Consider the following 545,075-nt stretch of genomic DNA (forward strand, 5'->3'; position numbering starts at 1 on the left):
TGCAGGAGTCAATTGTGCTATCACAGGGGTTTAGTCACACCTTTTATTACATTAGGAAAAAGAAACCCCCTGACTCTGTGTTGTGGTTTAAGCCCAGACAGTTTACAGGACACTCTATGTTAAAAAGGCTTTAACTTACTCTCCTCGACTTTTTTGTATATAACTTTCTTCAGCTAAAACCAAAAATATTCCAGAACGGTCACGACTATTTTTTATTCCTACAATTCTACAGTGAGGAAACTTTTTCAGTGTCCCAATTAAAAAAAAAAAAATTAAAATAAGAAAAGTTACATAAGGTGTTACTGAGTCGAGGTGACAAAAGGGAAGAGAGAACTCGAATGTCTGTCCTCCTCACCACGCGCCCTCTCCACTGCTCCCCACTTCCCTTTGTGAGGGTAACCGTGCTGGAACTATTTGTTCCTGCACTTCTTTGGTCTGAATAAGCTAGGGCACTGGCTGTCACCTTGAGTTTCTCTGGCACGCTCTCCTCTGATCCCCTTCATCGAAATGGGTCAGTTGTAGTTTCGCCAACCAGCAGTTGACTGTGCACACTTTCAATACTCTGGGCACTTTGGGGATCTGCGGAAGGTTTCTTCAGGGCAGCTGGGTAACTGAAACAGAAAGGCAAAACTGCTTTTTACCTTCTACAAGGTAGACATGTGCAAAACAGTGAACATACCAACATGAGTTGCATTACCACAGTTTCTTCACTGCTTTTGGTCTGTCTTTTGTCATTGCCTCAGGAAGACTGGGCTTCTCTTAGGAATTCTCTTTCCCCTGCACATTCTGCACTCCCTTGCAGAAGATGTGACTGTTCTGAAGTGCCAACAAGGCGTCCTCATGGGAGACAACTCACAGCTCCTTAGCCCTTCATCAAGGTGGTTCTTGGTCAATTTTGCCAGAACAGAGCCCACCACTGTAAAATTTGTTTGGAGCTGCCTGCTTTCTGACATACCAACCACACAGACCATTTTACTGTGGGTGATAGCTGCGTGCCCTTCCCAAAGCACTTAGTTTTCAGAGACAGCCACCATGAGTGTAAGGAGCCATGCAGTTAATCCTCTTTCGCATGCTGTCTTCCAAGGGTTTGTGTTACAGGGATTCAAAAGCCAGCAGAGTTGACTGGCTGGAGTTTGAATTCAGCCATGTAAGACATCCTGCATACTCAGCAGTGCTGGCAGGCTCCCTGTAGTGACAGTGATGTCTCTGTGGGAGAAAGAAGGCTGCAGAATATTCTTGTGTACCTGGAAGAGGGATGTGTAAGAAAGGCAGGACCCACCAAACCCCTGAAGGATGCACCTCACTAGTTAACATTGGTACTAGCCAGACGAGATAGGTGTTAGATAAAAATAATTATGTTCCTGTCTATTTAGACTTAACTTGCACTTTCCTCAAGTTACTGGTTTCGGATATTTTTAATTATTTAGCAAGGTTATTTAAAGGCCTTATAACATAGCAGCCTTCCAGTACCTAAAGGGGTCCTACAAGAAATCTGGAGGGGGACTTTTTACAAGGGCATGTGGTGACAGGACAAGGGGGAATGGATTTAAACTGGCAGAGGGGAGATTTGGATTAGACATTAGGAGACATTATTTAGAATGAGGGTGGTGAGGCACTGGCACAGGGTGCCCAGAGAAACTGTGGCTGCCCCATCCCTGGCAGTGCTCAGGCCAGGTTGGACGGGGCTTGGAGCAACCTGGTCTGGTGGAAGGTGTCCCTGCCCATGGCAGGGGTTTGGACTAGGTGGTCTCCAAGGTTCCTTCTAACCCAACCAGTGTGTGATTCTATGAAAGCATGAAGGCCCCCAGTGTGCAGTACAGCCCGCAGGCCTCTCTGCCCACACCACCACTGCCACAGGAGAACCGGACACCCTAGAACTGCGATGGCTCTACACCAGACAACACAGCGCTACTTTAAAAGACAGGACCAGCACTTATGGAGTCACCTGGAGCGCTCGCTGTAGCACCGAGCACAACCCGGCCGGGCCCGCGCACCAGCGCAGGCCGCGTCTCCGCGGCACGGGGCAGCTGAGGCAGGCTCTGCGGACTGAGCACGGAAGAGGCGAGGGCCAGGGCCGGGGCCGGGCAGTGAGGGCAGGGCAGGCAGAGCCTGCCTCCCTGCCGGCAGAAGAGCGGGGAAGGACCGCGGCGGCGGCGGCTCGGTTGAATCGCTCCGCGGCCCCGGCTCCTCCCAGGGGCCGTCCCGGCGGCTGCAGCGGGGGGCCGGGGGCTGCGGCCGTGTGTCCCCCCCGGTGACAGCGTGGTAAGGTGTGAGACCCCCCCGCCCCAAGCCGGCGCCTCCCGCTGCCGGGGCTGCGCGACGGCTGCCGCTGCCTCGGTGTCCCCGCAGGGATCCTCGCTCCTCCTCTTTCTCCTTCACCCTCTCCCCCCACCTTCACCCCCCGGCTGAGTTCATTCACTGGGATTGGTTTCAAATGACGCCATCGCTTTATTTTTACACCAATGACCTCATCCCTGCAGCTTGAAGTTTACTGACCAGCAAAACTCTTTTCTCTCGTTCGCTCCCCTCCTTGTGCCTGCCTGCTCTGCCCGTTTGTTTCTAAACGTTTGAGCCCTCCGGGGAAACAGGAGGCTTAAAAAAAGCCCCAAAACCAAACACAAAAAAAACCCCACCCCAAACCCCACGAGTTTCTCCCCCCTCCCGATCTTTTCAGTGTGTGTGTGTGTGTGTCCCATCACTGTCCCCTTTTAATTTTCTCAAGCCATCTTGGGGGGGAGGGGGAAAGGAGAAGGAGAGGGGAAAAAAAAAGCTCTAATGTTTCCTTTTTCTTCTGCGCTCCCCTCCCACCTTCACGCTTCCCCCTCTTAAAAAAAAAGAGACGAATATAGTTTTGCTGTTATTTTTTTGTTTTATTTTTAAATTGCTGTTCTTTTTTTTTTAATTATTATTATTTTAATTGAAGAAGGCAAAAGGAGCTTCCCCAGCGGCTGGAAGGAGACAAAGTTGTTTCAGGAGGCAGCGACGAGGCTGGTGGCAACAACTTTTATCCCCGGCGAGGGGATGGACAGACAGACAGGGGGTGAAACAGTAAGTGCCGGGAAGAGCGCACGGACCCCTCGCCCCCGGCCGCCCCGTGGAAGGCAGCCCGGGAGGGGGGCGAGGGGCGCGGGGGGGGGCCGAGCCTGGCCGGGCCGGGCGGAGAGGAGGAGGAGGGAGGTGAGGGAGAGGCGGTCGGCAGGAGCGAGCCCTCCCTCCCTGTGTCCCTCCCTCCCTCCTCCCGCATGCCCTTCCCCGCCGGCCCCTCACCTCCGGAGGAGAGCGCCCGCACCGGACAGGTCGCTGCCCCGGCCCGGGCGGGCTCCTGCCGCCTCCGCAGGTGGTAAGGCACCGGGGTGGCAGGGAAGGGGGGTACGGGATGAGGACGGTGCCGGCACCGGCGGGCCGCCCGCTCCACGCTCCCCCTACCTGCAGCGGGGCGGCCGGCACCCTGCCGCTGCTGCCCGCGGGGGCTCCTGCCTCCGCGTCCGTTCCCTTGTCACCTCCCGATAGCCACCTGCCTCTCCTCGTAGGGGCAGGGGAAAGGGGGAGAAAACGGCGCCTTGTGTGGGTGAAGGGGAGGCAGCTCGCCGCGGGAAGGGATGAGCAGGAGCCTGCTGCCTTCTCCAGCGCGCCCCGAAACCGGCTGCAGGGGATGTTTGGGGAGGCTCCTGATAAGCCGTGGGTGCGCGCCTGCCTTTCTAAACTTAGTAAACAGCGCTGGCTCCGAATAGGCTTTCCACTGCTTAAAATGGGCGAGGATGCTTTAAAGCCCCGAAGGGTTCCCCAAGATATGCTGGAAGTTGTGCCGTTCAACTTGGAAAACGTTTAAATTGAGGCAGTTGACAAAATGGAGGGCTGCCGGGGAGCCCAGGAGTGAAGCAAATTGCAAATTGTTAACCTGGTGCTGCGCTCGCGTAAACTCTTAACTCGGTGGCTGGTGCCAGGACGCGGCCTGACAGATAACCCGCTCCCGACTTCGGTTTTTTTTCCCCCCATAGGAGCTGCAGGGATGAGGAGTTGAGTGTGCATCAGTGTGTCCTGAGCAAGGTGTATGGGATGCGCCTATTGCAAAGCCTGACCAATGGTAGGGTTTTTCAGTGGCCAAAACCAGTTTGATTAGATGTCAGTTGGGAAGGTGTTCTTTTAGAACACAAAAGCCAGGAGAATTTGCTTTCCCTTATTGTCATTTCAGGTGGTTGAAACAGAAAATCGATATTATGGTTTTCCTTCAAGTGAAGGGTGTAGTCATAGGGAGCTGTATTGTCTGACCTATGGCTAACTTTTTTTGTTCAAACATTCGGTGTATACCCAGCAGAATAAATAGATCTATGCTAGTTTTGAAAGCTAAAAGCAGATTGGACTGTTTCTCCTTGTAAGGATGTGTGTTGGGGTTCTTAAAAGAAAAAAACCCAAAACCCCAAAATGATTTTGTAACCCTTGCTTTGAGATTTATGCTATTCCTGGCAGCATGTGGTTTGGTAGATACAGCGTTTACGAAGTCACAACTGACCAAACAGGAGTTGGTTTAGACTCTTGTGTTTTGAGGGGAGGTGGAAAAATAGTAAGTCTTAATTTCTTTTTATGGTGTTCATCCCACTGCCTGTTGGAGATTGAAGCATTCATCACAGTTGTTTATGTTGGTTGTCTGGGGGTTTCTATTTGAATGTGGAGCAAGTATGCAACAGGGGGGGTGTACATGTATTTTTAGCTTTAATTTCTAATGACAAAAGATACGAAGAATACTGATACTCAAAGGTAAATCCTGCATTTACTGAGTATGCTTATTAATATTTTTAGGAAGGAATCTATAAAAATGCCTGAGGTATAATAAATTCTGGTCATTATGCTTGTTTAATACAATACTGCTTCAGTATACCTTAGTGCACAATTTCAAAGATTTTTTTAAATGAACACATAAGGAAAAGCAGCAGAGAAGGTGTCAGTTCCTGTGCTAATTGGAGGTGGTAGCTGTAAAATGCCTGTATGGTTTAATACATGTGCAAAGGTCCAGAAAGCCCAACCAAGCATTAAAAACCTCAGCATGTTGGATAAAGGTACATAAATACATTCCTGTTCCAGTAGCTCTGGTCTTGTTAGCTATCTAAGCAGATACAAGGGAACAAAATCACACCAGAAAAACAGCTGTAGAAGAAAGTGAGTTCAATTTATTTTGTTTCTGTAAAATGCATGCTCTTATTTCAGTGAAGGCAACTAGCCTGGCAAAGCTGTTTCCTTTTTAACTAGAATAGCTTAAACTGTCCATAGGAACGGTATCGGCAGAAGCTGTGCAGGAATGTGTTAAATGGATTTTGCTAGGAACTCCGTCTCCCAAGCCAGCCCCAGCTCCTCTGGGGTTGTGCCAGCCCTCAGCCCGTGGGAGGAGTTCTGGTTGTATCTGCCATGTGCCTGTGCACCTTCCTTGGCAAAATAACTACCCTGGGAGCCCTGTGCTTCCTTTGCTTTCACAGCCAGCAGCTGGAGACAGGGTGAGTGAAGTCATATGGAGTTACTGGAGACCGGATAATGGGACAGGTCAGCCACTCTTCTGCCTTTAAGATAAGTGATTCGTGTAGGCCTTAAGAAGCCCTTGAAGGACAAATTCAGGCTCTCTTCTAGACCCCTGTAAGAAATGCCAAATAGACAGGTTAGCATTGGTCTTCAAGTGAGGTCTGCTCCAAGGTGTTGTGCACTGAGAGCTGCATGTGGGGTTGAGAGCCCTATACAGTCACCTGTCTTCTCAAAATTTGATGCCTTAATCCCAGACCTGTTCAGGAATATTCACTGTTTTCAAAATGCAGATTTTCTAAGAAATATAGTAAACACAGTTACAGCATTTTTTCACTCAGGAAAAAGTAGGCAGGGTGATAGTTTTCACTTTATAGTACGTCTGTTGAATATTCCTTTCCTGTAAGAGCAGTCAGGAAAGCATCATAGATATTCTTCAAGTGCTGACAATCCTTAACAGCCATATGGCTTGGAGTAGTTACTGTCGAACGATGAGGTGTGGAAGAATTGGCACATCCCTTCCTTTTTGTTTCACTCTTAGGAAGAAACGTGGGTTTGGCCTGCGAATCCTGTGACTGTGTCCCTACTGATACGTTGTTCTGTTGATCAAGTGATTAAACATTTCTTGAAGTTTTGTAGTATTTTATGCATGGTTGTCTAATGGTACTTCCGTGATTATTTAAGAATTGTCAAGAAGCTGTCTTTCTGGGTGACAGAGATGTAGCTGTGTCCCTGATGTGTTGAATGGTGTGTTCACTTTGCCTACAATTCCTTAAGGATTGCTTCCAGATTTCTTGTAATGATATGGAAGGTTTCTGTAGAATATTTTAAATGTCAGTAACTATTTATCATATTAGTATTGGTAAGGTTTCTCTGACTTACTTGGTGTCCCCCTTTATAAAGAAAGGGTCATTCTTTAGGGCTGTTGATTGCTTACATGGCCTCTACTTTCTGCATGAATCAAAAGCCATAGGTGATGGATAGCCAGGTGATATGTATCAGGCTGTCTGGACTAAAGTCATTAGTTAACTGAAGACTGAGAGTCATTTGCGTGAAGGTGAGCGCTGTAACTTCAGGCTGCTTCCTCGTCATTATTTGGGAGACCCTATCCTCAGTATTTTCTTTATCACTAGTTTAATAGTAGTACCACCCTAATACCAAAGCTGATTGAGATGAAACTGGCTCTGGAGTAGAGCCTGTGGCTAGAGGCTGGGATGCCCTGTACTACTGCAGTGTTGCTACATACAGCTATGGCAACAGGGAAGTTCGTATCGCCACTTTTCTGCTTCGCCAGACCTCATCTTTAGATTGGTATTAGCTTAACAGCTCCAAATAGGAAATCTCCATTATAGTTATTGTGTAACTTCCCATAACACCTGAAGGAAGCCCAAAATACACATTTAATGGTAAAATTTGGCATCTTAACTTCTGGGTTTCCATAGTTTTAATCTGAGCAGTTCTCCGTTTGCTTATGGATAGGGCCTGTTGGCAGCTGTCACAGTCTCCAGTGGAGATGATGTTGGCCACCAGCGAATTACTATTTCTCAGCGATCAAAGAAAATCGGCGTCTAGGGTGTGTGTATGGAGGGCGAGAGGGAAGATGGGCATGAGTTCAAGGCCTTGTGTTTCCTTTTGCTGCGCTATGTGGTCTGCTGCTGAGCCAAGACTGACCTAGTCAGAGTTGGCTCTGGGAAGGCTGGCAGCTTTCCATGCTGTGTCCCTATGAGATGCTCCAGCAGCTGAAGAAGACCCCAAAATTAATAATTGGGCAGGGTAGGAGAGAGTATTGCCTCAGTGACAGGAGGTTTCCTGTGGGTCTGTGGGGATGCAGAGTGATCTCTTCTGCCACAGACCTTCCCAAGCTCCTATGCTGCTGTTTTTCTGTGCTTGCACTGTCTGAAGCTGTAACATCTGTGCTGTGTGAGTATATGAAAGGAACTGCTGAAACAAGGTCCTTCTTTGAGAGGAAGTCAGTTATCTCTGCTTTTTCTTGGTCGCAATACGAGCCATATGTCACTAGTAACTTGTACAGCTTCTCTTTAGTGTATTCTTGCTACACATAGCAAAATTAGTTCCAAGCTTTTATCCTGTTTATCATAAACTAGGATCAGCTCCTTGCACAGACCTCCTCAGGTGAATCTGCAGTCTAGTTTGGTGTCAAACTTCTGTCAGTTGTTTAACAAATAAAGATGCAGAAGTGGAGGTATGCAGAGGCTTTTATCAGTTGAGGATGGATGTAATTATTTTCCTCCATAAGACCTTTTTACATGCTATTCAGGGTGATAGTCTGCTAAAATATTTTTCTTCCTAAAATCATAACTGTGTTCCATTGCATTAGTTTGGCAGAAGACTCTGACACACAGTTTCTAATATCAAGACTGAAACAGCGTTGCCCATTTTCATTATGCTGCACTTGATTTTGCTTTACTATAATAATCTACAAATTCTGTGTGTTTATTGACTAAATGGTAGATTAGTGGCTTCCACAAGTGCTACCTTTTTAGACATCCTTGCCTGCTTGTCTAGTGTTTTTTACATTACTGAAGGCATTGTGAGAAGCAAAAAGATGGGTCTGAGTGCGTAATGTAGAAACATTTGAATGAGAACTTTACAGAGAGTATAAAACGAGGAGGACAACAGAGACTAATTGTATGAAATTCCTTTTATGCACACGTTCTTGAGTTTGAATAACTAGTATGTATTCAGCCTGCTGGATTAGAAGGCTTTGGCTCTGCATGTGTAGCATAGATGTTGCTCTCAAAATAGGAAAGCAGCTCTCCCTTCCCCCACACTATTATGGATAAAATTGATTTGGTACTGTTTTGCTCCTTCTGCACCCCTAGTAAAGCTTAAAGGCTGCATAATTCATAATGTCAGGGATATAAACACCAGACTTCTAATAGCCTGAGTGCTGTTCTTGCTTCTCACTTGCCAGGTGCAAGAATCATTCACCCCAGACTTTGAAGTCTCAACTCCAGTGTCAGGACTTGGGTTTCTGCTTGCAAGATGGTGCTTGCAGGGGTGTAACTTTCTTGACAGTGCATATTTCGTTAAGTTTATACAGTCCCTTCAGCATGGAAGCCGTCCGTCTTCTAAACACCAACTTCCAAATACATGCGCTTTTAAAGGGCTTCTGTTAGCTTGCTGTCCTGCTGCTGAAACAAGCCTTAATTTCAAAGGTGGGTTGTAAGCACCAAGAATGTTTGCCTAAAGAACAGGCATGAGATTACTTTCAACTCATTGTATTAATGCTATCTGGAATAAGTATAGCACATATCATCTCTACAGTTCCCGCAAGTATTTTGTTACAGGTGGGAACCTGCTTACGTGTTGGGATTGCATACCTTCTCAGCATTTTCTCTTGTTTTCCAGCTCTGCTGTCCCTCACATGGAGTCTCTTTGAACCCTGGAAAACTGTGAGGGAAGAGAAATGGATGGGGAGGAAACCTTGTAGTACATGTCTGTCTTCTAACTCCGTCATACGCAGAGGTGCCTTTCTAAAATAAAAGAATTTAGGTAGAGGCCTCTTAATAGGAACACTTGGGCAACAAACAGAATAAACTTCAACTTGGTTTCAACAAAGATGCCTAAAGCTTTGCCAGTTCTTATGCAAGGACAAAGAGTATTCCAGCAAAAAAGTACAGCAGTAGTCTTAGTGCATTGGGTTGAAGTTGTTAGGTCCAAGTAAGTCTGAAAGAATAGACTAGATTGAATCCAGATTAGCGGGAGGCAGATTATGTCACCACTTTAGTAGAGCTCCCTCTGCCTGCCCCAGGACCCTGTGTGCAAGGTGGGTGTGCTCCAAATTGAGGATAGGCTGTGAAAATCTCCCTTCCCATAGTCTGTTTGAAATTCTGCATTGATGGCAAGTTTCTTCTCATAGCAACAGGACCCAGTAGCTTCTCCCCCTTTCTCCCAAGGTACTCCCACGTTATATCAAATTCCCAAAAGCTCTTAAGCTTTACAGTGAGTGCTCTGAGGCCTTACTGGAGAGAGGGAATCCACACTGGCTGGTATAGGTTCATAATCCTGATCTAGCTCCTTGCAGGGGTGTTGGACCAAATGACCTTAAGAGGTCCCTTCTAGCCCAAACTATTCTACAATTCTATGATCTTGAAGACATGGCAGCTGAAGGCAAACAGGCACTGTCCTTATGAGAGCTGGTAAACTTCATGTTCTCCTAGCTAGCAGGAGATTTATTTAGGGCATATTTAGGCAAAATAATAAAGCTGCTTGTAGTTGTACTTTCCTTTGCTTCCTTGTTTGTTTCCTGTTGTTGTCTCCCTTTCTCATTTTGGTTTGCTTTTTCTTGCATGTAACTTACCATCTGAATATGTATATGATCTGTTTTTCCTGGTCAGTGGAGTCAGGTCTCTTGTCCAGCTGTTGAAAATACCTGACTTCTCATGGCTGAGAGGTTGTGAGCATGCTGTCAGCTTCTCAGTCATTCGTTCTGATTGCTAGGTGATCCATGTTTGGATACCATCCAGCTGACAAAGCCTGTTTCCTCAGTGTGGCTCACTTTGCCTGTCTGCTGTGATTTCCAGGTGGACCTATTTGAAGATGCCTGTAAAATCTGTTTATCCAGCCCAGGCACGATTGTATGAGTAGCCTGTTTGTCACCCATTTAATCTCAAAATATTACTGAAAGAAAGTTAACTCCTTCAAGCATAAAATGTGTGAAAAAGAATAGTAATACAAGTCCAAATCTCCAAGATACTAGTCAGAACAGCAAAAGAAAGTATCAGAATACTGTCATTGCAGTTTCCCAATGTACTCTTTCCATGAAGAGAGCCACATCTTCCCTACCCATGGCAGGAGGCTTATAACTGGGTGATCTTTAAGGTCCCTTCCAACGCTAAACCATTCTCTTAAATTTACAAGGCTCTGATCTTTTCCTCCAACTGAGGCTTGCATGACTTGCCACCTCTCCTGCAGGTGTGACCTGTTCTGGAACGAGGAAACGTGTAGTGTCTTTCCCCTTCTGCCTCATGTGTGGTTAAACCTATAGAAAGCTGTGGAGGAAGCTCAGGCATGCTGTTCCTCTGACAGCCTTCTGCAAGTACAAGCTATTAATGACCATTGCCTTTCATGGGCAAAAACAGTACTGGCAATTCCTTTGTGCACTTTATTTAATGGCATAACAAGCAAGCACACTAGCTATTTTTATTCAAATGCCCAGACATAAGCCAGTATGGCAAAGTGGCCATGAAAAGTCTGCATAGCTAAGTGAAAATACAGCTGCTGTTTAACACTAGGTCTTTTTCTTTAAGTTACAGGATTTTGAGAGGGTTCCGCCAATGATCATCTAATCTTTCTAACTGAGCTGTGGTGAGGATTTTCAAGATTTTGCATCCAAATAGGCAGAATGTTCTTAGTCATTGACTTTGTCTACTGTTTCAGTCAACAATAAGGAGGTAATGCAATAGGGTATATGGGTGGGTCGGGAAGGAGGGACTGATTCAGGTTAAAGGTTCAGGTCTTGGCCTGTCGGGAAGCTTTGGGACTATCCCTTCGTACGTGCTGTTTAGTGGCAGGCACACAAAAAATGCTGAATACAGTGACCCTGTTAGCAAATGCTAGCTTAGAGAGAAGCTGTGTTTGTTTTGGGAATTTTTAAAGGCTGCCAAGTCCTTCGATGGTGGTTTTTCCTCTTTTTATTTTCCTTTCCCCTTTTCCTTGAAGAGTGAGTCCATCTACATTGGCAGAAAAATGGTTTTCATGGCTTGGTGAATAATTGAAAAGGAAAATAAGACAGTGTTGATTATTTAAATCTTCGAACACTTCAAGGCCAAGAATTTATCTTACGGATTGTCTTGGGAGGGGTGTTGAGCATTTAGGGGTTTTGGTGTATAAATACTCAGCAAGTAGTCCTACCTCGGTATTGATGTGCATGGTCTTCAGTTCAATTTTGGCTTAAAAAATCCCAAAAGGAAAACTCTAAGCATATGACAGATGTTAAAGGTCCTAAGAAAAAAAATAAATTAAATTACTTAATATTATGCTTTCCCTTACCTGGAACCTGCTTGATACTGGAGTAGATATCCAGTGGGAACATACTTTTAAATATCTTTACTTAACTAAGTTACAGAGTGTGCTTACAGAATTCTTCTTGTTACATCCACCAAAGTAAGGCATTTCTACTAAGTGCCTAATATTTGGCCCAACTGGTGTTACTGCTTTTCAGTACAGTCAAACATGATTCTTATTTAGCTATAATCACCTGTTTTTTCTGTTTATGTTGGCAAGGTGAATGTACAAGTGTGACTTCCTCCTTGAAAGGTCCCTCCCTTTAACAGTCAATTGTTATACATCAAAACACAGCTGGAGAAGTCTACCTGTTGGTAGAAAATAGCATTACTTTGTGGACAGGTGGAGTGGGATGGGCATCAAGTTGATCAGCTGTTTTGGGACATGATGAAGGTGAAGTAATTAAACACCAATATATAATCATGACTGGCAGTAAAATAGGCTTTCTAGAATTCAGAATTCTGCAGAGTATGTTCTGATTTGGGTTTAAATGGTTAACTTGAAATGCAGTGCTGTGTTATGATGCTCGTGGACAGAGCTGTGACCCTCGTACTTTTGCTCAAAACGTGGTTACATTGTGCTACAATGGAAAAATATTCAGGCTTATCATTTTCTGGAGCAGAAGTTTCAAGCAGTATGTCCAGTTTCAAAAGTTGTGTGGTATTAGGGTCAATTATCATTGTGAAAATACTAGTAAAGGGAGATGTGTGTAAGGAACGGAACTGGAGCGAGAGAAAGAATAGGGAATAGTAGAAAAGGAGAGGTATTGATCAGATGTTGGAAAAATATACCCATATGGGCTAAATAAAGGAGGGAGGAATAAGAGAATAGGGTCAACAGGAATGGGAAGTATTTTTTGAAAGAAAGAAAGAAAGAAGTTCTGCATTAGTTGCACATGAAAACAAGGCTTTTAAATCACAGAAAACATAGATCTAAAGCGACAACAGGGTAGGATCATTCCACTTTTGCTAGTAATACAAACTTTGTAGGTAGTAGATAGCAAAAGAGGTTTTTTCGATGTGTTTGAGGAAAAGCCTTTCAACAGGCTGTCTAAATGAAGTCAAATGACAAGTTACAGGAAGTACAGGGAAAGGTGTAGCTTCTAGTGAGTTCACTGGAAATACTGCATGTAGAAAATATCTTCTGAAGATTGTGAAACACTAATGAGTTAAGTGTTTTGTCCTTTTGAGTCTGTATTTTGGTTTATAATTAGTGTAACTGAAGATCTTAAAAACTAGAATCTTAAACTCGATCTTAAAAGCTAGAAATGATGGATTGGAATATGTGGCAGCTGTTGAGAGAATAGTATTGCGTGGGTTTGTGTATTTGGTCTTTATCGCTAGACATTTGTAAATATTTAAGAATGAGTTGATTTCAAAACCTTGCAGTATAGACCATGTCTTCATGTTGGACATCTATAAGGGTCAGACAGTTAAGCTTCAAATGGCTTGCTTCTGAGTCCACATTGATATATCTTTCAATGCAACTGAGAAGGTGGGAAGGAGGAGGGAAAATGATCTGTCTAAACACTTCTGTTGTGAGTTGCTATTTTTCTTCATGCTGTTACTAATTTATTTTTGGCTTTTTTAAAATCTGGCATGTTTGTAGTTATTCTAGATGGAAGAGAAGCTTTTATCTTTAAAAAAAAAAAAAAACAAACTTGGCAAATTTTGTCTTTGCTTCTAGAATACGTCAGTTCAAGAGCCTCGTGTTCTCTAACTACATTGCAGGTACAGATGTACCAGCTTCCCTTGCTGTTTGTCTTCTAACATTTTTATGTTACATTATATGCTGCCATCAGTGTGAGGGCTTTGTAAGTACAACTAGTCAGTGCCATAAGAAGCTTTAACCTAAATACACAAATCAGAAGAACAGTAGTCTAAAGGGTATTGACCAAGTGTTTTTTTCCAGCTGTGCTCATAGAAAAGGTTACTGAGTCCAGCTGCTTGACACAGTCCCTCTACCTCTGGCTGCTGCCCTGGGTCTGCTGCTTAGGGTAGCTTTTATGACTGTTTGTTCTCGACTTGAGGCCAAGACAGAGAATGAACTCACAAGCAGATTATTCTGCTCTTTGAGCTAACCTGTTCGTGCTTTGTTTGAAGCAGACCAGAAATCCATCATGCTGTTTGCTCCATAGGATCAAGGTGGTTGTTCATTCCAGACCTTAAATTACCTGCTTTTTTGACATATAGACAAACCTTAAAAGTAGACTACTCTGTAGACCATCTTCTCCTTTCTTCTGTGTTCTGCCCAACTTGCTATTACACTTGTTGTCCAAAAGAAATAGGTTCAGTACCAGTAAAACTGAAATGGGAGATCATTAGCATGGATCCACTGAAACTGGTCGATCTGTCTCAGGTAGTACAACACAGTATACATTTCTATGTCAGGTAACACAAAATGCTCACAGTTACTGTGATTCTTGTCTTCCCAGCCACTGTCATTGCAAACTCACTCTTTTAATGACTCTCAGGATCCCACAGTGGGCCAGATCAGGGAACTAGAAATGGATGAGAATTGTTTGGATGTGGTTTGTTTATGTGTTTGTTTATTCTGCTTTTGTAGTTAGTTTATGACTGGTTTAGCTCTTTGAATCAGCTCACTGAATTAACATATGAGCTGGCATAAGGGACACGGTTGCTTTCTGGTAGCCATGAGTTTGTGTGTTTTAAGCTGCCATGGAGTGTAGCCCCTCAGTCTGCCCTATTGGTTTGATGCATGTATGTGTGTGAGGCTCTGAAACAGCAGTTTTTGGAGCAGCCAGAGGCATGATGGGCTCTGCCCCTTGTTCCTGTGACTGGCTGTTGAGGGGGTAGGAATGGGTTTTGTGGTTTAGTAGCCAGGCGTGCTGCAGCAAAAGAATTTCCTCTTCTTCCAGAGAACTTCCTTTTGCTCTTGTTTGGGGGTTTCCTGTGCTTGGCCAACAAGCCAAGTCTTGTGTTGAAGTTACCCATGTGCTGCAGTGCAGGTAAGCCCATTGCAGTCCATGGCAACCTGAAAGTAATTGAAACGCAGGAGAATTCTTTTCCAAGCTTGTCTTCTGCAGAGGCAGCAAGAGGTATGTTCATTACATGGATCTTCCCGCTGGAAGCTAAAGCTGGAATTGTCAGTCCAAGATAAAACACTGATTGCTGTTTGTTCGGCACTCTGCATTCAAGGTGGCTTGGCTTGATTTCCAGGAGCTCCAAGAGCTTTGCTTTGTGCTCCATTGGAAACTTTTATTTGTCTGCCACCTGACACGTTCAGAACTTGAGTTCTGTCAGGGTTCTTTTTTTTTTTTTAGCTACATCTAGGTATGATGAATTGGGAAGATCTGGATACATGGTCTTCACAGAACACGCAGTATGTAGTTTTAGTGGTTATAGCTATCTCAAGTAGGTAGAAAACTTTCGTCCAATCCGTAGCTTATAGTGTATCTGGTTTGAATATAGTTGTGATTTATAGTTATGATCATTAATTGGTATTTCAAGGAAATTGAAATGAAAACCTCATCCCTTTCTTCTTTAAACTTGAAATAATTTCATTTTACTGAAGAAGTAAGATATAAAAATCTCTTTTCTGCCTTTCCCCTTGTCGTTGTATTAATTTAGATGGTACCAGTGTCTTCAGAGTTGTCATACAGAACTCTTCTTTTGCTCACTTTTTAATTGCTTGTCATCTCTGCCCACTGCTTTGGAGGAGGTGCCGATAAAAGCTATAACTCAATTTAGTACTCCTGTTCCTCTTTAGGCAGTGTTTCTGACTTCTTTTTAATTAGAAGACTGTATTTTTTACATACTTTTGATCTCAAAATCATTTGCGTTTTTTAAATGTTCTTTACATTTACTGTGAGTAATAGTATGCTGATGGAAGGATCATCTTCTTGGGGTCCTGCCTAGGGTAAAAGAGTTCTGCTGGTTCAGCTGGAGCTCTGCAGAGCTCCTGTCACTGTATGGCTGTCTGCATTGATGAAATGCAGTGGCATACACACTGGAAGAGATGGTGTTGCAGAAGACCATTTATAGGGCAGGTAGGAATCCAGAGCATCCTATTGATGGAACTGCTGTCCCCACAGCATGTTAGTGTTAGCCTTGTTACTGATGGTACTTTGTCAGCTGAGGGCTTTTGTCATCCAGGGAAGAGACTTTTTTTCCATGGAGACCTGAGTTTTGCTGACTTGCACAGCAGCTGAAGTAGCTTGTCTGTTGACACAGCTCTCTCATTCAGCCAGGTGCAAAGCTAAAGAATTAACCTAAAAAGTTGTTAATTTCCAGTGACTTAATCCAATATTGTTTCTATCAGGCATCAGTTTGTCTTTTTTCTACTCCTCTGCTACTCCTCTGAGGTTTTTTAGTCGTTCTCCTCAGTGGTGGGGCATGGATGTGTGCATATAGTTGTAAGTAGGTTTATTACGAAATTTATATTCCTTGGAATTTTTTGTTTTAGACTACAAAGTGACCTTTCTAGTGAGTCTACATAAACTTCCTTTAAACTATTAAGCTGACATGCTTCAAGACACATGGGCATTTACATTTAATGCTGAGTTTGGGTCTGATGGAGAAGAGTGGTTCTGTGTCCTCATTTCTTATCTTATGCTCCTTTTTTCTCCTAGCATCAGGTCTGCAAGAGGTTCTGTGTGGCTAATGTTAAAAAAGTTGAATTTCTAGTACTGAAGTTCACTGATTTCTATTTATTTTTCTTTCTTTGTCTTTTTCCCTGTCACCTATAGCATGTTTCACAAACACTTTCTACCTGTGCTGGAATAGCTCGCTTTAATGAGCATTACATATTTCTGTTTTCTGCTTAGCCCTTACATTCTTCAGTTTCCTCATAAATCTTGAGGACGTGATGGTTTGCTGTTAGTTACTAAAAGTTTTTTTTCTTCTCTTCTTTTGCTATGTCAGTCTTGTCAGTAGATCATCTTAGTTCATCTTGAACTTATCTTTTGACAGCATCCTGTGTGGGAAAGGCTTTTCCAAAGAATCTATTTTTGCTTTCTCAGTTATTATTATCTAGTGGCTGGTATCAAATTTAATTGCACTCTTCCATTTTTGTGCACCAGCTCTTAGGATTTTTCTCTTTATTTTGATACGTTCTCCGATCTGATACTCTGCTCTTCTGAAGTCCTTGTTGTTTGCTTTTTCCCCTGGTCTGCTATCACTTATTCTGCTTTCTGTTTCTGTACCCAGGCTTGGATTCACATTTTTCTGGGATATGCTCATTTGGCCTTTGCAACCCCACGAAAATGTTACCATTTGAGCATAATGACTCTTTTCTTCCCTGGCTTCCTGTTCCCTTTCCTTGTGAAGTGGTATGTATACCTTCCGCAACTTTCAGACTCAGCTGGGAGCTAAACATGCAGCTTTTCATTTCCTCTCTCTTCTTGAACTGAGGATCTTTAGGGCCACCGGTGTCTTAGTGACCGTTTCTGAAGTGTAACAGTGTGGTACTAGTTTTGGTAGGATTCCTTCCATGAGTGTGGTGAGCTCTTGTATTATGGCCACCATCATTTAGCAGTGAGCTAATGCAAACAGTAAAACTGGCTTTCTGACATAGTACTAAGATCACTCTAAGTGAAGAGCAGGGGAAAAGCTTAGATTTTTATTGCCAGGTAAAGAACAAACGTGGAATGAAAAATGTCCTTTGGCATGTCCTGCTGTGGTTCTAAGGCTAAATGGAAATGTAGATTTTCCTTCATCAAATTAAATACCTCTTGATTTTGGCATAGTATTCCCTTTACTTCCTTCTCTAAACAGAATTGACTTGACTCTTCCCCCTTTTCCACAGTAAGTGTATGATTCTTTGTTTAGTTTGTAGGAATTGTGAGAGCTCTGTGTTTTCTTGTATTAAAGATGCCAGATTTGCAGTGATTTCTTCCTCCTTTCTGTTGTTCCTTTCTTCCTTCCAAGAGCCCCATGCAGACTCTTTTGGGGCTTGTTTGATGTGTTTTTATTTTCCCCCAGGAAAAGACTTTCTGTATCAGTCTTCATGGCAGCTTATGGTTCCTTATATACAGCATGCTTCAGTTGACTTCAAAAGTAATGCCAGTGCAATTTTACCAACTAGAAGAGTAAGGAAGGCTGGACGGTTAGTAGAGTGTGTTCTCCACTTTTCCATCAGCTGTCTTCCCTTCATTTGGGAAGCATGATTCTCTAAATTCCTTCCTGATAGATTTCCATTTTGTCTGGAATGACGTGGCATCTCTGCAAGCACAAATTTTTTTATGAAACACTAAGCACAGAGAACTTGTTATCAAAATACTTGTTTCTTCATTTATTTTTTTTTTTTTTTTTAAGGTCACTGTTGTGAAATGGCATTATCAACAACTGTTACTCCAGAAGTAGAGAAAAGGTATTGAAGATTGCATCTTTCTTTTCTTCTAAAAACAGTGCTGTCTTGAGACCCTGTTACTCAAAAACAAGTTGTAATGAAAATATACTAAAATCCTCAGCTTTAGCTTGGTTGTATCAAATGCTTGGTAGAACTCCAAAGTGGCAAATAACTTGGTTATTTTCTTTATGGATTACTAATCTTGTTTGCTTTGGCACCTGAAACCAAAGTTGCAGCTTATTTTTACTTAATGCACGCCTTTTTTAGAGTATCCCTTCCATGCAATAATACAGATATTTATTACAGAACCCAGGAGGCCAGTCAGAGAGCAGGGACTCTGCTGTGCTTGGTGGTCCCAGAGGCAGAGAGGAGCGGTTTTCACCTAGGCAGTTCTGGTCAACAGAATAGGCTTGGTACTGGTACAAAAGTCCTTGTAGACATTGTGACTAAGTAGTAGTTTTGAGGCAGTGTTCTGAAGGAGTGTGAAATAGGTGAGGATCTCATCTCCTGTGGCTTAAGAAGAAAATAAAGATGCATCTGGTCAAAGGAACAGGTCTAGAAAATTACATTTACTGCAGTGTTCCTTGTCGGTGTGAGTGACATAGTCAAGGCCAAAGGAAATGCTACTGTGCTACTAGCAAGAAGAGATTGTGTGCATAGGAGAGTGGTTTTAATCCATTTATGCTTTTTAAATTGTTTTAATACCAAGTGGGAAAATGGGCAGGATACAACCCTAGCTTTGATACAGAAGTCTAGGGAAAAATCCCTCATGAAATAAAGTAAGGTGATGGGAAAAGGAAATGCAAAAAGGGGAGCATCTTGGCAGCAGCAGGGTTTTTAGTTCCTTCATGAGGGTATTAGAAATCAGTTAAACATTCAGTGACTTGATTTATAGGTGAAGGCATTAGCTAGTGATGCGTTTTTCTAGATCGGCCATCAGTTAATCATGGTTTCTTTCTGTAACTGTTTTTATTCCAGTGGGTGGTGGTTAAAATCTAGAAGAAAGTGTAGTGATCTCAAGTTGCTTGTCTTTAAAGTTACTTCCGGTAATGGCAAGAATTTATTTTTGTTGGTAACTGCCAAAAGTTGTCATGCACAAGACGACATCTTCAAAGTAAGTCTTAAACAAACAAAGACACCTTTCTCCTGTAACTTCTGGTGTTAATTCCTGTCTTTCTACTTGTACTCTTGAGACCATGTTACAAGCAGTGGTAGTTTCCTTAATACATGATTAGGTTTGCTGTGGAGCATTTAACAGAGCTAAATTTTGAGAGAGCAATTGTAAGGTAAGATGAGGTGTCAAAGTGACGGGTTTACACGTGGTGGTTCCTGGCAGTTCGCAAAACACAGTTCATGTAAACTTGTCTCTGCTCCAGCAAGACACATCCCTTTAACCACTGTTGTTACTGTGCTCTCTGTGAACTTAGTGAAGTAGTGCATATGTGTGTGTTAAATTGAGTTTTGTTTTTAGGGTGAGTTTGGGCGGTTTTTTTGAGTCTCAAAGCTACAGCAAACTGGCAGCTTTTCTGATTGAATTTTCAGGTGCTAGTACGTAATGCTGGGTTTTCACTAAACTGTTAGTATAGGATGCCACTAATTCTTTCATCTTTTAATGTGGCTGTCAACCTCAAACAATTCAGCTCCATTTATAGTTTTATAACGGATTAAGTAACTCAACTCTGGATTAAAAAATTAAAATCAAAATGGAATTGATCATGTAACAAAGCTACTAGGCCTTTCAGGAGTCTTAATTTCTTGTTCTTTATGGTTTAGTTGAAACCTGTGAAGCATAATACATGGCCCAGAGTTGTTGTTCTCCTTCCTAACTGTTTAAGGTTTTTTTAATTGTTGTGAGACAATCAGATGATTCCTGTCTCTCTAAACCTGACGGCAGTGTTACCTCCAGGCTCTTTGCACATTGGCTGCTCTCTCTGTAAAGTTCTGAATGCTTCTGCCGTGATGGATACAACACACCATACCTGCTTCGGGCATCAAATGGATTTTGCAAGTTTGTGTGTGTCTGAAACTATTGGTAATCTTAATTGTTGGGTTCAGACATGAAACTTGTTCTTCAGAAAAGCTTTCTTGTGAATAAACCTGAATGCATTTAAATGTCTGAAAGAGCAAGGGTTGGGTGGAGTACCATGGGAATTGCCTTTAGTTCTGCTGGATGGATAGACAGTCTGTGAAAGGCCCCAGGAGGATTTGATCATGCCTTAAAAATACTAAATGAAGGTACCCATATTTAGATTATTAGTCTTGTCCTCTGTCATCATTTATCCCTAAAAGGAAACATGAATTCTAATTCCGTAAATCTTCTACTTGATGAGTGTTGTTCACCAGAATAATTTTGGATATGACTATGGTTTTGTCAAAATAGGCATGTGCTAAAAGATACTTACCTATGACTGAATAGTCATTCAGTGGCCTCTCTGGGAACCATTGCTTTAAGTCGGGGGAGTTACATACAGTAGTAGGTGCACAATGCAATGAAGGAGTAGGCCACTTCATTCTGTATCTCTGTATTGAGGGCTGACAACACAAGTATTTTCTCAGATGTTCTTGGAGCTGGAGGGTTTTGTTTGTTCATTCTTTCAGAAGAAGCACCCCAAAAGCCTTTAAGTAAGTAATGCAGAAAAGGATTGTGTTTTTCTGTGGTTAAAAGTTTAGGTGCTGGTAGTAAAGGTATTTCCCATGGGTAGGCAGAAAGAGAAGCTGGTGTTCCTGGGTACATCTGTACCACTTAAATTGCTGCCTGGAGTGGGGCACTTTGCCTTGGGGAAGTCCTTTTTGTGTTTGTGAGGGACTGAAGTGTAACGAGAAATTTTTACTTCCTGCTGTTTTCCTCATTTGAGTCTACCTGAAGCAGAGAAGCCATGGCTCCAGAATTGTTAATAAGCTTCCTAAGAGTGCTTTTATTAATTGTAATTGTCTGTACAGTATAGTTTGACAAGATTAGCAAAGCATGGAGAGCACTTCCTACTGTTAGGCTTAAGGATTTTGTTTTAATGATAGAGTTCTTCAGATTTGGCACGGTCTGTCTGCTGCAGGCTTCTGAAGTACAAACAGTGATGACCTGGCAAGCAGTTCAGCATGGGTAAGAGGATATTTGGGCCAAGGACTCGTAGCCAAGCTCTTACCTTTTTACATAAGATTTTCTTAAATGGGACTGTGAAGGACATGACATTGTGGTTAAATAATTACTCCTTGATTGAGCGAGTACTGCCCTGAGGAAGGTGCCTATGTAAGGAGCATCCCTATCACCCTGCACAAGAACAAGGATGTTGTGCTGAGACTGAGCAATCATCATGCTGGTGCTTTCTCATTCTTGATTCTACGGACTTGTGCTGAAAGAAGTTATTAACTTCAGTTGTACCTTAAACACACCAAAAACCAGTGGCAGTCCAATATAAAGGGCAGTGGTGCACTTCAAACTGTGCCACAGGGCTTTGGGTCTTTGGAGACAGGCAGCAGGCACTGTCTGTACCAGGAAAGCAGGAATTCTTTGTGGACAAGTCCCCCTTTCTGATCCAAGCAGTGCATGCAGTGTTTAAAGGCAAAGCCATATAAACTGGAAACAACCGTGGGGTTTGGGGATTAATATCTGGTGGCCGGATTCATCTTTTTGTGGGGACTAGTGTATTTTTACTCTCTTTCCGGTAATCCAGCACGCTTCTCACTCCATTTGTATACAGGCCACCCTTGCTGTCTGCAGCAACTTCTTTGTGCTGGTGGTACGATTATTTTCCATTATCTATGCTGTCTGTGTGTCTGAGCAGAAGTGATAATGCAAGCTTAAGAGATCATTGCATTCTCTGGTGTTTGCTATTGTAATGGCACACAGCAGAAGAAATCATTCTGGATGTGGCAGTGAGGGGGACAGTGCAGCTTGAGGTGCTCAGCCTAGTCCATCTTGCCCTACACTGTGGAATACCATGGGGAAAGTATTAAGCCTGGGTATGGAAAGCTCTGTAGCTGTGCCATGGGGTGAACTTGAACAAATCACAGAGTCGTGGAATAGTTTGGGTTGGAAGGGACCTTCAAAGCTCATGTCCCTGCAATGAGAAGGACATCTTCAACTAGGCCAGGTTGCCTAGAACCACATCCAGCCTGGCCTTGAATGTCTTCAGGGATGGTGCATCCACCCTCTCTGGGCAATCTGTGCCAGTGTTTTACCACCCTCATTGTAAAGAATTTTCTTCACGTCCAGCCTGAATCGCCCCTCTTTTAGTTTAACACCATCACCCGTCATCCTATTGCAAAGGCCATGCTAGAAAGTATCTCCCATCTTTCTTACAGGCCCCTTTAGATAAACTCTCAGTTCTGTCAAGGTTAGTTTGGGCACCAACTTGGTGGTTTGGTTCGGTTCGGAGCTAGCTTGTGAGTCTTAGATTTAAGTGTCTCCTCTGCGCACTCTGTCCTTGCACTGGAGCACACATGTAATATCAGGAGAATTTAGCTTCCAAACACATTAAAAATAAATAAATAAAATCCTTGCAGCTTCTTGCTTTTTGACTAAAATTGAGGCATATGGCCGCAGGCATACCTTTGATGCCAGGTGGTCTCCCTGCCAAAACTAAAGCTGGTTCTCAAGAAGGTCTTATGTGGTTATGGTTTCATTAGAGTGCCAGAAAGCTGAACCTTGGCAAAACTATGCTTTAAACTGATGGCGAGAGCAAGATTAGGAAGAACGTTTGTCCTGGATAGGCATTGTAGCTACAGGTAGACTAGATACATTTTCTTCTAGATCTGAGTCATAGGCGTTTTCTTTATTATTATTTTGCCTGTTCCAAAGCAATCTAAGCTAAATTGAAGTTTAGATAGTCTAAAAATTATTTGGATTTGTGCTTGATTTTGCCCAGCTCCCAGGTTATATATTATTTGGTTTCAGAAGCACGTGCCCTAGGCATTTACTGCTCCAGCTTGAACTGGTGGTGAGGCTGCAGAGGAAGAAGCCTGAAGGGGGTGGGAGGAGTGCTTCTCCTTCCCCTCTTTCCTGGTGACCTCCGCTTCTCTGCTTGCGTTCAGCTCTTTTCCTGCACGTTTTGACCCGTGCTGTATTCCTGTCAGAGAGGGCATTTGCAGTCAGGGATGAAGTCTTTTCTGGAAAAGACTTCTTGCCTAAGTCTGCGCAGCTGAAATGGTTTTGGCATTCATTGGTAGAAACTGGCTGCTCTCAGGTGTGTGCTTTGCCGTGACTGCTTATACTCTGTTCTTCAAACTGCCAGGGTCAATCTTTTCATGCCACTCAGGAGATCCCCTGGAGAACTGCGCACACCACTCTAGGTGGCAAACTAGCTAGCTAACACTTCTTTAAACATTATTACAACACTCTTTTAATATAAAATAAGCCCAGACCAAAACCCTAACAAACAAAACCCGGGTAACAAATACGTCAGCTACATCTGTCACTGTCATAACTTTGTGAAGGCAAATGCATCTAATCTCACCTGCTGTCTTTGTCACCAATACCTTTAAGTCAGCTGGTAACTGAAGGAGAAGAAGATGGGGTTTACTTTGAAAGAGTTAGGGGATTGCCTCCTCCTCCCATTGCAGAGTGAAACTTCTAGTTCTGTTAGTTCTATGATTTTGAGTAATGCAGTACATTTTTGTGTTGTAACGTGAAAAATACTTTTGAGGAAACTATCTTTTTTTTTTATGCTGTTTTTGTGTGTTTTGTTGGTGGTTTTCTTGCTTGTTTGTGCTTGGGTTTTTTTCCTCTCAGAAAATACAAACTTTTTTCATACAGGCTATGAGAAAGGTTTGTAAGGAGAGGGATTGTTGGGTTTTTTTTTTTCTTTTCTGTTTAAACTGATTAGTGTAGGAAAGACAGGCAAGATTTCAGGAACACAAATCCCACTTAAAATTTGAAACAAAAGCAGAGAATATAAAGCTAAATCTAGGTCAAGTTTGAGTTAAGAAACAACATGAAAATCCAGAGAGAAATTTGGGGAAAAACAGGCTACAAATCTAGTAACTGTGATGACTCCAGATTTTCTTGTTCTGGTATTAACTCCAAGAATTTGGGGAGGGGAAAGCGTTCTTTCTTTAAAGGTATCTTGTAGGTTTCTTTCTCTATTTTATCATGTATTCTCAGTGGTGTGGCTTCAGCCAGACAGTTTCCATGAGGAATATGATTCATTGGGTAATTTATGACATACTTCGGGATGTGCTTTGGACTACTTCTTTTCCTGTTTGGGAAGAGGGGCAGGCTGGATGTGGAGATGTTTTGGAAGCCTTGGCTCTTGTTTCTGTGTCATGGTTTGATTCTGTTTCAGGTCCGTGTGTGAGGAAGGGCTTGTGCATTCTGGAGTTCATGCCCTCCCTCTTCTTATCGCTCTATACTAACTAGTCTCCTAAAAGATGTCACTTCTCCCTGCAAGATTGGCCTTTCCTCTGTCCTTGGGACATTATATTGTTATAGCGGAGCTCTGTTCGATATGCAGTTCTTATGAACCGCATCTGTATGTTTTCTTTCGTAGACTAGCTGGAATTTAATGTGGTGCTGGAAGTGACCATGAGATAATGCATCCTTCCCTGACACAGTGGGATGCTTTTCTAACCGTGTTAAGAATTCATGCAGTAGCATTGTTTCATGGATATGTAATACAGGTTTAAACATGCTGACTTGATAGTTTAAAATAAACAAACAAACAACAAAGATATCTACCAGCTGGGAAGCACAGCATCATGAACATGAGAGTGGGAGAGTCTGGACTGCTATTGTACTTCTCCTAGTGTAGCCCCAAGAGAAATGCCTTAGCAGCATATAAATGGTCATCCTTTTTTCCTCTTTTGCTTCTGCTCAAGCTGAGTGTGAGGTGGTTTCTGTGGTGGCTGCTGCACTGGGAAACATAGATTGACTGCAGTTAAGATGCACATAATAAGTATTTAGTGAGAGGTTAAATGGTGAGAATTAGGGTTGCTAAGAACAAGCTTGCAGATGGTCATTTTTAAACAGTGACTTTCTTTTTTTACTTACTGCTGTATTTTTAGATGGCCTTCCTCTACTCCTACCTGAGATTGGTTTTTTGCCCTCAAGTTCAGCAGCCACACAAAAGGCTGATTGGGCCTATATGAGAGGATGTGGGGGCAAAACTGTGGTAGAGAGCTAGGGTGGCACCTCAGAGTGGGTCTCCTGCTGACAGGTGAGAAGTGGAAGGCTTCTAAAACTGATTTTAAAATGCCTCCTTTATCTTTTTCAGTTTAATTTTGCCATTCAGGCAAAACAAGCAGCAGTGGTGGTTCAAACAGCTGCTTCGCTTGGTTCTAGTTGAAGATGCTTGTATAAGCTTACTGCTGGGTCCAAGGCTCATGTGAAGTTTTTTAGCCAGACAAACTTATAATATCCTTGTGCTTCACAAGCTGTAGTGTTTGTTAATGTCAGTAACTCTGCAGCAAGTTTTGTGTCAGAGATGGTATCTTCTTTGAACATCAAAACTTATGCAGAGAAATTAGCTTCTGTACGTGAGTGTGCTTTGTTTTTCTGGGGTGGCTGCATAAGAAGCATTTCTGTCCTAATCAAGTGGGATGCTTTACATCAAGGTAGCTGAATTTGGGTAGAATACAGGGATATCTAGGATTTCTTTAGATCAGGTGAAGATGTGGAAATATGTAATGCTTTTGGTTGGAATCGACCTTAAGGCTCATCTAGTTCCAACTCTGTGCCATGGGCAGGGATACCTTCCACTAGACCAGGTTGCTCCAAGCCCCATACAACCTGGCTTTAAACACTGCCAGGGGAGGGCCAGCCACAGCTTCTCTGGGCAACCTGTGCCAGGGCCTCACCACTCTCATAGTGAAAAGTTTCTTCCTAATGGCTAATTGAAATCTCCCCTCCATTAGTTTAAAGCCATTCCCCCTTGCTCTTGTAAAAAGTCCCTCTCCATCTTTCTTAAAAGCCTCCTTTAAGTATGGAAAGGTGGGTTGAATTTGTTAAAAACACCTGTTTCCCACATCTTTTAATGGACAGTTCTCTTCTGGTTATTGTCTAATGAAGGTGAGTCCCAAGATGGTAAACTGAATATGCCGCATGTTTTTAAACTTATAGTCAGTAAAGCTTATTAAAAAAAATGAAAAAAAACCCAAAACCAACAACCTACCCCAAACTGTGCAGTATTTGACAGGAAGCCAGTGTAACTCCCTTGAAACTGGAGTGGCATGCCTGAGTCAGTGAAGTATGAGCTAAGAATCTGGCAGAAGCCTTTTGCACAAAGGAAGGCTGAGAGAGTCTCTCAGGAAGCCTGTATGCTGCTAAATGTGGCATGTTTGAACATGAGACTGACATCATTGTGAGTTCATAGTAGTGAAAGAACAAAGTATCAGCCACAAATTAGACTGACCTAATTTTTAAGTCACTTCTAAAAACTTAATAGCGCAGTGTGTTGCTTGTGCAAGCTGTTTATTTCCATCGCAGCCTCTGACTACTTCATTTAAACTACAAGTTAACCCTCTAAACTGTCAAAGGAGTTGTTCAGGAAGGTGTGTGTGTGTGTGTGTGTGTGTGTGTGTGTGTGAGGGGTGCTGCAGACTTCCTTCCTTGGCTCTTTTTCCACTCTGACCTCAATTTTCACATAAAGGAAGTGATTAAGGACCACCCATCATATACCTTTATCCTTCAGGATCAGCTTCCTGGAGGTGAAAACCTCAGGATTGTATACCAAAACCTAACTTGTTCCTATGGGCTGCTCATATGCAGACTGGAAGTCTGACTGAAAATGATCAGAACGCTTGCCATGGTGTCAACAAGAATTTATGTATAATCGATAAATGATTATAAAATTGAGAATTATTATTTATTATATATTTATCCCTGATCATAGACAAATAACTGGTACTTCTTCCATTGCTGAACACTTAAGAAACACAAGGGTCTTGCAGTTTGCTGATGATATGCTTCTTTCCAAGTATTTAGTTGGCTCTGTATGCACTGAAGTTGATCCATTCTGTTGATATATTACTTATTGCAGAAGTACATTGAACTCTCCTAGTTTGGGATTACTTTGACAACCATCAGTGCCTTCTGGTTGCTTTTAAAGGGACGTTGTAAAACAGAGCACCTCTATAAATTTTGGATAAATATAAAATCTTGTTTGTCCATTTGTGCAGAACTGTGCATACATGTAAGCACACTTCAAACAGGATAATACAGATGTAATTTAAGGGATTACATTTTGTTTCTTTTTGCTACTCAAAATCCTGTTAGAATCCGGGTGAGATTGCTACAAAGTATTTGTTGTGTAGCCTGATCTTTGACTAAGGGGCCTATCAGATAATCACAACAGAGTGCACTCCTTTGGTTTGGTATTCAGAATTTGAAAACCCCCAGTCCCTTTTAGTGCTTGCAAACTAGATGTAATGGTGGTCACATTTTGTCAGCTGTTCTTAAGTGGGATTAGTGTATTTTGTTTGTGTCACTCTTCTTCCTCTACTTAAATGGTAGTGTTTATAGTGATGTAAGAGGCACAGCTGGGGAGGGTAAGTCACCCTTTGCTCTCTCCTTCTATTATAAAGATATATATGGCTTCTCTTTTCAGCTGTGTAGTTGCCATGCTAGAAATGTGTCTTTAGCACCACTGCAGGTCTTGTATAATATGATTCAAATTCAAAGAAACACTTGGGATCCTTTGGGAAAGACATAGCATGGCAGGTTGCCTGGAGTGTGACACCATGACTTCTGCTTACATTCCTGAATGGAGGTCCTGTTGATATTCTTGTCAATTAAACTAAAGTTTGAAAGCAGTGGTAATAAGCAGGCCATCAGAATTACCTTTGTGGGTACAAATCAGGTATGAAATCATGTTCTGTTCCCAGTGTGCGAGCTCTCAGGAGTCTTGAGACTCATCGCTCATAATCTCATCATGGTGAGAGATTTGGGTCCCAAATGTTTGGATCTGTTAATTTATTCCCCGGTCCTCACCTGCAGTTCAGCAGTCACTCCATGTCATAAACCAAACCCCTTCCTGCTCTGCACAGCCCAAAATGGGAGAACTCTTAACAGGATTACTGCAACTGTCAAATTTCTGAGGACACCTCAGAACAACTTCGATTATTTCATCACGTTAATTGGGAGATATTGCTGTACACCATATACCTCTACGTTTCCTTCCCTACTCCCACCTTGAGACAGCTGGGCTGTACCTCGTTTGTGGATTTGCTGTTTTCCACCATTTATTCTGTTTCCTTAGCATATAAATGTCTTTTAAGAAGAAACCCAGTTAAACTGAGCTGCTTTACTGAGTAGGGCTGTGCTTACAAACATGTAATGTCGATGTTCTGTTGGGCCCAGCATCCCTTCTGAAGATGCTTCTGTGTGCTTTTCTCAGTGTGTAGCATACACCGCCCACAATATTAATTTTGTTTTGAGCATGCAGAGGGCTTTTTAAATGAGTTTGACAACAGATTTAATTATCACTTGTTAGGTATTTTCTCTGTAAACTTCCAGATGTTTCTCTGTACAGCTGACAGGACATGCATGCAGCGCAGTGCAGCACTGTATTTTCAGACACAAGCAGGAAGAAACAAAGTATTAATGTTGACAGTTAAAAAAAAATAATAAAAAAAGAAATTCCTTCCAAACTTTCTCATGCCCTGATGTGAAGGGGTTGAATGTGCCTGTTGCCTTCCGGGAGAACTGGTGTCATTTCCTCAAATGGGTGAAACACCAGCACATTTTAACTCCCAGCGTACCATACTGTGGAAGCAAGTTTACAAGTCTCTGTTCTTAAAGGAGATTGAGTCAGTGTGATCTTCAGTCATTCAATTTAACTTAGGAGAAGAGTCATTAAAAAGTGTGTTGCAAGAAATTCACCCCTGCCTTGCCCAGAAGCTATTCTCATTTATTTCCCTAATAAAATTACCGTCATTATCCTCTGCCTTTAATCCGTCCTGGTTCTTGTACGAAGGCTTCAGATCCACCTTCTGTTTTCATCGTACAGTGACCACAAAGCAGATCAGAGTTGGTTTGGTTTTTTCTTCTTTTTCTTCTTTATAAATTTTAGCTCCTTATTTGCAGGCCCACATTATTTGAATGTCTCCCTCTGAAAGTCTCTCAGTAGGCACAAAGCCTTAAACTTAAAGGCTAGCCATTATCTGAAGTCTTCTAAAGAAGTAGCACTGACTATTAAAACAGCTGTGCTTGATGTTTAGTGCTACTCTTCAGAGTACTCTTCCTTTTAATCTGTTTCTCAGCAAAAAGATGACCATGTAAAATGCAAAAGTCGCCTTTCATACTGTTCTGCAGAGCTACAGAACACAGTCAGTTCGGGATGTGCTGATTGTGTAGTAGTTGCAAACCTTGGTGTTATGAAAGGGGCTGCCGTGAAGCAGTCTTGTTCTACAAAGCGTAAGGATATGCTGGAATTTCATCAGCTTGAGGATTTATGAAGTAGTTCAGCCATTTAAGGTTTTCCCTTTTTTGTACTTTGAGTCTTTGAATTGAAAGCTAAAATGCAGTTGCTGGTAGAGATGGCAGGTATGGACTTTGCCAGTTGTCAGAATTAAATGATGAATCTTCACCATTTAGTATACAGGACCCAAGTAGCCCTTGTGTTTTGTAAGGATAGGTAGCTGCCTTACAGCTAAAATTTGGTTTGGTTATTCTTACATTACATGCTGTGGGTTGGTTCTCTGCAGACTTGGATTATATAAAGAAATAAAATAATTTTATTACTTACTGTAAATCTTGTAATTTTTATACCAGCTAATCCAGACAAGATCAGATTTTATGGAAAGGACAGGATTCAACTTTTAGGAAAGGAGAGGTGGGTGCTGAGGTCCTTACGAGGGTGCTGTCACGCTTGCCTGTTCAGTTTCTCACAAGGCTTCTAGCTTGCTTGGTGCACCGCAACTCTGTAGTTCCATGTGACTCAACTGGTTAGGTTTGTTTAGCTGCAGTATAGGGAAGGCCCTGAGCAAGAGAGGAGAAAAAAAGGCTTCCATTTCTAATTCTGGAAAATAGAAAAAGGTATTTAAATAAGGCCTGGAGGACTTCTTATTTGCCAGGAGTATGTAAAAAGGCAAGTTTATATCCTTTTGTAATTCTCTGTAATTGAAAGGATGTATATTTCTTTTCCTAAAGTCAGCAGAAAAATCCTGGCCTCGTAATGAAAAATGGCTTTTTAAAAAACTTTCTCCTGAGCACAAAGAGCTGAAGTTTCCACTTTAAACCTGGGTGGCTCATTCATATTTCACTTAATGGTAATATGGTATTCTCTTTCTCCCTCCCCCTTCTTACCACCAAGGCTAAAAAGGAGGAGGGGAGAAATAAAATGTTTCTGAAAATTACAGGAAATGTCTGTTCCTTTAACAGCATTGCCAGGGAATTTCCAAATGCGCTTAATGCTTATGGCTGAACTTGCAGCAGCGCGGTCTTCAGTCGTGAGTGGATCCTGTTCTAAAAATGTGATACCTCCTTCCAGTAAACTGTGTTGAAATTAAGTGTATGCTTTGGTTTTCATCTGCTCTTCAACGGAGTTAATTGCGCCCAATGGTGAAATGAGGGCTCTTGGGGGCTGCTTTAAAAACCTGTTTCGCTTCTATTTATTGAAGTGGGGAAAATGGTATATAGTTTCCTGAAAGGGTAGGTGGTTTACTTGTAAGGACTTTGGAGAGACATGAGGTGGCAGCTACCAGTGAATGTGAAGACTACCTCACAGTTTTCAGAGACTTCAGAAACTGCATATGAAGAAGTAAGGAGCAAAGAGGGAGATGCTTGTTGTCCCAGTATTTTGTTTCCTTGGGGTGTCACAAGGTGGTCTCTGATCATAGGGTCTTGTCTTTAGCCTGATCAATGTTGAGCACCAGGTTAGTTTTAATTTCTATAGATGAGATTAGAAAAGGGGATAGTGACAGATACAGTGAGTAGGATGAGTTTTCTCTTCATTCTCCTTTGCCTTCTGCCAGGCTTCTGCCCCTGGATTAGGGGAAGAAGCAAGGGAGATCTGCAGAGCCTTTTCTTGGGCTCAAAACAGGGGAAGTTTAGATTGGATATAAGGAGGAAATTCTTTCCTGTTAGGGTGGTGAGGCACTGGAATGGGTGGCCCAGGGAAGCTGTGAATGGTCCATCCCTGGCGGTGTTCAAGGCCAGGTTGGATGAAGCCTTGGGTGGGATGGTTTAGTGTGAGGTGTCCCTGCCCGTGGCAGGGGGGTTGGAACCAGATGATCTTGAGGTCCTTTCCAACCCTAACTATTCTATGATTCTATTCTATGATTCTAAAAGGGCGTCTGTTGGCCCAGGCAGGCAGAGGGAGCAGGACATGGCACAGTCTTCAACAGTCCACCAGGTCTTGTCATCCACCTCTCTTCCCTGCTGCTCTCACATACTTACACCTGTGTGCTACTGATGGGCAAGTGAGAGGATCTCCAGCCTGGGACACCCTAGGGCCAAACGCACAGGTCCCAAACAAGGTCTCCTTCCCAAGGGGCAGAGCATGTTCTGGGTAGCAAACTCTTTCATTACCTGTCTGAAGGGCTCTAGCCCCATGTTCTGCTGTTGGCGTTGGCAGGGTTTTTAGAGCAGTTGCCTAAAGACAGAGAGGTGATTCTTGTAGCTCCTTTTCTTGCGAGGTGACGTGGGATATGACTGTTGTAATGTGCTCAGCCCTCTGCTACAGTGGCTCTTTGTGGTTGTCATATAGTTTACTACTTGGTTGCGAGCCACTCCTGGGTTTCGTAATAAGGCAGTGCTTGACAATAATTTATTACCATGGTTTATATTACAGTGATTAAGCGGAGCTGTCATCTCTTGATTGTGATGATTTGAATCTTGTTTTTAGCTTCCCAGGAAACGGTTTGGAATTGACACTAATGTGTTTATTTTTACTTCCTCATGTAAAGGTTGTAATTTAATTTGTTCACCTAGGAACAGCAGGTACTTTGTATAGAAGTGGTGCGGGTATGACTATACGTAATGATTGCTGACGCCAGCGTTAGCAGTTTCCAGTGTTGACTTTTCTAGTGTGTGGGGAGGTGGGATTAATTACCTGAGACGTTCTGTTTTCGTTAGTCTTTGTGAAAAATACAGTTGTAGTCAGACCTACGTACAGCAGTCTCCTATATTAACAGACAGAGTAATAGTGTGTGAACTTCCTTGAATTCATGCAAATGCTTCACCCATAGGTCCTAGTTACAGATTAGTTTTCTAGCAAGAAAATGTGTCAAATTGTTTGGAAGGCCACTATTGGTTGGGGTTTTTTTGCTTGTTGGTTTGGTTTTTATTTAAGTATCTCCAACCTTTTTAAAGGTAGTTGAGAGATTTGCTCTAGATTTTTTTCTTTTCTTTTAGAAAATCAGTATAACATCGCTTTCTGTTTCAGACCCTTTCCATGTGAACGAATGCTAGCATTTATAAAACTCTTCTCACTTAGGTTTTCACATGTTTGGGGGAGTTTTACAGCAATTACTGCACTCAAAGTGTGAAATCTGTTTTCTGGGATGGTTTTTGTCTTGTAATAAGGATCTTTTTTTTTTTTCCCTCAACTATGTTTAGGTATTTCGTTCTGCTGGCCTCTGTATGTGGACTGCCCTCTGTCCTGTTCAGCCCATTTAGATTTTGACTTATACGGAGGTGAGTAATTGCTTTTGACATGAAATGATAATGAATTCATGTAAAAGTAGTCCAGAATTTTCATTTGCTTTGACTTGGAAGTCATACAGTTAGAATCATCTTCTAAAAATCCATTTACATTTCTCCTGGTTGCCTAGTGTCCCAAGCAATATAAAACTAAGAATGTTATGTATTACAGTATTTGTTTGGAGTGGATTAGGTAAGCTTTCATTCTTCGTGTCACAGAGCTATATGCTGTGAACCTGCAATGAGAAAGTATTTTGAAATGAAAAGAGCTTCTTGCTTGTATGGGTGGAGAAGGGAGTCCCTAGATAAAGTCTCTAAGCTGTTGAACAGAGTGATGTAGCAGATCAACAGCATGTTCTAACGCTTCCCATGAGCTCACATTCTATCAGGTTTCTCTGCTATAATACTTAATAAATGTCTGTTGTTCCACAGTAAATGTCAAAGAGGTTGGCTTCTCGGTAAATGCAAGTGATGGCAGTCTGGTTTATTGCTTACAGTCGGTGATGGTACATGGATGATTCTTGCAAGAACGTTGCACGTATTCAAGGGCTATGTTGAGTAGGTCAGCAAAATGTTTTGGTGGTGTGGGTTTTGGTTTTGGTGTTAGAACACATTATATTATTTCAAATATCACTATATGAAAAGCAGTATCTTACTGTTGTCTAAATGGAAGGTCCATTCATCTTGCTTAGCCCAACTATCTTAGAGGTAGGTGTAGAAACTGCGTGAGCTTAAAACTCTAGACTGGGGTCTTCTATGCAGCTTATGTGTGGGAAGTTGATTTCCTTTCTGATTCTATCTCTCCATGTATCAGTCTTTAGATTGGAGAAGGAAGAAAAAATTGGTACTATCCATTCCGACTGCTTACATAGATCTAAAGTACAGACGCGCAGAAGGTAGGAGAGGAGGGAGCAGCCATTCTGATCATAGGGATAAGCAAAGGAAAGCATCAAGAAATTCTTAAAACTGCTTTTCTTTTATGAACATGGTACGTAAGAGACTTAAAAAAATATTAAAAATGTATGCGTTTCGATTTGAGTGACTTCCTCACTGCTCTTCTGTCTTGCACTGAAGTGGAGTGTGCTTGGTAGAGTGGGGAAAAGTCTGTGTTCTTCAACCCCCCTCAATCAATGTGAGAAAATTATGTGCTTATGAGATGATGACACTTGCTCGAGTCACCTCAAAAGCCAAAACACCCTCATTTCCCTCAGCTGAGAACAGGAGCCCTTGTTAACAGGGCTCTTTTAAATCACAGGCATTTGTAATCTCATTCCTGTGTGGTCTGCACAATGGCAGGCAAGCCATAGGCTTATTGTAACTTCAGCTACATTTTTTCACCTGGACTTTACACTTTATTACACAGTTGTCGATCTGGAATTTATTGGCTTGCTTGCTAAATTCGGAAGAAGTATAGCCATTTCTCACTTTCACTTAAAAATCTTGTTTCCCTTGCGCTCCATAGACACTTTGGGTTACGTAGCAACCTGGGGAAGGATTGGCCCTCCTTGGTTGTCACTCAGTCGCTAGTAGCATAGGCTAGAAGCATCTCTCCAGAACAACTTTTATTTCTGTCTTTCTGAGGCTGGTGTGGGAATGCTGTGGCTGTCATAGATGGTGGGGAGGGGGGGGGGAATTTTGCACGAGTGGAAATTCACCCTGTGATCCTCAGATCAGGAGTTCCTTTCTGATGCAGGAGTTTGTGCAGGCTTGTTCGTTGAATATCACCTGTGGCTGTGGTGATAGGGACTGGTATGGTATTGGCACCAGATATTGAACCAGTGTCAGCTCCCAGCTAAGTAACACTGAAGCCAAATACTCCTTTGAAAACAGCTGATGTGCTAGCAGTGGCATGTTTCCTGCAGTTTAGGATCTCCTGACTCTGTGTTTTGATTCAGCTCTTGCGTTTCTTTTTTATGCTGGTGCCCATCCTGAGTAACATGAAAGGAAGCTTGGCTGTAGGGGCAGGTGGTGTTTTTCTCATACGTGCATGTTTGCTTCTAGAAAGGAGAAAAACACAAGGTTTTAAAAAGATCAACTTTCAGGTGTCTCAAGCTGACTATGCAAGAGCTGCCCTTCAGGACCTTCTGATGTCTGGGTGCTGTAAAGTTATTAGGTTGGCGTTTAGCCACGGAGCACTGACGTATGTGGGAGCATTGCTGTATGCGCCTGACAAAGCAGGCACTGGTGACGTTGGGAACACAATTGCTGAGTGATTGTGACACCAAAGTCTAACTTCAAGGTTATCTTCTTACATGAGGTAGACAGTCTTTCAGAGATTGTAGCAAGGCTTCTAGAAGCTCTTTGCTAGTTCCTTAACCAAGGTAGAATTAGAGCGTCCTTCTGAGAGTTTTAAAAATACATTCTTCTTCGTCTGCCTCTTTAAAAAAAAGTTGCTATTATATGAGTCAAAGACTGAGATCATTAAAAAACCCACCATGCCATGATGCAAGGGAATTGCTTGGACTCAAAATCGTAGAAGTGAAATTAGTAGTGCATACAAAATGTGAGTTATTTTGACTGAAGAATCAAACACAACTTTAGTGCCAGGTTTACAGTTAAGTGGTTGTTTGCTTCGCTCCATCTGAGCCATTTGGGATGGTGGCAAAGAGAGATCCTGCAGTTCTGCGGCAGCATTACATACACATATTGGAGATCCACTGTTGGTTGTATGGAAGATTGTAGTGTTTTTGTTATTTTGGTAGGCAAAAACTGAAAACACTTGTTAAGTTTGGAACAGATCTTTCTAGTTTTACAATGAGTTAAAAGTTTAGTTTTCTTCTTTAAAAGATATAACAGTGCCATGTTCCAGTCCATCTACAAGGAGGAAGAAGCCGTGCAGTGTTACCAGTATATATGGGACTTCATGCAGTATTCCCATAGCTCGATTCGGGATCACTTTTCCGTAATCCTGATTTCAGTGTAGAACATCCTATGACTAAGACGGTTTCCTAGCTTGACGATCACCAACATAATGACCTGTTTAGGGCAAAGCATTCATTATACTGCATCATTTTATGAGACACTGGGGTGTCAATACATACCACTGTGATCTAAGTCGCAAATAGCACTGCAGAAAGAGAACACTCAAGAAATTTAATTTTAGGTTTTGACAAACTATGATTAGGAATGAAACGTGTAGCACCTTATAGTAGCTAATGATAAGAGCAGTCACTGGGAAGGGGAGGAGAGCTCTAGTGTTAAGCTGAAGAGGCTGCCAGTTTCTCTTGTTTAGATAGGTCGCAGGGAAGAGTCCCAAAGTCTGATAGGACCAGAAAGAGAATTAAAACAAAACAAAACTCCATAATTGAAAAAAAAATGTTGTTCCTCCCCTGCCCAATGGAGCTGTTCCTGTAAAAATAGGATTTCAATCACAGTAACTTGAGGTGACATTTCTGTTAAGTTTTCTAGTTTCAAGCCATGGGCGGAATGCTTTCAGAAACCTAACACATAGCTATATGTAAAGGTAGTGGTGCTATCTAAAAGGATTGTTGACTGGTGGCCCACATGCATTATGTTGTCTACATGCTTTTTCCCCAGTCACCATATATGACTGGTTTGAGTTCTTTTGAAGGGGTTTTTGAAACAAACTTCCATCACATGAGAGTGAAGGCTGAGACAGTGAGCAGTAAGCATTTAGAAGATTAGAAATATAACCAAACTGAAAGTTGCAGAATAAAGATTACATCTTTTTAACAGCCTCCGGTTTAGGGTTCTGTAGTTTCTCAGCTGCTTTATTTTCCTGTTATTACTTGGACTTTAAGTCAGCAATTTACCCATCAAAACAAACTGTCTAGTTCATGAACAAACTGTCTAGCTCACAAAGGAGCTTGAGCCAATTCCCACTGGAGCCAGTGGAAAAGTTTTCATTGAGTTCAGTGGGTTTGGTATCTGGCAGTCGTTGATACAAATAAAAGAGAATCAAAATTCCTGACAGGACATGTTAAGAGAAAGAAGAAGAATTAAAAGAAAAGCAGAATATTTTTTTTCTCTCTGGAAAAAAATGGACACAAGTATCAAGTTTCACTTCTCCCGCTTGCATAATGCCGTGGTCTTGTAATACCTTCCTCAGGCCAGTATATAGTGACTGCTCTTTGAGGGGGGAATATGCCTGAGAATAAAGTTGTAAAGGTAGTTTGTTGTTTGTTTTTGTTTTTAATAGATTTAATTAAGGCTCGGGATAGTAATTTTTCCAATAACATTTGTAGTTTAGAGCAACGTGCATTTCACTGCTGTCCGCTTCCATTGATCTGGACAAACTTACAAGCACCAGCTCTGTAGCACTAGAGTCAGGGCAAAGAGAAACACATTTTGTTAACCTAATGGCTGTTTATGTGAAACCTGGTGGGTTTGAGTTGCTACGTGAAACTCTTAACTAACAAGTTTCTTTCAGTTTCCTTTTTGTGTTGTTCAAGTGAAGGTTGCACTTTTCTCAGAATTTATTTAAGATTTTGTCTATGCAGATCTGTATAATATATTTCATCAGTAAAACATCTGCTGACCTGGGATTTCCCATTGCTAAACAGAACTGACCTATTGCTGTAACAGGACTTTCAATAACTATCTATAGGTTAGTTTGAATTCATTACTTCTGTTGCAGTTAAGATAGCAAACATTTCAAACTGGAGCAGCAAGTCAAGACAATAAGTAAAATCTAAGTTTTCCATCTGAACCTGTTGAAATATTTATTAATATTTAAAGTCTTCATTCTCATATATACCTGCATATGCATTAAGAATCCAGGAAAACATAGCGTCATAACTTGCTTCTGTTCACAAAAGCTTTACTGCCTCAAGGTTGTTAATTAAATAGATTTTGGTTTTCTTCATCTGGCCAGTTCAGTTTTGTGACAGTTGTGTTATTTTGCTTTGTTCCAGCCAGGAGAAAGCAGAGGTAGAAAGGCTGTTTGGGTCAGAGGTTGGGTGGCATGGGCCAGAACTGACATAAAAGTTGCTTGAAGGCACACTAGAATCATACAATAGTTAGGGTTGGAAAGGACCTCAAGATCATCAGGTTCCAGCCCCCCTGCCATGGGCAGGGACACCTCACACTAAACCATCTCACCCAAGGCTTCGTCCAACCTGGCCTTGAACACTGCCAGGGATGGAGCATTCAACAGCCTCCCTGGGCAACCCATTCCAGTGCCTCATCACCCTCACAGGAAAAAATTTCCTCCTTATATCCAATCTAAACTTCCCCTGTTTAAGTTTTAACCCATTACCCCTTGTCCTGTCACTACAGTCCCTGATGAAGAGTCCCTCCCCAGCATCTCTGTAGGCCCCCTTCAGGTACTGGAAGGCTGCTATTAGGTCCCCACGCAGCCTTCTCTTCTCCAGGCTGAACAGCCCCAACTTCCTCAGCCTGTCTTCATACGGGAGGTGCTCCAGTCCCCTGATCATCCTCGTGGCCCTCCTCTGGACTTGTTCCAACAGTTCCATGTCCTTTTTATGTTGAGGACACCAGAACTGCACACAATACTCCAGGTGAGGTCTCACGAGAGCAGAGTAGAGGGGCAGGATCACCTCCTTCGACCTGCTGGTCGCACTCCTTTTGATGCAGCCCAGGATATGGTTGGCTTTGTGGGCTGTGATCACACACTGCCAGCTCGTGTTCATTTTCTCATCGACCAGCACCCCCAAGTCCTTCTGCACAGGGCTGCTCTACCTTGTACAAGAGGTGTTGCATAGTTCTGCTGATCTAAAATCGCTTCCCCTGATAGGGAAAGGGAATGTAATGGTGTGAGACATGCAAACTGAAATGTGGTTTCTCGCTGAGCTGGCTTTACCCTGCACTGATCCGAGCGCAGATTAGTCTGCCACACTAACAAGGTGAGGAACTCTTGTCAGGCTTGGCCTTTCATGGACAAGCTCTAACCTGTGGGCTCTACCATCTCAGTTGAAGAAGTCATCACCCTCAGCTGTCCCCTCTTGCTGGAGTTGGTGACCAAGGCAGCTGAACATACGGTTTGTCTTATTATTGCAGCCTTTCAGTTCTTAAAAGGGGCCTATAAGAAACATGGGGAGAGACTTTTTATCAGCACCTGTTGTGACAGGATGAAGGGTGATGGTTTTAAACTAAAAGAGGGGAGGTTCAGGCTGGACATGAGTGAATTTTTTACAGTGCGGGTAGTGAAACACTGGCACAGGCTGCCCTGAGAAGTGGTGGATGCACCATCCCTGGGGACATTCAGGGCCAGGCTGGATGTGGTTCTGGGCAACCTGATCGAGTTGAAGATGTTCCTGCTCATTGCAGGGGGGTTGGACTAGATGATCTTTGAAGGTCCCTTCCAACCCAAACTGTTCTGTGATTCTATTCTGTGACTCTAATGTCCCATCTGCTCCAGAAGGTCCGGAGACAGTACTCACTGCTTTACCTGTCAGTACTGTATTCACAAGGCCTCCATTTCCGTATCTGGTGGTTAATTCAAATAAAATGCTTGTGTCTTGTTGTAGCATCTTATTCTGGTTTCTCTTCAACCATGTTCTTAAAGAAAAGAGGTGGATGTAAATTTTGTCCCTTCTTTTACACAGTTTCAGTTCCCCAATTCACAGTGCTGGTTTGTGAAATACTTTCCAAGGCGTTAAAGTTTGAAAATGTATCTTAGTTAATTTTACAACTTCTTACTAAGTGGTGAAGTACTGAAACACGTTTAATTAGTTTTGCTATTGAAAGGAATGCATGATTTAGGGCAGTATATCTTAATTATATTCTAACAAAGTCTTGTGAAGAGGCAGAGCTGGTGGCAAAAAGAGTCTGCAATTAAGACACGGTATGTTGCCTGAAATCAAGATAATTGTCCAGGCAAGATCATTGGAATAGATTCAGAGACTGCAATTGCTAATGCTCTCTCTAGGTGTTTGGTATATACAGCGGAGAGGGGAACTTCTCAGGAGCGTATTTATTATATGGTACAGACCACTGCGGAGTTGGCCTAAGAATGAATGTTTTGTTCTGCAAACTTGCATGGCCTCATCTGGTTTGTGGTTTATTTGTTTTTTTTTCATCTTCCCTTTCTTACAGGCTCTTAGTCCGGTGTAAAGCTGATGGGTGGGAGCAAAGGTAAAGAATGATGTAATGCAGCAGCCACCAGAAAGCATCTTTTGTTTGAATTGTAAAATGGCTACTCCATAGTCATCTCCCGATGAATCAGATGTGAGGGGCTGCTTTGTGGAATGCACCCTTTGTAACGGCACATCAACTGGAAGCAGGAGGAGACATTCAGTTGAAGAGCTCTTTCTGAAAATGGGTTTAACTTTTCTTTTGCCAGTCACTACCAGCATGACCTCATACACTTCTAGTACAATGGCGTGGCTAAGCCTTTGAGTACACAGCCATTACATCATCGCAGCAAATTAGAGAGGGAGGTGGTGAAAGAGGCCTTATTGTTGTCATGGCCGATGAGATGATCAGGACTCAACTCATTGTCGCCGAGAAGTTGGTGGCTTTGCTGGAGAGTGGTACAGAAAAATTGCTGCTGATTGATAGCCGCCCCTTTGTGGAATACAATACGTCCCACATCTTGGATGCCATCAACATCAACTGCTCCAAGCTTATGAAGCGGAGGCTGCAGCAGGACAAAGTTTTGATTACAGAGCTCATTCAGCATTCAGCAAAACACAAGGTAGGGGTCATTTCCTCTTATTCCTTGTATTTGGTTAAAAGAGTGCATGGAAGGCAACTTGTAGTAGTTTTCCTTTAAGTATTTCGTTTTAAAAACCCAAAACTAAGGGACTGAGGTTTGCTGAGATCTTACCAGATGTAAGAGGCTCTTGGTTACTACTAAGTTTATCTTTGGGATTCTTTGTAGCCCAGTTTTCCCTAAGTGACAGAGTAATGGGGAGGGATTTAGAAATTACTCAGAAAGAATGCTCTCAGCATTCTTGCATGTCTGTCAAAGCCCAGTCCCTAGATTGTATGTCATTAAGGCAGGAAACATTCTCCTTCTAAACTTTGAAGGATTCTTTAGGGTCTGTGGCAGTGGGGATTGCTTAGAAAGTGGTCGTACAGTTTTCAAAGAAACCATAGCTCTGTCAATCCTGGCTTTTACTTTCTGTTAAAAATGCTTTTTGTGCGAGGAGTTTGATGGGGTTTGATTGTTGGGTTTGTTTGGTTTGGTCAGGGGTTTTAGTTTTGCTTTGTTTGTTTTTTCTTTAAAGAGTGTTATCAGAGAAAAGAAGACAGCTGAGCTGTTTAAACTGAATGTGTATCTGTGTGTGAGGTTTGGGTTTCTTTTTTAATCCACTGGTACTTGTTTCAAATGTTTTGGGTACAGAAAACCTCTTATTACATTCTTGCTTTGACATGTTAAAAACTGAAGACGATGATGTTATCTAAAGCATAATTTATATATCAGGTTCTGTAGATGGCTAAAATGTGTGTGGCTTTAGGCAGTTTAAGGTCTCTTTATACACAAAAACCCCAAAGCAGAAACTGAGGTAGGGCTTTCTTTTAAAAAGCTTAGTTTTTAAACTAACCAGCCAACCTAGCTGAAAGGGAAGCATTGTACAAGTGACATAAAACTATGTAATAGCAGAAGTTTACAGAGTGTGCTTCAACTTGGAGCAAATAATCAATTTGCAAAGTTTCAAAGGGATTAAATCTGATCAGACATATTCAGTTTTTATTTTAAACTGGTTTGTATACAGCTGTATAAGAAATATGTATCTGAGCTGCTGTATAGCAAATATGTGGGAACCCTGAGGTGGGTGATGTGGTGCTTGTAACCATCTTCCTTGACATCTTATTCTGAACTACTTGTGTTTCAGATTGAAATTGATTGCAAGCAGGAAGTGGTGGTGTATGACCAAAGCTCTAAAGATGTGACCTCTCTCTCATCTGACTGCTTTCTTACTGTGCTCCTGGGCAAACTGGAGAAGAATTTCAGCTCTGTGTATCTGCTTTCAGGTATGGTGTACCAAGAAAAAAACCTCTTGAATAAGTGAAGAAAGAAAATGCTATCATTAAGTAGACATGTACACTGTTTTGTAACAGTGCTGGTACAAATTTCAGTTGCAGCATAGCTTTTCCTGTAGTTATTTAAGCATACAGTGACACTCACCTCTAAACACTTAGAAATTATGTCTTACAGGGGGATATATTACACCATTAGTACTGTGTAAATGGAAACTGCTCAATGCAGGGTTTTTTAGATGCATTTGTCTCTATTTTAGGGGCAAAAATATCAAAAGAAATGTTTTTCCCTGGTCTTTTGAGTAATGTATGTGCTAGGAGGAAAATCTGACCCTCACTGAATTGGTAATTACTACAGTAAGAACAAGAGAAATGTTCTTCCAGAGTTATGGACATTATTTTGTGCGACTTCTTAAACTTAGCTCCTTAAGTGGTAGCACTCTAGTTAGGTCTTCTCTCTCCCCATCTGTTTATTTATTTATTTAAATTCTAGGTCTAAGCATTCATACACATTAAAGTCCTTATAATACAGGATTTGTTGGTGTGAAAGTGTGCTTGTGGTGTCATTTCTGTCATGGAACAGTAGACTCACTGTTCACAAGAAGGACTAAGGAGGGACATGAAGTAGATCCAGGGCTGAAAGAAGAGGGAATGGCGAATACAAGTAGGAAATCCATTGCAGTGAGTCAGTTGGTGATCTAATGAAGTGTATACATAGTCACTGAGAAATAGTAAAACTACAGTCAGAAACTGAATAATGATGAGGGAATGGGAAAGAGAACTGCAGAGAGATACTTCCTCTTAGCAAGAAGCTTTCACTGGGGTTTGTATTGCCTTCAGATGAAAGTGATAGGGAGGTGGTTGTGTTACTGAAAGAAACTTTCTCGAACTATTTGGGAAGTGAATACAGAGAAAATGAGTAATTTTTGCACTTGGGCAGCTGCGTTTGGTGCTCATATGAGCTGTACTTAAACAAAGCAGAGTTTTGCTTTGGCTGTGTTTGGTGCTTCTGTTTTCTTTGCTGTCTTGGTAAAGATTATACCTGTGGGTTGTGAACTACAATATTAGAATAAGTAACAGTTCTTCCATACAAGCTTCCAAGTAAATGGGTGGTGTCTAGGCACAGTAAATGTTTAATATAAGAGCAATGAAATACGTAGTTAATACTCCTGTAAATTTGAAACTTATTTAAAAAATAAGCTAATATAGAAGCATTTCATTTCTCTTAAGAAATCCTTTTATTGTTCAAATACCCAACTCTGCTCATCTGTCCTGAGATTTCTTTAATAACCAGAAGTGTATTAGAGCTCCATGCAGCAATACAGACTATTCACAACTTAATAATTTCCACAACAGAACAAGATACAGCTCTCTAATAGCTGAGAGTTAGACCTCATGGCAGGGAGGAGTTGTGAGGAATCCTTAATAAGGGCAAGCAGAGGAGGGTATCACAAAACTTCCCTTCCTTCTACTGTCCTGCTATAGACAAGATAGATGAGACATGGTGTTGATCATCTTTTTACTCTGCTGGACCCCATGAAGGAGGTGGTCAGAGTGTCTCCATCCTCAGACTTCCCTGTGGCTCCTGTAAGAATGGACAGTACCAGGAAGGGACCATTTCCCAGTTTCCAAGTGCATAGTCTGGGTGCACACCAGTTGCATGTATCATAATGATGCTATGAAAAATAGATTAGTTTTTATTTCTAGCACACAGTAGTTGTCTCTTCAAGCTGAAAATGTAACTTAAACCACATGTAAAGATACTAGTGTGCATTAGCTAGCTGAGGTGAACTTAGCCATGTGCAGCTGGTAAGGGTTAGTTTGGGTGTCAGAGGGAAAGGGGATCTAATGCATTAAAACACTCTTTATACAAAGTAGGATTTTTATTTTAGCATATCAATGCATTTTTCCTAAAAAATATTAGACTTGACAGTTTAATCTTATTTTTGGTTAAATAGCGATGAGGATATTTATGAATGCAAAACCAACTGATGGCTTTAAAACCAGTGGTTAGAGGAGTATAGGAACAAAAGGGGAATATAGGGAGAAGGGTTTACTCCTGATCTATTACAGAGAAGTGCTTATTTCAGGAAATATACCCAACTAAGATGGCAGTAATGAATCTCAGTTGTATTCAGCTCTCTACCATTTTCTTCTTTTATAATAAGTTTGTTCTGATTTTAATCCTTACACAAGAAAAAGCATTTCACAGTCTTCTTGTTTTCTTACATCTATTAAAAAACTAGCTACTTACTAAACACACATGCCCAAGAAACCTTTTGGGATGTGGGGTGAAAGAGAAGATACTAGATTCAGTGTTACAGAAAGCGTCTTGGTGATTATCGGTATGTGGCTCTAGAAAACTAGATAAAATGTGTTGTCTCAGCAAGCTGATGACGAACTCTCATAAATGTTTATGGCTGATACTGAGAGTAGGGGTCAGTGCACCGTGTAAAAAGAACAACCTTTGGACTTCAGTTTTCTCTGTGCCACTCAATCAGGTTTATTTAAAATAGTGACTTTAAGTAAACATTGGGGGGTAGGAAAATATTTTTTTATTGGGATAGAATAAGGAGCAATTAACAAATATCTGAAATTCCTGCATCTGTTCTTCCTGCCTCCCCCCATTACTGAGCAGTCGCTGAGGTGGGTTTTTATTTAGGTTGTGCATAAAGGTATGCTCTACCCTGGAGGTTATTTTTCGGTAACTGATGTAAAGACCTCAGAGGAACCCTTACCAGTTAGTTTAAGCTCTTGATCTAACCTCATAGATATATTTATAATCTGCTGGAGAGTGTTTTCAGGAATTTGGTTTAGTTCTTAACAGTGCACGGAACACTGAAATGTGAGTACTGAAGGCTTAACCCCAGTCCCATCACTGCATCTACTCTGGTGAGTTAAATGGAGATGTTCTCTTTGAGAACTTTATTTACTTTCATGGAATCCTTTTCCTAGTTACAGTGTTTTTATGATGTTCCTGCTTGCTCTGTAGAAACAATTAAGAGAGACTACTGGTTCTTGCTTGAATTACAATTAAAGCTATAAACATCAAGAGTCTTGCTTCAGTTCTGTTCCACTACGCCAATGAGAATCATTCATGTTGTACTTTCCTACACACTCTTCCCTACCTCTGTTGATCTGTCTTACTCCTACTTGTGCAAGTACGGATGTCTGTGTGATGGTTACCTGTCAAATTTTGCCTGTACAGAAAATGAAGCCCAGCTTTTTATTTTGTGTTGGGTTTTTATTTTATTTTTTTTATTGGAAGACTCAACAGTCTTGTTGAGGAAGGATTTCTGAAGGAACAGAAGGATTTCTGAAAGGGAAAAAACCCAACCAGCCAACCAACCAACAACCCCCTAAACCAGAGAAACGCCTATCTTTCTGTATTTCCAACCCGATGTTAAAACTTGTAAGTAGCCCCAGACAGACAGATTGTACTGGTTCTGAACTGAAGCCAAAACCCAGAATACTTGTACATGGGTGGTGGATGTGGAGCAGTGTTAAATGTCTAAGAAGGACTAGCTAAACTTCAGAGTGCTGTAATGCAGGGTCATAGAAACATAGAAACGGTTTCACTGAACTCTCTCGGAATTTCTTAGTGCTGCACGGTGACAGCATATTTTGCAAGCAACCAACCAAGGACATATTTTTCTGTCAGTCGCAAACAGAATGAGTTCAGTGAGATTGGGCAAAGGTCCTGGAAGCAAAATAGTGATTAGCCAGGGACTGTTGCAAAAGGTATGTTTTTGCTGAAACTTCCCAAATTGTTGTTTTCCCCCTGACCTGTCCCTCACCTGACAGAATGGAAGGCTTGCGTGGAGGGTGCAAGGAGGAAACAAGTCAGGACCTCTTCTACAGTCTTGTTTATGCTGGCTTTTTTCTTTAAAATATTTGAAATCGGAAGCCCATTTAAAGGAGCCCTAGTATAAAAATGGCAGTATCTCTAGGGTGCATTTATCATTGCGTTGTATCTACTTGCCTAAAGCAAAGCTGGACAGAAAAAAAGCCCAGTGTTCTCTCCCTGCTTTGTCACTAGAGAAAGCATGCCTTGTGGCAGAGGAGCAGGAAATCTTAACAATATTCCCTTACACATAGAGCTGGTTAATTTCTATCTCCTGAAGTGACCAGTGCTACAAGACTCGAGCTTTCCTCCCTGCTTCTGCAGCCCCATATGCCAAGCAGGAGGGTACGCAGTGTGGACTAAAAGATGGCATGATGTAGCTATGGTTTTTGCCATCTGATAAACTCCTGTCCGACATCTTTAACACTATTTAAGTGTGGAGTGTTGGAGCTTAGTAACTTCTGGTTGTGGCTGACTGAAGTTCTGAGTGCTCCCAATATATAAATCTTTGCAGAGTCCTGCAAGGAGAAGAGCACGCCTTCAAATGGTGGTCATAGATTAAAACAGTCAAGTTATCTGCAAATTGAAATGATTAGAGCGAGAATGAGCTCTTAAATACCCTGCCAGTGTTCAGAGAAGGAAGGATGGTTGCACAATGATGCCAGCCTTCCTGATACTCTGGCTGATGCTATTAGAAGCAAATCTATTGAAAGAGGTAAAAGCTTTGCCGAGGGAGTGCAGTATTCCCCAAGTGGTCCTGTAACCCATGGAGTTCAGCCAGTGTCAGCGGGGAGGAGACAGGAGTGAGAGAGGAGCTTAGCTGTGAATCACCCTCTTCAAAAGTCTCCCTTTCCATCAATTTTTAATGAGAGTGAGGAGAAACTAGTACCTTTGGCTACAGCCCGTCCTCTGCGAATATCTTCCCACCCTTTGTACTTAAAATGCAGTTCTGAGTGTTCGTTCAGTGCCATGATTGTTTTAAGCACTTGAAGAATGGGAGTTGAGTTTATTACTTTCATATGTGTATCCACTTAGTGTCTTTTGACAGAGAGAGCAAAGTTGGACTAGTGTGGAGCTCTCATAACACTTCTCAAACCCAAGAATAACTTGTTAAGTTTGCTTTTGTTTTGGATACCTCTGGATGCTTGTGAAACTTAATTGACTGAAATGATGATGAAGGGTTTGTTGGGGTTTTTTTACTTTAAAGGCAGAAAGGGCAAGTGTGAGTGTCCAGTATGCTCTCTTTATTCAACATTAGTCTGACTTCTACTATATTCCACTTGGGTGGGAGGGGGGGCATGACCCCATTCTCGCCCCCCCAAACCTTGTTTGGTTAACCTGCCTATTAACCTTCTCTTACCAAAGGCAGAAACCCTCCAGGGCAAAGAACTTCCCTTGCTACTGTGCTTGTAAAACACCTGGCATAACGGGGCCACTTTCTGAACGCTGCCGTAATAAAAACGGCCCTCGCTTTCCCAAACCCTGAAGCCTGGAATCCTATGGAAGGACTCCCTGTGGCTGATGAGAGGGGACGGGAAGGGGAGTGCGGGCGCGGGGATGGCAGTGCTCCTAACGGGGCTCTCCAGCCTGAGCTTATGTAATGGAAAATGGCAAGCATCCCTGCGGAGCTGAGCTGGAATGCGTGAATTGTAATGGCCTGTGGAGGTCTGCAGCTCGTTTAAACAGAGTGGAAACATTGTAGATTCATAAAACTTGTGAGTCAGAAAGTTTACAACTTTCCTTCCTTACGGCAAGGGAAACATCTATACTGCAGCTTTCAGATAAACAGTTTAACGTCCGATGGGAATGTGACTGTGAAAGTGCTGTTAAGTCACCGCAGTAAGAGCCGCTGGTCTGATGTGGGGCAAAGTAATTGTTAAAGTTAGGGGTTTGTGTATTCTGTCTTCCCTGTAGTACTGTTTGGTTTGTTTTTCTTTAGCATAGCTTTCAGTAACGTTACACTGTGTGCCTGGCACTAATCAGTATTTACAGTGACAAATTCTAAATTGCTATTAGGAGAAGAGTTAAAAAAGAAGCACTAAACATGAGTGTAGTGCACTGCATACTGTTGATGAATACAGAAGGCTGCAAGGCTTACTTAAAAGTATAGGGTCCAAATACTGTGTTGTAAAGGTAGTTGAAAATTTTCATGCTTTTTTATTCTTCTTTTCCTTTAAAAAGGGATACCAATATAATATTTATTAGTATATGGTTAAATAAAATTATGAATAATTAGTGCCCTTAATGAAGAAGCAAATTCTGGGTTTGACAAAGGTGCTGAAATAGTCTGTCAAATCCACAAGCTTCAAAGTCTCCTTCTTGCAGTGCTTTCCTAGTAACATGCATGTAGTCTTTGCTTTTTGACTCATCACTTGGGTCTTAGATCTTTTCCACTCTCTGCTTTAAAGTAATTGTGTTTGATGCTGAGTTAACAGTGATGAACTGGCAGACAATTAGGTCTTGTGGGAAAAGGAAGGAAGTTGCTTAAAGCCTGTTTTCAAGAACATACTGAAGAAAACCAATTTCTCCCTTTGCTTTTTCTGAACAGTCAGAATCCAAAGCGGGGAGGAAAAGGAGCAGTATCTGCTTGGAATGGTGCTTAAGAGAAATGCCAAAGTTTGCTCTGTTACCAGTGTGCATTGTACTTGGGCTTCTCCAGCAGACTTCATGACCTGTGGCAAACAGACACATTCCCTGTCTTCCATCAGGAGCACAAGGCAGGATCTTTCTGTGCATCCGTGTGAGGCACACAGGAGCTGCACAGCCAGCTGGATCTGCAGAGATGTTGTATAAAACACTTCACGGGATTTTCTTAGCCTGAAGTTTTCGGGAAGCCACGCTCGTAGGAGTTGCCATGTTGTCTGTCTCTCTGCTGTCACCCACAAATGATGTTTAAGCTTGTTGGTCAACTTCAGTAAGGTTTGACAAAAGGAGTAATCAAATGAGAAAAATAATGGAGGTTCTTGTAAGCCCTATGGAAATGAGCACTGGTGCAGTGCAGAGCCTCAAATCAGTGTTTCTCCCTGAAAAGCAGTTTTGGGTTGAGCTGAGCTGATTGTGGATTTGCTGCTGGGGCCAAGCAACAATGCTGTGTGCCCCCAGCAATGCAGGAAAGGCCATTGGGAGCTCAGGCTGCAATAGCTCCCAATGAGATGGGCACCGATGGCAGGTGGGATTCTTTGGTTCTGCAGCCCCTCAAACTGCTCGGGTGAAAAACATGTTTGCTTACGGCCGAAGTGGAAAGCTGCTCTTCTGGTCTTTAGAATCAGTCTTCATTAGTTGGAGAAGGTAGCAGTGACCTTCGTCTCACTTACCAACCTCTTCTCTAGCTGAATCTCTTCTTCCTCTGCCTCAGCTTTGCTGAGAGGATATGATGGTGGAAGGGAATTGCTGGGGTTCTCCTTCAAGCTTTAGCTGACGAGCTCATAGGAAACCCAGGAAGTGATGTGAACACCTTTTTTTTAACTTCCAAGTCATGTTTTGTGACTGCCTTTACAAAAGAGTAGTATAAAATCCTCCCAGAACAAATGCAGTGTATGCTTGTTGGCTGTTCTTTACAGTTAGAATACGTATGGGCATGGAGCTGTTGTGTTTGCTGAAGTTGTCTCAGTACTTGGACAGTTATATAGAAAAAGCAAGTTACACTTAACAGGAAGATCTCCTGTTTTCACATTTCCCTTTCATTGCAGAATTGTGGGCATGTCAGCACCTCAGTTTCATATACAACCTTACTCCACCTTCCCTCTGAAGTATAGTCAGGTCTCTGCTCCTTTCTGTGCTTCGTCGGTACGCACTTGCCTGATTAGCAGGAGCAGCTATCTCTAGATGATTAAGGATGAAACTTCTGGTGCAGATCTCTGCAAACACTTGAGGATGGATGGAAAGGAATTACAGAATTGTCTGCTTCAACAGTCATTTTCAAAGCAATGTTAGATACTAGGATTGCTTTGTGATTGATTTTTTTGTATGTTAGAAATACATGTAAGTTGAGGCATACGATGAATGGATGAGGGAACATCTGTGCTGCATTTGGGATGCATGCAAAGGAAAGGCTTATGTGGATGTTGCTGAAGCAGGCCTGTTTGGCTAACATAACCACCGGTAATTACAACCAGCCAACAGCCTGGTTACTGTGCTATGGCATGTGAGCATTGGTGAGCTGCTCAAGGTGAACTTTAAAAGCTCTAGAAGGAGCAAATGGGGTCTTCCTCTCATTCCAGCACCGTGCAGAAAAGAAACATGCTTGAGGGAGGTGGAGGGCAGCAGAGCAAAGGGGGTACTAGGCTGGTGGATGGGGAAGTGTGCAGAGTAGATGCAAGTATCCATCTGCTCAGTAACAGATGAAGTTTCACTGGACCAGCCATGATATCCTACAGCCAAAGCTGAGTAACCTCTGCTTGTGTGAGGAAGAGATTCCTGTTGATGTGAATGAGGAATAATGCTTGCATTTTGAAAACTGAATTTTTAGTAGATGGGATTTTCTGCTTAATTTTTTTGCTCTTCCCCATGCCGAATCAGTGTCACAAGTACTTGGCCTACTATAAGCAAAGAAAAATGCTTTTAGTTTTAAATTCAGAGTTAGTATGTGTTCTGTGAATTCTTGTCTAATTTTGGTTACAGCCCTGAGCAGTTTGACCCATTTGAAGAAAAGATAAAGACAGGGGAGAGGAAGAGGTAACGGCCTCATGCTGCACCAGGGGAGGTTTAGATCGGGTATTAGGAAACATTTCTTCACCAAGAGGGTGCTCAGGCATTGGAACAGGCTGCCCAGGGGAGTGATGGAATCACTGTCCCTGAAGTGTTCACAAACCGTGTAGATGAGGCCTTCCCTCAGTGATATGGTTTACTGGTGGCCTTGGCAGTGCTGGGATAACGGTTGGACTTGATGATCTTAAAGCTCTTTTCCAACACAGCTGATTGTATGATTCTAAGAGAAACCAGCTTAATGTGGAATGAATATAGGAAACATCCACCATTTTCCCCTCCCCTGGTTTTCTGTCCTGTTATGATGTCATTTAACTGGAATTGTTTTATTGAGCATTGGGAAAACCAGTAAAACATCATCCGCACTTTGCAACCCTGTATTAAGTGTTCAAATCAAGACTGTAGGGCTTAACTGGCCTCTTACTTGTAAATCTCCATAGTGGTTTACAGGACTACTGTCCCTGCAACTACAGCATAGCAGCTGGCAGCGCTGCGGGATGCTCCTGGTCCATTTCCATAAAACGTAACAGGTAAATGCTTGTGCTTTTCAATAGTTATTCCTCTGTATTAATTTAGGATTTGTCTCTGATGACAGTTAAACTAAGTAGTCATAAGGATCTGGATGAGTTCCGTTCCCTCGATGAAAGGTAGCTCTTCCCAAATCAATAAAATCAATAAAATTTCTCTGGCTGTCTTTTGTTGCCACCTGATCCCATCTTCTCTCTCTTTCCTCTTCCTGCCGCTGGCAAAGTTAGTTGGGAGTTTTATTTAAATGAGGATTTATGCAGTAAATCCATAAGAAGGAATAACTTCTACTGTGGAATTTTGCTGAAACTTTTTCATCCCTTCTGAGTTTGGCCCTATTTTGTTTCCTGAGTTGGCTGAGACCGGAGCTGAACCTTTTAATGATCATACCTTTACAATTACAATCCTAGTTAGGAAACACTAGTGTCTTGATCAAAGGGAAGTCTGTAGTCACCACTTTGCAGAACCATAGCAACAGGGTAATAGAAGAGTTCACTGGATCTTGCCAAATTTCTGCTAATCTATGTGGAGGTTTCTAAGTAAGAAATGCAGGCTTTGCGGTAGAGACCTAGGAGGTGTTGGGTTGTCTGCCACACACACAAGGGCTCAGGCTGCGAAACCACTGACAGCTTTTGGCACCTTAACATGGTTTTGTAGAAACTCCTGTGTGAGTCGCAGCCGCAAGAAGTGAACAGAACAAGTCGGCGCTGGAACGGGGTATGGTGCTGCTGTTCATTAAACGTGCTGCAGCCACTCAGACTTAACATAAAACTGAAATAATTTCAGTAGTCTGTTCAGTTTAACAAGTTACATAAGCGAGAGTTGAGTTACCTTGGGACAGTTACAGAACTTTGATGCAGCATCTAAAATCAGAGCAGAATTTAATGAATTGATTTTTGTCTCAGAAACATAAAGGACAGTGAGCTGAACGTCACAATTTACCACTGCTACTTGTGATATCTTTTGCTTTCATGTTGGAAAAATATGTTGCATGATAAAATCTGAAATAATTTCTGTCCCATATTGCTTTAATTTGCTCCCATAATGATGGAAATTATCATCCACAAAGACATTATTCTTCAAACCTGGGTAGGTGCTATTACTCCTGTAAGACAGACGTAGCTACTTGCTACCAGGCAGAGGATAGCGTCATGACAGGAACCACCTGTCATGAAGCAACCACCTATTTAAAACTGAAGAAGGAAGAGATGCGCTGTGTTGCTCATCCTGCTTTTGACCATCAAGGTTTTCAGATGTGATGGAACTATTGCATGAGTGGTGGTGGAAGAGCTTTCCATTTAATTCATTGATATCAGAAAAAGCAGAGCAAAAAACTTCAAAAGCCTCCAGGGAGGCAGGAGAGATCTTTTTAAACACATTTTTAAGCAAAATTTTGTCGTTATATGTATAATACACAAATGTTTCTTTGTTTCCTCCTTCCTCTGTCCATAACATTCAAATAGACAAGAAGAGGTTTCACCCTGTTGAATGTCAAGAGAGCTGTCTTAGCTCAGCTTCCCCAACAAGAATGCAGAAAACCTGAATGGCTCATAGCTATTTAGGAGAGAGTATTTTGGAGTTATTTGTCAGTCATCTATTTCCAGGGCACAATTATGTTTATCAAAGACTTCAGTGAAACTTTATTAACGCAGTAGCTCTGCCAGTGACCTGTAGAACTTTTTTTCCCCTGTCAGTTTCAACTTTTCTTGTGATTGATTTATTAGTTACAGAGCCTGAGTAGTGGTGGGATAAAGGGTGTTATTTAGCAACTAGCTCCAGAAGAAAAGTGTATTTTCTCTTGCTAAAGCAAACTGCACAGTGCTGTCAGTGGCTGCATTCCAACTGAGGTAGGTTACGAGAAGAAATTTGCCTTGATGTAAAGGTCATTCTCCAATTACGGAATTTGAAGCTAAACCCATCCCATCTTTCTTTCAAGGCTCAATTTTCTGTTCTGCGTTCCCACCTGTAGACTAAATTCGTTTTCCAAATGTTTAAAGTTTGCTTATTGAAGCTGTTCTGCTTCGTTTACAGCAGAAGTGTACCGGCAGTCTGAATGGTTAAGGCAGTTTTCTCGTGAGACGTTCCTCTGGTAGACTGTGCAGAGATTTCAGCGCTGGGGACTCATGGGGGCCTAATTTGTATTAGAAATAGAGACACGTGAAATAAATACCTTTGAAAGGATGAATGTCCCAGAGCAAGTGTTGAGGCATCTAATCTTGAATCACTTCAGATTTGCCTTGACAGAGCCCTAGGATAAAAATAAAATTAAGGAATTGCTCCTTACACTGATGATGACAGAGCATGAGGTCTGCCTCTCAGAATCTCAGGGGTTTTGCCTATTAGCTTCTTGCTTAGTTTCTTGTTGCAATGTTCATACCAAAGTGAGACCAATCCATAGGCAATCCATTGGGAAAAATCTTGGTTTTGGTTGTGGTAGAACTTTGCCCATGTAGTCTTCTGCAAAGAAAGCACAGATGTAAAATCTTCTCCTTGCTTGTGCAACTTCTTTGGAAAGAGGAAAGGTCACTTCTCTCTGTCAGAGGATCCGGAAAGCAATCAACAATCTCCCCAAGAAATAAAGAATAAGCAAATGAAACCAAAGAACAATATTAGATTTCTTCCCCCAAACTCTCTTGGAACTGCTGGACACCCCATCTTACATTACATTTTATCCAAGAGGCATATAATGCCTATAAATTCAAGGATTTCTTCCTGTAACAAAGAGGGAAACATTATGACATATGGAAAAAAATGTGAAAGAATTGCTTGGCAAACTCCTCCTGTCATTCGATTGATAGGTTGAAGAAGTGACACCTGGGCTGCTGAACAGGGAGGTTGTAAAGCAAGGAGGAGGAGCCCTAGGTACTAGGAATAGAAAACATGAGAGACAGGCCTTTATTGTGCCCCTTGTCTGGGCCCCTCCATTTTGGGGTATGGCTCTGTGATGGACAGTGCCTAGCTGAGCATCCCCACGCCCGTCCCGTACACACCAACCTCACCCTCATAGTCTCATGATGAGCATTGTCACAGTTGGCTAAAATAACTTATCTAACAAAATAAACAAGTTTGGGGTTGGGATTTGTTTGTTTGGGGTTTGTTTGGATTCTTTTCTTGTTGGGGGGGTTATAATTTTTTTATTGAGTCAGGAGCCTGAACAGGAATCAGTGTTCATAAACCTTGCTCTGAAATCTGCTTCTTGGCGTTTTTGTTTAGCAGGTAGAACGGGCTGTTACACACACGGCTGTTACACACTCGGCTGTTACCTTGAGGTTTTGCTACATTTACTAATGATGCAGATTTTAAAATCCCAAGAGTAGGCATAATTCAGGCAATGGTAATGCAAGCCTTGACAAAACATTAAGTTATCTTATTCCTGAATAATTTTAATTCATGTCTTCAAACTGTAATAATAGCGAACATAGCATTTGGCAGACTTAACAGGCTAATGCCTCAATTCCGTGATGAGAAAAAGGTGCCTCGTTCTGAACGGGTTATAATTACCCTTTCTTCAGTTAAAATTCCACTTGTCTCTATGGTTTGATTTGAGGAAATAGCTGAGGACTTTCACTGTGGTTTGCGACTTTCACCTTCCCTGGTTGTTAAATGGTGAAAACAGTCAAGAAAAGCCTGTAACGTGGATTTAAGCAGCTGCCTCTGGTTCTTCTTCGGACTTCTTTGCAAGATGAAGTATGAGAATGAGCTGAGCTTGGGGTTTAGCTATGCTTGGAAAAAGCTGGCTAGCTTTTGTGAGAACATATTTAGTCAAAGTTCATTGCTAGAGGTTTCTTCAGGTTTGTTTTCTAACTGTGAGTAAGGCCAGTTAGATCACAGTTAGTAGCACAGATGTATAATGCAGCCCTTGTGATGGGCAGGAAGCTGGGAACTACCCAAGCGAAAATGAAATGGAGCTGCTTTACCAGAACTGGTATGGGCACCAATGCCTACAACACTGCATGTAAATTATACACACTGTTCCTCTCACAGGTGGATTTGCGGAGTTCTCCAGCTCTTTTCCTGGTCTCTGTGAAGGAAAATCCACGCTCATCCCTACTTGCATTTCTCAGCCCTGCCTACCTGTGTCCAACAATGGCCCAACCAGAATCCTGCCTCATCTCTATCTGGGGTGTCAGCGAGATGTTCTCAACAAGGTGAGTGTTCTTGCTGTCACGTTGTTTACTTAGATGCGTATATAATCTTCATGTGTCTTTGTCCATGCCGCTGTGATGCTGCATCATTACAGCTGTGAAAGATTTAAAATAGCTATAGGTAATAGCTGTCTGTGCAGAAGCCATGGAAAGCTATGTGATAACTAAGGATAAACAGCCCATGTAATTAATCCACGTGTCATGTAACATGAAACTTGGTCTCCTTTCTTCACCTTGGAGAAGACTGTATAGTATCTTCTTCCTCAGTTACTTATCAGCCAATAGCAAGCTATCAAATCTGCCATTACAGCAGGTCGTGTGTATACACAAAATACATGTGTATAGCTCTGATGGGTTTGTTTTGGTAGGTCTTGAATATTAATGCAATTATATTAATGGTCACAGCAGGACAAAGAAAGATTGTCTTGGTTTTAGTATTTCCTTCAAGTGCTGGAAAAAACAGCGCTTATATATCATGAATTTTATAATGAGGTACTACTGCAAACAAATCTTTGTGCAGCTAATAAAATGTTCAGACCTGGACAATTAGTGGGGTCATTTAAAATGAATTTTTATGGTAGCACTGCACTAAGAAACCTTTACTGTTTCTAAATACACGTGCATTTAATAATTTCTGTTCCTGAAGAACAGCCCAGGATATTTTGGTATACTTAAAATGGTTGGCAAAGTCACTAAATAGAGCACTTGTAGGGTGCTGGAATATCAGATGTCTGAAAGATCTTGTCTCAAGTTGCTACAAGTCTATATTCCTATGTATATCCACAGATGTTTGCCTCTGTGAGGAGACCAGCTCATGCTGCTTGCAATCTACGTCTTGGGTTCCTTCATAAGGGCATTTTTACTACTTCTGCTGCATGTGTCCTCTTGCCTCCCATATTTTCTGCCAGTCTATTCATTAGTTGCATCTCCAACAGCCTTTATAAGCTGGCATTAAATACATGGATGGGGGAGAAGGAAGAAGTGCTTCATCCTAGCATATTGCCTTAATTATGTGCAGGCCTGTGTGTATGGTTTTTATCCATGTATAAAGCTTAAGACAGGAACTATCCTAATAGTCCTGTAATTGGATCAAATTAATATACTTTGACCATTATCGTATTTTTCACTGGTTTCTTCTACTTTCACTCCATCCCAAGTCTGGCCATTGATAGGCAATTTTTTTTAGAGTTTTCACAATTATTTTAAGGGGATTTTTGACACACAAGCAATTATGTAGAAGGTAATTATGCTTTAATAGAGTGCACAGAAAAATCTTTTATATGGAGGATAGTCAGCAGTCTTTGTATTTGTCCTGTGAGGTCATCTGACTGCCAGGTAGCAAGTCAGCAATTCAAACTTGATTCGCTTATGATGGATGTCAAAGCAGCTTATTGCTTTTCCAACCACAGAGGTAATTTGTGGTCCCCAGACACAAGACAGCAGGAACTAATTAGTCTAAAAAATAAACCAAAATCCTTTCTTTCAATGGTAGAGTATTAGAAAGATGCTTTTATGCTGTTTGTTTCAATGTGTGAATGGCGAGTGCTACCCTAGGTCACAGTGGGAGTGAAGGGGGAACTTGTTCTCCTCTAGGGCCATGGGTGTCCTACTTCAGTTAGGATGTGACTGGAACTCCACTGCTGTGACTCTTAAGTGGTGAATAATCCCAGAGAGATGAAAGAAGCTGTTCCCTTTCCTTGCACTAAATTGGTGCTGATGAATAGGTGTTGGGCACAGGCACAGTATGTGTGCCTCACCAGGAAAGGAATCCAAGTGGTAGCAGGAGTCAGGAGTTTCATTATAGGGCTGGAGGAGGCTAAAACTGCTACCGGTGAGCCCTGAGTGTGTCAGAGTCATCTATGGGAAGAGTTCAGACCTGGTGGTGGCTCTTTTGCCTATTAATCTACAATCTTGATATTATTTCAGCATGTGTTGAGGGATACAGCTGCAGATACTTTAGAATTAATACAAAACCCCCAGGAGTTGGTCCGGTTTCTACTTCCTCACATATCCTTGGCAGTTATGATCCAGGATTACTTTGTTTCCCATTTTGTATGGAAACCCACAAAAAGAACAGCATACAATCCACAGTAAGTTCTTACTGTCTGGCGTCATCTTTGACAATCAGTCCTTTGGAAGTTCTTCCATTGACGACTAAAATACCTATTAGATTTCCTACCCAATTTAGGACAAATACAGATCTTCTGATTTCAGATCTGCTTGGGGTTTGTACCTTTTTTTCTCTTTGAACAAACACAGGCAATGCCGTAGTCTGAGCAGTCACTTGTTCGCTGCACTGAAGCAGCCCTTAGTGTCGGCAGATTTATCTTGCCTCTTGAGTTTCAGTGACTGCCCTTGGAAAATTCAAAAGAGCTTCCATCTTCAATATTGGTAACTTCATTAACCCAAAGAAGCTGTGGGAACAACTTATGATTGCTACCTCTTAGAATCCACTCGAGCTTTCCCAGCTGTTGGCACCCTTCAATTTCCTAGGTTTAATCAGTTTCTTGATTCGACTAATTTAGCAATATTCGAGATTCAAGATTCGACTAATTTAGCAATAGCTAGACATGTTAGAAACATGAACAGCAGATCTCTGCTGCTCTCCCTTCAGCACACCTTGCTCCTGGGGATGCCTGGACCCTATGCAGAGGTGTTGGGGAGAGCAAGGAGGATGATTCTTTCTTACTACACCAAGTGCCCAGAAATACCAATACGTGGTGAGAAAGCTGGGAAGTGAAGAAAGCTCAAAAGAGGAGAGCAAGAAGCAAGAAGCAGGGTTAAGCAGCCAAGTTCTGTCTCTGTTAGGACAGTGGAGGAGATGATAAGTGGTTTAATGGCCTTGCTCTGGTTTAATGGCCTTGCTGTGGTTTAATGGCCTTGCTGGTTTGTTGGCTACTGGGAACAAGCTTTCTGGTAAGGTTAGAATATGAGGGGGTTTTATTCACATCCAGATTAAAAAAACCAAACCAAACAGAAAACCTTAAGAAATGTGGTAAGATTCCCAAAACTATTAAGATGTCGTTGAATACATTGCCCTTATTTTTGCCTTCAGATGCTATCTGTGAGTTCCCATGATTCTTTCCATTGACCAGACATACAATTTCTCTGAAATTAAAATGTCTCACAAGTATCTACAGAAAGAACCCATAATCTGCACCACAGTTAAAGCTGATGATTTAAAGATGTGAATTTTCATCGTGGTTTATCAAGATGAGCTTACCTTTTCAGGATCTCCATAAGCTTATCTATGAGTGCACACATAGGGAAATGCTTGTCTTGTTGCAGGACAGTCTGCATTCACGACCTTATTGCCATTAATACCTCTGATAAAGCAGATAGTGCTTTATTTATGAAGGACATGCAAACACAAATGCTTGGTGTGTGTCCCTTAGCAAAATCAGTGTTTACGTCAGAAAAGCCTTTGGAGATTTTTATATTTTTGCTTTACTGATTTCTGTCTACTCGATTAATTCTGAAAATATCCCTAATATTTATTTGCAGTGTCAAAATACTAAAGACTTCATCAAAGGTCTTCATAAACGTTCCAACAGAGAAGTTTCTTTCAGGTTCTGGGTCTCAGTGTGATACATGGTGATTATTTCGGTGTGATGTATTGCTGGTATCTCGAGGGTGTTTACTGTTACAGATCATTGTTGCTCTTTGTGAAAGAGGGGCAACCTAAATTCTAACCTGCATGGGAGTGACAGTGTCCCTGCTGAAAGCGAGTGTAATAGAAAAATCCTACATTGTGGTTGTGGGCATGAATGAGCCTCCTACTTACATCTCATGTTTTGTACCGGCATTTAAACTGTAAAACTTTCTGCTTCGCTGCTTACATAACTATTTCTTTTCTTCCAGATCTGGGTTTTATTTCCTGGAGCAAAATAACATTTTAGGGTGCCATTAATTTTCAGATTAAGCTAGTCATAAAATGTAAATAAACTGACAAAAGAGCATTTACCTTCTTTTCACAAAGTTGTTAGTATTAGGATTTCTGGATCTTCCCCTCATCATAATTCACTTCTTCCTCTTGGGTGCCTTACAATGAAGGTACTGTTACGGTTATTATATTGGAGCGTGTTGCACAGGGTATGATTGATGCTTTAGAACAGAAGGAAGCATAACTTCTTTCTTTAGCCTTAGTCTCAAAGACAAGCACTAACACATTTTCGGGTGTTTGTTTGGCTCAGACATTTCAGACTTGGCATCTGCAGCCTTCTTATTCCCATTTGAATAATCAATTCCACATCAAAAACCTTGCATAACAGTGGAAGTGTGATGGTTGGCCTGTGCAGCCCACCAGCGCTCATGCTTTAAAAGAAATAATGAGATTTTCAATTCTTCTTCTGAATTCATGAGCCTCCCCTTAGTGGTACATTCATTACCTCACTCCTTTATACATGGTAATGTTCACGACCTGACGCTGCATTACTTTTGTACCTGCTGTTGCAGTTGTTCCTCACTCACCGTCAAGCAGCAACAGCAGCAGGTGATCTGGTTTGGGGGATGTATTTCACCATAGTGATCTAAAGCAGATATTTATTTTACAGAAGTTAAGGCTGAAGAGCTTGGGATCCTAGAAGGGGGGAAAGCTGTGTAGCCCAGGACAATGAGGCAGAGATGCTGGGGATCAGGGGTCTCCCTCACACACCTAAGATATTGCAGATCTAGTGGTAGCTAGCCCCTTGTGGCTAGAACCCATTCCCAATACCTTCCCTCTATGGATAATTCCAAATACTCCCCTCCTTCCTTACAGTGCTCCTGCTTTTAAACTTGTAAGTCTGTTGATGTGGGAGAGCTAAATGTAGTAGAGGAAGGGGCAACAGGGTTGGCTATGAAAGGCAGTCAGGGCTGAAGGGAGCTTAGTGATTGCACTGGGGGGATGTGAAAGAAGGGGGAAACCTGTGATATATTGGAAGTAACTGTCATCATTGAGAAGCTGAGCTGTACTGGGAGCGTGACCTAGGAAACCAGCAGGGTAAGAAGCAGTGAGGCTGAGAACTTGCTTTGACACACCTAGCCCTTTTCTTTTACCACTGCTGCCAGTTCTATTTTTGATGGCTTGCTTTGGGAGTGCCCACACCTTCAGGTACTTCTGAATGTGCTGGCGTGAGGGGCTGAAAGTTTGGAGGAGCTGTTCATTTTGCTCCAGGCAACAAAATACAGCCCGCTAGCAGGAATTCGTGTAAGTTCTCTGCTTACAACCATTACTGGTTGGACTTCATGCTCTTTCATCTGCTGATGACTGATGTAGATTCCCTTCTCCCCTTCGTTCTCATTGAATATTTAATTCATGCATGCATACACGTGTGTGTGTACATCCCTTCTACGACATACACCGTAACATACGTGTTGTGTACTCAACGACACATACTGTTCAGGCTGCTCTGATTTGAACAAGATGGAGTTCTGCCTTTGCAGCTATTTAGCCATATTCCTGTTTCTTCTCATCAAAGCATCTCTATGCTTGCAGAAAAATACATATGGGGAAGGAGAGACCATTTCTTGACTATAATTTCATACTGGTAGATCTCCATTTGAAATCTGCAGTGTAAGAATTCATTCTTGCTAATGCTCCCATGGATTGACATAACTTTTTTATCTAATTGCTATAAAAGCAGGAGGATTAAAACTAGATTTTTTGGGTGGTTATTTTTTTTTTTTTGGGGGGGGGTGTTGGCTTTTTTAATGTTTCAGTTTAGTTTCTATAGAAATCTGGCCAAAAGCTCCCCAGTGTTTGCATTCAGTGTAAGTGTCCAAGCACAGTGTTGCATGTCAGTTACTGCCCAAATCATATCTGAACCAGAGAGATAGTTCAATCAGTATTACTGCAACCTGCTTAATTGATTTTCTGTGTCCAGATGCTTACTTGCAGGAGACTGGATGGTTTTGGTAAAGCCATCTGTGGTTTTCTAATGCTTGTTTCACTTTGTTTGGCATTTCACAGAATCACAGAATCACAGAATCCCAAGGGTTGGAAGGGACCTAAAAAGATCATCTAGTCCAACCCCCCTGCAAGAGCAGGGTAACCTACAGTACATCACACAGGAACTTGTCCAGGCGGGCCTTGAATATCTCCAGTGTAGGAGACTCCACAACCCCCCTGGGCAACCTGTTCCAGTGCTCTGTCACTCTTACAGTAAAGAAGTTCTTCCTGATGTTAACGTGGAACTTCCTATGCTCCAGTTTACACCCATTGCCCCTTGTCCTATCACTGGATATCACTGAAAAAAGCCTAGCTCCATCATCCTGACACCTACCCTTTACATATTTGTAAACATTGATGAGGTCACCCCTCAGTCTCCTCTTCTCCAAGCTAAAGAGACCCAGCTCCCTCAGCCTCTCCTCATAAGGGAGATGTTCCACTCCCTTAATCATCTTTGTGGCTCTGCGCTGGACTCCTTCAAGCAATTCCCTGTCCTTCTTGAACAGAGGGGCCCAGAACTGGACGCAATATTCCAGATGCGGCCTCACCAAGGCTGAGTAGAGGGGGAGGAGAACCTCTCTTGACCTACTAACCACTCCCTTTCTAATGCACCCTAAGATGCCATTTGCCTTCTTGGCCACAAGAGCACATTGCTGGCTCATGGTCATCCTCCTATCCACCAGGACCCCCAGGTCCCTTTCCCCTTCACTACTTTCCAGCAGGTCAACCCCCAACCTGTACTGGTACATGGGGTTGTTCTTCCCCAGATGCAAGACTCTACACTTGCCCTTGTTAAATTTCATCAAGTTTCTCCCCGCCCAACTCTCCAGCCTGTCCAGGTCTCGCTGAATGGCAGCACAGTCCTCTGGTGTGTCAGCCACTCCTCCCAGTTTTGTGTCATCAGCAAACTTGCTGAGGGTGCACTCAGTTCCCTCATCCAGGTCATTGATGAAAATATTAAACAGCACCGGTCCCAGCACCGACCCCTGAGGGACTCCACTAGTCACAGACCTCCAGCTAGATTCTGCGCCATTGACCACAACTCTCTGCCTTCTTCCTTTCAACCAGTTCTCGATCCACCTCACTACTTGATCGTCAAGCCCACACTTCCTTAGCTTATCTATGAGGATGCTGTGGGAGACAGTATCAAATGCCTTACTGAAATCAAGAAAAACTACATCTACCGCTCTACCATCATCCCTCCACCTAGTCACTTCCTCATAGAAGGCTATAAGGTTGGTCATACATGACTTCCCCCTCATAAAACCATGTTGGCTGTTCTTAATGACCCCCTCATCCGTGATATGCCTAGTGATGGAGTCAAGAATAAGTTGTTCCATCATCTTTCCAGGGATGGAGGTAAGGCTGACCGGTCTATAATTACCCGGGTCCTCCTTCTTGCCCTTCTTATAGATTGGTGTGACCTTTGCCATCCGCCAATCCTCAGGCACCTCGCCCGTTTCCCACGACTTACCAAAGATGATGGAAAGTGGCCTAGCAATGACCTCCGCCAGCTCCCTCAGCACCCGTGGGTGCATTCCATCCGGACCCATCGATTTACAGATGTCCAGTTTGCATAGCTGATCCCTAACCCAATCCTCATCTACCAAAGCAAACTCCTCCTTTGTCCTGACTCCTTCTGGGGCTATAGAAATCCGGGGCCCTCGGGGAGAGTCTGCAGGAGTAAAGACAGAGGCAAAGAAGGCATTTAGCACCTCTGCCTTCTTTATATCCTCTGTCTCCAGGGCACCCACTTCGTTCAGCAGTGGGCCTATATTGCCTCTTGTTTTAGTTTTATTTGCTATGTGTTTGAAGAAGCCCTTTCTATTGTCTTTAACCCGACTAGCAAGATTGAGTTCCAAGGAGGCCTTAGCTGTCCTAATTGCCTCCCTACATCCTCTAACAACTGTCCTATATTCCTCCCAAGCGGCCAGCCCCTCCTTCCATAATCCATAGATTCTCCTTTTCCACTTGAGTTTGCCCAGCAGCTCCTTGTTTAACCACGCCGGTCTCCTAGATCCCTTACTTGACTTCCTACTCATTGGGACGCTCCGATCCTGAGCTTGGAAGAAGCGGTCCTTGAATGCTAACCAACTATCTTGAGCCCCTTTACCGCCTAGTACACTTTCCCATGAGACTTCCCTTAGCAGTTGACTGAAGAGGCCAAAGTTGGCCCTTCGGAAATCCAGAACTGTGGCTTTGCTAGGTATTCTATTCCTCCCACACAGGATCCTAAACTCCACCATCTCATGGTCACTGCAGCCAAGGCTGCCATTGACCGTCACCACTTCGACCAAACCCTCCTTGTTGGCGAGTACTAAATCTAGCAGCGCTGCTCCCCTAGTTGGTACGTCCACCATTTGCATTAAGAAATTATCATCAATGCACTCGAGGAACCTCCTAGACTGTGAATGACTGGCTGTGTGAGTCTTCCAGCAAATATCGGGGTAGTTAAAGTCCCCCACGACGACTAAGGCATGTAGTCGCGAGGCTACTTCCAGTTGCCTGTAGAAAGCCTCATCAACTCCTTCGTCCTGATCAGGAGGTCTGTAATAGACCCCCACAACTGTATCACCCGTGCCAGTCAGCCCCTTGATTCGTACCCACAGACATTCCACTTGCTCCTCATCCGACCCCGGACAGAACTCAATACATTCTAGTTGCTCTCTCACGTAAAGAGCAACTCCACCACCTCGCTTCGCTGACCTATCTTTCCTAAAAAGGACATAGCCATCCATGACCACATTCCAGTCATGTGAACTGTCCCACCATGTCTCTGTAATCGCCACTAGATCATAACCTTTAGCCCGCACACAGACTTCTAACTCCTCCTGTTTATTCCCCATGCTGCGTGCATTGGTGTACAGGCATTTCAGGGTTAGGTACCTACTGCATCAGATACTGCTTTGCACAACTCTAAATACAATGAGCATGGGAAGGTGCAGAAAAGAGTCATCAGTCTTTGATTTGCAGTCATGAAAACTGACTTACTTAAAAAGCCCAGTTGACTCTTACACATTGTGTCTGCTTGTTGCCAGTCTCTGAGGTACAAGAGGACTAAAGACTGAAAACTGAAATCTGAGCAACTAAATCATAAACCACAGAGTGGTACTCCTGTAAAACTGCAGCGAATGCTGTGTGGAAATGGTCTAATTCAGGGCCTTCAGCTCTTACCCAGCTTTCTCTCAAGGTTTTGCACATTGCCTTAGAAACAAGGAAGTCATCGAAGCTTTTAAGAGGTGACTGCAGGCGGCGTCAGTATCATTTCATATTTCTCACCAGTATCTGTGATGGGGCAACCTCAGTCTTATTAGGTATGGGATCCAGAAAACACGTATCTATCTGGGTCAGCAAACTACACGTGGAAAGTGTTTGGTGCTCTGTTGTCAGCTTGCACAGTGAGAATTTAAACCAAAGCAGTAAATAAGTAATCCTCTTGAAAGTGACGCTTCGTAGCAGCAGAAGGTATTCTACCATTATTTCTGTTCTCTGTTAACTTCCTTTTTAAGGGCTTTGCATTCCATGTGTTATTTGGACACTGAATGTCCCATTAAAAGTTACTTGAAGAACTAAAAGCTTGAGTTGTCGGTCTCACAGAAGAATGTTCCTCATACAGCTAGAGCAATTCCAACACGCATCTCAGTTTGGTTTTCAGCTTTGTAATGTGCCAAAGGTAGCATTTGACTTCTCTAGGCTTAATCTTTCTCTCTTTCCTAGGAGCTGATGCAGCAGAATGATATTTGCTACGTACTGAACGCCAGCAATACTTGTCCAAAGCCTGATTTTATTCCAGAATCCCATTTCCTGAGAGTGCCTGTGAACGACAGCTTTTGTGAGAAAATCTTGCCTTGGTTGGATAAATCGGTCGATTTTATAGGTGAGAAGAAAGTTTAAATTCTCTAAAACGGTTTTTGGATTCCTCCTTGTCTGCCTTGCCGTTTGGCCTAAAGAAGACCGGAATACTGTCTGGGTGGCATGAAAATACTAAGGATCTCCATACATGATTACCGTCACTCTGCAAGCACAGAAGCAAAGTAACGCAGGGAGATTCTGCCACTGCATGTCCCAGCACTTATGGATGTGCATGTTCAGCACAAAGAGACTTTTCAAGAGCACAGCTCTGCTTTCTGGTAGATGCCTGATACATGTCTGCAGAGAGCAAATTAGAAAAGTAGGCTTAGAGATCCTGTCTTTACCTTTGAGCAGTGAGCTAGCCAAATCTGAACAGGACAGTTTGTTCCGTCATGAATGCTTGCTTTTTACTTGCATATAAAATTAGAAACAATCACCTTTCCCAGACATCTAAATAGGGTTGTTTATGTGCACACTGAAATGTGGTATGCTGTAACTGCAGTATGTTTCCTGTGTGTAGTCACATGCTTTTTCTATACTCAATGCCATACAGTGCTAGAGCAAATAGGTGATTCTTGTTTAAAGCTTCCATGAGATTGCAATTAGCAGTTAATTTGGAAGTTCTGCACAATTTGAAATAACATTGATTTCTTTGCAAGCTTTTTATCATGGTATAAATGCTGCTGAGTTTGACACTTGCCAATTTCTTTGCTATATAGAAAAAGCAAAAGCATCAAATGGTCGTGTGTTAGTGCACTGTTTAGCTGGAATCTCTCGCTCTGCCACAATCGCTATTGCATATATCATGAAGAGAATGGATATGTCCTTAGATGAAGCTTACAGGTAAGGAGAAAATTTCCCTTCATACTAATTCTTGTGCCTGTTTGCCTGTTCTTAAGGTGAATGATAAAAGGTTACATATGTGTGTATGTATATGTACATGATAAAGGTTATACATGTGGAGAGGGACTTTCTACAAGGTCACGTAGTGAATGCACAAGGGGAAATGGTTTTAAACTGACAGAGGGTAGATTTAGATTAGACATTAGGAAGAAGTTCCTCACTGTGAGGGTGGCGAGGCCCTGGCACAGGGTGTCCAGAGGAGCTGTGGCTGCCCCATCCCTGGCAGTGTTCAAGGCCAGGTTGGACAGGGCTTGGAGCAACCTGGTCTAGTGGAAGGTGTCCCTGCCCATGGCAGGGGTTGGAACTGGGTGAGCTTTAAGGTCCTGTCCAACCCAAACATTCTGAGTCTGTGATTTTATATGACCAAAGGTAGAAGCAGATGTTACTTTATCTGGTAGTTCACTGGCATCTGCATGCTGTTGTTTTAAATGTAGGCTTCCTCCATAAAGCAAATGAATGGTGTTGTGCAGACATGATGCAACTAGTATTAATTGCCCACCTGCAAAATGCTGATCTTGGTCCTTGCTCCAAGTAGGCAAATACATGGAATTTAAACTGCTTACTAAATGCGTGTGTATAGATACATATGCACATACAGCTATGGCACACATGTAACATTATCTTGTAAGTCAGAGAGAGAATGGGACGGGTGGGGTTAAAGAAAGAGAACTGAGGATACTTATAATCATGCTTGTAACAAATGCTAGGCTGGCTCTATTGACTGCAGTTTGGTAATGCTCTGGAAGAACTGACTGCAGGTGAAGTGTCTAGGAATTAGGAAAGCTTCTTTGTTGCTAATGGAGCCAACCAAAAACTCTGGGAGAAGGTATTTTGAAGTATCAGCTCTTTTTTTATGGAGAACCATTTCCCTCCCTCCCTCCCTCCCTCCCTCCCTCCCTTTTTAACCTTTCAAATCCTACTTTTGTCTGTATTTCGATTGTGAACACTTTACTGCATTCCAGGTGGCTTGGATGCAGTTTACCAGGACTTCGGTATTTCATTTAACAAACTGCTTTGTTGTGTTGTACAGAAAATGATGGTTTGCTTTATGATGGGCTGTATAGGCACAGCTGCTGCATCGCTGTGTTGTGCAGAAGCAATTTGAACAACTGCGTTGAGGCAGGTGGAGGGGGTACCTTCAAAATCACCAGTGTTTGCTGCTATCGGCTTTAAAACACTGATGAGGACAGAAAGATGGACATTTAAAACTCCCTTGTGGAGCATGATTTTCGTGGGGCATTTTCTTTAAAGCTGATGAATTATGTATGCAGTGAAGAGTGTATGTAAAGGAAAACTGAATTACCTGCTCCCATTGCCTTTAGAAGTTTTCCAGTTTCTTTCTGGAGCCTGCTGACAGTTGGTGTTGTGCAGTCACTTCAACATGTATGGTGGAACAGGTCTGATTAAGAGGCATAGCTGAAAACTGTATACAGGTATAGATAATGTGGATGAATTAGTGGATGTGGATGGATACTGTGCAAGGTATGAGCTTGAGTCACTAAAGAAACCTGTCTGGTCTCAGGATGCAGTGGTCTTGGAGGTTAGAGCTGTAGGATACCGAACACTTGCAAAATGCACAGCTTCAGGGGGCTTCTGAAGTGCTGCTTCTAAACTCTTCCGTGAAATCTCTGTATGAAATTCCAGTTTGCTGCTTAACCAGAAGTGTGAATCGTGTGTGAAGGATTAATCATCCCAGGCCGCCTTCGCTTTGCACTGTACATACTGAGCAACTACTGTGAAATTTATGGTATATTTCACAGTATTTCCTTTGGTATGGCTTAGGGAGAACTGTCTGCAGCACGTTGCACTCATTGGTCAGGGATCGCTTGTTGGCAAAGCTTGAGAGAAAACTGCTTTTCTCTGAGTTAATGAAAGTCCTTAGAGAAATGTTTGTCTGATGCTCTTACTGCAATAAAAAGGTGATGGTGTTACTTGACGTGAGAGTGCTGAGGAGATAAATACTTTCTTTTGTATAATGGCCTATAGAGGGAAATAAACATCAACATGAGCCATTATGTATGTTTGCCAATAGGAAAAGAGTGCCTTTTGAAATGACAAAGTTTGCAGTACCTGAAAACCTGGGAGGGGGATCCAGCAGCCTTTCGTGTACCTTTCTTATTTTTAAAAAGCTAGCTTTACATTTAGGACTGCCCAATATTTTGGAGTGAGATGAGGAGAAAGTGGAAGGCACAGAGATAGAGAGGCTGTCAGAACACAGGCCAGAAACTGCAGTGCTGGCCAGAAGAATCTTGCTTTAAATAACCCAATAACAAGCACAACTCACTTTGACTGGAAAAGAAGTGAACAAAGACTGTATGAATTCTTGTGAGTGATTTGGTTACGTCGGAATAAAAGCCCCCAAATTAAATGTAAAGAGCTCAACCTAAAGAATCTCTCCTGAGGGGGTTTACTAGTTTTCTCTGACAGGGTTACACTTCCTGGTGGAAGCTTCCGCTAGCAGTTTGTGCAACTTTGATATTCCAGATCATCATGTCAGTTCGACTCTCCCTGCTACGGATTGCTGTGTGGCAACTTGGGAAGCAAATAAACGCAAGTCTTGTTTGATAGTTTTCATGTGCTTGCCTGCAGCTGTGCTAGTGTATGTGCACATACACAAGTACACCTCTCAATTTTTCACATGCCGTTTTTAATGGCTCCACGCTCACCTTCTGTACACATCCCCAGAGAGGCTTTGGTTTTAATACATTTAATTTTCCCAGTGATGAATTATATGTGTGTTTGTGCTAGATTTAACTCCTCAAGGTTGCTTCCCCTGTTAATTCCAAGAGGAGGAAGGAGTTTGGCAGCTTTCTGTTTTGCAGCCTGTAAGAAACAGAGAGTACTTACTTAGCTGTACTGCAAATCAGACAGGTAGGAAGTATGCTTTTGTATTTAACTTTGAACGTATGACATGACTTCTACTACTTAAGTCTTTCATACACTTAGAGCCCTGGTTCAGGAAAACATTGTAAGCATGCATTGCACTCTCTCCATATTCAGCCGAGTATGTAAGTTCATGCTTAGGTATGTGAGTCAGGATGCTTCCTTCAGGGCTCAAACCTAGGTGAACTTTGCCACTGATTTGGCAGTAATGTTGCCCTTTCCTGCTGAACACCTACATGTGTTCGTTTTGATGCTGCACTTGCTTCTTTCTGGGTTTGATTATCGTATCAGTGGTCAATACCAGCATGTGGTAGAAACTGCTGGCATTTGCTGTATGAGGTCAGCACATCTCAGAGCTCTTTGTCAGGCAAGACAAAGAGAAGCAGGGTAGGAAGCACTCACTGCAGTAACAACAGCATGAGAGAGGTGAAAGGAACATGAGATTTCATCCCTGTGAATGGTGGGGATGGTGGTCTGCTTTCTGTAGCACAGGGCCCTTGGGTTGAGCTCTGAAGCTGTTCATGCAGAACTGGAGGAGCTTTTAACTTTGGTCACAAACTGAGGGAGCAGAGATCCCACTGGTGAAACAAAATAAGGAAAATGATACACTTAAACCTAGCTGTGGCCATCATAAGTAATGTGTAGAGACAACTGAGAGCATTCAGCATTATCTTGTTTAAAAGCTGCCTTTTTTAAACCCCATTGTCAGGTTACTTCTGCTTGACTTAACCTCAGTCCAGGCATCCCCATAAGTTAAGAAGAGGTTGTTAACATTCACAGCAATTGCTGTAGGATTGTCTCAGGTCTGAACAGCAGCTTCTTAAATTAATTCTCAGTTTGTCTGTCCCCTCTTTCCAGGTTCGTGAAAGAAAAAAGGCCGACCATTTCTCCCAACTTCAACTTCCTGGGCCAGCTTTTGGACTTCGAGAAGAAGATCAAGAACCAGAGTGGTCAGCCTGGCCATATCAGTAAGAGGAAACTTCTGCACCTGGAAAAGAGCAGCGAGCACATGCTGGTCCCAGAAGGGGGGCAGAGCAGCCTCTCCACCAGCCAGCTCTGCATTACCGCTACCTCTGAGATTGTGGAACAGAAGCCCATGGACTGCAGCAGCCACTTGTCCCCTCTGGAAGACAGCCCGCTGGTCCAGGGCATAAACGGACTGCATGTCTCCCTGGATAAGGTGGAAGACAGCAACCGGCTGAAGCGCTCCTTTTCCCTGGATATCAAATCTGTATCCTACTCGGCAAGTAGCAGCTGTGTGACTGCATCGGTTCAGGGCTTTGCCTCCTCTGAAGACACGCTGGAATACTACAAACACGCGACTGCGTTAGAGGGCAGCAGCAAGTTGTGTCAGTTCTCCCCCGTCCAGGAGGTCTCGGAGCAGAGCCCAGAAACCAGCCCTGACAAAGAGGAAGCAAACCCTCCCAAGAAACCCCAGGCCCCTTGGCAGCTGGACAGCCAGAGCAAGCGGCAGCACTTGGGGAGAGCCAGTGGCAGTGGCACCACCCAGCGCTCGCTCCTGTACCCCCTCCACCGGAGCGGCAGCATGGAAGACAACTACCGAACGAACTTCTTGTTTGGTCTCTCCACCAGCCAGCAGCATTTGGCAAAGTCTGCTGCGGGGCTGGGCCTCAAAGGCTGGCACTCGGACATACTGGCTCCTCAGACATCGGCTACGTCCCTTACCAACAGCTGGTATTTTGCAGCCGAGTCCTCGCATTTCTACTCTGCCTCTGCCATCTATGGGAACAGCGCTGCTTACTCTACCTACAGCTGTAGTCAGCTGCCCACGGGCTGTGACCAAGCCTGTGCTGTGCGCAGGAGGGCAAAGCAGGGTGATCGCGGTGACTCCAGGCGGAGCTGGCACGAGGAAAGCTCTTTCGAGAAGCAGTTTAAGCGCAGAAGCTGCCAGATGGAGTTTGGGGAGAGCATCATGTCAGACAACAGATCCAGAGAAGAACTGGGCAAAGTAGGCAGTCAGTCGAGCTTTTCGGGCAGCATGGAGATCATTGAGGTATCTTGAGGGCAGCAAGCTCATGTGACTGTGTCGGAGTTGCTTCCCCCTCCAGGCTGCTCCCCCAGCGTTTGAGTGGTCCCTGTAAATCTGAAAAGAACAAACTGTGCAGAAAGCAAGTGGGGAGGGAAGAAACGCGAGTGACTGCTCCAGCGTGAACACAGGGACTAGAGGAGTACGGCAAAGAAATGACAAGTTTGCCCAAGGAGACCAAGTGTACCGCTGGGTTTTCCTCCTCCTCCTTCCTGGAGAAGGGCAGAACATTTCAAAGACCTGTCCCTGACAGAGAAAGCAATGATATGCAATGGATTGCACATCCTTTCAGTGGCCTTTATAAAAGAAGCTCTCAGTATGAAAACCTTTCTCCGGTTCCACTGAAACACGCTCCTCCCCATCAAAGCTAGTTTTGTTCTCCCCTCCTCACGCCCCATGTCCTCAACCAGTGCACCTTAGCCCTGACACTGAGCCAACCTCTGGAGGGAGACCTTTTTCCTGTAAGAAAGGAGGATGGGAGCGATTCCAAAGGACATAGGGACTGGTTACAACACGGCTCGTCTGGACACACGGTTCAGACCATTGTAAATACTGGTGTAACTATTGTTCTAATGGATAGGCTTTAGGTGATTTGCTAGAGAGCTGCTTCAGAGAAAAACAAACCCAGTACCTCAACCATTCATATAAACTAGGGCTTTATGGCTGCCAGATGGTGGTGGTCAGTTCATAAGCAATGTGAACAAGTACTGACTGGCCACATTTGATTTTCTTTCCTCTTTTGTCTCCGAAAGCTGTCTACGCACAAGTGCTTCAGTTGGTTCAGCACAATTCCTAAAATCAGTGACTGAACCATCCTTGCCTATGACTGTTTCCCCCAGTCTTTTGAAACATAAAATAAAACAGTATTTGTATTTTTGATACTAAGCTGGCTTCTGGGAGAGGGGCAGCTGCTTTGGCTTCTGAGCTGTAATGGAGCGTTTAATGCTTAGGGTTACGCGCAAGAGAAGTAGCCGGTACAATACCACAACATCCTTTTCTTGCCCACTGACAATTCCGTAGGTGGCTCTTAAAGGCTTTTTTCCTGGCTTTTTTTATTTGAAAGCTGAAATTGAGTTGGGGTGGGCTTTTGTCCTTAGTTGAGCAGTACCATTAAGGAACTGCTCTTCATACATGGTCCCAGTCACGCATGGGTTGGGGGCAACGCAGGTGGTTGTTTTTTCCCATCCTAACATGGATGGGGACTTGGAGATAGAAGCTTCTCTTCAGTTGTGCTGCCTTCATCTGAGAAACCTGGCTGCCTGTCCAAGGGAAACAGAAGGGGACTTCCAGCATCCCATCTCTTAGTGTGGCGTGAAGAAGAGGGGATTTGGGAAGACAGTTTCAGTGGGATACCTGCTTACCTCCTGCACTAGCAACTGCAAGGAACTCAGTCCTGGCTCTTGTCCTCCATCCCAGTGCAGGGTCTTGGTTTCCCTCCGCGCTGCTGCTGGCTGGTACCGTATCCTCACCTCTCAAGAGAAACATGTGGTTCATGCGAGATGAGGCACAGCCCTTCTTGTGTTGCTTCTGACAGCAAACCAGCTGCCTCCCTCCTGCTTACCCTTCATGCAGTGCCATGGCTCAAGCTGATGTACAGTCAGCAGTGGGTGATACCAGAAGCACAGCATAAAGCTTCATCCTTCCTGCTCTGATGGCAGCTGCACAAGTTATCTCACCCCTCAGAACATGTGTTTCAGGGGGAACGATATTGTTTTGTCCCATTTCAGTGCAGGCAGCTGAAAATTGTAATTCACATGTAATAAATATTTACCCTTTGGTCACAGCTTTAGAAAGAAATTCTCAGCAGCAAACTGAAGCCCTAATTCAAGTCAGCAGCTTGGGTTATGTGTTTTTTTACTGTAAGTAAGTTTAGCTAGTTTGTGACTCAAATCTCAGGTTTTACTCTGTTGAAAAGTGCAGAAGATTTTGTCACTGTTTTGTTTTGTGGCTAGGATGTGACTTTAATTTCCTACAGCGGACTGCTGAAAATAGCACTGAAAGCTACAGCCTTAATTAACTCGAGCCTAAAAAGTGCAGAAGGCACAGAGAGGCAGCACCAGGAGTAACTGAACCCAGAGACTGTGTTCATGCCAGGTGTACAAGATGCTGGAAGAAGGGGTAGTCCAGGCAACGCGTAGGTTGACACCACACTGGAAAGCATGTCAGGTCGTGGCTATTCATTAAACATACTGCCACTTGTCTCTGTTTATGTATCAAGTGAAAGCAATTACATTACAACCATTTGCAGCATATACACACTCCAGTGTGTGTATACGTACCTCTGTAAACAGTTTAGCAGTGCTCCTCTCAGCCAGATTTCAGTGAAAGCCTGTGTCTTTGATTTAAATCAGTTAATGGGGGGCTAACACAAATCAATCCCTAGAGGCAGAAACAGAACCTTCCTGTCCTTTGTGCTCCTTCGCACACGTGTGTTCTCTCCCCTTCTCTCTGTACAGATACGTATGGTTGGGGTTTGTTTGGTTAATCACCTCCTTAGGAACCAAAATCTGGTCGTGTGGCTCCTCGTGATTTCCAATAGGCTACAGTCCCCGAATGAATCAAAGCTGTAGGCTCAGTATTGTTAGGGGAGGGGTTCCTGTAGGAGGAAGCCTTAACCCCATGTCCTGCCCAGGGTGGTGCCCTGTCTCCTGTCTGAACTCGTGTCCTGTACCTGAACAATGCTGGAAATGGTTTGTAGAAGTTTGGAAGGCGAAGTGGAGGATGTGAGGGGGAAACGTGTACATGTTCAATAAGAATATAATGTTCTTTGGTGTATGGCAGGCTGTTTAAATGGTTCAGAGCAATGTGAGTTTCTCATCTTGTTGTGTCATGAGCATTACCTGTATGTTATGATGAAATAAAATCAGAAATGGTACCTGTTTATACAGAACGGCTGAGGAAGGAGCCTGTGTGCCTCTGGCTGTGGAGCGTGCGTTACCTGCCTGCAGTACAACCTGCTCCCTGGCACCCAGGTCGAGCAGGGGGCTTGACCTTACTGTACGTACCCTCTGCGGCTATAAGCCTGTTAATGAATGACACAGGTTGGGTGGCTTTGGACCACTCGCTGCAAGCAGTGGTGACTTTACAGCACAAGAACAGTGTAAGCCTCTTACCTGTTCCTGCTTACTCCACCTCTTCTGCTCACTCAAACAATAGTACTCTGCATTACCACCCTACAGTGCCTCATACTACTGGGGGTGAACTGTTCCCCATGCAGCTGGGCTAGTCTTTCTGAAGTAAGTATTTCAAATTGATTAAATTATCCAGAGTAAATCCCATGGCTTTTTCTTGCCTTCCATACTTCTTCCTTGAAGAAAAAATTAATTCCTTGTTTAAAGACTTGTTTTGACTGATTCTGCCAGTCCTGAAGTATTCAGAGTGACTTCTGGTTGCTGGAGGAGGAGCATGCCCCTTATTGCATGTGCAATACTAGACCTTAAGTGGCATCAGCTTGTTAGTCTACAAAACAGGTTGACTTGACCGTCTTCTAAGATTTACCTTCTCAAGCTTCCCTCACCCTATTCCAAAGTCAGCTTTGATCCCAAGTAGGTCAGACTGGCTGTGTTTGTTCCCTCAAGTTCTGTCTTCTAAGGCATGCACTTCAGCTTTCACCACTCCTTCTTTTGCCTGCTTTGCATGACTTGCTCTGCTCTTGTTCCCTCCATCCCTCTGCCCTTGACTCTGCCAGCAGACAGCTCTCTGAAGAGACAGTCTAACTCCATCTCCAGTCAAAACCTGAGAGGCAACTGGAATGTGTCTCATAGATGTCATCAATATCTCATTTTCATTTCACTGACTGGCATTACTGGGAAGAGGTCCCTGAGGTCACTGGGCTCTTGATGTAACCATCACAGTTACATTCTTAGAGGGAAATGGACTGAAAACAGGTCAAGCCTCGCCGGCATGGATCAGGCAGCCCTACTTTTGAGGGGCTGAGAGGAGTGAGAGTAGGACTGCGGTAATTCCATGAACTGCTGTTTGTACTAACTCTATGTTCATCAGCCAGCTGCTCGGTATGCTTTGGCTGACAGCACAAGTTATAAATTGATTTCTACCAGAACATGGTGGTGGCAAAGGCCAGAGCTGTGGCTGGCGCTTCTCCTGGAGAAGGCAGTGGGCTCCTAATAAGACTGTTGCTGCCACTTTTCAAATCTGAAATTACTGAGATCCAGCCAAACTCACCTACATTGTAACCCCGACTGAACTCCTAGCTACCCCGCACTTGTTAGAAGTTTCTGAGATAAAAGTAGAGCTTTTCTAGCACTTTCAGACATTACAGCATTATAACACAGTATCGTTACTATAGTATACACAGAAGACCACAGCTGGAAATTCGGGTAGAATAACAGTGTTCATAATGCATCATCAGAGCTGTTCTCCCTTCCGTGCCACCTTGCTGGGCACCAGGCTGTCCCGTGCAGGCTCACATTATGAAGAAGTTAAAACCTCACAGTAGCTGCTGAAAGCAAGCCAAAAGCCCCCTGAGAAGTACCACAGACCAGCTGAAAAGAGGCTGAAAGTGCAAACTGGCCCATTCAGTGATGAGTGAACAATCGGTAGGAGATGAGGAGCTGGCAGGGCAGAGGCCTGCTAAGGGACACCCAGCTCCATGTCCTTCTGCAAAAAATGCTGATGTAAAGCATCTGTGAGGACATGGTCTCTTTCTGACAGGGATAAAAGGGGGAGGGGGTAAGAAATGAGGAATACTTTGCTGCTCACATTTAGCCTTACTGCTGAATGTCAGGAAAGCTGTTGGGTGCAGGCAAGGTCCAAGTGCCCTACCAACACAGGCAGGGAGCGCGCCACACCGCAAGTGCTTTGCACAGGAAAGCTGCAATCTTTCCCAAGTGTCTGAATCCACCAGTCCCAGACCCTCTTCTTTACTTCCACGAGGTTACCAGCACAGAAAAGGTAGGCAGTCAGCTGAACTACTGTCCCGCTGCTGGCGAGGTACAACCATCGCTGCACACATCATTTATTTAAACTGGACATCAGTGCCAAGCAGAATTCCAACAGCACCGAAATAAATCCCAACATCTACTTTCACTCTGGGACACAGGTTTCCTTACAGCCCCAGGGCAGAGGCAGCCCCAGGGCAGCCGGAATCAGACTTGTGTGCAAAGCACTAAAGCTATAACCTACTGCTCTGAACAGTGTGTAGTGCCCATAGACATCACAGCAAGAAGTGGGCTGTAAATGAACAAGTGAGGCAATTGGAGAAACAACACACTTGGAAAAGAGCAATCCCAAATGTTTTAATGCTGGAGCTGGGGAACATGCTGCACGTAGGAAGCTGGAAGCAGAGCAAGTCTGCAAACAGGATAGCCACCCATCAACCAAGGGCTGCTCAGCCACAAGGCTGGAGATCGAAATACACCCTGGCAGCTTGGGAATGGGAGACATATCACCCTAGTACCTCAGGAAACCAGTGGCACACAGTCTGAGAGAGGAGCTGGCTCATGCAGTGACTGGGCCTGTGAAAACATGTGTTTCTACTCTTTCTGTGTAAAAGCTTAGAGGAGGGGAAAATACACTTTAAATATTTAAATATATTTAAATATATTTAATTTTAAATACATATATTAAAAAAACCCCAAAACACATTATTTTCTGTCCCCTTCAGCAGATCTTCACAGAAATTGCCCTGCAGGTCGGTTGGCACGTTAGCACCCTGTCAATGCATTAAATTACAAAAACAACGGAAACAACACAACAAACCTGGCCTATAGCACACTGACCAGTGTAGGACACAATAAGCACCAGTGGCAGCACAAAGCAGGGGCCACAGCAGCAGAGTCAGGGGAGGAAACAAAGCAGATGAGGCCAGCAGGGACCAACAGACGCAGAGACTTGCCCTGTTCTCCAGCTTCTCAGAAGATTGCACACCAAGAAACTTAGCCCATACCTGTACCACACACCACGTCCAAAAGCAGAACCGGGCAGAGATGTTTGTTTTCAGTGGAGCACATCAGATTATTCTCTGTTTATAGCACTAACTTCATGGGAGAAATAACTGCTAGTATATTCATGAGAGATACCTGAGGCCTTCTCCTTGGGTTAGAAAAGGAAATTCATAAGCAGAAAGGTAATTCCAGTCACAGCTCAAATCTCCTGCTAAACAGCAAAAAAGGGAGCAAAGCAACAGCTTCGCCTTGAGCATCGCCTGCCTCTGAGATGAATCTGAAAGCAGCATGCAGAGCAAAGCGAACAAGGAGCAGCCAAGCAACAAACAGCAGCTCAAAAGGACGTGGCAGGAAATGTCTTCCCCTCAGCAAGAGGGCCAAACACTTATAGTTAATGAAGCCACAGACAATGTTTTAAATAAAACTGTAAACCATGGTTTGAGAACAATTACAGGGTGCACACTCTCTTACAGTACCCAATACAAGAGACTATCGCCTGTGGAATGAAGGTGATGACCTGTGTGCTTTGGAAGAGATATTGGCCTTCACATTTCAGCTCTAGTTGATTTCTTTCTAGTTAATCTGTCATGTTGTTCACAACCTACCCTTGCTGTGCAGAAAGCTTTTAGCTGGGCAGCTTAGTAGCATATCCACAAGCTTGCAGGCCAGTGTTCATAAGAACAAGTGCTTTCTCCCATTATCAGCCCACTGCCTAGGTGTTTTATAGCAAACGAGGAAGGAACTGATTTGAAGCCTTCGTGCCTGCAACCTTCAGACAATTCGCTTGCCCTCATTAGCACCACAATGCTTTGATCTGATACTTAATAGCACAAGGCCAAATGTGTAGAAACTTTACAGGAGAGAGCGTCGCAGCCTAACCCCTGCCTTGAGATCCAGTATTAGGATCTTCCCACCGGTATAGGCTTCTAGCACAGCAGGGTGTGGGATATCCATGATCCTGTCTGGCAGACGGGTGAATGTCGCACATTCTAAACTTCCAGACAGCATCATCTGGACGAGGAGGACAAAACCGCCTGCAGCTGCTATTTAAAGCTGCTGAATATTCTGGTGTGTCTGATGGTGTGAGGCAGAGGCTGCTCCATGACAGACAATGAGCATGGCCATGACAAGCAGGTTTTCTTGGGTTGTCTCACGTAAGCCTTTAACAAACCGAGTGTGAAATACTGCAGGACGCATGAGCAAGGATCCCATGTTCTATCCTGTACAACATATAGCATACGCCTATGTATACACACCTGTGTAACAACTCCAGGGTGGAGGCAGCAGACAAGAAGGCCCACTCTGCTGCCTTTACTAGAAAATCTCCTGCCAAGTTCCATACTCTCTCTGACACAGGGCATCATTCCAGGGGGATCCATTTCTATGAGACCTGGCTTTCAGACAGTGCACAGCACGCCCTGAGGCTCAATTACTGCTATGGTTCAGATACGTACCTCAGTTGCCTGCAGTCTGCATCCCAGAAATCCACTCCAGGCTACATGGACTTTGGGAATGCAACTAAAGAACAGCCTGTTGCTTCCTGCCACCAGGCAATAATTAATACCATCAACAACTTACTACACTCTTACTCCCAAATGCCTAGAGACAATCTTTTGCTGCTATGTACTCTTAAGTACTGAGAGGTATTGAAGCAAGTAGACTTTGGCAATCACCTAGTCTTGTGTTGTACTAGAAGATGGACTGCCACTGACTCCCAAATAGGGCTGCCCTCACCCCTGGAACTGTGCTCCTGACATACACCCAACCATACACGGGGTTCTTGGGCATGCTTTTGCCTCTCACCACAGCAGTATTCCGGGACTAACGCTAACACACACAAACCTATCCTTGACCCAGCAAACCAAGTGCTCCACCCTTCTGGTTACATGCTCTTTCTGCTGCAGACAAGAGCTGCCACGCAATGGTGACACAGGCTGTTAAACCCCAGTTCTAGAGCTGCAAGTATTTTTACAGCAGTATTTTACAGCAAGTATTTTTACCCTCCAAAGCTCAGAGAGGTGCTGCAAATCACCTGCAGCCAGCACACCAGTGGCAAGCTTGGCAAACATCCTGTCTCCTACAGGCCAGCCCAGCACCCAGGGGGCATGGACATGCTGCCTGCCTTCCTTTAGGGCCCTAATCCTGGGAGAAGGGAAGAACACGCTGTTGCCTTTGGAGCAGTTTGCTGAGCACAGTCCCAAAGAGCAAGGTGGTTTCAGTCATTAAACACCATGCCCGGGCAAGCTCTCAGCATAACAGCAGCTAAGCCAAAGCAAGGGCCAAAAGGCCTTCTTGTGTCTCCTCCTTCCAACTCCATACACTTGAAGGAAAACAGCTGCATCCCTCTGGTAGAAAAGACAGCACCAAGACAACTCTAGTGTCCCAATAAAAATAAAGAGAGACACCTCGTATCTAACTTTGGATGCAAAATGTGCTCATCTGGTCAGTGCCTGTTAGAACCACTGCGCAAGGTGGAGGAACACAAAATGCCAGCAGCTGGGGCAAAGGGACATTACTAGGGCAAGGGGGAGAGGAAAACTAAGGCTTGCTTAACATTAACAGACATACGTATCTGTGACAGTTATTCCTTTACAGACTCATAAATTAATGAGCCCATAAAAACAGGAGCCTTGAGGAGGACATGCCAAACCCCTGCTGTGCAAGCCATGTTAATTATGATAATAGGCAGATTTTAATAAGCCAGTCCCTAGCTCCTGTACTTTCACCTATAACACACACACATATTTCCTAGGCCAGGGGATACCAAAAATACCTGCCAGCTATCTAATGGTCTAAACCCCAGTGGCACAAAACCCATGTCAGAGTGTCACACCCTGTGTCCCTTTGAATTTTTCTAGTAAAAAAAAAAAAAATCAGGTGAAAGAAAACTCCTCATCTGTAAACCCCCATCTCATCACAGCAATGGAACTGGGTGGCGGTAGTGGAGGAGACAGGAGGGCAAGCGGAGGGAGATGAAGGGATGGTAAATCATCTTCTCCAGACAACAGGGCCAAGGGGCTCCTGCATTCCTAGCTGCGCAGTTCTGGCAGCTGGCGCTGCTCTTCCTCCGATGCCCTGGCAGAGAGTCCGCAGCAGTGCCGTGAGCCCCAAACATCTGCCATCCAGCCCATTGAAGTACGTCTGTGCTGAACACTGGAGCCTGGAAGGTGAGGAGGACAATGGGAGCCTGACGGATCAGCTAAGACTTCAGCTCCCGGTCGGGTTTCATGCTGAAGGGCTCCAGCCTCTCGCTCTCCGGCAGCATGCTGTTCAGCCGCTCCATCAGCGGGATCGTCTGGTCGATGCCCATCTGTATACGGCGGAGGATGGCAGACATTTCATTGACCTTCTGGATCTGCTCTGCATACTTGGCATACTTCTTCTGGCGCTCCTGCATGAAGCCATAAAGGGTTTCCACGGAGCAGTCCATCTGTTTAAAAACAACAAGCAGAGCGAGGCGCATTAGGCCAACTGTTAGCACAGGCCCTTCTGAAAAGCGTCTTTCCTAAGAGCATCTGAGAAGCACCTTAAATACCCTACTGGAGACACCAGCCAGGTAGAAAGGAGTTCCTCTGTAGGTACATAATGAGTTTGCCATGAAATGGGATAATTCACAGCTCTGTACTAGGAAGGATAAATGACCACCTGAGTTCTACATCTAAACACTGAGAAAATTCTGTATTCACAGGGCTGAAAGCCAACAGGCACTGCCAGGGATATCCCAAATAAACCATCTGCATATTCTCCAAGTTGTCCAAACCAAGGGAGCTCATAGCCTCTGCCTACACCCATAGTATATTTTCAGTGGAGACTGTTCATTTCCAAGTGTTAAGCTCTACCATACTTGCCAGACCTAATTTCATCAGCTTAGCAAGGTTGCTCTGCAACTGAGCCACAGCTGTTATTACCATTATCACCTGGAAAACTCCTGCCTTGAGAGAGAACCACAATGGATTACTAGCATCCCTAATTTCCCCGAATACTAAAAATAGAAGTGTTATGAGTGACCCCAGGAGAGATATTAAGTAAATCAGCCATGCAATTAAACACAGTAAGTACCCAAACATGGCTGGAGGATGGTGACAATGACAGGAACTGCAGTGCTATTCCTGCCATTAAGTGACGAAGGTAGCCTTAATAATTCACAGCCCAACTTTCTCTTCAGACAGATCTGCAAACCCCAGGCAGGATAGCACTGTATGTACACGAGCCAGGTCAGACTGTTTCAGCTGCTTTACACACTGTAAGACATGATATGTCTTACAGAGTGCTTGGTAACAGGACTGCTCCAAGCCCTCAAGTGCACACCAAAAGTTTGGGTGCTGTGGCTCACTGTAGCTGTGCTTGACGAGTGCAGTTACTTCAGTATGCTGGCTGTTCAAATTGAACACCGAGCATGCATCCATGTCCCCATGGAAAGCAGTCCCCTCACCTGGGACTTGGTGCTTGCCCATAGCGGCTGCTGAGATAACGGCAGGAGTGGACACACACTGACCAGTTGCCTCGCTCTTACCACTGTTTTTCTGAACCTCTGCCATCCAATTACCTCCAGAGGAAGGAGGTCATGGCTTATGATGGAGCAGCCTCAGGGAATCTGTGCTGAGAACTCCTGGTCTACCAGGAAGCCCAGGCCAAATAACATCCCTCACCGGCAGAGTCAAACCATTTGGTGGAGGACAGCAACTGTACCTGTCATCAGAGACAACACCACTTTATCACTGCAGTGCTGAAAACCAAGCTGTGCTGACCATATCTGACTTACTTTGTACTTAATCAGCAAGTGTAATCCTGACCCAGTGTGCAGTGGTGCCAGGCTGCAGAGGAGAGCCTGCAGCAAGGGGAGGATTGGGTGGAAAGGATGCAAAGCTGGAAGGGGCATTCCCCACTGAGCAGCGAAGCTCCACCAAACAGAGCACTGCCATCCTACTGGCAGCAGCAGGGTTTAGCACTGAGGCAAAAGCTGGGGGAGCTGTGTTTGCTCCCTTTTCAAGCCCTGGGGAAGAGTTCAAGTCAAAAATAGTCAGGCAAGAAAATACTTTATTGAGAAACCTAAGTTACAAAGAGCACTGAAAACAAACACACAAGTTTCCGCTCAACTATCATGGGGATTTAGAAGGCATTTTTCCCGCCTATCACCTCCATCAGAGCTGGATACAGCACCGATTAACCTCTTATTTTGTCTGTACTTTCTAGTGCTCTCAGGCAGATTTCTTCCTCTTTGCCTCTGTGCTTTCCTGTGAATTCCTCTCTCCACGCTTTCATGCACGGGACAAAATAAAAACCAGCAGAGCAGGAAACTCCAAATAGAGTAGAAACAATTTAAGCCTACAGGGGTTTCTATTAAAACCCCAGCTTAATAATTTAGTAGCTTGGTGCTAGCTCAGTAAATTGGAGTGTGTAAAAGCAGACCACCACCAGGTCTGTATGGGATGGAAGTAAATTCAACCCAGCGCCTAAAAACATCCTACCTAATGAGAGACAGTGGTACGGAGTGGCAGCCAGTAGGAAACCTGCCAAAAGCCAGCACGCCTCATTAAACTGAGCAGCATGGGGACCCAGGCAGAAACCTCCTCTGGTGCTGAAGTTCTCCTCCACAGGCAGGTTCTCCATGTGACCTCAGCACAATAGGCAAAGCTCACATCCACCAAGCTCTGCAACAAAAAGATACAAAGGCCCCCTTTTCTCTCCATTCCAATAAATTCCATCTGTTGACTCTTTGGCTCCATATGTAAATACCAGTAACATCCACTTACTGAAGGGGAAGCTGAAGCTGACCTGCAAAGGGAGGAAGAAATGCAGAGTGGCCTTCCAAGTTCTCAGCTACTTCTGGACACATTCACAATGGCTGTAAAAAAAGCTGCCTCACAAAAAAAGAGAAAGGGTGGAAGTGAGTGCTTCCTATGGTTTCCCTACACCTAGTGTTCAAGTTTGCCAGCTGTGGGAGGCCACAGCAGCTGCACAGCCAGAGACACGACAAAGAAGACTGAAATTGAGTAACTGTGAGGAAAAGCCAACTTTTACTCAGTCTGAACCTGGTGTTTTTAACTAACAAATTAAAAAAACCCTCTGCATGTTAACGCCTGTATAGAAATGCCAATGCCTCTTTGCAGCTTTCCTTGAAGCTGGCCTAAATACACACTTACATCCTTCCTGCCTCCTCCCCTCCAAGCGATCTCCAGTGCCAGACCTTGTGCTTTTACCTCTCCTGGCATGCAGACCCATTTCTCTGGCACTCAGACAGGGCCTTCAGTTGCAGACCTCAGAGGGTCAGTGCTATTTGTCCACCACAGAGACTAAAACTGTCCTTTAGGAATCTGCAGTGAACAGGGAACACACATAAGAATCCGCCTAATTCCCATCTATTTAATTCCATGCAGTAGCAGTAAAAAGCACCCAGAGAAAGGGAGCTTAGGCAGACTGCACGCTTGCCTACAGTCAAGGAAGTCCATGCTTTTCAAGGCACCCTTGAGAGTCAGATGAGTGAATTTGCCTTCTCTGAGCAGCTTGTGTCAACTCCTCCCTGATCTGAGGCCCTGCCATGTTCTCTTCTGGAAAACACTCGGGTCTCAACATTCTTGCCCACCACTGCCTTAGACGCAATCTGGGAAGCCAAGCAAGACACCTCAGAGCCAGCAGCTCTTTCACTGCTCTATACCCATCTGCAAGTGTTTATCTGAGCCATTGTTTCTGTTCTGCTTGCTTCCAGCTTCCTACTATGCCAGGCCACCGCAGCTGCAGACAACTTCCCCATCAGCAGGTCACCACCCTGCACCCATAAACCATGACAGATGCGGAGCTGTGCTGTCACCAGGCCCTCAATGACTTCACCACTGAGGCTTCACCATCACCAATTTCTCCTTCAAACATCACCACTGAGTAAGCTATCATCATCCCCAACTTACAGAGGAGTTCAGAGAGTTGAAAGACATGACCTGAAATCTGTTCAGAACAAAAGCAGAGGGCAGAGCCCAGGATGCAAAGTCAGGGTCGTAATTCTCATCAAAGCAAGAGATTCTGCCCAGCCTGATCTTGGAGAAAAAAGACATGTTCTCAGTGATGGGGTGAGACCTCCCACTGTGCATTTTATTTCTTTCCAAAAACAGATCCTCCTTTTAAAGCAGCAAACCCGAGGCTGGACATGCCCAGAGCAGACAAGATGTTTTTCCCTTCTGACATCAAAAAGGATGGAAGAGTTTTTTCAGTTTTACTTCTAGTATAGTATCATAAGAACAGACAAGCTGAAACTCACCTTCCAGCCTGACACACTTTTTTTGTACAGCCAGTGACATTCAGTATTTGGGTCTGTTCCTGTTTCAAAGCTCCTCCACAGATCAGTAGCAGCAGGACAATAATTTATGCATCAGCTTCATGTTTTAAACATTAAATGACATCTACTGGTCTTTTCTTTCTTCAAATGAAACCAGATTCACAATTACTTCCTACAACAGTGCAAGATGGCTATTCTCCCACTTGAAAGGGCCCCAGCACAGCCTCTCCTGCTACACCATTCCATGGTCAACCAGTAAGGGCTTGCAGACTCTCCCCTGCATTACACAGGCCCATTTGATGAAACACAAAAACAACCGAGGGTACTTTGAGACATCTTGCACACCACAAATTCTTGCATTCATTTCTGAATTCTTCTTGGCCCACACTGCCAAGCAGAATAAAGACATTAATTTAGTCCACAAAAAGACTGAGGTCAGCACTGGACACTGCCCAGTTCCTTTCTAGAGACCACACTGAAAACAAACCAGTCAGTACCCTCTATACACCTCTTACCTGGAGTGGTTTTATAGCACCTCCGTCATGGGCATGCTCTCAGCATGCCCAGTGTCCTAAGCTCTCAGAAACAGAGGTTACATCTTATTACTTCAATGACTGAGACTGAAAACTTCAGCTAGACATACCTCCTTTGGTTGCAGAACATACAAATGCAATCAGAAGTTCATTAAACTTGGAATCAAACTGCTAGAGAGGCACTGCTGACATTCGTAACAAAACAAATACGTAACAAAACACAAGAGGAAGCTCTGTCATTCCCAGCTTCTCTACTCTCTCCTTAAAATGCCAACAGGAAGATGTTTTGTTTCCCCCAACTCAGCAACAGCCTTCAAGAGCTCAGCTAGACATCCATTTGTGCTGCTGTCAGCTCCCATCCCCTATGGCTGCCACTCAAAGAAACGCAGCAATTAAGGCACAAACCTTACTGCAGAAAGTTCACTTGCTAGAACAGCACCCCGAGCACAAGCAGCCTTTCCCTTCATGGTGTCAGGTGCCTGGCTGGGGTTAAATGGACTCCTTCCTGCAGCTGCACAAAAAACCACATCAGAAAGTGACAGGCAGGAACATGACTGCATGGAATATTAGTCACAATGTGCTGGTGTGAAAATACTTCTCAATCAACGCACTTAAAACTGAAGACAGCTCCTCTTTCTGTACTGCTTCAAAACAAATGTGCTCAATGAATGAGGGTTTTTTTTTCACTCTTCCCCTCTCTCTTTGATAGTATCATGCAAACCCAGCACAATAGGTCGTGATGACTTCCTGATGATGGGAACATCCTCTGTTTCTCCAACTCATCCCACACACTGGTAAGTGATAAACTCACTGCATAGTATCTTTGCCAATGTAGAAAACAGAGATGCCCAGCCAAGGATCCCATGTCCTTCTCTGCAGCATCGGTCACAAGTACAGCTCTCATGAGTACCCTTCCTCTGCTCAACTGCCAGGTAAACAGTTATAATTTGTGTTTAAGTTTTGCTTATCATATCCAAGACTGAGCCTTTTTGCTCCCTCTGTAATTTGTCATTGCTGTAAACAAGTGACAAGGGTTATTCTGTCTAAGCACTGCATAGATCACAGCCATGTTAGAGAATGAGGAGTAACCATTTTAACCAGCTCTAACACTGAGTTTTAGTAACATTAATATGCACATCAGAGCCCCTACTTTAAAAGTTCTACAGCTAAATCTGTACCTGATCCCTTAGAGCTATAGTAGATATATGCTAGCATAAGACAGGCAGCTGCACCTGTAACACCAAGATTTAACTATCTTGGGAGGCCCAGGGTTGCACAAAAGAAAAATCAGAATTCAGAAGAATTAGAATGTTCATTCTTGAAACTAGCTCTTCTGCCTTGATGTAAATCTTTTCCTGCATATTGTGTTATTGTACAGGATATGTTTGTCACTACCGTGCAGTCTGACCTCCACAGCCCACGTCTCCCTCACAGCTCCGGCTCAAGCCTTCCCTGCTTGAGAGCTACCAGCATCCCTCTGCCAACTGGCAGTCCCCCAAGCTTAAGTTATGACTGCTATCACTAACTGTTGCTAAAAAAAGTCCTAAAGCTATGATTAAAACAATACCTACCTCTCACCCAGCACTAATGAACTAGTAGACTTCCAAGCGTTTGAAAAGGCAGGGTCCCACTTCACAGAGGTGCTTGAAAATGGACAGCAAAGCCCAACAACCAGCAGCCATCTGGAATCTGGTGCCGTAGATACTGTAGTCAGCTCTCCAGCTTGGACACATCTCATATCACCAGTCCTGTTCTACTGGACTTTCTTTACTTAATTTCCCTGAACACCACAGCTACTTATCAACTTTCCCTTTCACAACAGCTAAACCACAACATAAGCAAGTGAAATTCAGGGCACAGTTTCACATTACACAAAACCCAACCCAAACTCAGGCTGCAAAGCAGCAGTCCCACCCTCCTTCTTCAAATTAGCTTCACAATCACAGACTCAGTTCTGCACATAAGTTGGCAGGGGAGTCCAAAACAAGTTCAGTCTTCCCAGGCTCTCCTTCAGTGGGTTAGACTGCTGCCCTATCAGCTTGCTTTACTGACCTGTCAGCCTAACAGTCACAGGAGTGGCAGGACTACCGCATGAAGAGAGGCACCATCTGTCCCACTGCACACGTTCCTAGACCCTAACCTGTGTCCCTCTGCTGTGGCTGCGTCAGACTTTAAAATGCACAACAGGATTCTTAGGGGGCAAACAATTACCTGATTTTATCAGCAAGTTTTCTAAGCTGTCGCCAAGAAAAGGTTATAGTAATTTCTAGTGTATTGACTTTAACTAGTAAGAACACTTTTTAGAGCTTTCCATTGCTGCTTTCATGGAACAACCTATATACATCTAAAAAGCCATCCCTAAACCCTAATCATGACTAAAAAAATATAACATTACATTCAAAGCATCAGAAATGCTTCCATATCCCCCCTAAATGGCAAAGCAAGTTTAAGAAAAACTGTATCACAAGAAAGCACACAGACAATACATAAGATTAATGAACCTACGTGTACAATGTCCTCACAAAACCTCTCTTTCACGGAGTCGAGCTCCACAGAAATTAGTAAGAAACTCCTAGTCTGTATTTAATTAGCTGTTCCTGGAGAAAGAAAAATCTGTATCTGCTACAGTGATCTGTTACCTAAATTATAACTCGCACGACTCTTATTTCGGACTACCTAATAATTCTACTATGAAACACGGCCTCCACCTTCCTCATTCCCTGATCTTACACTGCTGCTGCATTAATCATCCAGAATACTCCTATATCCAGCCAGAGCTTGCATATTATAGGACAACAGCACTTGTAAATGTTACTTACCCTCAGGCTTTTATTTATCATAAATTTTAGTTCCATACTTTCAACATGTCAGAATGACTAGTTTTAAGCAAGTTGGTTTTTCCATCAAAAATAAGCTTTGATTTGAAAAAGAGATGACTACTATCAATAGTGAGGTGCTTCTCAGAAAACACTTCTCATTTCAGAGTGAAAAGGTGCTATCTAGCCAGCATCATTACACTTGTAAGCTGTCTGATCCAGTGATACTATTCTTAGCTTTACACTTTGGACCTGATAGCTGTAGGTCTTCTTTTCCAGATGTCCTATAGAAGTTCTTTCCAAATTTTTCAAAGGGAGTTAATGCTACCTTTGCCATATTTAGTCAGGGTTAGACATACTGGAAGAAAGTGTTTTCTAGAAGAAAAAAACTACTTAAGAAAAACCTCTTAAATCTGTCTCAAAGAATGCAAAGGAGCTGACTTTTAACCATCTCCTAGCTTGTTAAGTGGCAAAAAGATTACCTAGGACTCCCTTGTTGTCTGTCTGGGGAACTGCAGACGAAGATGGGCTCAAGCACCCTGCCACACTTACACAGCCAGTCCAACACATCTGGTCGCATCAGACCTGCTTCCCATGTGCTGTACAGCTGTCCTGTATACACGCAAGAAGGCTGAAGCGTGAGATGCACAGAGGCACAAGCCCAGCAGTCAGGAATCGAGGATTTCTGGACACCTGACAGCACAGATGAAGCTTTTGCTCTTTCCTTGACAGCCACAGTTCTCATACGAAAGTACACACCGACAACTTCTTGCCAGGAAAACTCAAAGGTATGTCAGCTCTAACAATGTTAGCCACTGATAATCTGAAAAATTCCTGAAATATCTTTTTAAAGCTCTACATCAGCTCTTTCATTTTCAAACAGAAAATGAAATTAGCCAAGTACATCCCAGTGATGATGATAAGGGGAGGATCTACTCCTTCATTCACAAGAGAGCTGCTTTTAAGACTGACTCCACCATACTTCCACAGCGCCAAAGTTCAAATGTCGCAGCAGTTGTCTGGAGGTCACAACATCTGACTGTAAGTTTCTGGCTTCAGGAAAGTCCCAAGGAAATCTTGAGCACTGTAGATCATTTCCACAGCAAGCTCTTCTGAGGCTATAGACTATTGTTCGAAATATGATAACAAGAGTTACATACCACCACCACTGATCGACAATTCAGACAAAAGTTCAACAAGTGAGTACTGGTAACTCTAATTCACTCTGATAATTACTTTTTATGCATTGAGCTGCAGTGGTCTCAGGTTTCACAAAGGGCTCAGTCTTTCCCTCTTCTTATTCATGTCTACAAATGGATCTCTAGAACAAATTGATCAAAAGCAAGAATTTGAAAATTTACAGTATGACCTGGAAGGAGAACTTACAATTGAAAAGCAAGTAGTTCATCTTCAGTTCCTATGTAGTTTAGTTCAGGCACAAGCAAGAATTAATACTATGGACAGGATTAAGCAAAAGGAAAGGCTATGACCCAAGAATCCTTTCTAACCTTAAAAACTCTTATAAACTCCTTGCCATATACTGCTGTTATGTTGATTTGTTTTACAAGAACTACCTAAGCACCTTCTTCAGCTGAAATTCATCTATGCTGAGATTTTACCTTTTAGATAATTCAATTACTCTTCAAATACATTACTTTCTGTTCTGGTAAAATAAAATACAAAAAACAAAAAAACAAAAAAAAAACACAAATCTTATTTCTTGTCCACTATACCACAGTTCAGCACAGTTCATACACCTGATTACAGGGTATTCTACTATACTATAGTTCAGCATTTTATCCAGGTCTTCCAGAGATAAATGACACATCCAGTCAGGAACAACACCCGCACAAATTAATTAATAGTAAATGATGTGTTTCATACTTCTAGAGCAAGTGTTGAAATACTGACTAATAATGTTCTCATATAGAAACATTCATGCCCCAATGGCACAGAAACATTAAGGAAACCCTACCCTTCACAAAAAGCAAGATGAACAGATTACTTGCACTAAAGCTTTGTAATACTTTCAACATGAAGTCATTTCTGCAGATCACATCTGATTGTTATCAGAATGCTAATTATAGGGCTGCTAACACAAGGTCAACCGCGCTCCCCCAGCCTACCATCTAGCATCTTTAAGCCATCAGCGCAACTCCAAATATTTGCAAATAATACTGACTAACCCATCTAAAATGAACATCAAATTGCTGAACAGCTTTTAGCTAACATTCCTGACACTCCCCCAACCCCCCAGTTCTCACTTAGGGTTGACACCTTGAAAATTTCAATTCTACAGTGAAACAGGGAGATAATTGTTAAGAATGGAAGTCTGTAAAGTGACTTTTCCAGTATTGGCACAACCCAGACAGGATAAGACATTCAATCTACATTAACCCCAGACTTACTGAGAAAGAAAAATCATACCATTTTCAGTCTTCTTTTGATTAAGCCAAACAAGAAAAGCTTCTCCAGTTTCTTCCCCAAGATTCTGCAATCCCCAGGTACCCCTATAGTCCTTCTGTCATACTATGAACTCACCTTCCTTGAACATAACGGGAACTGCACACAGCGTGTCAGATGAAATCAACTCTCATCCTTGTGCAATACAATCTATACAGTCCTATTCCTCGTGGCAGTACCTTGTGTGATACGAAGAGAGCAAGTGTCAGCTTGAGGTGTATTTCAAATCTTTTTCACGCCAAATTCAGTACCAAGTCTGCTAACTCTGGAATGGACCTCCATACTTCTTACTCCTATTTGAAGGTAGGATGTTGGGATGGGGGCTGGTTATTTGGATGTTGCTTGGATTTTTTTCCTGGGATAACAAGGCTAGAATAAGAAACAACTTCCCTAGTTTAAACAAGCTGTGAGAAAAAAATGGATTCTATTCCTTCTGGTGCCTGATAATAATAAACTCTATGCACTATCCTGATGAAAACATTAATATAAGCCTTAGCATACCAGACTTCCAATCTTCAGTGCCCGTCTCTTGAGCACGGAAGCTCTATAATAATACAAACCTTTCTGACTGCTAGATGCTTGCTTATGTTTAGTTTTCTACTCTTCCTTAGAAATTTAGTGGTGGAAAGGATTCCAGTTTAGATCTTTTCTCAAAAGGCCATAAGAAACCAAAGCATGAGAAAAGGTAGCATGCTGGAGCTGATTTCACACATTCTAGGAGTGAGGGACTGATATTTTTATGACACTAAATGAAGCAGTACATATCAATGTAACCAATTTCAGGCTGTCAGAAGTGCAAACAATCTTTCCTCTTGATAACTGCTAGACCACTTCATAAAGTTCATCTACAACAGAGCACTTACCCATCTGCCTCAGGCATACACAGCAAGACATTCATTCTATGCATTAAAGTAACAACTGTGAAGCTTTTTCAAAAGCCTTTTCCAATTTTGATGCTGGCTGGTTAAGACATCACCCCACCACTCGAGGATTCAAGCTACTTACACATAAGGCTGGAGAAAAATGAGCAAAATGAACTCAAGGACATGAATGTCGTTTCCAGCTTAACAACCATGCACATTTATTTATGCATGATGGTGCCTGTTAAGATTCCAGTCTTTATAAACAGCATTTCATCACAGAAGAAAGGAGAAAAAGAGCATGATAAATGACCACAGTCCTCATCAATCTCGTAATTCCAAGATGCCAAAGACTGGTACTGGTTTCTCTACAGAACACTAAGTTCTCTAGCCTCTCTAAAAAGGCATGGCAGCATGGCATTAAATCCTGTGAAAACACAAGTTGCATTTCAAACCAGGCTGTTCCCAATTTCAGAAATACTATACTCCAAGGAATTCTCAGGCCTCTTTCCTGGGATTTGGGGCATTGCTAATTTAAGTCAGTGTACCTAAAGGCTTAATTTCTCTCGCAAGTTAATATGGTGTCATCTAGAAAGTCTTTATACACGTGTCAAAACTAAACACGTCTCCATTTTCGCTTTTGCCAAGCTTCATGTAACAGGCTTACTTTGGATCCTCTGAGCCCTCCACTTTAATAGGATGAAAGGTAACTTAGCGGTCTGATCCATATGAGCACATGGGCCTTCAAGTCCTGAAGCTGAAGAAGCACTCTGGCCATTTGTATTTTGCTAGCCTAACTCAGTTTAGTTAGAAGGTGTGTTGTTCTCAGGGCAAATCTGCTAAAACCAGCTTTCACAAATAGTTGTGCAAACTCAGCTCTGATACTACCTAAAGGGAAACCATAATTAACAGGAATGGCAACAAACATCTCACTCAGCAGAGTACTAAAACAAAAGCAAAGACCAGCAAAACACCTCCAAAAGCAAAAGCTTCCTCTTCATTTGAGTCCATTTCTCACCAGTTAATTGACTGAAGCATGGGATGAACCCCAGACATTCCAAATCTTTCTGCTCAGAGAGCAATGGAGTTAAGAGTGACTGTGGTGCATCGCCCAGTAGAAAATATGCATGCTTGCAGCAGATTAGTACCCCAAGTCTAACGATTCTAAATTAACTGCAGCCTTGGTTATTGGGATCATGCACTGCATCAACATAGTTCCCCAGTCACACAATGTTCTTCTAAGGTTTCTGGCCCAGGATTCACTTATTCCTGGTGATGGAACAGCTTCCCACACTTAGACAGCTTTTCCCTTTATCACCACCTTCAAGGTACTTTGTCCTTTAATTTTCACCAGGGAATGTCAAACCTTTACAAGCTGTCCCTACCACTGCCAGCCCTCTCACCTCTAACACTGAGAGTTCAAAGCCACAAGCCCTGCCAATAGCAAACCCATCCTTCCCTTGAGCTGTAACAAAACCATCTTCATGACCTCTGCAGGCCACATTCCTCAGCACCCTTTGCCACTAGGTGACAGGTCTCTTCAATAAAACAAACGCTGCATGTCACAGAAACAACACAGTTGTGATAAAGGTCAAAAAGCCACAAGGCATTCACGTAAAATAAATTGAAATTCCTAAATCCCCAAATTGCTGGGCATGTTTTATTTCACACACATGGTGACATGAATGGCTGAATCACAGTTTATGAGTTTAAATGCATGGGATAAGCAACAATGTGATTGTTTATAATGCTGATGTATAAAAGTGCTTTTCTTGTTAGTCTGTCAAACGCACTAGACTTGTTGCACACAGAAAATAAGGATTTAAACTCCTATCCATAAATTTAAACAGCTGAAACCTATTGGGAGACACAAATGTGCTGTGTGACTTCAAAAGTTATTTACTTGCCAAATATTAAGGGATGTATTTTTGGACATCTTAACTATATACTAGTAGTATGTAGTTACAGTACCCATTACAAGGACTTTTTGCAGTAAGCTGATAAAGGAAAAAACAACAAAAAACCTAACAAATAAAAAACAAAATAAAGATTTTTATATTTCTAAAAAATGAAAATCCATACTCATCCTGGAATTCTTGTTCAAAATAATGAGCTATTCCCATACAGGAATTCACAGGTATGAAACAAGCCATACACTGTGATTTGCTGTATGCAAACCAATTATTGATATTAATGCCTACCTGGAAAAGAGCTGTTTATTTAGTAAGAATAGTTAAGAATATAAAAGTCATGTTTACTCTATTTGAAAACGTGGAGGGGGGGGGGAGTGTTCCTTGTAGGTGTGTGCCAGCTTAGACTGAAATGCTTAAGTTTCATTTCGTATTGTAAAATGGGTTCTGTTTTAAAAATTGTCAGTCTGAGATTCCTAGGGCAATAAAAGCTCCAGATACCACTGCATCAGTATTTGGTTTTAGGGCAAAGCATAAAAGCCCCCCCTGTAATCCACTTTCAAATACATTTTAAGCATAGTTTATCTAGGAGGTACAGCTGCCTTTAAAGGTACATGGGATACTTAGAGTAGCACATCCCCTTTGCCAATACTGGAAATCTAATGTGAAATTCTGAAGATCTTTTCACACAAAGCTTATTTGAAAGGAACTTAGATGGCTTTCAGTTTCCCTTTGGCTTTCTTATAAAGAAGCTTGGCCTAAATTTTCAAGTGTGACTAGTAGTTTTTGGATACTCAGCTTCAGATCAAGATGCAATATTTGAGAAGCCTAGCACCTTGTGCATGAAAAGTTTTAAGACATTAAAACTAGACAATTTGAGGCAGACAAAATCATAGGCCCTTTCTGAAAATTTAGCTCTCTTCCCCAGGCTTTAACTTCCCTGTGTTTCCCATTCCCTGTTATTTGCCATCCCCTACCAGATGACTTTCTAAATTCTTTCCCGGCTACCCAAAACAGATATCCTCCACTGATAAGGGCATCATGTAAAGTAGCTCTCTCCCTGCTTTATTTCCTTCTTTCCTCAAAGTCATACCTAGTATAGCTAATGGTGGTCAACGTTTGCCTTGAAACTACTCGACAGGAACCCGCCATTTTACACATTGCAAAACTGAGGCAGACACTCCTGCCAAAGACTGCACATGCGGCTCTCATAAACCCAGCAGCAGCTGAAGTTGCTCAGAACTTCCAACTTGTTTTGATGCAGACCTACAGCACTGTCATGGCAGAGACAAATGTGGGATTTCGCAAGTAAAGACCCGTCTACAGCTAGGACCTTAATCTCACCACAGAAACAAAGGAAAAACACTGCAGTTGAGTTGAGCTCATGCTGACAGACACTGAAGATTATTTTATTATTTTTACATACAACATCCAAGAATAAGCAGTCTGAGACTGTAATATCCCTACTTAGCAAGTCATGGTTCATGCCTGTGATTTTTAGCCTAACGTACCACATTCTCCATCAGGCGTGTCATCAACTCCGTCCCCATCATGAAACACTCTGTGGTAAAAGCTTCAAGGTACAGGTAAGCGTAAAATCAGTTTAACCTGTTAACCAGCTAAAGTTGCCTTTTGTACCTTAGCATTTTAGAGCACATTTACCGAGTTTTAAAAATGCACCTTTTTCCTAGCATACGCAAGCTCACAGGGGTCCAACATACCATCAGGAGACAGACTAGATCTCATTCCCACACCCATCTGAACAAAATTCTCCCAGAAGTCAATAATGTGGTGATTCATCCAATAAGCTAGAAATCTTCATTCTACAAAATACCAAAGCATAGACAAATTACCCAGAAAATGCTGCACACAGGCTTTTTTCTTGAAAACTGTCAAATTTTGTGAGATGCCATAACCCTGGATTAACACAGACATAAATACCAAATTGCTGTTCCGTTGGTTTTTAAACTGATAAGGAGAAAAAATTAAAAGGAATCCTAAATATTTCAGTGGTCCTGGAATTAATGCAGTATTGCAACATACGGTGAGTCAGCTGCCAAAAAATAATATGAAACATAATATTTAATATATAGTGACTATTTTTCCTTAAAAAGATGCAAACACATCTTTTTTTCAGCAGTGAAGACAAAGCCTATTGTAATAAAAATCATTCCCTTCCAAAACCAATACTTCAGGTGCAAGTGTTCAAGTTCAACTTGGAATTGTTCAAGGCCAGGCTGGATGGGGCTTTAAGCAACCTGGTCTAGTGGAAGTTGTCTCTGCCCATGGCAGGGGGGGTGGAACTTGATGAGTTTCCAACTCTTAACCAGTCTATGATTCTGTGAAGTAGTTGTAACTGCTGAAGAAAGGCAGTTGAGTGAACTACCTTCAATCACACCTTCAGTTCTTTCCCCTTCAAGGAAATGCTTGGGTAAATGTATTTCTTCTTGAGAGAGAGCAGTCACAGCAACCTGGAAGCCACACGGGTTCTACATTTAGGAGCAGACAGTGACGTAGCCAATACATTGCAAAGAAATTCTGGCTGAAGTAGGAAATGGGATGGAGAGCAAAGCTAGACCGTTTAGGTCCCCAAAGTAAAGGAATGCACAGATGGGTCTACTTAGACCTGCAGTAGCTGCTGTCATGCAATGTTTTTGTTTTCCTTAGCTTATTCTCTTTCCTATTATGAACCATTTTAATTCAGATTGTGTGCTGATTTACAAACCACCACAGTTAATTATGAGTTATTGAGGACTAGTAAATTTACAGCAGTACTTTTGAGTTTTGGCAGAAACCAGGAAACTTTTTCTCTGGCCACATAGACAATGAGCAGAAGATATTTGCTCTGAGACAAGGAAAGGCTAAAAAAAAAATCCTGGCTGCAAATAGTATGACTGTAGCATACTATACAGTAGGACTATTACTGCACTGAGTACAGTCAGTGAGCCTGAAAAGTGAACATACCTTAGAGAAGTGGTAGGAAATTGGACTGAAGCTCACCAACATGTTGCAGGAAAGTTAAAAGCACAGTCAATTGGTAAGCATTATCAAAAGAAAAACACTTAAATGTTTACAGTGTTAAAGAAAGAAAAAGGGAAATTCTGAGTACCAAAACAAGGGTAGAAGAATTTACTGTCCAGCTCATGCACACATTATGCTTTTCACAAAACACTTAATTTTCTCCTTCATTTTTACCCTTTTCCAACAGTCAAAACTTTGCCTACAAGGCAAAGCTAAATCACTGCTGACAATTGGTGCAGCCAAATGCGATTTCCTTTGTCTACACTTGTAAGGAGAGACATACCCTGCTCTAGTTCAGCTGCACCCCTTGTTGTCAACAACTGTCAACAGCAGTTCAATTTAGTGCACCAAGGAGAGCCCAACCAATTTGGAAAGAATGATCCCACCCAGCTCCTCCAGAACACACACGCAGAACAGCCAATGCAAGAAAAACACTGAAAAATTGTTAGGAAAATGAACAGTAGAAACCAACCAGATCTGGCAGAGGGATTGGAACCATCTGAAATTACTTAAGTACTGTGACCAAAAAAAAACCCCTGCGTCCCAACTGACTTGTCGGTTGCCTGTGTTACAGAGTTGCCCGTTTCCCCTTCACTTTGTCAGGAAGGAGTCCATTATAAAGACTATCGCGACAATACCAGTATCCTCATTTTATTTGTTTTACATGAAAAAAGCCCCAAAACAAAAGTGCTATGACCTAGAAGAAAATATCACTATAGCTTATTTGAAAGGGACTCTGCCACTTGACCTACAGAAGGCAAATCCAACTAAGGCAGACTGCACTGGTGGCGTCTACCATGACTTTAAATCATGTCAATATCCCCTCTCACACTTTAACAGCCAAAAGAACTACAATCTTCTTGGATTAATGCAGTACCTGTCATTAGGCTGGCAAGTAAATCCCATTTCTGAGATTGTGTGATCTGAGTCACCAACATCTGCAAATATCTTTATATCTTGTGTAATAGCTGGCCTCAGATCTTGATACACCAAAGTAAAAAGGCCTTTTTAATGGCTCCCATGTTAGTTTGGACTTAAAACTCCATGATGACAGCAGCTTCTCAAAACAGCCCATGAATCAAATTTATTATCCGCTTGTCATGTGGGATTTTCTTAAATCTAAGCCAATGGAGTAACAACGAATCAAGGTCATCGCTTATACTGCATGAATAAAAATTAACCACCTGCTCAACAATTTTTCATTTGATACTGAAAGGTACCTGTACTTTTGTACAACTGGGAGCGCATGAGAAAACATTCTTGAACAACATCTCCTCTCATACCAGTCTGTCTTGACTTAAAAAAAAACCCCACAACACTGTCACCAACAAAACCAACTAAAAAACACCAAGAAACACCAAAACCCCCACAAAACTGCCAGCCATCTTACTGCTTCCAACATCAGTAGTTACACATGAGAAAGACAATCCAATTGCAGGATGCTCACTCCAGGAATTCATTTCCTTCCCAACAGTATTATTGAATATTTAAGAAGATCAGTGATTTTCAAATGATGGTTTAGTGCTTAAAACAGCAGCACAGGAAGATTGTTTTGCCATACAGATCAGAGGAGATACACCACGTTATGGGCTTTGAAAAGGAGTCTAGCTCTACATATACATTAAAGAACCATATTAGAATTTAAAATAACCATTTCTTTCCTTAAATTAAAGCCTAACCATGAAACATAATAAAATGTATGCTATAAAGACCTAGGTAAGAAATGTTACCTTTAAAATTCCAGTCATCTTTTACTTCTTCAACAATTGCTTGGAATACTTGCCATACCAGAACTGCTCCTGTTTATGGTCAGGAATCATAGGGCATAACTAACAAACACACCACCTAACAGTAACCACAATGAAACCCAGGAAATTTTGCCTCATGTACACACCCACAAAGTTTCTCTACAGGGTTTACTTTGACGTGGACTGCTGCAAGTGACCCAGGGCCAATCCACAGCAAGCACCTGCATTCACAGCACAAGATGGCCAAGCTGATGCTCCGAGCCCTTCCCCACCAGAAGCAGGCACACTGCAGGCAGTACCTCTTTGATCCGCTTCACAAGTGCATTCTGATCAAAGGCAACAGCTTCTGCACACTGGTGAAGATGATCCTGGTATCGGAGACAGAGCTGCAGCACCTGCTGGGGGTCCAGCTTTTCCAGTTTGGTGTTGGTTGGAGAGGTCTGCCCACTGAGAAGTCCTACAAGGCAAGGGAAGGACCAGAGTTAATCTTACAGTTCATGTAACCAGTTCAGCCGCAGGCCAAGAGGCAGCAGAACAAACCCAGAAGACAGCTTTTCATTACCCCGTATAAAGTTAATTCAGGATCTTAGGCTGCTGAATGGACTTCAGGAATGTAATAGTCCAGTGAAAGCTCAAAGTGGGCAGGGCAGGATTGAAGATTTATGGATGTTTAGGATTTACAACAGTGCAGATACCAGTTTGTCATACAGCTTAGCACCCCCTGAAAGAACTTAAACACAGAATCTAAATGCAGGTCCACAGTGCACATCAGCTTGGTTTTCAGCAATTCAGTGTGTAAACCAAGGCCTGTTTCTTCTCCTCCACAATCTTAAACTGTGAAAAATGAACCCACTCCTCATTTATGTACGCCAGAAGGGGAAGGAGTTGAGATCTGCATTCCTATATAGGCAAGGGACTCAAACTATTTTCACTAGAATCATGCTGTCAAAACCAAAGCCCTAAAAATTCACTGATCCCCCGAAACAAACCTGAACGAAAAAATAACCCACCTAAGTTAAATTAGTAGAGGTGAAATGGCTGTGTTTTGCCTACATTGCCTTTTTTAAAACTCAAAATGCTTTCATCTTGAAAGATTTTTCATTACTATCTCAAAGATTAGCAATATACTTTTTTTAATACTTTTTTTTTTTTGGAATTAAGATTTTGGAATTAGACTTAAAACTAGGATACGGGTAATATCCAAAGCAGCAAAACTGCCCAGAGAAGTTTCTCTTGCCCATTGTTTGTTGCTTTCATAGAGCAACTTGAGAACCATTGCTGAGCTTAAGCATACATGTGCCATACTGACCACATTCTCCAAAGCTGCTGGAAAAAAATATGCTAAACTCTTAAGGCCATCCTTTTTTTTTTTTTTTTGCTATTTTGTTTACTTACTTCCTTTTCATTTTCCTTCACCATTAGCACAACTTTTTTCTTGTTGGGACACCATCTGTGACAAACAGCACATATGCACGTCTGCCTTTCCCAAAACATCCGTCAAGCTATGTAAACTGAATTCAGTGACTGCACTCATGTGCCCTTTGGGACTCTCAGTTTACAGACAGGAAAAGACATTAAACTAGCAAATGTAAGCAAATATCACACTAAGCAATTAAAAAGTAATAAATGCCAGTTATTTGGATTGGAAAAGTTCTTCTAAGAACGTACCTCAGTGGGAAATGGAAACTATTTTGGACGGCTCCCATGCCTATTGGAAGCTACAACTGGTGACAGAGATCTTGCCAAAACACAAGAACGTGATAGAAACTGAGATGTAAGTCAGATGCATCTTATGAATTTGAGAAAGTTAAACCTCTTTGAATACGTTTTCAGATAGACTTCAAAACAAAACCAGGACACAGCAACTTTATCCGATACAATGAAGTAGGTTTACTTTCCACCGACACTCGACATTTTATTCTTTCAGGATGCTCTCAATTACCCTTTGCACAAAACCTTTTCTTTCCTCATCTTAAGAAGAAAAAAAGGTAATTTTGTTTTAGTGACTTGTTGCCCACTACAACAGCACTGCCTGAGTCAAGAGGTCAAGAGAGGAAACAAGACAATTCACTGTTTAGTGTCAGACCCCTGTATATTAGTGAATTGGTTTTCATGTTTTAGAAAGAATCATCTCAAACAAAAACCTTAAGCCCAGCAATTTTAGCTGCAGATCTTTCCAGTCTACCTTCAGCTGAAGAACAAAACTTTGATGGGGGCAAACCCACTGAAGGAAATTAGACTATTTAGAAATGGGTATGTTCCATGCTCTAGTGTTTCCTCTGCTTGTTAGTTCTGAAATTATCTTGTCAGGATAAATGTTCAAATAACATTGTCAACTTTTTACAGGTTGAATGTTCACATAGGAATGAAGAGTTCACCATACACCCGAGGCGGTTATCCTCTTTCTGCACTGATCAAATACATGATGGTATCAACCAACTAATTGCCTTTTATTACTAATCTCTCACCAGCTTCAAGAGTAGGAAGAAAATTAGACTCCATTTAAGAGATTTAATTAACATGAAGTGTGTATTTTGGCCAACTTATGCAGCTTATAAGAATTTTGAAGTGGAATAGGCCAAGGACTGTAAAATGAGCTATAAAGGAAGACACTAATCAAATTTATATTACGCACTTACAACCTTGTACAGCTTACATAATGCTAAAAGCAAAATTAATAAACTGTAAGGAGCCTCTAATTCACTATCCAGAAAAACACGAGTTCAAGTGAAGAGAGACATAAACCGTTCAGCTGGAATTCATTCATAAGGCAGCAGAAGTAGAAATACAATCCAGTACAAATGTTTGGAGTAGCGATAAAGAACAAACAGAATATGCTGCTTAAAGATAGACTATGGTACTGTTTTGGGTGATGAAGTAGGGAGAAGCCAAAGGAATTAGCTTCCCCAAGACCTCTGGACTTGTGCTGACAATGCCAGAGAAAAAAAACAGCTTAAGAGTTTCAGCTTGGAAGAAAGAAAAGAGCACAGTAAACAACAGCATGGAAAAGGCCATCCAGCCCTCCACCTGGCAGAAATTCTCATTGCCGAGAAGCTGACCCACCATTTTCGCTCACGCTAAGAGAGACAGCCAGCACTGGGAACTGCCAGGTATTACTAAACAACTACTCTCTTCAAAATGACTGCTTCCTTCTTAAAGCCTTGTCCCACACTTTGAACTCTCAACTGAACAGGACCGTGTCTCAGTGACTGGTTTACACATGGTTTGTAAGAGGATATGAGATCATATCTGTTGCAACAAAATATATATTAGATCACTCTTACAAGTGCCAAAATGGGGAGAGGCACAGGTCACTGAGTGGTTTGGGCACATTCCCAAAACAGACAGAACCTGGACCTGGTAACCAGCACATGTCAGAGCAGCTAAGTGTTGAGCTACTACCTCCTCTTCACTAAGGAAATAGTATACCTGTTTTCATCTGTATGACTGTCATTCCCTGCACCCCAAGAGCATGGTTCTGCTCTTAAAAGCAAGAAAACAATATCTAAAGTTTTAATTTATTAAACTGAATACTCATTTTTCAAGCTGTTGGTTCACTTCCGAAAAACGAAGGTGGAATCCGAACATGATTCCACCAGGAATCATCTCTTCATTGTTTGAAACCTCAAGAAGAGACTGCTTGGCACATGAATGATGCAACATACCCCAGCGTTGTAAGGAAAGGCAGCATGGAGGATGTCATGGCTCAGGCTGGGGAGGAAACAATAGGGAAATGAGAGGACTACTGCAGAGCTTTAGTGCATGGACCAAACACACTTTGACAACTGCCAAGCATGCATAGTCTTGGCTATCAAATTACACCATAACCCAAATAAGAAGACAGACCCTATTATGTGCCTGCCGCAATGAAAAGAAGTCAACATCTCCCACCTCCTGTGGATACATCTGATCAGTAAACAGCATGCCCATGAAGGTGCTAAACAGCAACTGGGACAAAGATTCACATTTCAGCTCCCAAATGGTGCTTTAGAAAAAAAAAACCAAAAAACATACAACCCAATACACCAAGTATGTTGTGCATAGAGAAATATCATATATCACTACAAGGCTAGCTGACCCACAGACTTGACAAATCTGTTATTGTTTCCATATTCCTTGGCAAAGCAGAGGCATGTTAAAACCATTTTCCTCCTACTTAGTCATCTCCTTGTTGGTTCCAGGTCAATATAGACTTCCAACAAATCACATCCTACTGAGCAGAAGAAAGCTGTTAGTTTAAAAAGCGTTTTTACGACTAGAAGTGAAGTTCTTGAAAAAACGCTTTACATGCTATACTGATTCTACATACATACAGAACATAGCAACCCACCACAGTTATGTTCTGCTGCTTTAATGGACAATCCTAACAACTTGAACACTTTCCAATCCGAAAAGTATTCATACTTCTTTTTGACTTCCATATTTCTACTTGTCAATCCCCCTTTTCAACCAGTAACAGCAGACATTACAAAAAGAAAACCAACAGGCCCACAGTTGTTAATTTATTATTAAAGACAGCAAAGCACATGATACTGTGCTCTTGTTACTAATTTTAAGGCCAGAAAGGCTTGCTGTCATCAGCTAACCAATCTTTCTGTGGCATATAAGGGAGGACTTTAAAAGTAACTCCTTTTTTAATCAGAAGTCTACCTTGCCCAGAATACTGCTCCCAACATTTGGTAACAGTGGACATTTAGAAAACACCTTTATAAGCTGTTCTTCTACAGCCTGTCTGCCTCTAAAAGTTACCAAAAATTTCAGGCACAAAGTGCTGTGCTCAGTGAAGCTATGGTACTTGAGTTTCACTGAACCTTTATGAAAGGTATACATTTAACTCCACAATATCCTGTGGTAATAAGCAAGATGCTTATTTATGCACAGCACGAATAAAACTCTTTTCACTGGCTTTACACTTGGCTACACTGTAGTTGTGCTGTGACACAACAGAAATCTATAGAGCAGTGTGTACTTTCTCCCATCACCTTTCCAAGCTCAAGAGCCCCACTGATCGGTTTCCTTTCCCACAGAAAAGGAGGGATTTATTAATTCTCTGATTTATTTCTCTGGTTACCTCTGTAACACCTTCAAATCCCTCTAACCTGAGGCCTGACTTTTCTCTTTAAAAGCCAAGTCAATTTTTCTAACAATGTATAATGGTTACACCTCTAACAATCCAGTTACTTCTATGATTGCTGCCCCTTTGCTGGACCCACTAATCAGCAATAGTCTTTTTAAGAACATGCATTACAGTGTACTGCACGTCACCACCTCTTCTGCTGAGAGCAAGGTTAAATGAAGCAACGGACTACACACCACGATTAGCAATAGCTCATCAACTTTAGAGAGGTGTTCCCGGCTCTGGTACCTGTTTATGGAGGTTTATTGCTGTGGACATTACCATTTTTTTCCCTAAAAGCCTCTTCTGTGAGTACTTCTCATTGATCCCTATAAAGAACAATGTACTATTTTTGTAGTAAATGCCAATTCAATTCATTTATTTTGCTTTTTTGAAATTCTTCTCTGAAGACAATCCAACAGACTCTTCAGCAAGCTTCTAGTGAATCTATAAAGCATTTGCTAGTAGAAAGCTATTTTCAAGGAATTTCCGCTCTGGCCCCCTGCTGATTTCCTATTTAACCTGCTAGAGTTTGTAAGCTTTTGCGCTCCTAACACAAGTTTCTTTTAGCCTTTTTTTGTGTGAATATCCTTTTGCTTACAGCTCACTTCACACTAGTTTAACTACACTTTCTCTCTCCCACCCTTAGAAATCAGCTGTGCTGCCTGCAACTTACTTTATTTCAGCTGTTCCCAACTTCTTCTCTTACTACCCTTACATTTAATTAAACTCCTCTTCATAAGTTTAATCCAAGACAGTAAAACCTTTCCAACTCTTCTTACTGAATTTGAGTAGACTATGGTTACTACTAATGTAATAGCACTGAGCCATTTCATTTACCCTCACTGAGACAGCATTAGTTTTAGCTTAAAACACACTAGCGTTTTCCAAAGCTCCAGGAATCTTTCTATGTTCCAAGAGTATCTAAAAATTATCAACCCCACAACTTGCCTCATCAAGCATTTCTAAAGCTCTTGGCTAGAAGCTACCCATCTGGCCAGCTTCTTAAATAAAGTCTGGCCTCAATGGCCACACGTTAACTATTACAGTCACTTTCGTGTTACTGTTTGCATGGGGAGATTGTTTTGCCAGTACCTTCAGGCATCCTAAGTACAAAAAAAGATCCACACAAGAAACAGATGAAATTACACCCCTAAAGACCAAGTCTTCTTTCTTGCTACTGCTTGCACAAGCTTGGAGGAAGCAACTTCCTATTAGCTGAGATAGAGAGCTCATTTCAATGTATTCTTCATGCAGGAGGACTTTAATATGACCTATTGAAAATAAGTAATTACACATGTATGTGCAGGAGAACAAAAGGCATTAAAATACTTCCAAACCAATAAGCTAATCAGATCTACAAGGCTCATATTGACTAAATACTTTGAGTTTTAATTGTGTACTTCCTCTCTCATTCTTGAAGTCTATGAAAATACTACATTTTCAGCAAAGCCTAAAGGAACAAAATAGCTTTTTAGTTTTGTTTTGGGGCTTTCTGGAGTTTGGTTAGTTGGGGTTTTTTAATCAAAATTTGTACACCCGAATTTGGAAACCCAGGTTGCCCTTAAGGAAAGGGCATACACCACAGAATTAGTCAATGTCAACCATAAAGAAACTGAAAAAAGATAAAGAAAGAAAATAAAAATCACTGCTATTCACCCAGAAAGCATAAATGTGGAATGACCACATGTTTTTCACAGACCAGTTCATTTTCTAAAAATCTCACTGATATAACACCTTGTAATAAAATATGTATTCACTCCAAGACAAAAGTTGGCTTTGTTGACTGTGCTATTTTCAATTCCTTTGAACTTTAATGGAGGAACACAATGACTGTAGGCAAACTGAATAGCTATTATGTGAGCAAAGAACATATTTGTACTGTGGCAAGGAATGTTGGCTGTAACAGCAGATTTTCCCTCTACTTTGGAGTCAGTACCATGTGACCATTTACTTCTGCATGGGTGACAGATGGGCTGAAGACTCTCATCTTGTCACATCGTTTAACAAGCAACTTTTCTAACCGCAGAGCTCAAATGTACTCTCAGTATGAATACTGTGCCTCAGCCTCCTAGCACAGTGTAAGCTATTGCCTGTAAGACTTTACTCTCCAAGATATTCAAAATGCCTCCCCTTCTGTTCCCCTACCATTTGCCTTAAAACTCCGAAACATCAAGAGGATTCAAGATATTTAGGCTCCTAAAAAAATGTAATTTGCTACTGTTCAAAGACAAAACCCCCACGCTCTTATAGATTTCCACCTATTAAGGTCACATAATTTACATTAGACGAAACTGTGATTCAGAGGAAGTTTTGTGTTGTTATTATTATTGTTAAATGAGTATGTTTATGATATTTCTGCACTTCTATTGAGCTTCATTTTTGCACAGGACTAGACCATGCAAAAATTTCTATATATTATCAAAGCTTTCTCCTGTCACTTAGGGATGGCTACTACTAAGTCGCAAGCAGTTGCCATAAAACTGGAAGCATGTCTACTGATACCCTTTTTTTGAAGCTTCAGTTATGGAAAAAGGTACACAACATACTCTGAAGAAAAATGCACAGCTGCACTTTGCCAACTAAAAGCAACCAAGATCCTACTCAGTCCATGTCCCTACTGATTTTTCACTTCTAGAGCACAGAAGTAATACAGAAGTGGTTTTAACTATGCAGTTGCATTACTGTGTGGCCAACTTCCTGCAACAAACCCCAAATGTAAAAATAGGCATAAGGCTGGAAAAATGGATGTGATAATTCCCAGGAGAATGAGAGACGATGGTCCTGTCATGCAATAAGCTATGTTTACTCTGCAGCAACATTTTGTTTTTATAAAAGCACATTGAGAGACCCAAGACCTACCATGTCCTGATCCTGTAAGCACGTGATATCTGCAGGCTACATCTGACCCTGATATCCTAAGTACTCTGTAAACCCAAAGGCCATAAGACCAACGTCATTTCATAAGATGAAGAATTCAGGCACCAAGAGATTAAATGATTTATCTGAGACCACATGGAAACTGCTGTCCCTTGAACTAATGACTTCACCACCAGAACATCCCTTTCCTTCTCCTGCCCTCAAATGCCAAACACCAGCAGGGCAGGTGGCAGCAGAGCCCGCTTTTCTATAGCACTGTCAGCATTGACCATTGAGTATCAACATGGTCTCTCCCACACAGATCCACAGATATCTAATAAAGGTTCGTAAGACAACCAGAGCCACATCAACAGCTTCTTCCCTCCAACCCCCACGCCGATGCTCCACAAAATGGATGGTCCAACTCCTATCTTCCTCATCACGTGCCTCACCACAGCTCCTGCACAGAGCATTATTCACTTTACTAAATCCACAGAGAACTAATCCAGTGATTTCCCCTTTCCTCTAGGGTAGCAAAAGGAATCAGAGCACCAGGAGATCAAAAACTAGAGCTTGTCTTAGGAGAGGTGGGTTAGATGGAAGGAAAGGACAGGGGGAATTCTCCATTTTAGCAACATCAAGCTGAAACTTCAATTTTTTTATACATGCAAAGCATTGAGAATCTCAACTTTACCTGTTCACCCATCTTCCTTGAAATAATAGGACCATAACTACATTATGTATCTCTCTCCCAGTGTAAAATTTGGTTGAAGTTTGCCAGCAGATGCAAAGTTTTCTAGGCTGCACATGGGAGAGAAAAGGAACATCAGGAACAAATAAACTCCATTTCTTTTAAATAAAATTTCTAAAAATTTACAAGCTAAAACTCATTTAAATGATCCTACTACTAGTAATAAAGATTAGCCTCCTTATTTTATTTTAGGCCAAAGTGCATGGATATTTATGCACACGACACAGGACATACTAGCAGAAAAAAAACAACCACCAGTGTTCACTGGTTTAGAGGAAAGGTGACATCTAAAGTCACCTCTGAACACAAGGGCACCCACGTGAAGCTGGGGCACATTTGCTATTCCACAATAACCAGCCTGTGTACACACATTAACAACAAGTAAATTCAGTGGGGGCAGAGTACACTCTGCTGCGCTTACATACACGCAAAAGCACACACGGAGGCAATTACCACAGCATGTCTGAACTGCTGCAAGCCCCAGATCACTACTTAGTTTTCTCTATGGTAATGCACTCATAAGCCTTGTGCCTGAGCCCACATTACAGGAAAGGCAAATTAAGGCAAATGGCCAACCACTTCAGGCTCATGGATTACATCTATGACATGCCTGTAAATGAGGTATGCTTCTTCAACAAGTAACATCTTTTATTACATTAACCAATACTGCTGCATGTTGGTTTTCTCCAAACTTTTGGGCACTTTCTTCAGTTCAGATGTCAACTTGAGAGTTTTATGTTTGCAACTTATTGCCACAGCATGGCACAGAGCAAGGCCATTTCCTTACAGAGTCAGCAAGTCCAAGAGTTCATTTTCCTCTTCTAGAGACAAACTGGTTTAAAACTGCCAGAAAAAAAACCCAAAACTTTAAAAAGAGCTTCACTGAAAGAGTTCCTTTTAAATAAGTTGTAGGATCTGTGGATGAAACTTTGTATTAGTGCTTTATAATTGCAAACAAAGCACAGTGCTGATTCTGGTATAACCATCATTTATATACGTGAAATACACAGTTTCTATTTGGTATACAGCATCGCTTCTCATGTATTTCCCATTATTTTTATATCATCACAGATTAGACAACACCTGTGATATCTTCTTTGCCTTTCCTCACAAGGAATTTCTGTATCATATCAAAATATAGTCAAGTGCTAGACTTAGAAATCATTCACTTCTGTTCTGACAAACACTATATCCTCAATTCCAACTGCAGCCCCAATGTGCAAAGTCATATTGCCATAGTAAAAATAGTGCCATGATCAAAACTTATGGCCATGTCATGGCCTCTGTCCATTTTTCCAAGAGCACTACCTAAAATATACATGAAAGAAGTATTGTCCAAAATATACTATTGACATTTTCTGGCCACAGGTACTAGGAATGGTAATTTTTCTCCACTATGTCCATTCAGGAAAACATAGTGAAGAACAAGCATAATTTGTAAATGCAACAGAGCTGACATTTTCTACTTTATCTTCTTTTCTTACATGCTACCCAATTTACCACTCAGCCATTTTGCTAGCAATGTGGTCTGTCATTTCACATCCAAATTTTAATTTGGATGATACTTATTTCTTCTCTGAGGCTTTATCAGCATTACTTGGAATGGCTGCACTAGGAGTCGCGAAGTCCAAGTGGGCTGATGAAACTTTTTAAACAATACAACTGTGTCAGTGACAATAGATAGTAGTCCGTGGTGAAACACTCAAAGATAGAAAAGTACTGTTTGTCCCCTTTGGCTCCTCCCTGGAAGGTCCAGCTTTGGCTCCTCCCTGGAAGGTCCAGCTTTGGCTCCTCCCCAGAGTCCTGCTTTGGCTGCTCCCTGGAAAGTTCCACTTTAGAACTTCCCGGAAAAGCCCCAGCCCTTAGAGACCTTTCTAGATATTGCTGGCCACTTCTTCCGATGTAGGCTGGCCTTCTGCATCAGAATGAGTGGGCATTTTTGTTAGTATAAAAGCTTGAGCCTCATGCAATGCGGGGAAGCAGAACCTCATGGCACCCAGGTCAATGTTGCCTCTGCGGGGACGCCTGCTATGGCAGAGCCTGCTGCCTCGCACTGCGATGAGGATTCTCAGAGCTGGTTTCCGGACCGTCCTCACAGGGTCGTGGGGTTAGTAAGATAGCCACTTTTCAAAAGTATCCTTTACTGTATCTGTTAGTGTCTTTATATTTTCCCACATAAATAAACAAGGTTTGAGTTCTCTATTTGTGTCTCGTTTTTCTCACCCAGAATCCTCAAACTCCGGAACAACAACTCATATGTACGTAGCCCATACAGCATATACTTTACAGAAATTAAGTAATTCTTGCTTACCTTTTCTTATAAAAAGTTTAACTGGACTATTTTATTTATTAGGTAAGTGGTTATCTACTAGCAAGTCCAACCAAGTAAAGAAGAGAGAGGTCTACTCACTGCATTCCTCCTGTTCAGCATGAAGTGAGGAAGCAGCATTTTGGGAAGCTGGATGCCCTCCGACAAAATTCTTTCTTTGTCAGCCCCACAACCCAATCAGCACAAAATTATTCAGGAAGAGCCATTTTCTATTTAAATGATCCTACCATCTGACATTTCTTCTGTGAATGCCTGCTGCCAAAGTCTGAACCATCCTGTGTTTCATCCCTGTCCTACCTCTCCCACATGTATCTGTATGTCAAGGTTTGTTCCTACCTTTCTAATTCAAGTTAGCCAAACTCAAGTGATGATGTGCTTTTCTTCCTCAGTCAGCTTTGATCCTTTCCCTGTATCCATTAGAACCAATTTTAGGAGTAACTCAACAGATAACATTTTCCAACCAATATTAATATCTAAGTAGCTATTACTGTTCCCAGCTCCGTATTGAAACGTAAGGGTATTTTCCCTGGCCAGAATGAAACATGAAGCTGGCATGAAATTATAACAACTAAACTTAGGATACTGAAATTACTCAAAGGCTGAGAAAATGAGGAGGCAATGCACACACTATTTACTTGACGGTGTGTTTAAAAAACTAATCACTCAGCTTTGTGGAGCTTATTAGGGCACCTAAAACATTCAACGGTTACACGGAAGTTAAGTGGCCTGCTGTGCTCTGTATTACCTCCATGTTTATCATCTCCTGTCAAATACTGTCAAGTGGCAAAGTGCCTTGAAGAAAGACAAGGCACAACAAAGAATCCCTAGCATGAAGTGTTTTAATATCCCCAGAGGGGAAAGAGGAAAAAAAAATCCCAACATCAAGCAAATTGCACCTCCTCTGTAGTAGTTTACATTCCTTTGGGCTTCAGTAAATGAACTCACTAGCAAAATATTATGAAAGAGCATCATCTTACTATTAAAATAAGCTACTACTTAAGCAAGCTTTGAATACCTAATGACAAAATGTGTCAACCCCATCCTTACAGGTAACCCGTAGGCAAGGGTAAATTAGGAGTACTGCTTTTATCAGTTACAACAAGTAACAGCACAGGGTTAGCAAGCCTGGGAGCTTCTTGAGCCTGAGCTCTCCATGCTGAAAGACAATGACTTGAGTCCCAGTGTGGCCATCAGCCCAGGAGACACATCTCAGAGCCAACACGGACAACTTCCATACTCCCGGTCTGCTGAGCATGTGCATCACTCCCTCTGTGGTTAGAGATACCCAGAACATTACAGTTCATTTCTTCCTCCACTCACACCACCACCACCACCACCCCCAAACAGTGCAGCTGTAAAAACACACACCCCTTTTTTTTAATATATACAGTCTGCTGCTGGTGTGCTCACACAGAGCACGAACCTACTTCCTTAGTCTGTCATGGAAAGTATCAGTCATTTTAGAGCTAAACTTCACTTCCTCACCATAATGGTTCTAAAGAAGTGGTAGGTGGAGTTTTGCTCATCCTAAATCATGTCTCCCCTCAAGGTACTTTTAAGGTCCGTTACAAGACCTGTAGAGCCTTTACAGCTGGAAAGCAGTCAGGAAAAGTCCCCTGCCCTTATTTAAGAAGGTACCCTCACAGAACTATATCCTGAGCTGATCTCAGAGTGCTATGCTTCTGAAAAGGGGATGAATCTTGTTGTTCTGTCACCCCTTCTAGGACCCTTTCTGCCAGGCCCTGTCCTTGATCCGGTTCTGGTTCTCACTGACCTCCTCCACAGATGGATTAGCTCATCAACCTACCCAAAAACTACCCACTCATCACTATTAGCTCCCCATCAACAAGCCTCAGAAGTAGCACAAAACACAGTTGTAGGAATGTCTTTCCTCCTCTCAGCTGTTAGATCAGCTCTCCCACTCTGCGGATGATCTGAAGACAGATATTCTTCCACAGTCTGGGGCAGAGTCTGGCATGCAAAATTATAAGAGTCCCTGCAAGCACAGGACTCACTCTTGTCATCCTCTGACTAAGAGAGAAAGAAACACACATCATGTTAGGAACGCATATAGCATCAGAATACCACCACAGTAATTACAGGTGAAGACATCCATCTACTCTTTTTGCTCATAACACTAGAAAATATACACATTAGCCAAACAAAACTGCAAACACTGAATACCCAACTGTTGAGTATTTTATGTGGTATGGCTTTAAAAAAAAAAACAAACAAACACACCAGACTTTCTGACTTGGTTTACTATAATAGAAACTTAATGGCATTTCAATTAACACATCTCCATGAGGTACTGCTTGTGCACAAAGCCAGTTGCAACTCTCAGTTAGGCTCCAAGAACTGTAACCTTTCTAACAGTTAAGAAAGGGCCTGAATCAGAGCACACGCAGCCACTGTGGCTTACATGTTGAGAAGCAAGGCTTGCTCCCCCAGCTCAGGCCTCCTGCTGCAGCAGAGGGGCAGCTCTCACCTCCTCACCCCCAAGCACCTGGCTGCCACAGGACTGCTCAGCCAGCAGCACCCAGGGCCCCAGGATCCTGCAGTCTCCAAGAGGAGTCCCTGAGCCAGAGAGAACCAGCCTCAAGAAAACCACATTCTATATTAATATGTGCATTTGTGCCGATAAAGCTCAATTTCTCTTCAGGTCCTTTCCAACTCTAATCATTCTGTGATTCTGTGAAACAACAGCTTGGTTGGTGACACTGATAGCAATTAATTCTTATAATCTGTGCAGAAGGTTCTGACTTCAGATAAGAAATAAAATACCAGGAAGGGATGAGCTGCAAAGCCAAAGACAGCCTTTTTCCCAGGAAAATCCTCCTTCTTTATTATAAAAACATGGAGGGGAAAAAACAACAAAAACCCACAAACAAAAAGAAAGGCAGAATGCTTCCAAATTAAGTTTTCAAGATTTTACATGAAAGCATTTTTAAAATTAAACATTATCTACACCTGCTATGTTAACATTACAAAAGGTGAGGAAGAGCTATTTTTCATTACACCTTGCATTTTTAAAGCTCTTAACAGCAAATCGTAGAGTCTCAGCATTCCCGTGAGGCTGCGCCTAAGACTTTGATTTTCAGATTATTAAAGATTGAAGAAAGGATGACACTCTAATGCCTACAAGCGGTTACTTGGTGTTGCTATCAGCCAGAGCTGGGCTGGTCACCCATAGCAATTGCAGTTCAACAGACACAGGCTCAGCTCTTGTGCTGGCACTTGCAGGGTAAGGGGTGCCCAACCAGCTCCAGAAGTGGTCCTTGCTCTGACAGCCACCTCCTTCCCAAAGGGAGGTGTGCCACTCTGATGCCAGCCACCCTTTCCCAGACTCAGCACTCACATGCTGTGGGACATACTGGTTCAAGCTGGCTGATCTAGAAAAAGCCTCCCCCTTCCAGCAGAACGGCTTCTCCCTCCCATAAGCCCAGCCAAGCAAAGCACCTAGTGGCTGTGCTCCTAACCTGAAGCAGCTATCTGCTGTGCACACATCTGCAGATTTGGTAGCTTCAGTTTGACTTTAAGTAAACCCTTCATCAGGTCCAGTATATAAAACCGAACCCAGCAAAATAAAATACCAAGGTCCTATGAAATGTATATCCAGGTCAAAGTGACCAACTATTACATGTACAACTGATTCACTGTAACTGGAATATGATTCCTGACATTTGGTTCGCTATCTGCAGGATGCAATCCATGCTTTCTTAAGGTCTCTTACGAAGGTGATAGACCTTGCATACTTAAACTTTGCTCACATTAGGCTCACCAGTAATGTCAGGATGGCTGTAAGACCTGCAGCTGTTAACAGAAAGTAGCTGTTCCAGATGCTGTTTTGGTAGACATAAACATATCTACTTTTTTAATTATATTAGCACTGCTTTTTCAAGCTGCACAAAAACAGGCTCAGAGGTGCTTTCATAAAAAGGATGCAGAAGGAGAGGAGCCACAATTTTTTTTAGCAGTTGTAGGGGAAGAATTTTGATAATCTGGGAGTCTGTGACCACAGGCATGATGACAGAAGAGCCTTACAATGTTTTTTTCTGAAGTCATGAAGCATTTCTTGTTTTCACCATATCAACATCTCCACTCTAACAAAAAAAAAAAAAAAAAGTCTAAAAGCAATAGGAAAACAAACAATGGTAATGCAGACACGTACGCATCTCTTCCTGGGTTGGGCGAGAAAGATAACAGGAAAACTAACTCTACAGAAGACACAAGTGACAGCAACATACAACAGTATCTAACTCCTCAAATGCCTTAAAATTGATGTACAAAACATCTAGGACACGTTAAAACTTGAAAGGCTGGAGCCTTAATTTCTTAAGACTCTCTTAGAAATGCATTAGTATCTTAAACGTTTTCATTCAACACTCTAGTTAACAAATATTGATTACTTGTTTTCCTCTTCTTCTGACCTAATTTAAGAGAGGACAGCACTTGCAACAGCACTTAAATGGCTTGTTTGATTCTGATGGCTTTCAGTGAAGGAGTGGAGCACACAACAAACCTGACTGTTCCTCCTTCCCAGCTACACTGCCTGCACTTCCAAACAGCTCCAGCACAAATGCAACAGCTTTTCCTTGTCCAGTCTGCCTTCAAACCTGGTACGCTGTTCTTTCCTCACACCCAGAGCTGAGCCACGGCAAAAGAGGTCTGAAGTGTGCACGTATCTAGTAAGGTCATTCAACAGAGAGCACTCAAATCTATTCAATCAACACCATGCTAGCTGAATTTTTTGAATGAGATAGTGTGGTCTAGCAGGAAGTCATCAAATTGAAAACCTTCCGGAGAGCAATGTACCACCTGAGGGATTCGCATATCAAGAGGGTCAATGTAAAGCTTTGCCTCCTTACACTACCAAGGTGGCTCTAAAAGCCTGGTGATGTGAGCCAGTTAAATACAAGTTACATTGTAAAATTGATTTGCAAAGTTTACGGCCCCAACAATCCAGCTTTTAAATCCTGTTACATTCTGAAAAAGAACAGCCCAATTTTCCGCAAGCACTAAAGCTGTTTGTTACCACCTGAAAAGCTGTTTGTTACCACCACAAGCACCTTACAGATGTTTGGGTACCTGTAGGCTGCTGGTAGCAACTTGTATACATAGTGGAGATGAGGAAAAGGAAGGATACAGGACACAAAGTACCTCATGTCTATACTGCTGGGAGGCTCAGTACTAGCACTTCAGCCTAGGAGAGCTCTTTCCTAGTTTAACTTGTGCCACTTTAGAAACAGTCTCCTCTGAACTGGAATGCATGAACACAAACAGAGCAAACACCATATAACTCCTATTTTTGTTAAAGAAAAAAAAAATAGATCAAGCCATATGTTTAAAAAAAAAAAAAAAGTTGTCAATTCTACTCTCTCTTAAGAGCATTCATACAGGGGATGAGCAGCAGTAGATGTTCCTGTATAGAGACCTTGCAGATTAGATGCTGCAAATGATTTCCCCTGCTTTTTTGGTTTGAGAAGACTCTTGTTTGTAGAAGCAGTTTTTCCAAGGACTGTTGTATCATAACATTCAGTCCTTGTATCTACACCTTTTCTGAGGTACTTGCCAACACTGCTCACCATCAAGACCACTAAACACCAGTAGTTACTTCTTAGCTTCTTCAGTGGTACCCATTGGAAGACTGCCTTCACTGTTCTGTTGCCTGCCTGCCTGCCTGGTGTAAGATTTCTGTAAATAAAACACCACATTATTTGAAGTATAAAAAACAATGAAGCTTTAAAAGAAGGGTGTGCAGGGACTGAGGGTGAGGGGAGGTCCTCCTGTTCACTGGCCAGGCACTGATGCTACCAGAGTTCACAAAAGCTGAACTTCTTTATTCGAGCAAAAATTCCCATTAAAGCCAAATGAGGTTTTGTTGAATAAGGGCCACGGGAATGAGCCCATAGTATGCTCTCGACTGGGAGCAAGTCAAAGCAAATTACGCAACAGCCATCAGGAATCTGTGTACAGCTCTCCAGAGCCACAGTGGAGGAGGAGCCCTGAAGCATCCTTAACCTTTGTCTATTTATGTCCCAGCACTGAGACCCTTTCCAACAAAACATGCCACGCTTTTATATATTCTTATTAGCCCAATTTACAGCAAACAGCATCCTCCTCTTCTTCCTCTTTCCCTTCCCCTCCCCTCCTTCCCACCCTTCCCTCTCCTTCCCCCTTGCCGTGTTGTGCTGTTTGTGTGGAAAAAGCCGAGCTCCCACCCTTGCCAAGAGTGACATCAACTCATTCTTATCCGGTGATGTCCAGCAGAATCTTCCTCTGATAAACATTTGCTCAGAGTCAGAGCCCCAAGGTTACTGGCTGCATTTTGTTTTCATTGTCACTTGTTTTCTGACACTTTGCTGCTCCTTATAGATTGAAATATCCCCCTCCACTCCCTATGTGTTCGACCTGGAGCCAGTCAGGCAGTGAGCAGGACATTCCTCCCCGCTTACCCAGGTCTTCCCACCACCCCCTTCCCACAGGAACAAGAGTCTGTTTGTCTATGAACAATAAAAAGCTGATACTGTGGAGAACAAAAATAAAATAGGAACAAAGTGTATGCAAAAAACAATCCAAGAGTGCAGATTTTTGATCTTTGTCTTTTTTTGTACAGATTTTCTTATATCCTTCCCAAGAATGCTCTAAAGTTAGTGAAGAGGCATAGCTGATTAATGAGCTGATGTACCTTCTTGCACAACAGCACTCTCCACCAAGACTCAGCAGTATTTGCTCACATATGGCACCTACGCTGTCTCATGCTTCTCAGCTCACCCCCATCTGATAAAGTACCTCAGACGTTTTCCTCTTCTCCCCTCCCTCCTTTCGCTGTCCTCTCCTCACAAGCCACCAGCTTTCTGTAGCAAAGGGAAGCAGATGATCCTTTCTCTCGCACGTTTTACCTAAGCTGACATTTATCTGAAGTACATCAACCTGCGCCTTCAGGCAACTAATGAATGAAATGAATTACTGTTTGTTCCAGCAACACAGAATCCATGGACAATCTATTAAAGCAAGGAGGAGAGAAGATTCTGACAAAACCGAAAGGACTGAGTAACAGTCAAGAGCCCTGAAATATCCAGCACTGAACAAAGAATGAAAACAAGCACCTTCAAGCTTGGGATAATTCCTATCTACAGCTCCTCTGAAGAGGAAGCACTCTACAGAAAATTCAACTTACAGGACAACGGATATATTGCATCTACAATTGCATCCTTGCTTGGTGGGGGTAAGAAAAAGCCGTTTGTACATTTTTCCAGAAGGAACAGTCTGGGTCTAATTGGAAGACAATGTTCTAGTAGCATCAACCTACAGACTCCTGCTTTTCTAGGAAACCAGTTCTAAAACCTCCTCTGGTGCTCATGAAAAGGTTGCAGCTGTTCTGAACAGCTTATAAAAACAATGTCCTTTTAGCTTATACATGACAGAATGAAGATCAATTTCCTTCAGAAAGCAAGTGAAGAATAAAAATGACTTTGAATGTTACTATTAGCACATACCAACAGTACTAGAGCACTAGAAGTATGGAGGAAAACCAACACAAAAATTTACTCCCTGCCACCATCACTTGAAGGAGTCTGCTAGAAGAAAGCAAGCCAAGGTGATGACCTGGCTTGAAACAAAGCATATAAATCCAGTGTTCAGATAGGTCAGTTAAGTTGGCTTTTGATTTTTCAACCTCTCCAGTACTCAGTGGTGCAGTTAATATCACTTGTATCCAGCCGCTCTCGTGAATTCACAGATGTTGGTGATACCTGCTGCCACAGAGCTACCTGCAACAACATCCTCTTGCACAACAGCAAACTCTGTCCTTGTGTAGTTTCTCACTGTCTTCTATTTCAAACAGAAAATGTTAACAAACGGGACAGTTCCTCTACTCACAGCCTCATTTTCTAAAAGCCTTGACTGCTCCTATTAAAGTTCATGACCATGTCAGTGTCTTTTAACAAGTAGACAGAGTACAAGTAACCACCACAGGCAAGGTCAGGCATGACTGAACAGCCAGCCAGATGCACCAACAGTTTACATAGGAACAGCACTGCAAATCTATAACTGAAGGCGTAGTACCATTCTAGGGAAGCATGCATAAAAAACTGAGTGATTTTCCAGAATACACAAAGCACAGTTTTAGCACCAAATTCATTACAAGCATTTGCACTGAAACGTATCTTCACCCAATGGTCAGAGCTTGGGTGGAAAAGAGGAGATTTCTGAGGGCACACAAGCTGTCACATTTGGTGCTGCTGCACTGCTGGTTACTTTACTGCCCTAAAGGTGAAACAACTTCTGGTTGACACAAGGACATAGCTGCACAGGAAACCTGGGTGATATTCATACTTGTGCTCATTTTAGGGTTCTTTTCCAGGGTATCATAATTTATATGATATTTGAAGTACTTGAGTATTTCCAGTATCTGGAAATGGGACATTTGGTCACAGAAATACTGACAGGAACACAAATTCCCAAACGACCTTGACTATAATTAACCATCTAATTGTAGTGGCATTCAGCCAGCCAACACCTTTCTGGCAGCCCCTGGCTGTTTTGTCTCAACAGACAGATTGATGGCAGAATTTGCCAGAGCTGCCCTCCCAGTAAGATAAACCCCTATGTAGCAAGAGGTGATAGTTGCAATACAGGAATTCATATGCTTATGACGTAAATAAACACTTTTTCACGACAGGAAGAAAAACCATATAGCAGTGCTGTCTCAGGGGTTTAATTAGCATAGCAGGAACACTGATAACAAGGCATCTTATCAGAAACTCTGCTTTCGACAAAACAAATTAGTATCAATTTAAACAGAACAAGCAGAGATAAACGTGTACATAACTTGCATAACCTTGAGGTTCACAATGCCTAATAATTAAGTACTGGATCATTTCCCATATTCAAGAAGGAAAAGCTTGTATAAATCAACAGTAATCAAAGGAAAGTTGTTTTCCTATGGGGATGACAAGGGTTTCAATCCAGTACATTGATTTCAGCTAGTTGCCTTGGGAAACTGAACCATGGAAAGGCTCAGGGTTTTTGGAGGAGCTTTTTGAGATCTCCAAATTAGATTGTGAACTTTTCTTTCCATCATTCTGACTTATTTTCTTAAAAAAATAAAAACAGTCCACACTTCCAAAGGCTCTCATCGACAAATGAAAAGCTAAGGCCCAGCTTATTATGAGAACTTCCCTTCCAGCAAAAACTGTACTTACCCACCTCCTTTCCTCTGCTGTTCTTTTGTAGCCTTCCCCATCTGCTTTTCCATTACTATTTATTTTTCATCTCCTGTTTCCAGCAATATTTATATCTGGATTTTTGAACTAGCAATGGTTTGATGGGTCCTTATTTACTGAAATGGATTTTAACCTCATACAATTTCTAAAGGGGCTGGATGAGGAGAAAGTGAGGTGGACTGAAAACTGGCTGACCTGCTAGGCTCAAAGGGGGGTGATAAGTGACATGAAGTCCAGCTGGAAGGCAGTTACTCCAGTACAGTGTTGCTACTCCAGAGTGGTACTGGGGACAATAGCGTTTAACACGTTCATTTATGACCTAATGATGGGACAGAGCACCCTCAGCAAACTTTCAGACAAAACTGGAACAGTTGATACATAGAAGGACTGTGCTGTCATCCAGAGGTACCTTTGACAGGCTGGAGAAATGTGCTGATGTGAACCTCATTAAGTTCAGCAACAAGAAATTCAAGGCCCTGCACCTGGGGAGGAATCACCCCAAGCACCAGCACATGCTGGGGGCCAACTGGTTGGAAAGCAGTTTGCAGAGAGGGATTTGCAGGTCCTTCTTGCAGTAGACAGCAAGATGGACATGAGCCAGCTGCACACCTCTGCAGCAGAGACAGCAAACAGATTCTGGGCTGCTCTGGGCAGCTTTGCAAGCAGACTGAGAGAGGCGATCCTTCCCTTCTGCTCAGCACTGAAGGAGCCTCCTCCGCAGTACTGTGTCCAGTGCTGGGCTTCCCAGTATGACAGATACATGGGCACAGAATCATAAAATGGTTTGGTTTGGAAAGGACCTTAAGATCATACAGTTCCAACCCCCTGCCATGGGCAGGGACACTTCACACTAGACCATCTAGCCCAAGGCTCTGTTCAACCTGGCCTTGAACAGGTTGAACATGGCCAGGGATGGAGCATTCACACCTTCTTTGGGCAACCTGCGCCAGCACCTCACTACCCTCACAGTTAAGAACTTCCTTATATCCAACCTAAATCTCCCCTGTTTAAGTCTGAACCCATTCCCTCTTTTCCCATCTCCTACAGTCCCTCCCCAGCATCCTTGTAGGCCCCCTTCAGATACTGGAAGGCTGCTATGAGGTCTCCATGCAGCTTCTCTTCATGCTGAACAGCCCTAATTTTCTCAGCCTGTCTTTGTACGGGAGGTGCTTGAGCCCTGGCACAAGTCCAGTGAAGGGCCACAGAGATGATTAAGGCACTAGAGATTTGTCACAAAGGGAAAGGCTGAGAGAGCTGGGACTGTTCAGCTTTAAAAAGAGAAGGCTCAGCGAGGAATCTGATCTGATGGGAGGCAATAAAGGTTTACGCAGAGAGGCTGCAAAGTCTCCATCCTTGGAGATACTCAAAGCACAACCAGACAGGCTCCTGGGCAACCCACTCTTGCTGACCCTACTTAGAACAACAGAATTAGACTAGGCTGTCTCCAGAGACACCTGCCACCCTTGGCAATTCTGAGCAACAGGCAAAGACATAAATTAAGCTTCATAAGGGGACAGACGACTTCTAGCACTGCTTATGTAATCCCTACTACTCTTAAAGAACATCATAAAACTACTCTGTATATTACCCCTTTGCAGTAGGCTCATATCATATCCTTTTGAGAGCTACAAAGAACTGCTAGCAGAACAAGTCATTTAACTTACACTTAGTCTTTTAACTTAACTTAGTTAATCTCTCAGTGTTTGCAATAAGCTTTTTTCACCCCAATTGGTTAATGCAAACTAGTTAAGTTCAGCCTGAGTTAGAAAAGAAGCAGCAGCAGCAAGAAGTACTCCGTCTGCATTCTGGTATATGGCAATCACTGCCTGCGAACATAAAATGCACATGTTTCTTATAACATGAAGGAATGCTTCTGGATCACTCAGGCCAACTGAGAGCATTTCAAATTCATTCACTGGGCCAAATTCCTTTCTTAGTTACTGAAAAATGGAGCAACATCACTGTGGTTGGGACATGAATTTTAGGCTATTGTAATTACTGTTGTATGTGTGAATGTACGCACGCACCCACCCCACATGGTTAGACTCAGTGCTACTTCCATAACTGCAGTGCAAGTTTCATAATATGTAGTACTTTTTCTTATGGCATTAGCAAGGTTATAGGACTATCCCCTGTACTTCTAGACATGCTGGCTGCAGAGAGCTTGGAAACAAATGCTCTTCCCATACTTCATTTGCCTTTTGCTTTTCTTGTCTAAAAAGCAAAATTCCTGAGAGGCAACTTCTGTGGTCAGCATGCAACTCTTCAGTGCCTGAGGCTAATAAAGCGAGCTGTCATTCAACCAGAACACTTCAATCACATCAAGCCTTTCCTTAGAGATAACCAAGGTAAACACAGGTGTTTCAACTTACAATTCCTGTGGTGCCCACATAAGTGCTTAAAAATCCTGCATGACTACCACCCGGAACTGTAGTACACAGGAAGGCTCCCCTGAGGCCACTCAGGAACCAGCCACTAAACGCCCCGCTCATGCAACTTCTCGCACCTGCAACCACCAGCTTCAACAATCATACAGAAACTGTTCTTTTAACACAAGCAGCTTTGCCCTCCCCTCTTCCGAGCAAAGGTCCTGAAGCCCCTCTTAGGTCCTCCTTACCAAGAGCATTACAAGCTCTAGATCAGAAATCCACCCCTTCTGCCTCATTTATCCCAAGCTCTACCCTCTAGAGCATGCCAAATTTCACAGCTACTTATCTCCAGCTTCCCCACTTTCAATCTTTAAGAATACCCAAGGCCAATACCATAAAACATGTTTTACAGGCTCCATCAGGTTTGAGACCAGGATACCATCATGTCTCAGTACAATTTAAAAAGAAGAAAAAATGTCTTTGTACATTTTGCAATAGCTGCCCCACCATTTCTCTACATGTTTTAACCAATCCATCCTGCTTTAACCAGGTGAAATACAGGTTGAGGAATTACTCTTGCAGCAGGGTGCATCCTTCAGGTTTCACTGCAAGAGCCCCATTAGAGACAGCAATGATCTCAGTAGAGAGTCTGGAAGAAAGCAATCAGTTTGCATCCCAGACTTCAACCTCCACCTGACCACTGCCAGATAACTAGTCAGGTTCAAAACACAGAAAACCACAGGGCAGAAAACCCCTGCTTTACATAAACTAAACACTTCTCAACTATGCCCCACCCCTGTCAGTGTTCAAGGCCAGGTTGGACAGGGCTTTGAGCAACCTGGTCCAGTGGAAGGTGTCCCTGCCTGCAGCAGGGGGTTGGAACTGGGTGAGCTTTAAGGTCCCTTTCAAACCATTCTGTGATTCTACGATGATTCTATGGCTGCAGCACAAAAATCACAATGTAAAAAACCTCCAAGGTTCTCTAGCATTAACCATGCCTTATTGAAGGTAACATTGTCTTTCACTCATGTCACCCAAACAATTAAAAATACGGTGACTTTCCCTACAGACAAATGCCAACCTCTCAACAGTCACCAGACTGTATGCTGCAAGGTTTCATTCACTCATTCCTGGCTCTGTATACACTGCAATCCTTGAAGTTTCTTTCCATCCTACTGTTATTTCCTAAAGAGAACTTTTTAAACTGGTAGATCTATAGTATAAGAGCCTACCATTTAACTAACAAGAAATTACATTATTGCTAAGGAAAGGGAATGTTAACAAGCATTACTTGACAATATCACTGCTTTTGTTTGTACCAGGTTGTTCCAGCAACCATAGGGAAGGATTAAAATTCTCTCCTTTTCACTTCTATCCAAAAGCACTAGAATTAACTTACAGGATTTTCTTAAATCTTAAAACTGGCAGGAGAATAAATAACCTCTATGAAGATAAGGACAGTTCATAGAAGCCTAAGCTCAAAGACTGAAAGTTTCTTTTTTCTTCAGAAAAGGGGGACAAACCCCTCATTTTTTTCTGCTTTGCATCTGTTTTGGGATTGCAGGAAGAAATACTGTGTATCTCAGCATACAGGGTAAGCCAATTTAAGTCAAAGTGCTGTCCTACACCCCCATATATAACTGCCCACATTATACTGACCTGTATATATGTGTCACTGGCACTTCTGCTGCTGGGTAGAAAGCTAGCTCAGGGAACTGAGGAAAACTAGTGTTATTTTAAAGAGGGTAGGGTTAAGTTTTCAGTTGGCTCAGCTCCCTGTCTGGCTGCATGAGAGGCAGGGATAACACAAGGGAGTAAGGAAAACAAGTCTGCCTTCAACCAGCTTTAAGCTCAAACTGAACTTGGCGAGCCAGCTGGAACATCAGGAGATGAAACCTGCTGTGCTCATGCCACTCCCCAAAGACCACTGCAGTGCTTGAGGTGTGTACAAGGCACATGTGAGGCAAACGTGCTTAAAAATAAAAAGCAGTACGAGTCAACGCCAAAGAAGCAAGGACAGCTACAAAGCCCAATGCAGTCTCTTTCAAAAGACAGTCTTAAGTTTGGAGGGAGTAGATACACTTAATAGCTTTATTAGCCAAGATTCTGCCTCACTGGTTTGGTTCAAGTCTTTGTGATACTGCCTTTCATTGCCTAAAAGTCAGCCCCCCACATATATTACTCCTCACCAAACCACTTTGGGAGTTCACATAGGAATGGTACTACTGCTGAAGGTGCACGTATCTTCCCTTAAGACAGCAGTCCACCCCAAAAGTGTTTTAAGTCAAGAGGCCACCACACTGCAAGCCAAACCTACAGATGGTAGGTTTGCAGTCCCCAAAAGCCTCCAGCACAGTCTTCTGAACCCAGAACTGCCAAAGTGGATCACTAACTAGAGTCTGACTAGTCCTGCATCTCACCTGCAGTATTAGGAGCCCTAGAACCAGAAGAAGACAGGTAACCTAGCCCAATACATAAAAACCAACACAGACTCAAAAACATAAGGTTTGAGACTCCCTCCAAAACGTTTGGTAATCATTTATTCTCACAACTCCCTCTATTCCTAACCCCTAAGCAAACATCCAACTCCTTTTTGAACCTTGTTAAATTCTTGGCCCTGTCAGCATCCTGTGGTCAACTGTTCCAGCACCTAATTGCAACTCTTAACTTCTGTAGCAGCCTGCCGTGGTCTTTCTCACTTGAGCACTGAGCCCACTCCACCCACATACAAATGAAGAATGTTCCTGATAATCCTTTTGAATACATCTGCTTCAGAGCAGAGCACTGCTGCAACGCAAGTCCCTGAAACCCACATATTAGACCATCAGGAATTGTAGAACGGCAGACCAATCCCTGCAGCAGTATTTTTAAGCAGCAATTAATTCACTCTGCCAGGCAAAAAGAAATAGTATTTTTCTGCAAAGGCAGAAAACAGGAAAGCTGACTCAGAACAACAAAATATTCAACTAATGTCAAGGAGATGCTCCTGAATTAAAGATGTGCTCTAGTAACATGGGAGTCCCTAAAAACCAAAACAGACAACACAGACCAAATGTGTCAGGCACATATGCACACTAATGCTGTATCACCTCCTCCCTTGCATCCTGTACATCAGCGAGCTCAACCATATTGGCCAGTTTCCAGAATGAAGTCATATAGTCCGCTATCAGCACTATGAATTTATATTTCCAGAAAATCCTGATGTCATAGCCTGAGAGTAATTATCAATGAGGAATTATTGATTTTAATGTTAAGTTGTGCAACCACTTGAGAGGAGGAATACAAAAAAACAGCCAAAAATGAACAGGCTATTCAATGACTTTAAAAACAAAGAAGAATTAGTAAGAGTCTTTGATACTCAGAACAATTACAGTCATGGCCAAAAGAAAAAGAAATAATCTGATTTTATTCCACTAGAGACTTACTGTTGTGTCCAAACTGTAGTTTGCTGGAACAGACAAAAATCACACCATTCAGCTGAAATGGTCAATATGCATGCAACTGACAATCTAAATGGCAGAAGTAGGATATATTAGACTGATTTTACCCAGCAAATGCTGGAATCAGACATGGAAGGTGTGATCGCATCTAAAGGGACCGATGCGCCCTGGAGTTCTGAGCAGTTTGTGGCGGCAGACATCATGACACACATGTGCCACACGATGGCAATATGCACCTACTGGGCTAATGCCAGCAGGAGTTGAAGTCCTCTGCAAAACCTGGAGAAGCTCACCAAGAGTAAAACAGGCAAAGAAAGCTCTTTTATCACACATGGAGACCATAGTTTCATGGCAGCTTAGATGCTGATGTGTTTCAGCCCATCATCCAAGCGGGTGCTGGAGTCAGCACAAAGGAAAAGTGGGAAGGGACTGGGTCATCAAGCAGCAACGCTCACTTAAGTGCCACACAAGCAAAGCCTTGGCATGAAGTTCTATCAGCTCACTCCTAATGGTTTATCATTATCAGAAAGGGGTGGCCCTCCATCTACCTCCTTTCTTGTACCAACCCTGGCACTTGTCTGACAAGAGCAGTAAACCAAACCAGCTTATTAATGGTGAAAAATTAACATGGCACAAAAGAGTTTTCTGCCAGGTTAAGAAAACAAATCTGCTTCACGTAGGGTCAGATAAATGTCAGGCTCAATGAGACGAATGGAGGGGGGACAACACACAGTGGAGGAATGCGCGGGGGTGTATTCTCTTTCTTTGGACAGGAGGGAGCCATTACATCAGCTCCAGCTGATTACATACATTGCATAACTTGACCCTGAGGAGCCAGACTGTCTCACTGTGCCTTGGAGAAGACATCAACCTCCCCCCATTAGTCTCTGCATTTTGAGTTTTCCAGTTGTGTACAGCATCATTTTAATGTTCTCCCATCAATCCGCACAGGCAAATGAACTACACAAACCCTAGGCAGAACCTGCATGGAAGACATGAATGACATTCCCCATGGTACTCCTCCTACAGGTAGAGCCCAAGCCAAGCACTCCACTCAAATAGGCTAGAGAAGTTTTGCCTTCTGCAAGCTTTCAGAACAAATGCCCTTTAAACCTGCAGTTCTTCAGTGATTGCCTCAGTTGAGCACAAAAAGGATTATACAATTTCAAGGCAACAAATGTCATTTTGATAGGAATCAAATGTTCATTTAAGAAGAGAAAAAAAAAGCAGCATATTTCCCTATTTTACTTTTCCAAATCCTCCATGAGGTGCTAGCTTGCTAGAAGCAGCCAAAAAGCAGAACTAATGCATCAGTCTGATCCCTCTATTAAGAAGTGATGCATCTAGAACATTTCTGAAATATATTACATCATTCCTCTCCATGCAGCCACTGATTAGCAGTTCAGCCATGCACTGGACTGCTGCTCAAGTAACAGACAGATCGTATTCAATTCGCAGAAATAGCTTCTTTTCAAAGACATCAGAGAGCCACTATGCAATGACTGCTTATTTGCATTTGAAGCAGGGAACAGTGAAAAGTCAACTTTGTGACCATTCACTTAAAATGGCCCAAATCAAAGTCACTGAATAAAAGGTTGCAGTGGTTTAAGATGTTCTTAAAATGGCTTTTTTTTTGACTTTACTGTTCCTAGAAGCAGAGACAGCAAAGCACAGAGGAGTCCCTTTTATGTGTTTCAGTGTAGAGACCCCTATTTTTACCTGCCAGTAAAAACCACCAGCTGAGCCAGCTCAAAAGTCCAGCAAAAATAAGTGTCCTCTTTCCTCACGCCTCCCCTGTGCTCCTGACTAGGTAGTCTCATCCCCACTGATACTCATTAGACCTCTCCAGGAAACAATCCAACCCCCTAGCCCCAGAGCAAATGCATCTGCTCTCACTGCTTTAGCTCACTGCAGGTCCACCAGGTCAGGAGCTGTGTGAGGAAAGAAAGATGGAAGGGACAGGGCAGGAACTACTCTAAAAGGAGTGCAAGGCTAGGTTACCCAAACCTGCCTTGTGCAACAGCCCTCCATGGCAGCCCAGTCCTACCAGCCATGCTACTGGTATGATGACCAGCAGCCACCAGCAGAATAATGCCCCTCCAGCTTCACATCTGCTCCTACAGAACACATAAAGCTGCAGCCTGAGGCACTGGAGATGCTTTTGCTACTAGGGTACCACGAACAGTTGCAGCTTGTGGAAAGGGTCCTTTATTTTAGGACCGTTTGAAGACACTATTAAAACCAAGTATCCAAACCCCAAAGGATCCCATTATCACTGATTATTCTTGAAAATATTAACATTTTCTTTTACAGTCAGCTTGTACACAAAAGTCTTTTTAAAATTTCCCTCTGCAAGGAAGATATATGTCTACCTCGAAAGAGGGTTTGCATAACAAGAACATATCTCAGGGCAAGCATATTTAATATCATGCCAGACTCCCCTGTGACACCTCAGAAGAGCAAAGTTCTCTGGGCCTACAGCAATTAACTGCCTTCTGTATTGGAGAAGCAAATAATCAATCTAACCATCCCTTCTGTCTCTTTAGTTTTGGACAGTATACCTTCCTGCACAAAAGAGATCATTTCAGTATCTTTACACTGCCACTTCACATGAGAATGGGAATGTAAGGCATCCCCTTGAACTAAACTGTACATTCTACAATTAAGTAATACCTACTTACGTACAGGCAACAAACGTCTTAAAGCCTTACAATTTTTGATGGAATCATCCTACTGAGTCCTTCTAATGAAGACACAACAGTGTGCTTCCAAGGACAAGAATACTGTGGAGACCTTCCTATTTCAGTTCTGAATCAAAAAGCTGCCACTTTGGGGTAATTTTGAACATTAAGGCCTATTAAGTGAATCTGGTTTTTACTTCATAAGCATCATAGGGCATATAGTTAAAGAAGAATAAGGGGAAAAAACCAGCTTTGGCATTGTCATTTATCTTACCGCTTTCTAATGTGCAGAAATCCTGATGACCCATTTCTATGTAATGCTGAATATTCATTAAAACAAAAACCAGCTACTTAAGTTTTTTTGCTTTTATTAAGCAGAATGACATGGTTGGAAATCCCAGGTCTTGTTTCAAAGGCTCACAGTTGAAACCAAAGGCAAAAATTAACCTAACCTGATAAGAAATTATCTGTTTTGATCCAAAAGATCAGCAAACCTGTAGCCTTCAGGCCAGTGTAAAGTAGTTCTTTTAGAACCGCACATCTCCATTCCCTGGCCTGTTTTACAATAGCAATACCAGTGGCAGCAGCCCTGGCTGTGAGTGTCCCTGGAACTACAGGAAGCTCCATAGGAAGCAGCTGCTCTTCTACCACTACACATCCTGATGTGAAGAATTATTTTAAGAATATGGCTCTTCAGGTAGGCAAAATCTAAAACAACACCGAGAAGAAAAAAATAGAAAGGAAAAGAACACATGTAAACACAGAAGTCTGTCAGCTCTCTGGTCCTTACAGTCAAAGGCTGTTGATTCTTTTTGTAAGAAAAACAAAAAAAAGGAGTTGAAGTTCAGCATAAACATGAGATAAGGCATGAGTTTAAGGTCATTTATCACATTTCTGTGGAAGAATGAAAAATTTTTCTTTTCAGCTTAAAATTTTCTTATCTCTGTATTTCATGACCAACATTTTGGCTGGAACGAGCCTAGCATGTTAAATGAACAAAATTAGATATAAGTGAGGTACAGCAGAGTCCAAACTTTGATAACTGAGACTCAAGGGGAAAAAAAAAGGCATTCGCACACAGCTTCATGCACGTGAGCGTATCCTGGCTTAATTTCAGGAGAAAATGTCCCACAGCTGAGAATGTAAAGTGGGATAGCAATAGCTCTGAGCAAAATACCAACATTTAATGAAATAGCACTTAAGATCTCACCAAGAGAACTCTTGCCCCTCCCTTGAGTTACACTGACACAGTTACATGGAATAGATGGTGTGGCAAGTCTGTGACAGGAGACATCTCATCATATTACCATTATGCAGAGGGAGTGGAAACATACTTATGGAGTAGCCAACAGCAGTATGTTAAAGCACAGTATAGCTAGGATCTTGGCATGGATTCCTTCCCTTGTGCTCAAACTGGGGATCCAGCCCCTTTTTCCACTGCATCCCACCTCATCCTACTTTTGCTTTTTTGCTGTGCTTGCTCCACCACAGCATGGCACAAGGCATGCAGCTAACTGTGGATCACAAACAGCAACTTATCTGCTTGTCAACCTATATGCTCCTTGGTGGCTTCACAGGAACAAGCCTCAGCACACATGGAAAGCTGCTCCTGTCACAGATGCTCAGCAGAAACTGCCCTATAGATGCAGAGTGTGAAGCAAGTTTGGATAGGAGGGCATTGAAAGTAAATATTATTGCTGAGCGAAAGCAGTCAAGGCACACTGTTGAACGTACACACTAGATCTGTCCACGGAAAATGACAATTTCTCAAATGCTTTGAAGAAGCTTTTCTATTTCATTAAAAGTTCTGAGAAAAATAAGTTATGTAAGCATTACATGTTCTCACATAAAGACTATTATACTGAGGTCCAAAGACTTATTACCACATACTTGAAAGAGGAGCGAGATCATTCTCATTTTTACTATAAGCTATCTACAAGTACCAAGGATGTACCTGGTTTGTAGCCTGACATATTAAGCTGGATATAGAGACTAAATAACACCCTTGTGGGCACTGGTAAGCATTAAGCTAAAGCCCTTCCCCACTCCCATCCTATTGAGACACCATCCCCACCTATACCTAATATAAAATGAGTAATAGTAAAACATACAACCTGCATTTAATTCCAAGAAACCACCCAATAACTAGTCTTGCAGAACAAATACATTTAGTGTACTATGACACACTTAATTTAGCGTACTATGACACACTTAATTTAGCACATTACCTGATAGTCTAGCCCCCCTCAACCACCTCATGCTTGAGCAATGCCTCTGCTTCTAAGAATTCACATACTAGAAAATCTCTTTTATTTTCTTTAAACCAGAATGCTGTCAACCGAAATCCCTTCTATGTCATGCAAGGGTGCATTTGTAGTTCCATTTTGTGAAGGAAATATTTCAAAGGGGAAGTAAACAGTGTGGTGGGCCACAAGAGGACAAAAGTGCTTAGGAAGAGGGCACATTTATTTTGTTCATGCAGACACACAGACTTCAGTCAAAGAGACAGGAACTCACACAGACTGCAAGTTTCATTTATGGCATGTAGTACAGACTACAAGTTTGGGAAATTGAAGAGGAAAGAGACTTCAGTGATTTTCAACTGTATAGCAAGAGTTATTTCTTTTTTTTAATCTGATATTCAGGGCTTGAACACCACAATAAGATGCTCTTATGTCAATTTCACTGCACCGTATTTTGATAAACGAGAAAAATAAGTCTAGCAATGTGGATAATAGTAATTTTAGCACAGCATAGTCTGTGCTTAAAAGTCCTCTGAAAAACATCAGCAGAGTCAAAAATTAGAAGTCATACAGATTCTGTTTTCCTGTTAAGCCCCTTGAGTTAAGAAGGGAGGGGGAAAATCAAAAGCCTCAAAATAGTTGGCCTCAAAACAGTTTCTAAACAAAGGGTTTGGGAATAGTCTCAGCACTTCTATCTTTTTCAACCTCAGTTCTCTCTGATGGCTGCTTTCCAAAAAAAAGATCAATTCTGCTGCTTTTAGGGAAGAAAAGCCCCAAATCATTAGCTTAGTCTGGTCTGTTCACCCCTGGTTTTGGAAAAATCACTAAACCAAACCAGAAATCAAAGAGCAGAATACAAAATTTGTCCAGAAAGGAACACCAGTCCCTCTAAGACAGCTGGACCTCCACTCCTGCCACCCCATCACCACCCAGAGCTGCTTCACGGCTGCCCTTCCACCCTGCTCCACATTCCCAAGGGGGTAAGCTGGTCAGCAAAGCACACAGGCAAATCCAGCCGGGACACCTGATGGAAAACATGAGTGCCTCAATAAATTCTGCTCACATTATCTTCTCCACATCGAATCCAGAACCTAATTTGGCAGCATGCTCGGCTTAAAACCACCAAGGTAAGAGTCTCCTTAGTTCTGAAGTACCTAGTCAGGACAGCTAGTTGAACCAGCACTGTGCCAGATGTTTCCAGATGGAAATTTGTGATGGATTTATGGAGAATGATGCAGCAACCACAGCCGTAAGCCTGTATGCTCCAGTGTTACTCAATCAGATGAGGCTGCGGCTCCACAACTGGTAAAGCTGATCTCAGCCGGCCCCAATGTGACCTCACTCCACAACCCATGGGATTTCTCTCCACGCCAGCCCCAGAGCCTGCTGGACCCCATGATAAGCCAGTTCACATTCCTTGCCTGCCAAAAGTGTTTTCTCTTTTTCATTTCCCAGATAATTCCTCGGTTATGCTGATCACCCTATTTTGTTTTCACCTTAAAGTTGCATTTACCAGGAACAGCCAGTAGAGAGGAGTCGCCCATGACCACTGGTTAAATATTAATTGACTGGAGGTCAGAATATCTTCAGTTTTTTCCCTTTTTTTCAAAAGTATACCTCATCCATCAACATTTATCAACTTCTCCCTTTTCTTTTGTCCTGTATGCACTACCCTTATCTTTCCCTGTTGCACACTGAACATGATAGCATACATGAGCACAGCCCATTTTCGGCCAACTCAACCAGTTTTCTCTATCCTTACTGAGAGCTCACATCAGGCCTACTGCTGCAGTAAAGCGAGTTAGATATTGAGGCACTGATGTCGTTTCACTGCACAGGAAAACTACTTCATTTTAATTCAGATTTTGAATACTTGATGCAATTAAAACTTTAACCTGCACCTTTGTACATGGCTTTCTTCTGCAAGCTGAGGTGGTACAAAGTTCGACACAACACCCCCATTTTCTTTGCACGGGTAAGAGGTATGACATGAAAAATAAATCTACTCTTCCCCCACCTGTCCCATTGCCTGGCATTAAAAGCTAGGCTGAGTCTTCATATTCTTCATGCAAGTAGAGATGCAAACACTGACAACAACAGCAACTGGATTTAGATACTAATAAAGGCATTTGGTGTTTAAAGAACAGGAAGTCTAAAACATCACTGCAGCTCAGTCATCAGTTGATGTGCATCATTGATCATTGGACAAGATAAATAATTCATGTACTCCAGTGATAGTCCACAAAACCATGCAGTGGTACCCAACTTTTGGATCCACCTCTATTTTCACCTGTTGGATGTTACCACAGGCATGCAAGTTTAAGAGACCCTCTGGAGAAACATATTTCAAGCAAGTACCTGTCTAGAATCCATCAAATTAGCCATTTGGACCCTTGAAATGATTACTAATTGAGACCAATTTAATACGTGAACCAGAGTCTGCTTTTTGTCTCCTGTTGTCTTTATTAGGAAATGAAGCAAGCAAATCCCAAATGCCTGCAGTGATATTTTCTTACAGGACAGTGCACTTGTCACCAGGCTTTTTGCCTTACTGGTAAGGTGCTAAAGACAATATGGACAAAACCCCCATGGGTTTGCACTTTTTGTAACTTCTGTGCTGCCAAGTAAGAGGCCAAATCTCCCACAGAATATGAAGCCATAGCCAAATCCTCCTCCTCCTCTCCAATGTAAGATCCTGCAGCACTTCATGTGCTAGGTTGGCCAAAGAGAATCCATGCTAGCACCTCGCGTCTCTGGACCACCCTGTGTTAGCAAAAAGCAGAGGTGCAGTCAATTCCATTTTAAAGCTCCATTGGGCTCTTAACTCCAAAGACAACAGAGCTGTGTGAAGTTCACATTAATTTCTGATCAAACAGCAATTTCGTTTCTGCCACCCATAAATCCAAGCACATGTCAGAGCTTGGGAATGATTTGGGTTAAAAAAAACCCCAAACAAAACACAACTATGCAAACAGAAAAGAAATTAAACCTCTCATCTCAGTGACTAATATATGTTCCTTACTGCCTTCTCTACCACAGAATGCTATAAATCAGATGGATAACTAAGGAAATGAAGAACAGTGGAGAATTTCAAACTATTGCAATGAAAATAACCCAGCCACCACCCAAACTGACTCCAAATTTAAGTTAATATTTAAACTGGTGATAAGACCCCCTCAATGGGAGGCAGTGAAAAGCAGAAGTATTCTAGTCTAATACATTCTGTTTGTACAAATGCATAAATGCAAACACGTACTTCCAATCATCTGCCTTTTCCTACTTTCATATCACAGAAAAACAAGATTCAATCTCACAGGAGGTAAAACAGCACGCGTTACTTCACAACTTCCACCTCCAGTATCTCCTTCACTTCCTATTACAGACAAAAATTCTGTTTACTCAGATGAAGACCTAAGGATGAAAAGGAGAAATCAAGCTTTCCCTTTAGTTTCAGGCTTCGTTTAGATAACAGAAATCTTCCAAGACTGCTATTACAAAGAATGAGGATTGATAAGACCCTGACCAACCTTTCACCCATCCTGCTCCTCAGACAGCTGAACATCCCCAACCCATTCCTTGCAAACAGAGATCAGTCAGCACCAAGAGTATCAGCAGTGCCTTTCCAGCAGTTTTATTCGTCGTTGGTATCATGTTGAAAGGAATGTTTTAAAACATAAGCAAATTTATTTAAAATTTGTGAAACATATTGCTAGGATAATGTGTACTGTGGCACCCTGCTTCTTGGAGCACATCACACCAACTTCTTGGTCTCACCATGAAGTAAAATCAAAGGGTTACTCACTGAAACAAGGCCCAGTGAAAATCATCAAGAAGCCTCTTGATCACTGCGATTTACAATGTCCTGATCCATAAGATGATCATACTTTCCAGGGAGCTCTTTGCAAATGTCCTATTTACACAGCCACAGCTGTGATTATCTGCAGTGCAGTGGACTCCAGGTCAGCTTCCAATTGCACAGAGTGGGCATAGAGAGGGTGCAATATGCCAAGGTACATTAGAGGCACGGTAAGTCACAGAAACACCCTATCCTTGAAGAATTGCTCACACACAGAGGAAAAAATCGACCACGATCAGGATGTAACAGTGAAAACCTAATAAGAAGAGATGATCACTTGTCTGAGATCCAGGTAATATTTGAAAAAGGGATTCAAGGGATTCTTCAGAAGAAAGGTCTTCCTCGGCACTCTGCTTCTGGTTTAATTTGAAACATGACTTCCCAGCCCTTGTAGTTGGCACATGAGTTTAGAAAGAGTTTGCAGAAACAATGAATTTTAAACATGGAAACTCAGAATCGATACATTTTATACCAAGGTCCGAGTGCTGAAGAGATGTGTCTTGCCACCAATCTCACTGCGAACAGTGAGATGAGGAGGAGGAGAACACACACCAAGAAATTTTGCATGGTGTCTCGCTGGAAACAAGTTTAGGAAAGCTTTAAGGTTGCCTTTATTAGCATTTTAATTTTAAAACTGCAGCTATATTCAGATAGGTTATAGCCTGAAGTTCCAGTGAGTGCCAACACCTTCCCAAGCACCAAAAGGTTTGGACAGCATATAGTGAAGGACATGATTCTCCAGCTGATGTCCAGACGTTTTGCTACACACCTCCCACTAACACATTAAAGGAAAGAGAATCACATAAATCCCTCACAAATTCAAAGGGCTTTTACTGGCATAATAGACTGGAGACAAGATATCTTAATAACATTTCCAAAGCAACAGAGATGAAGGTTCAAGACATTTCCTTTCCACTCTCCCTCTCCTACAAAACAACTTGGGAATTAGCAAAGCATTGGATTTTAAGCCGAATAGACATACCAGATGAATACAAAGATCCTCCCCAAACACGTGTTAATTTTCATGATCTTAGCTGTACCCCACACACTAGGAAGGTAGCATAAAAGTCTTGATCACTTCATAGATGCATAATTTCTTTCCCTTTCTCTCTTATTCAGTTCACCTCTGTCCCTCACTAGCTAAAGGGTCTCAGGCTATACAGGGATGTGCACCCTGGCAGCAACACAGTTTTGTAGGGCTGGTGATGAAACAGAAAAAAGATCTGATTGAGCTGAACATTTTTGGGCTGAGGCTGGGGAGAACAGAGTGTTGCAATCGTTTTCTAGACACGAGTTCCTCAGTTCTGCTCCCTGTGCTAGATAAGCATTTCTTCCCAGCACAGTGAGTGACTAGAAAAAATCTTACTAAGCACCAGTAACTTAGGGATGAGAATACTACAGTCTTCAACACACCTATGATCAAGTTGCCAGGAAAATGCTATTAAATTCCATGTTACAGATGGTGTACTGAGGTAAGGATCAACTGCAATGGACAGGAGCCAAACCTCAAGTGCTTCCACCTGAATTACTGCAGATCTGTACTTCCATTTTCTTACCATACACACTTAGAAAAACCCTATTATTTACAACTAAAATTAAGTAGCACACAATATTTTTATTTTTCAAGATCATAAAGACTTCTGAAAGACTTTCAGCTGAAGATCTCTGCACCATCTCCTCCTCCCAGACCCAGGACTGTTTGACCCTGTAGCTACCTCTCATGAGAGGTGACTGCAAACCCAGCTTGCCAGCAATGCCACCAAGACCTTGGTCACTTCGTACAACGAATGCAAGTAGAACACAAATGTTCATGAGAAGAGCTTGAAAAGAAAAGTTTCCAATGTGCTGTTTCAGCATGGTTTTCAATCACATCTACTACTCCTTTTGTATTCCAGTGACACCCTGTGGCAGTTATCTAGACTGCAGTCTTTCCAAGTCAAGATTCATGTTGACAAAGGACTACAGGGTAAAGAACAGCAAATCACAAAACAGAGAAAGAGCATAGCAGCACGGAGTTGCAGGACTGCTGCTGCACCTCATTACTTCAGAGGCATGAAATGCACAAGTTTCCCTTGCACAGCAGAGCCACTTACCAGCAACCTATCACAAGCCATCCACTTGACTCCTCAAGCCACAACTCAGCAGGCAGATTGAAATGCAGTACTCTACCCCCTGCTACACCTCTCCCTTGGGCACAGTACATCACTGCCAGGCTGACATAACACATTGGAAAGAATCTACTTTCGTCACCCGAGCCTCTCACGTCTTCTGCTGCAACATCAAACTGCACTTCAAAATCTAATATTTCTGTCTGTGCAAGTTACACAAGTGACTTCTGAGGCATATCCAAACTGTATCAATTAGAGGACTCTAGCCTGCCATCATCAACTCCCAGTTTTCACTGCATTAGAACAGACTCATCTACCATTTCAAGAGCACAATTTCTATATGCATCACCTACTGAAAGGAAAAGATAAAAACACACCATCCACAAGTGAATTCAAACAGCAGTCTAGTATTCTTACTGTTTGCCCTTAACCTCTATAAAATGCCTCTTGTAACAGCATATGCATTTACTTCTGCTCTTCATCTCTGCCACATGAAATACACATGAAAATTTCATACTCCTTACAGTATGACAAAACATACTCTATACAGAGGCTCAAATCAGCTCAAAGTGGATCTCTAATACAAGACTCAATCAGGACGGAGATACTGCACTGCATGACATTTTACATTCAATGAACCCATCAAGGCCAACCAGGGCATATCATGCATCTTCTCTGAAATTATATGCCAAAACTACAGCTAGTAAACATTTTGGAACATAGAGAACTTAGACATGTGCAACACAGGTGAAAGTACCCAGGGAGCTCTCCCATTCACACAAGAAGAAAACCTCCAACAAAAAAACTCCACACACCCCCAAGACATCAGCCCACTAAAGGCACTCACACCACTGCAGCACAATCCTCAGAAGTTCTCAAGTGTCTTAAGATGGCTGGAGGATAGTACCCACCATAATAAAGTTAGATAGATAGATAGATAGATACATAGATAGATAGGTAGATAGACAGACAGATACTGCTACAGAGTATGCCAAGGATGACCACAGTTTTATGAAGGCTGAGTAGCATCTCAGCAGCTCATGCCAAAGGCTGTCTGGAGCCCCTTAGCACAATATGCAAGACCAAGGAATAACTAAGAGGGAGGTGGATAAATAAAAGGAGGAGAACCAGAGTGAGGGCAGTAGTGCACATGCTAGTCTCCAATCCCTTCTTCTGAGCTACAAATCTTTCTAGCTTGTGGTTATTTAATACAGAGTATACAAACGGACAGGTAAGCATGAAACCTCTAACGCTGTTCCCTCCCAGCTTCTTGTGCCCCTCCTCACCGGCAGAGCATGAGACTTGACCAGAATAAATGCTACTAAGCAACAACTAAAACATCAGGGTGTTATCAGCATTAAGAAAAAACACAGCAGTCTACCAGTTACTAGGAAGAAAATGAACTGTATCCCAGCCAAAACCAGGACACAGTCTTACTGATTTCTAGTGGCAGATCTGTCCTGGAGGTAACAGCAAAGTGACCTTTGGCATGTCTAGCTCATTTTTTTCTTACAGAATCATAGAATCATAGGTTGGAAGGGACCTAGAAAGATTCATCAGCGACACTCCAGCAGAGCACATTAGCTTCTATACATTATCAGTCACATGCATCTGATTTTCAATTTCCTCTTGACATAAAGAAATCACACCATCTCTAAACATTTCTAATTATACTATATGTTTTTGATGTTAGAAATAATTACTTTTATTTCACCTTAACCAATTAATAATGATTTCAAGGTATACTGGTGAACATGCAGGTACTCTTCCTCAAAGTCTGTGGCAAATCTATAAGCCAGGACACGGTTAACTCCTCACCACATGGTATTTTCCCTCAGCACATCTTCTAATGTATCCAAAGGGTGGCTGCACCACAACAGCCACCCAGGCCAGCTGGAGAGCTCTCTCACAGAAGCTCTGTGGAGGTAAAGGAAGGACAATCCAAAGGTGACTTGAGGTGACCAGCAAAATTTATTCACATGGAGCAAGATGGTGGGGAGGAGCCATACATGCTTGTGGAGTTCCAGACAGGAGCCACAGCTATTTGGAGCTCAAGGGTACCCACCCCAGAAAGAGGAGGCCAGGCTAACTGTGTAAGCAGATATGCTCACACTCATTCCGTTTATCTGCCAATACACAGACATTACTACACAGTGTGGAACAGCTTGCAAAAGGACAGGGGGGAAAAAGGCAGACAACTGAGTATTATCCAGAGTCCTCAGTACTCTTCCAACCGGTGCCGAGCCTATTGTCTGGATAATACCTAACCACAGACTCAAATCCTCTCACACATAAAAATTGAATTAGTCCAGGTCTCCAAATAGTCACAAAGCCACTGAAGAATACATGGAAACAGGACATCACCATCATCTTCCTCTCCTCCAGCTACCTTTTGAAAGGAAAGTTCCTTTCCTCAAAACTGAGGCATCTTCTAGGTTGTGTTTTCAGGAGCTAGTTTCAAGTCATGAAGCCATAACAGAGAGACAGCTCTCTATAATACAGAAAACAGGTCCACAAGCCTAAATAAATAAAATAACTAATTAAAAAGGAAAAACAAACCAACACCAAAACAAACAAAAACAAAAAAAAACCAAATGAAAAAACAACAACAAAACAAACCCAACTAACAAATAAACAACCCACCAGCAGATGTGCATCCACATTATCATTCTTGGTATTTCTTTCTGCCCTAGCTTCCTTAGTGCTTGTAACAAGGTATATGAAAATGAGCAAGGGGTCCATCCAACAAACCTGGATGTTGCAAATTCTCTTGGAGCCCTATGCCCTCGGCAGTACTTTTAAGTGTGCAATAAACAGATCCCCCATGTAAGGTATAAGGGCAGAACTAGAAAGGATTGAAGTACTGAACTCTAAACCCCCATCCTTCCTCTACTTGCTAGGCCAGAAAGATAAATACACTAATATTTTTCAGACAAGTAGTTTTCATGCCTGAAAAAAGTGACCTCATAAAAAAAATTATAAAGGTATAAACAACCCTTTCAAGCTGCCTAACACAAGCTTATGTTTCCTGTGACTGAAGGACAACAGAATATCAGCACAGAATCAGTACAGCAGCACAAGTTTTACCACTGTTCTCTCTCACAGAAAACTTCTCAGCATCTCCTTTTGCTTCTCTGCTGAAGACATGCATCAGCTAGAATAAAAATATCACTACCAAGTTTTCACTTTAAACCATACTGAGAGACAAAAAAGACACTCCTTATGCTGGACCTACCTTTCAAGACTCTTTCAGCCATGTAGCTTCAGTTTCTTTCTTACATTACTGCTAGGTAAACTGTACCCTAGACTCTTCAGAGTAAAGGACTTGTTTTTTTAATTTGTGAAATACATTTATTGATAAATAAAGAAGCAATGTAAATATGGATAATGGGCAGCATGGTAAGGAAAGATATCACTGGGTTAGCCATAACCTATTCATTTACTTCTAATTCATGCCTTGACAGGTCTTAGCTTAATGTGTGCTTAACAATACACCTGTCAAAGCTTTTGTTCCTACTATCAAGCTTTTGTTTGCACCTTAGGTCTTGCTGACCTTAGCTCAGAATAGGAATTGTATCTGTACTTGGATGACTAGATCTTGAACAGTCTCTTCTGTATTAGTAACACACACCAATAAATCTTTTATATGTATCCACCTTTTTTGTTTACCGTAACACTTCACTGCTACAAGATAGACAGACCTCACCTTTCTTGAGGCTTGAGATGCTGATACCCTCTGGAAGAACACAGTGAGCATTCTGTTTTCACAGCACAAACTTAAAACCTAAACACCCTTTCAAAAGCTTTGGGAAGCTCTGTAACAGTGTTCAATTCCTTACCCCACCCATCTTATATGGATTACCAAGAAAAACTGCATGGAAAAAAATACTCATCATTCACTTTTTAACCCTGTCCACTCCTTCCTCACTTAACTGTAGTCTTTAATCATCCTTAAATTAACACTCTTGTTTCATGTTGGCCCATCTGTTGGTAAAGATGCTCTAACTGCACTGTGTTGGCAAGAGATGGGATCCACTTGGCAGTCCTCAATCCTCAAAGAGGATCTCCTGGTCATAAAAGCCAAATCTCCAGTCAGACATGACACTTAACAGATCCAGTAAGTTCTCAGCAGTCCTACATTGTAATATCTTATGAGCTTTCTGCAGTCACGACCACACAGAAAATTGCATTTTTAGTTTTTTTCCTAACACCTTCTTAAGATGGGCTGCTCTGTTCATAACCTACAAAAGTATCACAGTTTTGAAATTATTACTCAGAGTAGATGACTTTGATTTTATACACAGCTAGCGATGACTTCATGCTATGAACAGACTACAAGAACCAGGGATGAACAGACAGAGGTTTCATTTTCATGCAAATACCCTCAGGAACCCACACAAAGGAAAGAAACAGCACATAACGTTTGTTCTGTATCGCTTACAAAGAGGTCTCTACAGGGAACGCCTGCAACCAAGGAGAAGGTCGGAGAATTCCTCTGTTGCTCTCAGGAGTGTAGATTATACATTTTCCTTTCACTAAAAAGCAAGCAAAAACCATCCTCTTGTTTCATCAAACAGTCCAGTCCTCTTCTAACATTTGTACCAGATTTTTTTTTGCATACAAGGAAAAGAAATATGCATGTACGACCTTTCTGTACTCCAAACATACAGCAGCTTCAGGCACTTCACTCCCAGGTGTATTCCTTTCAAGTAGTTAAGAGTATGCTTTCTTCTCCTCTCAGTTCAAGTGCAACTGGAATTTGATGTTGGCAAATAGCAACGTAACAGTCATCCCCAGGGATCCTTCCTAACCCCACTGTTAGGGGAAACTCTCCCCTCTCTGTCCATGTGACTATAGCCCAGAGAAGGCATTCCCTACCATTATAAAAAGGACACGCTCCAATCCTTGACTCACTGTAGGACGGGCGACACAGCTACTTCAAGACAGTAGTACTTGCCCCAACCAGCCGTGTCCAACAGGTTCAAACACTGGAATAAGCAGAAGCTTAAATGCTGACCTCTCAAACGCTGCTTATTACGCATGCTCAGTAACCACAACATAACTTCAAAGAAGGCAAACACTACTCAGTAGGACCCTACAGAGTCATAGCTGTAACTGAAGTGCAGTATTTGCTGCAGAAGTCAAGGAAAACCTAGTATGAAAGATGTAACAGACATGACACTGGCATCTGCTCCCAAGTGAGAGTGTACAATGCTAAAGACCTCCAGCTTCATTGATCACAAGCTCAACTCAATATGGCTAAAAGACATTAATGCTTTTGTCTCTCAAGAACAGTCTCTTCATGACTACATGCTTCCCCTGTTCATTAACTATTTGGCTTCTTTTGAGACTTAAAAACAAAGTAAAATCCTTTGGCTTTGCTTAGCCAAGGAGAAAGTGAAAAGAATAATGAAGCCCACAAGGGCTCTAAATTCACCTCTTCAGCTGTCCAAGCTGGTAGATCAAAAAAACCCAAGTTTTTAGTATTAGCTCCGAGAAGATCTACAGTATCCTTCTTCATCCAACATCATATGTTAAGAACACACATAAAAAAACAATCCAAAACAGAAATCTTCTCAAACTGGCCTGTGGCAGATCTGGGGTCTCCCAAGAGCCAACTCACTCAATAACCCACACTGCTTTCGAGTAATAAGAAATATCTGAGGCTGAAAAAGCCTTATCTTTATGTGCATATCTTAATCACGTGATTAAGCATGCAATACTCCGAAGCAGTCACCAGATGTCACCACATCTCCAGAGCCTCAAGGAAATTCAGCAGGCCGATCGACAAAGAGAAAAGGTATGTATCATACCTACAAAGCTTCAGGTCCAAAGTAAGACTAGAAAAAGCATCTCGGTGACCAAGACAACTTCCCACCAAACAATGCATGCATGTTTAGGAGTTAAAGGACCTGCACTGGCCATCTATGCAGTGCCTTCCAATCTTTTTCTCAGCCATGTGGCTACTATCTCTGATTTCTTACTTCCCACCTCAAGCCCTGTATCCTTGCACCTTAAACACCCACACAGGAACACCGTCTCTGGAAGTAATCACGAACCCCAGTTCCCAGTACTTCCACAGCTTTTGTGCAACCCAGATTCACTCACCACATTTAAGGCTGGGGGGAACTGAAACTCTTCGTCATTGCGTTCTTAGGCATACACAAACAACTCCCTACCGGATGTTAATGCACCTTCTAATTTGGTCTTTCAAATTAAAACTTCCTTATTTCTTTTCTGGATTTGGGTTCCATCACGTACATTCTAAACTGCCACTGGCAAGATCCAGGTTCTGCCTTTTATACGAGGCAGGACTCCAGCAAAGCATGTTCTGCCCACCCGTAATGACCCAGCCTGCGGCTGACATAAACGCTGTGCCAGCACCAGTGACCTTAACAGTCCATTCTAAAATGGCAGTGAAGGTGTCAGGAATAAATCAGATACAGATTTTAATATCACTCTCTGTAAAGCTCAAAAAAAAAAAAACCCCAGCAGTATAACCAACACACACATTCTCTCCTTGGTCGAGAGGGACTGCAGTACCAGCCCCCAAAACATCCATGTTTGGTTTTCTCCAATCTTTCTGCCCCTTCTGCTGGAAACAGTGGTCAGTGCTGCACACATCTAGACCCCTATGAAGCAGTACATAATAAATATCTGCCCGAATGGGCTATCATAGCATCCATGTTCCAAGTTCTAGTCATGTTCCAAGGTCTGCATCCAGTAGACACAAGAAATAAAGAAAACCAACCAAAAAAGTAAAGAGTTTCTGTCCAAAAACTGATGTGATGTTACATCACCTCTAGAGATGCCTGCGGGGCAAAGTGGCTGCCCTATCTTCCCAGTGGCCATGTGTGAACCAGTGACACTGAGACCAGTAGTGCCTAAACCCTCTGCTGTATGAAGCCACATAATTTCTCCCAGTAGCAGGGATGGCTAAACATCCCAACTCCTTCCTCTCTGTCATCGCAGGCACAAGCAAGTCCTGCAGCCAAGGTATGCATGCACAGCAAGCCTCACATTTTCAAAAAGCATTGCCTCACCGAGTGTCCACTCACACAAGTTTGCTGATCCACACTGTTTCAATCGAGAGCAGCTCAGCAGCAGGCTGCTCCAGACAACTTCCTTCCTAAGGGGCTTTCAGATACTAAGCACACTGCACGGTCTCTGCAAAAAGAGGTAGCTAGAAGCCGGACTACAAAATGTACAGTTTTTGGTAAATGTAGGCGTGACAACTCCGATTTAAATCTTCACTTCCCTTTGAACAACATAGAAGGAACAAAGAATGCAGGAGAAGAAAGAGAAAAAGGCTGGGAGAAAACCAAAGCAAAAAGACATGGAGGAAATTTACAAAGTCCGCTGTTACAAAGGGATGTTGTCAACACAGGGCTCAAGGACCCACACTAGCTTCAGCCCACCCACCCCACAAAACAAGAACAAAATCTACTCTGTGTTAGAAACTCCCACAAGATATCTTGGTTTCAAGCAACTGCACCCATACACAGGTAGCTATGACTCCGAAAGAGTAACTCACAGATGTTGTTAAAACCCCAGAGCCAAACTGGAGACTGCAGTCCATTATATATCAGAACATAACACAGCAACTCTCGTCAACCAGTGATACAGGGCAAGCTGGCATGCTTGGAGCTGTAGTATCTTCACAGTAGATGGGCCCACTGCAGTGAGCATTACTAGCACATCTCTAAACCAGTTCCCACACTATTTAGAAGGCTGGGAATAATTAAAGTAAGGTTTGAAACAAGACAAGTAGGGAAAAATATACATGGACGCATGAACATCAGCAGGAACCTTAGGATACACAAAGCACACACTCCACTAGGTACAAAACGAAAAAATAAGGCCTTTAAAAACAGTGGAAAAACAATAGCTTACCTTTCAAAAGGGGCTGGAAAGTTGGAATTTCCTGCAGTTTTATGACATCAGGATCATTGCTGACATTCCGGGAGGACTGTGTCCCTGGGGCTACCACCACAATGTCATCCATTTTTGCTCGCTGCTTGGCTGGTGATGGAGATGCTGGAAGGATATGGGAGGCAAAGGGAACAATCAAATCAAGAAGGAGATTCCATCAGAACTCAACCCTAGGCGGCTGTCACTGTATTTAACACAGCTCAGGTACATTTTCTATAGCATAAGCACATTACTGAGACCACCGAAGGGCCACAAGCTCCCTTTAAGAACACATGATGTTCAGCACAGGTCTGCCAAGACCCGTGAGGAGCAGGTCATGCCACACCTGCCCCACTCACACCCTCCCTGTTCCTCTCCGCCGAGCTCTGCACGCCGCTCCCCGGCACAGGGCCCTCACCCCGCCGCCTCTGCCTCCCCCGACCCAGGCGGGGCCGCCCGAGGAAGGCCCGGCGATCTCCCTCCCTCCCTGCCGCCCGGAGGAAGGGCCGGGCCGCCGCCAGCTGCAGCCCCGCAAGGGAAAGCAGAGCCGTTCCGTTCTCCCCAGCAACCGCCGCCCGCCGCCAGGCTCCTGCAGCGAACCCGAGCTCCGCACCGCCGCGCCGCCGGCACACAGCGGGAACCCCGCTCGCCTCGCCCCGCCCCGAGCCGCCACCTGAGGTGCTGGGCTCGCCCGCGCGGCTCTCGGCCTCGGCGCTGTGCTCCGCTCCCATTGCCGAGCCGCCGCCGCCGCCTCCCCGCCCTCCTGCAGCGCGGGGGGCAGCGGCGCTCCCCCGGCCGCCACCGCCGCTCCCCCGGCCGCCACCGCCGCCCGCCCACGGGGCTTCCGGCTGCGCCGGCCGGCGGCTGCGCCCGGGTCACAGGCAGGCTCCGCCCGGCGCGGCGGGCAGGCGGGGCTCTGCTAAGAGGCGGAGGCCGCGGCGGAGGGGAAGTGGCGGGGGTGGCGGCTGTGAGGCTCGGGGCCTCTTGTCACTGCCTCACTGGGCCGGAGGGGGACCCGGGCCTGGGCTCGGGCCTCCTGCGAGCTGCCCAGCCGGAGCCGCGGGGAGCGAACACGACTCGGGGCACAACATTGCTATTACTTTTAATTACGGGTATCAAAGGTCTGGAGCGCCTCTCCTATGAGGAAAGGCTGAGAGAGTTGGGGCTGTTCAGCCTGCGGAGGAGAAAGCTCCGGGGAGACCTCAGAGCAGCCTTTCAGTTCTTAAAAGGTGCCTGGAAGAAAGAAGGGAGATACTTTCTAGCATGGCCTGCTGCAATAGGACAAAGGGTGATGCTTTAAAAGAAGGGAGATTCAGGCTGGATGTGAGGAACAGATCCTTTACAATGAGGGTGGTAAAACACTGGCACAGGTTGCTCAGAGAGGGTGGATGGTGCATCCCTGGAGACATTCAAGGATGATGGTTCTGAGCAACCTGATCTAGTTGAAGATGCTCATTGCAGGGGGTTGGGCTAGATAAGCTTTGATGGTCCTGTCCAACCCTCTGATTCTGTATTAATTTTCCTGTCCTAAGTCAAACCCTTCAAACCCCAGCATGCTGGGTCTTTATCTCATACTGCCTGATAAATGATCCTAAAGGTCTTTTCCAACCTGAACGATTCTGTGACTCTGTAAAGCAACCCCTGGCAGGTGGGCCATGCGGTTCTCCCATGGGTTGCTTGGTGGGCTTACAGACATCACTCCCCCCCCCAGAACTGCAGCCCTTTGCCTGCAGCAGGGCACCAGCAGAGTCACATGCAGGAAAAGGCCATTTCAACTGCCTTTATCCTTGTGCCGGGAAGCAGATAAAGGAAACATATGCTGAGATTTCAGACTTACTGTTTTCATATCTGACACATTGGAAAAGAAGCCACACAAATGTCTGTGACAGAAGAATTGCCTATAAGTCATTACACCATCATACAATCACAGACTGGTTTGGGTTGGAAGAGACCTTAAAGATCACCTAGTCCAGGTTCCTCCAAGCCCTGTTCAATGTGGCCTTGAACACTGCCAGGGATGGGGCATCCATGAGAATGGAATACTGAATAAAACACAGAACAGTGCTTGTGTGTGCTAGCTGCTGACCGAATTTGTTCCCTGCTCATGCATGATGCCCAGCATCATCAAAAGCTCTGCACCGAACTCAGCATCATTTCTCTTGGCTGCCTTTTCTAATTGCCACCACACTTGTATTAAACGCAAAAATAATGCTACTATTTCATGGGAACTGTGCCTCACAACTGTTACCAAGGTCAAGGCTGCAAGAAAGCAATCGCAGTCCAACACCACCTTTTGCTAGCTGTAGACAGTACTCTGCTTTTGTAACCTAATAGTAATAGACCTTTCTTTCAACTACCTGAATAACTGCTCAATTCCTGCCAAAATAACAAGTAAATAGTATGAAAACAGTATAATTTTTGGGGGGAAGAACCAACTATTGTTGGCACAAGTCAGTTTACAAACTCGAGTTCCTAATCTGCGACATGCGCACACATAATTAAAGTTACACCCATGAGCAGTCTCAGTGGCTTGTACAGGACTGGCAGTGTTTAAACATAAATGCAGCTTTTACAGCTAAAGTGCATGACATCTGTAGGACTACAGCCTAACCAGTGCCTGCCATAAGGTCATTTGACATTATCTATCTCAGACAAATGTTTAAATTAGCTGCTTTGCATCACCAAGTTTACCTTCAATTCACATCCCTTCTGCTCCTGTGTAAGGGACAACTCACTCCTCTCTGAAGTGTTTCCATATATTATTTTGGAAGTGTGAATTTGCTGTACATCACCACCCCAAGGAGTTTTAATTTATCTATTAACCAACGTGTGTCTACCACATGGAATTTTACCACATGGAAACCATTTTTAAAATAAAGGTATGTATTAGTGTGTTAAATGCGTAAATTAATTCTTTATTTTATTTCTGATGTGGATATAATGCAAGTCCTCTGTGGCATCCTGTATCAAGTGCCTAACTGAATGTACCTGTAACAGTGCACAGCTATATCTACACTAGAATATATACATCTGATGTTTTACCTATATTACCATAACGTAAGTAACTTAAGGACTTTGGCAAATATTTTATACCGTTTCTTATCTCTTTATTTTTTCCTTTATGACTTACTTAGTATATTCAATATACTCAGTACTCAAACTACACAATCATGTCATCCCATGCTCTCTCTTTTTCCCTGTAATCATATTATATATCACATCAGCCCTTCTCATATTCCCATAATCATTTACGCCTGTCTCACACAGTAGTCTCTGCACAGGTCTTCACATTCATTATCCTTCTGGTACCGTGACACCCCTAACCCTTAACACTATCCCAGCAGTCCCAGTGAAGAACCTTTTAGTTACAACCACTCCAGCCAGACATTTAGCCTTTTTTTCTTTTCAGCTTCTTTAAGCTTGGCTTCTTCCACCACCACTATGTAAGCAAAGGCAGGTGGCAGCTGCGACTCTGCCCAATACATAGCACAGACAGTATTTGTGCTTGCTGTTGGTGTTCAGTCCCATAGGTCATTCACTGTGTGACACAGCTCATAGGTGACACTTAAAATGTTCACATTCTCTTAGAGCATTTTCAACAGCAAAAAAAAAATTGTACCAGCTTATGAAAAAAGGGAAACCTGGCTACAAAAATCATTCCTCTAGATTTCCAAATCTGAGAAATACATGTTTTCTTAAACAAATGCAGGTGAAAAATTCAGGGAAAAGTACCAAGAATTCAAGAGTCACAATAAAACATGAGGAATTGCCCCAAATTGGCTATTTGATGTGCAACAAGATGATGGGCTCAGCCTCTTACAGCACTGATGTCCAAATAAAAGCCAACATAAAGTTGCATTAGCAAAGGAGACAGGAACTGACTGAGCATGAAGAACAAGTCAGCCACTCATCCCTTGGCCTGGGTCCATGGTGTTAGGCATGGTGAAGGGCAGGCAGCATGGAGCAGGATGTGTCCCCACTGCTGCTGCTGGCACTGCACCCCTTTCAGGGATCTCAGAGAAGGAAGAAGTTTCACCTCAATTTATGTTTCTTTCCCTGCTATACAAAAATCTGTGGACAGGCTGGAGGGGGTCCACAGAAGGGCCACAAAGATGAGCAAAGGACTGGGAAGCCTGCCTATGAGGAAAGGCTGGGAGAGCTGGGTTTGTTCAGCTGGGAGAAAAGAAGGTTCAGGGAGACCTTACCACCATGTTTCAGTATTTAAAGGCTGGCTACAAAGATGGAGTCTCTCTTTCTACAAGGAGCTGTACGGAAACGATGAGGGGTGATGGGCACAAGTCTCTCCTGGGGAGATTTCAACTGGACACAAGGAAAATTTTTCACAATGAGAACAACCAGCCCCTGGAATAATCTCCCCAGGGAAGCAGTGGATTCCCCAGCATTGGACACTTTCAAGATTCAGCTGGACAGGGTGCTGGGACATCTAGTCTAGGTCATGCTTTGCCTAGAAAGGTTGGACCACATGAGCCTTAAGGTCCCTTCTAACCTGTTAGTCTGTGATTCTGTGAGATTCTTTCAGACAGCAGATGATTGCCAGACACAACCAGACTCCCTAGTCTTATTATACTACCCAAACCATTACCATGTATAACCTGCCTTTTGGTATCTCTTTCAGGTAATGGACCATGGTTAAAAGGAAAATGTATTTTATTTACAGACAACTGTATTATTCTAACTATTTATAGCATGCTCATCTTTTTAAAAATGAGAGACCTGAAAAAAGAGGAATATATCTTAAAATCTTTTTATTCCTTGCATTCCTTACGCTCTGGGCCAGTTTTATTCTGAAACATTGTTTCTCCCTCCCCCAAAGAAAGCCAAACCAAACCAAAAAACCCAACAAAACAATGAGGAAATGAAAGATTCCCAAGCAAAAGCATTACTTAAGCAAGCCATTGCACTAAGGCTGTTGAGGGTTAAGCTGCCAGTCCATGTTTCCAGCAGACAGGCTTGTCCATACAACACCCTTTCAGCAAACACCCTGTGCTTGTCTATGATTTGAACAGGATTACTCAGGTAGTAAAGAGACGCTTACACATTAAAATACACACATGTGCATTTAGACCAGGACATGCACATTAATCGCTTTAATACAGCCTCCAAAACCGGATCTCGGAGGAGCGGCAGGTCAGGCTGCTAGCAGAAACACACCAGCCCGGCCCCCGCCGCCTCCACCTGAAGAGTTTCTACGGGTGGTTTTTCCATTGCCCCCGACTGTCGGGACGAGCCCCTGGGCCTGCGGGCGGCTGACAGAGCGGGGCCATCACTGCAGCCACGCCGGGACAGCGGGAAGGAGGGCAGGTGAGCGGGCGGGAGGCGGGGGCAGGCGGGCAGGCATGCGGCCCGGGCCCGCCTCCCTCGGTCCCTCCTCCCGGACGTACCGGCGGCCCGGGGCAGCCGCCGTTTCCTTGCTGCTGCTTTCCCGCCCGGGTTGTGTCGGAGAAGAGGCGGGTCCGGCAGAGCCCCGTACCCGAGAGACCATGCCCCCCGGCAGCGGGCGGTGGCCGGTGTGCCTGCTGGTGGTCACCGGCGTGATGGCGGGGCCACCCCCGGGCCGGGAGTGCTCCGCGGAGAGGATGGAAAACACCATCATCGATATCAACCTCTCCTTGCCCAAAGGCGTCCGGGGAGCGGAGCCCATGTACGTCCCAGCCCCCGAGGCTTGCGTCCGCGCCTGCTGCTCGGGGGTAAAGATCTCAGGTAACGCGTTCCTCCCTGGCCCTCTCTGTTGGGAAATGACTTAGGGAGTTGGGCTCGCGTGCTATTCGAGTGCTGTCCTCTGTATTCAGCGTGGAAACGTCAATTTATCCCTCCCTGCGCGCTGCGACTAGTAACAGCTTGCGGCTGCTGAGCCTTGCTTCACCGAACGTGAGGATAGATCTCGGTGCAGGACCCCGCAGTGCTCAGGAAAATAGTTGCAGCAAGGAAACAGTGGTAGTTTCAAATGTTAAAACCCCTCAGATCACCAGACTCAGATGTGCAAGCTGTGGTTAGCAGATGCACTGAGTGAGTAACCGACATTTAGTAAAAGTAACTGACATTTTACACTATGTTTAAAGGAAAAAAAAAAAAAGGAGTGCTTACCCTTCTCTGAGACCACTGGTTTGCATCAAGCTTTTGGAGCCGTAGAGAGGCAAGTAGAAATGACGTGGTAAAGGTGACCCCACAAGCAGGAATGAGCCAAGCAATTCCTGGGATGTGATAAGGAAAAGTGTATAAATAATTTCCTCCCCCATTAGCATATTGAGGAGGTTCTCCAATATATCAGGATTTGTAAGCAAGAAATTATGAAGTGGTGCCAGTGCGGTAAGGAGCAAGGGGGAGGTGAGGGATTAGACTCATTATTTTCCTAAATTCATCTGTACAGGAAGAGGAAGGTGTGACCTTCTGTATATTGGCCCTAGGCCATTCTTTTGCAGTCCTGGGCTGGTTTTCCTGTAGGAATGTTATGTCAGTAGTTTTCCTGTTACTCACATAAAGAAAATTTAATTTAACAAACTAGAACTCATTCTCAAGACTCTATAAAAGTTCTTATTGCTGAAACATGTCTTTATCGTGTTTTGCAGGAGACAAGAAGTGCAATCTGATGATTTTTGATGCTCGAAGGACAAGCGCACACCCAAACTGCTACCTGTTTTACTGCCCTAGTACTGAGGCTTGCCCAATGAAACCCGCAACAGGACTTGTGAGCTACAAAATAACTAGAGGTAAATAACAGTATCAGCCACCAGTTCCCAGGCTAGATGGGTTTCGCACCAGCGAGTTTTCAGTAGTGACCAGAAAATGTTTGGGGGTTGCTGTTCTAGTAAAATGCTCTAAGGCAAGCACTGTAGCTTGAAAATGCTACTCTTTTGCTCTATGGATGTTGGATGGGCAGGTGTGTGCTGGGCTCCTGTGTGGACTCTGCCTCACTGGAGTAACTTCCTGACCCTTACGAAATTCCTTCAGATTAGATTCAGAACTCCTCATAATTTTCCCTTGCTTAAACCAAAAATAAGCGCTTCCATGTTAGTGTATTCAAGAAGGAAAATTTCCTGTAGTGAAGAGTATCACTGAAAGCAATGGACAATGCCCTTGTAGCCATCTACTGTATTCCAGGGAACCATGCTAAGCTGATGAACACCATATACATGCAGTCAGAAACATTGAGCAAATGCTGGGCAAGCCTCGGAGCATCACTGTGATGTTGTTGTGATGGCAATAGTAATGGTTATTTTCTGCTTTCAGTCAGGGAACCTGAAGCATGAGTGCAAACTGTCTAAACTCAGCCTTATAGCATGTGAGCTGCATGCTCAGAAATTTCTTGCTATCTGTCATGTGCAGTGGGATTTTTTTTATAGCAACCTGTACACGTTGACTGATGTTGACATGCACTAAACCTGTTTGAACAGCTGAGATAAGAAACTGATAGGTTATCCTCCCACCAACAGCTCACAAGGTGTTTTCAGTGTGGCTGCTTGAGAGAGCAGATAGTTCTTATTTCCAGAGACTGATCCTTCGCTGAAGAAGAGAACTTTTCCAAGAGGAACTATGCAACAGCAGGATATGTACAAAGATTATTCACATACATTACCAAATACTTTTGTGCAAGCACAACACACAAGATTTGGGCAAAAGCAACAAAAGAACTGCATGCCTGTAAAAATTATCATTGGAACTATTCTCCAGCTCTTTTCCCCCTTGTTTCAAACAAACAAGAAATGTGATAGTGCATGTGCTTTCATCTCATCCTGCATGTAGTGTAATGCTTAGTTAACAACCTGGTTGCGTATTCCTTCTCTTTTAATTTTGCATTTTTTTTTTAGCTTCTGTGAACATTGAATTGTGAAAAGATTATGACAACTTGTTTTTATGTTCCTAGTAAGTTTTCAAAGGTAGCACCTGAGTGGTGCTGGCACTGACAAACCTGTCAAGCATCATTCCTTCATATGAGAATCTGAATGTGGTTACACTGAAAACCAAACCAAAAGGAGGAAAGATACTTTATTGATAATAAAGCAATGTAAAATACTGATGCTATGTTGGCAGTGACTTATTTAATTTTCCTCTTTTTTAACTACTCTTGTGGCTGCTAACTAATGGAAACAACCTATGGCTTGGGAAGTAAAACATGGACTCAGCCGCAAAAAGCTGTTACTAAAAAAAGAAAGAACATCTCTGGTTTCTGCTGTTCATTTACTTTTGTGGCACTTGCCTTTGCCACCCCACTAAGATACCCATGCAGGACTGGTGCATTCTAGCAAAGTATGCTCAGGAGGTGCTGTTTGGTTTTTAGCAAACAATCTGAAGTTTGGTTTCTAATGCAGCTTATTGGATTTGAGATATCAGGAGGACTACTTTGGGGTTTTCATCTCTTTTTAAATTTTGACTTGTGTAGTGTCCCGGTTCTTCCTTACTAACAAGCCTATCCTAGTACTCCAGCTGTACCTCTCACAGGACAGGTTTGGGCCACTGCATTTGGGAGCTGGTAGTCTCAAATGGAGACAATACTGCAAAATCAAGGTTTGATGCTGAAAATGTAGAGTAGAGTTAGTTCATGCAGGCAGTTACATTAATTAATCTGAGTGCTGCAGAGTAACAGTGATACTTAACTCCTGTACGGAACTCATACATAGCTTCCCTGTGTTCCCTCCTCCGTTCTTTGAACGCTGCGGGATTGCTCCATGCTTTTCTAGCTGTTGCCCAGGCAAGGGAACTGAAGATGACATAGCATGCTGCAAGTGCTTTGTAGCTGTCACGCTACATCCGCTGTTTGTTTAAACACACAGGGGGGAGCTCCATGGGAGTGTGTCGGGAACAGGGAAAAAGTGAATTGGTGACTGACTCCGTGGTGGTGACAGCCCATTTCCTCGCTGGTGTAGAAATGTGTCCAGAGCTGCAGAAACAGTCTGGCTGCCTTTGAGCATACAGTTTCTGATTATGCATATCCTATATATGCATATATATATATAGTGCAATAACTGAACATCTTGTTATTTAAAGCCACTCTCTAAAAACACAGTATGGCTTTTCTCTTAAGTCAGTCCATTATCTGTGTTTAAGATGTTACTTTGGTAACTTGATTTGCTTGACTGGGAGGTGAGGATAAAAATTGGTGTTTACTATTGCAGATGTATTTGCTGTGTTCTTGTTTAAAGTATTGAGAGGTTTTTGGTTTGCTGTTTTGGGTTGGGGCTTTTTATTCACTTTTTTTTTTTTGTGGGGTCTTAAGGCATGTAAATATACATGGAAGCAGCAGCCAAGTAGGCTTCTTTGCATGTATAATAAAACTGAAAAGATACCATCCCTTTAGATAAGAGTTCCTACTTAGACAAACTGGCAGAGAAATAATACCTGTTTAGAATCAGTTAACTGCTATGATTATTGTTTGTGTGGAATTTCTGTCATATAACAGTCTTGACTTGCTTCCAAATTCTATTAAATGACATTCACCCACATTTTGCAAGGAACACGTATCGACTTCTGGAGAAATTATAAAGTGTAGTCTGCTTCTTGTGGAGGTCTTTACTGCAAATAGCTTGGAGACTCTTGGAGCAATGTCTTTCTTCTAGCATGGCAATAGGAGCTCAGGTCTTTCCTACAAATCAGTATGTATATAAAATGGCCTATGAAATGGGGATATTATTGCCACCTTGTATTATAAGACAATTTTGTGTGTGAATTGAATTGTGTCAAGCAATCACAGGGTGCTTGGGTATTACAAGAAAGGGAAGGATATAATCATCTTGGCTAGGTAGAAATGTGTACATCTGACAAATAAAAATGAGGTTGGTGATACCAACTTCTTAACTGACAAGGGCTGAGAATGGTTTGAAGACAATGAGCCTACTCACTCTGCTTTTCAAATCTAAATAAATGCTTACATGCATGCAATATGAGTATAAAATAGCCAGATTGGGATGATGGCTCTGCACAGGTAAATTCTATAGGAAGTTGCAGTCAGGGTCTGATGTGTCCAGGCTTGAGGCTGACACGTCTTACAACACAGACAGGATTTAGAAGTCACTCTGCATATTTTAAAGAAAGGAAGATAGTGATGCCTCAGTTTCATTAGTGTTTTTGGAGCCCCCTTATATCTCTCTTACTGAGAAATACAGAGTAAGCCTGTGCTAATAAAAAATAATGAAATACTGGTGTTTCCTTTCTGTTTCCAGATACCCATGCCCCAGAGGATACATCCTTCGGAAGTGAGGACTTTTCTTCAAATGAGTATTCTTTGTCTTCAGATGCTGGAGCCTTTACTTCTCACAGCCAGACTAGCCATCAGAATCGTACTGCTGCTTTGCAACAGTCTGTCTTCCATCAGGCATTTGAACTCCCAAACTACAAGGGCAAGCATTTAGACAACACTGAATTTCATACAGTTTTTCCTGAATATCAAAGAGCAAAACATCCTGAGAGTTTAGACCCCATCCCAAAGCAGAAAGTAATTGATCTGCCACCAAACACGTCTTTTGCTGATCAAAATGGAAACCCCTCTGCTTTGTTCCCCACCATTCCGTCTAATGTTCCTGAACCCAGCAGTAGTACTCTCACTCCTCTGCCTACAAGTACCACTCGACTGGAATCTCGTACAATCTCTCTGCATTCTGGTGGTGCTAAACTTACTACTGTCACCACCACCACCAGAGCTACCTTTCCACCTACTGCAATTGCCAGAGCTAAGTCTGGTATCCCTGCCACCAGCATTGCTGTTACTCGGGTTCCTCTTTCTAGTTCCACAACTTCTGCTTCTACTTCTACAACCAAGCAGGTGACCACAACTTCCAGATCTGCTGCTACCTCATCAGGGCTAAGAACACCAGCCATCCCTCCTGAGCCAACAGTTGTCTCTTCCAACATTACTAGCCATGTAACCCTCTTCTCTTTTTCAGGTTTCACTCTGTTTGCTAGTGATTCCCCCATGTCTTCCCAAAACAATGCTCAGGGTTATGACTCATCTGATTTAGAAAGCTATCTGCTGGAGAGCCCTCTGAGAGGGAGGGCTGTCACTCAGCTGGGAGAAAAAAGCAGCCTTGTAGCAGCTTTGCTTTTTGGGGTGATATTCTTGTTGCTAGTTATTGCACTGACTGGGAAAAAAATACATGAATCTTTTCAGAAGAGGCATTATACTAGGCTGGATTACTTGATCAATGGAATGTATGCTGATGTATGATAGGGAGAGGGATAAGATTGTGAGGAGTATCTCTCATCTTTGAGAGGACAACTCTGAAATGGAACTGTAGAGAGTGAAATCTCAGAAGAGGATGGATTCCTTTTTTGTCCGCTAACGGGAAAGTGGCAGATGGCTTTGGTGGAGTAGAGAACTGCTCTTTCTACACTGAACTATAATGTCTATCATTTTTCATTTATGACTGAATCCCGAAAATAAACACTCAAATCCAAGTTAAGCTAAGGTCTTATATTTAAGGAGAAAAAGCATTTCAAGAGCTTAATCTGTACTATGATGAGATTAGTGGAATAGAAGTGTACCTAATAAACTGAGTACCTGTGCAGTGCTTGAGCATTTTCAGTGCTTTTCCACCAAATGCTAGTGTTACATGATTGCCTGGCAATCCTATTTACTCTATTTGTAGCCTTAAAGCAGTACTTAGTAGTAGAGCTTTGCATCCAAATGGTTTTAAGTACGAACAGTAACACTTGTGGTATAAATGACATAGCTTATTTTTTTTTTATCTACATACAGTTTATGCATATATATGTATCCTTATTTTTTTTTTTCTGTATAGATCACAAGCTATTCTTGAAACTAAATGGGGCAAATCTGAGTTTGCCTTTTCCAAAGACCGTGATGCCCTGTACCATATTAGTTTTTTTGGTAATATGTATTGGAGAGAAAGAGTTTCTACCATATCAAAGTAAAGCAAGCTGCAGTCAAGCTCTTTTGTGACAAACAGCATGATCAAGTGACTTGGCATATGCACAAGAGAGAATCTGTTCTAATACACTTAGATCCCTAACAGTTGAGACTCAACACCTGACTGCAGAGCAGGCAGAAACTTATGAGGGGGCTTAGCAAAGACAACAGCTGTATTACTGGCAGAAGACACACAGAAAGCGGTGGTCTCCACCTGCTGAACATGTAAAGGCAGGTAAAAAAGTTTTAGAGGAGAATGGTGGCTATGTTGTAGGAGGGTGCCAACCTCAAAGAAGTTTCCTACAGTTGCCAAGGACAATTTGCATTATCTTCATGCTTCTGGTGTTCTACCTCCCTCACCAGGCTGGTGGCTCTCAAAAGAGCTGCTTGCAAAAGTGATGGACTGTACCTCCTGAACACACAGAGCTCTTACTGGCTCTCAAAGCACACCCTCCTCCCTTCTAGAGTCATTTCCATGTCACTGGTAATAATCATAGCTGCTTCTTATTTTTTTCCTGATTCTGCAACAAGAGATGAGCGAGAGTACATGGGAGCTAAACAACTTCCAGTTTGTATTATTCACATTTCCCTTCACATACACCCAGTCTAAAACTGGTTTTACAGTGAAAGACTAGATTTCAAAGTATCTGGGTAGCAGACAGTGTAAGCAACAGCAAACATCAGGACAGAGAAGGAAGAGTGCCTCATGAATACAAGGAAATAATTCTATTACAAAATATAAAACGTGACTCACGTCCAAGAGGTTCTTAGATCTGTCAAGCCTAGTGCAGTGGGAAACAGGCATGATCCAAAAATTGCCTCAAGCCACGTTTTCTGAGAGCTCAAACAACAATTTTATGCAGAAAATTCTCTGAAAATTCCATTATTAAAAGATCAAAGAAAAGTCAGTGTTACTTATGTCAAGAAGTTGAATTCTTACTATATGGGGGCTGCAAGTTGCTTTACAGATACCAAACCAGCTGGTTTTCTACATTGCCTAAGTCTGACAATGCTTGAATGAAAAACATTCTGTGTAACCTCTTACAAATTAATAGAATTACAAAAGAAAAGTATCTCCAGCCCATCAGCTTGCCTGTTGACTGCACTTTGATTAACTTCAGGTTCTTTCGTTTTTTTAGTATCTGTTTTCAGAGGTTTCTGGTCAAGGAACAGGACAAGGGGGAACAACATTTCTGGGAAATGAGTTAATAAAACAAGTACTAGGCCCAGTTGTGGGCTGTAAAAATGCAGGCACAGATCTGAGGTTGACTGTAATTTCTCTCAAAATAACTACAACCTTGTCAGAAGTCTTCTATGTTGCTGCTGCCATCACAGCAGCTTATTGCAGGAGAGGTGCTGAGGACAACCCCTGAACCCTCACTGTGTGCTCCCGCTGTAACAACTAATTTGTTGGTGGGAGAGATGGTTTGTATTAATTGATTCTATAGGAAGAAGTTCTTTACTGTAAGGGTGGTGAGGCACTGGAATGGGTTGCCCAAGGAAGTTGTGAATGTTCCATCCCTGGCAGTGTTCAAGGCCAGGTTGGACAGAGCCTTGGGTGGCATGGTTTAGTGGGAGGTGTCCCTGCCCATAGCAGGGGGGATGGAACTGGATGATCTTAAGATCCTTTCCAACCCTAACTATTCTATGATTCTATGATAGGGCACAATACAGTAAAGATACATTTAAGAGAAGCCAGGCAGACATTTCTCAGGGTCATTCAGAGCACTGGACATGTATTTGGCTAATGCCATTAGAAACATTGTCCTCCAACTCAAACAGCAATGTATATCAAGCACAATGAATGGCAGAAGTAAAGCAGGGAGGTGCATGAGAACCATGACTAATTTAGTTAGGATGCTGAGTGGCCTTTCACAATCTTTGAGTGAAACAACTTTAAATGTTCTTACATTAAAAATCCTTTTTTTATGTACTTGAGCATTAGGCAGGTGCACTGAAACACTTATCCCTTGTTTTGCCATCCATTTGTCTGGCTGGATTAAGAACAAACGGGGGGAATCGTTAGGTGGCCGGTTTGGATCTTTCTGTAGGGGCGTTTACAAGCTGTGTTTGAACACTAGAGGGCAACAACAGTAAACAGAATTGACAAGTTTGGAGGGCGCCAATTTAAAAATGTTTTATTTAGCTTGGCTTTAAACTTCCCAATCAATGGCTGTTTCACTGCAAAAATGTTTTATAGGAAAGCTGTTTTGTTTATTGGAAGCGTCTGGGTGGAGGATGATATATGCACACTTTTAAAACTTGTTACTAGGTCATATAGTGGTAGTGAACAGTTGTAGAAACAAAACTAAGCGTACTCTCTTATCTACTTTTATAATATGAAATCAGATTGCATTATTAGTTCCATACTGGCACTGCTAGTTAATGGAGCAGGAGAGAGATATTTCCCATCATCATTCTTTCAATGGTGATGCTTAATTATATTTATTTTTGAAGCTTTTTTTTTTTTTTTTTTTGTCTGGATAATGCTCTTGTATTATGAAACAGAAAGGAGTGAGACACAATAACTGTAAAAAATCCATCCAGTTTGCTACTGCTTTTCAATATCCTTTATCTAAAACTTGTGCGAGCTCTTCTCTTTTTCCATTGACATCTCCTATGGTCTTAACTGTGCACCACACATTTAAGTGGATCATTAGCCATCACAATATGATGACAACCTGTGCACTTGGGGTGGGTCTTTCTGAAAGTAACAGCTACATTATGGCATGAGGCCAAAAGCTGTCTGACTTTAATCACCTGAGAGTGTAATAAATGCTTGTTTTCATGTTGTTGCTTTAAAGTGCTGAGGAAACACAAGGTGTGTAAATGCAACCTGTTGTGAACAAAACTATTTTGTGGAATTGTAGTACAGAAAGCCCAAATTTATAACCACTGCAAACAATCATAAAGTAGTAAATTGCAGATCTCTTTGAGATGGATAACAGCACACAGTCCCTACCTCAAAGGGCTCCAAACTCAGTATAGTGTGTTCTCCTCAAATAGTGCTTCAGATTATTGTAATTCCTGTAGGAGCAGGAAATGCTTATACTCAGGATTCTTTCCAGTAAATTACAAACCAACTAACAAAACCAAACAAAACCAAAATAAACTAAAGGAAAGAGAATTACATGAGAAGTCAGTTTCAAAACTGAATCTTACTTTCTTTCCTCCTACAAAACCATCTTAGTGGATTTGAATGTGATGACACCATCAGATATGGCTTTCATCCCCCCATCCCACACTCCATACTGATACAAACACAGAGTTTAAAGTGCTGTTATTGCAGCCAACAGTTTCTACCTTTTCATTTAGAGCAGCTGTATTTAGCTTTCTGTCACACTCCTGAAATTGGCCTAGGCTACTGGGCCCTTCCCCTGCATTACTGATTTTTTTATATAGGCAATACACTTCTCTGCCTCCCCATTCACTGATAGTTACGGGATAGCTGCATTCCCCCCATGTACCGAGGAAGGTACATGCTATTCCCAGATGCTTTACCAGCCTCTTGATGGGTAGGTCTCCTGAAGGACTGGGATATATTGAAAGTTTTTTCATCTTCAGGAAGCATACACTTAATATTTTTCCTCTAGGTCTCTATACTTCTTGAGGATATCAAAGAGCAAAGCACAAAACTGCTGCTCTTTGTCCTCTGTGTGTTTGTTAGGTATTATAAAAAATGAATAAATGTATTTTCAAGTTCCAGTACAACTATGCTCGATCGCTGTTTCCTGTATGCTGGCTCACTTCATGAGGAAAAAGCAACGGGTTGCGCATTAGCTTCTGTTCCGTTATAGCTGGGGTCCATGGCCTCGCACAGCTGCAAGTCACTGTGCTGGCAAGTGACACACTGGTTCATGTACCTGTTCTGCTGCCAGCTGACACCTGTGTTCCAGCTGAGAACACAGAAGTAGGCTTGAAAGATGAATTCAAAAGATGAGTCTTGGATCTGGGGTAAAGTTTGTAACTTTAACTTTTTAACCCTAATTCTTTTTTTCTTTAGTTAGTTTTCACCTGACTGAATGTTCATTAAGCCCTAATTAGAAATGATCTTGGTTGCAGGTCTCGTAATGGACCTGGTAAAGCAAGACAGGTCACTCCGGGAAAGACTCTGCGTATTTCTCATTTGGCTTTTGACGTAAAATTTAACAAATCTCGTTTCAATCTTTAACTCAGCTCAACTTATATTTATTTTGCCCTATTACCATCAGCTGTGACAATTCAGTACCTTTCCTCCACCTTCTTTTTCCACAGAGCTGTTTCATTGTCTATCCAATGTTGTTCGAAAGTGGAGGATTTGCACAGGGAAAGAAAAAAGTGGAGGATTTGCACAGGGAAAGAAAATGGGAATTTGCATTTGCTAGGTTGTGTTTTGCTTTAGTTTTCTGATACTTCTCTTTAAAACTGAACACCACTTTAAACTTGAATTTTGATGTTCAGAACTTTCTTTTGAAATTATATCTATGTAGCAAAATAATTACTGGGTGACCCATATGTCCCCCACATCAATACAGACTAAGTAATGCATGGATAGAGAGCAGCCCTGCAGAGAAGGATCTGAGAATACTGGTAGATGAAAAATTAAGACATGATACAGCAATCTGCCGTTGCAGCCCGGAAAGCCAACTGTATCCTGGGCTGCATCAAAAGGAGCATGACCAGAAGGCCGATGGAGAGGATTCTCCCTCTCTACTCTGCTTTCATGAGACCCTACCTGCAGTCCTGCATCCAGCTCTGGGGCAACAACACAAAGGGACGTGGAACTGCTCAAGCTTCCAGTACCTAAAGGGCTCTACAAGAAATCTGGAGAGGGACTTTTTATAGGGGTGTGTAGTGACAGGACAAGGGGGATGGCTTTAAACTGACAGAGGGGAGATTCAGACATTGGGAAATTTTTCACTATGAGGGTGTTGAGGCCCTGGCACAGGTTGCCCAGAGAAGCTGTGGCTGCCCCATCCCTGGCAGTGCTCAAGGCCAGGCTGGACAGGGCTTTGAGCAACCTGGTCTAGTGGAAGGTGTCCCTGCCCAGAGGGCTGGATCTGGATGATTTTAAGGTCCTTTCCAACCCAAACCGTACTGTGATTCTATGGTTTTAGGCTCTTAACTGAGGGGTAGTACACACAGTGGGAGCACCAACTAAACAACTGGTACATACAATGCTCTGCAAACATTTTTTTTTCTCCTATCTTTAAGTGGTTTGGGTTTATCGCTCCCATTTTTTTATTTTTAATATAGTGACTGGAACACCTTTTGATATACTGAATTTATGATTTCCTGCCGTAGTGTACCACTGGATGCACATATCCTCAGTATTGTTTCCTTCAGTTAAAGTGCCAGGATTCCTAAACCGCAACTGAATATAGGACTCTAAATCATAATTTCTTTCAACACTTATAGCTTTACTTATCTTAAAGAAAAAAAAAAAACTGTTTGGGGAAAATAGCATTTTAGATGTATTGTTCAAAGAAAAGATTTCTTAATATGCCAAGATGAAACGGGGATTTTGTTCTGTGTAAGCTCTTTCAGATTATTCTAAAGGTATTAGATTTTTCACAATTGTAATAAGGAAAAAAATTAGTAGAAGTTGCATTAACAGCAAAGCTCCAACACTGAAAAAGGCGTTGGAAGGAGCTTTATGAGTCAGGGCTATTCAGACACAATTCCCTTTTATTTGAAGATCCATGTGACCAAATACTGGTTTTGTGGCTTTGACTGGGGAGGGGATGGAAGAAGGCAGGATGAGGAATGGACTGGATAGCCTCACTCTAATCACTTTTTTCTTAAGAGGAGAAAATACAATCTAATTATTCCAAAATGGAATATGACGATCCTTCAACAATATCTTTATAGTGGGCACTGTTTTAACAAATATATTTAAGGAGCAGGTCTGTCTTTCTCTGTGTTTTCCTTTGTCACTTATCTACATTTAGTTGCCAGCTGTACTGGAAGAGTCTTTGTCAAAGTCCATACTGCAAGGAAATTATTCAAGGAACTAATGCGGATGGAAAAGCAGCAAATGAGACTTCAAATATATATAATGGCCTCTTCTATCCCCTCATTGCATGAAGAATGAGTTACAGGCCATAAGCCACGGAAACCTTTACATATGGAGTTAGTGCAAGCTTAAGCATCCACATTCATTCCCGCTCTAACAGGGAATGAAATCAACGAGAGACACTTTAGCTAATGGCTGGGGTGAATATGTGCTGAGCTTTTTGCTGTCCTGTGCCTGCATTTGAAACATCTTTTGTGGAAACACAGGTGGTTCCAGCATTCCCTGTGTGTAACTTAACTGACGTAGTGCTTAGCCAGTGGGGTGGGAGGGAGAATCTGGCCCTCAGTTTCCACTCCAGTCCCTCCAAGTCCTGTAGCTTTGGTGCAAAGATCACCATGCTTTTAATAAAACAGGAATTTGTTAACTGAATTACTGGCAAGGCCTGTTAAAGCCAGGACAGACTATATAATCAGTCACTGTTGATTATCTTGGGATTTTATTGGTTGAGAAGTGAACAAGGACTAATTCAAACTATTGCTTGCATTGTGATTAGCTGATTTAATGATAAATTGATGATTCTGAAATAAGCTGGGAATTTATATATGTCTTGCATGCTACGTTTCCAGGCCTTGAGATACACTTGCCACAGTGAAACATAAACATACCGAATGGAGTGTGAGTAACAGTTCCAAACTGCCAGAGGCACCGCCTGTCTCTGAGAAATATGGGTAATGGTAATTCAATAAAAATGTTATCAATAATTTGCCTCCATCCTCATTTTTCATGACTACCTAAAAAGCAATTAAGAGGGTAAAAAACAAATTATGTATTTGGGTTTTCCTTAACATAAAGACCTGTCCCAACATCTTGCATTTGTGTGGCTTTACCTCACAAATCTCTGAAAAACTAGAAGTGCTTCACAAAACATTGCAGATATTAAACCTAAAAATTAACCATCAGAGGGCACTCTTTTCTGCTATGAGGAACTCTTCTTGCTTATTCAGCTTATTTTGAGAATTTACCTAACAGCTAATAAGAACCCCAACCCTGTAGAGGTATCATGGCTGATGGTCTATAGCCATATTCTTTGAGGTGCTTAGTGTTTTGGCTGAATTTCAGACTAATACGTATATGAATATAAAGTATAAATAAAATATGGGCATGGACATACAAATCTGAATCTTCCTCCCAGACTTTGAACTGGAGAGGGATGAGTCTCTTTACTTGCCATAAACTGCACTTGGTATGGTACAGCACTTAAGCCCAGAAGTGGCTATTTCAAGTTGCAAATGAGCTATTTCCTATGCACAGCTGGTGTGTCACACCGTGTACACTACATAGAGATTGAAAAGTGTTGCAGGAAAGATTGCTAATTAGTGTGACACAGTGACTTACCTTGCTTGACCAGAGGCATAAATTCTAGTCATTAATCCTTGTGACTAAAGAGTGCAAGCAAATGTACAATGCTTTACCAGTAAATAATTTTTAGACTTCAAAGACTGCAGTGCAAAGCAGAATTGTTAAATATTATGGATGCATATTGCAAAACACTGAACTCCATGAAAGGGGTTTGAAAAGAAAATATTCTTAAATTGTTGTTGCTTAAAAGGCACGCACATTATGGTTAATAGAGCCCAGATGCTGACTGGGTTTGAAAATTTGAGCAAACTAAAACAAAATAGTGTTTTGGTGTCTGTCAGCCTGAAATGTGAGCTCTTTTAAAAGGATGTTTCCTCTGTATCAACCTAGCATTAAAGTACTTTACAAATTTTAAAACTGTAACTTTCTCAAATGACATTTCTGTAATTTGGCTTTGACATGTAGCCATGGCCGAATATTCCTAAGAAAAGTCCTGGACTTGCCCTGTGGTCTGGTGGGCAGTGCCAAATTAAAATCAGAATCCTGCATGGTTCACACTGAAAACACAACCGCTGAAGAAGTGTATCCTCAGGCAGTGCTGTTTTCAACTCCCTGGGAGATGGAAAAGGAGAAAAGAGGTAGTAGGTAGACAGCCTGACCCTGAATGCACCATCAGCAGGAGTCCAAACTCTCCTCCAAAGGCGTAAAGAAAATGACCAAGCTTTCCAGGTCATCTTATTTCATATTTTCCCTTGGGGATATCAATGCATTCCTGTTGGACTAGCTCGCCTGTATGGGCTGCTGAACCCAATCACCTTCTCCTCTGTGAAGATTTTGTTGTAAGGATACTTTTTTAGCCACAAAGTAATGCATTTCTCATCCTGGGCACCAGGCAACCTCTTCTGGTAGAGGATATGCAAAAGAAAGAATGGGTATTATACTAAATGGGGAGGGGAGAATCGGGTAGTACTGAAAAGTAAGAAGAAACAACAACCCTGTATCTGATAAAAAAAAAAAAAAAAGGGATTTGATGGGGTGTTCGCCACAACAGTACCAGGAGTGCTAGATATTGCTGTGGTTTGACAGACTGTGGGGAACCTGCAGACTGACTGCAAAAACAAGCCTCATGGCCTGGAGAAAATTTCTGGGCTAGAGACATCACCATCAGTCCAGGAAAATCTGCTTGGAAGCTGCCTATGTCCCAGTGAAAAGGTGCAGTTCAAGCAGTATGGAAGTAAAAGGCCCTGGGGAGACCTCATAGCAGCCTGTTGGTACCTAAAGGGGGCCGACAAGAAAGCTGGAGAGGGCATGTAGTGACAGGACAAGGGGAAGTGTTTTTTAACTGAAAGAGGGGAGATTTAGATCTGATACTAGGAATAAATTCTTCCATGTGAACACGGTGAGGCACTGTCACAGGTTGCCCAGAGAAACTGTGGCTGCCCCATCCCTGGCAGTGTTTAAGGTCAGGTTGGATGGGCTTGGAGCAACCTGGTCTAGTGGCAGGTGTTCCTGCCTGTTGCAGGGCATTGGAATTGGATGAGCTTTAAAGTCCCTTCCAAACCAAACCATTCTGTGATTGTATGATCCTATGATAAAAGGAAGGGGGAAAGTATGTCTGGTTGTTATTGAACTTTAGGAAGGAAAAGATGATCTGGTACTCTACCACTGAAGGAGGAACACCACGGTAAACCCACTGTGCTCTTGGAAAAGGATAAACCTCATCAGGTACACCTCTCACATGAGCTGACTTTATGTTGGGGAAGATGAAGCATTTCTGGACAAAGAATTTTTCTTTATAAACTGTATGACCTAGGCAAAGTGCCAAGGTGATGATACCACAAGTCAGGGTGTTCCTATTTTATCTGTGAAGTGGTTATATCAGGCATCATTGGTGAACTCATTGCTATGTCATGTCCAGTTCCCCAAGCTACTGTGCTGGAGACTTTCCTGCTGGGGGCAAGAGAAGACTTGAGCTTGAGTTTCAGCATGAAACCTTGTCCCTTTTGAAGTCAGTGAGAATTCTGCCATTGCCTCCAGAGGGACCAGGATTTCACCACGCTGTGCCCATTAATTCTTGGTGAGACATTCAGCAAGACAGCTAATTATGATAGTGACTTCTGTGATGTGGGCAGCCACAAATTCATTTGCTGAGCAGCCATCTTCTCCTAACAGCTTTTGCTCATTAGGGACTTCAGTCCCAGTCCTACAAGAAAGCCCATTGACTCCACTGGAACTCGGGGCACAGCCCAAAAATAGAGTGACTTTGGCAGTCACTGCTGGTTTCAGGAGCTCCAGCTGCCATCCCTAGCTGTCCTGTGGGCTGATAAAAGTGCTTATGAGGCTGGGCCACCAATCGAACCAGGGAACTAACCTGTGTATAAACAAAATGTCCCGTGAAAGCTCTTGTATTACTGAGCCACTGCGTAAGTCTCAAGGTAGGCTTTGGACTGGATTTGAGCCAGCAAACCAAGGCTTCTCATTCTAAGGTTAATGGAAATAACTGCAATCAACAAGGGGAGACAGAAGAGACATTCCCTCTCCATTCCCCATTTATTTTGACTTTAAGCTCAACTAAAGGAACATAATCATCTCAGGATTTTCTGTCTGTGGTAATCTTGCCTCCTATTTTACTTTGTAAAAAACTCAGGCATGGAGTTAATTCTACACATAAGAATTAAAAGTAAATTCATAGATGAATTAGAAGCAGTTAGGAGATAGGCTTGTGTCCTGGGTTGAGCAGCAGCAGTCATTTTTCTCCTTCTTAGGAGCTAGTACAGTGCTGTGTTTTGATCTTTTGGCCTGGGAACAGAGCTGATAAGGCCGATGTTTTCAGTTGCTGCTCGAATGTTTGGTCTGACCAAGGACTTTCTGAGCCTCATGCTCTGCCAGGGAGGAGGGGAGGCCAGGAGGAAGCAGAGACAGGACACCTGACCCAAACTAGCCAAAGAGGTATTCCATACCACAGCACGTCATGCCCAGGATGTAATGGAGAGTGACCCGGAAGGGCTGGGGGACTGCAGGGTTGGAGAAGGTATGGGTTGGTGCTCGGCTGGGGGGAGTGGGGCGAGTTATTGGTCGGCTGGCGTTGAGGTGTTGTATTCTTTCCTCTTATTTCCTTTATCATTATTGGTGGTAGCAGCAGTGATTTGTGTTATACCTTAGTTACTAAACTGTTCTTATCTCAACCCGTGGGAGTTACATTCTCCGATTCTCCTCCCCATCCCTCCAGGAGTGGGGAGGGTCGGGGGGGGGGGAGGGGGTGAGTGGACAACCTGTGTGAATTGGTTTAAACCACAACAGCTTGTCTTGAATCTTAAGCATTTATGGTGAAAAGGGTTCAAAAGAGGCTATCTGGGCTGGAATAGCGACAGGAGGATTGTGTCTATGCAGGCCATGGGGGAAAAAGGCCAAGCTGAGGGAGATGAAGCCAGTTATCATAAATGGCTCAGAGAAAAACTAAGCAGGAGAGGATTCAAATTACAGAAAACAAGTGAATTACACCAGTGTGAGGGGTGACAGCATATATTGTGTGAAAGCTAAAAATAAAAACCAGCCAGCACAGACAGCAGGGAAGATGCCTGTAAGGGTACGAGCAACAAGGCAGGGATGAGGCTCCCAACGTAGACAGATAGTCAAGACACCAGAGTGATTCCAGCAGAAACAGATGAGATGTATGAGGAAATGTCATATAGAGAAATGTGTTCTGCGATGCAGGGGTTCAGGCTTGAGGTTTTCCTCAGCTGTGCATTGTACGATTAAGATACAAATTCATTACAGATCTGCCATACTTCGCAAGAGGTTAATCATGGATTGTGCAACATTGTGAGCATACAGTACAAGGAAACCCCCTAAAAGCTCTTTTTCTCTTCCAATTCAAATGAAACAGTGAAAATAAATATAAAGGTGTGCTCCTTCTGCCTGCTCCTGCAAAACCTAGGAGTGACAAGGGTTAGATGTAAATTATCTACCATCTAGGTACATTTTTGCATGGGAAGCCCTTCCCCTCTGCTACCCACATGGATCTTGCTTGAGTTTGCTCATCTTCCCAGCTGGCAGCACAGTTCTGGAGGAGGGAATTTCATCCAGCAAAGTCAAGGACAACACTTCGTAACCTAGACCTGGCCTCAGGCAGGTACTGCTTGAAGGTTAGAAATACACTTCTTTGCACAGAACACTCTGTGTGGGTTGTTTTGTTTTTCCCCCGTGAAAGCTGAGATTCTGTCATTTATCACATGACCCCAGGAGCCTGATGTTAGAGTCAGTCTACAACACCCGTGCCTTCAATCTGGAAAAATGTATGTCCAACAGATATGAGATTAAGTTATACACTTCTGCTAAGTTTCGAACAACCCTGAAAATAGTACGGACTTCTGAATGTAATGATCTCCAATTTTGCTGTAAGATATCCTGCTAACCTGTCATTATCCTACCAACCAGCTGCCATACTCTGTGAATGTTTCTTGTAGAAATTCTGAAGGAGATTTATTCATCTAAGGAAATGCAAGAAAGTTGTATTTTGTACTGCTTATTAGGAATGAACGAGACAGGTACAGAGAGAAGCTTTAAGTGAAGGTATATTACAAAATCTTAACTTTTAACCTCTTCAGAAGTAAAAGTGTGTGTTTACATGGGTGCAATAGTGGACAAGAGTAAGTTATATTTCAACACAGCACATAGGTCACTGACTTTAAGGGGGCTTTGTACTACTGTGCCAAGCAGCACAAACCCAGCATACTACATTTAGTCTAGCAAGGGGGGCAAAATCCCAAAACACCCCCAAAAGTGCTGGGAAATAAATTATGCAACACTACATCAACCAAGCAGCAAATCCTACTGAGAAGGAACGCCTGGTACTGCTGCTCTGGGACAGATCAAGATTACTGCTCTGTAATCTCCACACTGGCTGTATGAATTGTAACTTAGTTTTAGCATCTTGCTTATCTCCCCCACCCTCCGCTGCCAGAGCAACACTTCACTATTACAGCCCGTCCCCCCAAGTTTGTTTCCAAGCCGATCGGCGCGGCACCGCACACCCATACATATTTAAAGGCCAGGGTGAGCTCGCAGCTGGCCTAAGCGCCAGGCCCCGGGGGAGGGCCCTCCGCCAGCGTGCCCTCTCGGAGAGCGGGCAGGCGGGCACCAGCCGAGAAGAAGGAAGGAACCCGTGGCCCCGCACTGCCCCGCGGTACCCAACCCTCACCCGGCGGAGGACCAGCTGCCGCCTTTGTGCTGCTGCTGCCTCGGCCGCCGCCGCTGCTCTGTGGCAGAAAGTAGTGCCGTCGCTCCGGGTCCGGTGTTGCTCCGCGGGCAGCATCGCTACGCGGCGGAGGGGGTGAAGAATGGCAAGTAGTCCCGCTGGAATGCGACAGCGGCGACCGCCCCCCTCCGCCTCCCCTCACTCTGCCCTCGGGCGGGCACCGCGGGGCGTACCGCGATCCCCGCCCTCTCCCGGTCCGGTCCGGTCCCGCCGTGCGGCGGACCCCGCCGGGCTTTTGTCAGCCACGGGGCGGGCGGGAACGTGTGTGTCCGTGTGTGACCGGCCGGGCGAGAGACGGCTGCGTGCGCCTGCCCCCGCCCCTCCGCCCGCCCGCTCCCTCCCTGACGGGGGAGAGGTGCTGGGGGGGCGGGCGCTGCTCCAGGAGCCGTCCGGGCGCGGCGCGGGGAGGCGGAGGCCGGGCCGGGGGAGGAGGAGGAGGGCTGTATCCCTGCGCCTGTGCGCGCCCGGCGGAGGCGGAGGCCGGGCGAGCGAGCGGTAGGGGTGGATGGGGGAACGACCGCAGCAGTTGCGGTGAGGCGGTGGCGGCCGGTATGGAGGGCAGCGCCCGCTCCCGCGGCGACGCGACCGCGCAAGTGGCCTGCTAGGAACCGGCGAGGGAGGAATCTCCGCGGCCGCCGTTCCTCGGCTTCCCTCCTTCCCCCCCCCCACCTCCCGTCTTCCCCGCCACCTCCCCCGCCCGCCTGGAAGCATGAACTGGCAGCGGAGGTGCTGCTCCTCGCCGCCGCCTCCCCGCCGGTGAGAGCGAGGAGGGAAGGAAGATGGGGGCTGTCCTGCGCAGCCTACTTGCCTGCAGTTTTTGTTCGCTGATGAGAGGTGAGCGGGGAGAGGGGGGGAAAAGTTGCCGGGGTGGCGGCGAGGGGCCATGTTTGGGCGTGCGGGAGGGGAGAGGCCTGGCTGCCGGCGGGGCGCGGGGCCCGGCGCGGGGGCAGCGCTCTCGCAGCCGCCGCGCCTCTACGCCAACTTCCCCGCCGGCCCGCACCGCGCAGAGCCCCCGAACCGGCGCCGCCCCTCCCGTCGCTCCCCGCAGCCGGCCCTGGGAGGCAGCAGCTCGGCCACGCCGGTGTCAGGCTGATACCGCTGTTAGTATCGCCAGGCTCCTCTCCTGTTCTCCCCCGTGAGTGGCGCTTCACGCTGCCGGGTGCGTGGGGAGCACGGAGCTCTCCACGTACCCCGCGTGTATGGGGTGTTGGAAAGTGGCCGGGATCTGGTGCTTCAGTGAGCCCCTCCTCGCAGCGAAGTGAGCGTGAGGAGTTGGCGAGAAGGGGAATGAATGCTCCATCCTCTCAGCTGTGCTGGCTCTGCGCTGGGACTTGAGAGAAGTTTGTGTTTCACTGGTGAACTGCCACGGGTGTTCATACAGCTTTAAATCGGCAGTCGAGTGCCTTACGGGGGAACGTCACTTAAAAGTAGCAGAGAATGTGTATTCCGCTTCTCCTCTCCACCGATATTTTTTGTCGTGTAAGGCACAGTTGGCATGTAAGCCGAGTCTGGGGTTGGTTTTTGGTTTCTTAATGCTATAAACAGACAGTAACTAGTTCTCTACGTTCAGTCTTTCTGGGAAGAAATCACCTGTAGTGTTTACATCCATCGCTTTGCCATTTACTCGATTTTTTTCATACTAGATGGGGAAGAGGTTAATTGCTAACAATCAAGCACACTTTGGCTTAGAAAATTCATCAACACTAGTGTGTTCAGATGAAAGCTAGACTAAAGGTGACTTATGTTGAAGTGGTTGCTCTGTCTCCAGTTGCTCAGTACTCTGGAAAACAAATTTTCCTCTCCTCCATACCCTTTTCCCCCCCACCCCACCCCCCCTCCTGTGCATCTGTTTGCCATATTGTATCCTGTTTGCAAAGATACAACTATCCTTATGAATGGGCTGTGTGTTATTTCAAACTCCTATTGTGGTGATTTAACCCCAATTTTCAAATTTAAGGTGTCTCAACTTTTAACTGAAGTCTGGAGCATGGAGAGAAACTGTTTCCTTACAAGTTTATTTTATTAAGTGCCAGTTGTACCTGTTCTTAATAAACGATTCTTTTGGCTCTCACTTGCTGTTCAGCCTAGTCCAAATGACAGCACAGAAATTGCTGTCATATGTAATGTCATGTAATATTGTCACTGTAGTTTCTTCAAATTAGTCTCGCAATAGTGACATGTGCTTTTGCAAATCTTTGTATATTTGATGATGCTTAATAAGACACTTTGAAGAAACTTTCAGTGTATAAAACATCTGGACTGTCATTTCTCATCTCTTGTCTTTGTTTATTGCTAAGGACATTTGTATCCAAACAGTGGGTTTTTTTTTTTCCTTCTGTGTTCAAGGTCTCCTGCTGTTTGATCACCTACCTGAATTTGTAATCTTCTGTTTGTGACACGATAGTAATTTTCCTACTGGCTAATTGTTACCTTAGGTAGAGATAAACAGAAGGAACAGCTGACTTCTGAAGAAACAAAAAATCAGATTTTAATGCATGCATCCTCCCTAATAAACAACATCTATGCAAGTAGAATTGGTTTGAATAAGATGTGTTGAGTTCAGAAGAGGTGTCAGCAGTTCCTTAATGAGGCAGAGGCAGTGCCAGCATGGGTATGAATAAGTTTATACATGAAAGTAGAGGTGAAGTTACGAAGTTCACTGTTACGTTTTGTGAATTCAGTGCTGTGAAGGATGCCAAGCCAACAGTGCTGGAGTCTGAAACTCAGAAAATGTCAGTGTGTGTTTGTGGATTGCAGCAGTCTCTCTGCTTACAGAATTAGCCTCCCTGTTCTCATGGACTTGTAAACCTCTGTCCATTTGATTAATTTTATATTTTTTTTTCAACAGCTGAACTGTGATCATTAGTCTGAGGAAACTATGGTGGACTCATTTACTGATCTGGAAAGGAATAAAGCTTGTAACCTGGAAGCTCAGTGCCCCATAAACTAATAAGGATTTGAAGAAGTACCAGGCCATTGCTAGTCAGAAATGAATGCACAGGGCAAGGCATCTGTTTTTCAAAGTTGTCCAAGGACTGCCATAATCCAGATCCTACTGACATTTTCAGGGCAGGCGTTTGGATTTCTAAGAGGCAGGAGGTAACTGTCTTGAAAGCTTGCGGTGGTTTGGGTTTTTTTCTTTTTCCGTATTTTGGCTGATGGAAGAAAGGGTTCACTTTCCTGGAATCTCTTGACCCCTTCTCAGAGTCTGGTCTCTGTTTTCTCGTCCCCTGGTTTGATTTTCAGGATTGGGCTTCCTCTTCTCTGGCCATCAGCAGTACTTCTTGAAGCTGCTCCCAGAGAGGGTACATGTGGAGGAGTGAGTTAGAGCTGCTTCATAGAAGCTTTGCTGTATTCTCCATGACAGCTGTGAAACCAATGAGGATCTTGTTTGATAATTGTCAGTCTGAAAGAGGCAATAGCAGTGGCATCACATATGTCAGGGAGCTGCAGATAAGTGTGAAACTGAGGTTTCAACTTTTTAATAAGTGATAGTTCTTCCTCTGCACTTATGCACAGCTTACTTCCAGAAATAACTCTCCAGTCATGCAATTGCTGTTTTGTTTTGGTTTTAAACCATGATCATGCAGACAGTGCACAAAGCTCTTGTTTGAGTAGGAATCTTACAAATGATGTTTGTGCAGACGTACTGAATATTGCAGACCTCTGTGCTTAAGGTCAGTTAGCGAAGAGATAAAAATGCCTCTTTGGTAATGTGCATTTTAAAATTAAAACTTCCCTCTTATGCATTCAGAGGAGAGTTTGTTTTAATCTGTTGTTGTTTTAATATTGTTACTGTTTTGATTCATTTTAATTTGTTGCTTGCTTTTGATAAACAGATAATCTTTGCTTTTTTGTAACTTTTAGATTTGTTTGCAGGTAGTTTAGGAGAGCTTAGTGTTCAAGACTTGCTAAGTTGTGACTGGAGGTGTTTGCACATATTTTTCTGCTAGAATTTGGAGAGGGGGACAAGGGTTAGGCTTTTTACTTCTGAAGCACTCAGGCTGGTGATGAAGTGTGGCATTTCCAGCTGAAGCTATGCATTTGCCTTCAGGCAAAGGGTCTCTTCACCTAGGACTGTACAATCCTTAGGTTTGACAGTGAGACTTGGATATATATATATATGTTTGTGATCATCATGGTCTGTTTCTTCACCCAAGCTTGAGTCAACTGTATTCTAGTCATGTTTTTTCATTGTATGATTCCTCAGAAATCACTGTGCCTTTGTCTGCCGTGATTTCCAATGCATCTTCCTCTTTCATCTCTCCATAGAAGAGTCTGAAATTAGCGTGATCTAAGGTGTTACAAAATCCACCATTACTTTAATAGTTTTTGAAATTGTGTCTCTGTGATATAGTTCATTTCTCATCAGATTGCTTTAGCTGTTCTTTAAAGCTGAAAAATAAGGACTTAAAAAGTTTGATGGAAGATTTTGCTGTGTCTTGGAGGTAAGGCGAAGTAGGATTTTTGGCAGCGTGCACTGCTTATGCAGGGAAGTTAGGGTATATGATTGAAACTGTATATCTGGTCAGAGATGTGTGCAGATGGTGGGCTTCTTGTATCCTTCAGTGACATATTCAGGTAAAAAGGTTTCTTCATGTTTCACACCAATGCTCATTGGAGGGGCATTAGCCATACTGATGCTTCTTCCTTTTCCCCTGGTGAATTGATTGTATCTGCATTCTCTGAATTCTAGGGAAGGAATTTGGCTAGAAGCTGTAGAATGCATAGAGGAGTGTTTTTTGTTTGTTTGTTTGTGGGTTTTGTTTTCTTTTTTTCCAGGAAGATAGGTCAGGATCTGGAGCCTAGGAACATTTTAAACTGTCTTTGGGAGCTGGAGAAATCTGATTCCTTTGGACATCTGTAATCCACCTTTATGATGATGTCACATCTCAAAAATGCCAGCTTTACAAATAATCTGCTGCAGTGCACGTAATATGGGATTTGCTTTTTAGTTCAAGTCAAGTAGAGGAAAGATAATTTTTTTTTTTTTCTGAGCAAGTGGGGTAGGGGAGGAAAACATGGAGAAACAGGTCTCAGTTTCTGATCTGTCACCATTCATCTCTGCAGCCAGTCTGCAGACTTAAACACTATATTCTTTGTCCTCAGCATATTTAACTTCATTAATTTGCTCTGAGAAATGCTAAGTACTTGGGTTGCTTTGCTGGTGGCTTCTTCAAAAGAGTCCACTTCCTTGTACTATAGGGAGGGGTACATGTTACTGTTCAGTGGCACCAGAAACACGGTTACTAAAGCTTTGTTGCATAGTTTAGGCTGAGCTGGTGGCTGGGAGTGTGCTCAGCAACTCCTCCAGGTCTACTGCTTGGGAGCCCTCACGCTTCAGCCCGCTTAACTGAGAGAGATTTGGTTAGTAAATTGTAAGTAGCTGGTGAAATTTTTTGCTGCCACCCACTTTGATGGCACATGGGGGCTGTTTGTGCTTCCAAGGCAGTTGTGGCAGTGAAGCAGAATTTACATTGGTAAAGAAATTTCCAACAGATGGACTTGTACTGGTAAGTGGTGTAAGTTGCTTGGAAAGACATGGGGGGATGCAGCTTCCTTGCAGACTTCAGGGATGGTCCATTCACCTTCATATAAAGGAGTTGGCATTGTTCACTTAAAAGTTGAGCCCTTGAACCTACACGCTATGGCTCACCAAGGTGACTGTTGATGTGTGGACATGAGGTTTAGGATGAGCATGCACTTGGTACTTCCACTTCTATGATGAGTGCTTTGTTGTGCTGGCTCTTCTAGTTGTTGTTTGATGAAAGAAATATTCTCTAATAACAACTTTTATTTTTTCAACTTATACCTCACTTGTGTAGTTTCAGGGTGTATGCCACTTGCAAAGTTACAGAATGAGCAGTGCTTTAAACAAAGAAGCTGTGTCGTTCTTTTGTGGTAATTGTCCAAAGATTGGAAGGAGAAAGCATTGCATTTCTAATGGACTGTACATAAATACTGGGTATTGACACCCTAAATATTAAGTAACTACTACAGATACAAATATTTGGCAGGCAGGCTGACATAGCCTTCATTAAGCTCCCTAGATACTCCTGTAATTCATAAATATTTATGGAAAGAAACTTACAATATGAACAGGCTCAATATTTGCTCCATATGGGCAGAACTCGGTCTGTATGCAGTGATGATGTTTGCAAGTAGATACGAGTTTGTTGTCGTTTCTTCTTTCCAATATGGTCTCCTATGAAATGGTTACAAAAATAGGGTGTTTTTTTTTTGTCTCCTTGTGATTATCTTGGTACAAACCTTTCTATTTCAATGTAATTGACACAGTCCTCTACCAATTTTGAAATGGAGTCGAACCTACCAGTCTACGAATAGAAGGGAAGTACTGCAATACCTTTTTCCATTTGATTTATAATAAGCTTCTAAGAACATACCGTTCAAAATGCAGGTTAAAAGAAGCAGTGGTTTAGTTAGTAATACTTTGTTTCCTCTGCAAATGTTATTAACTATTTTGGGAAAGCAGCATATCAGTTTAAAAGGTGGAATGCTTCTTGAGCTTCATTATTTATACAGAGAGAACAATAAGGAAATGTTTTCAATATAAACAGACATGGAAAATGGCAACATTTGTAAAGATTTTTTTAGTATCTTGTTACAGGATCAGATTACCTAAATAGAATTACTCCCTTGTGATATAATCAATGTGGCAGAAATGGTATTATAGTTTTAATTCTGTTTATAAGGGCCATGTGTGAGCTCTTGATGTCAGATGTGAAAAGTAATCATATTTGAGACAGAAAATCTTAATCAACTAGCTATATAATTTTGCTTAACCAAAAATCATTTGTTTTTCTTCTCTATGATACTGAAATGTAATTTTCTCCTTTACATTTTTTCTCTTTCTCCCCTCTCACCATCTGTTCCCAGAAGAAAAACATAGTTTGTAAGTTTGTATGTTTTTGGTTTTATTTGACTGTTTATGCCTCCAGAACTTCTCAGTAATAAGCATTCTCCTCTGTCTGTTGTCAGAGTTGAGGCTTCTAGAAGGTGACTGATGTGTTTGCTCAAATGTGGAAGGTAACAGAAATGGGAGGTGTTGTAGAATTTCAGACTTTTTTCCTTCGTTATTCTGTCAAACCACAAAATAAACTCTTGCTTGTTACTCATAGTGTTAACTAAAATGTTAACACTGTGGAAATCCAAGAATTTTCTTGACTACACATAGATTAATAGAGTAGGATTATAAAGAATAATAGAAGAGTAGGCATTTGTAAACCTTGTAGTGACTCTTGCTATGTCCGTTTGGAAAATGCACTGGTGCTCTAGTGACTCAGAAACTTAACTAAGGCTCAGTAGCCTTTACTCTGTAGGATATGGTAATATTCATAAATCCAAGTTGGGTGGTTTTGTGTTTATGGGTTTATTTGTTTTTCTTTTGGTTTCTCAGAAATGAGTCCTATTCAGTATGAATAAGCATGGGTCGTTTAACGTTTTTCAGGGGACCCTGCATGTGTGTGTGGTTTGGTTTGGTTTTTGGTGTTTGTTGTTTTTTTTCCCCCCCATGTGTCACTGCATCTAGTGTAAGCCTGTTGATTTTACATTAATAATGCTGGGATGTGAGTGGATTTGAGAGCTAAAAAAATAAAAGTTAAAATAAATCACATAGTTCCAACTGTTTGAAAGTTATTGCACATTTTATTATTTATTTTAGTTTTAGTTCTTGAAGTATGTGCCCATCTTTCCTTTCCCTTTTAAAACAGTCCCGAACTGTTCATTTGAACTAGGATTGTTATTTATTATATTAAGCTGTAGTAAACTTTATAGTCCTAAGAATTTGTCTGTTCAAAGTGTTATTTTAAGAAGTTCTTTTCACTTGCAGTGTATTTTCTTTCAATTTTCTTACGAAACTGTTTTCTAGTTCAGTGTGAATCCTTCATATTTTTGCAAAATTGTTGAAGCTCTCTTGTCTTAAAGAAAATATTTTACCTGCCTGAGAAACAAAATCTGTGAACTTTTATCTCCCACTATAACAGTTTTTTCCATACAGCTTGTAAAAAGTCATCTAAGGGAGTGCCTATGAACTTCTAGGCGATGTGGAGAAAGACTTTGTTAGTTGGAAGGTAAACCAGTGTGTTGCTGCTCAGCATGTGTATTTTTTGGTCCATGTGAAACTGTTAGCAATCTGGGTGAGACCCCTTGGCTGGAGCTTTTCCCACATTGTGCCTGCTGATATAGCTAGGGTCCTCCAGCTATGGGAGGCAAGTGAGCTGGCAGGACTCCCAGGGTATTCTTGACTGGATGTGTACCCCCAAACACATGTGCCATCCAGGCTGGAACATATAATGAACTGCAGTCATTCCAGAAGAGCAACAAACTTTGGGGCATTCTTGTCTCATCTTGCCAAGATGAACAAGGTGTATCTTGTGGCCCTTAAACTTTCTAGGCTTTAGGAAAAGGGCTACAGCATCACAATGTTGTGTCTTGGTGCTCTATTTCAGTGGAGGGACTCAATCAATGCAGTCTTCAACAGCTTCATGAGGGGTGTGATAGAGGCTTTTGGTTTGTTAGAAATGCTGCAGGAAATGGTGATGCCAGAAGGTGTAAAGGGCAGTAGTTCGTTTCAGTGGGATCAGGTAGTCCCATCCATCATAGTACAGCTTCAAGTTTGGATTGCAAAATATCATCCCCATTCAGATGTGGGACTCTAATTGGTACAGTATAGCCAATCAAAGCTTCTTTTTCTGCGTGAGCAAAGGTGTGTGCTAGGGAGAGCTGTCAGAAACATACCTTGCAGACAGGAGCAGCTTTGTGGCAGTCTACATGCCTACCAACTTTCTCATTAAACAGATTGTGTCGATTTAAACATGGGTGTTCCCAGTAAAACTAAGGAAGTATTGCCAGTGTACATGGAGCTGATATGATTTAATCTGCTGCGCTGTGTTATTTTCACAACATTTTGAGCACATGGGATAGCACTGATGGAAGGCTATGAGAACACCTGAGGAAACAGGAAGCGGTTGAGGTTCTGCAGACATTAATGTGGCTCATGGTAGTACTTGGTCGCACATCCCTAGGGGCCTTCTTGCTTTACAGAGTCGGCTTCTGGCCCAGGACAGTGTATGATGCTGCAACACACAATATATTCCTATTTTCTTGCAACTTTGTGGCTCCTTCCTGTAAGCAGCAGGGTAATGGAAGAAGGTGATAGTGTTCTATGCAAAACAGCTGAAAGAAGGTGTCTGACCAGGAAGCATAGCTCTCTCCTTATCCTAGGTTGTTAGTAATACAGATTCAGCATTTAAAGTTATGAAGATGTCTGTTACTGAAGCAGTGCATTTTATCCCCATGAGAGCACAGTGGGAACAACTTCAGAGTAGGAGTCAATGTTATGGAAAGATGGACAGAGGGTCAGTGTGGGTGTGCTACCTAATACTAAGAAGAGACATGCTGTGATAATTGGAAGCCGTAAATACTGGCTCTGTGGCTCTCTTGCTGACAAGATGAGTTGACGGGTGATGCCTGCCATTCAGAAAGTTAGTTGCCTGTGATATGCTGTAGTTCATGGTATACTTCATTCGTGTCTCTGTCAGGTCTATTGGCTTTTTATGCCTGGGCCTGTTATTTTTATCATTCCCTGTACTCATTTTTTTTAAATTATTATTCATCCTCTCATTCTTTTGCCTCTGTCCTTCTAGCTCTTTAATAAGAGAACCATTGTCCAACTAATGGTAGGAGCTTGGTGCAGAATCCGAGCACTATTGTTGTTGCTTGGTGTCTTTGTTTTTGCACTAATGTGGTTTACTCATCTAATTCACTAGTGAGCCTGACTGTTCCTATGACCTTTTGAGTTACCATCTGAACAGCCCTTGAGTGGCTGTAGCATGTGGAGTACACTTTAGGTTAGCTGTAAGGAGGAGAAAAGGTCCTTTCTAACAAGCTTGGGCTGCCTTATGCTTGTTTACTGAAGTCCTGTTTGCCTGCTGTGTCCTGCAAGTGTATTTGGGAGAGCAAGGAGGTTCAGAGAGAAGATAGCTCATCCAGTGAAAATGGAATGGAGGCTACTGGTAAGTCAGTTTATTAATTTTTGTAAAATACTGTGTGGAATTGCGATTTGTGTGGAATAAGTCAGGAAAGCTGCTGTGGTGGAGAACTCGGTGCAAAATCCTGGCCTGCTGCTTACTGCTGAAACTCGTGTATTTCCTGGTGGGTTTTTTTTTTGTTTGTTTGTTTGAAAATCATAATCTCCATATGAGGTTTCTTGAGGCTGGGTCCTTGCTTTCTGGGGAAGTTATTTTCATTTCCAATTTGCCTCTCTTCTGATTTGATACAAGTTTCCCAGGCTTTATTCCCGCTGCTGCCTCAACATTTTCCTTCTTGCTCCACCAAACTGAGCAGCCAGACTCAAACATTCATGCATAACAAGTACACAGAATTCCTTATTAGCATAAGCAATGATGAAGAAACTTGAGACATGGGTAGTGAAGGAAGAGTCCTCACAACTGGCTGTGCCAGAATCCTTGTGTCAGTCCAGAGACTTGCGTTCTTGTATTGGTTCTCTGTGGGACATCTTGGGAATGGGGAGCATTGTATTACATATAAAGAGCTTTTAGTTTTGAGGAGGTTGCAGTTAACGCATTTTGCTGGTTATCTGTGCCCATTTAAGTGCTTTTCCTTCCCTGTGGGCTGAATGTGGGTGCATGTCATTCCATCAAGGCATCTGGCAAATTTTGCTCACTGTGCCTCATCCAGGGCAGTGTGTATTTGCTTGGCACATGTCATCGGTGTGTCTCCTCTTTTCCAGTCCTCATGTTTGCCATCGTTGTGTCAGTGTGCTTGGCAATATCAATTCACCTTTAGGTGCTCAAGAGTTCTCCAGCAAGATTTTTAAAGGATGGTGAATTTTCTCTTCCCAGCTCAATGACATCTTTGAATGTAACAATACATGGTTTTCTTACCAGTGGGCTCCTGCATGGATGTTTCTTTCTACAGTATGAGTGTTTGCCTAGTACTCCTGGCTGGGTCACACTGGGATTATGGGGAAGGTTGCCACAACTTACAGTGGCCACGTGTAGTCTGGCAGGTCCTGTTACTAAATTGGAGGTTCACAAGAAACTGGTTCAACTAATTTGTCAAAGCTGATTCAGTCCTCCCTTTGCCATGTGTGCTAGTACTTATGTTTGTGTGACTTTGTTCTGAACTGGTTCCATATCATGGCTGGCTGAAAACTACTTTTTGGCAGGTGGAGGCGAGAGCATGATAGCCTTTGCTGGTTTAGTTCCCTGCATTGTCTTGCTGTGGGTCAAGTGCAGGTGCCAATGCAAAAGAGATGTTGGGAACCAACAGCTGAAAATGGAGCTGGAGAGAAAGGATGTGGCTGCATCTTGAGCAGATCCAGGAGGCTGCCAGTGACAGGGGGGAGAGCTGCTTCCCCTTCCAGCTCCCTGCTGCTTGCCTTATGTTAGTTTTGGAGTTTGCTGGACCACTTCTTGCGTTAATTCAACTCGCTAACCCAGTCAAATCTTTCACTGAAGTAATGATTTGAATTAGCTCAGGGAGGGGCCCTTAACTAAGTGAAGGGGTAGAACAACATTGCTGGGGTTTGGGAAAATGAGGCTCTGTTAATTGCTTTAACCAGACTAAATTCCATGTCAGTGAAAGAGAATGAGCATGCTGAAGGTAACACTGACCTCATGGCACCCAGAGGTGTCATGGATCATTGAAAGTGGAAAGGGAGCAAGCAGGAACTTGTGGAAAAGGCCTCTGGACTGGTTAAAGGAAAGCATGACAAATTCTGACAGCTTAAAGTTGCCACTTAAACACAAAAAAATTGAAAAACATTTTAACTGATTTTATATGCTGGTTCATGGCTTTGTGTTCTGTGGGCTGTAGCATTCTTAAGCCAGTATCAAAGGCTCACAAATGAAATAAACAAATCAAGACTTGAGTAAACAAGTGTTAGGGAAAACAGACTTGGGTATCTTGAGGATTAGCAACTTTCAGTATGCTCGGGAGAGAGGCAAGAGTTGCAACCAAGAACTGTTTGGTACAAGAAATAGAGTTGGGTGGTAAGGAGAAGGATGCTGATGCAGAATTCTAGTTGTAAAGGTAAGGCAACAAAGGCAGTGCCTGGATTTTAATATTGAATGTGGTTAAGCTTATGGAGGGTGTTACGTGAATACCTTGTTAACAAGGTTATTAGGCTCAGTAGTGACCCAGTATTGGCAAGAGCTTCTTATGATTTAAAAGTTTTTTTTGTAGTTCAAATGTGTTAGACCTTAGATTTTAACTTTTGTGTGCTTTAAGCAAATGTTTGTTCCTGCTGGTGGATACCAAAGGAGTTTATTTTATAACTAAGCATAGCTTTTATTGGGTACTTTAATTAGAAGAATAAACTACATTTAGACCTCTCAGGTGATAGAGGACCCAGTGATATTCATTGCTGTATGAATTCTTGATTTCAAAGATGAGTGGGTTTTATTTTACTTTCAAAAACATGTGCTTCTTTCAATGTATTATAGTTTGTTGCAGTTAATATGTGTTTTTATGATGTCTATAGAAAGCGAACTAGAAACCATAGGTAAAGAGTTCAGCTTAAAACAAAATAGATCTGAGTTGTATCTCTTTGTCCCATTTTAACCTAAGCTTTGAGCTTCTCTTGTAGTTCTTCCCCTTGGTTATTAGTGTAGTTCATAACTGAGTTATTCAAGAAAGCCATCTTTACAGTGACCTGTGCTTCTTTTAAAGTGAATTGTATGGGGCAGAATGGGATCTTCTGCCACAGTTTTCCTTTTGGCATTGCTGTTTGAGTAAAAAAAATGGCAAAGGTGACACTAGGTAGTAATGCTGCCAACTTCGGTAATTGCATTTTATAGGATATTGAAGCCTTCGTGTTTTCTGGGAAGGGTTGGGCCAGGGCTGGGGGGGAGGGAACAAACCTGGTTCTTATTATTTTGGTGATACATGCTTCATTCCTGAATGTCGCAACAAATTGGAAAGCTTTATATCCTCATCTGCCAGCCCCGCGGGATGTGTTACAAGTTGCGGCTTTGAATCAATCTGCGTGAAGCTACACATCCCAAGTGTAGCTGTGTTTCTTCCTAGCCATCATTCAACTAGCTTGTATCATTCATGAAAAGAAGGTTTTCTCCAGTTCTTCCTCAGCCAGCTCTGAGCTCCAGCAAGGAATGAATAACCTATGCAATGCGGTTGTGTTAGGCTCAGCAGTGCCTTCAGGCCTCGGTGATTACACTTGACATGCCTGGTGTTCCAATTCAGTGCATGCTGTGTGCATGGGTACTCGTGCTCCGTGTTGCACATAATAATGGAGCCTGTACTCATTTGTGCATGGATTTACCTTTTTTCAAATGCTGAGCATGCTGTCTTATTAGAGAGAGCTCTGCCAGTTGGCTGCACGCTTTCCTAGATGACATTGAGCTGGCTATTAACTAGATTTTTTTATGTTGTAATTGTATGCAGGCTTTAAAAAGTAGAGGGTTTTATTGTGTATCTATTTTCTACCACTTGCAGTTTATTTAATACTTTTTTCTGAAAATGCAGTCACCATAAGCAACCTGCAATTCAAGAAACTGCTGTAATTAATTTGAAATCTTTAGGGGATGGGAAATTATGCAAGGAAGGAAAGGAGGCAGAGAGTAAGGTAATAAACCTACTTATTCTGCTTTCTGATTTAAAGGAGTCTACCCCTTCTTCATGGAAATATCAGCTTGAAATATTTTGCTGCACAATAAAGAAAAATTTTGGGAGGGGTGAATACAAATTTTGCAATATTAAAACCAAGAAAGATTCCCCCCCCCCCCCCCCCCCCCCGCAATTTTGGTAACTTCCCTTTTAAAGACTATCATAAATAAATTAATACTCAGTGTTTCTAAAATTAGGATGACAGCCGAAACAATTTACTTAAAATGAAACACAAACCAAAAAAAATACACAAAAACCCCAAACCACCCCCTCAAAAAAAACCCAAAAAACAAACCCAAACCCAATAAAACAAAAAGGACAGAAAGAGCTTCCAACATATATAGCAGAACTTGTTTATTTGGAGGTAGAACTTCTTAGGTCCGTCAGCTTCTCCCAGTGCGTATGTGGCAATGTCTTTGATAGTTCTGTGGTAATGAGATCTTGGAAATTAGCTTTTGAATTTTCTGACACCTGTGTTAGAATTTCTGATTTCAGTGTTTCTCATACAATGAACTGAATCCTTTCTCACAGTGTAGCCCTTGACATTATCATTCAACCATGCACATCTTTGGCTCTATAAATGTAAACGCTTTGGTTAGAATATACATACTGCTTGAAGTTTAAAGTGCTCACCTATGCTGACAAATGAATCTGCAAGATTTTTGTTGAAGCTGTGTGATTACAGGTGGAGGAGCCTTTAGGATGCCAATCAGAGTGTGTATCTCAATGCTGCTTGTACAGCTCTGATGTAGAGTGGCTGAGTAGACACAGGAAAAGGTAGAAATGCTTTCTGATAGTGGATGCAAAAGAATGTGATGGTCTGCTTTACACAAATGTAGTGTTTTTCTAGCCTTTTGCTGAAGTAGGTATGAGGCTGGGATTTCCATAATCTTGTATGTAGCTTGTGGTTAAGGACAATTAAACAGCCATATTACACTTTAGAAACTGTTTTCATGGTTACTTCTTTTCATTAGTTATCTTGGGTGTTGTGTGTGAAGAATATACAGATGGTTGAAACTGATGGAGTAAACAAATCAAGCATATAGAATAGAGGCTTTGTATTAGAGAAGTAAACAGGAGTGGTAGAGCTGAGTTTGAAAGAATTCATATTGTCCATTCCTGTAGACTTATTTTTCTCCCTAACTCCTCATATCAGCTGCAGCACTTTAAACCAACATCTGTCTCATGCTATGCAATTCATTTTGAATTTGATTATATGTAACATGTCCGAGATGTATAATTTCAGAGAGTATCAACATACAGGTGGCTTTGATAGCTTGACATAAATTATGCTTTGATGGAAGTGGAGTGTATATTACTAAATTACAGGGGGAAAAAAGCCCCACAGTCTCTGCTCAAGTGGGCCAGCACTGTGTGCTTAGAAAACTGCATTACCCTTGTCTTTCAGATTCTTATTTAAGCATCCTGCTCTACAGAACAGCGTCATTTGGGCCCTTCAGACCCCCATTTTCTTTGTTCTCTCCCTTCTTCTTTAATCTTAATTTAATAATGCACAGCCCAGAATAATGAGCTGCCCATTATGAGTTAACATCCTCAGCTGAAGCACTGTTGAAAGGCTTCAAGTCTGTGCTATTTAGTCAAACTACAAAATGTCCCCCCACCTTTTAATTATTATTTTTAAATTTCTTAAATTAGTTGTGGCCTGAGGCACCATCATAGTGCAAACTATACTTGAGTGGTGTTAATGCATCTGTCTATACCCCCACCCCTGATTTCTCTCCGTATAGCTGCCCCGCTGTTGCTGTACGCAAACCGACGTGATCTGCGACTGGTGGATGCTGCCAACGGGAAGGAGAACGCCACAGTGATTGTGGGTGGCTTAGAGGACGCAGCAGCAGTGGACTTCGTGTTTGTGAAGGGGTTGATATACTGGAGTGATGTCAGTGAAGAAGCCATTAAACGAACAGAATTCAATAAGTCTGGGAGTGTACAAAATGTGGTCATTTCTGGACTTCTGTCACCTGATGGGCTGGCGTGTGACTGGCTGGGAGAGAAATTGTACTGGACAGATTCTGAAACAAATCGGATTGAAGTGTCTAATTTAGATGGATCACTGAGAAAAGTTTTGTTTTGGCAAGAATTGGATCAACCCAGAGCAATTGCCTTAGATCCTGCCAGAGGGTAAGTCTTTGTTAAAATATAATAATTACAAATATTAAAAATTCTGATAGTTTTTGTTTGTTGAATGAATGTGAATGAAGTGGCAGTATTGTTTTGGAAGTTATCCAAGGCCATTTTTTTGGAAGTTAAGCAAGGCCAAAGGCATTATTTGCTGCTCTCTATTAATGTGATTTGAAAACAGTCTGCGTGTCTGAAATTCATACTGGTTTGTGAACAACTAGGAATCATCTGATTTAAAGAAAAAAAAAAGTACTAGAAATTCATTTTGGCAATAGGGCAGAAGTTGAACAGGAATGGAGTAGTTTTAATGTAAAACCTGATGTAATCTGCTTGAAGGGCCATCAGCTGCCTGTGAACAGGCTTGTACTTCTCTGCAGTGTCAAATAACAGCATTTTTCTGAGTTTTGTTCATTGTTGATATTCATGCTTTACTGAAACGGCCAAAGAAATGAAAGAAATCCACATACTGTATTAATAACAATTTGAGACACATTGTAGCACTTAAGGGCTCCTGTCCCGACCCTTGAGGAAACTTTTGTTTTGAGAAGTCCTGTGCTTTGGCTTAGCCCATTCTAGAACAGGTCAAATTCTTCCCAGCTCTCATTTCAGTTCCTAGATGTGACTTTACACGGTAATCTTTTTATTCTGTTCTTGGGGCAAAGCTGTCATTGCCAGAAACACGAAATTCAGCAGTGGTTTTGGTGATGTTATGTAAAAGGCCAGCTTAACATTATCACATAGCTAGTCACCTTTGAAAAAGTGACTGGCTTTTCCCAAAGTGGCAGTCTAATGGAATATTCCTAATGCTGTGTAATCTTTTGATATTTTTATTAATCTGTAGTATAGATCTTACTTATACTATCTTTTTTCACGAACAAGCAGGAAAATAACTCTATTGTACTGCCATTTCACATTTTTTAAGTCATCTTTTTCTTGGGGAGAAATCACTGCATTATTTCTTTGGAAAGGGAAGGGCTGTTTTAGCTGCTTGCAGCTCCATTACATTATAATACATTATAATGTGTTGAAATTTGTGTGGGTCTTTTCCTCCAAAAGAATGAAGTCTTTTTGTAAAACATGGCTTCTTTCCCAAACTTCATAGAAATATCCTATATTGAACATTTTCTTTCACAGTTTCAATAGGCCTTTGACAATATATAAATGGGAAAGTTGTTTCTTTTGCATTACTTATATTTCCAGCTCTGGAAGTGGGAAATGCATCCTTTTGGTATCCCTTTACAACTTATAAACTGCAGCCAATGATAGCACTCGTTTTATTTTATTGGGTTCTAAAACCATTGAAAATTGCAAGAAAAGATGTAACACTCATGCTCCTTCCACCCACCATCTGAAAACTGGGAGAAGTGAAGAAAACCACAGAGGATTTCTGATTCGGCTTGTAACCAGAGAGACCAGGGTTCTTGTTAGTTTGGAATAACGTGCTCTTTTTTTTATTGAAGAGTGCTTGTATTTTCCAAGTATGTACAGTAATATGGATCCAAACTAGATGATTGCATACTCTTGCACTCTTTAATAATACTTTAAACAAAGAGGAAACTGCAAGAAGAAAAATGAAATAGATCAAAAGTAAAGTGAACGTGGAAATTTTTCCGTACTGATGATTTGTTAAAGCAGTATAAGTAAACAATTCAATGTGCCTAGATTTAAAGCAAAACAACTTAAACACCCCCCCCCCCCCCCCCAATTCCCTGTTCTCCAAAACGAACAAAAAAGTCCCGACCAAGGAAAAAAACAACCCTTCAACACCTGTAACTTAAAGGCAAAATCTTTTTTTTTTTTTTTCTTCTAAATCTTTGTAGAGGTCAAGTCCTACTGAGCTTTTGTATAAAGGGTATGTTTTAGGAAGATAATACAGTAATAAACCTCTTTGTGCCTTGTCACACTCCGGTTGCAAAAACTGCATTTCTTGTATACAGTTTTATGACAGAAAACTTTTCAGCTTTTACTAAATCTGATTACATTTCAGAGCAGCCTCCAAAACATAGGTAGAAAGGTGTCATCAGCACAGGGATGTAAATAAATAAAAACCAAATCCCAGACTGTTTTTGCATGCATGCTTCTTTCACTAATATTTACATTTTTATAGCCCTGTAAATGTGTTTTGGTTTCACACTGTTGCCTGGCAGACAGTGGTAGGAATAAAACATAAAAGGATCTAAGAACAGTTAATAAAATCTGAAAGTTGGGAAAGCAAAACAGGAATTCCAGCAAGTCAGGAAAATAAGTGATTTGGCAGCCAAATTTACACTAATGTCATCATTACCCACAAGTTCAATTTTTCATTAAAGTGTATTTGTCAAGTGTAGTTGATGTAAAGAATTTTTCAAATGTGCTACAGTATCAAGCATCAATTCAGCCTGGGAGGAATACAGGGATATTGTCCAGAAAGTTTGTGCTTAGGTCAGGAAAGCTAAGACCCAGTTGGAATTGAGTCTGGCCAGGGATGTGAAATACAGTAGGAAGGGCTTCTATAGGCATATCGTAAACAAGACAGACTAGGGGTAATGTGGGCCCTTTCTGGAAGGAAATGGGAGAACTGGCTACCTTGGATTTGGAGAAGGCCAAGGTTCTCAATGAATTCTTTGCCTCAGTCTTCATCGGCAGATGCTCTGGCCACACCGCCCAAGTTTTGGAAGACAAATGCAGGGACTGGGAGAAAGAAGACCTTAGGCCCACTGTGGGAGAGGATCAGGTTCAAGATCATCTTAGGAACCTGGACATGCACAAGTCCATGGGACCTGGTAAAATCCATCCGCGAGTCCTGAAGGAGCTGAAGAATGAAGTTGCTAAGCCACTGGCCATCATATGTGAAAAATCATGGCAGTCAGGTGAAATTCTTGATAATTGGAAAAAGGGGAATATAACCCCCATTTTCAAGAAGGGGATGTACAGACCAGTCAGTCTCACTGCTGTGCCTGGCAGGATCATGGAGTAGATTCTCCTGGAAACCATGCTAGGGCACATGAAAAACAATGAGGTGGGTCGTGACAGCCAACATGGTTTCACTAAGGGCAAATCCTGCCTGACCAACTTGTTGGCCTTCTCTGATGGGGCTACGGAACTGATGGACAGGGGCAAAGCAGCTGACATTATCTACCTGGACTTGTGCAAAGCTTTCGACATTGTCCTGCATGACATCCTTGTCTCTAAACTGGAGAGACATCAATTTGATGGATGGACCACTCAGTGGATAAGGAATTGGCTGGATGGCCACACATGGGGGTTTGTGGTCAATGGCTGAATGTCCCAACTGAAGATGGGTAAACAGAGGTGTCCCTTAAGGATCAGTGTTGGGACTGGTCATGTTCAACATCTTTGGTAACATGGACAGTGGGATTGAGTGGGTGCTCAGCAAGTTTGCTGACAATACCAAGCTGTGTGGTTCAGTTTATACACTGGAGGGAAGGAATGTCATCCAGAGGGGCCTTGACACACTTGTGAGGTAGGCCGGTGCCAGCCTCATGAAGTTCAACCAAGCCAAGTGCAAGGTCCTACACCTGGGTCAGGGCAATCCCAGGCACAGCTACAGGTTGGGCAGAGAAGAGATTTAGAGCAGCCCTGCGGAGAAGGACTTGGGGATGTTGGTCAATGAGAAACTTAACATGAGCCAGCTTCAGTGTGCACTTGCAGCCCCGAAAGCCACTTGTATACTTAAAAACTTCATAGAGTAATAGAATGATTTGGATTGGAAAGGACCTGAAGGTCATTTAGTTCAACCACCCTGCCATGGGCAGGGAAGCTTCCACTAGATCAGGTTGCTCAAGGCCCTGTCCAGCCTGGACTTGAACGCTGCCAGGGGTGTGGCATCCACAACTCTGGGCAGTCTGAACCAGTGCCTCACCACTCTCACAGTGATGAATTTATACCCTCTTTCATTATTTTGAAATGAAATGTGAAGAACAGTATAAGCTAGCACCAATATGTAGACACAAATAATGTGTTTTCTTGGCTGGGTTCCAGATAGACAAAATTGTTTCGCTAACACTGATGTTTTTAGCAGCCTATCTGCTCTGAGATACTCAGTGGTTGTTCTCTGAAGGTCACTCACTATTCAGTGCTCTTAGTTTGGAGGAATATGACTGGACTGTCCCAGACCATGTTACAGCAACAGTAGGGGCAGTCAAAGAATTAACTTGTTCGAGTAGCCTTCGTTACTGCTACCAAGACCAACTGTTAATTGTGTGTGAGGATATATGTGTAAACAAAACACTGGAGTAGAAGTTAGTCTTGGTTCCCATGTCTGTTATCAATAATAAAAAATGCAGTACATTTACTAATAGAAACTTTTTCTCATTTGGTAACTGAGGCACAAGAGCCAAGTCTCATTTTCACTCTGGTATTTTGTCTAGGAAGCAATCGGGACCCCAAATATCTAGACTTCTCTTACTGGCCATCTCCTGTGTACATTTTGAGGTTTGAGCTTCTCATTTCTTACGTTGATACACTGTAACTAACTTCACTTTTTTCTATTTTAGTTGTTTTGATACTCAATAAAATATTGTGTGTGTACCATGAAAGAGGAGAAGGGACAGCAGATGAAGAGGAAGGGAATGGGGTGCTTGCTCAGCCTTTTGAAGTGAGTTTCAGGCAGGATTCTTGCTCCTAGTCATCCTTTCTGAAACCTATTGGTCCTGACCTGTGTTAAACATGATAACCTCTTAGTGGAATCAGCAACTGGGAATAACACATACTCTGACACTTTAATGTTGACTTTTTGCCAGGGGAAGACCAGGTGTTAGACCACCAAGTGCAGGAGAGCACTAGGTTTAGGAACTGCTCACTTGAAAGTTGAGCAAGTGGAAAAGAGGTTTGTCTGCTTCAGCACTCAAGATGAAAAACAGTAAAAAAAGGCATACCTGTTCAGATTCTTGCGCAAGTACTGCTTGAAAATGCAGTACTGTATATTTGTGCTGCTGTTTTCTTGTTCTTTTTTTAAAATTTGTACAGGCCTTTCGTCCTCAGGGAGAAGACTTCATTATCATCGTTACAGTTCCTCAAAAATTACCCTTCAGACAACTTGATCACCCTTCTTCACAAGAAGCGCTATCAAAATGAACTAGCTTTTCTCACTCCTAGATGTAGTGTTCACCGCAAAGGGAATTTTAAGTGCTTCCCAGAAGTGCTGACTGATTGCTTACTTTTCAGGACATGTTTTAAATCAAGTGACTCTATAGAGTTACCTTAATTGTTAAGCTCTTGTAAAGCTTTTGGGTTGTAAAGGTTTTCAGTTAATGAATGGAATTAGAGTACAAAGAGCTACAACACTTTTTATGACAGCTGAAGTTGATTTCTGGATGAAGTACTTTGCATGTTGGGGAAGATCTTAGGTTTTAACATGTGCCCCTCCCCCAGCAGACTTTGCTCTTGTTTTTTTACATGTGAAGCCTTTGCAGGGAATACATGTAATACTTACGCTGGCTTTCTTTATAGAATTACTTCTTTTGTTTCTTTGTAAGTTGGGAACTTGACATCTGAGCATGTCAAGCACAAAAACAATTGTAGTACAGGCCTTACATCTGCACATCATAACAAAAGATTAATGGGAACTGGTAGTGTTTGTTGCTGAGTGGTACATGTTATACAGCAATATAAGGAAAGGAACATGGACAGTTCTTATAACAGTTACAGAATCTTTGATTTTGGGGGAAAACCATACTGAAAATAAAAAAAGCAACCTGTTCGGCGAAGGGTGTTTTATTTGCATGCAAGTTAGTGTTATATAAAATGGCACATTAAATGTAAATTCCAAAAATAATGCAAATAACTGAAGGTTTGCTTTCTAAATTCTCTTGCTTGATGCCACCTCTCCCTTCAGAATGTTGCTTCTGGCTGAAAATCTTTCTGCTGCTCCTCTGCTGATACTAACATCTTTCAGAGGCAGCAGATTTAGTGCAGTCAGCTAATTGTTTGCTGTACAGCCTGGCCTGTGCAGTAAGGAGTTAATTTTGAGGTTTTGTAGATGACTTATATGCAAGTATTAAGCTGATATGAAATCTGCAGACTCCTGTGGTGTTGGCACAGAGATTTATAAGGTGTATTTAATCTTTCTTCACCTAAGGAGGTTCTATTAATCAGATGTTGTTGGTTGCAAATACATAACTAGATTCTGTTAACAGCTAGGATATTAAACCAAAAAGTTTTTTTTTTTTTTGTGACTTAAAGATAATGAAGCTAACACAAAGATAGCAGTAGTCCTGCACAGGCTGTTCTGATGACACTGTGTCAGGAGTGGCTTGCTTTGCCTCTCGTCCTCCATGTAACTCTTGGAAGATGTAAAATGCAGCACCAGGGTTGCTGGCAGCTGGATGATCCTAGCACAAGGACTGTTGGGTGACCTGAATTTTTAGGCATGGGAGACTGCAAGTCAGAGAAAATTGCCTAGGCCAGGATTATGCTTCATGCTTCAAAACCTAACAGCATGCAAAGCAGCGCTTCATCCTGCAAGAGGCTAGCATGACATGTGAAATGACCTTGCCCTCTTCTGCCCCAGAAATACTGCAACTCCCTCTGCTTCAGAAGCATGAGTTCAGGGTTTAGCTCTTGGTCCTTTGTGGCTTCTGGAAACAGGATCAGACACTAGTCACTTATTGTAATACACTGAATATTCTAGGTTTTGGTTTGGGGTTTTTTGTGTGTTTTGTTTTAATCTCATTGACAGTCTGTTCATTTTGACAGGTTCTTTCACAAAACTTTACAAGGTGTGTGTGAGAGTTGTCATGTATGGTTCGTGTGATACTGGTTTCCTGTCCTGTGCTAGGTTATTTCCATGGGGCTAGATGCTAACATTGTAAAGGTGTCCTTTTATTGCCAGCTCAAACTGTTAACTTCTTTCTCCTCCTCTCTTTCACCTCACCTGAAGGAAGAGGTGAACGAAGGTAACCAGAAACCCACGTATTTAAAACAGAGTGAAGGCTTGCAGCAGTGACCTCTCTTGTAAATCTTGCTGTGCTGGTTCTAGATGTTACTGCCATCGACTGCCTATCCTCACCCTACTGGCAGAGGTTGCCAGGAACTCAGAGGAGCGCATTCACTAGTACATTTAATTTTCAGGTGTTGTACCTAGTTTTTCCTCTGTGCAAGGAGGTGGGAGAGATTTTGCTTGTTAGAAATCAAACTAGTGTTCATGGAACTGGTTTGTGCAGGACAGACATTTTTCTTATAGATTTAGATGTCTTAAAAGTTGTAGATGCTTTTAGCTGTATGCAAGTATGAAAATAGCCTTTCTTCCCTGTTTTCTTCGTTTAGTGCTTGGGCTAGAAAACAAGACTGTGAACTGGCTAAGTTGAGGGCTGTGCTTTCTTTCCTGCCAACTTTCCTGTGAATAAGCTAGTAATGTCTTGTCAAAGCACTAAGTTCACTGGCTTTTCTTCACTTTGTGTCTTCAGTTTCAGAATTCTTTCAGTCTTCAGAATATGGTATGTTAAATGATTGTCTGTTGATAATTCAAGAGGATGATTTGGCTGTCCCTTAACGTGAACATCAGCGCTGCAGTGATAAGAATTAGTAAACTTCATGCAACTTGCTGTAAAGTATCAATCTGAACTTCAGATATTTGCATGCAGTATTTGTTTAATAGGTTAGAGCTAAGTATTTAAACTGAGGTAGTAATTTCTGGTCTGCATGAATAACCTCTGGTGATGATGAGTCTTTGGGCATGCTTCTGTTTATCTGCATTCTCAGTCCCTGCAATTATAATTTAGCATCTAAGTCTAGACTGTGAAGACCTGTGGTATTAAAAAAAAAAAAAAAAAAAAGAGTTGTGCACAAACAAGTTTTCACTAACAGTGTTTTGAATGAAGCTTTGTGCTGGGTGAACACAAGGAAAATGATTTGTCAAATCATGATTTTAGACTCCTGGTAAGTATCACTAGCCAGACGGTCATTAAAAAATGTTTGTTCACACACTTTAAAAAAATTAAAATGATCCTGAGACAACTTCTAATAAATGTTAACAGGAAGTCAAAAGGACCGTATATGAATTTACAGCAGGGGTATAGTCTGATACATTGCTCATTCTGCGTTCTTGCTGGAGAAATTCGAAGTAGCATTGCTGTGAAGGAAATAGGCTTTAAAGGAATGTTCAAGCTATTTCTGGGGAAGGGGCCAGAGTAAAAAAATCAAGTAAATAAAAAATCTACCTCTCCCCCCAATATAACTTGAATAACTTGGCCGTGTTTGCCAGGAAATCATTACTTCTGAATCCATGACATCTACGAAGACTTGTAGGAGAGAGCTTTTGATTGCTCACTAAAACCATTGCAGCTTGCTCAGCTTAATAACTGAAAATTGCTGCAAGAAATTGTTTTTTATACTTCATCTGAAGGAAGAGCTTTGCTTGTAATCTCTCCTATTTCAAGGCAGGGTATTTTGGAGAGGATTCTTTTTTGGAAATGATGGTGAGTCTACAGACAACATGTAAAAAGCAGATCTGCAGCAGAAGAAATGTATTGGCAAAATTAGCCTTTAGCGAGTACAGCTCACTTCAGCGTGGTTTAAGCTTTCTTTGTCCCTTCTGTGACCATCATCTTCCCTTTCTAAATAAGCTTCACTGTCAAAACCACACTTTCTGCCATGAACTGAGATTATACTGACAATCCTTGCTGTGATATATCAGCCAGCATATTGTACACTTGACCAGTGCATTTGCAGCAGAAATGTATGATCACTGGGTCACAGTGGATAAGGGGAGCATGGTATTGTCTGGCTTTATCATTAAGGAGTCTGCTTGTTCATGCACTTGTGGAATGTGCAGATGGATGGAAGAAGGAATACTGGAGGAAAAAAATCCTTATATTTTTTCTTTTTTTTTTCATTTAAAATCAAGATAGGTTTGGTTGGTTGAGGGTTAGGTTATCTCCCTTTCCCCCCTCAGCATTTTGGGTAGTGACTGAAATGTGTCCATTTTAGAGCTTAAAGTTTGGTCCAAACTTTAGACCAAAGGTTTTGATCTGCGTTGTAGAAAGTGGAGCAGAAAGTCACCTTTGTTTTTCTGCAAGAAGTTATCGTTGGATTTATGTTGCTGACCAAAAAAAGATTGATTTATGGTAGGCTCATTTCTTGAAAAAAACTTATAAATCCACTTGCTGGCATGATTTGAAACAGACTGATAATATTCTTTAGTTAAACTATGGATTAAGTTTGTTTAAAAATGAAAAACGTAGCACTAGGCTGTTTGAAAGTTCAGCATGATTAACAAAGAAAAAGTCTATAGAAGAGCCATTTTTATTTGGCTGCGTTCCTGGAAAAAATAAGGCTATCCCTGTGGAGAATGACTATATTTCTGTACTGTCTTCTCTGTAGAGTGGTCAGATAAAACGTCACAGGATAATGCTTTCTACAGAGGACTTCAAGCAGATGCAGCTTTTACCGCATTTGCATTTGTGAAAAAGCAAATGCACTTTTAAGGTGTAGCTGGTAAGAAAGGAGGACATACGAGGGACATAAATTGTGAAGGTAACATAATAAAATACCTAAATAAGTGTTTCTAGAACTTGTGTGGTGACCCCAGGACAGGAGAAGATGGTCAGTGTGCAAGGGTTGTTTGTTTGGCCTGTATCTGAACCAGTACAATAGTAATGTTTCAGGATCTATGTACAAAAGACCTGAAAATGAGCTGAGCAAAGCAGAAGTTAGTGCTTTGGATTTCTGCTAGACACTTGGAGGAAGAACTACTACTTCTAACTCTTTGTTGTATCACTGTAGCTCATGTGGTGAGTTTCTGGTGTGTCTGTTTCCTTGGCAGGGGATGCCCCCTTACAGGCTATTTTTAAAACATCTGGCCCAGTTGTGGGTGTTCCCTCATAAGAGAAAGCAATAGAGAAACCTGAACCTTGTCTGTGGGAGCAGAGTCTCTTCAGATGGACCAGTGATGTGCCACAGTAATGCTGTAGATGTTAAATAGTGTGCTTTAAATGCATATGTGAATGCATATGTGTGGGTGAGAATGTATATGTAATATGCGGTGTCTGTGTCTAGTTAATTGTATCATATACTTGGAACATTCTAATTGTGTTGTACTTTAAAAACTAAAAAAACAAACAAACAAGCTCTCCTAAATGTCTCCTCCCTCTTTTCCCTTTCTCCCCCACTACCCCCCCTAAAAAACCAAACAACCCCCAAACCAGCCAACAAACCGTAAAACCCCATAAATGTGGAAACCTTTTGTTGTTGTTGTTGGACTGATGAACAGAAATATAGAGAATAGTAACACATTTTCTGGACTGTAGTTTTTTAATTAGAATCCTTCAAATCCCACTCTCTTAAGGAAAAGAAGTGAGCATCTATTCTGGGCCTCTCTCTCCCCCCCTCCCACCTCCTTTCTTTCCCCAGGGTTGTTTAACATATACTTTACACTTTCGTTTCTCATGGGAGCCTTGTCGTTTCTCACTTTTACATCTTAATTCCATGTTTCAGCGTAAAGTATTAGTTGTATTAAGTTTTCTCTGTCACTTCAAGTAAGACGTGGTAAAGATAGATTATGCAGCTAAAAGCACTGTTAAGTCAGAGACCTTTTTTCCAAATAAATCTATGTAAGTGTGAAATTTATTTTTCTTATTTAAAGGATAAGTATGTTCTCTGCTCTAGCAAGTTGTTAAAAATTACCTATAAGCAAAACCGTCTTGCAAATTAAGCTTGCATGATTCTTTTGCTGTGTATTGTAGTAATGCATAGAAACATCTTCACTTCTCAGGAAGAAGGCTCTTTTACTGTAAATGCATTTATTTGTCATAGAATAAAGCTGTATCTTTTATATCATCATCTAACTTTCAGGTTAAGCTCTGGTAGACTTCTGAATAAGCTGTAATGAAAGATGCAATTTTGATTTTGCTGTTTTATTGTGATAACCTGACACATGATTTTAAACAGCATTTAATATTGTGCTTATTGTGGCCAGAAGTGATGGCTGGGCGTTCGGACTGCGAATTTCTGTTGGCCCCAAGACATGCATAAAAGTAGTTGCTTGACTGAGAAGGATTGTTGGATGTGGTGTTCAAGCCAGCACTCATCATGGAGCTGGCAGGCGCAGAACGGCTTGGCAAAGTAGTCAATAGTGAAACCAGAGATTTGTTTTAGGAAAGGTCTGATTGCTGCTCAGAACCACTAAAAGCTTTAGCATTAGATAAATTATATAGTCCTAATCAACATTTTATAGCTACAAACCAAATTTGGATTTAAAGAGATGGATGCTATGAAAGCATAAAAGTATAATGTGTTCTTGAGGTTTGACAGAAATTTGTTGCTTGACTAGAGAAGAATTGTCTCCTTGCATAAAAGTGTCCTTCTAGTTAAATGCAGAAATGAGACTGGGAAAACTGTGAGTTCCTAAACTTGGTTCTTGATCTTAATATATTTGGTTTAGCCTCTTTAGAATTGGTGAAATCTCAATAGCTTATATGACCAGAGTATTTTGCCCACTGTTCCATAGGTAGACAAAGGGCAGTCTTGTTGATAACTGCGAAACATAGAGAGGCTCTTTGCTTACAGTCCCAAATTGCCTTGCCTAGACCAGATTCCCTATGAACTGTAGCCCATGGCCCTGTTGTTGCATATTCTGTTTTCTCTGTATCCCCCTTCGTATAAAATGGATGCAGTCAGTTGCTTTTACACAGACAATCAGCTAACAAAGATTAAAAAAAACCAAAAGGGAAAATCCAGAATATACAGGATTTCTATGCATCAGCTTTTGAGTGTCTGGCAGGACATACCTGAAATGGAGCCAGGCAACAACTGGGAGAAAGGTTCAGTAATTTTTGAGTTTTGATAGGCTTTATGGTCATCTGGGGGCTGTATGGATGCAGAGAAGCCTTCCCATTTTCTCTAGTGAAAATAGGATTACAGAGCCAAAGGGCCACCCGTGCAACAGGGTGGGAAGATTAAGATTTTTGAGCTCTGGTTCCTATTTAAGTTCTTTGTCACTCTCTCCTTTTGAAGCCTGGCCCTCTGCAAACAACTGCTAGTAATCTAAAGTTGAAATCTTCTGAGCTGAATTTCTTGTGTGTGGCTGTGATGGATGAGTTACATCAGTATTAGTTATATTAGTTCTCTTCTGTGCTTCTCCAAAACACACAGCATGAGACAGACTATGGGTTTGGGTGGTTTGGGACTGACTCTTCCCCGCACCCACCTGCATGTTTTGTAAAATCTCCCAAAGCATCTTGCGTGTTCCTTTAATCCTCCTTATGACATGCGAAAAGCTCCCGTACAGAATTTTACATGTGGCACCCTAGAAATACATAACCTCAGCCAAAACTTTGAATAAAGAGATGTGACTTTATAAAGAGGGTGGACTGCATTATATTTGCTCGCATGTGCACTCATGTGGCTGTTGACATATGCAAGTGTGTATGCATATTTTATCTGTAGAGTTCACTGGTGTGAATATTAACAGTACGTGCAGCAAAGGATCAACAAACAAGAAGTGCCTGAAATCTGTTGCAGAAGTCAACCCATTAAAAATTGAATGGACTTACAGAAAAACTTGGTTTGAGTGTAGGTCTTTCGGAGGCTAAAGCCTTCAGACTTTTATCTGGGGCCCCTCTTAGGCAGGCACTACTTGTGATTGCTCTGTTGATCTTGACAGGACTGCTTAGCCAAAATTAAAAATGTACTTAAATGTTTTGCAGGATGCAGGCTGAATACTTGCTTAGCAGTTTGTGGTCCTGGAGCTGCTAGATTGGAGCAGCTATCAGTGTTTTTGAAAGGATGAAAAGACGGAGGGAGGGAGAAACTTCTTAAGTTACTCTAAAAGTAACTTTATGAAAATGAGAATTAAAATTTGACCGACTGGGGAAGGCTGCCTGACAGCTCTTTTATAGACTAGCAGAAGGCCTATATTTAAAACTAAATGAAAGGAAAGAAAGTGACCCTGAAAAATCAAATAGGCTTACAGAGAACACTCCTGAAATCAAGTGGAAGGTCGTGGTAACTAATGGTAGTTATGTGATACTTAAACCTTGACTTGAGTGCTGCCTGTCGTATTGCAGATTAAGAAGTCATAGGCTCCTGCTCAGGAATGATTTGGCATAAGATTCTTCTATTGTTGATTTGCAGGACTGAGTTTGTTTGGGGATTTAATTCCTGAATTGACAATTGTCTGCTTAAGTAAGAAAAAAATTTTGTGCCAATGAAAAAATCTGCAGAGCCAGTTAGCTGCAAAGTATATTTATGAAGTGAATATATTTTAAAAATTTAAAAAGATCATTTCGTGCTAATGGAAAAGTCAGTAGTGATCTGAAAACAGTTGTACTTAGTGAAGTTTCTGCATTAAAAAGGCTAGATAGATAGTTCATCAAGATTATCTAGCTGTGCCTTTCTTCTCTTTCTCTCCCCTTCTTCACAGTATTTGCCCCCACCACATACACCATCCACTTTTCCAACTTTAAATTTTCAAAGTATGCTTTACATTCAACTTTTGGAGGGAATGTATATAATGTAAACATGAAGCATATCCTCTGGGGCTGTGGCTTTTAAGTGTTTTTCTTTCTGAGGTTCTATTTTCCAAAGTATCTTAAAGAAGGTTCTTAGAATCTGTCTTGTGAACTGCCTGGTTTTTCAGGCTGGCTTGTTGTGGTTGACTGTGAAGCCTGGACAGATGAAAATCACAGCATTAATAGTTACTTTGTCATGGCAGTGTTGAGTATGCTGCTTAGGTGGAGAACTGTGGTTTTGTGCAAAGGGAGTTTGTGGCATTCCAGTGTCCAGACTTAAATGATTGTTTTCTTAGTGCAGGACCTAGATGCTATATAAAATTTCTTTTCAGGAACTGCTGAATATTAACTTCAATTCCCTCTTCCCTCTCCCTCCCCCGTTAAGGTCCTAAAGCTTAATCTAAGTGTTTTTTCTATTAAGTAAGGAAAGACCAAAATCACACTTAAAATAGTGTACGGGATGGCTGTTCTCCCTTACGTAAGTGTATGCCAGATCTGGTTAATAAAATGGAGTTTTGTTGAGAATCTGAAAAATGCACAAGCTAGGTAGTGAGAGCAAGTGCCAGGTTATTTCTGTGCTTGCCATTTTCATCATTGCCTGTTGCTTCCAGATAAGTTTTCTTTTGTGTGGCCATGGTCAAGAAGTTCACATGAACAGAAGACACAGCTTGTCAAACATATGTTCTGTGAGTGCTTTGCTAATGTTTTGCTGATGGAAAAGTTCTGGCTCTTTTTTTAGAAACAATAAGAAAAATCTATGGGAACAGTTAGCCTTTTTTATGACTGACTTTGAAGACATTACATGACTTGTTTCTTCATTTCAGCCTGTCCCTCTGGAATTACAAAGTCGCAATGCTCTGGCTTTTATTTTCTCAATACTGTCAAGAGCTGTGTATTAAATCTTCACAAAGATAGTTTGGTGTTTTCTTTGCATGGCTAACTGTAGAGTTGTTAGTCTTAAAGAATCTTGATGCTCCAAAATCGTAGAATAATATGGACAATTGCTGTATCTGGTGAGTTGACAAAGAAGTTGTAGGCAGACTGTGTACAGAACAAACCCTTTGACCTTAAATAATTTTATTTCACCTAGAATTACCCTGTTTTGCGCAACTGAAGACAACACTGTTTTAAGGTAGCTGTGTTTCAATGCACAACAAGAAATCATGTAACTTAATAAAGTGGTGATTTATTGCCTGGTGCAATCACCACCTAGACATTTGTAGGCTGAGTTATGCAATTTGCATGCCCTGTTATGTAGTTAATCTGATTACATCAATTTATCCAGTGTTTGAGCAATAGGAACTGTTGACAAGAATGGCCATGCCCAGTTTTATTTCAGAGCTTAAGTGTCTTACTTATCCAAGACCTTTCTTTAATGGATGGATTTGTTACCCCCTTTAGGAGTCGAGGTGCTTGAAGTTCTCAAAACCATGAATTCTCTGTGGTCAGCCAGTGAATTTAGAGGCAGTAGTGGGCATGGCAGCATTCTGGTTTGGGACACAGAGCTGCTCTCCAGCAAGTTACTGCAGTTTAATAGTGGAAGAGGTCTGTGGGTTCTTTAAGAATTCAATTTTAGTTTTGTCTTGGTCTCTTTTTCACAGGTTTGACTGAATTTTGCATCTAGCACTATGCTGTATGTGGGAAGGTGAAAAAGTGAAGTGGAAAGATAGGAGGTTATAACTTATATAAAAACAAATGGTACTGAGGACAGTGTGGTTTGATGAAGCGTCTTCCTCAAAAACACATAAACTCTGGGCTGATTTTCTGCCTTCTGCCACTCCTTTGCAACCAAATGTTTTGCTACTATTCCTCTTATCAGAAGCAGAGTTGGTTTCACATATCATAAAAGGAAGCAAACTTTTTTGTTTTGCCAGTCACTTTTTAAAAGAGTTCTTCTGCTTTTTCAGCCTTTAATCTGCATTGTAGGATTGCGTCTCTGTGTCACGCTTCACGTATTTGTGTTCATTGGGTGAATTCGTTTAGAGAAGCAGTTTGCCTTTGTGTCTTCAGGAGCACAAGAGTGGGCAAAATGTGTTAGCAGAAGTAAGTTGAATGATCCCAAAGACAAACTCTTGTTGCTGCCAGAAGAAAAATACTGTTCAGTTGATTTGGCATGTTAATGGTAACACTGTGTGTACTCAGTTATAAAATTGTCTTCCCAGTCTGTAACAATTTCCAAGGTGACTTTGAGTAGGGTAAATGTACTGAGATATTTGTTCATAGAGACGGAAGTAGGTGCTTTTTAAAACATATGTAATTTAAACATATATATATGTTTTTATATATATATAATTATATATAATTTTATATTATATAATTTTTAAAACATATATAATTAGCTTCTTTTTGCTTAAATGGAAACATTTAAGTAGAATACTGTGTGATTTGTGGACTGATTTTGTGAATAATGTGTACACCAACACATGGAAAAGGTAGGTATTAGGCTGGAGCCAAAGTCCACTTAGAGGCAACTGTTAAACCTTGTGCACTTAGTTGGTCAGTCAGTGGGTAGAGGCTGTGTGTGTGTCCACAGCACAGAACTGTTCAACTGACTCTTTCTAGCTGCACAAAATTGACCGAACAGCTTCACATATGTGAGATGGACAGATCTAGTTTCGCATAGGCTATAGGGAGCCTGTTCAAAATGCTGATTTCCACAGGCTCAGGTCAAAGCCAGGGCTCTTCAAAGATGGTGATTTTAAGAACTGCATAGTGTCTCCCTCTTCATCTGCATCTTGTGTGTTTTGATTCTTGGAGATGGCAGAAACTACTGCAGCCAAGCAGCTGGTGTTTTGGTCTTGTCACCTCATAGTGCTAAGAAAACTCCCGAGGCACTGCAGTTGAGCAAGCAGTGGCAGGTTGCACAGGGTCTGTGGTGGTGTGGTAGTGGTGCAAGTCATGTGGCTGGGTTGTGTTACATAGCTGTGGGTGTATTCCAAGCTAGACCACAGTGAGAGCCGTGTGGTGAGAAGACACTTTATCCTGCAGAAGGTGATTGATGTTGTAGGACGTAAAGGTAGTTGTTGTGGAATATGCTTGGCCTTGTTTGCAAGAGAAATATTTTTCCTCTGTCTTAAAGTGTAGAGGTGATAGTTTAAAAATCACAACATGCACAAAGCCTGAAATAGGCAATCGCTATGGGGAGCGCTTAGTTGGTGGTTTGTCATTTGTAAGGGTATGAGCTGCAAGTTTTCAGTGTTGTAAAGGTCTAAATGTAGCCTGGGGAATGGTGGTATTGTGGAGTCAGGAAGCCTGGAAACGGTATTTCAGCTGAGGGTCAGATGCTATTCAATTTAAGTTTAAAAGCTGTCAAACCATTTGTGCAGATAAACAGATGATCTCTCAAAGGGAAGGTGTCTGCGTGTAATGCTTGATGTAATGAAGGCTCCACTCCTGTGTTTAGAAGCAGATCGGGCCATGATACGGAGATCCAGACAGCATGGTCTTTCTTAAAATGTCAATAGATACTTTACATAAGATAAGTGTTTAGAAGTAACAGTATGGTTGTGTTGCATCTCTTGCACAGCTTCCTTCTTCAGGTAAGGACTGCTTACGTACACATTTAGTTGAAGACTTTATGCCATGAAATGGCAATAGTTACAAGCACGTAACTTTACAAAAGCATCATGCATTCAGTGGTATAATGCGTCTAGAAAGACGATTTTTGGTAGCGGTGTGGTCTTCCATATCACTATAGTTGGGTGGAATGAATTACTAGTGTGTCACTGTCCAGGTACACTGCTTACTGCAGTATTTTTCAAGGGATGAATGGCTGAGGATTTTGCTTCTGAATCTTGTGTGGTGTGTCATAGTTTTAGTTTTTGTTTGATCTGATGATTTTGTTTGATCGTGGGTGAATCACTAGTCCTGCCGTAACTTACTCTTTCAAGACATTGGTGTTACTTAGCTGCTTTGTGAGCACAGTGTGTTTGTCTGTTTTTCATTTTCCTTCTTCCCACTCCTGCAGATGCCTGCTGGAAGAGGTACTGGAATTCTGTCTGCCTGAATGGTGTAGGCCTGGGTCAATGCTATGCCAGCCTTTTGTGGCTGTGTTTTAAACCATAAGAAGCAGCAGCTGTGCTGTTGCACATTCATTGTAACAGCACTGCTTGTCAAATAATTTAGATGAATTAGAAGTAGAAAAGCAAAAATGTGTTTCAAAACATAGAATAAGTCTAAACACTTTGGGGAACACTTTGGGGGATGCTGGGACAGACTGAAGGAGTGTTTGTGATAAAAGCACTCCTTTCCATTGCTGCATCCCCACATACAAAAAATATGGTGCAAATGTGCTGCTGAACTGTTTATAAAGAAACATAGGTGCTGACCTGCTGCCTTAATTTAAGGAGATGAATGATATAAACTACATTAAATGGTGAAGTAAGAGCTAACGCTTTCATTAAAGGATTTTCAGTTAGCTGAAGTTGGTGTGGAATTATCTGACAGTTTATTTTTGTAGAAAATGCTGATTCATCAAAATGGAAATGTTCTGTGGAAACATTTGTTTTGACAACTTTTCATCAGGCTGTCATCCTTTTTCGCATGGTTGGAGTCTTGAGCTTCCAGCTCTGTTGCAGTCACCTCGCAGTAGCTAGCTGTATAACTGGTAAAATGGTTGAGGATTTTCAGCTGTGGCAGTGTTGTGATCTTTCCACTGTTCTTAGGTGTTTCTATCCAAGTAGATCTCCGTTTCAAATATTACTGCCAAGTATTACTTCATTTTAGTGATAACTTGTGAACTTTGATTTTCTTTCATTGATTACAGCAAGACTTAGAGCAAAACACTTCCTTGCTAAAAGAAACAATACTGTCCTTTCCACATCCCCAGTTGTTTCCTCTGTCAGCTTTTCTTCATCCTGGCATGGTTTGTGCTACGCTGGATATATTGCATACGTGGAAGGTAGGAGTAATGCTTGTCTGGGTCACCAGAATTTTAATACCCATCTTGCAGGCCAAGGCAAGAGGGTGATAAGAATATAGAGGAGGGAAAAAAACTGTATTTCTGTTTCACCACCCTCCTCCTTCCCCTTCCAGGAGACAGGAACACAGCATTTGAGGAGAGATGGGGTCTCTTCCCCTTGTGAGAAGTTTTTGCTTCCTGTGTTGGTTGGCCTATGTAACAATGGGTGTAGATTCTGGTTGTCATAAAGGCACGCTCATTGTCTGTTACCTGTTTTCAGTGGCAAGCGGGTGTTTTTTTTCAGAGTTACTAAGCCATCTTATCAGCTTTCTAATTTTTGCTCACTGGTACTTGCTCTCTAAGATTATTACAAATTTTAAGACACTTTTCAAGTTCTGTGTCACCCCGTGAAAGCTCTGATTTTCATGGTGACGTATTGAAGACCACACTATGAAATGCACAAGCATTCTTTACTACTTGTCATAAACAATGTCACTAAATTGCAACCAGCAGCCTTCTAACTCACCCTGAGATTTTTGTCTGAATATTAAGCAGCTTTCTGGAAGTTGTATTGTCTTTAAATATACGAGCAGATGCGAAAGGGGAAATACACACAGTTGTTTAACAGACCCTTGTTATCATTTGGTAGATACTCTTGCTCCATCACCTTCCAGCACAGGATACATTCTTGTTTCTACAGTGGAGATTGGGAGGATAGAAAAGAAGTAGCAGCATTACACTGCCAAAATAAATAATTCATAGGCCTCATCTCCTACTCCAGTCTTGTCAAGACAGCTGTTAACCAAATGTTTGACCTGCTTAATGGTGTGGGGATTGGGTACTATTTTGATGGAGCAGAATAATTAGTGACAGGTTGTGCTGCAAACAAGTACATATTTTCTCTGATAATTTTGGCTTAAACACGCATGGCTCTAAAACAGTGCTGGCAAACATTAGTGCTTTCCAGTCCTGGCTTCCAGTGGAGGGTTTAACCAAGTGAGTGGCAAACCATTCCCTTCAGTGGTACTACAAGGGCTAATGTTTCTCTGTACAAGAAGCTTTACCAACAGCTCTGTTAACTGTCTAGCTTTTCACATATTTCATGCATGGATGCTTGGTGTTTCTTGCTACCTCTGCTAATGTGATTTAAAGCCAAACCATGCTGCAAGTGTGGGAGAGTTGGTGATGGGTGCTGATTTCTACTCCTGACCTTGGGTCACATGTACAAGTGGTAAGGAAAAGGGTTGGTGCAGAAGTTTGCTGTACTTTTAATTATCTCCTCTGAGGTTATAGGTTTTATGCATCTGATGTTTGTGTAGCTGAGAAAAGCAATATTCACAGCTCTTCACACTGAGCATAGGAGATTGGCTTATGTTAAGGTAGCAATGAGAGCACACAAAAAAAAAATTGATCTAGGAGCTGACAATAGCTTAAAAATAGGGACAAGTACCATTTGTAACTAATATATAAGGTGAATGTATCTGACCCTGAGTCACAAAGTAAGTCCCAATCTGATCTTTGTAATTTGTTGCTCAATTTCAGTCAAGTTGAGCTCAGCTTCACCTCCCAGAGTTCAGGTGTGTTCAGGTGGCACTGTTCAGGTCTGTAACAGGGCACTAACATCAAACAGACCTGCTCCAAACACTGTAGCTGCTGGACATGCTTCATTCAGTGCCTCTGTTTTTGTTGACTGCAAGGAATCTAGCCATGAGATGCGTATCTCTGGAGACCAAGTTTCTGTAATTTCGATCTTCACAGAGAAACTTGCGTTGTTGTGTTGGGGTTTTTTTTCCATAGCCATTATTCAACATAGGAGTGGTTGTGTCTTGTCCTAGAAGTATGGCTAATGAAGGGGCCCCAGGCAGATGCCAGTTCATTGCAGGGAATGCACAAGAGAAAAAGCAGCACATAGATCTCTGGTACTTTTGTTTTGGTAACAGATAGTCAATGTATGTAAAGTTTGTTTAAATGATCTAGAAAAAGCTTGCTTGTTCTTTGTGCTGAAAAAAAATCCCCAGTCTTTGACAGAAGATTCATATCTCTTTAGGAGAAGCTACCTACAGAGGAGGAGATGATGTCCCTACTTAAATAGCAGGAGTTGGTGTTTTCTCTTAGCCCCAAATATAACTGCTTCATGGGCATCAGTTTGGATTGGTGACTCTTTGCCTCTGAAAAGAGCAAAACCCCCACATAGTAACTTCTTGTTAGCATTTAAGTGAAAGCTGAGTTCTTGCCGAGATGAGCAAGCATTCTTTCTTTCACTGTTACCTTGGACCCCGAAAAAAGAAAGGGAGTTTGTGCCTTACTGCTTGAAATTTAGCCGTAAATGATCTTTGAGGGGAGATATTCCCATGCCATACTTAGGTATCTAACTGCCCAAGTTGACATAAGCCAGCTCAGTTCCCTTTATGGTCACTGAAAGAGGGTGGCTTTATCTTCAGTCTGAATCAGAGAAGTACTGTAGCCTCTGCAGGAGACTACTCTGCATTTCTTGTTTGAGGAGCCTGGCTGGTGAGCTCACCCTTTAGAACTGGGTTCTGAAACTGGACCTTGTGCTTAATGCTGTTTCCTCTCAGAGGACTCCTTAGTTCTTTAGAAATAATAATAATTTGTTTCAGTGCCAAACTTGGTGAGCACAATTGCTGCTATGGACTGTAAAAAGGAAGGAAGTAAAAATGCATGTTCTTGTTTTGAAGAATGAATATAGTTCAACAATCAAGTTTAAAAATGAAAATGCCTCCTAAAATAAACACCATAAATGTGAGTTTATTGGATTATTTTTTTATGTGGTGTGAAAGACCGAGCAAAAAGGTCATCTCTCTCCTATTCCAGCTCAAGAAATAAGAGCTTCATACCCACCTTGGAGGCTCCCTAGTGAACATCGACCTTGATTCAGTGAGATGAGACTGACTTGCGTATGGTTTAGACCTGGTCATTAAAGCACTGTTCCTGATAAAACTGTGATGAAGGAAGCGTCTTTGTATTTCATCTCCATTGAAAATAATTGTTTTATCTATGAAGCAAATTGAAGCCTTATACTAGTTTTCCCCTTTTCTTTTTTGCCTTTTAATAGAACTCCTCATGGTTGTTAACTGCATTCATTTCCAAAGCAAATTCAGAAAATCTTCTATTAGGCATTGCAGCCCAACATAGAGGAGCACTGAAAGGCTCTGAATAGAGAAGATCTTTGTGATGAAAATCTTAAGAAGATAATAATCTCATCAATATGTACAACCCTGTAATTTTATGTGCTACTTGGAACTTCAGCTTCTTTGCTTTCCTGAGTACAGAGCATGACCTTGAATATGTCCCAAGTTCCTATCCTAGAAAAAGACTTGTTTACAGGGTGAATTCTTGCTGCCCTTGAAAAGCCCTTTCTCAAGTAGTTATGTCAGCTCATTGAGGTTACCCTGAAGACATCAGACAATTAGACTTGAGGTGGCAAAAAATTCTCGAGGCTCCCATCCCCTTTCTTCAAATTTATGATTTCTAACTTCGGGATCAGCATTGTTCTTGACGTAGGAAGGGAGTTGGCTAGAAGCAGCTTTCAGCAGCTAGGGCTAGCCCTGCTGGTGTCGAAAAGTTCATTTTGATTTCCCATGCTGTGAAAAAGCTGCAGTGCCTGTTTTCTTGGATTTTTAATTAGTCAATGTAAATACACATGTGTTTCCATTCTCAAGTAACAGAGTATAGCCCTTATGGGCTATATATTCCTTTTGTGTGATTCGCCTAGTTCTGTCAAACTCTCAGTGTCAGGTGCCATTGAATCACAGTCTTCCCTGGTCTGTCTGTGTCCTCTGCCTCCACACTGTTATCAGTGTGCCAGACCACGTCTTCGGGCAGCTCACAGTGCAGTCCACAAAAAAAACATAGGAGAAAGGTTGTGAAGAGGTGAGACTCCCCTGGATAAATTTAGTGCCTGTATTTCTTAATGCACTTGGAGGAAATTCTTACTGTTGCCACTGCTTTTGTGTTTTAGTAGAATAAAACTGTTCTCTTACTTTGATTTCTTAGTATTGTTCTTTTACAAACCTCAGTGGTATCCCAAATGATTGTTTTGTTGGTGTTTTGGTGTTGTTTGGTTTTTTTTTTTTTGGGGGGGGGTGTTTGTTTGTTTGTTTGGGTTTTTTGCTGTGTTTTTTTTTTGGTGTTTTTTTTTTTTTTTGTAATTTCCAGAACTGGAGGTCCATATTATTACAATTAAATTCAGTTCAGAGAAAAGTAGTTAAACAGTAATTGTCAATAAAGCAAATAAAAGCTTTTGGTAAAATTGGATAACAAGCATGAAGGGATTACTGTTCGTGACTTACAACAAAAGAAAGTATTGTTATCTGAAGCAAACCACAGAGTGGACAGGCTAAATTGGACCTGATATGAAAGGAATAAATTAAATTTAGAGCAAAATACGATGTTTTTGGAACTGGACACAGTTGGAGAGTTTTCAGAAATTGTGGCAATTGGTATCAGAGTACACCCCTGATGCACGCAAACTACTGCGTAGCTGTAGCTTGCTGTTGAAGTACAGTTGTGCTGGTGGACTCTGTCATGATACTTCTTGAATTTCCTGTCAAAGCTACAGGAATCTGTTGTTCCTGACTTCTTTCATATAAATTATTTGGGCAATTTTGCCAAGATTGGAGTGTTATTCTGCACTGTATAGAATCATAGAATCATAGAATAGTTAGGGTTGGAAAGGACCTCAAGATCATCTAGTTCCAACCCCCCTGCCATAGGCAGGGACGCCTCACACTAAACCATCCCACCCAAGGCTTCATCCAACCTGGCCTTGAACACTGCCAGGGATGGAGCACTCACAACCTCCCTGGGCAACCGATTCCACTGCCTCACCACCCTCACAGGAAAGAATTTTCTCCTTATCTCCAATCTAAACTTCCCCTGTTTAAGTTTGAACCCGTTACCCCTTGTCCTGTCACTACCGTCCCTGACAAAGAGACCCTCACCAGCATCCCTATAGGCTCCCTTCAGATACTGGAAGGCTGCTATGAGGTCTCCACGCAGCCTTCTCTTCTCCAGGCTGAACAGCCCCAACTTTCTCAGCCTATCTTCATACGGGAGGTGCTCCAGTCCCCTGATCGTCCTCGTGGCCTTCCTCTGGACTTGTTCCAACAGTTCCATGTCCTTTTTATGTTGAGGACACCAGAACTGCACACAATGCTCCAGATGACGTCTCACGAGAGCAGAGTAGAGGGGCAGGATCACCTCCTTCGACCTGCTGGTCACGCTCCTTTTGATGCAGCCCAGAATACGGTTGGCTTTCTGGGCTGCGAGCGCACACTGCCAACCTGTGTTCATTTTCTCATTGACCAGCACCCCCAAGTCCTTCTGCGCAGGGCCGCTCTGAATCTCTTCTTTGCCCAGTCTGTAGCCATGCCTGGGGTTGCTCCAACCCAGATGTGGGACCTTGCACTTGTCATGGTTGAACTTCATAAGGTTGGCATCAGCCCACCTCACAAGCGTGTCAAGGTCCCTCTGGATGGCATCCCTTCCTTCCAGCGTATCAACCAAACCACACAGCTTGGTGTCATCGGCAAACTTGCTGAGGGCGCACTCAATCCCACTGTCCATGTCAGTGATGAAGATGTTAAACAAGACCCGGTCCCAACACCGATCCCTGAGGGACACCACTCGTTACTGGTCTCCAGCCGGACATCGAGCTAGTGACCACAACTCTTTGTGTGCAGCCATCCAGTCAGTTCTTTATCCACCGAGTGGTCCATCCATCAAATTGATATCTCTCCAATTTAGAGAGAAGGATGTGGTGTGTTCAAGACTCAACTTCTCCCTGTCTGGATTCCCAGCTGGTATTGCTTCTTCAGTATGTTGGTCTTAGGTCTCAGAAAAGATTATCATCAGCCACCAGCTTTTCTTCATGTGTGCTTTGCTGCACACAATGTTTTCATGTTCCCATGAGCTTTTCTGTGCTTCTGCTCCCTTGAAGCTCTTGCATCTAGTACACACTTCTGAAGTGTCAGTAACTGCTGTCATAGTTGTATGCACTTCTGAGTCAAGCTTATCTAAGGCTGACATCACCATGATCTAAACTTTTTGTGTACCCCTGTCTTGGGGATTGCTCCCTCCCCTTGTTACCTTGGTTTTGTTTATTTTCCCCTGTGTCCTCAGCTTCTGCTTTCATTCACCTGTTGGCCATGAACAAGAATTTAGAAGACTACCTCATGTGGGAGACAGGTCCTTTATCCATACCATGTTACTTGTGTGTCCTCTAGTACAGCGAATTTACTTGTTTGAAGCAATTGACATAAAACCTCAGTCTGCTGTCCAGTTTTGTTTTGTAATGTTTAAAATGTGTCAGGCTTTCAGTGGCATGTTTATATTTCAGAAGACAGCATGCTTCCTCCACTTACCTTGCTCAGTGTTCGGTGTGCTGTGTTCTCACAAACTGAGCTGCCCTGTCCTGCGGTTTGTGGGGGGAGCTCTAAAGGCACCTGCAGAGTGGCACAGAGGACTATGGCTTTCTATCTGTGTCCTGGGTTTAGCAGTAGCAGACATTTTTTCTCCTTCTTAGTAGCTGGTAACGTGGGGGAGAGCTTGTCCTGGTGAGAAAAGGACAGCTCAGATCGCAGTTGGCAGGATGGAAGTGTCGGAGATGGCTGGTGCAGCGCTGTGTTTCTGACTTTCGGCCTGGGAACAGCGCTGATAACACCGATGTTTTTAGTTACTGCTCAAATGTTTGGTCTGACCAAGGACTTTCTGAGCCTCATGCTCTGCCAGGGAGGAGTGAAAGCCGGGAGGAAGCAGGGACAGGACACCTGACCCAAGCTAGCCAAAGAGGTATTCCATACCACAGCACGTCATGCCCAGGATGTAACGGAGAGTGACCCGGAAGGGCTAGGGCACTGCAGGGTTGGACGAGGGATCGGTCGGTGCTCTATTGGACTGGGTGGGGTGAGTTATCAGTCGGCGGGTGGTGAGGTGTTGTGTTCTCTCTCCTTTTTATTTCCTTTATCATTATTATTATTGGCAGTAGCAGCAGTGATTTGTGTTATACCTTAGTTACTGGGCTGTTCTTATCTCAACCTGTGGGAGTTGCATTCTTTTGATTCTCCTCCCCATCCCTCTGGGAGCAGGGGTGGGGGCAAGAAGAGGAGGGTGGTGAGAGAGAGTCCGTGTGGCTGACTGGTTTTAAACCATGACACTCTATTAAAACAAATCTGGTAACAAAGTATTATGAAAGAAACATACAGGTAAGGGAACATCATAACACCAAGTTTAAAAGACAAAAAACTGCCAGCAGCTTCCAGGTGTGGTAGAAGTGGAGTTCCTTCTCACAAGCATCGCTTGCTCTTTTGTGATGGTGTGCATCACAGGTTTTAAGCGTTCTAGACCTGAACTTCTCAGTTTTCTCTCTGAACTTTCTCACGTTTTAGATTATTTCTTCCAAATATTATTCTTGAGTTAGCTGGAAATGTTAGGTTCCTGTTAAATGAAACAGTAAGTTTGGCCCTAGAGCAAAATCAAAACCAAAAATCAATTTACAACAATGATATGTACAAGCAGAAATGCCTTTTCATTGTTCTGCTGTGATCAGTAGCTGGTGGTGTTTCCAACAGGTTGTTTTGAAGGGTAAATTATAGTGCATGTATATTATGCTTATGAATGAACTAACCATCACTGCGTTGAGTACCCAGAAAATGACTAAAAACACAAATCTACCAGCACTATTATTTTTTCTCAACAAGCTGTCACTTGCTGGGTTTTCTTATTTCTTTTTATTTTTTTTCTTTAAAAGTCTTTAAGTGTAGGATAGCTGAGTAGTACACTGAAAGAAGCGCTTCTGAAACTTACCCTTTTCCCTCCGGCAACCTATGCCAGTTGCTCCTTCTGTGCTTCTTGGTTTCCATAAGCAGATTTCTCTCTCTGGCTCAGAGCAGTAGGCAGTTTTTCCCACCAGTACATCTTGGCCCTCACTGTGCTGAAGTTTAATGTTTTGCAACTCTTTATTTACTCTGTGCCTTTTTTTCTTCAGATTTTTAACAGATGAACTGTCGTGAGTGAAAACACAGCAACAAATATTATATATGATTAAATCACATTTTTAAAGTGGTCATTTTCTATTCCTGTATGGAAGATTTGGAAGTATTTCATAGCTGGACAAGAGAGACTGCCAGCTTCCTAATATAGCACAGCTGTATACTAGAAGGGTCTCTCACACCTAACAGTGAGTCTTTAAAGTGCTGGACTGTAAATTCACAATATATTTTGATGTAGAAAAGATGTCTATTTGTTTTTGAGGCTTCTTCTTATGCTTGTTTTACATGTATTAGCATATAATTTACTTTATATGCGGTTAGTGTTTTGTTTACCATGACAGCTGGTTTTGCAAGTAAAATACAAAGAACAATTTCATTGTTTTCTTAAAATGCTTCAAAATAGTTGTGTGAGTTTTTCTGTGAAACCACTCGAATTATTATCTTTTGCAAGAAAAGCTTTGAATTGGACAGATTTTGTTATGTTTGCGTGGTTTCTCCCCGCTTAATACCCTCTAGCGTTGCATTCTTCTGAATTGTGCCATGTAATGTTGGGTTTGGCTGGGTTTTGTTGAATGAGAAGTAAAACTTAAGTAAAACATCTGATTTTGAACAGAAGCTAACAGGGTTGGCCTAGGTGCACTCCTTGGGTGCCAGGCTAGATTTCTGCACTTCATTTTTCTCCTGTTGCCTTTTCACCAACGCTTCTTTTTCACCTCCTTGGAGGGTTTCTGAGTTGCATAAGAGCAAGCAGGTCTTCGCACTGCCTTCATCCCCTTGGACTAGCACAGCACAAGAAGATCCTCCAGGCTTCACAGAGCCTGGTCCAGATGATGTCTTCTGGACTGAGGAGTGCTAATCTTTTCTGTCTGGGCTGACAATAGCTGGCTGGCTTGAGACGCTTGAAGATTGTGTGTGTGCGAGATATAAGGGAAGAAAAAGGGACTTATTTTTCAGAGAGGAGTTGAAGTACATTCATTAGTGCAGAGGAAGGTAGCCAGCCAGTAGGTGAAAGGAGAGGAGTTGTTGGACCCTTCTGCATCAGTGACTCAGCTCTGCCTTCTGCACTGATGCAGGAGGGAGGTGCAAAAGTGAGAGCCCTCAGGTGCTGGGCCTCTGGCAAAAGGAACTGCAAACATAAACATCAGCTTAATCAGTATCCTATTTATTCGGCAGGAAAGCAACATCATTTAAATAAGCAAAATACTGCTGGAATCCTATTATCTGCATTTGTAAACTTCAGAGTTTTTCACCAAGAAAACCTTTTTTTTTTTTTTTTCTGATTTTGAAAACCTGTCATTTTAAATGAGATGTGCAATTTCTAAAGGCTGCTTCTTCGTAAGCAACCGTTCCCCACATTGTTCCTAAATAAATGTAGCTTTCCCTTTCCCAAAATGTTTATCAGTATATCCTTTTATCATTTCTGTAGTACTCATTTCCCACTCCGCCTCCCAACCACCAGCTGAGTTTCAAAACTTAAGTTTTATCCGGTTAAACTGTTCAAAATGGGTTCGTTTTCTTTCTCCGGATGCTGTAGTGAAAACAGGGAATGGCTTTGCTCTACTTGTTTGTAAACAGCCTATACTTTTAATTGTGTTTTAAACAGCATTTAGTATAATTATTTCAAATTGTGAGCTGATGGCAAATGATCAGCTATTTATTTATTTATTTATTTTTCTTCTTAACAATTCAGGGTAGAGCTGAAAGTTTTAAATTGACACTTTTGAGTGACTGGAAACACACTTGGGTTTCCTCCTCCTAGTGCAATAGTTTGGTGGGCATTTTCTTTGTACTTTGTTAGAAAGTGTCTTTTTAGTGAGGTCTGGCCTTGGGAGAAGGTTTGGGATTTTTTTCCTTACTTTTGATGCATCTTTGGCAGCAGTGATTTGTATGCAGTGTGTGTGGTTAATGACGGCTCTTACCAGAACAGCAGGTGAACTTGCAAAAGAAGTTTGTAGGGGCAACTGTTAGTGACTTGGATTTAAAGCTGTTTTAATTGTTTTTTAACTTCAGAATTTCAGGTGTGTAAATAGTAGAAGTGTAGTTGCTGTAGAATGCACGGCCACTTTTCCCTTAAAAGTTGAAACTGGGTACTTGATATTGAGCTGCTTAAGCTAGGAATAGAAAAGTAAAAGCGGTGTCACTACTTTTATTGCAAATTCTAACCCAGAAAAAGATAGAGTGAAGTCTCAGATTTCAGTTACTTGATAATAATGTTTTTGATGTAAAAATGAAGGGTGTTTGTTTCATCGAAGTGTGAAGCCTTTGGCTGGTATTCAGGTCGCGTTTAGGGATCCTTTCTGAATGCTCTGTGAAAGTATTCCTCCTTCTCAATAAAAGCCAAACCCGCCTCGGTTTGTGTGTCCAGAATTAGGGCTCTAACCAAATTTCTAGTGTAATGTGGCCCATCTCCTTATATATTGATTACACATGTCCCTTTACTTCTACTCTTTTTATCCTCCATAGAGCAATCCCCCTTCTCCTCACCCTCTCTCCCCCCCTTTTTTTTTGTTTATTTTTAGTGAACATCATGTGGCTTTTGATGGGGTAAAAATAAGACCTTATTTTTTGGTAATGTTGTGATATGGAAAGACTAATTGGTGCACGCTGCTTTCTTACAGGAGAGTGAGCGATTTAGTGAGTGTGTTGGATGATCAAAGTATAGAAGAAAAAACCCAGAAGTAGTCAAGGCAAATAAAGACATTCCAGAAAAGCTGAAATGCATGAATCACTTGCCTGTGTGTTCCTTGCTGAGGGCATCACATTGGTTTCTGTATGAACAAATTGATAAACAAATCACAAAGGACAGGAACTGCACTGAAAATGTACTGAACTCCTAAATGGCATTATGAATTCATTTAATAATAATAAAAAGAGGCTAAGGATTGATGGTTACTTATGAGTAAGCCTGAGTTATATACCAACCAATAGGATGGAAAACAATGAAGAAAAGAATTAGCGGAGTGCTGAAAATGTGATATGAAGGGTAGGAGCCAGCTTGATTTGGTAGAGCATTAAAGTTTATTAGGGTTTTTTGGAGGAGCTGGGGTCAGGAACACAGAAGTGATCCAGCTGGTAGTAGTGTAGTGGGGCAGAGGCTGAATAATAATGGGATATTTTACTGATGAAAGACTTGGAATGATAAGAAAATATCATGAAGGAAAAATTGCTGAAGGATCTCCTGATTCTGAGCATGCCGTTCGCTGATTTCAGTTGATGGGGAGATAGGGCATCTCCCTGATACTTTGTATTTTTTGGTTTTTTTGGGGAGGGTTGGCTGATTTCAGCTAATCTGTTTTCCTGATCCTGTCTGCCCATCCTGTCTTCTCATGTTTTAGTATGGGTACCCATTTGGTGGTATGGTGAGCTGCTTCAAGGGATTGATTGGGCCCCAACTTAATCCAGTGAAACAGAGAATAGGTCTTGGGCAGAAACTGTTACTGTTGTAAGCTGCATCTGCGTTAGGATAGTTATACCAGCATGTTCTGTTTAATGTGAGTATAGTCGATGTAGCTGTGTAGTACCCTGTGTGCAGTTCATAAGACAAAATCTTGCACAGCAGTGTACAGTAGGATGCATGGATTTGTGCTTGTAAGAAACGACCTAGAATGACAAATGGCAGATTTTTCTCTCTTTCCCTCAGACACTAGACAAAGAGATTGGGATGTGTCACTGTGCTCTCTTGCCGTGGAGAAGTAGGTGTGTTCATACGGTTTCAATTTAAGATACAAGCATAGGGAAAAACGTTTCTTCACTTCCTTTATTTGGGATGCACAAGGAGTTAGGCGTTCTCCCAGGTTTTTATTGAAAGATAAGAAGCAAGTTTGGTTATGATTTGAATTGAAAAGATTACTGAATTCTAAATTTCCGCTTACAAACTAAATATTTACAGTGCAAATGTTTGTATTTTTATTGTAAGCCCCTGTAAAGAAACAGATTATTTTCCATTGTACAAAGAAGTTTTATCTGGGAAAGGTGGTGAACAGTGATCCTACTGTTTTCTCACTGCTTTCTTCCGCCTGTAGTTTTAATGTAGCTAAATATTCTTTTATACTTGCTTTCAGCATTTTGTTTGGTTCACAGGTGTATAGAGCTGCACCTTTTAGTAGCATCTCAAAGAGCTGTTTGAAATGGGTGGTTCTGTGTACACGGGCTCCTCCGGGTGATGCTGAGCAAGTACGGCTTAAGGCACTGCCGGGGCAGACCTCTGTGATGCTCCTCAGCCCTGAAGAGCTACCCAGGGGCAGTGCTCAGTCTTGGCTCAGATTCTTTCCCAGCTTCTTGAGAGGCTGTGGCACAGTTGTTGGTTTGGTTTGTGTTTCTTGTTTGTGTGTGTGTTTATTGAAAGTCTGTCAAAACTGCCAGCTGGTTTACTTTCCTCTGCTAATTTCTTGTTATAGTTGAAGAGCCAAGGTAGGTTGGAAGGCAGGAATTTTCCTGCTGTTAATTTGTCCATCTCCTGATAGGTTAATTGGTGTTTTAGCTTTCTGTTGGCTTAGCTGCTGCTGAAAGTCTGTCTGAACTTCACAGGGTCTGGTGTATTACATCTGGAATGATTCTTGTGCAGAGGGCTGCCTGATGCCTTCCAAAGAACATTTGCATCTTGCTTCCATCTTGCACTCAACTAGGGTCTAGGGATGTGGTAAATAGATAGCAGAGAGGTGAAATTGTTTCTTTTCTATATTTTTTTGGCTTAAACTAGGAAAATTGTTGTTTCAAATACTTATTTTTAAGTGCTGCTAAACTGACAAGCTTTATTTCCTGCTTGCTCTAGGAGAAACCAGAAAATGGCATCTCTTTCATAACTGTGGAAGGCATGTTGTTAGACCTTTTGTGTCTGGAGATAGGAAAGGTTAATTTCAAAGTTCAGGGAGCAAGAGACCTTTCCACCTGCTCAAACAATTGAAATTCTGCCTTAGTGAGCATTCAGCAAAAATAGCCACTTCTTGTTTTTTAATGAGCCTCTTTCTCTTTTTCTGTGACTGAAAGGACAACCGTATGCATGTGACTGCAGTGCATCAGCACATGTTTGACGGTTAACTCAAACCTTACTTCCCATGGACTCTCAGCAATGTCTGGGTGAAAATGAGAAGCAGTCACTCAGCTGCATTTTTCTTGTCAGATTGCCCAGCATATTCTTTAGGCTGGAATACCTGAAAACAGACAGCATGGTGGCTGAGAAATGCTTTTGCATACTGAGTTGTTTCTTTCTGTTTATGAAATGCGAATATCATGAAGTTTGTGCTTCCATGTTGATTTCTTATGAATGACTTTCAGTGGTTTTGCTAAGGGATTCTTTTCAGGGCTTGTGCAAACCACCTTCAAAATCTAGCTTCATACTGTGTTGTTGGTACTGAGCTAGAAACCAAGCATCAGCTTCTGATCATTTAATCACAGAGTGGTCTTGTTTTCCAAAACTGGAGTCTTTTCATTTGTCCCTTATTTTAGAAATGAATTCCAAGAAAATGGAAGGTCTGGTGGTAATATTCTTTCTCCTGCTAGATAAGGTCCGAACAGGAGAGTAAACACAACTCTTAAGTGGAATTCCTTATATTGCCATACTGGTTACAGGTGCGTTGCCTGATGTATTACGGTAAATGCAGTCATTTGCATAGAAGTACCTTCATGAGGATAGCTTCTTCCTCTTGAGGGAACCAGTATATATTCCCAGAGTATACTGGGAAAAATACCTGTGTGCCTTATAAATTATGTGTTCCAGTAGACCTTTTTCTAGTGTATTGTAGGCATACACAGATGTGGAATATTGCACAGTGATTTCTGTTTCTTATCAGTCAAGTCTTTTGGCATCCCTGACAGATCAACTATGGAGGCTGCAGTTGTTCATCGTTACAGACCTTTGCTTCTGCACAAGTTTACTGCTTTGTTAGCAGCAGTGGCAGAATGAGATGCCTCTGTCACAGGTCATTGTATGAGAGTCACTGGACACTCATATCTAATTTTGATGGTCTTAATAAAAATGGCACTAATAATGTGGGCTGTGAAATGGAATAGCTGAGGTTCAAGGATCTGTTTCACCAGGATGCAGGGGATGGGGTTGGACAAGATGGGATGACCTGGGGGGAGTTAAAAAGGTACAGCTTGGTCCACTGGTGCCTGCTTGTCAAGCATTGTGAAGACATCTGGGTTGTTCAGTCGTTTGGAGGCACACTGATGCTTTTGAAGAGAGCAAAATAAAAAATGTTTGGTTTTCAGTGGAAGGAGTCTTGTTTTGTTGTTGTCCAGTGTATGTCACAATGGTTCTGAGGCAGCTGTGCCTAGCTGAAATGAAAAACTGCAGCTTTGTTTTGCCACCTGTGGGCTCCTAAAACCAGGAAGTTTAAGCAAGTAGATTCAGTGTGTTAGGATGTTAATAGCTCACTACTTCATTCACACCCATTCCCCATATAGCTGCTATTAGTATGTCCAAGAGTGATTTTGTAAAGGCAGCTGAAAAGCTGCATAGGGTAAGCTAATTCTCACTAAAAATGTGCATTGAATGCACTGAATGTTAATGTAAGAGCATAGTGTAGAGCAGCTCTGAAAATGACTTTCAGCTAATGTCTGTGCTTACTTACTGGCAGAGATAAGCTATTGTAAAAGAGTACTGTTCTCAGCTAGTTAAGAGCATCTTTTTTATCATGTTTATCTTGATTGCATCCTAAAGGGATATTTCTTCCTAACTTTTATGAAGAATTATCTCCATATTTAATTTGCTATGTACATTTTTGCTTCTCTTGGACGACTGAAAATATTTCCTGAATGTTGCAATCAGTTGAGAAGCTTTGTACTAAAACCTTCCCATGGTACTTTTAGTCCCCTTATTTGAAAATCAATTTTCTGTGTCATTCAAAGCTTATGTCCTCCTGGGTTGCAGTTTCCATCTCTCTCTGAACTTGCCTCAGGAAGCTTCTGTTAAGGATACGTGAAGGGTCTCTTGATTTGAATGTCTTTTCTTAAACTCCTGAAGAGCCATGAATGTTTCTTCTCCTCAAGAGCTATTTTCGATCACCAAACACATTTGTTGTGCATAGTTTTCCTGAACTACTCCAGTGCCTATCATTTAGCTTTGTAGTTCTTGGTTAGATGAGTGCCAGTGCTGCTAGTGCTAGAGTTGGAGCAGGCTGCATTTCCCAAGGACCACTGCAGAGCTGATGAGCTCCACAGGGGTTGCTGCACTTCTGAAACCTTTGCAGGCTCTGAAGTTGGCGGCTGTTTGCGTCCCTGTAGAGCTCAGTGGTTCTTAGGGGCTGAAAGGAGCATAATTACAAAGTTGGAGCAGTCACTGCGAAGGGCCTCACCAAATAATTGGCTGTCCCAATTAAGCAGCTGCTCTTCCCACTGAATAACATTAAGGAAGGTAAACGTTTGCCTGCCCTGTAAGGTGTCCCAATTAACAGCCTTAAAATCAGCTAAGTGTCGCGTGGGGTATCTCTGTTCAGTGAGTGAAGCATCTCGATGGGGGCTGGTGCTTTAATGACGCTCCTAGCAGGAGCCTGGTTTCGTGCGGGATAGCAGGGCTGAGAGAATCTGCATCAGTGCTGGGGACCGGCGCAGATCAGAAAGTTGCAAAGCTGATGGGTGCTGGCGATGAATTTCTCTCCCTCTGTGCATAGCTGTCGGAAGTCATTGCTAAATTATAGCATTTAATCTTGGCATTTGTACTTGGCAAGCTTTTTTCTAGGTATGTGGGATGTTCTGCTGTCAGCATGCCTAGACTTTATGAGTTTTTTAGAAAAGAAGCTCTTATTTATTATATTTGTTCATCACATAGAATGGAACCAAGAAATGCTGTTTCTTTCTTTTATTTTGCTGTGGCAAAACCTTTGATATGGGGCAAATCAAAACTGTGAAGCTGCTGCTATACAGTGCAAAGAAGCCTGTATCATTTCCTTTCATGAATCCCTAATGTTAAAATTACAAGCATGGATAGATAGAAATACACTTTGTTGTTGTTTTTCTGTTAGATTTTTATAACAGCTCACAACCACTTCCAGAGTCTGCTAGTAAAGTCTGACAAGTGTGGCATTTAACAGCATGGAGAAAATACATCAGGTGAAAAAGAATGAAACAGGTCAAAATATTAAGGTTATTTGATTAAAACCCAAGTGCTTTAAAATAAAGTGGTTAATTATTTAAAATAAAAAGAACAGGAAGACTGGATTAACACACTAAGTTTTCATCAGCTGTGGTATTATTTATTACTAGGTTGAAGAGAGATTTGGCTCTATGGGTTGATTTGGTACTAAAGTAAAGGTCTTCCTGCTAATTCAGGTACACCTGCTAGGTATGAAAGTGTGCCGTTGACTTGGCAGTGCTGGTGTAATGATTGGACTTGATGATCTTAAAGGTCTTTTCCAACTGAGTTGATTCTGTGATTCTGTGTGAGTTTAAAAATTCCTAGGCCTACGGGGTTTGCAGTTTTGATGTTTGATTGTGTTGCTGCAGTACAGCTTCTCCATGCTAGTTTTAAGCTGCTTGCAAAAATGAGCTTGGATGAAGTAACTGGTACGTAAAGTACAGTAGCGAGGTCTGGGCTCGTGGTTCCCATTGCTGACCCTGGTGGGGATGGCCGTCAGCAGGAGTCAATAACAGGCAGCTGGGCAGGTCCAGAGCTCTAGCACCGGCCTGTCCTGGCTGTGACTGCCTGGAATAAGAGCCAAAGTTAAGAAGCATGAGAAGGCATTCCTGTTTCTGGACCCAGGCAGGGTTGCTGAGGTCAGTCACAGCATAGAATCATAGAATCACAGAATGGTTTAGGTTGGAAAGGACCTGAACGTCATCCAGTTCCAACCCCCCTGCCATGGGCAGGGACACCCCACACTAGACCATGTCACCCAAGACTCTGTCCAGCCTGGCCTTGAACACTGCCAGGGATGGAGCACTCACAACCTCCCTGGGCAACCCATTCCAGTGCCTCAGCACCCTTACAGTAAAGAATTTCTTCCTTATATCTAACCTGAACTTCCCCTGTTTAAGTTTGAACCCGTTACCCCTTGTCCTATTGCTGCAATCCCTGATGAAGAGTCCCTCTCCAGCATCCCTATAGGACCCCTTCAGGTACTGGAAGGCTGCTATGAGGTCTCCATGCAGCTTCTATTCTCCAGCATGTCTGTGTATTGTCTGATGGATTTTACAGATTTGGGAGTGCCTAGCATGGAGCTCAGTTCTGTGCTTGTACTGCTGTACAGTAAACATGCTGCATGCATTTTTTTTCCCTCTTAAAATTCAACAGGTGGTGTACAATTTTTTTTATTATTATTATTTTATTTTTTTTTTTTAATTTTTTTTTTCTTCTGGGCTGGAGTTAAAATCTTAATTCCTGGATTTAAATTTTATAGCAAGGTATAATAAGTACATGAGAACAGAGGAAAAATGGAACAGTACTCTTCTGGTGGCGTCTGAACGCCATAATTTAGCACAAGGCGTTCCTTTTTGCTTAATATTTTGCTCTGTCCTGTGGGCTTTGGTGGTGCCCTTTGTTTATATTTTGTAACGGAAATAATTAAATGTGTTTTAAGAAAATGGGGAGGAAGGAGAATGACCCTTATCTTGACTGTATGGCTGGCACACCACTGCGCAGTACGTCTGCATGTTGTAACATCTTCCTTTCTGTATGGTCGCCGGATGGATGACTTACCAACAGTTATATAATGAAACAAGAATCTGTAAGCCTTCCAGAAAGGAGGAACCAGCAGACATATGTGAGCAGTTTGGTACCTCCTGGGAGAGAGGGATCTGAGCTCTCTGCAGAAAAATCTATAGAAAGACCTCTGCCATAGTGGGAGCGATGTTTGTCTGTCTGGACCCTCAATTCCCTCAGATGTCAGCCAGGTCTCCCTCTTAGTAGTTGCAGTTAACTTCCCATCTCCTCCTGCTCCTATATGCTGTACTTGCTCAACTGTTGCAGGAAAAGGCCTAAGTGCACTTAGTTAGAAGGTATCTGTTGTTGGCATGACGCTGGTTGAGGCAGCTGTAGAAGCCTACACCCTATGTGCAAGTGGCAGTGTTCATGGAGCTGTGTCCTGGAATCTGCTTGGGCTGATGACTGATTTTTAGCTCAGATCTGTTCCTCGAATCCAGTTTCCTCCATAGCCATATAGGCCCTGTACTGGAAGCAAGGGCGATCTGCAAGAAGTTGCTTAAAAGCAACTTGTTGCCAAAAGAAATGGTCTTTAAGCTATAACCTGCATTACTTTTTGCAGCAATGAAAAGCCCAGCTTCCTAAGTGAAGCACAACCCTTGATGCCATTGGCTGAAGCATGGCTGGTTCCAAAGATTTTTAATGGAGACATTAAAACCTGTCTTCATAAAGGCTTTCAAGCAAGGTGAAGGAAAACAAACAGGTGATAGTGGAAAAAAACTATTGGAGAAAGCGAGCAGAGGTCACTGGAGTTGATTGGAAATGTTACCGAATCTTAAAGCCAGTTCTGTGTGCATGTGTGCTCCTCTGACAAATGAAGCGGGGATGTTTTTGTGAAGTCTGGGAAGGCTTTTCTTTGTTACCAAGCTACCCTTACCTGTTTTTTGCTTGGGTAATTGCGGTGTACATAAGAGGTGAGAGGGAGACAGGGAAGAAGATGAGGCTGTACAGCAACTAATGAGCTGTTTCAGCCTGAAAAATCGGTCTAGGAGGGTGGCCAGAGCCTTGGAACCTATTAACCTTGGTGAAGTATTTGAAAATGTAGGACCTGACAGCTGGGGCAAGAAGGGTCTTCTTAAAAAGCCCAAACAATCTTTCTCTCTTTTCTTGCACACATGTTTGCTGATGGAATGCTGCCTGACTTTTTTAACTTTTCCATTTTCTTACTGCATAGCTTGACCAGGTGACTCGCTGCTGTGCTACTCATCTGCAAATTCCTTGGCTTTTTTATCTTCTTCCTCATGGAAACCCAGTTTCTCTGTAGCACTTGTTTATGTCTACAGAAATCCCAAATGTTTTCTTCAGATACTTGTGCTCTCTGTTTAAGGCAGACACATTCTTCTGTGGAGAATGACTCACTTGGGATTGAATAGGGCAATATTTGTGTTAATCAGCTGCATTTCTGTCCGCAGATAGAGCTGTGTGTTAAAACAAACACGCTGTAGACATGAATTAAGGGGGGAAATATGACATGGAATTTCCTGACTTTTTTAAATAATAATAAAAAAAAATAAATCTTTGCCAAGAATAACTTCATGTGCAAATGTTTCTTAAATGTGTTGCACATTTGTTTTTCTTTAAAGGATGGGTGGCCAGGCCTCTTCACATGTGGGCACCATATAGTGACATATTGTAATTGTGTGGGGATCTGGGTTAGTTTAAAGGCTTCAGATCTTTCCTAATCTGGATTGTTTTGACTGAGCTAGGCTAGGGAGCACAGAGACAAGCAGGTATGCTGACAGATGTCATAAGGTTATGAGAAGCAATTTAGAACAGTAGTCTTCTTATCTGTCCCAGCTGCGGCAACAAAACAGAGCAAGCACCATGGACATACTTTGTCTGATCTGTTTATCTGTTACTTCTGTTTAGTTATGCGTTCTGTTAACAACCCACTAAAGGAAATCCATTTTCTCCCACCTGCAGAAGGAAGACAAATATTCTTGCCCCCTACTAGTCTCCAGCCATAATAAAGGGGTTTCCCTTGGTTTGCCTCAGTCCTAAATGCAACTAGGTAACTTCCTTCCCCCCAGCACTTGCTCTATAATGTTTAAACATGTGCTGGTATCATAGCATCACAGAATGGTTTGAGTTGGAAAAAACCTTAAGATAATTTAGTTCCAAGCCCCCTGCCATGGCCAGGGACACCTCAAACTAGACCATGTTGCTTAAGGCAAATGAATATGCTAACATCATTTGAAACTTGCTTCCTCAGTCTTAAAAGACATTGCAGAGTGTTTTGCCTGCTCACTGAGTGTGAACTGTGCTTCTAAACATGTTGATGTAGCTGCCTGTCTCTAAATTTCTCTTGGGGAAAAAAGGACATGAATTGGTCTTCCATAAAATCCACTTTATTGCCTTGCATGGAACTGCTGTGTCTGCTATAATTCCACACGCCTTGTTTGTTTCCCCCAGTGGCCTGACCCATGTTAAAGAGGCTGTTGTACTTCTGTGATAGTCTGTAATATCTGTTTTCACTGTTTAATGTTGAATTCTGAGATGATTGTCAATACCATTTGGATATCCCCAACATCCTCACTTGACCCAAGGAAAGAAAGACACATGTAGGAGCATAACATGACATAGCACTGTGGGTTTGCCCTAAGCTGGTTTTCTGCAGCATTTTTTTAAAGTAACTTTGTTCTGTTGTGTTTCACAGGCCGTGTATACATGTATACCTTACCAAGTAGAACATAGCTCCACAGACTGCAGAACAGAGAGCCCCTTTGCCTGTACTGAAAGTTATAGTCAGTGTTCCAGCTGTAGACTTATACATGATTGCTGTCTTTTTTTGTCTTTTCTCTTTTTAAAATTATTATAGGTTCATGTATTGGACAGACTGGGGAGAAGTGCCAAAGATAGAACGTGCTGGGATGGATGGTTCAAGTCGCTCCATTATAGTTAACACGGACATATATTGGCCAAATGGACTGACGCTGGATTATGAAGAACAGAAACTTTACTGGGCAGATGCTAAACTGAATTTCATCCATAGATCAAATCTGGATGGAAGTCATAGGTAAGAAGTTTTTGTTTGATGTACGTAAAGTGGTGCTTTTCTTAGAAGGTGAAGTTGTGTTGCAAGCAACTGTCATGTTAGCACTTGCAAAAATTTAAGCAGACTAGTGCTATCAGAAACTTATACCCTTCACCATCCTCCCCTTTCAGGCACTGTGAAGCTGAATGTGTTCTTCTCTTTGGGGAATCCTGTGACTCACAAAGTCTTTTCTCAGGATTAGTCCCATAAAAAAAAAAATAAATCCTTGAATCCTGTTCTTAATTGTGTAAGATTGTATAGCAAAATTGTCCCTTTTCAATAGGTATTTTGTTGTTATGGTATTCATAAATGTAGAAAACAATCTGGAAAAAATGGATCGTCATATACTAGTGTTTCGATTTCATTAATCTTAAGGTTGGGAAATTAGTGAAAAACAGTCTTTACAGAGAACTATGCTAAAATGACTATTTAACAGTTTTTTAGTGATGATGTAATTATTTTTGATCCAGTCATGGCTACTTCTTGATTAAGGGAATAACTGGCACTTTGTATGTATGCATTTATCCCTAATTTGGATGATGACCCTCTTCACTGAATGAGAGAGCTTTGACAAGTACTGTTTGCACACACAAATGAATCACAGTTAGCTTGTGCCCAAGGTATATAGGGATACAGTGTTTTGAGGTGGCTGTTTGCAAATTTTTGTGATGTTTCAGCAGGTTCATCTGGGCATGAAGTACCTTTTCTTATGTTCTTCATCCTGATCGTTTGGGGACTTATCCCTTCTTTCACCACAAATGTTAGTTTGGCACTAAAAATCAATCATTTTGGTAAGATGGGTGTTTTCTGTAGACTCATGAGTGGGAACACAGGCAGCATGCATACAACATGTCCACTGTCTTCTCATGGTATTTATTTTGAATGCCACGCTTTCTTGTAACACTGGTTTGAAAGGTTAGGTAATTTTCTCTTAAATTCTGCTTGTTAAAAGACCAGAAGTTCATGCAGTATTTTTGTAACGGCGTTTGATCATAGAAAGTAGCAGAAGTTGAATGCAGTTTTAAATTTGTGTCTTTGGATATAAATACTAAAAGTAGCTTTGTTAATTCAAAACACGGAGGTATGGGTATCTATTTAGAACTAATCCTTCATTTGCTATTTCTTTCATAAGAAAGAAAACTTAGTAATACCAAAAAAAAAAAGAGAGGAATATTTTGAAGTGATGCTTTCTTTAAAAATGACTACTGATATCATTACACCTAAAATGTACTACAGTGGCTTTGTCCAACAGGATAATTTGGTAGCTTGTTTTCTTCTTGGGTCAACCCTTTTTGTGCTCTACTATTTATATGAGAGGGAAAGACCCACCTTAGTATGACAACAAACTACTGGAGTCTGGCTGATGCTCTTCCAGGAAGAGAGTGTGTGTCGGGTGCTGTGTTAAATGGTGCAGTAGCACCTCTGGAAAATGATGCAGGATGTAGAGATGGGTTGGGTCTTTTTTCTAATGCTAATTGCTTGAAAAGTGTCCAGTGATTAAAAATTGACACCCCGACCACCCAAATCTCTTTTTCTGCTTTTCCCATGGAGCACAAATCTGCCTGTCTTATCTAATGTCTCCAGTCTTTCTGGCTGCAGAGCCACTTCGGTATTTCCTGCTGGCACCACTGCATTTTCAATCTTCTTTTTCTACAGACTTCTTAGTGATTCTCCCCTTATTGGTGGTCTGTTGCACAGTAGTGTAAATATGCTTGAGTTTGTATTTTGTTTTTATTTTAATGGTGTTTAGCTGCTGGTCTGCCTTTGGTTAACATGCAAATGATTCATTCTAGAGAAGAGGCTGTGAAGGTGCTGATATTTCTTGGTGTCAGAGGCTGACCAAACTTTTCTGTCTACATAAAGCTGCATCTAACAGCTGTCTTGTGACACGAAAGTCAAGTCACCTGGGTCCTAGCAGGTACCTCATTCCAGAATAAATTCTCTGGAATTGGTGAAACCTGTACACAAGTAATCTGGAATTTTTATTTTTCTATTTTTCAGATCTACTAATTCTTTCTTACATTGTCATTAAAAACTTAGCAATTAGTCTAATACTTTAAAGTTGTTGGGCTTATTTTTTAAACTGATACTAAAATGTATCAGAAATATTTATGGCAGTGTCCTAATACGTGACCATTTGAGGGGAGAAATTGTCTTTAGATGGGAAAGCACATATGACTTCCCTTAAGCACTCAGAAGCACACACCACTTCTAACAGCACCTGTTTTTCCCTAGGCGTGTGAGAAAGTTCTGAAGATTCAGAAAATAGTCAACATCTGTATCCAGGCATTTTTGGTTTGTTTTTTATTCTTTGCAATTACATCATTGAGAGAGGAGAAAAGAAAAAAACAGAATTGCAGAAGTTAAGCTGTTCTACAGTGGGGTTTTATGTATTTTTTTTCTCTGCTGTGACCTCTTAGCCTCTGCCTGTCTTAAGAAAAAAGATCTGGGGCCGTCTAACGGCATTCTTTTTGTGTTAAATACTGTCTGTCAGTTATTCAGCAAATTCGCCTTTCTCAATGTGAAATTTTACAGCTGTATTCTGTACTCTCTTGATCATTTTAATAATCTTTTTCAATAACTGATTTTCTAGTACTAAAAATAAGCAAAGGCAATTTCTAATTCTGCAGAAGAAACAAAAACCCTTGGTCTTCCTTTTAAGTGAAAAAAAAAAAAACAACCAACAAACCCAAGCATACATAGCCTTCAGTCTTTTCTCCTAGTTATCCCCACCCCCCAAAAAACCCTAAAAATCAACATATTTTTCTGTAAATGGTAACGCTAATAACATCTGGGGTTGGAAGTCTTTTGACTTCTCCTCCTCAGCAGCAGTCTGTCTGGCTGCTCTGTATATTCCTATGCCTGATGCACACAAACCCCCACCCTGTTTTTTTCCCCTCCCTCCAGCTTGGCATACCTCAAATGCACCCACAGCTTCTCATATTCCTTCACCTGGTGTTACCCTGCCTGTGCCCGCTGCACATTCCCTGCTGGGTCTGGCAGCTCAACAAATTGTTCCTGGGCAGCTTATTTCAGCTGCTCCTCTTATCAGGTGGGTCAAATACACCAGGTTTAGGGTCTTGTGTCTTCACATCCATGCATTTGTTAAGGAAAACTTGTGAAAAGTAAAAATAAAAATCTTTTTGTGATCCTTGCTTTCCTGGATGGTTGGCCAAGAGGTGCGACATGCATTGGGTATGGAGTTGGAGGAGATGGATGCGGAACACACAGACCCAGTATGATCAGATAGCTTTGTTTCCGTGTGGAAAGATGACACTGTGTGATTAGGCCAATTTTTTTCCACCACCACCACCTTTTAAAATCCCTTTTCAAGAGTAATTTTCCCTAAAGGTTAAGAAAGGGGGAGGGACAAGATCATTGTCATTAAGTGCATAATCTAACTTTAAACAGACTTTTTGGCTTATTTAGAAACTGCTAATTTTAGTGAATTGTTCTTGATATTTAGGCCATTCTTCTAATGCTGTTTTATATTTAGAAAATAAGTTTGTTTTTTATTTTTGTTGCTATTGAAATATCTCTTGATTAAAACAGATATTGTTGTGACATGTTACTAGTTTTTCTGGTGCTTTACCAGCTGTCAACATGTATTGGAAAATATTTATGCTTCTGGAACTGGAGCTATCAAAGAAATTAAAAAGAAATGGAATTACATAAAGACATATAGCTTCGTAAATATACTATATTCTAGAACTAAATGATTCTGGTACCTCTTAGCAGAGGAAGCAAATAAGTAAAGATTTGATTTGTCAAGTTGTTTAGTGTTGCATAACATGAGGTGGGAAAGAGTCTGTAGCGGATAAATGACTGTAAAAGTTTCATGTAAGGCAGGATGGCATGCCTTTTAATTGCTTTGGGGGAAGTGAGAAATATTTAACAGGAACTAACATCTTTATATCAAAAAGAATTTCACAGAGTTCAAAAAAAATGTTTTTGTGGCTTGGATGGTGAGAGAGAATACGGTGCAAATAGCGAAATATTTTAATTCGTGTCTCTGCCGGTAATAAAGTTTTGAGGTTCAGACCTCAGTGGTCTCAAACTTGGAAGGAGTGCAAGGGAAATATTCTTGGCATATTTCTAAATCTGTGAGCAATCCATAACTTTTTTGTCCTTTTATTCCTGCAGCCTCACTATCACATCTCTACACCTGGCACTACGCAAGAATTAAAATTTAAAGATTTATATGTCAGAGAAGGACATTGATATGCATGGGATGCTTTGCTTCTCGCTTGCAGGGGTGTGGAGAGTGGAAGAGTACAGTAGACAGGTGGGAGGAATATGCAGGGGGAGAAAGAAAGGAAGCATTGGTTGTATTATTATTATTATTATTATTATCATTATTTCTTTGTCACCTCTTTGGACAGGACTCAGATAAGCTCCCTTTGGACTTGATGAGCCTCTGCATCAAAACTAGTAAGCAGCATGACAACGCTGGCAGTAGCACTCAGTAAATATGTGCTAGAGTTGTAAATTCATGAGAGAACCTCTACAACAGATTTTACAGGGATGATGGATCATTCCTTACCTGCTAGCCCTGGGACTTATTAGCCCTAGCTACTCCACTGATGGGCTCATTAGAATCAAGAGGAAGAGCACAGAAGTTGATGACTAATGCCCTTGGTTTGCCAGCAAGAGAAAGGAACGAACAGTTTTTTCGTGTCAGAATGTAATAATTAAAAAACCAAATTGGTGCACAGAAGAGATGGTTTGGGTTTTTCACAGCTCTCGCTCTGCTCTTATCAGAGTGAACAGTTGCTTTTTGTGGGACTAATTAAACAAAACTGAATTGCAGACAGCTCTCCTGTGAGTAGAGTACCCAAGATAGGTTGGCCTGCTAAGGCAGCTCTTGAATTAATTTTCTTTTCCTTTACCCTGCAGCAGCAGTTCTAATTAATAAGTTAACACGTTACTGGCTGAAGGGAAATGCACTTACAAGGTCCCCCAGGAAGTGTTTGTGCTAATGAGATGGGTTTTGAGGCCACTGTAAGAAAACATACTTTTAGCAACTGTCAGAAAGCTGGGAAGCTCTTGCGAGGAGGTGAATGTCTTGAGTCTGCACTTGAGCATTGATTTTTCTAGTTTCTGTTTTCAAGCATCAGCTCATGTCTATCTGCCAGGTGATTAGTTGCAGATTTGATGCAACACTAAAAGTACTGTGTCCCTGCATTTAGAAGAGTTTCTTTTTCATTATTTGCATGTCATGTGTACAATGTATGACGTTACGTAGGTATTTTTATTAGGTATAAAATACCGCATTCTGTGTGTATCTTTGTACTTTTGTGAGATAAAGATGCCTAACACCCTCAAGCAGTGAAGAGGAGCCAGTCTGTGGTGAAAAGCCTGCTTCAGTACATCACCAACACATTACAGGCTGGTGCAGTAGACGAATAGTGCCCTAATTAAAACTGCTAGAGAATCCTGCATAAGCAGAATTAATTAGATTACTTGGACACAGAGCCAGGGTGAATTTTTTGGTTCTTCCCCAAGGTGCTTCTGAAATAAAATGCAGGGAAGATGGAGCTTCAAAACATTTGTAGTTGACTGCATGTGATACACATACTCAGTGACTATAGCTAGAGTCAGATCTGTGCATATTTCTAGGCTTAAAAACACATAGTATGGGGTGATTAGCCCAGGTGGATCAATGGAGCAGCTCAGCGATACTGTTTCTCAGACCTGAGGTGGCAAACGCAGAATTTGATCAGGATCACAGCCCTCGTGAAAGCAAAGGAAGAGCAACTTTGGTTAGGATGCATGTAGACCAGTCTGCAGTCAGTGGATAGATATACTGGTGTGTGTCCTCCTAAACTTATCTCCTCCTGCTGGCTTCCCAGTCTCCTCCCCTCTTGCCAGAGGCCTGTCATCTGCACTGCCAAGCCTGATGGTGTTTCCCTGAAAAATGACCTGCAGAGTGACTTCATTTTGCAGCCACCATTTTACTTCCAATTGACTTTCTCAGACTTCCAGTGAAGGTGGGATTTGAAATGTCATTTCTAGACCTGGTACTTGTTCCATATACTTTCTGGAAACACATGATAATTGTGGCTTCAAGAAGTGGCAAAAGAGATTTTTAAAAGCCAGCATGATATCCCACAAATCGTGTTTCCTGTTTAGTTAGGCAATTAGAACCAGGCTTGTATTCTGATAGGAATATTTGAACAAGCATTCATGATGAAAATCCAGCTTAGTTTTCCAAGTTTGTTTGCAAGTATTTTTGTTAGGTTGGCAGGAGAGGAAACTTCGTAAGCTTCTTAGGGGACTGCAGCTCCCTGCCTTCCTTGGGCATCCTTGATGTGGTGTTACATGGTTGTCTGTTGGTCTTCCATCCTTCTTCATGTGATGGTGTGTGTAAGTGCTGTGGCCACTTGGTAATATTTTGTATTGTCACAAGTCAAAGCTTGGTAATTGTTGCAACTTCCTGAATGTTCAGGCATTAAGTAATCTGTAGATAGATGGAGAGAGACATTTTGTGTGAAGTATTCTAATTTGCTTCATGTGAGCCTGTTACATGCTTTCTTTAACATGATGAGCACTAAAAGCAAGGTTTGGAAGATGGGTCTTTACATTTTTTAATCCCTCATGAAGGAAGATGTGATGATAATCGCCACATAGCAACTTTCTGGTTTTGTTTTTCTTACACCAAGAGGAAAAGAAAAATAGGTCTGATAAGAATGTAGCCCTCAGGTATCTTTAACTGGAAATTGATCTGGTGTAGCATAAGAAGAAAAATAAATTAAAATTCAGTAAATGCAGATACAAACATCCCTTAAAGACTTTTTCAACAATGTATAGATAATCAGAGAGCTAGCTACATCTGGTTGGTATGAATTTTCTAGCTCTTTAATATTGTACTGTCATTGGATACCAATATGGTAAATTTTGCTGCAGTATTAAGATGAATTACCTTCATTCCCCCCCCCCACCCCCCCGCCCCAGTCTTCACAGTTGTATTTGAAATGGGATTACAAAGACTGATACAAGAAGAGGCTTTTTTTCCCCCTTTCTGATAGCGTAGGAGATTGTAACAGGTATGGGATCCTCCAGAGAGACGCTGGAGAAATGAACTGAAACATAAATGTACCTGCCCTGGAAACTGAGTGCAGGCAACCTCAGAGGTCACCTGAAAAGAGGTGTGCTACTGTGAAGCTGGAATGTTAATGATTGAGAGAAGTACAGGCCTGGCTGTCGTGAGTTACACCACGTTTTCTGCAGGTGTTCTCATCAGTGTTTGACATCAGAGAACTAAGGCAGCCAGAAGAGAAGACATTTGGTTAATGGAAAGTGTGTGCTTGTTTGTTTTTCTGGAGAAATGCTATTATGCTTGTATATAGAGCATCTGTTTAAATTCTAGTGGAAAAGATGATTCTGATGATATTTTAATTATCTTGATTTTTGGTGTCTGTCTTTTGGTGTGAAAAAAATTAATTTTACAACTATCATCTAGCTTTGGATGTGAATGTTAGTATTACTGAAAACAGACATAAAGGCAGACTGAGAAAATCCTAGTTGAAATGAAGGATACGAATCTTTTGGTCATTTTTACTGTTAATTTTTATTTCAAGTGAGTTTAGTCATTGTCTGAAATGCATGTTATCCTGAAGCAGGAGCTTTTTTGTCATTGTGAGTGTAAAACTGGATAGATTGTCCATGAATTTTCATGTATTCCATTTCAGAGTTCAGTATCCCCTTTTGTAATGCCTGCTTTAACTTGTTTTTTACTTCTTGCCTTCATCTTCACAAAGTATTTCACAGGCCTCCATAACAGAGTAAGAATAGAACAAAGGTGAATGTATTTAAATTGGATCTATGTTTTCTTCAGGCAGTAGAAAATGTTTGACTATAACAAGTTTTTATTGTAATAGCGTCTCTGATTACCATGATGATACTATAAATAGTTGTATTTAGGAAATTGTGATATACAGCACAGATGGAATTTAATTTCTGTGCACAGTGATTGTTTTCTCTCTTTCTGTTCTCACCTTCTTTCTCTGCTGGCCTCTTCTGCATTTCCTTCCCATCCAACTTCCCAGCGCAGAGATGGTGATGCTTTAAAGGCAAATTACCATCAAGATTTTTAAGGCAAATTTGGGTGATCATATGCTTGGCACAGGGAAGATTATTAGAGTTGGTGTGTACTTAGTGCCATCTAATATGTAGCCAATTTGCATGTTGCTGAAGCCCTGTAGATGTCTCCTGAATGAATAACATTACTCCTTATCCTCATTTTTGGTGTCATTTTTAACAAGACTAATGATACAAGTTTGAAGGAACTGAAATGCTTAGCGAAGGGTTAATATGCTGTAGTGCCTTTTGTTGTTGTATCACTTATTCTAATCAAGCCTGGGCTGAAGGTAGTTGCCACCAAAGGGCTGTCAGGTCATGTTAGTTACACCTGCAGTGCTGTACCTGGTACCCAGGCTGGTGACTTTGTTGGTGAAGCCAGAAACACGGAGACCTGGCTGATCCCTGACTCTGCATGGGTGCCTGTGAAGCACCCTGGAGGTGGGAGGCGCCTGCTCCTGTCAACTCTGGGCAGTAGTTGAGTACTACAGGTGATGTTCTGGTCCTCTTCATTCACCTGGGTGCATTTAATGAATTACTGCTCAAGGCAGAAGTCGGGTCCCCTCTTCTTACCAGCCAAAACCAGAGCTCTGCAGTTCCTAATGCGGGTTGTGCTAACACATAATTGCTTCAGACCAACCAACAGGTGATTTTTTGCACACTCTCCCCTTCCTTTTCCTGTTTTTTTTAGCACCTCTGCTTTCCAGCCCTTTTGCCTCATTCATTATTAGGCTGTGGAGGCTTGTTTAGCCCAACTCAGCCCCTGCTTCCATGCTGACACGCGTTCGTTTAGCTGCTGGCTGCCGTTCAGCAAGGCGGCAAGTGCAGTCAGTGGGGGATGTTTGGAGGGGGAAGAGCCCTGCTGGGTTTTGCTGATTGGAAGTGAGCTATCTTCTTGTTTGGAAACAAGGGATATGAAGTACATCTTCCTGGTAATACTCATCTTAATGAGATGCAAAAAAATACATGCTGTTGTATTTGAGCCCAAAGCTGTTTTCATGTGATGGTACTGTATATCTGCTGAGAGAAATGATACGAGTTTAAGAGTAATTGCTTCAAGACTGCGGCTGATGCTGCAGTCAAGTCCAGTGCTTCTGAGTCTCTCCAGATACGGGCTGGTTTATATAAGGGTCATAGTTCACTTTATGCATTGTCTCATGAATAGATGGTTGTCTGAAATTTAGGCATGTGTAGCAGCATCTATTGTACTCAAAGATTTATTCCCACTAGGAATGGTGGGTACTAATCACATTTAAAATTCCTCTGTTTTGCTGGATTTTTGTTTAAAAGTAAATAGCAAGATAGTCAGAATGCTTCATAAAAAACGTGGCTTTTCTTGTGCATGGGAATACTGCCTTTGCTGCAGGTTTGGTTAGAGTGAGAGCCTTGGACTTACATTGCTTCTGTCCCATGTGACAAATGCCATACATTTGTCATAAAGACTTTAGATAGTGTCCAAGCCTGCTCTAAACTAAAATTATTCAAATCTGAAGGCATTTAGGGTTTGGGGGTGGGGTTGGTAGAAAAATGGTTTACAGAATTAGAATGTCTTTATTCTTAGTAGGGGAGTGTGTTGTGTCATTCTGGATTCTCTTTTTGGCTGGTAGGTTTAAGCTGTAAATTATATTACAATAGTCTTTTGTAAGATGCTTAGTTGATGCATTTAATTAGAAGCAAATATATACCTGACTCCAGACAGAGATAAGAAAGAAAAGATAGTGTGTCCTACTTTTGAGTGCAAAATACCAAGAAATAAAAAATTGTTTGGTGCAGAATTGGAACACTAGAATGACAAGTAAGGGAATGTATATGTGTGTTTCTTAGGAGGAGAAAGAAAATAGAAGCTTTAAAGATAATACATCTTTTTCCAGAAGCTGAGGTGAAAGAGCAGTAATGACTGCAGTCTCTTTGTACTTGGAATCATTGGCAGAAGGCACCTTCAAGTTTCTTGCTTTAATATGCACTTCTGTTATATTTTAACAGAAAATATTTGGAAAATAAAAGAGTATTTTTGTCCTCTACTAAACCACTTCAGTTGCCAACTTCTTTCCAGAAGTGATGCATACAGTGTGGTGGGGGTGTTTTCTCAGTAAATATACAGATAATGACTCTTTGCTGCAAACATAAAACTGAGGCTGGTGTTCATGGTGTACCCTATATTGAAGGAGCAGTACAGCTGTCTGTCAGTCCTTCGTGCTTTCAGTCTGGGAGAAGGATAGTGATCTCCACTATTCCATGGGAGCTTGTGTACATGGGAACGCACATGCACCCATGCAGTTAAGAAGAAAGAATGTGGGAAGAAGTGCTTGTGTAAAGGGTACTTGTGTGGCCCTGCTTTGTACAGGGTGCTGGTCCAGATGACCTCCATGGTGCTCTCCATCTGAAGTTTTTCTGTGATTGTGAATAAAATAACCATAAGTATTGAGCTACTTAATTCCAGTTCTGAGGAACCTGGGTATAGATAATTAGTTTCTACATCACAAGAACCTGGAAAAACTGTCTTCAGTAATGTTTGTGCTGCAGTTTTGTGATGGCTAATGAGCATGTGTTTGTATATATACATAAAGTATATGGGTATACTCTTTAATTTTGTTTATGAACCTGGAGACAGGCAGTGACCCAGTTTGCTCAGAAATGATACCATTACCATGGCAGAAGATCAGTAGAACTCTGTTTAATGTCACTGCTTATAATAAAAACAATAGCTTAATAATTATCATAATAATGAATCTTGAAAAGTAACTTTAAGGTTTTCTTTATGGTGAAACTGTTTGCCATTAGAGTGTTTTTCTGGTGGTTCAAAAGAGTGAAACTGGAAGAGATGGATGAACTGCTAATTGACCAAATGCTGTCCCAGTTTGAAATCTGCTGAGGCTGAATATAATGGACATTGTGTATCAGCAGGCAGCAGTCAGGCTTGCATAAAATCAGCTGGCATTCTCCCCGCTTGCACATGGTGACATAGAGTCCCACAGGTATTGAGTGTTAAAGAGGTGCTAAAAAATAGACACAGAGTTCAGTAAGGATTTCAGCTGGTATCTCTTGGCCACTGCAGCATCAATAGGCAGCCTGGAAATAGGACTCCTGCATTGTTCTCCATGTCGTTCCCCTAAGTAGGTACACTGTTTTGTTCCCCATAAATACATGGGCAGTTTTGATCAACAGTACTTACACTGTGAAGCTTCTTTTCACAAATCTAGGTTCAAGCAAACCTGCAGCATGAACTATGTTTGATCATTCATTTTCTTCCCTGTTCTCTCTTAGGCAAGCAGTGGTTAAAGGCTCCCTTCCACATCCTTTTGCTTTGACGCTGTTTGGGGACACGTTGTACTGGACTGACTGGAACACACATTCGATCTTGGCCTGCAGCAAGTACTCCGGCGAGGACCTGCGTGAAATACATTCCAACATCTTCTCTCCCATGGATATCCATGCTTTCAGCCAAAAGAGGCAGCCAAATGGTAAGCTGTCTTGCTTTCTTTTTTTAACTGCAAGTTGGAATTGACTTGCAAAAATTTTAATTAGTCTTTCTGTACGGCGGTGGGTGGCTTCACCCACGTCATGATGCAATTTTTCCAATGCAGAGATTGGGAAAAGACCCAGAGAGAAACCAAATATTCTCTACATTGTTGTTTTTAAGTACAAAACCCCATCTCTTGCTTTTTTCTGCCTGCTATCCTGTTGTCGTCTTCCTTTTTCTGTTTCATGTGCCATAACTTTAGGCTACATGGTATTTTTATTTTTAACGAGTAGTAGTTCCTGAATGGAAACTAGTGTCAATTTGGCAGATGGTATTAAGCAAGACTAGCTCTGTGTAATAACCACTATCTTAACCATTGTGTTAATTTACTGTATTTGCATTTTGGTTTTATATATACAATGCTGTACATTCAGCACAGACATGCTGGATAGTTTGTGAAGATGAGAAGCACAGAGCTAAAGTCAGGCTTGTGTTTAGAACTAAGTGCTATTTCCCCAAGAAAGGAAACGTTCAACATCCGTGCATTTTGGTACCATAAATACCCCACTACTCAGCACTTGGAATTAATTTTAACTTGTTCTGTGTTTATCATTTCCTTCTTTAATCTCTGTTGCTGCCACTGATTCTACCACTCAAATGCCGTATATGTCTTAACACATGAGATGAGGTCATTCGTTATCAGAAGCATTAATCTGTGTGATTTATGTTTAACAGCTACAAATCCATGTGGAATTAATAATGGTGGCTGCTCCCACTTGTGTTTGATGTCTCCTACCAAGCCCTCTTATCAGTGTGCATGTCCCACTGGTGTGAAACTTCTTGAGAATGGAAAGACCTGCAAAGATGGTAGGCTTTGTTTTTAAAAATCCTTTTAGATTAAGCACAAAGTAGTTTCTGGAGGGAAAGGGGTTCTTCCAGCTTCACTATACAATGCACATTAGGGGTGGCACCTTGTGAAATCGTGTGCTTTTGCGGTACAGGTAAAAGTGATTTAAAAATGCCCTCTACTTTTAAAAAAAGAGCCTCATAGCTACCTCCAGTTACAAAATGTTGGTGGCAGTTCTGTGTCTGTCATTAATTCCCTGCCAGTTTTTTGGGGGGCTCTGTTGTTCTCTTTTCTTAGAGAAAATGATGCATACCTCCTTCTGTTGTCTCTCATATGAATCTAACATTATTGTTTATGAATTAGTATTTGGTTAATAGGATTGCACAATAAACACCATTGTTGGGTTTGGTTTTTTTGTTTAAGGTCTGTTGTCTGTTTATTATACACATATACACCTGGAATCTCTTTCAGTTCACATGCATAAAGTTAGGCACCTGCATCTGTATAGAAGACTGAAAAGAATGGCATGTTTTTAGAAGTGTTGAAATTCATTCAGCCTTAAAACTTAAGATGTCAGAGCAGCAAGCAGTCACCCAAAACTGGTTTTAGTGTCTCATTGTGGGATAATGTGTATGATTTAAAATTGTTATATTCTGTAAGTACTGGTCTAGTGACACTGTGGTTGCTGTAGTACATTGACAGGATCAAAACTAACACTGGGTGATAATCAGCTGGCTCATAAAATAACCATCTTTTGTGCAGATTGTCTCTCTGTGACAAGGGTAAATGGAGAAAGAAACAGAAGGATGCAGTAGAACTTACTGTAAATAGGCTAAATAAAATTATATAGAAAATACTGGTTTTATATTTTAAAAATTCTAGGCTTGTCAGCTACTGTTCAGTGATTTCTTCAATTTCATGCTATTTCATGCTCTCTGCTGATTATTTTTGTGTGGTTATTTGTGTCTCTGTGAACCTTGTTAAAATAAATTGCTGCTTTTATGTGACAAACTCAAAAGCAGCTCCCAATTTAGCCTTGCAGGATCGTTTTTAAGAATTTACCAATACATGCACAAGATGTTTTTCTGCCAGTACAAGGAACAAACTTTAACAATACTGCTGTGGGTTGGTCATATTTAGTCAGAATGTGACACAGATTCATGTGCTTTTTCAAAAATACTTGGCACGCACAGATAAAGTTCTTTCTGGCAGTAGATACCTAAAGCAGTTGTTACCCAATACAGGCATGTTTCCAAAAGCAGAGCTGCACAAAAAGTCCATGTGGGGGATGGGGAGTGGTGAAGGTTTGGTCACTTGCCAAGCAGAGGTAGAAGAGTAAGGCAGCAGAGGCCGAAGGACTAAGGACAACAGTTGGAACAAGCCCTGGAGAGATCAAGAGTAGGAAATTGCTTCCCTTTGACTTACTGCTGATAGGAAAAGGGCCAAGGACTTTATACTTTCTTTTTTTTTTTTTTTTTTTTATCCAAGGACTATATCCTTTTGCTCCCCACGTGCTGTGTTCTAAAGAACAGGTCATTGTATCACGGAAGTGCCTGCTTCACTGCTCAAGTTCAGCCCCATATCAGAAGTAAGCTACCACGCAGGTTAACAGCCCTGTGCTGAAGTGCCAAATGGCACCTTTCGAAGTATCAAAGTAAATTAGCAAGGGCAAGTAGAGGAATGGTATTAAAAAACCCTGAAAAAACCAACAAACCAACTCCCCCCCTTATTAAAAGGACTTTAACTTATCATGCAGAGATGCTCCAAATCAGTTTACTTTTTCAGCCATTCCTTATGTCTCAGAATTCATAGCTATTGCTCTTTTCTCCCACTCTCTGAACACAAGAAGTCACGTTGTATGTTCCCAGTCAGCCATAAAGTATATTTGGCTCACAAAATGTAGTTGCCATTTTATGAGAAATTTTGTTAACCAATGCAAATTGCTTACAGCATGTTGTCCATCTGTGTGCAAAAAACTTTATACAACATTTATCTTATGCTTGTCAATATGACGTTGTGATTTTAACCACCATTCTGCTATTGTGTCTTTCCAAAACACTCTGACCTTCCCTTTTGAGGAGACAGACGGGGGGGAAGGGGTGGGAGAAAATGGAGTCTGTTTATTTAGCTCAGTGAGTGTTGCATACCACTGCTTCTTGGACTAAGAAGTGAGTTAGCACATAACCTGACTGAAACAACCTGCTCAAACTATGCCTCAGATCCATTGCTCCTACTTTGATGCTGTGCAGAGCTGACTTTTGGGGGGAGCGTGAGGGAGCTTTATGTTCAGCATGTAGAGCTGAGCTTACCCCAGAATAATGAACTATTTCTGGCTGGTTTTTCGTGCTCTCACTGCCGAGAGGTGCCAGTGCTAGGTTTAGGGCTTTTGCAAGTGATGTACAGCCTTCCAGAGCTCTTCAAGGCAGAAATTCAGTGGACTTTCTTCTGAAGGCTGCAATTACTGATCTGGGGAAGCGAGGAGAGCATGGCAGTCAAACAGAGTAAGACTAGCTGCACACCAGATTATGAGATGTAAATCTGTACGTGTTTGTGTGTTGCCTTCCTTTCTTAGGCTGCTCAGTGACCCTGGGGAAGTAAGTTTTATTTTCTCTTTTTCGGGTGTGTGCGGTGGAGGGGTTTGTTCTGGTTTCTCCAGGCTGGTTTTTTTCCCCCTTTGTACTTGCCTTTTACTATCTCTGCTGTGAAAGTAGAGCTGAACCCTGAGAACTGAACACTTTCACCTTGGATCTTCTCAGTATATATCTATTATGCCAAAACCCTGAAACACTGAGCGATTAAATCTCCATTTGTGATTAGAACACGTAGATGACTGTGGGGAGGGAAGGAAGGAAGGGGGGAGGGAGAGGTGACTTACAGGTGAAGAAAGGCAAAAATGTTCAGTGCACTACAATCATCAGTGCACTAAAATCAGACTGGTTCCTAAACTGCCTTGTTTCATGCTGAAAGGAGCCTCTTTGAGGAGGGAATTTCATTTCGTGCTGCGCTTTTGAGAACATGGCCTGGACTGGAAAGATTTTGATGGGTGAATTTTGAGTGCATGTTTGCGGTGTTTGCAGTGCTTGGCATTGACAGATGATCCTTGCAGCCAAAGGTGAGGCTGGCTGACCCTCCCTGAGCAGTTTCCATGACAACCTAGCATTTTTGGATTATCTCGGTTTATAGGAAATCTTTTCCTCCCTCCCCTTTCTCCCAGTGTTAGTTTCTTCATTTTTGGAGGGTTTTTTTTTCACTGCACCTTAGAGGAGTGTTACTGTATCTTGTGAGAGCTATGAATATAATACCCTCCATTTAGAAACACTTCTCCATAGTATTTCAGGAAAGGGTAGTAACTTGGAATAAAATCAGCTATTTTGCTCATAACAGATAATGCTGGCTGGTTGTTCGTGTCTTAATCTCTATTCCTCTTGCAAAACAAAACAGCTGATAACTGAGATGTGGATTTGTAGCAAGCTCTTAGGCTCCCCCACTGCCTAGGTGAAAGTTTGTAAATCCCTGTTCCTCAGAAGAGAGGCAGAATAAGCAGTTTTCATGGCCAGCTATTCCTTAGTTAAGACTGTACCAGGAGAAGAGTCCTGTCTGAGCACCCAGGCATTTCTACCAGACAGCTTTTGCCTACTGTTGTATTATTGGTAATTTAGTGTCCTCTCTGCAGGACATACTGGGATTTCTTCTTTTCAGTATTATAGGACTGTTCTTCTAAGTTTGGCAGTGCTACATTTAAATGATCTGTTCGATAGTTCATTTTACAAGAAAATTTAAGTTTGTCTTACAAGTTCATCATTGGAGTTGCATTCTTACTAATGCTTGAAGATCTCTGTCCATGTGCTCAGCTTCGGTCTTTGCCTGTAGTGAATTTTACCTGTTTCCTGCATTTGCTGCTACCAGTACATGCGTGTGGTTTCTGCTGAGAAAACCGGTGGTTACTTCAGCTGAGCAAGGGGAGGCGAGTTTCCTCGTGTAGAAAAAGCACTCCTTGAGACTTTGATTTCAGCCTGGATTTGGCCATGCCATTCTCTTCCTGGAAAGGAGTCTGTTTTCCCTGTGGATGCTCACATCCTATTTCCCTGCTAGGCCTCAAGGCAGTAATCAGAAATTTGTACTTCCTTTTGCAATTTAGGGCTGCCCAGTGGGTAATTTGCTTTGTCAGGAATAGCCAGAATCCTGATTTGACTGCACAGATCAAGATGCTAATTTAACATCCAAATTCTTTCATTTATTTTGAAGGGAAGAAAAACACACAAGATTTCAGATGCTTTTTTGTCTTCTAAGGCAAATTTTAAGGTTGAGATGAAAAAATCTTGTTTCTGTTGTAGTATCAGGGGCTCTCTGACAATAGTGGCTTTACAATTGAGGAAAAACATTTAGGAAAGAAATATTTTAGTCAGATGTGTAGTAAGTCTATTGAGAATGTATAAATAATCTTGATCTCTCAGATACAGAGAATGCATTATGCATGTCCTAGGTCTAGCATTTCTTATGTACGAATTCCTGGGTGTGTGTATGTGTAGCTGTACTAGGCTGAGCAACCACTGATGGCTTTAAAGTTCAGTAACTTACAAATGACTGAGGCCTGTATATCATTGAGAAGATGTAATTAATGTGCAGGTTAGCAGGGCATTAGACACTGGACTTTAAAGCTATGCTGTTGCATGTATTTGCATGCTTGCTCTGTTCCTCCTTTTTTCCCCCTTCCCTTGACTTCAGTGGCACATAGATTTAAATTATTTTGATTTTATAATAGTGACTTCCTGAGCAAAGTATTAGTTCCAGCTCTAATGTAATGCACCAGCCGTGAGCTTGTAATCCCAGCTTTCAAAGTGCTTAACAAAAGTAGGCTAAAGCTCTCAAGAAGAGTCTGGAGTAAAGCTTTTATGTCCATATTTAGACATCTTAAGTAAAGGACTTGATTTTAAAAAAAATTGCTAACTAGCCTGAATACCCCATGGCTTGAGGCACTGCTAAAAAGAATCTTGAGCTTGGTTCCCAATTCGAATAGTTTGGGAGGGTTGGCTTTTAACATAAATTATGGATTGCTAAAATCACTTGGGATTGTTTGGGAGATCAGCACAAAGAGGAGGTGGAAGGACCTGACTTTAAATATGGGACAGTGATGTGCTTACTCTGCCTGCAAGTATTTGCATGGAAACTTTGTACACCATGGTTTGACGGCTGTGAGCCTGCACCCCAGCATACCTAGTAGTCTGTGCCCTCAAACCCAGCACTGTATTTGAGATGCATGTGTGACTACAGGCATGCTCGTGTTGGGTGCAGTAGAGCTCACCAGTAGTGAGAGAGAAGGGTGCAGATGGGCTGTAAACTCTGCTCCAAGTCTCTTGTGTGTTTGTATAGGCCACTTCATCCTTGTATGTGCAGTTTGAGATGTCTAGAGGAAAAACTGCCTCAGGTCTGCATATGACCGGTGAGGTCTGAGCTTTGGTTGCAGCCTCGATGTACCTTTTGAAATCCCTGAGGTGTTTTGTATGTTCATGGCTCATTCCAGTCTCCCAGTAAGTGCTGGTATATTGAAAATAAAAAATACTTACACTGGCACGCAACTTGCATTGTCTTTTTCTGCCTCTTCCTTCCGTTTTTTCAAGTATGATTCCAAACCCAGGATGTTCTCCATTATGCTCATCATTAGAGGCCGGGTTTTTCTGGAGAGGCAGAGTGAGGAAGTCTGGAGACCTTGCTGTCACATTCTACCTTTTGCATCGTAACTGGTCGTTGGAATGCAAGTGAAAAAATTGATTGGCTCTGTTACATCCTGGCAATCCTGAGTACCTTAAGCAATCTAACTGAGTGGTGATCAGTGCCTGGCCACGTAAACTTTGTATGGTTGGTGTTTGCCACAAGAATAAATTGTTTTAGTTCTGAGACCACCATTTTTCCTTGACTGTTATCAAGGCGGTAATGAGATCAATCCATAAACGTGCCCAGTTCTTGCATTTGCTTTTTTTGCTATTGTCAGGACAAGCCTGAAGGCATTCAGAGTAATCTTTCCCTCAACCTACCTTGAGTGAGATGCTTCTTTACTACTCTGTTTCTTTTTCCTGAACAGAATGACTGGTGATCTACCTAAGCAGCTGGGGTGTGGGTTTGCAAATGGGTGGGTAATAACTCTAAAGTAAGCTTTAAACTTTTTACTGCTCGATTGGAGGGGTGTGGGAGGGTGTTTGATTTGTGGCTGGAATGTTAGTCAAGCCCCAAGATAAAAGACCATGAAATTCTTAGCTCAGGGATCCAGAGCACAACATGGGCTAGCTGAAAGCCAGCCGTTTCCCAGAGCTCAGTTAAAGCTTAGACCCAGTGAGTTATTTGACTGAAGAACAGTGTTGCAGCCCGAAAGCGGGATACTGAAGCTGTCGAAATGAGTCACCTTTGAGAAGAATCGGAAGGTCAGTTGGTCAATTTTAAGGGTGAGTTTCAGCAAAGGCATGGTTATGCTCAGCTGGGTCTTTCTGGGGACCTGGCATTGGTTCTTCAAAATGACTGTCAGCTTCAGCTAGAGCCCACAAATAATCTTTAAATTATGCCTTGCACTTTTTCTGTATATGGTAGACTACATACAGCTTTCTAACTGTTTAGAAATCTGAGGTTAGTGAGCTTGTTCAACCTTACTTTTACTAGAGAATGCTAAAAAGGTATTGCTGTTTGGGTTTTTTTTTTTACATGATATTCATAGGTTTGTTCAAAAGGTAAGTTGGATAAAATGGTCATGAAGTTGGTAAGAAAGAAAGTAATAGGGTTTTCTTTCTTACTTGAACCTAAATTGTTGGGATTAGTTATGTGCTAATGCTTTATATGACCATAATGCAGCTGAATGCTTGTATCTTGATGCTGAATTGTTTGATATGCTTAGTAGTAACAAATACAGATGTATATATAGACTGTGACAAAATGAGTTGCTTCTGTAATTATGAAAACAATCTTACTAACGTGCCTGTTTTCCATTTACTATGTCACATGCTTTACATTATTTTGAAGGATGCATAGACATGTAATTACAGGTTTCCCCTTCCTGATATTAATTAATGCATAAGGGTTATTCACTAGAAGAACAATTGGGTAGTGTGTACATGTGTTTCTGAACACAAGGTGTTGTAGGAAAAAGGATCCCAAAGCTGATTTTAATCCCTTGTGGACTACCAATCAGGAACACTTGTAATAATATTCTCAACTTCAGTTGCTGAAAGGTGCTGTTTCTTGCAGCATTGTGAAAGTGTCTTAGATGTTTTTAATGTGTTAAACTTGCTGTAAATGAAGCAATGGCTGCTTTGGCATCTCTCCAGAGTCTGGCATGCAGTGAGGTTTCATCTAGCACCAACAGCAATTACTGACTGTTTTAAAAAGAAATTTGGCATCAGACACCAAAATTCTTTCTTCATCAGCAACCTGTTTGCTTTAGTTCTTGCTCTTTCAGCCTTCTAGCACTTATTTCTATCTCTGTAAAATCAAGGCATGGACAGCAGGTAGCTTGGCGATGGCTCTTTTTTTCACTGCAATGTTGATGTATCTATTTTCCTAAAGCTTCCCCACCTTTGCCTCCCCCCACTTTTGTCCTCACACCTGCATCAGTCCCTGCCAAACCCTTTGCCCTCACTGTCTGAGGGCAGCCATTGCAACACACTTTCCCTGCATTTAGGATGCACACAGTTTTTACCTTAGCTCAGGCTTCCCTCAGGCTTGAGCTGCGCTTATCTCCCTGAGACTCCAAACTGATAAGCCAATTTAATTGGAATGGGGTGTGGTGGTTGTTCATCCTTCATTACATAGAAATCCAGTGACATAGAATAGAAATTGAAATGAGAATGAATTAGAACAGACAGTAAGTACATTGGTTGTTGATCAGATGACCAGCACGTGTACCATTAAACAGCTTGTGTTGCCCTATGTGAAAACATCTTCTGCAGTGCAGGCTGATCTTAGTTATTTCTTGTGGTTCTGACCTTTGATCTAAAAGCCAGCAAGGCTTTTGTATGCTCCAGCTCAGTATGACTTTGTAAGACACACTGTCATTTATCTTCATGTCTTCAATAAGCTTGTTCACAACAAATATGGGAGAAGCTGACAGCTTTCCTGCTTTGCATGGTCACTGGGCCGTTTTCAGTTCCCAAATCTGATGCCTCCTTTCTCAAAGAAGATTTACTTCTGGCATTGTGTGTTAACATTTTTCCCTGCTTCTAAGCGTGTTGTTGAAACATGCACCTTGTTTGTCATGATTGTCCCCTATATCAACAACAGCAAACAGTCAGTAAATTATTTATATAATTAATTTTTTATGTAAGAGGCTGCAGGCCATCTGTTGATTTGCATAAAATAGCAGCAGAGTCACTGTGTATCCATTTCAGTACCTTTAGAGGGAATGACAGGGATAGAAAACATGTCCAGCATAATACATTTTGGTCATGGAAATGACCACTGGATTTTCTCTGTAAACACATCTGACTTGTTCTGCAGAAGAACAACCTCACATTTGAAGCCTTTTAGTGGAATTCTTTTCTAGTGCCTGTCAGTTTGATTGGGGCCTGTGAAATCAAGGCAGCTAGACTAGCTTGTACTACAATCAGGTTCACTATTTGCAGGCTTACTGCACAGTGTTTGTTAAGATGATTGTGTTTTTGCCTTGTTCATGTAGGTGCTACTGAACTGCTGCTTCTAGCGCGCCGGACAGATCTGAGGCGAATTTCCTTAGACACCCCAGATTTTACAGACATTGTTTTGCCACTGGAGGATATCCGCCATGCAATCGCCATTGACTTCGATCCTCTAGAAGGTTACATCTATTGGACTGATGATGAAGTTAGGGCCATCCGCCGCTCATTCATTGATGGGTCAGGTAGTCAGTTTATTGTCACAGCACAGATTGCACATCCTGATGGCATCGCAGTGGACTGGGTTGCCCGAAATCTGTATTGGACTGATACTGGCACAGACCGTATAGAAGTTACAAGGCTTAATGGGACCATGAGAAAAATCTTGATATCAGAAGACTTGGAAGAGCCCCGAGCTATTGTGCTGGATCCCATGGTTGGGTGAGGAGCTTTTCGTGAGCATTTTTTATATATTAGTTATGTAAAGAAGATACCTCTGTCTGTCTGTATATGCAGATAATGGAATGCAGTGATAGATTTCTGGGCCTTCAAAATGAAAATACTGGTATTCTTTCAAGTTAAGTCTCTGAGGCACAGGGACTGCTGCTCTATTTTGACCACCTGTGTAGTCATCTTTGTGTTTTATTCTCCTGTTTAAAAAAATTGCGGCTTAGATGGATTTTTTATTCTAGCTAATAAGACTGTTTATGCTGTCTCGCTGGGAAGGCTGATATAGGAGTTTGGTGTAAAGGGACAGCGTGTTCGTATGTCAGTGCTTTTTGAATGGTTAGGGCATCCTTACTTAAGGTAAGAAAATATATTTGGCTTGAAATGTACTTTTCCATGTGCAGTGTGGTTTCAGGAAACAGCAGTTCAGAAGAAGCTGTGTGAATAGGATCTGGGGAGACCTTAGAGCATCCTTCCTATACCTAAAGTGGCCTACAAGAATCCTGGAGAGGGGGTTTTTACAAGGGTTTGTACAGATAACACAAGGGGGAATGGCTTTAAACTGAAAGAGGGGAGATTTAGATTAGATAGTAGGAAAAAAATGTTCACTGTGAGGGTGATGAGGCACTGACACAGGTTCCCCAGAGAAGCTGTGGCTGCCCCATTCTTGTCGTTGTTCAAGGCCAGGTTGGACGGGGCCTTGAGCAACCTGGTCTAGTGGAAAGGTGTTCCTGCCCATGGCAGGAGGCTGGAACTAGATGAGCTTTAAGGCCCCTTCCAAACCATTCTATGTATATTGAAAGTTTGGAGCAATAATAGTTCTTAGGATTTTGTTTCCTTTGCAGGTACATGTACTGGACCGACTGGGGAGAAATGCCAAAGATTGAGAGGGCAGCACTAGACGGCTCAGACAGAATTGTGCTGGTGAATACCTCACTCGGCTGGCCAAATGGACTGGCACTGGATTATGCAGAAAGCAAAATATACTGGGGAGATGCCAAAACAGACAAAATAGAGGTTTGTAATTGCATCTGCATTTTTAATTCCATGGAGCTATAGAATGTAGTTATTCTGCTTTTCTAGGTGTTCAAAGTCAGATATAACCCCAAAGGGCAATGGGTTAATGGTTGATTTGTGCTTTGAGAAACAGTTCATTTTCTTGTGTGTCTTTGGGCAAGTTGTTCACTGTCCCTGCCTTGGTTTTCTGTGTTAAAAACGGAAATGATATCCATGTGGAAAATCTCTCTTTTTAAGAATGTGTGATTAGTATTTGTTAAATAACTCAATTCTTAGATCATCAAGGAAAAAAGATTTTTACCGAGAGCAATGTTTGTAGGTTAAAAAAGAAATCTTATTCTTTGGGCTGCTCAGCTTAGATGCCAGTGGAACATATTTGAAAGAAATAAATCTCATTTCACATGTTTGTACTCCCACAAATCCTCTGTACTTTGCGTCTCCCTTGTTTTATTGGGGTTCCAGCGAGGGGAAAGATTTTCCTCTCTTTCTGTATGTTTTGCTGAAACTTTTAATTGGGGGAAAAAAGAAAAAAGAACTGTTTGGGTTTTTTTTTTCTCTCCCATGGGAAATGTTGTGTTTATTTTGTTATACAACATTTACGGAACAAATTTGACATTGCCTCTTTGCTAGTCTTTTAAGAAAATGATATTGGTTTATATTTGTTTGGTTTACTGTCAAAAGGCAGAAGTTTATCTGGAAGCAGGGGACTTGGCTACTACGTGGTGTATAGCAGCACCATCTACCTTTACTGCATCTTGGTAGATTTACCTTTCTTTCGATGAATTACAGCTTTCCTTAGGTAGTCCTTACCATTGCAAATAATTTTCAGCACTTAGCACATTATCTTCTCTAGCCTTATGAAATTGTTCTTTATTTATAACTTCAAATAAGTCAATGCAAAGTCATAGTCTTGCACTGGAAGGTCACGTAACTGCTTGTTCTCCTTCAGAGTCAAAGGAACTGCAGTCCTGCAAGGTGAGTTGCTTTGAAGCACTCCTCAGGAGAGCCTCAGGGAGCAGAGTTTTCTTTGTCCTGAAAGCCAGATTTTTAGTCTATAATTCGCCTAACATTATACCAGCCCTGGGAAAAGAGCAGGGGGCTAAGTGTCTTAGCTGTGCTTAGAGACTTATTTATAACAGATTGGGCACTTCAGCCCTGATACTGTCTTGGACTTAAAATGTGTTTTGCAAAAGGAAAGTTAGGCATTCTCCACTCACGCTTGCCAAAACACTGAGAATTTTTCATGCATTTCAGTCTTACTCAAACCATGGTTCCATATTCCTTAATAACAATTCTGTTCAGTGCTGGATCGGGTTGTGGTAGAAATTTTCATCTCGATCAAGCATGAGCTCACTGCTGCAATTCTGTCAAACTGGCTAGAACGCATGATAGAATGTTTATGCCAACATTACAGTGTCTGTGGCAGGACAGAAGATATCTGATCTGGCACAAAGTCTGCTGGGACAGGTTCCATTTCATTGTTTTTAAACCAATGTGAGCCAGCAGAATGAGTTTGTTCCAGGTTGTCATGTAAGATCTATGCAGGGCATCAGAGAAGATTTATCATCATAAGGTTTCAGAATTATTAGTTACTTTTTTTTTTTTTCCTATGAGGCTCCAAGTGTTAGAGTTACAAATTTACACCTGCTGCTTTTTATAAAAAATTAACATTTATTAACTCTTGGTAACGCATAGAAAATCTTGAAAAAGCCTGGCTAAGCGCAACAGAGAAGAAATTCTCCCACAGTTTTTCTTTGGTGTTTTTGGATTTTATTTGCAGATTTGATTTTTACTTTTTTAATTAGTTAATTTAGGGGTGTGGGACAGAGATCTGTAAAATCAAGAAAATCATGTATAAGGTGACCAGGACCTTCCCGCACACACTTTTTTTGATAGAAGAAATTGGCCATTCGTAAATAATACTGGCAGGTGATGGGTGCAGAACAAACAAAAGCAGATGATTCTTCAAACAGCGTGTGGTGAGTTGTGGAAGGGGTGGTGGATGTTAAAAGCTTACATGTGTTACTAGGAAGACTGGGTAAGTCTGTGGAAGGGAATTCCACTGCATTTTACTAGAAAATAAAATTGCCTTTTGAACCACAAATCACTGAACTGTAAATTGTGGAATGAAAGAGTCTTCTTGAAAACTTTCAGTGTGTTTGCTTTAATATGCTGTTCTGTAAGTGTAAGTTTTAATTTTTCTCTGAGAATGGATAGTGGGGTGGGACCTGTTGTTTGAACCCATACAGCCTCTCTTTTTCTGTGTTGAGGCCATTCTATTCCTTGAGGGTTTCGGGAGTCTTTATTCTGTTAGCTTGTTGCATTAGCTTTAGGGAGAACTTTGTGTTCTTCCTTAGATGTGCTGTTGCTGCTTGCTTAACTTGCTAACTGTGCTTCAGAGGGGCAGAAATAGGTTGAAAATCTATAACCTCTGATGGTGATAGATTGGAGCGTGAGTTCAGTGTGGCTTCTGTAATTAATAAAGCGTGGAACGGCTCTGTAGGATGAAGAGGGAGTGTTCATCCAAGAGAATGGTTCAGTTTAAAGTAGATTTTTTTCTTTTCCCTCTCATGTGCTAAGTAATGCAAATGTACTGGTGAGTTTCTTTACTGATGAATCTTAGTGAATTTTCCCCAGGATCTCATGTGGCCTCTCTGTAACCTTTTATGAGAGACTGGCTTTGTTATGGTAGCTACAGAAATCTCCCTACTTTCTAAATCTATGATAGCTAAAATACTACTAACATTTCAAGTCTTCCCTTTTCCTCCCACTGCCTTTCTCTCCTATGGCAACCGTGAATCCTGAGGAGATTTGTTACACTTTCCCTGCTCTTCCCATCCATCTTGTTTATCAGTTTCGTGGAAGATACTTTGACCTTCAGTAAATGTCTTAAACTTATATTCGGAGAAAGGACACTGGGGGAGGTGCGACAAAGAAGATATTTGTGACAGGATCAAAAGATGAAACTTGGAACTGGACATGAAGACATCAGACTAAGTGCCCCTTCCCTGCCTTGTTTGTATGTGTCTGTATATATTTGGGAGGCAAGGGTAAAAGCAGGAGAAACACCTTTGTGTACGTGCATTCTGTTGCCTTTTAAGCAGTTTTTCATACATGATTATACATGCATACTGCTTTTTTCCCCACCCCTTAGTGTATGGAATTCCTCATAACCAATATTTAATTACAGTGCTACCAAAACGAATGCTTCTTGCAGGGCTATGTTTCTGGTTTATTTGTGCCACATATGAGTTTTTATTATTTATTTTTTACACACTGATTCATGCTATGCTGTTCTGGAGCCCCCAGACGATAATAAAGCATCAGCAGGGGTTAATGGAGATGGGTAGGGGGTACAGCGGGGAGCTTTTGTTCCCATTTTATCTGGCAGCCTGCAGCAGGCAGAAGCAGGCTGTGGCTCAACAGCTTCGTCATTTATCTCGGTCAGGTTTCACTGCTGATAAACTTCTATTGAAATGGATGGCTGCTATTGTGCTTACCAGTAGGGAAGATTTCTCATTGACTTGCTACAGGTTTAAAGCATTTTCCTGCCGTGCTATGAGGTTAAAAATGTATGATCTGCTCTGTTGAATTGGTCTTATGTTTTCCTGCTCAAGTGACTATTTGTCTTCTGAGCACGTACACTACCTGTTTTAAGGCACAGGTTGGATTTAAAATGGTCAGCAAAGCTCATATTGATAAAGCAATTATAAATGGCTGTGTGCGTGTGTGGCTGTGTGCATTAGGAGGAAATAACGGTGATATGGCTGATTTCTCACCATTTTTCAGTATTTGCTTCATTTTTCTTTATTCATCTTCTTTCCTATTCTCCATTCTCAGAGCCAGAGATGACACCCACTTACACCTACTAGTGGTGAGTTTAAAGAAAGGACTCTCTGCCTCCTATACAGAGCCACCATTATCTAGTGATTTTTGAGTGCAGCTCTAACTTGAAGTGTTTCTGCATTCCCAAATCTATTAGCTGTGCCTGGCATTACTGTCTCTAATCCTCATGATTAATATGGAAAGTCTTATATCCTGCTGTTTTTCAGAATAAGTACACATAAGTCTTCGGAACCCAGCCTTGTCGAACAACAGAAAGCAGATGCTGCTAAGACTTTTTTGAGCACAAAAATCTTGAACAGAGAGGACCTTTTTGTCTTTGACCTAGGAGCTAATAGCTTGGCATCTAGAGAATGCTCTAATTCATATTCTAATCCTGAAATTGCAGGGCTACATTTTTCCTCTGATGACAACTCCCTCAATTTTGCTGCCACCCTAATAAGGAATTTTTGTTTTCTAAGCTTTCACCATTTATTTTCTGACTGAGAAATTCTGTGTCGCAGCATTAGTCTTTGTATTGTGAAATGCTGATGACTTACCAAGCCTGATTACTGATCCTACCCCTACTTTGAAGCAGAGGTTTGAAAATTGAGAAGCAGAAACCATTAAATTCCTAGCTGTTCAACACTGCTGCTTTTGTGTACTTTGCATTAAGGTTTTACAGGTATGAGAGGTAAGGTAGTTGAAGTTGTTTCGCTGTTTGATTTTGGCCATGTTTCTTTGTCCATCTGGTTGGGATAATTGTGGCACTTGGGGACTTCATTCAGCAAAGGACAGCAAGTATGTGCTGCAGAAGGTAAGGGCAGATCCCTGTATTCCATCCCAGTTTCAGAAGTGTAAAGCTTACTTTGTTAGGGAATTTGCAGCTATTTCTTAACATCTGCTAGGCCTACATTAAGAGAAAACATATATATGTATATGTATGTATATATACACTTTAAAATTAGTAGTAGAGTAAGGGCTTCTTTAGAAAATAAACGAAAACCTAAACCAAAAAATGATAAAAAACCCACTCCTCGAACAAACAACAGCAAAAGCATAGATTAGTTTATAATTTCTATAATTCACATTTGGGAGATTTCTTCTGAACTTCTGAATGAACTTAAGGAAGAGTTAAGTTTCATTATACAGACCAAGATAGGAAAGCTATATTCCAAAGCAAGTGAATGACCGCCACAGATCTCATACTGGTACAGTCTCCTTACTGTCAAAAAGCCAGATACAAGAATTTGAGTGACTTTGTATCTGTGGACCCCAAATGCTGAGCCAGGACCTCCTGGCATTCTAAATTTGTTCTTATTTAAAAAACAAGAAAAAAGAAAAAGAAAAAATAGAAAAAATTGAATTCCTTTTTTGCCTTGGCTTTTGCACGTAGTGCTACGGAATTTTCACTTAGGCATGTACCTTTTGCAGCTGTTCAAAATGTTTTAATGTAAAAGTAAAAAAGAAGAAACATACTTAACATGCATGTTGGTTTCAATTTAGGAACATTAATAATTCAACTTCTTATTCCTTTTGATAAACAGAATATAAATAAAACTGAAATGCTAAAAGTTTGATTATTGCGACACCCACTATAAACTATTTGTGCTGATGAGTTCTCAGAGAAGTCCTGAGGGATCTGCTGTCATACTTACTGGAACAGGGAGAGATTCCTGGCACCTAACAACAGAAAGAGGATACCGAGGGAAGGTTTTGGGTAGATACAGCCAGAACTCTTGTCCAAGAGTAACATAACTCTATATCTGCATACCAAGCATGGTATTTTTCCAAGAAGTGAAATTACTGCCCTAAAAAAGATGTGATATTACAGAAGACTTCAGCATTCAGTTTTAAAATGGTTCTTGTGTCAGAGATGTATGTTTCGCCCTGAAATCTGTGGGTGGTTTTTATCTAATGAGATGTAGATACCTCCAGCTCAGTAAGTTGCCTTTATAGAAAATGTTAGAAATCAGCACTTCTGCAGTGTGCCTTGCTTTACCCTAAAATAAATGTTTAGAATAGATTGGATAGGATTGGATTAGATTGGATGCTCTAAAAGCACCTATTCATTTCTCTTAACTCTTAAGGAGAGCCTAGAGCAGTCAGAGGCAGATGCTCACACTCAGGATACATTTGAGCAGAAGGTTGTGCTGGCTTCTGTAACCTTTTTGTACGTTATTGTTAATGGTAGAAGTTTAGCTCTCTTGGACTTGGTTGTTGCTTACATCCCTGCAGCTTAGCTGAGGCTTTCCACATTAGAAATTCAGTGATGTTTCTTAGAAGCTTAGCTAGTAGATGAGCAGTCCCATTTTGCTAATGATAGCTCTGTAAACCTCCTGGCTCCCAGTGGCTCAGCATGGAGCTGATTGGAGTATGTTTGGATCCCACTAATGTGTCATAGATGTTTCCTAGATTTTTCCCATTGGAGTTAGGAAATGGTATTTTAGTTTATGCTGTTTTCTCATCTAGAAAGTAATGAGCAGCCAGTATCAGTTACCCAAGGGAAGACACAAAAATCCCTCAAACTAAAACAACTAGATCATCTGACTTCACTGAGTCCAACATACTGAAAGTAACATTTGATGGCAAGTTGGAGAATGATGGGAAGAGATACTGAGCCATCTCCTGCATTTCTGATTCAACTGAGTACTGTTTATCAGTCTGTTATTATCCCTTACCCTCCAGTATTCTGCCTGGGATTTTTTTGCCTTCTCCAAAGCTTAGTTGCAGTACCGCACAAAAGATTGTACTGATTGTGGAGCTGGGATTCTTCAGAAGCATTCATGTGACCTTGTGATCCCTCTCAGTAATTATTCAGCTTTCCTCACAAAGGCTTTTTATTTCACTCTGAGGTTTTTTAGTCCTAACCTGAACTTTTTGTCTGATGCTATTCATGATGATACAACTTCACAAAGGTCTGTGGGAAAAGGATTATAATAAACTGAATAACTTTTAGTAGGCAGGTAAATACATATGGTGGAAGACCAATCTTCTGGACATGCAGAGACACTTGGAATTAAAGTGATTTAGCAAAGGGAGCAGTAGAATCAATCTAATAGCTTACTGCCACCAAAAGAACAGAGGCTTTTGCCCGTGTGCAAGAATATTAGAGGTTGTGTTGCTGAACTTAATCTTGTAAAACTGTCCCCCAGACCACTGTGAGGGCTCAGGCTGGTCTTGGCTAGTCTCCTTTGCTTCCTGCACAGTATGTGGACAGCTGCTCTTAGGACTTAGTTGACAAATGGTAAGTTGCAAGATCAACATAATTAGCTTCCTCTGTACTCCTGTAGCCTATGCCCATGTAATAGAACACGCTCTAGACTTCTGCCACTCCACCCTGTGTATTAGTGTACCAGAATTAATTTTCATAGCCAAGCATCTTTATTCACCTGTTTTAGCACTCAGTCTTCTCAGAGAAGCCTCATTTTTTTTTTTCCCTGTGAATATCTCTCTTCTCATTCTCTTCATTTCAGCTCAATTTTTTGTCTTAGCCTGTTCTTTACGTATGCAGGGGTTCTTTGTATTGCATGAGACTGCCTAGGAGATGTCATATTTGATTGTCACAATGGTGTTAAACTCCTTTCCTTGCCTTCTTGTCACTGTACCTGACTTGAGCTGTTTCATTGAAAACCCAACCAATTGTTTCTAAAATTAAATTCCATCACTGAGAAAACATTTCTGCTGTTGGAATTGATTGATCTGGAAGCTGAGAAAGTTGTCCTATTGTGAAAGAAATGAGCTTATAACAGTGTCTGTAGCATGGTAGAAAGGGTATTTATGAAATTAATCTCTATTCTGTTTTTATGTATTTATCGTCACTGCAGTCCTATTAGGAATATTATCCATGCTCAGGAAAACTATATTTTGAATTCTTTGGGAAAATGGTTAGAGCTGTAAAGAAAATTGGGGGTGCCTGGGAACTGTTAAATTAGAAATTGGTAATGGCTATTAGAAAACAATTAACAGTAAGAAATTGTGGAGTTGGCTGGAGGCAGTTGGTTTCTGAAGCAAATGTATAATTCCAGGTATCCCTTCTACTGATCTCTCAGGATTTCACTGCAGTGTTTCCTGTTTCATATCTGACATTCCTTAATATTTTGGAATTGAGGGGAAATGCTGTTAACACTAAGTTAATTACACTGACAGAATAATTTCCTCAAGCTGAGTTGAAAGTTTTGATTGTTATTCAGAGAGAGTATAGTTGTTCAGGACTCCTCTTTTAGAGGGGAAGACTGATAAAACTGGAAATTTAGACAAGGTGTTCCTTTTTTCTTCTCTTCAGCGCTGCTGTTTTGTAGAAGATACATGTGTTAGTTGTTTGATATTACTGTAGTCATAACAGCAAAATCATTCTGGTCCATTCTATTCATGTTGCTTAAAGAAGAAAATTGATAATACGTAATTATCAAACATTGCCTGGAAAAAAATGCTAATGTAATCTTTGGAAGGCATTCTTGCTCTCTTTTCGAGTTCTTAAGAGGCATGCTGCTCTAGTTTTCTTTTTTCCCTTAACCAAAGAAGTTTAATGAGTGTTTTTCACTTTCCTGATATAGTAAGATTCACGTATATTTAGGTGGAAGATGAACAGTCATATCCTTGATTAGTAGTCTTGTGAACTGAGTCAGTATGTGTTACATCAAACAAACACCACATGTAAGTATTTATCATGGGGTAATCAGGGCTGAAGTAAGCCTAAACCATGACTGTTCCTAAACTATTTCAGGTATAATGCAGGCCTCATTCAAAATTTTTTTCCATGGTATGTCGAAATATCTGGGATATACGTGTTGAATTCAGTATTTCACAGCTGTCTTACAGTAATACTACTTTGAATTCATCTTATACGGATCAGTGATAATGATCTAACTCATAAGAAATTCACCATTTTATTTTTAGTTGTATCTATTCTTAGAGTGCGTTAGTGTGACCGTGTTGAAAATGTGAAGGTGGTAATGCTTTCTGATGCTTTTCTGCTGTCTTTCAAACTACTGCAAGAAACCCAACTTGTCGTTAGAATAACTCAAGAGTTTAAGGACTGCTCAGGAATTTAACTTCTCTTTTTCCGTGACATTTCTTTCATTTAAGTCCATGCCAAATGGCTGGGATTTTTTTTTCCCCATGCTTTAGGATAAACTATATATCTGAGAGTATATTTCAACATGTACCAAAGAAACAAGCTAGCGTGTTCTGCATTTGTGGGACACATGACATGCAGAGCACTGCCACCAAGTCAGAACACGCTCTTATTCCTTATCCTGTCAGAAGGAAGATAACTGCTGCAATTGTATCGTTACTGTGAGTCAGTGGGGAGAGATGATTTCCAGCTGTGGTCCCCGCTAGAAATTTCGTAGAGCTGGTGCATTGACAGCAGTAGTACTTGAGCAGGGCAATTGAGGTTCTGTATATTAAGTGGGATCTCCTGGCCTCTATGAGTAAGTGGGTGCTGGTAAAGGTACTGAAGTTCAGGAACCAGTAGATGGATGAGTCTGTGTTGTTTGTCCAAAAATTGGCTGTCAAATTTAAAAATCAGGGCTTAGGATCAAGTTATCTTGTTGTAAGATGTTTGTAAATGAAAATAGAGCAGTTCATGGATTTTACAGGAGGAAGTTGTTTGTGTTTGGTTTTGGGGGTTTTGTTTTACTGATGTGCCTGTCTGTGAAATTAATAAAGTTCTGGCAGCATCTTGTAGTGTAGCTGGGGGCTTTCAGTCCCTCACAGAGACCTGTTCCATTCTTGTAAGTAATTGTCAATTCTCTGAAGAGACAGAGTTACAAGCCATTGTTTATAAATTTTCATTGTTTATTGACTTCCTCTGTTGCAGTGATCCTGAAAGAGAGCTTAGCATCCATGATACTTAACCTGCTCCCTGATTATTTATAACTACATCCAAAAGAGGACCCAGGAAACTACAGGCCCATGAGTCTTACTTCAGCCCCTGGAAAGAGTTCTTCTAGAAACTTGCGAGCCAAATGAAGCAGGTTATTGGAAAAAGCCAGCACAGACTTACCAAGGGCATATAATGCCAGACCAACCTGATCACTTCCTACAACAGAATGTTTCCTATCGATGTGAGAGCAGTGGATGTTATTTACCTGGCCTTCAGCAAAGCATTTGACATTTTCCCACAGCCTTATCCTAGACAAACTATCAAGATACAGACTCATTGGATAGTCTGTAGAGAGCCAGCTTACAGGCTGCACTCAGAGGGTGGTGACTGGTGCTTTTTACTCAAGCTGGCAGGTGTCACAAGTGGAGTCCTCCAGGGATAGATACTGGGTCCCATGCTGTTCAATATAGAATCATAGAATGGTTTGGATTCAGGTGACCTTAAAGATCATCTAGTTCCAACCCTCTTGCCACAGGCAAGGACACCTTCCACTTGACCAGAAATCTACCCTCATTCAGTAGCCATTCCCCTTTGTCCTGTCTTCATAAATGATCCAGGTAATGGGATTGAAAACACTCTCATCAAGTTTCTTGATGATACTAAACTGGGTGGTGAGATAAGCATGTCAGAAGGGAAAGCTGTCTTCCAGAGAGACCTGGACAGGCTGGGAAAGTGGGCCAGTGCTCATATGACTTAAGATGGAAGGTTATGGTTTGCACACTGTCACCCTGCTTATGACACTAGGTTTAATTAAGTCATACCAGGTTTGTCTGGCAGCCTCCCAGGTTTACACTGGCAAGTGTGTTCTTTCCAGGGCTGCGTGCTGTCTTCTGCACTGGGAGTCGTCAGTCCTGAGGCTCTCTGGTACCTTGTAGAACTGGCCTTTATGTTTGGTACTGATTTAAGTATGGCCTAATAGGGTCAGAAGGTTTATGTTATTAGCATCTCCTCAGTGCTGTGGATATGAGTTAGTAGTGTGCATCTGTCTAGCCTGCACTGGCTTTGGTCCACTAGAGCTGAGCTGACTGCTAGTCTGTATAGCTTTGCCAGGGTTCTAGCACAAACTCTCACCAGAGAGAGAGAGAGAGAGTTTTTCCACGAGTGGGATAGGTATAATGATTGGGCTCTAGACTTAAAACAATCAAATGGCAAGTGTAAACTACTGTGCATTCAAATCCCAGATTATCAAAAAGGGAAATTCACTGCCTTAGCCTATTTATCACAGTTATTACTGGTATTCAAGAGTGAATTGAATCCAGAGTATCTGACAGCAAGGAAGACCCTTAGAATAGTTCACTGTGCAATCCAATCTGTAACTTTTAAAATAGAAGTAATGCTTCACAGTTGTCATTTTATTGTTCCTGCTGACCATTAAGTGCAGCATCTTAAACTGCGACCACATTTTCAGGATTAATTAATTTATTTTCAATAAGCTGTATTTTCATGAGGCTGTAGGTTTGCATTCATTATTGTTCTAGGATAAGCACAGCCCTTCTTCAGGCAGGATATCTCATATTTTTTCTGAGGCCATTTAATTTTTGTACTACTCTGTTGTTATTGTTTTTTCCATAGAACTACTCACTATTTCACTAAAGGTAGTGTTTGTGGTTGCACCACATCTGTTTCCTGTTGCAGTCTGTATTCTCACTGTGGTTTGCAGTATTCAGAATGGTCTCAAAATGTGAAACCCACACCACATTGTGGTTAAAAGCAGCATCAAGGGAGACCCTGCTTCATAGCAGCAGAAGGTAGGGGTTTTTTAGGAGGGATTCTGTGGGGCAGGCTTCCCTGTGATGACCCTAACCCTTGCCACTTTCCTTCTGCCTTACACCAGACTGTTTGGTTCTGTAGTATTGATGAAATTCTATTCAGATCTTCTAAAATATGGCCAAAGTGAGTGTAGACAATGTGGTGCTGTGGAACTATTCATATTATAGTACCTGGCTGCTAGTGAGCACATGTTTGTACTAAGTAATATTGCACACATGTGCCCAGGTAAGATTGTAGTGGGAGTAGGATGACAGGTATGTGTAAGTACTTTCAGATAGGCACCTGTTTTGTCTAGGTGACATAAAACTGTCTTTCAAAATAACCTGTATGTGGCAAAGCAAAAATTAATTAAAAGCAGATACTTAATCCATGAGTCCTACCTTCTCTTTTCCTGACTTTCTTCCAGTATAAGAGGAATTTATTTGAAGAGCTCCCCAAAAGTTTGCCAAAGAAAGTTCATCCTGCATCATACACTTTACAACTAAATCTCGTAGTTAAGCACTCCCTTAAATGTAGAATTTTCTTCCTTTTATAAGTACAAGGCAAAAAGCATAGTATCTAAAGATACTGCTTTGTGATGGTGATGTTTTACTGTTTATTACTGTGTGGTTTTAGTTGACTCATTTTGCAACATCCATCCATTCTGTGTATCTTTTTGGTCTGCTTAGCAGACACTAATTGCCATGTATTAATTAGCTGCAAGCAAATGGCTTATCTCTGTAGCTTAAGGCGGGGGGGGGGGGGACACACGACACGACAAATCATCACAGAAATGTAAAATTACTGTGTAATGGTTAGAAAAGGGGTGGTAGACAAAAGGAGATGTCCAGTTTTGCCTGGCGACAGTTCCATGAAGGAGTGGTGGGCTTAGGGACTGTAACTCACGGTTTATTTTGCAGATGTTAAGTTTGTGTCCCTGGTGCTAAAGTTAGACGTTAGTCTGTTGTTTAGCAACATCATTTATCAAAACAGGGTGTAGGAATCATGCTGCTAGTAATTGAGAGAGCCAGCAGATGCTGAATTTTCTGAAGTAGAATAAATGCAATAGCAAGGCTGTTTTCAAAAGGAAGTCCAGGAATTAGGCAATTATGCTGGGCTCTGAGCCCAGCTAAACAATCTGTGATAGGAAAAGCTATGTTTAGATTTAGTTATCAGTGTAAAGGACACAAGTTACAGCTTTAGGATGGTAGATGCACCATAATACAAAGTGAAGCTGCAAGTACCATGCTTGACTTTCTAAAGGACCTCGGTGAGAATGCAGAGAAAAAACCAAAAACATTTCAGCTAGTAAAGCTCATCTTACTTTTGTCATGCGTGTGCACTAGTGCATTTGTGGAAATGTGCTGTGTATGCTACTAGACTGAAGATTTTTCTGGTAAGCCAATTCCACAGAGTAATCATGGGATTTCGTAAAAAAAAGTAAATGTAAAGGTTATTGCTGCAAACTAGCAAGTATGCAGGCCCCCTTTCGTGTGCACATAAAGATTCGGTTCCCTTTCTAACATCCTGAGAGTAAATGCAGTAATGTCTGGAAGTTTCTGACAGGGAATAGTTTTAAGGAGATCTTGAATTATTGTGAAGATTATGGCATTTTCTTCCACTTTCTTAGTGCGCGTTAATAAAATGTATTAAGTTCACATTATACCGTATGCTGAGAAAGCTACGGGTTTCAATTCTGTTTCTCTGTATATTTCCTTCCTCCCTCCCTATCTGTACTTGGGTAGACAAAAGGTAGGAGTTGCTCCAAACTAGCCTTCTCGTTTCTCATGAGGTAGGAAGTTCTTCTGACCACAAGACATCATCCCTTTAGCCAGAGTTACTAAACCAGTTGATCCTCAAGGTTGTCGTTGCACAAATCTTTAGGTTTCAGCCATGAGAAGAATGGGAAATCATACAGACTTGGCTCTGCTGTCTTAATTCCACAAGGCAAATGAGTGAGATTTGAAAACAGTGATTTAATAAGTCACTTTTTTTTCCCAGTCTTTCACTTGGAACATTCTTGGGTAGTGGGAAGGATGTTGTAATGTTTCAGGGATTGGTATGCTGCCTTGAATTTTGTGAATCCCACTGCTTTGGGAAGTTTTTATATTCAGGTTGTGGGGTGGGGGTTATTTTTTACATGCTGTAAACTTGAAACGAGCAGAAATACCTTACAAGGAACTTTTCTATAAAATTGCAGTACTGAATCATTTTTATGCTTAAAACATAGGACTCTCTTCATTCCTGTCAGAATGGTACTTTTAATAATAATACTTGGCATTCATAAGGTGCTTGATCACTTGAACATGCATACATATGCTTAATTAATCCTTTCAGTGCCTTTTTGAGGAACTTAGGTATTACTTCTTTTTAGCAGTAGAGAAAAATGACACAGTAAATTCCAGTGTCTTGATCAAAGGCATGCAATTATTTACAGACTATTACTGTTCCTTCTAGCACAGAAAATACTGAACTTAATTTAGAAGAATGTAGAACTGGTTCTTTATTCAGATTTGGGAATACAAACAAAATCTGTAGATCCTCTTGACTGTTTGCTTCAGAATTTATGTGGTGCCTCCTCTTACTGCTATCCGTAATTTGGGCAAAGCTCACTTGGGAGGGGCTGTGGACTACAAGATGCTAAGCCAGGACTCCTTGACATTGTAAGCCTGTCTTTATTTGAGTAAAACAGTGTCTCCCATTTAAAACTAAACCAAGAGACAAGTCAGAAACGAGAGAGACAACAACTTAACAGGCACATATAATATTAGTTCCTACAGCAAATATAAGGAATGTTGTGCCATAATTTCACATTATGCTCTGCTTACAAAACTAACCTTATACATGAGGGATCCTCCGTGGCTTTTAGAGCAAGTACCTGTTGAAATACTTCCGTTTTTTTACTAGACCCCTGTGTAACATTGATAGCGTTTTAATGACCAGGAGGTTCTTTTTTAATTTAAAGTCTTAAGTGTGGAGTGGCTTGTTAATCAGTCTCTGCTAAACTGTGACAGATTTATTCTCTGTGTGTAATCAGTTTGTGTATATCCATAGGTCATGAATGCCGATGGAACTGGGAGACGAATTCTGGTGGAGGACAAGCTGCCTCATATCTTTGGATTCACATTGTTGGGAGACTATGTTTATTGGACAGACTGGCAAAGACGCAGTATTGAACGTGTGCATAAGCGCACAGCTGAGAGAGAGATCATCATAGATCAGCTGCCTGATCTGATGGGCCTGAAAGCTACAAATGTCCGCCAGATAATCGGTGAGTAAGGCTGCTAATCAGGCAAGTAAAATGAAATAGAAAATTTCAGCAGTGCTCTTCTGCAGGTATTGCTTTCTATGAAGTTACGTTTTCAGGAATGGTCAGAATTCGGACCTATTGCAGGATAACTGCAGGCTGCACTTTGATGGGAGAGGGGTAGGCCTTTTGTAAGGTGCTTCAGTTCTCTAATTTGGAAGAATATCAAGCTGGAAAACAACCAGGCACCCCTCAGAATGGGTAATTTTCTTCTGCTTAGGGAATTGGAGCATCTCATAGGTCTGAACAACCCTGGATCCAGTATGTGGAGAAGGATCATAGAAAATGAGAACTTCTCTTCGTGACAGCCAGCTATTCGATTAGCCCACCTGTTTATGAAACTGCAGCTGTAGCAGCTTTTCATCTTGCAATCTGGACATGTGCTCCTAGTATGAGAAAGCTAAGAATGAGCCAGTTTTGCTCTGTTCAGTACTTTTCACATTAATGCTGCAAAATCATCTTTAAAAATAAGTAGAAGTACTTTCTGCCCTGGAGTGTCAGTGGTGTAAAAAAGGAGGATCTAGCTTTAAATTGGCTGTTGTTGGCTACCCAAACACTGGTAGCAGTGTAACTGCAGCATCACAGAACTCATCACATTCCTTGAATATCTGGGTATTTGAATAAGGCTTGCAGCTTCTTGCTGCCATGTCTGGATTGTACCCCAGGAAATCAGTCAAACATGATTGAGGTATATCCTTGCTGCTATGTTAACGAGGTGCTCCAAGGTACATGTGCTTTAAAAGCAGGTCTCTTTCCAACTGTGTGGCTAATCGAGTTTGGTAATGCTAGGCCTCTCTTAGTAGGTAGATTTCCAGCATGGGCAGGTACACAAGTTAGTATGGCAAATAGCTGCTTTTGTAGCATCCTGGGGAGAAGAGAAGAGACTGAGAGACTGTTGAACGGATGTGAAAATAGATCTGCAAATTTTTCATCTCTAGGAACACAACTGGGTACACAACCAGTGTACTGCAAAAGGCAGTGAAACATATACTTGTTTACTTAGATATTTAATGTCCATTCAGTGCCTGTGCTGTGAATCAGGAACTTCAGTAGCTGTTGGAGTCCAGATCTGTTTCCCTCATGCTGGGTTTATTTCATGGGGTCAGGAAAACAAGTACTGCCTTTCCAGCCAAGTAGAGTAACATCTGTCCAAAGGATTACAGGAAATGAATAAAAATTACTTCATTCAGAGAATAAAAGGTGAAAAACAATATGTATTTCGTTAAGGACTCATAGTGTCGTTGATGCATATGGAGACTGGCTTCATCTTCCAACTGAAATCGGTTTGTAATGATTGCTTTTGCTTTTGTTGCATGCTTAGGTACAAACCCTTGTGCAGAGGACAACGGAGGCTGCAGCCATCTGTGTCTGTACAGACCACAAGGCCTTCGCTGTGCTTGCCCCATAGGCTTAGAGCTCATCAATGATATGAAGACCTGCATCGTCCCAGAAGCTTTCCTGCTGTTCTCTCGGAGAGCAGATATCAGACGAATCTCTTTAGAAACAAACAACAACAATGTTGCTATTCCACTCACTGGAGTCAAGGAAGCTTCTGCTCTGGATTTTGACGTGACAGACAATCGGATTTACTGGACTGACATTTCACTGAAGGTAGAGATTTTTCTGTATTGGCTGTTAAGTTGTTGCAAGGTTTTTGAGATACTTAAGAATGGATTGACAGGGTGATTTACAAGATAGGTAAAAGAGCATGTTCTAAGAATGGCACGCATTTTTGTAATACTAACAGCATTCTCTCCTACATATCATTTGTACTGGGTTTGCATGGCAAGGTTTTGGTAGCAGGGAGCTACGGGAGTGGCTTTGTGAGATGTTTTAGAAGCTTCCCATATGTCTGATAGAGTCAATACCAGCTGCTCCAAGACAGACCAGCTGCTGGTCAAGGCTAAGCCCATCAGCAGTGGTGGTAGTGCCTCTGGGATAACATATGTGAAAAGGGAAAAGGGAACTGCAGCACAATAAATGGCAGCCAGAGGAGGAGAGGGAAATCAGAATGTGAGCAAAACAGCTCTGCAGACACCAAGGTCAGTGAAGAAGGAGGGGAGGAGGTACTCGAGGTGCTGGAGCAGAGATTCTCATGCAGACCATGGTGAGGCAGCTGTGCCCCTGCAGCCCACGCAAGTCCATGGTGGAGCACATTCCACCTGCAGAACCCTGTGCCAGAGCAGGGGGATGCTGTGACCCCCAGGAAAGCCTGCACTGGAGGAGGCTTCTGTCAGGACCTTTGGCCCCATGGGAAGAGGAGTCCACACTGGAGCAGGTTTGCTGGCAGGACTTGTGACTCCATCGGTGATCCATGCTGGAACAGTGTTTTCCTGAAGGAAGAGACCCACACTGGAGCAGTTAGTGAAGAGCTGCAGCCTCTGGGAAGGACTCACATTAGAGAAGTTTGTGAAGGACTGTCTCCAATGGGAGGGACCCCATGCTGGAGCAGAGGAAGAGCATGAATAGTCCTTCCTGTGAGGAGGACAGAGCAGGAGAGATAATGTGTATGAACTGACCACAGCCCCATTTCCCACCCCGCCTGCCACTGTGGGGGAAGAAGTAGAGAAAGCAGGAAGTGAAGTTAAGTCTAGGAAGAAGGGAGGGGTAGGGGGAAAGTGTTCTAAGGTTCTGTTTTATTTCTCATTATGCTGCTCTGATCTGATTGGTAATAAATCAATTTTCTTGAAGTTGAGTCTGTTTTGCCAGTGATGGTAATTGCTGAGTGATGATCTCTCCCTGTCCTTATCTCAACCCAGGAGCCTTTCATTATATTTTCTCTCCCCTGTCCAGCTGAGGAGGAGGAGTGTGATAGAGCAGCTTTGACAGGCGCCTGGCAGCCAGCCAGGTTCAACCCACCACATCATTTAAATGTAATCTATACATTTTCACGTAAAGGATTAGTTTGCAAAAATTAAGATTTTATGGCAGAAAGCTGAGAAGAATGCCATATGGCAGGAGGTTTTAAGAATCACAGATGTTTTGTGAGATATGGTTAGTAGGGAGAAGCCTTGTCTTGGATCAGGAAGTGAAAATGGGTCTTGCTTGTCCATTAACTTGTGTAGCTACTGCACATGAGACATATTATGAATCACAGCCTTTGTAAAACATGTCTAGAGTCTCGACTAACAAATCAGAAAAGGTTGAAGTGGGTGTTTAAATGTGGTGGTTAATGCTGTGACAGAAATCTGTCTATTGTCTTATTATCTGTTATCAGCGAGCAGTTATTCCCTTTGTTTTCCATGGGTTGTAGATGGATTCTGAATTGTGAGCACCAAAAATCAGTTTTTAATGAAAGTTTTCTGCATTTGGGTTGAAATCTGTGCCAATAACTCATGGGCTTTTATAACTGAAGAATCATAAAAGTTAAAACCACAGAGTTTAAGTAAGCTTGAGAGAGGTGACTTGGCTGAACTCATTAGGTATGGTATTAATTTGAGCTGTGTTAAAGTACAAATAAAGCAATGAGCTGATCACTTTTTAAGGGTGATACAGATGAAGACTGAGATACAAACTTCCCTGCTGTGTACTGTCACAAACTGACATAAATTTGCAGGTAGCACCCAAGCTGGGAAGTAAGCAAACTATTGGTCTTTGTGTTAACTTCTGATGGATTATGGGTATGAAGAGCCTGTGTAGAGGGGAATATTAAGGGCACAGAAAGGAAGCCCATGTTTGCCAAAAAGACTTTTATACCATTCTAATGTTATTTTTTTATTTTCAAGCTTATAAGTGGCCATAGTAAATCAGGGAATATCTAAATTCTGATGTATTATTAAAATGTAATTCTGGCTGTATTTGTTGCCACAGGCTGATCCATGATGGCAAGAGTTAAAAGAAGTCTTTTGAATAAAGACCAAGAAGAATTAAACTTAGTGAAATTAAATTAAACCCTCGGTATTGAAGGACTTCTGCTAGTGAGCTAATCAGTTGTTAGATTGTTTTATTCTATTTGCTGTTCTGTCCTGAAGTTTTTCATTAGGCTGCTTTAAATAACACTCAATGCTATAACATCGATGCTTTTGTATAGTCCTGGGAGAGCCAGAATATTTCCCCCTCGAAGCTGGCACTGAGTTATTAAGGTCACTTTGGCATGTAGACTGCTTAATTGAACCAGACTAGTTATCCATTTATTTCCCCAGTGAAATGCTATTGTAATTGACACAGAATACATTCATAGAGTACAGTAAATTGTTACCTCTGAATAGCAACATTGTTCGCCTTGCAAATAAGTAGCATATTGTAAGATCGTCTTTCCTATGAGATGCCTAAAATCTGAAAATGTTTAAAATGCAAGAAAGAAAGCAACCAGCCCAATGACAGACTGGTCAAATTTCTAATTTGCTTGTATCTTTGTATCCCTTCAGACCATCAGCAGGGCATTTATGAATGGCAGCGCACTGGAACATGTTGTGGAGTTTGGCTTGGATTACCCAGAAGGAATGGCTGTAGATTGGCTGGGGAAGAACTTGTATTGGGCTGATACTGGAACAAATCGTATAGAAGTGTCAAAGCTGGATGGACAGCATCGCCAAGTGCTGGTGTGGAAAGATCTTGACAGTCCTCGGGCATTGGCATTGGACCCTGCTGAGGGGTAACTTGCTGATTTAATTTTATGTTTATGAATGGTGAAAAACAACATCGTAATACTTCCTCCAGGGCATGTTAGTTAGGCACTGCATGTAAATCCTGAGAGAACTGAGCTGGGGAATACAACCTTGTAATTTAAAGTATGAAGGCTGGAGGAATATGCTCCTAATGTCCTGAATAATCATTAAGAAGGCTAAAAAAAAATCAGAGGAGCTCATTAAAAAGGGATTTATATTTAGTTTTTTAATTAACCACAGAATCAAAGTAGCTTTAGGTTTATGGAATTCATTAATTAGAAAAGGACTATAGCATTGAAAAGAAAATATTTATCCTTTTAAAAATGAGGATCCTTTTTATCACAAGTTAGGGTCCAATAAAGGTATTAAATGATTTAATTTGAGCGTGGGGGAGTGAAGCTTATTGTCTGAGAATAAGGAAGGTGTTTGTTTCTTCAGATAAGGGGTCCTTTTTAGTCGGTATGGACAAGGGAAGCAAGGACAATGAACAAGTGGAAACAATTATACCCACCTATCCCCAAAATGAAGGATTTCCTGAGAAGAAACTTCTCAGTTGGATTCAAATATAATAGCAAAGTAGGGCACTGAGCAGGGGGAGGGAGGAAGGAGCGAGGCTTGGCAAGGCAAAACTATTTAGCTTCTGAAATAGCTCTTCTACCATGAAATGCTCATTTGACATTAATTACTGCAAAACCTTTTTGAGGTTTTACCAACATTGTATTATTATTACTTTACAAATGAGGGAACTTCATTTTCGAGTGTTATGAAATTATCACAGTTTCCAGTGACACTGCAGGAGTTACAGCAATGCAGAGAACTCCGAACACATTCCTCCTGCTTCATCTCAACAAGGTGGTGACCACTGTTGCAGTGATTAGTGTAATTGAGTTCTGCCCCACTGGGACACAGATGTGGGCTTCAGCCCTGACATGCCAAGGGTTGTCTGGACAAGTATATCAGAAGGTATCTGAGACCACCAGATTATTAGATCCAGTTACTCTAGTTTTACACTGGGAATAATGTTATTTTCTTTTATCAGGGAATAGGGTTATATTCTTCATCAGGGACTGTAGTGATAGGACAAGGGGTAATGGGCTAAAACTTAAACAGGGGAAGTTCAGGTTAGATACAAGGAAGAAATTCTTTGGTGTGAGCTCTGAGAGTAGTGAGGCGCTAGAATAGGTTGCCCAAGGGAGTTGTGAATGCTCCATCCCTGGCAGTGTTCAAGGCCAGGTTGAACAGGGCCTTGAGCAACTTGGTCTTGTGGAAGGTGTTCCTGCCCGTAGCAGAGGAGTTGGAACTGTCTGAGCTTTAAGGTCCCTTCCATCCCAAACCATTCTATGATTCTATGATGTTTCCAAGGATTATTATAATTCAGTGCTTTGTCTCTTCACCACAGACTAGGAAAAAAGTTTTGAGTCCAAATGCTTATTTTTGTTGTACAGCCGAGCTATGTTGTTGTACTTTATATGGACGTTCTCATGCCATTACTGCCATGGGGGCAATTTGAACAGGTCCATGCTGTGTGTACAATTTGCAGAATTTATGCACAAAATTCTTGCAGAATTTTGAAGAAAAATGTACAGATATTCCCGGTGTCTAAAGAATGGCTCCCTCTTGATCGACAATTTCTGAAGCCTCCTTCCCCATGTGTGGTTGGTTGAAATTAAAAGCATTTTATAGGTGCTTGTTAGTAGAGGTATTAAAACAAGAAGGTGTGAGCTTTGGCTAGCTGTATCTCACTTGTTTTTAAAATGGTGTTGGCTTTACATTTTGGAAGAAGGTACTGACTAGCCACCAGATGTCAAATATACAGCCCACTCTGCAGTGCCTAAAGAAAATGTGAATGTGTACAAGTCTGTTCTGCCAAATGAGGCATAAGCTGGCCTGTGAGTATGTGATAGTTTGTATTTTTGCCCCAGTGGAAATGCAGTACAGTTTTGTGCTATTCTGGCCTTGGCTGAAACATAACACACTGTTACAAGGCTGATTGACTTAGTTGTATGGAGATCAGCAGTAGCACCTATTAACAAAAGTACCTTGCATACCTACCTTTCTGTGTTCCTTCATTTGATGGACAACTGAATAGGAACAGAAGCCAAGCATTATAAAAAAATATTTTGCTAAATAACCAGGTATAAATGAATGTGTCCAACTGCCAGCCCTTTACCTCTTAGCTGATGTGCATGGATTAGTTAAGATTGAAGTGCTTTCATATGGAACTTGCTAGTGAAAATCCAGCTCCAAATGGAAAAAATAATGTTGGAAGCGTTCTGAGGAAACTTGAATCATTTCCTTGCTAGTATTTGGAAAAAATATTTAGTGTAATGGGATTAATAAATGCTTGAATTTACAGCTCTTGGTTTTCCCTTTGTCTTTCTAAGGACTTTTGTTATGTTTCTCCCCTTGAGTTCTCCTTTGGAATAAATTTGGGTTTGTTTTTTTTTTCCCCCCTTTTAATCAGGTTCATGTACTGGACTGAATGGGGTGGTAAGCCAAAGATTGATCGAGCTGCTATGGATGGCAGTGAGCGGACTACTTTGGTACCCAATGTGGGACGTGCTAATGGCCTAACTATTGATTATGCTAAACGACGACTGTACTGGACTGACCTCGATACCAATCTGATAGAATCCTCCAATATGCTAGGTAAGCCCCAGAGCTCTGGGCTGCATCCTGGGGGTGCTGCTGCCTTTTTGCAGTTCCCTGTGGCAAATTATTGCTTAAATAATGCAGAAGTACAAGTCTTAAGACAAAAATAGGTTTTCCAGACTCACATGCCTTTAACATTTGCTTCTATAATTGATGTTTATGCAACAGAGCATTTAGCGAGACCTCAATTTTCTTGTAGGTGATACAGTTCCTCACAAAATTAAAATTCTACAAGCTGTACGTGTTTTCAGTTATATGTAGGACAAAGCTGTCAACTTTAAGTGTTTTGGAGGGCCTTGTTTTGCTGCTCTGAAGAGCACTGGCAAATACATAACAAACACTTCATCATCTGTAGAAAGGTAGAGAGAAAGCCAAGATAACAACAGCTTCTTGGATATATTTCACAATGTAATTTAATACATTTTGGGTTTTAGTCTTTATTGGTATGCTCAGGTTTCAGGCATGTTTTTCTCCCCCAAGAATCCTGCACACTAAGGAACTTTTTCTGGCTTCTATTAGTCATTGGGGAGGGGGAGGTTCACTCATGATGGGGTCTGTGTGATGGTTTTATAAACTGGGCATTACAGCTAAATGGATATGAAATATTTTATTCTTTCATTGCCCTAGGGTAGTATACTGAGGACCCAAGCCCTCTCAGGCTTGCACAGTATCCTTTTTTAACTTCTTGGCACCTGCAAGAGTAGAGTGCCTTGTTGTGTGCCAATTTATTTAGATTAGTGTCATCACTAGCCAATATTTAAGGCTAAAGGAGTTAGTTTACTTTAAGCAGTACCTTTGCAAGAGTGGAACAAAGCTAGAAAAACCTAAAACCAGGAAAATGCATTATAAGAATTATACGTAATATAACAGCTTTTCTTCAGCTTATCCTGTATTTTGGTGTGCTGTTGAGGCTGGCCCAGCGTTCCCTTGTGCACCATAGAACTGGACATGGCATTGGAATTTCATCTTCCCTGTGCCTGTGGCCTGGGACAGCAGAGTGTGGGGCTGTGCATCCTTGTCTTCTCAGTGCAAAGAGGGAATGGCTTCTTGCTTCATAATCTCCTGCTTAATTTCTGTGACTAGACAGCAGGGCGTTCTGTGGTAATGAAGTGGTTTGAAATAACATGGTTGAAATCATTCCCCCTCACCCCCCACCATGCCCTGCTCTGTTAGCATTTCCATGGCATACACAATTGACGGTTTCCTACCTTGAGTTTCTGACTGCTCCTTCCTGTTACTGCATTCCAGAGACAGGTTAGTTTAATGTTGTGCATTTAATTTTTCTCAGAGTACAGTGTAGAATTTTATTACTCTCATAGCAATTCGCTCTGTAAGCAGCAGGCAGGGACCCAAATGTGGTGTGAGAGATGCTGAACTGGGACTGTAGTGTCAGGATCCTGCATCTCCTTCAGAGGCATTCTGTTTGCTTCAGGGAAGAGGAAAAAGACAGTCTTTAAGAACCCTGATCATTTTGAAAACACACATTTTTTTCTTCAGAAAAATACATTCTCTCCTGTGAATCACAAGCAGGATTAGCACATTCCTGTGATAGGCTCTGACACTTCAGAATGGTCTCTTGAATATTGTACATTACTTTATAATTTACTTTTGTAATAATGAAATAGTAACTTTAAACTATGTATGTGTTAACCTTTCTGTTCAGGGGACATGTCCAGCAACATTAAATAGCATAGTGTTTGTCCACATTTAATTCTGCTTTTTCTCTCCATTCCTTTTGGAAACAGGACTTGACCGTGAGATTATAGCTGATGACTTGCCTCACCCGTTTGGCTTGACTCAGTATCAAGATTACATTTACTGGACAGACTGGAGCCGGCGTAGCATTGAACGAGCCAACAAGACCAGTGGCCAGAACCGGACTATCATCCAAGGGCATTTGGATTACGTTATGGATATCTTGGTCTTCCATTCCTCCAGGCAGGCAGGCTGGAATGAATGTGCCTCTAGCAATGGTCACTGCTCTCACTTGTGCTTGGCAGTCCCTGTGAGTGGTTTTGTCTGTGGCTGCCCAGCTCACTATTCCTTGAACTCCGACAACAGGACTTGTAGTGGTAAGCCATAATGAATGAAAATAAAACAGAAAAGCAGATATGCTTGATAACAGATGCAAGCATGATACTTGGAGGAAAAAAGAGTTTTGGTTTTATGTGAGATAGTGAAGCTTGTTTGCTAATAGGCCAAGTTAAAGCTAGTTTCAATCTGTAACATTAAACATGTACTTGAAATATTTTTGGTTCCTTACCTTCCCTTGCTCCATAGGAAGTAGGATATACGGCTAGATAAAGATCTCAATAAAAACATGCCTTTTAAAATGTAATTTTGCAACACGAAAATCCTACTGACTTGTAAGAGAACATAGAGCATTGAAAGCACACAAAAAAAATCAGTCTTGCAACCTACCAGTATCACCGTAAAATAAGAGTTGCTGTAAGTGAACCTTTACAGTGACTCAGCTAAATCCATGTAAGCGGGAAAGCTCAAAGTGCTTTTGTTTTTGTATCTGTCAAACCCTCCTCAGGTGCTTGCTTGCTTGTTTATCTGCTTATTTATCTCTAATTTTGCCTGACATAAAGGATATGTGATGTTTTGGTCTATACTCTGGACTTTGTGTAGTCTTTGAGTGGTGAAGGTTTAATTCTGCATGTTTGCTGGCTGATGAGGTTCTGAGGTGGGCCGCTCTCATACCCTTAAAAGTGTTTCTTCCTTAGTGAGCAGAGGATGGCTCCATGGCCCCCCCAGCACTTCAGAGTTCTGATCTTACTGCAGCCTAGCCCTATTTTTCTTTATTGTTATGCAGAAAATGAACCGCAAGGCCCCTCAGGCTGTGTGTAATTAGTTTCTAACCAAATAATTTATCCATCTCTCAAAAAGTGGCTGCCAGTGAAGCTCATAATTTTGGCAGACATGCTGGATGGCTGATTTCCACTGGTGTCATTCAGATTAGTCAGTGGGTGAAGAGATTCATGGTGCAGAGAGACAGATTGTATCTCATCCACATTATGCATGAGTGGAGACATCCAACTGTTGTTTTAAAGCCAAAAGCAGGGCAGCTTGTTCCATGAATGCCACATCATGGTTTTTTTTTTTTTTTTAAATCTTGGTCTTCAGAAAGCTCTGCTTTTCCACTCCGCAGTGTTTCCTGTACCCCTCCTTTCCTTTTGTTATTAGAAGGGGCGCTTGCATGACAACTGGATTATTGTACTCTGACATGTTCACTCCTTCCTGCAAGTTACAAGACATTATGGCACCTCTCTGGTGATGACTGTGATTTTGTAGGTGGAGAAATTTGACTTCCAGCTGAGAATAAGTAGCAAAATGATCAAAGGTCATGTTTTCTTGTGAAAATGCTCTTGGAAACAAAGGAAGGACTAAAATACAGCAAACGTGTTGTAAGCAAATAGAACCGATTTCCTCGCGGTACAGTTCAGGGCCGTTCACGAGGTATTAGGAGTTTTCCTTCTGCCATGGTCAAACCTGGGAACTTTCCAACTTCTCATTTGTAGGTAATTGGAGACTTGGGCTTCTCTGCATATAACTTAATTTTTTTTCTTGGCCACTATGATTGGAGCATGAATCGTTTTAGCTTTCTCTTGCCTGTTCTACTTGCCTGTGTACTCCTGAACATGTTAATGGCGTAAGCCCTGTCTAGAGGCCAGTTCCTCCCTTCTAGATTGCTGTGCTCAGGTGGGCATAGATTCTTTTAATTATGGGAAAGCCACACTGCTCAGCAGTGTGGGAAAGATAACAGATTTCATCAGACCTACCACGTGTCACAAAGTTTGAAGGCAGTGTTACAGGGGGGATGTGCTCACTGTACTCCATTTGCCTGCCGAAAATACAGTTTAAATATGTGAACACTGGGAGGGAGCGTGATGAAAACTGGGAAGGGATTTCTGAAATTGGTACTGTTTCAGAGATGTGGGGACTCAAGGGAGGAAATTCTGCTGTTGCTTTTTATAATGAGCCATCAATTCAGAGTTGGAAGCCAGACAATCTCAGACAGTGAGAGGGTGCTTCTGGGGAGAAGTGGAAAGAATTTGAGGTGCTTATGATGATATGTTTACCTGCAGTGTTTTATCTTAAGCTTTTTTCCCCCCTCCAGTACTCACTTAACTGCTCGGTAAGAATGCTGATGTTTTCCGAATCTAATGTTTTGCTGTACACGTTCATATAAACTTTGCTTTGCCTTTTTTGTGCTTTCTTCTACAGTTTAGAGCTAAGTAGAAGGAGGCTTAAATTATTGGAGAAATGCTTGGAGGGGAAACAGGTTTTCCAGAAAGCAAATTAGGCCTGATTGTTATAGGATGTTAGGACTGAGTGTTAGTTACCAAGGAGACTTCCCCCCCACTGCCTTTACTTTTTTCCAGCAGCCTGAATAAATGTTCAAAGCGTTTGCATAAAATAACAAAGCAAGGTGATGATATTCTTTGGAAGACTTTAGCCTACTCCCCTTTCCCAGGTGCTGCCTTACCTGTTTTACAGGCTGGATTGAATGGGTGCAGTGTCCCACTGCTAATCTCTCCCGACTTGTGCTATAGAGAATTGATTGTACAAACTTCAGGGAGGCTGCAAACTGCATTTCTGGCTGCTGGCTCTTGTGCTGTCTTGCACAGCAGTGGCTCCAGGCAGACCATTATTGAAAAGAATGCTGTGAAAAGGGAAAATGCTTTAACAGCCTCCTCTGATTCCTGACCCAGTAATGTAATATAGGGATAATTTCTTTCTAACCATGTATTAAATGCCTTTTGCACTGACTGTGTAAGATACAGCCAGTAAACTACAGCTATATGGGGTAGAGAAGTCTTATTTTCTGATGCCTGATGGTATTTCTAAGAAAAAAAACCCGATCATTTGTCCAGGAAGTTTTTGCTGGGTACCTGTACAGCTGGAGCAGAGCATTCGGGTTGGTTTTTTTCCCAACTGCAGGTTAGCATTCCCAGATGAGCACCTGGAAATAAGATATATAAATTTGAGAACAGTCAATAGTTTTTTCTTCCAAAATGCAGGCTTGAACAGCCCTAACAGATTTTCGTGTGAAGTAGTTGTTCCATTCCAGTGCAGGCAGGAAAAGGGTTTGTAAGAACAGAATTGAACTACTCTAATGGCAATCTGTCTTCCCTGGGGCCTCAAAATAAGGAGCCAGTGCCGGCTTTCGCTCAGCTTCCTCTGCAAGTAGAAGTGTACCTAGAAAAAGGTTCAACTTCAAATGGTGGAACTGCATTTCCCTGGCACCCCTTTAGAAAGAAAATTGACAGTTCTTTGAGAGACATGGTTGACCATTCTTCTTTGAGGTGATTTTGACAGAAGTCTTCACATTCATTAGTCCTGTGACTCATAAAATTATCTTTGCCTGTCACGTACACGTACAGATGTTTATAGTAAAAAGGTCATTTGGAAGGCTTTCCAAACTGATCAGAGGTCAGGATTTTAATGTTTTGTCTTGATTTTTTTTCTTTATTGGCAAAGAGAAGGGGGAATGAAATAATAGGTACTATCTGGTTATATATAGTTGTCTTTCTTGAACATGCAAATACCCAACATTACTGCTATGTAACCCTTTCACGCTCCTCTTTTTTTAATCCCATCAAGCTCCTACAACCTTCCTGTTGTTCAGCCAGAAGAATGCAATTAATCGCATGGTGATAGATGAGCAGCAGAGTCCAGATATCATCCTCCCTATCCATAGTCTCAGGAATGTTCGAGCCATTGATTACGACCCCCTGGATAAGCATCTCTACTGGATTGATTCTCGGCAGAACATCATCCGGAAGGCACAGGAAGATGGCAGCCAGGTATCCTGCGGGTGATGGAATTACTAAAAGATGAGGAAAGCATGCCCTACACACAACAATTGTACATGAATAATTTAGATACACGGACTTCCTGCAGGTTACTAGCTGTCACTTGGCAAAAAAGTGACATCTGGAGTTTTTGGAGTCCTCAGCCAGTAGTTTGAGAGGTACAGCAAGAAATAAAACATGGAAATATAAGGGAAACTTAAAGGTATTTTTGCATTATTTGTTCAGTTCTGTCTTTTGGCTGGGGGCTGTTGGAAACCCCTATCTAAGAGAAATAGAACATGGAAGGGAAGGTTCTTGTGAGAAATACAGTATGTGTGAGAGAGAAGGAAGAGTTGCAAATGAGCAGGGTGCAGGGGCATTGACTAAAATGAGGAGGGTGGGACTGGCAATGGCTGTGTCTGAAACCTCACAGGTTCTGGTGGAGGTAGGAGGAGAGTTGTTAACCTGAGCAAGGAGATGGAGACTAAGTGACCTGTGAGAGATACAGTAGCAGGCTTGGGAAAACACACTAGATGGGGAATACAGAAAAAGTGGTGTAGGGCAAAAGGTGGTGCAGGTTTAGTGAGGTTAATTGTGAGCAATGACTGATTACACATTTTCACATTTTAAAATAGATATTTTTCTCCCTGAGTTTTTGAATGGGGAGGAGCAGAAGATTAAGGTGAACAATACAGAGGTGCTATATTCAGTTTAATTTGCAAGAGAATGTGGTTTCTGGTGGTAGGTGTGGTGGCAGTTGGATCCTGCTGAAGGCCCTTCAATGTTAACTCTTAATTTAGCAACCATTTTAATTTTGGAATATTTACATAATTTAACACCCCAAACTAGTCAAAGGCACAAGGCTTTTGCCAGCTTCAGCAGAATAAACAAATGTAAGACATGTAGGCAAACCCTTTCAAAGAAGTGACAAGCTAAATAAAGTTAGGCAAATTTTCTGGTGAAGTTTAATTTGGGGTTGAGAGGGTGGAGGCTGCTCACCTCAAAAGCACGAAGTTCTCCAAAAAGATGATGTGAGGCTGTGCTCTGTGAGTTATCCCTCCTCTTCAGATTTGTGGAAAAGCCTATGGAAGATGTCAGTTCAGTTCAGCTTTCCCTACAGGAGACAAGCAAGTTCTTTCTTAAAAAATAATAAATTTAAAAAAAGGAAAGAAAGGCACATGAACTCCAGAGGTCTGCGCCAGTAGAAGGCAAGAACTTTGAAGCAGAAAGGTGTCAGCTGGAAATGCTCTATAGTCGCTGTGGTGACTGGTGTCCTTTCTGTCTGTTGGCAGAGTTACCTTCCCATTGATTATTCATCCTCATGTCCCCTTAGTATGATGACAGTGATGGTGGAGAAGAACGAGGCAAGAATTTCAAATGCTGTCTGGCCTCATTTTGCCTGTGTTTTCATTTGTTCAGCTGCAGCTTTGGGAAGCAGTGGTTATGTATTTCAGTTGTAGAGTGCTAAATGTGTGCTGGGTTTGGGTCTATCCAAGCTAAATTTAAAGAGTTGTCAAGAAGGCAAGAAGAAATGCAGTTTGGACTTACGGGTTAAAATTGCGAAGTCTTATGACCTGCAACCAATTTGCATGCTTGCAATTGCAACAGACCATCAGGACTAAGTGTCTATATCTGATCAAACGTGTTGGTGGGGAACTGGAGCTGGGTGTCTCCTTACTTTATGATAGTATTTTGGCCACCTCCTTTTTCTGAGAAGCAGTTTGATGTGGTGCATCCATAGCAAAATAAAATTGCTCAGGTTAGATCAGATTAAATGCTCTTCTGTGGGTTGTTTTTCTTTCCTTTGTAGAGCCTCACTGTTGTGACAAGTCCAGTTCCCAACCAGAACCTAGATATGCAGCCTTATGACCTGAGCATTGACATCTACAGTCGCTATATCTACTGGACCTGTGAAGCTACTAATGTGATCAATGTGACACGCCTGGATGGGAGACCCATGGGAGTAGTGCTCAAAGGAGATCAAGATAGGCCCAGGGCCATTGTGGTGAACCCAGAGAAAGGGTATGTAGCTGAAATACAATGTGGGAAAATTCAGGCTGAAGGTCTTGAGAATCAAATTGTTTTCTTGCTGCACATTGGTTTCTCTTTGTCGGAATGAAAATGTCATTTGTTAATGTGTCTTGGTCATATAGTAAAACTGTGGAAAGATCCAATAAACTTTTTTTCTTCTAATCATTTCTATTCCAGGTACATGTATTTCACCAACCTACAGGAAAGGTCTCCTAAAATAGAGCGAGCAGCATTGGATGGAACAGAACGAGAGGTCCTTTTCTTCAGTGGTTTGAGCAAGCCCATAGCCTTAGCTATTGACAGCCAGCTAGGCAAGTTGTTCTGGGCTGATTCAGACCTGCGGAGAATTGAAAGCAGTGACCTTTCAGGTAGAGTAGCACTTTTAATTCAGTGATTCATTTGTGTGGTGTGGGTGTGGGGGAATGCAGGGAAAGGTGTCTTCTTTTCCTTCCTACTATAAACAGTCTGTACTGTGATTCTAATCACTCCCTAAATTCCCAGCCAGGGAATGTGCATGATTCATGCAGCGTGCCTTTAAAGTCTCATGCCTCTATCTATGATTTGCATTATTAATTGCTACACATGCTATTTACCTCAGTTTCTCGCTGCAAGACCTTCGTGTGGTTTCCCAAAGTCAGTTCACAAATAAATTGCAGCAGTTTTGGGAAGGGGAGGGAGAGGGTTGTTTTTAAGGCATTGGTTTTGGTGCAGTAATCTGTCAATCAGAGGAAAGTTTCCTGTTAGTAGAAAAATCTCTCCTGCAGAGTTAAAGCAGCAAGTGTGCAGGTCACTTGTGTACCTGTCATTTCGGGTGAAATGATGTGTGAAGGGTAGAGCAGATCTAACAGCTCTCTGTTCTCAAAAGGCAAAGAACTCCCTCTTGCAGCTATGGAATTCTCTTTGCCTGTTCCCTGAGGTTGGTTATGCTGCTCATCTGACCTCCTCTGTGAGTCGATTCAGCTCACTTAACCCTTAACCACATAAGCAAAACAATAACCTAACAATAATATACAGAAAAAAAAGAAATAGAGAACAGTGTTCTGTTCTTTTGGAAAGCTGAATTGGTTCAGGAAAGAGTCCAGAAAGCAGCCAGAACTGGAGCAAGAGAAGAGAGAAAACCATGCAGTCAAGTTGGGTGAAACTGAGATGTCTCTTATTTACAGCTTAGCTGTTTCATGTGGCTTCAGAATTAATTTGTTGTGATACGAATTGGGCTGGATGTTGCTGCTGGGGGTGACAGGATGTTCTGAGCGCACACTTGCCCTTCTCTGTTAGGTGATGGGGTATATGCCCCCCTCCCACTGTTGCTAGTCGAGGGCAGTATAGAATTTCTTCCTCTGCAGCAAGTCCATCCCCAGTTTGAATAGTGCATGTCCTTGTACTTCAGCTGAGTGTTTTCTACTATCAGAAGCATAAATACCTGTGTAAGAAAATAAGAGCTCACTTTGCAGTCTGTGCGTGAGTTTGAAAACTGAACAAGAGGATGGTAGTTCGTGCTAATATCTTATGCTGATGACACGATACCTTCATTCAGAGTAGCAGCATGTAATCCTGTTGACACCTCTGTGATTTTCAGCCTTTTATTTAATTGCTACAATAAGCTTTTATTTAGGAAAGCATTTCTGTTTCTCTAGATGGTTGGAATTGAGGCTGAGCAAGATAGTATTTTTTTCTCAGTGATTCATGTGGTGTCACTGAAAGGTTAAGGGTCACTAATGAACTGTGGTATCCTGATTGTTCACTAGTTTAAAACACAGGACATAACCTTAGTGAATTATTCTGAAAAAGATGCTGTAGGGTGTATCTTGGTATGTTCTAGGCTATCCCAGATCCAGGGTCTGTATGAGTAATGGGCAGCAGAACCCCACACATGCTTAGTTTCTCAGTTTGTGTTATCTGCCACAAATTAGGACTCCAGAGGAGGAGATGGGACAAAAATTCTAATTCTGTCTGGTTTTAATGAATCTGCTTCGGGTTTTGTTTGTGGTGGGTTTGTTGTTTTGATTTTGGTTTTGGGAGGTTTTTTTGTGTTTTGTGGGTTGTTTTTTTTTTTTTCCTAAAGATGTGGCTTTTGGATCACCAGTGTTGTGTGGTAGAAGCTCACCATATTTTCCAAGAATTTGAAAAACCATTCCAAAACCTCTCTTGCTTTTTAGCATTTGCACCACAAATAGATTGCTATAATCACCACCATAAATTGCTAATGCTGAGATGCATTCCTGTGCTTAGGAATGCTGATTAATAGGTTTTTTTTGACTGGCAGAGTGAATTTTCTGCATGTTAACTTCTTAAAAACATGCACAGTCTCTTTCTCTGTCAACTCTGTAGATGCCAGTACCCAGAAATACGAGGAGAGCTAGAATGCCTTTTATGTGATGCAGTCCTTCTCTTCCTCCCTGTCCTTCAGGCATGCAGTTAGGACTTGGTTATGCTGCCCAAATGGGAGATCCTGTTGAAGCTAACCAGATTCTTCACATGATTAAGGGGTTGTTTATGAAAAGATGATTGGAATTAGCTCCCTACCATGGAAACTATTTGGAAATTAGTTCTTCTATTCCAGAATAATTAGTGTGATTTGGAAATGTCTAATGATTCTGGAATTAAGTAATTTTTATGTGGAAATAGAATGAGTTGTGGGTGTGCCCTGATTTTTGTATTTATTTGGTTGGGTTTTAAGTCTTGAAAGGTATTGCTGGAAAGAGAATGGTGATGCCAGGAGACAAAGCTCCTCTTAATCCCATCTCCCTTTCATCTGACATTACCAATAAAGGGGACTAGCACCCTGATGGGCCAGCTTTGGATTTTATTGTTGGTTTATGGGAGGAGGGATTTCAGTGTCTCAGCTTAGTGAGAAATAGTCAGTTACACTTGGTCACAAACGTTAAAAAGAAAGATTGAGACATTAAGGGAGTGACTATTTTAAGCTTCAGAGCTTTAGGAGCATACTGCAAAATGCTATTCTGATTGACCTAAGCATGACGGAGCAGGGCATGTACAGACTCCATTTGGGTAGGTCAAGGTCTTAGTCTCAACTATATTCCTTCCTGTCATCTTTGCATTTTTTTCCCTATTCCCAGCTTCCTTTTTCTTCTCCTCAAGATGCAGGCTGCTGTTTCTTACCTTGTCCCTATGCAATGAGTCATGTTCTTGGGGGTTAATAGATGGTTGCAGTTATTTAGTTTAACTTACATCACTCAGTCTGTTAATTTCTCCATCAGTCTGGTTATAGCCTCCTTCAGAATCCGTCAACATCTTTTCTTAATCAGATCATTGCTGGTGTTGTTCCAAAGTGGTGGGTGAGAGCCCAGTCTGTCTTAGGATTAATATTTGAATTTCCCTGTTCTGCTTTAGATGTTACCACTTGCTAAATATTTGGAAGATTACTTAACTTCTGAGCTCTGTATGCTTTTAGTGAGATGGAGATAAAAGCACTTTTCATAGCTGAAGTTGTAGGACAACATCACTGACATATTGTTGATGAAATTCTCAACAAGCCAAAAAACCATTCTTGCTACTAAACAAAGCAGAGGGATATAGAACTTACTCAAATTATAAAATTATTAAATATGTGTCTTTTGTCCCATAACATTAGTTGTGTGGATATGGTGGAGACAGAATGGTAGAATTTTTATGGTGTGCGGTTGTGCTAGCGTATTTTTACAGGACAAAATATAAAAACTTACTAGCAATTTTGTGGATGAACATATGCAAAGCTATTTTCTCCTGTAGTAAAAGTGAAAAATAAGCATAGCTGTGAGCCCCAGTATCTGAAACACTAGGATTTATATGTAAATTTTCAAGCTGTGGCCTAAGTCTACACTATGTGACGTTACACATCTCAAAACTGAAGCAAATCCATATGTCTGTGAGTAATTTTCTGCTCAGAATCTGACAAACCTCACAGAATATTTTAGTGTTAATGACCTTGTCATATCATGTAAAATAAAGGAAGCATGGATTAAACCTCACTCCTGAGCTCCCAGGTTTTGAGTAACATACTTTTGTGTATGAGCTACTAAGTCTTCACTGGTTTCGGACAGTCTTTAATGATACCTTTAAAATAGCTGTGGACTGAGTCTTACCCATGAAACATGACAGTCCCTCTTGATTAGTTTTAATGCAGAGTAATCTAGTGTAAAAGTCAGCAAATACTCTTCAGAGGTATCACGCCTACTACTGGTGATTGCTAAAGGAACTGAGGAAAGTAACTCTTCACTAGGAAGAAATTAGCATTCCCAGTTTAGCCTGAAAACCTTACAAAGATGATGTAGTTGAAAAGAAAGAGTATGAGGAAGTCAGAAGTCAAGTGTTTACCTTAATCTCATCATTCATGTGAGAAGTACTAACTACTTTGTCTTCACTTGGATTTTATCTTGCATTAGTCAACTCAAGCTAATAATGCATCATCTTATTCCCTGTTGTATGCCAAGACAAAGCAGTTAATCTCTCAAAAAAAGGATAGAATGAAAAGTATTACCGATTCCCATCATATCAGTCAAAAGACTGGGTAGAGTCATGGAGCTGAGCACCAAACTCCAGACAGTAATTGTATTTGAAGTGCAGAAACTGCCTGCAAAATGTATCAGTCTTGCATAAGAGGAATCAGGATTGCTTTTATAGTTGGCTTACCTGGTAGCATTAAAGTAGTATACCTGGTAGTATAAAAGTGGTATGAGTAGTGTAGAAAATACCTGTGACTGTATTCCTGTTCATTCCAGTTGAACTAAGCCACTCTTTCCCTTCCGCAGGTGCTAACCGGATTGTTTTGGAAGACTCTAACATCTTGCAGCCTGTGGGACTAACTGTATTTGAAAATTGGCTGTATTGGATTGACAGGCAACAGCAGATGATTGAAAAGATTGATATGACTGGTCGAGAAGGACGTACGAAGGTCCAAGCTCGTATTGCACAACTCAGTGACATCCATGCTGTAAAAGAGCTCAACATTCAGGAATACAGTAAGTGCAATCCCTGTCTGCAAGTGCAAACAGTGCCTGCGGGGCTTGAGCCAAGGAGTGGCTGCAGAAAGATGAGCCTGTTTGGCCTTGTCATTGATCGACATCAGCACAGATCGAAGGGGCCAGAAGTTGGTATCGTTCTGTGTCTGTACATTGCCAGGGTGCAATTAGGTTTGTTTCCTTCAGGCAGTTGGCAGTGGACTGGAAATCTATCAGAAATCCAGCATCATCTCTTGTTGCTGATGACAACTTTATCGGTAGTCCCATGCCAGCACCTGGCATATGAGTGTCTGTAGGCACACTGGAAACATCCTGTTATCCCTAGTAGAGGATTTTCTGGATCATGCTAGTGAGTCACTATCAGGTGTTTATTTCCATTTAGGCAAGCACAACTCTCGGGGCCTTTTAGTAGCAGTAGATGTTTCAGTGGACTGCCTGCTCGAAGGGAAAGTGAACAATTTTTATTGGTGGCAATTCGTATTGAAAGTAAATGCCAGAAGATTAATGTTGTGTTGCAGAAAGAAAGCATGTCTTAAATAACAATTTGTGTTAAACATGGATACACTTTAAAAAGCTTTCTGTTTTCCAGGGTATAGCATTTCCACACACACACTCTTGAAATGATGGGAGCTGGATGGTTAAAGCAGTGGAGCTGCTGTCATCCTGGAGGAAATAGGCCTGGTTAATAGGCTGTGGTGCATGCCTTGGAGAAATATGTAGAAAAATGTCTGGGGATGTTTAATTAAAGCTTCACTGCAGACTACTACTAGTTGTGTGTGCTATTAATCTCAGTAAATTTGTCAGAAGTTCCAAGATAAGTGTGTTGTCCTTATTAAACATTAAAATGAAGAGACATATTTATCTAGAGCATGTTAATTTGAGTTTCAGAGACAGTATGGAAGTGACAGAATTCATAAATTAGAAAAGTTTACTTTTTTAATGGTCTTTGATAGAGAAAAGGAAGTATGGAACCCAAGGCATGTTTTTCTATTACTAATGCTATTATTTTTGCTGCAGAGAACTAATTCTACCTCACACAAGAAACAAAAAGTTTAGTGTCGCTTCAGTAGACCCCATGGCATGATTTTTAGTGTTTCAGATCATGGGCAGTTACTGGTGTGCATTGTAATTATTGATGTGTCTAAAGGGAAGAAACACACACAACAAAATACTTTTTTTTCAGAGCTGTTTTTAGTAGTGCTCTCCCCAGGGGGAACGAAGTAATGAAGGGAGTCCTGTGAGCCCAAAGAAATTACTGAGAAGTCATAAAAGAGGTGGGGATTTCTTGTCAGTACCTGTCTTTATTTTTAAAACCACAGGACAACATCCTTGTTCTCAAGATAATGGTGGCTGCTCGCACATTTGCATCGTGAAGGGCGATGGCACCACGCGCTGCTCTTGTCCAGTCCACCTTGTTCTGCTGCAGGATGAGCTGTCCTGCGGAGGTAGGTCCTTCCCATGCTCTGTCACTAAGCTCTCAGCTTCTGGGTGTGTGTGGGGGTTCCATCTTTAGGGGTGGCTTATGAGCAGAAAGAATGTGACAGTGCACCAGGTGCTGTTGCACACTTTGACATGCTTACCAGCTAAATCTGCAAGTATTGGGGAGTAAGAGAGGTTTACTAGTTCACTGTTGAATAAGGGTTTCTGTTCATCCTTCCTATTTAAGACCACTGAATTATTTCAACTGGATTTTTCAGTTGTATGATTTTTACTAGTTCTCCTCTGTCACTCTGTATGTTCTGCTTTTCCAAATAGTGGTAGGTTCTCACTTCTGGCATATTGCACCATGTCTGTGCCGTTTTATTCTTCTCTGCTGTCCTCCTCACTCGCCCTGTGCATGTCTTTCTGAGCTGCAGTCCCAGAAGGGCAAATTGCCTCCTCCACGGTGATACGGCCACAGTAGCCTATGCCCTGGTGTCTCCAAGGGTGGGGTTGAAATGGGGGAGAGGAGAGGCACTTTGCTTGGGTTTTTTTGTGCCACCATACTGAATGGATTTATTATGCAATCTTCTCACCATCAAGGCGACGTGTGGTCTCACAATGGAACAAGAGCTAACATAATCCAGATATTTTCTCAGAGCAAGTTTTAAGACCAGGCCAAAAAGGGAAGAGGAGGGGAGGAGGGGGAAGAAGGAGGATTAAAAAAAAAGGGAAAAAACCCACACTTACTTACTGCATGAGATTAACAGTTACTGTAGTAAATGTTAAATAACAGATAACAACTGTGTTGAGATAGTGGGACTTGACTAGATGGAGCAGATTTTTTTGTTTTAGAAGAATTTTGACTGAACAGAGCTGTCAAGGGCCCATAGCTAGACATTGAGTCACAGTGCATCCATCTGCAGTGCATTACATCCTTTGAATGTTTTCTATACAATGGCAAGAAAGTGAGCCATCAGTTGTGTATACAGTGGTGTTGCAGGAAAGATGGAGTAGAAAAGCGTGTTGACTTTAAATGAAGACTTATGAGTTGCTGAGAGTGTAAGAGGCTGAAGTGGGAAGGGAGGACAATTGTTTTGAGTGTACATATTTCTCTGTTTCTCTTGATCTTTGCCTAATGAACCTCCGTCAAGGTGAGCCTGCATCAGTCACATGGAGTTCAGGATGTGCACAAATTATGGTGGGGGTGGAAGTTACCTTATGATGTGGCACGTTTATCAGCTGCTTGATAAGTGAAAGCATCTGAGCTCTTCTTGTTCTTACCTGTCCTGATCTGCCGTTTGTTCACCTGGATTTTTAATTCTTCTTTGTTTGCTTGATTTTTAAAGAACCACCAACATGCTCCCCTCAGCAGTTCACCTGTTTCACAGGTGAGATTGACTGCATCCCGGTGGCCTGGCGCTGTGATGGTTTCACTGAATGCGAAGACCACAGTGACGAAAAGAACTGCCCGGTATGTTCAGACACCCAGTTCCAGTGTCAAAGTGGACAGTGCATAGACAGTGCCCTTCGGTGTAATGGAGAAGCAAATTGCCAGGACAACTCGGATGAGAAGAACTGCGAAGGTACAAAGGATCTTTCAAAGTGTGGTGACAATAGAGCTGTCATGAGGACACTATGATAAATACCAAAGCTATTGCTGGGTAGAATTGGGAAGGACCTGAGGTTCTGCTAGTTTTCAAACTGGTCTGTTAAATGGGCCATTATTTCACAACCCCATACTTCTGTTTCTCCCCCTGTGAAATGGAAATAACAATGACCTCCTGCACAGTGATTTAAACTCTGTGAAAAGTGATACTAAAAGTGGTATGGTTTTGAGTTCCAAATCCCACTAGCTGGGAGTGAATTACGAAGTGAAGCAAATCCTTGTCGTAGTTTTTGTATACCTTGTTAAAGGTTTTGGGATTGTTTATTTTATAATACGTGAACAAAATGAAGTTAAGCTTTTCTGAGTAAATGGGAGTGAGAGACAGGTGAGATTTCTGGAGATCTCTTCTTCCTATAGAGCACAGCAAAAGAGACTATTTACACTATCATTACAGAGGGAAGTGCTGTTTCCAGCACAATGAGAATTAGGTTCTCCTAGTTTTGGGAAGGACAAGAATCTGGTGGAATCTGAACTACCCCACTACTCTACAATGTGAAACATGAACAAACTCGCCCTCTCCCCACTGCAAAATAGTGAGAAGTTGTAGGGACAACTTGCAAGCTGGAAAAGATGCCTCTGCTCTATATACTTTCAGTGCATTTTGCTTCTTTAAACAAAGAGTCTTTGAATCAAGGCTGATTTTCTTTCCAAAACATGGGCTCCAGCTCAAAGAAAAACATACAGACTGATGCACTTCCTGTGTGATGAAAAGTGATTGTTAGCCAGATGAGATGCTGACATTTCAAAATACGTTGTGCAAGTTAGCTTCCCAGTTGCTACCCAGTGATTGGAGTTACCAGGCGAGAGGCTGTTTATCACCTTCAAAGTGGCCCTGTTATTCAGAGTATTCAAGTTGATTACAGAAAAGCCTTTACTTTAACTGCTTAATTCAACTGAAATCAGAAGGAACTTCTGCATTTTATGAGAAACAGGAGGCAAAAAGATGTGTAAACAACAGCAGCCACCACCTTGCCTGCAGCACCCTTTCTCCCAGAGTGGTGGTTTATTTTTGAGCATACTGGCAAAGCTCCAGTTTTATCTCCTGTCTTTCATTGCATTTTCAAAACGTAATGTCAAGTGAAATATATTGTCTCCTGATCAAGGAGTTTTCTGGTTTACAGGAAGAATACAAGGACATTAAGAAACCACATTTATATTTCTTAAACAATTTTATCATCGTGGTTTGACAGACTTGTTTTTAATAACTTAATTCTTCTCCCTTATATTACAGTAAATGCTTAGAGTTGGAGATTGTTATAGTAATTTTGCAACAGCCATGTCCTGGCATAAGCACCTGTGTTCTTAGTAGCCTTCTGCTTCTGGGTTATTTTACTTAAGGTAGCTTTATCTTGTAGCGTCCTTACTGTATACAGGCAGCGAGGACCCAGGTACCACTGTGCAATATCCCCAACAGAACACTGAATCACTTTTCGTGCATGGTTGGCATGAGGAACTTTGTGTGCCACTGGCTACTTTAAGAAATGAAGCTAGCAGCAGGCTAAGCTCCCCCAAGATACTGATTGCATGCTTTGGTATCTTGTTTTCTTAATCATTTTAAGGAGTAGAAGTCTTTGATACTGACTTGTGAGGTTCTCTTTCCAGTGCTTTGTTTAACTGATCAGTTCCGCTGTGCCAGTGGGCAGTGCATCGGGAAAAGCAAGAAATGTGATCACAACCTGGACTGCAGTGACAGCTCAGATGAGCAAGGATGCTGTAAGTGTAAAGCCTGAGACTAGAGACTTGATTGCAGCATCCAAAATTTGTTTCTTACCTACTCTATGAGTTAGGTTTTATTCTGCCAACCAGACTGAATTAATTACTTCATAATGAATGCTGTTTGTAACTGCTGTCATGCAATTAATGCATAACATGCTGGAATAGGAATAACAAAAAGACTAGTATTCTGAGGCAGGGCAGGCTGGTAATTTTCCCACTTACCTTTTTACACTTTTAAAGGAAATAAAAGGTTTGTTTTCCTATAAGCTGTTAGTATGCTGAATTGGAATAGTGTTAATAAAAAATCTAGCAGCATGAGGCTTTCATACATAACTGCTCTGCTTCATGTTTTGCTCATCCAGAGAATTAATAGCAGGTGGTTTCAGAATCAGAGGAGCACTATGTTTATAGAGTAAGCCTTCTAAAATTTCCTTTATATCTTGAAAAGATGTAATTTTGATCTTGATTTATGATTTGTAACATGTCATGTCCCCTACCTTGAAATCTCTAGGGCTCTGCAAGAAAACCACTGCCTTTAGAATTGCAACTTGGAAATTCATTTTCATGGTTGGTGCTTTAAAAGAAATTGTAAATAGGGACATCTCCTCTTGTTCTAGAGATCTGTGTATCATGGTTGACGCACGCATAACTTGAAAATGCAAAGCCAGAGTTTGGCCCTTAAACTTAAGAAGGAGTAATAGGAGATGTTCTGTTATGCTATCAAGTCATTAGTGACATTATCACAGACATACATAGTTATCTTTATTACAGTTCATGTATTGGCTGGTTTTGTAGCAGATGATGAAAAACTAGCCCACCCAGAGTGAGATTGCAGTTGTCGCTGTCCCCCTTCCAGTATGATCAGAAGTCTGTTTACTTATCTCTTTAGACTGTGACAAGCTGGTTAAAATGTGGGTTTGGTGTTCAGGGAGAAGAAAATGTGTTGAGGAAAAGACTTTCAGTAATGGATAAGATGTAAAACACTGACTGGAACAGGAAAATACTTTAAAGTCTGCTTTTCTTGTCAAATTCGTGAAGCACAGGCAGGGGGTTGTCATTTATTCCCAGAAATATCACTGCTTAGAATTGGTATTGTCGGGAAAGCCATTTATTTTGACTATTGAATAATCATTTCAGACACAGATTCCTCATAAGGATGGGGTGTATAATGCTGATGCTCAGCTATATCTGTAACCATCGGTGTGGGTCAGATGTGGAATATGTTAGGTAGTTTAATAAATAGCAGCAAACCCAGAATTTTATCATTGATGCATAACCTCTGCTGTTCAGCATAAGTGAATGTTACACAGTTGAGAAAAGGGAGTGCCACTCTGTTACACTGAGTGATAAACTAGGTGCTTATGTGATGAGGTGCAACATGAAAAATAGTTGTCATTGTCTTCAATGACAAGAAAAAGCATAACTGGAGTCCCCAGCACAGTGCTGTCTGGAGTCATGGTTACAGGTCTTGTTCATCAAGTTCAAGGGGGATAGCCCTGCCTGTCAGCAGGAAGCAAGGTAGCGACCTGGTTTATTACCCCCTGCTTATGCATGTACGGTATATTTCCTGTCATTTGTGATTCAAAAACCTCTCTGCATGTGTGGAGGTCATCCATGAGCATAGGTAGCTCTTATGGACATCTGCCCCAGTGCCTGTTTATTCCTCCCATATAGTAATTTGAAAGCTGTTGTCTGCCTGCAGAAGAGGAGGCTTTTATTTTTCCTTTATTGAAAAATGTCAGTAAAACTGATGTTGGCACATGAAGCTGTTGCATTAACTTACTTGGCCTGATTTTCATTTTTGCTTTTAGACACAACGGAGGAGCCCGCGCCACAGCCCAACAACACTATAGGCTCCATCATTGGTGTGATCCTGACAGTTTTTGTGGTTGGGGCAATGTACTTCATCTGCCAGAGGGTGCTGTGCCCACGCATGAAGGGAGATGGGGAAACGATGACCAATGATTATGTGGTGCATGGACCAGCCTCTGTACCTCTTGGTTATGTGCCTCACCCAAGCTCTTTGTCAGGGTCTCTTCCTGGTGAGTAAATGATGTGATCCTTGTCCTGCTCTTTGCGACCACATAGTTGTAGCTGAGGATACTATACATGAAAGCACAGGAAACATCCATTCCTGATACGTAACTCTTGGAAGCTGTTGGAAGCCAGGACTGTCAAGGCTTGTCACCATCCTTCCTTATAAAAATGGACTGCTATTCTACCTATGTTAATCACGAGCCTTTAGATACTTAGCAGAACTACAAGACTGTTTAACAATGTAGTATTATTATATGCAGAACTTAGCAATGCTGAGGTCTATGAGGCTGCGAACACTACCCTAGGAACAGGCTGCCCAGGAATGTGGTGGAATCACCATCCCTGGAAGTGTTCAAAAACCGTGTAGCTGAGGCCCTCAGTGACATGGTTTAATGGTGGTCTTGGCAGTCCTGGGATAACAGTTGGACTTAGTGATCTTAAAGGTCTTTTCTAACCTAGGTCATTCTATGATTCTATGATCAAATAGGTACACATACCATGGGAGTTCTCTTCTTTTGACACTAAAGCAGCCTATTTTTGGACTATGACAGCATCAGCAAAGTGTGGTGACAGTGCCGTGTGAAGCTACCCAGAGTTATATTCATAAGACTTCAAACATTATGTAATTATTCTTATTAGATTTGTAAACTGGGTTTGTATGCTCATGAAACTTACTGTAAAGTCTGTAGTGACCAGCGCTGTGGTTTCAGCTTATTTCTTTTGATGATGATGTTTTCAACACCAATCCAAGCACATGAGGATACTAATGTTTGAAAAGTAAGACTTAACTGCAATGTTGCACATCATTTATATGCATTGCTTCTGTATATGTTGATTCAATATGTATTTGTGGCTTTGGATTCAGCAGGTTCCAGTCAGAACACAGAGGTTCTGTGAGGCTGTTACAGGGTTAAAGTAATATACCAAATGTCTTTACTTTCTGTGATAACCTGCTTTCATAAAGTATCCTTGGGCAGAACCCTCACCATTACTTCGAGCACAGTGGCATACCTCTCCATTTCCCACTTGGACTCTCTGCCAGCGTGCTTCAGTCCAGTAGCAAAAGCTCACTGAACGGTGTCAAAATGAAAGAACACAAACCCTCTCTTCTAACACATATTTCAGTTGCACAGTTGAGGTGGTCAGAGTCAGTTTCATGTTTTATTCTGAGGCACAGAAGTAGTGCCTGAATGCCCATTCTCTGAAGTCTTTTCTAGCCATTCAAGTGAAAGAAATCTGTTTCTCTAGGTTAGCCAAGTGCCAGGTCCTGCAGTTGAGTAGCTGAAACACAAACCCAACATGCGGGAGGGTTGGAACTAGATAATCATAAGGTCCTTTCCAATACTAACTATTCTATGATTCTGTGCTTATTCCGACAGTCTCCATTCCATTTGTCCGTCAAGGAGCACTGAATTTGCTCCTAATACTGCATGATTCATTTTGGTTTTAGGAGTTGTGCTTCTACTGCTGTTATCCTCTAGATCATATTTAAGCTTTCTTTTCTGTTTACTTCAATGAATTGAATATTGACATCCATCTTTGTTCTTCAGGGATGTCTCGAGGTAAATCTGTGATCAGCTCCCTCAGCATTATGGGAGGGAGCAGCGGGCCACCCTATGACAGGGCCCATGTCACTGGAGCCTCTTCCAGTAGTTCTTCAAGTACCAAAGGCACTTACTTTCCTCCAGTAAGTCATTCTGTTATTCATAGACTTTTCATAACTTTCAAGGAAGTGACAGAGTGTTTCTGAGAATAATTAATTGACAGATGAATGTTTTGTTTAAAATGTCTATCTTAATAAACTCTTTGGAATATGGAGTGAGTGATTTTCAAAGGAAAGGGAGAGGGGACTTGTCTGTTTCCAAAATAGCATAGGAATTTTCTGTTAATTTTAAAAAGTTGAGAGATCAGTGCCTGAATAAGATATTAGACTGAATGTCAAGGGAGATAAAAAAATCCCAATAAAAGTTGAGCATCTCTGGCAGAGTGATCTCCTTTCATTATACTCTGCCATGTGCCTCTGGAGGTAAAACTATGGCTGGTTCTGTATAGACCTTTCAAGGAATTAAAATGAAGTTTTGTGTCATGATGACAGCTAAATGAACAAGTGTCTTGCAACTCCATAGCATTCCTTCAGTCACAAATGGATAGTGTGCTGCACTAGATGCTATATAGAAATTGGTACCAGCCATTGAGGGCTCCCTGTCTCTTTACTTCTAGACTCTGTGGTTGTTGTTTTAGATATTTTTCTATGAAGTTCCCAAGCCGCTATCGAGTGTTGGGGTTACATGCTTGGTCAGTGCAAGCTGAAAACTGTGTTTCAGTTCTGAGAATTAACCCATCATGTTACATCTTTATATTGATCGCAGTACTGTTTGTGCAGTAAGAGCATGTCTGTATAGGGAAAAAATACTCGTCTCGGACAGCCCACTGCGAGTACTATAAACAGCATAATACCTGGGGACTACAGCTAGCGGGAGCAGACATCTGCCAGTTTGCCTAGGGCAGTGGTATCCCTAGTGACAACATAGTATTGAACAGCTAGATTCAACTTTACTTTTTAGCACTAGGTATGTCAAAATAGCAACAGCACTCAGCGTTCCTTGAGAAGAGCTTAGTAATAGCTTCTGTGGGAATGGTAACAAGCAGCATCTCCAGTGTCTGTTAAAGAACTGGGAATTAAACAGAAGAAAAAACCTGTCTGTTGGGAGGGGCTATGCATGCAGTTCTTAACTTCAGGTTCCTACTAAACAGCACTAAAAAGAAGATTTATAAAGTGGTATTTTCTTGTCTCCTTCATATTTATTTTTTTAACTGTGGCTATTTTTATTTTTCTTCACCCTTAGATTTTGAACCCACCACCATCACCAGCTACCGAACGTTCACATTATACCATGGAATTCGGGTATTCTTCAAACAGCCCATCCACTCACAGATCCTACAGGTAATTGCTAGTACAATAGCATCCTTCAGGATAAAAGCAGTTAGTAGAGAAAATGCAGAAGAAAGGCAGTCTCTACTCCAGAAGAATTGCAATCAAAACCCCTAATTCCGCAAGCACTAAAACAGGTGCTTGAATGGGTTTACACGTATTGCCTCACTGAAGCATGCATGGAAGTGCAGAGGTAAATCGTGTGGGAGGTGGGTTAGTGGTACACCTCTCGGGTGTATTGCTGTAGGAGGAATGACAACGCTCATCACAAAATTAGCTAAAAGCCAAAAGAAACCTGGTACCGTGATAACTCTGAGCCAGAAATACTTACCTTGGAGTTACCCCTGCCTTTTTTTAGCCTTCTGTTATAAATAATTTCTTGCAGAATTATCAGAAATGATAGACAAACACCACGTGGAGGAAAGGTGGCAATTTATAGGCTAGTAGGTCAGAAGTAACAATATTATGGCCTCGGTAAAGCACGGAAGTTCTACTTTGACACGTAAGGGTTACTGTCTGAAAAAGGTTGCTAACCTTTTGCTTATTTTATCTGACATACATGTGTAGGCATGCAAGCTTTTTCTCTGTTGACTTGAATGCATCTTTCTAACCCTCCCTGTAAGATGCTAGAGTGCATTATCATTTTGTAACTAATTACCAGAAATAAAGAAAGAGACACCTACTACCCAAGGGTGTAAAGGTTCTCCTCCCAAACCACTAGAAGATCTAGTCAATAAGAAGAGAGCACTCCATTTGTCTATTGAAAGAATTGCCTCCCTAACACAGAGCCTTTGGGGGCTTTTGGATAATGAGGTCTCTGGGGCTGATAAGACATCTCTTCTCCATTAGCAGAAAATATGGCCTCTTTTGTGCAGAAGGTCAGACCAGATGTTTATAATGATCCCTTGCAGCCATATGAAAAATCTTTTAAAATGATGAGTAATTTTCTAATGAAAGAAACCCAAATTTTGGCACCAGCATGAAATCACACTCATTGCTAGTTAGCTAATAGGACTTTTTGTATTGTAAATGGAATTTGGGATGTAGAATAGGGTTGAATGTTTTCTGAATGCTTCCCTACCCAAAAATAAACTCTGGCCTTGCTGCTTCTGCTCTCCCCATCTTTCCTGACATTCTGACTTGAATATAAAGGAGCTGCATGCATGCCCACCCACCCCCGACAGCTGACTGTAATGTTGGTATTTGTAGCTGCCAAGCACCTCTTTTTCTAGTTTGTTTTATTTAAACTATCTTGGGCTTATTTTAAAAACTATTTTGTGGTAGCAGCCTTTGGGAATTCCATCCCAGGCGAGTGATTCTCCTGACTGCTGTGAATGTGCCAGGCAATTTTAAGTGTCCCTGCCTGGGTTTGGAAGTATCATAAATAGCATAATGGAAACAGGCTATCTTGTCCATATAATTGCAACACAGTTATTTCACATACACACCTCTATGCCCTTCCTGCCCCACTGTCTTAGGAGCAACTTCTACTTAAAGTGAGTCCTTAGGGAGCCTGTTGTCCACAGGTAATTGATAATTATCATCCCTTTCACTAGCTGCTGTAGTTCGACTGACGCTGTAGTGCAAAGGTGGGCCTTCTGCAGGGGAGGTAAGTGTAAGAGGGAGAGAAGAACGTGATGCTGTGTATCTGCTGCAGAGGTTGACCCACTCTGTTTCCACCTTGGCTTATCCACCCTCACTTGCTCAGGAGTGCATTGCCGGAAATGCCCAGTCTTTCTGTATGCTGACTCTTCTCCCATGCATCTCCCCCCTGCAGCTACAGGCCTTACAGCTACCGTCACTTTGCACCTCCCACGACGCCCTGCAGCACGGATGTCTGTGACAGTGACTATGCCCCAAGCCGAAGGGTCACGGCAGCGACAGCCAAGGGCTATACCAGTGACTTGAACTATGACTCGGAGCCCGTCCCCCCGCCACCCACCCCGCGCAGCCAGTACCTGTCGGCGGAGGAGAACTACGAGAGCTGCCCACCTTCCCCGTACACGGAGCGGAGCTACTCCCACCACCTCTACCCGCCGCCGCCGTCCCCATGCACGGACTCCTCATGAGGGGAAGCCCCCCCACCCCATCATCTGCCTCCGCTGTGAAAGTGTAAATACAAAGTGTTCTACTGGGGAGGGGGGAGGGAGCTCTTGGCGAAGGATGAGGTAGGACAGTGTACAGTTAAATGTTATTAAATGGGGTGGAGGAATACTGAAGATATTTGTACAGAAGAATAAGGAAAAAAAAGGATATTTATATATTTTCTTAAACAGCAACTGCTGCTTTGTGCCATAAGAAGAAAAATTTTTGTATAAAAGAACCCAGACATTTGTACAAAAAGGTTTTATTTTTGCAAGTGGAACACAAAAACATGCCTTAATCCAGTGAAGTGACTGAGCACATCAGGAAATGGAAGGACCGGGATGTGTTACTTGTCCAGCGAGGTGATATGTGGGGTTTGTCAATACCAAAAATGTTTAAATTAATTAAGAATAAAAATGTCCGTCTCAGAGCAGCATACCATAGATACTTGGAAGTAGCCAAATAACCTCTATGTTAACTGCGGAGGGCCAGCAACTGAAGTTAAACTTGAAAACGCAGTCAGGACAGATATTAACCTTACACAAAGGGCTTTGTTTTCTACAGGAATACAGCAATCGTAGCAGTGAATCCAGAACAAGAGTCACATGCTTTTTTAAATGAATACACCTCTGTTTTTCCATAATGCGTTTACCAAACTAGAGCATTTAGAGCTCTCTCCTTGCTTCTGGAATTTCAATGATTTTTTGGTTGGCTATATTTTAAAGTTTGCGGTTTGTTGGTTTTTTTTCTCCTGTTGAGCTTTTCCCATCTTTTCTGCATCCTTTCCTCCTGCCTGTGTCACTTTAAATCATGATATCCTTATTTAAAGTACTGCTAGAACTGGGCTGCTATAAATTCTGGTTTTTATCCTGATTAGCCTTGTCATGCAGAGAGTATCATGCTATACATGATCTTCTTCACTTTGCCAACACGGTGGGATTCTGTTTTGTACCAGGTCAGTACGATTTTCACGTAATTGACAAGGGTAATATGCATATACCTGAATGATTTTTAGTCCCTTAAAAAAAGAAAACCTTATTTTGACCTAGTGCCCACAAAATGTCAGATATTTTTATACCACATATAATATAGACAGCATATTTATAAACTATAAATTTAACCATGGATTGTTAGTGTTACTGTAAATGAATAATATATCCTTGCAGTACTTTCAGTATATATTGATATCACAGTATACAAATCATATATATAAATATATATATATTATTTTTTCCTAGTAAGGAAGCATTTAACTTTCAGTGGAGCAACTGTCCATAAAAAAAATAGATGTTTTGATCATTGGAAGGGGTTCCCGTGCTGTATTAACTGCTCATGATTTCTTTGTGTTAGGTAAAGCCAGTTTTTCTCAGTATGATTTTGACATACCTCCTCTTTTGCATGGTGTGAGTTTAATACTTTAGTATTAACCGCTGTGAATGTCAAATTTTAAGATACTCTTAACCAAACCATTTTATATTCGCATCTCTATTTTTGTATATTATCTTATTTAGCCCCTTCTCCCGTCAGCCTCAGCGTGGTAATTTTGACAGGGAGAGTATATAATCAAGTGAAAACATTATTTGTGTAGGTTGAGGGGGCAACCTTAGGATATTATTAACTCCTCTTTGACTCCAGCGCAGTGTTTTCAATTTGCTTTGACTGTAGTGGAGCTCACAGTATACCTGATCTTAGATGGCATTTTACATTTGCACCTTCTGTTGACATCAAATCCCTTGAAGGTGCTCGATGCCTTCAAAGACTAGCCCTCTTGAGTCTTCTCTTTAAAGACAAAGGTACTGAGGAGCTTGTGCCTCTTAGCCTTTGGGCTGCAGAGGTTTAACAACTCCTCCGAGGTGCCATTTGGGCTTTATTGTTCTCTGTTGCTTGTTTCCCAGCCAGTTTCAACTAAAAGAGAAGTAATCTGAATTTGTGACATGGGCTTTGATTCACGCTGTGGACAGAATTTGATCCTTGCTGCCGCTTGTGTGGACTACTGAAGTCTCACTTGGTTTCAGCTCCAAGGAAAACCATGGCGTTGGGATTCCAGCTGTAGTAAAGGGTCTTCCTAGTAGTCCAGGATACCTGAGGAAACTCTAAAAAGCCTTGGTGTGGTCTCCAGGCTATCACAGTTGATCTCTGGATCTGGCATACTAAGTGGGTTTTTTGGCCAGCGTCATTCTGGGTATCTAGGAAACGTGGTAGCTGTTCTTCTGGCTCTTCCTTGCTGGTGAAGAAGCTTGTTTGTGTTCTCCAGCAGGGTGGATGTTGGGGAGGGTATTGTTAACCATAAGGGAACTCGAAACCATTTATATGAAGGGGGGAGGGCGGGAGTGTCGGGGCGGGGGAAGTTGAGGCTGGCATGCCGATGAGAATTAGAAACTTCTCTGTTGTTTACATTTTTTCATGTGCAGCATTCCGTGTGGGGTTCACATGTGGAAACTTGCACTAATGAACTCAGAAGAATATCGCATTGTTGTATCTCAGTCCAAGTGCTTGTACTGCGATGGCAATGGTCTCTTCTTGCAAAATACTTATTTTCAGTGTGCCAATTTCTGTTTGAAAAACTCTAAGGTGGTTGAGCTTAAGGAGTGGTATCCTCTTTCTGGTGAGGGTGGGCTGCCTCACTGAGGCGCTGTCTTGGAGGGGCCTTCTTGCAGGTAGATTTGTGTTATTTGCAGCGAGGGTTCTTCAGAAGATAAAAGTTCTCAGCATATGGATCGTGCTGCCTGCCTTCTGTGCTGCTGCTTTACAGCCATACGTAGCTGAAGTCAAATGAGGTGGACAGGTAATTCAGTGTAGGATTTGATCAAGTCTTTTTGATACATACGTTTTGGTTTGTGCATCAGGTATCTTGAGTGATTTGCCTCTGGGAGGGTCACGTGAAGAGAGGGAAGATGGGCAGGCTGTGTTTTTCCACTGGAGATGACCAGTATAGAGAGCAGGCTGTTTCTCATCTGGACTAACCAAAGAATTTATTCAGTGGGAAGCAGCGATCTGCCTTTGCAAGTACATGTGTTTTTTCCCAGTAAATCAAGAGTAAAATGTTTTTAAAGTTGATGATCTGTGAAGTTCCTCTTGAGTGGATCTCCAAATTACAAAAGCGTTGATGCAACTAGTGTGCATACCTGACATGCTCCCAGTGGATAAACCATAGGCTGATTGAACGTGGGACTAAGCAATTTCTCTCTGTTCCACTCCACCACTGAGCCAGTTGTGATTCATGCTTTCTCCTTCCCTCAGTGGGGATCATGCTTCTCAAACTGACCAAGGTGTTAGGACTTTGGATAATGCACATACTCAGTTCAAGGAGATGGTTAGAGTGGCTTTGTAGCATTAGCGTGGAAGTGGTCTCACTGATGTCAGTGAAAACTGCTCTTTGTCTTTTAAGCTAAGCACAAATGTCTTTATCTCACAACATCAGGCACATACACAGTAAGGCATTAGCACAAATACTCGTGCACTTTTTCCTCTGTGTAGACATCTGGGGAGTGTTCCTAGCTGTCTGTCTAGTAATGGAAGTAGCTGGCATGCTCAGTCAGGAACAGAACACTCCTTTGCATTTTTTTCAAGAAAGAAAACAGAAGGGACGTTACAGCATAATTTGTTGAGAACTAACCTTTTCAGGTGCAACAGCATCCTGGCCTTTTCAATGGCAACATTAATGAGACCTAGTCTTCTGTTTTAAAGTCATACCTGCCATGTTGTACTGCATACGTTTCATACCTTCCTGCTGCTTTTGGATACCAAGATATTTATTGGAAAAGAACATCAATACGATAAATGGAACATGCACGTAGAAGTTGCATTTGAGTAACTGTTACCGTGAATATGAATTCATGCAACCTGTGCAGGTACATTAAATGAAATATTTACAGTAATGCACGTGAGCCAGTTGATGTCAAAGGATTCATTTTGCTGTGAGTGGTAACTTTCAGTATTGTAAATTCCAAATTACTGCCATAACATTTTTCCCCACCACGTGCATGTCAAAGTGCATGTATGCAGGTATTCTTATCTTTGATAATGTGAATTTACCCAAAGCTAGTATTTTTCTCTCTCGTGCATACACATTCACACCCCACCACTGTCAGGTTGAGCCTCTCTGCACCCAAACTGCTTGACATGACAGGTTCCGCAAGCCACTGCAAGTGGGTGGTGCATGCAGAAAATCCCTCTATTGCACTAACAGACTTTGGTGGTGTTCAGCTGTGCATTCTGTGTTACAGCCCCTTCTCTAAAGATGGGTTGATTGGTGAGTCTTAAACACAAGTTCATTTGTTTTACTTTAAAGGAGTTATGTCTCTGCTAAGATGAAGAAAAGGCCGCTCTCTTGAATATCGGGTATTTCCATTCCTTATTGCTTGGCAAAATCTCCTTCAATTAGTTGATTAGCACCATTCTGGAGAAAGCTGCTTGAACTACAGAACTCTCTGATCACACATGCTGTTGAATCCAATTGACTTCTTCAGGTTATCTCTTAAGAAGTAACCAGTCTCTTCTGTTCCTGCCATTTTTGTCGTGAGCATGTTTGTTGCACAGTATTGTTATGGACAGTTTGAACATGTACTGTGCATGTAACAGGTAACTTACTAGTTCTACAACAAAAAAATAGCTGGCTCACTGGGTGCAAAAACAATTTGAACATTGTTATTCAGAAATCGCTTTCTTAGCAGTTAGGATTATTGCTTGGAAATTGACTTTTAAAATAGGGTGACAGAAGCATCTTGAAAATAAGTTAGGAATGATCGAATAGCTTGAAAACGGCTGCAAGACATTCCATTTCTTTCTAGGCGAGGTCAAATAAAACACTATAGTGATCCAAAATGGGCAGTGGCTTTCCTTGCCATCTTTAAAAAGGGCAGCTGGGTGGATGATGCCAGTGTAGCACATAGAGGGATGGGGTGATCCATTGCAGAACTGTGCAGGGTGGGTAACTGAATTGTCCATAGTCTGTTCAGGCCAGAGATTGTCTTAGTAGCAGGCAGCATCATTGTTACCGTGAAGCTGTTGGAGAGCAGCTTTGTTCCCCTCTTTTAAATGAACAAGGAGCAGCTTTGAAGTCCTGATTAAAATGGCTGTAGCCTTAAGCCAGGCAGTTAACAGTCAGCCAGGGGAAATGAAAGTGGGTTTTGTGAGGAGGATACCACCAGGCTTAAGCTGAACTAGCCTTGTTTGCAAGTGAAGGATCTGGTGCTGCTTTCAGAGTTTTAATCTTGTGTTTCGTTTTGTTTGTTCTTTTTTGTAAGCTTTAATCACTGTTTGTCATTGTCTTAAAGCCAGCTGGTGTCTCTTGTTCATCAACTTTGGTACGATGGTGCTTTGCAAGGATGTATTTATATTATAATGACCAACATTTGGTCAGCCCTGTTCACTCATTCACTAACTTTTTTTTTTTTGTAAAATAAAGTGCTTTACTTGTAAGGTGTATATAAACCTTGTACAAAAATCCTTTCCAATTATTGCTATAAACTGAGTTGTAACAAATGAAATGTTGATTTTTATAATAAAACTAAGAGTGAAAAAGGAGAGGTACTCTTCATTTTGTTTCAGCATCTGGAGGGCAGGTAACTGAAGGTCCGTGTGTGTCTTAGCACATTCTGCCTTCTATGGAGAGCACAGTTTTCTGATGCTGTAGGCAGACTCTGTAAACACTGATGCATTTGCCTGAATCACATCAGTGACATCCAGCAGTTCCGTTGATTTCTGTTCTGCAATGCAACTGGATGCGCTTTAAGGCTGAAAGTCTCCATGATTGTGCAGTTCGATTGGTTTACAGGATAAAACAAACCAGACAATTTTACCAGATAAAACCTGATCAGACTGGGCTGCCTGGTGGTTGTTTCGGAGACTGCTGATCTTCCAATCTGTATAAAAATGTTTGTTTGCAAAGAGAGACGTTTTTAACTTTAAAAGAAATTCCCCCACCTCCCACCTGCCCCCATTCTGTTGCTGTAACAAGAAGTTGGATAGGAAGCAGTTCCGAGATAAGCTCAGCACAGGAATTCCCACTCCACCTGCATCCAGTGGTTGTGGGGAAAAAAACCTGTCTACAGAGTCTCTGAGCAGTTATATAAGGTAAGTTTCTATAAGAAGTTCCTATAAGTTGTATAAGAAGTTTGTGTATAGCATTCATGTGGTTTTGGATTCCCTGAATCTTGGTCTTTTCCAGATAGAGCTGTTAAGCGTCAGGGTGCATCTCAAAATGCAGTCCTTCAAAGTGTGAACCAGCGAGGCCATTTGGACCAACAGCACAAAGAGCAGCATCACCCTGTCAACGAGACACTTGAGTTTAATCATGGAAAAACCAATACTCTTCAGAGGGAGAGCATACCTCAGGAAACAGCTGTATCAGCTGCAGCTCCACCATGTGGATCATTTCTGATCCCAAGTAACCAGTGGAAGGACAAGAGGAAACGGCCTCAAGCTGCACAACGGGAGGTTTAGATAGGAAACATTTCTTCACCAAAAGGGTGCTCGGGCATCGGAACAGGCTGCCCAGGGCAGTGGTGGAGTCACCGTCCCTGGAAGCGCTCACAAACCATGTAACATGAGGCCCTCAGTGACATGGGTTAGTGGTGGCCTTGGCAGTGCTGGGGTAATGGTTGGACTTGATCTTAAAGGTCTTTTCCAGCCCAGTTGATTGCATGATTCTGTGTGTCGTATCTGTGCCAGTTACCATAGCTGATTACTCCATCTCCAAAGACGGCAGAGCTGCAGAAATCATAGTAAGGAGCACTGGGGTATTTTCCATCATTTAAAGAAACACTCCCTGTCTGTCTGAGAAAAGACCTCTTGGAAGTCTGAAAAGAACTGATTTCTTCTGCACGATTCTGTGTTTTTCCTTGCACCCATGCCCACGAGCAGAGGTGACTGCCGGTGCTGGAGTCTGCCACAGTTTTATACTAGAGGAGGGATAACACACTGCAGCTTTCTTTTGGTAATGGGAAGAACCCTTCATTAAGAGCATAAACCTGAGATTTCTGTGGGTTTTTTTAATCCACCAGTATTGGCAGCACTTCCTTAGAAGGTGAGAATGTGAAAGCACAGGCTTGTTCCTGGAGGGGAACTGCTGAACACGTTTAACCTGTTTTCATGGCAAAGATCTTGTAGCTAGCTGAGAAACCTCTGCATGGGAATCAAGGCATGTTTGGCAGAACTGCCGACTGAAAAGCAGGCACCTGACGGGGGAGTTTCGCCTTGTATCAAACCTGCTGCATGCGGCACCTATTCCTGCATCCCTTTTTCTAGTGTATCAGGTGGGGAACACAAGATGTATGTTGCTGGGCTTAGTGGCTTTTTAAACAGTAAAACAATAACAGTGACAAAGTCATTTGTCCTGTAGAAACTGCATGTCTGGGTAAATAAGCTTTAGCTTGCTCTTGACCATGACAAGACCTACGACTGCAGCTAAATGCAGCTCCGTGTTTATAAGGAAGATGGAGAGCTAATGGTCCTCTCCTGTTTGCACCATCTGTTGCATAAAGAAACTGCTTGCAGGAAAGGTCTGATGCATGCATTACCTGGCTTGGTGTGGCACAGCAGTGATCTTACCACAGCCCTGCATTGTGGTAAGATACCAAGAGCAGGATACCTTTTCCATGAATTTAGGAGGACTGCTCTGCAGAAACAGTGGAGTTTGCTTCTCTGAGGATACATAAAGAGTATTGTCTGGTTCTGAGGAGATGGAGGATTTCACGTGGTGAGCACTTTCTGTTTGCTGGTGTTGCCAGAATTCTTAGCCCTTTCTCCTTGCCAAGAAACCAATAGGCACCTTAACCTGCAGTGCACTTGGCTGGATGGGAATGGCTGGGTGACCCACCGTGAGCAGCATGTTTCGAACCACTGGTGATCCCTGCCAGTGGTCTGCTGAAGAAAGGCTTGCAGGCAGCTCTGGTGGCTACTGGGGTGCCGGGAGCATATGGGGAAGCATCCATCTCTCCCGGGAGGACAGCCCAGAAGCCTCCGCATGCAGCTCGGGTGCTGTGAGGGGTGCTCCCTGTTCCCCAGGCCAGTTGCCTGTGCAGAGAAAGAGTAGTAGGAAAATGCCGTGCATCAGAGGCGGGCCGAGAGCACTGATGTGGCTGCAAGAACTGTGTGGGAAGACAAGAGGTGTGATGAGAGTGTAGTGTTTGTGCTCTGGGCTCCTCATTCCTCCCCAGAGTTGTCTATGAAGGGGAATTAGGAAAGTAGAGCATAAAAAAAGATGCATAAAGGATGCAGGCATACGGTAGGAAGGGTCCTGGAAGTGTGTGGCAAGAAGAAGGGATGTTACGGGTGTCTCTCTGAAGTTGCTCAGGAACACGGCAATTGCTCCTCAGCATTGCCCTAAGAACAACGTGTGCGACTGGCGCGGCAGGGACCCCAGGAGGAATAACCTGGCAAGGGCAGAGAAGAGGAATAGGTTGGGCAATTCAGGACAGAGAGGCAAAGGAGTCAGAAGAGCAGGGATTCCTGTGTTCCTGCACCCTGTCGGTGTTAGGAATGAAGTAATCTGGGGAAGAACAACCCCATGTACCAGTACAGGTTGGGGGTTGACCTGCTGGAAAGTAGTGAAGGGGAAAGGGACCTGGGGGTCCTGGTGGATAGGAGGATGACCATGAGCCAGCAATGTGCTCTTGTGGCCAAGAAGGCAAATGGCATCTTAGGGTGCATTAGAAAGGGAGTGGTTAGTAGGTCAAGAGAGGTTCTCCTCCCCCTCTACTCAGCCTTGGTGAGGCCGCATCTGGAATATTGCGTCCAGTTCTGGGCCCCTCTGTTCAAGAAGGACAGGGAATTGCTTGAAGGAGTCCAGCGCAGAGCCACAAAGATGATTAAGGGAGTGGAACATCTCCCTTATGAGGAGAGGCTGAGGGAGCTGGGTCTCTTTAGCTTGCAAAAGAGGAGACTGAGGGGTGACCTCATCAATGTTTACAAATATGTGAAGGGTAGGTGTCAGGATGATGGAGCTAGGCTTTTTTCAGTGATATCCAGTGATAGGACAAGGGGCAATGGGTGTAAACTGGAGCATAGGAAGTTCCACGTTAACATCAGGAAGAACTTCTTTACTGTAAGAGTGACAGAGCACTGGAACAGGGTGCCCAGGGGGGTTGTGGAGTCTCCTACACTGGAGATATTCAAGGCCCGCCTGGACAAGTTCCTGTGTGATGTACTGTAGGTTACCCTGCTCTTGCAGGGGGGTTGGACTAGATGATCTTTTGAGGTCCCTTCCAACCCTTGGGATTCTGTGATTCTGTGATTCTGTAATCATCGAGGGGCCTGACTCCTGTAGGGGCAGACAAGATCAGTTCAGGCTGAAGCAGAGGGCACACGTGTAAGAGAGCCCTTTCCTTCCATCCCACCTACACCCCCAGTACTCTGACAGGGAGGAGAGAATGGATGTGTGAGAACAGGATACGTAAACACTCCCCCGTGCCCCATCCGAAAGTACGGCATGAGAGGGGGGGCGAAGGGGCATGCTGAAGTAGCTGAGAGCATTCCCTTGCGTTCATACCCATGGAAAAAAAAGTGGGAATAAAGAAGTGAAGGGGGAGTCAGCGGCTGCATGGCAGAGGGGGGCAGATGAAGATGCCAGGGCTGACCAGGTCTGGCGCTGGATAAGGCCTTGCAGGAGCTGTGGCCATTTGCTGATGTGATCTTGGAGACGAGCTCAGTCTCTCCCTGCCTCCATTGGATCTTTCAAATGGGAAAAGACGCCAGCCCTGAAACCCCAGGGCTGTTCTGAAATGAAGCTGGAGAACCCCCGTGCTGCTGGTCCCCTTGTCTTGCCTGGCAAAGGGACTGGCAGGCAGGGGAGCAGGGCCAGGCAGTGCCTCACAGCTGAGGGAGCCAGTGGCGAGGTGAGACGGGCTGTGTTCTGCTCGGGCCTCCCTTGATGCGGCTCACAAGAAAGCAGACACACCTCTTCTGGCCCCAGGAGGGGAGCAGTGGTGCGGAAGCTGGCATCGTGGCTTGATGGGGCAGAAAACGTGGCTGCGCCGGGCACCCTGTGAGACCAGAAGTGGTTCCTGGTGGGGTGACCCCTCTCCTGCACTGCCCTCACTGTGGTTTTCAGCATTGAGGCACTACCGTGCCACCAAGAGTTACCAGTGTCCAGGTTTGGGGCCAGCCAGAGGGCAGCAGGAGGCGATGGTGATGGGGGCAACACATCAGGAATCAGCTGAGATGCCCTGGTGTGCCCCGAGCCCTTCATCCTCCTCTAAACTCACTGGTGCTCGTGGAAAACGTACTAACAACCTCCTGTGAGCTGTGCCTGTGAACAGCCTCTTTCCTGTCTTGCACCTCCCCTGGCTCTTGTTCCATGGAATGCCTAATGGAAACCAGACCTTGGCCTCCGAGGGCATTCCATGTGCTTTTGTATGGAGCCTGCCACTGTCCTCCCTGTGCCATTACATCTGCCTGCTGTGGAGATGAGGGCCGTGGTGCTTGCAGGCTGGTTCAGCTTCAGGTGGGGAGTGAGCAGCAGGTGAATCCTGCAGATAAAGATCCTGGGTTTAGGCAATCATGCCCTGTGCTGAAAAGCCAAGGAAGAGATCAGCAAGTGACCCCTAATGTGGACAGGAGGAGAGTTCACAACTGGTTTTTCTATTGAAATGGCTCATGAGGCAAGAGGTGCTTTAAAAACCCAATCCATTGAATCCATCGGTGTATTTTCCCTAACGTTATGTTTTTCAGGCGTGCTCTGTGTGTGATTCCTCCCTCGACACCACTTTCTTCTCTCCATCCTGCAAGTGTTTTGAGAAACTCTGTGGCTGCAGCATTGCCGTGCAGATGGCTTAATGTGGGCTGCTGTTCTGAAGCACAGCTGCTAGGGATTAATTACTTGATGGAGGAAAACCGCTTTCAGATGCTCCTTATGAAAAGCTGCTCCACCAGAAGCGCTAATAATGAAGGCAGATCATTTTAGAGAACACACTTCTCTTGCCCACCCTTTGTTTGTGATGCCCACAGGTCCGCTCCATGCTGTATCCACCTCTCCGAAACCCACAGACCCATGCCTGATCCCCATGGGGTTTGGCTGTGCAGAAGGCAGCACATCCAGCACTGGGCTGTGCAGGGCGGCTGGTGCTGGCTGCTCAGCCTCACACAGTGGGTGAGGACCCATGTCCCTGTTGGGGTGGGTGGGCTCTGGTGTTTGCACATGCAAGGAGTGAGGTGGGAAGGAGGTGGTACCCCCAGCCGCCAAGATGGGATGCAGGCCGATGTGCTGGTGACAGGGAAGGGCAGCAGATGCTCCCCCGGCAGCGAGGAGCATGGGAAGTGGAGCACACATGCAGGGGGATGCTCAGTGGTTTCTTGGCTGAGCGGGAAGCCCAGCACCGCTTCTCTGCCGGCGCTCCCACATCCCGCAAACCCAGGCTTCCTGGACAGCTGGGGAAGATCGCTGCCATCAGTTTGGCTGGAGCCATGGAGTGGGAAAGGCATGTTCCTTCAGACTTTGAGGAAGGAGGGGAAGGAGTGTCAGTTGGCTCCTCCATTGGTATCCCTCTGTCTCCCAAAAGGAGAGAAAAGCTGCTTAGAAGTCAATTGTTAGACAGAAGTATGGGCTTATCATAAAGCCAGAATCAAAGGGGAAGTTACTTGGTGAGTGGCACCAGGTAAGGAAGAGTCTCTCTTGTTTTTTCCAGGTCTTTCTAGAAAGCGGAGGTCTGTCAGCACAGGGGCAATGGGAATGACTGGGAAAGGGAGAGCTGAGATTTCTGCTGCTTTAGGATACTTGGCTCCTTTTACCATATGAGTATCTTTCTCTTATCGTTTATCGTTTGATCCATCCTTCAGGTTCACATGGTTGAAAATGAGAGAACCAAAAAGACAAACAGGAGACAATCCTTGTGTCCCAATTGTTCATTTCCTTGAGTTAATTTTATGTTGGTAATAAAACCTATGTCTTACTGTAACTGTAAAATACAACAGGCAAAGCACCTGGAGAGCTAAAGGGGGCTGGCAATTCGGTTCCATCATTACTGCAGGATTTCCCCAACATTTGGTTCCAATTTACCCAGTATTTGTCTTGCCCTCGTGCACAATGAGCTGCTGTTGCTGCTGCAGGTACTTGGTGGATTTGGTCTCCTGAGTCCAGCATGCTGCTGGGAGCCAGCTGTAAGTCATGGAAAAGATTGTTTCCGAGAGAAGGATGATTTGGGTTGGTTGTTTTGTTCTGATTTTGGCAAGATGTTCTTCTTTATTGCATTGCTGCATAAGAGCACCTGATTTTTGAAGTGACCCTTGGCCAGCTCTATTCCTGGGCTGTCTTGTGACATGGAAGAGATGGGGGGGGGGAATCAAAAAGCATTGCAAGCAAAGATCATATTAAATATGAAGATCCCTCCCTTCAGCACAAAGGTGCTTGGCTACTTGTAAGTCTAAACGCCCTTAGAAGGAATTGAGTTTCATATACAGCATCGAGAGTAAGAATCTACTCCCCTTTCTCTATCTGGTGCTGCTGCATTGCAACTCTGATGTTAGCTTTATATTTGATGATTTCTACATCAGTTCCTTCCACATAGAATAGGTTCAGTGATCTAATGTGTCTTTCACATCTCTGTGGGCTTTTAACATATTTTATATGATATATATCCTTTTTATGTAACTATTTACATATATGTATATATATAACTGTTCTATTACAGCTGCCTCCACTGTTTTCATTACAGTTTTTTCAGGAAACCCCCCGAATGCTGGATTTTTGGCTTTCTGTGTGCTGTTATTTCGGGATGTGCTGACAGCCCATCCTTCCTGGGAACAGCTACAGCAAAATACTCAGCTCTCACAGCTCTGAGAGCGCCAGTCTTCACCCGTCCTTGGGCTGCTGGCAAGAGGGACCCTGAGGCCAGAAGGTAATGAGCTGACTGACTTCAGAGCTGAGATGCTTGATAACGTCCACGCTGAATCCTCGTGAATGAACTGCAAATCCACATGCACGGTATTAATAGCAAATCTGTTCCCATAGTGGTTTCCAGCTTGCTTTGCTCGAGTCACTATCTGTAGATAAAACACGATACTTTCCAACCCTTTCTTTTGAAATACATCTGTAGTGGTGGGGCAAGCAGGTCGTGTAATGCTGGTGATGACAGCGGTTTGCACATTTCCTCTTCCCTGTGTGAGAGACCCTGGTGTCCATGTTCATGCAGAGGTACCTGCATATTTTCCTGTGCTTTGTCCTATGAAGCCCAAGCAGGAGAAGTTATGGCAGTCTCAACCCCTAACCCCCCGCCTGCTTTTCACACTGCTGGGGTTACAGAACAGTGCCCAGGTTGGGATGCTGAGCATCACCCTTCCAGGCTCAGCGCTGGATGTAGGGGATAAGCAGTCTGCTCAGTAGCATTTGAGGGAGTGGGGAGAGGAAAGTTATCCCAGGCCCTGCCACTCGGAGCAAAATACAGTTTATGAATCCTAAAACCTCTTTCAAAAGCATAAAGTAAAAAGAAAACTTTGCCTTCAAAGTGACTGTGAGTCACCCCCTTCAAAGCATTTCCATGGATTTCTTGAAGCTTCTTTCCAGTGTGTATTCCAAGCGTTTTTGTGGGGATGATAAATTCTTTCTGTCTCACATTTAATTTTGGTCCATCAAACTGGCTCTCAGTTTGGTTTTTCGTCTGGCACTAGAGGCTAATTTGCCTCCTCTAATTGAATGCAGACACTGCATCTAACATGGCAGGCACTACCCACTCAATAATGGGATATTGTCTTTCCTGACTCCTACTTGCTGTAATTAAAAGCAGAGGGCTGACCTCAGCGCTGAACTCTGCCCTATTCCTTGCTAATACTTTTACACATTGCTTCACACTAAGGCTCCACAGACACATGTGAGCTCCTGGCTTACCAGCATCCCCTCAGCATCCCCTGTTTGTTGGTTACTGTTGTAAGGGCGAGTTCTGGGATCAGCAGGAAGTTCCTCCATGCTCTGTAGGGCTGGACTGCTGTCCTGCAAGCCTCTTCACCTGCAGGGCTGGGGCGAGGGAAGAGGGGCAGGTGCCTGGAGTGGTGCCACTGCGCACAGCCACTGAAAACAGGAGCAGATTTGGGCCCATGGAAACATTCAGCCAGCCCATGCATTTCATAGCCACACCACCTGCTGCATGGGCTCCTCGGGCTTGTGAGCTCTGCCTTCCACATGGACAGAAATCCATCTCCAGGAGGATTTCTGGAAATGGACCCAGGGCCTAATAGCTATTCTAGGTCTATTAGACACCCAGTCTGGACTTCAGGCTTGGAGTCAGGTACTTAAACCTTTAAGGTTTCAGATTTTTTAACTTGCGTCCTCTCACAGTAAATCTAAGACTCCACTGTGGGTGCTTACATCCCCATCACTTGAACCTGCGCAAGACCTCTCCTGGTCAGCAGCTTACAAAGGCTTCTTTGTGAGCTGGGAGTGTACAGCAGTAGCTACCCGAGACTGCCCACAGTGAAATAGCATCACAGAATGGTTTGGATTAGAAAGGACCTTAAAGTTCATCCAGTTCCAACCCTCCTGCCATGGGCAGGGGCACCTCACACTAGACCATGTCACCCAAGGCTCTGTCCAACCTGGCCTTGAACACTGCAGGGATGGAGCATTCACTTATTTGGGCAAACAGTTCCAGTGCCTCACCACCCTCACAGTAAAGAACTTCTTCCTTACATGTAATCTAAACTTCCCCTGTTCAAGTCTGAATTAAGTGGAACAAATCATGTCCCACTCACCTGAGTACCCCAAAGTGGATGCCTTTGTAAGGATGGATACAAACCAGGAGGCAGTGAGTGGCTGAAGGGGCACTCTGCACAACAGGTAAAAGAAGTGGGACAGGCTATACAGATGTGTGTGTGTGAATGCTCCCCACTCCTGGGGAAAGTACCGAGCCTTCTTGTGTGAGCACTGGCTTGGGGAAAACCACGTGGCAACCGTCTGTCCATACAACACGTTTGTGCTTTTGTCATTACTTCTGCAGAGCAGCTTTTTGCTTCGTCTCCAGCTCCTGGAGAGGGTGGGATCCAAGAGCTCAGCTTCCTGTTAAAAGCCTTCTCTCTTCTGCTGCTGCAGAGAAAGTAGCCAAGTGCTCTGCATTTACCTGAAGGCATAAAATACAGAAGGCAAATATGCCGCCCAGCCTTCACGTCAGTCTGAAACCCCCAGAACACCACCTCTGTGTGTGGCGTGTGTGTGTGTTCCTCTTTCAGGGTCTTTCTGGAGAGGCTGAGGTGCTCACTCAGGGCTTTGTGGTGTTGAGGTTGGCAAGGCAAACCCCAGGACTCGGCTGCTATTAGCAGCCCTCCACAGCTTTGCCAGAGAAGGTCAGTCCCAAGGTCACCCTCACCTTTCCTCTCATGCTTAGCACAATGATAATGCCTGAAGCAATTCTTGTATCGCCCCCCCCCCCCCCCCCCCAACGCATCCTACAGGAAACCTTTGTAACCCAGGTGCTCAGAGGAAGGCACCTTTCCCAAGACACAAAGACAAAAGGTTTGATGTATGAATAAAAAACCCAAAGCCGGCTGAAGCCAGGCACACACACCTACTTTAAATACAGAGAGTGTGTGTGCGGTTTTCCTGCATGCTGGTTCGGTTCATACACCTGCCCTGGCTGGTCCTAGAGCCTTCACCCACCAAAAGATTTTAATGACACTACAGGCACCTACACTGAATATTTAGGCCCTGCTGGCTTCACCAAAGACTTCTTTCAGGCCCTGCTTAACAGAAGTAGTCCCATACTTGCCTGCTTTTCTCAGTCTGAGCAGTGATGAGTTTCTTGGTGCAGCTGTCAGCAAACAGGACCAATCTGGCAGATGCTTCCTCCCTGGCTATATCATTTCAGGCTGGGAGGAAGGGGAGCAGAGAGGATAATACGGGTGGCATTATCCAAGTGGTAGTGTTATCCGCATTGGCAGAGGTTAGAACAGCACACAAGAAAATCCAGATTCAGATCTCTAGGGAAGATAACATAAGCATAACCCAAATTTTCCATTGCAGTACTGTGTGTAATGAATATTTAAAGCAGAACCACTGCAGTGGCAGACAGAAAGTTACACTTTGAGTGTTTAACCTCTAAAAACTTAAGTTCTATCTCCCTCCAGCATCCAGAGACGAGCTCAGCTGGTTCCCCTTTTAGTATGATAGCATTGGGTGGGAAACAGCTGAGCTTCCCCTTAGGGAAGAGGTAAGAGCCCTGTTTGGCATCTGCCAAAAGTGACCCTGGAGTAGAAAGATGAGGGGGAGATGACTGTGAAAGTCAGCACAGAGATCATATCAGTCAACAAAGATGCTGACTCCAGTGAGAAATCTTTTTGTAACCCATCATTTCTATCACCCCAGGCAGGAAAATGCACCATCTCTGCATCTTTCTGCTTTGGCTGCAGCAGATAAGCAGAGGAGCAAGTCATGGGACACGAGAGGAACACTCTCTGTGGGTTAAGCAGGATGGATCGCAACAGCTTGGATCCCAGAACATCGCTTAACCCCACCCCACAACCTGCTGTGGTGTAGGTAGCATGCAACAGAGCTACAGTTCCTGCCTCGCTGCTGGGGTTTGCACCATCCCTGGCAGGAGCATCACAGCTGCAGATAACAAACAAGCAAGGCAATCAGCTTTAATGTCTTCTGCTTGGTTCTCACCCTCCACTCACACTACAACGCCCCAGCTGTGAACTTTTAACCCTGAACTTGTTCCAGACTGTGAGCCTTTGCAGCACACAAGTCATAGGCAGTAAATCTGCTTTTCAGGCAATGGTGTCTATTGAGCTATTTCCCTCGGCGCTTCCCTGTGATTCCCTTATGTGTCCACCTGCTGCTTTTCTGCCTACTCACATGTGTCTATCAGTAGTAGTAGTTACTCACCTGTAAGGAGAGAAAGGAGAAGCAGCTTAAAAAGAGGGAGACCATGTGATGCTGTAAGAAGACCCAAGGATACCTCCATATGCCTCAATAGCCTATTGTATAGAAATACTGGATTTGCCAGCATTTCCTGAAAGCTGAAGCAAAAGTAAGTAACAGACAAGTAAAATGTTTGGGTTTGGGTGAAGGCTCCAGACTGTTTTCTACTGTTTCTGCCTCCTGATTACTCACTGGAGCAGGGGACACTGCTGCTATGAGCCGGGGCAGAACTCCTCTGTGCAACTGGTGTGCATGGGATAGTGGGAATCTTCTGATCTGATGCTTTGGGTGCCCCAGGAAACAGCAGCCAGGGCAAGGCCCACTCACGGCTTGGAGCCCTGGCTCTCAGAGGAGGATGTTAGGCTGGGATGGCAGCTCCCAGGTGCTCACACGGGCGGCCCCAGTGAGCTGGCTCCCTTTAACATAGTGCAGAAGGCAACTGTAGGACCCTTCTGGCATCCTTAAAAAATAAACCACTGCACAGGGGTAAACTCTGGTGCTGAAAACTTTGCACACAGTGAAAGCAGCTCATTTTAAATTAAACTTGCTGATATAATGAATAATGTGATGCTGACCTGCATAGATACACGATAAGAAAAATCCCAAGTGACACTTCTTGTTTTAACAGTAAACCTCTCTGTCTTTCACGGTATCATCCCCAAATCAGCACCAGAGGGTCCTAGAGCTAAACACAAAGATGTCTTGCAAGCAATTAACATGAACTGAAAGCATGGCCAGGCCCCCTCCCTCTCCACATCCCTTCCTCCTCCATACACACCCAGAACTCACGCATTTGTCTGCTGCTGCTTTAGTCATCACAGATTAAAAAGAACAGCAAGACGAAGACTGGTTGAGCCAGCAGTAGAGCTTTGTTAATTCATGCCAGGCAGCAGCAGTGGCAACAGCCTGGTGCTCAGCCTTGCTGACTGCTCTTAGAATAAACCAAAACCATCGTTCCAGCAAGGAGGTTACCCCAGATCCCTGCCATAAAAGGAGCAGATTGCTCTTAAAATCTAACTGATGCAGATGACAAATGTAAGAGTGACTAAATAAGAAACAGCTCACTTGGCTGGTTTCCTATGCTGGCCCCTATTGCTACTGAGAAAAACGCCTCTTAAACAACCCAGGGAAAAATAAAAACCAGCTGAACAACTTTACTTAGATGGCCAGTTTTTGCACTCCCATTTGAGATGGTCTGTTTCACTGTTGGCTCTGCCCTTGGCACGAAACTGACCCTTGAGGTACCAAAATGCGGAAGAGGGATGAGTGTGGGTTTGGGGCTGCTAAGCCTTCAGCTGGAAAACCACACTCACAGCGTACAGCTTGCACCTCTCTAAATACCAGTCTGTTATTCAAGCATTAAAAATTGCTGAAATGACTTCCATAAGCTAGTGCCCACCTCGTGGCCACTGGTGTATGTGAGCAGACTGAATGCAGTCTTAGTGTAATTGGAATGGAATTAGGTTAGTTCTTCAGAGCTAAGATCTAGCTAACAGGCCTGCTTTAGAACCCAAGTTTGTAATAAAGCAGCAGCCCCCAGTGTGTGCGAGGGTACACTTCACAATCTCTTTTCCATAGGCAAGAGACAGAAGGACAACAACATTTTGAACTTTTGAGTAAGTTCTTGCCTCTGCCCCACAAATCATTCCGCTTTGGGGACATCTGATATGATCAGAAAGAATGGATGTTCTTAAAATCTTAGATCTACGGTCTAGGGATACATCAAGTGTTTCCCAACTCCTTTGAAGAAGGGAAGCAAAGGTAACTCACTTCCACCTTCTCTGTCTTCTGTTTCACAGATACGTGTCCGAACAGAGGCAGAGTTTGCTATGCAGGAGTTGAAAGTTGAAGGTTTATTAGAAAAATAGCTGATCTTTGATAGCAGTGCATATTTTACACATCTGGTTAAAATGCTTTTTACCACTTTCGTTGAAATTCATGATTTGTTAATAACTTCTTCATGCAGTCTCTGCAGTTAACGTACATGCAGAATGAGCACCCATAACGGAAGGGTATCTTACTGAGAGGCAGTTGAGGAAATATTACCTCTTGGTACTGGAAAGTCACAGAAGCGACACCAAGGCTTTACAGCTTCAGCCGATGTCCAGAGTTCCCTCTTTTTCTACGGGATTTGCCAGGGCCAGAAATCCAAGTCATCAACTCAGTAGGCCACAAACCAAGGCTCGAAATCGTGAATAGTTTCTCTGGCATCTGCCTCTCCTCTCAGTGATGCACTTCTACTGCCACACACACGGATTCGTGAACTCCAACCAGACCACTTGTTTTCAGTGGCTGAAGGACCAGGTCAGTTTATGGAGAAATCCCTGAGGTTACACATAGCGTCAAGCTCCTTTTGAACAAGGAGGAAAACTGACACAGTAGGAAAAGTTTTAAATTTCTTGGACTACAAAGCTCTCACAATGTTTGTGTCTTCCACATTAATGTACAAAATAATGTTGCAAAAGCCAGTATCTATTGTGCTATACTTTGAAGGGGTTTAAAGCAGAACAGTTCAAATTAAGAGCATCTGCAGTAGGTAATCAAGTCTCTTTTCTTGGGGGATTGGGGAGCGCACTAGAATAAAAAGCTCGCATTAACCTTACTCAGTTGCTTTCAGAAGTATAAAATGGCATCAATACTGTAGAACTGATAACAGAACTGTGAACGACTCAAACCTGGCAGCACTTGTCCCACTTGGTTGATATTTGATCACGGTCCAATGGCTCTTGATGGCATACTTTGTTATTTTTCTCCTGTTTACGCTTTAGCATCCACCCATAAGAGAGCAGCAAGAATCTCTACTGGGAAAGGTGTCTAAAATCACTACTTACGGGTCTCAGTACTCCAGGGGAGTTGAAGGTGACTTCACATGCATAGGAAGAACACTTCCACATCAATACCAACTTTATGAAAGTACAGTTGTACCCATCAGCCATGCAACATTCCAGCCTTGCATAGAAAATATAAAAATACATAACCACTAATCATTCTCGCATTGGATTGTGGTAAGATCCTATATGTTCCTTAACTGAAGGCTCCTGCTCCCTGAAGAATGAGTGCAGTCATGGTTACTCTACTTCTTCTTGATCCAGTGAAGTCAGAGCCTTCTCCTGTAATATACAAAGAAAGCTTGCAGTTATAAAAGAAATTAGGACCTTCATCCTTATTTCAGTTCTGCTGAGGCCAGCCAGTAGGTTTGCCAGTAGGATTTCCTGGCCTCACATGCCACCTATTCCAGTGGACACAGGCTATAGAGCTGCTGAAAATGTTTCCATCCATTTTGTGCAACTCAAAAGGACTAGGATCTTTGATGCAAGTGCCTCCTAGCAAATCCAGGTGGAAATCCATGGAGGACAGTGGCTCAGCACTACTGCTGGCAGAAGAGAGAGTGCCTTGAACAACCGACTTTGAAAGAGGAATATGAAGATAAACAGATGCCTTTGTGTACAGGGAAAGTGGAAGTCTACCACACTGTGAGGGCAGGCTGTATGAACTGATGAACTGCTGTGCTGTCCCAGGAGCCTGCCAACAGCACACTTGTAGGGACAGTATAGTATTAAGGGCAAGCATGAAGTTTCCTGGTGTTTCTCCCAGCCTTCAGCTATTTGTGGTTGAAGGACTGTGTGCCAGGAATGGTGTTTTATACGTAACAACCCACCATGAATGTCTCCTATTGATTTTTGGACCTATCTAAATAAAAAACTTGCAGCATATACGATGTCTTGTAGCAAGTAATTCCACAGCTGGAATACACGCTGTGTTAAAGAATATGCAGTTTGGTTTGGTTTGGTTTGCATCTGGCCCATGTTTTGTGAAAGTGTTCGAAGTGCCCTAGGCTATGCATGTGTCAAAGGAGGAAAACCACATACCCAACCACCCTGGTCCTGAATCCATGGCCTGAAGTGTTCTCTGAGGTACTTTGCACCAAAGCCCAAGACCCGGTTCATAGGATGGTTGTCCACAGGGGTAAGTCTTGTGGCAACTTCCATTGTATAGGCAACTTTTTTGCACTGTACTTGGCCTTCTGGCTCACTTGTTGAATCTGCTGAGACATCCTCCAGGAACAAATCAGTGATCCTCTCGAAGAAAGTGTAGGACAACATGTCTTTAAAATGCTGATATAAGCCACTGTCCTTTTTGACCTGAAAAGTAGAATAAGCATGAGTTAAACTGAACCACTTTTGTTTGAATTGCTTTCCCTATCTCACTGGGAAAGAAGAGCATCTCTAGGTACCACATGCAGTATACTCTAATTGTGGTGGTGAATGCACACCTCATTGCAAAGCTGCTTCTTGAGTCTCTGGAGGTGGCTCTATGTTTGTTCCTTGAAAAAAATCTTCAGGTTTTTTTTGCATTTGAATGAGAGAAGTAGAGAGAGAGAAAGCCAATTGTGACACTAATATTGAGACCTGCAGGTGACAAGACATGCGAATACAGGAGCAGTGGAAAGATGACAGTAAAGGCAAGTTATGAGAAGTGCTGGCAACAGCTGCCATGCTGAGCTCCTTTTGCCCCATCATAGTCTTGGTGATGCTTCTTACTGTATCTGGGAGTCCTTCTTCTGCAGGAGCTGAGCGCATCCTCTGTGTTGGTGTATACCTTTACAGAGCAGAAGGGGCAGCTAAAGAAGGGAGTAAAAGGAAGAAGTGCCTGCATTTTTAATAAAGAAAACATCCACTCCCACTAATGGACTCATGCAGGGTCTCTTCTATAGCTCTTGGGAGGACTTTCAAAATGAACTCCTAAGATTTATTTCCATACAGCAACTTTCAAAGCCGTGGAGTTTCTCTCCCTCCACAGGGAACAACTTGTATGCCAAATATAATGCAAGCAGAAGAGTTTCTTGGAGTCAGCCAAGTGCTCAGCATCCCATGAAACTCAACAGGAATAAGGCAAGTGACTCCTTTTTGAAATGCATGACATTTCTGTTGCCTTCCTCCCACACCCCAACAGAAATCACTGCTAATCCTCTAGTCTTCAGAAAGATTTCAGGCTGAATGGTGAAGGTTTCAGAAAGCCCCCAGATGTGGAAAGAGAAGTTCAGCATAGAGACAGAAAGCACTAGGTTACAAACCATTCACTCCCAAGAGAAGTAATCTCTCACACTCCAGCCTGTGTAGCTCCTGAAAACAGGAGGAGTTACCTTTTCTTCTAGTTGGTCCCCTGATTGTTTTAACAGTGAAACTATTGTTTGTATTATCTGTTCTTCATCTGTTAAAGAAAAGAGTAGTATAAATATCACAGCCTTCTAGCAGGATCCAGATAGCCTTTGTGTCATTTAATCATGAAAACAGCTCCTACTTTGTGGCAAATCCACAGAGTTGTGTATCCAGGCTTTAAGCTAAAGCTCACTATTCTAGTCTGCGTGGAGTAAGCAATGCTATTTCTCCATCTGCCTGATGTTTTGTTCCAGTTAAAAAGCTGGGAAAGAGCAGGGGCTTTAATATCCCACTGGCAGCCCTTTGGGCTTTGAGGTATGTCTGATAATAAGGCAGAACAAAAGAGTAGCTAGCAGAAACCCATGAAAATTGACTTGAAATTAGGGGAAAAAAAACCCTTCGTTATTCCAATTACACCTTCTGCAACTCATTAGGACAAACTCTGGGTTTGCCAGATTAAAGAAAATGCAAGTATGGCAGGATCCCTCTTGTAACCAGAAATCCCTAGGAAGCTTGCATTAAAATCAAATCCCTGCAGCCATCATGGAAGACAAGCAGTGCAGACTTTTAACAGAGATTTTAGAGCAGGGTTGTCCTGTCACCAAAGAGGGATTGACCAAGATATTATTGCTCCAATGACTGGTGTTTGGCCTTAGAGCCCTGGGGTATTACTCTGTCCCCAGCCCTGCCAATCCTACCACTGCTCTGTCACCTTAGATCACTGCCTTCCTTCTCTTTTTCTCATTTTTAAGGATGCTGTCTTTAATTGCAAGAGCAGAAATGTGGGCCACAGAGCAAGAACCAGCAGAGCAGACTTCCTTCTTCACAGCATCTTGCCACAGAAGTCCCCAGTGCTTCACTATGTCTAGAAAAATGCCCCAGTGTGCAGTCCCAACCTGATGTACTGTGTGTGAGCTCAAAACTCTTCACCCTTACCACGTTCCTTGCTCTCGCTTCCATCAGTAAGATCACTTATCTTGGATGACACATCTGAAGGAGGTTCCTGGGATCTGGAAGCAACAAGCTTGGCAAGTTTGTCTGCAATGCGGTTTACATCTGCTGTTTCACCTGATTGGGAAGGAGGTTGGAAAATAGAGAATGCAGTTAATCTTTCCAAGGACTAATTCAGTGATTTACTTGTTTACATGTCTTCTGAGGTGGAAGTGCCCAGAGGATGCCAAGAGAGACATTTCCTGGGGCTTTGCTATTGCTTGAGAGGAGCTGGTAATAATTTCAAGAGATGTAGTACAACCCCTCTCTAGTATCTGAGCAGCAGCTAGCTATGTAGAGGCCATACAGAAGCAAGAGTGTGTTGTTCGCTAGCATGCTTCCTTGCAAGCCAGAAGCACACTATGCATTAAGAAATGTGAGAGTACTCCTCTACAGGACTGTGAATCTTAAGCTTCAGTTGTATTTGCCATGATTAGCTCATCTATAGGTCCAGTTTCAGAAAAGACACTGTATTTCAAAGCTCTTCCCTTGTTCTCACAGGCTAACCCTGAGCAAAAGAGAAACTGACTTCACTTCAGAGGCACCTCTAGCACAAAAGCTTTTTGTGCCCTTGACATTGTTGTATTAAGCAGACATGAATACTGGGAGAAGTCAGCAACCAGACTGGCTTTATCCACCTTGCATAGTGATCCTGTTCAGGACCCTAACCAGCTGAAGGCATCACTCTGTGAGAGCACTCCAGCAGGGATCCTGCTACAGCAAAGAGAGCAGGAGGAGCTGTTGCAAAGTTTGTTTCACCTAAAAGGTGCTCCTCCTCACAATTCACCTCACAGGGGTGCAGAGCTCAATCTCTCCACCACCACTGCCAAATGGCAGCTCCTGCACAACCAGAAAAGACATCGAGACAAAGTTCAGTGGTGGCCTGACCCATAACACATGTAGGATTAATGAGCAGGGTTTATTGTGAGGGCAGCACGGGTTAATGCAGCCAATAAAAACTACATTTCAAGGCTGGTGAATCAATCCAAGACATTTCCACCCCTGTGTCTGCCTGCAGAGCTTGTCTGGGAGCTGCTAGACTTCTAGGAAGGGGATCAGGCTGCTCATGACTTTGGAAACCTAAGATCAGGCAATTGCTTTAAAATTGAACAGGCCTTCAATTTAGGCAGCTAGTCCGCAAAACACCCCCATTTGCTCCAGTATGGCCTTGCCAAGCTTCAAGTGCAATTGCTAACAGTATAAGTGATTCATAAGAATAATAATTCTTTAGTAATTGGTCCTGCAACCTGCTGAAGGGCTGGTAAAGTCCAGATTCAAAGCCAAGCAGGATCCCCAGGGAGGTTAACTCAGGCTCAGAGACATGGGCTGCTCTGTGCTTGAGGCTTGTTACTGCCAACTGCTTGGCACTAGAGTTTCAAGCAGAATCTAGGACTTCTGTCTTCAATGTGGAACATTTACTACATGATAAAGCTCCTTAAACAGGCCTTCAAACAACTTTTCTTCCTTGAATTTAGTGTGGATGCCTTCACTCTGAACAGTGTTTTTTCTTTCTTAGCAGGTATGGAAAGAAAAAGATGATGCTTGGGGTGGGGGGCGGGGGGTTGGGGGGGAGGAGTCCCAACCTGTGCAATTTATACGATAGTTACCACTGCGCAATGGAAAACAGAAAAGCCATTCACAAGCATGAATCTTGTGTCTGCAAGCAGAACTGAAGATCTGGCAATCTGCCTTCCTAACTGGAAATCAACAGAGCCAGCATAAGAGGTGACAAAAGTGTGTCTTTCCACAGGCCATTAGCCGTTTCAGCTATTGAAGGAGAGATTTAAAGACAGCACAAGGAAAGAACTTAGACATACTTCTCTGATGCTGTGAATCCTCTTGTGGAGGGATCTTGGATTGATTCTCAACATGGGAGAAACCTGCTGTGTGACCTCCCTGCAGTGACAACGCTGGGGGCTCTGCACTGCTGCAGGGGAAAGGTAGATGATGTCCTGGCAAGTGTTTTGTTTTCCGTTGAGTTTTACCTTCTAGTTGTATTACAAGACCCTGAGAAAATGCTGTTAGGCTTGATCTGTCTTTATCTCTTAGATGGTCAGTCTTTCCTTGTCTCCTGATTAAGGATGATGGTTTCTGCACGTTAGCCTTGTTTTCCAGAAGTTTCCCATATTTACTGACAGACAACCGCTGTTGGGCATAGGCCAGTAGGATCTTGTATTCTATGCTGTCTCGCTCATCATCTTCCAACAGTATTTCTTTCATACTGACAACATTTGGTGAAGACATCTTGGTTCCTGCAAGAACATATTAATTTTAACGGCTTAGGGAGCAGCCTGGTTTTCATGCATCCAACCAGTACTTGACATTTCTACAGAACCTTCCACCTTATAAACCTCAGTGATGGGAAGAATATTGCAGTACCCAGGAGCCAGAGAAACAGTCTTCTCTAGAAAAAGAGTTTGGTTACTGAGAAATACCTCAGGTAGTAATCAAGGCCATCAAAGAACGGGAGCAAGAGATCTGATACATTACGTATCTAACTGTATTTGGTTGCTTAAGCAGGGGAGATGAGGAAATTCTAGGAGTATTCAGTGGTTGGGGTGCAGTATATGAAAAGAGGAAAACCTGCAACAATGCTAACTGATTATTGTGATGGAAAGAGAAAAGATTCATCAAAGCACTGCAAAGCCTATACCATCTCTCAAATGAGAATTGTGCTTTCAGAGGAAGCTTTGACACATTTGAGCCCTGAGTGCTCCAGGTAGGAAAGCATAAAACAACTAGCCCAAATATTAGGGGAAATTATGCTACTTGCCTATCATAGTGTTCTCAACTGTCCTTTCCCTTTAGGGCACCTGAGCCAACAGTTTTGCATGTGTGATTGTGGGCAGTGGAGGGTGTGGTGGCACTTATCTAAGGTGCCTTGTTCTTATCCAAGCAAACACACAATCCCACAGCACGCACACGCATTTTGTCATCTTCCCGTTTCCCTGCACATTGTAGCCCATCAAGCCACAGTGCTCAAGTTGAGCTATTGACACACCACCATCCCAAGCCTCCAATAGCCTGTCTCAAACACATGGCAACAGCCTCTGTGAAATTTTCTTCTCAGTGCAAGCCTGGGTATCAGCTTGCTAGTTTTCTGCTGGGAGTGTGCTGCAATTTACTCCTTAGATACCTATACTTCATGTCATGTGGCAAAATATCTCACTACGCTTGGATGAGAATTTGTCCCAGTGACATCCAAGCAGCTGTGTTGTCTTCAAACAGCTTCCTGGGCTTCAGCACAAGCCATGTCCTGTGAAGCGCCCAGTACTGCACTGAGATCTCTTGCTCAAAAGGTGCATTCCTGTTTGCTGGACATGGCAGAGCAAATTGAAAGCAGAAGGTGTGGGTACAAGTTCCCCTTCTCTTGCTAGTTGCTGCCTTGAGATATTCAAAGGGTCAGCAGGAGCTTTGTGTCTTCTCACAGCATTCATGCAGGCAGCTCTAATGAACCTGCAAGGGAAACTGAAAGCCCAGCAGGAAAAAGTGAGCAAGAGGCTGTTACAAGAAACAAACCAAGAAAAAGAAGTGGGAACTTAAAATACAGAGAAAACAAAGGAGAACCAAAATGATGTAAGACAGGCACCAGGCTGCTTCTTCTTCCTTGCTGTGCCTAGGAAGGGAGTGCTGATGTGCATACCACCCTCAGGATGCAGGGGAGCAAAGATAAGACCTTCTCCTTGCCCCATGATTGAGGCCATCTTCCAGTGCAAACCAGAGTAGCTTAGAGGGCATTTAAAGATGAACTGCATTTCTGAGTGTCTCCACTACACAGAAAGCAAGGCTACAGCAAATCCCTTCAGCTGGTCAACGAGCCCTGGAACAGGCACTTCCCTTTGCCCTGGACACCAGATCAGGCATTTATTTCAGTTTGAAGTTTGTCCAGAAACAGAGGGAAAATTTTAAAGGCTGTGCCATTCTTTTTCATTATTTAATACTTTATTCAAACTCAAGTTCCTCATAGAAAAGATCTAAGCTTTCTCTTCACATCAGACACCAATGCTACTTAAAACAATATAGTCCTCCCCACCATGGGTCCTCTTTATAGATCTAAAATAATTTGTGTAACATTCATGTATACTAATCTTTCACTAATTAAAAAATGTATAGCAATATATGATAGATAAGCTATATATACCATAACTAGATATAAAAATTATAAAGCAATTATATAAAATAATATAAAAATTTATTCCAGTGAGAGGACTTCCAGTAGTAGCATTAAAAACTCACAGCCCTATACACTGGGCTATTACTTATGCATTGAGAACAGTCCTACCCAAGGTGGCTGTACAGATAGAAATCAAATAAGGGTTCAAAGGTTGGTCTCCTAAACGAGGCTAAGTGCAGACCGATAGCAGGAGGTAGGGTATTATTACAGCTTGCTAGTATGTAACATCAAATAAGCACTTGCACTTCAGATGCAGCTGTACAGCAAAGCCTGCACCTCGCTCTGGTGGGGAACCTCTGACAAATGAAACAAATTATGTTGGTAAAAATGTGGAATAGGAGCTTCCTTATCCAGACTTTCTCGAGCACTGATGTCTCGGTAAGGAGTCTCACCCCTGTGTATACAACAAGGCTGGAGGAGCATAAAAAGCGAACAAAGGGTCACAGTTTATAGCTCATTTATACCATTACTTACAGACACCAAGAAAAGGAGGTATCACCACATGCTGGTGAGCATTTATAAAGGAAACTTCCAGTAGCTAACTTGTTTTTCAGTTCATTTTAAAGTTTGAAATCTTAGTTGGTGACTTATGACTCTCTTTAGACTTACTTCTTCATACTATAACCATATTATTGTTCCAGTATCCTGTCTGGTATGGGTTAGAGATGAGCCAGGACTTTCGCAGAAGCAACACTTGCTCTGCAGAAACTCTCAGGAATGAGTCTCTGTAAAGAAGGATTTTTAATGCAAGCATTGATTCAGTTTGACAGTACTTCGAAGTCCTGCTAAAACCCAAATCTGCATATTATTTCTAGGATGATTAAAAGAAACTCGGAGGAACAGATTATGGAGAGTAGCAGCACGGTCTCATTCTGTCTACTTAGAAACTCTGGTCTAAATTATTTATCTTCTGGAGCTTGCAGGCTCTGAGGGAGCAATGTTACACCCTCCCTCCCACTGCCAAATGTCACATTCATATGCCATTTCCCAGAAAATGGAAACCGAACTGCCAGTGTTCCTAGTGGTACATTTAGCTGCAGCCTTCCATTCACTTCAAGAATTATCTGCCAGAACAGAGAAATTTGGCAAAACCACAGATGTGAGCAGCACGACCAACAAAACCTGCCTTGTGGACTCTGAGAACCAATACTGGCTAAGCTAAAGTCCACAAAAATACCCCTCCACTGTAACAGCCCCCTGAGCCAATTGTAATGATAGCCAACTAAAAGCTTGAGAAGTGTATTTATATGAGGCTGAGTGGGCAGGGTACGGAAAGAAAACCATAAAAAAAGAGCTAAACTAGGAACATGACTGTTTAATCTTTGTTACTGTGAAGCGTAGCCTGGAGGTTCAAGCATAGATGAAATAACTGTTGATTTGGATGGCGTCCAGCTATAGGCCTGTGTTTGGCAAAACCGGACCAACTGGTAACCTGGCTGTGCCATTTCTCGACCGTTGTTGTATTGGTGTTATTTATTAATGTATAGTTGCATGTATAGATGCAAGCCGCTATTGTGGCTAACTCTACAAGTCCTCTTGGACCGTGCTCACCGCAGACTCTGCCTGAGCCCAAGCTTGGGTGCTGCACTCAGCCCAACCTCTCCTTCTAACCCTGCCGGCACACCTCCTGTCCTTCCTCCTCAGGTGATCACAGAGCACAGACAAGCTCTACTACTATTTCTTCCGCAGGATGGTTCATTCTCCTGCCTCATGGACATTTACCTCCAAAAGGCTTAGGGACTTTGTCCAAGCAGAGGGAGTGTCAATGCTGACCCTGCTGTTTGGCTCCATTCCCCATCACACATACTCTTGCTGGTGCTAGCAAACATCATGCAAGCCCAGGTACCTGAAGATGGCTCTGCAGCAAGAGGCAGGGCCTGTCCTGAAAGGCTGAATAGAAGAAGCAGAAAAGAGAAGTGAAAGAGGTGCCTGGGAAATGATCATAGAATCATCATAAAATCATAGAATGATTTAAGTTGGAATAGATCTTTAGGATCATTGAGTCCAACCATTAACCTGATGCTGCCAAGTTCTCCACTAAGCCATGTCCATAAGCACCACATCTGTATGTCTTTTACTTGCTGCCAGGGATGGTGGCTCAGCCACTTCTCTAGGCAGCCTGTTCCAGTGCTTGATAATCCTTTAGGTGAAGAATTTTTTGCTAATATCCAATCTAAACCTCCCTTGAGGCCATTTCTTCTCATCCTGACTAACAATCCTTGGTTTGTTAGTCCAAGCTATTCAGGTCAGGTCTGGTGCTTCCCTCTCAACCAGCGGAGACTGAAATGTGGTTTCTTACCTAGGACACAAGTTCTAGATAAAACTCTTTATTTTTGAGGCGCTGCTGGAGAAAGGCACTAATAAAAGCACCACTGTTTACCTTACTGACTCATCCCAGGTGTGGGTCTTTCCCTTCAGCTCTGCTCTCACATACAGAGGGGTAGATTGAGTATATGTAAGTGGAGATTCCTATGTAAAGGAAAGCAAAGGCCAATTCCTCTCTCAGCTCTTCAAGCTAGATACTTCCCTCTGGGTTCATGGTCCTAACTTACTGGTAGTCCTTGAGGAGAAAAGCAGAACAATCACAAGTCTCCAGAGTTTGTTAGTATGTAAGCAACACGCTGTGCTGAAGGAATATCCTGTACATACTGAGTCGGTTGCTCTCACAAAACCCGTCTCAAACAGGTATTGCCTGTGCAAGACAGGCTGAACAGTTTAAAATTGTACAGATGCTGTGGAATGCTGGTTTTACATACAAGCCCACCAGAAAGAACCTCTTCGCATGCTGCCACAGTTGCCTCTAGGATGGACAACAGCAACTTGCAAACTGAAGGATTATGTGCTCCTTATTTAATCTTAACAAAACAGGACACAACATAATTAGTGAAGGCAGAGCTGCACTATGAGGCCAAGGAAAACATCCCTAGTGGCAACAGATTTTTCGTGAGCCCTGTTGTGCAACAGATACAACACATGCTATATGAAAAGGTCTACACTTATACATGTCTTTCAGAAGAGAAGTTGCTAGGCTGTGTCTGTTCAGAAGTGTTTCCTGCATTCAAAGCTGAAAGGCTGCCAGACTCAGCCTCTAGAAGACAAGTGATGAACTACTTGGCTGTCAGCACCAGCAGGAATGGTGAGGCATGCAGCTATGACCTCCAGTAGACTACATCGGCAGTGACAGTGCAGCAAAGATCTGGGAGCAAAAAGGGAACAATACATCTGCTTACTGATGACTTCAGGGGTGTACGTTACCTGCTGAATCATCTCCACCATTTACTTGCTTGGATTAGAGTTTCCTTCAGTTGTAAATGAAGGCATCTTACCAGCAAGAGGTGACCTAGCTAGAGCTGGGCCAACCCAACGTAAGAACAAGGAGGTGAGGATTTAAGTCTACATGAATACATTGGGGTGGTACCAAATTTTAAATTCAGCCTTCCACATCTAACTGCAGTGTGGTTAGCAGAAAAAGCCTTTGTTCTCCTTGGCTAGATATGTCAAACTCTTCTTTCAGAACCATCCAGCCAACAGCAGTAAAGCTTGTATGGCAGCGCTAAAAGATCCTGGGCAGTTCCTTTTGGTTTTGATACTAAAGCTAAACCTGAAAGTACATTGGTACCTAAATTTACAGTGGTAGATATAGCCATTTAATCCATATACAATGAAGATTCTGAGTCTTGTACTGCATTATAGACAACCAAACATTATACAAGAGAAACCAAGTTCAAAGAAGAAAGGCAGTTTTATTACCTTACAGGTCTATTGCACCAGCAACTCTGTGTGCCTGCTGATCTCAATTCTTTCTCTTCCTCTTCCAGAGGCCAGACTCGTCTTGCTAGAGCCAGCCTTGTAAGCACAGCACTTCCCTTCAGAAAACTCACGTTCCCTTCTTTTATTTAATATTTTCAGTCTTTCATCAAAACATGTGTTCCTAAGCTTACACTAAGAAGGGCACTGCACTTCCAATAAAAAAGTGCCCCGTGTACTTCCTTATGAGAACAACGTTCAAACATGTCTTATAAAAAGCAGAAAGGCGAGGGCCGGCCCCTCGTGCACGTGACTTCTCAGCAGCACACTAGGCAAGGGGATAAAAGTCTACAGCTCTTCAGGGCTTCTTGACAAATGTCAAATTCTTCTGTCTCTTTTTCTTTTTATTCCATGGTACAGGTTGAATCAAATCATCGTTTTGATACAGGAGGGGTTTTTTTAAGGTGTTTTGAAAACAGTTATACCTCTTCTTCAATCAGCAACCATAAACTAGTCTACATTTTTATCATACACCATTGCATCTTTTTTCCCGACCATGTTAAGCATTAAGATTGGTAGAATACTTGCAACAATGTCATGGAATTGCTTTTGTAGCTCATAGCCCAAACTTGTGATTTCATTACCTGTATAACTAACCCCAAGCACACATCAATTTTAAGAGAGAATTTCACAGTGCCAGAGATCTTCCATTTTCAAAATAAGCTTGCAGACAAAATTGCAAGCTAAGAGAGGCCTGATGCACATGAAACAGCTGAAGAGGAGGAATGCTTCCATTTATCCGCAGCAGAGAAATAGGTTTTGGAGGTACAGAGGGGTTTCTGATTGGGAGGAGATCCCTTCTTAGGAGCAAAAGCACTTGAGTCTGTGCCTTCGTCTGAGGCTGTTGTATGGAAAAGGTCTGTCTGGTGCCTTTCCTGCAAAGGGAGGAATTTACTAGTAAAACCAGAAATATAAGCAGAGCCAACTTTAGCGTTTCCAGGGAATAGCAACTTGGAGTTCACGTATACGTTGCAGGCTTATAGAAGCTTTTTTGTTCATGTTCACTGAAGCTTTCTATTTCCTTCCTGCTTTCCTAGGGCAAACTGACCTGAGAGCAATAATAGCAGATGGAAAGCCTGTGTATCATGGATTATTAACGATCTGTCACTCCCTGGACTGCAAAAACTTCATTTTCTTTTCAAATGCATGCTGTACCTCAATGCAGAATATGTTTTCTCCAATATAGGTGGGGGGCAGGGGGAGAGGAAGTGGCATTGGAGGCCCAGGAAAGGGTAGGGTAGCCTGATGGAAGCACGAAAAAAGACCTAAACAACCACCCTTTTCAAAGTGTGATATTGTATTTTATAGCACCCGTCAGAAAGTGAGAGGACTGAGAAAAAACAAGCTCATGTCAACTGTGCTCCACTTTTTCTATTCTATTCCAAATTATTGTATTGTTTTTCCCTGTTATATCATGACAAAACAGGCAAATATTGGCCATTTTCCACTCAGCACTTGTGCTGACCTTATAATCAGAGCTGGAGGTACAAGCAGCATCACTACCTGTGGAGCAATGACCTCCTCTGACATACAGCTACTCACCCACTCCGTCAATTCCATCAGTTTTTGCCATTTCCCACCTCAGAATATCCCTCTGCACTGGAGAGTAGCCATTCTGCTCATCAATGTAAACTGCCGAGAAACCAAAATATGTAGATTCTTTCAAATCCCTGGTGGTTATTTCAGAAAGAGTGTGGTAGTCTATACTTGAAAATTGCGAGCCCTGGCTGCACACACGAAAGGCCATAGCCAGTTTCCTGCCTTGTCTGGAGCTCTGGGTTCTTAAAATCTCTGGATGGAGGGGCCTGATTTTGTCCATTATGAAGCAGTATTAGGAACAGGGATATTTCCAAGCATGTTACATATAGCCTGGGTAGATGTAAGAGAAGGCTCACTCCGACCAGGACTCCTTTTTTCATTTTGGCATTAGCTCTTTCAAACAAACAGAACTGGGAATGGTCCCAGAGGAGGCAAGAGGGAAGTAAAAGGAAACTCTTATAGATATGATACAATACAATACACTTTTAATGTGCTTTAATGATTTTTGCTTCATTGTACTTTTCCATTTTCCTCCTGCCACTTTGTCTGCCAAGGAAGATTTATTTTAATGGCCTTTCCTGAAAGTAGATAGGAGAGCAAACATTCTGAATAATGGCAGTATAATTCCCTGCTTTACAGGAGGTTCACATTTGGTTTCTCTTTTGATTCTCAGACCCTTTACAGTAAGACCCAAACTAGGTTTTCTATCTTGTTTGTATTATGGATTTCGTATCATGGATTTTAATTTCCTGGAAAACCTTTGTATTCTCTTCTTTTTCTGTTGCCATCTATCTTATCTAAATCCTCCAGTTCTTTTTAACTCTCATTTACCTTTAGCTAACCCAGACAAAAACTTGACATTGACTCATGCAGTTCTGGAAAGGGGATAAGCTGCTTTAAGGGTTATTTCTTTTCATTTCCCACCTTGGGCAAATTTAGGCCAGTCATAAGCTAGTTTCGGTTTTACTTCTATTCACTTTCCAGCCTAAAATCCTTGATATCCCAGCCTTTGATTTGCACAGTCTGTAAAAGCACACTTAAAAATAAAACCATTGTTTCCACTGACTTTCAGAATGCCTGTGAGGATTGATTTTTACGATATGTACTGAGCCAAAAGTATAAGAAGATTCCTCTCCAAAACTGGGAAGAGCTTGTAATATCTGCTGAGAGAAACTAGCTGTTTCCAGGAGGGAAAAATAAATCAAAGAAGAAAAAACCTGGTTGGAGAGATGGAAAGGCTTGAGGTTTGGTTTTCTCCTACCAGACACAACTTAAGCATTTTTCTGTTCTTAGTTGAAAAGGTGTAAAGCAATTTCAGCATTTAGTTCTTGCTTTGCAAGTTCGAAACAGCAGAGGACAGCGTGATCAGGTTGTTCTACATAAAGGAGTTTTTTCTGGCTGAAATCCACTAATTGGCTCTTTCCTCCAAAGAATGGTAGGAGGGATAAAAAACACAGACCTATCAAACCAGGCAGACAAATCTGCCCCAGCCATCAACCAAACGTCAGAAGAGTTTGTCTAGCCAAAACGGAGCTTTTGGCAACGCTGCGGTCCTTCAGGTGCCTGCACAACCTGGGCATGGCCGGGACCAACTCCAGGTGGATCAGCGGTGTCTCCACACATCATCTGCCAAAGCATACCAGTATCTATTCTGATGTGAAAGGTGGCTGCCCCGCAGAGCACGTGTTTCCCGACTGTTCAGGTCCGTCAGACGGATGGGGCGCTTGCGGCAGCGAGTCCCTCAACCTGGAGATGGCAGGGAAAAAGCGTCGGGCAGCGACACCCGGCGGCGGCTTCCACGGCTTGGGACAAGTGCCCTTAAACGAATTATCAGTGAAATCCAGCCTCCTGCATCCCGGCCAGCCCGGGCTGAGACGTGAGTCTGATGATGGCACAGCTGGAAGCTGATGCGGCCGGCAAGGCGTAAAGGTCTGTGGCTCTCTGCCTCAGTTACCGCACCGACGCTTGTGTGCGTAAAACAGAGTCTAAGCTTTAGTGAAGATTAAGGAACTGAAGGACAGCTCTGTTTTCATTCCAGGCACACCCAACTGTGAAAAACCAGATATGAAATGCGGAAAGGGAAATGGCATAAAACTACATTAGTGTTCAGGTTTGTTTCTGAGCAGTGCTGCTACCCTTGCTCATTTGGCTTAGATGGGAAATGGTTTTTATTTGAAGTTAGCAAATGGTGCAGCTTTTTGCAAAAGAGTTTTGTCTCTTCTTACTGTGTATTGCAATGGAGCGAGTGGTGGGTGTCAGGGTGAGCTTTGTGGTCAAAGTTTTGTTGTCTTCTTCTTTTAACCCTCTGGCTTCCCCCCTTAGCACTGGTGCTCCAGTCCAGCTCTTACGTGGTCCGGGTGGGTGACACTGGACCAGACACCAAGGAAAGAGCCATTGTGGGCGCCTTGCTGGGAGCCTCCCACTTTGCCCAGGAGTTTCATCTGAGCCCAGGCCCTCATCCTTGGTCCTGCAGCTCTGCCTGTGCCTGGCCATGTGCCTGTTGCTCCAGACCCTGAGGTTTTTACCTTACACCTGCCTCCTCACTGCAGACATCTCCAGGAATCACAGGACTCCTGGCTGTACTTGGTTAGGATCACCGAACCCTCTCTGCTCATCTTGCAGGTATTGTGGGGCTGTCCTGTGCCCATGAGGATGCTGCTCTGGGCTGCTTGCTGTCACCCTCAGCTTCCAGCTCTTTCGCCTATTTCTCCTGCTCTGACAGCTCCCAGCACTCTCTAGACCTTCAAATTGTGCCATGAGTCTGTCAGTAGAAAAATAATTCTAGACTGCATTTCTTTTGGTACATTTAGTGGCAAAAATCCACATCCTTTTATTTCTGATGTTATTTACAGTCATTTCTAGTCCAGTTCCTGACTGGCAGCTCTGCGTAGCTCAGGTGGTATAAGGTAAAGACACCCTTTCCAGTGTGCCACTACCTTGTTTAAACCAGTTTGGGTAAGGATGCTGTAGGCTGCGATCTGCCCTGAGTGCCATGTATGTTTTCCAGAACCTGGGAGTCAGCATAACATGGAAGGGTTTGAATATTGTCCTCTTTTCTCCCAGTCTTTTCAGTAAGAAAGTAAGTACAGTTTGCCTAAGAGCCACTGAACCCCAAATCCCTCTAAGTAAGTTTTATTTAATCCCTTTATTTTTTTGTAAGACAAACACCTCAAACCACAACATGTTTAAGTTTCTGGATTGATATCGAAATATGAGATAAGAGTAGACTAAAAATCATAAACAGCTGTCTCTGGAAAGTATTTTCATATTCGAATTATCATTGGACTGGTAGCCATTGGCACTAAATGTGCAGAATGAAGCCCAATATCTAATAAAACCATAGACCATATTAAAGCATTGAGTTAGTACAAACCAGCCACTGGCATACCTCCTTCAACACAACGCCTTGATAGAGCTGACCATTCCCTGACAACTATAGGAGCCTGTGGTGGAGCAGCTATACCCTCAGGGTTCATTCCAAGTATGAGCAAAGCCTCAGGCTGAGGTAATGCTCGGCATGGAAAGGGCCAGTGCAAAGCCTATAGGCCTGCCTGGGAAACAAGTGGCACGCAGATCCTTCACCAGATGGGTGGTGAATTCATTCCCTCAGCACTTCTGTGGTTCTGGCAAACCAGACCATCACTGTACACATCTGGGGATGTGCATATTGTGCAGTACTAGTGCTGCCACAAATTGCCCACCCACAAAAGAGTATTTTCCTGCTGTCATTGAGATGTTTCAGGTGCTTGTGTTATCTGCAACTGTATATTCCTTTCGAGCATACTTCTGCATACTTACATTGCACGGCTGTGGCCAGCAGGTCGAGGGAGGTGATTCTCCCCCTCTACATCACTCTCATGAGACCCCACCTGCAGTTGTGTGTCCAGCTCTGTGCCCACAGCAGAGGAAAGACACAAACCTGTTGTAGCAGGTCCAGAGGAGGGCCACAAAAATGGTCAGAGGGCTGCAGCATCTCTGCTGTGAAGACAGGCTGAGTGAGTGGGGGTTGTTTGGCCTGAAGAAGAGAAGGTTCCAGTGAGACCTTATTGCAGCCTTTCAGGATATAGAGGGGGCTTGAGAGAGACTTTTTACCAAGACCTGTAGTGAAAGCACAAGGGACAATGGTTTTAAAAGAGGGTATATTTAGATCAGACATTAAGAAGAATTTCTTTAATGTGAGGGTGCTGAGACAATGGCATAGGTTGCCCAGAGAAGCTGTGGCTGCCCCATCCCTGGAGGTGTTCAAGGACAGGTTGGATGGGGCTTTGAGCAATCTGGTTTAGTAGAAAGTACCCCTGCCCATGGCAGGGGGTTGGACTAGATGATCTTTAAAGGTCCCTTTCAACCCAGACTATGCTATGATTCATTCTGTGATTCCATTTAATGGCTAATGACTTCATACATATTGAATGAAGGAGTTTCAGCAACTTCCTATGTATGTTCTTCACACATGTAGATAAAACAGATTTGCTTAGATGTACAGCTGAGATGGATGCACAGTTACCACAGCCCAGCTGGCAGGGGTGAACTCGCTGTCATGTACTTCAGCCCAAGGGAAAGACTTAGTTCTTCCTATTTACTACTGACATTTGAAGCTGTATGAACCCATCCTAGTGTAAGTACATACAGGGTGTTTTTAACTTTGTAGAATGGAAAATTTTCATGAGTTTCAGGTAGGAATTGGGGACAGTGTTCTTGTACACTTGAGTCACTGTATCTAATAGTTGTGAAGGCAAAAATGTTTTTGAGTGGGAAGCATGGGACTGGAAACCACAAGCTGAATGAAAACCATATGAATCAAGGATCTCAGAGACTGATGCAGTTGCAGTTACAGTTACAGTCTGTCTTGATTAGTTATCCTCACAGGTCAAATGGAATAAATTCCTTGATTTCTCCAGGATTTCACAGGATTTCTTCAAAAGAGCAGTATTTTAGCAAGACTTCTAGACAGAGAAATATACTGTGTTACAATAAAAAGCACCCTAAAATAAGCTGAGCTGCCGTGTTTTGCACAGCTACTAGTGGGTGGAAAAAGCCTTGGTGGATAATACAGATGGCAGATCGGTAAGCTTCAATAATTAAAAGATTAAGAATTTATAATTCTGTGTCAAATTAAGACAAGCATTCCCAAAGGAATACGTGGAATAAGATCCTTAACTTCCTGAGGAAGAAGCATGGTTTCTGAATTTTGGGATGTCCATTTTGTGCAAACCTTTGGGGCTTCCTACCTTTTTTTGACATTAACAATAAAAGCTGCTCTTTCCATTTAAGCTAAAATCAACTATCTTTGTGCTTATGGGTCTTTTTCTCCAAGACAGAGATACCGCGTTTCCAATCTTCCTACTTCTCTGGCATTTTTTAGTCCATTAATCATAAGACTTAGCATTCCTGTAGTGCTAAATCTCCAAAACTCCCTGCTACCATGAGGGCCTTCATTCTGTAAATGAGCTTAACTAGGTCAATCACTGGGAAACAGCAGGGCTTCCTGAAAATGTAAGCGGGTCTGAAGCCTGAGATGCAGTCCCTCCTGGTAATAGTGTTGTCCTCTACACATTTTTACAGCTGGAAACTAAGATGTAGATGATGGTAAGGAAGAGCCATCTACATCTGTGACAGCATTTGAAACCTCTATCTGTCTAAAAGGAGAAAAGGAAGCCCTTGCTGAGAGTTGTATCTTGCTTTACTGTCCTCTAAAAGCCACATCTAAGGCTCTTTGTGATGGTTATTTAATGACACTATTTACATAAATACAGACACAGAACACTGATGGCACCTCATTCCTCATAAAAATTGGTAAGGGGTTTCCCAATAAGCTTTGATTAATACCTGAAAAAGCCCCCAAAGAGGAATATGGAACTGAAACAAAATGTCTTTTTCCCCCTAAACCAAATTGTTGTATTTTATGTCTTTGGATTAACATATGTTCACACATATGTTTTCAATTACACTGATGTATAACTGCCTTGCCTGGTGTTTCTTTGCTTCACGGGAGTTGTAGTTTAGCTCCCATTTTGTGCTCTGGTTTTGGTTCCTCAGTGAACAGCCTCTCCCCTCTGGCTGGGCTGGCTGGGAGATATATGGAGGTTATATGGGGCCACTCATAGCAATGAAGAAATACAGTCCAGTAAAACACTTCTGGTTTCCAAAATATTTTATTCAATGAAAAATTGTCTTCAGCTCTCCATCCCAAGTTGGGAGAAAACAAAGTCATAGAATCACAGAAAAGAAAGGACCTTAAGATCACTTAGTTCCAACCCCCCTGCCATGGGCAAGGACACTTCATACTAGACCATGGTGCCCAAGGCTCTGTCTAATCCGGCCTTGAACACTGCCGGGGATGAAGCATTTACCACTTCTTTGGGCAACCCCACAACACTGAAGCTCTCTTTTTCATTTGTCCCAATTCCCATTTTATGCCCAAAGGTGGTGTGCCTTGTTACTGCTTCTGGTTTTTGGTACAACATTGATCATATTTCCTTCTCAGGGTGAAGAGGGGTATGTATTCTGGAGATTAAGAGGGTTGTTTTGAGAAATTAGGCTGGGTGTTTACACTCGTAAGTGTTCAAAATACAAAGTATTACTTTCAGAAGTAACTTACAGTCTGCAATAGCCTACAAACTGAAAACAGAAATTGGGGTCCTAATTAGTTATTGGAAGACTTTCTAAATGACTTCATTAGTAGAATATCAGCTGTAAGTCAGTTCTGTGCTGAAGTCTCAAGCCTCTTCATAGGTATGATCAATCTGAATTTCAAAGTGACTTTCAAGTTATTTCAAACAGAAATTTGTGTATCCATATGTAAGGACAACATTATATTTTAAATGTTTCATAACTGAGGCTCCTAGGATTTCCAGATGTCAGTGTTTCTCAGTGGGCTGTGTGATTTTGATGGGGTTTTGTATTGTTTTCTTAAGAGGTGGTAAAAAAAAAAGATACGCAACAAGTTCTACTCTCTGAAAAGAGATGCTGTTAAAGAGATTTTCTGAAAGCTGCCTGAGATTAGCTATATAATGGATTCTTTAGATAACAAAAATAAATCTAGGTTTTAAATAAGCATTGCTTCTATGGTTAAAGCAATTTGTTCTCTTGTCTTATAGAAGCATGGCTCAATCCAGCTTTGGGTATTAAAGAAATAAAGTTCAAAGATTTACTGTTAAATATTTAAAATTCACTTCTTCAGATCAAGAACATCTAGAATTTGTCAGTAAGAACAATGCTATTAACCACATCAGGCTGCTACCAGTTTTCATACCAATCATTAATATTCAAGTAATATATATCATGTGCTGGATGCTGTCCGCATGCATGAGAGGACGCTTGTCTTTTCCTGAAGGTCTTGGAGTCACTGATGAAAAAAAAAGCATTTTATTTGATGAAGCCTGAATAAGCCCTTCGAACATCTGCATGCTGTTAAACAACACAGAAAATAATAATGGCTATAAAAATAAAGCAATGAGCTGTAGCTTCCTCCGTACCTGGCTTTAAATGCACAGGGCCCCTTACCCACAGTCACTGAGACTTTTGCTTTTAAAGATGAATCTCTTCACACTGGAGCCAACAACAGACTTATTTTTGTACTTGTATCACAGCAGAGAGAAAAGAGCAGCTTGCTAATAGCTCTTATTTGGACTGCAGTCCCTGCAGCCTGACTAAGATCTTCGATCGCATTTTTTCATCTCAGGAGGAGAAGGAACACCTGGTTCCACATATCCAAGTGCAGCCCCAGCTGCTGCTTTCCTGCTCTGTCAATAGATGTTTCTGTGCCAGTAGGACTGATAGCAATGGTTTTCTAATGACAGCATTTCCCCTAGTGCCTTACATGTTCTGCCTGTAAACCTTTTGGAATAATACTAAGATGGATTCAGCCCATTTGTGGCAGAAGGGAGGATCAAATGGGGGAACCAGGCAGGAGGAAGAAAGCAAGACTCCAGACTGCTGCCTGTTTAATAGCTGGACAAAAAGCATGCAGCATACAGCATTGGTCTATTTAAGCTCAGCATGGTGATTTTGATCATGCAGCTATCTTGCCACTGTTGCAACGATGCAGTGTCAATGAGTGCCAGCACTGTAGTCCACCTGTACCATCTTCTGTAGAGATCAGCAATCCTTAACACAAAACCTCAGCAGACAAGACAAAAAAGAGGTGTGGGATGCATTCACAGAGGTCACAGAGTGTATCAGAGACAGAAATGTTACCATCTCCAAGTCTAGAATATTTCCTGTTATCTCTGCTGCAGCTCCCCACAGCAGAGCAGGCTTGATTACTGTGTGAATGAGAAATGCTGCTGGACTGCTAGTCCTAATCACAGCCCAAGGGCAACATGACAAATAGCATCTTCTACCACTTTGTTTGGTGCAGTGGGCAATAATTTGACAAGTAAAAATTGATTTTCCTCTTACAAATGCCGTGCAAGCAACCTGGACATCAATGGACCATTACATTTCTCATCCCTTTCTCACTGGCGAATTCACTGCAAACTTCCCCTTCTTCCCTCACTGACAAATCACCTCGAGCAACTACCCATCTGCAACTTGAAAGATCTCTGTACTACTGTACTGATGAAGTACTGATGTACTTCATCGGAACAAGGCAGTCAAATTCTAAATGGCATGTAACACAATGATTTATTTTATTTGTCTTTATTTTGTTCTAAAGCCAGTGCTGTTACCCCCTGAGCACCTTCAGGAAATGTGCTGTGGTGTCTGGAAGGACGCAGGGAAGGTGAGCAGTAGTTGGGATGCTCTACCTGGAGAGTAGGCTTTGCCTCGCTCAGTGAATTGTAAGGTAGAATCTCTGGGAATCAGCCATGAAGCAGAAAGACACTCAAGAAATCTGGCTGATTTATAGAGAGAAGTTCTAGCAAACTCAAGGATGCATCATCCCATTGTGGAGGAAGACAGGAAATTTTACAAGCTGTGTTTTATGCTCTGACATAAGAGAATTTTTAAAACCATTGCTTAGGTACTTGGATGCTAAACACAGAAAGCCAAAACTCAGCTTGAGAAAAAGTCAGCAAAGAGCATTAAAGAAATGACTGGTTATGTGGGTGAGGAGGGAGTAGCGGAAATACCTTGACTTTTGGAGGTTTCCCTATGGTGTCTCCTATAGCATTCTCATTTGGAAGGTAAGGAATATAGGATAAACAAAGGACTGCTGGGAACTGGCTTAATTGCCAGACTCTGAGTATAGTGATCAGTGGCTCATCACCTCATTCCATTGTGGCTGGAAATGGGCAGGGGCTGATGCTGTTCAACACCTTTAGCAGTGATCAGGAGGAGAACACAGAGTACACCCTCAGCACCTCTGCAAGGAACACCATAGTAAGGAAAGTGGAAGAGACAAATGGCGGGGCCTCAATCCAGGAAACCTCAATAACCTCAAGAAAGGGACTGACAAAGACCTGTTGTGGGGCCTCAATCCAGGGAGACCTCAATAACCTCAAGAAAGGGACTGACAAAGACCTGTTGTGGGACCTCAGTAGGGACTCATGTAAAGTTCCACACCAGAGCAGCAATTGGTTGAGCAGCTATTCTGCTGAAAAGGACCGGGTTATGGTGGATGCCTGATTGAATATGAGCTGTCAGGGCACTCTCACTGCAAGCAAGGCAAACTGAAGAGTAGATCACATTAGGAGAAACATGGTGGGCAGACCATGCTAAGTTCCTGTCTCTGCTCAGTGCAGCTGAGCCCACACCTGGAACACTAAGTCCAAAGAAGGATGTGGAGAAACCAAGAGGGTCCAGCAGAAGGCTACCAGATGGTAAGGAGCATAAAGCTCATGTCCTATGAAGAAAGACAGAGAGATGAGCATGTTTACTGCAGCAAGGAAGAGGCTAGGTTGTTACCTAACAGGTATCCAAAAAGCCCTTGAAAGGCAGAGCCACACTTTTCAATAGTGATTAAACTGAATAGCGAATGTCTGCCTGCGCTAAGCTGTAGCTATCTTCCATCCTGGCTCCTGGATAGACCTTGGACCTATGTTACAGCCTAGTCTCTGGTCTAATCTCCTTATCAGGCTTTCTGCATGGACCCTGAAGCTGGTTCATTGTAACACCTGGTCAGGGTTTGCTAATGAACACTGCTCAGGTCCTGTGGGACTGTGCCGGAGTGGTGGGTGGGTGATGGCACAGATTGTTCTGAGGTGGCCCCAGCTCCTGCTTTGTCCTTGCTCAGGGAGTAGTTTCTTCCGCTGTCGGTCCTAGATATTTCATAGACCTCTGCTTTTAAGGCCAGAATCAACTAGTTGTATTATACACTCAGATCTTCCCTTCAGCACAAGAAATAAACCTTTGCCTGGTTGAACCTTCGACACTAATAGCCTTTGACTGAATGAATTTACCAGGAAAGCACATGCTTCTGGGGATTTCTTTGCTTCAGGTATTTCCCCTGGCTAAATCAAGGGTGGTGCTCAAATGATGCTGGACTTTTATGTGTAACTTTAAAGAATTTTACCGAATGAATGGCTGTTTTACAGAATATTTTGTACTTTAAATTGTATTTATTACAGGAGAATATTTTGTACTTTAAATTGTATTTATTACAGGACAGTTTCTGCATGTTTTAAACCTTGCAGCTTCATGCTATAGCTTATCTTGTAATTAAAAAACCACAAAATCTTACTCAGTAGCTGTTGCAGCAGTTGAGCATGGAGCATTGTGAATAGTCGTTACTCCTTGATGAGAGTGAATTTGGATGCCCACCAATTGCTTCGATGCAAATTAACCATTTGGCTACTGCTGACAGATGTTTGGAAGGGGAGGGAATTTGCAAATTTCTAAAGCAGAATCAGTCTTCTCTGAGTGAATTCTCATTTTGATGTCACAAAGCACTGATGCCTGAGGGAATTCAATCACTTCTCCTTCCCTTCTTATGCGTCCCAGAAAGCCAGAAGAGAGAGGCACAGAGAGAAATGAAGGAAAAAAGCACTCCTTCTCTAGAAAATGAGAAGATAACATTTGTCCTGCAATCTCCCTACCTATGCCTTATTATGAGTACCTTCAAAACTGGTTTCATTCACAGACAGACCCAAGGTCAGCAGCCCAATCTCTCTCTTCATAAGGCCTTATTTTATAAGCTCCATTTCCCTTGTTTTTCACGGCGGCTTGCAGCACGGTGTGCTAGACTCCAGCCTTGTGTGGACGGCAGGGCAATAGATTGATGTCGTCTATAAAACGACTACCTTTGGAATCCAGATTGCACCCAAACCCTTTGCTGTTGCTCTCTCAGAGCTGCAGCAACTCCCTTTCTTATTTAGATGGGAGTTGCAAGTGTCCTTGTCATTCTCAGGTCTAGAGAGTTTATTTCGGTGCCACCGTGGCACTTAAATGTGGCCTTTCTTCTGCTGTAGTCTCATTTACAGCCCAGGGTTCAGCTTAGGAAATTCCATAGCTGGGTACAGATGTGTCCAAAGACATATCAAGCTTTAAGCACCACAGTTTTACAATCATGCTTTAGAGAAATGAAATTCCTAACTGTATTATTATGCGGACAATGTGTCACTGTTTCAAACACAGCTTATCCAGAAAAGCTAGGTGGAGATTCCTGAGGAAAAGATGACCTGAAACAGGAGATAACAGTAGAGTTACTACTGCAAAGCTTAATGTTTTAAGATGGGAGGTAGGACTATTACTGCTGTAGAAGAGCAGGAAAAGCAGAAAGGTGGAAATAACTGTACTGGAATTTAGTCACATCCAGAAAAGTGCATTTTAAGATTTAAATCATCCAGATCTTCAGTTTCAGCAACAGAGTGAAACCTGTACGTCCCTTTTCCTCACACAAGCACAGCAGGGCAGTAGTGCTGCGCTGCTTTGCAGGGGCCACGTCCCGGCTGGCCACCCCAGCTCTCTGTGCCAGGCTCCATCACAGCATCCATGATGTTGTGACCAGAAGCATGGTGGCTGAGAAGCACGCTGGGAAGGCTTCTCAGTTTTGGTGTAAGGGAGGACCCTTTCTTTGGGGTTTTCCACTGTGAGTTTGGGCTTTTATCCAGCCAGGAGGCCTCATCACATGGCAATATGTTTCTTAATGTGGCAGGTGATTAGTCAAATTCTTAGAGAGACCGACATCACTTCTAAGCGCTTTAATTTGCTGTTTACTAAGGTGACACAGCTGCTTTTAGAATCACAGAATCATAGAACTGGCAAGGTTTCAAAAGACCTTTAACTTCATCAACTCCAGCCATCACCCCAGCACTGCCAAAGCCGCCACTAACCCATATCACTGAGGGCCTCATCTACGCGGTTTGTGAACACTTCCAGGGACCGTGATTCCGCCACTGCCCTGGGCAGCCTGTTCCGATGCCTGAGCACCCTCTCTGTGGATAAATTGTTCCTAATATGCAGTCTAAACCTCCCCCAGCGCAATGTGAGGCCGTTACCTCTTGTCCTATCGCTTGTTACTTGGGAGAAGAAACGAACCCCCACCTCACTACAACCTCCTTTCAGGCAGCTGTAGAGAGGGATAAGGTCCCCCCTGAGCCTTCTGCTCTCCACACTAAACAATCCCAGTTCCCTTGCAAGTGGCGTGCTCCAGACCCGCACTTTGATGGCTTACTGAATGTCAGGGGCACTCAGTAAAAGCAGGACCTAGGATCCAATGATTCGCATAATTTTTTTTGTATTTATATTTTTTAATTTTTATTTTAGCTTTATTTTGTAATTTTTACTTCCATTTTCTCGCAGAGCCCCCCCGCCAGACCTGCGCTCCCCAGGCAATGGCGGCCCGCGGCGCCAGGTGGCGCCATGGCGGCGTGGTCCGGCGCTGCGGGCGAGGGGCCGCTGCCGGGTCCCTGAGGGAGCCGCTGCCAGAGGTCCGGCCGAGGCACCGCCGGGACCGGCCGCAGGCTGGGGCGTGGGCAGGAGCCTTTCACCTGGCACGGAGGGGCCGGCCACGGCTTCCCCTGTGTGTGCCACGGCTCCGCAGCCCGCTGCTGGCTCGGGGAAGCTGAGGTGCCCGTAAGGGGCACTTGAGGCCGCAGGGTCGCTTTGAGCATCAGGCAGGATCTGGGGATGCTGGTCGCTTGTCAGTGTTGGCTGGTGCTGTTCCGTACAGACAGAGCGTACTTCTGCTCACGCCTCCTCACACAGGTCCTAACCCCAGCACCCCCCACAAACACCCTTCCAGGGGACCACTGAAACCCACAGCCTTTCCCTCTCAAACTGGGATGCAAACCAGCAGAGAGTGTTTGGGAGAAACGGTCTGTATGGTGGGTCTGCTTTAGGAAGACATTGCCTTTGATGCCATTTGCTATTGGGAGACCGGAGAGAAAGGGGAGAATTTATTTATTTATTTATTTATTTATTTATTTATTTATTTATTTATTTATTTATTTATTTATTTTTATTTCCCTTCATTGGAAAGAAATTATCACCTTCTTTTACATGCCTACCTACAGTCTGCTTTCCCAGCCCGTCCTGCTGCTCTCACACTCCATGGCTGTCGCTGCCATAACCCAATGCCCACTCAGGCCTTGTGCTTCATTGGGTTGTTTCCAATTGTAGTTGAAATCCCAACCTCCACGGATTTCCAAGGATCGAATTCTGCCTTCCTCACACACGTGCCCCAACTGGTTTCTACCAAGCTGGAACAGCAGCTAATCAGTCACTAAAATATAAAGGACTTTCCTCATAGGATGGTGGAATGGAGAAGACGTATGGAAGAGCAAGCCTGGGGAGGGATTGCACAATTCCTTCACTGCCCATCACTGTGGATGGTCTTCCCTCGTCTTTGCTGTAGGCTCGTGGAGTGCTGCCACAGGCATGTGAAGTGTCCTGCGTCAGTCCATTTCAAAACAGTTTGGTCTTGCTCTGAAGTGTTTATGTGATGCAGTTTCCTTTGCCATACAGGACCCAATGGGTGCTTGTCTGGAGTGGGATGTCCAGCAGCATGAGATGAGCACTGGTTTTGCTCTTACTCTGAGTGGTGGTTCACGTCTACCTGTGCTCTAGTTTTGTTGTCTAGCTGGTGTCACTGCCAACATGAGATGCAGCCGGTTCCTTGTCTCCCACACCCAATTTGCTGGCACTATGCTTCGTGCAATTGCATATTAGTGATCGGATCCAGACGAAAGCCAGGAAAATAAAATGGAGGGGGGAAATGTTAGTTTTCAGTGAGATCAATTCCTTGCTCCAAACACTCGAATAAGCAAAACAGAGGATTTGGCCCGGGCACAGGAACAAACAGCGTGGGCAAGGAGGGAACACAGTGTCCACAACAGCTAAAACTGCTGCTGGAAACTTGTGTGTCAAAAGATACCCTGAGGGCTCTTGACATGAAAGTTGAGACATAGTCTTCCACACCTAGACATTTCTGGAGTTACCCAGTGAGCTACGCATGGAGGAGCTGGTCGTGGCGGTAGCAACACACGTTCACAAAGTGATTTTTTCCTTAAAATGCGTATTACAACTCTTTTTACATAAAGAAGGAAAGGAAGAAAGAAAAAACACCCCAAACCAAAACCCCCAAACGTGTCAGTTTTTAAAATATGACCATTCTATTCCTGGATTGTTTTTCTAGTGCTGCACCATTAAATGGAGAAGTCTTTTCCATTTCCCTTTCCCCTCTCCCCTTCCTGCAGCAATATACAGATGGATCTTAGAGAGAGGGGAAAGGTGACCTGTTGATTCTTGTGAAGATGTTGCTTTTGTTCTTCCTTTGCTACTAGATTATATGATGAAAACAGATGTTTCTCCTCTTTACAGCACACTGTATAGTCTGTCTAAACATAAGGAATACAGCACTTCTGCAGGCAGTGCAAAGTTTCATCCAAGGCTGGAGTTATCTTTATCATGAGGCAGTTGCTTGTGGTAGATACTTTGATGAAATCTTCATCCAATGTCCAGCAACATCACAGTTCAGGATTTAGCTGGCTTCTGTTTTCATTGTAAACGTGAAATTTCCAAGATTCTATAAAGTTATTAAATGAATGAATGAAAAAGTGGGTGGGAGACATGTGTTCATCTGCCTTGCCTGTCTTTCCTGCATGTAAAACAATTGCATGCCCATTTGTTTCAGAGATCTATCTACCAGCCCGTGATTCACATGTAGGGAATAGCTTTTGCAGCAGATTAAGTTCTTTATCATCTCATGAGGGGAAATACAAAGAGTTTTTAAAGAATGAAAGCAGACAATAGACTTTGCTTTTTAATCCAGGTAAAGTTTGTTGCTGAGATTTTGTTATAATCATTTGTAAGTTAGGATCCTCTTTTTTCAAGTTGATAATGTAGCAGCTGTGGCTGCCGGACATAGGAAAGAGCTCTCCTTGGGGAGATAGGAGTACCGGAGTGAGCACTGGTTTTGTGAATAGGAATGCTAAGGATACATGAATATTGGCAGATGGAAAACATTCGAATATTGCTTGACCAGAGTCATCAGTGCCCTGGCAGGAAAAATCCAAGTCCAAATTAATATGCTCATTTAAACAGTTACACAGACTTTAAACCTTAAAAGCATTCATACAAACAGTCAATCATGTTTCTCATTTAGCAGTTGCATTTCTTCACAGGACATGCCTGAAATTTTGCTCTTTGGCTTTTATTTAGGGCTAATTTTTGCTAACAAAAATAACCTTTATGTTTTTCTCTTGCTTTATGCATTAAGTCTGGAAAATCTTGACTCCTGAGCACCAGATGGGTTAATGCAATAACTTTTCTTACTGAAACAGCTGATAGTGTCCAGGTGCTACTCTGACTAGTACTTGATGTCAGTGACACTCTCGCCTCATCTCAGCGGTTTTGGATGGCAGTGATATGGCCCCAAAGGCCAAGCCATGGAAGCTAATTCACTGCCCAAGGCATCTGCTCCTTGGCAAGCTCCGTGGGCATCTGCATAGGTAGCTCTGCAGAGCTTTTCTTTCTGTCACATGGCCAGGTACCTGGGGGCGCAGCAGGGGACCTGCTTTGCTGGCTTGCTTTCTTTCTGTCGGTTTTCTGGGGCTTCCTGAATAAACCAAGAGGCGTTGTCTTTATAAGGAATTGGCTGTACATCCCGTATGTCCCTCTATTGTTCGTGCTGGGATAATCTGCGCTGAAACAGGATCTTTGTTTCCGGCACCCCTGTCTCTCTCCCTGTGTGCAGGCTGAAGTTATAACCCTCTCTGGGCGTCCTTAATGTCGGTTACTCTAGAAGCAATTATATTTTTGTAGACAGCTGTTTATAATTTCAGGTTTGTGAGGGAATGAGTGACAAATTTAAAGAAACAAAGCTACTTGGGAGACTTTACCCTATTTGCTGGAAAGAAGTAAGGAAAGTTTGGGGAAAATAAAACAGCTGGAAGGCAGGGAGGCATCACAAGAAGTGGGTAGTTGCAAAATGAACCTTATAAGGGAATTGCTGCTTGGCCTCACCAAATTTAGAGGACTACACTTAGAAAGGCATACTAGATGATTGTGTTTTGCATCAGTTTTAGGCAGAAAGCAGGATGAAACAGTTCTGTGGCTCTTGTAATAGCTATGAGGTGGATAAACCACGTGCTATTTGTTCGGTTTTTTAAGGAATGGAAAAAAGAATTTCCCCCTGCTGCCATTCACCAACAGGATGGCAGCATTCGACTTTCCTCCCCCTTTCCCGGGCTCATCTTCTGCCAAAAAGGCTCAGCTCCCCTTGTTTTCACCACAGGTTGCACACAGTCCCTCCCAGTCCTTTCAGTGAGGTGATGGGCGGCACAGGACATTGTGGTCGTGTGTTTCATGTTTTTTATCTGCTGCTCTTTGTTTTCTAGTGAATGTTTCTCCAGGCTTCCCAGTGTTGCTGGTCTGATGTGGGACCTTCACAGGCTGCAATCCTTCTAGCGTGTCCCTGCCCCAGTGTGGCTTGCCTTCTTGAAGAGTGCATCTCCAGCCATGCCCCCAGCATTGTCTCCTTCCACCTTCTCTTAATGCTCCTCCTCATATGTCTTCTTCATGTTTCTCCTGTGCCTCTTCACTTGTCTCCAAACACCTCTCCTCAATCCTCTCCCAGTGGCATCTAATCATGCTTAACTGTGTTTGAGTGATGGTGCCACGTGTTTCTTTGGTTGCAGTTTTGGCTCACTGTGGGCTGGTCCCTTCTGTTTCAAAGCCACAGGAGGCAGCTATGACTGGCCCAGGGCAGTTCATGGCCTTCTTCCACACACATCATCCCTCACAGCCCCTTCCACTGAAATGTTGCCAGTTTTGCCCAGTATGCCTCCTTTTGCCAAACCCTGCTGGTTTTGCCCAATATACCTCCTTTTTTGTCTCTGCTCAACAGCCTGCCCACCTCCTGCAATGCACTGCTGGCTTGTCTCTCTAGGTTATCCCAGGTTTTACTTGCAAGCAACACTACTTTTAAAGCATCAGTGCTTATCTTGTACGAGCTACATACTGGAAAAAAAATAAATTACACTTCCACTGTATTTTTAATGTAAACTCATACCCCTTGTGCTGAAAAACAAAACCTTCAAACTGTAAACTGTAGAAGGCAAATAAAAAAAGAAATATTATGGAATTATTTTTGTCTCCTAGCTTTTAGAGCCAGTTCATAATGTGTAAGCCCTAAGGGTCTGCAATACCATGGAAGGAGCTGCTTCTCTGTGTGTCCGTATCTGCAAAACTATAATAACCTCTGTAACTCTTTTGTGTTACATCCCTACCAAATATGTTAGTTTACATTTCAGCACATTTTTGTTCGATTAGATCACAGCCTACAGTGCTCTACAAACTACTAGTTGAATAGATACATACCCACACTGGTAAGAACAGATCTGCTGCAAAACATGGTCTGTAGCAATGAAGAAAAATCTGTATTTAAAAGAAAAAGTGTTACTGATGTTGCCCTTTATAGAGAGTATCATGGGAAATGAAAATGCTCAGAATCTCAAAGTATAAGTTCTTCATTTTGTGTCTCTTCTGTAAGACATTTTTGTTATGAAATATCCATCTCTGAGTTTCCCCCCATAATGCTGTCTTTATGTTCCTTCACCAAGTGCAGAAGTTTCTTAATGTGCTTGTCAAGCATAACTCAACTTATTCAGGGAGATACCACTCATTTCAGTCCTGTACTTTAATAACTTCAAGACAGCCAAGCCTGTTGTCCATTTATGCTAAAAGCATCTGAAACCGCTGATCAATAAACTGATTTCAATTCCAGGGATGATCATAGCTATGCTTTAAAATTCCCGCCAACCCACGAAGATGAGTCTTTTAAGTCCATGTTTTGCCTTCAAGTTTTTTGTCGGATGTTGAAGCCTTTATCATCCAAACAGTATAGATTTAAAGTTTACACACTGTAGCAGCATATCAAACTATAGCAGTGTATAAGCGAGGAGGTATGCACCAGGCTGCTTACTACTACTCCTCTTTGCTGGAAAGAAAAACACCATAGCTCAGCTTGGGGCCTTGCAGGACAGCACAAAGATAAGTTTTCATGAATAACCACAGTGTTGTCAGTTGTTCCTCAGGGCCTTGTTATGCCTATACCTGTGGAAGCAGCCTCTGGAGAGGAGGATTTGCTTTCCTTTATTCACTACTTAAAGCCAACTCGAAGGGATATTTACTTGTGATAGCCACAGGGGTGTGGCAGCCTCTCCTTGTGTTTCTCTTAGGTTCCTTGGCCTCAGCCTCTGTACACCTTCTAATGGCAACACAGCCCCTTCCTGTAGATGTGAGGGGAGATGTGGAAAGACAGATGTGAAGGCATGGAGAAGGGTGGCTGGTGCAGAATTCAGCCAGGCTCCTGCAACGTCACTTTGAATCAGCTTCAACGCACTCACCCAGTGAATCTGTATAGTTAATTTAAATGCATGGAGAGGGAAGTCAAGCTTGAAGCTTAAGCTTGGAGCTGTGTGCAAGTAAGAAAGGTGTGTTTTGAAGGGTGGAGAAACCACCTTGAAAGCTTACATGGGAAACTGTAGGTGTCTGGGGCTAAATTTGCCACTCCTGGTCAAGGGTAAATGCATTTTAAGGTGTTCTTAAAATTCAGGTGGCTAATTTGACACGGTTTAATGAATTTTTGTGTCCTCAGTCTGCCATGAACTGATGTAAAACCAGTACAGACCTGAAGAATAAACAAAACCTAAAAGAAGGGAAAAAGAAATCTCAATAGTCTTTTCTTTGTCTTTGGTTAGTCAGGAATTATTTCCTCTGTGCAGTAGGTGTGGTCCATCACAGAAATACAGAGCAGCAGAAAAAGCTTTTCAAATATGAAGACTGAAGGGGGGCCATACTGTCCTGAGTATTACATGCCCTGACAAACAGATCATTAGTGCCAGCTTTCGAAGCCAATTAAATATGGAAAATAATCTGGGTGTTTATACGAAAAAAGAAAAAGTATGCTAGGGAGTGCTTTGGAAACTTTGGGAAGCTGAAGTCAGACTTGCAACTTCTGAAGCCCTGATTCATGGTTCCTGAATGTGTGGGATTGCTGATGTGGTCAAAGATTCGACCCTTAAAGCATGAAAGGCAAGTCATCTCCTGGGGGACTCTGTCATGAGGCGTGCCTTGCTTGTGCAGCATTTTGGAAGCCCAGAAGCTCTATGTTCCCAATGTATATTTGTGTGTGGGGAGACGTGTCCCCATTTTGTTAATTCCTTTAACACCCTGATAGCTATCAAAGCACTAGTTTGTACCTTACTCCTTCCTAACCACCTATTTTCCATGTTGACCTTGCAGCAGCATGCTGTTATTTTCTCCCCTCTCTGGGAGATGTCACCTGGCTCTTCCACGTTCTTGCCAATGTCCAGGCTGTTCCCAAGCAGTAGTCATCAGAGGAAGACTTTATTTGCAGGGGTGGTTAAGTGACTAACCCAAGATCAAACAGCAGGGCAGTAGCTGATGCAGGAACTGAAATCAGTCCTTCTGACTCAAGTTTCTCTTGGCTACAGCCTCCGGGTTACATGGCAAAGCTCATTTGTGCTGTAAGTTTGAGCAGTTGCTGAGACAAAACTTTGGTTTCTTTCCCAAGATACTGTATCTGTGTCATCCTGTTCTCTGCCTACTAGGAAGCAGCTTCTCAGCATTTGACTTTAAAAAGAGAAGGCAAGCAGGAGATGTTTCTAAGTGGTTGCACTCTTTTGATCGATGAGAGAGGTGAGCCAGAGTGTGTTCCAGTGACCTCCTGCTATATAAAAGCTTGGCCTGCCTGACAGGACTTCTGGCTGCTGAGTAGCTGTGAGTCACAGCCTTTACCACTTGGATTCGATGCGGTTTTTTACATCAGATGCTGCGGAAACGAGGTGGCCTCTCAAATATTTGCATTGCTTGGCAAGCTAGGGTAAACGGGGGTGGATTCAGGAAGTTCTGGCAAGGGCAAGCACAGCTGGTGTTAAGGTCTTTGCAGGGCTCCTTTGTGTGTGTCCGTGTGTGTGTGTGTTTGTAGGAAAATAGTGAGGCCCCTTGATTTTTTTCCAGCCAGGGTTCCTGGGAAAGGATGAGTAATCTGGAGATTTCCTGTGACTTTTGGAGCGAAGGAAAAGAAAACTATCGCCTTTTGGGGAAATCTTCCTGGATCTTCCACCATCCCAGTTTTTCCTGAGTGGCACAAAAAGCCTCTCCTCTGCACTCAGCACTGCATTGATAATCACTGCTCAGCAGCCAGTGGATACTCCTGAGGAGCAATACGAGCTGTACAGTGCAAATACTGTTCTCTGCCCTTGTTTGTCTGGAAAGCCCAGCATCCAAACCACATATTTCCCATTGCCTCCTTGTGTGTGCGCCTCAGGAACCTAACTGTAGGGCACAGGTACTAGTGTTCCAGGTGTCCCTGCTGGGGATGCTGGGAATGATTCCCTTTCATGTCTGAGAGCATCAGCTCTGTGAGGGAGGGACTATGTGGCTGCAGATTGTTTTGCCCAGCGCCTAGCATGGCTGGGTTCAGATTCACCACTGAGTCAGCTGGGTGATGCTTCAGCGCAAATGAGTAAAGAGTAATGACAGAAGAGGTGTGGGGGTTTCCTGTTGGCTGAGGAAGAAAGGAGTGAGGTACCTCAACTCTGAGGTTACTGCTATTTGTTATTTGACTTGCAATACCGCCTGCAGACTGCCTTCAGGGACAAGGGCTCTGCTGCAAGAGGCACTTGCAGGCAGCAAAGGCAAAGCCATTCCCCACCCTGAAAAAGGGCGTTCTCCAAGTGAGCTGAGTTGTTCGAGCTCTTTGAGAATGGGAATGCTGTGATGACACAGGGGCTGGAGGGCAAAGCAAGAAGTGTTGCTGCAACTGAAAGCCATGCATAGGCAGTTCAGACATCAGGTGCATGTCCAAAGGACCTGCTTCTGTTATTTCTAGATGCTCGTCACCGCTGTTTGGACACAATTTTCTCTAAGTGGTATTTCTTGATGTGTGTTTAGCCATTTTATGTTCTGAGTGCTTAACAAATATTATGTAATTAGGAAAATAACTCTCTATTTGCACAGGCAATTGCACAACCAGATGTTCAAAATTCAGCCTCTGGAAATGTAGCCTCAACTGAAATCATCACTACTCTTAACTCTCCCAGCTGCTCTTACCAAAGTCATCTCTAGTCCCCTTGACCCCCTAAGTGACTGTGATGGTTATAATAAAATGAATACAGCCTGGGCAGGTTAACTGCTTGCCTTTGCAATGTAAAGTAAATGGAAAGTAAGGGATGGTAGGGAGTACATGATTTGTATTCCAGTGTCAGTCTGTTTGTTAGATATGCTAGCTTTTAGTAGAAGAAAATCAGTGCAAGACAAATAGCTGTGTCCCCCAGTGCTTGATCTCCAGTTGCTTACAATAGAACAGAGGGCTCAGAAACAACCCACGTAATTGCTTCACTTTCTCACAAGCCACAGTGTTGTGCCAGGCTGGGGCCAGGAAAGGACTCCCTATGACTCCCATTGAGCCACTGGCACAAAGCTCAAGACTTATCTCCCTACCCCAATCCAGGGTGGTTTTGTTTGTCGAATTGTTTATTTTCTTTATTTTCCCCCTTCTCTCTCAAAGGTTAAATGGTTCCCACAGGGTGCAAGAAAGGGTTATTGAAAGCAGCAGGTCCACTTTTGAATATTGCACTTCTGGTAAATCTCTGATCCAGCATCTAGTGGTTAACCACTGATACAGGAAATGACATTTAACGTTTTATCACTCAGCCAGAAATGGAAGAACAAGGCAAGTCTGTATGTGGGGAAGATGGATCATTGCCTGCTACCTTCCCCTTAAAGGCATATCATGCCATTTAAAAGGAAGTGTTTTTCGAGCTGGGACTTTTTTCTCTCTTTGTGTACCTTTCTGCTTAAGGCAGACTAAAGACCTGGAAAACAAATCCTCTTCTTCCCCCCTCCCCGAGGTTTTGCCTGTTAAAATAGGGGTGATGGCCTTATAAACAACTTAAACCCTCTTTCCTGCTCTTTTGTGTCTTTTGGAAGTGTATCCCAGGCGCTGGAGGAAGCTGGGAGGGGGGTGGGGGTGATGCGGAACCCGGGGGAGGAACCGGTCATGGAAAATTCAGGTTTCAGTAGGTGGCACTCTCTACTCTGACTCCAGGCTCTGCCTGTCCTTGGCATGATGTGCTGTGTTTGGTTGAGGGAATCGTGAGCCAACGTGCTAAAGCAGCAAAGGAAGAAAAGAAAACAGTAAAAAAAATCATCAAAATAAGGGGCCGGAACTTCAGCAAGTATAAATTATTGTGGTTTATTGATTTCCGTGTAGTTGCATTGGTTTACAGCAAGGAGCACCTGCCTGTTGTCAGCACAGGCTAACCGCAGCGGTTGTGCTTTCTGTCTGAGATGCTAAAACTTCGTCTGATTGCAGAGTGCATATTCAGGAAGCGAACAAGTAAGCTCCAAAGCTAAATTGTATGTCACAGTTCAACTAAATTTCAAAAGGCTGCCAAATCTGCCTATATAAATTCTAACAGCTTCAGATGTTTTCATCATATATACCGGGCTGAAAAGAAAACAGAACAAAACAAGCCCCCAAAAGACGCAGTGAGGCACTTTCCTCCTGCAAATAGGACATATGGGCAAATGCTTTGGGTTTTTTAGCTGTTCTGGAGGCCATTTTCACCTAATGACACAGTGTGAGATGTTTTCCAGAGAAAGAGCTTCACAGATTGCCAAAACTTTCCTGGAAGTGAGCACAGAAATGCATTAGAAAGCAACATATTAACGGTAGGACAGCCTTTCTGATCTGCAGGGCTGTGTAGCATGATTTTCATGCACCCGAGGGCCACAAGAAGCAAAAGCTTTAGAGAGCAAGTGGGTGGTGGCAGCAGCAGAGACCTCCGTAAGAAGTTCAAAGGCTACTGATGAGGGCTGCTCTCCAGAAGCCCTGTGGCTCTCTGCCTTGGCTGGAAGTGAAGCTGGATGATGGGGTGAGCACCCGAATGCTGGAAAGCTGACTAGCTTAGTCCCGCAGCAAGGATCCCACTAGCCGAAACCTACTTGCACAGCCCTCCTGTAGTTTAAGCATCAGCTCACTCAAAAACTCAATAGCCATCCTTGCAACATCCCACTGATCAGGCAGAGGACATCAAAATGTCTGTGACCTAGAGACAAGCTCAGATTTGTGTTCAGGTATACTTCCAATGTGTACTGGCATGAAGTGGGAAGTAAGGATCTGCAGTAGAATGGTCAGTGGACATTCTAGCTCTCAGCAGACTCATATTCAGTTAATGTCAGTTCTTCAGCCTGCTGCTAATGTTCGTTTTCAGTTTCGGAAAATTGCTTGCATGCAGAATGCAAAGTGAGAAAGCTGTGGAAGCTACCTGGAGCCTGTGGATGAGGGCCCTGCAGACACACACGTGCATCAGCCATGAAGAGTGAAGGTGCACATGCTTTCATGAAGCCAGAATCTTAGCCCTTAACGTCGCCTGGTTTTGATACTATTGTGATGTATTTTATACATCTGAAGGCCCACCCTGCTAAGACATCCTGGTCTGTGTAGAAAATTCTCTTCTCTCCAACCTTGCAAAGCATTTGGACACTGGTCCTCCCAGAAAGTGTGCAGAGACTTGAGCAGCTCTTTGGTCTTTCTGAATGCTTGCTAGCAAACAGCGACGGGCAAGATCAGAGCCTTGAGCTACCTTGGGAAGTGCTACTATTTATCTCTGCATTTGATTGCACCCAATTACTTGCTAAGAACACGTTCTTTGAAAAAAGATCTGGAGCTGGATCCTTCTCTCATTGTGACTCTGCCAGCTGCCGTCCCCAAAGCTATTTTTAATCAGACAAGCTTCTCCATCCCTGCCAAAAAATCTCATAACAATTAATAACAATAAAATGAAGGTAGCCTGGGTAAATGAATCATGCTGACTCTATAAATCAGCGCCAAAGGCTGCTAGGGAAGCTCAGTGCAGCATTGTTAATGTGCTGTCTTCCATTTTGCTATAGCCTCGATCTCCTGGTTCAACACTCGGTCACTTTACATTGTTGTGCTGCTGGTCTCATTGCTGCCTGTTGCAGGTAGGCTGGCAGATGGGCACAAGCACCTCCGCACAGCGTGTTGCTTTGATCTGTCTCGTTGCAGATGTGAGGTGGGTATGAATGATCCTGCTTACGTGCCCATTGTGTTGCACTACTAGGTTCATTAATTCTGGGATGACAGAGAGCTGCACCCAAAGCAGGCTTGGTGGTTAGGTTAATTCTTGACACTGTCATCTTGCAGCCTCTGGTGTGATTATTTGCCTGCGGGCATGTGTGTCCCTGTGCTGTGATCCTGTCAGAAGTTAAGCCGTGTTGGGCTGGATCAGAGTGTGGACAGGAGGCCTCCAAGGACAGGCTGCCGAAGCCATTTCAGGCAGTGATCCCATTAAGCAGTAGGTGGTACTGTGCACTCTGCCAGTGCTGCCACGTGCGGTGCTGGGGAGATGCTGAGCTGCAGAACATTTACCTGCCTGGGTGCGAGCTGTTGTTGCTTTGTCCACATGTGGTAATAAAACATTTCCTGGCAATTTTATCGGGGGGATGGGGTGAGTGAAGGGGTGTGTGAAGGGGGATGAAAAGAGAAGATCACAGGGCTGGGAGTCCAAAGTCCCAGCAGAGTCTCAGGCTGGGTGTCTGTATTCGATTTGCTTCTGTATAGACTTCTTCCCACTGGACGGCAAATTTCTCAACCCTGGCTCCAAACTGTCTGGTAACACTGCTCTTTTGTTGGTATGCCTTAGTCCAGAGCTGAAGGCTTCCACTGGTACAGAGCTGCACTGACTTAAGGGTTCTGAAAGGAAAGATAAATAAGAAACAGAAAAAGATGAGGAAAAGATAGGAAAGAAGTAAGTGAGCAAACAACCCCACCACCAGCCCCCCAGGAACTAGTGACTGCTTCACAGTCAGCAAGGATTGTTTTCCCAGGCCCTGTGGGTTGGCACACTCATCTCCTGGGGAGAAAAGCACTGAAGCTGCTCCGTCAATGCCTCAGCCAGCAGGGGTATTGCAGAGATCACTTAGGAGAAATGTGTTGTGAAAGCAGGAACACCAGAAGGACAGCAGCCTAAGGAGAGATCTGGTGGCCCCTGGCAAAATGAAAGGAGGGAAGAAGAAAACTGGCTCCAATTTGCTTGCCTGTAAATCTCACATCCTTAGGTTCCTTTTTCTCAGTGTGCCTGTGAAATTGAACTGGAAGAGTTGTCATTTCTGAGCTTGCTGCTGGCAGCGGCCATCTCACTGCAAAACCCTCTTTGGCTGTCCATGAGGAAGCACACTGTGAGAGCCGCATGCAAGGCCAGCCTCCTCTGAGCTCTGAGGCTTGTGCTACTAGTGACAAAGAGAAGGGAGTGCATGTGTTTTACTCAGATGCTTTCTTTTGCACATGGACCTCTTTTCCCACCAAAACAAAACAATAAAAAAAAGAAGAATAAAAATAAATAAACCCCACTACCCTGTGTTTCCTTCTGTAGAATAATTGCCAAGGTGATGTTCACAAGACCCTGGCAGGTGATAAAGGCAAGGCTGATGACAAGGCTACGGGTAACAGTGCTCATCGAATAGGCCACTGCAAGGCAAAGCAGCAAAAAACCCTCCGTGCCTGCCAGCTGGGGAAGCAGCTACCTCTGAAACTGTGTACTCAGAAAACTCTTTGTTCTTCTACCTGGGGTTTCTATGTAGTCTATGACACAAGTACAGATCTATTGCATGCAGTGGTTTCAACTTAAATGGGTGAGTATCCAGATATTTTCCAATGGAACCGTATTGCTGTGAACACTGAAATCGAGCTGCCTCTCCTGGAGTACTCTGAAGCTGCCCATGGATCTTCCCCAGCATCAGCTGGATGGTACTGTCAAAGTAGGGTATTGTCTGCTTTGCACTGCTGGGGCTGCAGGTTGGAGCAATTGTGAGGGTGGCTCTGAAGAGACTAGCGCTCCAAATCTGCTGGCGTGTGGCCACGTGGATCTCCCTGCCGCTCAGGTATTTCATTAGCACCTCAGCACTGCATTGCCACTTCAACATGGCTAGCAAGAACTAGTTTTAGTATGCATACAGCTGACAAACTGCACCGTAGTCAGCACCGTAATGGTTTTCAGGCCAGAGATCTAGCACTGTAATTTTTCAGGCCACGGTCTCTACAAGTTAAGGTGCTGAGCACAAACTCATGCCAGCCTGGCCAAGTCCTCTGCTCACACGTGACAAAAAGTCCTTTTATTGGCAAGCTGTTTTTCCAGAAAGGCAGAACCTGATGTGCAATCTGCTTCACTGAATGGTTTAATAATTGGTGTCATTTGTTGGCAGAGGTGCTCAGAAGACCTCAAAATGCTAATCTCAAAAGGAATGTAACGTCACCGAGGCTGCCTATTTGATTTAAGAGATGAAAACTTTTAGAAGAGTGGTGGAAGGTAAGCCTATCTATCTGGTTTCACCTCAAGTGCTCTGCATGACTGGCGCTGCAGCAAGCCCTGCACACACACACACACACAAGTTGTTGAAGTTCATGTGCAGGCTCTGTGCAGCCACATGAGTCACATCTCCTTTGGGGGGTCTCTGCTCCTGTCTTCAAGGGTGAAATTCACACTACCCCCCTTAAAATTAGCCTGAGTTGGCCGTCTTGGCTGTGAGGACAAGGCCAGCCTGCAACACCAGGACTGGACTCTGGTAACATAGTGGTCTGGCAGCAGGCTGGTGCGGAGTGGGTGTGTAATCACATAACACAGGGTTCGGTGATAAGTTTAGGCTGACATAACGTGTTCTGTGGGGAACACCCAGGTTTTATTCCTGAACTTTGTATCATAAATTTATGGAAATGAGCTCTATCAACTGCAGTGTCCTTATGCTGTTAGAACAGCTGCCTTAGTGGGGATGGTGGTGGCTTCCCCATGCCAAACAGAGTAAGCAGCACTTTGATAAAATCTATGGGTCATGGCTGCTGTGGCCTGCAGTTGGGATGCATTCTCTTGACTAGTTTGTGAGTCCTTTAGTGGTGGTTTGAGTTTCAGAAAACAAACAGAGCAGTAGACAAGAAATAGAGCTAGACGTTGTGTGTTGCACAAATGTGGTCTTTCATTACGGGTATCTAGGTGTTCTAATGGTTTGTGTATATACATACTTTGATTTTTTTTTGTACAAGAAGTGAAAAGACTTCAGTGCTGCACTGGGAAAGGCTGTGAACACCCTTATAGATAGGCAAGTGATATGAAGCAATTCAAGAGAGCTTAAAGAACGGCTGGAAAACAACAAAACAAGTTCTGACTTGGAAAAATGCAAACTGGAGATAAACAACATGAAACTCATATATGCAGCAGGAATAAATCGTGTTGAGGAGATCTAGGAATGATAGCAGATAGCTGATTGGAAGTGATATTTTTCAAGCTGCAGAAGTGGGCAACGCGTGGGAAGGCACCCTCTTACATGTGGGAAGGTAGAGCATGTGGAATATTGCCCTGAGTCCTGCGTACTGCACTTCTAGGCAGACAGAGGCATGCTGGAGGGGATTCAAGAACAGCAACCAGTAAGAAAAGGGGGGAGAAGTTGACTGTGAATATGCTATCTCATAATTTTTCTCCATAAAGTAGTCAAAAGAGGAGAAGGAAGGAATGCAGTAACTGTCGCCAGGGTTAGAAAACAGTAAATGCCAAACAGATTTACTTAAGGCTATATGCAGGGGGGTAATCAGGAGTAATGCAAGTGCTCAAAGAAAAGGAACATTTAAGTGAATATCAAGAATCTCCTCGATGGAGAGATGTGCAATGCCTTGCAAGGAAGTGGTGGAAACTTCATCCCTTGGGGACACGTAACACTTGACCACACAAAGCACTAGGAAGTTTATTAGAGGAAATGACTGCATTGGATAGGCGGGGGAAGTACGATACAAAAGATCACTTTCAATTTATCTGAGTGGATGATATGAACAGAAAAATATGTACCAGGATGTTTGCGATTTCCACATTCAACAGTCTTAAGCTGCTTTCCATTTATAGTGATGATAGACTAATTTATTCCCAGGTTGCTCTTTTTTCCACTCTACCAACCTCACCTTTCCTAATTTGTGCTGTGAAGCAGTAACCTTAGAGCACAGAGGAATGGGGGGCTTTTTCACATAACAAGCAATAGTTTTGATGGGCATTCTCACTTTCTGACCAGATAATGCCAAAACATAGGGCAGAAGGTTGTCATACTGGATTTGTGGGTGTCATCTCAGCGGGGTGTTAGTTCTTTACTGCACTGGGTGGAAGCTCGGTGTCCTCTGTGGAGGCACATGGTTTTATAAACTCCCACTTGGGTTACATGAGCCTCTTACCTTTGCCATCAAAATTGGCTGCCAGAGTGTGAATTGCCCTGGTTGTTTAACTGGAATGCTTAAAAGTCCTGGTATCCATACAAAAAGGCAAACACGAAGATAAACACACATCAAAAACCAGTGCAAGTGCTTTCCTGTCCCACTGGGCACTCATGGCTGTGGGGGTAGAGCAAACACTGCATTTCTGTGGGCTCCAAAGACTTTTATTGTTGTCTAGATATTCAGAGATCAGGTGGTCAAGCTGTAGCTTCAGAGCAACAGGAGCTAACCAGGGAAAGGGGAAAAACAGATATATATAAATATGTGTCTGGATATGCTAAAACCCCAGCCTCGAGCAGTGTCCCACTGCTGCAGCACTGGTTTAACCCCGTGCTCATTAGCCTTGACAGCCTCTCTTGACAGCATGCCCTCTCTATAATCTAAATCTGTGCTTGGAAGATAAGGGCTGTGTGTACTGGTTATAAACAGCAAGGCTGGAGTGGAAATTCACAGGGCTGGAAGTCAGAGAGCAGCTTTGCGGCCACATTGAGAAAGCTTCAGAAAGGGTGAGGGCTCCTTCTCTCAGCACATTCAAAGCAGCTTCTCCTCCAGACTCCAGAGGGTGTTCATGCTTTTTGTTCTACCCCCACCTCCACAAGCCCTTGTGATGAAAGGATTTTTTTTTGTTTTATTGTAGAGTCACCTTGGATGCATTGTCCTCTCCCAAACCTCGGTACTTTTGACAAAGTAAGGTGCAGGTGTACCATTGCTGAGGGGGAGGGAAAATAGCAGGGCAAGAGGAAAAAAGCTTACCCTAGGAAACCTTAAAGAATCTTGGTTTGTGTTTTTGGGGGTTTGCGGTTTGTTTTTTTTTTCCTCAGAGCAAAGACCGATCGTCTTTTGAAATGTCCACAGTTTCCATGGTATTTGTCTTCTTGCACTTCTTGGCACTTAATTGGTTTGGAAAATTCCCATGTTTATTCACTAGCGGAGTACTGAGAGCCCCCCCACCACCCTTCTTGCTGTGTGCATTGTCAGACCTTGAGGAAAAGCTGGACTTGGGGTGTTCTCCTTCTTTAAAAGAAAAACAAAAATCTAATGCTTACACTTCTACATGGGTGAAATGAAAAGAGCTGCAAGTGGTTCTCAGTAGAAGATTGGAGTGGGTTTACTCAGTTCAAAACAGATTATTTGGGTTTGGCATGAGAATATTATCTAATAGCCTTGGAAGCCATCTAAAGGAATTGTAGTAAGAATAAAGACATCAGCTGCGAAAGGGTGCACAGCTTTTGAGCTTCCTACCCCTCTGTCCTCCAGCCTTTGTGTTGTCACAGATTAATATTCCTTTTCACTTGCCCAAATGCTTGGGGGTTTTCAGTGGGCTTGTCAAGGCAAGCAATGTGAAAAATATGGGAAGCTAGAGAATAGGTTCCAAACCAGTATCCTGTTTGGAGCAATATCTTAAGATCCTGATGCAGCGTCTTACTCCATTCTGCTCTGTGTTTGGTGAACACACAGTAAGTGTTACAAGAGCAGCTGTAGCCCAGGACCTGCTGGAGACATAGGAAATGAAGCAGAGGAAGTATTAGAAGTATACCAAGGTGCACAGATGGTCTGGGGAGGTCCCCAGAGTGGGGAACTGAAGTAGCAAGCTGTTCATCTTTGATTCAGCTGTCTCACTGGACTCCAGCATTCAGGTTGTTTTCCGTTCCTGGGCTTCTGCCTGCATCATCTCTCAAATTCAGCATCTCCTTGTCTGTCAGCCAATACAATGAAAGCCTGGACATGGGCTCTTGGTATCACCACCCTTCCTTCTCTGCTATTGCAGTAGCCTGGGTGCCTGTGACACTGATTCTCTCAAGCCTCTTAAACAACATGGTGCTAAAACCTTCTTCTTTCAATCACGGCTTTGACCACCACATTGCTCATCACTTTGCTTCCTTCTGCTAGACGACTCCTCCCCACTTCTGCTTCTCAGGTTCCTCAAGAATCGGCTGACCCTGCCCTTCTTGTCTAATAGATCTGTCCCCATGGACATTCTGAAAGGTGACATGGCTCTCACAACCCAAAGCCCCATTCTGGCTGGGAGAAAGTTTCCCCCCAGATATCTGCAAAACCATTTTCCTTCCCTTTGGGTCTCTGAAAAGCCACCATTCCCCCCGCCCTACTGGTGCCTAGCAGGTACGCCAGGAGCTGAGGCTGCCTGGTCATGGGCAAATAAATTCCTTGTGTTACTGATATCTTGTCCTTCCCTCTCTCCTTCACATAGGCCTAAACAAAGTGAGACTGTGCAGGGGATATTTACTCAGCTTCATTAATTTCAGGCTACTAAATTAGGGGAAGCTAGTTAGGCTGCCTACAGAGTCCATAAAGAAAGACGACATCTAATAAACTTCCTATAGTTGTCCTCCACTTCTCTACTGACTGCATAGGGAGCTTATTCATATAACTTAGGTAATAAAAGTATTCCCCTGAGGCTCCTTCTGCTTTTCTGTATGTTCCAGCTCCTCCTCTGAGAGAGGAAGTATCGGGGAATTATGTGTGTAGCAAAGAAAGGCAGGCGCTGCTATGAAGGGGGCAAGGAGGAGAGAAACTGATGGGAGACGAGGAGACTGGGGTGAGGTGATAGGACAGGAAAAACAGAAGATGAGATGAGGTAGTGGGAAGGGTGCATTTCTCTTAAGAAATGAACTTGAGAGATGGAAGTGGAGGAAAGATAAACACAGAAGAGACACTCAAGGAAAAGAGGAGAACAGCAGGAGGCAATGTGTTTATCAGAGAAGTGTTTGCAAGTGGGCAGGCAGGTGGAAGCCACCATGAAGGAAAGAGGTGTTTGAAGTGATGCCAAATGGGAGTCTGGGTGCAAAAAGCCAGCAGTAATACTAAAATGCTTGAGGAGAAGACTGTAAAGGGAGGCAAATCCAGAGAAGAGAAGAGGATGGGTCCAGGGAGCACATGCTGACAACTCTGCCAGTGGAAAGTTCAGTTGCACCCAGCAGCAGAAATGTTCAGAAAGGGGGAAAAAAACCCCAACAAAACGAAACAACTCAGGAATAAGTGGAGGACAAATGAACAGAGGAAAGGCACTGAAAGAAGGCACAGAGAGCAAGGGTCTTGGCTTGCTGACTTGGAGTCCTTCCAGGGACTTCAGCGGGAGCAGGTTGGGCCTTGGGGCATTTGAAATGACTGTTACACAGAACTTTAGCCAAAACTCATTCACATAACTCCTATGTAAAAACTGTGTATCTTCAAAGCCATTCTGGAGATGTATGTATGCAGCCCCAACCCTGCCAATCCCTGTGTTGTAGAACCCTAGATGATTACTGCTCTCCCTGGAGAATGGCTTGGATTTGTGCTCTCCAAGTATGCACACACTCGCTGTTCGACCTACAAAGTACAGCTCCTTAACTCTCAGTAAAATAGATTCAGACAAAGGTGTCATAGAGTTGGGCCCAAGACTGCTCCCTGGTGCTGCTCAAAAGTCCTTTAAATGGAGCCCATGTGAAGCAGTATTTCCAGCTGGGATGGTCCCTGTGCTTTCTTAATTAGGGAATTTTTGATCAGTGATTTTTGAAGGCTGTTCTCTGCCAGACTGTTATCGCCCTTTCTTTCCTCCATCCTCTTTCCTCCCAAAGAATGACCACGGTGCCTCTGAAAGCAAACAAAGCACAGGACAGGTTTGGCAGGACCTTTCAAAAGGAAAATATTCCCTCTCCGTCTGAGTGGTTATGAATAATGATCTCTGTAGCACATTTAGTTCAGACTTCAAAGCCTTTGTCACCGAGGTTGTGTCAAAGCTGATTTGAAACACAGACTGACATAAGTGAAAGAACTCGCAGGAAATACAATTCTTGCCCATAACAGATTGTCAGAGTACCTTCGGCCACCTGGGTTAAGCTGCTTTTTATAAAGGATTAGATTCTTTGCTCAACACCCTCTCCTGGCTCTCTGTTTGTCATACCTCTTCCACAGGGAAGCGTGGCTTTCAACGCTGGCTGCAACAAAGGCAAAGGGTGAAGAGCTGCTGAGTGTCATCAGAAATGATCCCTGTGTGGCACTGTCAGTGCCTGTGGCTGGAGCCCAGCCTGGAGCATTAACCCTGGGCACCCCTGTCCTGGTGCAGTGACCCCACCACTGCCTTTCCATGGGCTGTGGCACATTTGCCTGCCTATCACGCAGCGTTTGATGAAGATCAGAGTTAAAAAGAAGGGTAGATGAAATCTGCTTGGCTCATTTCTGTTCCCCACCCTCTGTAAAGAACTCAGCCTCTCACCCTTCCCCCTCCTCACAAAAAGAGAGCTCTTGTGGTTAAACCTCTGCTAAACCAAGATGCAAACTGCTCAGATGCCAGGGTGCTGAACATGAAATGAAAAGCACATGAAAGCAACCACCCAGCAGTCCTGCCACAGCTGGATGGAGCCCAGTCGTTGTTAGGTTAACTACCTGGGCATGACATAGCCCTTCCCAAACTCTGCTTCTCCAAGCCAAATACAGACACCTCTATTCAGCTGAATTAATACACCCAACAAGCAAACCCCACAGGTAGCTATTGCAGTTGGTGCAGAATGTTCTGGAGTCCACTTGCTCCCAGAAAAGCAGAAAGTGTTGCTAAGTCTTCTTCCTTTTTTCTTTTGGCCACACGCTGATGGCACATTGTCTACATTTACCTCCATTTGCTATGGCTTTCTGACAGAGGGGTGGTGAGCACATAGACCATGATAACCCCAAGGCTTCTGAGCATGGTCAGCACCCACCTTGCAGTACGGTGAAAGCCCATGTATAAATAGGCTCCTTGTTCAATTTCAGTGTGTTCAACTTATGCAGAAGCTCACGGTTCTCCTCTCAACCAACTGCTTTTGTGCTTCTGGATGTGTGTGCACATATAGGTGGCCCATGGTGAGTGTGAAGCAAATTTGGTACTTCTAGGATCTAGAAGAAACACCTTCAATCAGGCTGATTAAAACCAAGCAGACAGCATTGGACAGCAGACAGCCTCGAGAAGTGTAAGAGGGGTTTTGCTGGATTCTTGTGGAGGGAGAAGTGGGGTTGGATTCTCCCCCAGGAGCTGCTGGGGCTGAACTCAGTGTTTGCCTCAGTGGCTGTCCTGGTGAAGGGTGCAGACCCAGATTTAGGGAAAATGTGCTGAGTTTGCGTGCCTCTGATTTTGGATGCCAGCAACCTGTTTGTGCAGAGGCACCGAGTTGGGGTTTTGATCTCAGTAGGAGTTCTGGGTGCATAATACTCATGCAAATCAGGCTGTGGGTATCTGGAGTCAGGCAGCCAAAAACACAGGCGCCCCAAATTTACAGGCTGCTTATTATGTAAACACAGCTCAAAATCTCTCCACATTTAGTTTTCCCATGTTCATAATGCTGCGACCCTAAAACATTCCACGAATGGACGCTGAGAAGAGAGTGAAGTGATCATTTAGCAGGAATAAAAAGCATCCTGGTCAGTGATACCACACTTCATGTATTATTGACAGGAATATGCATATCAAAAGACCTAGCGTTTACTTCTGACTCCTTGCCCATCCTATGACCTGGAACATATCGGGTCAATTCTCTGTGGTCCTGGTTGTCCGCACCAAAAGTATTTACCCTGGAGATGTGCTCGGTGTTTGCAAACCCCAGCGGAGAGGTGATCATGGTTTTGCTCGGTGGCTGAGGTAAATGTGTTTGGGAGAAGTGCTGGTTCAAGGCAAAGAAGAACAAGATTGTTTTCCCTCTTTGAAAAAAAGCAACCCAAATATTTCTTATAATCTTGAAACTCTACACACGATGCAGAGCGGCACACTCTCCCTCTTACTCTGCTATTTAATACCTTCCTTTCAGAGATTTAGGTCAACTTTAAATGAAAATTTCCATCCTGAAGAAGTCCAAAAGTTTCCATTTGATGTTTCTGGAAGAAATAATTTTGGAGTATTCCAGACTCAACTTTGTCAATGCTATAATTCTTTTTCCTGCCTTTTTTTTTTTTCAGCTGGACCTGTTTGCTTCACTCAGCCTGAACTTGCAGTTCTTGTCAGTGCATCTGAAATGCCGTTTTCCCAGAGAATACAGCAGTCGCAAAAATAGTTCATCCAGCTGAACCCAGGCAGAGGATTTCAGTCTCATCTAGTTGGTTACTGATTTGTAAACTGGCTGGCAGCCTGTAGCCTGGTAGCCAAGTTGCCAAATTGTTCTTTATTTCTATTGAATGAACTTCTAGGAACTCCAGTGAGTAAGCAGGGCCCTGTTTTATTAGGCACCACACATCCATCTAAAGCCAAGCTTACCCATGCTGCAAAGAGAGTATTTCTAGCAAGTAATGAAATCAGCTGGAACAAAAGGGTGGGCTGTGAATAAACTAGAAGCTTCAGCTGAAAAGATAATTAAGAGAGTTATGTGCCTTGTCCAAAGGCATTGAAAGCAACGGGAGCCTAAGAGTGAGAGACTGGGAGGTAATGCAAGCTGTGTTCAGATGCTGGCTTAGCATTTTGTTTACAGATAACAGGCAGCAAGAGTGCTGGGGAGCTCCTTCAGCAGGAATATCTTCCTGCCTTCAGAGCAGTGTTGCTGCTCTCCCTGACTCCCTCACTGGAAATTTGGTGCCTGTGATAGAAAAGATTGGACACTGAAATACAACTGACGAAACACCCCATTTGCAGTTTCTTTTGTGTTGTGTTTCTGAACAGACAATGCAAGCGGGTATTTGTGCTGGTGACAGGGAGTTTCCAAGTGGATGTTTTTGGCCAGTTCAAGGCAGGACGCTGCAGCATGCGGGTTGGAAAGTCTGGACATTGGACAGCCCGTCTGGGCCCTTGGGCCAGCGCAAGCAGCAGGGACCAAGGCAGCACACCTGGGCTGCCCAGAGGGCTGGTGGAAACCCACCTCGCATCCTTGAAGATGCCACCAAAGTTGAGGCACTGCTGCAGGGTGGTCATGCTGTGGCCAGCTCCCTTTTTCTGACGGAAAGCAGATCCATGAGAAACCTTCCATTAGGGGTGCCACTGGCACACAGGTACCCCCTGGCCTCAGGCAGGATGGCTGGGAGAGCACCGCTCTGCTGTGCGCACAAGGAAGAAAGGAGCTGACAGACCTGTTCTAGCAGGCTGCTTGAGGCACCTCAGCTGCTCTGCTGTCCTTGTTCTCCCAGGGTGCGCTGCCTGCCTGTGCCAGCTTGAGACAGCAGCCATAGCGCTGGAGTAGGGAGCTCAGCCAGGCAGCACAGAGGAGCCTGTCATGGCACAGCCCTCTCAAAGCAAAAACCTATTGACTGTGTCCAGGAGGATGTTCCCTTTCCCCAGCCCTGGTCCGCCTCGGCTCCAAACAAAGCAGCTACAGGTGGGTGTGAGGAGAGGCAGCCCTGGCATTGCAGTCCCCCATGGGAACAGAGGAGTTTCTGGAATGTCTTGTCATCTGAAGAGGGAGCCCATCCCAGAGAGGATGGCTGCCAGAGCAAGGCTTGGCCCTGAGGATGGTTTCAGAGGTTGCAACATGGAGCTGGGCTATGAGGAAGCCGAGATTACCATGGCATGTCCTCCTCTGCCCTGCCGTGCAGTCGGTTTCCCTCCAGGCGGTGTGTGAGAAAGTGAGCATGGATTTAATTGCCGCAGTGGCACAACATCCAGATGTTTTGAATACTTCTGTAGATTCCTCCTCCTTTGTGATGTGGTTAGGGTTGCTGGCAGCAAGGTGGGCAGCATTTTATATTGTGTCAGTGGAGAGAAAGTGATAACGCACTGTGATAGATGGGTGTCTGCTGCTTGCTGGAGCCACCATCGCTGCTGGGTGGGTGCGCACTGGTGATGGAGAAGCGCGGGACCCTGGAGGCCCCTTGGCAAGGAGGGGATGGTCTGGCACAGGCCCAGCAGCTCAGGGGTGAAGGCTGCTGGGCTCAGCCTTTGGCTGGAAGCTGAAGCTGGAGGTGCAGGAGCAGTCATGAGAGCTTCTTCCCTGCTCAGCTCCAGCTCATCACAGCCATGGCTCCAGAACAAATATCACACACATGTTTGATCCTGAACAAAACCTGGCTTCGGTTAGAACACCAGATGCAAATCTCTTGGGGGTCCTGGATGCTGAGCTGGGGCTGACCGCTGTATCTCTGACCTCACCATCTGGACCTTGCCAAAGCATCCCACTGCCTTTGCAGTCCCTGGCAATCCATACCCAGTCTGTGGTCCCATGCCACTGGAGTTACTGACTCCAGTTATACCCCAACAGTACGAACTTCCAGCTCTGCAGTTCAGCTACTAGTAGCTGAAACTTCTACTGAAGCCCTGCTGTATGTGGACAAGGTGGCAGTGAGAGCTAGCCCATGCTCTGCATATGTGTGCAGGACAGGCTTGAGTACTAACCAGCATTAAACAGTGACTGCATGAAACAAAATTAAGCTACTCTGAAATATTTGCTGCAACTACTTATGGAGGATTGTGCACGCACTCTTCTTTGTCTGGACTACACATCCCAAGACACATCTCGGATCGCAGATGAAGCACCTCTTCTAGTTGAAAATGTTGCTTTGGAATTGCACTGCCTGCATCTGCCTGAATGTCTGGATATGAACTGTCACTGCTTTCAGCCTGACTGTTAAGTGCCACACACTGATCTTAGCTGGGCTCTCCTGCTGCTGTCTGCTGAGTTTGTGCTTCTGCATGCAATGCTGGTTATGGATGCTGCTGTTTCCCTTTGGGTCAGGTGTCTGATTAATGTCGATCTGGTTCCATGCTTGCCATGCCAGTTTATCACACTGAGTTATAGGGCACTGCTTCCTGGGAAGGTGCTTTGGGGAACAACAGGCCAGCTCTGGCAGAAGCAGAAGTTGCAGACCTAGGCTGTGTTTTCCCAGTCCCCTTCTGCAGTGAGTGTGTGCAGCTCTAACTTTCAAGACCCTCTTTCCCCTTGTATCTTTGTCTCCTTGATGGAATAAGCAGGCCCTGAGCATCTTTTTCTCCTTTCCTAAGGCTGGGAGATCAGCTCTGCATCTAAGGCTATAGCTGTCCCACTAACAGGGCTCCCCACCTTATCAGCTGAGCTGGTCCCGTGAGTGTTAGTCCAAAGATCACACAGGAGGTGGGTTTCAGTTTGTTTGGTTTTTCAGAAGAAAAACTTTTCTGCATTTTATATATAGACTGTATATATAGCCTATACACAACACACAAAGAACAAACTTCTAATGGCTCCTGATGTGTTTGGTGTTTGGCAGTGAGAAAAAAATGTGGGTGGGGAGTACAGCACCTACTGCAATATCCTTCACACCTCCTCACAGAGGGAGGGAAGGGAGCGAAAACAATTTGTCTTTGGCAAGCGCTTGTGCTTTTCTGTAGGGCTCAGAAGTGGAGACTGAAGCTGTCAACTCTAAATGCAAGCAAAGGTCTGCACACCTTGTGTAATACCTGTGCAAAGGTGAAAAATAAACCCTTCAAAGCCTGCAGGGTTAAATTAAACTAATGAACGTGATACATAGAGGGGAAGAAACAGAGTGGAGGAAGCAGAAGCCAGGACTATTTGGTTGGTCACATTTAGGGGATTTCTGGAGGCAGAGGGATGAGGCTGTGGCAATGGGAGCTCCTCACATGATGATAAACTGCAAAATTGACACCCCCCCCAAAAAAAAAATCCCCTTGGTGTTTTTCTTCAACTTTGCCATGCAGCAAGGGACCAGAAGTGTTCAAGAGGAGGCAGAATTGCTCAGGGGCAACTGGGGACATTAGGAAAGTACCCGCTGCTTCTGTGAGCAGAGCAACACCCATCACCTTCCCCAGCTCATCTTCACTGAGGCTGTGAAGATCAAAATAGTGGTGGGAGCTGGCAAGTGAATATCGTGGGGATTTCAGAGCCTGGGAATTGCAGCAATCTTGTGTGGAGGTGGTTACTTCTGTGGCCAACTCCTTATCCAAGACAAAAGGGCTGGTTTTTGGAGGGTGCTGGAAGTGCGTGTCGCAGTGCCAAGGAAGCAGCTGGGAGACTGTGATGTGTTTTGGATAATCAGATGTAACTTGTACTGAAGTGAACTCTCTTTCTGGCGGATCGTTATCTTGAAAAGGATGGGGCTTCTTTCTAAAGCCTACATGTAGGGTGGTCTTGCCAAAGGAGACAACCAATGTAGGGTGGTCTTGCCACAGGAGACCACCAGTGTAGGGCATCAGCATTACTTGGCAAGGTGGGGTGCTCCCTGAAGAGTGAAGGGGCAGCTCCACCTGTGGAAGTTGGCAGGGTTCTGCCATGGGAGATGGGGTTTCCCACAGGAACCATGTGAATGTCTTGTGCTGCTGCTTGTGTCTTTGAGTGTTCCTCTGCTCTACGCTCATGCCTCTGCCCAGCCACAAAAGGCATTAACCCCGAGAAGAGGAGCTATAGGCTCTTTAGAAGTAGACCCATTGGGTTTGTTGGCTGCTCCCACATGGCTGCAAAGAACAACTCATGGAGGACGTAACTGAAAGGAAGAAAATAAATGGTGAGGGCTGCAGCTGAAACCCTCAGAGAGCAGTGCACATACAGGCTCTTCTGAAGCACAACAACCAGCTGCCTGTGCCTGCTCAGGTAGCAGGACTGCCACTGGCTTTGCTGTTCTACAGTGTGCAAAGATGGTGCCATGCCTCCAGAAATTCAGTTTTCCAGCCTGGTTTGCTCGGAAGTGAATTGCTGTGGAGCTGTGTTGGGGAGCGATGGGTGTTTATATGTCAGAAACTGGAAAGAAAATGGCAGCATGGAGCTCCATGGGAAGCATATGAATACAGAGAGCTGGCACAAGTGGGGATCTGGCTGAGCTGTGGTTTCCCAATTGCTTTAAGCAGACTGAAGTCTTCTCTCCCCATTTTGGGTTGTGTTGTGGTTCAAGCCCAGCCTGTCAATTCAGCTATTCAGCCCTCGCTCACTCCACCCTTCCTCCCCCCACTCCTGGAGGGATGGGGAGGAGAATCGGAAGAATATAACCCCCACGGGTTGAGATAAGAGCAGCCCAGTAACTAAGGTATAACACAAATCACTGCTGCTACCATCAATAATGATAATGATAAGGGAAATAACAAGGGAAGAGAATACAACTGCTCACCACCCACCAACCGATACCCAGCCAGACCCAAGCAGTGATCTAGCCCTTCCAGGTAACTGCCCCAGTTTTACATCCTGGGCATGATGTGCTGTGGTATGGAATACCTCTTTGGTCAGTTTGGGTCAGGTGTCCTGTCTCTGCTTCCTCCTGGCCTCCCCTCCTCCCTGGCAGAGCATGAGGCTCACAAAGTCCTTGGTCAGAGTGAACATTACTGAGCAACAATTACAAACATCAGTGTTATCAGCGCTGTTCCCAGGCCGAAAGTCAAAAACCACAGCACTGCGCCAGCTACTAAGGAGAAAAACCGACTGCTACTGCTGCACCCAGGACAGGTTGCATGTTCCCACTGTCCATCTTGCAGCAGCAATGCTGCTTGTGCAGTTGGGTGGTGAGCCGGATCGTGGAGCTGAAGCAGCTGAAAACCAGTCTCTCTCTGCAGGTTATTTTTGCCTATGTCAGTGTGCATCGTGGCTGGTGCTGGCACTGGGAGGGTGGTGGGAAGACCTGGGTTTACCAGACTAGCATTTGTGGCTGAAGATGTGGGAGGGAGGCTCCTTGCTGTCAATTAGGGTAAGCCAGGTTGCGCTGACTGCTCTAGAGGCCGGGTTAGAGCTGGAAGCTGGCTCTCTGTCATGTTGCTGTCCTTTCTTTCCCCTTGTCAGCCTCAGTTGCAGCTGTGTGTGCTGCTTGTTTCTGCAGCTGCTCCTGCAAGCAGTGTGTTGTCTCCTGATGCTTTGTAACAACTCAGGCTTGCTGGTGGGCTGACACCTCTTTTTTTCCCCACATAGGCGCATCCATGACTGTATTCAGATGGATTTACTGTGGTATGTTCTCAATTTGGTTGCACATTAAGACATTGTTAATTTACACAGATGAGAAAGGTGGCCTAAACGCTCAGGAACAGTTCCCACCTGTGTCCATGGCCTGTGATTTTTATTCAGTTTTGTTTTGTTTCGGCATTCATAAGATTTAGATTACAACCAAATAGTGTCCTTGATGGGCCATGTTATTACAGCAGCAGCTAAGATAATCTATGAAGCTGGAGGTAGCACCTCTTGGTTTCAGTGCTGGTGGAGGATAAGATCATAGAATCATAAAACCATAGAATGGTTTGGGTTTAAGGGACCTTCAAAGGTCATCTAGTCCAACCCTTCTGCAATGAGCAGGGACATCCTAAACTACATCAGGTTGCCCAGAACCACATCCAGCCTGGCCTTGAATGTCTCCAGGGATGATGCACCCACCACCTCTCTGGGCAACCTGTGCCAGTGTTTTACCACCTTCGTTGCAGGAGCAGAAAAGAAATCCTTGGTTAATAGTTACCAGTAGACCAGGTTACCAGCCACAGTCACAGCACAAGGCCTGTGAGGTCCTTTTGTGGCTTCCTAGGGCTGCTGGCAACGCTGCTATGGAATGGGAGAGGAAAGACCAAAAGATGACAGGACAATTACCCTGTGGACTGGAAACTGCTTACTTACTGCACAGAGACCACATGTGACTGGGACCCACAAGAGGCATCTGTCATAGATAAAGAATATCAAGGTGGAAAAAGTAGGAGTGAACTAGAGACAGCAGATGCTCATTTTCTGCCCAGGACTGCTGAGCTAGCTCTTGAAGTGGTACATCAACTGGTTTTCCCCTTTGCTTTTCTGGCAGTCAGGCTTTGGCTCTAATGAGCTCATCACAAATAACCCACAGGTGTGGAGAAGCAGACAGGACCGCTCTGCGCACCTCTCCCCAGCAGCAGGCACCACTGCTCAGCAGAGCCTCACAACACCTCCTTTTCTTTGTTTTCCTTCCGAAAAGTGACTTCCCGACCCAAGGCATGAACCGTGGTTGACATTTTGTGGAGCACGGATGAAAAAGGGCAGAGCTGAAACTCTCCCTTCTTCTGTAAACAAAAGCTGGGGGGAAAACAGTTGTTTTGAATTTAAAGAAAATGTTTTCCTTGGAAAAATGAATAATTTCCTGAAGGATTTAACAACCAGATGAAAAATGTTTCCTTCTTTCTGAAATTCTCTCAGATAAATATTTACCCTTTTGCAATCGGCCTCTTACACTCGTAGCTGTGCTCTGCTGTTTGCTTTTCAGCAGGGACCAGGCACCTCTCCCTCCATCCCTTCCCATACAGTGTATCTCTGCTTCAGCCACAGATGCTGCACTTAGGTGACCCCCCAAACCTTTTGCTGATGGTCTGGAGCACGAGAGCTACGTTTATTCCAAGGCAGTTCACTGTTTCTTCTCTCAGGCATCACTTGAAAAGGTCTCTATCCTCCCTTGCTAATGGGTCTTTGTCATCTGCATTTCCCAAACCAGAAGCGCTTGGGAAACCAGATGCATGTTTCCACCATGTCCCACCAGACCTGTGCAGATGTCTTGGGTATCTCAAATGCCACTTATGTTTTGCTCCTGCCTTTGCTCCATGGAGACCAGCCCTTGCACTGTAGTTTTCCGAGGGGTGTTGTTATCCCAATCCCTTGTCCACTGCTGAGCACTGATCCCTTAGCCAGGCTCCTGCAAAGATGGGATGCAGGGCAGCAAAGAGGCTGCCTGATCATGTAGACGTGGTGAAGCCTTGACATTAGGCAAGGAAAACTCTGCAATGCTGCTAGATCGGAGCTGCTGAGAAAGAGCAATGCAAGGTAGTCTTCATAATGTGAATAAATAATCAATGGATGCAGGAACCTAAAGGAGCAGTCTGACTTCCAAATGCAAAACAAGCGGTTTTCTGTTGATTTCCAGTGAAAACTGTGGGTTAATCAGTCCTTTTGGAAGCTGGGCCATATGTTCTTATGTCTTGAGATGGACTTGGCTTAATCTTATGAAGTGTTTTCTTTCTGTACACCAGACTTATCTCCTGGTGTGAAAACATTTCTAATGAAACTCTTCTTACTGGAAAACATACAACTTGACAGCCTTGGACACCTAAGTCCTTGATAACTGCGTCTGAAGCTGACTTTGTGCTGTCAGTTCGACTGTGTTGGGAGCTGATGGATGTCAGCACTGAACCCAGGTCTCTGCAAAGTGCCATGAAAACAAATTGTTATGGCTTTCACTCCCGGGTGGGAATTGGCTTGGTTGAGGAGGTTGCTGTGGGGGTTAAGTCTTACTTCTGTAGCAAACCCTTAATTTCTCCTGGTGGACCCTGCTGAGATCTCTGTGTTGCACAGATTTTATACGGCCCTGATTTCCATTGGCGTTAGCAGAGCAAAGGTCTCACTTTGTGCGTGGAATTGTGGTGGTGGAACTGCGGATCCGTCTGGCCCATTCTCCTGCTGTTCTGTGCAACGTTAAGGAAATTCCCACAGTGGGTTGGACCACGGGCATTGAATGGGTGAAGCCCTGGCCATGTGAAATCTGGTTGCCTGTTAATTATTCTTGCTTGCTGATTCCACTGAATTTTTAGGAGTCAGCTGGGATGTGAGCCAGGGAGGCATGTGAAGAGAAAGAAACCTTCGTCTGTGAGACAGTGTGTTCCCAGCAGCATTCACCAACACTAGGAACATTCAGCTCTCTTCCTGATGTATTTGTTACTCTATTTGCAGGCAATTTCCCCAGGGTTGTTCTCATATGGGGAGAAAACCTCTCACCCTAGCTACAGCATTGGAAGAAGCATGGTTGTTGGGTTACCTGGGGTCTCATGGGACCAAAATGACACCTGAATGTGCGTTTCTCCCTTTCACATCAGCCATTCACAAAAGATTGATGTGTTCTCGGGAGCCTTTCCTGCAGGAGCAGCCCAGACAGCACCCCAAGAAACAAGTGCGGCTCCACCCTGTAGCTCCCGAGCCAGGAGCAGCCACTCCAGGAAGCTGTTGTACAGCAGAGCTTCAGTTCCTCCCTTGCATCCTGCTTATTTAGTTGGAATAAAACAGAGTATGAGTTGCACTGATTGCAGTCAGTAAGGATCTTGTGTATAGGTGGGACACTACAGTGTGCAGGTGGAAAGCGTAAGGAGAGCTAGTGATTGGAAGTGGAATTACGCTGCAGTGAAATGGAAAGGAAGGAACAGATTTAATGCAAGGGACGATTGACCTTTGGTACGGAGGAGGTGGAGACTTCATTCTGCAGGTCTTTGAATAGAGGCTGGTTCATATACTGCAACCATGCATTAGCCAAGTGAAAGTTACTGACCTTGGCCCTGCCCTTGGGAAGGCATGTGGTGAACACTTCCAGCTTTCATCTCCATGATCATCAGAACCGACTCTTTATTTCCCTCAGCTTTCATGCCATCCCTGCTTCTTTTCCTCACTTTCTTCTGATGAGTCATGTGCTCACATCTTTATCAAGCCCACAGGAAACAATACCTGCTTTGTTCGAGCTGTCTTCACTCCAGTTCCTTCCCTTTACCTTGTCAAACACCAGGAAGGGTTGACTGGAAAACTCTGTCCATTTAGCAGAGCTTGGCTTCCAGTCAACAACCCCAGGCTAACAGTGTTTATCAGGCGGCAGGAGATCAATTCTAATTCCTGAACAGTTACATTCTTCCTGTTGCGGCTGGTCTCCAGCGCTTTGAGATGCTGAGAAACTTTACGCACAGGTGTTCGCAGGAGGCAGACAGATTGATGTGTCCCTGCAGGTTTTACAACCGATCCTATCGGTCATAACGACAGCCATTGTCTTATGGGAGGGCACTGTGTTTTCTTTGTTCCCTCTAAACGTTGGTTGTCGTTTGTGGGAGCCATCCCAGTGCAGTAACAGAAAGAACGGCTGCTGGGTGTCAAACTGGTTCTTGCGCTGGAACATACTGATGCTCTACTGAGGCTGGCAGAGAGGCACCCACTTGCTTTTGCTGACAAATGGACAGCATTGAAGCAAATGTGTGCACTGCTGCAATTCTCTACAGCAGTTGCCAGGTTATTTTCCCTCCCATTTGTATGTTCAGCTGGCCTCAGCCTGTCAAGAATCACAAGAAGAAATTTGGGTCCTGCAGAGTGAACCATTACACACAACATAAGCCTTACTCTTCCATGGGCAATCTAACCAGGGCACACAATGAGCTGGTCAATAAGCAAACAGGTTGCCTGGCTCCTGATGATACACCATAGAAGACAGTCATTAAGCACCATTAATGCTGTCCTTTTAAGCAAATGAATGCTGTTACAGCAGGGATGCAACATCACTGCCACAGGGGCAAAGGAAAAAGGCTGTTTCATTCACTGGTGACATTGCCACTACTGGAACTAGCTTGGGCTGAGCCAGGGGGCTGGCATAAGACAGGTCCCCACACACGGCTGTGCAGGGGTCACTGATGTATGTCCACTGCTGAGCATCCACATCCCACTCCACTTTTCTTAAGGCAGCAAGGTGAGCGGTCTGGAGATATGAAGGTGGGAAGACAGGCCCTTGCCCCTCTTTTTCCACCTTGGCTGCAAAATGACATGTAACTTTTGGGTTGGTTGGGAAAAACAGGTAAGAAGACCTAGAACGAAGAAACTGGTGTGATTTTGTTCACCATTGCGCACAGTCCTGTCTTATGTTTTTGCGCTGGAGTGGCAGCTGCCTTGGCATTGATTTCTTGGCACCTCACGTCCTTGCCTCTTTTGGAAGTAGGTGCTGGGAAGCTCATTCTGCAGCACCGCCTGGGTATAATTTGGCATGACTTGCAGTTTTGCATGGGCTGAGAAGGGATGCTGTTCTCTGCAGCAGAACTGGGCAGGGGGGTGCCCGTGATGAATCCAGGGTAGCTAGTAGATGCTGGGTGCATGGGAATCCAATATGGAGAGAGCTGACCTGTGGTAGATCCACCATAATTCTATGCTTTAGAATATTTGCATGGACACACCACCCTTTCTTTCGGGTGGTTAATGAAGCAGGCTTGGTTTTTGGCTTTGTGCTGTGGTAGTGCGTCCTCTCTCATCTCGTGCCCTCACGCCTCTCATTGGTGGCTCTTTCTGCATTGTTTGGAAGCTGCTTGGGTTTCAAACTGAAGCCAGGAATTGTCTGAATCAGTGGTAGTCTTTGAGGGGAATAAAGCACGTGCCTGTTTGCTCACGCTTCACAGGTGGAGTCTCACCTGGGAGAAGTGAAAACCTTTCTGCTAAGTATTACTTCAAATGTTTTTCTACATAGTTAAAACCTGCTGCTGTCAGCACCTCACCCGCAACCTCTCTGCGTCCCGCAGGTGCATGGCCATTGAGGTCCTCCTTGGCACCAGTGCAAAGTCTTCCCTGGTCAGCACTGGGGAGCGTGCACCGTCATGCCTGTGTCAGCGGCAGTCTGCCAGTGTTTGCATCATCCATGATCCCCACGCTGATGCTGGCCTGTGGTAGCTTTGCTTTACAGCTGAGTTAAGCTTGGAAACGGGAGGGGAAGACGTATTGGGCGTGCACTGCCGGGCCTGCAGCCTCCAAAGGATGTTCTCCAGTGTCTCTCTGGACTCAAGACTTCACCTGAGCGATAGCCAAAATCACCAAGAACTTCCTTCGTATGCCTTCAACCTGCAGCGTTTGCTACTGTTCAGAGTGCACAGAAAGCTGGGAGGGGGTGTGGGATACATCTACTTCCTCTTCTAAAATGAAGGGCAATGGCCTGGAGGTACTGAATTATGGAGCAACACACTTTGTTTCCTTCTTGCTTGATGTCTTGGTTCAGAGAGGGGTTTGTTTTGTGCTTACTTCTTTGCCTTGTGGTTTAAAAACAACAGTGAAAGAAAACCAAGAACAAATACTGAGCAAGGAGCAGCTGAGTGGATAACCCACAGATCACAGATAACCTACAGGTTATCATGGGGTCACCCTGAGCCATAGCTGGGATCCAAATGATTTAACCTGCCACAAACTGTTCCTGCCAGAGAGCATTAGTGTGGCACTGACCAGATGTGTTTGCCATGGCATTTGGCGGCACCTCTCTAGAGCAGACCCATACTACCTATAAGCACAAATAATGCCGATGTGCAGCAGACAAGGGCTGCTGTTTGGAGTGCCGGACAGCAGCAAGCAGTTTGTGCTGCCTCACCTTGCTGTGCCCTAAGCACCCAGCACCTGGTGGCACCCACCATGTCCCTGTGCCTTGCCTATTAGGGGTGAAGACAGGAAAATAAAGCCCTCCCCTGTGCTGGAAAGGCGAAGCATTAATGGCAGGTTTTCTGCACTGGTTTGCAGAGATGACTACTGCTATGAATACATCAAACTCCTTGACCTGGCCTCCTTAGCAGGGTAAAGATGATGCAAGAGTCATCAAGTCACCTCATTTTTGTTTGTTTTGGCCTCTATGTCCTCCTCAAGAGAAAGAAGGAGAACCAGGTACACCCATCTAGGCCCTACTGGGGTGCTCTGCTCATCTCACAGGGCAGGCAGCAAAATAAATACTCCAAGGGACAGCCTTACCTTCTCTAAACAGCGTATCCCAGGAAAGATCCATGCACTGCCCATACCTGCTTGGGCATGGGAAGCCTGCAGGTTTCTTTCCTTGATAGAAAACTGCTGCTATTGTGCTGTAGATGCTTGGGTACCTTAGTTTTGAAAAAGAACGACCTCATAGCAATGACTGCACCGACAAAATTTGGCATTCCCACTTTTATATTAAATTTTTTTATTGAGATGACATAATTACAGGCATTTTAAAAATTATTTGCAACTCACTGGCCCTGAGAATAGGCTTTTTTGTTTGTGGTTTTTGTTTGTTTGTTTTGTTACATTCATTTGATTCAGTCCCTCAGCCCCACACCTTAAGAAAACCAAAAAAGCCATCATCAATGAAAACAGACTAGGAGTTTATTAAAAAAAAAAGACCTCGAACTGCTGCGTTCTGGATTTGCACATGGGTGCAGCCTGACAAGGAGATGTAAAGGATGCATGCGTGGAGTCTGAAACCTGAGGACGGTGGCAGCAACTTAGTGTTCACAGCCAGGGGTCCAGTAGTGTTCTTTGGATGCAGAGGCAACAGGTTTCAAACTAAAGTCATAGAACCATAGAATCACAGAACCATGGAATAGCTAGGGTTGGAAAGGGCCTTAAGATCAACTAGTTCCAACCTCCCTGCCATCAAGAGCATGTCCTGTTGTGTGGGGAACTGCAGCATGTCCTGCCTGACTGCCTTGTGGCTTGTTCAGACTTGCAGCAAGATGATGGCAATGAAGGTCCCACTTAACCGCACACTGTGAAGATCCTTAGCTGGGTGTTGAGGTTGGCAGGGACCTCTGGAGGTCATCTGGTCCACCCCCTTGCTCAAGCAGGGCCAGTTGCCCAGGACCATGCCTGGAGGGCTTTTGCATTATCTCCAAGCACAAGACTCTCCTTTCCCCACCTGTTTTGGTGGCAAAAGCAGAAAGTTTGGTTGCTTTGCTGCTGGCAAATTCTACACTGAGATACCAGACACTGGGGAGGGAAGACGGGTGTCAGGGTTGGTGGTAAGACAGCGTTACCCTTGCTAGCCCGGATAGCCAGGCAAAGCCATGTAGCTTAGTACATGAATTCTGTGTTTGCACTCCACGTATCTGCCACTGGGATGTGAGGTAGATGGGAATCTGTCTACTACAGCTGCTCTAGCCTGGTGTTATTGTCTTGTTTTAGTCATAGCTGATAAACTTGCTTCCAAGACCTCAGAGCAGTTGAACTCCTGCAGCTCCCACAACAGGTCCCAGGCCCTTGCAGTTCTGGGTGCTTGGTGCAGGCCTGGCAGGAGGCAGGGGACAGCACCAGCCAGAAGATCCTCTGTGGGATCTGCCTGCTCCAGGTTCGAAGGCTATTTTCATTCCAACAAGCATCAGCCTTGAGAGAACTCTCCGGCTGTGATGGAGAAGAAGCTGTCTTAAGATGTCCTCTACGTGTGAACTCAAAGAGTTTCAACAACCACCACTTTTTTCTCCCCTTAGACTCAGACTCTGCAGGTGACAGTGACTGCATTTCTGGCAAAGGTGAATATTGCTTCCACAAAATTCCTCCTAGAAGATTTCCCTATGGTACAACATATGTGATTTCAGGATTCCTTGCTTTTTTCCTGTCTTACCCAGTGCTGAGGATGAACTTTGATAGCATACACAGTGAGCAGATGGGCTTATGCAGGTGGATTGCGCCTCATTGTATTTTGCAGTGTCACTCTGGCAGTGACAAAAACCTGGGCTCATGAGGGCACTTTATATTGAAGGTCTTGTCACCCTTTTTAGTCCTCACCATCTTAGCAGCAGCTGCAGCAGCCACAATAAATTAATGCAGTTACGCAGCTGTCAAGACCACAGCAGTAAAGGATATTTCCTTACACTGACGCTCCCAATCACACTTCATCTGTCATTCATATTCACCTCTTCACCACACCTTCTCCACCCCAGCTCCCAAGACATGGCCACAACTTGGGTGTCCTTGAGCCTGTGGCAGAGGAACTCCTTGGTTTCAAGGGACCTTTAGTTCCGGATCTGTGACCGCTAAGTCCCGCAGTGCTTCCCAATCTCACACCTCACGAGCTCCAAGGACTTCAGAGTCACAACAGAGGCAGGTATCAGGTCCACCCATGTTTCTGATACACATTCCCACATCTTTTCTTGAGGCAGAAAAAGTCAAGTACACAGTGTACCGGGCCTTGGAACATACTGACCGTGATTTAAGAGAAAAGAAGTGGCTGGGAAAGGCTGATGGAGGGATGTACACTCTGTCCTTCCTCATCAGATACTCACTCTGAGAAATCTCTCCTCATATGATGCCTATCTACAGCCTTAACAAAGCTGTTCTTTACACGACCTGTGACTCAGTATTAAGTCTCCTGTGAGACTGGACTATCTGTATTTAAACACTGGGGACACTACTCATTGCTCAGCGCCGTTTTTTCCTGGATAAACCCTCTTGTTACATATGTGGTGAGATCAAATGTTGTGTTGGTTTAATAGCTGATAAAAGCTCTGTTATGGGAATGTACATTGTTTTTTGGTTTAGAGTGCATTAGATTAGCCCATTGATTTTTTTTCCATGTCTAGTATGTGTGTTCCCACAAAAGAAGCCTTCTGGTTTTAATGAACTGGTATGGATGTGCTTTTTTCTAGACACCATGTGATTCCTACAGTTTCTCTACACATCTTCTCTCTTTGCAAGCATCACTTCTGCTGCTAGATCTTCCTTCCATTAAAAGGACCACCGATGCCGGATCGCCGGATAACACAGGCTTTCCTGTCACGGCGATTCAAGCAATGTGAAATGAGAAAACCCAGTAGTTTCTCTGGTACTGGGCACCAAGGACTGCCGAGCTTCCTGTGACCAAACTAGGCACAGCTCCTTGCCTCATGCAAATCACCCTCGGTGCAGCAAACCAAATCAGGGCTGTAAAAACTGGGGCACCTTGCAACCTGAACAAAACCCAAACCCAAGAAAGCAACATGGCTGTAGGGCTTCTTTTTGCCTTGGCTTTTAAATCATGTCAGAAATGGGCAAGCTGAGACAAGCTCCCTTGATGGCAGCGCTGTGGGGTGAGGGAAGGTAGTGGGATGCATGAAAAAAGAAACAAATCCCAAAACAAAGCCAAAATCAATTACAAGATAGAAGTACAGCTATTTGGTCTCTAGTTGTCTACCATCAGTTTTCAGATTGGTGAATCACCTACCTCTCCAGCAGCACAGAATGACCCTGAAGAGGTTTCTGAGTAACACAAACCATGTTATGGGTCCCTTTTGTTTTCTTCCTACCATGTAAGGAACAGTCCTTCACCTTTCACCCCAAAACTGCTAGCAGATATGAGAAACACCCCTCCCTTTTGTAACTACAGATGCTCCAGCCTTTACTTTCTTAGAAAAAGCATTGAGCTGAATTTCTGCATTGTGGATATATCATCAATATTGTGGGGGTTACATACATATACATATATATATATATATGAAATGCTTATATATATACACATATATATACGTATTTGTCCCTGCCCTCCCTCCTCCCGCTCCATTCTATCACTTCCTTGCTAGAGGGAGGGAAAATGTCAACATCAGTCTATTGCAGAGGTTTGTCACATTTATTTCTCTCCTCCCCGGAGCACTTAGGTGATTGGTTTTGGTCCGTATTCCAGCAGTTAATAGCCACTTGCAAAGCTCACAAGCCCAAGCTATGCTGGGATGATATCCCAGCCTACACATGAAGGGTGACTCCTCTTCATTGGACAGGTATGTATAGTAAATTCTTTTGGTAGCTTCAACACATTTCCCAGTGGCAGCACATGTAAATTGATCCAAGCAAACTGGAACCCTTGAGCAAATCCCTTCTTGTGTTGCTATCGTTTTATGCGGTGTTATGTCATGGGACTTGCACAGAAAATAAGAGCACTCTATTTCCATAGGAAAGCCTTCTAAAAAACAAAAAGCATAATCTGACGTCTTGTCCTATGTGAGATAAGGAAAGTCAAACTGCATGTTTATTAGGGAAAAAAACAACAAAAAAAAAAACCCCAAAACTGAAACAAACCAAAAAGAAAGAAAGAACTCAAGGGAGACGTTGTAGGAACAGTGAAGTAGTGCGTAAGTCCAGGCTTTCTCCCCTTTACTTTTCTGCCAGCACCACTTCAGCCTGCTAGTTTGTTTTGTTAAGGTGCTTCAGGTCCTGCATGATCTTCAAGCTAAGCGGCGACCCCGAGTACTGCTTCTGTGTTGTTGCTTCGCCTCCCAAACCGTGCCAGGCATCCGGGCAGATGTTTCTCCCATGGACCCACAGAGGCGGTGCACCAGTTCCCTTCAGCACTCATCTTCTTGGTATATTTGTTCATCCAGTTCCTGGGATTCAAGGTGCTCAAGGCGGTCTGTTCGGCCACTCATAATCTCATCTGGGGTCTTCATGAACCTGCAAAACAGAGAAATATGTGATTTCCCAGTGGTCTCAGTTTTCATGTTCATCAAGATGTTGATGAACATCTATATCTCTACAGCTCCTCAAATCATCTCAGAATCACAGAATGGTTTGTGTTGGAAAGAACATTAAAGCTCATCCACTTCCAACCCCCTGCCACAGGCAGGGACACCTCCCACCAGACCAGGTTGCTCAAAGCCCCGTCCAACCTGGCCCTGAACACTGCCGGGGGTGGGGCAGCCGCAGCTGCTTTGGGCAACCCATTCCAGTGCCTCACCACTCTCACAGGGAAGGATTTCTTCCTTATATCTAACCTAATTCTCCCCTGTTTAAGTTAGAACTCATTGCCCCTTGTCCTACCAATACAGTCTCTGATGAACAGTCCTAAGTATTTCCCAGCTTCTCCCCAGCCCACTGGTGCCTTCCCTTCTCTGCACCTTGAAAGGAAACCAAAAAATTCACATGCATTTACCCCTGCTCCTTGAAAATTTGAACCAAACCCCACAGTCCTTAAAAAAAAAAAGGTATTTCCTTTTTCTCCCTTGTACTGTCTGCTGTTATCATGCAAGATGCTAGCATGCCACAGCTACACTCATTTACAGTGTCTGGAGACAGACCATTCAAGACCTTTATGGCCAGCATATTTCACAGCAAAAGCACTTCCAAGGTGTGGAGAAGCAGAGGGCTACGGGTTTGCGCTATCTTCCATGTAGGTGACTGAAGAGAATATGAAACACCAAAGGAATACTGGTGGAAAAAGCCAAGGACCAAGTCAGAACAAGTTCTGGGAAATGGAAAAAGCCCTGAAAGAAAAACCTTTTGGGCTAGGGAACTGTGAACAAAGATAGTCTCTTCCTGTGTAATTGTAGCAAGCCTAATTGTAATGAAGCAGCATCCTCTGTAAATGAATGCCATGGCTCCCAGCACTAATGTCTTGATGCAGTGAGTCTGCATGGGGCTAGAAACAGAAACTGCCTCTGGGGAGGCATGGCAGCAGTAGGAAATGGGAAAGGACATCCACCAGCCTGCAGATCAAGTCTGCAGTCCTGATCTTTGCCAGGATGCTTTTGTGTACTACTGCCGAGAGATAGCACGGAAAAGCTCTGCTTTTTCTTTCTGAATTTAATAGCATAGGAAGAGAGCGTGGCACAGGAAGGATGAAATCCTAGTTTAAACACAAATCATTTTCCTAACTCATAAGTACTTCTGGAGAAATTAGGATGAAAGATGTTTATGCTGGACATGTTAAAAAATTCACAGTCTTCCATTAACGATACACTGGCTAACATCCAGCAGTACAAAATGTGTTAATCAGAGGAGCTGATTTTATTTCAGGTTGATAATATGCTTGGTATCCTTGCCCCAGTGAAAACAAAACCAACAGACAGGAGCTTTGTTACTACCACTGACCCAGAAAAACCACTGCTGAAGCTCGTGGGCAAGACTTGCCTCCTCTTCTGCCTCTGAGTTTATGAAGCTGAGGGTCTCTGACTGAAGAATCTGAAGTCTCCCAGCAAATACATAGCACAGCCTGGAACTAACCTTTTGCCACCCCTTCTAATTTTGGAAACCATGTGCACGTATGCATTTAGGGGGAAAAAAAAAAGAGGGCTGTGACTCACTGCTGTGTCACTCCCATTTGTATGCTGGAAGAATGCTGCTGATATAAATGGTGTTACCGTGGTCAAAAGCGAGCATACACAAGTGGTGAATCAGTCCTTGGTTACACAGTGAAAATGCACCAAAGCCTACGGGCCAGACTGTGCCCTGATTTAAACCCTGGGCTTGTCTTGTTGATCCTGCAGGAGGAGGAAATCGAAACAGAGAGTGATTCCACTGCCCTCCCTACCTTCTGTCTGATCTGCTTCCTAAACCATGTGGGAAATGGGCTGATATGAATTGTACCGCAGTGCTTCAGGTGTTCTTTCTGCTCTGTGTTTTAAGTCATGTCAAGGAACTCAAAGTATTTGTAATAGCATTTGATTAAAATTTAAAAAATCAACCCAGAACGACAAGCTAATGCAGAAACAGTACCTGTGACCTCTTTTGTTGCAGAAGACACTCACGCAACCTATCAGAAATCCTTCTGACTCTGTTTTACTTACAGCTCTGCAGAGATATCTGCATAAGAGAACTGTCTGCATGTTACTTATAGACACATTTCCTATTATTTCTATGCTTGTGAGAAATAGCCAAGGAAGGCACATTAATGGCTTGATTTTTTGCAGCTGTTCTTCTTTTTCTCTTTAGATATAAATAGGTCTAAGAAAACAACATCAAAACGTTTTTATTGGGAATTGTGCAAAAAATGCTTTGTTGTTTTTTTTTCCAGTTTCCAAAGGAAATGAGGTTTATATGCTCATGTTTTATGCTCCCTGGTGACCTTTGAATTTCTTGGTCAATTTTGGGCAAGCCTGACAGAGGAACTGAGGTCTCCAAGGGTATTAAGTTTCTACGGTTTTCAGAAAATAGGCAGGCTGGTTGAGAAGACTCCTGTTGTGTTTGTGCCCTCCCTGGAGGAGAGGCTCCAAGATAAGCACATTCGCTGTTCAGCATCACAGAATTCCCCCAGGGCGGCAGTCTTCACACAAGGCCATAGCGATACAGGTTCCCCTGGTACTGCTGCTGATGGAGCAACCTTGTTTTAACTTTCCACAAAAATATCATGCAGTTGATTTTGCCTGTGATTCGTTCTTCCCTTCATTCTCCTTCCCCCATCTAAGTCTCCTTCTAAGAGCTGACATAAACAAGACATTCCACAGAAACCTTTTCAGCTGTAGATAGCTCGAGTGCTCATGCAGTCCTGTTATCTATTTAAGAAAACAGACTGTCTTCCTATCGATACCATTTCCAAGCACATTACTAGCTTCAGACCACTGACATCAAAGCAGTGACTTTGATGGCATCTAAGTCTTTGGTCTGAGTTCAGTGCTCCTTGGGTCAGACGTACGCATCAGGACTCGTTGGTCTTGTCTGAAGAGAATTGGAGTGCTCGCACTCTCTGCCAGCCACACTCAAGTTTATACAAGTAACTTCCTGCTTTAATGCTGTTTTAGACACTACCTCCCTAAATTCTTGGTTGTATCATCCCAACCAATGCATTAGGTTTTATGAACAACTCCTACAGGTCCCTCTTTTCCTTGTAGGCAGCACTGCTGAAGACATGGTCATCAGCACTTGTCTTCTATGATGCCAACACACTTGAAGAAATGCCTGATCGCTGCTTAGCTTTCACCACCAGCTGTGTTTGAGAAGTCAGTTTGGAGTGGCTTTTCCAGCAGTTTGGCTGAGATCATGAATCATTTAGCTAAGGTCTTAAACAATGGCGCTGCCTGCTTGAAGCAAGTGAAAAGACTTCTATTGACTCCACTGATCATTGAAAGAGGCTCATATTTCTGTAAATTGGTGCAGTTGCCTTGAAAGCTGGGAAGCACTGGTTTAGACAGCTTTTACAAATGTATGCCCATTGTCTCCTGTGTTATAGCTGTGGCGATGAAGTGTCCCACACACAATTCCATTCTCCATCTTCAAAAACTAATCGCCTGTAGAAAGACATGGCAAAGAAAAGAAAAAATTACCTGAACAAAAGCCTTTGTCCTGGCTCCTTCCGGATAATATTTAGTTTGTAGTAGTGGCGTAGGGCTCTGGACATTTTCTCGTAAGTCATATTTGTTCTGTTCTGTTTTTTTCAAGAGAAAAAGGAAAAATGTGGTGAGATGTTTCACTGAAATCTTCCTAAGCCCCAAAAGGTGTTGCAGAACTATCACAGCTAGCTAAAGTAACCAAGTCGGTTCAAGAAATTACATGTTCCACTCCTTTGCAGGCCCATCCTGCCCCTCCAGCCCTCATCACCAGATTTTTATGGGTCTCTTTTCATTGAGGGCAATTTAAGCAAGGAAGTCTAACAAAAATTCCAAGTGATTTTTTTCTACTTTCTTGGATCACAGATAACAAAAGGCTTCGTCAACCACAAGAGGAGCCATTAGATGGAGGGAGATGCTGATGCCAAGTGGGACGTGACAGGCTTGTTCTTAATGAAAACCACCTTTTGTAAAAGCACAAGAACAGTGGCTAAAAGACTGAATCTGTCAGCAATCCCTGCCAAGAGCTCTGTTCCTCTGGGATTCCCCTCCATTAACTAGTTAATGCTTACAGAGCACTGTGGAGATCGAGAGACTACTTCTTCTCATGTTATACGGGTGTAAATTAAGAAGCCCATTAGGTTGTACATCTGCTTTTATACAGAGCCTCCCCTTCATTTTGGGAGCTGCTGACCCGAGTGTCATAGTCAGAGCACTGAGTGTCACAAGGCACTGGCAGTGTGGGCAGTCCCCGTAGTACTGACTTGGAATAGCAGGATCAGTCCCTTAGGCTATGTCTACATGAAGAGCATTTTTCTGGTACAACAAGCACTGGTTACTATGCTGGCAAAAAAACTTCCATCAGAGAGACAACTATACTGGCAAAGCCATGATTGCATGAGTATTAACCAGCCGCCTTGCCATGGGCAAAACATGGCAAACTAGTAGAAGCACGCTTTTTGCTTTGTGAGCCTCCATGTTAGGAGTTTGGCTTGGCACAGTCCAAGATCAGGCAGAAGACTGTAGTGTTGAACTGGATTTATTAAATGAGACTGATCTGTCATGTCTAAAATGTCACCTAAGAGCAGACCTCCCCTGCTTGCCTTGGCCACATCAACTCTGCTAAGGGAGGCCACATAAAAAGCTCCTGTGGCAATTACTTACTAATAATGACAAAGTTTGTCCTGCAAAATCGGTTCTGCTCATTGGGAAGCCCCCTGAAATACCATGTGTGCTTTTTCCATTTCTTATATACTAAAAGGCCACTGTATTTCCCAAGTGGCTCATGCAGCTTCAGTTTTAGACACACAACATGAGACATGATGGCAAGGCCTGATTATTAGCACTGAGGATGGGTAAAATCTGAACAATCCGTTCCCAGTATTGCAGCTCAAGACCTCTAAAACAGATGTTCTTGTAAGCACTGAGTCACAGGAGAAAATCTTGGCCTTATCAAGATTTTAGGCTATGTATACTCATATATATATATATGTGTGTGTGTGTGTGTGTAATCCATACATACTCAGTCCCAAACTGCAAAAATCAGTAACTGTTTTCCAGAGAACAGAGCAATATTACACTCTTAAAAGAAAATACGTAATACTGCAGCATTTAGTGTCTGTCACAGGACAGCGTGTGAAATCTGGATGTTGGTGCAGACAGGAACATAGACAGAAAGCTCCTACTGAGACAAAATATACAGACTACATCCAATCAGAGCACCCTTAGTGTCAGGTTTTGGGAAGAAATGAGATGCCTTGAGAGTGAAGGACCGTTAATTCTTGCACTCCTTGTAATTTTATAATTAAATGCATTTATAGGTAAATGCCTTTAAACCAAGCCACCAGGTTCTGTATATGAAAGGTAGGTTTTAGTGCTCGCGGCTGGATGCTTTACATTTCTAATGTGCATAGAATGAAAGATTATAACTTTACAGCAGTAGTTTATATGCACATGCTTTCTTCCTATTCCCCTTGCTTATAAGTGAATCCTATGATGTTACAAGAACTGAAGTGCTGCAGGAGGAAAACTGCATTGTTTCCTTACCTTGTGGTTTCCCCACAGCCGGGCCAGCCCGTTGGGATCCACTATCCGAAATATTTTGGATTCCTTATCTTCCCATCGGATGAAATTTTCGTACCGGCTGTCAGAAAGCAGCTGATAAACATAATCCCAAAGCAACCTACAGTCTGTGAAGAGAGGAACACGAAAATAGTGATTTTTTTTTTCCTTGGGACTAGTTCTGGAAACTTTTGGGTGGATGTTCAGTGAAAGGACAGTTGGGATCAGGGCTGAAACAGCTGCTGCAGTCTGAAATGGCTTGGTTGGAATAGACTAATGTTTGCAAAAGGCAGTGGAATATAGAGCCTCTTCTCATGAATCCCAACCCTTCTGGCACTAACTGAGCATCTTTATCACATTAAAAGCTGTATAAGATGACCTGCTGATCTTAGTTGTGTGTTTACTGTTGTACTGATGCACATAAAACTACCACTATTGGCCCTGATGATGTTGCTGGCTCTTTCACTGGGGAAATCAAGAATCCTGCAACCTGCTCTTCCTTGCTTGAGGCTGTCCCTTTCTGTCCTAATACGTCTAAAACATGGGCAGTGTTACAGCTTTCCTCTGTATACTCCATGCGATATAAAATCTACCATTTTTTAATTTGCTTTTTGTTTTATTTTTTAAGGCTTCTGAAAAAAAAAATCCCAAGTATTGTAATTACGTGAGTGCTATTGAGAGGTTAAATACTTTCTATTTGGATAATTGAATTCAAATTTCCTCTTGGCAAACACTCCTTAGGTCGCTAATTAAAGGTCTAACAGATACTTAGGTTTTAGTTTAGTGTTTTTCACTTTCATGGCAGTCTCTTGAGATCGAAGAAGCCAAGAGCTGAGCTGCTCCTACTTCCTGCTTGCAGTGTATGTGTGCACAGCACAGCGTAATAACTGGCAACTATGAGATATGTAAAGTGAATTGCACAGAGCTGGGGGTTCTGCTGCTGTCAGAAACAACAGGGGTTTTATAGCTCAACTGTCCAGATCCCCACGATGGACTTACAGTTGCATTTTACTTTGAAAGCAAAACCAGCCTCTGAGAGATGACTTGTTAAGAGTAGTTAAAGGCAGGCAGCCAAAGACACCTAGCTTCTAGGTGATACAGGTGGATTCTTGTCAGCCCGTCTTTCCTTTTCAAGTCTGTCTGCCTGGGGTAGGAATGTGTTACAATGGGGATGATGACATGTTCCACATGAGAATATAAAATGCTTTTTGAAAAGGGATATGAGTAACACATTTAACGAGCATACCTGAAATGCTTAGAGATATTAACATTATGGATGTTTTTTTCCGTTTTCAAACTGTACAGAGTATCTCTGAAACCTGTACTGTCTCTAAAACGGAGCTTACTTTGCCAGTGCCCTTACTATAGACTCTCCCTACCAGTCCTACAGAGAACAATGCAGAAAAGCCTTCCTTTCCCTGTTCCCCCACCCAAAGTCGAATATGTAGCCCAGCCACCCATGGCTGCAGATACCAAGTAGGTAGCTGGCTGCAATGCTGAACACTGCTGCAGCTAACCCCTTGTGCGGTGTGGTACAAGTGACTTTCCGTGGACCATGCAGGAGGCCTGTAGAAGAGCATGAAATAGAAAGTCTCAATTTCTGTCATCTTTCCCCTCACAAATTCACAAAACCCAGTTCTTCCATCACCTTTCCGTCAATAATCTTTCACAAGCACACACGCTTAGTCTCTTAGACATGCATGCACTAGAAAAAAACCCTTCTTTTCTAAATTTAATTTATACAGAACAAGGGAAGGGAGATTATACTGCTCTACTGCTTTGTGCCTTTTAATAATGTGGGGAAGTGCTCAGATAATACGGTAGTAAGGGGCCACGTAAGTAGTTCCTTGACAATTCCACAACTCACAATGAAAGGCTGTACATAGAATGATTTTTAAATGCCACAACCTTAATTCAAACCAAAACAAAAAAAAAAACCCAAACAACAAAAGAATTGTGTTTTGGGTCCTATCTATCTATCTATCTATCTATCTATCTATCTATCTATCTATCTATCTATCTTTCTTTCTTTCTATCTATCTATCATTTTCCTTTTTCTTCAGTTTCCTTCTCTGACTCCCAAGGGCATATTTTACCAGTTGATCAGAGTTGGTAATACTGCTGCATTCCAAAAACTACTTTCTTTTTCCATCATCCTGTGTAATCTGCAATAACTAACAACGAAACCTGTACAGACTGGGTTAATGGTTCATGCTGAATTCACTGTTCTCAACCAGCTTTTCCCAAAGATCTCCATGCTTTCTTTCTATGCAGTCCTTCATTAAAATCAACTGTAAAGGTGATGCGACTCCCTAGGTCAGCAGTGAATCATCACCATGGCAATCACTGGGCAGTACTGGCCTAAACATTGGTGGTGGTCTAAAGCTGGCCCCACCTCATCTGCAAGAGAGGTCTGCCTTGGTGGGAGCAGGTTCAAATCAGGAAACATTCACTTAGCTGATATTTGTCAAGGAAAAATGAGATATATTTTTGGCCAAGGCAGGAATTTATTAGAAATCTGAGGGAAGAGAGGAAGGACGTGTGGGTCTGTTGTTGAACCGGCACTTTTGGATTGTGATGGAAGTTTGTGAGGTAGTTGGTTGGTTGGTGCATGGCCCCATTGGGAGAGTGCTGCAGGAATCTGGCATCCCAGTATCAGTCATTTGGCTTTATTTGTGCCACTGCTGTTAGTCCTGGCAGGAGTGGCCCTCCCTGTGTTCAGCTGGGGGGATAGAGCTCCCGCAGAGGCAAGTCAATCTTCAGCTCTGTCACAGTCGTGAATGTGAAGCCCAGGACAGACACTCTCCAATTATAGCAACTTATAGCTAATATTTACACGGAGATATGATTTACCCTAAACTTTACTTTCACCTCATTATTTGCAATGCTATGTTATTTTTAATCAGCAGCATACTACCGTAACTATGCTCTAGAAAATTTCCAGTGTTATAAATATAACTCTTACTGATGGGGATGGCAGACCCCTAATATCCTCCCTACCACGGCCCCTGGAAAAGTTTCAAGGAGCTGATGGCTTCTTGACAGCTGACTGGAATTGCACATACAATGTGCACTGCACTGTGCTAGGGCTGCATGTTCACCTCAGTGTGGCCAGCAAGTAAATTCTAGTTGAACCTAATGGCTTTGGCTATGTTCCATTACCTATCATTACTTCACACACACACATACACTCACACACACCATGCCCTTCTCCTTCACAAAAACAAGAAAGCACAAAAGATTCACCCCAAGATATCTGGGTGGCAAATTACTGGACTAACAACAGAGCTTAGAGGTAGGATTCAAGTGCACATTTGTTTTCTGTTGCTCACTTAATTTTTAGAATGGATTCAGGCTAAGCTTGAACATCAATATTCCTCAAATGAGAACTCAGATCTGCATCTTGAGATCTTCACAAGAAAGATCCTAAGTGATCAAGGGCCCCATCCCATATTCTAAACTGACTGAGCTGCTCAGACTTGCAGAGGTATTTAGCAGGCTGGTGGTATTTGCAAAAATACCCAACCACCAAGTATCGCACACCTCTGTTTGCTTCAACAAAAAAACTGAAAATTCTGGAAAATTCTGCTTGGCTCTACAACCACTTACAAACCTGTCTTCAAAAGCTACAGCTCTCTAGCAGCAAATTGAGATATACGACTGAGTTGCAATAATTTAAAGAGCTGGCATGCTTCAATGCAATAGCGGTAACATGTCTCAAGCCACTGCAAACAGGAAATAAAAAGCATCAGCTTTAAACACCAGTGGGAAAGATTTAGGCTCACTGACTTTCTTCTCACCTCTGCTGGGAGCTAGCAGCGTGCACACTGTCAGTCATCATGGACCAGCTGATGCTTGGCAGCACAATTTGGTTAAATATATGAGCTCTGTTTGCAGAGTACCTAAATCAGTTTGACTTCTTTCAAGTTTCACATGGGATACTTTCAGGAATTTGAGTATAGGCACTCTGGTGTTTGGGTTTGGTTTGGTTTTTTAACAACAAACTATTTACACCCTGGGTATCTTTCTCCAGAGATGCATGGTATAAACCCATGAGGTTCTGGAGGGGTCTTGATGGCTGACAGAGTGGCAGCAACCAAATAATTCATCGTTATTAGGCTAGTAGAGACCATCTTTAATAGGACAATAGATTACAGGTCAAAGACTACTGGTAACTCCTTTGCAACTGTAATGAATGTGGGGTAGAGCCCATTTGGAGCAGACTGCAAGACAATGAAGTTGGTGAAAACCCAAGAAGAGGCAATGCTAGAAAATGCTATTAAAAGGAGCTTCTCCACTGGGGAAAGAGGCAATTCTACAGAAGGTTGAAGACAATACAGAAAGTTGCATCCTCCGGGAAGGTCAAAAGTGTTGCATGCATTTTCCGGAATGATGGAGAAATGGAGCAAGGACTTGCATGTGGGTGGTTGTTTTCTAGGTGCAAATCACTTTTCTGAGGAAAGTCTGGGTGGTGTGAATGACCCCATGAAAACTCAGTCACTCCCTTGGCTGTCAGGCAGCCTCTAAAGGAACAGTCACATGGCGAAACACTGCACAGGGGGTGTGTTGGCTAGTGAGCAATGGCAAGAAAGCACGTGGATATTGCTAAGGCCAAGCAAGTTTAGAAGTGTGAGATTCAATAGGGGAGCTGAGTCAGGGCTGGTGCCTAAATTGTTTGGGCGTGCAGCAATTTCCTGCCTTTTGGCTAAAATAAGTTTACTTAGAAAGCGAGTCTGTCTCTTTAACACAAGGAAGCATCATTTCCCCCTAATACACACATGTACTTTTTTAAGGGAAAGTGAACTTAGATGGCTGAACTTTGTACAATCTGAAGGTGAAGGGATTTAGCTGTGCAGAGAGCTGGGACTGAGAGGGTTTAAGGTGATGTGGTATCAAACAACCTAGCCAAACTGGGAAGGTAGTGAACAGCACCCTGAACAGCACCCAGGAATGGGGCAGGGGTTCTAAAAGCTGGCATTTCCATGTGCCACCATTTTCACAACTGTACTACTGGGCAAGACTAAACTACAACATTAGCTGGGAATTAGGGCAAACCGTACCTTCAAATGGAGAGGCATGCCTACAACCTTCTTCCTGTAGTTAATGCTCCTAGGGAGACTTTTGTAATTATGCACAAGGTAGTGATAAAGTGTAGAGTACTAGGCTGGCTTTCAAGATGTCCCCCATAAACACTGCCCTACATGTGCAAGAGGCAGCAGTTGCACATTCCTGCTAATAACAGCCATGTATTGTACAGTCTTGAGGTTGTCAGATCTGAAGTAAAGCCTTGGGAGATGCCTCCTCACTCAGTCCCCTGGCTGCTGCCTGGCTGCTAGGGCTGACACTAGGCACAAGAAAAACAGGCAGCTGCACATTTCTGGAGAGGATGAGGGAGAGGAGACAGAGCAGCTGGGATTTGAGCAGTAGGAAGAAATCTCTCTTCACTCATAGCAGCAAGCTTGCCTCCTCACTCTAGATTTAAGCTGTCCCTTCACAAGGCAGAAGCACCCAAGCCTCAGCCGCTTCTCCTTGGTGTGGTAAAACTCAGTTTCTCTTCTCTGGCTGAAAAGCTGTTTTCTGCCCACACTTACAGCACTGCTTCAATAATGTCACAAAAAAGGGGGAAACTAATATTGTCATTAAAAACCCTTTGTGATAGTCATATAGACACTGTGTGAGCAGAAGAATTATAGATTCTTGATTTCATATATCCTTTATAGACATAGTCTTCTGAATATACATCTAAAGAAGGCTGGCATATAAACACTTCCTAATGGCTATATGATGGTAATGCATATCTCCCTTAGAATTGAAATACCACCTCAGAATGATCTATAAACAGTATAGATTTTAGGTTCCTAGTATTTTGACACTTGTCCAGCCATTACGAATGACTTCTCCAATGTCATTTGCTTAAGGTCGTTTTGATGCTGCAGTAGTGAGAGGTCTTACATGTGTGCTCCCTTAGACTATATAATGTTTACGCATGCATAGGCATATACATGTAAGAACATTTTTTGTTCAGAGTATAACATGCCCATGCACAGCAACACTTCCTGAAACACACACTGCATCTGAAACCCCTGTTGTTTAGGAGAGGCGCATGGTGCAGAATCAGAGCTGGCCCTGTTCATGCATCAGCTACCAAAATCCTCTGTTAACCACAGAAATGTTTTGCGAGACCCACCCGTATCTTGCACTGAAGATCATTACATGAAATAGGTTCGGTCTGATTGAGGACTGACTTGGGAACGAATATGGCTTCACAGAGGAAAAGATCAGCCAAAGTAAATATTGTCATACTCCCTCTGACATCAACAGGCCTTATTCGTTGCTGAGGAGGTTAGCCTAAAATTTCTCTACCATGATACCATCTGACTTCATTGGTTCTATGATTTCTACCAGCTGAAGAGTTCTCCCAAATTCAAGCCCATTTATTTTACAAGGTGATTTGTGTTTCAGCTGCATTTGTTCACAGTGAAATGAACAATGTCTGTTTACAACAGAGACTAATGAACACTACTTCTCTAGAAGTTCTCTGGTACTCTGGATTTGTCAGCACACCTTAAGTGTGGTTACGATAGCTAATGTGGTGATGCTCATGGTATTAAAATGGTGAACTGCTGAAACTGAGCTGGCCATAGCTGCTGTGAGAAGAAGGTCCTTATCTCCCTTCCATCTTATCTTCCTTTCCTCCTGCTGCTTACCTTGTGCTGGCTCTGCTGTTAAGATTTCTCCATGAGCTGACTTAAATCACTTAGCAGAAGAAAATAAACCCTGCAAAAAACACCAGCTGTCTCTCTGCTGTTTGAGAGCTGAATGTGCATGCAGAAAGATCTAGTCAATGCTAAAGCCTGCAAAAAGAAGGTGGCAGACTTCACTAGCAGACCGGGTGAGGATGAGGGGAAGAGAGGGAGACACAGAAGGTCCCGCTCAGCCTACTGCCTGTGATCATCCCTCTTGTGGGAGAAGGTCAGTAAGTCTCTGAGAAGACACATGACTTCGGGACATCTGGATTTGTTTACACTGTAGCCAGAACCAAGAAATCACAGAGGCTGCTGTATAGAAAAGACTGGGAAAGAACTCCTAAGTCCTGACTTGGTTTAGGCTTGCTGTGGACATGAGCTCTAACTGCGTTTTAACCATATCCTAGATGTGCAACAGGCAGAGCCTTCTGGACAAGTCAGATGGACGTTTGGGCTTTCTCACTGATGCGTGAAGTTCAGCAGACTGGCTGATACTGTAATGTGTGCAGGAGCACAGTGAGGACTATCCAGTTAACTTGCTCCCATCACACCAATGGAGAGGGAGGAAAAATAAAACTGGTGCAAAGGAGAGGAAAGACATATGGCTGGACCTTATCAAATCAGCTCCTGTATTCTTGCTGAAAACCTTTTTCATGGCAAAAAATGAACAGATTGGGAAACCAACAGACAGCACACTGAGAAATAAAGATGTGCTACAGTAGGATTACTGCTGTATTGAGACACAAATTATCTATCTACTTCAATGACATACTTATTTTAGCAGACGAAACTACAAGAAAAAAGTAACCAAGTCTCATGATTAAGGGGTTAAATGGCTCTGAGGCCTGGGGGAGCATTGACATTGAGATGGAGCAGTCTTGCTCATCCCTATATGGTAATCCGAGTCCAGGTTACTGACGAAAAAGAGTTTTCTTTCCGTGAATGTTGGCTGCGGTTGGAAGCAGGATGGTAAGCTGGTGCAGTAAAGCCAATGTTTCTTGTGGGAAAATCTCTTGACAGACAACTGTTTGCTCAGCTCTGTAAATTCAAGCTGGGGCTCAGGAAAGAGGTTGCCAGATCACACAATACAACAGTTGCATGTTGCTTCTGTCTTGTACCCAAGCGCTGAGTGGGAGATCAGGCAGAAGGACAGTGGAAACCCAAGACTGTTGTGCTGCGAACAGTTGTGCTGAGAGGCTGGAAAAGTAACACAGCAAGATGAGGCCAAGCTCTGTCTTTTGCAATAAAAAAAGCTTGTATGGGGAAGAATAATCCAAAAGGTTTGTATCCCTCATGTGCTTGTAGAGAAAAGCACTCAAATCACAAGAATATGCAATGGACAGGTCAAGGACAGCCTGACAGATGAAGACTTTGCAAGCTGAAGTCTGCTGTATTAAAAATGTCCTTTCCTTCCCCCCAATCCTGTCCCATTTTCCTGTGCCATCCCTTCATCCCCACCAAACAGACAGGTATTTCCAGCATTAGTTTCAAGTGGGGTTCTTTTGCTGCTCCACTACAGTGCTAGAAAGCACTCTTCCATTTATCTTGCTAAAACCTGGTTGGAGCTAGATGATCTTGAGGTCCTTTCCAACCCTAACTATTCTATGATTCTATGATCCTCCTGTGGCTTTTCCTCACCTTTATTGCCCATGAAGGGCAAAGACTAGGAAAAGGGAAACTAATTCAACCTCTGCCTGTTCCCATGCACATCCTACAAACACCCCACAACCACTCTAACATTGTTAAACTAGCCAAACAATTCAATGATGGGAATTTAAGAATTAAAGATGAAGCTTTATCTTTTGAATTGTACTTTCGAGAAGTGCGAAAAAGCAGAACTGACTTAACTACAGCAAAGGCATTCCCAACAAGAGTAATAATTTTTGATCCCACAATGTAAGAATCTCCAGTATCTTCCGATGCAACACAGATGGAAAACTGTAGTCTTACCAGTTTAAAGGTGTGCATTTGAATTAACATAAACAGATGCAAACTTTTGTATGCTACTTCTAACCGGTTAGAAATTAAAGCCAGACTTAAATAGGTCTGTCTCTGAAGAGTGCAGTGTCAACACTACAGTGTATTTTCCTGGTCTAACTAAGAGGGTTCAAAGTGATGCAAGTTTGCTTTGTAGAAGAAAATCTCATTACTTGCACAACTCTAGCCTGAAGAAAGTGCAATATACAGGGAAAATGAGTGACATGTTTTCATTAGAAGTCAAGCTTCTTGAAAAAGTGTTTAACATCCCCCAAGTGTTTAACCCCAACAGAGACTGAGGTACTCTGAGCCCACTTACCCATCTGTCTGGTCATGGCATATAGATGCTGCAGTAATGAGAAGGATGAAATCTAAATGACTGAGCTTTCCTGTGGCTAGTCCAGGCTTCTGAGTGGACCTGAACAAGCCCTGGCTGCAATTTCTGCTCTTGTTAACTGTGCAATAAGAATGAAGGCACCTGTAAAGCAAGACACTTCATAGAAAATCTACAACCACATATCCAAGCTATTGCTATTCAGCTAGTGCTTGAGTGTCATTAGTTAAATTGGCAGGGAAAGAGCACTTTCATGCTGAAATTAATTGTTAATGCCATGTTAAGATGACTCTCAAGGTTATAATGAAAACTTCTCCTATGAACTCTGAGTTTGACTCTCATCCATACTTCAGTCTCTTTATAGTAGTCTGGCTTTCCACAAGGGGCTTGAAATAGACGTGGCATATAGTGCAAATGTAAAAGTGCACATGACTGCAAGGGCAAGCAATTAAACAAGGCCAGTGACATTATCGTTGTCATACCCAAATGGAAACGACAGGCCATGCCTACACTGAGATTCTCAGGTCCTTTCAAGGCTCCAATTTGTCTGTATGAGCTATGGGAAGGAGGGCGAGCTGCCTGGAAAGCAGGCGCTGAACCCCCACCAATGACAACTTAGTAAAGTTGTAATGCTAAAGTGAACCACTGTTCTGGTTTCTGTAGCCTGTAGTTTGCCGGGCTGTAACTTGTAACTGTTCAGCTACTGAGATTGTCTGGTCACATCTGACCCCAAAGTCTGCGCTTCACAGAAGCCCACAAGTCACTACAATGTTGTCAAACCCTGCTGGGAATGTGCCTTATGACAGTGGAGAAGAGAACCTTAGCAGTCTCAGGCATATATACAGCTAGGCTCCGATGGTACTAGCAATGCTGTCCTAAAAAACCCTGAATACCTCTAAGGAAGCGTATGACAAAAGCTAAGTTCCTACAGCTTGGTCTGTCAGCACTGGTCCTCTGCAAAGGAGGATACAGCAATCATTTTCAGTTTAGGTAAGAATTCACTGCAGTGAAACTCATGATGCCACTTTGGAAGGGGGAAAAGTGATGCACACTATGGGATGGATAGTAACTTGAGGGCTGGTGCATACAGGGAACCTGACTGGCGTAGGCTTTTCCAAGTATCAAGTGCCACAGCAGGTCTGTGTGGACATTCCTGTCCACCTAAGTGACTGGTAGAAGATGGCTTCTACTTACACAGCATGTCATCCTGCAACAAAGTCACTTACCAACCACTAAATGACTATATGAGGGAATTACATTCAAGCCTTTACCACTAAAACCTTTTGGGCATACTGCCTTACACACGTAGACAACTCATAACCATCACCACGAAAAACAGAAAAGACAAGACTTGGTCTTGATTTGAGTTCAAGAATCTGAGTTATTGTCCCAGTAGTGGATGGCCATAGTTGGGCAGGTTCTGCTTTTGCCTGTAGGGTCAAACCAGAAGTGTTTCTATCACAGAGACATTACAACTAGCTTTAAATACTGCAACAGACAAAACCAGCAGCAGATACCTCAGCATACATTATGTACCCAGCCTCATTAAGTTTACAGCTAGCTTGGGTTGCTGTCGTGATCAGGCTTTTAGCGAAGGAAAAAAACAGGGAGATACCAGACTGACCAGTAGTGCAGGGTATTGGTTGTTCCAATTTTAAATTGAAGAAGGCATTTTTTTTTTTGCAAATTGGAACCTGCAAGTGTGAGGCATTATAGCATAACACAGGGTGTTACTAGTCACTAGCATCTAGAAGTAAATATAACCTATGATTCTGAGTGAGGGACTGGTCAGATGGCAGCTACAGATACAATGTACGGCATGACTTCGTTTTCTGCGCAGTATAGCTCTCTTTCCAACACCTCTTAGCACCAACACCTTTCACCTTTGCATGCCGTTCCTTTCTTTATATTTACCTTGTCTGTTTGGACAGTAAACTCTTTGTGGCCGGGAATGCAGCACAATAGAGCCGATAGATACTACTGTATTTTTAGCACTAAAAATTAAGTAGAACAAGAAGCTGCATCCCCTAGAATAGAACAGAATTAGATAGACTATTTCAATTGGAAGGGATCTACAATGATCATACAGTACAACTGCCTGACTGATTCAGGGCCGATCACATTAAAGCATATTATTAAGGGCACTGTTCCAATGCCTCTTCAATGCTGACAGGCACGGGGCATCAACTGTCTAGCTAGGAAGCCTGTTCAATGTCTGATGACCCTCTCTGTAAAGACATGCTTCCTAACATCCAGTCTAAACTTCCCCTGGCACAGCTTTAAACCATTCCTGCACATCCTGCCACTGGCTACCAGGGGAAAGAGCTCAGCACCTCTCTCTTCATGTTCCCTTCACAGGCAGCTATAGAGAGCCATGAGCCCTCAAGGCATCTCCTTTTCTCCAAACTAGGCAAACCCAAAATCCTTAGCCACTCCTAGTAGGACAGTCCTTCCAGCCTTTCACCAGCTTTGTTGCCCTCCTCTAGACAAGTTCAAGGACCTTCAGGGGCCCAGAACTGCACCCAGCACTCAAGGTGAGGCCACACCAATGTTGAATACAGCAGGACAATCACCTCTTTTGACCAGCTGGTGATGCTGTGTTTGATGTACCCCAGGATGTGATTTGCCCTCTTGGCTGTCAGGGCACCATGCTGATTTCTATTGAGCCTACTGTTGACCAGCACCCCCAGACCTCTTTCTGCAGGGCTGCTCCCCAGCCACTCCTCTCCACGTTTATACTTGTGTCCAGCATTACTCCATTCTAGGCGCATAATCTGACATTTCAGCCTGTTGAATTTCATCCCAGTAATCATAGTCCAATGCTCCGATCTATCTAGATTCCTCTGTAAAGCCTCCTGTCCCTCAAGAGAGTCAATAGCACCTCCCAGTTTGGTGTTATCAGCAAACCTGCTAATGCTGCATTCTACACCTGCATCCAGTCATTGATAAGTATATTGAACATGACTGGCCCTAGAATTGAGGCCTGAGGAATACTGCTGCTGACCAGACAGACAACTTGTCCAGAAGGAAGTTGTGAGGGACAGTATCAAAAGCCTAACTAAAATCCAGAATAACTCAAGCACCACCTTCCCTTCATCCACTAGGTGTGTGACCTTACCATAAGGTATCAGCTGTGAATAGTCAATATGACTGTGCCTTTAAATGCCATTCAGTAGTACCTGGTATTATCTTTCCCATGTTTTGTCCCCAGCCCTTCTGTGAGGGTTAACAGCTGCACAGCTGCTGCAAAACTTTTAACTTCTGAGTTGTTTTTAGCTGTTGGTTTTTACCCCCTTTACAATACAGTGTAACTGGATTTCATCTTCTTTCCCACTCACCTTCTCTACCTCCCAACATACGTCATTGCATTGTAACTGTGCCTGTACAGCTATTATGTACAGAAAGGAAAACAAACTACTGTGGTGTAACTGCATCTGCATGAAAGATTTTGCTGGTATGTCAGTTAACAAAAAATAACCATCCTACAGCTTGACACAGCCATAAATGTCACATCAACATATCTGGAGCAAATGTGGGCACTGGGGCTCTGGTCCTAGTGGGTAAGTTAAGGAGAAACTGCTGACCAAGGTGCTGTGGGTTTGGTGCCTTGTGATGTTTAAGCTCTAAATGTCTACTGTTACAAATCTAACTCCTCAATCAGGTAGTTCGTTTCTCTTACCTCTAAAAGAAGCTTTCCAGCTCAAGTCCAAAGTGAAAAAAAAAGCCACATCAGTTGATTCGCACTTTTTTTTGGTGGAAATATTCACTCAAATAACCCCCTCTGGCTTTTCCCTTCCCACGCAAGCTTATGAGAAGTGATTAAGTTCTTCAAGAGGGAGGAGAATCCTTGATTCTGCTTCCCCTCCAACCTCCCGCCCCACACAAACTACTATCCTTAACAGAGCTCTGGGGTGGAAGATTTCCCCGTGCTCAGAGCTAGCACATAGCTTACGCCCATCGTAAGTGCTGGTTTGTAGATTTTAGTAGAATGTGAGTCATTCATAGCCGATGCACTCTTACCAGGGGACTGCATTTTCAGTTTCGGCCATCAGACTGTTTTTATTGAGAAGCTGCTTATACATGTCTTACTACAAATATGTGGTGCTCATGCTACGCCCCTGTACTCTCTGGATGTGTGGCACAGAAAGGCTGAGGCAAGTCTGAAGCAAAGCTGGAGATAGATCTCCTTCATGACTTTGGCAGGGTAAGAATCTTGCTTGTCCTCATTCCAACAGGAGTCAATATGGTTTATGGGCCAAACCAATACAGTGGTAGACACTGTGCCTCTGACTAGTTTAAACATTACCTGGCTTTTCCTTTTACTCCTGAAGGGGAAGAAACAAATCTAGCAGCTCATAAAGTCAGATACAGCCCAGTTGCTAAGGTAACCCAGTTGATAAGAACAGCACACCAAGAGACAACAGGCACAACACTTACCTGCCTTTACATTCCCTCTCCACAAATGCAGTGCAGAACCAAAAGCAATAGGCAGGGTGGGGCTCTGCGGAGGAATAGCAGTGCTCATCCTCCTAAGCTGCTTGTATGAATGGCATAGGTCTGCCTCAGACACACACAGTGAACCTGGAACTCAGTGGGTTTTATTGGTTCTCAATTCCAACAGGACAGGGAGCCTTTGAGGGGAGTCCCCCTGCACCTACCACGGCTCTAGGGCACTCTGCCTTTCACACTCATACAATCATTTGGTTAGTATCTGCGCTGGGCAATGCTTGAGGAAAGAGGTAGTTGTCTCTATATCCCAAAGTTACAGTACCAGCGTTTGCTGTGGATTGGTGAACAAGCCTTTTAGTCCCAGAGAGCTAGCACAGAAAATGACTAAGCAAGCCGGAAATCCCAAGAACCTGCTCAGTGATGTACTTCCCCTCACAAGAAACATCCAGAATTGTACGAGTGAGTTTTAAGTGACTGAATCGAAAGTGAGGTAAACACTAGCATGTCATTATATTAATTTGGATGATTTCCTGCATGGTAACAAGTGGATGTGAACATAGATATTCGAAAGAAAAAGGACATTTTTGACACCTAAATAAAATTTGGTTGTGAAAAACTGCCCTGGTTGAAGTCAACAGCAGAGCTCCCAAGGAAAGCTATGGGAGCAGAACTTCAGGACGGCTGCAGTGAGGGTTTCTGGCGGCTGTGGTTCCACCGGGGTTGCAGTGCATGCCTCAGCCATGACACGCTAGGAACACCTGCCAACACAACAACCCCTGCCTGTCCTTGTACCTTGGGGAAGTACCTTTTATGAGATATCAGAGTCCTAACATGTTCGATAACAAACCCCTCCCAGTCAGAGGCGCATTAGCAGTTCAATTTCCATTCTGCAGAAGAGCTGATTTCAGGCCCCTGTCTTCACCGAAACTGCAACCGTGTTAAAAAAAAAAAATAGGAAAAAGAAAATAGTTTTCTTTTTCCCACAGAGTGAAATCCTTGGAGACTCTTTGGGGGGAACCAAGATGGACTAAAGAGCTAAAAGTAAGCCAGACAGACTGCTTGCTTGCTAGAGTTCAAGTTAGGAGCTAACTACCAACAAACGCTGTTGCTGCTTTGAATTAGCAGTTTCAGTGGGGAAAACTGTCCATTACACTGTCCTGCTAAACTCCCCTTCTGACACGTTGTTAATATTTTGAAGTGCTGGCATAGCTAGATGACTATTGATGCCCGAGTTAGTTAGCTTAACCCTTGCCTGGCATACTTACAGGGGATGCAAGTCTGCCTTTGGATCATTCCAACACAATGACCTCTGGTTCTGACAATGGTACAGAAAAGACTCGTGCATATTGCGTTGAGAAGATAGCTAAATGCAGTTTTAAAAATCTACTCTAGCCACTGATGAATAATATATAGGACCTTAATGAGTAACATAAAGATACTTTATGCCTCTGCTTTGCTAGAAAAGTGTAAAATGGCCTTAGAGGAAAACAGAATAAGACCTTCGACATGAAATTCTATGCTGTAAAAGGGAAAGTGCTTTACCAGTAAAATTAATATTTTGAGAAACTGTATTACATAAAAAAGTAGGGAAGATTTGTCAACGGTGAGCAGAGGTCATTATTTTGTCTGACAGGAAGCCCAGAGCTTTATTGATTGACCTGAAAACACTGTATTTGTGGATAGCAGCAAGTGAAAACATTGTTTTCTTTCTCAGCACCAAGTAATTGCATGCTGCATTTAAAAAAAGACTCTATCTACAAGTAAACAGGTTTATGAGGCTGTGAGGCATCTTAAGTCTAGGAAGAATTCCTTTTACAATTTAAAATATCTGAGCTGGGAATAGAATGTATTTTGGAGCTCAGCCCAATGTTTTAGTCAGCAGCCCATGGGGCTTCCCTGGTAGCTGCTCCTCATCACTATAACCCCTGAAAACCACCCGCATTTAAATGGTTAAGGCAGTAGAAAGTAAAGGCTCTCCTCTCACCAATATATATATACTTATATATAAACATATAAGTACTTGGCTCTGGCACTGGACTATTGGTAAATCTTTTCTTTACCCAACCCATTAGTTTTCCTCATCCATAAAATGGAAATAATGCCAGTGACTTTTTAAAAGGCTCTTTGTAACAATACATCTTTTAGAAGCCAAGTGTTACAGTGTTCATGGTCTCATCTCTCTCAAATCAAGAGATTGGCAAGCCATGGTTGGTCAAAAGCCTCCGTGTTAACTACAGCAGTGTAAGTGAAGGTAAGGACACCCAGGTGGAAAACAGATTATGCTAACATAAACCACAAATGCCCTTAAAAAGAAATTATGTAATGGCAAGAGTTCTAAATTGAAGGCATGAAACACGGGCCGTCTACACTGTTGATAGTAATCTGGGTTTTGTCACCTTTAAATTGGCTATGAGCTCTTCATATAGTCTAGCTACAGCTCAGGAGCCATTACAACCCAACCAGAATAGCACTACCTTGTGCCTGTACAGTGAGGTTCGTTGGCATTTACAATTAAAGGACATGAGGCACTGGCAAATTTATCAGCAGAAATCTAAGATGTTAGCAACCACCAGCTATGTAATCACCCAACCCTTGGCCTCATCTGAACTGAACGCGTGAATTCACCTCAGGTCTTTTTAGCATGAAATACTTAACCAGCTCTTTAAGACATGCCACCCATGCTGGTGGATTTAAGCTAAGCCACAAGACTGCAAATGAAAGCAGCTAAGCATGCAAATACAGCCTGTGTATAACACTTCAAACTGCTGCACGTATTTGCCAAGCAACTGTGTCAGGCCTAACTCTCCAAGCGCTTGGGCTCTGCTGCCCTGCAAGCAACACAGGGATGGAAAGGACATGGGAGTACTAGTTACACGGCTTGTATCACTGGACGCAGTGCACAGCATGTAGAAACTAAGAGATTCCCAATTATGTAAAAAAACTCCTGAGTTTAAATGGAAAATTTCACCACCAACTCCTCATATTTTTTTTTATATTCTTTTCAGTCAGGGGTTCGTTCATAGAGACCATTTCCTTCTGAAAAATAAAAATTAACAACCCACCGATCTTCCAGTAGTACTTTATGGAAAGGAAATCTACAGTGATGCAACCAGTAGTGTATCTTCTCTGCCATAACATTAAGTACATTTCTTAACTTGCTGAGAATAGTGTGGGCAATAACAATCAAATGGAGAGAGACAAATGTCAGCCAGGCAAAAATATCAAAAGATTAATTTCTGTTACCTATCTCCATTACGTGAAATGATCATAGCTCTTGCTGTGTTTGATGTTTGACTAGATGGTGAGATATGTACCTGTTGGACTTAAAGTGGTAAGTCTTAAGAAAATAAAAAGTCTTCCTCATTAAAGCTAAGGCAGCACCACATCTGTAACAAATTTAAGGCATGTAAGGACACAAAAGAACAAGGTGTTTTAAAATGTACCTCTCTGGACATGTGTAATACCCCAAAGCAGCTGGGTATCACATTGGCTCGCTGCTGACATAAACGCATGGAATGTTTTTGGGTGTGGTGCATATTTACATCTCTCCAAAGACAGTGGTTACTGGAGCATTCAGCGTTATTTCTGAAGTGGCTGGATTCCCATTCCTCCTTTCCCTACCTATTTACAGTTCCCTTTCAAGTACAAAAAACACTTTCTGTAACCTCAGCTTCCCGATTCAGCTGTTGTGATGTCAATTATTTACGATAACAAAAGTGAGACAATGCCTGTGGTTTGTGGGGGACAAAAGCAACCTTGTTTCTCTAAAACAGGGACAATCCTAGTGTGAGAAGCACAGGAAAGACACATAGTAGGACTCCCAGGCAGTATGAGTCTCACCATCTCCATAACAGTGGGCTTGACAGTGCATTATCTCAAAGGCCACAAACAGAGGACTTTTTCCTTTCCGTAAGACTGGACATCCATGTGAATGCAACTCTTGGAAAACTACCTCTTTGCAGGGCAAAGTTTTGGAGATAGATATCTTGGGAAAGAAACGGTTTGCTAGTGGGTAGAGAGACAGTCAGCGTCAGGACACAAATGTTTCAATACCGATTACGTATTCTGTGGTCACAAGCAAGTCACTCTGCACCTCTGCTTACCTGCCACAAAACTGACTTAATCATATTTAACTGTCTAAACCACAGATGCGGTGAAACTTGTAGAATGCCAGTAAACTCCTGAGGTCACAGAGTGGCAAACTCTTAATACCCAGCATGGTTAGTTATGAATGAAAAGCATCAGCTTTGGTGTAGCCTACAGAATGTCACTCACCTGCTATTCTTCCAATTGGCATCGCATGGTCCTCAGGAGGGGATACAGACACCATGATGTGGTTCATATAAGCTAACTCTTCTCGGTGGGACAAGTTGATTGGCTTTACCTCCCTGTGAAGCCCATCCTCAGACAACCTTGGTGGTTTGAAATCGGAGTGCCTGGGGTTCAATATCAAAGGATGCATAATAGGGCTGGGCATCAGCTGGATGACCCTGGTGTTCTCCTGGCGAGGGCTGGAGGGCTTCTGGAGCACCTCGGAATGAGGCGGGCAGTGGTTGTTTTCTACTGGGGACACTGAGAGAGGATAGGGCTCCTGCTGGCTGTTCTCGTGCTGATGCCTTATCCCCGGCACCCTGTCAGCTGGGGAAAGGCGACGGATAGTGCTGTCCATAGGGGACTTCAGTGGCCGCTGATCGGGATCTGGTGATGGACGGTGGTTGTTGGTGATGGGTGATCTAGAACGATGCAACAGTTCAATGGTTGGGGGGTTGTGGTGGACCGTTTCTGTGGATGGTCTTGAGGGCCTCTGGACAAAGCTATCTGTGGAGAAAAAAAACAATACAGATCATCTATATTGTGATCAAGGTGTAGGATCTAAATGTTACACTACCAGCTGGACTTACTGGGTACTGCTTGGAAATGTTTGCTTGTTGATTTACTGCTTGTCAGCTTGGAAATGTTTTTATTTGTGTGACCTACAGAGGCCCAGAAAAACACCATATAAATGCAGCTATAGTTATTACCACACAGAATGAGATCAGTACCATGAAAACAATCTTCTTCCACCACCACATGAAGGTAGTTCCTGGGGAAACGCGTTAAGAGAAATCCCATTTTGAGTAGCTGATTGGAACACACGTAAAGAAAGTAAGATCTGATTCAGCTGTACGGTGTTTCTGTGCAAATGCTTTGAAACTTACCTCCTGCCATTCATGTCTCTACATGTGGCTCCTGTTATTATACCATGACGAGCACTGTAAGGTAGATCGCAGAGATAAAAAGGGAAAATGTCTCCAGGAAAATATGTGGTACTAAGTTTGAGATGTTAGAAGCTTGCGTCAAGGTGGAGAATATCCTAGTCTGAAATACGGAATGGGTTATCTACAAAAACCCCACTGATAGGAAGCTCTTTGTGAAACATTAGCTAAATTTTATCCGTCTTGATATTAAGAGCATGTACCATCAAATAGGGATATTTTCACCTTGTTTTATTTAGTATGTGCTGTCTACTGATGGGTTGTCCCAGGAGTCACTTCTAGAATCACTTCTGCATGAGCGTACTTCCCCAGCTGTGATCCTTAACAGTACAGGGGAGATAAGCCACGGTTCTAGGTCAGCATCTTTACATACAAATAATCCTCTCACAAACTGAAATGCTTGACATAAACAGTGCAAACTTTCAGTTAGCTAAGGCCATCAATTTTGACTAGAGAAATTACTGACAAAGAGGAAAACACCACCACAGCACAGTGACTAACAGGTTTTTACCTGAAAAACAAAGATCAAATTTCAGTGCTGTTTATTGAAAGCCTTGGATGGTAAGAGAAGGAAACTGCTGCATACATGTCAAACAAGTAGCTGCCTATTTGTGGCTGCCTGTTTGTTCACTCCTTTTGCTCTGATCCTCTTTAAAGATTCTCTCATTCTCTTGTCGAAGCAGTGATACTCGTTGAAGACCCTGTTGAGATGAAGACCTGGGGCTCCCACTGCCCTAGGATCCAGGCAGGCATCAGAAGGATCAGCACTTACCCAGAGAGAAGCCTGACCAGAAACTCTAGATCTGAGGAAATGCAAAGCTAGGCAGTGACATGGCACCAATCCTTTTGCCTGCTCAACTGGCTGTTCATCTATACAAGTGTAATAAAGTCTACAGAAAATCCTGAGATTTTAGGCAGAAGCTACATGGCTCCAGAACACTTATTCCACACACTTGTGGTCCCAGACAAGAAAAATGCATTTGTACAGCTATTTAAGGTACTCACAGTGAAACAGGTGGAGGACATGAGACTCCAGTTATATATTATTCTTGTTTTAACCCAACCATCTTTAAATACAATGTGGCCAGCTAATGTGGGATAGCCCAAATGTTTCCAAAGAGGAATTAATTCACAACTGTACATACCTCTGTGGCTGTCTTTTCTTAAAGTCTCCTTTCTTTGCCACAGTAGAAAGAAAACCAACCCCCCAGTCTTACTCAGTGTCCTATCTTCTACAGACCATCCACACCCATCACTGTACATTCAAATGCACGATAACCATTCTTGGCCTGTAAATATAGACCAGAATATTGTATTGGTTGTCCTTGCTTACTTGAAGTGCCTTGGCTGGGGGGAGCAGCTATCTTGAAAGCAGAAAGGAATGCCTTGATGTGCTTTCCACCAAGCTCTCTGCAAACATTAGCTGTCTCTGAGAAGCTCCAAACGGAAGCAGACCTATCTGTCTGCTTCCAAACCATGGTGATTCTGAACCAGGACAGGAGAGAAGGTAGGGACCAAGAACTCTTTAAAAAGCAGCAAGACGAATAACCGCAAATGGATACACACTAGCGTTCACTTTCCTCCAAGATCCTTCTCTTTAAATACTTAACTAAAGAATCTCTTTATGGTCAAAACTGCTTTTTACCATAAAACAATTCAAACCCTGCTCCAAGCAGTTCCACTGCCACAAATGACCCTGAACAGAATAAAAACCTCATCACATTCATTCCTTGGCACATCTGATGACTGCAAGTTGAGCACAATAGGAACAGATTCACTCATCAGTCTGACTCTTCATTCTGAGTGACCAACACTCTTTGCTTGAAGAGAAAGCTGAGGAAAGGAATTCAGCTCCCAGGAAAACTGCTGACCTATCCGATCCATATAGGGATGGGTAGGGCTGCATTCACTCTGAGAGTGAGCACTTGCTGGCATGACAATCGCAAAGATTAGCACTCTTCCCTTACCCACAAAAGAAGTGCAGGGAATGACAGTGTGAGCTTCCTGTATGGCATCCCATCAAATGACTCAGTGCTGTGTCAGAAGGACCACTGGAGAATTAGGTAATTCACTCTCATTTGCTCATCCCTCTTACAGGGACAGAGGCTGATGCCCACAGGGCAGATTTCAAGCCAATGCCACTGCATACCCTGCACCGTTGTTAACTGATTTCATAGTCAAAACCACTTTGCTTAAGCTAGTAAAAAGCCACTAGATGCAAATGTTGGTCTCATCTGATTCTCGATTAACTAGCTTGTAATGAAAGCATTTTGAAGCTGGATCCGAAGTCTATTAGGAAATGGGCAAAAAAGCCAGTAGAGAAAATGGAAAAGATCACTGGAGTAAGGAGGGATTCTAAAAAAGATCCATCACCTATGAAGTTTAACCACTCAAATTTGTGCCAGTTGACACCTGTGTTACAACTTGTGAGTTAGGCAGGGTTAAGCTCTGCTTCTCACATTCATTCTCCTTTTCTTACTAAGCTGCATTCTGCTGATGGAAATTGGTAAACTTAATTGTGCTAGTTTCTCCCAAGTGACTCTGTGAAACAAGAAGAAAGGAGTGCCAAAATACAAAAATAAATGAATTCACCTGCCTATAAATTCTTGGCATAGATATGTTCTGACTGACGCTGTAGTCTCTTCTTCTTGTTTTGAAGCTCCTCTCACAGCAAAACAAGAACTGATTTTTGTCATAAAAAAAAAAGTTTGAAGTAATAGCACAGAGTTTTTTAAACAAAATCAGTGGTACTATCAGCAGCCAGAGCACTGTGAGGGAGAAATCAAAGTAATTTCTTAATCATCCTGTGCTCTCACTTAAGCTGGACTAAATTGCGAAGGACTTAAGTTTTATGTGATACACATAAAAGGCCAACTCAACATGCCTGTGAAATCCTCTCTAGAGTGAAAGTTGCTCTGTATCTTTAATGTAGGGGTGTCTGAGAGGGTAGCTAGCATTTCTGTTTGAAATTTAGAGAGGGAACACTTGTGGGTGAATGCCAAGCTTCAGGAAAATATTGAGATTGTAGGAAAGGTCTCTGGAAGTGCCTATCTTAATACACCAGGCAACTGTCTCTTGCACAACTCTGCCAATTCAACTTCATGCTGACCTGTAGCACCCTCTTCTAATCTGAAATATTTACACAGCTGTGTGGAAACACTTTGGAGCATCCTTACCCTGCCTGCTGCTGTTCTGCTCTTGGCTTAGTTTCAAAGGTTTGTAGGTGCCGTTTGATTCTGGTTTGGTCAGGCTGGCCATGGGCAACTTGTCCAGGTCTGACAGTACCTCTGAATCTTCTCTTGCAATCTCATGTTGAATCTTCAAATGATCTGTGAATCTTTTTTCCAGTTGGCAGAGACTAGGGCAATATCCTAACTCACTTCTGTTCTCCCGTTTACTTGAAAAAGGAATAACACTACTTTTTTTCTAGAGGTTTGTTTTGGTTTTTTTTAATTGAAAAAGTGAATTCTGCCTCATGCTTTCATAGAAAGGACCTTTTAAAAGGCTTAGGCTTACTATTTTTTCTGTTATTGGAGAAATCTAAGAATTATTTTAGTGTGTATTTTTTAAAAGAAAATAAAACCTTAATGTTTCCATTAAAGGAAGCAGACTTGCATTTTGATCTGCACTAATAATCAGTAGAGGAAGCCTGAATCTGCAGTTTCACAAATGTACCTATTCTTTCTTCAGCACCTCTGACAGCCATGGTTCGTATGGACATTACTAGAAGGTGAACTAATAACCAAAGCAAGTAATTCTGATAGTAAAAATGAGAGAAAAACTACAGAAAAACCTTCTCTAAACATAAATTGCCCAATCAGCTCAAAAGCTGCGCAACATGATGGTCTCAGTGCTAGGAACTCTGGCATGATGTGATGACAGATTGTCAGTTGAAGTGACTTTGATTTAGACATTCCTCTCTGAGGCTACCCTATTTCTCCCTTGCTCTGCAAACAATTACATCTAGTTGCATCTCCTGGGTACCAAAAGTCCCAGCATCTTTGTCTACCTAACTGGTAATGAGGAAAAATGAATCAATGGGGTCAATAAAACTTTCTTTTCTATGCCAGATTTTTTTAATCTGCATCTGGCATAGCTTTTAAGCAGGCTTTGGAAACAGGACAAAACAATAGAAGATAAATGGAGAATGGATGGCTGACTTCCTAGACCAGTTGATTGTTCTAAAGCTATGGAGACAAAGGGGAGGACAGTAACTTTATTTAAGTAAGTTTGGAGCAAGAAAATTACATAATTCCTCACAGCTTTACCCTACTCGCCTCTATAATGGCAGCTCCCATAAGAATGAGACAGATTTACCTTCATCATGATTCTGATGTAATATGACCTCTGGCTGAGCATGGATTGAGTTCCCAGGGTGGAAGAAAGGTGTGAAGAGCATACGAGCTTTCCTTTGCTTCAGGATATGCTGAAGGAGTTCATACAAAACATCACCTGAAAGACAAACAGCAGGAAAAAGGAAATGAAAACCTACATACTGCTGAGAAGACTCATTTAGCCATCTGATGCATGAATTCATGGCTCCTGGGTGCCATTTTCAGACCCAAAAATGCTTGCAGTAAAATCCTACATTTCACTGATTTGCAGAGTTCTTCCTTGAAAGGAAAAAAAAGACAAAGCAAAGCTGCATATCATGCCTTTGTGTGTGACTATGGAAAAATGGGAGAATGACAAGGCACAGCTTTTATTACCCCAAAGCAGAGTCTTTTCCAGGCTACATGACTGCCCATCCAAGAGCTCCAAACCTTTACAAGCAGTGGTTAGTTCAGTGTCCCACCTCCTCACAGCCTCAGTTCTTTAGACAGACACCTTGGGACACAGAATTCTTAGAGCCCGTGACTTACGCAGTGAGTTGCTGGGAGCAAAGACGGTCCTTTCAGTTAATTACTGCACAATTAACACTTTATGGGGGGAGGACACAGAAGATGTTGCAAAGCCTCAAGGCCAGAGGCAGTGTGCTACTAAGATATTCCATTCTAGGAAATCCACAGGAAGAAACACTCTTACTTGGAGAAGTTACTTTGGGATGGACTCAAAGACTTAACAGAATGGCGAGATTTACTTATCCTGAGCACCTTTGCTGTGGTGACAACTCCTGGAGATACCTAAGTGCCATAGCTGCCTCAGGAACTTCTCTATGTCACTCCTGGTGTCATGGCTTGGAATTCTGAAAAGCCCACATGATCCCAAAGGTAGTTACTTCTAGCTTCTAGAATCTGTATGGAGCTCACTTCAAGAGGCACTATTAGAACAGGGGTATAAGGCAGACTAAGGAACAAAATGCAGCGGACTTGCTGCTCTGCATGGGCGAATACAGTCTGTGAGTTGCTACTGTATCACTCTTCCATGGAAATGCCTGCAGTGAATTGCACTGCATCTTGTGTGAATTGATCCAGATGCTGTTTCTTTCTGGGCTGCAGCAGGCAAGGCTATTCCTTGCTTCCCCCTTACTCCCCAATTCTCTCGCACCAAAATTGTTGTATCTTTCCTCAGTGGAACGTATCACCGCAACATCTAGGAGACCAATGGATGAACTGCTTGTTTTCTGTCTTTTTATGTATCATGTCTTGTACTGATGTCCTTCCAACATCATCTACCTAACACCCTAGGTACGTCTATGTTTTGTCTGATGCAACTGGTTGCACATTTCAAAGTGAAAACGTACAACAAAGGGCTAGAAGTATCTCAGCTTCTAATTCTGCTTGCTCTCTTCCGTTTGTCACTGCTCACATTACACAGGAACAGGTTGCAGCAGTAGCATATAACTTGAAAAAGAACTTTGTGAAGTTTCACTTAGGAAACCTTGGATTCTCTGGGAGGGTCTTCTCAAGTCTAGGGTTCTTTTTCAGTAGTTGTTTCTGTGAAATTGTAAGCTGTGTGCCATTCGCCCCTTGTCTCTATGAACTCCCAGTGCTCTATTTGTGGGAAAGTTCAGTGAATAGCATTAAACAGTTAAAGCCATCCTGCTTTCCATGATTCAGCTTCCTTTACTTTCAGCATCTTGGCTGCTTTTACTGTCTCAGCACTGACTTTAGGGCGTTTTTAAAAGGTGATTGCAATACCTGAAAATCTACTTGAAAACAAAGCCTCAAGAACCCAGTTACCTTTTCCATGTTTAGTACATGAAAGGCTAAAAAGTGATTTTACCACATAATTTGCATCCTTGAATGCAACAGTGGCATAAAATCATAACTAGTGCTGTAACACTCCAAGCAACAAGGTAGGAAATGTGTACCTCTTTTGATTTGTCCTTACAGACTTGTGAAAACATCCATAAACCTGGCTATCTTTATTTTTCTTACCTAACAAAACAGTTATGTTTCTGCACCAGCCAGATGCAGTAATGCCAGTTAAGAAGGTGAAAAGCATTTCTCACTCTCCTTCCTCTGCTGCCTCCTTTCCCTGGCCAGCCCTAAACAGGAGAATAGCTGTGGGGCTGTGAGCCCACTTTATTGCTAGGACCGCTCTGAGAAGCGGATGCGGTTCTCCTGGTTTAGCCATGAGGGAGAAGGGTACAGCTTTTATGCCACTACAATCTTGAAAAACTTAATGCTTCTATGGCAAACATTATTTCATAGTTCTTAAATTGCACATACAGTTAATAATCTGGGAAATGCTGAGGTAACATCCCTTCACCTACAGTCATCTAGATTTTTAGAGACTGACTCAGATGTCCTCTAAAAGGTTTATTGTCAGTGGGGAATACCTGGAGAGAAGAAGGAGAGAAAAAGCAAAGGAGGAAGTCTTTAGTTTGGTTACTTCATTCCAAATGTAGATAAATAAGAGCTTAACCTTCTGCATAAAGGGAGGCTTTGCAAGCCAAAGGCCTTTCTCTGGGAACGCTCTATTTCCAGCCTACAAATGTTTTAATCCTACTAATTTCAAGTGCCCTCACAGCATACAAGGGGAAGAGCAGAAGCATAACTTGCAGGCAGAAAGGCACTGGCATGATAAGGGGAGCTGCAGACAAGATACGTAAAAGTGTCCCTTACAATCCTTGTCCACATCCCTACTTTCAGTACTTCTTTTGCCTTTAGCTGGGCTAATTTTCTAATGAAACAATTCAAAGTTTCTAGGCATCAGTTTTCGCTACTGCATTACGCTGTCAATAAATATTAATATTTGGCATTTCCTTCCATACAAAATTAGTCCTGGATTTGAAGTACATGCATATAAAACTTTGTATACACTACACATAGGCTGCAGTTTGTGAGGCAGATTCTGCAGGAGGATGGCTGGGGGGATGCATTTAAGGGAGCTGCCAAGCAGCTTGATGCAGAGCTAGTGCCATGGCTTGCCATAGCTGGATCCGAGCAGCACCAGCTGTACTTCTGCACCTAGCGAACCTCCTCACAGCAATTCTGCCACTGCTTGGTCCAAACTCTTTGATCACCTATGGTGACAGAATTATGAGCCTTTAACAGAAGTACCCTGTATGGTCACAAAAGAAAAACTCACAAATCACATTTAGTTAAACATCCCTGACAAAGGAAGGCAGAAGCTTACTCTGCCTGTGAAACTGGAGCAGACAGACCCCAGGGGATATAAATACAGGCAGGCAATATACACATTTCTACATCTTCTTTGTGAATAAATGAAGACATAATTTGAGCAATAAGCAGACTGATTCACATACCTGTCTGTGCTGTGCCTTGGGCTGGACTCCAGCACAAGATGAGAGAATAAGGTAAAGTAAAGCCCACAGGGGCTGTGAAACAGAGGAAAGGTTCCCCAGGGAGGAGTTTTGCAGTCACTTTTAGCAGCACATCAGCCAAGCCAACTGTGAGGCAAAATGCTAATATGGGCTTCTTAAAGAGGCTGGAGCATTTGGTTAACTTCCTGCTGTAGCTGGGTCTGTGGAAAGATAAGCCTTTACAGGGAAAAGCTACATGTCACAAAGTGCTGCCAGAGAAAGTTGCTTTCTGGGACTTTTACAGGGAGGTTTAACTAGAAACGGGTTTGATGTTTAGGTTTGAATTTGCTTTCAAATTTGCTTACAACTCAGGTGTATCAGGGTTTCATTCCCTCCTTGCCCTTTCTGTCCTTGCCCCATACACTGTGTTTCTGTCCTCCCTCGCCTCACCCAGTCCACATCAACAAATGTGACCATTTCCTGCTCTGAACCTCTCCAGATTTTGTTGCAGCTTCCTCCCTCTTTTCAATCACAGCTTCTGTAAACAATCCTTACCTGAATGAGGAGACCGGTATCGAAAGTCCTCTTTGGTCAGAAGCAGCAGAGCCTTGCCGTTCATCTCAAAAGTGCTGCTCTCAATCGGCCTCAAGGAAAACTCCTTCTCTGCCCACCTGAGCCACTGTGCCACATCATCCCTGCTCCAGTAAACAGGCTGCAAACCTATGGCAGGAAGAGACCACAATTTTGTTACCAAATTGAGACAAGGCAGGGGAATACAGACAAACACCAGTGAATCCTCCTTTCTCCCCGCACCATAACATGCAAAGTCTCAGGGGAAGGTACAGGAAAGGAATTGTCATGTTGACGCAGAAATACTCTAAGCACTGGACTGTGAAATACTTCATTAGTTTAGGCACCTTGGTTTATCTGAGAAACAAGAACTACCTCAGCATCCCAAAAAAAGCTTCTAGGACATTATTCCATTCCAGGTTTCCACTGTGAAATGGAACTTTCTTCCCACTGCTTCTTCTGAGGTGCAGAGCAGTCAGGAGGCAAAGTCCTTGACCCCATCCATCCTCGGTGTGTACCTTTACTAGAACAGGGGTATGCTCTCTTCCCATGCCCCTTGTAAAGTCATTGATGAAGAATAATAGCTCACCTGGCAGATGCCAGAGAGCTATGGCTATACGTCCTTCTAGGTGGCTGGGGTCTGTAAAGAAGGGCCACTTATGCAAGTGGTTATCAGTATGGGTATGGTTGAGAAAGGTGTATTCAGACTGGCCCACCACTCCTGCAGATGCTATCGTGCTAGCAGGTGGTATTCCCACACTGGAGAGGTGCAGAAGTGCTGAGGCTGTGGCATCTTCAGCACTGCTTTAGCTTGTGCTTCCTGTATAGCTATAAAATATTATCAATGTAACTCTGCCCATAGAAGAGTGGTGTTCCATTTTATAGTAAAATAGCAGGTATGTTCCATTTGGGCACAGAGAGAAGAAAGAAGCACTCCTGTTCTCCCAGCCAGCTCTTACAGCATATACTAGACTACTGTGTTTACTCACAGGGGCCCAACCAAGGTACCATGAAAGTCAAATACCTTTTGCCTGCTACCTTCACTAGGCCCAGGCAGATCAGCCTGCAAGGTGTGACAATTCAATATCTGTTTCACAGACAAATCTAAAATAGCTTCCTCCCTGGGGAGAGAAGGCAGCAGGGTGAAGAGCTGTTTATACCCAGGTAGAGAGATTATCTCCTATCCATTGGGAGATAAAAGCTTTCTTTTCCTTTCCCCCTCATGAGATGACTCATTGTTTGACTTGCTACAAAGCTTCACACTGTGCATAGGAACACAAAATTTGCTGTATCTGATCAGATCTCTGGTACACAGCCTCTGGCAGGGGCTAATACCTTACGCTTCAGAGGAAGACGAACCTTCCTTCCTCGTATTGCACCTGGCTGATTGTATGCTGCACATGGGAAGAAATTTCCTTCCTGGCACACTGTTCTCTGAGATCTGATTACCCTCCTCCTACCGAGCACTAAAAGAAACCTGGGAGAGTTGCACCACTGTTTTGTTTTGGTTTTTACCCCTTTAATAGATAGGCAACCCTATTTTCTGTTTTAGCAAGAGGTCACATGGAGTGAATTGCATTATGCTGCCATACCAGATTCCCAGACAGCAGCTTTGGAAAGTCCCAGAGCCACAGCTGCATACAGAACTGAATCTCAGTTGGAAAAGGAATTGAGATCAAGCCTGAGAAAGGGTCAGAGCTGACCTAAGGAAGGGACATCTGTATGGCAGCAGCAAGAATTTCCATTGGCTTTCAACTGCCCCTTAAGCACTGTATTATGTACCACACAGGAACAAGTAGCATTTATTTATTTATTCATGAAGGACTTAAATTCTCCCCCCACCCCCAGTGAATTAGGGTCTGATTATTGGGGTCAGAGTTTTCCGCAGGACCTTTCTTTTTATAGGGAGTGGGGTGAGGTGTAGATCTGCTCAGAGACATGGAAACCACCATCTCAAATGCGAGAATGAGGTCCATCTTTCACTGACTACGGGGCTATTCCTGCAGAAAACACACTCCAGACCCCATGCCACTGCTGGGCAGCATGTATACTGACTGGAGTTAAAAGAGAAAGAAGTTGGATGTGACACAGCCGGACCACAATACATGAAAGGTTTTACAAGTCCATCTGAGGAGTGCTTGAAACGCTCATGCATGGTTTCTTTCGTCTCCCCCCTTGCCATGCCAAACTGCCTAAAACTAACACACGGAAACCTAACTTGATTTCTGACATGTACTTCACAAGATGAGGAACAAAACAAAACATCACTGGGAAAATCAGACCAACACGGACAGAGCTGTATGACAACTTCACGTGAGGTGCATGCTCCCTTAGAGGTAACAACGTAATAAATAAATCACTTTCTGTACAAACACAGATCAATGTTTCCCATGTGCTGGTGACAGCGTATTTTCCCCTTCCGTTCAACTAATACAGAAATATCATGTCTAAAGAGAGGTTTGGATTGATCATCGCTAGACCCAGAACAGCCAAATAAGCTACAGTGACCGGGACAACCACATGGCAACCCTGGAACAGACTCAACAGTTCACACTGCAAATCAGGTCTCTGCTGGGTTTCAGCAGCACCTCCGAAGCTCATGAGAAAAGCCCCAGTGTAGTATGACCTAGAACCATTTGGCTTCTAGTTACTGGGGATCAGCAAGCAGGTTGTCTAGTTCAGCTTGGCTGTCGCTAACAAGAGCGGGTGTTACTTTCGAACACATTGTGTTTGGAAGATACAAAGGGTCATACAGTAAGTTCACAGCTTTTCCCTAGACTGACCACCTCTTCTCCCATCTCCCTCTCTCCTGGCTCTGCTGTTTTCCTAGGAAGTTAAGTTTCTTCCAAAGCCTCTCTTTAGCTGCCTGCCTGCACTCCATGCCCGCTTGCTTTGTGAAGCCTAACCAGTTCGGCCATTGGAGGAAGCTATTCTGGGGGGGGGCAGGCCAGTGTGGTTGAAAGTGCTTCAGAAACTACCATTCAAAAAGTAATTCTTTCACGTGCAGTACAGCATTTACTAAACTGATATTCCACCTCCTTTGCCCCTTCTTAAAAAGAAGCAGTTGGGCTTGTGAAAACAAGGGCATGAGAGGGTTGGCTTTGCAGCTGAAGGGATTTTATAGCACAGCACACATAGCTATCAGTAGGTCCTGAAAATGTTTTCCTGTACTCTCCATGAAAGAAAAACTAATCCCACTTACAACATTTTTCTTTTTTAGATGCTGTTCCTTATTTTCCCCTCTCCATCTTCTCTTTTATTGTCATGCCTACAGTGGAAGAAAATAGGTTCTTTTTATCGCTCCAGTTTTATTCTCTGTGAAAGCTAACAGCATTGTCTTCAACTAACAAAGATATTTACCAAGCAGAATAAACTGAGGAAAATGAGTGTTGTGCTACAGAATGAGGACAGAGTTTTGCCTGCTGAACTGACTGTTGGAATCAGTGTGAAGGCTTTGCTGCCTCTGGTACATGTGGATCAGACATGAGGGACAATGCCTTTCTCACAGTCTGCCCTCTTGGTGGCTAGCATCACCACAGACTTCAGAGGGTAAATAGTGACCTGGGAGTCAGGCCTGGCTCTGCTCCCATCTCTGCTGCTGCTCTGCTGGATGAAATCTGGCAAGCATTCCCAACCTTGGTCTCCCTACCTGTCTAGTGAAAAATAACCAGCAAAAACTTCTTGAACTTAATAGCTGAAAGCAGGTTAGCCAAAGCCACGTAAACCATCAAAATCTGTCTCTGAGAGGTCCATTCTCTAGCCTGTCTTCTGTCAGCTTCCAAACACCACCTCCAGCAGAGCAAAATACAATGATTTATAGACATGTTTATAGTCTGACAGCTTCATATACGTTAAACAGAGAGCAAAATTAGTGGTCACCTTTCTAATGCCACAGGCTGGTGCAGTAGTGTCTTTAATGGATTATCTACTCTGCTGCTTTTTCCTCACTGAAGTCCTGTTTCTAACACCTCTTGAGCTATCTACCTTGTAGATGGTGAGAGCTATCAATTCTCATGCTGCAGGGCACAAGCTGATAACCTTCTTGCAGAAGCAATCCACTCTGTTCCTTTCCATTTTTGTCCAGCAAAAAGAAGTACAATGAAGAGGGGCTGATGGGGTAATTTACACCTTGAAGCAGCCAGTCAACTTGTTTAGGTTTGTTCAAGCACTTACACATGCATGCAGTATAATTTATTGTTGTGTTGAAGAGGTGATAAGCTGATGGTCTCTAAAGAGTTCACTCTTTTTGACAGTGAACCCCCTCAGGAAACTTGAGGTTGGAAACACTGAGTGCTCTGCTCACCTAGTATAACCTTCTGCACGTAAGACTACACGGCCAGTGGTATTTGCATCTGACCACAAACTTCTGGTGGGGTTACAACTTTGATTTTTGAAGAGATGTAGCCAGCCTTGAATCTTGCCAAGCACTCATATTCAGCATCGCTGCTTTGGAAGACAGAATATGTGTTTTACAGTATGAGTTGCTACATACGGTGTATGTAACAGATACATCTAAAACGTGAAGTATAATGTACCGTAGGCTGTTTTCACCTTGACTCATTTTGGAACAATCTGAAGACACAAATCCAATGCTAAATGTACACCACCGAGAGCTGCTGTTCCGTTTCAGTTTCAGTATGAGGACTCAACCACAGGACAGCATGCATGATGGAAACAGCATTCACAGTAAGTTTTGTCTAACTTTTTCTTCCACTTTGGCCAGGCACTCCATGCTTACACCTGGCTGCCTGGCAGGCAGGATGATGAACCGAGAAGGGGTACAGACAGACCTCTCATTTATCCCTGCTTTCTGCAGAGCAGACAGAATTGTTCTCATTCCCATGCCAAAAACTACTTACCACAGTTGGGCAAACAGCAAAGGGGCCAGCACATGCAAATCAGCAGCTGGTTCCAAACACCCAGGGACACATGCATCACCACTGGCAGCATCAGGCAGGCCAGCTGACTACAGGACAGTACTTAAGCCTTTAGTGGGAAAATGATGCTGCACAAGTTGAGAAGAATGTCTGCTACCAACCAGCTCTTTAGCAACTGAAGCTCTCTTTTCTGTTATTAAGGAAATTCTTCCATATTACCCATAGAGCACAATATATGGTTCTGCAAACCATGGTGAATGTCAAGCAGGACAGGGGTATGAGGTTGTGTTTTTCTCTTCAGCTCTGTATAAAGTCAATATGGTCTGGAGGAAAAATTGGATTAGATTCAAATCCATCTCCCAAACTCTGCCAGGACAACTTTTAAGAGACCCCTCCTTCTGTCTCACTTCTTCGTTTAGAAAGCTAGGCTGCCCAAATGCAAAGCAATGCCCAAATGTCACGGGGCTTGGCCAGTTAACAACTATAATGCTTCAAAAGTGCAAGAACGCTGCACAGCTTCTTCAAATGACTGCAGTTCAGTACTCCCACGGTGCCATCTCTGCTGCTCTCTGGTTCCCTGTTCAGAGGTATTGATTGCTGCTGCAGACCAAGGGCCTGTTCTGATACCACACTCAAACCTTACAGCACAAACCAGGATGCGCTGCTCACCGAGAAGGGCTGCACTGATCTCAACAGCAGCGTGCCAATCACACTGAAGGGGGTTAAAATTAAAGCCTAAGCTGGGTGCTTAGGTTCTCCTGAGGCAAGAATTCTACTCTGTCTCTGCTGGAGTTGCTGCAGCAATCTCTTTCTGCAAGCGCATTCCCCATAGCTACCAGCACTGGCAGGCTCCCACCCACAGGGTACTCAGCAGCTCCTCAAGACTACCTCTGTCATGGAAGGTAAAAAGCAGATTTAAGGACCCTGCTTTCTCAGGAGGCCCTTCTAATTCCTCAGAGGAGGCGAACATGTGACAGCTGTGGTGTGTTTAGCTATCCCCATGCAGATGGACCGCCTAAATAACTAACTTCTGGGATACCTCTTGGGTTAGCATACATGTGGAAGATACAGCCCTTCCACAGGATAAACCCTGTATTGCTGATGGTCCATGCACTTGCTGTTACGAGTAGGAGATAGAAGTCTGGTGTGCAGTGATGCTCCTGACCACTTGCTCTTTCCAGTGGATGCCACTTGACCCAAGTAGTGAAGCAGTGGCCATTCACTGCTGCTGGGCTGCAGGGATTGTCTCAGCCTACAGCACAGACCTAGCTCTGCAGTTTTGAGGCTCAGAGATAAGCAAAGGTAGAAAAGATGGAAAAGGTTAATCCTGGCTAATCCTCAGAGCGAATTATTTGGGAAGTGAGTACAAACTAGTACAAGGGAAATGGATGGCAGCAGATGAAAATGCACCTTTACAGGTCTTGTTAAGGAAAAAAATGAGTGGATAGGGAACAGAGGAGTCATGTGATAGGCAGGAAGAGAGATGCCACTGAGACTTGTGTGTTCTTTAAAAAGGTCTGAAACTGCCCGTAATCAGAATGACAAGGCTTTGGGCAGCTTCCTACACTGCTGGGAACAGAGGGTGAAACAGCTTTTTCAGTAGTATCTGAAATAAAAGGCACAGTTTCATGTCTCCTGCTGCCCTGTTGAGCACGGTATTAGAGGTACAGCACAAGAGCAGGTAATGCTCTGTGCACTGCGTTGGCTCTGGGGCCTCTGCATATGTATAGATGTCTACAGAGACAAACCTAGAGGAGCACTGGGCTGGGTTTCATGCTGACTTTGCTAGCACAGTGTCTTGTGACCCAGCCCTTCTCACTGTCTGTACAGAGACCATGGAAAGTTGACACACCCAAATCCCTTAGGGCTTCAGGGCCATAAAATAAATAAAATTGCTTTTCTAATGCAGCCTTTGGAAAGCCCGTAAGAAACATATTGATTGGAAAATGCTCGATTAGAATGATCAAGCTCTGTGCTCTCATACAGGGAAATAAATCTTTTTGATTCCCCACACCCAGTGCCAAGCTCTGCTTCCTGGAAGCAACTATGGCCCTTTCTGGAACTGAGGTGAAAATCCCATGTTCCATCACCTCCCCTGACCTGCTGACATTACACATGGTTTGCATTTGCTGATCAAATGCACGAGCAGGACTCTAAATTAGCTCTCTGGGCTGATAGCTTGCTGATAAATGATAGCAGATGAAATCACCACTACAAAACCCCCACAAAATGTGAAGACTATGTAAGCGTGAAGGAGGGAGGAAAGGCCACACTCCACAGAATTCAACATGAAGAATATATTCTTTCTCACTCTATAGCTGAACCCTTTTCTTTGCAGATACAGGTTAGTAAATAAAGTAACTTTCTTACACAAAATTACTCAGCTATGTCTAAGACCCCAACCCCAGAAACAGAAAAGTCTCTTAACACTGCAGACCAATTCCTGATGTCCTTAGAGTTTGTATTCTGACTTGATGTCAGAATAAAAACTCAAGCAACCCAGTCATTTAATGTGGCCAGTTGTGCTCCATTTCTTGTAAGCAAAATCAGTATTTGACCCACAGCAACTGCCTCTGTGCTTCCCCCTGCATCCTCTGGAGCTAACTTACAGAAAAAGTGGACCTTAGGATGTAGCCCTGTGAGCTGACCCATTTTGGGATCAGTCACAGAAAATGTTACCATGCTGGAGCAGTCCACCTGCTGTTGACAGGCAGTTAGAGGCCTGAAATGAGAATTCACTCAGAAAGGGGCAAACCAGCCTACATAAATGGTATCGGTAGGTATGCTGAAGTGGCCAGGGTTTGAAGTTCTGGAAAGGAAAAGCTACCAGCTAAACAAGTGAGCAACTGCAGAGGTGATGAAAAGACCAGCCTGTTTTCTAGGCACTCATTCCATGAGCCATGTCCAAGAGCTTTCAAGAACGGCACAGAACGGCTCCAGCTTCCTTTCATGTTGTCTGCAAAACCTTCCTAAAAGCCTGAAAAGTGGTCTGCTTCCAGGGCAGGGTGAAGGCTGGGTTTTTGCATCAGGGCACCACATTCAGAGAAGACCAGAGCATAACCATGAGTCAGTGAGCTGTGGACAGCACAGTGCTGCTGTACAGCTCACTTGCAAGCATCAGCTACTACGGTGGTTGCTGCACTCAGGGAAGAACTTGCTTGGGTCCCAGACCCCTCTGTTTGCTCATCTTGTGCCCACAGGCAGAGAGGGCAGGTGACCACAGGATTCCTACCAGAGAGGCCTGTGCAAAACAAGCAGCTGGCAGGGGGATGGGGAATGGGGAAATGTTGGTTTGGATCTGCTCCCAGTTATAGTCTTAATCCACTCCTGACTCCTTCTCTACCAATTGCTGGCTGTTTTCCATGGAGCAGACATTGCTTTCCTACTGCTCCTTTCCAAAAGGAGCTGAAAGAAACGTCTTCTGTTGCTTTTTCCCTTGTACGTGCAAAACCTGTATCCTATACAAAAGCCAGCTGAGTGCCAACAGTGGCACAGGTTAGCTAGCTCAGAAGACAATGCTGCCAGAAGCAAGCAGTTTTGCAAGCAGAAGTCAAGGAGATTATAAGAACTTCCATTTTCTTCTCAGCAACTCTTTATTGTTTCAACCCAATTTACCTTAATCCAGGTCAAAGTTCAGGTCTAACAAACATCCTTTTCAGTCTTCCTGAACTGGATACAGCCACTGCTGATATTACTAGTACTCATTTACACCATACAGTGCCTTTCAACTGCAGAGAGATTAGACTGTTATATCTGTTTTATAGATGTGAGGCACAGAGTCATTGGACATCTGCCCATACATTGAATCTATCATAGGAGGGATCAAATCTAGGAACTATACTCTGCTCCTTTTTACAACTGGACAAATGAAGAGCATCTTTACATCCTTAACACCTACTTTTCTTCCTGCTTTTTGTGCCACTCGCTTGGTGCATCCTGGCAAGAGTAATTTTAAAGTAAGACCCCCAAACCTGTATTAAGAGTGAACTGTCAATACATGCTTGTTTCTTCGATACAAATAGCCTTGATCCCTGGCTGGGGTGTTGAAAATTTGTAAGCAATTAGAAATAAATTGATCTTGGTAGTCTTGACCTACATATGGTTTTACTTAAGTCTCTTGCCTGCTGTCTAATTGCTGTGCAGTAGAGACGGGTGCTTGGATTATTACCATGCTTACAGTATGCCACAGTAATGCTGGTGACGGAACTCAAAGCTCCAGCTTTAAGTGCCTAACCAACACTCCAGAAAGATGTGAAAACCCAAAGAAACAGTTGCTAGCAGCAATGAATACAGCTGTTAAAAAAAAAATCAAATAGTTCCTTTCAGCAGTTTATTACTGTAACCTGTCACCAGCTAGGTCACCTCCATCTTACAGTGGCTGCAGACTTAGAGGTGATTCTACCATTCTGGAAAAGAGATGTTAGGGAGTGCTTTTTGTACAGCTGAATCAAGTGGAAAGTTTTGAAATCTCCGTTTCACTGCCAACCAAATACCACCACCAACAAAACAAGACACTGTAATCCTCCTGTATTAAGAAGCTGCTTTCTTCTCACAAGGAGATTTTGTTCTCAGAGGCTCACATCCTGAAGAAGTTGGGTCTCTTTCCCTTGAGGAATTTTGGCTGGGACTTTGTTTCCTACCTCAACTGTGATTGTGAGAGTTGGGGAGGGGAGAGTGTGTACACAAAGAGCATGTTTTCCAGGCTGTTTCCAGGGAACATGAGGCCAGCTCCGCTACAGAACGGCCTATGCTGTGACAGCAAGATGTCATCTGTTGGCCTCCTCTGTGCCGGGGCTCCAAGCCTTGCGCGCTGCAGCTGCACTTGTCCTGCTACTGTAAAAGCAGCAGATTTTGGCAGCACAGCCAGAGCCATGGCTTACTTTGCCTGTAACCATTAAGCAAATCAGTGTAGCGAAAGTTTTACCACCAGCATGTGGTAAAAGCATGTCTTACATCTACTGCAACTGATTTCACTTCTGGACCTCTGATTCTTGCTTATGCAGGCATTCTCCTTCAGACCCCATCCAGGAGGGCTGTAAAAGCCTGTTTCAATCCACCAGTATATGAGTTCTATGCTTTATGCGAAAACCTGCCTTCAGGTGACATTAAATATTAAATAACTGGGGGAAATGGTGCAAATCACAGCTCTGGAGGCTGCACACTGTACTCAGTTCCAAAACACATCTTGGGCTTCAGAAGAGGAGGTAAAAGCCTGCTCTTAGCATGCTGCAGACATTTCCCACTCCCAAGATGCTGCAAACCAGAGTTCTGACATGATTAAAAACTCCTGATTTAGCTTCATTTCTTGATGGTTCCTTAATGAACTAAATCCCTGCAGCTCTTACAAACTGTCAGTCATTTCTCCAAGAAGACACTGATGTCCTAGAGAAAGGTCAAGTGTTTACAACAACCTGATGCTGGGGGCCCTTTTCCATATCCAGGGGGACAAGGAGGCCACTGAGGCGGACTCCAAACTCCGCAACAACACATTGCTCGTTGAGGAGAAGTACAACTGCATTGCATTTGCATGGGCCCCTTTATCTCTACACTTCCAGTGCAACTTGTGCACAGAAACGCTTCTTGTACTTAAGTACTTGTGCTTGAAATACATTGATAATGAGAACAAATTAAGTGTGTGCTCTTTGATTATCAGATGATAAATTATCATGATTATCCTTGCTGCAGCTTGAGAATTGCTTCCTCTCTAGGGTTTAACTCCTGCTTGCTCAGAATCTAGTCAGCACACCCACTAACTTCTCATATTAGGCCCCCAAACCCAGCTGGCTTCCACTTATTATTTCTGGGCAATAGTAAGTCTTATGAAGTTGAAGTATTACTTCTGTTTGGGCCTATATGAAAATATTTCCCAAAGAATCAGAAATCAAGTTTGTTAATTGGGACAACAGGCAAGATCCGTGGGAGATAGAATGCTGTGTGTCTCAAAGCCTTGTGCAGGCTGCACAAAGCCATGGCTGCAGCACTTGCAGGCATCCCTGGGGTGCTTCTCTGAACTAGCTCCCTGAGGTGCCAACCACAACAAGGACAAGGAACATACGCTGCATGTTCAGCATAGCCTGCCTGACACCACGGTGACTAATTCATGCTGAAGACTGGGGTACTATTGCTTCAGCAAATTCTGGGCAGCTGTGACACCGACTCACCTCTGCCTGCAGGGCAGATACACACTTGTGTGAGCTATGGCTACCTCTCTGTGACAGCCTTGGATCTCAGAAATACACACATTTAGTTGCTTTTCTCCAGCTTCACAAGGGTCATGCTGGAGTCTTAAGCTTGAGGGAAACACGCCTTCTCCTGAACTGGGTATATTAGAATAAAAGGGATAATGATTTCTATCTCAGTGCTGGCATGTCTGCAATCACTATACTGTCCTTCAAACCAGCTCTTTTCATACAATAGTATGTTACTCAGTGGCAATGCTGACTTCGTATTGTTTTCTGCCTACTCCTTCAATGTGCCAGTGCAATTGGTGAAGGAGCTATTCTGTGATCTTGATGAGAGAGATAATCTTTACTTATGTATATACTCATTGGTTTCTGCCAGATCATCTTTGTGAGCTGATTAAGAGCTGCACTAACAGTTAGGTCAACACAACTGGCAGGGAGGTAGCAAATTGCAAAAGGAATAGCAGCTGGATGTGGTGACAGAAAGGGGAGGAAATGCTTCAGCTAGTACTGTTATAGAACATCTAATGTCACTGAAAAATGCATGGGCTTGCTGTATTACCTAAGTTTACTCCTGATGATGTCACTGAGAAGGGCTTGCTTCCAGGGCTGGAAAAATTATTGCAATGTCAATACAGGCAAATAATTTACCTACGCATTTCCAGTAGAGGATCAAGCTTCATGAAAAGGAAAACAAATGGATGAGATAATTCACAAGGAGGATGTGTCTCATCCTGCTTTACAGGTTTCTTGCAAAGGTAAAGGTGCTGTGAGAGAGACTGCATACTGGTAACAATGGGTAACTGATACCATCGCAGATTAACAATTCTTAATATCCTCTAAACCTATTGTGCTAGTATAGACACCTAGTAACTTCAATGTCAGTGAAGCTATCTTGTGCTGTCCTTCCTTCCACCCTTCCTTTCCTACAGGAAAGACAGCCATCGCGGTGCTTGCTATCACCAACAAACTACTGCAGATGGACTGATGGAAAGGGTATTTCTGTCTCTTGAGAGGGGCACTGTATGCTGCAGCTGGGAGCCCCAGAGCTGAGATGAGATCAGCTGAGGAGCTGTGACAACAGGAAAGGGTGAGAAAGTTACCCCTCTCAGTCCCACTACCAGTGCCCCCTCCTTTGAAGGGGTGAGGGGTAGCAACCTTATTTTTCTTAAGTATTGTGAAAGAGAATCAAATTATATCCCCTGTCAGAAACATTTAGTAACATCTAATGGCTTCTGGGCATGGCTGGCAGTTGTGCCAGGTAGTATAAAACACTGAATAAAGAGGAGTCCCTGCCTGGAGGACATGGCAATATAAACAGACAGGAGAGGGAAGGGATTGAATGTACAAGCAAAGGAAACAGCATGATGGTGTGCATACAATGCTGATCTTCCTAGGAGCCAACTGAAACTACTGGAATCCTCATATACTTTTTACTAAGTGGATATTGTGAGAATGTAGTTAGAACACTTTTTCATCAACTTGTCTAATTAAAATCCCCCACATTTTGGCAAATTTCAACCAGCTCTGTGAAGGACATTTGTCAAACTACGTATCTGTTGCAAAAATACAGATTTATAGGTGTTCTCTGTTCACACACCACTTCTGTTCACAGAATCTCACACAATCACAGTAAAGTCAGGAAAGCAACAGAGGTGTCTCTATAAAGTAGCAATTTCTCTTCTATTTTTCCAGTGCTTCAAGACTTGCTTGGTTTACGATGTCCAAACCAGTTTAGCTTCAGTCTTTTGTATCATAACCTCCAAGTCATCTCAAGTTTCTGCTCTCCTGGGAAGACTGATTCATAACCAACTTGCACAAGATGGAACATCTTCCTAAAAATCCACAATATGAACCTACTGGTCATGCACCTGGAGTTAGCTAAGTTCAGACATCTGCTGTGGTATCTGCTGTCCTACTTGCCTGGATATCCTCTCTTTGGTTAAGCCAACCGTGTCACAAATTAAGTCCGCATGAAAGCTGTTTTTGACAACCGTACCAGCAATAGTGAATTTTGGAAATTCTGTTGGATATTAGGTTAGAGGAAGGAAAGTTTCTTGGTAACTACAGCACACAAGCCAAATCCAGACTGCAACAGGAATGCACAGATTATAAGCCTTTCAGACTGTGGATCGAAGTGTGCACATGTATGAGTGGGGCAAGTAGAAAGACAAACTTGAGAAGTAAGAAGGTAGGACAGGATAGTGAACTATGTCTTGAAGAAAGGATCCCCTCTAACCTAACTTTTCAAGTTGCTCTAACTTTTTTCTTCATGCCTGTTTTTCTAATTCTTAGACTACAGAAATTACTAAATTAATAGATACATGCCGTCAGTGCAAAGCAAGTTGACATTCCAGGTCTTTCCTTTCTTCTTAACAAGCTACTAGTGGAAAACTACTTCTGTAAAATGCTTTGCTTATTAACATGGTTTTGATTTTTTCACATGACTGGGGTCAACTGGCTTAGCACTGACAGCATGGTACAGAAATGCAGACACGGGCACACTGTCAATTTGAGGGGTGGGGGGAGAAGTCTTCTTCAGCAATTTCACACAAAATGACATTAGGGAATGCAAAGTGCCAAAAATTTTCCCATGAAGCCCTGAAAAAATCTGCAGACTCTAGATGTCTCACACCACTCTGACAGATAATAAACATAGAGCATATGGACTCAAATACTGCATGTTCATGAAAACACAGTTTGACACCATGCAGAGTTTCTGAGTGCATGGATGCCATTTCAGAAAAGATTTACACCCCTGTTATTCAGGGGTCTGGATAAGCAAACAGTGGAAATTCAGGTAAAGGTTTCTTTGTGGGCTGGGTTACTCTTAAATAAATTGTTGCATTTCTTTCTTACACCCTCCTCTGAAGCAGCTGGAAGGGCAACTGTTGGGTTGGTCCTGTTCAATATTGTCTCTTCCCTGCTCAGATCAAATTTGTTAATGTAGCTCCTGAAACATTACTTTACTTGAGGATTCATTCTCAGAAGAAACTACCATGATTAATGTTCAACAAGATGTTTCGTTGATGTCTTGCTTTGAATTTTGTCTAGATTTCCATTTTCCCCAGTACCCGAGGTGTGCACACTGCATGAGGAGATTTCTTTTGTCTGCCCAACCTCACCCTTATTCATTTAGTGCTGTCACAGTCATGCTTTTGCGACTCTGCTGACGGAATCAGGTAGGAGGAGGAGGCTGATTCGGCAAGAGGAGTCTTTTGTTTGCACGTAAATACCTTGGTGTTATCAGAAAGAAAACAAGGAGTGAGCAGCATGCGTTGAACAAAACCCCATCACAGCACTGTTATTCTGGTTTTCCCCCGTCTCTCCCAGAACTATAAGTGAGCCTCTGTGTGTAAGAGAAGGGCTGGCATGCAGAACAAGTGTCGCTTCACTGCCTCCCCTTCCTTGCTAAATGCCATCCTTGCAGCAATTGTAACAATTGCTAACCTAGAGAAAAGATATTGGGAAACAGGTTGTTCTCAGTAAGGGACATTAAAAAGTCCATATAGGAAGTAGCTTTGAAGAAAAAAAGTATTTTGAAAACCTAACAACAAAGAAGGGATCTAAAAGAATGGATTGAGACATTAGTAAAGCCAGAGCCCAAGACAATGCCCACTGAGATCTTTTTGTGTATCTCAGCATCTTGCTGCTGCTTCAGTTTTGTGTTCCGAGAAGGGATTTTCATGGCAGAGGGTATATCAGCAGAGCACTTAGCCCAAAGCTGCACATGAAGTACCAGCATTTCCTGAGACACAGTTCTTTCTCTCCTGTTTTTGTTGTTGGCAAAGACACACACGTGAACTCAGCCCCCCACACTGTATTGTTCACACAGGCAGACGCACTGCCAACTCTCACTGAGACTGAGGAAGCCCAGCTCCTCTGCATCAAAATTTCTAGCTCTCTCTAGTTCAGGTCACTGACTGTCTTGAAGGCCCGAGTTGATTTTTTTTGCACAGCCTGCATCTCCATACAACAAGAAGGACATTCAAGGCTCAGGGGTTTTGTTGGGTACTGAGGAAAGCCGCTATCTGCAGCATCCTGCTGGGTTGGTTGGTCCCACAGTCCTGCACCCTGGCATTTCCAGTGCACACATTTCTGCCAACTCTTCTCATCCTCCACTAAATCCTGTACTTCTACCCAGGATGTTCTCTCTCTCACTATGAGGATAAGGAGAGAAAGACAAATTGTTTGGGTTCTTATTTTTGCATCCTGCTCTGCTTTAACATGCAGAAATATCCCACTGTTTTTTCAGTCTTTGCCCTCTTGCTTAAGTAATGCTACTCACATGGTTTATCTTTTAAGCCTGGGAAGCAGCGACTTGAATAAAGCAACATTAACAAACTGGATGCACCCTCAGGGTGTGCACCCAATCCATAGTGTAACACTTCAGCCAACCCATTCATCTCACCGTACCCTCCAGCTGCCTCCAGACAATTTGGGCACACTCAAACCCTAGCTATGAAAAATCCTGATGAACATATCATACTGACCATGAACTTATTCCACCAAGGTGAATGTTAAATGAGTGACCAGTTAATGCCTGCTCAAAGGTTTGAAAACAGTGGTTTGCAATCCTGAAAAGCATGTCTGCGCCTCCCAAGGAAATCAGTGGTGATCTCGACAATTTAGCTGCAGTGCTGAGTAGTATGCAAGGCACCAAAAGGGAGAGAAATATTTCCCACAGTATCAGGTTTGTGTTACTCATTTTGAACATATCGTCTTCCTTTTGTGTTAATTATCAAAACACTTCATGAATCCTGACACATTTCGGTGTTTGGAAAACACTGCATAAGATCAGATGCTGCTTTCTTGTATTTCCCTTCAGCTTGACTGACTGTGACATTGGATTTAATCATTAGAGGTAAGAGAAAGAGAGAGCAGCACACCTGGACCAGGCAGTCTGAGCTGGGCTGAACAGCAGGAAGTGTTACTTCCTTCTTTCTCTCCTCAGAATGGAGAGACACCAGTGTCCCCAAAGAAACCTGGGAATATTTCTACACCCCCGTCAAAGCCTAGTGGTTTCTTTGCTCCCTTGGTTTGCTAGAATCCATATGAAATTGAAAAAATGGTACTGGGATGCCATCAGGGTGCTTGCCCCATCCAGGATTCATTTGGCATCTCTGCCAACCCCTTAAAAAGACATAAAAGAGGAGATAATTTTTAATCTCCTGTCATGGTGTGGTTGCCAAAATGACAGGCTAAAGCTGCGTCTCCAAGAAGAGGGAGTTGAATATGTCCATAGCTGCTATTTCCTAATTGGCAGACACAATGGAGAAGCCTTTTGCTTGCCCTGATAAGGTCATTTGCATAACTCTACCCAAGTGGCTTTGCATATATTTTTTCTCTTCTTTTTCATTCTCTCCCCACTTCACCAGTTCTCAGGCATTTCTCCATGTGCCAGAGAAGCCTCAGGAAAACCTTATCTGTAGTTAATCCCAGTATTCATTTTATTATACACTTATTGATTTATTTCTTGTAAAGAGCTGCTGTACATTTTGGTAAGTGTTCTTATTTGCACAACATTAAATAAAGAAATATTTGCTGTTAGTGCAAAAAGGATTCTGTTTTTTCTGTGTAGGTTCCTTTTACATTCAGTCAAAATAGCTGTGGGTTTTCTTTCTGCTTTTCAATGAAAGCCTCCTAATTATATTTGTTCAGAAGAAACAATTGAAATTTCTTCAAACTAAAAGCAATTCTGAACCAAAGTGTAAGTGATATTCATACTTTTAGTGTCAACATTGAGATAAATGTAAAATTGCAAAGCAACCCTCATAAATAGTGGAAAGGAAGATGAATACCAAAGTGCATCAATTTAAATAAATGTGACACTGACATAACAAACAAGACATGGAGGGCTGCATTGCTTAACCCATATTCGTGTGAGCATTTACTTACACAAGCAGTTCCAGTGATTTTAGTGGGATTTCTCAGTCAGGTAACTGCCATTCAGGGGAAGAAAGGGGTAAAAATCTGTTCTTTTCTTAGTTCAGATTTTCTTTAATACATATTTTTAACTTGGGGGTGGGGGTGTCTCTCTAATCCCAAATTTTTTCTTCTGGAAAGGATTATGCAGAGATTTTCACACATTATGAAGTTCTCAGTAACCATACAAGCCCTCGCCTTGTTTTTCATAGCAGCTTAAAAATATCTAGTATCTATAAACCAGTGGGCCTGATGCCCTGTTTGTACAGAAAGCCAGAACACAGTTATTTCAAAACGACAGCAGCTCACACAATGAGGACCTGGTCCCTGTAAAGGGCCAGGAGGTGCTGTCCTAATTGAAATCAAATGATCTTCATCATTTAATTCAATAGGCCTGGCATTATTATTCTGCATAATTATAGTGTCTCAGTTGCAATCATAAACCAGGACCCCATTGTGTTTGATAATGCACACAAACAGGAGAGATACGATATTTTTGTCCAGAGAGTTTCCTTAGATTGTAATCTCTATGTAGAGCTATTACAAGGATGTAATTTACTGGTATTTTACCAAATCCCCAGCTCATGAAAGCTAACTAAAACAGAAGTGGTGGGGTCACATCATAACTTTTGCTACAGGAGGCAGCATCTTAGTCTCCACAGGTGGTAAATTCGGGGGAAAGAAAAAAATAGTCATGGCACTCAGGAGACTGGTGTGTCCTTAACAAAGTTAATTTGACTGTACAGTGACAGAACCACTGAAAAAATAAAAAGGGAAAAAAAGTGTAATATTTCAAGGTTGCCATTAACCTATTGCATTTAAGGTGCAACCACTTTTTGGTGCTGTGGTTTCACAGTTCTTCTTGTAACGTCTACTTTGAGTTTTGGGGTGAGCCAAGTTTTCTAGACCTGTTAGGAGAATCGCTTTGATAACCACTGCTAAAAGCTCTTTTTTTTTTTTTCCCCAACTTAGAATAGTTTGGAGTAACAGTAAAAAAATCGTAGTGTTGACATCTTCTAAGGGGAATTTTCTTTCAAAGACAGCTGCTTTTATAGTATTAAAAACTAATGCCAAGAAAGTTTTCTGACTGATAAGGTCTATTAATGACTTCACTTCTGTACTTCACTATTTATATTTACAAACTAACAGTGCAAATTCTCAGTTTACTAAGTTGCCAGTTGGATCATTTTTTGCAGCCTTGAGCTGTTTCACTTCACTAAAAATATTTAATAGCCAATCTGTAGCATAATGCAGTATTTCCCAATACTTTGTTTACACGAGATATTACAGAAGATCTCCCAGTGTATTATTAGAATTATAAATTATTAAAACCAATTACATTGCTTGAATGATCAAGACCGTGCTTTCTCCTGGACTTTCAGTAGCACGCTTAGCTTGTACAAGTACATGGTAAGGTTCATGTATTACCTCCCCAGCATGACAAACACACTTTACAAAGACATTGCACACTATGTGGATCTCCAAACCAAACATCTTAGGACCTAGTAGGGTTTAACCCAAAGCCTACTACAGTCAGGGGAAGAGCTTATTCTTGATTTGAGGCACTTTAACTGGTCTTCTCATGAGTGTATTTCCAGCTTGGTAGTGTGTGTATCTGTTCAGCAATCTTTGAACTGACTCAGTTTAGCTTACCAATTCTCCAGCTCAAGCCTGCAAAGTACATATTGATGGTCTGCAGAAAGCTGGCTCTCCTCCTTATTTTTTCCATCTGCTAAATTACATCACAGACTGCTAAAAATACAATAAATACTTTCCTACTATCCCATGTAAACAGCTGAGTTATTTTCACAGGGGTACTGAATATGAATCAAAGCAAAGGTAGGTCTGCATACTGCTGCAAAAGGAAAAAGCTTGTAGCAAGGAAGACACTGGTCAAGGGACCAGGAAAACCCAAGTCCAGCCACAGGCCTCCTATGTGATTTACTACAAACCACTTCTGACCTAGCAAACCCACACGTATAATGAATGCAGCCAGGAAGAAACTCACATGCTTCTAGACAACCCTTCCAGCAAAGCTGTCATGACCAAAGCTGACGTGGTTACAGACAAACTGTGAGCTGCCGAAACATCATTCATGCTGAGATACCAGCAAGCAGACCAAGAGTCCCTGCAGACTTAATAGCTTTCTCCTGCAATTATCCTCTCTCCTGACTAAGGTTTAGCCCCTTTCCTCTTTATGAGTATTTCCTAAAGTTATTCATGCAGTCCCGGGACTTCGCTAGATGCTGCGTATGTTGATGCATATGCAAAACTAACATAACTGAAGGATCAATGCACGCACGGGCAACGTTAATGCTGACATTTCCTCACTTTTACAGCCTTAGTAGCTGTAAGGCAGAACGTATATATTAAGCGTAATTTTTCCCCTTGTTTTTGAAGTATCAGTAGTGGTGAAAAAAACCCTACGGAATTCCCCCATGGCATCATAATGAAACCTGCATTGGTCAGCAGCAGGGCCAGCGCTTTTAGATCCAACCTACAGACCTTCGCTACTTTTTGCTAAAGGAGCAAACGGGAGCAGCAGGAATATACTGTCATTTGTTACATGAACCAACACTGGCAGGAGGGCATGAGGCACCTTGCCAAAACCCTGATTGATTTTGCCAGCAAGTTGTGCAGCAGATGTATGTAACAGCAGAGGAAGGGCATGATTAAGAATTCCATCCTCCTAGCTCAACTTCAGGTCCTTCTCCCTCCACTTCTAATTGTGCCAGTGCACAATGCCAGTATCCTTGACCAGCCCCCTTGCTACAGGATCTCCCTCCCGGACCCCAAGTTGGGGGTTCTCATTTTTGCTTGTGAACAGGCTGACTCCTCTCCCATCCTCATGGCTTGGCAGAAGGGTATTGAGAGCACAGGAGAGACAACTTCTTTTCCTCAAAGCCTGTTCTGGATCTTAGGGCACTAGACATTTTGATCAGTCAACACCAACATATTATTCTCTGTCCTGGCAAAGAAGGTATCAGTCACAGAAGTTAAAAAGTACAAGAGTTGCAAAACTATCAGAACCAAGTTCTTATGATGGGAAGTGTCTGGAAACCTGAAAACCAAGTGGTGCAACCACTCACCCCATGAAAATCTCACCATTTTTCATGGATGCCTTCGATTCATGGCAGGTTACACAAGACGGGGCTGGATGGCTACATATAACCCTGAAGATGTTTCTTTGTCCTACCAGGAGACCAAAGGCAGTGCTCATTCCTGTTCGCCCCATAGCTTAGAAGCAGCACTTGCAATTTGGGGCCCCCTAGTAGCCAAGAAATGACAGCCAGCTGGCCAATCTCACCAACCCAGTCAGTGACTGGCTGGGCCAGCTGGCCAGCCTGCGCACATTTATGAGTCAGGTCCATTAATCAAACTGGAACAGTTACGCTGGTGGAATAAAGGTTGTATTGAAATGATGCCATATTGAAAACGAAAAGCTTAAAACATCTGCCTTTCCTAGTCTAGAGGGAGTGGACCTAAAAAATTTAGTTCAGGACTTCGTTGTTCAATTTAATGTGATCTCAGCTTGAATTTCTGAAGTACAACAAACAGAAAAGCGGTGAAGCTAATGAAGTGTCTTTACCAGATTCAAGAGTCTGAGCTCTGAAGAAAACCAGGAACAGTCAGGTCAAAATGTCCAGAAAATTATTCTCTTTTCCATCTTTTGATTAAAAAAGTGCCATAGGTTCCTGGCATAAATCAACACACAAGAATTACATGCACACAGCAAATCAGGCAAGTGATCACAAACAGCAAAGAGTACTAACAAAAAGGGGATTTAAGGCATGTTACCAGGAACCAGTAACTTTGTGGGGGGATTGTAAAAACTCTTTGTATGGTACAGATAATGCATCAGACTGTATGGGATGCTGAGGTACTGTAGGGGCAGAGGAAACGTTTTGAAGAGCTGAAGGGGACACTGTGGAGAGCAACGGGTAGTTTGGTGAGAGGCAAGCTCCAAGTATTGTTTATGGGGCAGGCATACCTTTGTGCTGACAGACTGACAACTCTTAAGTCCTACGTCCTCATGCAGCCACCACTGATCTTGGCAGAGATGTCAAAGGGCGTAGAAAGAAGCACTCGCCTCCTGACATTAGATGTGAGGAAACAGAGGCACTGTGAGCCTAAATGCAAGAGTTGTGGAAGGATGCAGGTCATTTTCAGGTATCTTATTAGCCTCAGTGCTCCCCAAGGTCCCACCACCTAACCGCATAAGTGATAAGATGACCACTGACATCACGTGCCTTTGCCTGAAAATCTCTCTTGTATCAGGGTGCTTTCCCCAAGTAAGTTTTGTACTGTCAGCCTCAGACTCACTGAACCACGGCTGCAGCTCCAGCAGTGGTTCAGTTCAGTTCCTAGGCCACAGTTCCTAGGAGATGACCAAGCTCCAGTCTGGCCAAGCCATAACCCCTGCCCAAAATGACAAGAGGTCTCTGCCAGAGCCTGGGGTGCCATTCGTAGTAAGTTACTTGACAGCCAGACCACTCTTTCTGTACCAATGCAAGAGCAAATCCCAGTAAGTGATACGAAGTGGTTCTCCAGACTGCCAGGGACAGCCATAGGCTGGTGACCCACGAGGATGCTCTAAAAATGAATCCATAGCTTCCATGCAGCTATGTGGGAAGCGGGCTCAACACCACCAAGCTGCAGTGCCCAGTTTAGCAAAGACTTCATCAGCCAACAGCAGTGGTGGGTTTTCTACATCACTCAAGAAAGCGTCTGACTGTTCCTGCCACCCAGCCTCCTCCAGCAGGCAGCGCTGGGTGACAACCCCTCCTCAGCTGCTGCGGTTTGCAGCCCCAGTGCCTCCCTTATCTGCCCCCCGCAGCATCTCAGCTGGCAGGAAGCTTCCTCAGAGCTTTCCATCACAGGAAATTTCCTGTGGGGAAGCACTCAGTAAGCAAACAAAGAGTTCCTTGGTACAAAAGAAGAGTGCACAAGCACACAGCTGTAAGAACAGAACCCCAAATGCTGAAGCAGCATGGGCAAGGGCGCTGGGCCACAGGACCTAAACTCTGTGAGGGGAACCGTGCCACCTGAGAGGCTTAGAAATCACCAGGTGAGAACATTACACCGAAGTTTGGATTTTACAGTCAGCTGCTGTTTGACCTCTGAAGAGGGACAATAGCCTTAATGCCACATTTAACACAGAGCTGCAGGGAGCACAGACCTCAAGCACCGTTTCAGTGGCTTTTTCTACGGCACCTTCTTCAGCGAGGCCAAGGCTGGACAGAGCCTTGGGTGACATGGTTTAGAGTGAGGTGTCCCTGCCTATGGCAGGGGGGTTGGAACTTGATGATCTTAAGGTCCTTTCCAACCCTAACTATTCTAGGATTCTATGAAGATTTGAACTTGCCTGAGAAGTATCTGCTAGGAAGCCTCACAGGAGGTGCAGGGACAGTACTGACACGGGAAGACTCTGCTGGAGGATACAGGCTGACTGTCAATGTCCCATAAATCCTGCAAGGTACCAGGCTATAGAGTTGTACAAAACGCAGAGACTAAGGACGCATTTCATTCTCAGGCATACGGGACCAAGCTTGAAAAGGTCTCCTGGCAGTCCCGAACCTTGGGATACTCCCTTGTGAACCAAGTTAGTCTGTAAGGTGGGCAAAAAGTATGGGAGTAGGAGGAAAAGTGACCTGTATTTCTGCACCATTCTTGTATGCTTGGGTTTTGGTTACAAGAGTAATCATCTGCAAACCCACAACTCTTGATTTAACACTTGCTCGTGCAGCAGTGGGGGTTTTAAGTGTCTAGTTCAGGCTCTTCTCTTGAATTATATGAGGGCAAAAGGCAGTGCTGACTATTTTCCACCCTCATCTAGCTAATTGCAGCTGTGGTAAAGGGACTTCTGCCAACAGACCCACAATGCTCTGCTCCACAGGAAGTTCCCAAGATCTCTTCCTGCACAGGAAATTTCCTGTGGTCCAACAGACATTCCTCTTAGCTTTTATCACTCACATACATTTGTTTTGGCAAATATCTGTTCTTAAGAACAGCAAGAAACGGACAGAGCAAAAGCAAACACTGACATACACGCACACACAAAAAAGGCAGTTATAGTTAGGGTAAGGAGCATGACCGAATTAGCCTCTGTCAGACATGAAAATACATGCTACTGGGGCTGACTTGTGAGATTTTCTACCTTAAATGTTACTCAAAAGTAAAGCCTATTTGATACACACAGATGCAATGTTTTTAACATTCCACACACATGTTTTCTTTGCCTTCTTAAAACACTTCACTGATGCAGTTTCCTAGAAATGTGCTAGGCGGTGTGAAAGGAATTCTGAATCTTTCCTCTCTTTGCAAATTTCATGTAATTATGGCCCTAGATCTGATCTTACCTCGTCGTTATTAACATTAGCAAAGCTAGCAGAAGAAAACGCTCAAAAAGAAATGCTTTGGTTATATTTCAGGAGACACGCCCTCCTGTAATCAAAGCCTCTCCAAATCCTAAATCATTGCTCATAAGTGCAAGAAAGTTAACAATATTGGAAAGGGAAGAGATTTCAGTTTAAAGCTTTCAAATTCTTAAAGTTATGAAGCCCAGGAGATATTGGGTAAGGTTTCCAGATGCACTTTCATGCTTCAAAATAAGGATAAGGGCCTAGGGGAAGTTCTGGCAAGTGCCCAAGAGAGTAAGAGATCTAGACTGCTTACGCATTCGTGAAACCCCCCAGCAGCACCTATTTGTTACCTTCGTTGCCTAAGGGGAAAAAAAAAAATAAAGGAGCAAAAGATTTGGACTGGAAGATCTTTTTCACCATGAGGATACTCAAGCACTGGGCCAGGTTGCCCAGAGATGTAGTGCAATGTCCATCCTTAGAGGATTAAAAGACCTACCTTGTCTGGCCCTGTAGCTGACCCTGCTTTTAGCATAAGGGTGGAGAGGAGACCTCCTGAGGTCCCTCTTAAGTTTAATTATTCGGTGGCATCTCTGCAAATGCGACACAACGTCTTTTAAAGTTCTAATTTGACAACTACTTCAGCCTGTAACTTTTCTTAAGTGGCAAAAGGGAAGTTAGAGCTTACCCTCCCATTTAAAAGACAGAACTTCTTAATGAATGTCAGTGAAGTAGGAAAATAAAGGGAATAGATTATATCCTGTAAACTAGATTTTCAAATAATTTAGTGAATGCTTGTGATTCCAGACTGTCTGGAACTTCATTAGCAACTACAGTCCCATTAAATCCTCTTCTCCCTATTTCATCAACTCCTTTTGCTTGGCATATTTTAACCTCCCAGCAGACTAAGGATAACAATCAACAGCAGCATGAGTTCCTTACTGTAAGCTTTTTATCAGGGTTCATCAGCCTGCACGTATCACAGAATCACAGAATAGTTGAGACTGAAGGCATCTGCAGAGGTTCCCTCTGAGTCCAGACCCTGATCAAAAATGGGTCAGCCAGAGCATGTTGCTCAGGATCACAGCCAGTTGGGTGAGCATCCTCCCAGTAGAGAAGTTTTTCTGATGTGTAAATGGAATATTTTGTATCTCAGTTTGTGCCCACTGTTTACCACTGAGAAGAGTCTGACTCTGTCTTCTTTACTCTTTTTCCATCAAATATTTATACACACTGACAAGAAGCTGCAAAGCCTTCTCTTCTTGAGGCTAAATAGCTGCAGCGTTCTCAACTTCTCCTCACTATTAGATGCTACGGTCCCTAAATCAACTTCAAGCACTTCACCGGACTTCCTGCAGCTTGTCTGTGTCTCTCTCGTACTGGGGAGCTTAGGATTGGACACAGCACTCCAGATGTTCTCACCAGGGCTAAGCAGAGGGGAAGGATACCTTCCCCTTACCTGCTCACAAGGCTTTGCCTAATGCAGACCAGGACGCTGTTGGCATATCTGGGAGACTAAGGCAAACAAATGATATGTTCCTATGTTACTAACAGAAATGTTACATCCTAGTATCAAACATTAGATCACACAAATCTTGCAGGTTCAGAGCCAAAGCTTTTTCTTTAGTCTCTAAGGAAAACAGATTACTAAGAATAAAGAACAAGTAATCTTGGGGTTTTTTTAGAGGTGATTTGCTTTGGAGAAGGTCTTTGCAAAAAGACAAAGAAGAAAAAATAAATTAAATAAAACAAGACAAAAAAAAAAAAAAAAAGACAAATCAGAAAATCCCGAAGGCAATGAGGAGACCTTAGAGCTAACCTCACTGCAAGACAAAATATCTCTGGGGAGTCACCAAGCCCTGATGGATAACACAGGTATTGGTGCAACCCAGACTCCAGCTACTTTCCCCCATCAAGGTGACAGCTCTGCAAATATGCAGCCATTCAAGGCAGTAAGGAGAAGCATCAGACAGTTAAAACAGCAGATACTACAAGAGATGTCTCCCATTTCCAAGGAAGGCAGTGTGACAAGAGAACTGTCCTACAAGATAGCTTCAGCCCATGGTACCTATGACTGCCAGATGGACAACAATTACAGTGAGTTCAGCGCTTACTTATTGTCCTGAACATCTAATAGTGCCATGAAAGCTCTAGTGATCGCTTTATTATACTTTGAATATACAATTGCACCATTTCCTGGAATATTTTGCTCTCTGGAGCAGACAATTTGTTATGTTGAAAGTGCCAGTGTTACACCCTATCCAGTAAAAGTCATTACCCTTACGCATTTTGAAAAACCTGCCATGGGCATTGTACAATCCGTAGAGGACTTGGAATTTGATATACGAATCATTTGTACACATACAAGTACCTGAGGTTTCCAAACAGGGATCCAAGACTTTTAGGGACATTTAGATTTGTAATAGGATTTTGTTTTCCCCATTACATCTCTCTAAATATGTGCCTGGCTTCTCACTATTTCCATTCTTCTAGCTTTCAGACACTATTTCCTCATTGGCAGCTCCCTATCTTCCTCTCCCATTCTCAGACAGTGAGACATAAAGGCACTGAATTTTGAATATATACTTAAACACACCCATCTGCAAGTAAATACAGAGAAAGAAAGAGAAATAAAGTGCAAAGTAGTGCGTGGATCACTGCAGTTTCCAATGTAGCATAGTACAAATACAGATGAAATGCATCAGGTAGCCAGGATGATGATGGGCTATTTGATCAAGATCCATCTTTTAAAATCCACAGTAGGCTGCAACACATTTCTGCAAGTCACCAAGTTGACGAAGCAGATGTATACACACACACACTGAATGACCTAAAGAACTCAATCAGTACACCCAGCTATAAACCGAGAACATGGACATATTAGGTCCACATACTGATAACCCCTTTGCTCCTTCCCGCTGACAAAAATTGCTGACTGACTTTGATCTACATCACAACGAAATCCTTTTCACTCATTTATCATCTGCTGATAAATGCACATATCAGGCAATCAATAAGCAAGAGGAGTTACTGGTAGGGTGACCTCATTTGGCACCTCATTCCTGTTTCAGGTCAAAGCTTACTATTAACAACCATAGCCATTTCTAAGAGCAGTTCCTTGAACTGAAAGACAGCACAAAAGCTGAGACATAATTAAATGTGCTTAGAGCTGTGAGCAGGAGTTGTGTTGGAAGAAGCACTCTCAGAGCTGGGCACACTAATGTAGATTACAGCCTGTAACCACCAAAATGTGCTCTCCCAAGAAAACCACCAGGAAGCAGCCCTGGTAGGAGGAAAATACTATAGCTTTCTCTTCTCTGCACCTAACCAGCATTTTGCTAAGGACTTGTATGTGGTTTAGAGTGAAGGAACAGGAGAGGACAGGCAGATGAGATGAGACAGCTCCTGATCTGTCCTCCAGACAGTGACAAACAGGAGCCTTCATTCACTAACTATAAACTCCAGATGGAGAGCAGGCAGCTACAGAAGACCGGTGCCATCAGAACTGCTTTCCCTACTCTTTTATTCCCCAACACCTCCCACCCACAGCAATACCCAACTACCACTGCACTGTCCTACATAGGGTTAGGGGAAATACCCGCATCCTCCAGCCTCTCCCAGGCCTGACTCTCCCAATGGATGAGTAACACTGATGGATATCACTTGTAAATAAGATCTTTGCTGTAATTTCAGAGTCTGTTCTCTGCTTCCTAAAAGCTGCTACTCTTACATAAACTAAAATGTCACCATAAATCACAGAATCACAGATTGGTTTGGGTGGGAAAGGACCTTAAGAGAATCTAGTTCCAAGCCCCCTGCCATGGACAGGGACACCTTCCACTAGACCAGGCTGCTCCAAGCACCATCCAGCCTGGCCCTGAACACTTCCAGGGATGGGGCAGCCACAGCTTCTCTGGGCAACCTGTTCCAGCGACGTGCGCAGCCTCGCTCATAGTACACATAAGGGTAAAAGCCAGAACTTTCAGTATCCAAAGCACAGGGGTCAGCTCTGCAATTAAAAACAATAATGCCTCTCATTTACACAGCAGAAACTTGAATGAGGTTGACTGTAAAGTGACAACCAGCACCAGGGATACGAACTCCTGAATTTTGGATGAGCTTCCTTTGACAAGTTGGCTGCAGATGACATCTCCTGTGCTGGCTTAGGTGTTTGGTGCCTCCCTCTACATCCAGCTCAAAGGGATGTGACGTTATTCACTTAGTGTCATCAGTAAAAGTCAGAATATTGAGACCCAATGGTGAGACCCAGTGTTCCATGCTAAACAAGCCCATGCACGCACCTGTACACAGACCATTTCTACAGGCACTAACCCACTAACCAATGCTTTTATAATGCAGTGAAACAAGGACCTTTCCTAAATAAAGCAACGTAGCAGATTTTTTCCTGCAGTACACCAGAAAAAAAAAAAGCTGATGCTGGACAGATGCATAGTAAAGCAAATCGCTGACAGAGAGTTTATTGCCACTTGACTTCTTTCGATCCCCCATCACGCTTCTAAGAAAGTGAAGCTGTCTCACTCTTCAGAGCTGTGTACTTTATATTGATACCTAATTCAGCAGTGGAGACCAGACAGAAGGTTTTTAGAGCCACACAGCAGCAGGAGATTGAGACGTCTTCCTGAGGGGCCTTTTCCCCCTCATGTTTATGCTAGTTTTCCTTGGGATGATCTCAGCTTCCATGACTTTTAGGTTAGAAGTATTTCAGAAAGCAGAAAATAATGAAGACTTGGGGTTTCTTTACAAGATTTGATACAGGCTTTGTGCCTGTATGTCAGCTATTTTAAAAGAAGGGACAAAAAAAAACAATTAAGTGCTATTATCAGGCTGCAGGCAGTATGCTTTCCACTGCTTTGGAGAACACAGATGAGGGTTACTGGATTCTGCATCTTGCACTACTGGTGACACCTTTGCTCTGCACTCACGGTTTAGTGGCAAGCCAGTTGGGCTGGCCAGACTGGCTACAGTTCAGATGCAGCAGCACAAGACTCAGTTTGACCAGGACCCTGTGCATGACAGCTCACTAGACTAGAGCTGACTTTGAGAAGCCCAAGAGAGTGGTGTGAACAAGCCCTTACACAGGTTAACTGTATCTCAGGCCACAATTTTATGAGCTCTTTAGGTTGGTTTAAAGTGGCACTGCCACAATAAATCAGTCCTACCTACTCCCATCTCGTGTTCCAGTTTTCAAACAGCTCTCTTGAAACCTTCTTAGTGCTCCAAGTAGCTGTAAGGCAGTCTGATGAAGGAAACAATCAAGGTGAACCACAAAAAAATCTATTTTCTCCCAATACTAGTTTTAACCCAGAGGAATTTCTCAGTCTGAACATTTGCATGGTGGAAAAAGAAATTTTGCCAGTGGCCAGCATGCAGGTGGGAATAACAGCCTGAGCAATGGGAGGGCAAGACTGGCACTTCTCAGCAGTGGCCTTACATTCCCCTGGTTTATAGTATTTGGGGAAAATGCTGTTCTCCTCTTCTCTGACATGGACAATAGTAATAACACTAACACTGCATTCCTCAGGGGGACCGTACGCATTTTGGAAGACCCTCATCAAAAATGGTATTTGGGGATTTTGGGATGAAAAGCATCATCATAATATAAACTTTCATGCTTTTATTAGCAGCCAAACCGAGGACTACATTAGCAAAGGATCTCCTGTGAATGCTACTTTTGTCAATGGCGTCGAGTATTACCCTCTGCCAGGTATAGACAATTAGCATGTTGTTAAGGTCTTCAACTCCTTAATCCTGCAAAAGTAATGTCAAACAAATTGTCTTTGGCATACCAAACAATTTATTAATAAAAGAGGCTTAATCTCTTAATAGTTATTTGTTGAAGAGTATCTTGCTGTGTTGAAGAGAATTATGATAGTTGGACGCCTTGTGCATGTTTTGTTATTATTGTTTTATTGATGACTAAAGTCCTAAGCGTGAAGGAAATGCCAGGGGGTGGAGTGACTGACAAAATGCTGACTTTTCTAAGTTTTTAATTTGTTCAGCTGACAAGTGGGTTTTTCTTGGCTTCCCTCCCCCTCCTGATGCTGCACCATTCAGTTAAGTTTTCTCAGCCTCTTTTCATTACACTTCCATATCAATAGGGAAGTCAGTGCTGTGAGAAAGCTTGAAGCACCAGCTCTGAAGAGTGGAATGATCAACAAAGCCTCTACAATGCAGACTAGAGAAGCGCTAGTTTACATGATATTGCCTCAGCCATGGCCTAACCCTGACACGGGGAGACCATCTTGAGCTGTGAGAATCTGCTTTGATTTCCAGTCCCACAGGCAGGCCGATTAGCCCTGAGCTCACAGCTACACCTATGGTAAATTTAATGATGTGGGATGGATGCACATGCATAGTTCTTTACTGAGGACAGGACAGAGACCATCCATTTATTTAACAGAAGCCACTGAATCACCACCAAGTGTTTGTTTACAATCACTGCTAGCATGATTTGGACTCAAACCAAACCTATGAGCCTTCCCCTAAGCCAGCCTTCTCTCTCCTCACTGCCCCCTCCCCCCTAATTTTCCCCCTAGACTGATCCATGACTGGAATAAAAATCGACATTTAGTGGGTCTGTGATGTATGTTACATGGGGTTTATCCTCCATCTGCTAGGCCATCTTCTAAGTTTTGGAAAAGTTTAATTTGTGTGGTGCTGAATGATCAAGACGACACCAATAAGATGGACAGAACAGCAAAGTTTAAAAAGCCAAACCAAACCCATAAGAGGTCTAAGGCATAAGAAACCCCATCTTTGAAACACATTTGAATTCCAGTGTGTTTGGGGGGACTGGAAGGAGAGGTAGGACAGTGCTGGGTCACAAGAAGTTCTTGAAGAAGCAGCTTCAGGTCTTGCAGCCAGAGTTTATACAGTTGAAATTGCTCAGTCTCCCTGCCTATGGCCACATTTAACGCTTAGAGTCAGAGGACACGGATCATCCCACTGGAACAATTCCTCCAGTGCATCCTGAGATTCCCTTATGTACCATCTTGTCTGTGCAAAGGGGATTCCAGTTTCAGTATCTTGTTTCTCTCACAACAAGCATAGAATATGATGAAGCAGGATCTAGTCCAGGACAACCAAGGCCACAGGAGTAGTAGACTCAGACTGAACTTCCTAATTTCCTGTAACCTTAAGAACACCAGAGAGCACACTGGAAATACTCGCTCTGAACCAATACCAGCAACACTGATTCATCATTTTCTAAAGCTCCTGAAGATATCTGGACTATGAAAAACTTCTGTCCTCCTCTTACAATGGCTTACTTAAGCTGGAAATTTTTGTGCATTATTGGACTGATTCTGTTGAGTCTCACTTAAAACAACCAGACAACCCTCAGCTAGCAAAACCTGTCCTTTCTAACTCAGTCAGTCTTCTAAAGTCGAAGACACTTCTGTGGTACTGCCAAGGAATGTTGCTTTTTAAAGACATCTACTTTCATTAGAATAGCCATCTCTTTATACTTGTACGTTTAGGAGTAATCTTTACTATGCTATCTCAAGTCTATGCTTGATAGAAACCACACAGGTCAGTAAACTATCAATAATGTGAGGTAACAAAAGGGAAGTAATTAAATAGAATACGCGTCCAGGCCTTTAAAACAAAAGATAAATACTGGTACTGGCCTCAAATATCCCAGCTTAATTCTCCTTTTCCTTTCACACAAGTTTTGCGCTGCTGCATATCTGTTCAATTACTGTCCTTCTGAAATGACATCAGTAAGATTGAAACCACCTTTACATCAAACACAGTCAAATCAGTGCCTCTTAAAATGAACTAAGATTATATTGCTTTTCATACCACAGAAATCCTGAGGAAAATACAAAATCTGCATTTGTTTTTACGTGCTTGCAGAGAAATTTGCAACAAAATCCCACACAGGAAACAGCGTCAGAGCTCCTCTTTCTGAAATTCCCAGTGTGCGTACTCACCACTAGAACTGACAAAAACAAGCCAAGTAGTCCTGCTTACAGTAATTGCTCCAGAACGTTTTCCAAAATGCAGCCATCATCTTTCTCAGTGTACTCAGACTCTTGTGACCATGTGGGGCATGGACCACAGAGCAGAATTAAACTGTCAACAACGATGCAGCCCCAGTCAAAGTCCTGGTAACTACAAATGAGGAAAGATCTCCCTGGATGTTCTGATTGCTCTCTGTGCTCTCCTGAGTTCCTATTGTATGCTATAGACTTGCCATTCATCTAGGGCAGACTTTGGAAACGCAGATGGGGTGAGATTAGATATTACAGGGCTCCAGCTTCTCTCACCATTGCTCAGTACAAAAGCATGCTCCCGCTTTCAGCTACCTTCAGTCACTCAAATTGTAGCAGCTCTTTTACACTAAAGGCAGGCCTATTAGATAAACTTCTAATTGTCAATGCCTTTTGACCCATATTCCCTATTCTTTCATCCTCTTCAGACAGAATTATTGCTAACACTCTGGAGACAGTGGAAAGAAGCACCTTTCATCAGCAGATTTCAAAATATTTTCTAAGAATGAATGTGTTTATCCTTGTAAAGGACCTTCTTCTAGATAGGGAAAGTAAGTAGCATCATGCAATAAAGTGTCACAGCCTGTAAAGGATTGCAGAAGGCTTGATAACCTGTAGATCATTAAATACAGCAAATGGGACAGTTTTTACCAATAATGCAAGCCTTGGGCAAACTCACGTAAGTGAAGAATGACACATAAACTCTCCGTTTGACAGTCAGATAAAGAAACCACATCCGTCATTCTGCTGATGAGCCTCACCACTTGATTATCATCCAATAAAATATAAGTGTATATTGATTCATTCATACTCATTGACTAAGCCTTCAGAAAATCAAGTTCTTCTGCTGGAATAGTGTGCTTTGCACGCATTTGCAAGTCACGTGATGCCAAATATGCCACTTTTCTGTCCCAATGCAGGTAGCTTATGCCTGGATCCCTGTTCTTTTTTCACAGAGCAGACTGGTGCCATCTTGCCTACCCTCCTCTCTTGGTTTTACAGAAAACACCTACTCTATAATTCCCTAACTCCACATGTAATCCTTTCACTCATCTCACCTCCCTCGCATCTTCTAGGTCTCAACTCTAATCTATTCCATGATTATACACACCTACAGTGTGCATGGGACAAAGGCTTTTGAGCCACGTGGTAACCATACAAAAGTCAATAAATCTCAGGTTTTGCATGCATCTAAAGCACCCCTGTAAATCTTGACTTGGAAGACTTCCCCAAGAAATCCACATTTGTGCAAGCAGCACACAGAGCTTTGAAGCCACAAGGGACCTCTAAGTGGATCACCCTTCAGAAAGTACCCCCAAACTGAATCCTCTCTACAGTAATCCTGTTTAAAATAGTACCAGCTCCATCAGCTGCTTAGACTGCTTGAGCCATTAATCTTGCTGGACGGCTCTTCTAGAATCTCACTCCTCTAACAGCTATATACCTTACATATCCCCGATCATGTTGTTCATGACCATTACTGGTTTTGGTTTTCATTCATGCAAAGTCAGAGGTTGGTACTGAGTTTTTACTTACCTTAATCACTTAATTATCTTAATTTCTGTAAGACTCATCCCCACCATAGCTAAGCACCCTTGTAATAATGAAAGCTGTAGTACTGAAAGATGAAAATGCCATTCTGCCCTTACAGGCATAACATCCATGACAGGGCCTGATGTGAATTTATACAGTTCAAACACCAGTAAAACAATACAGCCTAATAGCTCATTTATGGGAGCATACCTAGGTATAGCCTGGTGGGCAAGCTTAAGCTTCCTAGGAGGGCATATAGGGTTACTGAAGTCCAGCATGTTGCTGAAAGCTGAAATGCAGATCGTTGCTGGGTTGGTGTCTGTGTTGCATCAGAAATCTTTGCGGTGCAATTGGAAAGTCTTATTACATTCTAGAGCTTGCTGTCGCCACAGACCATACAGAATCCTATGGAAGTACAAACGATAATCTGTAATGCACTTGGCAACACTTCATACTCTCATTGCTTAGCTTTAACACCTATAGCAACATTGCTTTTATCTCCCTGTTTATGCTACTTCTTTGAACAGTAAATCTCATGGACAAGCCCTTCAACCAACCCCTGTGGTTTGGCACTGCACACAAACGCTTAGCCAGGTACTGTTCATACCCACTTGCGTGTTCAGTCAATGAACAGGGAAGAAGAAAGGTATATTTATTCTCTCTGCTCCAACAGCTACAGATAGTTCACAACCCTTCCACGCTAAGGCATCAGTGCTCATGTTTATTTAATAACTCAGATTGTTTCTTGAAATTGTGCAATTCAGCCCATGGAAATTTCCTTGTTTGCATAATTCTGTCATGTTGATATTATTGGGGTTATGCGCAAAACAAAATGTTACACGATGATGATTTTAAACCTGAAAAATCTCTTTTGGTGAAAGAGGGGAGATTCTTTATTTTTTTCAAGCTGACTTCCAGTAAGGCTTGGAGGTCATTCTGAGTTGAACAAATTGCAGTTACAAGTCATGTTCTCCTGAGCAATAGCAACAAAATTCCCAGAGTCTTAGACATAACAGCTAAAATGGCATTTAGAAGTCTTGGCTCATCCGCTCCGAGATTTCCTGGACACTGGTTTAACACATGCTAGAAAAAAAAGAATTAGTAGTGATGGAATACAGAAGTTCAGTTCCACCACTCTTCTCTTTCCTGCCCAGAATTTCTCATACAGGCACAACACTCCATCCTTAACCCCTAGGCAGGTTCTAGAGAGCTCTTTGAGGGTTGTCACTCACCAGTAGCTAAAGCATCATCATGATTTTCATGGGAAACCTGCCCAATCTGCTGTCATGCTTGTTGTGCCTCCTTTGTGCTTCTTTCCTTCTTTCCTCCCCACATTCTGGGTTGTGGCATAAAACTGCACAGCCACATAGCTGGCAACATGATGGCAAGCAGGCTTTTATTTTACTTACTTTGCTGTCTCAGAATAGTTCAGTATTTTCCAATCAGGGCCATGAATCTGTAGCTGTTATGATGTAAAGAGGCTCACTGATGGTGGGTTGAGAAAGAAAGAACAAGGAAGTGTTGAAGACCTTTACTTTTAAAATGCTCTTGCCTTTTCAAATAGTTAACAGAAAAGAGCTCCTTCTAACCAGCGAGTTTTCGTTAGTCAATGGTACGTCACCAACGGCCTTTTCCAGGAAATGTGTAATCAGGGCACTCCCTCGACTCATACTGGATTCAAAAATAATAATAATTATTTAATATGACTAACTTCCTTAGAAAGGAAATTTCCCTAAGAAAAATAGCACTTTGAGTCCCTCACAGTTTTTTCACAGGTATAAGCAATTAGTGTCAGCATGAAGAGAGAGATCACCTCTCTTCACCTGCTTCAGAAAGGCTAACTGTGTATGCCCAAACACATTTGAACCAGACAGTTACGGTCACATTAGTCTAGGTAGGCAGAGTTGAATCTCTGACATGTGTAAAAGAGACAAAGGATATTCAGGTGATTACGGTTTCAAGTATTCCAGCTCTTGGTCTGTAAGTGTTTTGGGACTACTCTTCACTGTAAGCCTGCCACAACTCCTGCCATCCTACTATGGTCCCCAAGGCTGCTGAACTGAGAAGGCATCCTGTGAAAAGGACAAATATTTCCTTTTCAGATTCTAGTCTGTGGATTTCAGGGAGTTTTTTGAACTATTTCCAAGAAAGCTTTGAAAGATAATTGAAAAACTAAACCTACTCACAATATGCGTTGCTTAGCTATATACCAGTTGCCACCTGCCCTGGAAAAATACTAGAAGAGCAGCATTTAAAAAACCCACAAATTACTAAAGACTATGAAGAGTCTGACTTTGCCTATCTATCTTATGCTGAATTTTAGTTCAGGTCTTCACTACTAAAAAAAGTAGTGCACTAATTCATTGTTATCCTCGCTTTAGTAAAGAGAGGTATGTTGGGAGGTATTTTTTTTCACCCTTTCCCTTCAAGTAACATTTGCTCAAATACCAAGAGACAGATTTCTTGGAGAAAATCATCGCATCCTTCAGCAGTTAAGGAGTTAAGCATTTTCACATACAACCAGGCACAGGAATTGAAAGCCCCTAACCAGGGCTTGTGTAAGAGAGGAAACTCATGTCCATAATTTTCACTTTCAACCTCAGGATTCTCCATGCCAATCTGCTTTCTCATGGGAAGCAAATGCAGCTGGTGCAGAGCTGTGTCTGATACCATGTTGAAATGCTGTCATAGCGACAACTTGGGCAACATACCAACTAGCACTGCTGCACATGTAATTCTCCCTTCCTCCAGATCCCCAAGAGATGAACCTGTCTCAGAGTTAGGCTCTCCTAGGGTTGACTAGAAAGCTTTATTTAATTCTTAATTGAATAACTCCCTCAACACAAACATATAGATATTTAGAGGAAGTCAAACACAGCCCGAGTGTTTACATTTCTTTCCTGTTAACATTTCTTGCCGCAATACATCTGTGATTGTAAATTACACTGAGGTGAAGAAAGGAAGCATTTCAAATGATCAGGGCGAGATCCAGCTTGATAAAACACCAGTTACTTTCCTGGCAGCCTGCGAGTCAAAGTTCTAGAAGAATCCAAAGAATGGCTACCTTGAAATGATCTTTGGCTTGCATATTCTTTCCTCAACTTTTCCGACACCAATCTGGTGCAGCACTGTAGGAGAAGCAGGCAGTGTAGTCAGAGAAATGCCTGCAAGTATTTGGTATAAGCACCCCAATGAGCAGAGATTTAGAGTGGTCCAAGTCAGTGTAATCCAGAAGACAGAAACTTAGCCTGATCAAAGGGAAACAGAGGCTGAATGCCAGCCTCCTATGGGCAAGACTTAATTGTCTCACAAGTCACAGAAATTCCACCAAAGCAGACAGGCATGTAACAAAATGAACTGTTCTGGAGTGGGAACACGTACTATGCACCTCACCATCTCCGGCTTTCTCATTTCAAGCAGAAATACACGTTAACACTATTTCAGAGTATATCAGAGCTCAAGATAAGGCTGTAGAACATCACCTACAAAAGCAAGGGGAGCAAGATGCATTCTACCTCACCTCTCCAATCTTTCCCTTGTCCTCAAAGACCCTGCATTTTAGGAGCTATTCCTATGACAGGAATAATTGCCTACAATTTATTTAAACTCTATCACTGTTAGTTTTTAGCTGATTAGTGAAATCCCTATTGACCCACTACTGCCAGAAGTGAAATAGAAGATATCCATCTTCTGCCAGGCCAGTAAGAACCTCTACGAGGAATCTCTGGGCTTTCCACATGGAAGTAGGAACAATACCCTTAGAGATCACTCATGTGGTTGTGATTTTCATGTCCTTTTTCTACCTTATTTCCTTCCAGCGCTCTTTTGATATCATGCCAAGAACAGTGTATGCATTTAAAGCAATAAAAAACCAGCACAAATTAAGTGTCCTCCCACCTGCATTTTACTGGAACTCACTATCATTAAGCTGAAGAGTGAGCTTAGAATGCCACCTGATTAACACTGCAAACCTCTGCTACAAAAAAATAACACTGGTGGAGCTGTTCCGTCCTACGTCCTATGTGCACCCCAACAACTGTGTTCCTACTCAGATTTCCTCCTGGTGTGGCTATGGCTGCCGCCATTGCAGGATGTTACCTAGGTTTTAGTTCTGAGAGATCAGAAGTGATTCTGTTTAGTTTTCAGTCAAAAACAAATACAAAAGGCAACAGAAACCAGTTCACAGAATCACAGAATCACAGAATCCCAAGGGTTGGAAGGGACCTAAAAAGATCATCTAGTCCAACCCCCCTGCAAGAGCAGGGTAACCTACAGTACATCACACAGGAAATTGTCCAGGCGGGCCTTGAATATCTCCAGTGTAGGAGACTCCACAACCCCCCTGGGCAACCTGTTCCAGTGCTCTGTCACTCTTACAGTAAAGAAGTTCTTCCTGATGTTAACGTGGAACTTCCTATGTTCCAGTTTACACCCATTGCCCCTTGTCCTATCACTGGATATCACTGAAAAAAGCCTAGCTCCATCATCCTGACACCTACCCTTCACATATTTGTAAACATTGATGAGGTCACCCCTCAGTCTCCTCTTCTCCAAGCTAAAGAGACCCAGCTCCCTCAGCCTCTCCTCATAAGGGAGATGTTCCACTCCCTTAATCATCTTTGTGGCTCTGCGCTGGACTCCTTCAAGCAATTCCCTGTCCTTCTTGAACAGAGGGGCCCAGAACTGGACACAATATTCCAGATGCGGCCTCACCAAGGCTGAGTAGAGGGGGAGGAGAACCTCTCTTGACCTACTAACCACTCCCTGCCTAATGCACCCTAAGATGCCATTTGCCTTCTTGGCCACAAGAGCACATTGCTGGCTCATGGTCATCCTCCTATCCACCAGGACCCCCAGGTCCCTTTCCCCTTCACTACTTTCCAGCAGGTCAACCCCCAACCTGTACTGGTACATGGGGTTGTTCTTCCCCAGATGCAAGACTCTACACTTGCCCTTGTTAAATTTCATCAAGTTTCTCCCCGCCCAACTCTCCAGCCTGTCCAGGTCTCGCTGAATGACAGCACAGTCCTCTGGTGTGTCAGCCACTCCTCCCAGTTTTGTGTCATCAGCAAACTTGCTGAGGGTGCACTCAGTTCCCTCATCCAGGTCATTGATGAAAATATTAAACAGCACCGGTCCCAGCACCGACCCCTGAGGAACTCCACTAGTCACAGACCTCCAGCTAGATTCTGCGCCATTGACCACAACTCTCTGCCTTCTTCCTTTCAACCAGTTCTCGATCCACCTCACTACTTGATCGTCAAGCCCACACTTCCTTAGCTTATCTATGAGGATGCTGTGGGAGACAGTATCAAATGCCTTACTGAAATCAAGAAAAACTACATCTACCGCTCTACCATCATCCCTCCACCTAGTCACTTCCTCATAGAAGGCTATAAGGTTGGTCATACATGACTTCCCCCTCATAAAACCATGTTGGCTGTTCTTAATGACCCCCTCATCCTTGATATGCCTAGTGATGGAGTCAAGAATAAGTTGTTCCATCATCTTTCCAGGGATGGAGGTAAGGCTGACCGGTCTATAATTACCCGGGTCCTCCTTCTTGCCCTTCTTATAGATTGGTGTGACCTTTGCCATCCGCCAATCCTCAGGCACCTCGCCCATTTCCCACGACTTACCAAAGATGATGGAAAGTGGCCTAGCAATGACCTCCGCCAGCTCCCTCAGCACCCGTGGGTGCATTCCATCCGGACCCATCGATTTACAGATGCTCAGATTGCATAGCTGATCCCTAACCCAATCCTCATCTACCAAAGCAAACTCCTCCTTTGTCCTGACTCCTTCTGGGGCTATAGAAATCCGGGGCCCTCGGGGAGAGTCTGCAGGAGTAAAGACAGAGGCAAAGAAGGCATTCAGCACCTCTGCCTTCTTTATATCCTCTGTCTCCAGGGTACCCACTTCGTTCAGCAGTGGGCCTATATTGCCTCTTGTGTTAGTTTTATTTGCTATGTATTTGAAGAAGCCCTTTCTATTGTCTTTAACCCGACTAGCAAGATTGAGTTCCAAGGAGGCCTTAGCTGTCCTAATTGCCTCCCTACATCCTCTAACAACTGTCCTATATTCCTCCCAAGCGGCCAGCCCCTCCTTCCATAATCCATAGATTCTCCTTTTCCACTTGAGTTTGCCCAGCAGCTCCTTGTTTAACCACGCCGGTCTCCTAGATCCCTTACTTGACTTCCTACTCATTGGGACGCTCCGATCCTGAGCTTGGAAGAAGCGGTCCTTGAATGCTAACCAACTATCTTGAGCCCCTTTACCGCCTAGTACACTTTCCCATGAGACTTCCCTTAGCAGTTGACTGAAGAGGCCAAAGTTGGCCCTTCGGAAATCCAGAACTGTGGCTTTGCTAGGTATTCTATTCCTCCCACACAGGATCCTAAACTCCACCATCTCATGGTCACTGCAGCCAAGGCTGCCATTGACCGTCACCACTTCGACCAAACCCTCCTTGTTGGCGAGTACTAAATCTAGCAGCGCTGCTCCCCTAGTTGGTACGTCCACCATTTGCATTAAGAAATTATCATCAATGCACTCGAGGAACCTCCTAGACTGTGAATGACTGGCTGTGTGAGTCTTCCAGCAAATATCGGGGTAATTAAAGTCCCCCACGACGACTAAGGCATGTAGTCGCGAGGCTACTTCCAGTTGCCTGTAGAAAGCCTCATCAACTCCTTCGTCCTGATCAGGAGGTCTGTAATAGACCCCCACAACTGTATCACCCGTGCCAGTCAGCCCCTTGATTCGTACCCACAGACATTCCACTTGCTCCTCATCCGACCCCGGACAGAACTCAATACATTCTAGTTGCTCTCTCACGTAAAGAGCAACTCCACCACCTCGCTTTGCTGACCTATCTTTCCTAAAAAGGACATAGCCATCCATGACCACATTCCAGTCATGTGAACTGTCCCACCATGTCTCTGTAATCGCCACTAGATCATAACCTTTAGCCCGCACACAGACTTCTAACTCCTCCTGTTTATTCCCCATGCTGCGTGCATTGGTGTACAGGCATTTCAGGGAGCCAGTCCTAGTACCCTTTTTCCCCTGCGGGACAGGGTCTAAAGAGCTATCCTTTCCCACAAGTGAAACAAGAGATTGATAGTCCTCCTTAGCCCGCCATCCTTCAATCCCTAGCATGTTCCTCTTGGGCTTGTCCCCAACAGGCCCAGTTAAATCCCCTCCCCCCTTCATAACTAGTTTAAAGCCCTGGGGAAAAATGAGATAATGGGACTTCACGGTTTGCGAGGGATCCCAGCACTGGTTGAGGCTGAGAGGCACACATCATCCCTAGACTAAGAAAGAGGCAGGCAATAAAGAAAATGCAATGGTGTTATTTTAGGTGGAGGTTAGCTGAAAAAAACACATTAGCAAGGGCAGAAAGAGAAGCAACTTATGCAAGCAATACGTGGTATGTTGATTTTAATCATTAATTTAATGCTATCAAGAGGTGGTGACAGCACAAAAGTCCTGAGCCCAATGTTTATTCACCCTTTGTTGCCTACTACACTTCCAGGTGCCTCACAACTCAAAAACAAATAGGGTAAGCAGTAAGCCTGTCGAATGTCCCACACAAGGCTTCATCCAAGGTATGTCATCCGCGTCAGGCAAATGCTAACAATTTGGCCTCTAAGACCATCCACACTGAACAGGTACTGTACCTTGCATGGAAACTGTTTCTGAGAGACCGTGCTCAACTCCAACTCTACCTCTACAAGCAATAGGACTTCAAGTAAAAATTACCAGGTGTCTTACCAAATAGATTAGAACAAAATAGGTATTTCCATACTGTTCTCTGCTGAGCTATACCTTGACTATAGAAACTTAAATTTTAAAGTACTACTTAAAACCAGTACTACTTACATCTATACTGAGTGTTGCCATTGAAATATTTCTATGCAACTTTCATCTTGTGTGGCTTAGGAAAGAGAACACCTCAAAATGCAAGCCACGGTAAGGCTCTTTGTGCTACGAACTGTTTAGCTTTCAACTCAGTCTGGGCAAATCATACACTGAATGAAGAAGAGAGTCTGGTACCAACGAGCAGAAGCCTGTTTCTCCGAGGACCTGTATGCTGCAGCTCCAAGACTAGCATGTCTCTAGTACAGGCTTCTCAAGACAGATCTTTCCTAACTTTAATTTAAGCAGCAGCACCATCTCTTCAGACAGCTGTAAGACAGCCCTGGCCACAGCACAACCAGATTTGCTTCACAGTGCTGTCATGCATCATAGGCATGTGCCATGGTGTGGTACACCAGTCACAACAGGCAAAGTTCTGTGTTTCAGACTTTACACTTCGCACATCTGTACAATATAAGGAATGATTACACAGTATTACTGACGACATAACTTCCCAAATTAACACTGGAATCCTCTTTCTTGAATACCTCTGGCACTACTAATTCCAAGAATCTGAAAATGAGGCAACAAAGAGAAGGTAAAAATCACCAATGCTATAAAACACATATACATATGATCACACACATACATGCTTTTCTTTGTGGTCCTTCGTAGCCAGTTTCTGAGCCTCGTGAATCACTTTCTAGCTTTTCTTCATACAGGCCAAAAACCTGCTTTTAAAAAAAATAAAACCTCAAATTCTTTTACTGTCATGTGGCTTCAGCAGATGCATTTTTAAGAAAAACTTCCCAAAACTGCAACACTCCCTATAATATCGTGCAATGTTCTGCTGGCAATTTCTGTGATTCAAAACTTCTAAGAAACTCCCTAAGCAATGGAGAGGGATAAGGCTTCCTTGGCAGAATAAGACCTGTACTAAAGACCAATTCAGGGGACTTTTACAAAGAATTAAAGCAGCTTTAATTGCTATCTGAATAGGAGGGAGAGAATAAAGACCTTCTCTCAAGGGAGAAAAGAAAATGCGGATGCCACACTTGAAGCAGTGCACATCAGATCACTTTGTGGAACTAGGTATTTTGAGCAGAATCATCCATCAAGTTTGCAGATGATATGGTTGAGACAGAGGAAGGTGATGTGAAACTCTTGCTTGTTTGTTTCCTCTACGCCCCTGCCATCTCAAATGATATCCTCCATCTGCATGCACATCGTGTTCAGCAACCCAAGCAGCCTAACCCAAACTCTTCACTCAGTTCACCTGAGCTCGCAGCTACAGACAATCCCTTAGGGCACACAGACCCATGAGCACTCACCCTCAGTTTTCAACAGATTGGGATGGTACAGAGCAGAGAAATAACATGCACTGGTTTGTGCCTATTGAAAACTTGGCTGGAAGAGCCTGAGCTCTCTGGGGATGCCCTCCCTCCATTGTGTCTTGGCTGGGATAGAGCAAAGGTCCTTTCTTCCTCTTATTTAACAGGAAATAGATATCTGCAACCCTTCCTCCCAGCTATTTTCATGACCACACCAAGGCATTCCTTATTATGGGCACTGACTTAAACTCTGTGGATACCCCTGATTTCTCCTTGCCACAACTGCATTAGCAGCCACTAACACACAACACCCAATTCTCACGACAGTCACATGCCGTTTCTATGCCCTACATCCAGGGTCCTTACTGTGCCAGCCAGCATAGCAGGGCTTAAACCAGAGCTGCAGGCTCTATAAGGAAAGAAGTACATTTAGCAAACCATCTCCAGCATTGCGCTCCTTTGCCTGCTGGTTAGTGGAGGCTGCAAAAGATAGATGAGAGGGCAGCAAATAACAGAGGAGGGGGAAAGGAGGAGGCAGGGTAGGAAAGCGAGACGTACAGGGAGGAAGGCTGGGGGGAAGGATATGCTCCACTACAGAGAATCCTGTCAGGATGCAATTTATTTTCATTCTGCGAGGGAGTATAATGGTGCACTGCCTGAGCTCTCTCAATAGCTGTTTTGAAGCGAACCAGGCTGGTATGTCTTTAATTTATCATTTCATTATGAAACGGTTTCCCTTCCAAGAAGCCTTCAAGTCAGGAAGCTCTGTCTGCCCACACAGGAAATTCCTTTGCAGCAACTTCCCCAAAAAGGAAATTTCCCTCAGAAGTGAGCCCAGCTCATGCCTTTCAGCAGAGCTGTTTGAAGAGACTCTGGCATGTAAGCCCCACAAACACCCCTGCCTGCAGCCGGCATGCTGCGATCAGCGGCTCTGCCCTCGCACAGGCGTGCGGAGAACCCCCCGCACACAGCTTTTCTCCTGCTCCCTCCTCTCCGAAGACAGACAGGAGCACTAAGAAGAGATGAGCTGCTGAGCTTTTACTAACAAGAAGTCTATCTATCCAGGAGAGAGAGGCACAGGACACAGATAGAGAGCTGAGAAAGAGCAGGGGAAAAGGAGGGGGAGCTGTAGAAAAGCTTCCCAAACTACTCCAATACCCTACTTGGAAACCAGAGGACAAATGTGCATCATATCTCAGATCTCTCCCACTAGCACGCCTGAGACTGCACTCTGTCCTTTATACAGACTGTGGGTTTTATTTAATGAACCTCTGCAGTGAAAACTCACAAGGAAAGAAGAGAGGGAAGAGAATATACAGAGGGAAGCTGGGGGGAACCGCATTTACAAAAATTAATCTCACAGACATCTTGTGAATCATTAAGTAGGAGAGAGCCAAGAACATCCAGGCCAGAGTGAATAACAACATACGGTATTTTATGAAGCACCTTAGGAAAGTGGCACAGATCACAAGCACTGCCAGACTCCCAGTCGGTTTTTAATTTACCATTTCAAATCACAAGTCATACCGAATAATAACCTCATTTTAAATGACTACACCCAGAAACCCAAACTGTTGATGGGCACAAGAGAGGAAGCAGAATAGAAATCTATGTTACATGTTCCATTGATGAAACAGGGCCATAGAAGGAGCACAGGCCAAACTGGACCTTGGACTGGACGGCAGCAGGACAATGAGAGTGACCCTTTGAGATCATGTGGGAGAAACAAATGCGAGGGATAACAGAATCGCATATGGGGGTGATGGCAATCCACTGGAGGCCTGCATGCCAGGGAGAGAGACTCTCCACGCTTCCCCCTCAGTCCCAACTTCAAATCCGTTTTCCAACACTTGATGGGGGAGCTCTGGTCCTTGAAGCCGAAGCTCCAGCAGGTGGCTGCCTGCCCTCCTCTCCCATTCCTTCCTTCACCAGATAGCTTTGCCCTGTTCTCTCGCCAGCTAATTTACATGAGATTTTTTTTCTGCTGCTGCCCTTGGCATTACATTCAGTGATTCAGTCAGCTGTTGTGTAAAGAGACTTTTGTCAGAATTGCTTCAAGGCAAATCCCCCCACTTAACTTTTATCCGTGCCCTCTAGCTGATGAGCTAGTTATCACCTAAAAGAGCCCTCTGGCATAGCATATGCATACTGAATATCTATCTGCTTGGATGGCATCCACACTACTGTCAAATCACTGGAGATGGTTATGAGATGGGGTAAAACAGAAAAACTGCCATACTAGAAGAGATCACCGACCCATCTAGCCAAACGTCTTCAGTAGTGGGTCATAAGCAGAAAGCGTAAGGAATAAGGAAACATTAAGCGATCTCTTATCTATATATACATATAGATGTATTTCTTATCTCAGTCTCTGGTAATCTGTGGTTTAAGGACGTCATTAGCCGCAGTTGCATCCAGACCACTGTTTCCATACTGACCAAATGGCCCTCTCTCCACAGGTTTAACTGGTTCCTTTTAGAGACCTATTTACTCTTTCAGCCCTTAAAATACCTTTCTGAAATTATTTCTTTCACATAGTGATGAATCCTCATTCTTGTAGCTTTCAGACATGTTGGCCAATGATTTATCTCAGATGTCTGGATTTGCTGTGTTGTGAGGAACTGTGAATAATCATTTGCTGTTCACCTTCTCCATATCAAGTATGATTTCATAGCCACATGGTAACATTCTCCCTGCCAACCCATTCACTTACAAAACTATCTTTTCCTCAAACTGCAGCACACTATCCCACCCCTAGTCTCCTGGGAACAGGAAAACTGGGCAAGTAGTCTGCTCTAGCTAGGTCACCTAGCATTAAAAAATAACTGCGTGGATGAGACCAGCACACCCTGAATGGGACTGAGTCTGAACAAACTCAAGGTGTTAAGAAACCACTCTAGAAGTTCAGAAGCTTCAACAAAACTGTGTTAGAACTTCAATTTTCTAACAATTTTGGTGCAGGATCATGAAATTAACACAGAGCTGCTAAACAAATTTGAGACTGGTGAACTGATCTTTGAAAAATATCTTTGCTTAACTTTACAGCCAAGGGACACTCACAGGTTTTACTGTAAAACCACATGAAAAAGTCACGAGCTACTCACATCAGTCATTGTTTTCTGCTGAACAACCACAACATCCTTCTGGAGGAGATTTTCCTGTACTGTGGTCCCATATGAATAAATTGCTGTCTCTCAAGAAGCGTTTAGAACATAAGAATAATTTACTTTCATCCCAATTCTAAGTGATGCTGGGAACAGTTGATTTAGTAGATGACCATGACTTCAAGTGGTAAAGTCATGCTGAGCATTTTATTCGTGCAGAGAAAGATGATGTCCCTGCTCTTCCAGTTGTCAGGTTCTACTAAAGTGTGGCTGCCCTGAGGCTCAAATTACACATAGCATATGTGTAATATAGAGCTGGTTAAGAGACAAGTTTTGGACCACTAACTGTATTTTTTAAGCCTTTACATTGTTGATGTTATATCAACTTCTAAAATTGCACTATGGAAATGCTCCAGAGTGGGGGACCGGTCATTTCAGGATAAATATATCAATCAGGGTGAGCTACCTTTATTCACAATAGGTTGTACCCCTCTGATTATTTCAGTTTCCAAAGTGATGCCAAGACTTGTGGATTAACCTTCACATTAGTAGTCGTCGGGAAGTGGTCCACAGAGTGCACTCATTAAGAAAGCATTAAATGCAGCTGGACTGAGCCCCATCTACAATTTTAAGCCAACTTAGAGATTTCAAGTGATACACAATACTGCTGACTCTCTACACTAGATCCGGTAAAAACAGATTGAAAGACCAGTTCAAACCAAGGCCTTTAGTCTCAAACACAGGCAAACTCTGTGGTGCCCGCTTGATGCGACAGAGATGTGGAGGACAGCCCTGCATGCCTAATGGGCAGCATATGTGGCGCAAAAGGTGCCTTCCACCATCTTCTGCATCCATTTTTCCTGATTACAGGCAGTAATTTTACAACTTTGCCTAAAAGAAATGGTTGTAACACATTGTAATTGTTAATTAGCTTCAGAAGAAAAAGGAAGAGTAAAAGTCCCTGTGCATAAAACCCAAGCATTTGAGCAGGCATCCGTTTTGCAGAATCTATGTGTATGTACATAGAGAGGCAAGACATGTGTCAGATTAAAAATAAAAAATCCAAAACATCTCAGCTTTGAAATGACTTTTGATTGTTAACTCTTTTTTTAGTTTAAGTGGGATTTTTGTGCACACATGTTCTCACTGCAAATGATGGAGCACCAGAAAGGCCACGAGTGAGAAGCTGTTTTCTCAGGGTTATTCTGGGCTAGCTGGATTCTCCCAGAATTCTCGCAAGAAAATCATGATTATGGAGAACTCACTACAACACTGCATATCCAACCAATTTGAAAGACATCTGGATTTATTCCTGGGTGTTCAGTTGAACTGAATCAGCCACCAAACTTTCTGAGATTCAGCCATCGCTTTTGCACATACTGATAATGGTGTGGCAGGAGGCCAACAGCAAATACGGACTCTTTTAACAGCCCAGCTGCTTCAGGTCTGCCCATCACAAACACAACTCATCTCGCTGTCACTGTTACCTCCACTGTCACTCCCAGTCCCTCCACTTGTTTTTTATTCTTCGTGATTTTAAAACTGAGAGAGGGTGTAAAAACTGCAGGAGGTCTGTAAATGCTCCAGCTCTTACAGACATTGAGTGCTATTCCCTGTTCCTATTGCTGAACTCCAAGGCTTCAAATCCTCCACCAAGCCTTGAACTACTTCTACTGCATGTGACTCTTTCACCACTACCCCACGCTGTGCATTGCATCCCTGAGAACAATACAAAGTGGAAGTAAAGAATGACTCCTGTGATTTGGTCGTGCTTACCTTCAACAAGTGAAAACCACCAAGCAAGCTGTAGAGCAGTGATGAAACAAGCCCCGTGTATTTAATAACAACATTTGTCACCACTGCCTATTAGGATTTAAAGAGCAGTAAAAGAAAAATACCTCTAATAAAAAGATCAAGGTGCCTTAAACACACCCAGCAACATAGTAATGAGTAGCTGGGTAAAGCAGCGAAAACCCCAGAGGTAGTAAGACTACTGAGGAAGTTTCCAAGGAAGCAAGATACAAAGAAGTGTAACAGAAAAGAAAAAAGGGAACAAAGAAGTATCTGTGTACAGAGGGGTTTTTCTGACAAAATGCCTTCACTGAAGCACAGAGAGGAAGCGAAAGCCAGCAACGAGGTTAAAAATTGAAGGAGGCAGATTGCTTGGAAGAAATCAGAACAAAAGAGAGAATAGGAAGGAGGAACTTAAGTACATAAAGGGAGATTTCCCCCACTAGGAAATACATGAGGACCCACTCAAGTGGCAGAACTGAAATGAGTAACTGGTTTGTGGACTGGCAGAGACCAGGGCTACTTCCTTCTGTGCTACCGAGAAGGAGGAAGCAGAAGGGGAGAAATTCTCAGTATTGCATAAAACCAAAGAGGCATAGTTGTTCCTTCATCTCTCTTCCCCCCAAAGCTGGCCAAACAAGTAGAAGCACATCACAAACCTAAACATTCACTCACACACGTACGTTCTGGATAAAACCATGGGAGCTGCTGAAGTCAGTCAGACAACTCCTATTCATTGCAGCAGGTCCAGAAAGTCATTCTTTTTGCACACTGCAAACATCTATTAAGCTGGCATGACAAACAATTTCTGGTTCAGCCCCAACTTTTCCACCTGGGACTTGTGAAGTCCTACTCATGACATGAGAGTGGATCCCCGGCTGTGCTTTCTGAACACTCCTTTGCCACCACTATTTCTGTTGTTAGTGCCCAGGGTGGCAGAACCATGAGCGTCTGTGTGGAGGGAGGGTTTAAATATCACAGAATCTCTCTGCTGGCTTGAGTTGATGGAAACGTTCTTTAAAGCTCAGCATCAAAGCATTCACTTTATAAGCTGCAAGCCTTGGTTCTTGTGCCAGCAGCGACTTCTCCCCATAATTAATTAATACCGTATTAATTGTGCTTGTTCCACGGGCCTGTTGAGGAGGTGTGGCCAGGCCTGCACACGCAGATCAACCTTCCCGGTGCAGCCAAGAGGGGAGCACAGGAGGGGGAAGGTAAAACCCCTTCAGGTACCTACAAAAGGAAACTGAGTACAAGTGATGCGCTTAGGGGCTCAAACACAACTGAAGCTAGAGGAGTGCGCTGAGCTCTGCCATGGCGCTTCAGTGAACAATGGACGATACGGGCAAGGGGGGATATTTCACCAGCTGCACCCTTGTGCAATCTGTTCGGCTCTGGGCCAGCCGGGAGCACAGTCGGCGGGCCAAGAGGAGGGGCCCACAGCAGCTGAGTGCCCTCACGGGTAGGATTTGGCCACAAGTCATAAGATCCTGTGAAATCACTGGAAGGAGAAACAGGGAGGAGGAAAAAGGAGATTATTATACCTCCTCTCTGCCGTGGTGGGCATCAACTCTCCAGTGACTCCCGGCACTGAGGAGCCCTCACCTTTCGAGGGGCTTTGGCCATGGTGCAGCTAGTGCCAATGCGCAGTGGCACACCACACGCACAACCCCCCAAAACATAGGAGGAGTGCTCAGGACAGGAACAAGTGAGAACACAGGATGCCCCAGCCACTAACACGCCCTGTGAAGAAGAAGCCTGTCCCCAGACATGGGCTGGGATTTGGCTGGAGACACTGGCCTCTCAGCAGCCACACAGGACATGCCAGCCTGCAAGCAGACCCCTCCCCACTATGGGACAGAAACTTAAGTCTAACTCAGGTCTAAGTGCTCATCAAGGTGACTTACGGAGCAGACTCATCCTCTATAAAACAACCAAGCTAGGGGACACGCATATATTGTTAATTGTAATATGAATGGCAAGTACAGCTGACCTGAAATCTAACCTGCAAAGACATTTTCACACAAACTCTTGCATCAAAATCATTCATCTATAAATTTTTGTGTAGGCAAACAACGATTTGTTTTTCTGAAGATACTGCACATTTGACGCTGTTGAAAGAACAAAGAAAAGCAGGATAGAAAAGGAGCCCCACCACGGCAGAGGGGTTGTAACAAGATGATCTTTAAGTTCCTTTCCAACCCAAACCATTCTATGAGTCTATAAAAATTTCTGCAAAAGCCCAAAGTGAAAGGCATCAAATTAAAAATACACAAAAGAGACCCATAAAAAGGGGGAGATAATACAGATAATTCAGAAGGTTTATAAACTAACTGCACAAAACTGCCCCAGCAACTTGCTTCAGAAAAAAGAGAATGTAGGTGTGACTATGAATTTGCTCCAGCACATCCACAGTAAATGTGAAAAAATGCAACTGAAGATCACACTACTTATTCTGAGATAACAGAGCACCTTAACAAACTCTATCTAGAGAAGCACTAAAACATAGGCACATAGCAAAAGCACGAGACTTCTGATGAAAGGAGCTAATGCATTTCCCTCATGAGAAAGGCAAAATGCAATTCATGTTTACCATAGACATAAAAAAAAAAAAGGCTGTTTTTTTCTTTTGTGGTGGTGTGAGAAGGATGAGCAGAAATAAACAGACATCTCAGCTTCACATCATCAAATGCACAGATGCAGATTACAATCTTAATTTGTTGATCTGGAGAGCCAAGGGGTCCCGAATGTTAAGGCTCTTATCCTACACGGTCCTTTTCTTTCAATAGTTTGAAAGAAAGGCTAAACAAATCTCCTTGGATTTTTAAAAACTAAAAAGGTAGCTATTTATAGCTGCATTTATTGGAGCTGTTTCCTTATCAGGAAGTATGTAGCTGGGAATTACTGTCTGCCTACATCGGAAATTCTTTCAGGGATACAAAAACCCAAAAAGGAAATTTCCCTTCAAAAATATTCCGTGTTTTTTTGCTGCTGGTGGGCTTAAAATAAAATGTCAGTGCTCTGACCAGGTCATAGCCCCTTCAGGAGGTTTGTTCTGCAAACAAGAAGCTTTAGGACACCTGAAGGAAGCACAAAAAAATGCTTCTGGAGAACTGAAAGAGGGAGAATGCCGAGAACACATGAATAACTTAAGAAAATAAACTTTTTTAGCAGTATGCTGAGATAGTGCAATTGCACTACCAGCATTATAGTGTTTGCCTCTGAAATAAGTACATTCTTAGAGCTTATCCTCACCAGAAAGCATTTGCAAAATTCATCACTCTGGCAAAGAACTGACGCTCACAGTGCTGATTATAACTGGTTTGTTCAGACCAGCTCTTCACTGTGGTCAGTATAGTTGTCAGACCCTCCCCACTGAGCTCCTGTCACGCAACTGACTGCTTCCTCCTCCACCCCCAGGGCATGCCCAGTGGTGCATAGCCCAAAAGTCAATGAAACTACCACTGTTTCTTTGAGAAGGGAGTATGTAATGCCAAAAGCCTGTATTAGGGTACTATCCCCTTCTGCGTGTCACAGCACCAGGACAGGGCAAAGGCCATGTAGGACATGGGTGGAATATTGCTTGCCTGCAGGAGAGGTCCAGTTTTTCACGGTACTTGGGATCTGGTGCCACAAGCAACTCTGGGACTTGAATAGTGACTCTCCAGCTACAAGGATCAACTCAGTAAACTCTCAAACAGGAAGACTTGCACTTGTTCAAATCAATACCCGTAATGGAGAGTTCTGTTCCTCACCCTACATCTCCACTGATTGCAGAACACCACGTACTATGCCTGTGGACTCTAAAGCAGGAAGGAGACACGGGTTAATCATTAGAGACATTAATTTCATTTTATCTTGTCATGCCGTAACTTAACATTTTCATTTTCTGCTTTGTGTAATTTCCATAGAGCTCCTGATGCCTGTGCAGAATGGACACTTTTTTTCAGTGGGATACAAAAGCATATGGAGATCAAAACCAGACAGGCGTATGCAGTAAATAAAGCAGGGTGCTTAGGGCTATTCCTAAGGTATGACTTTCATGCATATGCTCATGAGCAAAGATTTGGAGCTGAGCAAGGAACCTAATGCTTTGACTCTAGAAAGCCAGTCTGTGGTGACTGTTTTTTAACTGACATATATGCCTATTTAACATATAAATAACTCATAACTTCTTGAACAAGGATCACTGCTATATTAACAGCAGCATGCAAGTCCTGCACAAAACAGTTTACACAAGGAGTGAGCACGTTCAAACATATTCAGCCCATAAAAGACAGCAACACACAAGCATCCATAGCAGTGGCTGATGCACACATGCTTCCCCCTCCCAAGTTATCTTTGGAAAACAATCTTGGGAAGAGGCTCTTGGCCGAGCTGTTGGACTGGGCCTCCAGCTCTGGATGGAATTGTTTTACCAGAAATTTCTCCAGTGAGCTTATAAATCATTTAGTCATTCAGCTCCAGCAGTAAAAAAGGGAGTTGTAAAATGGGCGTAAAATCCTGCTTAATTGTGATTTTGTTAAGGCTGCATTGGTTTAGCACCAGAAGGAGCGCCAGCACAGGAGAGAAGACATACAAATACAGCAGAAGGAAATCCAACCTCTCATAAACGCATCAAACAATTGTTTTCTCTCTCTCTCTGTATACACACAGCCTATTACATTAATCCCTGGTACCCTGAAGCTGCAGGCCACACACTGTGCCCTCTCAGTGTTGAACAGTGGTGCTCTCTTCCAATGTTCAGAGGCTCAGCTCTGTTTGTTATTAGGGGAGTGGACATCGCATGCATGCTATGTTGCTTCCACAGGGTTTTCTACCACACTTGTGTTTTGCAGCGAGGCGCTCACCACACCACGGTTTGTCATTGTGGCGTTGTTAGTCACGGCTTACACGCAGTTTCTCTTCTAAGTTTTCTTTAATTGTAGGGCTATTTATGAACGCCAGGCTCTCTAAATTAATTTTATTTCTTAACAAAAAAATCAAACAAAACAACAAACCAACAAAAAAAGCACTTATAACACAAATGAAAAATTAAACAGACACATTTGGGATGGAAAGAGAAAAGCAAGCTAATTTTAGGTTCACTGATCTTGACAGTGTCCCTTTAAGACAAAGCTAAAAATGCTTCAAACCCAGCAATACCATAAATGTCCTGCTGCTTTTGCTTCTTATTCCTCTCCACACTTTCCAGGGGAATTCCACAAAGGATCGGCTTGAATCCCAGATTAAAGCGACATGGCTCCCTTTCCCCTCTGAATAGAGGTGAGTCTGTGTTTTGAAGATCTAAAACCCTGAAGGGAAGCTTTCCAGGAGGGTAAAAGGCTGGCTTAGCACCAGTGGGACTCCCACACTGCCAGTTCTCTGTACCCTGAAGCACAAGGTCTCTCACACTCCTACCTCAGGACTGCTTTGCAAGTTCCCACCAGCACAGGAAGGATCTCACCCCTCCACACACTTCCACTGGGGACTGCTGGTGCAGGAAACCACTGTGTCAACTCTGAGTAACAAGCAGGTACTTAAAAAAATTAAAAATAAAAAGGTACTTGCCTATAAAATACTCTCTCAAGAAGAAGAACCAGCTCGCAGCACTGCCCCTTTACATGTTTTTTCTCACTTAACCTGGATGCCTCAGCCACAGTCACTAGCAATAAGGAGCTAACAGATTTAAGGTCCAACTCGCCAGCTGTTTACATCAAGGGTGACAACTGAAGTGGCCCTGAGCTGCCCCAATGCAAACCCAGTGATGAGGGGGTCGGCCTCCCACAGCTGATCAAAAAAAAAAAAGACCATGCCAGAAAAATGAAAATCAGGATTTGCCTGACCCAAAGGCCACCGTTTTCTCAGCTGGACCAGTAATGGTGCAAAAGTGAATCTGAGACTGAGCTTGACACCCATACAAACTGGCTGTCCATATGATCACTCCATGGCTGGCCTGAGGTTCACTGTAAGAAACACCCAGGAGGCAGGCTGGAGTAGGCGAGTTAAAATTAGATGTACACCTGAGGCTGCCTGTGGGAGAGGCCACCTTAGGTGACAGACAGGCATAATCCATGTCTCCCTAGCTCAAGATTTTCATCCTGTTTGCCTAAGAACTGTATGTAACTCACAATCTCAAAGGAGCCAGACCCAGTCCCTTCACTAGGGTTGACCAAAGTAGTGTCACTGACAGGACAGCTGGCTGGAATTTCCACAGTGCAGTCAGCCTGTCAATAGATTATTGTGAGTTATGAACTGAATGACCAGGAGGCACTGCTGAACAGAGGAAGCAGATGGGCCCTGCCTTGCATAGCTCACAATGTTAAACACATAAGAAAAGACCACCGCGGAAGACAAAGATGCAACATCAAGAAGATTAACTACTGCAGGCAGTCAGGTGGTAGCAAGAAGAGCCATTGTCCCAGCTTAATTTTTTGCTGTTGTAGTAGGTTGGATTGGCTAGGAAAGGACTAGCTACCCAGGGACAGAATGAAGTATACGGTAAAAAACAGATTAGGAGGAAAGTCAAGTAAGAAAGGACAGTAAGAGGGAGGAACAAGGCTTAAGTGGCCATAATGTCAGAGAGGAGCAGAGAGGGGGCTGGAAGAAGCCAATCATCTGAGAAAAAGGCCAGTCCAGATCCCACTAAAGCCACTGGGAATTTAAGCACTCATTTCAGTGGGACCAGGATTAGACTCACAGTCACTCATTTGACATTCTGGCCACCTCTCACAGCCCCTTTGTTTTAGGCAGCTTTTATTTTATTTTCCCTGTATGTGCGTCAGTTTTGTTCCACAAAGATCCTTCCAAAGCAAATATTTTTATTGCTTGTTGCTCTAAATGTGGCTTAGGGTAAAGGGCTTTTTTTTCCCTGTCTCACTACATACTTTCAGTTCAATGCATTGAATATTCTAGTAACTAAATAACAATACGCTTAATGCTTCAAAGTGGCTTTCCAGCTGCTAGCCAAAATTGTAGAATAATTAACAGGTGCCAAAGGATTAATAAAAGGAGCAACATAATTAATAGACACTACGCAGAAAAAATGGATCCTTGGCAACCCTGACAGTGTTGTTGCTTCCTCCTCCTCCTCTTAATTGTTTCCTGCATTCCTTAGAAGGAACAAAAATAAAAAAGAGAAAGAAAATTGGTGCCCTTAAACCACAAATTATGCATATTATGCATATAAGCAACGATGTGTGATCAGACGAAAGAAACTCATGATAAAATGCTTTCAGGTCTGATAAATGCCTTAGTTTAAAGAGAGCCCAACTGAGAGCCCAACTGCCTGGGCTACTCTATTACTTATGTCCACACTTGAGGGTTATACAGAGGGCTTTTCTGCACAATGTAGTACAGCCAGGATCACAAAGATGTCGACTGAGCTACTGGACTGGTCCCCAGTGAAATCAGAGTATCAAATACCAATATAAATAGGCATGCAGAAAGATGTCTGTAACAGGTTCACTAAAAACTTAAAGCCTTTAATATAATCACTGCAGAAAACTAAACAAATTTCCCTTCTGTCCTCCTTAATGAGGGCACTAGAGCAGACAGTAATTGCAGGGGACGCAGAGATACCGAGATAAAAAACACCATCCCACTGGCTGTATGTGACCAGGTCAGAATACTCTGGAGTTCATCAAAACCAGCTGTGGCCTGGAACATCTCACACACTGGAAAACCAAGGACTAGAACCCAAGCCTACATCTGAAACAAGAAGTACTCAACAATTTTACAAACAGGTCTTTAGCTTTCGCCACCACCACAACCTCCCAAAAAGTGAGTGAAGTCAAGACAACACCACCACCACTGCAGTCCCAATGTAGAAGTTCTTCCCTATGAGGTGATGCATGTACCCTAACATCTAGAGTGTGTCATCTTACTCTGAATACCAGTGCAGGCTGTTGGGGGTTCAGAAAAATGTAACAGCAAGAAAAAAGAGTTACTGCCAAGAATAATTGCTTCACCCCCGGCAGTGTTCAAGGGCAGGTTGGACAGAGCCTTGGGCAACATGGAGTAGGGTGAGGTGTCCCTGCCCATGGTTGGAACTAGATGATTTTAAAGTCCTTTCCAACCCAAACCATTCTGTGATTCAATAATTCTCTGTGTACAGAAAATTACAGAGAAGTATGTGCAGTGTGCCTTGCTATGGCAATCGGCTACAGGCTTATGAAGGATGCCAACACTAAAGAAAAAAAAAAAAAGACTAATTTGCTCAGAGGAAGAAATGAACTCTTGTCCATGCTTGTATCAATAGAAAACTCTGAGGTCCATCTCCCTAAACAAACACACGGGCGTTCCCAAGGGGAGATGCCCTTCAGAGATAAAAATCAGAGTGTACAAATCCACAGAAACATGCAAGAGGGAATGCTGCTGCATGGGATTACAGCATGCAGCAAGTCCTTTTTCAGCACTGATATCTCTGTGTCTCTTGCTGAAGACATTTTATGTTGAAGGAGACAAACAAATCCACGAAACCCTGTTGTAGAAGGCAAACCACCTAATTTTCATCTTACTTATTACAAAAAAAAGGAAAAAGCTATTTTCTCTCTGATTCCGAGCATATTAATAAACATGGGGAAGTTTTCTTGCATCTACCTTTAAGTTCAAAGTTCCAAGAACTGCCCAGTCCCAAGAACTTTTTACCACAAGGAATTAGCCATAGCTCAACATGAATAACTAATGTATCAGTCAAGACAAAACGATTGGTTTTGATAAAACTAAAAAGAAAGAAAGAAAGAAAAAACACAGAACTAACTCCATGGTAATATAGAGTAAGCTTCTTCAGAGACAAGGGGTATGCAAATAGCTTCAGAGGACTTTCACCTATCTCAACATTCTTCACTATCACAATACCTGGGCAGCCACTGCACTAATTTTCAAATCTTTTAAAAAAGCCTTTGCACTACTCATGGTTTTCATATTTTACAGTGGGGAAACTAAAGCAAGATGCCCAAGGTCACAGAAGGCATCAAAGGCAGAGCCTTGTGTGAGAGCTGAACTTGCTTCTCCTGAATCCTTAGGAAACATCTCCATTTCCCACACACTCCTCCTATCTGACATCAGTGCAGTCTAGTGAAGATCAGATATGCTGCAAAGCTACCGCAACATGCTCACCAGGGACAAAGAGTAAACTGGAGACCACTGCAGTGATTCTGACTACGTATCTAGAATAGAAGAAAGCATATTCTCCAGCTCCCCGCTGATAGTTTGTTTACAATGCTCCCAACACTCAGTTATTAGGTAAGGAGTGGACGGTAGGCAAAGAAATATGTTTAGAAGGATTAAAAGCATGGGTCAAAAGTCCCTTACAGAGAAGTGCAGCATCAGGGAGAGGTCTGTATTATCAGGACATGATTCTCACTATCACATGGCTTTAAACTTAAGGCTGACTAAATTGTACTTCTGTACTACAGGAACAGGGCAGGCTGGGAAGAAAGCAGCTAGTTAAAGTAAGAAAGGCTGTGTGAGAAGGGGAACGTGCCCTCACATCACCTCCAGAAAAAAGGATTTATCTATTTCCAGCAGCATTGACCAAAGAAGAGTCCTTCTCCGCATGCTTGTAGCAAAGGGGAATCTCATTCCACCCTTCTAAACTTTGCACTTCTCCCTTTTCCAGTCTCTGGATGAAATTAGCTCAGCATAGCTGAGACCCGTTTGCTCAGCAAACGGCAAGAAATAATTTATTGCACCAAAGGAAATTGTTCTACTAATTGTCCTGATAGAATTGAGTGTTAGCACCGTCGCAGTGCTCTTCAGCGTTAGGAAGAGTGACATTTCTAAAAGGAAGGCATAAAACACTGTGAATACACAAAGCGCACTTCATGTTCTGAAACATTTGTCTCTACCTCTACCTTTGCTTGCACCAACTGCTGTTTCCAGCTGCACTTGTAGCATAGCTCTTGAACTTGCAAGCTGGCAGAGATGAAGACGCACAGGTTAGGCCTGAATCTTGCCTTTATTTCGGTAAATGCCATCAGAATGTCATGGAAACAGAGAATGAGTGGAGGCCTGACAAGCTATCAGCTCTGTGTATGACTGCAGAAACTTACCCTACCTCCCTGCTGCACTGGAATGAGTAAGGGTTGAAAGAAGTTATTACACTTCACCTAATCAACAAAACCAGCAATAGGGCTGGAACCAAACAAAATCTCAGACCTAAAAAACTCTGACTTTGCAGACCTAAACCCAATCTTTACACACAGTACCAAAGTCTGAACAAGAAATTAGCTAATTGTTCTGATTTCTGAGGCAGTTTGGATTTAGGACCAAAGCCACCTCTCACGCACTTCTCTAAATAAAAAAATACTTACCAAATCAAACGAGAGGAGTCCATGCAGGACTTGCAAAATCCTATTTAATACCTCATAAGCCTCACGACCTGAGACCCACCTAGTTACTTCTATACCTGGTATAGGAAGACTAATCCTGGAATATGATCTTCTGTTCTGTTGTCCTCACCTTAAGAAGGATGTCTGAAGTAGGAAACAGTTCACCAAGATGATATAAACACAGTTTGAAATCTGGAAGCTTTACAGGAAGATTGACAGCTTTAAGAACCTCTCTTCCTATCCGGTTTAGCTAAGAAAAGGTTAAGAAGTTACTTTATCTAAAAGCACCTATATCAGGAGTAGTCTTTTGACAATATTTAGCAGGAAAGGAGATAATGAGATTTAATAGTTGGAAACTGAAGCTTGACTAATTCAAACTATAAATAGGGCACTTTAAAAAAAAAAAGGCAACTAAGGAGGATAATTAAGCATTGAAAGAACATTTAGACACCTTATACCCTCCCCATCACTAAAGTCTTTACATGAAGAGCAGGAATCTTTCTGCACAACATGCTGTAGCTCAATTACTGGACCCAAACAGAGGAGTTACTGAGTCAAGTTCTGTAACTCTAGTTGTACCAGAGATATTTCAGGAATTCATAATGGTCCCTTCTGGTATAACTATGAATCTACATACTTTAAGCAGTGGTTCTCACAGTGTTTGAGTGAGTTGGATGGTAACAGTGTTTGGGTCAATACTGATTGCATACTGAGCTATATTATACTGACAGGAACTACAACTAGTAAAGCCATGTAAACGTGCTCCATGTTGTTTATGACCCGAGACACTAACTTTGTGGAAGACTGTCCCACAGGTATTTAATGATTTAATCGTCTGGTTTTGTACACTACAAGTCAGACTGGTGTGAAAATACAAAAAGGAAAGAAACCTCCTTGCAAATTAAAAAATGTGCCAATCAGAATTAAAACTGGGACAAAAATGAAGGTGAAAAGCTGGATGATGCCTAAAAATACTGGGTGGAAAGTCTTCACTGGGAGGAAGCCTTATAAGCTTCATATGCCTAGGAAGCTGGGCAGATGATGGGAAGGAAGCAGGTAGTAAAAACAATGTCCCACCCCTTTCAGCATCAAGGGTCTCTGCCTTCCTGCCTTCTGCATCTGCCAGACCCAGCAGGGAAGGCAGGAAGTGATTGGAAAGCCAGCCCTGATCCTAGCTGTGGGGACAACAGTGGCTCCCACAGCAGAAGTAAACAGTACCAACTAAGGCAATGGGAAAAAAAAAAGAAAAAGAGCCTGAGATCAAAAGTACCAGTGGGAAAAGAACTGCTGGAGAACTGTTTCTGTGTTGGGTTTTTGTGTCTAAGTTTTGGGCAAAGCAAAGAAATGCCTGCTAAGTGTGGCAGCAAGTCCTCCCCAGGCTGGGGAAACAGCCCAGCAGCCACACAGATGGGGAAGCAGGATCTGGGAGCTCACAGAGGCAGCAAGGCATGGTCTGAACAGATGTTCTGACCAGAGGTGGTCAGAAATGCTGCAGTGCCAGCTCCCATTCCCATTGGAAAGCACAGAAAAGGGACAACCCGGGTTCTGCTGCAGCACAAGCAGAAGTGCAAGTCTTAGCAGAGTAAAAGACAGCAGTAGGCAAAACCAGGATAGGGCGGAACACAGCACGGGCAATGAGAGACCCTGGGGCAGAGCAACCACCTTGGTGGCCAGCAACAGAGCAAGCATAGGATCACAGAAGTGCTGGGGGCACAGTTCACATCCAGAAAAGGAGTGTTCCTGGGAGACAGCTGAGGACAAGAATGAGAATGGCTTGTGATAAACACAGACTTTCCCCCCACCCCCTGAAATCCCAAACCCATTTGTCAGATGGCAACACACAAAGTCACACTTGCTCCTGGCCCTGGAGCTCATTGTCGCTCAAGTACCCCAAGAGTGTTAACACCCAAGGGAAGTTTAAAGCAAACTTCTCAGTTTGCATCAGAACTGCTTCCCCTCCAAAAAGGAAATCTTTTCCATGTTCCCATCCTAGTTCACTAATTCACCTCTCGTTGGCCAACAGTCCTTGGTGTTTCCTTTTCCTCAACCATTAAATTATCTCAGCAAGATGCTGCGCACTTGCTCAGCAAGTGCCTGGCTCTCACCCTGTCCCCAGCTCCAGTTTTTGTTCCAGTGTCAGTGAAATGCCCTTCCTCCTTTGCAGCATCCTTTTGCGCACAGCTAAGATCATCCTTCCTCCTTTCCCACTGCCTTTGTCAGCAGACACATTCTGTAGCAGACAGCCTGGGCATCACAAGTATTTAATACTGAGACTCATAGCAACTTGAAAAATACCCTCAGCACAAGCGCACTCCACTTGCCACAGGTTTGTGAAACTCTGACCTTGTGTCACAGCACATCGCTGAGCAATTCCTATACTGTGGAAGGAAACATAGTACTACCCGTCAAAATAAAACCTCCATGTTTGTGCCTGTCACAAGAAATTAGCCAAATGCTTGACAAGGAGTGCAGGGGAAGCGGGTGAGGTGGGAATATAATATAATGTGTTTAAGAGTAATTTCCCTTGGTTGAAAAGAATATTTAGAAAGATCAAACTAGCTAGAGCTTTATAAAAAAGGAAAACAAGACTAAAGCCAGAGAGCTTCCCCATCTCCATAAACACAGAGAACCTCCTCACGCCACCCTGTACCCTCCTCAATCCAAGAGGGTAAGAAACCCCCGCGCTGACACTCACGCAGGTGTGCTGGCAGTCTGATCGCGTCTTCCTCCATCCTGATCGCTCGCGGCACTGGGACATGTAGTGGTGTCGAGGAAGTGTAATTTGGTACCGGGCTCACTGGAGGTGTGTACGAAATTCTTTCCTGCTGTTAAAAAGAAAGCGGGGAGGGGGGAAAGACAGGGAGGACAACGTGAACTTTGGAACAGAGGTGTGAAACCAAGGCAGAGCAGGGGGAAGTGGGTGGAAGGAAGGAAGTGTGCGCACACGGAGGGGGCGAGCAGCACTAGTGAGGCAGCCGGCTGCCCAGGGAGCACTCAAGCGCTGTGCAAGGGACACACTGCTGCAGCTTTCAGGGTGACGGGGCTACTTTTCAAAAGGCCCACCGAGTTTCCAAGGGTCGTCTCAGAAATCTGCCGAGGGAGGAAAGGGAAGTGACACACAAGTTGGGGGCCTCTGAGGGTTTTATGTCTGACAGCAACCTCACCATACGCGTGTGAGTACTGTTACGGAAAGTGCCAAAACCACTTTATCTTATGCTAACAAGTCTGTTATGATCTGAGCACGTATATTAAGTGTTTAACACTTTACTCTTTCATAGCATTTTAAAGACATCAAGCAATTAGTTTTCTCTTTGCTGCAGAAAACCACTCTATCACTAAAATCTGTTCTATTTACCATTGAGTAACATACTTTTTTTTCTTGCCTAAAGTAGCTACTGGCACTTTCTTTGAAGTAGTTTAACTTGCAACCAAGTCAGCATACAGAAAACAGCTACACAAGGACAGTGAAACAGACTTAAAGGGCAATTTGTGAATGTTAACATTAGTTTCATAATAGTCACTGAAAACACCTGCCAAGAAATTTAAGACTGAAATTTCATCTGATCTGATGGGAAAATTGTTCCATATTCTAATCCTTACTCCAATCACAGCACGCATGATACCCTTTGTAAATAAACGTAGCCACGATTTTACAAGAGCATAAAAAAAATCATTATTGTGTGCTTCCTGGAAGGCAACGCATGTTATTCCCCAAAACCCTGCTGCTGACATTTAATGATGGCAGTGCAAACAGCGTGGATATACATCCACGGATGTACAGAGGCAGAAGGAGCTACCTTCCTTTCTGAGCATCTGCAGGAGAGTGTGTGTGCAGCCCCCTACCCCATCTCTGGCAAGTGGAAAGACAAACTTGGTGCTGGAGCACGAGAACGCAATTACTTCCATTATGAAGCACAACATTATCACAGCAGTGCAGCAGGGAACTAGACTGAGGCTGATGGAGGTACCTGCAGAACATAACATTAGCACCCTCCCCACCAAAGGGAAGGGGAGGCTTGTACAGCATGAGTAAATAACAACTACATGCACCAAAGCAGAAAACTCTTTAGGCAAACTAGGTGACATGTCCAGATAGAAATGGGGCATGGAATACTGAGGACGTCCTGCATCTGTCAGCCACCACTTCAAAGCAAGCCCAGTTCATTCTGGGGCAAGGTGCTGCTATCACCTTGCTGCTCAGCAGCTCACAAAAAAACAGGAGTTTTGCCTCAACATCCTACCACTATGCTACAGCCACCGCTGATGACAGTCATGGCAGAGAAGCCTGATGGCTGGTAGAACATGAACTATTCTAACTATACTGTGTTTAGATGGAGTGGGAAGACAGGCCTAGTTCACTCCATCATCACTAGGCTATTTCTGTGAATAAAGCCTCCACGGCTTCCAGCTCAGTACATTTTAACCAGAAATCATTCAGTCTTATGTTCCAGTCTTCCACAAAGCCCTTTAGCATCTTACTGTGTCCACCCAGTTTCTTTCTATTCATCATTGTCCAGGCAACAGCAATCCATTAGCTCCTATCAATTTAGTTTTTCATAGCTAACAAACAGGGACATTCATTGAGATGTGGCGAAAGACGTACCAGTGGAACTACAAAACATCACTCTGCTTTCAACTGATGCAACTCCTTCCCTGACCCGAAACGGCTGACTCTGTGCCTCATGTTCCCACAAGGTGCGGCTCCCTGTGCCCATTCTGCAGTCTTGCTGACCATTTGCACCTTCTCACCGCTGGCACATACCACCAGCAATTCCCAACAAGACCAGCCACTTCCTAGCATTTCCTGCTGTGATGCACAGCTCCGATAATCGAACCACGCTGCAGCTGCTTGTTTTGCGTACTGGATGAGACGGAACCCAGGACACAGGAGATGAAATTAAATCCAGAACCCTGTGCACTTCCCTCAGCACCCAGGAGGTGTTGTATCAAACTGAGACACTACGCTTCCAGTACCTCCTGCCTTTTTCTCCACACTGTTTCACCTCCTAAGGCCATATGGTAACCTTATTTATACCAGACAGATTCATTGAGATTTTACTGTTATGTACATCAGAGTCATTGTTTCCTAGTACTCATGAGAACAGGACACTAAAAATCAAAAAGAAGTTGTGGAAATGCAGTTACTTTTTCCACACACTTTCGATGTCCACTATAATGTGTGAATTGGTAGTATTTGCAGAACACATTTAACAAGGCACAAAGGGGAGTTAGCTGTTAGTGCCTTTGAAATGCCCTCTCTTTCTAATCCTGCCTTTTTTTTTCCAGCACCTTTAACCCAAATATCAAGCAATTTACAGACATTAGGTAAATCTTTTTTTTAGACACACAGACAACCTGAGTTACAGAAAGAGTAAAGCTCAAGTAAGCTGAGTAATTTCAGAGTTAAGCTGTCTTGGAAAAGGAGACCATGTGCCTCTCAAGGGCAATAGATGTAGCAAGTGCATCCTGAAAGAGTAGCCCTTGTAGCTGTCCTGGCCAGATTTCCAAAAGGTGTGGAATGGCAATGGCACAGGAAGGTCAAGGCACTGGGCTTGTGGAAAAGTGAGCTTCATCCCTCTTTGCAGCATGAGTCAGTAACACGGCTGGAAGCAGAACTGCAAACATCAGTCCAGTTCTGCAACCTACTGCAGCTCTGTGCTTCAGCCACACGTAACTGCCAGCCTACACGTTCCCATGAACACACAAGGTCACATTTGCTCCTCTAGGCTTTTTGAGGCTTTTTAGAGTCACACTTCCAGGAGGTACCTGTTGTGCTAACACCACTGCAAGCAGATTTGCTTTAACCTTCACAACTCCAGAACTGCCTACTGCTTCTTTCTGTGGAGTCCATCAAACAAGAACATGTCTGGTTATCTCATGCTTCCAAGGTTATGCACCCAGCTACTCCGCTACTGGGAATCTTCCTGAAAGAGTTCCCTGACCAAGCAGTTTAATATTCCCCTTTGCATTTAGGCCGAGATGGTTCAATGGTAGTGTTGTTCAAGCAACAGCTTGGGAGGAGGGGTAGGTAGCGCTGGTAGCAGAACCAGCATGAACCCTGTGTGTACTTGAGCAAAAAGCCCTGCTGTAACTTAGTCTACTGTTAAGAGACTAAACCAATACATATTTCATGTGGTCTTTGGAGTTTATTGCTGACGAGTGCTAGGAAAAAGCTTGGCATTACCACATTACAGATTTGCCGCCTGCCAGGGGACTCTATAAACATTTAACCCCACAAGTGACAAATGCTCAGCCCCAAACAACTGCCATCTGCAAGCAACTTCAAAATAGCAGCTCTCTACTATTTTGCCAGTAGCCACAATGAGGTGGACGAAACAGTTGGCATGTTGCTTGCTGTCATCATTTTTGAAAGGCTTCTTCAGCTCACAGTGAGTCAGGAAAGTTTCACCATGAAATTTCACGGTGACTACTCTTACTGAAGACATGCATTAAGTCAGCCTTTATGGAGACCCTCCTTGGGGTGGGGTCTGGTGGCTAGTGCTCCAACAGTGCCACCCAGACAACCTGCCAGGTCTGCTGAGAGCACAGCATGCTTTTAGCTGCCTGACCTAGCAGAGACAGAAACAGATGGTTAGAAACAAGACAAGCTATGGTTTTGTTCTCTTCGTACTAGAAAAGTACAAAATACTAATATCCAGGTGCTGAAAAAGCCTTAGATCAAGCCATCCTGCCTAAAAAAGGAAGGTAACTCAAAAGCTGTATTGATCAGGGCTAGTAGAAGTGTACATAACAGCTGACTAGACTCCCAAAGCTATCAAAGCACACCCTGACTCGAGTCGGGAGAACTGGGAAGATGCTTTACAGACGAAAACGTACCTGAACAGTTAGAAAATTCTGTCCGGAACACAAATAATTCATAGAGCAATAGCAATAACAACTATTAACAGTAACAATTCAAAACTGCAAACCACGGTTTTAAAAGGTCTAACAGTTGAAGATGAGGCTGCAAGTAACAACAGCTTCACGCCTTTGCTAAAATTACACCCTTCTAAATTCCACAGCGGCTGCCTTCATTGTGAATGCTCTCAGTCCTTTTGTCCCTTTACCAGCTTCACTCAGATGGCAGGCACAAACGCCATCCATGTTTTTGCAGAAAGGGAAATACAACAGGTAAGAAAGCACGCCAAGCAAGCCCTCATGTTGTCCCAGTGACACAACTGCTTCAGTAGCTGGACAGGTGGGATACTGACAGGACTTTTTTTAATTGATAAAACGAAGAAATGCTTTATCTGCTCAACAATTTCCAGGAAACTAAACTAGCATGGTTTGCAAATACCCTGCATGGGACAAAAAAGGCAGCTGGCCCTTACCACTGCATAACAACTTACTCCTATACTGCATGTAATAATACTACTACACAGAACAAAATTAACTGAGAGTGAAAGCTGACACACATTTGCCCCTCAGGCTGCTGGCGTACGTGTGCCGCTCCATGCCTGTCTTGTTGCATTTGCTGTTCATCTTCGCTTCTCCAAACAGCCCAGGCTCCCCCTGCTCCCAGAGAAGCAGGCATTACCAGGAGGTGGAGATACAGTGAGTTGTGCTGTGGTAACTATCAGGAAGCCAACTGTCATAAGTGAAAGAGGAGAAAGTTACCTGTCACATTGTCACAGGCCGCCCCTGCTTACTCACAGGACAGTGGTAGCAGCACGCTGCTTTAAGGGAAGCTTCCAGCTCCCTGGGGATCATGTCATCACCCTGCTCCAACTCCTCATATGTGGGACGCACACTCAGAGAGGGCAGCACTAGCAGGTTTGCAGATGTTCTGGTGCCTCTTGGATTTCTGGGGAAGCTCTAAGGCTTAAAAACCCTGGAGTAACAAGCCCTTGGCTTGTGTAAATCCAGGTTTGAAACATAAGGTTGTAGCTCTTGGGGCTGTGAAAGCTGGTGTTCTGGACAGAACAGTGTGCTCCAAATCACAGAGGATGTTAGCTCTGCAAGGACACAGGACCAGAGCAGCTATCTCTTTCAGCAAGCATACGGAGGCAAGGAAAATGGAATGGCAAACCAAGGGACAGGATCTGGGGGGAGCCTGGGTGGGTCTGGTTTTGCTACTGTGGATCCTTCTTGGAGTAGGTGTTTCGGGTACAGCAGGAGGGGGAGAAAACGGCCTTAGAGAAAAGGGCTATCAAGGGAGAATGAGGAGCTTGCAGGAAAGATTCAGAAGGCCCTGCACATCTAGGCACTCAGGAAGGCAATGGCAGCAAACCAGCCACAAAGTAGCATGAGGATAACAGCAGGAGATTCAAGTAAGTTAATCATTAGGGAAACAAGTGAGGGGAAGAGGAAAGGGAAGGAAGACATACGCAGTGCTCACCAGTGTTTTGTACGCACTGCTATAGCTAGAAACAAAGCCCAAGAGACCACTACGAAGTGAGTTACAGGATCTAACACAGGGAGGAGGTCAGATCCCTAGGAGACTGTATGGCAGTAGTCCACATTTTGGGGATTTGGTCGGTGTTATAACATGCATACTTCAACTTCTGCCAGGCACAAAGGAAAAAGCAAAGTAGAGCTCTGCAGTACCAGGGTATGAATTAAAATCTCCACTTCCCTCCCTTCCCCCACCTCCTGTCATCTTCTTAATTTCCATAACAGACCTCTCCTCATTTTTAATCCCATTAATATAGCAATTCACGTCAAATCTATAGCAGCATAATCAGCACACTATCAGTAATTAGTGAAATTAAAACAAACACAGCTCTCTGGAATGGACCTTATGCAAAGCAGCACTGGGAAAAGATTAACATCTCATTTCCTGCGCCCAGAGAGCAGAGATTGTCTCGGTGACCTTAGTGATTTTGTGAAGCTCAGTTCCTCCCTGCCTCCTCCTCTCAGCCTGCCTCTGATGAACCTCCAGGCGCAGGAGCAGGAGACGTCTACCCTCTCACATCTCCACCCTTAACTCCAGCCAACAAAAACCAAACAGAGGTGCAACAGTTCATCACAAAAGGGAAGGAAGGGGGACAGGAGACAGTGGGGAAGTTCATTCATATCCCCAACTGATTGCAGCCAGTTCTAATTACATTAAAATCGTGCAGACAGCAATATTGATGCACTTGAGTGTTGTGAAAAGGCAGCCTGAGGAGGTCAATGCTGTTGTTGAAAATGCCATGATACGGTTGCATTATTGTCTAAGCACTGCAAAATACCTCAAATTAGCAAATATAAATGAAGCAAAAAACTAGCTGAACCACATGCTCAAAAAGCATTCCTTCATGAGGTCACTGCTAATATGGAGGAAGAGAGAGCAGAAACAGGCTGTGAGAATATAATACTAAAGCAAAAAGCTTAGTAAGACTTATGAAAGGATTAGTCATTTATATAAATAATAAAGAATGTTATCCATAGATATTCCAGCTAGGCAGCACAAAATATATATCTGGGAAGCAAATCCTGGTTCAGAATTTGGAAGTGGAATCACTGTGCTCCAAAATGGGAGTAAAGCCTTATCTGCTTGAAGTGGGAGACTCTTCCACCGCCCTTCTGCAGCAGAGCTCCAAAAGAGGCAGTAAAACTGGGACTTTGGCTCACCCGACTAAATACTTAAAGCCAACCACAGATTCGACTACCTGACGTTAAGAAACTATCTCCCCCGGCTCTTTTCCACATGTGACTGCAGAATTTGCATTATGGGGTTGTCACTCCAAAGAACTTGCTTCTGACCTTTGCTCAAGCAGGGCATGGAGGAAGGTGGCCACTGCACTGATCCACACGGCAACCCCTTTTGTGCCTACATGGTGATTTCGTTAGCACACTTGCTTAGCACAAAGCACCACAGAAGGCTCAAGAGGGAGAGTTCATTGCACAGCTAAAAAAACCAACCCATATGAGTCTTTGAAGTAGCGCGGCCAATGAATAAGCAGCAAGAAAGCAGGGAGGTCAATAAACTCTTTCTAGGCTTAGATAGCTGCATGTCAGATGTTCCACTGCATCTTTTGTGTGTCCTCTTTTCTACAACAGAGGGTGCTGGGAGCTTCATCTGTAGCATATGGCGGTTGTACAGCCCTGCTGGTATGCGTGGGAACTCACACACTGAGCACCCATTACTGGAGTCACGCGCTCATTTCAGCGCAAATTTACCGGAGGAAATTAAACTGAGATGGGACATCTAAGGGGAAACATGGTGTACAGGCAGCTGCCCTCTCACATGTTATGGAAAGTGGGAGTCCTGAAGCTCCCGTTCAGCATTTCAGGGCTGGCATGGCAGCACAAGTGGTTTTAGTTGGTTGCATTATGGAGCTGCAAAGGCACTGGCAAGCTGCAATGTTATTATGTGTTCAAACACATCTCTAAGGACACCCATCATTTCTGGGCTTTCTACAAGGGATGAGTGTTGCTTTCTCAACATTGTGAACAGGATCCTTCACAACAGGGGACATCAGATATTTCCATAACACAAACCACAGGTCCAAACTGTTACATGGACAAGGTCAACTCATTCACTGCCATGGACTATCTACATGCCCATCAGTTAAGTAGTGGAAAAACCATGGGACAGTATTCACACAAAAGTCATAGCTTCTTTTAATCCTCAATCACTGACAGAAACAATTTCCTGAGGAGCTACGACACTCTGAAATACACATTTAAAAAAGTTACAGTTTAAACCCTTCTTGGTCTATTGCACAGCTGGACTCTGCCCCCAGATATGCCTGCAAATACACTATTATGTACTATATATACTATTATATACTATAGCTGCAGAATTCTCCAGCAATTTTTAAAATGATGACTCTGGTCCTAGTTCACATTAGTGGAAGTAAAGCCCACATACAGGCCTCAATCTTGATCTTCTCCAGTTCAGTCACTTAAGTTTACTCTGTCTCCTTATCTACATGAGATCAGTTTGAACCTCAGGGTGAACAGCCTGTATATATGCCTGTTTGGAAGCAAACTGCAGCATGATGCACCATAATTATCTTATATCTGTTACCATATGAAAACACAGGCACACCCAAAAATCAGCTACTACAAACTGGGAAAAAAGTTGTGTATGTGTGATCATGTAAGGTGCCTGCCCTTGTAAGCATGAGAACATCCCTATGAAGAGAAGTTACGTGCTGCTGGAGGCAACCTTGGTCACAGGCTTGGGTTCTGGCGCTGAAGACCACTCCAGAGCAGAGAACTGGTGTACCTACTTACTGTCCTAAGAAACAACAGTTTACCCCTGCAAGGTTGACATCTGTACAACTTTCCTCACTGGCAGAGCAAAGCACTATTGGCATACACAGCTCTTCACGACAGCATTTCATCACACTCCGGACTTCTGGCAGACTTTCCATTAAAAAGAACATACCAAATACACAAAGAAACCTAGGGGTATCATGACAAAGTCTAACCCCACAGCTTACAGCTGCTGCTCCTAAAGGTTCAAGTGGTGCAAAATTAACCCAGCAACACACGGCATGGCAGGGAGTGTGCTGTATCCCCTTGTTCAACAACACCTCTAAGTAGGTAAAGGCAACTTTCCAGAGGGAATCTAGGCCAGCCCAGGAAGCGGACAGCTATAATAAGGTGAAAAAAAATGGGCAGATTCACTTGGGTACTCAGGAAAACTGAGCAGAATCCACAAAGAGAGAAAGACAGCCGAATAAAATACCCATTCTTAAAGACTGTCTTAATAAGCTACTCCAGAAACAATAGATGTTTGTCACTGTATCAGGATTCAGATTATTTGACTCCCAGAATATTAAATGCAGAGGGAGTACCTAAAACGGACCATACTTGCACTGACCTTGTCTACTGTACAGAAACTGGATATGGGAGAAACATCAAATTACGATCATCTTCTCCCACTATCTTTCACCTACTCCAGCCACTTACTTTAACATGGACAGCATGAGATCAGTGTGACTTAAAAAGGAAACTCTAGCAAAGGAGAGTATATAAAAAACAGCTGGTAGGATTTCACTTTGGATATCGCATCCTGCACATTTGCAGGCTCTTCATTCTGCATCATACGTATACACACACACATCTATATATGCAGGACAGACAAGTTTTACAAGAGTCAGAAGGTCTTGCTTATAAGGAAGGAATAAAGGAACTACAGAAACACACAGAGATATGAGAGATACAGCCCAACAGCCAAAAGGAAATAAGAACAGAGGAAAGAGAAGATAATCTGGAAGACATATTGCAGAAGGATGAGCTAATAAGAAGCTGTGATTAAAACATTAAGATGCAATAGCAGACAACTGAAGGAAGCAGAGTTATATCAAAAGACAAAATCTGCAGGCAGGTCAACCTGTACCTGAATCGGGTTATTCCTTTTACAATTTATTTAACAAGCTATTTAGCAGCTTTTGGCAGGTCTCTCCAGTCAGCACACCATGGGGTTGAGAACGCAAACAAGCAGAAACTGAACTGTTTCCTGATGGATGCATCAGATACAAAATATTACTTGGAAAAAGCAAACAAACCACCTGGGGGACAGCTTGAGGCACAACAGAAATCTTTCATTTGCTCTAAACCATGGTCCTTCCAGCACAGAACCATTGGGATTGGCAGAAGTTTAAGATGTTTAGAATATGTTTGTACAGAAACAGCTGGTCATGGTACAGCAGATCTGATTTAAAGGCAGAAAAGATGAACTTTCACATGTGTCTGAAAAGAAGCTGAAGCTCCCAAGCCAGCCAGCCATTTAAGAAGGGGTAGGTGACACCAGGAGAGCAGAGCCTGAATGTGACAATATAGAATCACAGAGTCATAGAATGGTTTGGGTTGGGAAGGACCTTAAAATCATCTAGTGTCAACCCCCTGCCATGGGCAATATGGTCTGGATTCCACGGACAATGACAGGGTCGAGTGATGGCTCTTTATTAAATGCTTTCTCCTCCATTAATGCTGCACAGTCTAATGATTTGGCCATTACCATTAACCAATCTGCAATGTCCCTGCCTGGAGCTAATAAGTAATGAACTAAGCGGGTGAATATTCTGTTGCGTAAGGAGGACTATTAGCAATCCTTTCCCAACTGCTCTGAAAACAAGAGATGCCTTCCAGGTATGACCCGTCCATGTGACACGGTGCATCCCACACAGCCCTTATTCCTTCACTCTGGAAATTCCAGCGGCACTCCCAGCACTCAGAATGGGAACGGGAAGTGGATCACCCCCTGCATAGTGCTGCTGTATGGGGCTGGGCAGCAGATGGCACACACAGAGCACAGGGGAAAAAAAAACCAAGGCACACAGAAGACTTTTGAAGAGAAATAGTGAGAAGGACAAGAGTCTGTTCTCAAACCTGCTACTGACTCTCCTGAACAAGTTGTGGCATTACTGCAGCCTCATTGCCTTGGTTGTGCCAACAGGGCAATGGGATAATGCTGAGCCCACAGGTCTGTCAAGCCCTGGGATGGCTAAGCCTAAAAAACTCGTGTTAGCTGCCCTCCTTCTGTCGCAGCTTTTCCTGTTCGTTAAGTTCCCCAATTGTTTTAATTGTTCCTTTCAACCTCTGCATCGCTTTTTGTTCTTCCTCAAATTATTATTTTGTTTTAGTTCATAATCCTGAAGCATTGGTTGTGATGTTGCTCCTGGCAGGAGTGCTGAAGTTTCACTCTGGTTATCTTTGGCTTGTTTTCACAGCTAAGAACTGCTGTTCACAAGTGAATGGACACTGTGGTGAGAGCCACTCCACCCTTACCATAAGACTGCTTATGAGCTGCAAATGTTTCCTCACTACATAAGTGACAAGCTTGGGAACTAAGCCAGCTGAAATGGAGTAAATTGCAGATATCTTTAAGAAAAAGCGTAAAGTGCTAGTCCCGGGCCCGTTTTGACTCAATCTGAAGGCTTGTCCATGGTCCTTACTGTTACATTATTTAAGTATGTCCTGTAATACCTTTATCACTTTCCAGCAATGAAGAGAAGCATATTGCACTCACCTTTACAAGTGGAGGCACCAAAACACAGGCAGATGAGGTGGTCAGCCCATCAGGAACACAGAGGCTGGGCAAAAACCTACTTCAATACCTTAGAAACTAATATTCTCTTCTAAGAACTCTATTGGCATCTGAACCCAGCTGTTAGAACTTGACATTTATACAGTTATATCACTCAGAGGCAATCTGAACCACATGGCTATTGTCAAAGGCACCACAGAACCACCAACCTGGGAGAGTCTTGAAGAGCTCAAAGGCAAAACAGAAGCATCAGAGGAAGGATCATTTTGAATCCTATTTTACAGTTAGGAAGAGAGGTATAAGAAGAACCAGGAAATTGCCTAAATCCCATTTTGACCCTCGAGCCACATGGCCATGTTTCTGGGGTTACACTGCCACTCTGGAAACAGAAAGGCAAACTGTAAGACTGTAAGGAAAATGACACAGATATTGCACAAAAGCTCTGAGAAGGCAACACTTCACTTTGTGTTTTAGCATTGATGTTAAACACCCTCCTCATGAGCACTTCTGATGTCTAATGCTCCTCCTTGTCAAAGCTTTGACTGAAATCTTTCCACTCACAAGTGGTAGCAGAGATGGCCTGCATCAGAAGAGAGCTGCGCACTCGTTCCAGAAACACGTCCTTCCTCTGCCACAAGAATCAGGACATAGGCACTCCAGCCCTTCCCACACTTACGCAACGGCACAGATCCAGTTTGGAAGGCAGGTCTCCTTACCCAACCCAACTCAACTAAATGGCCTTAAAAACCAGCACACCTTACTGCTGGCACAAAGCAAAACAGGGGGGCATCAATCACCCCCATCTAATCAAGCAGGGCGTGCTTAACACTTGTGCTGAGCTGTGAAATTGTTGGAGGAGATGGGGAAGGAAAAAACACCCCAAACCTGCTTACAAGAAGCATGACAAAACACTTCTTCTGTTCCTACAGCCAAGGAGGTGACTAGGACAACTGCCCAAGAGTAAGAACATGCCCAGTATATGAGCACACACATGTTCCTTCTAGCAAGCATCCCCCAGCCCCTTCCACCACATGTCCTTCCCCACAGTCCTGCTCACACATAGCGACAGCGAGATTTTTGTTAGAGGAAAATTAACCAGATTTTTTTTCCCCAAAGCTGGCAACAAAGACACGAGACTTTTCCTGGCATTTCTCCTGTTTATACAGGACCTGCCAAACCGGTTGTGTGATTTTTATGCTGCCTTCTTTTCCACAAAGTCCTTCGAAAGGCAAAATAACAGAAAGCTACTAAGGAAAAAGTTTGGTTATATAGGTCCAAAGATCAAATGCAGTTGAAAATAATCAAAAATTAACCAGAATCTTGCTGAATTTATTTTGAATATCCAAAGACCACGGTTGTTTATGTTTAATATTAAGACTGCGTTGAAGCAGAGCAGTTGTTTTCTATAACAAGGGGCAGTCCCATTTCAAATTGTTTAGCATCTAAATAGATGTTATGTGGCAGATAAAATAAGAAAGAGGCACAGAGCAGCCAGATGAACTGCCCAAGGTGGACAGACCCAGGGGCAGAGAGCAGGTCTCTGAGCATCCACCAGGCTTCCCTGCGTATTAGGACATGCCACTTCCCCTATGAACACGTGCCTAATTCCCAACCAAGACTGGGCTACTGTATACAGATACGGATGCTTTACCTCCAACACCAAACGGTTTCTAATCCCACAAAATTATGCTGCTTTGTCCTTCTACTACACACTAGACAAAAAAATCATTCATCAATTGCAACTACCTGACTACAAGTCCACCACTGAGGATCTAAAGACCAGAAGGGGTAAACATTTCCCTCAATGCACGCAATCTTGCTAAAAATCACAGCACTGCACCAAAAACATCCCTTTCAATTACTACAGGGTTTCTTTTAATGCTGAGGTTTGTTGGTTTGGGGTTGGTTTTCTTCCAGTACAACTTATCTTGAGCACAGCAGCAGACTGTGCTACTACAGCTTACAAGTGGAACATTTGGCCTTCAATTCAGAAGAAATTTCTGTTTCAATATTAAATTTGCAATCCACATTCAAAGTCCTGAAGCAAAATGAAAAATAACAGGCAAGCGTAGCTTTCTACTCCAAGCACTCTTGTCTTGCTCTAGTGTCAGAGTCTGCCCACTGAACAAAAATGCTATGGACATGAGAAAAAGAGCTGGGGGGGGGGGGGGGAAGGAAATCAATCGAGTGTACCAAACCAGTCACCCTACCCACTCAGCCCCAGTGCCCACTGTTTACTCAGGTGCTCCTGTCTTCTCCGATGGCACAGAAAGCACAGCCTTCCCCTTCAACACTCTCGCCCGTGAGGCCACCTCGCACACAAGGAGCCCGCCACTCAGATGGCCCTGCTTTAACTGACATGGTAAATATTCATTTTCTGTATAATAAAGGATGAGATAAAACCTTGAGCAAATAAATGGGCAAAGTTCAAGTGTACAGCTGCTCCTCATGGGCCACTTTGAGCTGACACACCTGCTTCTTTGGCAACTGGTTTTGCTCCCAAAGGCCTGGGCTTTGCAGGGCTGGGTGATGTGCACATACAGGATCTGCCTGTCAGCCAGAAGGGTCCCAAAGTGGTTTAGGAAGGATTTAAAAGCTCGCTGCCCAACAAGTGAATGGGTGCCCACCTGAAAGCAAAACCAAAATCATTCACCAGGTTCAAGTTGCGCCATAAAGGCAGCTGTGTGGGAGCCCTTAAAACCAGCTTGCATGAGAACAGCCATGCCTCCTGACCCTGCAAGCCCTACAGAAACACCATCCCCTACAGTTGTAAGCTCTCTGAGCTGGTCCAGCTCTCTTCATGGCCACCATGGAAGGGTTCAATAGTAATACCTACATACATAACCACATAGCAATGTGAGAGAAAGGATCCCTCCTAACAGCCCAGATACTTATAACTTGTGTGGATCAGACTTCACAGGCATGGTGCAGCCATCCTACGCAGACTCCTTCTCTACAGCATGCACCCTTGAGCTGCTTTTAGGCTCAGACACAGAGGCATCCCACTGATGTTTCTCTGAGCCAGGAGAATCCAGTCTGAGTTAAACAGCACAGCACATGCTGCATGCGTGATGGGATATCAACGCAACAAGCTGCATTCATCACGAGACTAGCAACCACTCTACTTGCCTCCTGCCTGCTAAGCCAGTGCTAGAATTACATAACTTAGTATGTCACAGAAAACTGTATTTCTCTGTTTACACCAAAAGCTTCTCCTCTTCCTATCCCCATCCAGACTGGAATCCTAGCAATAAAAATACAGAGATCCAAGGCCCCACACGGGAAGTGCTAAAGCTACCAACACATTTAAAAGCAGAGTAGCCTGGTTTGTATGGAAACCTAAGATTTTTTGTTGGATTAGTTGATGTAGGTGGAAGAGTGGAAGGCTCCAGGCAAAGCTCTGCTATCTTTCAACACATGCACATGTGTGCACATATGCTTACATTATATATGCATACTATTACATACTACTATTGCCACTTTTAGGCAAATATCAATATTCATAACAATAATCGGGAACCTGTGCTGAAACTCATCTCAACCTGCAAGCATGTAAAAAATTCAAGACCTTGGTCTTTGGTGTTGCATGAACTAATCTTAAAAAGACTGTGAGCAAGCATGCACTATCCTACTGACACAGGGAACTACAGGTTTTGCTGAACACTGGGAATTGCAAAAGTAGAAAATGGAGATACTGGTATCTTCATTAGTGAGCAGAGCTACCTGCTCCTATTACTCGCAATAGCTGGCTGGTGACATCGTGACATATTGCAGCATGACAATATCCCTTGCCATAGCTAAGCCTGTAATTACAAAACAGCTGAAAAAGAAGGAATGCATCAACCCTGCTGGGAGATGCATATAGCACTCTTGGTACAACAGAAATTATTATTAGATTTAGAGAGAGCTCCAAGTCTGGGGAAAGAATGAGAAAGCCTGTTACTAAGAGACAGGTGAAAATTTAGGGGCACAAATTGGACGGGAGAAAAGAAAAATGGGAAACACTGACAGCCCCAGGTAGAGCAGAGAACACAGAAAAGAACCGCATCTCACTGATGAGGATGGAAAGGAACACTCACAAGAGCAAGTGGAAGGAAACAACATAACCTCCTTGGTCTGTAGAAGCAAAGACTCTTACCACCAAGATTCAGCTACAAAAGCTATGTAAGTCAGAAAGAACATGAATGTCTTTTTATTAAAGGTGATGCACCAAGCATACAGCATGCCAACAGTCTCAAAAGGGGTGTATCAGCCTAAGAAAACCACCCAAAGCAGTTGTTGTGAAGCGAATGTTGGCTAGTAAATTTTACAACTGTGTTAGTTAATGGGAGTAAATTGTAATCTCTTCATTTCAATTTACACTGGACCGACCACAGATTCCTGTGTAGTCAAAGCTCAGGGTTTAGTAAACAATTGCAGGGATTTAATTGCTGTCCCTTACCACCCTGCCACCACAAGTAACAATCTCAAGCAGACTAGGCATAAGGAATGCACGAGTGCTCTTTATCTACTCAAGAGCAAAGTCTGGCTTACCGGAAGCCACCTGGGGCTCAAACCCAAGCAAAAGTGACCCTCAGGTTAATCAGAGGCAGTTGATAAGCTACACACAGTGACTGCATCAGCAGCTGCAGGGTTAATGTAAGTAGGATGGTTCAGTCTCTATCATTTTCATAACTTGAGCTTTGGCAACAAGGAGTTTCAGTCACTTAAGCTCAAGGAGAAAGCAACACTCTAGTGGAGGTAAGGATGTGCATATAAACAGGAGAGAGTAGTGGGGAAACTGGAGTTACAAGGTACACTGCAAGAGCAGTGAGGACACAGCTTTAGTGGCCAATCTCTCAAGATGTTCTTTTTTCTACTAAAGGGTGCTATTTAAGGCACGCAACCTACATCACTATTCAAAAACAACGACAAAAACCTGACACCACACTCCCCAACTCAAAAAAATCTAGCACAAGTTATAAAATCTGTGTTTTCACACATTACCTGTACCTTTAAAACATCTACCTCTCCCTTCCCCATATGCACAGATCATCCCTGAACTCCTGGCTGCCAACTTGTACAGCAATGAGGGTAATCCCAGGGGCAAGTGCTTTGATCCCCGACACAGATTTACACAGGCAGTTTGTATCATTAAAGAACATTAGTGTCCATATGACTATTTGCCTACCTATCTTTTTCTACATATTACTTCCAGACACTCTTGTTTTTCAGAGAACAAGGGAAAAAAACAAGGGCTTTGTTCGCTTACACACACCGACATCAGATCTAAGCCAAGAGTAGGCAAATCATCAGCACCCAGAGCATGAGGCCTAATTCCTAAACATACACATAAGGATGTAATTGTCTGTGCTAACCATCATTTGCCACACAGGACCTAACCGTGCTTTCAGAGCAGAAGGGGCAAGAACACACAGCTCGCCTCTCCTCTTGTGCTGCACTTGAGGCTATGATTGTCTACTGCATCTACACAACATCTATACAATCTCAGACCTCAGAAAACTTCAGTTCTATATAAATAAACCCATACCTGATTATTCCATGTGATATACAACCACTTTAAGGATGATTGTATGAACAGTAGATGCTGTATACTCTTTCGCTGCTGTTACTCAGCTAGAATTTAAAAATACAAATTTTCTTTCAAAGACCTCTGAAGCCAATGGGGTCAGGGGAAATCTTGCAGAAAAAAAACCCAGAAATTACCTATTCAATTAAATTTTACTTACACCAGTGCAACAGATCTCCTTCACCATTTTAAACCCCTGAAGCCTACCTGAACTTCGGTCTCATTTCCTTCAAGTTTCATGCAGAAAACAGGCTTCCAGCCAACTTGGACATGGTTTTCTCCCTTTAAAAATACTTGAACCATAGATTAGATGAACTTTGACTCTTCTTAATCTCCTTACCATGGGGATGGCTGTTCACACTCCTCTTCACAGCTTGCCTTTGTCAAAGCGTCTCTAATGTCACCCACAGTTAAGATTTCAGGTGGGGAACGGGCAGCAGGGGCAGACAGATGCAAAAGATGTTGTTCTCATGATGATGTTGTTTGTGATGAAAAGCCACAGGAGAAATCTCCTGCCTCTCTCAACTATGTCAAAGCAGAATTCTGCCAAGTACAACTCTTGTCCAAAGCTTCTCATCTGTGGCTCTATGAAGGAAATATTACAACCTATATCCTTTTAAACCAGTATCAGCTCTTTCTGTCAAACCACAAACATCTGATCACCAAGCCCTTAAATAAATGTTCAGCACCAGGTAATTTTGGGAGACAACTACACCGTGGCACAAGAGAACAGCTCCAGCACTGAAGGAAAAGCCTGTTGTAACTCAGTAGGTCACAGCTACCTCCCTTCAGACAGGGCTGAGAGAGGGAACAAGCCTGTCTCTCACTACAGTCGTTCCACTAACGTCCATGCTCACTGCTTAATCCTATCTCAAGTCCTGCGTTGCATCCTTCCTAGCAAAACATGAAATCAGCAGGAAACAGAGATGTTTTACGGACTATATGCTGCTGCTGGGCACAAGCCTGCTCATTGCAACAACAGTTAAATTTAGTACAAAAGAGCAGGCCCAGAAGGAGGGATGCTTTGCACCACTGGGCTCACAAGACCATTTGCTTTAGCTTTTTTCCTCCCTTCCTTCCCCTGCCCTTTTGGAAAGCACAGTCACTTCCTCGCTAGCTAGCAGGGGGGTGAAAATTGAGCTCAGCAGATGTTGCAAGGCTTGTGATAGAGGGTGACGAACATTAACATACAGAATACATGCATAATAGCCAGAGAGGCAGAGGAGCCCTGGTCTGAAAGGAAGGCCTCCTGACCCCGGGCAGTAACTGCCCAATGAAGCCAGCAGATGGGTGGCAGCAGGTCAGACCGAGCAATGCTGGGATCACAAAATACATCATGGTAGCGAACTGCCGGCTGATTAAAGCTGCTAGGGATAATTTCAACTACCTGAGCCTGAAACCCAGCCTACAGGCAGCTAAGAACAGCACCTCAGCCACAAGCTCCCAAACCATGCCATGTGCCAGTGGTAAGTTTGCAGCATGGTTTAGGCTATGAGGGAGAGGAGTCTCTTCATCCTCACCTACCCAGAGAACAGGGGCACTCTGCTGTAAGGCAAACCCTGTATCAGAAATGCTGAGACTGCACTGGCAAGGCCCACGGAATTGCCCTGCCTGCCTGGCTGATGGGAGGACAACTGGCAGCCGTGCTTGTTACACTGGCTTCAGCCTGCATGCTTTCCTTTCCTTTACAGCTGTGAGCAAGTGGGGGCTCCCAGCAAAACACCCCCTTTATACCAACCACGTTTGGCCAGTCCTCGGCAGATTTCAGGCACGCACATGCAGCCACTCACAACGCATCATGCCAACAGCATTGCCACCTTCCTTCTCCATGCAGCACCCTTCAAAGGAAGCCCGTATCTCACACCCAGTTTCCAAGGCTGCCTCTCCAGCCAGCGGCAGAGCCAAGTGGCCCAGCTCCCGCACTGCACGCGGGGACACCAAAGCATGGTGAGTGCACTTGGAAAGAGGGGATACATACCCAGCCTGTGGTGGGGTGGCTGCTGCTCCAAGGTGCCCAAGGAGCCGCACAGTGAGGGGGGTTCTGAAGGAAATACAAAGAAATGGAGGCTCCACAGAGAGCAAGGTCTGGGCTGGCTTTTGCTTAGACAAGCCCAACCCAAGAAGGCAGGATGCTGTCAGCACACCTCATCTAAGCAGTCTCCCTGAACCACTTGGGCTTTGACTGCAGCATGGGCCAAGATACATCTGGGACGGCTCTGCAGCACCGGAGCATGCGAATCAAGTCATGTTCCCCACCACACAACCTCTCTAGAAGCCCTTCTCCACCAACAAATAAAGTAACTCCCACTGCCAAAAATCCCTACCATCTGCTTTCCATATTTCCCTATAATGGAAAAATAGATTCTCTGCTATTTTTAAAACGGAATTAGTTTGCAGTCTTAACTTTTTTTGCTTTTTAATAAACATCTCATCTTTATCTCAATATGTAGATGCCACTAAGAAAATAGGCTTCAGATCGTAGGAGAACCTGGCTCAGGAGACCACAACAGGCCCCAGGACAGTGGGAGGTAAATCCCACTGAGATGGGTATCTCAACTTCCCAATTTCACCATTAAAAGAAAACAACAACTGCAGGCAGGTGGGGTAGATATGGAAGGGACAAATAATACAGTGGTAAGTGCTTGAGGCAGCACCTCTTCAATCTGGTTTAATTACAGCCAGAACATCATGTCTGACCAGGTCTTCAACCAGATTTCTCCAAGTCCAACCTAGTGACAAGCTGATAAGCTTCCATATCTACTTTAATTAAATAGAGTGGAGGACACTCAACAGTGTTTTAGGACGGACATTAACAGCAGAGGTCTCAAGATGGGAATTAATACAGAGAAGTTTCTAATTTTCAAAACAAATCCTCATACTTATGGAAAAATGTGTTTCCTCTGAAAATGGATATAAACACTTTTTTTACTACAAAGGAAAAATCTATTAAAAATAATTTCTTTTGACATTTTTCATGGGAAATGCCACTTAACACCAGATCTATTTCTATGGAATAAACACGCTACACAGATGTAAGAACCCGCACCACATCCGATGTATTTGGCTAATTTAAAAAAAGGCAGACAAACACTAACTCATCTCCTCCTGCAAATTCCATATATGTGCATGAATTTATGTACTACAAGGAAAGGGACAGAGTAAGTCTCACGTTAACCCCTTTATTTCTCTTTAAACTCCTGCTTTATTTTTGAAGTGCATACTTCAAAGTTAACACATCGTCATGTGGCCAGATTTCTAAAAACTGCCTTGTGAAGTGTCTGCAATTAATATGGTGTATGCACGTATGTGTAGTGTATTAGCCAGTGCTCATGTTAACAGAAGAGATAGGGTGTTAAAGGAACAGCTAAACAGACAAAAGTAATGTAGCAGCCTTGAAAATTAGCTGAAAATTAGCCCTACTGGTCTTGTCAGAACCAAACATGGAAACTATAAAATCTCTGACTTGGAGTCTGCTCTAAGTCCATTCATAGGATCCATACACACATTGCAAAGAGTTAATTTATTGTTTTGCTTCATCTGTACTAGTGCAAAAAGGCAATGGCAGATAAAGCTTTCCCTCCAGATTGCTTATCAACATCTCCATAAATAGGGCTCCCATTAAAATGTGAGAGTGGGTATGTTTGATCAGGTACCTCAAAGATAGCACACTTCCAAGACTTGGAACCGCCCGGGTCATTCTCCACATTCCCTGTGTGCTCATCCCCAAAGGGCCACACTTGTGTTCTCTTACTAATGTAGGGTCACGATCCTGCCATCAGACCTCTGTAGGTGGGTATCTGCACATATGGAGTCCCAGTGGACTCACTGATACAGAGGTCCACCTATGCAGATCTGATAGTGGGATCAGGAGTTTGGCTGGAGTCCATAGTAAGGGCTTGTCTCTCCCTGGGTTTTGGGAGGTTTAGATATTTTGTGTTGCAACCTAGGAGAACTATAACTCAGCAAAAATTCACAGCAGACAGGCTGTGCTGATGGAAAAGAGGATGCACATTACTGCCTTTCATCTCTGTTTAAAACACCTTGCCTACAGAAAGCAACCAAGCAGCACAGCTATTGCACATTAAGCCATTGCCCAATTTTTATTCTGGAGTGGCTTCCCATACAGAGACAATTCTGGAATCAAAGTATTTTTGTCCCAGAATAATTATGCAGCTAGTAATGTGGGCAACCTATTCCATGGCAACTATATTACAGCAGGACAGCCATTCTAGAAGAACTAAGATGGTTATACACCCCCATACACACCCCCAGTAGACTAGGCCATAAGCAATACAGGATAGATCCAAATGCCAGCTAAAAAACAGTGGGAGTCTTCCAATGACTTCAGTGGGCTTTGGCTGAGGCACTGTGTAAAGGAAATTGCTTAATTCCTGTGTATTTTTAAAAAGTATTCTAAAAAAGAATCATATAAAACCGAGCTGCAAGCCTGCAGGCATTCAGCCACATGAGTAATCCCACCAAACCCAGCGGGACCCCTGTGCATTTGTGGAAGCGTGTTCTTGGTGTGCAAAGACTACATCTCTACATCAAGAGCAGACAGAGCAAATTATTAACCCTCAACTTCCTCACCAAGAGGCAGTCCAAGAGAATGCCTCAAAGCACGTTCAACCACGATACACACCTTGCTTTAATCCACGAGCCTCTTTTTTTAACTTGAGCAACACGAAATCAGTAGTGGGAATTGAGGACATCAAGGTGACAAGCACTGCAATCAATTCCTTCCCAAAAAAAATCACTCCACACAATGTTTTGTCTTTTCTGTGGGATTTATTTTGTGGTTGTTTAAGTTTAAGCATGAGTGATTTTTTTTTTTTTTTAAAGGGTAAAATCTTTCCATCTAAAAATTCTAACCAGATGTGGATTTCAGACTTCCAAATTTGGGAATGTTCAGATCAAGAGCCGTTGTTTTAGTCTTTTAACCATGATCATCACTGTAAACATAAAAGTTTTCAATTATTTCACCCTCAAACCATCAAGACGCTCAACCTATATTTGGCCAAAATCAAGTGCAGGTCCAGAAAACCCCGCCGTTTCCAGCCCCCAGGCCTGAGTCACAAACCTGAGATCACACGAGTTTTGCACGATTCTGCTAATTTGGCTATGAAAGTTCAGCGAAATTTGTGATGCACATCTCATGTATGGCAACTACCTGGGTGAGCTAAGGACAAGTTCAAAACTGGTATATGTGCCACCCCTCGATCTGCATCACAAATTGCAAGTTTCGGGGGGGGGGGGGGGGGGGGGAGAGTATATTCCTTTCTCTTTCTTCAGCCAGGCTCGATTAGCTGCTAATCCTGACCTTCTGAGATGTTGCAGAGATGAGTAATCCTTTTCTGAACCACCAGTTCTATCTACCCCATGCACCTTCCAAAACAAAAGAGAAAAAGAGAAAATATTCCCCCTCTGTTATGCCTCTAGCTTTCTACCAACCATTTACTAAATTTAATTTAACCTTTTATTAAATCATTTAACCAGTTATTAAATCGCTATGTAGATGTTATTTAAATACTTCTTAACCCTTCTGGCTATGGAACTGGATGTTAACCCAATGCTTCCCAACTTGGTAATACCTTTATGGCAATAACCAATTTCTCTCCTCCTTCCATTTACCAGTGTTCACCTTTCACTCATCTTCAGACATCTATTCACCCCCTTTAATCCTCCACAGAATTTACTACTCCTTTGTGGAAACTAAGTTATCTACATGTATCAAACTTACTGAACAACATTAGCCTGTCCTTGTTACTAGCTTCTGCTTACATTCTGTGGAACAAGGTGTTGTAGGATTGCTGCATGTTGTACAGGCAGCAGCACAGTTAAAGTGCCTCCCAGCACTACAAGGCAATACAGCAGCATTTATCTTGTGTTTTGTTTTTTTACATGCAGGGAATACTGAGGCACAGGAGCACACAGGGAGCTTAACAAGTCATCCATAAGAAAGCGGACAACAAACCCAGTTCAGACTGCTTAGGCAGCATACAGTAGTCTAATTTTGACAACAACAAAAGTAACAGGCAACACCATATCATGCACACAACATTATGATATATATATAATATACATTGCACTTAATGTAGCATGTAACAATAACATACATTTTGACCCCAAATTTATGGGCTGGAATTTTGATCACAAAATTATGAGCCTGACTTTACTAGAGTGGCTCACTCTCACTGCTCTTTGATATCTGTGTATATATACACATACAGAATCATAGAATGACAGAATCAACTAGGTTGGAAAAGACCTTTAAAATCATCAAGTCCAACCATTACCCCAGGACCGCCAAGTCCACCAGTAAACCGTGTCACTGAGCATGTCCATCACTGACCATGTCATCTACAGTTTTTGAGCACTTCCAGGATATCAGCGGCAATTAGTAATGGGAACTCCCATTGGTTCCAATCAGAATGGGTTAAGTCCTGATGCTAAGATTGGCCCACTCCCCAAAATCCTGCATATACAGATAGAAAGAAACACAAGTACACACATTCCTGAGACACGATCCTGAAACTCATTCTCTCCTAAGCAATTTCATTGAGAAAAACCTAACCCAGGTGAAAGTTCTAAATCATACCCTTCCAAAAACCAGCAGCAAGATGATCAAAATGCTCAGAGGCATATACTGAACTAAGGTTGGCTTACGGAGGAAGGAAAAATGAACAGTATGTCACATGATGTATGAGAAGGACTCAAGCAGCAAATGAGGAGTTGTAACATTCTTTCTAGGCACTGTAATCCCACCACCCTGCAAACAGCTCCTGAATCAAGACCCTGGAAGAGCTCATTTTCTTGACAACAATAACTGCTGCTCTTACAAAAGCTAGGTTGACTGTCAAACCTTGGGCTTCATTAAAGCAGCTTCCAATGCTGACCTAAGTCTGCCTCTTCGCATAATCGTAAGATGCCTTATGCCAACTGCAAAGACTGAAGCTCTCTCTGAAGACAGACAAATCGATACATCAGAACAGCCACTGTTCATCTGGTCTGGGGTTTGTTGTTGGTTTAGGTGGTTGGTTCTTTTAAACAGAGTAACTATATTGCTTAAATGCTCAAGGGATGACTAACAGGGGTCATTACACTGCTGTATGAAACTGTTTGCTTGGGGACCTTGTGCTCCCTCTCTGTGACTGTTCTGAGCCCACCAGGAGTTTCTTTTCAAGTCAACTCCATCCAAGAGCCAACTGTCAAGGCAATTTTGTTTGCCTCCATCTCCTGCAACCCAACTGGTAACACTTCTCCACTGTAAAGATGGCTGTTTGCTCCATCTCTTGCATCCTGAATAAGACAGGTCCTACAGGCCATATGTGGACACCCTTTACACTAGCTTTCTCCTGGCTGTCAGCCTGGGTGATGCTCATGGTTTGGTATAAGTGGAATCGGCCCTGCAGTTTGGGTTCAGTGAGCAATACTGTTCACAATGCTCTGAAAAGAGGGCATGGCACAGGAGCTATTGCCATGCTTATCATTAAGGATGTGCTTAAATGTGCTGTTGAACAAGGGCTCACAGAACCAGGCTAGAACAGGTTGCTACTCCTACCATACAGTGGCAGATGCTAAATAAGCTGTTCCTTTTCCACCACTGCTCCTCTCTGCCTCAGTTTACCCGTTAGAAAAATCAAAGGAAATTACACTGATTTACTTTGTTAAGCCTTTGGAAACAGTGTCCGAAACATGAAACAAAAGCTGGGCCTTGCTCCACCATGGAAACAAGACATGTTACCACCCACTACAGGCTTTCAGGCAGGAAGTTTAATCCTTCTCAAGATGGACCTTACACAAGCTAGAGGAAGGATTCAGTCTCCCAGGCACCAGTACCTAGCATGAACACTATACATTACAGATCTGCAATAGGAGAATACCCAGCTACCTCATCTCTGCTCCCAAGTGCAGCACATGTCACAAGCTGTGACCTGTGCTGTTCCTTGCACCTCCTCTGTAGTGTTTAGAAGAGCTGCACACACACCACAGACACGTGCAGACCAATGCCCACCAGCTCCAACACAGCTATGCCAACAGAAGTGTGTACTGTGGACTCAACCATACCAGTGAAACTGCACTCATGCTGGAAGAATTTGTTTCACTGGTGGACAGCAGGGATTTTTACAGCACTAAGGCTTTGCTACACGGCCACATTTATCCTCAGACCACTCTGTCAATACACTGCCTGCTATTCTCGTCCGTGTAAAGCACTGATATAGCTTCAAAAAGATTTCTCTTCCTTTCTCTGCCCTGTACTCCCACACTCTCAGGAAGCTGTTTGAGCCTCTCAACCTCTCATTTTCTAATTTGCTATCCCTCTATACACACACTCAGAGTCCTCAGCAGCTCTGCTTCCAACCACAGGTGGCCAAAAATCCACCACAACCTCAGGACCGTGGGAGTGCGGAGGGGTACACAAACACATGCAGCACCACTACTTGAGATGTAAGTGGAGAGCGAGCCCCGGTTCCAAGAAGTGCACAGCGAGGTGCATTTGTACTCACCGCAAAGTGGCTGCAAGTGCGAGCAAAATTCCTCAGGGGTCCCCCAGTGCAAGAAAACTCTTCCAGGAACCTATCCCCCTGCCCTTTCTCAAGGCATTTAAGAACCCACAGTTCTTTACAGGGATACCCAGCAGGCAAGGGAAGATGCTCAAAGGGAGCTCCTTCCCCCAGCACTTCAACCACCTTTTCGTAAAGCTTCTGACTGAAGCTCAAATTGGCACCTAACTTACAAAGGAAACCTTATCTCACCCGTAAAACATGCAGGAACAATCTTTGAGAGTAATGGGAGAGGAAAGAAAGAAATGACCTGCAGAGAGTGGGAGACTATTATTTACGGGGCTGAAAACATCCTCCCACACATACACACACACCTTTCCTTGTCTGCTGTACTGGTCCCAAGTAAAACCTGCACAATTAGCATTGCTTGAGCTGAGCTAATTCACGGATGGATCCAGCAAAAATGCATCTCTGAAACTGAAGTAAGCCCAGCTGGAGCAGCTCCAAAACCCCCTGTCCAGCTACTCAACTTAAAAGGACATAGATTCTGTGCCTGCTCCCAAACAAGGTGGCAAACATTGACCATTTCAGCCTAGGAAAGGAAAAGGAAGGGAGTAACCCCTGGGAGCCAACTGTCAGGTCAGAGCCACTGTCCCTTAACAGTGCTTAGAGTCCACACCACCAGTGACGCTGCAGCACTGGCAGGACTTACTTTATAGGGGAGTGTTCCAGTTAAGGCTTCTTTCCTTTTTAAATTTAACAAGACAAAAACATTCAGCATTGGACCTCTTCACTGTTTGATAGTTATCCAGTCCATACAGTACTACTACCTTGGCACCTAGGTACCTGTGTATGATGCAAAGTGCTCAGCTAGGGGTGGTAGAAGAAAATCACATCTCTGAGATAGGACAGGACACAAAACCAAGATAGACAAGCACTTTGAATAAATCTGAAAGCAGATTAACAACAAATGGAGATTTCTTCCCATCGCAGTACACACAAGGAACTGATAATAAAATAACATCCAGATGAACGGAAGACAGGTGGACCAAGCATTTGGATCAAACAAAGCAGACCAAACAATTGAAGACAGCAGTTGACCAAATTATTGAAGTAGTTCCTGCATCATTTTCATACTTCTCAGAGATGTTCTCAGTGGTTTACATTTTGAAGTGGCTGGAGGCAACACAAACCCTCCCTCAGTATGTAAGCCCAGTTACGTTTTCCAACTTGCAGGCTCAGGAGGAAAAGATGCCTCCATCTGATGCACTGAGAGCCATGGAAAGTAGACTTGTATCACAGTCAGTAAGCATCTCTGCCTTCTTTCTCTGCCATCAGTAGTGCACACACATCAACAACAGGTGACTCATCCCAGCAAGGTCAGCCCTGTTGAGCCTCAAGTTGCAAAGTCTTGAGTTGGTGCAGGGGAGGAGACAGGTAATCAGACAGCAAGTCACCTCTTGCGGCTGCAGAGAGGCAACAGCATCAGTGCTACCTACTGTTCGGGAGCAAGAATGGTCAGTGAGTTGCCTCCTCCCCAACCAGGTTGCCAGTGAGACAGGGACATCATGCAGGCTCAGGAGTAAAGAGGAAAAACAAATGCTATTTTGTACCGTCATTTCCTATTTTTGTTGCTGTTGGTGCAATCATCTGCTAATCAGAAGTTATCATTATTAGAAAACACATCTGTATTCTGAGGGAAAGGTGTTGTTTCAGTCAACTTCCCCAGGCTGAGTCAGGGCAAAACCAAATGGAGAATGAAGTTCTGAAATGCTGAATCATTCTGCTTTGTACAAGAATACCTCAAAACAAAAAATAATAGGAATTACAAGAGAAAACTGGCCTTGCTGTTAACAAATCTCTGGGAATCTGACCAGACTTCTAAGAGTTTGCAGCATTTCTTTAAACCAAATACACTTTTTCGACTCATGTTCAAGCTTTCATAAGATGAATCAAAAGTAATGATTTTAGCTGTGTGACAAAATCCGTGCCTTGACTAGCTTTCATTATGGCTAGTGACACTGACTAATAATGAGTTTTCCTTTATCAATTATCTCTTGCTCAGTTATCACCATAGGCTTCAGCCGAATCCTCTTGAAATCAGTGGAGTACAGAGATCAGGTCCAATCAAACACAATTGTGTTATCTCCAGTAAATACTTGGGTCTTGAAGAGCAACTTCTTTCCTCCTTCAGCTGCAAATGTTTCTTTAGGTTTCCAAATAGCTTTGGAGGAGGGAGAAGAATTTCCCAAGTCTTTACCACAACAATCATCTAAGCTGTTATCAGCCAAAAGAAACCATTTCATTCGAATCTACCCCAATCAATAACGCTGGGGTAACACCAAACCGATAGCTCAGCAGTTGTACACTGTGCAGGTTTTAATACCCATTTTCATTACATTTTCAGTTCATTATCCTAGCCATGGTTCAGGCCTCCTTTTATGCACCAAAAAAGACAGTGGTAAAACACAGATAGAGTTTGAAGCAGAAGTTTAAGAAAAAAAGCCAAACTATCCAAAATCATCCTCAGTACTTCTAAACCCTGGGTCCTGCTGCCAATAATCCTGCAGTACTCATCGCCCCAGCAAGCTGCTGGGGCAAGATCATTAGTAATTATTTGTATTAGAGGCACAAGCAGTTTCCACCTATGATCTGACTCTATTTTGATAGGTATTATTGCTTTATAAAGGGGCAATCACATTAAATTACTTCAAGGTCACAGAGAATGCACTAGCAGAGCAGAGACTGAACTAAAACCTCCTGTATTGCCATACAGTACCTTTAACACAAGCCTATCCTCCCTGTCCAGGACAATGAGTATATATGCCAGGCCAGGCTGGCACATTTTTATAACCCCGTTGCAAGGCCAGCGTGGAAGATATAAGAAAAACAAAACAAGATCTATGAGCTGACCTGGTTTTCTATAGAAAGGCTGCCCCAAATACCTTTTACGCCCCATCCAATACCCGGCTTATACACCAACTTCCAAGGTAAAACTGTGGCAAGCATGGCTCACAGGGCTATCATGTATGGACTGAAAATATTTCCATGTTTGCATGTTTGGAGGACTCAATTTTAACAGATAATTGAAACTATGAAACGACCTCTAAATTAAGCACGCGGGACTAACTTCCTCCCCTGACCCAGAGAGGCTTCATGCTTTGCTGCATGGTTAAACAGCTCCAGAGCATCTGTCAGCATCAGTGGTACAGAACAGCATAAATTTGCAATGAAAGCGGGGGGTCTCGCAGTCAGTGTTCTCAGTCTCTCTCAGAAGACTCAAAAAGTGCAAGTGCCTCCTTTTATTAAAGCAGCATTCTCCTCCAATTAAACCAAAACGGCACAGCCAAGGTGTGTTCAGAAACACAAAGCAAGCCATAGGACGGTTGGAAGTCCGTGGATGACAGCAGTGGGGCCTTGCGCTAATACCAGAAGGCTCATTCACAGCTCCAGGCAACAGCTCTACCTTTCACACTAGAAGAGCAAACCATGCTGCTTCAGACCCTTGGTGTCTGCTGGCATAAGAAAAGGAGAGATCACTTCTCAGTACAACCACCACCATGTCTTCCTGATCCAGTGACCACTTTTCCTGTAGCTACTCCACCTAGCCTAAAGGGATGATTCTTGTAAAGAAAGTAGGCGTGCACCTTTAAAAGCTTTGTTTCTGATGTCAGGTAATGCAGATCTGGCCAAAGCTTTACTCTCAGTTTCATCAACACTTTAATCCCAGATCAACTGGCACCGCTGCCTGAAAAACGTGCCCTGCCCTCCTCCTGTTCCCAGCTGCTCATTCCCACCACCTCCACACCATACTCTGCCTTGCGCTAGCACAAGCTGTCCATTTTCACCTAGATCTGCTGCCCTATCAAGCACAGGGCCAGCCCATGGGAGGAGGAAGGGGAAGGGTGAGACAAGATCTTGCAGCGTGCTACCACCTTATCTTGAATTAAGAGTCTCATCAAACTACTTCTTCAGCAAAATAACAAAGGCACACTCTTGCAGTGCCTTTAAAGAATAGTTAGAGCAGCTTCACGTCAGCCCCAGGTTTGATATGGGCAGATACTGCTTCACAGAGGCACTGCTGGAGGCAGGGAAGGCTGGTATGACAGTACCATACAGCCACACCATAGGAGAATTCAAGAACTAGCAGGCTGAACCTAGGATGAAGACCCAGGACCCCTGCTCAAGTCGCAGTTTTCACTTGCCTCACCACATCTTGATCAGGACTCTTCTTTGTATCATGCTTAAACAGCCTCACCTCTTATGATGCCAAATCCTACTGTACTTCAAAAGAAAACACGTTATAGAATAGCCTGACAATACAGTCCATGCCTTCCTACATGCATGTTACAGCAACAAACAGGGCAGCGTATACAGAAAATACCCTCACCCTGTGAAAACGGAAATGACAGGCATAGAAGAGGCAAACCAGGAGGAGACTAGACTCTACATAGCCACAAATTCCTTGTGCCTGGAAAAACACTTGCTGTTCAAGAGCTTCTTAGCAAGCCCCTAGCCAGAACAATTAACAATGGGCAAAAGTGAGATGCGGGATGGAGAAAGAGAGGGCAGGAAGATAACAACACGGCCAGGCAAGCAGCCTGCTACTTTTGCACACCGGGATCTGTGAGCTGCCTTTTCATTTTAGGCAGAAGCTGTGCAAGCCAGCAGCAATGGGAAATCAGACAGGCTACGATTCTTCTTTCATCTGACACACTGTTAAGAAATCAAAGTTAAAGTACCTTCCACTAATGGGCTAAATCACTAAGTTTACCCCTGTACTGCCATATAGATTATCAAACCCTCACCTTTTTTTTTTCCACTAGAAGGACAAGATTAGATAGAATACTGCTGCTTTCTAAAACTAAGCATATCATTTAGCTCTTATTTCCAGTGACTTGAAGAACAAACAGACTGCAATCTCCGAGGGCTGTGTTTTCCCAGTAGCCTTGTCACCACCACTTTTAAGGACTGTGGCTTCAAATATATGAAAGGCAAGGTAAAACTGGAAGTGCAAACCTGAAGGAAAATGCAGTATGGTGACTGTGCGTGAACAAATCAGCTATCCATTTGGGAATGTGAGAAAGGGGCAGGCTGAGCACTGGGAAAGGCAGGCATGAGAAAATTTAGCCTTGCCTCACCAGCCTAAAAATGAAGGCTGTATTCAAGAGCGAGTGCATTGTTAGCTGTTCATTTGTCCACAGATGGCATTCCAGCACCCACTCCTGTAGCACCATGAACCACACAGATACTCAAAGCCTGGGTGGGAAACTGAGGAGATAAGCAGCCTGGTACAAACAGCTAGGGTATCAGTAGGAAACTAGAGATGATCTAAAAAACTCGGGCAAATAATACAGTCCTCAGTCACAGGATCACGTTACTTGTCCGCTTGCACACTGAGTTAGAAAAGTGCATGTCCAGACTCTGCATGTGGGACACAGACATACTTTAGCTGACTTTTGTGTGGAATGATAAAACTGTGTTCAGCAGTGGGAAAACTGAGTATCCTCAGCTATCCACATCTTTTAGGAATTCATGCTTCTGTTTTACTGTGTTGGTAATGGGTATTATGTCTTCAGACATTCAGGCAGCACTTAGGAACAGCAAAAGAGCCTGTTCCCAGAGGGATCATGCAAGCTGGTGCAGTGGGACAGGGCCTCAGGAGAGAGTTAAAGGTGAGCAGGTTGTGCAGCACAGACATCGCAAGTTCAGCCTGAAGACAGGTAAGTATGCACCACGTGAGAGCAAGCTGCTGTGGTGTCTGCCTGCTGTAGGACACCATTCTAGATGTGGGCCTTGGTAAAGGACACACAAGCATTAGCAGGTTTGATTAGCTCCCTTTTAGCCATCGCACTTTTCAAGTTCTAATTGCCAAGTAACTGCACTGGTGCAGGACAAACATGGTTTGAGAAACAGCTCAACTTGTACAGAAGGAAAGCATTTGGTGTACACAGGGTCTCAACAAGAAGGTCCTGTCTGCCAGCTTACTCACTTCTTAATCATTATGTGTAGAAAAATGAAGCCCAGACACCCAGTAAACAACACTTCCTCCTTAATTTTCTCAGCAATTAGGAACTTGAAGAGTCAGGGACTGAAAGGCAAAAGAGATTGAACTATTAAATCAAGATAGTCTCTCCAAAGCAGGCTTCAGGCCTGCTGATGGAATACATAAATGGAAGTACTGGAATTGTCCCTGTATTGTATAACACCTGTTCATCAGCCACACAGTCATGCAGTTACGTGTTTGGCCACCCGAACGAACGCATCCCCGTCTTGCAAGGAACTGCGTTCACTTGTCTCTTATCAGCCATCAGAAGAGGTGCGGCTGACACAGCACGTAGCACTTGAATTATCCAAGAATCTAATTATTTTTTCCACCCTCTGTCAGCCAAATCTTGGGAAGAACCTAGAGAAATAAAATAGGTCAGGGCACTTTACGCCAATAAATGGCGTCACAGCCCAAGAAGAGAGTCAAGGCCAGGAAAATCCCTAGGAATTTTCCCGAGCAAAGTCCTTCATAACCTGAAGAACATTGGCCTCATGCATTTCAGATGGTCAGGCTACCTCTGCTGAGGAAACATCACGAGATCAAGAAACAGAGCAGAATGTCCGATTCACATGAGGGGTTTTCTCAGCTGCTATTTTTCCACTTGTCAGAGGCATCCGTACAGCGTCCAGCACCAAAGTATGAAAGCCCTAAATGAAAATGGAAAAACGCAGTAGTTCTGTTCAGCCCAAACGTCTAAGTTAGCACCACATCTCCGGAAACACCCAGCGGGAAATCCTCAGGGCAAAAAGCACAAGGAATAAACTCCCCCTTTCACAGCACCCCACAGGTTAGTGGCCTTCTGAGCCAAGGGCTGCAGCTGTATCTTTACAACCAATGGTCCCAAATAGATCCATCTAGTATGAACTCTTTTAAAGCCAATTGCCTGTTTGGCCCTGCATTACAACTCCTGGCAGTAAATTCAGTGACCTGGCTGTATGTTGTGGGAAAACATACCTCCCCCTCTTTAGAGCTGCCAGATGCTTCCATCTGATCCTCCGTGTTCCCATAGGATGAGAATAACCCTTCCCAATTCAGCTTCACTCTGCCTCTTGTGACCTTCTAAAGCAGATTTTTACCCTTCCCACAGGAGTCTCAGTGGGCCCAGCTGGTTGCAGTTGCTGCCACAACAAACTCCTCCCCTTCACATCTTAATTCCTTCACTCTGAATACCACCCTACTTCCCTGGCTCCTGTCTGCCTTCCACCACTAACCTCCATTCCCATTGCCTGGAGAAGGTATGTAGAAATATAGATACCAGATCTCTGTTGGGTTCAAGCAGTTCCCTGCGCACATGGGCATGGAGAGCACCCCATGTCAAAGCTCCCATCTTGCAGCAGTGCTGAACAGCTCTAAATTTCAGGGTGTGCGGCTATGAAGCTGGCTGGGCTGAGAGCAGCACTCTGGGAGCTCTGGTGGAAAGCAGGGCAGAAGCTGCAGCTCTGGGCTGCAGGACTGCTCACCTGGACTCCTGCCCCCACCAGCATGTCTAGAAAAACCTGCAGTTTGTTGGAGTTTCAAGACTACAATACAAATTTTTCTCAGAAAAGCCAAAGAGAGAAATTCTGAACAAAAAAAAAGTCTATTTTTCAAGTCTATGTAATAATTTTAATCCACAAGGAAAAAATAGTAATAATAAAAAAAAAAATCAGTGCAACTGAAAAAGAAATGTTTCATTTGCTTAATAAAAAGTGCTTGTCATTTATTAAGTAATATCACCTTAAAAGGTACCATGTTCCTTCTCATGTGCAATTATCAAAACTACTAGCTTTCGTAGAACTACTTTATGCTCAGGGTTTTGACGGGGGACACTGCACTTGTATCACATTTCACTGTAAAGCCAAGTGCTGTGTATCATAAACAGCATGTCAAATAAAACAAAAATAAAACCAATCACCCAGCAAATGATTTGATATTTCCCAATATAAAACCCTAACTAAATCTGCATAAGGCTATCCGATTACTTAAATAGATACTTGTAGACATTGTATAGATTAGCAGAAAGAACTATATTTAGGTTGAAGACCATATTTAGCTGCACATCGATATGCTTTAATGGCTGTCCAACACCATGAATCACTCACTCTTCAGGAACAACTAAAAAGTACACATTCAAAACAATGTAAGAATTGATCCTGTACATCCATTCTTCCATTTGCCATTAAAAAAAGGCAAGTCACAATCAAAAGTGTGATGCAAAGTCTGTACAAATGACAACACTTCCTAGCGAGAGAGGCAGCTCAGTGACTGCCTGCAACATTTGGCCAGGCAATGAAAGCAGCAACTCTCCTGCCCATGGCTGCAAGCTCCGGCTGGGACACCATTTGTCACGTATGTGAAAAAGAGTTAATGTTTCAGGAGCACATTTCACATGGGTGATAATGGGAACTGGGAGACCTTTGGGAAAGCACAGGTCAACTCACATTTGGCTCCTGGAAGCAAACAATGTCTCTTCCCCACAACCAAAAAACTTCCCCTTTTTTAAATGCTGATCTGTAATTCCTCTTCCATGTATTCCCTGAAGGTTTTCCCCTCTTTCATTTGAATCTCAGTAATTAAAGCAACAAAGCCAGCCTCTTGCTAGTCCTAGCAACCCAGACTTCACAAATCTCTCCGAGTCACAGCCACAAATTCTTCCTTAGCTCTCTTCCCACTTACAATTCACCAGTGCTCTTGAAATCAGACTGCTGGGACCAAGACCTAGGAAACAATCCAGAGGAGACTAGTACACACTTGAGACCTGCCTTCCGGGGTGTAAAATTTTACATCGAAGCATCTGAATGCCTACACATCATCAGAACACATCTATCTTGCCTGGGACCTTGTCCCCAGAAGACAGGAAGTCACTGTTTCAGGAAAGGTTTAACAGACGGAAAAAGGAATGTTTCCCTTGTGCAACTGTAGCCCGTGTCGTCGGTCCTGTTGCATCCCCTCATACAGGCTGTTAGACTTAATATCTTCACCTATTCCTCCACTCTCTTAAAAACCCATTTGAACTTACAGTCTCCACAGCATCCTGCAGCAGTGAGTTCCATAATTTAACACAGATAAAGACTAGTAATTAGTTTTGTACTATCAGAAATAATTGCTCCCCATACTACACTCCTGTGTGATCATACAGATTTCTATTGTACCTCCCTCAGCAGTCTCCAAACCGGAGAGTTGTAGGCAGTGCAGTTTCTCTTCCTATGGAAGTTCCCCAAGGCAACTTCATTGCCCATTTCTCTCTCTTTTGGTGCTCTTCCTAGCAGTCAGGAAAACAAGCTCTAATCTGAACTGATACATGGCAGATTCAAACTACAACATACAGATAATCGCTATTTGACTGCCTGCTCCTTTCCCACTGCAGTTTTGTTTGCCTACTTGACCCCAAATTGAAAACTGACCTCTGTTTTCTTTCATTCACCAACCAAATAATTTCCTAAAACCCAGTCTCAGCTGCCAGACCAGTTCTGGGAGGTCTGTCAGCAAATAGGACCAAACAGCTCAAGGAGACCTCACCATTTCTGTTAAATAGAAGAGCCACCAGAGAGCCCCACTCTAACCTACGCAGATGAAGGCAAAAAACCATATATATATATATATATATACTGTACTTTCTGCCCACTTCTCCAAGCCTGCAAAACTCAGCCACTGCCCATCAGCGTGGTTCACTTGGCTGTGCTAATTGGCCGTGCATATGCTATTAATTCACTCTCTTCTTACTCTGAGGTCTAAGAGAAGTTGTAATTTGTCCCAGTTGGGAGGTAATAAAGCCAGCACACGGTCAGTCACGGACGGCTCTGATGACTCAGCTGGTGTGAGGTAGGTAGCTAAGACACCATCTCCAGTGTGTTTGAGCCCAGTGTTTACCATCCAACTTGCGATATGTATCTCGGGCCACATGCCATGAAATATTTTGCAGCCCATAACCTTCTTCCCCTGGAAGCTGCGCCCACACTCTTCCCCTAGTTCTCTTCCAGAGAACCCATTTGCTCAAGCCATTTGACAGCGACACAACCACTCAGACTGCCAACTGAGAAATATCTTTTACACCCATCAGCACTCCTGTTCCTGCAACCTGGTGCCCTTCCTGGCACCCTGGGACTTAGCAGGAACAAGTGCATCCTCACCCCTCTGTGAAAACAGATCAGCCCTTCTTTTCCTCACCCCCAGGGAGATGGCGGGTCCATCAATCCACAGTGACAGCACAGCCCCAGCCTGGTAACTGGCACCTACATGTACCTACACCAGGTTGCCAGACCCAGTACAGTGATGCTCTAAACTGGAGGGAGCTGGTCCTCTGGAGCTGGGGTGAGGCTGCCAGGGCCAGAGCCACCACAATTGAAAGGCAATGGCACAGCTGACAATGGCCCATGAGCCATTGATTTGCAGGCTTCAAGTTGCAGCCATTCTCACACAGTTGTTGCCTGCTGGAAACACCCAAGCAGCTTCTTACGGATGTGGCAGGGAGGATCCATCTGCCAGGGAAAGGTTTTTCCCAGTAGCCTCCAGTGATAACTGGGACCAACACCCTCATCCCAGAACCTGTGGTTCCTCACAGCCTACCACCTCTAACCTCAACTCCTGGACAGCTCTGAGAAGGTTTGGCTTTGTCCAGGCTTTAAAGCACCGGGCAGGTAGGAAGATGAGAATGGCCTTTCAAGAGGTAACACAGTGAAACAACCACTCCTAATCCATGAGAAGGAAATAGGGATTATTTCTGTTAGCGGGGGGAATCTCAACAGAGACCTCAGATGAGTTCCTTGAAAGTGGGAAGGAGCTTGCCAGTATTGCTGTAATGCTGGGTTTGCTCCCTTTGATCTTAAAGCACATCAGCAGAGCTTCACAGTGCTCCATCAGTGATGGAAACCACTTTCATGTGAAGTCCTTTTTAGGAAAAAAGAGAAAGGGAACAGAGAAATGTGTTTTGCAGATACTGAATGCCTTGTTGTGGCCCTACTAACTGGATAAATCTGTCTCTGAATTCTAGTACTGCTATCTCTGGCACTTTTACTAAACATTTCATTTATCTGGTAGAACTCCAAGCGCCTGGATTTCCACAGAATCCTATTCCATTTAGAAAGCATTCCTAGTTTCTGTTATAGATGCTTTTGAGGATCCCACTAAAGACATAATGGAAAATCACTTCAGCCATATTCTGATGAAATTCAAACTATATAAAGAGTATCTCTCTCCGCTGCATTCCATCAGTTTGAAGGATTCTCCTTACTGGATGCCAGTTGATTTCCTCCAGATTAAACTCCCAAGACTTTTCAAAACAGATAATTTCCAAGCTTGATCATATGCTACCTGAGCAAGTTTGGAAAAGCCCAAAGAAACCCTCAACAAATGCAGACACACATGAAAGAACCCCAAGCCAACAACCCACCAACACAACAACCCACCGAGAAATCACTCATTGTTCCTATTTATAACCACATTTCATTTTATTTTGAAATTAAACACCCAAACTCTGGATTTAATACTAGGCAGCTGTTAATAGTTTACCATGTAAAGCCTGGTTGTCACATTGAAAGTATTTTTGTGGGGTTGTAGTAACACTTAACTCTTGCAGTCACACCCAATGCTACTCCTGGCGTTATACACATCTTTAAAATGATTTACAATGCTATTTGTTTCTGTGTGCAAACATTCCACAGAACACCAACATAAATACCACAGGGAGAAGCTCGTGCTCTTTCATGCCCATTTCCCCTCCGGACTGTCTTAACCAGGACAGCATTTGCAAACTGTACAGGAACACCACTGAAGCAAGGAAACTGCATGTGGCTTAACAAGGAATAACCTTTGGAAAAAGCATTTAGATGAAGAATCATTTACAGCTTTCCTTAATTGCTATAGCCAGCTCACTTTGGAGCTCAGCAGCATTACAGAGGAGAAGCAATACCATCTATCAGTGAAAAGCTTATCTCCTTTCAAAATCCTTTATTTACCACTGCTCCAGACATTCCATAAACAAGTTCAACTTTGGCTGGAGTTTTCTGCATTAATTTTCCTGCCAGAAGTAGCATTTTTGGAAGAAAAAAAAGAAAAAAGTAAACCAGTATAATCTAGCCTCGACTTCCATATGTTTCATAGATAGAGTAGCTGTCCTCTGTGCTCCAACAAAACACTGCCTGAAGACAACTCAGCAACACCAGAACCAATATGGTCTAAATTTGGCTTAGGTTGTAGACCTAAAAAAAATAACCCACAATAGCAGGAATCAGCTGCCATGACTCTGCTGTTAAAGGCAGAGAGGCTTTGGTGGCCTGCCTGGTCTCTTTGCTCAGGAAGAGCCAAAGCACATACCTGGGCTCGGTTTGGCTTCTTCACAATTGCCTAGAGGAACATCCCACCCATGGGCTGTCCTGGGTGGCCTCCTTCCCGCAGGAAGCACAAGGACATATTGCAACCTAAACGTTAATTGTTGTGGCAACACTGACAGCTGATCACCAGCTGCTGCCTCTGCCAGCGGGTCCTCCCTTGTCAGATGATGAAGGTGTGTATGACCTGACGGAGAGGGATGCCCTCCTACCCCAGGAGATAACAACACCTGGGACAACTGAGTATGCAGCCTGCTCTGTGTTCGGCTTCAGGGAGCCCTGGGAAGGGTGGTGGTCAGGGGAGGGAAGGCAGCGGGGAGTGCTCTGGCAGCCACATCTGGCAGCCATCCCACCTAGGCACTCTTGCCCTCAGCCACAGGCAGGATTGTGGCAGAACAACTACGCCTGCACCTTGTGCCCGCCTCTCCCAAAGCCCCATTCAGTGTGGGCTGTGGGCACAGGAACACCACCCTGCCCGACAGCCGCCAGGACGCAGTGAAACAGCAGTATCAGGCTCTCTCCGACTGCTCAGCAGAGGTAGGCGACCCCTAACAGAAGGGCCAACAAACAAACGACAACCATCCCCGCTGCCCCCAAGCACCCTGTGAACCAAAACGCCAGGAACAAATCAGATCGCTCTGTCGCTGGTTCCTATAATAAACACAACTTGTTCTCATGCTGCATTACAAATACCAAGCCTCACTACTGCACAACAGAGGTACATTCATTATTATTGCATGCCTGTTTCACAGATAGGGAAAGCAAAGGCCAAAGAGAACATTTTCAGAAGCACTGGCTTTTAACTTGCTGTCACTCTGGGGATGCCTGGCTGAAGGCACTGAACCACAAATACTCCGAAACAAACACATGTCAAGAAACAGAGCAAAACCAAACCCAAATTAGCCAGTTTCCGGACTGTAGGTCAGAACCACACTACTGGCCAAAAACACGGGTTGCCTTAGCTCTCCCTTCTCACAGTAAGCAGGTTATTAGGAAAGCTTCTGTCAGGAGACTTTAGAAGGCACACACAGAAGGAGCCAGGTAACTTTTCCAAAAGGCAGGAACATCACTTCTGTGTAACTGTACAAGACTTCATCTCCTGGTTATCAGCATTTCTATCAGCACAGCGCTGCTTAGCCACCTCCCTCCGAAAGGCACATTGAGATGCAAGGTGCAATATGCATGTAAATTATCATTAAAGCATCCTCTGCTTCACTGGGGCATTTTCAGATTGGGGCTGCTGTTTTAATGGGTTGCCTCCCAGGAAACTGACTTCACCTGTAATGACACAGTGAATGCTAATGACCAGTGTTTAATTGGGGCAGTGTTAGTAAAATTTTGCTTCAGAGGGATTCAATTTAGCTGGTGCCAAGGAGTTAAGTGATTAATCAGGTGTTAAATACTATGTACTTCTCCCATTCAAACCTACACCCACTGAACTTAATGAGAGTTTTGTCATTGACATTAATAGAAGAAGGATCCTCCTCCTAGTAAGTAAGTTCCTTCATAAACACTAAGGAACATACTCCGTACTAGCAGATACTCAGCCTTGGTTAAGGGTAACAGAATTCTGACCATGTGGTGCTGAGCAGTCTCTCAGCATGGAAAGCGTTTGGTGGGAGAGCGCTCTTTGCAAAAACAGCATCAATGAAGTATTAGGAGACATAGAGCGCTACTTAAAAATTAACTTAATCTGGGGAAGCCGGTTAAGATTGAAAGCTCAAACACTACGCTGATTCTTTGCCCTTTGGCTTACACTATCACTCCTTCCCCCCCCCCCCCTTCCTTTTCCAAATGATTACAAAGTACATCCTCGAATCCAAAATAAGCACCAGTGAGACAAGACCTTGAGCTACAGGGTTCTGTGCCGACTCCTGCAGTACCCATGCGATCGCAAGGACCATCACATACAGCTTACTGCAAGAGAAAGCTCTCCCATCCACCAGCATACAGCTGCATAAAATCTCCACCGGAGTCAGCTGTGAAACCCAGCTCACAGGAAGGCTCCATGCCTTCAGTGCTGCCCAACAAAAGCACTCTCAGCTCAAGCATCAGGCAGGCACACACAGGGGAGCCTAGGCTCGGAGCAGTCCTGGACTGGGAGATTTTAAGCAGCTGATCCCCCCCATATTCCCAGTTTCAGTTCCCCCACAGCTCTAAACTTTTGCCAGCACAATTGTTTGTGGTTGCGTGGCAAATCGAATTGAGCAACTGAAATTGCCAGATTTATAAAAAGGAAAATAAATCACACTGCACCCTTTGGTACCCTTCTATTTGCCTGATGAATTTTGAGCCTCCATGTGACACCATGGTGATATTCTCGAGGTATTAAAAATTCAAGGGGAAAACAGGGAGATCTCCACAATCAGAAAGTTCCAGCTGAGGTTTTAAACAGAACTCATCACCACGTGGACCTTAGTTAATCACAAAAATCACCACCTTTGTCTAAACTTCTAGCCCTGTCTCCCTTTGAGCCTTTGCCCTCCTATAAGCTTTTGCCAAGATGCTTACACTCTCCCTGTGCCTCAGTTCTCCCACCTGGGGGAGGAGAGGTGAGGCTGTAAGGATCACTTGCCAATACCATAACAAGTGCCAACGTCATGTCAGTATATACAATAATATAATCAGCTAACTACTATGGCTCAGGATCAGAGGAACAGGTTTACTACCAACGTAGCCATGCCAGCACCTGGGATGAAAAAGGCTTGTCCGAATACCGCGACCACACCACATGTCCTTTCCTGACCCACCTCGGAGTGAAAGCCCTCAGGTGCTTTCAGACTGGAGTACGCCACAAGCCCGAAGCCTGTTGGTTCACACAGGGTTCACTGATACCCTAAGCTGTAACAAACACTGAGGGTCCAACCTTCACACTCACCTCTGACACCCAAGATCTGTTTCTAACTCCAGCGATGACTTCTCTCTTCAGCTTTAGACTCTTTCTGCAAACGCTTAACTTCCTTGCCACAACAGCACGGTTGGAGTTACTGGGTCTGCTTGCCATCAGCCAGGCAAGCACACACCCAAGCGTTGGCAAGATCAGGATATTAGCATTGGGTTTCTCCTCTCTTGGAGGAAGAGAATGTAAGCAAGCACACGTACTTGCTGCAGAGCGAGCACGTATCAATATACAATCACACATACATACTGATAAGTACCTGACACAAACCGAGATATTACTGCAAGTTCATGTTGATTACCAGTAGTTAAATATATACCAAAACTTCACCTCCTTTGAGCTTTCCTACATCTTCCTGGAGCACTTCTCTAGTAAGGTGAAACGGGGAGACGGTGCACTGAGCAGCTTGGGCATAAACAAAGCAGCAGCCTTCACTCCCTCTGCTGAAGCTGCCTGTGGTTCATCACCTCAGTTGGTGCGGCATTTACTGCATGCAACCTTGATCCGTATTGCAGGAGGAAGGGAAAAAAACAAATATATACAAAATACATCCTCTAGCACCACTGCTTCCAGTTCACAGGCCCCTAATGAAGCTCTGCAGCACCCTCACAGCACAACACTTGGCTACTAATCAGAACAACACAGCAGCTTAGCACCAAAGTCGGAGTAGGGTGAGGAGCTTGCTCCTCTGCCCCGACCTCACGCTCTGCAAGCCGGGCTGACACGCTACAGAAATCATCACTCATACCCGTATAATCACACTACCGTTTACACAACACCTCTTAAATCCAGCTGCTGATTGCATCCACCTCTAACTCCTCCTGGATGAAACAAGCATCCAGAAAGCAATGGTTGTTAGAAAAACCGAAGAGAAAATTACCCTGAATGGTTTGACCGGTGAAGAAATGTTATCATTGGAAATTCACACTTTGGTCTGAAAATATGTACTTTCTATGTTTGAAACTAATAAAACAATCCCCCCAAAAGCCGGTAGCAGTAGTTCCTGTTCTCTGACAAAGATAACTGCACGAGTCAGCATGTAAACAAACTACACACTGCAAAATGAAAATAAGTTCAGACCCCGAACTTTAGAATCAGTCGCTTAAAAAACACATCAGATTCCCAGTATCTGCCTAAACATCATGAAAATTTGGCGTTTAATCACTTCAAGACTCAAACAGAAGTTTGCCTGTACCTCCTCTTGCTATGTAGTAAACCCCTTAGAGATGATTCTGTAACATACCTTCGTGAGGCTAGCGAAGGACCAGCTTCACTGTTCCCAAAATTAACAGCAGCGCTATCACCAACTTCAGTAAGAGCAGAAGTAAGGCTCGTATTCTCAAAACGACACACATCGAAAACAAGGAAACACAGCTCATCTGACACTACTTTTTCATGGCATGCATTTGCATTCTTCTGTCCAGAGAACACATCCTACCTTTCCACAGGATTTACTAATAAAAACAGTAGTTATATTTCATTTTACATACGCATACATATGTATAGGGATCTGCTTAGTTAATTGTACACGTTTTGCCTGCACTAGCATTTTACCACCCTGCAATGCGCATACAATACCCCATTATCCAATTTGTCCGTCTGCGTTATGAAAAGTCCAACTAGACTCTCTGAGCCACGAGACTTCACGGGACACAGGCCTGATCCCATTTAACTCAGCAAGAGAAAATACACCCCCAACTTTTCAAACTGAGGTCACAGTACATAGAACATAAGACTCCCATCATAAACATACGCAAATTGGGACAAGCAAACAAAAAAAGCATCATGGTGAGTAAATATGTGTTCATTCCAGGCTCTTTCCCTTAAAGCCTGGAAATCACCTTTTCCTGCCAGTCAGGGAGAGACAACTGTTAAAGCGCTCTTAACTCGGGCAGTTAGTCGTGAGCAGGAGGAAGATTCCTGGCTGGCAGCAAAGCAACTCCTCCAGAAAGCGCACGACTGGAACGAGACCGAGGGGTGAGGGGAGGAGAGGAAAGCACTATTTCTAGCAGATAGGAAGGGTCTGGACAAAAAAAGGGAACTCAATTTTGTTTCCATTTTCTCAGCTTTACACCGCCTCCACTTAAAACCAGAAACTTCACGGGGCAACCCCTCTTTCAACAGGCCAAGCCACGGAGAAACGGAGCCCCCAGGCCCTGGCAGCACGGGGCCGGGCTGTGCAGCTCCGGCTCCCCTAGCTGCTGACGGGCAAGAGATGCTAGTAAATGCAGTGAGTAAAAATTAAGAACACGGGCATTGCGACAGGAAAGGAAAGAGGAAAGGAGAAGGAAAGCCCCACATCCCCGTGCGGGTGGAAGCAGCAGCGGCTGCTTGTCCCCGACGGCAGGAAACTTTCTGCGAAGTTGCCGTCGGGGGCCGTCGGGCCACCAGCCCCGCGGGAGAGGCGAGGAGGACGGGAAGGGGGCCGCGGCTCCGTTTCAACCTCCCGTCCATCCGCCAGCTCCTGCCGTGAGGAACCACGCCACGAAATCTCGGCCGCGGAGGCTCTGCCCTGCGTGTCCGAGAGGGGGGCTTGGGGAGAGGGGAGGGCGCACCACGGTGACAACCGACGGGAGCCGCGTCCCTGTGTGCTCCCCACCCGCCTCCACCGGGAGCTCCGCGATGCCTCGGCCGGGGGCTGCGCGCTGACAGGGGCCGGACGGACACGGGGATGGAGCTTTACCTTGATGCAACACTGAGCAGGAGCCTCAGACATCTCTCAGCAGGGAAGCGGCGAAGCCCGGCGGGGCGGACGGACGGACGGGAAGTTCTCGGGCTTTCCCCACTTTCCGCTCCCCTCCCGGCCCGTCCCCTCAAGGGGAAGTTTCCGCCGCCACCATGGCGCGGCCCACGGAGCTGCCCGGGGGAGAGGCGGAGTCCCCCCCCGCCTTGCCGCCGGGGTCCCCTCCTCAGCGGTACCGGTGCCGCCGCCAGCCGCGTCCTCCGAGCGAGCGCGACCGTGCGTGCGTGTGCGTGTGTGTGTGGTGTGCGTGTGTGCCCGCGTGCGGCGCGGGGGGAAATGGAAGTGGGAAAAGGGGGGGAAGAGGGAAGAAGGGGCGGCGCTGCCGTCACGGCCCCGCTCCCCTCCCGGTGTTTTCCTTCCTGGAAGAGAGAAACCGAAAGGCGGCGGGGGAAGGGAAGGGCCGGGCGCTGCGCCCCGCCCCGCCCCACCGCCGCTCATTGATCCGGAGTTTCGGGGCCGAAACTGACGTGGGTTCCCGGCACCCCGCACCGCCCCTTAAAGGGCTCGCGCCGCCACGAACAGCCACTACCGGCGGGGGGCCGGGGGGGCGGAGGGGAAGGCGGCGGTGCCGGTGCCGGTTGCTCCGTCGCCGTGGGCGCCCTCGGGTGCCGGGGCGGGCAAAGCGGAGGGAAAGCTGGAAGGGCGCAGCCGCGTCGCGTCGGCTCAAGTCGGTGTCGTTTGACGCCGCGGGCCCTTTAAATGCCGCGCGCCGGTACCGGCGTTCAGCGGCGGAGATGAGCAGCGGGATGAGCGAACGTGGCTGGCGGGGAGGGGAGGGATGGGATGGCAGCGGGCGGAGCGGCGGCCCGCGGGCAGCACAATGGCCTTTGTTCCATTTGTTCCACCGCCGGAGCGGCCCCTTTAAGAGCCCCGACCAGGAAATGAGGCTCGGGTTACGGCGGGGCACGGGAAGTCCGGGGCGGAAGCGCTGCCTGCCGCTGTGGTCCTGCAGCCTCACGCCCGGTCCGCTGCCCCGCAGATCCCCCCCGGGCCGTCGGTGAGCCCCTACCCTTCGGAAGGTGGCCGTCCCCTCGGAGAGACGTTCTGGAGCCTGGGGCTCTGCCCGTGGTTAAAGCCCGGGCCGGATGGCAGCAGCGCGGAAGTTCAGATCGGGGTTGTGTCACCCGCAGCTTATGGGGTACATGGTGTAACGTGCGTTGTTTTCAGCTGCAGTGGAACAGGGCTGGCCTTCCCCACTCTGTGGCTCCTGCGGGCGCAGGACTGGGTACAGCCAGAGCCCTCCTGACAGGGGTGGGAAGAGGGGTCGGGAAGGCAAACCATAACTTGTCCCTCTCATCATCTAAATCTCTCTTTGTGATTTTTAGAGAGAGGTTTTGGAGTCCTGGCTGGTTTTTGGATGCACCCACTTCATTGCAAGTTAGGAACGTGCGTAGGAGCACAACAGCCCTGCTTGTACCCATGTCACTGAAAGGCAGAGCAACTTCTGGAGCGTGCTGGAAGGATGCTGTGCCTTGGAATACAGTAGGCTTGTATTCAGTGATTCAGTGCTACTGAAAATAGCAGATGAGAGGCAATCCTACCATGGTGTTTTTAAAGCAAGCCTCAGCACATATGTGGCATTTGCTTAGCTGTGGCACGCTTGCATCAAATGCAGAGCTGCTTCATCTACATGGCCCAAAGGCTGGACTGCTGGCATCTCCTGGTAGTCCCCTCTTGGTGGGCTACTGCAGGCCATTTTCCAAGCAGGACTGACTCCCCACAGCCTCTTGCAGCTTCACAGTGGCTAGTCCCTGAAATGAAATGAGGAAGATGGAGGGAAAGTACTATTCCCTCTCAGCCTAGCAGCCAATGACCAGTAATACTCAGTAATAAACTCAGTAATAAAGGATTCCAACTCAGTAATAAAGGATTCCTATTTACCTGTCTTCCCTCAGCATGGCTGAAATGCTGGAGCAGAGTCACTGCATCTCTATCACTTTTACAATGCCGCTCTCCCCTATTATTCTCTCTGCTTCATCACTATGATGTTCTCCCTTTCTACCTGCACGATTACCACTGCCTTTCCCAAGTGCTGAGTCATTATTCTGTATCTCACAGCAAGTTGGGGTTCCTTTGTGATTCTTTATATTAAATGCAGAAATCAGAGATGGAAAAGACCTGCTATGTCACCTGCTTCGCTCCCCTGTAGGTAGAGGATTTGCAGCACATGCTAGATTGCTCTGTCTGCTTTAGTTTTAAATGCCTCAGGTAATGGGGCATTTCCTTTCAAGACTCTTTTTTTTCAAGGCTATTTCACACTCCAGCAAGTCCCATGGTCAGGAAGATATTTGTCCTAGATTTTCATTTGTCCAGTTTCACCCAATTACACCTGGCTATAACCAGGAGTATTGTATTGTATGGCCCTAAACAAGTTTTCCCCTCTGTGGCTGTTTGTACGTTGCATGCAGGTATCGCTTTTTCCCCTAGCTGTTGCCGTTCCTTCTTTTTATCTCCTTTGATTCATCAGTCCCTGCGGCCGCTTTATTATTGTCATTGATCTTCTCTAATTCCCATTCAATTGGTCATCTCAGCCCACAGCCCACAGATGACCACACTTAGGGACAAGTATCTGCCTGATCCTTTGTGAATGCAGCCAAAACCCCATCATGGTTTAGTTTGTCCCCAACCTGCCCCAGAAGCTTATACAAAACTTACCGCCTGCCATTGCCCTGAATCACAGCTGGTCCTGTCACTCCTCTGTGTTCCCTCTTGCAGTGCAACCGCAATCTCTTTTTCTCCATGGAGACTGGTGAAGCTACGTGTCCCGAGCGTTTATTTGTCTGCCTGGAGTTTCAACATTTGTTCCTTCCGGGGTCACTGACAGCTGCTGTTCCTCCCACTTTGATTAATGGCCCTTACAAATATGGGCCTTGATCCATCTCTCAACAGGTTGCAAGTACCTGTCCAAGTTCACAGTCTGGTTTAGAGCTGTTCTCTTTCAGCTCTTTCCGCTCTTTTTTCCACTACTCCACTAAATGTGAGGGCAATGGATGGTAACTAGAAAAGGTAGGGAGGTAAATGGTGAATGTGTAGGGAAGGACACAGTCATGAGTGCAGTACCTTTCCAGCCGGAAGTCAGTCCCATTGAAGCCGCTGTGAGAAAACATGACTGGACAGAACATACCACACAACCTTGCCAACAGAAGCAGATATGCCTCAACCATGCTAACCAGGTGCTAGCCACAGTGACTGGAGAACATCTTTGAACCCTTTCAGCAAGGAGGGCCAAAGTCCTTGTAATGTGTTAGCTTGGTTCTGCCCTCGTTTCTCTGACCTGGTTTCTCACTGTTCCTCTCATTAGTTCTGTCTCTTGAGATGTCATGGTCCTGGCTGCTGCACCTTACAGGAGAAGAAAACTGCTGCCAAATCTCCTGGTGAGAAGGGTGGTCCTTGCCTGCAGGACAGTTGCTCTGGAAATTTGAGGAGAAAGCTTCTGCAGCTGTCAGCTCCCCTTTAAATCCACGCTGCGTGGAGATTGCACAGAGCAGAAAGGAAGTCCATTAGCTCATATTAAACCTTGAGCAGGCTCCCAGTTAGCTTCCTTCCCTCTCACCTAGAGGCTACTGCTTAGTTTATCTCCAGCGAGGAACTTTTAGTTAAGAGCAGGATTTACGATCCCGCAGAGCCACCTGTCATCAACAGCCTAGCCAGTAATCCCCTAACTTTCTGCGCAGATAGATGGTGGCAATGCTAATTCAGGCAAAAGGTAACAAATGGTACCCTGGCCTGTGAAGTGAGGCCAAGTCCCTGCCTTGCTTAGGGCTCTCCCAGGATAGGAGGACGGGTGGCATGGTCAGGGACAGCAGCAGGATGAGAGAAAACATAGACAAAAGTTTGTTCTTCCTCCTCATAGAGGCCTGAAAATCTGGCTTTGGATGCTTGTGTTTTCTGGTCTAGAATTTGTCCCTAGAGCAAGCCCTGAAGAAAAGGAGGCAAACCAACTTTTCCTTGGGACTTTTTCGTTTTCTGTCCACAGTGGTGCATCTGCATAGTGCCTGCCATTGATTCCGTGTTACCTGGGCCTCTTTTACAGCCACGAGACTGCCAGTGTTTTCCTAGCTGCACTTTCTCAACAGCTAGTTTAGTTTTTTCATATGCCCCTGAAGGATGTTGGAGCCTTCTTCCCAAAGGAGCTAGACACGGGAACCTACATCCAGCCGAAAGCCAAGGTTTTCATTTCTTCTTCTGTGTACTGGTTTTCTAGTTTCAGCAGTGTAGAGCAGTACCTCAGACATTTGCAATAATTGTTGACTTCACCTTGCTTTTATTGAGGAGACTTTGATCATGGTAGTGGGTTTTTTCCCTCTTTGTATTTGCGAAAGCAGTCATTAGTTCCCAGTGCTCAGATATCATTAACTCGTCCTGTTGCTCTGCTGTTATCTCTTCCTTCCCTTTATCTTTCCCCAGCACAGCTTGTCTCCCTTCTTTAGTGCTTGATTCTTTGCTTAGTTTGTATTACTAGTTTTAATTTTGTCTTCCAGTGTTTGTGCAGATACCTATAGTCCCTTGATGTGACTTGATGGGTCTGCTGACATTTACTGAGCCTCAACAGAGATGCTCTTCCAGCTTGAAGGACAGGATCAAGCTGTTAAAGAACAAAACACAGTAGGAAACAGTAGTAAATTCCAAGAACATGCAAGGGTACATTGATGTTAGCAGGCAACAGGGTTTTTGTCCTGAGGGCGCACCAGGAAATCCATGAGTGCTGGTGCACAGAGGTGCAGTGGAAATGATCCCCATTGCACATTTAGCACTACGATACTTTTTCCCTTATCAAATTTGTTTCTGAACCCAAATTGCATTTTATGGCCCTAGGGTATATCAGTCATGCTGCTTCCTGTCGTTAGCAGGAAGATTAGCCTTCACTTCATATTCTTAGGCAAGTCCTTTTTCCAAGATTCAGCCAGGTTAATATTTCCTTAGCTTTTTAGGAATAGGCATGAAAGTCAGTCTGAGGTGTTAGACTGAGAAATGCTATATCCATATTATTTGCATTCTTATTTGTTCACCTAAGAGCCTAATCTTTGAGATTCAGTTGTCCTCTAAATGCTCAGGGTTGGCTCTAGGAACAGGATTTGCACCAGTGTAACAATTTTGGAGAAGGTTTGTTTGGTTTTGTTGGGTTAGCATTTATTTGTTTAAATCAAAATAGCAATATTAGTGCATACCCTAAAGCGGCAGGCATTTGATATAAAGATGCTTACACAATTTACTTAGGCACTCACATAGCTTTTCCATTTCAGAAACCCACAATAGTCACAATGGGAATGCCAAAATCCTGGTATGACACCTGTTCATACAGCAGCAAAGAAAATAACCCTGAGCATGCTTGATGCTCTAAGCTATGTCATCCTCACGCATCATCATATACTGGATTATTTTGAATCATCTTGTGTATTGCTTCTGTAAATAAGAGAAACATTTTTCTGCCCCTGTAAGTGTGACTGTTCTTTTAGGGGAAAAGGGAACTGTACTGATTTAACTCCTCTTTGTTGTTCAAAGCAGTGCAGTGTCTTCCGAGAGACAAGTTTATAGTCTCTTCTGAAAAGTAGACTTTGTTGCACAAGTCACTGCTTAGACACGTGTTGGCAGTGCTGCTGCTGGTATGTACTTTTAAGTTGCAGCACATGAAAATGAGGCAGTGAGTGGCCCTGACAGAGCTTCTGAGAGCACTAACTCCAGTGACAGCAACCTTGCAATAGCTACATCAGGTTGGGCTAAATGGTGTGGGACCATAGGCCCCTCTCATACCACGAGGTTGTTACACTCAAGTCCTTTTCTACCTCTTCTAGTGTTCTGGTTACAATATGGTGCCACAAAACAAAGTTTCTAGGGCTAGCACCTTGCAAAAGTGCCCCATCCCACATTGCTATGCTGTGCAGGTGATACCGTACCCTGCTTTGGCCATGCCAGCAGCTGCCTTTAGAACTGTGAAAAGCCACGAGGAGTATCTGTGTGTGCATCCCTATGTTTAAAGCCAGCTCGGTTCCCCTTGCTGTGGTGCAAACAGGTGGAGACTGGCAAGGATGGCTTAAACTGAAATCTTATGGTCCCTCAAAGCAAGAGATGTACCTTCTCCCCTCATCTCATCCTAGTAGCTGTCTTGCTCGCTACAAAAGCAATGAGAGGCTTGGCCAGGTGCTGCTTCTTGCCCTGACACTGTAAAATCTCGCCCCGACAGAATGTGGAAGGGCTGCCACACATGCAAAGGCCAAGGAACAAAAAGCAGGGGACCTCTGCTTTTGGCTGGAGATGGGCAAGGTCAGGCAGGCTGTTTTGGAGGCTCTTCGGAGGAGGGAGAACGTGTCCTGAGCCTGGGAGGACTGAGAGGAACAGAGGGAAGTTTGCTGGGGAAAGAGCAGGGAACTGTGGATGAGCTGGGGTAAGAGGCTGGCATGCACCTGGTGAAACCTCCCCACTTATATTCTGTTACTGGAAAGCATTTTAAATACAACCCAAAAGTCGAAGCTGGAGGGACGGAGTTCAGATTCTGTAAGTCCCAATTGATTTACATTCTGTGTGTACTATGGCTGGGTTTTACTTCTCCAGATCACTCTCCTCAGCTGCAGAGGTGAGCCAAACTTTTCTCAACCCCCAGTCCTCTCTATTAGTAATATTTTCACAGGTCCCTCACCTCCTCCCTCCTTTTTCAGCATCATTTTCTCCGTGGGGTGACAGGATTACAGCTCCATTCGGAGCTGTGGCGCACACTCTGTCATCCATGTCATTGTAACTCTGTATCTTGCTGGCAGTAAAAGAGTGACACAAATTGTTTTCCTGCCAGATAAACATTGTCTAGTACATTTAATGCCCATAATCTAATGTGAGGAATAACATTATATGAGCAACAGCAGTCAGTCTGCTTACAATGATTACCCGGTATTGCTGGGGGAAAAAAATGGGATGCTGCTGCTCCAACTGTGTGGAAACTCAGCACCTTTCTGCTCTGCTCTGCATCCTCTGGGGCAGGGGCTTACAGCAGCATCACCATGCAGCTGCCAAGCCGGTGGGCTGATGTGGAAGCTTAGAAATGGAAAAGGAGCTCAACTCAAGGCTGAATGAGAGTAGTGTGTGCTCAGCAAATGGCAGAATGAAACCCTTGCAAATGGGAAAAAAACGACAGTGTGAGTACAGCTAGTTGTACAGAATTGTGATTTATCTGCTTTTATTTTCAGTAGTTCCAGTGGCATCATGATGTAGGATTTTATAGCCTATTAAATCATGCCCGACGTTTATGGATATAGTTTAGAGTGCATGCATTATGGATAGGAAGTAGCCTTCCCATGGCTGAGCAGCAGTTTCCACTTGCAGGTCTTACTCCATCCTCACACCCTCTTACAACTTTAGCTCAGAAACTGCCACATACACCCCAAAGACAAAGATTTTGGCCAAGAATACAAAAAATAAATGGTTTTGTTCCCATTGAGGTCATTCTGATTGCTCTGATCTAAATGGTCTTCATTTCTTTTGTTGTCTTCCATTTCCAAGAGCAGGTCCACATCCAGAAGGGTTAACTGCAGCCTCTTCAGGCACTGCATGTTCTGCAGTCTCCATGAGAGCAAACAGATCACCCTCTCACAGGAAAGAGGTGGTAATCAGCCCAAGTCACTGATGAGCTTTTTTGGGGCGTGTAGGCGTAATTAATGCTGGGAATTTGAGCCGACCCCAGTATTAGCTTGGGAGATGAACTGAGAGTAGGCAAAGAGGTGGATGGACCTGGGTGCCAAGGCGTGACCTTATTGGGCTTAACTTTGCATGGGTCTCTGGTGGCCACAGAGGACCTCCAGCCCCTTACTCTGGATTTCACCTTGGGGGCTGCTCTTGGCAACATAAAGCCAGTGAGTTTTGTGTCCTTTTGGGGGGCAGCATGCAGGGGCAATATGTTAATAAAGGGGCAGTTGGCTATGGGTATGGGTGGTGCTGGAGGACCAGACCATGGAGCCCTCATGGGCGTGCATGGGAGGACAGAGACAATGGGCTCTGGACGCATTGCTCACTGCCTTCTGCAACCTATGGTTCATCACTTGGACAGTGATCGGCTGGCAGCATCCCCACTGCTGCCCACCCAATATCTCACCCACCACCCCTTCCCATCCTCACGGGCAGACAGCATCTCACTAGACAGACCTGTCTTTGTGGCCACTGCCTGAGGAAAGCAGAGGTCAAGTCTTGGACTGTACCAGTTGAGACAGGCTGAGAGGGCAGCCAGGGAGGAGGAGGAGGGAGGGTGGCTTGGACAAGTCGTGTCAGCCATAGCGGAGGGAAAGGGAAGAGTGAGCCAATGGGTGAGGGTGGTGGAAAAGGCAGTTAAGAAGAGAGAAGGACCAGGATTTAGGTTTAGGAGAGAGCTCATCAGCAATTTCAGGGGAAGAGAGAGGAGAGAGTGATCAGAGGAGTGCCTGGATAGGTGACCTTGACTGGAGGGGAATTCAGCCTCCCTGCCTGTTATCCAGAAGGAATTGCCCGCAGCTAGGGAGTCTCCAGTGTGTCAGAGGACTATGGCACAGGGACCTTTGTGACCAGCAGAAGGGAATGTTTTGGCTGTCGGGGGAAAACAGTTTTATATGTCAGGGCCTGAACTAAGCGCAGATTGCAGTGGTCACAGCTACCACTGCAAGAGATACAGACACATTTCACTCTTAGATAGCATCTTACAAGTGGTAATTAAATTTTTACAACACCCATGTGAGGTAAGTGTGCAATTACGGCTCCTATTTTAAAGCCAGGAGAGGAGAGAGGGTGAGCGGCTTTCCAAAGGCCAGGCGGTGACTCAGTGATGGTGTTGCCATCACCAACCAGGAGCTCCCCATTCCCAGCCCGGCCCGCAAACCGCGGCCGTGGCAGCGGCGTGACAGCCTCCTGCTGAGAGATGAAAGTGAGCTGATTTCTCAAGAGCTCTGATGAGACAAGGAAGGTTAGAAATAGCCTGCGGCTGTTTCTAGAGAAAGTGTCAGGGCTGAGGGAGGGTTTCAGAGGAGGGCGGCACGAAAGGGGACGGTAGTGAAGTAACTGTTGGTATGAGCAGCTACGAAGGGAAGGGAGCTGACAAACCAGAGCCCAATGACAGAGGAGGAAAATGAGTCAATAAAGGGTTTAGATTTTCTTGAGAGAGGTGTAGGGGAGAGGAGAGGAGGCAGCAAGAGAGGGAAGAACAGTGATAAGCGCATGGGGAAGGAGAAAAAACATCCAGCAAGTGTGCATGGTGGTGTTTGAAAGCTGTTGCGTTAGGAGGCAGACAAAGAAGTGCTACCAAGTATGGGGTCTTACAGTGCCTGGGCAATTATAATCATGCTATTGTCTCTTGCACAGCAGCTGGAGATCCTGGAGCCCTCTGCAGAACGGGATAAGCATCATTAGCTTTGTTTCACCTACAGTAGAACTGAGGCTCTGAGCAGCAAATCCTCTTGCTTATGGTAATGCATAAGGTCAGCACATTGTTCTGGTTTAAACTATTATGATAAATGCAACTTGAAGTAGGAGTAGGACATACAGGGACACACAGTTGTCAGTGGCATAGGAGAGAAGAGGAGAGGAGATTGATGTCAGCAGCCCAACTATTTTTTGTAGCTCTAGAAAACAGCATCAAGTAAACAGGTTGAGGCTATGAGCTTTGGATCCTCTGTGCTTTAAACTCCAAGCTAAGGAATACTAACAGGCAGACACAGCGCTGTATGCACATGCGTATAAATATCTGTGCACACAATAGCCCTGATGCTAGCATTAGTGTGGTCTGTGCTCTTAGACAGGTTATTTCCTCAGTTTCCTTCCTTTCAGCAAAATTAAGATAAAAATTTGTACCGACAACTACAAAACGAAGACATATCTGTGCTCCAGGAGACTTCCACAATGCCAGGTATTCTTAGGTTCCCAAATGCTTCGAGATAGGATGAGATATAGACTAGACTAGGCTAGACTAGAATATTACAGTTGGAAAGGACCTACGGTTGTCTGGAAATGCACATGACCACTATCCTGGAGGGGTTATTTGTCTGCAGTCATTATGTGCCACAGTGCAGAAGCCATACATCTTTCAGCCTGTGGCTGCCACACCAGAAGCTGCAGCATCTAAAAAAGCAGAAGACCAGAAAATGACTGCCAGTGTTACTGATGGATTTCGCTGTTTGAGGGAGCATAGTGTTCTTAGGGCCTAGAAAGTGAGATGCTTTTGTAAAAGTTCCTCTTAATTTAAAAAACCACCTCTCCTCACCTCTTCTTCCTCCTTTTCCTGACAAGCAATGAAGAACCTGCAGCTATTTTTACCTTAGTTTGAAGCGGGCAGAGAAAGCTCGTCCAGTATAAAGTGAGGGGAGAAAACCAGTGTAACACGTCTGCTGAAGGAATCAGGAGAGAGCAGTATAAAAGATAGAGCCTATTTTTAGTAATACCTTTTTAGTATTAAAGCTTCCACCATTTATTCCAACTTCACCACCTCTTCTTCCTCAACTGCTCGGGAGCACCAGAGGCTCCCTCGCCTCACCTCTCCCTCCTCCTGGTGCGAAGGGCTGTGGCACTTGAGCTGTGCAGTGCTACCACCCTCTGGCCACCGTCAACACCACAGTCCTCCATCGGCAGGAGAGGCCTGAACTCAAACCATCTACCTCGGACTTCTCTGCGGGGTAAATCATGGAATCATAGAATAATAGACTGGTTAGGGTTAGAAGAAACCTTAAAGATCATTTAGCTCCACTCCCGCAAATGCTGCCTTTCAGTGTGCCCAGTAAAGAGATACAGTGATTTACACCTTCTGATGCAGCTCTACATGACGCTTGTTTTGGCCTCTTGCTTTTGTAAAGAGACTTCATCTGGGTGAAGGATGCAAAGGTCATCACTTCCAAACGTGTTGGTCTTCCACTGGTCCAGCACATGTTGCCAGTGGGTTCATCTCCTTGTGACTTCTTGTAAGGACGCACCAGCATCTTAGAATGGTGGCTGATTCCTACTTTGAGGATGTCTTTTGTGAGATGGGGCATTCCTGGGTCATTTTGGGATCAAAGTGTTAGAATGGCATTTCCCATGGCACCGTGAGCATGACACTTTATCTTTCAGCATCCCAGCTGCACAGCTGTAAAATGCAGATTGCACACCATAGCTCTTGCACATGGATGATGCTGTGATGAATTCATTAACGGTTTTGGTTGCATGAGCACAGGGGTATAAAAATGCCAAGTTGCATAACAGTCCATCCATGACTTTCTCTACTGGCATTACCAACACTGAGACTCCTGCAGAGCTGTTTATCAGTAGGGGCACCTTCTGCCCATCAGAACTTGCACTGAGACCTCTAGCTCATTTCCCAAGGAGCAGCAAGAAGTTATGGAGCAGCAAGGACTGAAGAGTAAAAAGAATTTGTGACCAAAGCCCAAAGTACTTGGGATACAAGAACTATTTTGCACGGTTCTACTATGTCAGCAGACTGAACTGATTTTGCTGAAAATAAGCAATAATTTTCATAAAATATGAAAAAAATCATATCTTATGCATGAAAATATGCAATGAAAACAGGCATAGAGAGGAAAACAGTCTCATAAGCAAATAGCGGCTTCAAAATTCAAAGGGCATGTTCCAGCATGATGCTTTTTTTTTCTGTGGCAACCAAACCATGAGTTCTTTTCAACCATTATAGGACAAGAAACTCAGGAGCATAAGTGACAAAGTGCTGCAGTGACTGCAGAGCTGTACGAGCTTTATAGCTCTTTGGGAGTGATGGAGGATCACCCTGGCCGTGTCCTGTGTGAAGGAGCAGTGAAAGTCTGTTGTTCTTTATGTTTCCTGGTTACAGCCTCTCCCTATAGGTGACAGGTTGCCACACCCTTTTCTACAAGTGCTGTGGGTAGGGCAACAAGGAGGGCTTAGATTGTGTAGTGTTCACTTGGACTTCACTCAAACTCCTCACCTGCTCTCCAAAAGCTCTTGGAAGGTGCTATTAGGTTTGTGACATTACACCCTGGTGACCCTGTAAAGAACCTGGTGCAGTAAAATGCCAGAAATTGTCATTTCAGGCAGAATTTAGCTTCCCTGGTAAGTCATTTAAGCCTATGTGTAGATTTTTCTATTGGTAGAGCAGTTCATCCTGGAAGTGGGTTTTGGGGTTTTTCCCCTTGGTGCGATCACATTACAGTACAACTTTTTGTGCGGACAGTAATGTTCCAGTGTAAGCGTCTCAATACTCTATGGTCTATTTTTTGAGTGATAACAGCTATATTTGCATTAGTATTTTTATACAGGTGTTTGTAATATTAGAAGGCTAAACTACTGTCCCAGCAGTGGGGTAGCTAAAGTCCTACAATTTCCATGTATAGGCAACCCCCAAGTGCCAGCAATGCTACTTCATTTCTCAGGTTCAAAGTGAGAGGACTGTTTAGAGCTCCACTGTATCCTGTGGACAGCGTCTCATTTTGTGGCAGTTGAGATGTCCTTGGGAAAAGGAATTACTCTGTTTTCCACACCAGGAATGGGGGGAAATTAAATTTAAAGTCACCAAGTTAAAGGGTGGCTACAAAGAACTCCCTTTTTACACAGAGTCACGTGGAAAAGATGAGGAGTAAGGGGTACAAGTTACTCCTGTGGAGATTGTGGTTGGACACGACAATTTCTCACAGTGAGAACAAGTCTCTATCAGAATAATCTCCCCAAGGAAGTGGCGGATTCCCCAACACTGGACACTTTTAAGGTTTGGCTGGACAGGTTGCTGGAACATCTCGTCTAGGTCTCGTAGTCTATGATTCTGTGGAATGGGTCCAATCCAAGCCGCTGACAAAAGAAAGCAATGGAAATGGAGGCTGGTCTATTACATTCCCCTTCTAAGCCTGGGAATGTCTCCAAAAGCAGCCAATTTTCATGTGGGCACATTCAGACACCATACTTGCAGGTGGTGTGGCACTCCAAGTGTTCCTCAGGAGGAATATAAGAACATAGGAACGACCATACTGGCTCACACCAAGGATCCATCTAGTGCAGGATCTTATTTCCATGAGGGTTCATGAGCAGGCATGGAAGGAAAAGCAGTAACAGGTGAAGCAGATGCAATTCACCCATTATTTCCCCCATTATTTCCCAGGCTTTCATTGTTTTTAGCTCAGGGCATCCTTTGAATCTCATGCCATTTGTCAGTAACCCTCAACAGACTTTTCTTCCAAGTAGCTGGCTAACTGCTTCTTGAGCTCCTGTAAAGCTTTTGTATGCACCATGTACTTTTGCAAGGAGTGTCACAGGTTTACCAACAGCTGCATGACTGCCATTTGTTCCCAGCCTGGCCCCTAAAAGCATCATCTGATAGCCCCTGGCTCTTGTAACAGTAAAGGTAATGAAGAGCAGCTTTATTAACTCTGTCAATGACATTCATGGTTAGTGTACTCCTCTGTTAACCCCCCCGTCCTCTCCAGGGACACCAGAGGTACTTCACTATCCCAGTCTGATAGGAGCAGGTCTCGTTACCAAAGCTTGCTGAGCTGAGGAGATATAAGCGCAAACACCAGCTCATCATGTATTGTCACTTGCACACTGGGCAGCCACTTGCACTGTGGGAAGCAAACTTATCCAAATGAAATGATACTTTTGTTCACAGTTGCTATTCACTGTACTAAGGCCACTGTACTCTATATATGTTATCTCATATGTAAGAGTGTATATCTGAGAAGGTCCATCTTTTCCAAAAGGTGGATGTGCGTATACTGCAGAACGTAATTACTTCTTTAAAAATCCATTTATCTTTCCTCCTCCTCCTCTAGAGGAGGGCCCTTGTATAGATGTGTAAATTTTGTATGCTAGGCTGATGTTAAAAATTGCTGTACACAAATGTGTTTCAAGGAATCTCGGTGCATATCTGCATGCTAACCATGTTGCTCACAAATTTTTCCCCTTTGAAAAAAAGAGACAAGCCCAGTAGCACCTCTAACACTTCTCAAAAATAAACTGCTCCTCTTTCCCTCTCATCTACCCTCCTGTCCGTACCCGAGAGCTCATCTAAAGAAGAAAACCAGACAAAAGAAACCACATCTTCGGTGCCCACCATTTTGCAATGGAAATGTGCTTCACAAAATTAAAACCAAACAACCTTCAAAACAGCAGCTCTTGACACATCAGAACTCGCCTTTCCCTTTCTCACCTCCACCCACAAGAGAGATCCTGGCTGCCTGCCCAGGTGAAGAGGGAGCCATGGCACACTGAGGTATCTTGCAGCATGCTTTTCGATGGCCAACACTGGCATGTCACAGGCTGTGAAAAGGAACAAATTTCAAAGTTGAAGGAACTTTCCACAGACTGTACTTTACCTTTGGTTCCTCTCTGGAGACCAACAGCCACTGTGTGTCTTCAGGTGATGATATTTGTGGCTAGGAAATCTATTGGCTCTCTATGCCAAGGTTTGACTGCTGCTTAAGCTGTTTTCTAACGTGAATGACACGATGCATTTAATAATAATAATAAAAAAAAGAAATCCACAACTTAATGATCCAGTAAAGAAGTTAATCGGTGAAAGATTTCCCATGGTGCAGCTTATTTTCTCAGATGATATGTGTTCCTTTTGGGAGACAGATGCTCTACTGCGTTTATTATATTTGATGGAAGTTACAACACCTATTTGTAACCAAGATAAGCGATTGGATTCTCTTGCTCTATGACTCTAAATTTCTCACTAGCTGAGTGGGTAAAGACATGCATGAGGCTGAACGACACACCCCTGTGCTTCACAGGTATATATGTCTTCCATCAAAACCCGTCCAAGTACCAGAGGTGAAGAGGGCATGTCCTAGATGTCCCTCTTTGATACACCTTCCCACAGATGGATCTTCCACGACATAGACAGTTCTTCCTTAAACTTCCTTACAAGCTGGAAAACTTCAGAATATCTTTGCAACAGAAATAACACAATGGTGTGTTTGTTTCCCCAGTAGCTTGTGTAGTTTCTACAATACTTTTGTCTCCAGAGCTCCCAAGTCGACAGGCTGCCTCCTATACTGATCATTGAGCCCCAAATCCTTCTAGCTGCCCATCAGCCAGTATGTCTGACTAATACAGCATAGAGGAAAGGATGGAGAAAATAGGGAAGTGGATAAGTGTTACAGTTTAAAGATACCAAATCTGTAATGAGGAAAGTGAGGAAAATCGCAAGTCCAGGCTTCCTCCCTGAAAACGTTTTCCACCAGCTGGCTCTATTTAAAATGCCTTGTTTGATGTCAAGTGCCATGTTATTATACACACACACACAAAAGTAGCTGATTGGAAGGTTGCTTCCTAGTTTGTGTGAGACAGAACTCAAACCATCTAAAAGTCTGGAGGTCAGTGCCATGAATGCCTGATGAGTGACAAGACCTTCTGCAGTTTGCTTAAGAACATTTATTTTTATGGATATGTGTGTGTGCTCAAGCGAGAAAAGAAGTTTCGTTCCAAATGAAAATAAAATTCAGAAGCTGACTTTTATGAGATTTTTTTGCCTCTTTTTCCAATCAAAAGGATGAAAGAAGTGGGTGAGAAAAGCCCAAACTTAAAAATATTTATTGATTTAATTCAGCTAAAGCCATCCAGTGGTCTAAATCAGTTGTGGAAAATTTGCTGGTATTTTCAAAAGAATACAAATATCAGAATAAAATTTAGCTTCTCTTTTGTGAAATAACACTTCAGCTTCTTCCAGAGGCTAAATGGCTGGCACCAAGGCCAGCAGAGTTCTACTGGACTCTCAGGGAGAAATAACATTTAACTGTACCTACAGGCTGCTGCAATGAGTGGATCTCTATGGCACTATAGAACCACCTTGTCTCATAATTTGGCATTTTAAAATACATATTGTCTATAAATCCTCAGTTTATAAATGGTTCAGTGACAGCAAATGGAAAAGAAGTTACCTCAAGCTGTTTGTAAAAAAGTAAGTTAACATGGGTCTGTGAAGACTCTCTTAAGGTTTGTCCTGGGTTCAGCAGTAGCAGTCATCTTTTTCTCCTTCTTAGTAGCTGGCACAGTGCTGTGTTTTGACTTTCAGCCTGGGAACAGTGCTGATAACACCGATGTTTTCAGTTGCTGCTCAAATGTTTGGTCTGGCCAAGGACTTTCTGAGCCTCATGCTCTGCCAGGGAGGAGGGGAGGCCGGGAGGAAGCAGAGACAGGACACCTGACCCAAACTAGCCAAAGAGGTATTCCATACCACAGCACGTCATGCTCAGTAAAAGGAGGCCATTTCTCTGTGCACTATTATGAATTACATTTGTCTTTGGGAATCAGAAATAGCTTATGAAAGAAAATTCTGTATTCTGAAGTCATTTTCTGGACAAGGAAAATTGAAACAGATAATCTTGTCACAGCATTTTAATCTATTTTGCATATAAGTGACTCTAATTCGATGGTCTCCTTTAACAAGTTTAACATTGTTATTCAGTCATTTAAATCATGCTCCTTGTCTGTCTACACTTTACTCTTTTCCCTCCCTCCCTCCCCCATGGATGTGATATTATTCTCCTGAGGCAAAGGCACAGGGAAAAGATGGGAATAAATGTGCAGGCAAGAGCCACAGGCGTAATGCTCCTGCAGATGATGTCCTTCAGTAACCATATCTACTGATATACCCTGAGCCTACAGTCAGCAAAGTCATGTTCCTGGCCATGTGACAGGACAGGAGCTGAGTCCCTCCACAGTGGGTCACTTTGGACCTGAGGGAGGTTTCTCATCATCCTGTCCTCCATGTGGGTCTGCCACTGCCCTGCATAGCTTCCAAGCCCACAGCCCACACGTGCTGGGTCAGTAGGTCTCTGGTCACACCATGAGGTAGCTCCTGGGCAACAAGCAGAGAAGCAGTAGCAGTGGCTGCCAGAGGGGCTGATAAAAGAGGAGCATGAATTCTACACTCACCTGGTCACATTTGGTAGGTCTCTCTCCTTGAAGCAGACCAGAGCCTTATAAATTAATTGCTTACGGCTCTCCCAACAACAACGTTGGTATTTGCCAGGGCCCTAACTGGATTGCAACATGATGGATGTATGCATACCCTGATTCTATGGATAAGATAATTAGGAGATAGATCAGGCATGTGCATATTTCATGTTCCATCAGAGTTTATGCCGAAACATGCCTATCTGTGGGAGGACCTCCTCGGCCTCTTTGTACCCTGTGGAAAGCACAGATCTTTGATCTGAGCTCCAGGAGCTGAAGCAGTTTGAGATGCCCGTGCAGAGCGTGTGCTGATGCGGCGTGATGAAGATAGACAGATCCAAGGCCTGGCAATTCCGTACAAAAATATCGTTATTACCTGGATGCAATGAGCCACGGTGGGTGAAGTGCCCAGCCAGGCAACTGTCCTCCAAATAGTGATGGACGGCTGATAAAAGAGATGGGAACAGCTCCCTGGTCCTTTCAGATAGGCGCATGATTTTCAGTCAGAACTGCCACTTTGCCCACTGCTGATCAGAAATTTGTCCAATGCTCCTGGAGGCGTTGGTCAACACCAGAGTACGTGCCCATACGACTGTCACAGTGTCATCAGCAGTATTGTACTACAGTGCCATCCACACCTCCAGGGCCCCAGAGAACAGAAAGTCTTGGGGCTTGGTGAATTCGCACATGTAAGTTCACCTGTGCGTTAACAGCTTTCTCACAAAACACAAATGAGAACAGTGATAAAGCAGATGAGCACGTATGGAGGAAAAAGACAGCACGGGAGCTAGATAATATCATTGTGTAGGAGAAAAGCTTTATTTTGTCACTCCATTTACCACCCTCAGAGACGTGAATTCAGAACGCATATAAGCTACAATAGAAGCAGGTCATATGATTTGAAAGGTGAAGGTGTCTATAAGGATCTGACAGGTGTTAATGATGACTTTCAATTGAAAAAGAAATCCTGGAAGAGAAGTTGCTCGTTAAACCAGTCTAACAGCATTGATGTTTTCTAACAGCATTAATTTCTGGAGCTAGGTGTTACAAAATATAAAGTGCCTTGCTACTTTTATTTAGGAAGAGATCCTTATGAATGTGATAATCTTTTAAGGTCCAATTTTATCATATAATGTGCTTCAACCCATGTTTCCTATGTATGGTTCATAATGAGATTACTGGAGTGCAAATCTCCATGCAATTTAAATAAATAGTCTCTTGAGTGTCTGGCATTAAAATATATTGTTCTGTATTTCCCTACAGGCACTGATGCTGCATCCCATAATTGTAAAGCATTTATCTGTGCCTTATTGCAAGGCATTTGATTTGATTTTAAATAGGAGAGTTTCATCTTTTCTTCATTTTGACCATCATATAACTTGGTTAATTACAATTTCTTGGGTATTTCTTTCTGCTTACTGCAAAAAGGCTTCCATTTGGTCTTTCATTTAGTATTTCAAAAGCACCCTGTATGGAGTAGCCATTGGCACAGTGCACGGCACAGGCAGTGACCGAGCATAGAGATCACTGTCAGATTTATCTCATTAATCTTGTATTTCCAGATTTCAATTTATATGATTTCCCATTCACACAATCTGAATGGTTAATTTCCATATTAATATTATCTGTTTGTTCTGACATCTGGATATTTCCCAAGTTTCCTAGCTCTACTGACTCATTCGGTACTGGTCAGTTCTTAATATGGCCAAGCAGTACTCAAAGTAGAAAAAAGCCATACCAACTTCAGATGCCCTTTCCTTCTTCAAATGGGGTTTAATTCCTCTGCCACCTTTACTGGTGGACACTAACAAAAAAACATTCATTGCAGTCAATAGAGCTGGTGGTCTAAATCAGTTGTTCCCCTATCACTTTGTGCATTGAGAGAGAAAGATCTTACTTTAGTAACTTTAGTTCATCTAGTCCTACCACAGGCGTCTGAAATGGGTCAGAGGAACAAGGGAATTATGTCTTTGTCTCTACTGGCTATAGCAGAAGTTTAGGCGATTAGCCAGTGTCACACAAGCATATATTCCAGGCTGTCCCATTTGTGCTTGTGATGGATTTGCCTTGGCTTTGTGTTACTGTGGCAGGTCTATCACAGCTCCAAGGCTAAAAATATATCCAGCAGAAGAAGCAGAGCTGTCTGGCTCCCTCTGAGGTGCAGTTACACGATCATGGCCAGTGGCTTAGCATGGGAGGATTTATATCAGTGCAAAACTGCAGTAAGTTCCAATAATATCATCAGCCCCTACCTTTGTTGTGATTATCTTGTCCACCCCGATGCGTTTCACGTGATGTATAGATTCTCCTTGCTGACTCCCGCATCAAGCTCACAACAGTTTGACGCTCAATAAGACCAACTTCTCCAGAAAATTAGTATTCCCTCTTTGTTCTAAGCCCGCAAGTGTAAGTTAACTCTTTCACATCCTGGATAAGAGTCTCCTATAATTTATATTATATATATATGTCTCACCATTAGACACTATAATAGGATCACCTTGGTTCCCAGTAATAATCTGCTGGTGTAAGAAACAGGTATAAAGTTTTTTCTAGCTTTCATTGTTAATGTTGACGTTACTACAAGAAAACAAGTACTGCAAAGGCATTTTCTCACATTACAGTCCCTGTGATCATCGGTCATGATAATGGTTGATCAATAATGAAGGGTTTGCTCCCAGTGTAGACACTTATTAAAACCATCAAGCTCTAAAGCATCACTGAGCAAAATTTACTTTGTGATGTTGCTTTGCCAAATGAGGGATCTGTGATTAACCTGCCCTTCCCTGCCGCTCCAAAGTGCTCATAACTCTTCGGTTCAAAGCCCAGTGTGACAGCCTTCCTCTCTCTGAGCCAGAGCCAGCTGAGGCAACACAGCCAGGGGGGAGGAAAAGAATCAAAGAATCAACTAGGTTGGAAAAGACCTTTAAGATCATCAAGTCCAACCGTTACCTCAGAGCTGCCGAGTCCACCAGTAAACCACGTCACAAAGGGCCTCGAGAGAGACCTTCCTCAGCCTTGGGGAGGCATTCCTCTTTGCATAGCTAGATGGCCTGGCCAAAGGGCACAGGGCCTGGCAGAAAAGATGAGGTTTCCCTTCTCATCTCATGACTGGGTCAGGCATGGGCCCTCGTCACATGAATTAGAATCATAGAATAGTTTGGGTTGGAAGGGAACTTTAAAGGTCATCTAGCCCAACCCCCCAAACATTAAAACTGAGATTGCTCCTCATCAGATGGCATGGGAACGTGCCACCAGAGATGTGGCCCCGTCAGCCATTATCCTCCTCCCCTTCACATCCCTTCACATCTGCCCCCGGGTTTGCTGGGTTTGGTTGCTTGGTTGGTTTGGTTTTGGTTTAAAAAAACTTTTCTCTGTTAGACTTTCATGCCTTTATCCACAACTGCTATTATAATTCCTTTTAAAGCAAGAACCATGTTGCTCAGGTAGTAACTGGGCTGTAGAACCTAAGGCTGTGAGAAAAATAAATAACCATGGCAACTGATTGACAACAGATCCATGGCTTGTTTTACCATCATAAAAGAAATATAACTAAAACCTTAGAGGGCTGTTTTGGGTTTTTTCACAGCTTCCTGGCTCCTCATCTAAATCAATTGCAAACTCTCTGGAGCAGTGCCACAAAGGCACTGACCTCTTGGAGCACAGCAAGTTCATTTCCCAAGCAGCAGAATAGGTACACACACCCAGGAGGACCAGCTGGGGCAGGCACAAGTAGCAAAGCAAAGGAGAAGGACAGTTTGGGCAGTGAATTTACATGGATCTGTGCCCAAATAAGATCAGATAGCCAGGGCTGAGGAGACTGCATGTGACCCCTCCTTTGCTGGAAAAGGCAGATGCTAAGGAGACTTTGCTAATTTCCCCTGCCTGGAAACCTATAATGAGCTCAGAGCAGAACAGCGAAAGGGCACATCTGTTAGTTTCTCCTAAGCTAGAAAGGGCTGAAAGCCAAGAGAGATGTCTAGGGGCTAATTTGCTGTCCTGTCTACAGCACAGGAGAAAGTCTAAGCCCCAGAGAAAGCTTGGTGCACTCTGAGAGCAGAGTAAGCTGGCGAGTGTCACTAGGAGCTTAAGGGTGATACAGCTTATGGGACAGAAGAAAGGTTTGTTTCCTTCATTCATGCAAATGTTCACAAAGAGCTCCTGTTGATCATATCATACACATTGAGTGCTGCAATAGTTTATGTTTATCCATGGATAGAACGCTAAAAAATATGCTACCTCGGCACAGGGCACCAGTCATAAGGGAAACTGCTGGATGCAAAGCTTTCCTGCCCAATGGCAGGTAGAAATAGTGTGTGTCTGCACAGTGCCTGTCATGATGGGACATCTAGAGATGCCCAGGGCTCTGCAGGTAATGTAGGTGCTGTAACCTTTTTCGTGTAGTGATTTAACTGGGGTAACATCTTCCTTTTCTCAGCAAGGTTAATTAGTCAGTGCATACAGACTGTATCTGCAACTCTCAGGTAATGTGTATACTGGTAAACATAGTGTCCCCAAGACACTTCTTTCTCCATTCTGCCAACTGGCATGGGACAGCCAATAACCTCGTTGTTAAGCTCACCCCTCCAAATCAGCCTGATTGCACCCAAACCTCCTCTGAGGAATGGTCCCTGGCCCGTATCAACACCTGAACCATGCCCAGGCTTTGCTCTTGAGCACACTGGTTGAAACAAACCAAAAGGTGTCACCAAGAACAGCTGTAAGGACTGAACAGGGCAGGTGACTGTGCTCCCATAGCTGAGGATGTTCCCTGACACCACTTAAATTGCTAGCATAGGCATGCAGTACTTTTGACTCAAAGCATTACTGCTCCACGTGCAAAGGTTGGACTTTTAAGATGTTGTTGGCTTCATAACATCAATATGAAAGGGGGTGTAAATTTGCCTTCAGAAAATGAGAACCATGTCTAAGCACCTGTCAGTCTGTATGTGCGATTTACCTAGACTGAAATAACAGGGTACTGAAGACATAGGCCTGGGACTGGTTGGTGGATATGGCACAAGGTCTGTGGGAGGCTCAGTGACCTTCTGTATCATTGGCTGGAAAGCTGGAGGATATGGCACATCTCAGGTGGCCCTTGGTGCCTGGGATTGAGAAACTGAATTGCACTCCTAGTCAGTGCAGTCAAGAGAGCCTAAAGAACACTTCATCTCATCCTAAAGAAGTCCCTTCATGGTTGATCAGTTGAGTCACCCTCCGGGATCCTTCGGTTGTATCAGCTAGAACTATACTGACTATGGAGACAGGGGGAGCACAGGCATCATACACACCTCCTTGAACTCCGTCCCACCTACAGAGCCTTGTCACTGTCCTACTCCAGTCACATGGAGCTGCACAATGCATATCAGGTCTGCCTCAACTAGTGGTGTGAATTCTGGCTTACAATCACAATGGATGGTTAAATAGAACAAAGCTTGGTAAAATGCACACCATTTATTTCATTGTTGGAATCACCAAAACTAACTCATCTTGCTCCCCTTTCTCTTTCTGACCCCAGCAATCACTGTCTTTGCCCTTTGTCTCTGCAGGCATTCAGAGCTGAACTGAAAACATGCTGGAGCTGGTAAGGTCACAGTATAGCAGTCCCTATGTAATTTCCAATTTCTTCTGAAGCATGAGAGTACAGTCTGCTTGGACAAACACATGATCCTGTATTTATTTTTTAAACCTGCTGTGGTTTGTTAAACTACTACTTGGAAAACCAGAATCAGTTAGCTGCCCTTTCCTGGAGGCAGAACTGTCCCAGAATAGATGGAACAGAATTAAACTAAATGTAGAGCTTTAATCACTTGTGAATGCTGCACATCAATAACAGGCTTTCTTAATACGGAGTTGTGCCCTCCAATAAACAGATGCCTGCGTATCGCAGAAGATAATCAAGCCCAAAGTCTAGGAAAACTGTCTCCAGCCAAGACCACAGGGATTTCATAATTAAGCACAAGTTGTGAATGCATGTCAGTAGTCTCAGTTTGGAAGATGATATTTCTGTGTGGTCAGTGTAAAACTGTTTTATGAAAGTGAAGAAACAGCTGAACGGGCATTTATGATCCTCTTAGGAGGATCAGCAATGACTCATTAAAATGTTAGTTACTGTCTTAAAGTTTTGGCATCCATCAGATGAATAATATTTATCATTAGAAGAACAGTCTCTTATAAGAGGAAACTGCTACAACAACTCTGCTTTTCACAAGTCATTTGCTTTCTTCGTTCAATTTATATCCTTATTTCCAAGACTACTGCAGAAAGCCTCTGAGGCAAACTGCTTTTTTCCAAGAGCTGGAGGATAGAATCGCTCAGTTGTTGGTGTTTGTGAAACAGGAGGAGAAGAGCACTGACCAAAGCCAGGAAATTCAGAATTCATGTGCACAGCAAGCTTTCAATAAAACCCCCCAACCTTATTCAACCTATTTTCAATACTACTACCTCATTTGACTGATCTTCCTTTAGGCACTAGCATTGCAAAGCACAAGTTTTGTGTCTTGCTTTAATAATACTGCACAGACAGGAAGAAATGCCAAAAGTGGGAAATGCAATGTTCTTAGCTCGGTCTGTGTATCAGAAGACCGGTTTTCCACATGCAGAACACTCTTCCTCTTTCTTTTCCCATACCTTTTTTGTGACTGATACTAACTCTGCTTGGTAATGTCACCTCTGGACTTTTACTCTCCCAGTTGGACTCCTCCAAAGGGAACTTCCCTGGCTTCGAATGAGGTTCCGTAAACTGTTGCTGTTAAACCCACAAGCTGAATTTAGAAGTCTAAAGGTTTAAACACTCTACAAACTTTTAAGTTACAGTTTTGGACTATTCCTCTATCAATTCGTTTATTTCACATAAGCTATCAATTAATTGACAAATTAGAGTAGGAACTAACTTCCCTGCATGCAGTTGGCAAAATGCCCTTGTAAGAGGTCTGGCTTTTCTTTCCCTGAAGAAGTAGCAAAGGGACCACTAGACTCGCACTAACAGAGCAGATCTTCCCACTCCATTTTCATTATTCTGGTGACTTCTACTGGTTTCTCAGTGTGCCTTTCATTTATACATACAAATTGATTACAATGGCTCTTATTTTTTTTTATCTTCAGCTGGATACCTTCTAAGCATTTCCCAGAATAGTTACCAGTTGTTCCTGGAGGGGTTTTGATTTTTTATTTGAAAGGTGAAGTTACTGTTGAGCAATATTTTGGAGCCATCTGCTTCCCATATGTCTTGATAAATCAACTATCTCCATATCGCTCTGTACTGTATGGCTGCTATTAATATAGTCACAATATCATCCCAATGTAGGTAAAGAAAAATAATCTTTAATGACTTTTGCAGACTGCTAATGCAACTGGAGCAATATATTCAATTCATACGCAACTCAATTATGAGATAAAACATTAGACAGCAATATATCACACTGCATTCAGTGAGAAAATACAGCATTCAATCAGCAGGCATCATTTAGTATATGAATTACTTTTAAAATTTGCTTGATAATAGTGAGAGTTCTACTTTTCTTCCACTGCACACTCCTTTAAAACCATAAATTACAATTTTTCACTCTCTTCTTTTTCAGACCTGAAGGAGTTTTCCTCTGTGTTTCTTTGTGCCCATCTCAAATCCCAGCTATGATCCTACAAGTTATGTGCTGTGATGTTTCAGCCGAGTCCTGGAGGAGCTCAGTCTGAGACACACAAACAGCTCTTCCAGGAGCTGGCCGGTGGGAAAGCAAGTGCATGAAAAGGAAAACCTTGTGATTCTGAAGATCTGATGCAACTCCAGGCTAGGCTTTGAATATGACATTAAGAAAGACACTTCACCTACCTTAGGCACATCCTCAGCTGGTATAAATTGATGTAAACTCACAGCATCACTGGTGCTATGTCAGCTTTACACCAGCTACTGAGCTACTCTTTTCCCTCTGGATTCCCTCACATAAAGTGATGTCTTGTTTGCATTTACTAGGGCATTGCTTGCTTTCTTTGTCCCCAGGTATGTTTTTTTCTGTGGAGACTATAACCTGCTTAAGGGAAGGAATTCCTCTTATTCTGTTTCTACAAGCCATGGAACAACACATGCCTGGTACAGCACATGCCCCTAAGCTTTGCAATACCGGCTATTCTTTAAAAATAATTAAAATTCTAAGCTTTTCAGAAAAGAGAGGTAGCTCTGCTTTAGCTTGTTTTACTTCGTGGGCTGTAAGAACACAAGTCCTGCTGCTTAGAAACCCAGCAGAGTGTAGGGTTTGTAGTAGAGCAGCAGTGGCTAGATGACCACGTTTTTGTCTGCCACTGTGTACCGGCACAATGTATCCTACCTAAGAGTATTAAATCATTTCAAATATAATGTATTAGACATTCAGCACGCATCAATGCTGCCAGCTTCAACCCCCACTTTAGTGATGGGGGAACCAAGCAGCAGGCAAGTTAAATGACTTACCCAAAATCACACGTTGGTGGTCTGTCTAATAGAGGATTTATCCCAGTGCTCTTCATCAAGTCATCAGAGGGATTCATGCCATGCAGTAGGAACCAATAACATTTCCATGGTTTGGACATAAAATATTCAGTGTCCCTGCTCACTAGAGTGAATAAATTATTCACCCGCATTTGGGGAGCTTCTGATATAGTTCCATACAAGCCTTATGCTACTATGCACAGGTGTTGACGCTCAGCCTTACCTAAAATCGGGATAAGCTCCCTACAGCTACTGAGCGAATTCATGCAAAGTGTTTGGGTTCCATCTAGTGGTTACAGACTCACCAGCAGCCACGTCTCACTGGGGCTACTTTTATCGCAACCTTCTCTCCTACGACCCAGGAGCATGGGCGCAGCCATGACAATACATCTTTTACCCTGTGATCACTACAGGTTGGTCCTTTACTGAATTTCCGACTAGTGTTTTACCTGTCTGAGTCGCTGACACCCACTGCTCTTCTGCCTGCCAGCTGCTCTTTTAGTTTTGCTCTTACCCTCTGGGCTCCTGGGCCAGGAAGCATCATGGGAGGAGGAAGCTCCACAGCTGTGTGAGATGCTGGTCCTGCAGGTGAGAAGGGAGATAAGGCAAACCCAAGTGACAAATTCTTGTGCTTCGCACTGACAGCATGAGATTTGGTGGGTCTGACATTAAGCAGAGAACAACCTGGCCTGCAAATAGCCCTATGGCTTGGGATGGCTTTTTTCTTCATTCAGTTTCTACCCTTTATGGCTGGAAATTTTGTGGATTGTTTTCTTTTTAACAGTCTAAACATTTGGTTAGGATTGAAGCTTAGCTGCGTTTTCATTAGCTTCCTTTTTCCTTCTCTTTAAACTCTTACTTTCCCCTGCTATTAGCTTACTCCACAGGCTCTAAATCACACTAATCTTTCATCTAGCCCAAAGAGCTGCAAGCAGCTCCTGCAGATTTTCAGCATCCCACTATCTCACAGCAGGGGAGATTACTGAAGTGAGATTGAGGTGCTTGAGAGACTTGCTGTGCAGTCTTCACTGTAGTATTAACTCTTGTGACTTCAGGCTTATGCTAAAAACTGGCAAATATTAGGCAATGCTTGTAAAGACTACTAATAGAGCAAATGGATGACTGGTTGAAATGGCTGTATCAGAGCACACTGGGCACTGTAATAAGCACTTTTAGCTGATGTCTGGAAGGTTTTGGCCTGCACAGAACTAAGGGTGCTTGGAAGAAATTGTAATCTTGGACATTGAAGGCGAAAAGGATCAAGACAATGAGAATACTGCAATATAAAAGACAGTCTGTATGTCCTTCAGAAGTTCAATGATAGATAGACAGACACAGCAGGAAACAAGGTGAGCAGGTGCTGAAAAAGGGCCTTTTTCAAGCAAGCAAAAGATCCCAAAAGCTCAAAAAACGGGGTATCTACAACTAGGCAAGTATAAAAAGCTGTAAGGAGGCCTGAGGCAACACAGCACAGCAGACCCCAGTCGTGGATGGGGTGTTGGAGGAGGCAATAGGCAGTGCTAGAAGGATTAGTCCCTGTAACAAAACACAGAATATGCTAGATCAGATGGGGCTCATAAGAACATGTCCTTTCTGCACTGTCCTGTTCTCTATGCGCCTGTGTTCATATGACAGCAGCATTGCAGACTGAGGTTTCAAGCTGAAATCTTTAATGGAGGGTGGAAGTTAACATCCTCTTCATCCCTTCCTTGTAGAATCACAGAATAATTCGGGTTGGAGGGGTCCTCCAGAGGTCTGCTCATCCAGCCTCCTGCTCACAACAGAGCCATCTCCAAGGTTAGATGTATTTTTGTCAGGATCTTGCTTAGTCAAGCTTTGAATAACTCCAAGAGTGGAGATCCAACAGCCTCTGCTGTATGGTTCCATGGGGTTACTCCCTCCCAGGTGCAGCACTTTGCATTTGCTCTTTTCAGACTTAGCAAGGCTCCTGTCAGCCCATTTCTCCAGCATGTCAAGATCCCTCTGAGTGGCAGCCCTGCTTCTCCCAGTTTCACATGATCTGTGAGCTTGATGAAGTGTGTTGATAACAAGATGTTAAACATGATATATCAATACCCAAGAGGGCTTGTTCCATCGTCTTCTAAGAGACTAGAACTGGGGTTATCCCCACATGCAGGGTCTTTCAACATTGTTTCATTTAAAGGTTTGCATCACTGAGTTTTCTTAGTACCTCTTTGCTCAGAAGGGTTGAGAAAAATTTGATCCACAGCGGAAAATTTCTCCCTCTGACCGCCACGAACCATGAGAATACCACTTGTGTGGGAAAAATTACTTTTTGGTTTAGCTCTATGGGCACAAAGTCTCCTTTGGCTGACATAAGCATACCTAGAGGATTTGCAGTTGTAACTACAACAGCAAGAGGCTTTTTGGGTGCTCATGTCCCAGACTTGGCGAATGCCCTGAAGAAGATCGCCTGTTAGAACAAAAACATGAGTGCACACACGGAGCCTATGGATCAAATATCTAAATTATCTGGAAGGCAGGTGCCCAAAAATTTATTATGTTATAGGGGAATATGGTCGTCACCCAGATCAAACAGAGAATTTCTAGGAGGTTTTTGAGACAAAGCAGCAGCATGAAGTCAGAGAGAAGCATGAAGAATTGTCGTAAGAGGAGAGAGACCTTAGACTGGAAAGAGCAGGAGCCAAAACCTGGTCTGGCACTGCCAGAAGTCACACTGCTGGCATCCTGACGCCTGCTTAGGCCGGACAGAGCAGTCTCCCTGTTGGATGCTGTGAAGACCCTGCACCCAGCCAGCAGAGTCACAGCACAGTGCAGCCAGTAGAACTCACAGTTGGGACTACGCATGTGAGGACCAGAGGGTGATATAGTGTGGCATGGGTACCCATAAGGCTGGAGAAACATAAATGCAAGTAGGGAAACCCTATGGCATCTCCATCCACCGTGGTGGAAGAACCACTGAGCCTTAATACTTGCTAATAAATGTATCTGCTGGCTCTGGTCTCTGCTGAAATATAAAAATGTATCTGCTAGTTCTAACAGGTATTTGGTCTGGCTCATGCAGCCACAAAGTCTGCTGATTTTGATCACAGCAGGATTGCACAGCTGGCTACTGCTAGACCCACACTTTGGTCAAAAGCCAGGAACCCTCAAACCATATTTTTGAGCACAGATCAGATTCTACCAGGGTATGAATGGGATCTGGCAGGCAGGGATTGAGTTGCTACTCCTCAGAGCAGTGGGTCTGCAGCTGAGGACTCTCCCCTTAGCTGGGACACTGCCTGAGGTAGCTCCTTGAGGTTGAGAGCCCTCATCTTGACTGGTAACAGAAACACATTTTGGGTTAATTCTCTTTAAAACTTAAGCTTAAGTCAGTTGTGTAGTACTTGATTTCCACTTGGCATCTAGAACCTGTAATTTACTAATGATGCTGGAGTATTAAATTGTGTTTTATTAGAATAAATTTCCTTTGGGGCTTGTAAACTACCTAAGTCAATTTTGTGGGCCTCTGCAACAGTGACTAAGAGCATGCTAAACTTTGAAATCTTGACCAAGTGATTAAAGGATTGATAGTGCATATAAATATATATATATATCTTTAGACATAAACCTTGGACCAAGTCTGGGACTAGAAATGGATCCAGCTGTACCTAAGCACCTCTTTTAGTTTAGAGAGCAAAGGGGTTATCTCTGAACCTCAAGACCCAACGGGAGGGTCTCCCTCACAACTCAAGAGGAGGACAGTTCTATCTAACCCTGTCCTTTATGCAGTAAATAATCAAGTGAACTCTCCCACTCAATCATATTAAACCACTGTCACATTTTTCATTGAATAAAGTATATTGTTGCTTCTCTCTTCTGAGCGAAGTGCCTAACCGTTCCACAACACACCCTTACTTCCAGAAGGTTGGGGTCGGGGGGTTGCTTGTCCTATGACAGGAGAGGTTTGTGCATATACCCCTGTAACTCTGTGTGTGCACGTGTGCAATTAGAATTTCTTGAAATGAGTAACAGAAGGATCTTTAGAAATGTGTAGATAATTACTGCGATTTCATAAGAACCTAGCAATGTATCTGTTGATTCACCAGTATTGATCCTTACTGCATAGGGCAGTGATTGCCAGTTGAATATGTGCCCTTAATGAATTTACAAACTCCTTTGAGCCCCTTTTTTATTTAAATTATTTGAATTGACCATTTCTTCCATGAGCAAACCTCACAGCAAGGATTACCCCAGTTGCACTGACCTCCTCACAAGAACCTCCACCTTCTGTGATAAAAGGTGTCCTGAGCAGCGTTCAGGCCATGGATGTCAGTATGCAGTTAGTTAATGTGGTGATGTAGGCTGTCTGTGTGCCTCTGAGGCTTTATTTTTGCCTGAAAGAGAGAAGTGAAAACCCCAAAACAGTAACACTAGAATCCAAATTTAGTGAAACAGCGATGGCAGAGGCTGCACAGATGAGGAAGGAATTTCACCAAATAACTCCTTTCAGGGGAATATTAACCAAACTGTTTTATCTGCATAACTACACAGAACAGGGTGCTTCAGTCACCTCTCCCAGGCTCCCTGTGTAGTCCCCAGAGTGTCCAGCTGAAACACTGTCTAAGAAAGATGCTTTACCTTAGGTGGTGTGAACGTCTCCTTAAATGTCTGCTTGTTTGGCTCATTGATGTTCGATGGCTCTGGCCTTAACCAGCTCGCCTATAGCAAAGATTGCAATAACACACAGCTGACAAGAAAGAAGCTCTCCAGAGAGAAATGAACAGGTGAACGTAAAGACTGGTTGGTATGCAGTGAACAAATCAAGGTCTCTAAAGACAGTTATTAAAGTTCTCTTCTACCATGAACCCAACAAAAACAGAGACTCAAAGTAGTTCAAAAGCAAGCCAGAGATTTCTGAACAGATTTCCCTGTGAATCGTGGGCTTAAATTTGCACAGACTTTGCTGACAAAGCGGAGTTTTAGCTACAGTGACTCCAGATTCTGCAGTGCTTGTAAGAACAGTCACCAGAGCAAAGGGATAGGGCTTTGTTACTAACTCTGGGTAGCTGTAATCTCCCACCCACTAGGTGAGGCTGGAGTGACTTAGTGCCAGACTTGGCTGGTCTGCAAAAGAAGCTTCCAATCTGGGACTTCCGGCTAGTACAACCCGGGGGGGGGGGTGGTGTGGCTGAAAACTGTGTCAGAACTGGGTTTGGTGGTTGCCGACCCTACTAACCATCTCAGAAAGTGTAAGTTGCGCCTGACAGCAGGCTGACTTTTGTGGAAAGTTGAGATTACTGAAAAGAAGACCTTCTTCTATTAAAAAAAATACTGAAAAGTAAAGAACAAGTGTGACTGCCACAGCATCTGATGAGCCTCGTGCTTTGGGGCCAGATGGTTAAATTTTCCTCTTTTGCTGGGTTTTTCATCAGGACTTTGTTTTGTATGGGGTACACCTTCCTTTTTAACTTGCTGTGGATGCACTGCATAGCCATGGTGGACATTATGGCTCTTAGTCATCAAAGCCTAGCACAGGCACAGTGACAAGGCTCTGTCAGGCACAGGAGATGTCCCAAAACATGGGAGAGAGAAAGTAGGAAGCCTTTCAAGAACAAAAAGTAGTGGATTTGATGGAAGCACCCATGGATCAAATCCAGCCTAGGAGCTCTCAGCAGAACAGGGTCAGTCTTCACAATGGAAGAATGTCCCTCAATGGCTTAGTGGTGATCCACCTGTCCTAACTCTGGTTTATTTTCAATGCTGACTGTTGGTACAGACCCTTAAAGGCTGCAGTGACTAAGACCAGCACCCTCCTGTGTTGTTCTGAGGCATCAGCGTTATCCAGATGGGTCATGTTCTTGCTCTAATACATGCAAGAAGGGGGACATCTGGACTGCTTCAGGCTCAAAGCTTGGTCATGTCGCTGGCTGCAGAAGGAAGGTGGATCTGGGCTTTCTGGAAAGCTATTCAAGAAAATATAAGCAATGTTAAGCAAGACCTTAAGGCAAACATAAGCCTTGAGCAATGCCAAAGGAGTGAAAGTAGCTTTGGAGTAAGCAACAAGTGTCAGCAACAGAGATTCTCATGTTACGGTATAGTGTGAGGCCACGACAATGGCACAGATTCCTGGCACAGAACTGCTATGCACAAAGTTACTAGCCACAGCATCCTGATACCGTAGGCATTTGGTTGGGCACAGGAAAGTTTACCTGGCAGTGTCTGAAGCCAGCTCCTTTGTCGATCAGAGCTGCTGTGAAGAAAGCAGGACATGAGGGCCTGCCCCTCCTTTCCCTTGGGAGCTGCTCGGAAGCTGAAGCTTTACTGCCAGTCCCTGCCAGCGCTAGGCTGCAGCTGGGCAACAGCCACACGCACGCTCAGCCTTAGACTTCTGCCAGTCTAGCCCTGACCCGCACTGAGTGACTGCTTCCCAGCGTGAACCTGAACCTGCCCCGTCACCTGCCCTGAGCTTTGTCCGACCTTGACTGATGTCTCCAGCCCTGATCCCAACCTGGGCTTGCTATTCTGGGTCCCTGTTGGTAGCGTCGCTCACGACTGGCTCACCTCACTGCTGTGCCATGCCGTCAGCCACGCTCCTGCTGCTCCCTGATGCCTGCAGTGCAGTGCAGCAGCAGGAGAGCAAGGGAAGCAGTCGCCGTGTGTGCAGCCACCATTCCCACCACTTGCCAGTGGCTGCGAGGCAGCTGCAGCCCAGCGCGGGTGGGATGAGGGACAGGACTCTCAGCTTAAGCACAGTTCCCATGAGAAGCAGGAGCAGCTCCCACAGAAATGCCTGCCAGCTTTGTCTCACAGAACTCTGCTCAAGGCCACACAGCTGCTCATGAGTGTAGGCCAAGAGTGCAGGCATCCTGGCTTCCCAGGGTGGGGAGCGAATGCTGCCAGCACCCTGCCTGGCACATTTAACCCTGCAGTCACAGCTGCAGGGAGAGTACTGCATAACAGAGGGCATGGATAGATCACCTAGTCAAAGGAACGAGTTAAGATACTCATGCTTATATCACTTACTGATGGCTACACGGACAGAAACCAGTTTTGTTTGAGAAACGTTGAGCTGAAGGATCTGCAGAGGTCAACAGTTGACAAGTTATCTTGTTAAAGTTGTACATCTGGGTGCTGAACTGAGAGCAAAGTAAGCATGTAATGGTTTAAGGTAACAAAGGTTATATGGTCCCTTCTAATGAAGCTGCAAGAGCAGTCAACCTCCTCGAGCTTGTACAAATTTCTGGAGATGTTTAACATCACTTGCTCTTCAAAGACAATAGCACAATGGGGTGCATTTTTGAAGATCTCTAAAGGTTTGCTCTTTGATAGCACCATGCCTCATAGTGATACAATAACTGAAGTGCAATGCTCCTATGTTACTGTATTCCCACAGAAAAAATATTTAGAAGTGTACTGCCAAGGAACTAGCTGCTGGATTTGGTTTACAAATGCACATGTGTAAAACATGCTTAAAGAGAAACTCTCCTCAGGAGAAAGATCCAACATACATCCTATTGCATACCTTTGCCAAATCTGACACTGGTTTAAGAAAACCAACCAACTAACCAACCAGACCAAACCAAAATAAACAGCCACCCAACATAAAAATAAGAAGCCTAATATCTAAATTGAATCTGTCATATTGCAACTTGTGCTTTTTGCCGCTCATCCTTTCCCTGTGCACCTTAGAGGAAAGTCTGGCCCTGTCTTCTCTTCATCCCGCAATCAGGTAGTTGTAAAGAGCAATAAGGTCTCCCCTTTGCCTTCTCCAAGCTGGAGAGACCTGGCCCTCTCAGCCTCTCCTCATCCATCATGTGCCAGAGCCTCAGCCAGCTTGGTGGTCTCATGTTATTCCCATACCAGGACACTGGTGGGCTTCTTTGCCACAAGAGCACATTGCTAGCTCCTGGTCACCAATTGTTCACCAGGGCTTCTAGGTCTTTTTCTGCAGATCTTCTTCCTAGACACTGCCACAGCCTGGTATTGTTCCATTCCAGGTGTTGGACTTGCATTTGCTTTTATTGAACTTGATGAGGTTCCTGACAACCCACTTCTCCAGGTTGTCTAGGTCCCCTCTGAATAGCAGCCATGCCCTTCAGCTTACTGAAACTACTTCCAGCTTGGTGCCATCTGCAGTTGTGCTGAGAGTATGCTCTGTTCTGTCAAGGTTTTCAATAAGAAGTTTAAGCACCATTTTGACTGGGATCATAGAATTGTTTATGTTGGAAAAAGTACCTTTAAGATCATCAAGTCCATCAATAAACCCAACACTGCCAAGTCCACCACTGAACCATGTCCCACATCTACATGTCTTCTAAATACCTCCTGAGATGGTGACTCAACCATTTCCCTGGGCAGCCTGTTCCAGTGCTCGGCAGCCCTTTTGGTGAAGAATTTTTTCCTAATTTCCAATCTAAACTTCCCCTAGAGCAGCTTGAGGCCATTTCCTCTTGTCCTATCCCTTGTTGCTTGGGAGAAGACCCCAGCACTCACCTCACTACAACTTCCTTAGCTGTAGAGGGAAGACAGCTGGGGAGCTGCAGAACAGAGGGGGAAAGAGGGTTTGGGCTTCAGGAAAGACCATTTTGCTAATGAAGAAAATGAAGAACAGAGGCTTGGTAGAGGAGCCCATACTCTGTGGAGTTAAACTGGACAGGATTGTCCATCCCAGGACAGTCACGGAGCTGTGTCCTGGGAACACCGGTCTTCACTGGCAATACAGTTATGTTTAGGTGTGCATTCATTTTACTCAATTCCCCCACTTCATGCACATTCATTCAATTTACTCAACTCATTCGCGCCACCAAACCCCATACTCACAAGCACTGAGGTGCACATGCCCAACAGGTCTGGGCAGGATCTCTGTGACATACAGTATAAAGGAAGATAGGCACCAACTATCACACCCTAATGGAATCTCTTGTGTTATTCTTCACTGGCAGTGGCAAACTGCCTTGGACAGGTCTTTTATGCCTAATAGAGGGTATGAAAGCTACCTGGGATCCAGCACTTAACTATCATGGCATCCTTGTGCTTTACAGTCTGTCTGCTTCTGCTTTCACACACTTCAGGCAACTCATTTACCTGTTATCTGTGTTTCTTCATTCTGAGTTTCTGAGGCTGTGGTCTGCTTCCAGTTGGACCAACAGGAAAAGAAACGTCACTTGTGATGTGCTGTATCTTCCTGCCATGTCCAGCTGTCAGATGGCAGGGTTTTCTGCAGACAAGTTGTCTTTGCTACAGAGTGCAGGTCTTCCTGGTTTGAGAGAAATAACGTCTTTCCCAATTTTACTGCCTTAAACTGTGTCTTTAATTACCAATACAGGCCATTCTTTTAACCTTTGTTCTGCTATTTCTGCTGGTGCTTACACACACCCATTTCCATTTCCATTCAAACTTTGCTCATACCAGTCAATACTTCAGTTTCAATTCTCTGAAAGCTGATTTGGCTTACTAAGAAGTCAGGTGAATACCAGAGCCAGGACAAACAAGCAAACAGTACAGCTGGAAGTAGAGGACACCAAAGAGAAAGATGTACAGGGATATTTTTAGCAGCAACAAGAGATTGCATCAACCCAGCCACTTTTCCCATGTTTTCTAACTTTTTATCTTTAGGCAAATTGCTTGCTATTTAAGACCAGAAACACGCACTGCACTGTGAAAATAATACCAATTCGTGACTCCTTGACAGAGTGGTCCTTTCTGTCTCACCTAGTTGTTTTTCACATAAGTAGGTTCTGTTTGAAGTTGGTAAGGAAGTCCAGTATTTGGGACATTTGTATTTGCAAAACATTATACCAAAACCCAGAATAAATCCACTAATGTTTCTTAGTTTGCTTTCACTCTGGACTGATCCAAAGCCCTTCTTAAGCGCATTTAAGTGTAGAGGAGAACATGCTTGCCAAGGCTGTCTTTGCATCTTCTTTCTGCTTGCAGTACTTC

The 545,075-nt window shown here is 43.3% G+C and overlaps 6 protein-coding genes and 1 long non-coding RNA gene across 16 annotated transcripts; 4 read left to right on the top strand and 3 right to left on the bottom strand.

Moving 5' to 3' along the window:
- The first annotated feature begins 2,134 nt into the window (after nucleotides 1–2,134).
- DUSP16 (dual specificity phosphatase 16) lies at nucleotides 2,135–73,045 on the top strand. Of its 6 annotated transcripts, XM_065672544.1 has the most exons (10): nucleotides 2,135–2,262; nucleotides 2,924–3,048; nucleotides 3,999–4,084; nucleotides 32,333–32,410; nucleotides 39,434–40,034; nucleotides 41,179–41,317; nucleotides 54,381–54,544; nucleotides 64,188–64,347; nucleotides 65,042–65,165; nucleotides 68,967–73,045. In XM_065672544.1, exons 5-10 carry the CDS (start codon nucleotides 39,804–39,806, stop codon nucleotides 70,129–70,131), a joined length of 1,983 nt encoding a protein of 660 aa, XP_065528616.1. In that variant the 5' UTR covers nucleotides 2,135–2,262; nucleotides 2,924–3,048; nucleotides 3,999–4,084; nucleotides 32,333–32,410; nucleotides 39,434–39,803; the 3' UTR covers nucleotides 70,132–73,045. The 6 variants fall into 6 exon arrangements, with proteins under 6 accessions (XP_065528616.1, XP_065528606.1, XP_065528603.1 ...); XM_065672534.1 differs by lacking the exon at nucleotides 3,999–4,084 and having other exon boundaries at nucleotides 2,135–2,267; XM_065672531.1 differs by lacking the exon at nucleotides 3,999–4,084.
- A 4,130-nt stretch (nucleotides 73,046–77,175) lies between these two features.
- On the bottom strand, nucleotides 77,176–166,363 carry BORCS5 (BLOC-1 related complex subunit 5). 2 transcript variants are annotated; one of them, XM_065672580.1, is made up of 5 exons: nucleotides 165,999–166,363; nucleotides 147,672–147,778; nucleotides 141,549–141,692; nucleotides 96,976–97,133; nucleotides 77,176–79,488 (listed from the first exon to the last, which is right to left on the bottom strand). In XM_065672580.1, exons 3-5 carry the CDS (start codon nucleotides 141,658–141,660, stop codon nucleotides 79,258–79,260), a joined length of 501 nt encoding a protein of 166 aa, XP_065528652.1. In that variant the 5' UTR covers nucleotides 141,661–141,692; nucleotides 147,672–147,778; nucleotides 165,999–166,363; the 3' UTR covers nucleotides 77,176–79,257. The 2 variants fall into 2 exon arrangements, with proteins under 2 accessions (XP_065528652.1, XP_065528643.1); XM_065672571.1 differs by lacking the exons at nucleotides 147,672–147,778; nucleotides 165,999–166,363 and adding an exon at nucleotides 142,240–142,374.
- Nucleotides 146,954–153,085, top strand: MANSC1 (MANSC domain containing 1). Its single transcript, XM_065672557.1, has 3 exons — nucleotides 146,954–147,287; nucleotides 148,154–148,294; nucleotides 151,742–153,085. Exons 1-3 carry the CDS (start codon nucleotides 147,068–147,070, stop codon nucleotides 152,740–152,742), a joined length of 1,362 nt encoding a protein of 453 aa, XP_065528629.1. The 5' UTR covers nucleotides 146,954–147,067; the 3' UTR covers nucleotides 152,743–153,085.
- An 82-nt stretch (nucleotides 166,364–166,445) lies between the features above and the next one.
- LRP6 (LDL receptor related protein 6) lies at nucleotides 166,446–295,556 on the top strand. 2 transcript variants are annotated; one of them, XM_065672505.1, is made up of 23 exons: nucleotides 166,446–166,889; nucleotides 181,472–181,865; nucleotides 220,678–220,875; nucleotides 232,237–232,433; nucleotides 233,168–233,299; nucleotides 241,936–242,332; nucleotides 243,184–243,355; nucleotides 257,871–258,087; nucleotides 259,445–259,734; nucleotides 262,491–262,717; nucleotides 265,195–265,379; nucleotides 267,128–267,454; nucleotides 270,993–271,195; nucleotides 272,994–273,205; nucleotides 273,392–273,582; nucleotides 277,963–278,172; nucleotides 279,492–279,617; nucleotides 280,941–281,177; nucleotides 282,863–282,973; nucleotides 284,788–285,018; nucleotides 286,564–286,700; nucleotides 287,860–287,957; nucleotides 289,723–295,556. In XM_065672505.1, the coding sequence occupies exons 1-23, from the start codon at nucleotides 166,835–166,837 to the stop codon at nucleotides 290,012–290,014; spliced, it is 4,839 nt and encodes a 1,612-aa protein (XP_065528577.1). In that variant the 5' UTR covers nucleotides 166,446–166,834; the 3' UTR covers nucleotides 290,015–295,556. The 2 variants fall into 2 exon arrangements, with proteins under 2 accessions (XP_065528577.1, XP_065528586.1); XM_065672514.1 differs by lacking the exon at nucleotides 282,863–282,973.
- A 14,023-nt stretch (nucleotides 295,557–309,579) lies between these two features.
- On the bottom strand, nucleotides 309,580–321,153 carry BCL2L14 (BCL2 like 14). Its single transcript, XM_065665078.1, has 6 exons — nucleotides 320,947–321,153; nucleotides 314,840–315,274; nucleotides 312,969–313,100; nucleotides 312,017–312,084; nucleotides 310,743–311,015; nucleotides 309,580–309,983 (listed from the first exon to the last, which is right to left on the bottom strand). The coding sequence occupies exons 2-6, from the start codon at nucleotides 315,264–315,266 to the stop codon at nucleotides 309,942–309,944; spliced, it is 942 nt and encodes a 313-aa protein (XP_065521150.1). The 5' UTR covers nucleotides 315,267–315,274; nucleotides 320,947–321,153; the 3' UTR covers nucleotides 309,580–309,941.
- Nucleotides 321,154–373,101: 51,948 nt separating this feature from the next.
- On the bottom strand, nucleotides 373,102–510,292 carry ETV6 (ETS variant transcription factor 6). Of its 3 annotated transcripts, none has more exons than XM_065672593.1 (8): nucleotides 509,795–510,292; nucleotides 466,554–466,680; nucleotides 406,554–406,718; nucleotides 402,665–402,799; nucleotides 397,368–397,910; nucleotides 379,572–379,714; nucleotides 377,523–377,623; nucleotides 373,102–373,938 (listed from the first exon to the last, which is right to left on the bottom strand). In XM_065672593.1, the coding sequence occupies exons 1-8, from the start codon at nucleotides 509,825–509,827 to the stop codon at nucleotides 373,833–373,835; spliced, it is 1,353 nt and encodes a 450-aa protein (XP_065528665.1). In that variant the 5' UTR covers nucleotides 509,828–510,292; the 3' UTR covers nucleotides 373,102–373,832. The 3 variants fall into 3 exon arrangements, with proteins under 3 accessions (XP_065528665.1, XP_065528660.1, XP_065528671.1); XM_065672588.1 differs by having other exon boundaries at nucleotides 466,554–466,683; XM_065672599.1 differs by lacking the exons at nucleotides 466,554–466,680; nucleotides 509,795–510,292 and adding an exon at nucleotides 427,544–427,632.
- Nucleotides 510,293–510,665: 373 nt separating this feature from the next.
- Nucleotides 510,666–511,721, top strand: LOC136007152 (uncharacterized). Its single transcript, XR_010609507.1, has 2 exons — nucleotides 510,666–510,992; nucleotides 511,180–511,721. It is a non-coding gene; the product is annotated as an uncharacterized LOC136007152 (long non-coding RNA).
- The last annotated feature ends 33,354 nt before the right edge of the window (nucleotides 511,722–545,075 follow it).

Source organism: Lathamus discolor, chromosome 1, assembly GCF_037157495.1.
Source record: "Lathamus discolor isolate bLatDis1 chromosome 1, bLatDis1.hap1, whole genome shotgun sequence".
Taxonomy (NCBI): domain Eukaryota; kingdom Metazoa; phylum Chordata; class Aves; order Psittaciformes; family Psittacidae; genus Lathamus; species Lathamus discolor.

Excerpts from the sequence above, each read along its gene's own strand:
- BCL2L14 (XM_065665078.1), bottom strand. The coding sequence starts at position 315,266 with ATGTCTTCACCAAATGTTGTCAGTATGAAAGAAATACTGTTGGAAGAT. Across the intron at positions 313,101-314,839 it reads GGATTCACAGCATCAGAGAA|GTGAAACAGCAGATGTAAAC; the intron begins GTATGTCTAAGT and ends CTTCCCAATCAG. Across the intron at positions 309,984-310,742 it reads TTCAGGACCAGGGTGGTTGG|GAGAAGGCTCTGACTTCACT; the intron begins GTATGTGGTTTT and ends TGTATATTACAG.
- LRP6 (XM_065672505.1), top strand. The coding sequence starts at position 166,835 with ATGGGGGCTGTCCTGCGCAGCCTACTTGCCTGCAGTTTTTGTTCGCTG. Across the intron at positions 282,974-284,787 it reads CTCAGATGAGCAAGGATGCT|ACACAACGGAGGAGCCCGCG; the intron begins GTAAGTGTAAAG and ends TTTTGCTTTTAG. Across the intron at positions 286,701-287,859 it reads AAGGCACTTACTTTCCTCCA|ATTTTGAACCCACCACCATC; the intron begins GTAAGTCATTCT and ends CTTCACCCTTAG.
- ETV6 (XM_065672588.1), bottom strand. The coding sequence starts at position 509,827 with ATGTCTGAGGCTCCTGCTCAGTGTTGCATCAAG. Across the intron at positions 466,684-509,794 it reads CTGCTCAGTGTTGCATCAAG|CAGGAAAGAATTTCGTACAC; the intron begins GTAAAGCTCCAT and ends TCTTTTTAACAG. Across the intron at positions 373,939-377,522 it reads GGACAAAGGCTTTTGTTCAG|GTTCATGAAGACCCCAGATG; the intron begins GTAATTTTTTCT and ends TCTGTTTTGCAG.
- BORCS5 (XM_065672571.1), bottom strand. The coding sequence starts at position 142,297 with ATGGGAGCGGAGCACAGCGCCGAGGCCGAGAGCCGCGCGGGCGAGCCC. Across the intron at positions 97,134-141,548 it reads TTTCCAGCCCCTTTTGAAAG|GACTTCTCAGTGGGCAGACC; the intron begins GTAAGCTATTGT and ends CTTGCCTTGTAG. Across the intron at positions 79,489-96,975 it reads TTGTGAAGCGGATCAAAGAG|ATGGACTGCTCCGTGGAAAC; the intron begins GTACTGCCTGCA and ends GTTTTTAAACAG.
- DUSP16 (XM_065672534.1), top strand. The coding sequence starts at position 39,804 with ATGGCCGATGAGATGATCAGGACTCAACTCATTGTCGCCGAGAAGTTG. Across the intron at positions 41,318-54,380 it reads CTCTGTGTATCTGCTTTCAG|GTGGATTTGCGGAGTTCTCC; the intron begins GTATGGTGTACC and ends TTCCTCTCACAG. Across the intron at positions 65,166-68,966 it reads TCCTTAGATGAAGCTTACAG|GTTCGTGAAAGAAAAAAGGC; the intron begins GTAAGGAGAAAA and ends CCCTCTTTCCAG.
- MANSC1 (XM_065672557.1), top strand. The coding sequence starts at position 147,068 with ATGCCCCCCGGCAGCGGGCGGTGGCCGGTGTGCCTGCTGGTGGTCACC. Across the intron at positions 147,288-148,153 it reads CTCGGGGGTAAAGATCTCAG|GAGACAAGAAGTGCAATCTG; the intron begins GTAACGCGTTCC and ends CGTGTTTTGCAG. Across the intron at positions 148,295-151,741 it reads GAGCTACAAAATAACTAGAG|ATACCCATGCCCCAGAGGAT; the intron begins GTAAATAACAGT and ends TTCTGTTTCCAG.